Below are 570392 nucleotides of genomic sequence, written 5' to 3' on the forward strand. Positions count from 1 at the left end.
TAGTTAAGCTATTGTTTTTCCTTCTCTGTGTTATTGTATGAGTCATGACTTGGGTGAGCCAGACTTTTTACTGTTCTCATATCCACCACTAGGGAGGGCATGGGAGCATTTTTAGTAATATAGGTGTCAGGCAGCTGGTACCTTGTTACCTTCTCATTGTTCTGCTGATTGGCTGCTGGGGGGAAGGGCAGTGCAGTGCAGCAGAGAGACTGAAGTTTAGCTGAAGTTTATCAAGTTACAAAGCTAAGGGCACCTTGAAAACTAAGAATATGTTTGGCCTATGTCAAATGTCAACGTTAGATAAAAAAAATCTGTTTGTTTTGAAAAATGGATTTCAGTGCTGGAGCAGCGCTATTAATATGCATTTTGTAAAAATAACTTGTCCAGAATACTGAGAGCCTTTGCAGTGAGGATGAGATTGAGTTTGTCAGTGTAAGTATTTAAAATATTAGGTGGTAGCTTTTTCATACATCCCAGGGTCAATACAAGCTATTTGCATTATTGGTATATTCCTGGGGTGACACTTTGCATTAAATCAAACTGAAACATTCAGATTTTTTGCATATATGTTTTGCCAAAAGGAATACTGTAAGAAAATGCGCTTTCTTAGATTTGTATTTGAATACTTAGCACTGCGCTAGTTTTCATTATTGTGTTTTGCAAGTACAGGTATAGGACCCATTATCCAGAATGCTCGGGACCAAGGGTATTCCGGATAAGGGGTCTTTCCATAATCTGGATCTCCATACCTTAAGTCTACTAAAAAATTAATAAAACATTAATTAAACCCAATAGGATTGCTTTGCATCCAATAAGGATTATTTATATCTTAGTTGGGATCAATTACAAGGTTCTGTTTTATTTCTACATAAAAAAAGGAAATCAGTTTTAAAATTCTGAATTATTTGCTTATAATGGAGTCTATGGGAGACGGGCTTTCCGTAATTCGGAGCTTTCTGGATAACGGGTTTCCGGATAAGGGGTCCGATACCTGTACTTTATAAAGCTACAGGAGATGCATGAAAATATTATTGGATATATCTGCAAGATATACTTCATATGCTATCATCCTCCATAAGAATGAGCAGCTTAACTTTATTATGATGCCTGCATGTCATTGTGAGCCAGGTCTTCACCAGTAATACATATCTTTTATTTGCTATGTACATGTCTGTGCACACTAGTTAAGGTTTGAGGTCTCATCTCTTCACTTGAAGTCAATTGCTTTAGTTTTACTTTGTCGCCATTAAAATTTACTAGCTGTGTGAGTTACAGTTTAGCATTAAGGCTGGTAGAGCTTTGTTGCCCTGCATCCACTCAGTTCAACTGCTTGCCTGTGCTTAAACTAATTGTTTTGCACATTTTTGCTTTGCTTTAGAAAGAAACATTGTGAAAATCAAATGTAATGTCTCATGGCTTCATTTTATTCCATGTTTAGGAGGGTCCATTATGACCTGTCCTGGAATGCATTGATTTAATTAGTAGTGATGAAGACTCAAAGTGTTCTCTTGTTACTGTAAGTATTTGTGAAATGACTACTCGCAGTTTTTTTTTGTTCCTGTGGGTTTTTAACTGCTTAAGCCAGTGACAATTTGTTATACAGTGTTCTTTTGAGCCAGTATCACCATAAGGCAGGAATTCCCAACCTCTGGGTCTGGCTCCCCTAATGGGCATAAAGCAGGTTATAGTTGGCCAGATGGAGAGAGATTTCGGTGAATAATTATTTGAATAATTATTTGTTTGCTTAGAAGTTGAATCTGAAAGCCAATGCAAAAGAATTGGAAAGAACATTTTTATATGATGGCCTACATATTCTTGCAACTATATTGTAAGATAATACTGATGTGTCCTACTGATCATTGCCAATACACATCTAACTGAATCATACAGTTAAATGGACAGTTACATTGACAATTGTGTGCCCCATTCTTTGAGACAACTTTAACAAAGTTTTACCCAATCCATGTTAAATAGAAAAATAATTTGGAAAGACTTAAAGAGAAAGATAGGGGGCAGGTCTTATCCATTCTTGCAGGATTGCTTTTTTCGGACTGCTGATATAATAATTGGTAATCACTTACTACCCCTGGTTAACCTAGAAGAAAATCTTGTGGTAAGACCTAAAATAGCCAACTCTGGGGTGAGGGGGGTGTAGTTTAAATTATATGCATTAGAGAAATCACTTACCTCCTGCCATAATTTGTTTTTGGAATCCCCATAATGCATGATATGGATCTGCCTCATTCTGATAGCATTTTGGACATGGGTGGGCTCCATAATTTCAGCTCATACAGTTTCATGGGGGAATAATATGTATAGTGAAAAAGTTTTAGAAACATTTCTCAATATGATGGCATGGGAAGTGCTTTAATGTTATTGTGGAATGCTTCCAGTATGTCTTCCATGTCTTATTCAGGAAAGTGTTGTAGCCATTTCCAATGCCCCTATAATGTGTAGTAGAATCAATCAATTTTATGTATGGATTTCTAAAATTTAGAAATGGCTCCTTTGATTTCCCCTCCCATGTTAAGCAAAGTGTCTAGGGGTTGACTCCAATCACTTTCTGTCAGATGTTGTAGTGGTGGGAAATGATCGCTGGCAGTCGAAGCCATTAGCACGTCTGCGTGTTTGAATGTACGCGCAATAATGAGGCATGCGCAATGGAGCAGTCACATAGGTTAGGTGTGCTGGGTTTACTTGGATGGGTTGAACTTGATGGACACTGGTTTTTTTTCAACCCTATGTAACATGGTATTAGCAAATGACCGTGACATCACAAAGGTCTCTTCAGAGGATAGGAACTAGCCACTACCATAGTCCATAGTTGTGCTTGCAATGGTTGTGGATAGAGAGTCGCCACTGCGGAGATATATGTGCTTGTGTTGGCCGTGCAGCTTGAAGACTGTGGAAGGTGAAAATGTAGAGAATTATCTGTAATGACTAGTTATTAAATTGGGCGCACTTATGTGTGTTTATAGGCTGCATTGTGCATTGTGGGTGTGCAAAAAAGATGTCACTTGCAATGGATTGCCGTCAACTGCTGTTTGTTCCAGGCGATACTTAGTTGGTCTGGCTATGGCTGCCATCAGAAACGTTGGGCCCCCGTACAGGCTATTTATATTGGGTTCCCCTATAAACACAAGTGCGCTGCTGCAAGGTTTTGACCACGCTCCTTGTGTGTGATATATAAACAGCTGCTGTCGCTCTAATAAGCATTTCTGATTGTGAGCTTCCAGAAGGAGCTAGCGCTTTACAGTACAACTGCTTTTAGTTAAGCTATTGTTTCTCCTTCTCTGTGTTATTGTAGGAGTCATGACTTGGGTGAGCCAGACTTTTTACTGTTCTCATATCCACCACTAGGGAGGGCATGGGAGCATTTTTAGTAATATAGGTGTCAGGCAGCTGGTACCTTGTTACCTTCTCATTGTTCTGCTGATCGGCTGCTGGGGGGAAGGGCAGTGCAGTGCAGTGCAGCAGAGAGACTGAAGTTTAGCTGAAGTTTATCAAGTTACAAAGCTAAGGGCACCTTGAAAACTAAGAATATGTTTGGCCCATGCCAAATGTCAACGTTAGATAGAGAAAATCTGTTTGTTTTGAAAAATGGATTTCAGTACTGGAGCAGCGCTATTAATATGCATTTTGTAAAAAAAAACATGTTTTCTTGTGACAGAATCCCTTTAACTTACAGGTTATTAATGGCTCACCCACACTGTGTTTATGGTTCCAACCAGTTATAAAAGTTATATCTAACATATGTGAATCATTTGCTTACCCACTTTAGATAATGGATTTGTCTAACTCCATTGAAGAAAAATTTGTCCAGAATACTGAGAGCCTTTGCAGTGAGGATAAGATTGAGTTTGTCAATGTAAGTATTTAAAATATCAGGCGGTAGCTTTTTCAGACATCCCAGGGTTACAGTTTTTGGAAGGTCTATGTAAAGTTAATATATGTATACAGTAATATGTGTGTATATGTGTACAGTAAGCATATGATGTAATTTTTATACAATACATTTTTGCACTTTAACGATGTGTACTGTCCATTTTTGAAAAACTTTATATGTATATGTAATATATATAAAACAATATTGCTATTATATTTACAAAAAATTGTATGTAATATAATTAGCCATTTGTTTTTAAAAATGTAATAATAGCAATATAAAATTGTTTTCAGTTCAAGGTATAGAGAAAGTTAGATTAGGTAAGAGAGTGGATCATTAATCCAGCTTACTATTTTTTGGATATTTTTTTATATGCACACATGTATGCCACATGGTTTAAATCATGTCTTTGATATTACTTGTTATACTAATTGAATTTTACTGGTTTTTATTTTGGCAGCATTACATCTATTTATTAATGTTATTTATTTAGTATTATTTAATTGTTAGCATTTTACAATTGTACTTTAATGTGAAAGTTTGGAGGTATAGGTGTAACCCTGGATGCTGTATAAGCATTACTCTATTGGCCCTGCAATTATGTATTTAACAAAAGGTGCTGTACTATTTTGTCAATTGTGTAATTGTTTAAATTGTATGTTTTTAATTGGTCGGTAATTACTGCTTATGATTAAATGAGAAGGAAAGGTCTATGCAAAGCACTCACAGAAACGCTGCACTGAGATCTCTCTGCACTGAGATTTTGTTTTCCTGTGCCAAAATCTGTGCAGATCTCTCCTATCCCCTCCCCTGCTCCCTGTCAGGCCAAGTAGCATGTGGCTGGTATGTTAGATGATGGATCAATAAAGATTTTTTTCAATTTTATTGAATATTTGTAGTGTTTTAAATTTATAACATGTATGACTCACAAGTTCAACAGAGTTTGATACACCTTATTAAGACTTTTGTGCTTTCCATTTGTTTTGTAGCATGTAAAATCACATATTCCTTTATTATTTAGCACAAACTGCATGACCGTGGTCTTCAAGGGCTGGAGTTCTTCAAAGGGCTGCCTGGTACAGCAAGAATTTGTTGACCAGTGGCTAAAAATGCCAGGTAAGCAAAATAAGGAGCAATAGCCCACAATAATATCTATACAGTATCAATATATTAAAGAATCATTGTGGAATCTATCCATATCTGTATAATCGATTCCATACACACAACTTTTTTTAAATTTATACTAAGTGGAAATATTAGGATATGGTACTAGAGCAAAGTAAAAAGTAACGTTAAGGCAGCTTCAGGCTGTGGGAAAACCTTTGCAGAAGATTGCCAAGCCTCTTTGCCTCATTTTTAAGCTGTGGCGCAATACTGTTGAATGAGTTGCTGGATGTATACTCTTTTTACCATTCACTAGAGCTTGCAAAGATGGAGGAGATTTTAAATAATCTCATATCTCAAAGTCTTTGGAACCATGATAGCCACAGATTTTACAACTATGTGAATCTATGACCAGAATCAGGACAGAACTTTAAGCATGGCTATTTTGAAAAAACTCCAAGCAAATTCGTTCAGTTGGTATAGGAAAGCAGCTTGTTGGGTGGGTGTTGTGTTGTTTTGATGAGTTTGGTACCGGTGGATAAAAAGGATATTTAACATATATTGAGTTCTGGAGTGTTGCATTTATAATCGTTTACCTTTTCATAAACAGCCATATACCTATATATATATATATACATAATTTTTTTTTTTTTTTTTTAAACGATCAACCCCAGATTCATATTTATTTTGTTTAAAGTTATAATCCTCCTACAGTGTTCTAAGTGACTTAGGGCATTCAGTAGTTGTATATGCAGATCAGAATCCCACTGACATGTTCTAGCAAATGTAGACATGAATTCAGATGTCAGATTAAAATGCAAATGTAGCTTTATCTGCCCTACATAATTACACAAAATAATAATGCTTTTATTTCTATTAAAAATAAAAAATTATTATTATAACAGTATATTATTATTATAACAGTATATTGTTTATTATGCAATGAACAGAGCAACAGTTAAGAGATGGAGCAATAAATACACTTGTGGACTCAGAGTATGTTATGGCTAACTATGTATTTACTGTTATAGGGCTCAAGCCAGGAGTAGTCTGTTCAAGCCACAGAAATATGAGTCGTTATTGGTCGAATTTCTTTCTCAAGGAAATTGGCAATGAATGCAGCCGTGTGCTTTGGGGGTTAATTGCCTTTTACTTCAGAAAATTCCCCAATTGAAAGGTATTTGCGATGTTTGTCTTGAACCTTCATCCACCTTTTAGCAACACCAGTTTGTGTGATTGAAGCTCCTGCTCTGGTTTGGAACAGTGTAAATAAGGGAAAATTGAAGGTAAAACTGTCATATTTGGTTTAATCAATGTTTAAATGATTTTTTAGTAGACTTAGAGAATAAGAAAATAATTTTTTTTCTATACCTAATATTACTCTAAACAACCCCAGAAAAACATATCTTAGAAACCATATACGGCTGAATGCAGGGACTGTCTTATAAATTGAAATCTCCAACTCTTCCCCTACTTTCAGGTACAGGTATAGGTCCCCTAATCCAGAATGCTCAGGACCAAGGGTATTCTGGATAAAGGGGTCTTTCCGTAATTTGGATCTTCATCAGGTTGAATAGGCAACATAAGGAAGACTTACAGGGCTTGTTGAGTTTTTTGCAGAACTTTAACGGCATTGCTATGTGGCAGGAGAAAGGGCTGACCAACACGGATTTGCATCTTTGCACGGACGCTGCCAGGTCTAAGGGTTTCGGGGCGATTTTTGGGTCCAGTTGGTGTGCGGGGGAGTGGCCAGAGGAGTGGCACGCGGGGGGGTTTAACTCGCAACTTAAGTGTTTATTGAGTTATTCCCTGTGTTGGTGTCGGTAGTCCTTTGGGATGACAACTTCCGGGACAAGGCAATCACCTTTCATTTGGATAATATGGGCGTGGTACAGTGTGTCAATAGCCTTACAGCAAATTCGACTCCAGTTATTGGGCTACTTAGGTGGTTGGTGCTATTATGTCTTGAAAGGAATATCTGTTTTCGGGCTAGGCATGTCCCGGGAGTCCAAAACGAGATCACTGATGCCCTATCTTGTTTCCAGATGGAGCGCTTTCGAGCCTTGGCACCATATGCAGACGAGGTGGGACTGACCTGTCCGGAGCATCTTTGGCAGCTTGGAGCGAGCAGATCGTGAATCTGGTTTCCAGGTCCGTGGCTCCAGCCACGTGGGCCTTTTGCAAAAAGGTTTGGGGGGAGTGGTCCAACTTTGTAGGCGTAAGTGGGGGGGATTTTAGGGATGCGGATCTAGGGGATATGGTCATCAAGTTCATTTGTCCAGGTTTGGAAAAGGGGTGGCCTATTTCCGGGTTGAGCAAGAAATTGTCAGGCCTCGCATTCGGATTTAAACTGCAAGGCCTACGGGACACGTCTAAGGATTTTGTAGTCCACCAAGTTGTGAAGGGTCTGCGCAAGGGAAAAAGGGCAAGGGATCTAAGGAGGCCCGTGTTGTTCCAGCTGTTGCATGATTTGTTTGTTTGTTTGGAGTCTAGTTGTACATCGGATTATGAGGCGGGGCTGTTCCGGACGGCGTTTTCTTTGGCATTTTACGGAGCGCTGAGGATTAGCGAATTGGTGAGCAAAAACCGGGCGGGTAGGGATGGAATGCAGCGCAATGAGGTGCGGGTGTGCCAAGAAAGGGTTTTCCTTTATGTAAGCCATTCAAAAATGGATCAGGAGGGCCGGGGTTTTCAATTTTCACTCAACGCTATACCTGGGGACCCGACGTGCCCCGTGCGCTGTGTAAGGGAATTTGTCAGAGTGAGACCAAACATGGGGGGCCCGTTGTTAGTCCATGAGAACGGTACAGCACTGTCTCGGTTTCAGTTTTTAGCGGTCTTCAGAAAGTGCCTGGGTTTGAACGAGAAGGAGTTTGGAACCCGCTCGTTCAGGATTGGGGCTGCAACGGAGGCAGCACGTTGCAGGCTTCCAGAGGAGGCGATTAAGAATATTGGTCATTGGGAGTCTAAGAGAGATCAGTCTTATGTTAGGTTGCACAGGATAGATTAAAAAAAATGTTTGCGTCCGTTACGGTTCGTTATAGCGGGGGGGGGGGGCCTATGCTGGGTTGCCATCCACTTTTGTGCAATGTTTTGTTTTTTCTCACTTTAGGTGTTGCTCCTTGCCTAACATGGATTATCGGTCATTCATACGTGCATTGGGCGGCTAAAAAGGCTGGACGGCGTGAGAACGGAAGGCAGCTCGGTTTTTCGAGGGAGGTTATGGAGGATCGTTGGTTAGGAGAGAGGGGCATGACTTGGGACAGGTAAGTACGCAAGGTTAGCGATCAATTGGAGTTCGGCTTCATAACTAGAATAGTGGTCCTGCATCTTGGGGGGAATGATCTTGGGGTCCGCCCGATGCGCGACCTTATTAAGGACATGAAGCAAGACGTGTTGGAGATTTTGAGGTTAATTGAAGGGGTGATTCTGGTGTGGAAAAGTGCGCGTTCGCAGGAAGCTATAGGCAGGGTCAGGGTGAAGGTGAACAAGGAGATGAGCAAGTTTGTGCGGCTGTAAAAGGGCGTGGTGGTTAAGCACTGGTTTTTGGAAGCAGAGCCGGGCGTTTTTGCTGCGGACGGGGTGCATCTGAACGATGTTGGGTGTGATATTTGGAACAACGCTATTGGGGAAGGGGTGGAGCAGGCCTATTCGTTATGGTCAAGGATGCATCACTAAGGGAGTTAGGGATGCATCCCTGTGGCGGTGGGGTCCTTGGCAATGTGGGCAAGTGGTGGAATATGCAGCCAGCCATACTGGGTGAAGGCTTGCTTGGTTTGGTAGCTGGAGCCCCTGCGTACCCATAGGGGCCAGGATGATTGCGGCATATGGCAGGTACGGGCTCACAGTGGTGATGGTGGTGTTGGGGGTTTGATATTCCAGGGTTTGGAAGGGAGCGTCCTATTGCCAAGGACGGACCTAGTTGAGCTCAGGGATGTTCTCATATTTATATGTTTACTTTGGGGTTAATGTATGCATATTGTAATGTTATTTATGCAAACATTCTTTCAGGTTTTATTGGTGAATTTTAAGTGAACGTTTTAATAAAGCTGTGGCCTGCTCCACATCCAATGAATCGATTTGGTGTGTTGTGTGTTTATTGGGGTGGGGATGAAGGGGTGCCGGAAGGTAAGTATATTGGCGAGATGGGAAGTTGACCGTGGGGTGATCAAAGAAGATACTGGAGATATCGTTGGAGGAACAGATCATTCCTGCTAAAGGGTTGTGGTTGCCTTGAGCTGGTATAGAAGCTCAAAACATAATGCACAACATTTCTACCCTACTTCTGTAGTTAGGCTTTAGTTCTCCTTTAAAGATACGGGCAAAAACTGAATTAAAATGTGTGGTGGCAATCTGTGGTGAATGTTTTTGCCCCATTGTGGGCAGTTATTGCTGCCTTTAAGCTCTCGTATTGCCTTTATTATTTTTGCAAACTTTTGTAATTTAAGGTTTGATCATTCTCCGTGCGACCCTTCAATTTATCTTCATGGAGTTCCTGCAAAATTTTATTCCCGCATTACTTGTCTTGAGTGTTTTGAAACCCTTGATGAATATGACGATCATCTGAAGGCAAAGGTATTCATTTTTAAAAGCTTGTTACTTGTAAATAAAGTAAAAAAGTATTATGCCTCAGGCAGCACCACTCGGCAAGTTACAAGGGGAATGATTTCAGAATGGCTGTTATCTATTTCAAAATGTTTAGTTCCCAGCCCTATTGGGTAGATTTTTTTTCATTCTACCTTTTATTTTTCCCTGCAAATGCTTCCTAAATTATTAAAATACTTTATCTTTTCTGATTAGTAATGCTTAGATCATTATATTCATTTAAAAACTGTTGCTTCATGTGTAATTTAGTTTTGTTTTATCTTTCAGGCACAGCTTGCTTGATGAGAAAAATATTCCTCCTCAGGTTATCAATAGTTTTGTGTGTCCGTCGTGCTTTTTACTTTTAACTTTTTAAATGTCTACAGCACATGTTTGAAAGCAATCACTTCTTGTGAGCCATCAAATTAGGTAATTTATCAAGTTTGCAGTTTTTTTTTGACAACTATTTTTGTATTAGCCAGTTATGTTTAAATATCTAAAGTAATTGGAAAGACACATATAAGACTGGCACACCTATAACCAATAAAACCTAACCTTTATTAAGAAGTAATAAAACATATTGGGTTAAAAAGATAGAAAAGCAAGAAAAAGAAATTCTAAAATCACTACCCTATGCCTTGTTTGTGGGTTTAACTGACAAATCTGTGACAGTTGTCACAGTGTTACTCTATCGAGGTTTGAAGAATTCCTCAGGTAAATTTAGCAAATGTAACCATTGCATTAAGTGTGAGTAGTTCTACTGATGGTATCAACTGGAACCTCTACTTTGTTGCAATTAACCGACACTTGTATCAAATTCGTAGGTGCGCATTGGAGCAAGAATACACAGTAAATTTCTATATGGAGTCGTAGGCACAAGGATTTGAACTCATAGATTAAGATTGCCTGATACTTCGGCGGATAGAGAATATATCTGGTCTTTGATTCTGTACTTTGATAACAGAGTATAACAATTAGCTGCAGGCGGAGAAGCGGAGCCTGTGAACGTGCTAAATGAGGGGACTGTAAACTTGGGCAACCCTAGAGTGATAACAGGGGGATTTATGAGATTTAACCGTAACCCCCGTCCACCTCTGTGAGACCAGTGAAGCCAGTTGAACAGTGATTGATAGCCGTAATCAGCATCGTTCCGCTTTGTACTAAAAAAAGGTCTGTTATTAAGCAGTCACGCACTCTCCGACATTCTATCATGTTAAGTAGCAGTATGTAAGGCACGGACATAGAAACAATTTGAAACTATCCGTGAATTTGGCCCTAACTAGGAGGGAGTAAGCTTCGACTGATTTATATGCACACAATGATGATTTAATGCTGCTTACTTTCTTAGCTGCTTGAACCAGAATGAAAGTAGAATTCTCCCCTATTCAACTAATGCGGGGGAGTTATAGTTCAGGCCAATGACGGTTGATCGCTAATGACTATCGGACTGATTGTGCCGGCTTTAGTATAGCGATCTAGATATCTGTCTATGTTGTAAATCTACTGCCTATATAATTTATATACTTACCAGCATATATGATACTCAACAAGAAATTTCCAATGACCGCTTAGGATTTTGGTGTGACCCAGTACCACACCTGTGTATGCCTCAATTTATATGTATCATTTCACAAGCTGATCTGGATACACACATTTCCACTTGTAATAAAGCAAAAATAATACACAACAAAATAATAAAAACTAATAAAGAAATGCAAACATGCTAAGAGTTATTAATTCTCTATTAGCAATATTCTGAACGGCATAATCTGGGAGGTCGGGGATTCGAACCATAGAACCCTGTTTAACAAATAGGTCAGAAACTTACCGTGTTCTCCTGCTCCTGTGTGTGCCATATGAATTTGATATAATTACCGGTTAATTGTAATAATTAACAAAAAATACTACACAATAAAATCAATAAACTAATAGAGAAATGCAAACTTGATAAGAGTTATATATTCTTTATTGGTTATATTGTGAAAGAAGCACCTTGGAAGGTCTGGGACTTGAACCATAGAACACTGTGAAACAAATAGGTTAGAAATTTACTGTGTATTCTTGCTCCGATGCGCACCTACGAATTTGATACAAGTGTCGGTTAATTGCAACAAAGTAGAGGTTCCAGTTGATACCATCAGTAGAACTACTCACACTTAATGCAATGGTTACATTTGCTACATTTACCTGAGGAATTCTTCAAACCTCGATAGAGTAACACTGTGACAACTGTCACAGATTTGTCAGTTAAACCCACAAACAAGGCATAGGGTAGTGATTTTAGAATTTCTTTTTCTTGCTTTTCTATCTTTTTAACCCAATATGTTTTATTACTTCTTAATAAAGGTTAGGTTTTATTGGTTATAGGTGTGCCAGTCTTATATGTGTCTTTCCAATTACTTTAAATATTTACCACACATCTGAGCACCCTATAGTAGAGCTGTAGTGCGAGGTTCTCTTTAATATATGTTTAAATATCTATGACATTTGTAAATAATATAATAAATCATACAGTGTTATCTATTTGAAATGATCTTACACAAAGTATAAATTGAATAGGGATGCACCAAATCCTGTATTCGGTTCAGCATTGCCAGAATTCTAGCCTTTTTCAGCAGGTTCTGCATTCAGCTGAATCCAACTGCCTATTCAAGCCCTTAAAATCACTTGACTGTTGGTCAAGTAAACAAATAAAACTGCAAAATAGTTTCCACGTATGGCTCTTTTTAACCCTTCCTTGCACTAAATTCTATATGCAAATTTGGCTTCCTCATGAAGATTTGGGATTCAGAAAAATCTCAAAATAGTGGATTTGGTGCATCCTTAAACTGAGAATTCAAAAGCTATCATGGGAGATGGGAGTTTTTATACATCAGTTGCTCCTACTGAAATTGAAAAAGGTACCATGGGACAACATGGAACCACAAAAACTAAATTCAAATATCCATAAAACTCTCCAAAAACACATTTATTAAGTGTACCTGAAGCGGTCTACATTTATGCACTATACAGCACAGCACAAGTTCATATCTATGTGTGTGTGATGGTTGATTTGCAACTTTCTTTGCAGATGATAAAGGGATACCATGTCCAATACCATTCTCTATATGCAAAAAATGTTTTGATTGCTCTGTGTAAGGACATTCCATTACAAGTGAAATGCACATCCTGCAAACAAGAACTACGTTCTCACGTGGAACTTACTGCTCATTTTAGGTAAATATTTACACTTTTGTTATGTATAGGATTTGATACATGAGGGAGCTGTGTGTAGCAGGGGGTGTATTAGGCTTAAAATAGCATAAGGGTAGGAAGAGTGAACCTTGAACTTGTTGTCAGTTGACTATTCCATCTCAATGGGATGTGAAACTATCATTGCAGGGATACCTCAATGTTAAAATTAGGAAGTAGTTTTGACAGTTGAGTGCTAGAGATGTCTGTGAGTGCTAGAGATGTCTGTGAGTGCTAGAGATGTCTGTGAGTGCTAGAGATGTCTGTGAGTGCTAGAGATGTCTGTGAGTGCTAGAGGTGGAAGGAAGGAATCTCAAAGTGAATGGTTGAAAATATGGAAGGAGCAGAAGTAAGTCCATCATGTGAATGGATTCTTTGACTGGGAGTGAATAAAAGGAGTTTATATTAAGAAAAGGGAGAAACCAGAACCAAATAAATAACATCATGAACCCAGACAAAATAGAATGAAATGCAGTAGCAGAGATCTATGATAGGCAACTGACCCACTGTGTGAGACATTAGCCTAAAAGTGAAGACAAAGCAGATTTAATTAAAGTGTGTGGTTTAGGTTGCTCGGTGGGACATCAGCCTTACCCTTTCTCTGCCAAGAATCTAGGTACTATGTTCTTCCAGGAAAGGTCTTTATTAGCCAAGATTGTTGTAGGAGATGTTGAAAAAGGGAAGCTTTGAGGTGATTTTTGGAAATGTCATCAAAATCGCCAATTTTAGAAAAGCTTTATGGCTTGGTACTTTGTAGTAGAAAGACATGGGTACCCATTTTAGACTCTGGGAAATTCTGTACTTTTCAAAAATATATGGTTTTCTGGGGTGAGCATACATTTGTATAGCTTTATCCCATATAAAATAATGTAAATGTGTTTACAACAACTGTAATGATAGGGTATCTTCTCCTACATACTTATGTAATCCTATGCACATTGGGTATCGAACTGTTCAGCCCTGGCTTTCATATTTAAGGTGTTTTATCTGTTTACTTTATGACCTGTAGGAGATAAGATGCTATAGAATGGAGGATTTGAAGCGATTGTTATAAAAAAAAAAAAAAGATAACTGTAAGAAAGCATTGCAACTTGGTAGACTGTTAGTGAGTAGACAGACAGTTTTACCAATTCTGGATTTGTCAGAATCGGTTTATTCCAGAAATGTATAGGTTTAAATCTATGTATATTGTACTACTGAGAGTTTTTGACCTATACAAGTGAGATCTCCATAAAACTATATATATTTGGTATTGGCACATTCAGGAGACATGGGGCTTTAAAAATCCAGTTACATGCATAAAATCCTTTATGTTTCTGATATATGTGTTTATATTATGGAGAATATTTCTTTTCAATTTTTAGACATTTAGAAGCCTATATCTTGTTACAGAATTAGAATTACAAACAAATTCTAGCATATTTTGAAAGCTTAGATTGGCCTGAAAAAAACAATATATTGTTTTCCTGGAGAAAGTTTTCCCCTCCTCCAAGAAAAGGCACCTAAAGTGAAAGAGCGCATACTGTTTGGCAAGAGAAGTTCCAGAAGCTCCAAAGGGGATGACAGTGAAAGGGATAAACTTAATAAGGTTAAAATTAAAGTAGAACGTACTGAGAATATATGAGTGAGAGGAGATTAGGAGTTCAGATCATAGTTATTTACAGTACTGCAGTGCAAGTATTTAATAGGTTTCTCCTGCAGTGTAAAAATATTTTTTTTGTTAATAGTTAAAGGAGAAGGAAATAGACATTTTATTGCTAATAGATTAGCCACAATAATGTAAGCTAAAACACTATATATATTCTTTTTTACCATACCTGAGTAAGCATAGAGTACTTTTTATTTCTAATTTACACTATTTTCATAGTGAATAATTCACTCTACCAATTAAAATTTCATTCTTGAACCAACAAATTTTTTTTCTAGTTGTAATATTGGTGTGTAGGCACCATCTCATCTCACAGCTTTATTTGTACATAAAGGAAAAAACACCATCAGAGGTTCTCCTGCAAAGAGGTTTTGTGTTTGCTTTTGTCTGTATGAGGCAGTCTCCTCAACCTTATTTATTTGTTTGTAGAACCACATGATGACTCTACCTAAGCTGATCAGAAAACCCTGGCACTACACTGATGAGCCTCATGAAAGGCGAAACCGCTCTGTAGTTGGGAATCTGATCAGCTATTATCCTGGCTTCAGCTTCAAACCCGGTGAGCTGTAGCCTATAGGATAAACCCATGTAAATGGGATTTTTTTGAGAGTTTGGAATTCATTCCCAGAATTCCTTTTGTTTGCTTTTGTCTGTATGAGGCAGTCTCCTCAACCTTATTTATTTATTTGAATGCCTGCAGAAATTTTCAACCGAGGAAGATGCTGAGAAACGCATCATGTTGTCTAATGGCATTTGTCACAAATGTTTGGTTTGTAATAAGGTGCTAATGATTTGAGTGTTATTCGGTTGCACATGAGCCGGTTCCAGGGAGGAGCTAATTGTATCTATTAGTGCCATGACTGTCATATTGAGCTGCTGAGAATTGAGAATATGATGACGCATGTATGTGAATGTCACAAAGGTCACTCATACTATTTTGAGCAGGAAACGTGGGAGGATGAACCTTCCGCATCAACACAAAGACCTAGTCCATCCAATCTGGTTGCTTTGGAACCTTCTCCTACAAACACAGCAACTACTGCTGGACACTGGCAATGCCACATTTGCGAAGAGATGTTTGATTCTGAAGATAGTGTTAGGCAACACTGTAATAATATAAGTAAATTCATCAGTTTCACAAATTCTCATGTGACATTTGTTAGAGCCGATTTGACAAAATAGAAACACTTTTCCAACATAGTCAGGATCAGCATGACGTGGAGATAAATATGAAATACATTTGTGGGCTTTGTGATCTTTAGTTTGAAGATGAAAAGGACTTCCGTGGGCACTATAATGGTTTGCATAGTAAAGAATATGGATTTATGCCAGAACAAATGCAGTCTCTTATAAAGAATGAGGAACAGCCGCTTTCCATTGCTAAGCCAAATGAGAACTGCCTAACCCGTGGTTGTTTAGAAAATTTTTCAAGCAAAGCAAAGAGGGAGGAAGAACGTCATCTCTGCTTGGCACGACTGCTACAAAAAGGAAGTCTTTGGTACAGCTACAAAAACTGTTCAGCTACTGGCCAAACATACGAAACCTTAAAGATCCATGGTTGCGCTAAAAGCCAGCAGTCACTTGTTCATTTTATTGTTGTAAAGTGCAGCTGCTGTTCAAAATCATTTCAAGATACAGAAACTGCTCTGCAGCACTATCAGGATAAACACTGCTTCCTTCAAAAACCCAACATTAAACATTTTGCATCCCCAGATTTACAAAAGGAGGTTTTTGAATTTAAGGCCAGTGGAGCAGGTGCTCAACATACTTAATCTGTAACCACCCTTGTACGCAGACGGCATGGCAAGACTCAGTATAGGTGTTCTACAAACATTATTAAAATGGAAGATTCGCAGTCTGTAGTCCATGCTGCTGAAATCAAAAAGCCAGAAGAAGACGCCAAATCAGAGAAAATGGGTAGGTATTGTGTGAATCTGCCTGTTTTCCTTTTTTTTTTTAATTGAGAAAATGTAAAGTAATTTAAAAGTTTAGACAGTTCTAGTGTCAGGCCTCCATTAAAGGAGGCATATTGCTATTCATTTTTTTCCCATTCACACTCATTATTTAGCAATAATGAATAATATATATTTCCTAATTTTAATCTGGGCTAAAAAGTACTGTATTAAATACAGATGAGAATGTTTTAACAGTCCTTTCCCAGACAGACTGAAGGAGCTAGCCAATAACTTTGTCACAGTTCTACCTTTATGCTATTCTCTGAGTTGCATGCTTTTTTACACCCAGCAAGAAGTATATGAATGAGTGTTTTTTTTGGGAAATTGCTAGTAACACAGACAAACTTTTAAAATGATATTCTTCTTGTTTTTGCAGTGACACAAACTTGTTATTGACACCATATGTATCCTTTGAAGAACAGTAAAGGCTTTATTTATAAGTCGAAGAACGTTGTAGGTTTATGCTGGCCCCTGTCTGCAGTTCACATAGGGGATATGCACTATTCTGCAAATTTATATAGGGCCAGAAAGACCAATTTTGTCTAACCGCTTCGTAATGTCTATCCACCGGCAACAATAGCCTATAGGGAGTGTATAGAGTAAAATCTATTTATACCTTATTAGTAATCTAGGATGCATGGAATATATAGCAAATGTTGCTTAAATGATAAGACTATACAACGGTACAAACAGTTGTGTAACTGTATTGCAAACAGGTTAGCTGCATATACATATTTATATGGGGGTTGTATCTTAATTGTTATGGGGAAACAATATGGATACAGAGCAGCTAGGGTTATCAAACACCAAAGCAAGTAACGCCTCTGTTCTGATCCTAGAAGGAGCTTGTTTCTCTGTAAAAATAAAACAGTGCCTTGTATTTGATCCCAACTAAGATATAATTAATCCCTATTGGGGGCAGAACTATGTTTTAATGTTCTATTGATTTTTTAGTAGACTAAAGGTATGAAGATCCAAATTATGGAAAGACCCCTTATCCGGAATACCCTTGGTCCTGAGCATTCTGGATAACGGGTCCTACACCTGTATTAATTGTAAGCGCAATGCAGTTTGTATCTGTTGGTATTTGGTGCCACTTGGTTTTTTCACAGCTTCTTTTCAGTCATTGTTTAATAGATAATACATTATAGATTATGTAAGCATAATGACTTTAGATGACAGCATTGTTCTAACTCTGACATGTTTTTATTTCCCCCTAGGAGAAGAATCAGATGGGTTGCCTGACTTGGATTTTCTCCATACCATGACACACATTATATTTGTTGATTTAGATAACTGGGCGGGGTTGTTCTCACATTTGACAGGATTCCTTAATGAGGGAACATTTGTCTGGGGCTTTCAAGGTAATGGGGAGCTTACCACTTCATATTACTTGTGTATTGGAGGCAAAATTTTATGGCTTAAGTGACATGCAAATTAGGCACATAAGGCAATATTAGACTTAAATTACACTAATTACTAAAGATCTAAATTCTTTGTAACCTGTATGATTTTAACAAAACATGAATAATGTGATTGTGATGATGTGTCTTTTTTATTTTTATACAGTTTGCCAGTTTTTTTATTACTCAGACCCTGGCAAATTTCAGGGTAGGGTGATTAAGACAGGGAGACATGTGTACACTTCTAAATAGCATACAGTGGCTTGCAAAAGTATTCGGCCCCCTTGAACTTTTCCACGTTTTGTCACATTACAGCCACAAACATGAATCAATTTTATTGGAATTCCACGTGAAAGACCAATACAAAGTGGTGTACACGTGAGAAGTGGAACGAAAATCATACATGATTCCAAACATTTTTTACAAATAAATAACTGCAAAGTGGGGTGTGCGTAATTATTCGGCCCCCTTTGGTCTGAGTGCAGTCAGTTGCCCATAGACATTGCCTGATGAGTGCTAATGACTAAATAGAGTGCACCTGTGTGTAATCTAATGTCAGTACAAATACAGCTGCTCTGTGACGGCCTCAGAGGTTGTCTAAGAGAATATTGGGAGCAAGGAAGGCCTGTAAAATACCCATGAAGTCCAAAGAACACACCAGACAGGTCAGGGATAAAGTTATTGAGAAATTTAAAGCAGGCTTAGGCTACAAAAAGATTTCCAAAGCCTTGAACATCCCACGGAGCACTGTTCAAGCGATCATTCAGAAATGGAAGGAGTATGGCACAACTGTAAACCTACCAAGACAAGGCCATCCCCCTAAACTCACAGGCCGAACAAGGAGAGCGCTGATCAGAAATGCAGCCAAGAGGCCCATGGTGACTCTAGACGAGCTGCAGAGATCTACAGCTCAGGTGGGGGAATCTGTCCATAGGACAACTATTAGTCGTGCACTGCACAAAGTTGGCCTTTATGGAAGAGTGGCAAGAAGAAAGCCATTGTTAACAGAAAACCATAAGAAGTCCCGTTTGCAGTTTGCCACAAGCCACGTGGGGGACACAGCAAACATGTGGAAGAAGGTGCTCTGGTTAGATGAGACCAAAATGGAACTTTTTGGCCAAAATGCAAAACGCTATGTGTGGCGGAAAACGAACACTGCACATCACTCTGAACACACCATCCCCACTGTCAAATATGGTGGTGGCAGCATCATGCTCTGGGGGTGCTTCTCTTCAGCAGGGACAGGGAAGCTGGTCAGAGTTGATGGGAAGATGGATGGAGCCAAATACAGGGCAATCTTGGAAGAAAACCTCTTGGAGTCTACAAAAGACTTGAGACTGGGGCGGAGGTTCACCTTCCAGTAGGACAACGACCCTAAACATAAAGCCAGGGCAACAATGGAATGGTTTAAAACAAAACATATCCATGTGTTAGAATGGCCCAGTCAAAGTCCAGATCTAAATCCAATAAAGAATCTGTGGCAAGATCTGAAAACTGCTGTTCCCAAACGCTGTCCATCTAATCTGACTGAGCTGGAGCTGTTTTGCAAAGAAGAATGGGCAAGGATTTCAGTCTGTAGATGTGCAAAGCTGGTAGAGACATACCCTAAAAGACTGGCAGCTGTAATTGCAGCAAAAGGTGGTTCTACAAAGTATTGACTCAGGGGGCTGAATAATTATGCAGACCCCACTTTACAGTTATTTATTTGTAAAAAATTTTGGAATCATGTATGATTTTCGTTCCACTTCTCACGTGTACACCATTTTGTATTGGTCTTTCACGTGGAATTGCAATAAAATTGATTCATGTTTGTGGCTGTAATGTGACAAAATGTGGAAAAGTTCAAGGGGGCCGAATACTTTTGCAAGCCACTGTATGTGATTCAAGACAAGGTACGCTGCCAGTGAGAGTGTGTAGAAAGATGAAATACTGTGTATATCTAGTCTGTGCTTTGTTTAGTGTGGGGTTAGGTGGCGGGGGTGGGTAGTGTGGGCTGTGCTTGTGTACTCAGCTAACTTTTTATTTGCTTCACATGTAGCATACAAAATTTCACTAAAAAAAATAAAGAAAAAAATTATTTTACCAAGGACATGACCTTTTTGATTACAGGCACAAACGAAAGGAATCTTTACCATCTGAACACACACTTTAGTAGTTTACTTTTATCTTTTGGCATGATATAGGCAATGATTTTCTAAGTCACTTTGCAATTGTTAATATTTCATTTGGGAGGTTTCTGAACTAGTTAGCTCTTTGTTCATTAGATGTCCGGTTTGGTACTTCAAGGGCTAACTGATCGCTAATCTTTTAGTTACTCTAGAAACGCAGCAAAGAATTGTATGATGAATATATTTGGTCCATTACAGAATAATAAGCAAATAATTCAAAAACTATAAAATGAAAAATGAAGACCAGTTGAAAGAGTAAAGGTGGCCATACACTGAAAGATCCGCTTGTTTAGCAAGGTAACCAGATGAGTGGATCTTTCCCAAATATGCCCACCTTAGGGCATTCTATTCTTTTCTATGACCTATAACAGGGATCCCTAACCTTTTTTTAAATGATCTTTTTAATTGTGCTATATTAGAAGCATAAGACACTTCTGGCTGATCAAATTACAACAGTTAGGACTGACACTATCCTGAGATTTTTTTCTTTTAGTATCGATTCTGCTCCTTCAGAGCTAGGCATTACATCAACATGCTTTCAAAAAATCTGAATACAATGTTCTGTTAAATGTTCATCTGATTCAAGGTTGTAATTTATTCCTTCTTCGGCACAGCACAATATATTTGAGAATCTGTTTATATGGATAGGAGTAATTGTATATAGGTGTATAGTTTATAAATGGTAGATGAATCAGGCAGGGGCAAAGCTGGAGCAGGAGTTGGCTTATTGCCTATACATGAAACTACCGGAATAGTTTTATACTGATAAGCATAAAACTAGAATTACAGAATTGTAGCATAGACTGTATAAGGCCTTAAAGGAGTGTGCTTAGCTGGTTTGTCATATTTTCCTTAATAGCAGACAAAGTGCTAGAGAGTATTAATAATAGCAAAAACAATAAAAGTGTAGTGTTAAAAGAGTATTAAACATCTTTTTAGAGTCAAAAACTTCTAGTAATAAAATGAGGAACGATCTTTCATACCATATATTCATATTATATTTTACATTTTGCTTTCCACCATTTCTACAGATGCAAATGATAACACAGAAGCCAAACTTACAGGATTGGATTAAGGTTTGTTGGATTTGTATATACTCATTTCCCGACCAATCTGGCAGACCTAAATCCAGTGGGGGAAATTATGTCTGTTAAAGAACCAAAAAACAAAACAAAAATTTATTTTACCTGTAATACTATTTTACCTGTGTCCATGTAAACAAGTAATGTTTAAAATGTTAGAATTATAAAAAATCTATCTATTTTTGTGCTAAGGCACACGGTAAAAAAAATGCCAGCCAGGAATCGGGCCCTACATTGACATCAGCCTTCTTTCTTGTCTGCACATAGAACCATTGTGTCAGCCTGGGTGCAAGCATGCGCATCAGATTTCATGCGTTTCCTGCCAAAATCTACCACATGTGCCTGCACCTTGGCCAATGCAGTGGTTCCAGGTGCAGGAGTAGGAAGTAAGCCTATGCTAGCGTAGGGGTAAAAAAAGCAGCAAAGAGAATCAGCCCCGTATGGCATTAATTTAGCTAAATAGCATATTTACAATGCATTTTGCCAAAAACAAAAGTGCTGTTTTGAAGATTGCCTTGGGTATTATGAGGAGTAGTAATGTCTGCAACTGTTGCCAAAAGAGGTATTTAAAGCTTCATTTATTTTACAGATGACAATTTGAAAGAAGCTATCAGAAGTAGTATGATGGAGATGTAAAAAAGCAGGAACAAATACATTACTTTGTTTGATTCTTTCTTCAAATCTGTGATTGTCCTTTTTCTTTTTTTGTTCTTTTGTCTTTTCCCTGAAATTTGACTGCAGGGACACTTAAAAAGTTTTTGTCTTAGATTTTACCTATCTGTGTATTAGTATATGTTGATATATATGTAAAAAAAAAAAAAAAAACTTGCTTTGAAGACTATTAATTTAGATTCTCTGAAGATTATCAATGAAAAAATACTGAAAATAATAGTCGTCACACTCAGCGAGTAGTTTAGCCCTTATAGTGCATTTTACCCAACTCCAGTCTGCATTTGCCATTCTATCCAAATGAATACAGTGAGTATATGAAAAAAATGAGTTGTGCAAGATGTGAATTGTAATGGCTTTGTTTTCCAGTTTAGAGCCTTTCTAACCCAGATTGTTTTAGGTGAACTTCAAAGATGATACAACTTTTAATCACACATTCACTGAATGTACTAAAGCCTGTGCCTTGTTTTGCAGAGGACTATAGGTAAGAAATTAGAAAAATATATATTAAAAAGTATCCGGCTTCCTACCCCCAGTCTTTCCATTTTGCTGTTGTAATTTGCTAATTATAATCAATTTCAAGTATTGTGTAGGAAATGGGAAGGGCAATCATTTCATGAAGCCAATTATCTGCTCAGCTGCCATTTACTACATTTATCAATTAGGAGGGACTTTCTTTTGCTAAAGAATAAAACATATCCCTTTAATCATCCAACACCTGGAAAAGTTTTCATTATAAAAGGGTTGAAGGAATGAATAACCTAAAAGTGGCCATACAAATTTAAGCCGCCAATTTGGGTCCTTTAGACTGATTTGGCAGCTTATCTGCCCATGTATGGGCACCCCCCACTGGGCCTACCCAGCCTAAAATTGCCCAGATCTTGATCGGGCAGGTTTGATATTCTGTCCAACCAACAATCCAATTCAGTCCTCGACTGTGCCTCTGCCTGCTGGTTTAACTTCAATTAGTCCGATATTGTCCACCTTAGGGATCTTACTGTGTATGGCCACCTTAAGGACAGATTGTGTATTTTATCCTGCACTATGCCAAACTGGTGTTATTTTGTTTATCTTTTTTATTTTTTTGTAAGCTTTATGCTATAAAAGCTATAAACGGTTCAGTAGGGAAAAGAAAGTCAGGTGATGCAGGAATTTAAGAAGAATTTAAATTTTAAGATTCCTGGTAGGACCATATTTACGTTCACAGCCTATTGGGCTTCTCTTCTTTAATGGAAAGGATTGTTCCCAACCATTTTACAGCAGAGGGAATGGAATCCCTTTTCAGCTGGAATGTATCTGATGTCCTGCATTAAAATGGAAGTTCCCCCAATATACTTCTATTCAAAAACTGCATTGAGGTATCTGCTCTGGAAATTGCAAAAGTGGAAATGTTTGTGAGGGGGGCAGGGAAGAGATATGGAATATATTGTAGTACATCAGTGCAAGTTAATCAATTATCAGTTTCACGTGTTTTTAGTATTAAAAAAGTGGTAAACTTTAGGGTAATGCCATTTTAGGTGTTTTGTAGATCCGTGCTCAGAGAATACTCAATATTACCCCCTCCAACGACAACTGCCATTACTGCTCTAAAACAGGCGTGCAAACAGTCGAGAAGTAAGTTTGTTACCACTATTCTCCATGAGCACTCCAGAAGACACAAGGCGGGCCCTGTATAATTTATGGAGCAAACTCAAATCTGCCACATAATTCACAATGGAGGCACAGGCGGCTAATGTGACTTTTCTGAAGAGGGCCTGTTTTTAATGGAAATGGTGAAGCTATTAAGGCTGTTATGACCAAGATGGCTCTCTCTTCATACCAAGGGTAGCTCAGTTTATTTTGGAAGGAATGACAGAACTGCTGTCGACTTTTTTTTTTTTTTACTAATTGGTGCATATAGTTCTAACACTGACTAATAATCATCAATTTAAACTTGCACTATAATGTTATGTTTCCCCACCAAGGTTTGTCATCCAATATCTCATTTATTTCACTGCAGCAATAAGGCTGCAAAATTGCTTTCTCCTTCCAGATCAGGTCATGCACTTTTCCACACATGCCTATAAAAATATCACTTTAAGAGCACCCACATTATTGCAAACCACAACGTTCATAAACAAAAAATAAAAGACCTGACAGCAGTCCCTAAAATAAGGCAATGTGACACTGTACAAAGTCTGGGAAACTGCAAAGAAGGAAGTGTTTTACATGCTACAGAGTAACCCTACATATGGGGAAAACAGTATATACAATGACAAACGCTGTCCTGATAAGGAACACTCTGGCACCAAAACACCAATAGCTGTAGATTTTAACTCCCTAATGCCTGAATGAGTATGAGCAATAATGGTATGAGCTGGAATGTAAGTAGCAGCAGGTGACTGCATAAAAGGGCTTGCTATCACTGTTGTGCAATATGCCTCATCCAGCTAACAGTAAAAATCTTGTAAAATTGTAGGTTAAAGTTTACTGTTTTCTGTAACACGTAAGCTGTTCTATAAAATATGATCTTAACATTGTTACTTAACAGAAATAGAAGTTCAGAACTTACAGTAGGGGTGCATTTATTAACACTGGAGACAAACATCACCGATGATCAGATCTTTGCTTTTGTTTTTTTAACTTGTAGAGGACCATTCAAATCTAATTGCTGATTGGTTGCTATGGGCAACATCACCGGTGATGTTTGTCTCCAGTATTAATAAATACGCCCCTATTGTGTGTATTGTACTCATTCTGACCCTTGCATTGCTTTCCATTGGGAAAAAAAGGCAACAGAAACAAGTTAGGAAAGTGTAGGGCTAATCTATTTCACCATATTTTACACCGTTTTGTTGCTAATTTTCTGTGAATAGTTAAAAACAGCACATAAGGTAGTTACCTATACTCTATCTCCTTGTTTATATATCAGCCAATACTAATTCCCATAGTTTTGCATTTCCCTGAAGCAGGCAGAAATTTCCTTAGGACCCTGACAGCTGATTGTGCCCAAAACTGGATGCTTGCCAACTGGGGCTTCCTGGTGGTGTGTATGTTGTTACCTAAGAGTATAAGTAAGTACAAAGTCCCCTGTAGGAGCATTGCAGGAAGGGTTTAGTGTTACAAATCACCCTCCCCTGTGAATGGGAAATGCCACAATCTTGCCTTGTTCTGCTTATTGCTAACCACATATGAATGAAACATGTGGCTCTGCATTTTCCATTGATACAAACCTGTCACTAGACAGAACAAGGCATCATCGCAGTATTTCCCATTTACTTTGGGGAAGAGATTTATAGATTTTTTCCCAATCTCTAAGTGCAATACATTTCTGGAGCTACAAACAATGATAATCTTCCCATGTACCATTACCCTTAATAAGAAAAAAATACCAGTGAAGCTTGCAATGGCCGGAGTTGCAGCTGATTTTCAGTGCGGTGGGGTGGCCCTAAATTCCCCATTAGGGATGTAGCGAACCTCAAAAAAAAAGTTTGCGAACCTGTTCGCGAACTTTGCGAACCCCATAGACTTCAATGGGAAGGCGAACTTTAAAACCTAGAAAAGCCATTTCTGGCCAGAAAACTGATTTTAAAGTTGTTTAAAGGGTGCCACGACCTGGACAGTGGCATGCAGGAGGGGGATCAAGGGCAAAAACTTCTCTGAAAAATTGACACACGCCGTTTTTCGAAATGATCGGTAATTTTGCGACTTTTTCGTAATTTCCGGCGCTTTCGTAAAGTTATCGTAAGTTTTGCGACTTTTTCGGAGCATTCGTAACGTTATCGTAAGTTTTGCGACTTTTTCGGAGCATTCGTAACGTTATCGTAAGTTTTGCGACTTTTTCGGAGCATTCGTAACGTTATCGTAAGTTTTGCGACTTTTTCGGAGCAGTCGTAACGTTATCGTAAGTTTTGCGACTTTTTCGGAGCATTCGTAACGTTATTGTAAGTTTTGCGATTTTTTCGGTGCCAGCGAACCCAAATTGTGAACATCACGAAAAGTTCGCGAATTTGCGGACTTGCGAACACCCGATGTTCGCGCGAATTAGTTCGCCGGCGAACAGTTCGCTACATCTCTATTCCCCATGCACATGCGTGTTTGCGACTCACATAACCCCCCTCCCATATGAGGTTTCGTACAATATCATCATTCTGGCTACTAAAAGACAATGCTGACCATTTACTGATAACCGTCTCTACGTGTGTTTTAGCAGAGGCAATTTTCAGTATTGTCTATGGCAGGGTATTTTCTGGAGATTAGTAGCTGAGAAAAAATATCTGCTACTAGTAGCCCAGTGTGTCTTCACCCTTAATATAAGCAGGCTCTGTCCCTTGGTTGGGGAGGACCCATACAGTAGGCTATAAATGAAATGAATGGTTTGAGTGTACAGTGTAAATATGAGCAGAACAGGCAGTGTATCTGCAGTAGAGTGAGTGAATGAACAGTTGAATGAGAGTAGGTACATTATATTATATATATGATCAGCAGCAGAGAATGAGTGATTGAACATCTGGAGGGGTGTAAGCACAGTTTATAAACAACAGGGAAAGCAGGTTAGGGAAGTTCGAGACCCCCAAAGCCCCATAAAATCAGTCCCTTAGGCAGCTGAGCTGCAGCTGGGGGCAGGGAAGTGAAGCAGCTGACAGTTAGTGCAGGGCCGGGAGCCGCCCAAGCCCATGTTAGGCAATGTTACACTATCCTGCTGTTCTATCCCGGTGAGAGTGCAGGAGGAGGAGGGAGAGATGTCTAGAAAGATCTAAGCATTTCACTGTCCTCTGTTGCTCAGTTGTGCTTTTTCTGTGGAAGGGAGAGTCCGCAAGCTATTATGGCTCAGGCTAAAATCCAGGCAAAGGCAGCCACCGAAGGGCACAATGCAGGCAAGTTCTGCCGCTCTGTCTCTATGGCAGCTCGATCCAACCACCTGTTAGAGATTTTGGACGATCTGGAAGTCAGGTAAGGAAGCGAGCAGAATGATGTCTATAATATGTACCCTGTGTATGCCCTTACTGTGCGCTCTGCCTGCTGCCCTGCCCTGTGGTGCCTGACTACACGTGTTCCCTATGGATACATACAGTATAACATCTCCCAGTCCTGCCCAATATATATGCACTACTGAGGGAAAGCCTGACTGAAAAGCATAAGCAAAAGTCAACTTGTTACAAAGTCATATGGCAGCAAAACTATATTCTGCGCTCCAGGGTCGATATATCTTTACAGTACTTTTGGCCTAGCCTTTGTTTTGTTCCTATTTTGTAGGAAAATAGTTTTCTACAGTCTGTGGAATGCCATATATTTGTGTAATATATATATATATATATATATATATATATATATATATATATATATATATATATATATATATATATATATATATATATAACCCAACTGAACAGTGGCTTTGGTGGCTCTGGATACTGTAGGAAACTTACCAGAAAGTAGGCATATTTTTTTGTTTCCCAGCACAAGTTGGAGCTCTGAGCTGAGAAAAAAAGATTATGCATTCTTTTGGTCAAATATTGGCCAGGGACAAATCACCAGGAATAAAGTGTGTATTGTTTCCTGGCGCAAGTAGGAGCTCTTAGAATAGAAAAAAAAGATTGATTGCACTTTTGGTGAAATATTGTGGACAGAAGGCAGGAGGCTGTGGTGGCAGTAGGTATAGCTGGCAACTCATCAGGAATAAAAGTGAATTATCCCTTACCTGACACAATAAATAGCTATGGTGAGTTAAGAAAATTACTTTTAATATTGGAAGCAGAGGCTTTGTGGAGGCAGGTATTGTTGGCAAATCAGCAGGATATACATTTTTTCCCATTTCAAGTTGCTGTGAGCAGAGGACAATAAACTACTGATGGACACTCACAGTCTGCAGTGCCCTGCACAGACAGTCATGTGTTGCCAGCAGCCCTGGTTATACACTACATTTTTGCTAGGTACCCAACTGGGCCAGGTGGTTAAATGTTGAGTGGCTGCAGTTATATAGTTTGTAAAAGTAATGTCACAGGTTAATCTCACTGATTCTACAGATTGAAAGGGAAGCTATGTTATTTGTAAGAACCATTTACCAAGGCAACCCCTCCATTACCTCATTCAGTGATGGATTCTGGGACTGAATTTCCAGATGCAAACATGTTGGTAGGTACACCCCTAGTCACTGCACTACATAGAGGGGTCCAGTTGGCACTGCGTCCCCCGTTCCCCGCTGCTCGCTAATAAGTAGGTCACAATCATGGGGTTTGCTTCTTCTATAGTTACACCACTGCTTTTTGGAAAACATCCCTCTAATAACAAATACCAAAGTTATAGATAGTTTGGGTCTTTAGTTGATCTATAGTTATAGGGAGCAAGGTGCATTTTAGTATAATTTAAGTGGGTAGTGTACCTCAAAAAAAATACCCTTATATTTGAATGTAAGTTTCAGTGTTTAAGCCAGTAGACTGGCTAGACAGTAGACTATCAGTTGGAACTAAAGGGAGGCACTACTTGCCTCAGCTCTGGGTTGTAGTTAACCCCAATACACTGGGCTTATGAGACTGTTTGAGAAGAAGTAAATAGTAGAACAAATTACTAGCATATTGAACTGCTACTTATAATTAGGCTGCAGCTTATGAAGGATTTAAAAAAAAAAACCTCTATCTCCATTTAAAATAATTACCCTATTTACAAGAGGAAGAAAACATAATTTTCCATTAGTACTTTATAGTAGGAAAGAATTAGGAAAATATGGATTTTTTAAATTAAAACAATACACAATGTATTTTCAACCCAAGTGATATTTATTATTGAGCAAACATGCATGCAGTTTTTTTACATGATGAGGTTGCACTTCTGTATTTCTGTGCCACTTCTGATGCAACTTTAAACAGATGACCACAGGCTATGGCACACAGTGTAATGACACATGCAGGCTATTTCCACATCTGAAACACCCATAGCTGTTCTCATTAATTAAAAAGTCCCCACAAGTCACAGAAGGCACCTGTATATTATTACCCTGAGCTCTAATCCTCAGCACTATCTTGCAGAATGTAGCACCAACCTAAGGCTAATTTGGTACACGTTTTTGCACAGTAATTGGCAGTAAATGTGTAATGTGGAACTTAATTTTCATGTCAGTGGGAATCAATCCACATCACATAGCTGCCATGGCTGAATAGGATGTGTACTGTTTGTGTACAAACTCTGTATGATTAGACCTTCCCCACGTTTGTGCTGATTGTTCTCACACAAATAAGGGAGAGGGTCTTTCAGAGGAGTGATCCATGAACATTTTTTCCATTTTGTAATTGAAACAATAAGCAGGAGCAAAACTTTAAACTGTAAAGACCAACTAAAACTTAGATTGTAATGAAAATAGAGCTAAAACATAACTATTTCCCTCATGTTTGCCTTTAATTGTTTGGCAGCAACCTTCCTTATCTCCATTCCTAGCATAATTCTATGCAATAATCCTCTAACATGAAACCAGTAAAGGGTGAGATGTAGCAGGCCAGAGGGAAGCACTAACGACTGGCGATGTTGAAGGCCAGGCATAGAATAGTCACACTGTTTCTTTTACTCTATCCAGTGCCATAAACTGAGAGCAGCATGGTTATTTCCCTAAGTGCAATTCATTAAGAAACATTTATGTAGCGGTCAAACTTACTGCTTACTCTGCAGTATGACGAATGGTTTGGGAGAATATATTCCTTCTGCATCATCCCTCAGCTTTTTGGAATAATAGATGTTCAGTTTAAGATAATTACCAAAAAGAAAAAAGCTTTAAAGTGTTCCCTATGCCACAAGCCACAAAGTGGAATGCGTGAGTAATGGTTAATTTTTCTGAAATCCACATTAATGCCCAAAGATCCTTTTAGTCACATGTTCAAAGGAAACAAAAATTCAAACAAGCATCTGGAAAATACTCAATTTTTAATAGACTGAGATTTTTTTAAGACATTATCTGTCTTTGTTTTTCTACTCCTGGTTATTTTTGGCCACATAAAGGGTCGATAGGTATTTGGGGCCTCCTCCTTGGCACGCTGGATGTCTGTTCTTTTCATTCCCCTTACTGCAGCATAAGCAAAAACAAAAATAACTAACCCATTATTATTATGGGAACGCTACTTCTCTTGGCTCCCCAGAGCAGCTCCATACACGCTCACCAAAACTGCCCAGTTGCACATATAGGCACATCACCGTCTGATATATCAGCCAAATTAATAAAGCTGTAGGCTTTCCAGCCACAGACCTACTGTGGTCCTCATTTATCAACTCTGGGTAAATTTACACCTGGGCAGGAATTTATAGCAGCCAATCAGTGAGTAGCTTTTTTCAGACAGCTGCAAGTAGAATAATAAAAGTTGCCACGGGTAACTGCCAGGGATAAGTTTGACCAGTGTTGATAAACGGGTCCCACTAACTGTTACATGCTGGAGCCCATGGGAGGTTGTCCCAATTTATCTGTTGCTTGAGTGTAAATATCATTGCCAGTTCTTTGTTGCTTTTGACATGTTTCCAATGGAACTTTAGCAGAATGCTGGGTTGTGTACAGAAAGCAGTAACGTGCTGACAAGGGAAAGTAGGCTATTTTCAGATAGCTAAAGGTCCATGGAGATCATTTTCTGCAGAGATTACACAGGTATGGGATACACCAGTATCACCAAATTAAAGGAAGGCCATCTCCCATAGACCCCATTTTAATCAAATAATTCAAAATTATTTTAATAAAATAATTTCCTTTTACTCTGTAATAATAAAATAGTACCTTGTACTTGATCCCAACTAAAATATAATGAATCCTTATTGGTGGCAAAACACTTTTATTGAGTTTATTTAATGTTTACATTTATTTTTTTAACAGACTTATGGTATGAAGATCCAAATTACGATAAGATCACTTATCCAGAAAACTCGAGGCCCCAAACATTCTAAATAACAGGTCCCATACCTGAACATCATATTAAATAAAAATTTTATGGCAAAGCTTTTGTAGGTTTCAAATATGATGGCGAGAAACAGATTCTGCTGAATGAATAGTGCAAAGGAATAGTGACATTATGTAGTTTTCCCACTCTTGCAGGGTCCAAGCCTTTCGTGATGCAGCCTCTGCCCTAGAGCTGGAGAGGGAGTCTCTGATAGAAAAGATTCACAGCGTGCAGAACAGTCATGACATAAGGACGATCAGTGATGGTAAGGCCTACTCATCTCTATAGATAACGAATCCATGATTCTTACCATTTTTTTAATAAATGACTCAACATTGCAGGTTTTAGTGGATATCATTTTATTTGTGGTTTCAAAAAAACACTAAAATCTGAATGTTGATAAATGTGCCTCTAAGGATTAACTATAGCAGATGCTTGTGCCTTAGAGCTGTTAACCCTGAATCTGGAGGGGGAGAGATTGACAGGAACAGTGGGCCTCACTCAAATGGAAGATACGCCTTAAGTTCTTCCATCTCTCCTGTCACATACCTCGGTTACAGATAAGAGTGACTGGCCATCTGTTCCCTTTCCCACCCCAAGGTTAACACACCCAGAAAGACCTACTGAGACAAAAACACAAATGTTGGTAAATGCAAAATGGTGTATCTGTTGGAGGAAAGATTATATAATTTCAGTATTTTAAAGGACATTTACCATGTATATAAGTTGGGCATGTCTCCCCCACCCAAACCACACCATTTGTATTGCAAAAAAAAAATAAAAAAAAATTTATATATAGTCTACAAAAAATCGGCACTCACCACTCCATAGATATCGGCCGGGTGCTAACCAAAAAATACAGAGTGCATATGTAGAAAGCACTCACGGCAATAGATATATAAACAGTCCGTTTATTCAATCATCGCATCTACGCGTCTCGACCCCCACAGGATCGTCATCAGGATAGGGAAAGGAAGTGAAGTGCACACATAACATGAACTAATCAGTGCTCCCAATCAATTAGCATGTTCAATCCAAGAGTCTGTAAGTATTATATCAATTAAGTGATTAAAAATCACTGTTAAAACCCCCCTCTCTCATAACACCATCTATGGAGCACCTACTCACGCATCATAAATATAGTTAACATTTATACATTACATCAGTAACAAAAATTGACACATGATTTTTTTAAAAGCACGATCATCAATAATATCAACATAAATATGGGGGCCAATAGAGAGCGGGGATAACCCGATAGTGAAAAACAAAATACTCAAACCATCTCCCATTGTGGGAAAGTTAGAGAAGTGAATAATATACTATATATCAGAGTCAGAGTCCACGAGGAGCAATAGTATCCAACCTTCGAATCCATTGAGCCTCCCTTTGTAGTAGTAGTTTAGAAATCACCACCACGCAATAAAGGGGGAATATGATCAATCAAACTAGCCCTTAACATGGGCAACGAATGTTTCTGTTGTGTAAAGTGCCTTGCAAGTGGAATATCAGACTTACCAGTAGCCAAAGCCGCACGGATCACTGATCTGTGATTGTTCATTTGTGTGGGGAAAGATGTAACACATTTTCCTATATAGTAAAAGCCACACGGGCACATAATGCAATAGATGACATGATCCAAGGTACAAGTCAATCTATGCCGTATCAAGAATTTTTTCCCAGTGTGGGGCAGAGCAAATGTAGTGCCTGTGATTAAACAGCCACACGTTTTGCAACCACCGCATTTGAAACATACAGGTTTACCAGGTTTCAGCCACGTTCCAGATGATTCATGTTTCAAATCAGTCACCATCAGCAAGTCTCTAAGCGAGCAACCCCGGCGATACGCATACACTGGAGGAGACATATGGGTAAATGGTAGACCAGAGTCTAACTGCAAAATGGGCCAATGCTTTTTAAGTATCATATTAACACCGTAACTCCCTGGTGTATAGTCAGTAATAAACACCATCCGATCTAGTTGTGTCTTGTTTAGTGAAGCTTTTGGTAAGTCATCCTGTGTCATCTTGATCGCCTTCTCCATTTCACTGTGGAGGAAATCCAAAGAGTATCCCCTCTCGACATAACGGTCACACATCTCATAGGCTTGCTGTGATGCAGTTGCAAAGTCAGTATTAATCCTAAACACTCTCAGGAATTGCGTGTAAGGAATGGACTTAATCACAGATGGAGGATGGAAACTATGGGCATGGAGTACTGTATTTCAATGTCTCTTTACGATACAAAGTAGTACCCACTCCCATAGGTGTACGAAAAATCCTAACATCCAAAAAATCAATCATATCTTTAGCATAATTCGAAGTAAATTTTACAGGAGTAGGAAGAGTATTAAGACTGGCAACGACCGTTTTGACTCCAATGTGGCCCCCACGCCATAGAATCAAGATATCGTCAATATTTCTACAGTATAACAATACATTGTCCATATAGTGAGGATAGATAAATTCAGACTCAAATGAGTCCATATATAAATTGGCGTATGAGGGGGCCACATTAGAGCTCATCGCCATGCCAGTCTATTGTAAATAAAAAAGACCCAGCATTTCTCTCACAATATCTATATATCTATACCCCCTCCATTCACCAGCACATTTTCCTGTAACAAATAGCAGCTTTCACCCAGCAGCTACTTTCGCTCTCACAAATCTTCAGTGACATTTACATCTGCAAACAGCACATGGGTGCTATAAAAATGCAGACTTACAAAGGTAGAACTTCCTGTGGTAAAAAGTCCTGTTTGGATTGGGCACTGTAATGGGTAAACTGAGCTCAGGAAAGGAGGTTAGAAGAAAAATGTGTCTCCAGCAGAGTGCAGAGCTAGAGCCGAGTTTCTCTGGAAATCCAGCTGTGCCATCTCCTCATTGGCTGCTAGACTGGAGGGTGTGTTTGGTAACCTGAGTTGAGAAAAACTGAGCATGCTCAGTAAGCCAAGAGCCAAAGTCAGTTCCTAAGTGAGGGGGCCAAGTGGGTTACAGGAGTGAATAAATTCCAAGTAAAGGGATGCATCAGCCTTACAATTAACCTTTGAACAATCGTAATAGCGGGTATTTAATGATTTCAAAGAGACTGTTCACTGATTACATTTTTTGTCGGGGTTGTACATTTCCTTTAAGCTCTAAAAAATCCTATGAAATTCTTAAATCTTTGTATATTTTGCCTTTTGTTTAAAGGGGAGAGAGAAGAACTACTTGTAACAGCTGAACGTCTAATGGGCCGCACCCTTACTGTTGCAGTAGCTGTAGAAACCATTAGAAACCCCCAACAGGAATCCTCTCTACAACAGGCCAGCATGATTATTGATGAAATTTTGAAAAAAGTCATGGACAACCTGGAAAATGGCAGGAAACAGTTAATGGGACTGTATGGAGCTTGTAGCTCGGAAGTTCCAGCAGGACCAGTAGACCAGAAGTTTCAGTCCATAATTATTGGATGTGCAATAGAGGACCAAAAAAGAATAAAAAGAAGGCTGGAGACCCTTATCCGGAATATAGACAACTCGGAGAAGTCAATCACGTTGCTTGAGCAGCAGAGGCAGAAATCTGCTTTTAGTTTGATTCACACCAAGAACCTGTAAATCTCCGGACTGACCCTCTACTTTTTCTTTTGCAAGGATATTGCAAGAACTGCAAACAGGAAGATAGACATTTAAATGGTATAAATCTACTGATACCATATTTAAATTCACCTTTAATTAAATGTTCACATATCATTCGTCCTGGGTTTGTGTTGAATTGCAACAGATATAGTTTTAAATACCTATAGTTCTATACGGCAGTTTACTAACAAATTGATCGATTATCTCATTTTACTAAATAACAAATACTGCTGTGCACAAAATGTTATTCAGTATAACTTAACCTGGGTCAAATCTGCTTTGAAGACTGGGCCAAAATCACTCCTTAACAAGTGCAAGTGCTTTGAAATACAAATAACAGAGATAAGAGAAAGATCCAAGGGTCTGGATAATTTTTGGAATGCACTGTATGTTTCTGTTGTCTTAAGATTTTAAGAACAAGCTAGTGCCAGTGAAAAGTTCCAGTAACGGTTTGGCACAGGTAATGCATTTAAAAAAAGAAGCAGGGGCATATAATTGATAAATCAAAATTCCTGGAGCTACAGAGGCCATTTTCAAAGGTTTAATTTAGGAACTAGAACAAAATATATCCCCTTCAGAATTTTGCAACTTAAGGCGGCTATACACTGTCTGACCTCCGGTGCTATCTGACTGATTGGCTTTTGGCCAGAATAGACAGATACATTAGTGAAGTTACACAGTGCAAACTATCAGAACTGCAGTGGCTATGGCTTCTCTTTACTTCTCATCCTCTGCTGCACCTACAGAAGGTCAGGAAAAGCGGGTAACCTGCAGGTTGTGGGTCTTACCTATATTTCTTATTTTATATTATTATGTTGGGTTGAAAACCGAACATACTGTTCTTCGAATTCAGCGTATTCTTCCGCTTTTTCTTCTTCTTCTTTGTGCCCCTTATTTTCTAAACGCTACTCCTCCTACAGTTTTAGGGGTACAACACTAAATCTCTCCACACTTCTTCGCCCTATAGCGGAGCAGGTTGCTTGTGGTTTTCTAAGCAATCCCGCCCCCCGTCTTTTTGTGGCGCCGCTCTGAACACCCCAATTTTCCCATTGACTTTGACAGGGAAGATTTTCAAACTGCTGCCACTCTTACAGCTTTGAAGCTACACCCCCCAAAAACTTGAATAACAATCATGAGGTCACCCCAAATGAAACAGCGGCATTTGTTGGATGAGTCAAAGTGGGATGGGCCAACAACAGCCAATCAAATTTCACCTATTGACTTTTACGGGAAAATTGAAACTGCTGCCAATGTTACAGCTTTGAGGCTACACTCCACAATCTTGAATCACATAGTCATGAGGAAAGCCTGAATGGAAATATGATGATTGTTGGATGCCCCAAAGTGGGTGGATCTGTGAACAGCCAATGAGATTTAACCTATTGACTTGGCGGAAAATCAACCTGCTTCCATTCTCACAGTATTAACACCAGGGTCCCCAAACTTTTCAGTTGGTCGCAGTTTTAGTTTTTAAAAAGCAGGTGGAGCCGCCAACAGCCAATCAAATTTCACCTATTGAATTCTATTGGTTTGATGCCAGGGTTCCCAAACTTTGCACAGTCAGTCACTGGGTGATTACATATTCAAGTTTTTTTTTAAGTGGGCAAAGCCACCAACAACCAATCAGATTTAACCTATTGACTTTCAATGGGGAAATTCAACCAGCTCCTATTCTCACAGTATTAACAACAGGGTCCCTAAACTTTTCACAGTTGGTCACTAGGGGACTGCAGTTTTAATTTTGAAAAAGTGGACGGAGCCACCAACAGCCAATCAGATTTCACCTATTGAATTTTATTGGTTTGACGCCAGGGTTCCCAAACTTTGCACTTTGTCAGTCACTGGGTGACCTCGTACTGAAAGTTAGAAAAAATAAGTGGGGCCGCCAAAAACCAATTACATTTCTTTCATTGTTTTCAATGGGAAAATATTATCTGCTGCCATTCTCACGTTTAATGTCAGGGTCCACAAACTTTGCACAGTTTCTAACTGGGTGACTATGTTCCAAGTTTAGAAAAGTGGGTGGGACCAGCAGCAGCCAATCAGATTTCACCTATAGACTTCATATGTTTAAATTTAAACTGCTGCCATTCTTTAAATATTAATACTAAGGTCCCCAGAGAGTTAGGCACCAGGTAACTGCAGTTCAGAGTTAGAAAAAATGGGCAGAGTCACCAACAGCCAATCAAATTTTAACTATTGATTTTCAATGGGGAAATTCAACCTGCTGCCATTCTCACAGTATTAACACCAGGGTCACTAGGGGACTGCATTTTTAGGTTCTAAACCCTATATGTCAAACACAAGGCCCAGGGGCAAAATCCGGCCCACCTGGCTGTTTTATGTGGCCCTTTCATGTGGCATTACCAATAATGTTGCCCAAGGCAATCCATCAGACTTCACCTATTGAATTTCTTTGGTTTAAATTTAAAATCCTGCCTTTCTTACACTATTTATGTCAGGGTTCCCAAACTTTTCAGTCAGTCACTGGCTGACCACGTATTAAGGGTTAGAACAAGTGGGCGGAGCCACCAACAGCCAATCACATTTACTTTCAATGGTGAACTGTAAAATGCTGTCAGTCACACTGGTTGAGTCCCCAAACTTTGCAAAGTTGGTCACGGGGGGGTTCAAAATTCAAAAATAGGAAAAGTGGCTTGGGCCACTAACAGCCAATCAGATTTCATCCATTGAATTTCATTGGTTTCAATATAAAATGCTGTCATTCTCACACTATTTATGCCAGGGTGCCCACTGTTTGTCACTGGGTGACTTCGACTCAAGGTAAGAAAAAGTGGGCACAACTCCAACCACCATTTATCTATAGACATTTATTGGTTTAATTTACATTTATAGCCATTCTTTAACTATTAATCCTAGGGCCCTAAACTTTGCAGAGTTAGTCACTGGGTAACTGCAGTTCCAGGTTAGAAAAAGTGGGCGGAGCCACCAACCCGATGTCTTTCGTTGACTTTCAGTGAGGAAATTTAAGACACTATTAAAATCAGGGTCCCCAAACTTTGCAGTGGTTTTCACTACATAACTGTGACCCAAGGTTAGAAAAAGTGGGCAGAGCCAACAACAGATCAGGTTTCATTCAGTGACATTTTTAAACCCAACATGAAGTTTGTTCTCAAACTTCCCTTTCTAGTCCATAATATACTCCTTTAAATATTTTTTAAACATTTTTTTCTACCCCACCCACTTTAGATAATGGCACTTCCGGTTTGCAGCAACAGCACTTCCTGTTTAATGGTGGTCAGCAGGTCTCAGATCGGGTTGTGGATAAGGTAGTTATGGGTTTAATAGTGGATCCCAGTAGGTAGAAATGCGTGTTGTGGGTCTGGGTCGGGTCCTGATTTCAGAAATTGGTTCCGTGCAGGATTTTAAAGCACCCACTGACATCAGCAGATGACATTTTTAAGCATGTCAAATCTTTAGTGCAGGATAGTTTGTCAAAACCCTTTTCCAACCTGGCATACATGGTGGGCAGTATGCATGAATTCAGCAAAACTGTCCAAGATTGGATGGCACGTTCACTCAAAAGGCCTTGATCTCCTGTATCTCCAAGGTTTTTAGACCTGCACTTCATAAACTCTATGGCTTGACTTTGCCTAGGACAATTCCCATTGACTTCTATATAAACTCGCAAGATTTTAAGATGCCAAAGTTTTACATTTGCACTTAATAAATACCAGATATTCAAGTTTTTGAACCATTATTTGAATTGTGCGAATTTTAGCTAAAAAACTTGATACATCTCCCCCTAAAGCTGGCCAGACATAGACCAATGGGCTACGGACTATCATGCGGATAATTTTCGTACCATGGCGATTGGTCATTTAGTAGATCGGACAGGTTAGAAAATTCCAGTTGGATAACGATAAAATCTGCACATGTAATGGGAGTCACTTTGTACAATTGGTGTCTGGCAACTATTTCATGTTCAGAACATCCTCCAATTTGTTATTGTTAGGGCTTTATCCTACAGTTTCAGTCTGAATGTTAATTTCAGAGAATTGTTACCAGCGGGCAGCACCATTTTAACCACCGGCAACATTGCTCCCCTCTCTCTAAATGAATGGGAACTAACAGCACGACCTGCTACTAAATGCAGTGGACTGGATACAGTTAGTTTAAAATGAAATTCACAAAGAAAAAACATTATTTGTTATTGTTTTAGAACTGACCAGAGAATCATCAAATGACATATCTTCAGATGCTCCTTTCCTCACAAAATGAATTTTAACTGACTAGCTAGCTGGCAGGTGGAGCTGTTTAAAACTCACTGTATTTAAAAACTGCTTATTAATTGAAAACTAGAAATAAATAAATATACACACAAAATAATTTAAGACTCAGGATGAATTCCTTGGTAATTCTAAACTGGTACCAATCACCCATAAAAAACCAATCAGTGATTAGCTTTTCTCAGCCAGTAGAACAAAACTTTGATTGGTTACTGTCAGGTGTAATTTTTACCCCTGCTAATAAATGAGCCCCTATCTTTTCTGTTGGGTACTTCCTGATTATATAACAATAAAATAATCAATAGAGGAAAGCACCTTCCATCTTACAGTGCAATATTTTATATGGGCTCAAGGTAAAAATGACTTTAGACCAAAAGGTATTTTACACTTATCTCTCTCAACATGTTTGTTATATAGCAATAGAACAGATAGTCCATAATTCAAATTAAACACAGTCAAGTAAACCAAATTTGTTTATTTACAGTAAGACAATAACTTTCAGTCTATACATGTAACTGGATTTTGATCCTATTAAGCCTCCATACTGAACAGTAAAGAAAGACTCTCTTGTTGTCACAAGTCATCCATCAGCACTGACTGCACATGTGCATTGCAGTTCACCCCAGTTGTGTATATTATTTTATGAAAACAACAGTGTTGGCGTTGCTCCGTACAAAGGTTTGTTTGGCAGTCTAATTCGCCGTCTGGGTTTCGGCTGTACGTTGAGCACACACTGATGGTCCGGTAAGTGCTCCCGTGATCTCTACAAAATTTGTGAGTGTATATTAAATAGGTTTTCTACATATATACATGCAAGATGAACTAAACATTCTTTATGGGATTTTGTCATTAAAGTGCACCTGAGTTGAGGTTTGTCTTGCCTTAGGCATTTAATATCTGCACATATAGCTCATAATTCTCAGTTTCCATCATTTAAATGCAAAATCATTTATTACAAGTTCTTTTGTTTAAATTATGTTTAGGAAACCTGATGTTTGTATGTTTTGTACTAAAATATTGATGGCAGGTTGAAGCCTAATGAGCTGTAAGAGCAACTGTAAATGTCTACAATGATCTGCTATTGTGATCCATGTAGTACTCGGAGGGGAATCCCCAGTTGCATGCCATACCACTCCTGCATTACCATACAAGCTCAGAAGGCATCTTTGTTGTCAATTTTTTTTTTTTTGTAGGAAAGGATCCAGATGAAAAAGCAGGGGAAAAACTTTCCATTACATGACAATGCACTGCCGCATTAGTGATAGCAGACTGGGAGGTTTGGGCAATGGGATGAGTAATTATGAATACAGGTATAGGACCCATTATCCAGAATGCTCGGGACCAAGGGTATTCCGGATAAGGGGTCTTTCCATAATTTGGATCTCAATACCTTAAGTCTACTAAAAAATCAATAAAACATTAATTAAACCCAATAGGATTGTTTTGCATCCAATAAGGATTATTTATATCTTTGTTGGGATCAATTACAAGGTTCTGTTTTATTTCTACATAGAAAAAGGAAATCAGTTTTAAAATTCTGAATTATTTGATTAAAATGGAGTCTATGGGAGACAGGCATTCTGTAATTCGGATTGCAACATAATTATATCAACACGGGAGCACTTACCGCTATTTATCCACGTGTGCTACTCGCGGACCAACTCCCAGTGGCCCCCAAAAAAATTCCGTAATTCGGAGCTTTCTGGATAAAGGGTTTCCGGATAAGGGGTCCGATACCTGTATTTCATTTAGTTTGTGTACTGAAGACAGTTTCCAGTAACAGGGACACATAATAAATGCAAAATGCTCTTCAGAAAGCATATTGTAGCTTTCAGACATAACGTGTATAGATTTACTGGACTTGACTGAAGAGTAATAATTGCTGGAGAAGCTGCAGTTAATTCCTTCTGTGTCTTAGATCACAGTGGATACTTGTCCTTTTCAAAACAGATAATGCGTTTGGATGTGTTCAAGGAAAACTAAACCCTAAAAAGAAATATGGGTAAAATGCTGTATTTTATATACTGAAATTATTGCACCAACCGAAAGTTTCAACATTCAATGACCCAGGTGTGCACAGGAGCTCCCCATCTTTTTGTTAGGAATGTCAGTGACACTCACAGTCAGTCCCTAAGCTCAGTAAGTGACAGCAGCACAGAGCATGTGCAGTGAATCAGCAGAAAAGAAGATGGGGGGGGCCTACTGGGGCATCTTCAAAGGCACAGATCCTCCCTGCTAAAGGCTGTGGTTGCCTTGGGCTGGTACAGAAGCCCACAACAAACAGTATAGCATTTCTACCCTACTGATTTATTAAGCTTCAGCTCTCGCCCGCCATTAGCCCAGGCCTGAAAGTAGTGAAAAAGTTGTGCAAATGTACAAAAACATTGCAGAAAATACGCAAAAGTTGTAAACGTTAGAAAAAAATAAAAAATTTTTTGTATTCGGACCTCTCATACTTTATAAATGTGCTTAAGGCAAAGATGTTGTTCATTCCTTTATTATAAAATCATTTTTAAGTGACACCTGTTGAGGGCTTTGCAAGTTGTTGTTTACTAAAAAAGCCACAACCACAGCCTACCCCCAGCCTGAAATTGGCACAGGCACAGATGGTCCTGTTATACTGCTCACACTGATCAGGGAGGCTCTATGTATCCCTTCAACTCTGCCAACAGATTTAACTGCAAGTATCTGTGAGATTTTGTTATGTTTCAATCATTTTTTATTTATCGAATAGGTGCATCTATGGTAAATATGCCCCTGTCTATGGTGTCAGCTGCTGATAAAATACAAATTCCCGACCGCCATCAGCTCATCTCGCCATCAGCCCAGCCCGCCATCACCATAAGCCCGCCATCAGCCCACACCTCATCCCGCCATCAACCCATCCCGCCATCAGCCCACACCTCATCCCGCCATCAACCCATCCCGCCATTGCCATAAGCCCGCCATCAGCCCACACCTCATCCCGCCATCAGCCCACACCTCATACCGCCATCAACCCATCCCGCCATCAGCCCACACCTCATCCCGCCATCAACCCATCCCGCCATCAGCCCACACCTCATCCCGCCATCAACCCATCCCGCCATCGCCATAAGCCCGCCATCAGCCCACACCTCATTCCGCCATCAGCCCACACCTCATTCCGCTATCAACCCATCCCGCCATCAGCCCACACCTCATCCCGCCATCAACCCATCCCGCCATCAGCTCATCCCGCCATCAACCCATCCCGCCATCGCCATAAGCCCGCCATCAGCCCACACCTCATTTCGCCATCAACCCATCCCGCCATCAGCCCACACCTCATACCGCCATCAACCCATCCCGCCATCAGCTCATCCCGCCATCAACCCATCCCGCCATCGCCATAAGCCCGCCATCAGCCCACACCTCATCCCGCCATCAGCCCACACCTCATCCCGCCATCAACCCATCCCGCCATCAGCCCACACCTCATCCCGCCATCAACCCATCCCGCCATCGCCATAAGCCCCCATCAGCCCACACCTCATCCCGCCATCAGCCCACACCTCATTCCGCCATCAACCCATCCCGCCATCAGCTCATCCCGCCATCAACCCATCCCGCCATCAGCCCACACTTCATCCTGCCATCAACCCATCCCGCCATCAGCTCATCCCGCCATCAACCCATCCTGCCATCGCCATAAGCCCGCCATCAGCCCACACCTCATCCCGCCATCAGCCCACACCTCATTCCGCCATCAACCCATCCCGCCATCAGCCCACACCTCATACCGCCATCAACCCATCCCACCATCAGCTCATCCCGCCATCAACCCATCCCGCCATCGCCATAAGCCCGCCATCAGCCCACACCTCATCCCGCCATCAGCCCACACCTCATCCCGCCATCAACCCATCCCGCCATCAGCCCACACCTCATCCCGCCATCAACCCATCCCGCCATCGCCATAAGCCCGCCATCAGCCCACACCTCATCCCGCCATCAGCCCACACCTCATTCCGCCATCAACCCATCCCGCCATCAGCTCATCCCGCCATCAACCCATCCCGCCATCAGCCCACACCTCATACCGCCATCAACCCATCCCGCCATCAGCCCACACCTCATCCCGCCATCAACCCACACCTCATTCCGCCATCAGCCTAGCCCACAGCCCAGCCCACCATAAATCAGCCCAGCCCACGCCGCCTGCCATCAGCCCAGCCAGCCCACAGGTCTACCGGCGCCGCTACAGCTCCGCTTTTATAAAGGTTGCGCCCGTGCGTCTGACGTCAATACGCACGGGGCGCATGCGGGCGATAAGCGAGTGGGGGTGAGTGAGTGATTTTCTGTGGGGTATCACTGTGCCTCTGATTCTGCTTCTATGAAATCTATTGTAAATTAATTTGGTGGTTTACTACTATTTTGCCTTATTACTGAGTTGAAACCTTTGATTTTCTGGGGGGTATCACTGTGCCTCTGATTTTCTAGGGGGGGGTATCACTGTGCCTCTGATTTTCTAGGGGGGGGTATCACTGTGCCTTTGATTTTCTAGGGGGGGGTATCACTGTGCCTTTGATTTTCTGGGGAGGGGGGGTATATCACTGTGCCTCTGATTTTCTGGGGGGGGTATACCACTGTGCCTCTGATTTTCTAGGGGGGGGGGTATATCACTGTGCCTCTGATTTTCTAGGGGGGGTATCACTGTGCCTTTGATTTTCTAGGGGGGGTATCACTGTGCCTTTGATTTTCTGGGGGGGGGTATATCACTGTGCCTCTGATTTTCTAGGGGGGGGTATATCACTGTGCCTCTGATTTTCTGGGGTATATCACTGTGCCTCTGATTTTCTAGGGGGGGGTATCACTGTGCCTTTGATTTTCTAGGGGGGGTATATCACTGTGCCTCTGATTTTCTAGGGGGGGGGTATATCACTGTGCCTTTGATTTTCTAGGGGGGGGTATCACTGTGCCTTTGATTTTCTGGGGTATATCACTGTGCCTCTGATTTTCTAGGGGGGGTATATCACTGTGCCTCTGATTTTCTAGGGGGGGGGGTATCACTGTGCCTTTGATTTTCTGGGGTATATCACTGTGCCTCTGATTTTCTAGGGGGGGTATATCACTGTGCCTCTGATTTTCTAGGGAGGGGGTATCACGGTGCCTTTGATTTTCTAGGGGGGGTATCACTATGCCTTTGATTTTCTGGGGGGGGGTATATCACTGTGCCTCTGATTTTCTAGGGGGGGTATATCACTGTGCCTCTGATTTTCTAGGGGGGGGGGTATCACTGTGCCTTTGATTTTCTGGGGTATATCACTGTGCCTCTGATTTTCTAGGGGGGGGGTATCACTGTGCCTTTGATTTTCTGGGGTATATCACTGTGCCTCTGATTTTCTAGGGGGGGGGTATCACTGTGCCTTTGATTTTCTGGGGGGGGTATATCACTGTGCCTCTGATTTTCTAGGGGGGGGTATATCACTGTGCCTCTGATTTTCTAGGGGGGGTATCACTGTGCCTTTGATTTTCTAGGGGGGGTATCACTGTGCCTTTGATTTTCTGGGGGGGGGTATATCACTGTGCCTCTGATTTTCTAGGGGGGGGTATATCACTGTGCCTCTGATTTTCTGGGGTATATCACTGTGCCTCTGATTTTCTAGGGGGGGGGTATCACTGTGCCTTTGATTTTCTGGGGGGGGTATATCACTGTGCCTCTGATTTTCTAGGGGGGGGTATATCACTGTGCCTCTGATTTTCTAGGGGGGGTATCACTGTGCCTTTGATTTTCTAGGGGGGGGTATCACTGTGCCTTTGATTTTCTGGGGGGGGTATATCAATGTGCCTCTGATTTTCTAGGGGGGGGTATATCACTGTGCCTCTGATTTTCTGGGGTATATCACTGTGCCTCTGATTTTCTAGGGGGGGGTATCACTGTGCCTTTGATTTTCTAGGGGGGTATATCACTGTGCCTCTGATTTTCTAGGGGGGTGGTATATCACTGTGCCTTTGATTTTCTAGGGGGGGGGTATCACTGTGCCTTTGATTTTCTGGGGTATATCACTGTGCCTCTGATTTTCTAGGGGGGGTATATCACTGTGCCTCTGATTTTCTAGGGGGGGGGTATCACTGTGCCTTTGATTTTCTAGGGGGGGGGGTATCACTGTGCCTTTGATTTTCTGGGGTATATCACTGTGCCTCTGATTTTCTAGGGGGGGGGTATATCACTGTGCCTCTGATTTTCTAGGGAGGGGGTATCACGGTGCCTTTGATTTTCTAGGGGGGGTATCACTGTGCCTTTGATTTTCTGGGGGGGGGTATATCACTGTGCCTCTGATTTTCTAGGGGGGGGTATATCACTGTGCCTCTGATTTTCTAGGGGGGGGTATCACTGTGCCTTTGATTCTCTGGGGTATATCACTGTGCCTCTGATTTTCTACGGGGGGGGTATCACTGTGCCTTTGATTTTCTGGGGTATATCACTGTGCCTCTGATTTTCTAGGGGGGGGTATCACTGTGCCTTTGGTTTTCTGGGGGGGTATATCACTGTGCCTCTGATTTTCTAGGGGGGGGTATATCACTGTGCCTCTGATTTTCTAGGGGGGGTATCACTGTGCCTTTGATTTTCTAGGGGGGGGTATCACTGTGCCTTTGATTTTCTGGGGGGGGGGGTATATCACTGTGCCTCTGATTTTCTAGGGGGGGTATATCACTGTGCCTCTGATTTTCTGGGGTATATCACTGTGCCTCTGATTTTCTAGGGGGGGGTATCACTGTGCCTTTGATTTTCTAGGGGGGGGTATATCACTGTGCCTCTGATTTTCTAGGGGGGGGTATATCACTGTGCCTTTGATTTTCTAGGGGGGGGTATCATTGTGCCTTTGATTTTCTGGGGTATATCACTGTGCCTCTGATTTTCTAGGGGGGGGTATATCACTGTGCCTCTGATTTTCTAGGGGGGGGCATATCACTGTGCCTCTGATTTTCTAGGGGGGGGTATCACTGTGCCTTTGATTTTCTAGGGGGGGGGTATCACTGTGCCTCTGATTTTCTAGGGGGGGGTATCACTGTGCCTTTGATTTTCTAGGGGGGGTATCACTGTGCCTTTGATTTTCTAGGGGGGGGTATCACTGTGCCTTTGATTTTCTGGGGGGGGGTATATCACTGTGCCTCTGATTTTCTAGGGGGGGGTATATCACTGTGCCTCTGATTTTCTGGGGTATATCACTGTGCCTCTGATTTTCTAGGGGGGGTATATCACTGTGCCTCTGATTTTCTGGGGTATATCACTGTGCCTCTGATTTTCTAGGGGGGGGTATATCACTGTGCCTCTGATTTTCTAGGGGGGGGTATATCACTGTGCCTCTGATTTTCTGGGGTATATCACTGTGCCTCTGATTTTCTGGGGGGGGTATATCACTGTGCCTCTGATTTTCTAGGGGGGGGTATATCACTGTGCCTCTGATTTTCTGGGGTATATCACTGTGCTTCTGATTTTCTGGGGGGGGGGGTATATCACTGTGCCTCTGATTTTCTAGGGGGGGGTATCACTGTGCCTTTGATTTTCTGGGGTATATCACTGTGCCTCTGATTTTCTGGGGTGTATCACTGTGCCTCTGATTTTCTGGGGTGTATCACTGTGCCTCTGATTTTCTGGCGGGGGTATCACTGTGCCTCTGATTTTCTGGGGTATATCACTGTGCCTCTGATTTTCTGGGGTGTATCACTGTGCCTCTGATTTTCTGGGGTGTATCACTGTGCCTCTGATTTTCTGGCGGGGGTATCACTGTGCCTGACTGATTTTCTTTGGGCCTTGGGCGGGTATCACTGTGCATCTGTGGGTGTGTATTACTGTGCCTCTGTTTTTCTATGGGCTATGGGGGGATATCAGTGTGCCTCTGATTTTCTGTGGAGTTGGGGGGGTTACTGTGCCTCTTTATTGGGGTAAGGTGGGGGGTCACTGTGCTTCTGAATCGGTGGGATGAGTTGGGGGGGGCACTGTGCCTCTTAATTTCTGTGGGGTAAGGGGGCATCACTGTGACTTAATCTCAGTGGGGTAAGGTGGGGGGGTCATTGTGCCTCTGAATGTCGGTGGGTCATTCTGCCCCTTAGTGGGGGGAGGGGGAGTCACTGTATCTTTGAAAGTCGATGGGGTGGTAGGTCACTGTGCCAGTCTTTAGAAATCCCTCGTCCTCCTTTTATTATAACTTAAAGGAGAATTATAAAAGCAGAGTGAGTGCAGCGGAGCTCCCAGCCGCCATGTTTTTGTCATCTTTCTCCTCTTCGGCACGTCCTGTCTCTTTCGGCGAATGCGTATTTTTCAAACCCAGAAATTTGCTACAACTGAACTCCATTCATGAAGAATGAAGATGGCGGCTGGGAGCTCCACTGCACTCACTCTGCTTTTCCGGTCGCTATTTCTGGAGGGAGGAGGATTCAGGCGTAAGACTGTGCAGGGGGGCAGATGGGAACTTAACATCAAGGGTGGTTGAAATCTCCTTTAATTCACAGAACTATTTAATTTTAGTAATTGTTCAGTGGCATCAGTTTTTTCATTTTTTTTAGATAATAATGTGTTAATTGATTCTTTTTTTCTCCTATTTTACAGCTGCTGTTGGAATGCTCACATCCCGACTCCTTTTGTCTCTATCGTTTGGTGCATTTTCCTGTTGTTTTGCCAGGAATGGAAGTGGTAGTCGTTAAAGAAAAGCTTTGGTTTTATTTATTGTGTCCTAGATTTGTTGTCTGATCCTGCTTGTTTTAGGTTTTAATAAAATTCTAAATAAAATTACTTTTCTGTTTGAAGTACATTTTTTTGTCCACTTTTTAGGATTGAATACATAACTTTATTTACTTGGCTAGAAATAAACTATGCACAACCTTAGTTGATTGTATTGTAAGTCCTGGCTAAAGACTTTCAGAGTATAGAGAGCTGTAGTTCCGTAATATGTGTGCAATTCATTTTTCACAAACAGAGAAAAAGTACTTTCACCACACTTTTTTTAATCTGTTAAAATAAAGTAGAACTCTTGTTAAAGCTTTAGTTTGTGAGAACACAAATAAATGTATTATATTCATGTATCTAATCTATACGTCGGTATTGGTTGCTTTCATTTATTCTTTTAGAAATATCATTGAAACCTCCAGTGCCACTGGTTATTTCTTTGATTTGCAACTATCTACCCCTGTTCCAACAGGTGCTATTCACTATTTTTTGGCCATAGGAGGATGCCATTAGACTCAATGTCCGATTGCCACGTTTGACATTCTAGGTCAGCGATCCCAACCAGTGGCTCATGAGCAAAATGTTGCACAGCAAACCCCTTAATGTTGCTCCCAGTGGCCTCAAATTCAGGTGTTTTTTTTTTTTAATTCCATTGTTGGAGGCAAGTTTTGGTTCCAGATAAAAAAGGTGTACTTGTAGGGGGGTACACCCTGGTGATAAAGGCTTTTCCACACGTGTCAGTATGAATGCACAGGACTTCACAATCTGGAACACTTTTATTTATACAGGCATGCAGTCAGGGAACCAACAAAGCAGTATTCAGGGCACCTAGGAGCAAGCATGGTTGACAATAAAAGGCAATGAGTAAGTGCAGAGCAGGAGGTCATATAGCCAGACTAATACTTTACACTGATGACCTATGGCCAGAAAAAGGTATGCCTACTATACTCCCTATACTGGACCTGTCAAGTATTTCCCTATTACAGATTGTCCCTGTACTAAGTTAGAGAAGGTCCTTAGACAGGATAGGAATTAGCTTGTTCATATAAGAAGGGACTAGTTCCTATCCCTTTACTGGACCTGTCAGGTATTTGCCTAATACAGATTGTCCCTGTAATGTTAGAGAAGGTCCTTAGACAGGATAGAAATTAGCTTGTTCATATATGAAGGGACTAGTTCCTATCCCTTTACTGGACCTGTCAGGTATTTGCCTAAAACAGATTGTCCCTGTAATGTTAGAGAAGGTCCTTAGACAGGATAGAAATTAGCTTGTTCATATAAGAAGGGACTAGTTCCTATCCCTTTACCGGACCTGTCAGGTATTTGCCTAATACAGATGAGCCCTTTACTGTTTTCTCAAAAGCAGCTTTTGAGAAAGTGGCGCGACGCCACAAAACGCGTCAAGCGTATAACCCCTATTTTGGACACTTGCACAATGTGTTTTTAAGTGAATACAATAAACAGTGATTTTATGCAGCGATGTTGAAGTTGCTTCGTATATTTTGTTTAGCTTTGTCAGTATAGAATGGACTAATTCCTATCCTGTTCTGGTACCTCACCACTAGAGGCATTTAGGTCCTTTCTAGGGATAGGAACTAGCTCACTGTTATATGAATCGTCTATTTCCTATCGGTCGCACTATACTTACAGCCCAGACTTCTGCGCCAGCAACTAACTGCGCTCTCTCTAGACGTCACCTGATTACTAACCAATCAGTGAAGGAGTTGACGTAAATGTTACCCTGAGCGACAGGTCACTGGCGCATATTTCTATCGTCATGACATGAAGGGTTTGTGATTTTGATTAGTGAAGGCAAGCCGATGACAGCATAGAGTTAACATCTCGGAAGTAAAGGAAAACACTACAAAGGAAGCAGCCCCCCTCCCTCTATCTTTCCCTAAAGATAATAATCTTTGTTCTTATGAAGAACAGCAAACAGCAGGCAGAGTTTTACAGGTTTAAGTTGTCGCTGCCCCTGACTGTGCCCCAGGCACGGTGAGATTAGGTTACATGTGAGCGCTGCATAGGGTTTGAGTTAGAAATAAAACCTGTGGCTCCCTGGAGCAGAGACCAGTTTATACAGTATATATCTGTAGTAGCCTGCCATATTTAAAGAAATCTGAGCTGTTGATTACTTGTTGTTAAACTACAACTCCCATATCAGCAAAATACATTTCTGTGCAACAGCTCGGTTGCTGCAGATAGAACGCCACTTGTTTAATTCTTGTTTACCATTTTCTATACAGTTTGCTGTTATTTCTTGTTCTGTGTCCTATAGTTTTTTATTGGCCACAGTGCTGTGTTTCAAATAGGAGATATACAAAGCAGTCCCATGATGCTGCAATGCTTTCCCAGGGAATTTATCTCAGAAGAGACTTGTGATTTATTACCCTACTCACATACCGTCTCTATGATCACACCCCCTTGCATACTTCTTTCATTTTAGAAATTGCTAAACTGCAGGATAACAAGGTAAAATATCTGTGGCGTTCTCTTTTGGGTGCTGAGTGATGCCATGTAAATATTTCTTTCCTACAACACACTCACACTATGCATCTACACACTGTACAACCCCTGGAAGGTGTAATATACCATCAAAAAGTCCAAATGCACAGAGCACCAATGGTACTTCTAAAATTACTGTTTTATTCACATAACTTTAAAAACATGAAGCCAGTTGCTACATAAGCATCCAACAGGACTACGCGCATCACATGTTTCATGGCTACTTGCCACTTCCTCAGAAGCAAGTAATCTACTTTAATTACATGATTTTAAAACCTTAAAGGTCCCCATACACCTTCAGATCCGCTCACTTGGCAATGTCGCCAAGCGAGCGGATATTCTCCCAATATCCCCCACCTACGGGTGGGCGATATCGGGAGAATCCAGGCTAATTCAATCGCTTGGCCCTGGGGCCAAATGATCAAATTATAACTAAGGGTATAGGCAAAGTCGGTTTGGGGACCGCATCAACAAGCTGATCCGGTCCCCGATCCGACTAGATTTTTTACCTGCCCGATCGATATCTGCCAGATTTCAGGCCAGATATCAGTCAAGCAGGCTCACCGGTACTGCCCATACACGGGCCTATTAGCTGCCGAATCGGTCTAAGGGACCGGTATCGGCAGCTAGAATCGGCCTGTGTATGGGGACCTTGAATCTTAACCCCACCTCTAAAATATTAACCATTGCCTTCCTGTGTGCACATCAATCCATACAGACCCTATTCATTTTTATTAAGCATGTAGGGACCCATAGGGTTTAGCACTCCTATGCCTTTAATCCCCTACTATCCTTTGAAATTATTGTTACTGGGTAGAATCCCATGTATTTAGTTGGCACTATGCCTTATACTTTATTGGCTAATAAGGTTGTACACGCCCTCTTCAGACTGATAAAGTGTCTAGCAGGAGGGTGTGACTTCCTCTTTGGCTGCTGGTCTGCTACCTAGTGCACCACTCCATTGAGCCTGGGTGCAGGAACAGGCCCCAGTAAAGAAATATCATCTAAAGAAAGTCGGGGACAGGGCACCGTGAATGAAGTAAAGTAAGAATAGGCTAAATAACATCATAGCACTTTCTAGGAAATCGAGTCAGAACTTATATAAAAAAAGCAGCTCATTTGCTCAATCCAGGAGAGAGAGTAAAGGAGTAGTCTCCTAACAGGCTTACTTGCCTTAGGTTAGGGACACAGAAGTGCCAGGGACATAGGCCAGCAATTAACCCTGCCCAACCTCTTTATGAGAAGGGATAAAACGGTGAGCTTGCCTCCTGTCACTCTGTTGGCTGTCTTACCCTGCCCAACCTCTTGATGAGAAGGGATAAACTGGAAGGCACCATACTTCTAGTGCTTAATCTGCTTTAACATCAATTTCATTGCTGCATGCATGTTTACCTCATCTGAGTGAGTATTGATATCCCTGCATTGATTCCTTTGTCTTGGGCAAATAAACAGTTCCTTTGTTTGCAAGAGCTGCTGGCGTTCATCTATCCTTTAATCTGAATTATTATCAATCACACTACACAGTGGCAGTGGGAGGTATAGTTTCACAACAACCCTCCAGTAGTTATCCCACCTAGCGGATGCCCATCCTGATGTATGAGAGTCACATGTAAACTGTGCTCTACAACTAGCCTGGTTTTGGTCCCTATATAGCCAAAATAGTGTTACAAGTATACTTTATAAAATCACATAATGAGAGTTAGAGCAAGTAGTGCTGTGGGATGTTTATGTAGTAACCGGCTCCATGTTTTTATATGTGAATAAAACCATATTTATAGAAGTCCCGCTGGTGCTCTGTGCATTTGGACTTTCCACACATCCTAGTATCCTTCGAATTGAGGAGGTAGGGGATGTGCTTTCTTGTACTGATACAAGTTTTATTACAGTAACCCCTCTATATAATCTAGATTTGGTGAAGGGCATGATGGCTAATATATATGTCAGTTTTTACAGATTGTAGCTGTGTTTTTATGTATTTGTGTGGTTTAAGTCCCTCTTAAGGTCCAGTATTTTTATATTTATACAAGCTTACAGCTCTGTGCAAACACTGCTTCAGCCATTTGGCAATGGTACCCCAAATATCCAAATAGTTTTCCCCTTAATTTTCTCCCTGATGGATTTTTAAGTCGAGCTTGGAGTATCTAGCACTGATAGGAATCATTTCTACCTCACCTTACCATATCTTACCTCAAATGAGCTTTAGACTCAACACATTTGCACCTGGGGGCTCACAAGTATAAATTAGTTAGATATAGGTGGCCTTGCACATAGCAGAACTGCTGAGGCCAGTATAAGGGGAAAAAACATGTAAGTGTTACACATAATTAAAGAATATATTCTCATATTCTCATAGTCATAGTCTACTACTATGTCATACATAGTAGTATAGTAAGTTAGTTTGAAAAAAGACACATGTCCATCAAGTTCAACCTTTTATGTCTATATGAAACCTGCCTAACTGCTAGTTCATCCTTCTGGAATTGGAAGCCTTTACAATTTGCCTCAAAAGGGAGACCAGTCCCCGGATCAGCTTGTACTATGAGCTCATTTCAATGTCCCTGTATTTCCTCAGTTGCTTAAAAGCCATCCAAACCCTTTTCTAACTTTTTTAAACTATCTAATCATGTATCTGCCAGTACGACTGATTCAGAGAGAGAATTCCACAACATCACAGCTTTCACTGTAAAAATCTGTTTCTGAATATTTAGATGGAACCTCCTTTCATCCAATTGGAATGGGTGCCCTTGTGTCTGCTGGAAGCACCTACTGGTAAATAAAGCATTAAAGAGAGTATTACATGATGCCCTTATATATTTATACATAGTTATCATATTCTCCTTTATGCGCCTCTTCTGTGTAAACAGACCCAACTTGCCCAGTCTTTCTTCATAACTAAGACATCCCATACCCTTTACCAGTTTAGTGGCCCTTCTTTGGGCCCTTTCAAATTTTAATACAGTGGTGTGAAAAACTATTTGCCCCTTCCTGATTTCTTATTCTTTTGCATGTTTGTCACACTTAAATGTTTCTGCTCATCAAACACATTTAACTATTAGTCAAAGATAACACAAGTAAACACAAAATGCAGTTTTTAAATGAGGGTTTTTATTATTTAGGGAGAAAAAAAATCCAAACCTACATGGCCCTGTGTGAAAAAGTAATTGCCCCCTGAACCTAATAACTGGTTGGGCCACCCTTAGCAGCAATAACTGCAATCAAGCGTTTGCGATAACTTGCAACGAGTCTTTTACAGCGCTCTGGAGGAATTTTGGCCCACTCATCTTTGCAGAATTGTTGTAATTCGGCTTTATTTGAGGGTTTTCTACCATGAACTGCCTTTTTAAGGTCATGCCACAACATCTCAATAGGATTCAGGTCAGGACTTTGACTAGGCCACTCCAAAGTCTTCATTTTGTTTTTCTTCAGCCATTCAGAGGTGGATTTGCTGGTGTGTTTTGGGTCATTGTCCTGCTGCAGCACCCAAGATCGCTTCAGCTTGAGTTGACGAACAGATGGCCGGACATTCTCCTTCAGGATTTTTTGGTAGACAGTAGAATTCATGGTTCCATCTATCACAGCAAGCCTTCCAGGTCCTGAAGCAGCAAAACAACCCCAGACCATCACACTACCACCACCATATTTTACTGTTGGTATGATGTTCTTTTTCTGAAATGCTGTGTTACTTTTACGCCAGATGTAACGGGACACGCACCTTCCAAAAAGTTCAACTTTTGTCTCGTCTGTCCACAAGATATTGATCTTGGCAATCATTGAGATGTTTTTTAGCAAAATTGAGACGAGCCATAATGTTCTTTTTGCTTAAAAGTGGTTTGCGCCTTGGAAATCTGCCATGCAGGCTGTTTTTGCCCAGTCTCTTTCTTATGGTGGAGTCGTGAACACTGACCTTAATTGAGGCAAGTGAGGCCTGCAGTTCTTTAGATGTTGTCCTGGGGTCTTTTGTGGCCTCTCGGATGAGTTGTCTCTGCGCTCTTGGGGTAATTTTGGTCGGCCAGCCACTCCTGGGAAGGTTCACCACTGTTCCATGTTTTTGCCATTTGTGGATAATGGCTCTCACTGAGGTTCGCTGGAGTCCCAAAGCTTTAGAAATGGCTTTATAACCTTTACCAGACTGATAGATCTCAATTACTTTTGTTCTCATTTGTTCCTGAATTTCTTTGGATCTTGGCATGATGTCTAGCTTTTGAGGTGCTTTTGGTCTACTTCTCTGTGTCAGGTAGCTCCTATTTAAGTGATTTCTTGATTGAAACAGGTGTGGCAGTAATCAGGCCTGGGGGTGACTACAGAAATTGATATTGAAATTGAAAATTGAAATTGATAAACCACAGTTAAGTTATTTTTTAACAAGGGGGGCAATCACTTTTTCACACAGGGCCATGTAGATTTGGAGTTTTTTTTCTCCCTTAATATCCCTTTAATTTAAAAACTGCATTTTCTGTTCAATTATGTTATCTTTGACTAATAGTTAACGGTTTTTGATGAGCAGAAACATTTAAGTGTGACAAACATGCAAAAGAATAAGAAATCAGGAAGGGGGCAAATAGTTTTTCACACCACTGTAATATCCATTCTGAGCACTGGATACCAAAAATGCTCAGCATATTCTGGGAAGGGCTCATATCCAATTGGCTGATATGGAAGGGAAGACACTGGGGAAAGACACTGACATAATTTTTCCAGAGCAAAAACCTGCAATGCTTTCAATAGCAAAACAAATACATGGCACCTCATTTAGCTGTAAAACTCCAGGCGAAAAAGTTCACTCATCCCTAACTTCTTATATACTATATTGTTTAACCCAAGCCATAAATTATCTCTGCTGAAATCATTGGGGGAAATAACAGTGCTGCAAGTACTTGAGACAACAATAAAATCAGCATTCTATGCTTTCTTGTTACCCCCTTTACAGTTAGTCATACATGGTTGATTAATTGAAAGAAAGCAACAGCCACAGTTCACAGGTTGGCCTGTTTATGGCTATATTATAATAAAATACCCTTAAGCAGATTGTATCCAGAAAATTATTTGGCTGAAGGCACACAGGTACCTCTGCTGCCTTGCATTGCCTTCAATGCAAACCACCTGACCGTGCCAGAACTGATGGTTCTTGGCCTGCTGAAATATGCCACCACACCATGTGTGCCTTTGCCTTAAGATTTCAGAATGATGAAGAATGCAAAAAATAGGATACAGCTTATTTGCAGGCAGCTAGGGTACAGACTAGGCAAGCTGAAGCAAGTAAAGGGTAGTATTTTCATTAAAATGAAAAAAATTAAATACATTTTTTTTAAAAAACTTACTTAATTACTAAATACTAAATTTATGTACTTTTTGGATATACAAGTATGGGACCTGTTATCCAGAAAGCTCGGAACCTGGGGTTTTCTGGATAAGGGATCTTTCTGTAATGTGGATCTCCATGACTTAAGTCTGCTATGGGAGATGGCCTTTCCGTAATTTGGAACTTTCTGGATAACGGATTTCCCAAAATGTTAGGCACCCCCAAGTGACTTAAATCGCCTACCTTTTACCCCGGGCTGGTGCCCCTGTTCGGAGAGAACAGCACCAGCCCGGGGTAGCTGCATCGCTTCCTCCTTCTTGCTTTGCTCGGGCGTGCATGCGCAGTAGAGTGAGAAGCCGAACGTTAACAGAGAAGTCAGCTTTTCACTCTACTGCGCATGCGCCGGTCCCGAGAATTCGCCGGCAAAACGAAGCCGGAAGGAGGAAGCGCTGCGCTACAGGTACCCTGGGCTGGTTCTGTTTTCTCCTAACAGGGGCACCAGCCCGGGGTACAAGGTAAGCGATTAAAGTCACTTGGGGGTGCCTAACATTTTGTCACCCCCAAATGACTTAGCCTTTCCTTGATTTAGCCTTGATTTTTAGCACTAAAAGTCAACTAAAAAAAAGTTATTATTTACTATGCGTCCAAATGGCTAAAAATCTGTATCCAGTAGTCAGCTAAATTTGCCAAGATCATGTAGAAGTCAATGGCAGATGTCCCTTCTCTTTCCTAAAAGATTCTTATTTTGCATTGAAACTTTAGACATGTCAGATTTTTGACACTGGTTTTTGTGTGACAATTCGAAAAATTTGAGTTTTAAGTGCAACAATTTGAAAAACTAGCAGTTTCTGCAACTTTTTTCCTACACAGACTTAATCAGCTCCTATTTTTTAGTAAATGTCAGACATTAATTGAAATGAGTTTAGTGGAATTTTTAAAAATAAAAATATGAGAAATGTTAGTGTTTTAGTAAATCTGCCCCTTAGTGTTACTAGTAATAATACATTTGGTGCAATATTGGACTCAACCACCAGATGGCAAAGCTGTTCCATTAGCTTTAATCTTTTGGACTGATTTGTATGTGGTTTCATTGTAGGTTATAATATTTTACTCATTCATTATATTCAGAGAAAATGTAATTTAATTTACCATGTGTAACACACATGTAGTGTAAAAGATATATTTGTCTATATAATTTTTAATGTCACTCTATGTGCACATATCATATAATATTATTATGAACATGGAGCTGTGACAGCATATGCAAAAAAAAAACTCAGCAATCCTGCATCTAATCTCTATTTAAAAACTGATTTTTAAGAAAATAATATATTTTTGGACATTGTAAATTACTAAGTAGTCTCAGTATATTAAACAATACTCTGTATTCAAAAATCATTTTATTGTCTCTATTTATATAGTCATTACACTATAATTGTCATTGCATACTATGGGGAGGGTTACTAAAGTTATAAAGGGGCAGATCTTCGCTCCTTTAGCTGCACTGAGTGGGAAGCAATGCCTATCAGTGCAGCTACACAGAGCTGGGGATTAGAGCAGACTAAGGGGCTGATTTACTAACCCACGAATCCGACCCGAATTGGAAAAGTTCCGACTTGAAAACGAACATTTTGCGACTTTTTCGTATGTTTTGCGATTTTTTCGGATTCTTTACGAATTTTTCGTTACCAATACGATTTTTGCGTAAAAACGCGAGTTTTTCGTATCCATTACGAAAGTTGCGTAAAAAGTTGCGCATTTTTCGTAGCGTTAAAACTTACGCGAAAAGTTGCGCATTTTTCGCGTAAGTTTTAACGCTACGAAAAATGCGCAACTTTTCGCGTAAGTTTTAACGCTACGAAAAATGCGCAACTTTTTACGCAACTTTCGTAATGGATACGAAAAACTCGCGTTTTTACGCAAAAATCGTATTGGTAACAAAAAATTCGTAAAGAATCCGAAAAAATCGCAAAACATAAGAAAAAATCGCAAAATACCGATCATTACGAAAAAAACGCAATCGGACTCATTTCGACCCGTTCGTGGGTAAGTAAATCAGCCCCTAAATGTAGGCAGAGAGAAGTGGACCATATGCCAGGTGTGACTTTAGGGTTAAGGTGAAGACTACTATTTGTATTTTCAAACACGAAGACCTGTCACAAAAAATGCATTAACCCTTTAACTGACAACGACGTACGGCATACGTGCGTTATTCTCTGCAGAAGCGGCTTCTGCAGAGAGTTTTTAGTGATGACAGCCCCCTGGGCAACGAGCCAAGGGGTCTGTCATGTCAGCCCTGCGGCGCGATCGTCGCAGTGCCGACCCCCAAGCAGCAGACGTGATCGCAACGTTTCCCCCCCAGCGCCGGCCCACTGCCTAGGGGGACGTCCTGCTCCAGGACTGCAGCACCGAGGACCAGGCAAGCTTCAGGACAGGTAAGGCTGATTTTTTCATTTATACACACTTACATACATTTGCACACACATACAGCACACAATTTTGCAGGTGTATACAGTACACTTATATACACTCATATACACACTGTCACCCAACTTTTACACGTGTATACACATACTGTATATACACAAACACTGTTTTTTACCACTTTGTTTTTAGTTTCTTTTCCCTAAAAACTGTTTATTTTGACAGTGTGACTATTGGCTTAGATATTCTGACCACTAATTTTGTTGTTTCACTAATTTGCACAATTTTTGTGGTTTTATTGCATTTTTATCCCTGTATTAGTATTCCTGATTTGTTTGGTGTAGAAAAAAACTTTACCTATTTTAAATTCATAAGAATGTGTACTTTCCAAAAATATATGGTTTTCTGGGGGTCTCTGTATAGTTAGGGGGGGTTACGGCACATAATACGCTGTCAGGGCAAAAAGCTGAGTTGGCAGCAAAAGCTGAGTTGGCAGGCGAGAAATCCATATGCGCTATTTTCATTTTGGGTTTAGTACATACGGCAGACTTTTGTATATCTATGCATTTTGTGCATCAAACTGTTCAGTAGACCTTAAGTGTTTCTGTTTGGGGTGATTTGCTGTATGCAAGAAATTGTGTGAGATAAATGCGGCAAATTGCAACATTTTTAAGCGATTTTCTGAAATGTCATAAAAATCGGCAAACAGGAAAGCTTTGCGGCTTGGTACTTTGGAGTAAAAAGAAATGTGTAGCCATTATAAATTAAGGGGAATGTGTACTTTCCAAAAATATATGGCATTCTGGGGTGAGTGTACTTTATACTAGCTTTATGCCACATATAATGATGTAAATGTGTTGATTTTGCAGGAGCTGGAATGACAGAAATGATAGATCATATGGGGGTATGTTCACATTGGGGCCCCTACATGCCACATACTTAGGTAAACCTATACATATTGGGCATCAAACCGTTCAGTGGGCCCCTGGCGTTCATATTTAGGGTGTTTTATCTGGTTACTTTATGACCTATAGGAGATAAGATTCTATAGACTGGAAGCTTTGAAGCGATTTTTTTAAAAATTTAGGAAAGCATTGCGACTTGATAGTTTGGAGTAGACAGACAATTGTGCCTACTCTGAATTCCCCAGAATCTGTTCTTTCCAGAAATGTGTAATTTTCTGGGATAAACTTTCTGTTAGTGGAATTTTTGGCCTTGAAATCTAAAGTATGCAGCTTTCTGAAGCAGTGCTTTGGAAATTTGGTAGTGTACTGCTGGGAGTTTTTGACCTATGCAAGTCCATAAAACTACTCTATATATACAGTATTTGGTATTGGCACGTTCAGGAGACATGGGACTTTCCAAATCAGATGTATTTTTGTGCATCAAATAATTTTTCTTTCTGGTATGTGTGTTTATATTATAGAAAATTTTTTTTTAGACATTTAGAAGCCTATATCTTGTTACAGAATTGGAATTACACCAAAATTCTACCACATTTTGAAAGCTTAGGTTGTCCTGAAAAAAACGATATATTGTTTTCCTGGGTAAACTAAAAGTCCCCCTGAGGAAAGGCCCCTAGAGTGAAACAGTGCAAAATGTTCAATAACCGTCTGGCAATACAAGTTCCGCTTTGACCAAAACGGCTGGCAGTGAAAGGGTTAATAACCAGTAACTTAGAAAAGTGAAACTATTTCTTTGTACATTACAAGTTTGTATTTGTTAATCGAACACTTAAAACTAAACTATTTTGGACAACAATATCTTCCTATGTAAGAAATCAGAACACAATTTTTACTAGTGCAGGGTAACAGTATACTGTTTTGCGGCATAGTTTCCCCTTTCTAGTCTCATTTGGGGTTGCTGTAATACAACCTCTCTAACAGAACTTCCCTCATCAGATTACTTTTTCTGTCAATTTGCCTTGCAAAGAGGGCAGTCCTGTTCCTTTCAAAAGGAACTCTGGGAGTGCCATAGAGACATTTGAGACATTGGCAGATTCGGGTATTAGAGGTGTTCTACAGAATCAGTTACTCTTAAAACAGAGCAAGATGCTAAATAGTTTGGAAAGCATGGGCAGTACATATATGGCTCTAAAAAAGGGGTCCCCAAACATTTTTTTACTCATGGGCCACATGTTGATGTATAAAGAGAGCCACACAAGCATGAAACAAGTTATTTGGGGATGCTCAATAAGGGCTTTGATTGATTGGCTATTTAGTAGCCCCATGTGGACTGCTAGCCTGCAGGAGGCTCTACTTGGTATAACACTGTGTCTCTGTGCTTCCAAATCTTGCATCCACTGGGAGCAATGTCAAAGTGGATGGTGAGCAGCTGTGGATGTTGGCCACTGGTTGGGGATCATTGCTCTAGAACTACATAGTATCTCCCTTGGAGTCCTACTTAAAGTTTGACTGAGCAGAACTAGTGTTACTCCTAAGTGTAGTAGAAGGAGACCCCTGCCAACACCAATCTTCACCACCACCCTACAGGGGCCCTTAAACTCAAGAACTTGTTTATTGTGTTCCACTGTTAGTTCTGGAACTACAGTACATTACATCTATAGGAGTTACTTAGCATCTGATATGTGACAGAAGGTTTTTTTACTGACTGACATAGTGTACATGGTGCATAGTAGTAAGATCAGGATTCAAAAAGTAATTCTACATTCAGTTGATTCCTTATATAGGGAACTTTGGTGGAAATAAACATTGCAAAAAAATTGCTAATATTTAATTTTTTGCATTCTGTTCCCAATAAGAAAGTGGATAGAAACTCCTAATACCTATTAATATTTTAGTAGTGCATTACTTGTTCAAATGGAAGTGCATGAACAAAGGTCAGAATATATGACTTCAAAAATGGTTTATGATGTACAGTTTACTGTACGGCAGCTAGTTCTAGTTTAGGTAGTACCCAGTAAGAGCCAAATATGATAAAAGACTAGACATTATTGTGACTGATGAGAGTGATTACAGCACTGCATCTGCTGCTAATGTAATAAGGAGAGTCTGGAAGGGACCAGATGGTGATTTCGAGGTTTCATTCATAAAGCAAAATCAAGCAAGCTTGCAAATTTTTAGGATCAGAATTTTGGGTCTGTATATAGAAATACAAATTGCAAATATAATAATTTTCCAATAAAAAAAGGTACTGTATACTGTATGAATATGGAAGATATACATTAGCTATTTAATCAATAGTCAGTTTCCCTCTACATTATATGCAGTACAAGAAATACTGCACCGGAACTATTAAACATCAGACAGAGACCAATGCCAGAAATTCTAATGCACAATTAGGAAGAATTTTTAAAGCAGTGAAAAGATATTTACATTTGGCAAAAAGACTTCACTTTGTGCTTGACATTAGGATCATTTGATATTATTTGACTCCATGAAATAATTTGGACGAAGACACACGAGGCAACTAATCTGCGCAACGAAATTGCATGTTCGATGAGTTAGTTAAAAGTGACGGCGACTAATCTCCGTGTGTCTTTGCCCTTAAGGCATTATTGCTATTGAAGTTCTAGAGTAAATGAAAGCAAATTGGTTGAGCCAAAATCCAGAAAAGACAGGCAAGCTTTTCAAGAACATTATTATTTATTTTGTGCTTTTTATTGTCATAAATGGAAATTTCACCACTGATCCAGTTTTACCACTACTTAACTTTCTTTATATCTGCTATGTATTATTTAAAGTGATAGTGACACTTAAAAAATACTCTTCAAAATATTAATGTACATTAAAAGTTCCCTAAATAGTCATGCTGACTGTTTTTCGTTGATAGGGCTGCTTTTGTAAGTAATTCTTACCTGAAGTTCCTAAACCTGACTGTTTTCCCAACCTGACTGTCCCTTCTTAGCCTGTCAGTTATAGCTTCTAATGCTAACGGCCTACTGCAGCACAAATATGGCAGCTCCCTCATATAGGTACATGGGGGATCAGATGACTAATGAAAAAGCATTGGGGAAATACTTTTAAAGTAAAATTATAAATAGCATCCACACAATGTTATAATAAAATAAAAGGTTTAATTTTTGGGGACAGTATCTCTTTAAATCACATTTTTTCTTTAAATGAGACATAAGGCATAATTAAAAATCCCCCTAATGTTGTACGCAGTAATGAATAATATACGTGTCAGCTTTCACTCTGGGTTAAAAATGATCATAATGACCCTTTTATTGGAGCTCCCCTATACATCCGCTATGGGTCCTGTCAGTGTTTCAGATGTGTCCTAATAGTTCAAACGGTTCCTGCCAAAAGCGCAGTAAGAGGGGGATAGCCAATCACAGACCTGCATTCACACAAGCAAATATAGGTTTCAGTTCCCTATAAGGTCCATCTAATTGCTAATTGGTTCCTATCCTGCAGTGCAGGAGCCAGCAGAAACTGGAACAAATGGGCAGGACTAATAGGGTTTTGGGGCAAATTTTAAATAAACATAAAATGTCACTTTTCAAAACACATTCCTTCTATATTTAGAGGAGTATAATGTAGTGGCACATTCATGTTTTTTACAGAATATGTCTCCTTTAAAAATGGTTCACTTTGCTGTCCACTTGTACAGTATCTGCCAATGCAAATACATAAAGCAACCTAATTATCTGGCTTTTCATTTAAATTCAACTTCCTAGCTGTTGGACTAAAAACAGAAAATATTTACTGCTCAGGGCACTTGGTACTGATTATGTGTAATCATGATAATTTATAATTAAATTATAAACATCTAATATTTTCCCACTGCAAACTGTTAAAATTTCCAAAACAATTTGAAAGATCTTTATCTAGGAAGGTATTGTGTGATAAGTTATTTAAATGTTTAGTTTTCTCCAATGACATTTTGTCATTGTAACAACATCATATATTGTATTATTGTAATGTATTACATTTGTAACAGGGCCGGAACTAGGGGTAGGCAGAAGAGGCAGCTGCCTAGGGTGCAACGATTGACGGGCGCCAGGCAGGAGCCTCCCCTGCCTACCCCTAGTGCTACTTTGTCATTGCCACCGCCGCTTGTCATTAGCGACGGAGGCAATGACCGATCTAGTTGCCCCGCCCCCCTGCACCACCTCCTATGCTTTAGCACGCATGCGTCGTTTGGGGGGGCGGGGAGGTAGGCGGAGTTGGCCGACCGGGTTGCCTAGGGCGCCCGGTCGGCTTGGCCCGCCCCTGATTTGTAATATTGAATATTGAGGTGAACAAACCAATTCATCAGTTAATCTCCTCTTCATAAATATTTTGTGAATGTTTTTTCTGATACACGGAAAGCAAAGCACACATCTAGTTTTATTTTAATACAGGGCTATCAGCTATCCACCTAGAAGGGGCTCAGAGCAGTGAAATGGGTAGGGCTAAGCATGAAGGCCAGTAAGGGTGAGAACCGAGGTGAATGGGAATTTGCTTTTTTAGATACATCCTAAAGCTCAGTGCCTTTGGCAGCCGACAGAATATACACATTGCTAATCTGGACCTGAGCCCACATGCCTATATGCCAAATCAGTGCAATTTGGACATTAATATGTGTCTGATCATCATGTAGAAAATGTGTCTGATATCAATTAATTATTGCAGATAAAATACAGTATACAGACAAATATAGTGACCTATAATGGCCATATATTTCCCACCTACTATTATAAACAAACAAAATGTAATACATTTTTTCTGCTGTCCAGCAGTGAGCTATAACTGTGATTGCATAGTATAATTTTGCAGGAGAACTTGTACTTAACAGAAGTAAGCTAGAAATGTTTACATTTGGTATGTTGTGTTTTTGACAAGTGCAACCCTTTAGCAGGGAAGACCTGTGCCTCGAAAAATGCCCCCATCTTCTTTTCTTCTGATCCACTGCACATGCTCTGTGCTGCTGTCAGTTACTGAGCTTAGGGACTGACTTACTGTATATATAGAAAATAAATGTCACAGGATAAAGCTGTGATCGGGGGCGCCATTGAAGACGTCTTAGCAAAATCTACCTTCAGGGCTGAATCGGCAGAAGGAGGTAGAAATCCTATTGTTTCTACCTCCATATCTGACAATTCAGCCCTGAACGTCTGTGGAGGGTGGGAACGATCTTTAGTGCAACCAATGGTCGCACAAATGATCGAAAATCGCCATGTGTGTAGGCCACCTTAAGGCTGATTAGTAATTAATTTAGATTCTTAGTTTAAGGCAGTTCTATAACCAGAGCAATTTACATCACAGTGTAATAATCAACCCAATAGTATCATCTGCTTTGACATGTAAACCTCCTTTTCTTTGATCATTTGCAATGACCCCTAAGCATAGCTCCTCAACAGCTGCTAAGAGCACATTGAGCATGTGCAGTGTCACTGACACTCCCAACAATGTCCAAGATGGGAAGCTCTTGTGATAACTTTGAAGGCCTGGATCATTACTGTTATAGAGATGTTGAATCTTTAGGCTGGTGCAGTAAGTTCAGCATATAAAATATAGCATTTCTAGGAATATTCATTGTTAAGGGTTAGTTCTCTTTTAAGTGTGAGTGAATAAGGTCTCCAACAATACCCAACATATATGATATCCTTCATCCCACCTTCAGTTCAGAAAGCTTTACCTGTTTAATTCTCAGTAGAAAAGACAGCAATGATACTGTCAGGCAGTCAGAAAATAACAATAATACTGTCATGAAATGCTTTAAGTTTTTGAAATTGTGAGACCTGGTACAGTTTATACACTAAACTTATATCAGAGTTCTGAATTACAAACCGGATTCCAAAAAAGTTGGGACACTAAACAAATTGTGAATAAAAACTGAACACAATGATATGGAGGTGCCAACTTCTAATATTTTATTCAGAATAGAACATAAATCACGGAACAAAAGTTCAAACTGAGAAAATGTACCATTTTAAGGGAAAAATATGTTGATTCAGAATTTCATGGTGTCAACAAATCCCAAAAAAGTTGGGACAAGTAGCAATAAGTAAATTTGAGCATAACGAAGAGCTGGAAGACCAAATAACACTAATTAGGTCAATTGGCAACATGATTGGGTATAAAAAGAGCTTCTCAGAGTTGCAGTGTCTCTCAGAAGCCAAGATGGGTAGAGGATCACCAATTCCCACAATGTTGCACAGAAAGATAGTGGAGCAATATCATAAAGGTGTTACCCAGCGAAAAATTGCAAAGATTTTGCATCTATCATCATCAACTGTGCATAACATCATCCGAAGATTCAGAGAATCTGGAACAATCTCTGTGCGTAAGGGTCAAGGCCGTAAAACCATACTGGAGGCCCGTGATCTCCGGGCCCTTAAACGACACTGCACCACAAACAGGAATGCTACTGTAAAGGAAATCACAGAATGGGCTCAGGAATACTTCCATAAACCATTGTCAGTGAACACAATCCACCGTGCCATCCGCCGTTGCCAGCTGAAACTCTACAGTGCAAAGAAGAAGCCATTTCTAAGCAAGATCCACAAGCTCAGGCGTTTCGATTCACAGTTCTTTTTGGAAATCTGGGATGCCATGTCATTCGGACCAAAGAGGACAAGGACAACCCAAGTTGTTATCAACGCTCAGTTCAGAAGCCTGCATCTCTGATGGTATGGGGTTGCATGAGTGCGTGTGGCATGGGCAGCTTGCATGTCTGGAAAGGCAGCATCAATGCAGAAAAATATATTCAGGTTCTAGAACAACATATGCTCCCATCCAGACGTCATCTCTTTCAGGGAAGACCCTGCATTTTTCAACAAGATAATGCCAGACCACATTCTGCATCAATCACAACATCATGGCTGCGTAGGAGAAGGATCCGGGTACTGAAATGGCCAGTCTGCAGTCCAGATCTTTCACCTATAGAGAACATTTGGCGCATCATAAAGAGGAAGGTGCGACAAAGAAGGCCCAAGACGATTGAACAGTTAGAGGCCTGTATTAGACAAGAATGGGAGAGCATTCCTATTCCTAAACTTGAGAAACTGGTCTCCTCGGTCCCCAGACGTCTGTTGAGTGTTGTAAGAAGAAGGGAAGATGCCACACAGTGGTGAAAATGGCCTTGTCCCAACTTTTTTGGGATTTGTTGACACCATGAAATTCTGAATCAACATATTTTTCCCTTAAAATGGTACATTTTCTCAGTTTAAACTTTTGTTGTCTGTGATTTATGTTCTATTCTGAATAAAATATTAGAAGTTGGCACCTCCACATCATTGCATTCAGTTTTTATTCACAATTTGTTTAGTGTCCCAACTTTTGTGGAATCCGGTTTGTATATTTGCTTATGCTTGAAATAATACTGCATCTTTTATAACATGATATTGAGTCTGTTAAACAAGTACAAATGCCAAGTTCATGTCCAACTGCCATCCTTCACCTTTTTTTTTGAGTTACAGTTCCAAGTGTTTGAGTCCTGGTAAATACAATGCAACAACTGCAGGAGAACTGCAGGTTGGGCATCCGTGGCATATACTGTATGTAGTTATATAAGCTTTTCTGGGCACAGCCTTCTACACCTCTTGTGTCACTTATAGGTTGCTTTTTATGTAAATCTGTATGTTTAACATTTATACCCACTTATTTTACAGAGCCGTGGAATATGTTGGTGCTTTATAAATACATGGTAATAATAATAATGCTTGTGGAGAGATTGGATACAGCAACATTGCTGATCCTTGGCAAATCACAGTGGGACCTTGGTGTTACTGAATATTTGATTCAGTAATATGGAATGCATGGGGTTAGCTACAGGCCATGTAGATGCAGTATTCTTACACACAACCATGCCATGGAGATGCAGTATTCTTACACACAACCATGCCATGTAGATGCAGTATTCTTACACACAACCATGCCATGGAGATGCAGTATTCTTACACACAACCATGCCATGTAGATGCAGTATTCTTACACACAACCATGCCATGGAGATGCAGTATTCTTACACACAACCATGCCATTGAGATGCAGTATTCCTACACACAACCATGCCGTGTAATTGCAGCATTCTTACACACAACCACTCTGTGTAGATGCAGTATTCTTACACACAACCATACCATGTGGATACAGTATTCTTACACACAACCATGCCATGTGGATACAGTATTCTTACACACAACCATGCCATGTAGATGATGTATTCCTACACACAACCATGCCATGTAAATGATGTATTCTTACACACAACCATGCCATGTAGATGCAGTATTCCTACACACAACCATGCCATGTAGATGATGTATTCCTACACAAATCCATGCCATGTACAGTAGATGATGTATGCCTTAACAAACCATGACATGTTGATGTTGTATTCCTATACAAACCATGACATGCTGATGTGGTACGCACTGCCTGCAGACTTCTATGCCTTGCAGTCCCCGCCGCAGCCATGCTCACTCCCCCAGTCTCCCTACATCAGCACTGAGGAAGCTCTGATGTCATTGTAATGCTAATCCAAGGAGGAGCCGAGCATCCCCTCTCAGTCCCATACACTATAGCTGGGGAAGCTGCTGATGCTGATGCTGCTGGTGTTGCGGATCAGGGGAGAGAAACCTTATTTGGGGGCAATCCTAGCTCGTTTGGAAGCTATCAAGTCACTGGAATCAGATGCCCTTGGTGCTGCACTGATGCAGTAGATGAGGCCAGACAGCAGCTCCCGGTGACACAGAGCCCGCAGGCAGCCGGCATTCCCTGTGCTACAGGGTTTCTGTAGGGATGTGGAAGTACCTTGCGACTCGCTGCGGGCTCAAGCATCCCACTAATCCCACAGCCCTATGGTACTAGCTCTGCGCTTCTGGTCTGCACCGTCTGTTCATAACCAAGGGGCTTTAGCGATCTGACGCTGCCACAGCGCTAACCACTCAACATGATTGCTGCTGCTTTCCTAGTGTTGCTCAGACCCTACAGCATCCAGTGCGCCTTTCTGCTGCTGCTGCTCATGCTGGGCACCATTGCCACCATCTCCTTCCTGTGCTGCTGGCACCGCAAGCTCCAGAAGGGCAGGCACGCAATCAAGACAGTGTTAGGCGGTCGGGCTAGGAGCAGAGGTAGGACATGTAAGGAAACTCTTTAAGCTTTTTATGCTATGCATGCCCTGTGTCCTATTTACCACACACCCTGGTATGTGCACTAAACATGATCTACATCAGGGATGTATTACTTGCTGGCTTCCTTCACCTAATGTTGTACTACAACTCCCAGATTGTCGTGCCTGCACATGCACCACGAACCTAGACTGAGAATGTCCACCAATTAGCCCTGTAGTTACCTATAGCTCCAAGCTCTCCATGCCTGCACCATGCCTCTAATGGGGGACCTATACCTCTTATAAACCAAAGCTCTCAGTTTTCTCAACATCCCTTTACCAGCTAGAAGTAACAGGGTGGATAATGAACAACCCAGATCTAGAAAGTATTAATACATCCTACAGGATTAAACTGCAAGGATTCCCAAATGGCTTCTATATACTGTCCCTGCAATAAAAACTGGAGGGTACAGCTTAATGGGATTGTCTTTTTTTGCATATACAACTTTGTATATGTCTTCTTAGTAGGGATGCATCAGAACCATAATGTTTATCAAATAGCTCAAAACATAATTTTCATATTCAAATTAGAGTTAAATACCTATAAAATAGTATTATATGCAAGGAAAATGTTCTTTTCAGCTGTCCATGAGCTGTCACATGAGTCACATGACTTCAGTATCATTTTACATGGATTCAATTTCATTTTAGCTGAACAATAAGCAAAAAGTGCTGGGATTCTGACAAATTCAAAACCAAATCACGTATATCCCCATTTCTAAATATAAATATATATATATATATATATATATATATATGTATATATATATATATATAACACCCTCTGAAAAAAGGGACAGTGGGGCCCATTATCAATTTGAAAAGTAGTACAGGTATACAAAGTACAGAGGTCCCGTTATCTACTGTCTGCTTAAAATGTAAGTAGAATATCTTTTATTGCATACACTTGCAGTTTGATATTACAAAATATCAATTAACTGTATTGTGCATGTATAAAGTTTTTATATCGAAATTTGCCACCCCCTTCCTTATGGCACCAGTGCGACCGCAACACTCCAAAGGCCAGCCATCGATATGCGGAGGAGCCACCATATTGCATGCTTCAGCACAGGCATTCTTTATAGACACCAATGTAACAATACTTCTACCTCATCAGTTCATTGTGTTTTTGCTATGTTTGTGTGTGTACATTGCTACTACTTAAGAAATTGGTGTGGAAACACTATTTTATTCCATTTGAATAAAAAGACATTAAACATTGTTCAGTAGCTAACATGTTACAGATTATATAAGGAAAATAAAATGAGCACATTAGGATATGCTGGGAGCTATAGTTCAACAGTAGTCATAGGGTAAATCCCCCTGTCCCATGGCTATAGAAACTAAGTATTGCTCAGGTTTCTTCAGTTACTTACTGGCCTGGGAGGCGGGGGTGGCACAGTGTAGATGTGGCAGTCCTGTGAACTGATTCATTTGCTAAGCATCATTTTTAGGACATTTCCAGCAGGACTGCGGCAGACAAGTCTCCACCCTGCTTGGAAAGAAACTGGAATCAGTACAGACTGTGGGTCACTTAGTTTGCTTCATTCGCCAAACAACCAGTGCATGTTCAGCCCTGCCCCTGACAGTTTATATTTAGTTCATGCCTTTTTTAAAGAGGATTGATTGCTAGTTAATCCAATCCAAAAATGATGGTCTGAAGCTGATTGTGTTGTTGTTTCTTTTCTCCTTTTGCAGATGCCATCCTGAGATCTCACCATTTTCGTTCAGAGGTAATTACATTTACACAAAGCTATAAATACCGACTGTATGGTCCGTTCCACATAGCACAATAATCACCAATTGTATATTACACGCTTAGCTAATGCTTTCTACCCTGACATCTGTGCTGGCTATAATGCTTGGTCTGGAAATGCAGGATGTTAGTAAGCTTAGGTTTTTGTAAGGATTTATTCCTGAAAACCTTTAATTCCAGAAATGCAAGCAAAATCAGTAAGCACTGTGCTGCAGGGTTTTTTTGGATTTAAGTTAACAGACCAGAGAACCAGAAGGTTCTGTGCTATAAGGTATCTGAGGGGGGTTAATAATATTTGAGATGCAGGATGGTGCCAAGTTCTAGGATTGTTTACCAAGGCACCATCAGCCCTAGCCACTCATCAATATCAATAATGCTGACCTATTAAAAGCCTTTTAGAAGGGGAACTCCACCTTACGAACCAAAATTTGTTAAAAATCCCTACACAACTCAGAAACCACTGATATACTATCACTGTAATCTGTTCCTTTAAAAACTATAAATAAATACCATATTTTTATGCTGAAATCCAGCTCCAAAATTGTTCTTCTCTTTCTACATCATTTAAAGGAGGGACTAAAACATTGATGTTACAAATTGTAACAATTTCTCCACAGATTACAGACAGCATTCAGGAAAGTACATAACCCACATTGGATTGCACTGTGATGTTCTTTCCTTATTGACATGTGCAGGAAATTGTGGGATTAGGAGGATACAGGCTGAAGGCAAAATGAGAAAAGTCAGCTACTTTTACACTTTTTTGATTCTTAAAGCCAGATCAGCAGGAGAACAAGGGGCTAGGCTTCGGTAACTGTTCCAAACCATATTATTACATTAAAAATCATGAAAAGGCTGCATATTTTCTAACTGATGAATGAATGCTAAATTGTTGGAAATTGTTTTATTTTCAAAAAGTTTAAGCCATATTTGGGTGTAGTTCCCCTTTAAAATGACCAGTACAATTTGGCATCGTGGAAAATTGTTGTTCAAATCTTTTCTCCCCTCATAAAATTTGATTCTGGGATTAGGGTTTGGGGTGGGTGTTAGTGCTGCTGCTGAGTACTGACAGCAGTGTAACATAATAGCCAGGACACAACTTCCTCCTTTGCATCTCTCTTACTTTTGTTTCAGGGCCGGAATTAGAGGTCGGCAGAAGAGGCATGTGCCTAGGACACAGCAGAGGAGGGGCACTAGGCATGTACCTCTTCTGTTTGCCTACACAGAGTTCTGGCTCTAACCCACTTGCCACTGCCCCTTCCCTCCCATGATCTGCCCGGCTCCTTGTGTAGCGCAGGGAAGTGGGGTAGGTGGGAGGAGCAGAGTATGATAGGGCAGGTACCCCTAGTCTGGGCCTTTGTCCCCTCACCACCCACTCCTCACATCACCCCCACCCCTTCCCCCCTGTGGTCAGTGCATGTGTGTGTGTCAGGGGCAGGGCTGCCATCAGGGGGGGGAAAGGGGGTACTGTTGTGCAGGGCCCGTGAAAATCTTCTTTGGAAGGGGGGCCCCGGGCTAGTCACGAAAGATACATAAATTGCGTAAGTTATACATAAGGTTACATTAAAACTTACCCAATTTGCATAACTTTTGTAAAGGTTGCCTATAATCCTAAGAAACTGACTTGCCTAGAAACCTAGGTAACTTGCATACAAGGACAATATAGCAAAGGGGCAGACAGGGGCAAACTCCACTCACCACCAATGAATGAACTATTTATATGAACTGCTTATTATAGAGTAACATCAGCTGTTTATATTGGGATCTATTTACTGAATTATATCAGCTTCTCCTACATGAACTTTCCAGCAGGGGAATGACTGGTTATTGGGCCCAACAGTAACATCATTGGGCCCCTACACTTACGCAACTTACACTGCTTTCAAACAAACTTACAGTACATATAAACTCCACTGACCCCTTATTTAAAATACTGACTTATTAGCACATGACCTATTTTTACTCTTTTTATGAACTACTAATGACTACTAGTTATTGGGCCCCACAGCAATATTATTGGGGTCCCTAAACTTACGCATTTAAGGTAACTAATGTGAAAATTTGCGTAACTTCCATATCAAGCTATGACAGCGCAGAGCAGGGGCAGGTAGGTGGGAAGGGGTTAAACTTAGGGCAAACTCCACTGACCCCCAATAAACTGAATGACTTATTAGCACACTAATCAATGGAACTCTTTATATAAACTGCTTATTATAGAGTAACATCAGTTATTTATATTGTACACACAAGGGGCGTGGCCAATATTTGGGTACTGCGTACTTGTGTTCACGGGTGGGCCCCATATAAATAACCTGTGAGGGGCCCCAGAGTTTCTGATGGCGGCCCTAGTCAGGGGTGGCAAGGTGACTTGGCCTGGTAGTGCTAAATTCTCTCTACTGTTCTGGGCAACCAGCACTGTAGAAAAAATGGAGCTTTTAGCCAGTATTAAATCAGTAAATTGGTGGACTAAGCTTTTCCAGTCCAGCATAATAGATGGACAAATGAATCATCGGCTCAGCTACAAATATTTGCATGACACTGCAGTTCTCTACATCCCTATTAACTGACTGTCACACCCTCTGGCTGTATGTTACTGTGAGAAATTCCAAAGTAATGCAATGAAAACACAAGCACAAATCAACACTGGGCACCCATAGAATATGCCATTTCACAACAGTGCTGTAGCCAGCTAACATGCTCTTGCTGGGGCTATTCTCACATTTGATTTGTGGTGTTGTTTTCTTAAAAGTTACCAAACTAAATAATGTTATATACAGTATGTATTCTAGCAACTACTTTATTTTACTTTAGTTGGACATAAGACATTTAAAAGTATAAATGGGCGACAATCCTGGGCACTCCAGTGTTTGCTCAATCCAAATAGATGACTGGAGGGAGTATAAAATTATTTAACATTTATTACATAACATAAAACAACATAGGGCCTCTATTAATCCGATTATGATATGATATCCAGGCTTTGAGTACACTTGAAACCCTGAAATGATATTCTCAAGGAAGTAAAAGCAAAGGGGGGGGAAATATTACAGTTTCAGTGCAGAAGTAAGATTAGATATTTACTGTCCACAGGGTAATATGATGGGCAGCACAGAATTCATAGACTAAGAGAGGAACAACAGCAGGATGGAAGTTTGGAGGTGTTTTAACCCAGGGACATAAATCCATAACCCTGTGAAAACTAAAGTGGTCCTTGAAAATCAGCAGAGGTATCACCTTGCTCTGTGAGCTCCCTATCTATGTAAAAGGTCTTTCAGGAGAGAGCAAAACATATATCCCTAGACAACATAAGTAAGTAAAGGCAAATGTAAGCAGACATATTCAGCTACAGGAAGGCATACTGAACTGACCAAAATCCCCTTGACTGTAGAAACCAAAAACTGTCCTATGCAAACTGGGGCTGAGATAAATTCATTTGTATATTGGGTATTATTTTTTCTTTTATTCTAGTACAACATTTATGTTATTTAGGCTTATGCTACACAGGATTTATTCTCAGCCTTCAGAAAACCAAAGGCCTAGAATCAGCCCCTACGCTGGCATCAGCCTTCTTCTTTGCCTTCACTTGGAACCACTGAATTGGCCCCAGTATAGACACACTGGCAGATATCTGCTCTGAAATGCACTCTTGCATTTGCCGATATCCGCCACATTTTCCTATACCTGGACCAATTCAGTGGTTACAGGTGCAGGCAAAGAAGAATGCTGGTGCCAGCGTAGAGGCTGATTTTCGTCCTTCGTTTTATTCGCTTTTTGTGCGTTGGGCTGCTGGAAACAGGCTAATCTCAGGCTTAGGCATTTGTAAGGCACACACTTGGCGTGGTTATATTTTTACTAATTTGTTAATCTTTCAATACCTGCTTGATTTCCTGGGTGCTCACTACCACTCCCCACTAAAAACATTTATTCGTTTATTGTTATACTCATATATACTCATGTGTGACTGTGTTTGAGTACCTGTATACTGTATGTGGTGTATTCTGTCATTATAATTACTGCTAAGTATTTATGGTGATATTTTGTGCATCATATTCCTGAATTTTCAGTTTGCCCTTTTTTTTGTATCCAATAAAGATGTGCTGTTTTATTGGAAACCTACATTTTGAGACCAGTTTCTATTAGGGGGTTGCCTTTTCTTTTGGGGATATTTTTTTTTTGGTATTGTTGATTGTTTTTTCCCCCTGAATAATCTTACCCACTGGGGTGTGATTTTGGTCTTTGGCCCCACTGATATAAATGTTTTTTACTAAGAAGCAGTGACCCCTTTCTTGCTTTTTGTAATGATGGTATATTCAGTCAGTGTATGTTAAACATGTACAATTTAATGTTTAGTGTATTACTGCTGAAACTTTATCAAGATAACATAACTGCTTGTGGCTTATGTCGTATCTAGGTAAATATCATATACTGTAAGATATAATGTTCAAGTGACTTTTACTGCCTTTATTATATCAATTGGTGTATCTTATCTTCTTCCTCATTCCTCGGTTCTTCATCTAAGTATAAGAACTGCAACTGTAAAAAACAATAACTAAATGTGCGTACTCAGCCTAGAAGCAGGGTAGAGTGGGACAGAGTTTGACTTTGAAAAAAAAAAGGTTAGAGGGGGAATATAATAAAAAGTGCAAAGTTTCTCCAGGTATAGTAAACCATAGCAACAATCAGCTGTTTGCTATCAAACAGGTAAATGCTACCTTCTGATTAGTTACTGTAGGTGACTGACATATAACAAACTTTGCAACTTTAATGTCATTACCCCCATTATGTTTTCTGCTTATATGTGAGCAATGCATTTGTACAGAGCTGTCAACCAACCCCATGTCATGATAGATATAATGATTTACTCCAGTCCTTTTTGAGAACTTATTTCATGTTATCATTTAGTGTGAAGAGAAATTCAGGCCTAAAAAAAACCAGGACTGGATTCAAAATTGGTTGGCACACAGCTGTGTGTTTATAGAAAAATATGCTTTCTGTATATATTCTGGGTAATATAATATGGTGTGGTAATGAATAATACTAAACTAAGACCTGTGAGTATAGTTGATATTTGCTTTCTTTATTATTTTTCTACCTGTACCCAGGCAGTTGCTTTATCTTTTTGGAGTGCATCTGATATATACATTTACAGTGCCTTGCAGATGTTTTCAGAACCTACACAAATTCTCTAATTTTAATAAATAGCAAATCCTATCCTGAAATTCTCTTTTCTGTGGAATTTGTATTTTGAAAGAAAAGGTTAAGAGGTAATTTACAAACCCTGTGGGCAGAAGTGCAAAAGCGCAAGAATGTGCCCCTTATTGCTCCCATAGGATGATGGCACATGTACTAACGTTAAAATTACTTGCTATAGTCTAACATTAGGACTGCTGTAAGTAAAACCTATTACTCATGGCGATCTGGCTTAGTAGTGGGAAATTGCCTCCCTTCACAGTTTTCTGCGATTCAGCCAGAACATTGTGAGTAATAGGTTTTACTTGCAGTGATCTTAATGTTATACCATGGCAAGTCATTTTCAGAAGATCTGTCATCCACCCAGCAGCAAATATTACTGGGTTCCATTACCCATACAGAGCACTTGCTGCTGTCTGCACTGAGTGCCAGGAAAAAATGAAATACAGAGGCCTGTGGCTACTTACACTATATACCATGCAGTGTGCAAAGTGCAAGAAAATGGTTGATTGTAAATAAGGCCTGTAATGCTTTTGCTTCTTCATTCTTCTTTGTGACTCCACACCAGGTGCCCATGTGACATGAAATGCCAGCTTTTTGTTTGCTTCAAGTTCTTTTCACCCTACTGTACATACTTACCCAGACCAGAATGTAGAAAAGATCCAGAAAGAAAAAGAAGATGGTGGTGTGACACTTCTATTATAGGTTAGGTAATCAAAGAATATCCACAAACTGGTCAGGTTTCAGGCAAAAAAGCCCTGAGGACCTGACTGTGTGGGCAGTGTGCAGGTTCCCAGTGGAGGAAATTATGTAGGCTGTGGGCAGCTATAAGACTTAAAAAACCTGAGCTCCCTGGTGATCATTCCAATTTGTGACACCACTGCCAGTTCATGGGTTTGTCCTACTGGGTGGCAGAGCAGGTTTTTTTGCAGGGCTCTATCCTATCCCAAATTTTGGCAGGATAGTCCAAAGGAATTTTAGTAACACCCAGATATATGTGCTGTTGAATTAAATGGATATAATGGAATATGATGTCATACAGTCAAGTCTATGGAGTCTTTAAGCAGGCTGGGTGCCATAAGAATCCTTTGGAGAGCCACATCCAGCCCGCTGGTCTCCAGTTGTACAAGAACATGCTAGTCATACCAAACTGCACATATGCAGGTTAGCACAGAAAAAACTATACAGTTATACCTGCTATAACGTAAGATATATCTTCATTTATACTGTGGTAAGCTTTATACTCTCAGCTATGTATTCAATTTGAAAAAATCAGTAAAGCACCCTCTCACTGCATCCATTTACTGTAGTCAAGGCATAGCAATAGTGTGCACTCACTTGATACTGAAAACAATTTGTAATATTATATAAAGTATAACATATAGTTTTAAGAAAATATACAGTTGGCATCTGAAGTTTACAGTAGCTTTTTTTTTTTGCTTGTTTTGGGAATTGTCCTGGCATTCTTAATACTTTCTTTCCCACAAAAAAGTAGCAGTCCTTTATGTATAATAGGCATTCTGTATGTTTGGAAAATGTAATATTTGGTGCTACATTTGCTACAGGTCTAATAACCAATCAGTAGGTAGCCTTTACTGGTCACCTGTTTAACCCTTTCACTGCCAGCCATTTTGGTCAAAGCGGAACTTGCATTGCCAGACAGTTTTTGAATATTTTGCACTATTTCAGTTTAGGGGCCTTTCCTCAGGGAGACTTTTAGTTTACCCAGGAAAACAATATATAGTTTTTTTGAGGACAACCTAAGCTTTCAAAATATGGTAGAATTTTGGTGTAATTCCAATTCTGTAACAAGCAGCAGACACAATGCGATTGCATCTTGTGGGTCGTCCCTGCGCCGATCACGTCGCAGGGCCGACATGACAGCCCCCCTGGCTCGTTGCCCAGGGGGCTGTCATCGATAAAAAAGGGGGTTAAGAACAGTAGGTAGATATATATATCAGAATTAATTACCCTTTTTAGTCAACTGTTAACACACATATAAATATGTGTTATGTTATAATAAACTGTTAGAAGAAGAATATAATCTTCACTTCAGCTATCAGAATGTCTTACAGTTTGATCTAGTTTTTTTGTCCATTGTAGTTAGTTGCCTAAACAACTACCCATTTTACCCATTCCTTGAACCTTATTATTGAATTAGGTCACTTACTGTAGATGTAAATATGCGTTTCTGGTTTCTGCTAATGAATTGGCATAACAATGTTTCTGGGGAAAAATAGCTGGAGAATGAATCTCAGACAGCGCTGAACAGCAGTTAAAGTGACACTGACACCAAAAAAAATCTTTTAAAAATATGAACCTACTTCCAAACCTACCTATAGGTCATGTTGACTGGTTTTTCCTAAAAGTCCTGTTTCTCTACATAAATCCTACTGAAGATCCTGTACCCGACTGTAGCTTCTCAATCTGTCAAAAGCACTACGTCATAAACTGGGAGGATTTAGCTTGCTGTTTGCTTCAAAGAGTTCCCCCTCCCTCACTCACTCCTCGCATCTCATTGTGAACTAGATAGCAGGCAGGCTTGACCTTTCCATTGCCTGCCTACTTCAAAGGACTGTGCCCCCTCTCTGCTCTTCCCACGAACAATTAAATAGCCGGCCAGCTTAAGCTCTCCAGTGCCTGCTTATAAGGGCTCTCCCTCCCCCCTCCCCATTACACATAGACAACGGAGCTGAGCTTATCACATACTGGCTGAAAGCAGAAGGGGCGTTGCAGGTTTGTGATTGGGCATATTTATTCACGTGGGAGGCATTTAAATTAAAACCCGGAAGAGGGGAACAAACATGGCTGCTCCGTGGGTCTGTAATTCGTGCTACCATAATTATGAAGCGAAAAAACTTTGCAGATTTAGTTTAGAAGAAACTTAAAGCTGATACAAATTAAAACACAACAGCAGGTGTAAAAAAAATTTTTTAATTGGCTGTCAGTATCACTTTAAACAGGTGCCCACACAATGCACACTGTATATAAAAACTCTGTAAAATCAGTATAGGCATCACATATCTTTTCCTATTCTGTAGTATACTGTATCTTTATCATTCTCACACTAGATTCTACCAATATTTCTTTGACTCACTGATAATACCCACCCTTCAGTCAAATCATTGCAAACTAAAGCTGCCAGATTCCTTTACTGCACTCATAAGTCACCCTGTGTTGCTTCTCTTTTCAAATTCTTTTAGTTCAGTACCTTTGTTAGATTTAAAATCTATACAGCATCATCTATTTTCATAAGCCTTTATTTGTCCTGTCACCAAAGATTTTCTCATTCATATTTATAATATGTTGGAGTGCATTATCCCACTATTAGACAGTAAGACCCTCTCTTTTTCCATTGAAGTTATTAACCAACCTTTTAAAAGCACCAGTACCAAAAAACAATATATTACTATTTATTCTGACATGACTGGTGTCACTTATCAAATCCCCAAAAGGCAAATGCTAAAGCACAAAGGTGGATAAAATCGCACTGGCACACAGCAGCAAGTCATGCCGTCACTCCCGCTGATGTCATTGCGCATCTGCCTGTAGGCACGCAGAGGTCCAGCACCAGACCAAAACAGCCCTGTTTGCACCCTATGCTAAATCCAGTCTACGCTGTAGTATGCAAGGCTGTGGGTGCAATACAGCCCCATGGGAGAATTGTTAATCATTCACATCAGTTCCTGCCCAAGTGGAGTGAAAAGTCCAAGGTCCTACCACATTAATTTGGGGCAATATTATCAGATGTCAGACTATGTTCTCCTCCTTTACTCCAAAGACATACAGATAGGTTACTATCTGTATGTCTTTGGAGTATAGGGGGCGAACATAGTACTCAGAGGAAACCCACACAAACACAGGAAGATAATGCCCAAGTCAGTGACTGCAGTGCTGAAAGTCAGCAGTACTACTACTGAGCCACTGGCATTTTCAAACACAAGTATTCTTTCTAGCAATAAAGCCAAATGCTGTGGAGTGTTTCTTCACTTTTTAGATATTTATCATTTATCACTCACATTTTCTTCAGCATAAACTGCCCCAGAAAATGTTTTTCACATTACTACGCTTGAAATATCTGGCAAATATGGTGCCTGTACCCAGAAGCACTGAATCCACACAGCCAATATTCACCAAGTGGGACTTGGCGTTTGCCGGATGCATGTGCCTGCACCTGAGTGGATTCAATGCTTTTGGGTGCAGGCACAATGAGAAGATTTTTTTAAGCACACAGGTGGTTTGTCAGCCTGACAATATGCCAATATGACCTTTCAAGAATTCTCAAGAACGTGTAAGTAAGTGAAGTGATAGATCAATTTCCATTTAAACATATGATGATGAGCCCATTGGTTTAAATTGCCCCCTACGTTTTTAGTGAATAACCAGCAAGAATACACAAGAAAATCTCTCACATTTGTGTACAGATTGTCACAGATTGTGTACTATTGCACATGTTTTCACATGGGTTTGCAGAAACATCCCTAGCTGCTGCAGTTTTAGTGCTCATTTGGCTTTCATGTCCAAGATTCCTGGGCCAGGGACAGAATAAGGGGTAGGCAGCAGAGGCACCTCTTAAGGATGCAACCATTTTGGCAGAAAGGGGTGCTTTTGCAGAAAATATGTTTACTGAGGTATATGTGACAGCATACTATTTGAGTGACTTAGCTAAGTAGTTCTCTATGGAGCAAGATAAATGACTCATTTTACACTTGTCTACAAATCTTAGGACACTTGACTTCCACCAGGTAATCTGGAATTAAGATTACATTAAAGGCACGGGTGGGGTAGAGTGCCAAGAATAAGATTGGCTGATTTTCAAACAGTCTCTTGAAATAAGACCAAAAAGGATATTATACTTCACTCGATTTATGCGGAGGCTCCCAGTCGTTCCTATTCACTTATACACTTATGTAGTGATGAACTATAAGTGGTTTCTTGTAACAAGCTAAACACTCACCAGATTAGACTACAGGTCCGGGTGCTTATGCCCCGAACCTGGTCAAGTCTTGATCTTTGAATAAAGCTTTTTTAAGTTTTACAACCGCTGTCCTTTTTGAGACAAAAAGGATATTAGCAATGATGTCTCTGGAACTCTTCTATCAGCTGAGGCATTTTCTTCAGTGAAATGCTACTGAGCTGCCGGATCACATTGGAGAATCAGAGGTCCCTATGTAACCGTCTTTGTACTGCCAATCCACTCTGCTCAACTAATCTGTAAATGGAAGTCTGTCCTATAGAGAGACAAGTTTTGTTTTTTTTTTTTACAAAAAAATACATAAATAGTTTCCTAAGGTAACATGAAATACAGAAATGTACACAATTAAGCATTTGCATATTTAAATAAAATAAACACCATTTTCCATATTATTTCTACAGGTACAGTTATAGGATTCATTATCCGGAAACCCATTATCCAGAAAGCTCAGAATTAAGGCAAGGCCATCTCTCATAGACTCCATTTTTTTTTTCAAGTTTTTAAAAATCCTATTGACTTTATTTAAGTTTTTAATTATTTTTAGTAGACAAAGTATGGAGATCCAAATTACAGAATAATCTTTTATCTGCAAAACCTCTAGATAACAGGTCCCATACCTGTATTAACTTTTTTTGGAGCCTTTATTTTCTGCAAATAAGTGCTCACCCTAAAAGTGTTTAAACAACACTTTATTAAACTTTATAAATAGGTTCAGTTGATACACAGCTGGAATCTGCAAAGCCAAGATATAAATGAATGCTGCATAATACAGTCATTGCTCTGAAGTGTTTACACTGTCCAAGCTCCTGTTCAATGTAAGTGTCCGTTCATTTCAACTCATCACGTAGGTATGCACATCTAGTCTCTTGACTGTGCCCACACACAAGCGCTATGTGTTCCAAATCAATCATTCTCCAGAAACTTATATATCCAAACCTGAAAAAACATTCTGAAGGTATTTGATTAAAGAGCAGCATCACTGTTTAAGCAACAGGGCATTCTTCCCTTTCAGGTAATCAGTATGCACAGGGAAGCACGCTAAAAAGTATAGGTATTCTAAATGTAGTGGTTTAAGTATATTTTCTGATAGCAGTGAAAGTTAGCGGTCCCCAAGTGAAACCCAGAGAAGTGCCCCCTATGAGATTAAAAAACATCAGAGAAGTGAAACATTCATTTCACAGAGAAAGGAATAAATGAGGTATGGGTTTAGGGTTTAGGGTTTAGAGGCAGGAAAAAATATTGGAGTGCAAAGTGCATTGTGAGCAGAAAACATGAGACTTGCAAACTTTAGTAAAGAAGCCTTAAAGCAATATATTTTTTTGTACCTCCTTTTACCTCACGGAACAAAATTATAATGTTTTTGAGGCTAGAACTTATGCTGGCCCTGTTTTCTAGACATCAGCTATGCGGGGGGAAATAACCCCTAAAGGTATGCAGGTAGAACTGTGACTTGTGTCTTTAATGCCTTTGATGTATTTTTTTATTCAATATTTCCAGTATCAGTAAAAGTAATGTCTTTACATGATGTAGCGGCACTCCTTACACTTGCTTGTCAAGCTTGTACTTTTGACATTTGGTGTACATAGTGTGCCAATGGAATGGAATTCCTTTCTTTGGCAGGGAGGAGTGGATAACAGTGCCCTTGGAATGATGAATGAGATCAAAAGTCATGTACGCAAACAGCAATAAGATAGCAATGCAAAGCAAAGGAGGACTATCCCAAACCAATAGTGTAGAAAGGGCTGCATAGTGGCTCCGGGGTTAGCACTTCTGCCTTGTATTGCTCTTTCCCGAGTTTGATTCAAACTGCATATTATCTTTTGTATGCTTTCCCCATGCCTTCATGTTTTCTCCCAAACTCCAAACAGAATTATCTTTACCGCACGCCTGTAAATATAGTAAATTCCATTGGCGCAAGCCTTCCGTGGGACTTGCATGGTATGCATTTGGGTCTGTTTCCTGACAAAGGGAGGGTGCATCTCCCTGAAAAATTTTGTGCGTGCAGCTCCGTTACGATTTTGTTCTCCCACACTCCAACCACATTCAGGGCTACTGATAAAACTGATCTAGTGTAAGTGGGATTTACTGGGACCTTAGATTGTAAGTTCCACTGGGGCAGGGACTAATGTGACTGATGTATAATCTCTGTAAAGTGCTGCAAAACACATACTGGTGCTATATGATTAATGGATAATTGATAAATAAGCAAGTTATATGAGGGATCTGTGTGATGTGGTAAAAAAGAAAACAGGGCCTTCTCTTGTCTTGAATGAAAACATTTGTAGATAAGCTAACACTTGCATTTAGCTCTCAAAACATATCATAGCTCTCAAACAGTGTCATAGCTTACTATAAGCTAGTATTATAGGGAAAGATTCTTCTACAGGCATACCTAGTATCTAGTAATGTTTATATATATATATTTATGTATATATATATATATATATATATATATATATATATATATATATATATATAAAAAGAGAGAGAGGTGCTCTTACTGCCTGCTAGAAGTGACACCATCCAAAGGTTTCTTTATAAGTGCATCCAGTTTGCACCAAACCACATGCAAGTGAGTTATTTTAACAAACCAGCCATATTTTTTGGAAAAAATGCTGCATTGTTTAAATAAGAATATAAGTTTAAATAAGAATATAAATGAATATTTTAACCTCAGAGCTGCTCTAATAAACACATGGTTTTCAACTGTATAGCATAATATTCTTTTAATCAGTGTCATCTGACAACTAACACAGGCAAAAAATATAACAGTCTAGCAGCTAAAGTTTAGTGTATTTTAATGTTTTATTTATCACATTATTCTTTTATTTAATTGCAAATATTATATCTAAATGGGAGCTATAATTCATATAGAAAATCACATTTATTTACCTTATACACTATAATAATGCAGTTTACCATAATTATAATGCAGTTATTCCCTTCTCCTTCATTAGGGATAGTTATATATTTAGTAAAGATTATATAATCACAGGACTGAAAGTCTCTTTTCCGAATTACATGTGCTGATAAGAAAATTATACATCCATAAAAATGTCATAACCAAGGGCTTTTCTGCACATATGCTTTGCACACTAATTCAGTACCTTTAACCTGGGTGTGTTTAGCAGCTGATTTCCACAGTATACTGTCTGCATACTAGCAGTCCATACTTTCTTTTCACCTTGCATGCCAAATAAACCAGATATTTCTGGTACTCTTCTAGGGATTCAGGCCAAGTCCTCGTCATCTAAGGAGATACACACGGGCTCGGGTTGAGGAAGCAAAGCCTCCGTTGGAGATTCCACAGAGTGACCAGGAAACCCCATCACCACTACGAAAAAGGAAAATCAAGAAAAGCAGCCGGGTTCAGCCAGAATTCTATCAGTCAGTGCAAGTCACTCCGACTCGGAAGCCAGTAAGTAGAACAAGCAAACAGTGCAGGCTCATATTTACTAAGCTGCCTTTTGTCAAATGATTCCATCCATAACTAAAACTTGGCTTAGTTCACCCATGCAAAACAGTTTTTGCACAAGAAATCTTATATTCCAGTTACTTGTTCAACATGGCAGTAATGCACATGTCAGAACTGACAATAAATGGTTTAAAAGGGGAATATACCCCTCTTTTTCCCATCCAATTGGGCTAATGTTAAAGGTGCATAGACACTATCTGACCTTCTAGATATAAATATAAAGGCATTTGTTTTCACACAGTTATACCTGATTCCACAGACACAGAAAGAAAACCGTGTTACTATGGCAAACCATTTCCCAGCATCCCTTAGGCTGGGATGAAACTCCTTCCTCATCTTGTTCCATAGTGAAGTGATTCTGAGACTTGCCCTCTGCTTACCATAGTGGGTGGTGGGCAGATTCACTGGAGAGCAAAGGAACTTAAAGTCCTTATCTAAAAACCAAATGTAGAGCAGAACCATATCCTGATAACGGTATGGAAAAAAATTCATTTAGAGCCAGATCTACTAACTGTTTGATATATTTTGTTGCCATTGCATTATCTTGATAAATTATTTTATGGGGTACATTATAAAAATGCACTGTTGCATGTTTACAATATCAATGTATAGAAATTTTATTCCATCATATTAACTCTAGGGCTTATGAATACATAAAGCTTGGACTTTTTTGCCAGGAGGTGGAGCCAGTATATCCCATCGCCAGATGAGCATATACACATCAATATACGCAATAATATATATATATGCTGATACAATGAACAGTTAAAGGGATTAGTCAGCTTGTCTTTTATTTTGTTTTATTTTGAGCAGATTCTTGCGGGAAATCTTTTCATACTGCTTAATTCGGTTGAAGATTTGCCAGAATGGGTGACATTGTTTGCCTGCATGTGCCCAGCATAAGTTAGTCCATGTTCTACCCACTAAATCAAACTAGACTACAGCAACAGATCACATAATGTGTCACGCAAACTCTCCTCTATTTGCAATATACAAAAAGGGTTTCTTTTGTTTGTCTTTTTTCCTGTGGTTTCCTCATTTCTAATTTACCTTTTCTTCTAATTCCTTTACCTGAGAAGTCATGTGATCTGGGACATACTTCTATTTCTATGTTCCTTTATTTTTATGTTAGCTGATACACACTTATGCTTTCATTGACACATATGGGTTAGTCACTTCCCTATGCAAAGATCATTCAGGGCAAAGCTATCTGGTAACAGCACCTGCTATTGATCACTAGTCTATTAAAAATTGCACAGACTGATTTTAAATAAAGGAGTGAGCAGATCTGGGAATATTTTACACACAGTGATTTTGCCATAGAGTAATTAGAGTGATTATGTCTCTTGAATGGCTTATAAAGGTTGAGAGTGAAGAGCGCTTTTAAGAGTGACTAAGGCCCAATCAACAAGGTTGACTATGTTGCCTAATGTGGCTCTATCAGATATAGCTTACCAAGGTGTTTATTCTGCAGCACTGGCTTTTGGCCAGCAATGCAGTTGAAAAAAGAAGCTGTTCACCAGCAATACAAGTGGGCTGCTCAGGAAATGCAGCCTGCATGTCATCTACTGCTTGGGTTCTACAAAGAATTTTATTCTGCTTGCTTGCTGCATTATACTGTACACAGCAAGGTAGACACTAATTTTAATCTAGCTCTAAACAGTAATAATGAAGCAGATTGCAGACTGGATATACAACTTCTGCAGTGCATTGAAAGTTAATTGCTGAATGTGGCAATTCGGTAATTGCGGTATCTGAAGTTGTAAATTATCCCTACTGCCTAGAGTTGCACAGTCTGTTGTACATAAACATCCCCAAATTTTCCTAAATAGAACGCCCCCAGTACACTACCATTTATGTTATTTATACCAAAGTGTTTCACCTTGACTTTATCAGTATCAACCTCATTTGGCAGTTGCTGCCCAGTTTTTTTAATTTACTCAGATCTCTCTCTAAAGAACTAACTATGTCTCTACTACATTGTTTCAGGAATCAATATTAGAAGTCCAGAGAATATAAACACCCAGACAGATACTGCTTCTAATAGCAATAATATTATGAATTATTATTAATAGCAGCTTTCACCCAGCGGCCATTTTCCCTCTCACACATATTCAGTGACATTTACATCTGCAAACAGCACATATGTGCTATAAAGTCATGCAGTGAAGAATGCAGGCTTACACAGGCAGAAAATACTTTGATGAAAAGTCGTGCTTGGATTGTGGCCTCTAACAGTTAAACTGAGCCCAGGATGGGTGTTTAGGAGAAAAAACATGTTTCTTTGGCAGAGTGCCCAGCTAGAGCATAGTTTCTATAGAAACCAGCCGTGCCATCCCTTCACATGCTCAGAACTGAACATGCTCAGTTAGCCAAGAGCCAAAGTCAATTCCTAAGGGAGGGGGTTACAGAAGGAGGAGTCCTAAGTGATTAAGGGAATGCTGCAGCATTACTATTAATCTTTGAACAACAGGAGTGGCAGGTATTTAAACATTTCAAAGAGGCTGTTTTCTAATTACATTTTTGTGTGAGAATTTACATGTTCTTTAAAGGTTGCAAGGTACAAAGTGCTTTATATGGAGTCTGTAATGTTGTTGGCACAGTCTAATTGTAAAATAATGTGTAATGATTGAATTAAATATGTTGTCTGCATCTGAATAGCTGAACTGTATTTGATAACTGTAATCTGTTCCTAGTGCCAAAAAGGGGGGTACAACACTGTTACACCGTCTGTTAATTAATTAACTAAATTTACTTAAGTTAGGTAAGGGCCCAGCTCAAATGCATTATCATGTTAGTTTAAAATATTAGTTATACAATGGGAACATTTGTACTATGTACTCTCAGGTATTTCATTTAGACCATTTTCTAGTTGTACAAGTTACATAATTCCAAGTAGAAGTGTGTAAATATTACCTGCATTTTCCATACCTCTTACTGTTTAGCTGAATGATTTTTTAAAAAAGAAGTATTGTCTTTACTGTTGGCACAATATTCCAGTATATGGAAAATACACAGAATTACCTGGGTAAGAAAGACAAGCTAACACTGATCATTCAAGCATGGGACAATATTCATTAACATTCTGCACAGCCCCAATATGTAATTTGACTGTTGGCACAGGATTCAAACTATCAAACTAATTTGGTTCACCTATTGGGAGGTCAAACAGGGCAAAGATTTACTTTTATTAGGCACCCTTGCCAAGCAAACGAATCTCCCTGTGTATACTCAGATTTGATCGGCCAGTCTGCCCAATTTTAAGCAAATATGCATGTTTAGACCAAGATCATCCTATGATCCTATTGAATTGCAGGTAGCCTGTCCAAAATGAAAATTTCATCTGTCTATACCACGTCTTGACCTTTGGATGGAGCATTAGCAGATGAGGAACGGAGAGCAGCCTTAGCCCATTCTCACTTTTGTTCAAATAAGCTGTTGCCAGGAAAAAAGTAAAGGCTTTTTATTGAAATTAAGGTGTGTTATCATGAGCAGGGTCAGACTGGGCTGGTGGGGCATCGGAAAAAACCTGGTGGGCTCAGCCAGTCCATATCTGATCCCTGCTGGCACTACCCCAGGCTGCTGCCTTCCCCCAAACATTTAAACGCACATACACAACTTTGTTATTGTAAATTAATGACGCAGTTAAAAAGAATAATGGGTACTTTGTCACCCTTTGTCATGCTCTGTTTAGTATTTGCACCATCAGAAATGAACTTCCTATAATGGCTATATGGCATAATTATTTATGTATCATAAATTATAACATTAGTAATATAACTGCATTTATTTTTCTTTTATATTGCACATTTTTCATCCAATTACAAAAAAATATATATTGTTAGGATGCTGTTCTTTTAAATATATATAGAGCAATATATATATAAATGATATACTGCTCTATATATACTGCTCTATATATATTTAAAAGAACAGCATTCTAACAATATATATAGAGCAGTATATATAGAGCAGTATATATATATATATAAATATATATAGAGCAGTATATATAAATGATATATATTTATATAATGTACCTAATCTGTTCTAAAGCTGATGAACATTTTATAAAATAATGTGTAAATCCTTATATCCCTACACACTTAAAGTGTACATTGTTTTTATTATTACTATTCAAACAATCCACTATGGATGGAGGTTAATCCTTGCCATTGTGCTTTAGCCAGGACAAAGGCCAGACAAGGTCAATTATACTGATCTGGATTTACTTTAATTCAATATTACATTGTATAACTATTTTGACAGGTTTTTATGCAGAATAACAATGCATCTTATTCATAATTTAAAGAAATAATTTTGTATTATGTTGAATTAATTTGCATGGTAGACATTAACCCAAAATTGGATAGAGCGAATATAATGCAAACATAATCTAAAAATCATAAGAGTGTTGATAATTATCTAGAATATGTAGCCTAGTTTTTAAACAATTATGTGCAAATTAACTCTAGAAAGTAGGTTAATGAGAGGGATCCCTGTTAAAGAGAAATATATGTAGTTCATCACCTCTAGCTGTGTGAAAGAAGTAATTTCATGGAGATGCTTGTTGTATAATTTAAGCCTCCTTGTCAGCACCAGAAATATGAATGATGTTGTTACTGCCTTTCCTAATTTTGACTAATAATGAACAGATCCCTTGGTTTGGTAGGCAGGGCTGTCCAACTGAAGGCCTGCTGGCTGGATGTGGCTTACAAAGAGTTGTTATGGCCCCCAGTCATTATGACACTGTATGACATAAACATTTTAATTCAATCTGGCCCTCAAGCATGCTATATGAGAAATAATGGACCCACAACATGCAACAACAACTTTTAGAAGAAATGATAATACACACAACCCAGCCCCCCAACTTTAACAAGGTTAGCAAGTGTGACCCTTCCTGAATGTTGTGCACAATTACTATTAAAGAAAAGGGTCTCCTTTTTGTTCTCCATGTTTTTATAATAATTTAAATAACTATCTGGTGTTCCTGGAAAAAAGAATAATAACAGTATCCATTATTATTATTATTATAAGGTGGAAGTGAGTACAAAGGAGAACAGATAAGAAATGAATAAAATAAATATACTGAGGAAGAAGGTAATAGTGAATGAGAGGTGTGGGAGAGTAAAAATGTATTTATATACTTATATCTGGGGGTAGGAAGTAAACAGAGGGTTGGGGCAAACATGATAAGTACAGAAAGAAAAAGTTTGTTAAGGGTAAATAAACAGATTGATGGAGAGGGGTGATTGTGAAGATTAAAATGTAGCTACACATATACCCTTATGTCTGTAATATTCAAACACATATATACACACACAATTACATCCATATGCACACACATTTTCAAGCCCAAACTAGGACAAATGTATGCACAGTGGCATAACTACAGAGGAACGTGGGGGGCCCGGGTCTGCTTCCTCAGTAGTGGGGTCCTGGGCCCCCAAAGTTCCATGACTGTGCATGTATATTTATATTTTACATTTTCAAATTATCTCTCACACAGCATCATCATTATTATAATTTATTTGTATAGCACCAGCAAGACAAGAAGGGCTTTACATTAATTTGTACGAAACATTGGTCTTACAATGATTTAATAAACATGGGTAACTAAATAAAATGGGTGGGCTGATTTACAGAAGCTTACAATCTAAAGGATAAAAAAAATGCACATATGCATATACCCACTTGCTTATGTGATTTACAGACACATACAACTACACATATCCAGTCTTTCAGCTTGTCACAAACTTGTGCACAAGAATACAGAAATAAGGATGTCATACACAGAGAATATGCTGTTATGGCCTTCTAATTCCCCAGAGCGGAGCAGATTTCAGCCAGAAGATGCACAACTGAGCACCTCTGATGGTTCTGTCATTTCTGGGGTATGATTTAGATTTCCCATGTAATAGAGTGTCCAGGATTGATCTAAATACAGGAAAATGATTATGCTGGCATAGATTTATGATATATCTTTGTACAATTGATGAAAAACCTAGGGAATTGTTAGAACATAATAGGAAACCTACAGGAAGTAATAAGGGAATTAGCCAGAAAAGCTTAGGTAAGATTAAATCTGCAAGTTAAGCCTCTAACACCTTCACAGATATTGCAGAAAATAAATAAGCATTTTACTTTTTATATTTTCATTAAACAAATACAAATAAGTAAAAAAGAACGAAAAGTGTTCCTCTAATGTCCACTCCCTAATTATAATTATTTAAGATTGCATTGGTCCTATTGTGATATAGATATCCATCTTCATGATCATGAAAACAATTAATCTATTTCCTCAGGTGCAACAAAGAGTGGAAATCCACGGGGGATCGACTGGTGGACCACGATCAATGTCTTGGCCACTCCTGATCTAGCATATGCAAGCATTAACTTTTAACACTGAAATAGATAAAGTTCTGTAAGCATTGCTTCAGATGCAACAGTATAGTCTTAGCACATTAGCATTCAGTATAGGGGACAGGGTTGATCATAATGCTAATGCTCACTACTATTTGTTCAAAATGTGAATAATTGGCTTGACTATCATCAAATATAATCCTATGGCAACTAAGGTGGAAAGTTTCCATTCTGAATGCCACTAGTAAACTTTTTAAATGATAGAGACACCAAATGGGATCTGGAAAACACATACTGTATCTCTTATTATTAATTATAAATAATCGGTCAATGCAGAGAGTCACTAACACACTCCTGTGTCTGCTTGTAAAGCTAAAGGCTCACCATGCAGATTTGCATGGTGTCCATGTTACTACTCCATGCTTTCTACTCCTTCCTGTGCTTCATAGTGACCTCAGTATACAAATGTGTATCTTTGCAAGTTTGGATGCCAGTTGTGTGTAGGTGTCTAATTTTTAATTCTTACTTTTGCAGAATTTACTGATAAAAAGACAAAACCAGTTCTTACCTAAAGGCTACAGGGCTTTATAAAAGGATTTCAGCAGCATTTTAATGAACGCAAAGCACTCCAATAAAAAAAAGTTAAATATAATTTTAAAGCTGACCATACAGATACCGATAAAATTGTTTCGTACAATTTTGGAAAACAGTAATGTGTTTAAATAGCAATTGAAACTGGGTGAAATAGAATACAATGATTGGATTAATTTCTCCTTGAAAATGTGTAAAATAGAAAACAATGATGGGATTAACTTCCCATTAAAATTTGTGAAATAGAAAACAATGATAGGATTAACTTCCACATGAAGATGTGTCAAGGACAGGCTGTCACTGACTATTCTATTCTAAGCCTCCACAGGACTCAATGGTTCTTGACAGATCAAACCTGCTGAATTTGTTTTGCCAAAAAAAAGTTAAAAAAATCAACTTTTTCTCAAAATTGCTTAGGAAATGTGCCCCTTAGTTTTGTGTCCAACCATACTGCATGAAATAGAGGGTGTAGGGCATGTGCTCATCCTGTATTTACTTACATTAACACAATAGTAGGTGTATATAATATGGAACCCCATTTTTATTATCATGAAAAACTGCAACAAAGCCCACCATACCACACATATGCAGGGGCACTCTGGAGAAATGTAGCAGCTCTCAGAGATAGATGCCAAGAGAAAATGCAGAAATAATGCCAACACTCCACCACTTTCCTGCATGGCACAAAGGACCTGGGTAGGGGATATTCTAGTGCAGAGACCAAAACTGCACTGTCCTTCAATAAATATATGTTTTAAAAATTGTGCATGAAATATGGTAAATACTTCGACCTACAGTAAGCTGAAACATCCATAAATTATTTTATATACCGTGACTTAATTTTAACATAGCGAGAAAAAAAGCCATTAATGTGTATGTGGGAAGAAGCTTTGCTTTCAGAAAGGATGCCAGGAACATGCTCCCCTGAGTGCTTCAGATCCATTTGCATGGAAATATAGCTAGGTTACCACATCAATCTACAGATACAGTATGCACCCTAAGTTTTTGCAAAAGGGAACATCAAAGAGACAAAGGCTTGCCCACACTGATAAAGAATTGGGAACATATCTCTAACATGAGTAAACCAAAGAGTCATCAGGTAGCATTTAAATTTGTTAAATGAGAACACAGTGCAGAGTTACTGATGGAGGGCTGAACAGTTGGTTTATAAAAAAAACTCTAATGCCAAAATATAAATAAAGTGAAGGATTTATGGCAGAATGCAAAGTGGTTTTCCCCTTCCCACATGCGCACTGTGCTTAGTCTTCTGTTTACAGATTTGCCATTGGTTTTTACCTGCATTACTCTGCAAAAAAAAACAAGATAATTTGTATGCCAGTGTATTAATAATTATAATCAAAGTCATTTAGTATTTGTATTAAAATACTTTGGTACCTGAGGCAGGTGCAAAATGCTGGTAATATTTATTTAGTTTCAAATACCTTGCATTTATTAGGTGCTATTTTATATGAAGTGTTGGACATGATGTGCATCACATTTTATTGATTTTTCTGTTTTTTCACCTCATTGATCTGCATTACGTAATAGGATCTGCAGCGTTTAGACTCCAGCTATAAAATATACCCATTGCTGGTAACATCACATTGATTCAAAAATTCAAATTGGTTGCTGCCATACATTTTGGTCCTAATTTTTCCTGTAAATGGCGCAAAATTAATCAGTAGTTTAAACAACGGGTTTCAGATAGGACTTGTAGTTTAGAACATTTTATAAGGACTGCCTGCTTTGAAGTCTCAGCTTTTTAATGGCTCTAATTTGCAAGCACATATTGATTGTAAAACTCATTAACTGTGTTAACACTGTGTTAAAGGCACAGTGTTAGTGGCAAATATTAAAGCAGAACTGCACCATTTAAAATGCCATTCACTAAATTACTTATACATACTTGTGTTGTGAGCTCAAAATAAGTGCTGCCTTCCAATCATTTGAATGAGACATGTGTGACTTTTTTAGGCTAACTTCTTTTTACATTTATTGTTTTACTGACAAAAAAGGTGGTTACTACCAATGGATTGCGTGTTTAGAGAGCAGGTGTATGGGCACCTGTGTACTTTTTATAAGCTGACTACCAACAAACATCTGTAAGTAACCAACTGGCACTGTAACTGCTTTTAGTTAATAAAGCCAATATATACACGATATATACTTTTCTTGCTAACCATATGCATGTTGTGAGTTGTGAGTACCCAGACACACTGCATGAGTTTGTTGAGGCACAGTGTGTGGTGATCTAATATCCGATGAATCAACACAGTGCCTACTCATATATGGATTATGTTTCAAATGAAGTGTCTTATTGATTACATGTGATCTTGTGAGCACACACAGCATGAGACAGAAGCTGCACATCATATGGTGATCCGGAATTTGTCCACACTTGACACGATAGTGGGTGTATATTGTATGGTCCCTTGTGTTTTATTGTTGTGCTGAAAAATTTCCTTCACCATAGTGCATTTGTATGTGTATATATGTTAAAGAATATATGTAGCATACCTCCCAACATCTGCATTTTACACAGTTAAAACCCCACCCCCTTTCTTTAGAAACCCCAAATCCCCCTTCAGTAGATGCCAAATAGCAGACACTTTTTTGTACTGTTCTACCTAAATCAGAACCAAATGGTGATGGGTTTTGAAAGCAGGCTCACACTGCATTGCCTATGTTCTTTATTGTCCTATATCATAAATGCCCACTTGGCAAAATGTAAAAGCTAAAATGTAAACATCCTTGTGTAAGAGTCAATATGAAAAGTTAGAAATATCCACATAAAGGTTTGGAGCTTATTCACAATAAATATCTCTGAGATGAAGCTTTGACAATGGATATTCCAAAGTTCCTAACAAGACTGAGGGATTGAATATACCAACATAACTGCAGTTTGGCACTAAGAACAAGTAATTTTAACTACTCTAGAATATAAGGACCAATGAAGCTAACAAACCCAGGATTTCATCTGGGGGAGGAAAGAATAGCAAATCCATGTAAGCACCGGGGTAACACACATTCCATACATATAGAAGACTTGTTGGGTCCAAACACAAGACCCCATAGTAACAAGGTAGTAATGCCAAAAGTCAGTGTCAAATTGTCTCATAGAGCTCATCAAAGAAACTAACATCAAGGGCCTGCTCTCACAGCAAAGAGTTTGCATGACTGGAAATAACAGTAGGGAGCAGAGGAACCTGCCTAGGGTGCATCTGCATTGGAAAAAGAGACAGTGTGCCATCTTTTCGTTGGTTGTCAGAGTTCCTTTGCCCAGCTCTAACAGTGAGTGTTAATGTAACAGTGAGCGCTAAATGTTTGGGTGTCATACAGGCCTATTTTAACAATAAGAAAAAGCTGATGAAAACCTAGCCAGGGCCAATTGGAAATCCTAGGGGCCTGACTATACAGGAAGCAGACCCTGCACTGCGTGGGACCCGTGAAACATAGGGTTAGGGGTAGGGATGCACCAAATCCCGGATTTGGTTCAGAATTCAGGCTGAATCCAGGCTTTTTTTTGATGGATTTGATTTCGGCCAAATCCACGGTCCCGACCAAACTGAATCTGAATCCTAATTATCATAAATTAGCATATGCTAATTAGCTTTCAGAAAGGGTTAACATTTAGGGGGGTTTTAGCCCCACGCAGCAACTTTTAACTCTTCACGATTCTAATTAGCATATGCTAATTCAGATTCGGAATTCAGCAGAACCCATCAGGGTGGGTTTGGGGGTTCGGCAGAACCCAAAAAAATGGGTTCAGTGCATCCCTAGTTAGGGGGTTCCAACATAAACTAAATATTGTATTCTTAAAGTTTATGTGGGCCCTAAAATTATATTACTGTGGAAAGGACCCAGTCATTTAGTTAATTAAGGCACTGGGAGATTCTCAAATAAGGCAGGCCAGTTCCACCTTGCAGCTGATAGGAAGTGTGGCACCTCCTAATGTTGCACCTGTATGTGTCACTAATAAGAAACTGCAAATGTCAGCTCCTCCTGAGCCTCACACCCTGCTGCATGACACTGAGCCCACAACTGGCAGGGAGCCTACCTGGCACTACACTACAATTCACTTGACCAAAGGCAGATGTGTTCGTTGTTAACATGATCTGTCACGACAGGGGGCTATAAACTAGGATGAAACATGAGTTTACTGGAAGAGTCTTGGCTGAGAACTCCAGCAACTCCTGTGTATATAAAGTCCTAAGGGAGCTGCCTTAGTCTGTCAGTTCCTGCTATTCTCTAGCGCTGCGCTCATCCCTTGCCTACAGTATATGGACCGGATAGACGTGGCTCTGTAAGTAAGCATGTCAGCATAGAGTTAACGTCTCGGAAGTAAAGGAAAAACACTACAAAGGAAACGGCCCCCCTCCCTCTATCTTTCCCAAAGAAAAGCAGATATTAATTAGTCTGTCGCAGGACCATGCAGGTATCGAGCTAACCAGCAGATGGCGCCAGACACTGCACTTTTCCAGCAGTAGGCTTGGCTGCAGCGAGAGCTGTATTGCTGGGCCGGTCAGTGGTGAGATCCTTTGATTGTTGGGATCATTTCCTGTTGCCCATCCTCATAGAAAAAGAAAGGCAAATGATTTCTTAGCAATCAAGTGATCTTCTGGATGTCACACCATGGTAAGCGGCTGGATTTGCCGGCTCAGGGACTCTTGTTGCGCTGCTTGTCCATGGACTGTGCCTGGGAAATGCATGGTCACTGTATTTCTCTCTTCTCTCCCCAGAGCTCCGGCACAGCTTCCTATCGCTGCTCCATGTCTTCCTCGGCCGACTTCTCCGACGATGACGATTTCAGCCAAAAATCTGGCTCAGCCTCCCCTGCTCCTGGGGACACCCTGCCCTGGAACCTACCGAGACATGAGAGGTGCAAGAGGAAGAGCTCAGGGGCAGCAGTGCTGGATCCAGCAGAGAGGGCAGTACTCAGGATAGCTGGTAAGGGCTTTTGCCTGGCACTGCCTAGCATAATAATTGTATTTACCTAATAGGACCCACTCACTGGCAAATGCCCCAATGTGTTCTTATTCGATGCTTATGATAAGGTTTGTTGTAGCTGTGGTTGGTTGGTAGGGATAGATAGATAGATGATAGATAGATGATAGATAGATAGTGAACCTTAGCAGGATGGCCTCAGGTTAGAACCCTTTATTGAAAATGTCTTCTCTGTACTGCCAATGACAAGAGAAGAGTATTGTTCTTTGTCAGCAAACAAGGGGTTAAGGAGCAGGCTGCTCTGTATTGTGGTGACTAAGCTCTTTCAGTCCTATTCTTCTCCATGAGCAGTGTTTGTGTACACAGGAAGCCTCTCAATGAGAGAATCTCACTGGCCAATCAGTAGCCTGACATCAGGATGCGGGAAAGTGAGGCTATTATCCACGGTACCCCAGATGCTGAATAAAAGCAACTAACCTAGTGCTAGATATTATATTTACTAATAAGAAACATCAAGCAGTAAATTCAGTGAAATCTGTGACTGTGATTTACAGCCCTGTGTTTGTCAAACTAATATCTTTAGTGATGGAGTCGCTAGTGATGCCAGTTAATGGCACTGCATGCACAATGAGAAACTGTTTCCTGAAAATACATGTATCACACTAGGCTGGAGAAGATAACTCTTGCTATTTAGGAATAATTATCTTTGTTCTGAAGAACAGCAAACAGCTGGCAGAGTTATACAGGTTAAAGTTGTCGCTGCCCCTGACTGTGCCCCAGGCACGGTGAGATTAGGTTACATGTGAGCGCTGCATAGGGTTTGAGTTAGAAATAAAACCTGTGGCTCCCTGGAGCAGAGACCAGTTTATACAGTATATATCTGTAGTAGCCTGCCATATTTAAAGAAATCTGAGCTGTTGATTACTTGTTGTTAAACTACAACTCCCATATCAGCAAAATACATTTCTGTGCAACAGCTCGGTTGCTGCAGATAGAACGCCACTTGTTTAATTCTTGTTTACCATTTTCCATATAGTTTGCTGTTATTTCGTGTGCTGTGTCCTATAGTTTTTTATTGGCCACAGTGCTGTGTTTCAGATAGGAGATATACAAAGCAGCCCCTTGATGTTGCAATGCTTTCCCAGGGAATTTATCTCAGAGGAGACTTTGTGATTCATTACCCTACTCACATACCATCTCTAGGATCACACTCCCCCTTGCATACTTGTTACATTAAAGAAATTGCTAAACTGCAGTATAACAAGGTAAAATATCTGTTTTGGGTGCTGATTGATGCCATGTAAATATTTCCAAAAGAGAAAAAATATGGACATTTGTGAGCATTGCTTTCTTGCTTAGAGAATGCATTTCAACATTAGAATTAATCTAGCATGCAAAATAAGTAAATTATCAGGTAAACATGCTTCATTGGTAACCAAGCGAGTGATGTCCTGGGGTCTATTCCAACACTTTGTGAGCTCAGTGATACAGACCAATTAGTCTGAGGCTTGGGGCCTCTTCCTGCATCAGGAATGCACATTTATATGAACACTTATGAGTGAATTACATTGGGTTCTACACCTATTACAATTGGTTCTGCACCTATCATTTCATAACAGAATCTCACTAATTAAAAAAGGTAAAATCTGTTATATAGATTCGATCTGAGTACACTGTTTGCCTAAAATAGGAATCGAACCAATAAATGACACAATTTCCTGTATCTGAGCTGATTTTTTTTCATTACTGGAAATCACTGTCAGTAACAGTTTAGAAAGTGAGCAGAGATTGTGTCTAATCTACTGCTGAATCATTGGATGGGCATAGTCTCCGAACTACTCCATTGGAGGGCACTGCATCCCAATCTATCCTACATGACATTCAAGCAAGCACAACGTCTGATGCAAAGATGACTTATTACCTGCTTCTTGCCAAGGTCATCCTGTGACAGGGATGCTTTTAGCAGCTATGATGTTGCTCTTCTCGTTACTATGATATTCATTATAATGGGGATAATGGGTTCGATTTCTTGATTTGCGCTCTTAGCAATGGGAATATCTCTTCTCCCTAACTGACAGACATTATGATGTAGTCTATGAGTGGCGGAATAATGAATGTTATTCATAGCATAGAAATGTGTTATTTCTTTAGCTTTAATTGAACTACAGTACCCAGCATCCCATGCTGCTGATATTTGGAGAAATAAATTCAAGCTATAGGGCCACAGGATGATAGATTACTTTCTCATGGACTTGATGGGGTTTAAAATTGCCAGATAATGTAATATGTGATATAGATTTTAACACAGGAATTTTTTTACTGTGGTTCACTGCATATTCCTATAAGGATGAGAATGACTCACTGTTTTCTCATCCAGATAATGGATGCCGTGCAATGACTGCTCTGTGTGTGTGGTAACCAGATTACACATTCCTGTGCCATTCTGGCTATTATTCCCTATGAGGTAAATGCTCATTATTAACATACTCTGTTCTCTAAGGAATGGGTTAGCTCAGGGTGGGCATGTTGAGGTGCTTGATTGGTAATTTTTATTGTTAGGCTCTTAGGGATTGTGAAGCAAGCTGTAGATCACTTCTGTTAAATGTTCTACCCTTCTGCAAGAATCACCCACAAGTTCCAGTAACTCACAAATCTAAAGTCAGGCACACTCCACAGGCCGTGTTTAATCTCACACTGTGCTTCTACACACCGTACAACCCCTGGAAGGTGTAATATACCATCCAAAAGTCCAAATGCACAGAGCACCAATGGTACTTTTAAAATCACTGTTTTATTCACATAACTTCAAAAACATGGAGCCAGTTACTACATAAACATCCATCAGGACTACACGCGTCATATGTTTCATGGCTACTTGCCACTTCCTCAGAAGCAAGTAATCTACTTTAATTACATGATTTTGAAACCTTAAATCTTAACCCCACCTTTAAAATATTAACCCTTGCCTTTCTGTGTGCACATCAATCCATACAGACCCTATTAATTTTTAAAGTATACTTTTTAAAATCACTGTGGGGGTTCACTCGCTGGTAGGCTGCAAATGAGGCAACTGCACACACCAAGACCGGTGTAAGGGCTTCCTGCCCGCATTTATTTTTCAGCGGTTGCAGAAGTTTCCCCTCGCAGGGGGTATAAAACAAGAATTGGAACAGAAATATCAAGCCTCCTGGCTAACACAAAAATAAATGCTTCTCTTTCTCCTGAAGCTGAGCAAATCCAGCAGCGTGTCTCTCTCTCACACACACAGGCTCATCAGCTCCCCTGCACAGCTTCAGGTGTACTACAAATAGGCCTAGGGCCTCCTGAAAACCTGGCCTATGGATTTGGGAATCCACCCACCCTGCTCTTGCGGATTCCCCGTAAGACCAGCCCCGGATCAACAATTTAAAAAACTGCAGAGAAACAAAGTGTTTCTATGCCCCAAAACACTGCTGGTCTCACCTCAGTAAAAATGTCTGAGAATCCGTGGCCCAACATACCTGTTGTCAATCACTTTTCCCCAGGAAACCGGGGACCTTTTTGTCACCATACCACATATCCCCCCCCTCTGCTCAAGCCCGTGGGGCTGAGCACAGCATGCCATCAACGAATATACCCTGGAGAGAGCATCTGCATTACCTTGCAACTTTCCAGGTCTATGTTCCACTGAGAACTTAAAATTCTGAAGAGATAAGAACCACCTGGTGACCCTGGCATTCTTTTCCCTATTTTGGGCCATCCATTTAAGTGGGGCATGGTCGGTGATAAGTTTGAACTGCCTCCCTAAGAGATAATATCTCAGGCTCTCCAATGCCCACTTGATGGCCAGACACTCCCTCTCAACAATGGCATACCTGCATTCAGCGGGGGTTAGTTTCCTACTTAGGTATGCTACCGGGTGTTCTTCCCCATTCACCACTTGTGACAGAACAGCCCCTAACCCAACCTCAGAGGCATCAGTCTGTACAAGGAACTCTTTTTTGAAATTAGGAGCTATTAGCACTGGGTATCTGCACAAGGATGCCTTCAGGTTTAGAAAGGCTTCTTCTGCCTCTGGGGTCCATGTAACCAACGTTCCCTCTAATTTTTTATAGGCTGTGTGCGCAAAAAATATCATCCGTGCGCATTTTAAAGCAAGATTAAATTTTTGTGCGCTACAGAATGTTTGTTGGAGTTCAGTTATGGGCATTTTTGCGCAGGTCTTTCAGTTTGTCTAAATCAAGTTACAAAAATTTAATTTTTGTGCGCGCTATTTTAATTTGTGTGCGCGGGTTCGGAAAGTCGTGTGCGCGCGCACACGCGCACAGCTTAGAGGGAACAGTGCATGTAACTGCTCCAGTTTTACTCCCTTTTGTGAGGTCAGTAAGTGGGGATGCTAGGGAGGCAAAATTGGGGACAAATCTCCTGTAATACCCCACTATCCCAAGAAAAGCCCTCACTTGCTTCTTGGAATTGGGCCGGGGCCACTGCTGAATTCCCTCAATTTTGGACACCTGGGGCTTGACTACCCCTCTTCCAATAACATACCCCAAATAGCGGGCCTCTTCTAACCCCATGGCACACTTTTTGGGGTTTGCTGTCAGACCAGCCTTCCAGATAGAGTCAAGGACCGCTTGTACCCGAGGCAAATGACTTTCCCAGTCCGGGCTAAAGATAACCACATCGTCCAGGTAGGCTGAAGCATACCCTCTGTGTGGTTTGAGAATGCGATCCATCATTCTCTGAAACGTAGCTGGGGCCCCATGTAAGCCAAACGGTAGGCGTTTATATTGCCACTGCCCCTCAGGAGTGGAAAAGGCCGTCTTCTCTTTCGCCCCTTCGGTGAGGGGTACCTGCCAATACCCCTTGGTAAGATCTAGAGTGGTGATGTATCGGGCCTGTCCTAGCCTTTCAATCAATTCATCTACCCGGGGCATAGGATATGCATCAAACTTGCTGACCTCATTTAACTTTCTGAAGTCATTGCAAAATCGGATGCTACCATCCGGTTTTGGGACAAGGACAATGGGGCTGGACCATTCACTATGGGACTCCTCAATTACGTCCAGCTCCAACATCCTTTTAATCTCCCCTGCAACTGCCTGGCGTCGGGCCTCGGGTATCCTATAAGGTCTGACATTGACTTTAACCCCAGGTCCAGTTATAATGTCATGTTTTATCATCTCAGTAAGCCCAGGCTGGTCTGAGAATATTTGTCTATTCCTGATCAGGAATTCTCTCATTTCCTGCTTCTGACTGTTAGTGAGGGTCTCAGCCACTTTTACCTCAGGCACATGAGGGATTTCTACCTCTACAGCTGTAGAATAGGCTGACAGGGCTTCCCTATCTTTCCAGGACTTAATTAGGTTCACATGATAGAGCTGCTCCTTCTTACGCCTGTCTGGTTGGGACACCTTATAATTAACTTCCCCTATGCGCTCTATAATCTCGTAAGGGCCCTGCCATTTGGCCAGGAACTTACTTTCTACTGTAGGAACCAAGACTAACACCCTGTCCCCAGGCTGGAAAGTTCGGACACGGGCCGATCTATTATATATTCGGCTTTGAGCTTCCTGGGCCTGAAGCATATGCTCTCTCACAAGGGGCATGACCATTGCAAGACGGTCTTGCATGTCTGCAATATGCTCTACCACACTTTTGTATGGGGTGGATTCAGATTCCCATGTCTCCTTTGCCACGTCCAACAGCCCTCGTGGGTGGCGCCCATATAACAACTCGAAGGGGGAAAACCCCGTAGAGGCCTGTGGGACTTCTCTAATGGCAAACATAAGATAGGGAAGTAAACAATCCCAATTCCTCCCATCTTTATCAACCACTTTTTTTAACATCCCCTTGAGGGTCTTGTTGAACCTTTCTACCAACCCGTCAGTTTGGGGATGATAAACAGATGTGCGTAACTGTTTGATTTGGAGAAATTTGCACAACTCCTTCATTACTCTAGACATGAAGGGAGTCCCCTGATCTGTAAGTATCTCTTTTGGAATTCCCGTACGGGTGAACATGTGGAACAGCTCTCGGGCAATGGTTTTTGAGGAGGTGTTCCTTAAGGGAACAGCCTCTGGATACCGAGTGGCATAGTCCATGACTACCAAAATGTACTGATGCCCTCTAGCAGATTTTATTAGTGGCCCTACCAAGTCCATTGCAATACGCTCAAATGGAATTTCAATTACTGGCAATGGGACTAACGGGCTGCGAAAATGGGGCATTGGAGCAGATTTCTGACACTCTGGGCAGGATTCACAATGGCTCTTTATATCTGCATGTACCCCCGGCCAAAAGAACCGCTGTAACACTCGGTCTTTGGTTTTCTCATATGCTAGGTGGCCACCTAGTGGATGAGAATGGGCCAGATTGAGAACCGTTCTCCTATATGGCTGGGGAACCACTAGCTGTTCCACAATCTCCCCTCGAATCTTATCCACATAGTAAAGCAAGTCATTTTGTACAACAAGGTGAGGAAATACACAATCTACACCCGGATTTTCTGTGTTCTCATTATTAATGGTGACATTTTCCCAAGCTTTAGTAAGTGTTGGGTCCCTTAGCTGGGCGGTTCCAAAGTTATCCCGGGAGACCTCTAGCTCAGGCATGCTAGGTTCCTCAACAGTCTCCGCAGTTGCTTCAGATTCGCCAACTAATACAGCTAAGGGAAACAACTCATTTTCTTCTGACCCCTCATCAGTACCATTTACAATAACATCTGAGACGAGTGGTCCCACTTTCTCTCCCCCAGACATTGTACTGTCCTTAACAGTCCCTGTAGAAGGATCCAGTTCAATTGGGTGGAGTCTCCCCTCCCCATGCTCAGTCTCCGGAACCTGTTCCTGGCACAGTTCTCGAAATAAGGGGAAGTCTCTGCCCAAAATTACACTGTGCAGGAGTATGGGAGACACTGCCACTTCATGGCACACAGTCCCTGCGGGGGTCACAAAAGTCACTAGGGCCGTGGGGTATTTCTTACAGTCCCCATGTACACACACCACTCCCACTTGACGCTGGGTTAAAGGACAGTCTTTCAGGAGCTGTGTGTTTACCAGTGTGACTAAGCTACCTGTGTCTAACAGTGCATTCACAGTGCGCTTACCAATCTGGACGACACAAGTAGGTACCTCAGGATCTGCAACAAGACCTGGTCGAGCGAACAGAGACAACTTCCTCTCTGTTCCACACTCCATGGGTTCTGGATCAGCTGGGCAGTTGGGGGCAATATGTCCCCACTCTCGGCACCTCCAGCACTGGGGAGCTCTGCGGGTCTGGCGTGGGCTGTCTCCGCGAGATCTTCCTCTTGTTGACTCTGAACCTGGGTTCCCGGGGTCCTCTGCGCTGGGCTTCTCCACTGTAGCCAACTTCTTGGGTAGGACAACTGCAGACAGCCTCTTCGGGGTGGACACCGCCCGGGTAGTGAAGTCCTCAGCAGCGAGGTATCGCTCCACCAGTTCCACCAACTGGTCTGCTGTATTTGGGTCAGATTGGCTCACCCACCGCCGTAATTCTGTGGGAAGGGCTCTCAGGTATCGGTCCATTGTGACCCTTTCCACTACCTGAGGTCCGGAAAGCAAGTCTGGCTGCAGCCAACGTTTCACTAGGTTAATGAGATCATACATCTGGGAACGCGGTGACCCCTTAACCTTAAAGTCCCAACTGTGGACCCGCTGGGCCCTCACAGAGGTGGTTACCCCCAGTCTCCGCAGGATTTCAGACTTCAACTTGTCATAGTCCTTAGCGTCCTCGGAGGACAGATCATAAAAAGCTTTCTGGGCATCCCCCACTAGTAGTGGTGCAACAATCATCGCCCACTGCTCCCTTGACCAGGCTTGCTGCTCTGCCGTCCTCTCAAAGGTACAGAGGAAAGCCTCCACATCATCCTGCCCAGTCATTCTCTGCAGGAGGTTGCTGCCTGGGATGGAGCGATGTACTCCAGGGGCCACAGCAGCATCCCCAGAGACCTTGGCTCTCAGCTGTTTTACCAGCTCACTTTGCAACTGCCGATCTTTCTCTGCAGCCTGTGCCAGTGCTGTAATCTGGGCTTCCAACAAACGATTTGCCTCCTGCTGGTTGGCGTTAGACTGCTGCTGTAGCACCAGGCTCTCCTGGTGGGCCCTTTGTAAGGTAGCCGTGCTCTCCTGGTGGGCCCTTTGTAAGGCAACCGTGGATTGCAGCAAGGCCTTGAGGACATCCTCCATATTATAACTTTTATGTGCAGTGTCCCTTTAAATATCACTTATACGATATACAGTCCACACAATTCCCACAGGAGACTTACTGTGGTCAGGCGACTCCCGCGTGTGGCAGTCGATGCCCGCATCCGAAACACCAATTGTGGGGGTTCACTCGCTGGTAGGCTGCAAATGAGGCAACTGCACACACCAAGACCGGTGTAAGGGCTTCCTGCCCGCGTTTATTTTTCAGCGGTTGCAGAAGTTTCCCCTCGCAGGGGGTATAAAACAAGAATTGGAACAGAAATATCAAGCCTCCTGGCTAACACAAAAATAAATGCTTCTCTTTCTCCTGAAGCTGAGCAAATCCAGCAGCGTGTCTCTCTCTCACACACACAGGCTCATCAGCTCCCCTGCACAGCTTCAGGTGTACTACAAATAGGCCTAGGGCCTCCTGAAAACCTGGCCTATGGATTTGGGAATCCACCCACCCTGCTCTTGCGGATTCCCCGTAAGACCAGCCCCGGATCAACAATTTAAAAAACTGCAGAGAAACAAAGTGTTTCTATGCCCCAAAACACTGCTGGTCTCACCTCAGTAAAAATGTCTGAGAATCCGTGGCCCAACATACCTGTTGTCAATAATGAAAAATTATTGGTGAACTTTGTATAAAGTACTTACGAAAAATGCTTTAGCTCCTAGTTGTTGCTCTGTGCTGCAACCAAATACAACTGCAAAAATCCAAAAATAGGAAAAAAAAGCTCCAGCAGATTAACTGCAAAACATTTATTATGGGTAGTGGTAACACGACATGTTTCGGGTTAATACCCTTTATCAAGTGTACACTTGATAAAGGGTATTAACCCGAAACATGTCGTGTTACCACTACCCATAATAAATGTTTTGCAGTTAATCTGCTGGAGCTTTTTTTTTTTCCTATTTTTGGATTTTTATACCTGTTGTCAATCACTTTTCCCCAGGAAACCGGGGACCTTTTTGTCACCATACCACATCACGTAATGAGAGTTAGAGCAAGTAGTGCTGTGGGATGTTTATGTAGTAACCAGCTCCATGTTTTCATATGTGAATAAAACAGTAGTTATAGAAGTTCCGCTGGTGCTCTGTGCATTTGGACTTTCCACACATCCCTGTATCCTTCCTTTGGATGAAGGGCATGATGGCTATTATATATGCCAGTTTTTACAGATTGTAGCTGTGTTTTTATGTATTTGTGTGGTTTAAGTCCCACTTAAGGTCCAGCATTTTTTCATTTATACAAGCTTACAGCTCTGTGCAAACACTACTTCAGCCATTCGGCAATGGTACCCCAAATATCCAAATACTGTTACCCCTTAAATTTCTTCCTGATGGATTTTTAAGTCGAGCTTGGAGTATCTAGCACTAATAGGAATCATTCCTACATCCTACCTCAAATGAGCTTTAGACTGGAACCCCCAGTCATTGTTACAGTCCCCAAGTGGAACCCTCACCACAGTTTGGGGACCACTGCCATAAGGAAAAATTACTTTTCATATTAACATTCTATGCTGTACCAATAACGCTATTAGGACAGTAATGGGATAAAATCCCCCCTCCCACAACAGACTGCATTGCTAATTTAATTCTAATGGTGCCTGACCACATGTCCTTTGTGTGCTTCTTGCTTTTGTAAAGGATCCCCAGTGAGATCACCTGGAGGCTTGGTTCCTGAATGCCATATGCCCTTAAACGGCCAGTAACCTCAGGAAAGGAAAAATGTTTTTTACCTATTCAGTATCATTTACAGCTATCATATATTTCTCCAATGATCTCTTAATTTGTATCCTATGTTCTTAATTTATTTCCCTGTCACCACAGTTGTAACAGTTGTGACATTTGCAAGTCTGTGAACAAAAACTCTCCCAGTGAGCAAAGCAATTTTCAGGTCTTTCATAGTCATAAAACCTGATTTATGCCATGAAGGCATGTCCTTTTAGCAGTTTAAACACATGTGCACCTGGGGGCTCACAAGTATAAATGAGTTAGATATAGGTGGCCTTGCACATAGCAGAACTGCTGAGGCCAGTTTAAGGGGAAGAAACTTGTAACTCAGGGATATCCAGCATGGTATTGGTGGGAGGCTGGAATTTGTATTTTATCAGCAGCTGACACCACAGGCAGGGGCATATTTACCATAGATGCACCTATTCGATAACTAAAAATTGATTGAAACATAACAAAAATCTCACAGATACTTGCAGGTAAATCTGGTGGCAGAGTTGAAAGGATACATAGAGCCTCCCTGATCAGTGTGAGCAGTATAACAGGACCATCTGTGCCTGTGCCAATTTCAGGCTGGGGGTAGGCTGTGGTTGTGGCATTGTGCACATCTCTGACACCAGGGGCCCCTGTAATGCTTAGAGCCCTTAGTAAACAACAACTCTGCCATGTTATCATGCTATGAATTCCTACTGGAGTGAAATCAGTTATTTTCAGCAGCAGCAGTAGTCAAGGGTCTGAATCCATTACAGAAATGCAGAGATGCTTGAGACATCCCTAGGGCTTGAGGGAAAGGCAGTGAATGATTTACAGAAAGCAACAATGGTAGGGTGGGACTAAATGTCGCCAAAAGGCATTTATCTTGGCTATGCTTGCAAAGCCCTCAGCAGGTGTCACTTATAAATGATTTTGTAATGAAGGAACAACAAAATCTTTACCTTAAGAATGCTAAACCAGACCCAGTGCATAACAGCAATTTCCATTTCTTTGTAATGGGGGCAAATTTTAGTATTCCCCCACCTTGAAATTTCCTACTGTACCATTACTGTAAGTCTGGAAATAATTAGGATCCTTTTAATTACTTTTGTTTACAAATTAATTGTATTGTGTTGTCGGAGAACCAAAGAATTGTTCTGACCCACTGTTGCTGCTTTCCAGTCTCTCAATTTTGCCCCACCCCCACTTGTGTCCAAGGCACCTGCCTCTTCTACCTCCCCCTGGTTATCATTGAAGGTGTTTGGAAAATTGTAAATGATACAAACACTTTCGGTGCTTAAATAACAAACAACTGTATATAACATTGCTCTTAATGAGTCCTACACATTTAGCCAGAATGTTGGAATGGAAAGTGGTGAGAGACAGAGACAGGAGCAACACTGAACAACATTTTATGTGATGTTCTTTTGTTATTCCCCTAGAGGGCAGTACCCAGCACATAGGTTGATAGGCCTGCAGCTCGACAACCCTGAGCTGGAATATTAATTAAAACTGTGTCTCTTAGAGCCTTGCACACCCCATCCTTCCTAACTCAGTATAAAAACTAACTGGTTCTGCTTGCTCTTAAAGTACTTACGGATACAATAGTTTAACAGCCCACTGACACAAAATCTTTGTTTAAAAATACTTGAACTGATTCTGCTGAGGATATTACAACATTTGTAACAAATTTTACATTTTCCTGAGATACTGACCTTGTGTAGATGCAGAGAACCTTTGTTTTCCAGTTAAGTGCTTTATGCAACTTAAATATACTAACAAAGTTCAGAACTTTTGAAAGTATATCAGTAAATATCATAATCTGCACTTTCTTAAGCATTTTTACTCTTTACTTTTCTTTTAATAATGAAGATGAAATCAAATTCTGCCCCACCATACATACTTTAAGCAATGCACTGTCTGATCATACAATAAAACTAGACTTCAACTACAAATATTTGTATCTACAATAAAATGGGTGTGGAATGAGTGGTATATGTACTTACATTTACATAACCTTCAACTTCACAACATTTATATGGTTCAAAACTTGTGTGGGCATGGCTGTGGGAACCTTGGGTTCCTGAAATCTAGGCTTTGCACACTGCATTTTGTGTCTCATTTGCAACCACGGTGCAACCACCATATAGACTCCAACTTTAACAAAATCACAGGGAAAGCTGTTCTGACACTTGTTTAAAGGAATAGTAACACCAAAAAAAGAAAAGTGTTTTAAAGTAATTTAGATATAATATACTGTTGCCCTGCACTGGTAAAAGTTGTTTGCTTGCTTCAAAAACACTACTATGGTTTATAAGTGCACTGCTGTGTAGCCAAGGAAACAGCCATTGAAGCTGGAAAAAGGCACAGGTTACATAACAGATAAGCTCTGTAGAATACAATGGTGTTTTACAGAGCTTACCTGTTATCTACTACAGTATCTGTTCCATGTATCCCTATCTCATCTCGGTACCTAATGGCAGTCAGGCTACCTCTGGTGAGCACATGGAGGGCTGTGCAGCCCCCCCAAAGAAATGCCACCCCACACCATTACTGACCCACTGCCAAATCGGTCATGCTGGAGGATGTTGAAGGCAGTAGAACGTTCTCCATGGTGTCTCCAGACTCTGTGTCTCCAGACATGTGCTCAGTGTAAACCTGCTTTCATCTGTGAAGAGCACAGGGCGCCAGTGGCGAATTTGCCAATCTTGGTGTTCTCTGGCAAATGCCAAATGTTCTGCATGGTGTTGGGCTGTAAGCACAACCCCCACCTGTGGACATCGGGCCCCTCATACCACCCTCATGGAGTCTGTTTTTGACCGTTTGAGCAGACAGACGTACATTTGTGGCCCGCTGGAGGTCATTTTGTAGGGCTCTGGCAGTGCTCCTCCTGTTCCTTCTTGCACAAAGGCGGAGGTAGTGGTCTTGCTGCTGGGTTGTTGCCCTCCTACGGCCTCCTCCACGTCGCCTGATGTACTGGCCTGTCTCCTGGTAGTGCCTCCATGCTTGAACACTACGCTGACAGACACAGCAAACCTTCTTGCCACAGCTCGCATTGATGTGCCATCCTGGATGAGCTGCACTACCTGAGCCATTTATGTGGGTGCATGCCCAGGCGTTGTAGGGAGGTCATACAGGCACGAGGCCACACACTAATGAGCCTCACTCTGACTTATTTTAAGGACATTACATCAAAGTTGGATCAGCCTGTAGTGTTTTTTTCCACTTTAATTTTGAGTGTGACTCCAAATCCAGACCTCCATGGGTTGATAAATTTGATTTCCATTGATAATTTTTGTGTGATTTTGTTGTCAGCACATTCAACTATGTACAGAACAAAGTATTTAATAAGAATATTTCATTCATTGAGATCTAGGATATCTTATTTTTGTGTTCCCTTTATTTTTTTGAGCAGTGCATTATTATTACAACTAATATTCGTAACGTCTGTAGTTTTTGCATTATTTCTTTATATTGGCTCCATGTTTGTTATGTGTGATTTTCCTCTGGTTTATTGATTGATTGGCATTGTGTGACAGCATAGAGCACAATATTCACAATATCTGGCCTAAAGATTAAACATTTCTGTATAATACTGTGTGACTTTGCACAGATACTGGACCTTAAAAAAATAGTAAATATTTTGCTTTTTTACTCTATAGGTTTTAAGCAAATTTTAAAATATTTACACAAAAAGGGATTTGTTGCTTCTTGTCTTATTTTGTCCATATTTTTTTCAGCCCAGAAGGCTGAATATTATTAAATGACCAGTAACACCAAAACTATATAAAACAAATGATTTACAGTTTTGGAAATGTAAGCATTTTCCTTTGAAGCAGAAGTCCTGTTTTCATTACTGCCTTTTATTTAGTGTCTAAACCAATTCCACTCAAACTGTGCCTTATACCTGTGATAAATAAACAACATGTACAGGTATTTTTAAATGTAATATTTTTTTTATTTGTATTTTAGAAAAGGAGGTCTTTTGTTCTATGAAGAAAATGCTCTGTTTTTTTTAAGGTTTTACATTTTCTTCATACTCAAATCTTTGCTGCATTTAAACTAGTTACAGTATCTGTAGGATGCAGGTTGTATGCATTAGCAGAAGCATTAAAGTGAACGTTTATATGACTGTGGTGGGTGAAAGCGGTGGTGAAACCAAGTGTAAATGTAATATTTTTTTTATTTGTATTTTAGAAAAGGAGGTCTTTTGTTCTATGAAGAAAATGCTTTGTTTTTTTTTAAGGTTTTACATTTTCTTCATACTCAAATCTTTGCTGCATTTAAACTAGTTACAGTATCTGTAGGATGCAGGTTGTATGCATTAGCAGAAGCATTAAAGTGAACGTTTATATGACTGTGGTGGGTGAAAGCGGTGGTAAAACCAAGTGTAATGTATCCGATAAAACAAGCCAGCCTTGAGTTGTGCTAACAGTGGCCACTCTGCAGGTGCTGTGAGGAGGAGAATAGATGACAGCTGGGATGATCTGCTATAATTATCACTAAAAAGGGACAAAACCTATACAACTGTTTCTTCAAAATGATAAAAGGGAGAGAACTTCCTCTGAATGTTTGCAAGTTTGTTTGTGTACGGAGGGGAGAGGCCAGTTTTTAGTGCCATATTTATTATAGCGTGTAAGCCAACATCACAGGTGATATTGCCTATAGCAACCAATTAGCAGGTAGATTTGAATGGTCACCTACATGTTAGAAAGCAAAAGCAAAGATCTAATTGGTTGCTATGGGCAACATCACCGGTTATGTTGGCTTTCATACTATAATGTACCAGTGCCCTTGCAGAATCTACATAATGTACCAGTGCCCTTGTGGAATCTACATACCCAAAACACAAAAAAGTGGCAACTACTTTAAAAGAACATATGTCTTATTCATAAGAAGATATAGTAAATTAAGGCATTTGGCAGAAATATTTCTATTGATAGCTTAGGGAGCTGCCATACTCTCCCTGTCGATGACAAATTAAATATTCTGCATATATTCCAAGGAAATATTAGTTTAAGATCATAATTAAAATTGTACAAGACTGCTTGGCATCATAGTTGTAACTTTTCACCGTTTCTCATACAGAGGAGCACCCTTGAATAGCCACAATTTCCAGGTAAACCAAATTTTGCATCCAAAATACATGACTAGTCAGTATAATGTTCCTTTTACTATTTTAAGGTGTCTCAGAAACCATCTCTTAACTTTAGTACAGAACCTGAAAATCTCATGCTGCCCAAATACTTATGTTTATTGTGGTGGCAAATGAGTTACTTAGATGAGCACTTAAGGTGGCCATACACGTGGCGATCCGACGATGTTTCGTACGACCATCGGTCGCACGAAACATCGTAAGATCCGCCACACACCATTCAGGGCTGAATCGGCAGGTAAGGAGGTAGAAACAATAGGATTTCTACCTCCTTCTGCCGATTCAGCTCTGAAGGGAGAATTTTGGTCAGGCGCCTTCTATGGCACCCGATCAAAATTTTCAAACTTGTCCAATCGGCGAGTCGTCCGATATCGGCAGCTTCCTGCGATATCGGTCGACTCGCCGACATGCCATACACGCACCGATTATCGTACGAAACGAGGTTTCGTACGATAATATCGGTGCGTGTATGGCCACCTTTAGATGTTACTATCTATAGTTGGGAAAGTTCATATGTTATCTCTGCCAGTGATTTTGACTGTTAACATATAACAAAAAAATGTCCTTAACTTTCACAGATATGCTGTTGATATTTCCTGTCCTCTGTATTCACATATGGCCAAAAAAGACAGCTTTTAAAATCACTTTTTTAAAAATAATACGTCAAACATGGTGGTGCTTATAAAAATATACTATGTGTCAGACAAGCCATTTTTTGATGATTGTGTCAGATGTACACAATTTTTTGGCAGGTGTGCAGCCTCTCTGGTAGCAAATAAACACTTTGGACATAATACCAACCTTGTCCCTGTGCTGTTTACTTATTGTAAAAACCCAACAGCAATTATTTAATTATGTAGTGAATAATGTACCTCCTATTGTAAAACATATGGATATTATAAGTCACCAAGGCATTCCATGACCATATAAAGGTACAAGGCCAAATTCTTTATACTGCTCATGGATCACTTATATTTGTTAACAGGGGGTACATTATTTATTATAACAAGTATGGTGAATCATGTGACACATATTTCATCACTAAGGATTGAGTATAACTGATGAAATCACTAAGCATCATTTATAAGGATATCATTTACAGCAGGGGTCCCCAACCTTTCTTAATCATGATCCACAGTCAAATGTAAAAAGACTTGGAGAGCAACACAAGCACAATAAAAGTTCATGGAGGTGCCAAATAAGGGCTAAAATTGGCTATAAGGGCTCTGGCACACGGGGAGATTAGTCGCCCGCAACAAATCTCCCTTGTCATGGGCGACTCATCTCCCCGAACTACCATCCCACCGGCAAAAATGTAAGTCGCCGGTGGGATGGCACATGCTGCGCATGCGATTTTGGCAAATCGGCGAAGTTGCCTCGAGAGGCATTTTCGGCGATTTGCTGAAATCGCCTGCGCAGCGTGTGCCACCCCACCGACCACTTACATTTTCGCCGGTGGGATGGTAGTTTGGGGGGATTAGTCGCCCATGACAAAGGAGATTCGTCGCGGGCGACTAATCTCCCCATGTGCCAGAGCCCTTAAGCAGCCTCTATGCACACTATCAGCTAACAGGAGGCTTTATTTGGTAGTAAATTTTGTTTTTATTCAACCAAAACTAGCCCCCAAGTCAGGAATTCAAAAATACCTACCTGGTTTGGGGGCACTGAGAGCAACATCTGTGGGGTTGGTGAGCAACATGTTGCTCACAAGCCACTGGTTGGATCACTGATTTACAGCATATTCATGGGTCTTGCATATTATATATTTATAATACCAAGAGCCATAAATATCTTGTGCTTAGTGATGTCACCAGAAATAATTTGTGCTTAGTGATGTAATTTCTGTCACATGAATTAATGAAACTGTGTATTATAATAAATAATTCAACAACTTAAAGTATATAACAGTGTATTATAATAAATAATGTACCCCTGTTGTAAAATATGAGGATATATAACATCATCTGTATATGGTCATGAAAATTATTTGTGATTTATAATATCCTAATATTTTAAAGTAGGGGTACATTATTTACTATATTATGTTATGTTATATACTTTTAATATAAATAAGGCATATTCCTGCTGTGAAGATTCCAACCTTACGCAGCTCATGTTGTAGCCCCATTTCTCCCCAGTGTGTATTTTTCTGTTGTATCTACCTTTCCTTCTTTATCTGGAACAAAGTGATTGTGCAGGGCATCAGTATATCAGCAAATTATATGTAAACACTTGGCCAAAGTACATGAATATCAGTTGGGATAAGCAGACCACCATACATGTATGTGTACAAGCATTGTACAATATTATTGGTATATGTTTGGTTAGCTTATGTTTGGTTGGGAATTTCTTGTCCTTCTACAAACAGTATAGAAATCCCTTGTCAGGAAACCTTAGAATACTTAATGATTGTAATAAAACAAATGTAACATGCTACAATAAAATATTCCCTGTTCTCTGCAGAGTCCTTGCAAAATCAAGGACTTCATGAACCCACTGACACATACCAGAAACACTGAAACAAATTACCAGATTTTTACAAATCTGAACAATGTTGTGCTATTTCAGATTTTCAGAATTTTATATATATATATATATATATATATATATATATATATATATATATATATCTAAAAAAATCAGTGCTCATTGTTGATGCTGTGCTAGCAGTAAAAGTGTTTATTGAATATTGGTTTTGTCTGTTTCCAGACTCCTTGATACTGTGTTGACAGCTGGGGGGACAGAGCCACTTCCCTCTAGCACAGATTCCTAATCGCTTTACCCTGTCATCTTGTACCAGATAATGTTTAGGATCTGACACTGACCATATACTCCCTCTCACTTTGGAAAAGAGAGCAGACATAAAGGGAAAAGTGAGATGTGGAAAAGCCTAAACTTTGGTTCTTTATAGTTAACATATTAGGCTATTGTGCTAATGGCAAGTCGCAAGTTACTTCGATAGGCATAAAAATGGCATATTCAACCTCTTGTACTAGAGGTTGATGAAGTGGTACACCTCCGAAATGTTACTGATATTTTTGAATAAATAAACACGCAGGGGCTAAGACCCGCTTACATTGCATCAGTCTATTACTATTTTTTGCTGGACTGTGCTGGGAGTGCCGACTCTCTGGGCTGTGCACCGAGTAAGAGTTGTTGGAGGAGGTAAGGGTGTGCTGGGTGAACTTTCTTTGTAGTATATTCAACTTTTTCCCATGCCTCCTGTCATTGACATTATGCAAGATGCAAGACCTGAACTGGGATTCAAATTAGATCCTGGCATTTCAAGTACACAGAGGCTTAAACATCCCCCCACTAGCCTGCTAAATAGTGACTGTCTGTGGCATCTTACAGCAGCCCCTCTTGCATTCCCAGAATCCAGATTCCCAGTCCTGGTCTGGAACATGCCTTTGTTAAATGTGCTTTTTAAGCAGAAAACTCACTAGTTATGAGCAATGTTCTCTCTAACGGTGTGCTTGTACACAGAAACACAAATTTTGAGGCCAGCAGACACAACATTTTGTATTTATTCTGACCAGAGCACACAGTTTTTAAAATGCAGACACAAATTTAAAATGTATGCACACCAGAATTCATTTGTGTATATAGCCAAGAAGGAATTAGAGGGAACATTGATCATGAGAGTTTCCATTCGACAGTATACACGATTTGGGCGAAGGAACAATGCACGTGCCATTTGCCGTAATCAAACGAAATGTCAATAATCCTAACACACAAGTTTCATAGGAAGGCAGCAGAAAGTATAACCATTTAGTGTTACTTCTTGTCATAGAATGTTGAATAACACAGCAGAATATGTACAGAATTAAGGAGGTGAGAGGTCAGGCCACTGTGTACTTGGATATGCAACACAAATGTTGTGTCCATGATTTCTAATGATTCAGTATTTGTTTATGAAGAATAAAGTGTTTAATTTTATTTGCCTGCCATTGTTTTGAGATTGTAATCTGCATATGCATTTCCTACAAGTGAATGAAACCAGTAATTGCTGTGTTCACTGCAAACAGTGAACCAAAACTTTCCCTAAAAGCAAGACCTGGTGCACAAAGGATTGCCCCCACTAATAGAACAATGCTGGTTTCTATTCTCCTTAATCAGCCAATGCAGGGTGGGTCCTTGCAGGAAAGAATGCATAATGCAACTTTATTAGCTTGTGTTAGCTAGTCAGTAAAATGCACCTGTAATGCTTGGCATAGAGCAGTCCTTAAATTCCTTGTATGAATACATTACTGTGTATTCTATTCGATTTTCCAGGGCAGCAGTACATGGGCCTTCCTGTGTGGCTGTGGATCTCAAATTTTTTCCAAATAATAACAGCTTAGTGTGACTCTTGGCCAGCATGCCCGACAAAAGGCAGGAGACAAAGCAGAACCAAACGCCTTTAGCAATCTGCCTTTAGTGAAGAACCAAGTAAAGCAAAATTATAGAAATACAAATGATAGGCAGTATGATAAAAAAATAGTAGGCAGGATCACACATGAAAATGTTTATTTAGTTCACAAAACAATTATAAATTTATCCAAAATGTGTACCATGCTTATTAAGAGGTACCTCAGTGCTCCATGGCCTCTGAGCTCCTCCCTTCTAAAGCACTGACACAACTTTTGCATGTTAGCACCACTATACGTATATTTGCACTTTTATCGACTAAAGCAAGTACTGTGTATGGCTAAGCTGTGATATTAGCAAAAAGCTTAAAGAAAGGTGATAGTATTAGACCTTGGAAGATTTATTGGTTATATCTTTGTCCTGTGAGATTTTTTTCAATACTTGTTGGGAAAAAAGGGTAACTCCCTGAAATACCAAATCGCCACTGATGAAGATCTCACTGGCACAAAATGCATTAGGAGAGAGGAGCTCAATAGCTATTGGGCACTGAGGTACCTCTGCCTCTGACTGTTTTGTACACCCGACTGTTTTGTACACCAGATTCATGTGTGATACTGTTCATCTTTTGTATTGATATAATTTACTTTATTTGTAATATTGGTGTGTAGACAGCTATCTCAGTGCTTTGTGCTTTGAGTCTGAGCTTTCAGAAAGATCCAGCGCAATACATTAGAACTGCTTTCAGATAACCTATTGTTTCTTGTACTCCATGTAAGTGGAGGAGTCCCAAGCTGGACTTGGATTTCTTACTGTTAAATGCTATTCTGATATCTACTGGCAGCTGCTATTTTGCTACCTTCCCATTGTTCTGCTGATCAGCTGCTGGGGGGGGGGGGGGGGGAAGGGATGGGTGATATCACTCTAACTTGCAGCACAGCAGTAAAGTGTGACTGAAGTGTATCAGAGCACAGGTCACGTGGCTCTAGCAAATTGTTGCCTTGTGTATTGAAGGAATGGAGGCACAAACTTCTCTATTTGTGGCAGATCCCTGCCAGTGTTCCCCTGCAGATCTCTGTCCCCCAAAGTGCCACAGATAAGTAATAACGTATGTGTGTTCTGGGGGAGGGGTGTGGGGGTTGCGGCAGGGGTCCTGGACACCCCGGTCTGTCCCTATATTCTATATTTTGTAAATCAGGAGAAAAGTGTTTGGGGGCTGGTCATCACCAGTGTCATTTTGTAGGATTGTGTGTATTGTTCTTCTGACTGCTGTGGCATAAACTGGGGTGTCATTTAGTGTTTTGTCACATAGAATTATTACCAATCCCAGTTACAGAATTACTTATCTGTGTTAATTGAAAAAATATCCATCCACATTGATTTTGGGCAGGGCCCTGTCTACCACTTACGTATAGGATATTGGTTGTTTTTTTGTATGTAATCTGTATGTTTGAAGTATAGCATTTACAACACTGTGGCATATGCTGGTGCTTTACTAATACATGTTAATAATAAAAATTATAATTTTAGGCAGTGGCTTCATGTGGTGATATTCCTGTTGACAAAAGCTTGAAATGCATAGCAATTTGTCCATATGTTTTTCTGAGAAACAAATGAATGGCAGGGATAACGCCAGGGTTTGCCCTATGTGGCTTCACCCTTTGCCTTGTTAGAAAGCAATGATGCACAAATATATTTGTTTTGCACAATAACATTTCATGCCATCTGACATTTTTCTATATTTCCTTAGTTTAGTATTAGGCACAGACACATTCAGGTTAACTGTGCTGTGTAATACAGAGGATGACCTAGTGAGTAATGGGAAAACAATAAATGCCAGATGACCTGAGTGAGTAATGGGAAAATAAGGCTGACCAAAGCTCAACCTCCCCATAGTACAGCCCCTTCGTACAGTTAGGAAGAGTGTCCGCCCTGGTAAATGGGCTGTGGAGATTTTGTGGCCCCAGATACTCATTGCTGTGGGGGGCGGGGGGGCGCACGCAGTGGGTTAAGGGTGTGATATTGCCACTAAGCTCTTGGTCCCATTCTGTCTGGAGTGCAAAACCTCCATGCCAGGCGGGCATACTGGGAAGCGTGCCATTGTGGGCTTCATTCTAACGCTGGGCTGCACCGAGAGGGCTCAGGCACCGCCCTGTGACAGGAGAAGCCCAGTGACAGCTGCTCTGCCAGTGTGAGGAGAGAGTGTGTCCCGGATTAAGGAGGGGGGATCAGCACAGCCGGGGCGGCTCCTCCCACACTATCCCAGCCTTCGGAAGGCTGCTGGCCGGAGCCGGCTGCACAGTGGCAGCTACGGGACGTTCAGAAATGGCTCAATATAATGTGTCTCCATCCTATATCCGTAATGAGGAGCAGGAATACTTGCAGGCCTATGAAGATGTATTGGAGAGATACAAAGGTACCAGGGCCGGGCATGGGGTGGGGGATTCTGGCTAGTGGATCGGAGCTACTGGGGGGAGAAGGGCACTCGCCTTAAAATAGCTGCAAGTGTCAGTGCAGCAGATAAGGGAGCGCAGCGTATAAGGGCACGGGCGGTACCCACACATGGACACTACTCTGCCATTATTATCATCGGGGAGATTCCCCCAGGGAGGTGATGGATAGGAAATAGCATGTGAAGGGCTGACAGGGAACCGTTAGCATATTTTATTGCTGGAAGAATGAAGCAGTCTCCCATGCAATGTTTAGACAAGGGGGGATAATGTTTAGGCTGAGCTTGGTGCAAGGATTCATACAGTATGTGCTGACAGTGACTCTGCTATTTCTGCTATTTCTCTTCGTGTATGCCCCAGAAACAGGCTTGCTGCTGTAGCTCCTGCTATTCAAGCAGTTGGACTTCAATGGTAGCTGAGTGACTGTAGACTGTTTATTTGAGTGTTGTTTTGAGTGGTTATGTGACTGTGTGACAGGGATGCTGGTCCCCATTGATGTATGAATGGCTTTGGTTCTGCTTCCTGCTGATAAACAGAATGAGATGCAAGGGCGGAACTGCCATACTATGGAATTAGGACAGTCACAAGTTACTTTCCTTTCAGGTGATGTCCCTTGTGGCCTGTGATGTATATGGTGCATGGTGAAGCCCCAATCCAATCACTTGTATACAGGCCGTAGGAATTTTGTAGTGGCCAGGCACTAACTGCTTTCATGTCTATTGTACAGACCTAGGTTGGCACTTAATCGTGTTTATAATGATAATGGTGTTCTGAGCATAATAAATCTGCTAATGCCGTTGAAGCTTAGAACCTGCCCTTTTTATTGCTGGGCGTCTGGAGTGTGTCGTCATTTTGATCCACTTGGCTGTGAGGGTCGTTTTTTCCTTTTTACTATTTCAACAAAGGGATGTACAATACAGAAGAATCTGATACTGTGTCACTGACAGTTCAGCCCTGTACTTTTAAATCTAAAACCATGTTAAAAAGTTAACAAATATCAGGATATTGTCCTTCAGTGATCTGGTTTTGCTTTCCTATGATTTAGCTGCATTTTTAGTTAAATGTGTTCATTTACAGTAAAACATTTTTCTCTTTATAGAGACATGATTAGTATGTGGAATACATTAAAGGGTGTATTTTATAGAGGGTGTTGTTTCAAGGGGAGATTTCCTGTACTTTACCTATTGTGTTGTACACAGGTAGGGCTGAAACAACTGAAATCGCCTTCAACTAACTTTCACTGGAACGCACAAAGCATTCTCAATATTTAAAAATAATCAGCAAGCTTGACCTGGGGGCTGCTCAGGGTGACCTAAAGTGTCAGTAGATGACACCCCTGTGACACCCCTTATAACAGAAATCCTGGCTAAGCTCATACCAGTAGGCTAAACCTTAACGTTTGCCTGCAAGCATAGAGGGACAAAGAGGGGGAACTTTTGGAAACCTAATCATAATGGTAAAATTTAACCCAACTATGAACTGATACAGAAACGAGCCAGTACATCTTCCAGTTTGGTATTGACACAGGGTTACTTTCAGACCTATGGCATACAGGGTATTTTGACAACTGTTGTGGTCAGGCAGAAAACAGCAGTGGGCGAAGTTGCCTGACTCTGTCTGCATAGCAGAGCATGGTAGATTCTATGCTTCTGGCAAACACTGCCAGCCTGTGTTATAAGAACAGCATTTGAAGAGAATTTCATGCTCTTCTATCTCAAGTGTTGACAGGCAATTTTAGACTCTTTTGGGGCAGCATTAGCACCTTGTAATAGCAAATGCTTACTACGGTACTGTGAGAGGTAGAGAAACGCTGAAATATAGGTAGGCTGTAGAGGTTTTTCTCTAGTATTTTGGTTTGATGAAAAAATAAACTTGAAATGCCATGGCCTTCTTAAAGTTCTTTTTACATTTACTTTTACAGTTAAATTCAGCATCATTGGAAAAATATACAATGGCATTTTACTTGACAGAAAATATTGAGTTACCTCTGTGAATTTTAAATGCCTATAATTGATTTGCTTCATCCTGCATTAGCAGCTGTCATGGGAAAAAGAAAAAAGGGATGCAAATTAGATTCTAAATTCTGATGTGCCACTTTAAAGATGACACAAAGTGCTGAAAAAATTGCTTATTATCTTAAAAAAAGGCCTATCATCTGTAGTGTTAAAGCCAATGACAAAGCAGAATCTGGGTAGGGATGGGAATAGGAGTAAGGGGTCCATCTGGCATACTAACGTTGCACAGGTATAGTAGAGTACCCATCCATCAGCAAAAGAAAAAGGCCCAAGCAAAGAAATTTTAGGTAGAAAATCAATTAATGAAATAACCTATCCATGTAACTAATCATGCTTTAAAATACAGTTTAAGGGTATACTTGATTGGAGGATATTCAAGGCCCCATTAAGGGAACTTACATTTGATCATTGGAATTTCTTAACAGCACCTCCTTCTGTGCTTTTTATTAGCCCTCTTTGCCCGTAATATAACTCACATTTCTTAGTATATGGAAGAGATGGAAAAATCATGTAACTGTACCTCTTGTTAGTCTCTTGATGTTCATATATACTGGATGACAAGGTACCTTCCTCTCCTTGTTTATAGTGTATTAACTGAACCTGCCAAGAAATTTGAAGTTTTGGTTATCTGAAAAATACATCAAGTTATATATATTTGAAGTTGGAGGGGGGTCTTTGGTTTTCTTAAAAGGTCCCTGTAGTATGACATCACATGATTGCTTCTTTTTCACATGATCTGCTGACTTTATGGGAAACTGATGTCATCTGCTAAAAATCTAATTGTTTATCAAGTGAAGAAATATATCAGCTATTTTTTATTTTTCTTCAAATTTAAAAAATGGCATAATAGTCACGTTCTCACTGGACTGGTTGAACAACTAGGGGAACATTAACAAGTGGCCAAAAGTAGATATATACATGAATTTAAATAGGCCTTTTCAATGTTTTCTTATGTTTTTCTAAAATGGTTCCAGTATACATTTTTAGGCTTCATAATGCATTTTTATCTCTGTAATAGTAAAACAGTACCTTGCACTTGATCCCAACTAAGATAGAATTAATCCTTATTGGAGGCAAAACAACCTTAGTGAGTTTATAAAATGTTAACATTATTTTGTTAGTAGACTTGGTATGGAGATCCAAATTACTGAGAGACCCCTATTTGAAAAGTCCCTCCCAGTTCCAGAACATTTTGGATAACTACCTGTTCTTGTTTTCATCTGGATAAAGCTCATACAAGGGCTATGGCACATGTGGTGGATTTTGGAAATTTGTATCAGTGTGTTTTTCATCATAGTGCCAAAGTTTCCAAAATCACCTCCTAATGCCCAACACTTATGGCCAGAGAATGCTTTGATCACCTCTTTGCTTACTTGAATCACCAAATTACATGGTAGGGTATAGCCAATGTAAAAACTACATTAATTAAACAATATATGCACTGCTGAAAAATGAAAAATAAAAGATGCAATCTAGTGAAGTAAATCATAGATGGAGCTGTTTGCTTTGTTTGTTTGTTTGTTTATACCCTCAGTCAGGGTGAAAAATGCCAATTTAAATACTACAAAGGCAAAGCAGCACATCAATAATTATCAAAAAAGTGAAGTAAAATTCAAATAATTATTTATTAGGACAAAGAGACAGAGTAGCCTACTCTGTCTAGGCTACTCTGTGTCTTTGTCCTAATAAATGATTATTTGAATTTTACTTCACTTTTTTGATAATTGTTAATGGGCCACTTTGCCTTTATAGCCAATATTAGTCTGAATGAAAGGCAGTTGATTTTGGATGCACAGTGTGCCACAGGCCAAAAAAGGAAGGTAGCAAGAAAGCAGCTTCAAGTAAATATCAGAATAGCACTTAATAGTAAGAAATCCAAGTCCGGCTTGCGACTCCTCCGGTTACATGGGAGTAGAACTATAGGTTACCTGAAAGCAGTTCTAATGTGTAGCACTGGCTCCTTCTGAAAGCTCAGACTCGGCACAATGCACTGAGATGGCTGCCTACACACCAATATTAAAAGTAAAAACATTTGTTGGTTCAAGAATAAAATTTTAAATGGTACAACTAAAAAGTACACCATAAAAATCATGACAGAATCCCCTTTAAGTGGAAAATCTAGCTTTAGTAAACACACCACAAAAACTTTAAAAGTTTTATACTTACTCTTTTCTTTACAATTCACTTCTACTCTAGCACAGGTCTCAGCTGTTGAGAATGTTAACTGAAGGTGTCAGCTGTAATGGTGTTGGTGTCTACACAGAGTCTTGGAATTACATGATGCAGCATCATTTGGAAGGCATCTCCATTTGTCTGACCACAGGAAGAAAATGTCTGTGTACAGTATCTTATTTGTGCCATGAGATTAAAATAAAACACTCGCTTCAACACTCCCACGTTGTCCTGCCTTCTGTTAGTGACATTAATGGGACAGGTAGTTTCCATTACAGTCATTGGTACAAGATAGGTACCTTCTACCAAGGCCTTAAAAGTGGTAGATATCAGAATAGCACTCTATAGTAAAAAATCCAAGTCTGGCTCATGACTCCTTTAGCTAAGCTGAGCAGGAGAACCAATACCTTGTTTGAATAGCTGCTTGAAAGCAGTTCTAATATGATGTTCTGGCTTCCTCTGAAAGCTCAAAATCAGGCACAATGAAGTGAGATGGCTGTCTACACACCAATGTTACAACTAAAAAAATACAATTGTTGGTTTCACAAATTAAATTTTAAATGGTAGAGTCAGTTTATTTGCTATGTAAACAGTGTAATTTAGAAATAAAAAGTACACCATAAAATCATGACAGAATCCCTTTAAAGGGGGAAAAAACCTTCACAAGTATCAAATCTTTGCTGAGGCTCCATGGCGCTGAATGCTGAACAGAAGAACTGTAAGCTATAGCATGCTTTAGCAACTATCTTCTGAAAAGTGCTAGCATGACTTTTTGCAGGAGATTTAGGTGTTTGTAGGCTACTCAGAACCTCAGTGCCCAAGGTACCCGAGATCATATCCTGGGTGAGAAATATCACTGTGTTTTCAAGTATTTATTATTTGTTCCTTGAATTTTTGCTTAACTATTTATCATTTATTACATAAACAAACGTATTGTGAAACATATGACAACTGTTTGATTTCCTCTTTTGGATAAAATATAAATGACATTTGTTCTAGTAGGACAATTTTCTGTGTAGCCAATGCCAGTATCTTAATACCAATAACATTTGCAGGTCCCTAAAGGAGAAGGAAAGGTAAATGTTAGGCACCCCAATGTTTGTAATCGGTTACCTGCCCAGGGTTGCTGCAAGAGAGCGAGCCCCCTCCATCTTCTGTCTTTGCGCTGCTTGTGCATGCGTAGTAGAGTGAAAAGGAAAACTAAAAGGAAAACTCTAACAAGAAAGTCGGCATTTTCACCCTACTGCACATGCGCCAGCCCCGGGATTCAGAAGAATAAAGACAGACATAAAAGAGTTGCTGTCTCGCAGGTACCCTAGGCTGGTGCTTTTTTCTCCTAAAAGGAGCACCAGCCATGGGTATAAGGTAAGCATTTACAATCCCTCGTGGTGCCTAACATTTTGGCCCCTGTGATTGTACCTTCCCTTCTCCTTTAATTTCCATAGGGATGTTTTCAATAGGTTAGCCTTGATATATAGGCAACTCCCAGTGATTTTCACTTTCCTTGTCCTTTAAACACATCTGCAAATCGTCAAGTGTTACAGGATCTCAAATAATCTACTAGTGGCAGTAAATCTCAGCAGCAGGAGGCAAAGAATGACAAAGGTCCACAAAAACTGCTTATTTCCATATGTATATGTATCCAGAACTTGATCATCAGGTCAGATTGCAGCTGTGCCACTTAGTTTGATTCATGAAATGTAAAATGTATACCAAATATTAATAAATAGAACAGAAGCACATGATAAAGGATGCAAGACTATTACCTTGTTCTTATTGGTTTAGGCCTTAATGTGCAGAATCTATATAATGGCATTATATGGTAAGGCGTATTTTTTTTTGTTGGCAGTGAGTTCTTGCTTCATATGATATGCGTCTGTTGAATGAATTATTTTGTAAATGCCAAATGTGAATACTGGTCTTCTTTTTCAAGCCTCAGATTATTTGTGAAAAGGTCCTTTATGGGAAGTTTAACAAAGAAATAGCTTTCTCTAACATATCCTACATAATGAACCGAGTGGTGTAAGTTCAGCTCTTGCACTATTATGAAGTCATATATTTAGTTGGTCTTCTTTTGTCTAATACTTACTCTGCTATAAAAGCTCTCCTACAATGTTTAGGGGTAAGTTTTCTCCACCAAAAAAGCTGCAACATATGCAACATATGTCTGTTTTATTCACAGTAAAATATATTTTGTAGCTTCACAGTGTTATGTATGTTGTGTAAATCAATTTTAATTACTTCAGGAATTAAAATTTTAATTAGAATTTTTCAGTTAAAATATGAATTATGGAAAAAAAATGACAGATAATAAATCTGCCCCATGCCTCATGTCATATTTACTCATTAAAAGCAAATTTTCTCAATTTATTATGCATCAAAACAGGGAAATATGTAAATTTACAAATACCCCATCTAAAAGCTTGCGAAATGATGTAGAAGTCGGTGGGAGACACCTAGGAATTTCTTTTTTGGCAGTCCTTTCACTTTGAGGTATTTGTATTTTTTTGGGGAGTTATTCAAGTTAATAAAGTGATGTAAAGTTCATGATTCAAGGTATCCACATTTCTTTTACATGTTTTTGTGTCTGTGTTTCTGTAATTAGATTTTCTAATAAATAAGGAAACATTCATTCTTATTTAAAAATGTGAGTTTTATTGACATTAAAAAAACTCCAAAGTTACACAAATATAAATATTATAAGGAAAGTTACCCTTACTGATCCAGGGCTGAAGCAAATCATTTCATACAATGACAGTTGTATTGTGTTGCAACAATAACAGAAGCATTCTATCTTTTCAGTAGTATATAATTTATATATATAGTTATATGGAATATAGGAAAGGTTTGTGAAGTTTTAATTAAAATAGAAAGGAAGCACAGCAACAAATAAAAGCCCATATACAGCAGTGTATACAATGACATGGATTGGGCCTTCTCTTACTTAATCTGTGAATGGGAATATACAACAAAACAATCTGACCAGAAGTTTGTGTGAGTTATTAGTTTCGTAACACAAAATAAATAAATATTGTATTGCTTACATTGGATTACTTGGCAGGTTAAAGGGTAACATATTAGGAGCCTAGTAACATTAATCACTACTGTTTCAAATTCCATTCTACTTACCGTTGTTTGTCCTATTTCTTTACGCCTTTTATGTCTATTTGTCCCTGTTACAAAGCAAATACGGATTACATTGCACCTTCTTGTAATTTGTGGTGGCATTCTGTCAGTTTTAATTTATAACAGTGTCTCACAACCTTTTTCCCAGAGGATCCAAATTATGTCAAAAGATCAACTTTTTTGTCTGAAGAAATGTATCCTTATGTAAGGGCATCTTGGGCACCCACCATAAAGAGCTTGAGGACCCATAGGTTAGAAATCCCTGGTTTATAATATTATTAGCTGCTTAGGCTCCTACACAGAGCAGTAATGACTGAGAATGTTCTGGTGATTACAGTGACAAGGAGAGGTAAACATTGGCATTTTATGTTCTAATTGATAGAGGAAATAGTTATTCATTTTACAGCTACAAACCCTTTTGGATCCTGACCCAAGTGCATAAACTGTTTACTGTTGGGAAGTAAATTATGTTTTATGCACTTATGCTGTTTGGCAATTAGTTAACCTATATATTGAAATCAATTCTGGCTTAGTTAAAAAGACATAAAGCAAAGATGGCAAAAATTATGCATCTCCAGCTATTGCACACTAAAACTCTCAAAATATTTTGATTTTTAAAGTTATATTCAGCCTTGCATCATAATTGGTTTTGTAAATACAGACAAGCGGTTCATTTACTAACACTGACTACATTTGCCCCAATGGTAGTAAAACATAACAGCCAATCAGAGATTTTCTATGTTAAAGATCAAAGTTCATTTCAGGTTCCTTCAAGTTATTGCACATGGCAGACAGGGCTCTACAAGTTATGTGTCTGGGGCCCCGAATGAACACAAGCCTGTAGTCCTAAAATTGTTGCCCACACCCCTTGAATGAATAAAATATCAACTAGCAATTAGATGAGTTGTGCTAGGACAAATAGTTTAACTTGATGGGTGTGTTTTTTAACTGTTAATTTACTATCATATTTATTTATTGCACCCTGACACACCCCTTTAAGGCAAATGAGCCATTATGGATATGTTTTCAGTTGTTTTTCTTCAGTATAATAGCTCCCCAAATATGGACAAGTATAAATCCATCTCACTGTGCAGGAAAAAATGGCAATGGGTTTAATTACTGCCAGTGGACAAAGTTGCACTGGTGCAGTAATCTGCACCATCAAAAGATGTTTCTTTTATTATTTTTCTTGATCCACGCTAACTGCTGATTAATGCCAGCTATTATGGGCTACTACCCTTGTGCCTATTTCTAGTAAATTATATGAAATATTATTTTCTCAGCACTACTTTGGGTAAAATATAAGGATAAGAATTCCACAAGTCTTCAAACTCATAGACCATTAAAAGTTTGGAAACTTTGATAAAGAACGAGAATTGCACAGAAAATCAAGTTTCAAGACACAACCCATTTTACTGGTACCATGGATGGGACCATGGCTGTCCATGGTGATATCTTCACAAGATTTCACTACAGCTTTATGTACAAGAGCACTTCTTTATCCATGTCACACAAGTGGTATCACTAAGCACTATTTATGAAAGGGATTGCTATACTGCTTTTATTAGTTACAGGAGAAAGTCAAGAAACTTTCCCACTTACCTAATCATTTGAAAAACTTATGTGGCTTAGAAAAATTTAGATTTATATTCCTATGGGCAATTCCATATGCTTCTGAATGTGTACAACAAATCCTTTGTTACTCAGTCTTTCTTTTGTGTACATCAGCCTTTCTGTTTATTATATTTCAATTGACATGCCACATCTGTTTCTAGGTAACACAATCCAAACTCACATTATTTGGCTGCAAGGTTTATATTGATTAAACTGCTGTCCCTTATAAATATGCATGAATGCAAGAGGTGTCATTGCATTGCGGTTGTTGGGGTGTATAGCATATGGTGACCAGATCACTTGAAAATTCAGGGACACGTCTAATAAATACATGTTGTGGGGCAGCAATGATTGCATTTGGAATGCAGGACAAAGCCACTGCAGGGGATGCAGGCAGGGCGAAATGCCCCTGTGTATGAGCCCTTAGGCTGTTGTTAAATTTTAATCAGAAGGAAACTTCAGAAATTGCCCGAAGTTCCTATTAGCCTGCAAGTGCTATCCTTCCCAAAGGAAGTGCATATTTAAGCAGGTGTCTGTAGCTATGTGCTGAAATAAGCAGACTATGCACCTGTGTTTACAAACAAGGCAATAACTTATCCTTAGCATTCTACACCACTATTAGTGGTAGCTAAAGCAATAATGTTGCTGATGTATGATCCTGTTAAGCTTTTTGGAAAAAAGACAAAGAGAAAAGCATCTTTCATCCTGTATGAAGGTGTTTATATGAGCTCTAGGAGAGCAGACACGTTTGTTATGTGATTTGGTCACCCACTTGCATTGCCTGATACAGTTGATCTGCATGTTCTAACAAGTCCCTAAAACTGGCCATACACGCACTGATATTACTGTAAGAAACCTGGGTGGTGCTCTGGCCCACTCCAGCTCCTCCCCCTTTTGATGATGGTGGGTCTCTTAAGAATTAACTGAGTTCCCTGGGTGAATGCCCAGATAGGCCCCTGTGTAAATCTGCCACTGTGTTCACTATGTAAGATCATTATTCATGTGTATATACATAACACCACATGATTTGTCAACAAAAGGAATGGAGAACTATGAAACATTGTAACAAAGCATTAGATACCTGTGAATCTTGGACATTGTTGTTACACAAATTACAGTGAATAATTAGATATGAATTCTAAGCAACAGTCCAAGAAGAATTGTTGTAAACTTCAGTTTTATGTAATGGAGAATAACTTATGAAGTTACTGCAGATTTGGCTAAAACAATTAACAGCACCTTTTTAACAACTTTTATCATAAAACAATAAATAAACGCAATAATGATCAACTATGTTTCACTCTGTATTTTGAACCTATAATAGACCAAAGCAGTGATAAAAATTGTCCCATTATTATGAACAGTATGGCTATATGGATAATGGCGGTATTCACCATTACAGAACAGGCATAGTAATGGGTGTTGTGACCTCTGCATTGAAGGAATTCCATTGAAGAACTGGGAGTTCTCAATACTAGTTATCACTGATGTTTTTGTTGTTTCCAATAACATACTGATTCTAAAGAACTTACACTGTTGTCTAGACATGATGATTGTTTTTTTACTGTTTTCTAGAACTTCATTTTTATGTTCTATAGTTCTATGTTTGACATAACTATTTTAATTTAAACCCAGCATACATGTATCTAGGGTAACAAATTCTAGTTTAGTGTCACATACATTGTTTTGTTGGTGCAAGTTTCTTGTGCAAAGCGTTGGGGGCAAAACATAAAGAGTTCTTCCAGACCACTTCCCATTATAGCTTATGGAAACTTCCCCTGCCAGCGGGATGACATAGTGAGCAGGCAGTCCTTTGCCAATAGAACATGTAAAATACAAATAACTGTCAAAACCAGCAAATGGTGTTTATGTTTTTTGTCTTTGATAAATGGTTTACCAGTATTTAGCAAAGAAATGAATGCCATTGACCCAAAATTGCTTCTATATGAAAGAGTAATTTGTAAATTTCAGAAATATATGTTTTCACCCAATAACAAACTTAAGGTAAAGTTTTATTCTCCTTTGAACATTCCAAAGTAAACATAGTTCTAATATGCTTTAATTATTACTTTCTATAGAAAACAAAGTAAAGGTGCTCATGGGCAAAGCACCATGTTTTTGACTGTAATGCCTATACTATCAGTTTTATGGTACATGTATGCAGTGTAATTAAAACTGTTGCAGGCTGTTCCAGATCATTTGATCACAATGGTTTTTCCTTAAGCAAAAGAAAACAAATGCAGTTGGAATTAGCCTTATATCTGACCATTTTAGAACACCGATATGTTTCATATATATTGGTTTTGCATGCTGCAGTAGTCTTATCGTATAAGTTGCTGCATGCTGGAGTATTGTTACTGCAGGATTTGCTGCTTATTTATTAATGCCATTAATTGCAACCTCCATAATCTCTTTGGTGCTGCAAAAATGTATTTAAAATCATTTGTACAGTTGTGGTGCTATATAAATAAATAAATACAAATAAAATCGCCCAAACTCAATATGTAAGGCTTTTGCCCACACAAGGAATAACTGGGAGATGGATAATATGGAGGAATGGCATTTTTTCCTGCCAAATCCCCCGGTATAGTTTGATTTTTAGAGAAGCAGAGCAACAGCATGGGGAAAAAGATAAATGTTTGTTTGCTGGGTACCCTCAACAATTTTTCCCTGGGACAAGGCCTTTAATAGGATTTGCTTTTATAATTTTTTTTTTTCTTTCTGTCATACACGTGCCCATGACTTGCAAAGTTCTTGCTGCATATTTTTTGTTGGAAATATTACTTTTGTTTATATAAATACTTATCCCCTTTGCTAAAATATTATGTCTGGCTTCTGAAGGATGCTGGAAGTCTACTGAACTCATTGTAGTTTTGCCAAATTCTGCGCTGCGCTACATTCATAGGGGGTAATATAATAAAATTTACAGTGTTTGCTTCTGCTATGGTAACCCATCAGCAGATGCAAACATTTGATTGGTTTCTATGGGTTACTAGACCTGTTAAAAATTTTGCAAATTATTTTGTTAACCAAATTGTTTTCAAAGTTATGTTTGTTCTCGATGTAGCATTTAAAGCCTAATGAAGTGTGGTGGACATATTGAATTAAATACAACAATACCAAAACTTGCTTTAAGCCACCCAGCACATCAAGCCTAATTTGAAATTTGAAACAGTCAGTCTCAATTTGCACTTCACAGAGTTGGTCCAGGTGCCTTGCCTTTCACCCAGGGAATTTTTTTTCATTACTATTTCTTCATTAAATTATCACGTGAATCACAGTTTTTCATGGACACTCACCCCACTGATCCTGGTGCAGCGCCCCAGACCCGTAGTAAAGGGAGACTCAGCAGTCACAAGCACAATTTCTCGATGGGTAAGCAGTCCAGACACTGCTGAAGGTGGTTAAGAAATAGTGCTTGTGACTGCTGGGCATATTGAATTGTTTACATAATACTTTCCTTATGTTTACATAATACTTTACTTATGTACATATGAACAGAGAATACTCTACTAATGACTGCTGTCTGCTAGCCACTGATCAGTAGAATCAGTAGAACTGTACCTCAATAAGATGATACTTTTGCTTTCTATGGAGAATTAAGCAGTATGGCAGTACCCAGTCACATTTTTGCAGAAAAGAAATGTTTGTATTGCAGCATCTTCAGGGCAGATTAAAAATCCTGTGCAAAATTTTAAATGCAGCACCTGTGGATGCAGGGCAGGCCTCTTTTTACCATCTGTGATAGGGCAGAAAGTAAGTAAAGGGGCCTGTTGTGAACTGCATCCGCAGCCTCCCTAATATTTACATAGGATAGGTAGGAATTGGAAGGGGGCCACCTTGTGCTTCCCATCCCTCATAAATACCATGCTGCCATGGGGTTGGCTGCAGGTCTCTCTTCTTTATTTTGGAGAACAGAGACCTGCAGTAATTCATGTACTTTGCAGGGCAGGGTGCAAATTATACAACAATTACAGATTCCACCTATATTTTGCAATTTGCACCCTGTTTTGGATGTCGTAAATAATAGGGATGCAAGGATTCAGCCAAGATTTGGCCTTTTTTAGCAAGATTTAAAATCAGCCAAATCGACACTCCTGGCTGAACCGAATCTGAATCCTTAAAAAAAGGTGACTTTTTGTCACATAAACACAAAAGTTGAAAATCCTTGTCTCTCTTTAACTTTTCCTCATCCTAAAGTGCATACACAGTATTCGCCTGAATCTTTCACGAAGGACTTGGGGTTTGGCCGAATCCCTAGTAAATAACCCCTTAGAACTCCTTTGTGTTATAAGAATCTTTGCATACTTACATCTCCCTCCCTACACTCTTGATAATAGCCAATCATTTTTTTCTTCAGAATGTGCTAAATGTACCAATACACAAAAAGTATTAATTCAGCTGGCAATAAGTGGAATCAACAACACTAATTTGCTTTTATTTAAATATTATGACACAAGTAACTCATGTGCTGGCTCATTCCGTCTCCTGACTATTGCATTAAGCATTAATGATTAAAGAAAATAGAGCTGAAGGTTACTAGAGCTTTGATGCTTGCTCATCCAGACTACTTAAGCTTTTTACAGGAACTCAGATCAATATTTAAGAAACTGAGCTTTGTGTTCGACTTTCCATTTCTATGCTGACAGATAAGAAAAGCTTCATTTTTATTCTTTCATATTTTAATTAGGCAGAACAGAAAACCCTCATTGTACCAAAATGTAGATTTTGATGCATTCCAGAAGCTACTGGGGCATATATATCATGGGGTAAAAAGAGAGCTCACCAAAGTTCACGAGAAAGAAGTTGTACAGATTACTGTTAGGATTATTATGTATTTATTATACAGTAAACTCTCACTGTCACCCCTTGATAACTTGATAACTATTGCCCTGTAAATCCTAGACAAGTGAATAAACAGCTGTAACATTTCCCTCTGGAGAACTCTGGTAAGCTCTGTTCTCATCCTTTGATAAATATGCCCCCTTGGAATCTGAAACATGTAGGAAAAGTAAGTTCCTGACAGTCTGAATATTTACAAAATTTATTGATTGATATAGGTTTGAGAAACTGAGGTAACACTGCGGTTCTATTTGCTAATCGTTAAGATATGAAAATGAAATGTAGCCAAATTTGGTAAAATTTTTGTGATTTACATATATGGATAAGTAAGCCTGATTTCAGTTAAATAAACCAGCTTGTTAATTTAAAAAAAAATGTTAAAAAATGTTTTAGCCATTGAGTTTGTATAAAGTTGTGGCATTTCACTGACATTATACTATTCTGATGTGATTTCTGTTTGTATGTGTGTTTCATGTTTAGTCATCAATACCAATGCTTTATAAAAAAAAGCAGTTCTGATTTGCAGAACATGTACAAAATATATTCCAGTTCTTCATCTGGTCCTGCACCTTCACTGCTTTGTGTAGACAGTGAACATTATGAAACCATGTTGCTGGGAATGTAGTATTGTATGTCAGGCCTTCCTTAATGGAATTAACTATCTTTGCAACAGTTGCCCTTTGGTTTATGTCATATATGGTGGATGAATGTACGAAACTGCACTTAGCCAAGTAGATTTTCATGAAAACCACTGATATAGGCAGTTTTTTATTGCAAATTGTGCATTAGATTTTAAAGAGGCCAATGTTTCCAATATGATGGCCCATTGCACATGGGACTTGTACGCTGGATGTAATATTGTTTACTTAAAATAATAAAGAACCACTCGGAGACCAGAGCTGGGTGGAATATAATGGCCGCAGCTTATTTATTAAATCTCACCAAAATAAACACAAAATGAACCAAGCACGCCAGAATAATAACTCTTCCAGCTGCCTTATTTTAAATCTTTTGCCTCCGCCTTAATGCCAGGCCAGGAGCATATCAAATTTGTTTCAACTCTCCCATTAATTTTAGACCAACATAAACACCTCCAAGCTGCGACAATATATATATATATTTTTTTTTTTTTTTTTTTATTATTATTATACAACTACTGAATTACAATCATTACAAAGTACACAATAACATGGGGTGGGTGGGTGGGAACGTCTTAAGACCGCTCCTGATGGAAGGTGAGCCTGTGCCCAAGAGCTTGCCCTTTTATACCCCCCGTACCCTGTACATGTGACTCCTTGTAGCCAATATTCTGTCAGCCCCTAAACTTGCCATGACCCCTTGCCCAGCTGCTGCTTAATTTTCATCAGGAACCCCATTACCCACCAGGTGCGTTATCATTAACCCTGCCACTGCTGCTCCCCCCAGCTACAGTCCCATGCTACCTACAGCCCTAGATTAGGCCCTCCGTCTACATTTTGTTTTATTTGGACCAGTACTCAAATAAACAAATTTAAATGAAAGTTCGTTGATGTCACACTAACAAACTACACCTTCTGATGGCTTTAATTTGCATATGATTATTTAATTGAGGGATGTTTAAACTTAAAAAAAATGTTTTTATTAACTTGTTTCATCATAAATATAATTTCATGGCAGTGAGGTCAGTAGGTGCCCATTGCTACTCCAAGGGAAAGACGTCATTGCTGGGCTTACCCTGAAGCATATGATAAGGTAAAAAAGGCCTGATGTCTGTCCCTTTGACTTAGACATTTTCATTTACATATGCATATCAACTTAACACAGGTTAAAGCTTTATAGTGCGAGTAAACACATCTTATATGCTATTAGCTGTGTGGGATTGTGCTCTCTAGTCCTATGATGTAACATTCCAGAATGCCATGTAGCAATTGACTGACAGCACCAGAATCAACCTTCTCTCACCATACGTGATGTAGCAGCTGGGCAAAAATAATGAGACTTCCCCCAGGCACACCTGCCAACGTGCTGACCTGTCTATTAGAAGACTGCCTTTTCTGTATAGCTGACTTCTCTACTGTGATAGCAGTAAGCATAGATGGACAGGCATAGATGGTAGAAGGATGTTAGGTGCTAATAATAGGACATGGCTGTAAAAGCAAGGGAAAGCCTGGGATAACGTGCTTGAATGGCAGCATGAAAACAGTATTTTATTATAGAAATAGTTGTTACTGTGCATTTTAAATTAATAATTTACCCCCATATTGACCCCAAGCCTGTAGTCTATATCAAATCACAATGCTAATGATGGTGTCCATTTCTTTTATCAGCTCTTCATTGTGTTTGTGGGTAGTGCTTGGCCAAGGGTGTAGGCCTTGGTCAGTTGCTTGACACACACAGGGTTTTGTCTATGTACAAGTTATTTTTTGGTTTAAATCTTCCTTCCATTACCATTTTTTACTGGCTAAAGAGCAAGGACTATGAACATCCATTGTTAAACAGTGGTAAAGAGTACATTATAACAACTAATATTTAGCATATGCCTTAAAGCAACAGTGCAATGCAAATGCAAGATGCACTTGTTTAATCTTAATAAATGGTTCTTGTGCAGCTACCAGTATACTTGAATTTATTTGCTTGCTGTATATGCTGTACAGGTATGGGACCTGTTATCCAGAATGCTCGGGACCTGGGGTTTTCCAGATAAGGGATCCTTCCATAATTTGGATCTCCATAACTTAAGTCTGCTAAAAATAATTTAAATATTGAATAAACCCAATAGGATTGTTTTGCCTTCAATAAGTATTCATTATATCTTAGTTGGGATCATGTAAAGGTACTGTTTTATTATTACAGAGAAAAAGGAAATCATTTTAAAAAAACAGAATTATTTGCTTATAATCTATGTCTAGATGTCTATGGGAGATGGGCTTCCTGTAATTCGGAACTTTTTGGATAACAGGTTTCCGGATAAGGGATCCGATACCTGTACTATAGTTTGTTTTGTATTATCCCCAGTTAAAAGAGAAAGAAAGGTAAACGCTAAGTAAGCTTTATCAGAAAGGTCTATGTAAATACAGCCGTAAGCACTCACAGAAATGTTGCACTGACTTTTCTGTCAAAAGATTTCTTGTGTCTGTAATTCCTGTGCCAGAGACACAGAGCTCTCTGCTTTCTTCCCTCTCCTGCTCCCCCCTCCCTCAAGAATGCTAAGAACTCACTCCCCCACTTAGGAATGTGGATCTGAGGCAATCAGCAGGAAGCTGACTCATAGGGGCACATTTACTAATCCACGAACGGACCGAAAGCGTCCGAATGCGTTTTTTCGTAATGATCTGTATTTTTGCGACTTTTTCGTCGCCGTCACGATGGTTTCGTATTTTGCGCGACTTTTTCGTTGCCGTTATGACTTTATCGTATATTTTTTGTGCGCAAAATACTAAAAAATCGCGCAATTTTCGTTTCCAATCCGATTTTTTCCCATTCGGGATTCGGATTCGTGGATTAGTGAATGTGCCCCATAGTCTTACAAACTGAGCATGTACACTTGGTCTGGGTCTCGGTGCAGGAGTGAGGCATTATGGGAACTTTCCTTACACAGCTCAGCATTTTTTTTTCCTGTTTGGCTTCTGATCATCTGAACAGGTGAAATATGGGGAGACTTAAGGGCATTATTGAGACAACTGAAGGTATGCCTGCAGCTTGAGATTAACTCTTTATTAGCCTTTCCTTCTCCTTTTACATCATAACAGCACCTGTCAAAAGCCACTACCAGCTACGTGGGCATCTGTCTGCATTTCTGTGCCACAATGCCTATTTTGATTGCTTTATTTATATACAGTACAGTGCAGTGTAGACACATTTTTATTTATAGCTTGAGTGAAAGTATTTTAGCAGATGAAATTGTACAAAGTGCCTTGGCTAAAAAAATTAAACATTACAAAAACATTTGTTAGGCTCATTTAATGCTAACAATGCTGTTCATTTTATATTACACGTATGGGACCTATTATGTTTAGGACCTGGGGTTTTCCGGATAAGTAGTCTTTAGAGAAAAGGAAGACCCTGGAGGAAATATTATGAAGGGCATTATTTTTGAAGATGGATGGTGACAACACATTAGGGGGTATATATATCATGCTGTGTAAAAAGTGGAGTGAAGCATTACCAGTGATGTTGCCCATCAGCAATTAGATTTCAATAGTTAGAACACCAAAATAAAGCATCTTATCACTGGTGATGTTTTACTTCACTTTTTACACAGCATGATAAATATACTCCTTGGTGTTCATTCAAATATAACAACCTGTAGGCACTTCTGATTTTATTGAGTTCTTGAGAAATGTATTGCTTCCTTATGAGTTTTTGATTGCACCTCTTCCAGGCCCATCCTATTTTGTAAGGTATGCTTTGAAACATTTATCAGTCTAAATATGACCAAGTTTGAAATTGAGCCAACAAAGTTTCTTTCCCTTTCCTATCTGTTTAACCTCTGACACCAAGTAGGATAAGCCCCTGCTAATGTAGGATAATCCAATCAACACTCCAGTTTAATTTCACTTGAAGACTTTACCAATCACTACTTATCTCATGGAACTTGCCAAGGATCATTAGCTTCACTCTTCACAACTTTACTTGTGTTAAACAACTATTGGCAAAAATATAGATAATTAGGTATATATTAAAAAGCTTAACGTCATTTAGAACAAGTGAATGTTCCCATGTGCAATGTCACATCTCCTTCAGTCCTTGCATTCTAGCAATACATTACATACAATGTTCCCTGATGCTATTAAGTTCATTTAATAATAGAGGTTGCCTAAGGATCCCAAAAGACGGAATTTGGACCTAAAGCGAATCTTAAAGGAACAGTAACACCAAAAATTGAAAGTGTATAAAAATAATTACGATATTATGTACTGTTGCCCTGTGCTGGTACACCTGGTGTGTTTGCCTCAGAAAGACTACTATAGTTTATATAAACAAAGCTGCTGTTTAGCCTCGGGGGCAGCCATTCAAAGGAGAAAAGGCACAGGCACACAGCAGATAACAGATAAAGCCCCATTATATTCTACAGAGCTTATCTGTTATCTGCTATGTAACCTGTGCCTTTTCTCCTTTTTTCCAGGTTGAATGGCTGCCCCCATGGCTACACAGCAGCTTATTTATATAAGCTATAGTACCGTTACTTTAGCAAATACACAACTTTACCTGTGCAGGGTAACAGTACATAATAGTTTAAATACTTTAATACACTTTCATTTTTGGTGTTACTGTTCCTTTAAGATTACTTAAGACACGTGTATAGTCTTGTGAAAAAGGCATACTACAGAACTGAATGGCCACACAGAATGCTTTTTGTAGGTATCATGCAAATTTTTATTCAAAGGAAAAATATCCAATATTTCAGTCTCCAGTTGTAGCTAAAATATTATCTTTCTCCGCATACAGATGAATTGGAGGATTGAGTTCATGACAGCTGGACACAGGTTACAATTTTTTGGGACAAAAAAACCATAGTATCTCTGGAAACAATTTTATCCTTCAGCAGGAAAAAAGATTTGTGCTGCATGGTTGATGCCAAGTGCAAATTATTTTTCCTGGCTTTAAAGGTGTTGCTGGCTAGCACACCATGACTGTTTAGTCTCAGGCTTGAGCAATAAACCTGCAACAATCCTACTTTACAGTGGCTTTGCATAATGTGACTCCAAATAGCGTTTCTGTTGGTTTGTCTGCATGGGTACACTTACACATGATATATAGGAAAAAAATATATAAGAGCAAAATAGCACTGGTCTTAGAGGTTGGATAATGATGATGGGCTACACAGTAGTTTTAGTAACGCCATATTATTACATTCTAGATGGGGAACTAGTTTGTTTACATTTTAGGTCTCCAAACTTGTGGCTTTGTGGCATACTTTCCTTGCAGTGTTCTTTCATTTGTGTGTATATATATAAAAGTCGAACGTGAAAAATCTTCTCTGTCGTAGGCGACTAATGGCTTCCCACTGGCAATAATGTAAATTACCAGTGGGAAAACATGCATTGCTTTGGCTTTCTGAAGTCGGCCAAAGTTTCCTTGTGAGGCAACTTAGGCCAACTTCAGAAAGCTGAAATGACACATATGTTTTCCCACCGGTGACTTACATTGCTGACAGTGGGAAGGAATTTGGAAGAGATTAGACACCCACAATAAAAGAGATTTGTCACAAGCAACTTATCTTCTTGTAAGTAATTGCCAAACTGTATTTTTGTTTACAGGACTATATATGCAAATGTGCAAGGGAAAAATTGAAGCACTTACCCCCACCCAAAAAAAATCAAAAAGTTTTTACTGTATGAAAACTTATTGATGATTATACTTGTTATTCTAAAGTATGCTTTGTATTTAAATGCTCCTATTTTCTTTTTATTTCTTTTCTTCTATGCAAAGAACCCCTTCTCCTTTTAGCTTGTGTTTTGAACACAAAGGGTCTGTGAGATATTTGCCAGGAATCCATTGCTTATTGTCAATGGGCACAGTTTTTAGTAACAGATGTTTATATTAGTAATGGTCTCATATTAAGGAACAATGTCAGAAAACAATTTTTCACTTCTTTACAAAAACGTTGGTAAACATCTCTAAATCTAAAGAAAAAACTGCATTGGACATAAGGGATAAGGTGACTTAGGTAACCATGTTAAGGGCATGTAGAGATGAGAGGAACTTTTAATATGTTTGTGCTGTGCTGAGAAGGCTTAGTACTTTAAATTGCAGCTGCATCTTACCACATTGTAAATGTTTCACAGTATATACACAAAAATCCGACAAACTACACTTGCTAGTGTACAGGATACATCTAGCTGCATCTGCAGTGGGTTAAACAGCAATGTGGAACATAGCATCTTGTGCTTCTTTGGTTTTGTTTTCTAAAAAGAGGAAGAGCCCTAGTGCAACAGGTTGGCAGTAGGTACTTTGAACTCTCCTTTTTTAGATTACATTGAAGTTTTAAAAAGAGGAGCATCTGGGAGTGCAGCAGTTATTTTACCACCATGCCTGCCTTGAGTACATCTGTGATTTGATTTTTGGTTACATAATAAATTAAGTTTGAAATGAAATACCATTGCACGTATGTTCTAAACCAGGGGTGCCCAGACTTTCCCCCCCCGTAATCTACTTGTGACTCCACCCCATGTATGTACGCGACGCAGCGTACATATGCATACCCAATAAACACGCCACACTAACGCATTTCCCGGTTTTGACGCGTTCCACCAGAAATCCATGGGGGATTGTCTGGTGGACTGCGATCAACATTTTGGCCACCCCTGTTCTAAACTAACTAGCTTGCAGTACATCTCCATGCAAATTAAGAATTTAGTATATATGCTTATGTTTAGTCATACTCTGTGTTGCCTTTTATAAGTATGTGACAGTTATACTTTCATTTAGAACTTCTCTTTTTTGCTTTTAATTCTATTCTGAAAGCTTTTTAGGGACCTGTCTTGGTGCAGTCAATATAAGCCATGCTTCTGTTGGCATTGGGTTTTCAAACTGAGCTAGAGTAACTGCTACAAACTATTGCCAAGGTCATTCCTTACACTGAAATAGCCCTGGAGTCCTTTCATAGACTACTGTTATCCTGCCAGCTTTGAGATAATATGTATACTGTTTAATAATAAAATATGCCAAGGCAAAATTCATTTGTCCTCTGTGTACTTTAGGAATAATATATGTTCTGTTTGCGTGGAACATTGTCATTTTCTATAATGCAATAATATTTTAAGTACAGAAACAGTGTGCTCATCTGAAATAACTCATTTAAAACCTGAGAGGATCCACTAATCAGTATTCCTTGTGTTCTGGCTTTATTATATACATACACGAACACTTAGGCAGACCATACTGCATTTTCCTGTTCATCTATTAGTATTTTTGGGAAACAAAAATGAAGAAACGTTGGTCAAGCAAATCAGATGCTGTCACTGCAGAATACTGTAACATTGTTGTGATACTATATAGACTGTAGAGGCTATGCTGCATTATACAGAGGAAAGAATACAATGCTATAATTTCAAATGCAAAAGAATATAAAGTACTGTGCTGGGTGATATACAGAAGAAAATATAGGGATATTATATAGGGATGTACTGTGTGATACAATCTTAAATAAACAGTGTTGCTGTGGATGATACACAGAAAATGTACAGGGCTGTCTTATGATATGCATACTGGGCTGCACTGTGGGATACTGAGAATAACAAGCATAACTGTACAGGATAAACAGAAGAATTTACACAAGAACCTCTTATGATGAGCTGCATGTATAGAACATATATGGTTGTACACAGTTACTCACAGAAAAAAAATAAAGTTCTCCTAAATAATATTCAGGTATGGGAACGGTTATCCAGAAATCTGTTATCCAGAAAGCTCTGAATTACGGAAAGCCCTACTCCCATAGACTACATTTTAATCAAATGGTTCAGAATTTTAGAACATTGTAACTGATTCCAACTAAGAAATAATTAATCCTTTTTGGGTGCAAAACAATCCTATTGGGGTTAATTAATTTTTTATTGATTTTTTAGTAGACTTAAGGTATGGAGATCCAAATTACAGAAAAGACCCCTTATCCAGAATATCCTTGGTCCCAAGCATTCTGGATAATGGGTCCTATACCTGTACTGAAGAACCTATAGGTATTTATAGCATGCTAGGCACACAGACTATATGGTGTATAGAGGGATAGACAGAAAAACATGAGCTGTGCTGACATAAAGGACTCTTTAACAGCTTAGGCTACTAATTAAAAAAACAAAACATTTGGGAATTTCAAGGAGTTGTTATCATTCAAATGTACCTGTAGTTCAGTTATTCTGTGGTGTGCAGAAAGCAAGTGCAATTTACATGCTATTGAGAAAATAAGAAGCTTTTTTGCACTCATGGCTGGTACATTGTTTCCAGACATACTTGAGGTTCTGAAAATGCATTTTGCAAAGGAATGTAGTTAAATACATTTTCAGTAGCAGTGTCCTCTGTATGTCTGCGGAAAGCCCCGGTGGCAGTAGCTGCAGGGTTCCAACTCCATGCTGCATCAAAGTGTGCAATAAAAATACACCTGCAGAACAGGAATCAAATTGAACACAGTTCCACTATAGGTCTCAGTTCCCACCGCAGGCAGCACTGCCTTGGATTCTGCAGAAATCGAGTTAGTCTCTGTCTGTTCCATTTTCTCTGTGTGCCAAAAGCCAACTGGAAACACATGGCACCTAAGCACAACATTAGTCTTAGGTACAGGTATAGGACACGTTATCCAGAATGCTTGGGACCAAGGGTATTCTGGATAAGGGGTCTTTCTGTAATTTGGATACCCATACCTTAAGGCTCTTGGCACACGGGGAGATTAGTCGCCCGCCCGCAATTAGTTGCCATCAGTTGCCATCCCACCGGCGACAATGAAAGTCGCCGTTGGGATGGCACACGCGGCGGCGCGATTTCGGCAAAGTGCCGAAAATGCCTCGCAAGACAACTTCGGCAATTTTCCGAAATCACCTGCGCAGCGTGTGCCATCCCACCGGCGACTTACATTGTCTCCGGTGGGATGGCAATTCGGGGAGATTAGTCACCCGCGAACAGTGAGATTTATCGCGGGCGACTAGTCTCCCCATGTTCCAGGAGCCTAAGTCTACTAATGAATCAATAAAACAATAACAATAGGATTGTTTTACATGCAATAAGGATTATTTATATCTTAGTTGGGATCAATTACAAGGTACTGTTTTATTTCTACAGAGAAAAAGGAAATCAGTTTTAAAATTCTGAATTATTTGATTAAAATGGAGTCTATGGCAAAAGGCTCTCCGTATTTCGGAGCTTTCTGGATAACGGGTTTCCGGATAAGGGATCCTATACCTGTACCATATATACTCACTTCATTTAGCGGCAGTTCAGGAAGAGGGCTAGTTGTCTAGGATCCTCATAAGCACTATCAGACTTCCGTGGAACAGCAATTATATTAGAGCGGCTCTCTTTCGGCCTAGAGCAAAACAACTGCATTGCAGCAGGTTAGCCACTTGTGTACATCTATATTGAGAAACCAATTATCGGTGTGTTTTTCTCTTGTACTTATTGAAGGAATACATACATCTGGCAGACTCTGCTTACTTTGAGAATTCTTATAATAGATAGTGCTGAAGCCAGTACAAAAAATTCAGACAGAGCAACAAAGTAAACACTTATTTACAAAACTATACAGAGCTACTTTGTTTTGTGCTCATTTCCCTACTTGGGTGTTTTGTGCTCAGTATGGTAAAAATGATGTGATGGAGTGATAGGTGCTAAGCAGACCCATTATATAATATGGAAACCAATGAGCTTTGAAAGTGGACCAGCAACTGAATATCTGCCACTGGCGCAGATTTATTCTTCCCACTGAACAATCAGTTAAGGGTCTTTGCATATTTCCATTTCAGCTGCTTATGTTCCATGAAATCAGAAACGCAGATCTGTTTATTCTTGTGGACTTCTGTTCTTAGCGTGCAGGCCTGGATGGTATGTGTAATGTATATCTATCAATCTGAATACTGTACATCTTAAGATCTATTAGCATGGACTAACTTTCATCAAGAATTATGTTTTATTAAGAAGTTGAAAAACTATGTTGATTGTTGGATTGGCTAACATACATTGCTGTAAGCACCCGATGGCCAAAATGAAGATGATACATTTGCAGCAATCTCAAACTATGTCATTAGCAAGCTAAAAGAATATTCAAATTAATCAAGTTTACTTTTTGTATAGGAAAGCTAAAAATAACAACATTGCAGACCTTTACTTTATTCACAATAAATTAGCCATGATTTCATGACATTCTGTGTCTCAAGCTGTATCCCCTTCTATTTTTCCTGCTTTCATTAACTGTATGTAATTGCCAGTTGCTTGGTTGTTTTTTAAGGCCCCCCAGTACTATACCAAAACTGTATTCAGTAGGCAGGTTGCATGAAGAATAGAAGAATAGTGTGTAATATAATAAATGTGAGAGGTCTGTTAATATATTTTTTCCAATTTATTACCTGCAGACTGTGAAAATAGACACTCATACACTAGTGAAACTACCTAAAAACTATGCTTTTCAAGCTTTGCTTGTAGTTATTAAAGGACCACGGAAATTACTGTAACTTAACTAATGACCTCTTCTTTGCTAAAGCCAAAAAACACTTCTCACTACTAATACTTCTTTATCTCTCAGGTGTTTTTGACACTGTCAACCATCCTCTTCTTCTCCAGTTCCTCCATTCTCTTGGCTTTGTGACATGGCCTTGTCATGGTTTTCATCTTACCTCACAAATTGTTCTCTCAGTGTCTGTTACAATGGCTCATCATCTTCTTCCTTACCACTTTCTTCTGGAGTTCCTCAAGGCTCTGTCTTGAGCCCCTTATTATCTTCTCTCTATACTTCCTTCCATAGCAAACTAATCAACTCATGGTTTGCAATACCACCTCTATGCTGACGATATTCAGTTCTAACTGTCCTCTCCTAATCTCAACCCAGAGCTCTTAACTCACATTTCTTCTTGCCTGTCTGTTAACAATTCCACTATAACCCTATCACCTCAGTCTCGGTGCCTTGGGGTTATCCTTGATTCTGCCCTGTCTTTCACTCCTCATATCCAGAAACTTATAAAATCATATAACTTTTTATATGTAAATATTTCCAAGATAATTTATCACCCAAGAAGTTGTCAAAGTTCTTATTCACTCTCTCATTATATCCCACCTGAACTACTGCACTGGCCCTCACATTCAAAGCAGTTCATAACCCACTCCTCAGTCTCACCCTATATCTCTAGAAACCAATCAAACAGCTTGTTATGCTCCTCTACAAACCTGCTCAACTCTCTCATTACCGCCTCACATACTTGCATTTAAGACTTTGCAACAGCTTCACCCCTTCTCTGGAATTCTCTCTCTGTCCAACTTTCTCCCAATCATTCTTCCTTTAACAGATCTCTAAAAACACATTTATTTAGAGAAGCTTACCCTCATGTAGTTTAGCTGCTAAAAGCAATACCCTGTACTAATCTCTCAGCAAACTTTGTGTCTTAATCACTTCTCCTTTTAGATTGTAAGCTCTTTTGGGCAGGGCCCTCTTGACTCTTTGGTTGCTTTGTATGTACATTGTATAAAGCCAATTATTGTCCAGAGAAGGGGGGCAGCCCTTGCAAAGTCCTTAGTGCGAGTGTGTGAGGAGGTATTGAGAGAGTTGAGCAGGTTGGTAGAAGAGCATAACAAGCTGTTTGGTTTCTAGATTAGGGTGAGACAGAGAGTGCGTTATGAACTTCTTTGAATGGGTTTGAATAGTTTGAATTATATTCTGGATGGTAGTGGAAGCCAGTGCAGTGCAGAGGAGGAGCAGTTGGTGAGGTGTATGAGCCTAGCCGCAGTATTCATTAAGTTGTGGAATATGTTGGAGCTTTATATATATACATGTTAATAAATAATAATAAATAAAATAATAATAAAAGCCAGATAATTAAGAGGATCAATCACTATTATGCCCTCTCCCTTTTTCTAAGAGCAAATCTAATAGGTACATCTTGGTAGATAAGTAATTCTTTTCTTTAAAATGTGGTTGCTGGTTTCTGAACATGTAGCCATTAGTGATGTGCAGGTTGACCCTGCAGGACCTGCAGGTTTACCATTAGGTCAGGCAGATTGTGGGTTTGGTTTGGGTGCGGGCAGACTGGGGAAGTACAGTACAATCTTCTTCTGCTTCCAAAGTTTCCCTGTTTCGGAGCATAAGGCACTGGCAGAAGTAGCGTACAGAGTGGAAGGAGGCAGGCACTGGTTGGATGTGTGTCCTATAATTGCAACATTTTGCAGCTTAGGGTCATGGGTGGGTAAAAGTATTGGGGGTTGAGTTTTTCCTGACATGCTCATCACTAGTAATCATGCCTCTGTGTGATAGATGAGTGAGTATCTAGTGTTGTGTAACTTATTTAAGCATAATATTTAAAAATGCTTAGAATTATGTTTCTATCAATTGAATAATTTTCCCCTGTTTGCAGCAGCTGTCTCGTGCTTGCTATCTCTTTTTTATTTAGTGTAGTTACTGTAGTTACTTTTATCTGTGCAGGCTTCTGCTCCCTGGTTCCTTGACCCTTCATTTATCCATTCTAAACATCATTGGAAAAATTGCTCTCAGCCTTAGGCAGCCCTGGAGGTCATTTCCTAAATCAGATGTTTGGGGCCTGTCTAGGGTTGCATGATGATGGGAAGGGAACTACTAGGTTTGCTTCCATGTAAGCACATCATCGTTTAGGAGTAGTAAAAGTGCATTGCAAAAGCATTTGTTTTAGTTGATAGATAAAAAGACATTTTGTTAGGTTAGGGGTTTCCAGCTGCCTTAACAGGATAGCCGCTGTCCTCAAGGTCTGAGTAGGATCATTTATTATTACCTCAAAATTAAATACATAAATAAAATAAAGTAGTCAAATGTGTATTTGGTTAAATGAAGTGATTGCTACATAGAAGATGTTGGACAAGAGTGTGGTGCCTGGCTCTTCTTTAAATTAATGGAGATAATAAGCTCAATGTCAAAGGGATGCCATTTGTGTCTTTTTATATTTTTTTACATTTTATTTTAACACATCTTCTTATAATATGACATATCAATAATGTTGATGCATTATATCTGAATGTGGCTTCTGCTAAGAGCAATAGTTTGTGTAGTGATACTCTATGAAGCTGTAGGGATGTATACAAAACAAGCCACTTTAGGGAGAATAATGCAGATGAAATATTTTGTTGTTGCTCTGTTAGTGCAGATAGCCATAAAATACAAACTGTAATTTAAAGGTAGAGCAAGCGATGAAAAGAGTAACACTTTTATAACGAAGAAATTTTTTTTTTGGAAACAGCCAAGGTATTTTGACAATATTGGTTTAAACTAACACAGTACAAGAGTTAAGTTATTCCAAGATTGCCACCTAGTGGAAGCAAGTGGAAATAGCATAACTTTAACATTGTTAGCGTCTCTGAATAAGATTATTTTTTCTTTTCAATCAGTTTTCTTAATATATTTTACAAAGGATGGAAACAGATATTTCTTAACTTTAAGTTATCTTTAGCTAGATGTATTTCACAGCCAACCTTAAAGGACATGTAAAGCCTACATTTGCCTACAGTCACCACCGGATTTCTAATGTGGGCGCCCCGAGGCCCGCTCTTTTAGACAACATCCCCTGCGCGTATGCACACACGCATGCACATTTGCATGGGCGCCCATCCTACACTCATACGGAGCAGTGGGGCGAGGCATGCCGCCCCTAAAATTTTGCTACCCTAGGCCCGGGCCTGCCCACAGTGTATATCAGTTGGGCACGCCTCCCCCATCCATATGGCATCATTTGTACTGCATATATCCCATCCGTTTGCCAGCACCATCACATTTTCCGAAAGCAAATAGCAGCTTTTACCCGGTGTCCATTTTTCTTCTGATACATAATCAGATACATATAAAGCTTCAACCAGCATACACACACACAGACCCTTATTCAGCATACATTTCATCAAGAATACAAGCTCACACAGGCAGAACTATCTTTGATAAAAGTTCTGCTTTGTCTGAGCTGAGCTCAGGAGAAAAAGTTAGGAGAAAAATTATTCCCACAAGCCAGAAGTCAAAGCAAATTCCTGAGGGGGGCAAGTGGAGTAGAAGGAAATCTAAGTGATTAAGGAGATGTTGCAGCCTTACTATTAACCTCTGGACAACCAGTGTGGTAGGTTTCAAGAGGCTTCAGTGTGGTAGATTTCAAAGAGGCTTTTCACTGATTAAATATTTGTGTGTGGGGTTTCCATGTCTTTCAAAAGTCATATTTAATTTGTGGTTTTCACAGTCTATTTTATTTTCTTGTTCTTTAATCTTACTATCTAAAAGTGTTCAGCTATTTTACTTGTAATGTTCTTAAATGAGGTTAATTGCAATATTATGAGTGTAAACTGTGACATTCCTTTTTGAGTTTTACCTGCGGCACATACTTTTATTTTCATACAGGAAATGTTTTACTATTGGTTCAGACCTCAAAATGCTATATATATTTATAATGATATGGTATTACCAACCACAGCAATGTCAGAATTACTGTTATTGCAGAAATAAAATGTGTTCTGTGCCTGTGTGTAAAATTGTATGGCTTTACTTAACTTTACTTAAGTAATTCCTGAAAATGTAACAGCCACTTTTTTACTGAGGGTATTCCTGCGAGTGTCTATTCTTCATTTTTGCCAATAAAACAGCAGTCCTGTCAAGCTTTATGGAAATTTTTCTAAATTAGCATAGCCTTCATTATTGGGCATGTGGCCAACTGAAAACAACATTAAATAGTTTTATAGTTATACAATTAAATAGTTTTATAGTTATACAATTCTCTGTTTAGTGTTATTTTTTGATGCTTCCTTGTTATTTTACATTGAGTTATCTATTATGCTTATTACCAATTTAGTATGTGTTCACATTGTTTTTGCTCAGAATACCAGCCAAATCAATTGAAAAACAGGTGTCTGTGAGCCAAATGCATATGCTTAACTTTTTAATTTGTATAATTACAGCAAATATAGACTCCTCTATTGCTGCTATAACTATAATTATTAATTGTGAAAATTATGTACCCTACTCATTAGGCTGATGCCACACGTGGCGTTTTTACATTGCGTCTTTTCTAATTCTCTCAGCGGCTGAAAAATGCCCGATATCATCATCCATAGAAATAACTTGAAAAGACAAACAACACAATGCGGAAATACACTAGAAAACGCCTTAGCGCGGATTTTTCAAGCGTTGGCCGAAATACGCCAGTATTTGCACAGCAAGCTATTCCCATGTATACACAAGGCAGCTGCCAGACCTAGGGGAAATACGCAGCGTTTTTTACTATTTCGCACTATTATCACCATGGAAACGGGATTTGCTACGTCACCAGTACTAGGCTGAAAAATGCCATAGTCAGGGGCTGTGTGGCTTGTGCGGCGTTTTTAGGCTGAGAAAAAACGCCACGTGTGGCATCAGCCTTAGATTGTAAACTCAATGTCAGAGGAACTATCTTCGGATTGCCCCTTTAGCACTTAATGATTTATATTTATTTGTATTCATTTTGCATTGACCCCCTGATATCCTGGGGGTCATAAAATCTCTTGGAGGGCTCTGTGTATTTCATAGGCCTCTAGATAGACAGTTCTGATTTAAGTAGAACATTAATGAATGATTAGTGAAGTTTAATTTAGTTTAGTAAAAGGGAGATGCCCTGTAAGTTTATAAGGTAGAAGACACATGGGGTAATTCGCTGCTGCAACTTTTTAAAGTTTGCAGCGTGCTGATTTGTTGCTGTGACCTTTTAAAAAGATATTGCGACTAATTGCCCTGTGTGTCTTCACCCTAAAGTGCATTATATTTGCAGGTTAGAAGTAGGCAAACATAAACAACTGCATGTGATTTACTTTGGTCTGTTTATCTCTCACATTTAGGGACCTATTTATTATACTATGTAAAATTAAATTCGCATAAAAAACGGGTTAGAAAGCTGTGTAAAATAAAATGCATTAAAAATTATTTTACGCCGTTATCTTACGTAAGTTCTGGCAGAAGAAAAAACACGCAAAAAAATAATGCAGATTTTACGCCATTTTTTACATGGGTGAAGCCTGCCGATGTGTCGCAAATTTTGTTGTTGTATTTTTACATAGCATAATCTGCCCTTAAGTATCAGCAGTTTTCTAGCACAACCAATATACCCCTTTCCTCTGGAATCTGCTTTTCATATAAGAAGCTGTCACTGAAGCTTTGGAATATACTTTCATCTCATGTTGGATTCCATTGGCCCTAACACTGACCTTTCTGACTTCTATTATTTTACCTTTTGGTGTACAAATCACTATCACTTTTATATAGATGGGAGTTTCCCTCCTGTTAAGCCACAGTCTGCAAAGCATCATCATAGTTTAATCCAGCTGACTAAATGCCACAGCTATAAGGCGGTACTGCAATAAAACTGTGCCACCCTGGTATTCTTTTTATTGCAATACCTAGTGATTCATAAGCATTGTTTGGTTAATTGCCATGAAATTCCCCTTCTGGGCACATGTGTTGTGTCTGTGCTGTTTATACATTTGTTAAATGCTGTTCTTGCTTGATGGCTGGATACTGCAGATATGCAGAAATGGTTCAAGACAAAATGTGGCCCTAGACATGGTAGTGATTTAGGTACCAGTGGTACCAGGGAAAGGTATTAGTGTCTTGAGGACAACAGGTACAGTAGAGCAAGATAGCAAAAGTAAGTCAATATGTGACTTTTATGTTGTTGAAGTACAACTACCAGTGCTACCTCAGACTTGCATGATGCAGGGATAGCAGTTAGCAGGTAAAGTAGTTTAACTAGAAATGAAGGGTCATAGGTTGGAATGTATTTTTTTTAACCAGCCCTTATTTCTATTAAAAATACCATTGTCCTTTTGCTGGTGTAAATGGGTCTCCTAGCCCTAAAAAAAACTTAAAATTGATTGAGGATGAAGACCTAGTCGCAGCAGTTGTGGTAACTAATCGCTGCAACTTCCATACCCAAACATGCAAGTCGGTGTGTGCAAAGGTAACCACGCGGGTACAAGATTTGCAGCTACAGCAAGAAAGTACAATATTTGGTTTGAAAATGTGGCTTGTAAGGTGCAAAAGCACGTAACTGGTTCTTCTTCTCAGCCTGCAGCAGGCACATTCCTTCCGTCTTGGGCTTTTGTGTTTTCTTTGGCACTGAATATGTTTGCTTACGCCACACAGAGACCTTCAATATGCACACAAAACACTGTTTGTACCCTGTTGCAAAACTGACAATGTGCTTGAATTTTAAATTCCAGTGAAGCTTCTTTTATTCTGAATCTGTTCCAAGGTCTGTAGTTTATATAGTTGAATCTGTGTATTTAATTCTGTTTCTTTGTTACTGTTACTTTGTTAACTTTTATGCCACAGACATTCTCAAAAATATATAAAGCCTTTTAGCACCTAAGTATGAAAAGCATTTGCTAAGCCACAATGTCTAGTATTGTATATAATAGAATAGGCTTACTGATCATCTTATATTCAAATGTTTACAGTGCTCAAATGTGCATGTATATGAATTAAAACATGCAATTCGCAATGTAATATTCTTCATTAGACAGTTATTGAATTGGGAATTTTAACTGCATGTTGTGTACTTAAGGCATGCTTGAAGGTACTTTGTGTGGAGCAGAAATAACGTTTTAAGTAAGAAACTTTATTGCATACACTGACCACTGGTGCTAACTATAACATTCACAGTCTTCCACAGGCAGTGGAACTGCACTATACACTAAATTGAATTTGTACAAAGAAAAAATTGCTTGCACAAAGGATTGCATTTCCATTAAAGGGGTTGTTCACCTTTGAATTAACTTTTACTATGATGAAGAGAGTGCTATTCAAACAATTTACAATTGGTCTTCATTTTTTAACATTTGCGGTTTTTGTTCAGCAGCTTCAGTAATCAGCAGATTGCGGGGGCCTCTGAGGCAGAAGCCCCAGTGGGCCCTCCATCCCTAGTCTGCCCCTGCCAATAAAACTCTGCTACCTAATGCGACTAATCCCTCCAAAATGCCTGCAACAAAATGAATGGCCAGCGAAAAGGCATGTGCATCTATTTATTTTTCTGAAGTCGTGTGAAGTTTCCTTACTCAGGCAACTTTGTGCGACTTCAGAAAACAAAGTGGCGCATATGCCTTCCCACCAGCAATTCACTTTGTTGCCGGTGGAAAGGCATTTTGGAGGGATTTGTCGCCCATGGTACCAGAGATTTATGTTGTCCGACTAATCTCTCCATGGGGCATTAGCCTTATAGCCTGTAAGTGTTACAGTTGTTACACTACACACAGAATTTCATTTTTGCTCTGAATAAAAGATAGGGATTGCCATTGGCTCTCTTGCATGGGCCGATTAAAGCAGCCGATGAACCGAGTTAGTAGCTTTTCTGCCCATTTATGGGGCCCTCAGACAGGCCTACCCAGCTGATATCTGGCTGAAAGTCAGCCAGATTTCGATCCCTTACCCCAATGAGCTACATCCTGTCAAAACCAAACAATTGGATTATTCAGATGTTGACCACCTGTAGGTGGACATATCAGGGAAAAATCCCCTCATTATTAATCAAGGTTGCCAAATGGGAGGGTCTTGCTGTGTATGGCCACATTTAAGGTATCCATACATAGGCAGACACTTCTGTCAACTCCTGGTTGGCCCACTGCTGAAAGCATCACAGTACTGGGGGGATGAATTCCTAAATAAAACATACAAATCACACAGGAAATAATATTAATCCCTGCCAAAATCTTGCTCCTTTCTGAACTTAACCAGTGCAGTGTGCTAAGATGGCCACAAAATTGCACTTACATTAGAGCCATTTTTAAAAGCACTTGCGCCTATACACACACCTTGCACTTGGTAGTACTTGTGGGAACACTGCAGCACCTGACCCACCTGCTCTAGTGAATAATGTGTAAGTGTACTCAGTGATGCTTGGGAACCCATGAATAACTGCCAGCCTTTAAGAAGCTCCAGTGTTTCACCAGCAGTTTGTCTCAAGAGCTGTGGACTTGAGCCAAGCAAATAGTGTGTAAATACCCTTATTACCAATGCATGCCGGAAGTGATGCCATAGCAGTCTGCAAATAATAACCAAACCTGCACCCTTTTCCTAAAACAATGCAATGTAATTAGTTATTTAGGAAAAACTGTATGCACTTGTGCTGGATGGAACTTGGTATGCAGCCACAGTGATGCTGGGATTCTGGGAAAAGCGGCTCATTATGGACAAACCATTGCTTCCAAAAAGTGCCCTTTCTGGCATGCACTGTGTTCATAAGTGAACCCATTCTCACTGTATCTGACAGCCTTGCATAATTTTGTGAACTGAGTCACTTTACAGTGCCTATAATGGCCACTTTAAATCCCATCTATACACTACTGTATTGTAAACAAGGCACTTCTGAGCTCATGTTATTCCAGGTACGTTAAGTAAGATAATATACATATAAATAGCAAATCCTCTGTGCTCAGCTTAAGACTCAGCAGCACAGACATTGCCTGTGTTCGTTCTTTAAATGGGTGTCACTGTTCAGCCCTCAGGAGGAGTTACTGTAGGCACCGACTTTCCACCCCTCACTGCACAGCTAAATCCAGTTTGACACCAACAAGTATAGGGAACAATGATGTGGCACCTTCATAGTAGTGACAAGGAACTGAAGGCAGTGCTGGTTACCCTGATGTGCTGTTTGGGTCAGTATGTGGCTTTCTTTGCAGTTAATGTGCTGATTATGCTGTGCATGTGTTTTGTGTGGCTCAAGCTGTGCCCAGCCCTGTACTGTTTACACTTGTGCTGGATGTGTCAGTCTATGCCATGCACTGTTCTAGGCTTGCCACTAAACTGAGAAACCCTTTGGGAATGAAGCTTGAGCTTCAATTTATTGTGGGCTAGGAAGCTCTATTATTACATATATTTAATGCTTTTAAAAGAGGAAATGCTTTTTTGCCTTCTGTATAACTGTGACAGTGTTTTTAAAGATCATGTTTTATTTGTTTTGGGGTTTTAACATTTTTTTTTTATGTAGTAGCACTTGACTCTGTTGGTCTCCATGACCTCTAGCGTTCTGCCAGTGCCGGGCAACTTGTGAACCTGCAGATGTTGATTAACTACAACTCACATAACCCCAGACATTGTTAAGCTGTCAGTGGGATTCTGGGAGTTGTAGTTTAATTAAGGAAGGGCTGCAGGTTTCCTTTTGCTCTGGAGAGTGAGTTTGAATGATGCACTGAAAGATGGACAGGTGGAGTAGTTACCTTAAAGTGATAAAAAACAAACAAACCTAGACTCATAATCCATCTGCTTTTGTGTTGTCACTGACCCTAGTACTATTGTGTAAACTAGGGAAATCTCACTATCAGCCCACTTTGCCATGCTTCTGGTATGTGCCGTATTGGGGTACACCCACGGGTAGCTGTATTGCTCTGATCTGCCATACATGCATAGTACCTAATAAACAAGGTTAATCACTACATAGAATCACTGAACAATCACTACATAGAAGTATGGGCCTATGCAGTTCTGGGCCAGTCACTGAACCCATACACTCACCAAATCAGTCACTGGATGATGCTGTTTGTATATTTGCAGAGCATCTCTGTTTCACCAAACAGCTCAGCCACTTATTCATATCATGATGATTTTATGAAAATCCATAAACTGAAAATTCCATCTTAAATTTCATGTTAGAGAAGCAAATGACAAAGAACACACAAACTCTTGACCTCATTTAGTAGTTGCTTTACTCATTTGGACATTATTTACTAGTTGCTTTACTCATGCAGAATAAGAAGCTCTAGGTAGGGATGGGTTTGCGTCAGGTATTATTTTGATTAAAATTCACATATGTAAGTAGGAGCTAATCTTATAATTATTTAGGAGTATGGGAACAAAATCTGAGTAAAGCCCTCTTCATGGGCCTCATACCTCTTAACATTAATGAATGGAAAATTAAAAAGATTTAGGCCACGCCCCTGATCTGCTTGGTCAAATCCAGTTAAGCTCAAATTGACCATAAACACTTTCTGGGCCCAGTTCAGGCTTTAGATCCTGGTCTGTGCTGCTTAAACTGGAACACTTTGGAGGTTTGCCTTCCCAGCATCTGGAACCTGGATATTTGTTTGCAGTTGTCTTTAGAGAGTTTAGAGGGACTTTATATCATCAGATATTACCATTTACTCTATATTAACATTTATTACTATTTCTTTATGGTCATTGTTACATTTCAGAAAACATAGCTGAAATTCATCAGAAATATGTTATCATGTATTTTAGATTTTATTGTGCAGTTTTGGATTCAAAATAGTGACTGTTAATTTTTTTTTTATTTGCTTGGTGAAACATGCAGTAGTCAATCAGTTCTATCTTTCCTGTCGCCAACAGCCCCTCATGCTCTGTATTGAGACTATGATATTATGAATAGATTGTGAGTCACTAAAGGTTCTGTGTAAGATTAATGGACCTCTAGCTCTATAGTTTCATATGATCCAACATTTAGTGAGACCTTGTTTGGCGAGGTTGCCGATATGCCCACCCTGGGTGATGTTGGATCTCATTGACGGGATGCAGGCTGTCAGGACGAGGGCTGTATCCATAATCCAATGCATTTCTTGCCCCAACAGGATTTCTAAGCCTGCCCAATTAAAATCTGGGTGATATTTGTCCCAGTCTATCAGCAGCTTTTATTGGCCTGTGTATACCAACGTTAGTTCTTAACCAGCACACATATCTAGAAAGACTATGGGGGTTACTTGTTTAAAAACAAATATTTTTTTGGTTGCTATAGTTTAATGCACACTTAATGCCTTTTATTACACTGATTCTTCCCACTGATAACTGACTACCCCACGTTATTACTTGTGGTGCTTCCTATTTATGTGATAAGAAAGTGACCAACCACACTTGGGTGTATTCTTGGTCTGTGGATAAACGCAGTCTGAGAATCTGCCCCTATGCTTAAAGGAATCTGCAAGTGCACCTGGAAGCATTGCTTCGGCCCGGGTGCAGGCACACACAGCGTATTTCATCTGGAGACTGCTCAAGTATGCTTTAGGCTGAAATAAGCTGAGTCTGCCTGCACTCGGACTTAAACAGTGCTTCCAAGTGCAGGCACAAATTGAAGATTTTTAAAGCGGAGGGGCGGATTCTTGACTTGCGCTTATCCACAGACCAAAAATCAGCCCGTGTGGCACTACTAGCCTTAGTGAACCAAATAACTGCAAGTGAAACAAATAACATATCATTCATTACAGTCTTTCAGTTATCTTGCATTTTTACATTCATTTATTCATTCATTCGATTTTTCATACTTTATGTAACCTTTGGTAACTCTGTTGTCTTTTTCTCCTTATTTATTTGCAGATGAAAGAGATAAAGTACAGAAAAAGACATTTACAAAATGGATTAATCAGCACCTTATGAAGGTATGTAATATGGCAACTTTTTGTTCTTGTTTTACTACTTGTTTGGATGATTTTGGACTGCATTTCTGTTTTTTACATTACAAGATTAGCACAAGCAAAGCCTGTTGTATATTCAGAGGTAGAGGATGCTGGGATTTGTAGTTTGAGTAGCTTTAGCGCTAAAGGCACCTACTGTATATAGTACTGTATATAGTACTGTATGTTGAATCAAGTTACAAGTAATGATACAGATAAAAATACACAAATGTATACATATTCTAAGAGTTAGCATCCTTTTTTTCATTAGATTCTGTATACATGTACCTTTAAAGGAGAAGGAAAGACTTAGTCTCTTTGGGGTGCCAAAATGTTAGGCACCCCCAAGTAACTTTAATCTCTTACCTTGTATCCTGGGCTGGTGCCCCTTTTAGGAGAAAACCACACCAGCCTGTGGTATCTGCAGCGAGCGCCTCCTCTTCCTGGTTCGCACTTGTGAATGCCAATAGAGTGAAAAGCCAAACTTTAACAAAGAAGTCGGCTTTTCACTCTAGTGCGCATGCACCGGCCCAGGGATTTTGCCGGCAGAAGAAACGCGGAAGAAGGAAGTGCTCGCTACAGGTACCCCGGGCTGGTGCTGTTTTCTCCTAACAGGGGCACCAGCTCGGGGTACAAAGTAAGCGATTAAAGTCACTTGGGGGTGCCTAACATTTTGGCACCCCCAAGGGACTTTGCCTTTCCTTCTCCATAAGTTATGGAGATCCAAATTACGGAAAGATCCCTTATCCAGAAAACCCCAGGTCCCGAGCATTCTGGATAACAGGTCCTATACTGGTAATGCATTTTGGTTTGCATGTTACGTTATCTTAAGTTACATTCGCTGAGGGGTTGCTAACATTGTGCCCCTCTCAAGTAAATAGGGATTTCCTTTTTCTTTAGGGGCAATGGCACATGGTAAGATTTGTCTCCTGCGGTTACGTCTGCACTTCTGTGTGAAAATGCCTTGCCTAACATTGCAGTCGCTGCAGGTAAACCTTATTGCTTATGGCAATCTCGGTTAGCCCTGAGAAAATGCGAAGGGAGGCAATTTCCCACAATTAGGCCAGATTGTCGCAAGTAATATGTTTTACTTTCGACAATTGCAGTGTTAGGCAATGTTAGGCAATTTTCAAGAGATTTGGAGCCTGCGGTAGAGCAGATTTAACTGTGGGTGACAAATCTTACCATGTGCCATTGTCTTTAAAGGACAAAGGGATTTATGTGCATTTAAAATACTGCAGTGTACTGGTACCCTACATTGTAAATACTGTATGTTGATTTAGAAGCCTTTCCTTCTCATTTAATCTAGTAATGTAAGCTGTAAGCAGGACATGAACTAGACACAAAAACATTTCTTATATTATAGAACCTAAGTCCATTGAAAAGAGAAAATGACTTTAAATGGTTACTTTCACCACACAGTTAACCATAATTATTATGATGGATGATGAGTTCATCTATATCACACATGACCAGATCTGAATGCGTGTTAGCTTAAAGAATAATTAAAGCTTAACAAAGTAGGCTGGAAATGCTGCACAATATTTTATTAAACTTGGTATCAGTCTAAGGCAACCAGAGTCCTTTAGCAGGAAAGATCTGTTCCTCCAAAGATGCCCCAGTAGCTCCCCATCTTCTTTTCTGATTCACTGCACATGCTCTGTGCTTAGGAACTGACGCACAGTATACTGTATAAACAATATAAAGTCACAATATAAGGCTGATTAGTAATTAATTTAGATTCACTTTACAGCTTTGTTCGCACAGTGGTTCTGTTGTTTTTATGGTTTAGTTCTTCTTTTTCTTACATCTGAACAAACCTATGCCTCAACGATGCTCCAGGAAATGGCACCAGCAGGTTAGATATTCACTCTGGGCATACTTTGTGTATCCAGTGGGCTCGTTGTTGAAACAGATCCTTGTGGTTCTGGGCAAACTTCATAACCAAATCTACACATTGCTACCTTGGCTAATGGATTTTCCTTATGGCACAAACCTCTTTATGAGGAGTATCTTTAGAAAACTAAACTTAACACAGCTGCTGCCAAAAGTAGGGATGCTTGCAGTAACTAACCATGTGCAACAGTTTTATTGTTTGGTGTAGAACAACAAAAGTGAAACAAGATACAAGTATGCATCAACTTGTCAGTTGAACAGCAGGCACTGGAAGCATTTCATTTGTATAAACTTGTCAGAGCCACCTTTAGTGAATGAATAATTAACATTGCAAGAGTCTAATTAATGATTACTTGGTATTGTAGGAACAATCATGTTACACATTCAGTACTTGAGAACATGCTTATTTCCTCCCTAACAGTATAAACAAATATTGAAAATGGTTCTGCAATATTTATACAAAAAAAATCAGTATTAATTAATGTAGCATGTGGGTAATCTGTATGCAGACTGTGTATTTGGCACACAACATGGCATGTGAAGTGGGCCAGTAAGGTGTGTAGACATGCTTCAGTTCAAGTCTTGTTCTAGCAAGAATACTCAACACCTCCAAGCACAACTTATCAATGCACTGTAAGAATAAAACCGCTTTAAAAGTTCAGGTTAGTGCCTGTTGCTTATTGTTCTTTTATTAAGTGGATATTTAGGATGTCATTAAGGCTTTAATTTGAATTGCTTATTTCATTTTCCTTTACATAGGTTTAATTTTACTTCTGTTACTTTGCTGACAGTACTTGACTTATCAGTAGATAAGCCTATTATTGAATGTATTTACTTGTACAAAAGCACTTGCACTAGTGTTTCTTTTATTCACTGAATATGAATTGAAAAATTGAGTAGCTTGTTTATTGCTTGGTAAAGACAAGTGTTCTACCATTTGTTAATAATCATTTGGCCACTGGAGAGCAGTGTTTCAAGATATTTTATTGCTGTGTACCAATCAGCGTATCCATGACCGCTAAAAAAAACAACAGGATTGATTAGACACCCAGGGCCTGATTCACTAAAGGGCGATAAAACGTGCGCTATTTTTATTGTGCGCTAAAATTTTAACCGCGTCTTAATTTTGGCGATTTATCGCACGATTCACTAAAAGCATACTCGCGTTTTTTTACGCGCGGTATTTCAATGCGATAAATAGCGTGCGGGGTATTTTCCGCATGCAGGCTATTTATCGCATGCGCTAATTGTAACAATCGGCAGCATAAAAATGGCGACATTTTGCCCTGGGAGAGCACAGAGTGCTAGAGAGGTGCTGTATAAAAGTTTATTTGCAAAAACCCCCCCCAAAAATTATAAAAATCATAAGTAAGAAAAAAAAAGAAGTGCTAGAGATAATAAAATGGGGGGGGGGGGGGGCATTTAAGAATATTTAGCCAAATACTTAGGGGGTCTGTTTGCTAAAGTGGCTTAAATTAAGTTAGAGATTTTAGACACAGAATAAATGGCAAATATGTTATGGGCACTTAATTAAATGGGAACAAATATAATATTGCAATTATTCTGGCAACAAAACATTGGATTGGCAGTTATCACACTCGCCAGAAAATACGCTACTTATTAACGCAAGTTTTACTATTCAGCAAAATGGGCTAAAGACTAAATTGTTGGCAGAATATTTGCAAACATTTAAACCATATAGCATATTGATGCTGTTACTGATAAATGTAAGAGTGTAGGGGAAACTACATGAACGTATAGAATACCATATCAAGGAAGGAAAAATAATGACACATTACTCAGTTCAAAAGTAGAAAAATAAAAACTTTACTTAAAATAATAAAATAAAAAAGGGGGTGAAAAAAACTTAGGGCTTGCTGCCCTTGAGTTCTCGCATGTCCCTCTGGAGTTGAGCCACCTCCCCCCGGAGCTGGGCCAGCTCAGCTTTCACGTTGGCCAGGTCCTCCTGCACTGATGGTCCGGCAGGAGAACCTGGCGCCCAGCGCTTGGCCTGGGGGGAGAACCCAAGGGCCTGGGGGGAAACTGGGGGAGGAAAGAAGGGGGGGGGGTCTGGGGCCTCGGGGGACCCTGGGGCCTCGGGGGCATATTCGGCCTCGGAGGCCTCTTCTGGGTCTTCTGCCAATGGTCCTGGGGCCAGTTCTTGTGCCTCTGGGGCCAGTTCTTGGGCCTCTGGGGCCGCAGGTCGGGCCGCTGGGGCCGGTAGTTGGTCCGCGGGGGCCTGTGGATGGGCCGCGGGGGCCGGTGGATGGGCCACAGGAGGTTGGGCCGCTGGGGCCGGTAGAGCCTGGAGGGCCTGGGGTTGGGCCTGGGGAGGAGGCGCCAGCTGAAGTTCTGTGAAATAGTATTGCAAGATGTTATTTTGTGTAATATATTATATATATATATATATATATATATATACATTCATACACCATCAAAAATAACGGGGCCCCTCACAACAACATTTTTTGGGCCCCCCTCCTCCCACACCCCCAATGGCCCCTCCCCCTGTGAACCCTCACATCAATACAAAGGACACACATACATTGTTAGCCAGGGCCCCCTAAAACATTTGTGGCCCTTCCACAAATGACTCACACTATGGGCCGCTCCCTGCTGCTTCCCCCCTGCATTATTTATGCATATGTATTTGAAAATAGATGTGTATATAAATATATATATATATATATATAATAGGAAGTGCTGGGAAGCTGCACACCATAAGGAACAATAATACCTGGGTGCCTATGGCAAAACAAAATCTAGAGAGGCATGGGGTGATGGCACACACAGGATTTTGACAAGGAGTCACAAAGATGTGAAATAATATTCAGAGGTTTATTGTGAGCAACGTTTCAGTTCCTCACTGGCATTATGGTTGAACGTGATGGACATATGTCTTTTTTCAACCCAACTTACTATGTTACTATGTTACTTTCATCATCCCTGACATTTCTGACATTTGTACCTTTAGTTCAAATTACTTGCTAAATCTTTTACTGAACGTATACTGTAAAAGCATAATAAAGTACAATAATTACCTTCTCTAATTTCAGCGACCAGTTCTGGGCTCCTGCGCTTAAGGTCGGACCACAGACGCCGGAGCTGGTGGGGGCCCACATCAAGGGCAAACCTGGCGAGCAAACCTTGTCTTAGCTCGTCCAGGATTGCCCTCTTCCTCTCGTGGACCCCTAAGTCCCCCGGCGGTGGGTGGTCATATCCTGCACGCAGGAGCACGCTGATAATATAGCGCCTCTCCCCTGGTAGCAAGTCGGAAACCCCAGGCATCTCCTCTCAGTTTGGTGGCTCCAGCCTTAATGACACAAAATGGCCCCAAGTCGCACATGTCACGAGATTCCAAAATCGCCACAAAATGTCCGCAATTCGCGAGATTACAAAATCGCGAAAAAAAAAAAACCGCCAAAATATACATAGTAATGTATTTTGCGCGAAAAAAATATTCGCCACTACAGTACAGTATATTTTGGGGACAACATATTCACCGCTATAGTACTGTATATTAGTAGCGAAATTCCATACATGCCAAGACTTGAGTAAGTTAAGTAATTGAGTAAGAAGACACACACTTGAATAAATAACACTGTAAGTCCATATTTTATTGCAAAAACTCATTTACTGTACTTTTCTATAATTTTTCGCCTGCCTGTAGTAGGAGTTAATTTTCGCATAGCCGAATGCGATATTTATAGCGCAAAAGTTATAGTGAATCATGCGATCGTATTCTTTTCAGCACGGAAATTAACGCATGCGGTAAAACTAGCCGCATGCGAAAATGGCGATTTATCGCACGTGATAATACTATGGTGAAATTATTGCGTCTTTTTTACCGCAAAAAAGCGTGCGATAAACTTTAGTGAATCAGGCCCCCAGTGCTTTATAACAGGTTTCAACTAGTTTACATTTGTAGAAAAACAAATAGAATAAAGACACTGCTTATAAATAAGGTTTTTTCTCCATAACATCAGAAGAAGTAAATGTTAAGGAAACTCAGAGTTCCTTATGCCAGAGCTAAAATTAGTCAGCCTTACATTGTAAGGCAAATGGTTTAAGAAAAGAGTGACTTGACAGAAGTCTATGACTTTATTTTTATTAACACATTTTGTGGTTTGCAAGCCTCTTTTCCTAGTGGTCTGCTAGTGTTTCACATAGTGTCAATCAAATTGAGCCACAATGAAATAAAATAAGAATTATATTTAACCATTCATGGAAATGTAAATATGATAAATCTACAACATATCTGTTTAAACATTTGTTCCTTTTAAAAGCAAGAAAACTATGGGCTGCATTTGAGATTTCAGTGGCCTCATGTGGCCCATGATTTCTCAAAAGGCCAATGCACAACAGTATAAGTTAACATAATCAAGTACCCTATTTTCTTTTTAAATAGCACTGGGATTACATCTGATCTCAGAAAGACAGCATCCATGGGAAACCTGCTGGGCATCAGTGGTTTAGAATGTTGTGGGCTGATTTTCAAAAGAGACAGTGTGCCAAGATTCTCTACAGCTTTTCCCCTTCTGTCTCCTGTGGGGCAGTTACAAAATGTGGGCCCCATATACCTGTACTTAAGCATATAGGCCATTTATACACAAACATATAACACTAGACTAGCTGTGATAAAAATGTATGAAATAGTCATTGCTTGAAATATAGTGACTTAATAAAGAAAGATTCAAAAGAATAGCATGCAAACCCAAATGTAAGGTTAAAAGCAAAATAATAGTAGCTAACGTGTCAGCTGGGCAATTTATGACAAAAGATAAACCCAGTGTGATCTGTTGCCCCATCTGACATATTTACTGCTATTAGTTTATCTAGTACAGGTATGGGATCCCTTATCCGGAAATCCATTATCCAGAAAGTTCTGAATTACGGAAAGGCCATCTCCCATAGACTCCATTATAAGCAAATAATTCTAATTTTTAAAAATGATTTTCTTTTTCTCTGTAATAAAGACATTACCTTGAACTTGATCACAACTGAGATATAATTAATCATTACTGGAGGCAAAACAAGCCTGTTGTGTTTATTCAATATTTAAATGATTTTTAGTAGACTTAAAGGACAAGGAAAGGCTAAGTCACTTGGGGGTGCCAAAATGTTAGGCACGCCCAAGTGACTTTAATCGCTTACCTTGTACCCCGGGCTGGTGCCCCTGTTAGGAGAAAACAGCACCAGCCCGGGGTACCTGCGAGCGAGCGCTTCCTCCTTCCGGCTTAGTTTTGCCGGGACCCCACGACAGGCACATGCCTGTTAAAGTTTGTCTTTTTCACTCTACTGCGCATGCGCGCGCGAGCGAACAGGAAGAAGGAAGCGCTGCTGCTATCCCAGGCTGGTGCTGTTCTCTCCGAACAGGGGCACCAGCCCGGGGTAAAAGGTAGGCGATTTAAGTCGCTTGGGGGTGCCTAACATTTTGGCACCCCCAAGTGACTTTGCCTTTCCTTCTCCTTTAAGTTATGGAGATCCAAATTACGGAAAGATCCCTTATCCGGAAAACCTCAGGTCCCGAGCATTCTGGATAACAGGTCCCATACCTGTATTGCATTTTGGTTTGCATATTACGTTATCTTAAGTTACATTCACTGAGGGGTTGCTAACATTGTGTCCCCCTCAAGTAAATAGGGATTTCCGTTTTCTTTAAAGGAGAAAGGTAAAAACTAAGTAAGCTTTATCAGAAAGGTCTATGTAAATACAGCCATAAGCACTCACAGAAATGCTGCACTGACTTCTCTGAAAAAAGATTAGTTGTGTCTGTAATTCCTGTGCCACAGACACGCAGCTTTCTGTTCTCTGCTCTTTCCTGCTCCCCCTCCCTTAAGAATGCTAAGAACTCACTCCCCCCCCCTTAGGAATGTGGATCTGAGCCAATCAGCAGGAAGCTGACTCATAGGGGCACATTTACTAACCCACGAATGGGTCGAAATGAGTCCGATTGCGTTTTTTCCGTAATGATCGGTATTTTGCGATTTTTTCGTATTTTTGCGATTTTTTCGGCGTCTTTACGAATTTTTCGTTACCAATACGATTTTTGCATAAAAACGCGAGTTTTTCGTAGCCTTTACGAAAGTTGCGTAAAATCTGGCGATTTTTCGTAGCGTTAAAACTTGCGCAAAAAGTTGCGCTTTTTTCGTAGCGTTAAAACTTACGCGAAACTTTGCACCTTTTAAGTTTTAACGCTACGAAAAAGGCTTAACTTTTCGCGTAAGTTTTAACGCTACGAAAAAATCGGGCGATTTTACGCAACTTTCGTAATGGCTACAAAAAACTCGCGTTTTTACGCAAAAATCGTATTGGTAACGAAAAATTCGTAAAGACGCCGAAAAAATCGCAAAAAATACGAAAAAGTCGCAAAATGTTCGTTTTCAAGTCGGAACTTTTCCAATTCGGGTCGGATTCGTGGGTTAGTAAATTAGCCCCATAGTCTTACTAACTGAGCATGTTCACTTGGTCTCCGTGTCTGTGCAGGAGTGTGGCATTATGGGAACTTTCTTTACACAGCTCAGCATTTTTTCTTCCCGTTTGGCTTCAGATCTTCTGAACAGGTGAAATATGGGGAGACTTAAGGGCACTATTGAGAGAACTGGAGGTATGCCTGCAGCTTGAGATTAACTATTTATTAGCCTTTCCTTCTCCTTTAAGGGTAATGGCACATGGTAAGATTTGTCTCCTGTGGTTACGTCTGCACTTCTGTGTGAAAATGCCTTGCCTAACATTGCAGTCGCTGCAGGTAAACCTTATTGCTTATGGCAATCTCGGTTAGCCCTGAGAAAATGCGAAGGGAGGCAATTTCCCACAATTCGGCCAGATTGTCGCAAGTAATATGTTTTACTTTCGACAATTGCAGTGTTAGGCAATGTTAGGCAATTTTCAAGAGATTTGGAGCCTGCGGTAGAGCAGATTTAAATGTGGGTGACAAATCTTACCATGCTCCATTGTCTTTAAAGGACAAAGGGATTTATGTGCATTTAAAATACTGCAGTGTACTGGTACCCTACATTGTAAATACTGTATGTTGATTTAGAAGTATAGTTTAATCCATAATGTGCTAAGTTACCACAGCAACTGCTATTCAGGTTTTAGATGTTGAAATAATTATTGAATGTGTATAAAATATGTTTAATTTCTGGTGTAACCAGTTCTAGTGGACCATAGCAAGCCAGGTAACAAGCTAAATAATTGTTTATCCTAGATTCCACATCTCTTTGGAATTTCATACATTTAGTCATAACCTAGTAAAGATCACCCAGGTTTAGAAGCGGTTATGTAATGCGTTATGGAATTGCTGGCACTATCATACTCTTCTTTTGGGTATGAACATCTGGGATAACCAACAATTACTTTATTCATTTTTTTTTTTCTTCACTAAAAAAGGCATTGACACATCTTCCTACTATGGGGTAACTGTGTTATTGAATAAGCCCTAGAATGAGAGAGGTTGACAGAGGGAAGAGATCACTTGAAAATTCAGGGATACATCTGAAAAATCAAGCTAGCAGGGCCGAACTGATTGCAGTCTAATTTAAGCACAATCAGTGCTGCCCTGCAACATGTATTTATTAGACGTGGCATTGACCTGTCCAATGTAGGCCAGACAGCAAAATCTAAGATCTGATTGAATCTGGGTTACTGTGGAGCAATGCTGTATTATGTTATTAAAATTCATGTTTCTGTCTTTCTGTTGGATGATGTTAAAATGATTTTAATATTGTTATCCAGTATTGCTGGTATATAGCAAAAAATCATTTTTTGTAACTTAATTCTAAGACCCTTTTTGAAAATGATTGCTTAACTAGATGGCCTTATATAAATAAATGATGATCAATGATAGCAGTGTAAGAATAAAAGAGGTATCTTTTGCATTGGCAATACTACTAGCCTTGAACAATTTAGAGTACTGAGTACTAATACAGTCCAATGTTTTCCCAGAATATTCATTTTCAGACTGTAGATTCTAATGCCTATATGCAGATTATGTTACAATGTTATAAAGAAAACCTACATTACTCTGCACTTTAGAATTTCACTACAGTAGTTTCCACAATTTTGAAATAAAAATGTATTAAATCTGTAATATGTTTTATTGTGGGGCTTCAAATTTAAAAAAAAAATAAAGGCTGTTTGGTACCATGGATAAAACATCTTATTTCATACAGAACAGTATTTTTGGCAGTTGTTTTTGTTACTCTGAAATATAATTTCATGGGGTTTTATAACAGCACTTTTTGTATTGTTGTGGAGGCTGAAAAACCAGCATATTGCACTCCAGGGCATTTACTTGCTTTTAAAGATTGTCGGAGAACCGGAAATATTTTTGTTGTCAGACAGAGATTGATAGGCTTGTTTATAAACTAAAAATCATTTGTTGTTTGTAGGGATGGAACAAATCCAGGATTTGGTTCGGGATTCATCCAAGATTCGACCAAATCCATGCCTCTGGCCGAACCTAATCCAAAACCTAAAAATCAAATTACTTTTTGTCACGTAAACATGGAAGTTGAACATTTTCTCCAGATTTAACCCTTCCAAAATCGAATTATCATATGCTAATTAGGATTCGGTTCGGTATTCGGCCAAATCCAAAAAAGTGCATTCAGTGCATCCCTAGTTGTTTGATATTATGATACATACCATTGTTGATGATGCTTCTTCTCTTAAGATGATTTTTTAGCTGCTCTGAGGCCAGTATTTAGTGGCTGCTAAACCAGTTTTTTCCACGTCTTGTTTTTTTATATCAAGTAGACGTCTTAAACCAGCTGCCAATCTTAAAAAGGCCAAAAAATTAGTTGTTACAGTCTACTATACCTGCTAACTTGTAGTCATACAACCTTTCCAGATGTTACAAGGACTGCTGCTATATGTGTTGGCTTGCTACCATTTAAAAAAATACATTTCTGCTTTGTTACTGAGTTTACCTACACTGTTTTCACCTAGAGCTACTGCTCTGCTGGGCTCCAAGAAGTGTGAGGCTGCGGGTTGCTGACTGTATGGGAAGTTGCCTAAATACAGCTCTGTGCAATGGGCTTACATATCTTGTTTTCTCTTGTGTCCAGGTACGCAAACATGTCAGTGATCTGTATGAGGATCTGCGGGATGGACACAATTTAATCTCCCTTTTGGAAGTTCTGTCAGGAGACACCCTGGTAAGTCTTTAAAAGGCAGGGCTGTAACAAGAGATTCTTTGTTTCCCAGACTGAAGGAGGCTTTAACCTGTGAAAAGTTGAAAATATAGGGCTTGTAGTCCACCATGCTTGTTTTGTCTCTCTCCCTTTTAACGCTTTACAAATGTTTACACATATTAATATGCATTTCATAAATTACCATGGATAAATATAACCATAGCAATTTGGTGCTAGATGGTCTTGAAGAAACAAATAAATCATTAAAATTCTAACTAGCAATTAGTTCCAAAGTTTCTCCCTTAAAATTTGTAGAATTGTATCATATACGTCTCGGGTACTAATACATATTACTATTGACTACAAAGATCCTTTCCAATATTATTAGACCTAGTATCAAATCGGATACTGTCTGTTTACTATACTAACTGTACCAGAGCAATCAATTGTAATTGTGGGTAACAAGGTTATCTGCATTTTACCTCAAAATTGTGTTCTTGTTCAAAAGTGAATACTTTATGTTCAAAATACCTGAATACAGGTACAGCATTATTATTGCAGTATAGGAAAAGTAATTTTATTTCTTGCAATTAACATGTTTGAGCTGGTATATGGGGGGAAAGATAGGGAGGCTATCCAAAAAAAATAAAATAAACTTAATTTCATGTAAGTAAGAAACTTTGGGAATATAATTGATTTAAAATGGTGTACAATTTCCAAAATAATCAGGTTACTGCTCATTATCTACCTTTTCATCTCTCTTCATGCAGAAATCAGATTTGTACTGTGCTCCATTTGCCTAGACCAGTGCTGTCCAACTGGCAGCCACCGGGCTGCATCCAGCCCATGGCCCCCCACCTCTCTGGCTGCTGTGACTGCTTACCATTAAGCTTTAAATGGTATCCGTACTGAGAGTAACTGGCCCCCTGCATTGCTCACACCTCAGATTCAGGCTGTAAACCCCTATATTGTTTAAACTTGTTATCCCTTGTATTGTTCACACCCTTTAATTCCTGCATTATTCATCCATTGCATCCTCAGGCTCAGACTGTAAGGCCCCACATTGTTCAACTGTTCACACCTCGGAGTATGGCACACACAGACAGGGTAGAGCAGGCAGAATATGGCAGACAGGCAGAGTAGGGCAGGCAGAGTATGGCACACACAGGCAGCATAGGGCAGGCAGAGTATGGCACACACTGCCTGCCCTATGCTGCCTGTGTGATCCATACTCTGTCTGCCCTACCCTGCCTGTGTGCCATACTCTGCCTGCCGTACCCTGCCTGTGTGTACTTTGCCTGGCCTATGCTGCCTGTCTGTACCGTTCTCCTTCTGTCCTATGCTGCTTGTGCGAGGTGAGCCTGGCAGCGGTTTGTTCTGGAAGCTTGTTAGCATTTGGAAATAGTCATTATATAGTCCCTAAGGTGTGTAATTATGTGCCGGGGGTTGCTATGCTACACACAGTGTAGGAGGAGGCATATAGATTTAAGGGTGTGTCTTGACATAATATATAATTCTTTCACACTTGAACGAAGGGTGATATCCCTACAGTGAGCACCAACAATTTGGAATTTTGCTGGGCTACCACCATTCATTTGGGCATGGTCTTAAAAGCTCTTGTGATAACATGGGTGTGGTTTAAATGGGTGCAGTTTTAAAAAAGGGGAGTGGTCAAAACTGTCTTCCATTATTGGCCCTCCGCCATGTAGGATAGAAAAATTCCGGCCCTCTATACCACAGAAGTTGGACAGCACTGGCCTAGACAACGCTAACTGTCTTGCAAAATAACCAACTCCATTACAAAACAGCAGACTGCTGAGAGAGGGATATCGAATTGTATCTTCATTATTACAGAAGCGATAAAGAATTTTTAATTGATTATACTAAGAAAGTTTCTCATTTCCATGGCATTCCATGAAGCATATATAACATTTTCATGATAGTTCCCCTATATTACAGTCTATTAAATCCAAGTTTAGTAACAGGCAGCGGCAATCCTGGGGCTGCTGCCATCTGAGGCTGCACCCCCGATGCTGCCCCCTCTCTTTTTGCCACCACTAGTAACTGCCTGCTCCCTGCCGCCTGAGCCAAGGTTCTCATCAGGAGCAGCCCTGGTAACAGGTATTTAATATAACAGAAAAAGAAAGTACAATCCATTCATAAAAAACTGCATTTAAAGACGGGTGGGTGGATCCAAACAGGCATTGCATAATGTGTGCCCATAAAAATTCTGTGCTTGCATTATTGTGTGTGCACTGGCATCATCATTTGTGTTCTTGCATGTGTGCACACTTAGAGGGCACTTTATTATTATTATTATTATTATTAACAACAACAATAATAATAATAATAATCATTTATAAAATGCAAACATATTTTGAAACATTGTACAATAAATGGGTGTATACATGAAACAATCAATAACTAGTACAAGAGGCCCTGCCCAAAAGTGCCTACAATCGGAAAGATTGTTGTATAAATATCTGTAAAGAATAACTGCTCTTCTGTAGTCATAGTGTAATAATATCAGTCAAAGTATATATTAATTACACTTGCAACAGTTGCATCTTCTTTATCTCAAAACTGGCTGTGCATCCTGAAACAGTTGCTTTTTTGGACAGTGGCCTCCTTTTTCTGTTTGGTAAATGCTTGTTACTCTGCAATACAGAAAGAATTTGAATAATTTTCTATACATAAAATAGACATACGTTCAAAGCAATGCAAGCAGCTTTGCATATTGTGCAGTACTCAGCAAGATTAAATAAATTTTCTATATGCAGTATGTTTTTTATGTCAGAAGTAATATATAAAACAACAAATCCCATGAGTCCATGCTAGATAGTAATTTGCATAGGTATTGGATCTCAGTTATGTAAGCCTCCCTTTCCAGAGAGTTTCAAAAACTGTCAATACCATATTCCAAAGTGCATTGTATAAATAATCATTCTTGCCTTATTACCTGTTTAACTATAATAAAATACACATTCATTGTAATTAGCCTAGTATAAAGCCAAAATTATGGCCAAATAATCTTAATAATTAATAATTTAATACATTGTAGGCTTTGTAGTTTATACTGTAGTACTGGAAAGATCCACAATAGAGAAATTTCTAGTTGAAGAGATTATAAATCAAATCCAATTTATTAAACATTCTATATTAACCCTAGCAATTAACCCAAGGACAGCCAGCAGACTATAGTCTGCCCATGAGCGCTAAACTCTTGTAGTTTCAGATATCCTGTCAATAGAATTGTTAAATTGGCACATTTAATGTGAAGGTTCTTAAGAGTGAAGACACACAGAGCTACTAGTAGCAGCTACTTGTGACAGCTACTAAAATAGACATTGCTGATCATTGACTGATAATTGTCAATTGTCAAATAATTGTCTGTGTGTTTTAGCAGAGGAAATTCTTAGTATGGCAGGGTATTGTCTGGCATTTAGTAGCTGTGAAAAAGTAGCTGCTACTAGTAGCCCTGTGTGTATTCACCCTAAAGGTTCATGTTTTTTACATATTTGTTTGTGTCGGTGCTTTCAGAATCTGTTGCTTATCTATAAGGTTTACTGGCCAAGAATTATTTCATTAGTTTAAATTCAGAGTTTAAATTCTATATTGTACTTATTTTACATTAATATTAAGTTATAAGATCATGACTCTCTAATAATAGAGTATTCCTGTGTTTATATACATTTGGTCTGACCAACTCTGTAGACCTCTTAGTATGGCATCATAGCTTTATAATATCCAGCGCCTACTATGTGAGATAGAGTATAACAGTCCAGGACTGGAAAATCTAGAAAAACAATTATAACTTGCTGCCACTGATACATTCTACTTTTAAAAAACTAATATGGCAGTCCATATTCATTATCCAATGCACAGATTTACACATTTACCCTCTTTAGAAAATATTTTCCATCTCAGTATAGTTAGAAATCATTATGTCTGCACACCTCTAGCACCAAAAGTCTTCAAGCTGTCTTAATGAAACTCCAGACATCATTTTCTTTTTCTGTGGTGAGCATTTCTTTCTCTGTTCGGTACCCCCTCTTCATTATGTTTTTTTCATGCTTTTCTCTTCATTTGTGGTCTGTCTTGTGTTATCGTTGCCGTGCCTTCTCTTTCTGTCTGTTGTGTTCATTAGCCAAGGGAACGGGATTTTTTGAAGACCTTACGGTTGGTGAGTTCATCAGAAGCATGCGAGTATGATCAGCATGAGGATGTGGAGGATGAGGATAAGGGGGTAGGTGTGGCCCCCATAACACTACTAATACATGTTTAGCTGTGTCCTTGCTGGTGTTACTTGCCCAATAAATTATGTGTGTTACTTGGTATGCAGTGTTAACAATGTAATTTTTGGGTTATCTTTTAAATTCATCATAAAACACATCTACCTCTGATAACATATGCTAGAATTGATGTAAATGAACATTATTTACACTGATGAAAGCAAGGAATATCAGAAAAAGCACAACAATTTTAGGCCAGATATGGGTTGGGTAGGCCCATCAAGGGTGCCTATACACAGGCAGAGAAGCTGCCTGAACAGCCTCTTTGAAATCTTTCAATACCTGCCACACTGGTTGTCCAGAGGTTAATAGTAAGGCTGAAACATCTCCTTAATCACTTAGATTTTCTTCTCCTCCTGTAACCCACTCGCCCCCCCCTTGGGAATTTGCTTTGATTTCTGGCTTGCCAGACATGCTCAGTTGTTCTAAACTCAGATTACTAAACCCTCCAGTCTAGCAGCCAGTAAAGAGATGGCATTGCTGGTTCCCATAGGAACTCAGTTCTAACTGTCTGCTTTAATTTTTTTCTCCTTACCTTCTCTCCTGAGCTCAGCTCAAACAAACAGAACTTTTATCAGAGACAGTTCTGCTGTTTGCAGATTTAAATGTACCTCATTATGTATCAGAGGAAAAATGGCCACCGGGTGAAAGCTACTATTTGCTTTAGAAAAATGTGATGGTGCTAGCAAACGGAGGGGATATATGCAGTACAAATGATGCCATTTGGGTGAGGGAGACATGCCCAACTGATATACATTGTACGCAAATGTTGACTTTACACGTCCTTTAATAGATTAGAGCACTAAAAGATGGAAGTTGTATTCTGGCTATTATGGTAGACAGCCACTCACTCAAGCCTTTATAGATTGCATTTTTGCCTAACTAACTATATTAGAAAATGTTTTTGTTTTAAAAAGCCTGTCTGTTTACCAAGTTTTATTTTTACACTGAACCGTTCTTTTTAAAGTAAAAGACTTAGATTGTACAGATTGGGAATTCTTATGATGTCAAGCTTTACTAATGTGGCAGTAAGCTGAAAAAGGAGAATGATAGCATTAAGAGCACAGTTTGTTAAACTTCCATTCCTATCCCTCATCACTCTATCCCAAATGACAAACTGCAAACTAGCTTAACCTGCTCTGTTACTCTCCAACACAAGAGTTTAACGTTAATGCAGATTTTATAGAATAACTGCAGCACTTTCATTTTTGCATGATCAAAGAACATAATTCTGAACAGATTTACTATAAATGTTAATTAAACATTGTCCATGATGTTAAAATTATTTGTGAATGTCATTGCAACTGAAGTCAGTGTTTGTTTCTGTTCTTTGATTCTGAGTCTTAAAACACTGTAACAGAAGCCAGCCCTCCTCCAGTCAAGACAGTTGATTCTCACAATGCTCTGCATACTTATTCACAAGTCTGTTAGTTGGCTACCTTCTGGAATAGTAATTTCAAAAGTCAAAACCAGCAGTGCAGAGAATAGAAAACAGGCCTGGAAATGGATTCACACTAAACCAGCTCATCAAGTAGTGACTGTCCCTGGCACCTTACAGCGGCCCCTCTGGCATTTGCCAGAATACAGAGATTGTCAGCCCAGGCTTGTGCTTAATGGGATAGAAACCAATTAACTTATAAGAAAATGATACCCTGTTGCTATTTAGAGTACTCCATAATTGAAAGTAGATATATTATGTTTAATTGAATGTAATAAAAATTGGATTAATAAAATACATCTACATACAACTAGATTTTAAAGAAGAAAGAAAATCATTCTTGCGAGAATATTGTGTTTTCTTTGTTTCTTTTGTCTTTAAATCCCAGTTGTGATTCTCTGCAGTCTCACAGTATTTGTCATAGCAACGGAACACCTCTATGCTTTACAGAGCTCTGCTTACACCAACCTTTTTTTCTCTCCCTTGGGTGACAATATATTGCATTCTCTGGAGGCCAGTGTTAATAACATTAGTCTTCTAATTTCAGCTTGCTCCCAGCAAACACAATATTTTGCCATGGCCCAATTTCATTTTAAGTCTTCCAGGAAATAGGGGTTGGACAAAAGGTTGTGTCAGTTTTGCTGTGCGTGGGTGTGACCAGATTTCACTTTCACAATTACACAGTGCAATATTGGCTATTGAATCAAATGGTATTCACTTTGTTTTATACTAGCCTGCCCCCTTGTGGCAATAACCAGAGCATGACATATTATCCTTTTATTCACTGATTGAAATAACATGCCAACATTAAAATCTGTTTGTGTTTTCTATAAATGATTTGTACTAGTGTGTCTGTGTATTCTTATTGGCACTGTTATTTGGCTAAAGTGGCCACTGGCATAACATTTACTCCATTTAGTATAGCATTGCATTATAAAAGTTCTCACAGCAAAAGTCTGCTTTCATTTGTACAAACAATACTGTTGTTTAAAGGAACACTGATGCAAAAATGTATTTTTTTTTTTACAAAAGTAAAATGATCATGCTCTTCTGCACTCACAGATCTGTTTGTGTGCATGAACATTCTCTCTGTAAGTCCAGAAGAAAAATGCAAAGCTCAAAAGTAGAGGCCAAGTAGAGGTGCTTGTGATCATTTTATGATCATTATAGTGGCTGCTTAAAGTTATCATGCAGAATGCAACCTTCTAAGTAACAGTATTTGCAATATGCAAAAAACAAAGTTTATTCTTGTAGTTTAGAGCATCTATGATTATAGCATAAATGTTCCTTTAAATATATATTGTATTACATTTTAAACTGTCCATGCAATATGGCAATGAACATGTTAAAAACCCATAGCCCAATTACATGGGTTATTACTGTGTCTAGTCAAGAGTACAGATTCTTTATGACTGTTATAGTAAAATATTCTCTGTTATTTTCTGTCCCTTGGCTTATGGTTTGCTAACATGTTGCATTTCTACACTCATTTTTTTTTTTAATATGTTTGAGGGTTTTCTTTAACTGTGCATTTGGAAATGCAGCTCTAACTCACTGAGTGGTTTATCATGTATGTTTGTATGGGGGGGGTGGTGGTTTTATTTTATGACTGAAATTAGTGATTTCTTTTACTTATTTTATGGCTGATTTATTTTTTACATGTACAGTTTGACTGCAGTAGTCTCATAAAGAAATATAAACTAACAGGCAATCCTAAAAAAATGAAATGAAATAATGCAGTTTTTTTCCCCAGTATGCTATCTCTTTGGGTAGAAGGTGCCTATAGAGGGCCAAGGAAACACCAACTGAATACTTTGGTCAGCCTCCATATGTTTTGCCCTTAAAAAGACATTGCTTTGAAAAAAAAAAAAACAGGCAGGCCATAGGAATAGAGCCACACAGAAATACACCAGTATAGTCCTTATACTCTACTATCTTGAGAAATGGCCTCACTGGTATTGATGCAATATCACACTCTATGTCTTTGATTGGCCAGTACCACTTATATAACCTTGAGTATGGTGACAGTTTTGGTATTTCTCCCTTAAATATGGTATATTTTCCATTATCTGTACTAAATAGGAACTCATCATTCTGCTGTATTTCTGCTACATTTTGTTGCCACAGCATTTTATAGCCCCATGAGTGGGGGGAAAATGTACTCAGAATCATCCCCCATTGAATTACAGTGGTATTTGCCTGAAAGCTCTGGTCCAAACAAGTAGTTATTGCTCTAAAAAGTGTGCCTATTTCTGGGTGATAACTGACTTTCAAAATATGCATAAGCTCTTTTAGGCAACTGCCATTTACCCCCTGAGCTATAAAATATGTGAAAGAACTTTGCAACAATATGTTTGATTTTCAGTAGTTAAATCTACATTGAGTATTATACTGTTCAATGTAAGTTCTCCTTTGAAATCAGTATGATACACTTGCAGAGGTTAATAGTCTCCTGCGATGTAGTAAATTGATGCTAAAGTTCTGCCTTATGTTTATCTTTGTTACCTGTGAGTGAATTACATGTGAGTGAGCAATTCAGCTGCCTATTGTTTTATAAACATGATCCTTTGCTAAAGACTGAAAATTGCTGACATCGCAATGATGTCCATGCAAAGACAATTAACCGGTATACAGATATTTAAGGACAGTTATGGTATCAGTTATCTGGAAACCTGTTATTGAGAAAGCTCTGAATTACAAAAAGGCTCTCCCATAGACTCCATTATAAGCAAATAATTATAATTTTTAAAAATGAATTTCCTTTTTCTCTGTAATAATAAAACAGTACCTTGTACTTGATCCTAACTAGGATATAATTAATCTTTATTGGAGGCAAAACAATCCTATTAGGTTTATTTAACGTTTAAACGATTTTTTAGTAGACTTAAGAAGAGAACCAAATTACGGAATCATCTCTTATTAGGAAAACCCCAAGTCCCAAGAATTCTGGATAATAGGTCTAATACTTGTACATCATTTTACCTTAGAAGTGTCTGATATCAGTTCACATAGGTTGTATCTATTGCTACATCATTACACGAAGAATAAGCTGATTTTATAGTATATGTCACAAGCTGATTTTATAGTGTATGTATGGCAGGGATCTGCAAGCACTGATTTTCCAGCTGCTGTTAAACTACAGCTCTCAGAATCCTCAGAATGCTGTTAGTCTTCTTGGAGTTCTAAGAGCTAGAGAGCCAGTGGTTAAAGATTCTTTCTGGAATTTACAAGTAAGGGAATATTCTAGCATTATTATATCTGAATCTTTTTTCAGCTAGCAAAGGGTTCTTGCATTTTGTCAAATAAACACCAGTATATGGGAGTGTGATCATCTTATTTCTTGGAAAAATTCCTAAGTAAATAATAACCATTTGTATCTTCCATTTGTAGCCTCGGGAGAAAGGCAGGATGCGCTTTCATAGACTGCAGAATGTACAAATTGCACTCGACTATTTGAAAAAACGACAGGTAATATATTGTTTATTTGTTAGCAAAACTGTGTGTTTATTTCAAGCTTCTCATTCAGATGTCAGAGTTTTAGCAGAAACCAATCAATAAAACAAAATGACATCTATTATTTGATATCAGATGGGATTTCCAAACACACAATGCTTTGTTTATTCCCAAAAAGGTTGGTTACATCTCATGTTTAAATTCAGCCATTGTAGTTGTCAGTAGCTCGCAAAGAAAGGGAGGGCCTCCCTTGTGTTATTGATTGGGCCTACTTCTCTAACAGGATCAAGTCAATGTCTTTATCGACGACAAATGATACACCACTATATGTACATACTGATCCTGTTTTAAAATGTAGAAGCAACGTGTAATTCCATACAGTTTATACTGAGTCACGTGTTAAGGGCCACTAAGCTGATTGTGTGTAGCTGATTTGATTGCTGCAGTTCTGGCCTTGCATGCCATGATGTGATTGGCTAGTAATTTAAAGTTCTAGCTAAGTTCTGAAATGTGGGGGCCTTATTTTTACAGATATATGCTGGGGGGTCCACGTGATTGGCAAAGTGGAACAGCTGCACTATTCCTGTCGTTTATGAAATGACAGTGATGTCTGACCACCCATGTTTGTTACCTGATTCAATTGCATAAAAATGAGCTCTTTGTAGGCAGCTGTACATATATGTCCCACTGTCCAAATAAATCTTCAGACCCAAGTAAATTTAGCTCAAAAGAACAAATTTGTTTATGTGTTTCCCATATAAAGGGGAGGTCATTTCCTAGTAGCTTAATGCACATAATGTCTTAAAATCCTACATGTATATTTACCTTTTGTTGCTGTCTATATTCATTTTGTGGTCACAGCCTCAATGTACCCCACTTAAGTGAGCACAATTCGGTTTTTGCTATAGTATCCCATATAATGCTACTTCTTCTTTTACGAAGTTTACATTTCTATAGAGCCTGCTATGCATAGACATGCTTAAAAAACCCAACACAAATCATGGGGAATAAAGGGAAAAGACTAGTCTATAGTCAATAGGAAGCAAAAAGGTGTCAAGCACTATTTAACAAACTAGTAACCATATCATGGGCAGTTTATCAATGGTTTAACTCTCCACGAAAATACAGTATTAAGCATTTCATGTTTAACAAATTGTCTAAATCCCCAGTCAGTTACCTGTGTAGGGCACATATGCAGTGGGAAGCCTGGAAGTAATATACCTTTCTGAGCCCTGGTGTTCCCCTTCATTTCTATCTTTTCCTGCTCCATGTTTTTTTCAAATTATTTGCCTGCTTGGGCTTTCACTTTATTTTTCTCTTTTGCTCTCTCTCTACTTTTTATACATGCAGTCCCCTTTCTCCCCAACACCATTTTTTGTTTCTCTTCTAAGTATCTTTTATACTGTACTGAATATCTTTTATACTGTAATATATTTTATAACACAGATAGTTAAGCATTAGAACATGTCGAGTAACATTCAGGGAGGGGGTTCATTTATCACAGATATGTAGAATATGCCTCACTGGCAGCATTATTCCTTGTAACATATTTTTATGTTAGATAAAATTAACTTTGCTACTCTAATGCTGCAATAATACATCTTCATTGCAGCACACTGGTAACATATTATTGCTAATGCATATGTAGCCATGTAACCTATCCATAAGGCTGAGAATGAGGCAAGGGTTTATGGTGAGCAAGCCTTTACTGGTTTATTGGTCTCATTTACAAAGCTATAAATTCATAGCTGTGGGCAAGAGTGTAAGAAATATATTCTTTTTGAATCTATTATTATTTTACAAGGCACCAATAACTGCCTCCACATAAGATATATTGCAGAAAAGAAAGCAATGAAGTAGTAATTAATAGCCAAGCTATCATAAATCCATACTGGGTTTCTGAAATATTTAAATGGTCTTAGTTGTCTCAAGATATGGTGGTCTGTATCACTGAAAGCATTAGAGCATTTTCTAAGAAAAATATATTAAATAAGATCTTTATTAATATATGATATACATTCTAAGCTCTAAAATGTTAATTGGGCAGAGAAAATATTATGCTTGACCCTGTGTTATTGTATCACATTCTGCAATATGATAGCAGTCATATTGGTTTGTTCCTATATCTGTAATACACACTGTAGTTTATGATTTTATGAAACAGGCTTACAGACAACAACAAGAGATCCTCTGCATTCACCCATTGTAAGAATCTGGCTTACTCATAGATTAGTATACCCTTTGAATTGATTATCATGTTAGCTTCAGAAATTCTAACGTGTTTTATTGTGTTACAGGTGAAACTAGTGAATATAAGAAATGATGATATAACTGATGGGAATCCCAAGTTGACTTTGGGCTTAATATGGACCATCATTCTGCACTTTCAGGTAAGATGCCATTTTTATATTTACTTTTCATCTGTTATTATTATAATATGATACATTATAGTATAAGTTCCATTGCAACAGTTAAAATAGGGGTTTTCTCTTAAATGCAAATTTAGCAAGTTAGTTTTTTAGGACTTCTTTACCAGCCTGTTACTGAGATTGTGACTGAATACAGCACATGCTCAATATTGTAATATTTTTAATTTGAAATATATATTTTTATAATGTAGGTAAAAAAACTGTATGACATGTTCACAGGGTCAAAGAAACCAAAATATAATGGAATGAGAATTTCTAAAGTATTTCCCACTGTACCCCCTGTTTTTTTATGAGCTTTACAGTCATTTGTGCACCACAACAGTATTGTATAATTTAGCAAAGTGCTGACTAATGGCTGTATAGTGTTTACAGGAAATATTTATGCTATGAGTGCTTGTACTGTGCCACACAGATATACACAAAGACAAATGTCATGTGCATGGACTGAACTTTCTGAGCATAGTATACAGTGAATTGTATACAGCCCTTGTTGTGACATGTAAGGATAACAGAAGCTCAGTGGCATTTAGCACTATTTCTAAGAAATCATATCAGTATTACATGTAATTAAGTGATAACATCCCTAAAAAGGATATACATGACAGCTTATGTATTATTTTGTGTTATTTGTGTATTATGCAAAACTTAATGTTTATTTTCTATATCACATGAACATCATTTTGTTTATAAGTTTTCTTAAGTCTTTTCTTGAGTCAGGTTTTTTCTGCTGGTTCCCTATGAGTTCTATTTCATTTCAGGGCTTTTATTGTGGTACTGCGCTGTTTTCATTTCCTATTTGGAAAGAGTTGTGCATTTATGACAATTAGATCCTCTACCACTAGATGGCACTCTATATTGAATAATCATTGTGCAATGGCTTTACTCTTACCATCGTGTTCATATTGTTCAATAATAGGCTAATCTTTGGTAGAACATTAAATGACTTTGAATTACCAGAGTTCTATTGTAATGCCAACATGTAATTTGACAGGCCTCCCCGATCCTTATCTGGCCCAAAAATTGGGCAGGTGTTGATCGGGCAGTTTTCATTTTCCCATCGGATCAGGGATCACATCCGCCCAGTGATGCAGCTCTTGGTCCAACAGCTCCTATATCCGTCATAGCAATTTAAAGGAAAAGTAAAACTGAGAAATTTTTAACTAAAAATTCTATTCTACCCTGACCCCAATAATTGCCCTTTCCTACAAACCATTTATTATTTTGAATGCTGTAGTACAAAATAACTGTTAAAAGTTGGCTTCCGGTCATTTGAAGAAAGGCGGTACGGCGATGCAGGGGAAGTATCAGGGGAAGCGTCCACTATGCGGCGATCGATTGATTGAGCCTAGCCTTCCTTCTGTATAGGAAGGAGTCAGGCTAAGCTCGATCAATCGATCGCCGCATAGTGGACGTTTCCAATGATACTTCACCTGTATCACCGTACCGCCTTTCTTCAAATGACTGGAAGCCAACTTTTAACAGGTATTTTGTACTACGGCATTCAAAATAATAAATGGTTTGTAGGATAGGGCAATTATTGGGGCATGGTAGAATACATTTTTTAGTTAAAAATTTTTAGTGTTACTTTTCCTTTAATTGTTTGGTCCTCGGGCCAAATGATCAAATTAGCCCGATACCGGCGACCTTAGATCAGCACATAGAGAAAAGATTCACACATATGGCCACCTTAAGACTTTACAACTATAAAAAGTATCTGAATTCTTGATTCAGCACCTTGGGCAATACTGACTGTAAACAGATAAATCAGCATTGTGATTATTTTATATAAAACATTTTCCCAAATTTTATTGACACTTCAGTTTCCTACCATCACATCTTTAACCCTTTAACTGCCAACGGATTTGGTCAAAGCGGAACTTGTATGGCCAGACCGTTTTTTAACATTTTACATTCTTTCACTTTAAGGCCTTTCCTTGGGGTTACTTTTAGTTCCCCAAAGCACTGCTCCAGAAAACTGCATACTTTAGATTTCAAGGCCAGTATTCCACTTAGAGTAGGTTTACCCTAGAAAACTATACATTTTTGGACAGAACAGATTCTGATGAATCCAGAATAGGCACAACTGTCTTTCTAAAATAATTGCAAACCTTCCAATCTCCAGCTTCTTACCTCGCACATATCATTCAATACCGAGATAAAACACAAATAAGAATAACCTCTATTTCAGCTCAATAGCTGCCTTCCCGGACTAGTACCAGTAGAACATGGGTTACACTGTACTCTCTTACCCAGAATGGGCCTTCGCTAAGTGGAAGAGGAAGGTGAGGGTGTTGTGCAACTACACCTCTCTTGCTGCTATGCAGAAAAATGAAAACAGAGGGCGCCAGAGGTTCTTGCAAATAACAAAATAATAAGTGTTTATTGAACATCCACAGGGTTTACTCACAATACAGCTTCAGAGGCCATTGGTACATGCAACACATACCGAGTGTATATTCAGACTAACACTCTCCTGCGGGCAGACTGGCAGGAATCTCCCTTCACCTCTGCGATACACCCTGTAGTGGATCCCTCAGGGAATTCTCTATCCTTATTCCCTATTCACTTGGATCCCTACACTACAGGCAATGTGGCCTGGGAGAGATATCTTCAGAAAAACTGCAAATCCTATGCAGGAGCTCAGTGCTGCTCATTCTAGCTCAACCCTAACTGCCTTACACTCCTAGAGTATACTATAAAGGGAGCTACACCTGCCACTATCTAATGCCTCATTCACGGGGCCCTGTTCCCCGACTTCACTGGGCCTGGGCTCTCAGCACACATCCACCTTGTCCCTAAGGTGGAAGCAAACAAACAGGAAGGTGCCACTCCTCTCCCAACACTATACCAAAGTCAGGCAGGATGTGGTCACCATACCTTCTAACCAATAGCACCCATATGTTAATGAACCATTAAACACCCTGTTGTGCTTTTCAAAAACAACCCTGATTATTGCACAGTCATGTTCATGTAAATATATTATGTAATAAGTAATGGCGATTATGAAAGCCCATATGCCAGCTGTTGCTAAATTGAGAGTAAAGTGTTATGGTGTGAGTAGGATATTTTAACATGATGCAGCCAATGTGGCCTACCTATTTATGGTTGCTACCACATCTATATATATATATATATATATATAATTCTTGCACTGTTCACTTCACTATAAAACATAAAAGCTGCATCCATGTATTTGGGATCAACTTTTTCATAGGATAATTGCACGGATTGGAAGAAAGTAATGTTAGCCTATATCATAAGAACCATTTCCCAACCCCCTTAGGCTCAGAGAGTTATGCACCACACCGTTTCTATTTTAAAGAGATACAGTAGATTGTGGGAGATGAAGTCCCTGTGCTTTTCATAGTGTTGGGTGCAGAGATTCTCTGAAAGCAGAGGGACTTCAAGTCCCAGAATCCATCTCTTCATAATGGAACATTGTGAGAGAAGGGGGTGGGAAATAGTTCTTACAAGTCTGAAATGGATTATCCTGGTTTTCTTTCAGTCATATCATGGGTGTCTATGTAGACAAAACTATATATACATAGTTCAAATGCACTGCCAAAAACCTTGCACCTTTTCTACATAAACCCAACTGAGGTAATGCGAAAAGCTGGGGGTCTTTAAGAAACAGCTTATAAAGGGAATTTACCTAGCAAGTCTGTGTGCAAGCAGTAAAATGCTGGCACGATGCACAAAGCTTCCATTAACTGACAGTATAGTTCCTCAGTAGGCACTTTTCTTAGGTAGATTCAGTAGATCTGCTGTTGATATTCTGGTAGTCTTTGTTGTTGCTGACTGCACATTTATACTGTATAGCACTCAAACATATGCAGGTGTTTTAATGATACATTCCTTAGAAAATGTATATGTTTTATATAACTGTTTCAGGAATTACTGAAGGTCAACCATAATGCAGATGTTGTAACTTGTTCTCCTACCACATGTTCCCTGACACGGATGCATAGTTGCTCATTGTATAGAAAGCTGTGGATTTCATTGAAAAGATACAGCCTGTACAGTTTAGTACATGTTTAGGGAAACATCAGCTCTGAAAGTGAGATTAGCCCGTTAATGTGTATTTTTTTTATCTTCATATATTTCTCATTTCATATCCACTGACATTCTCTTTTATACTATAAGCTGTCAGGGTATTTTGGTAATTGTAGTTTATGAATAGCTACAGTGGCTTGCAAAAGTATTCGGCCCCCTTGAACTTTTCCACATTTTGTCACATTACAGCCACAAACATGATTCAATTTTATTGGAATTCCACGTGAAAGACCAATACAAAGTGGGGTACACGTGAGAAGTGGAACGAAAATCATACATGATTCCAAACATTTTTTACAAATAAATAACTGCAAAGTGGGGTGTGCGTAATTATTCGGCCCCCTTTGGTCTGAGTGCAGTCAGTTGCCCATAGACATTGCCTGATGAGTGCTAATGACTAAATAGAGTGCACCTGTGTGTAATCTAATGTCAGTACAAATACAGCTGCTCTGTGACGGCCTCAGAGGTTGTCTAAGAGAATATTGGGAGCAACACACCACAAAGTCCAAAGAACACACCAGACAGGTCAGGGATAAAGTTATTGAGAAATTTAAAGCAGGCTTAGGCTACAAAAAGGTTTTCAAAGCCTTGAACATCCCACGGAGCAATGTTCAAGCGATCATTAAGAAATGGAAGGAGTATGGCACAACTGTAAACCTACCAAGACAAAGCCGTCCACCTAAACTCACAGGCCGAACAAGGAGAGCACTGATCAGAAATGCAGCCAAGAAGCCCATGGTGACTCTGGAGGAGCTGCAGAGATCTACAGCTCAGGTGGGGGAATCTGTCCATAGGACAACTATTAGTCGTGCACTGCACAAAGTTGGCCTTTATGGAAGAGTGGCAAGAAGAAAGCCATTGTTAACAGAAAACCATAAGAAGTCCCATTTGCAGTTTGCCACAAGCCATGTGGGGGACACAGCACACATGTGGAAGAAGGAGCTCTGGTCAGATGAAACCCAAAATGGAACTTTTTGGCCAAAATGCAAAACGCTATGTGTGGCGGAAAACTAACACTGCACATCACTCTGAACACACCATCCCCACTGTCAAATATGGTGGTGGCAGCATCATGCTCTGGGGGTGCTTCTCTTCAGCAGGGACAGGGAAGCTGCTCAGAGTTGATGGGAAGATGGATGGAGCCAAATACAGGGCAATCTTGGAAGAAAACCTCTTGGAGTCTGCAAAAGACTTGAGACTGGGGCGGAGGTTCACCTTCCAGCAGGACAACGACCCTAAACATAAAGCAAGGGCAACAATGGAATGGTTTAAAACAAAACATATCCATGTGTTAGAATGGCCCAGTCGAAGTCCAGATCTAAATCCAATCGAGAATCTGTGGCAAGATCTGAAAACTGCTGTTCACAAACGCTGTCCATCTAATCTGACTGAGCTGGAGCTGTTTTGCAAAGAAGAATGGGCAAGGATTTCAGTCTCTAGATGTGCAAAGCTGGTAGAGACATACCCTAAAAGACTGGCAGCTGTAATTGCTGCAAAAGGTGGTTCTACAAAGTATTGACTCTGGGGGCTGAATAATTACGCACACCCCACTTTGCAGTTATTTATTTGTAAAAAATGTTTGGAATCATGTATGATTTTCGTTCCACTTCTCACGTGTACACCACTTTGTATTGGTCTTTCACGTGGAATTCCAATAAAATTGATTCATGTTTGTGGCTGTAATGTGACAAAATGTAGAAAAGTTCAAGGGGGCCGAATACTTTTGCAAGCCACTATATGTTGCTGCAGGTGACCATCTACAACTCACACTGACCTCATGAATTCATCATCCTGCCTTATACTATAAGCACTGTTAGCTGGCAGGGGGAGAAGGGGAGATAAATTAATTGAAATGAAAGGACTGGCATAAAGAAATAACAGAATGTATTACATTAGGTACATATAAATTCTCTATATTCAAAAGGATGGAACATTAAAGGAAAAACAAGAAAAGGGAAAAAAGGTAATAAAAAAGGTAATAAAGGTGTAGAATATCTGTGAGTAATGTTAACAATCTTAGCATGGCATAGCAGTTCAGCTAAGCATTGACAATAAGCAGGTACATTTTGGGCAGCTAGCATACATTTTAAAGAACATTGGGAAATTTTGTTGTTGTAACTAGTGGTTTCTGGAGAGACAAACCATTGTCTCCTTGTCAAATTACATGGGGGACATGTATGAATGGATGAATATATAGCGCCAGTGATTTATGTGTTGTGGCACTGGTTAATGTTAGGGCACAGCTTGGCAGTATTAACAACTAACAACTAATGCACAAGAGGCATTCATTCCATCATGTTCAGCTTGTTATATATGGGTTGTTTAATTATATTGGAAACAAAATTGACTTCTCATTGAAAATTACAAAGGTTCAAAATCTTACATTAGGGGCATATTTATCAAAATGTGAATTTAGAGCTTAAATACAATCTCATCCATGTTCTATTAAATAGTACTATAAACATGTTTGAAATGTCAAGCAGGGAAATTTGGGGAACTTTGGCATTTGAGTACTGGGTTCACCCTTTAGGTAGAAAATGAGTATAATGTAAATTCTAGACAATAACTGCCGCATTCATTTGTGATGAGATCAGATTGTGATGAGGGTTTGGTCAAGCTTGAAGCTACATGCTTCACTTGGCATCATTTGCTCTTTCATAATGTCCTACACTTAAAAAATTAAGACATTGTAATCTTGTTTTTTTCCATTTACTCAAGTGCCTAGTAGAAAGTGTTGTTATGAGTTTTTATACACAGATCTGTGGCAGATCAAAGGGGCATGTTAAGGCTGTGTTCAAAGTGCAAGCAATGTACAGCAAGAAGACATTAGGGTATCTGGAATCAGATTTATATATGCTTATGCAAAAATACCTCCAAAATAAAATAGAATATTTCTTAGGGCCAAAGGGTCTGTGGGTTCTGGTGCTTGCGGTGGAGAATGGAGAACAAGAATTTGTGTTTTCTGTATGAATACATTATTGCCTGGGTTTGGTAGTGCTGTATTGATGATGGATGGGCACATAGGCCCATTACCTGTTCCCTTACTTAAGTACAATCCAGAGTGAGGTATGCCCCAAACACAAGTAATATCTGAATGGGCACTGAGGGCAAAATTTTTCCAAATGGGTTGTGTAATGTGTCTTAAGATTTTATTGACAAGATTTTACAAATAAATTCACAAATAAATTAATGAAAGCAATATTGCATAAAAATAATTTTCATTTTGCCATGTTGTGCCTCACTGCTGATTTTCAGTATTTGTCTTTATAACCGAGATTTTCTAAATAACTTTGTCAAGTTCAGGAACTTTTTCAGCATGTTTTAATGTGCTGAGCACCCTGAAATTCACTCACAGCTTGCTCTAACATTTCACTAACACTGCACCTGTCTTCATGAAAATATTCACTTCTGCATGGGCTCCAAGGCACACTGCAGGGCTTTTACTTGTTAGCACTGGAGGAACACTAAGATGTTTATTGCGATTAGATTTGTGGTCAAGAATTTTAGGGCTGTCTTCTAGCCAAGTATTACATTCCTTTCAGAAATGCAGCATTTTTTGGCCATGTATTCAGACATTAAGAAATAAGCAAGGAATTAATTTTATGGCAGTAGTCTGTTATTTTATGTTTTATTATTCATTTATTTTTAGTAGAAATGTAGGCAGGTACAATGTTGTTAGAAAATATATAGACATCTTGAGTATCTTGGTTGCTAAAAAAATCTCTTGAATTGCCATGTCCCCTGTTGGCTTAATAATTGGTGGGCCCTTCAGATCAGGTTCTCTGGTGGGTCCAAGGTACCAATCCAACAATGCAGACAGATACTGCTTTCAGCTACAATTACATTTACCAATAACTTTTAAACCACTGAAAATCTTAAATGAACATATGTTGGGAAAGTTGCTTAGATTATTTTTTTCATTATATAAAACAACAGGCCCCATTTAATGGAGATTCTGGCTTAGGGATAGGTAGGGCTGCGGACCTTTCCCTCGTGTGGCAGCTTAAAAGGTCAGCCCAAAGGTGCCAATTTTTAAATAAAAAAAAAAACTTAAACAATATCCCTCATTCTCAACAGCCCTGGGGATTGGCAATGAGTGGAATACAAACCATTTCAAAATCTGCCCTCAAGCATAGCAATTATTGGGATGCTGTTAAGCATTGTAGCTGAAAAGTTGGAACAACGTTGGCATACTGGGGGAAAAGGTTTAAGCATTACTGATTAAAGAAAGCTGAATTATAAACTTATGCTATTATGTTCATTTCCATGGTGACCTTTTATTTGGCCTTGTAGGCAGGTCTCCCATTGTTTTAGTTGAAAAGGGAATTATCATCAGAACATAGTTCTCTGTATAACACCATGTGACTTACTGGCAGTATTGATATGAAATTTCAATATTTGACCTAATAACAGGCAGCTGGGTGATGGGAGTAGTGGGTTAACAAGAGCTGAAAGGCAATAATTTGGATAGCCCTTCCTTTTATAATTAATGGAATCATGAGAACACAACAAATAGACAACCCTATAGTTGATAATGAAGACATTTGTGATTAATAATGAGCTCAGTCTTGCATATCCTCTGGTTAAATACCCATTCGTTTTAGCCATTTAATTTCAAACACACTCCATTCTTTAATAGATTCTTAGATTACCATATACAAGCAGAAGCATTCATAAAGCGCCAACAGCAGCGAGTTTATGTTTTCTCCCCCCGGGATAGAGAAAATACTTTGAAACTGTCAAGCACTGTAATTTACTTTATGACAGATGCTATTGTACTTATTACATTAGCAAGAGCCTAGAAAATACCCTTCATTATCCTTTAATCCAACTTTTTTTTATTGTTAAAGTACTTTCTGTGTTGCTTGGAGAGTTATGTTAGAAAAAGTATGGCTTATTGTTGTAGGACTGTTTCACCAGGTATACGTCAATGCAGTTGTACTGGGGTGGCAGCAACACCACCTGGAGATAGAGCCAGGCCTAGGAGCTTTGCCCCCCCCCAAAAAAGGCTGACAATCTGCCTCCTTCCCCCACCCTCATCTTGAGGAAGGTGTGAGTGAAGGTGAATACATAAGTTGCTGCAAATAAGTCTGTATCTCTTTTATGATCTAAAGGTGGACCTTGACCAAATGTTGGTTAATAAATGCATGTTAAGCACTGCAGGGAAATGCAATTTTTTTTATTGGCTAATAAAACCAAAGATTAATTTAAAACTGTTTTCTGTAGGTGCCTTTGGTATTATGTATAAAAAAAATTGAAAAACTGAAATGTTAAATGTAAAGGTACAGTATGCATGCTGCATGCAGTTCATTTCATTAATTTACTGTCTGGCCTTTAAATGACAGAGCTTTAAATAGGATATTGCCATCTGTTGCTCTCTGTTGACGATAATGATAACAGACTAGAAGATAAACCATAAGTTTATTGTAACACTGATTTGGATTACATCTGTACCTTGGCCACTGTTGTGGGAACTTTCCTTAAAGTGATACTGACACGAAATGGTGGATTGAAATGCGTAGATATGAGTGTGGAGCAATAAACTCTTTTGACTTATTTTTTTTTTAACTCATTTTGGCTGAGCTTTTTCACACCTTTTTACATATGCTCGCCTGGATGTGTTTAAAAGTGTTTCAAAATGTCTAAAAGTAGGGTATTTTTCCCATTGAGAGGCACTGATTTTTGGGGGGAATTTTTGTTACACCTATAAATAGTATATGCTGTATATATTGGAGGAGTTAACGGTTTGACAGAATATGTAAATTGTGTTTGAATGAATGTATATATAATTAAGCATTTTCACATGGCTGGGGTTTTGTGGCAGACCAAGAATTATTAGCTGTTTTTAAACATAAACAGTATGCTTCTTTATAAGGGAAGACCTTGTTACAAAATCTGTTTCTCTTTACATTTTCTCTTTGTCTTTTCTGGTTGCATTTACTAAGCGATACAGGTTTATGGCTCCAAAGGTTAATCTGATTTCACTGTGCTTAGGGAGAGCTGAATGAAGTGAGGTAAAAATGAGCCTGACAGTTTTCAGTCACATGCCGGCTCCGTGTCCTGACTTTGTAAGCTAATCAGCCTTACTTCATACTTCAGCACAGAGGCAATTATGTGTTTGCCTAAGAGGATTGGTGTCCAGAAATAAGTCAACTACTAATCAGACACAGGCCTTTACTGGGCACAGTTCCACTGAATGTATTACGTGTGCATTTCTCACGTTCCAAAATGGCTGCTTACTGCAGAGCCTGGGAGTGATCTCTGGAGGAAAGCAAGATGCTTGCTTAATGCTGGAGCTTTGTTGGAGATTTCTCTGAAGCATTTTGTTTTTTTCTCACTTTAAAAAGAGATGTAAGCCCTTTTTTTTATACACAAATGGGAAATGTCTGTGGATGTGTTCGATCTCAGAAGGAGGAATATAAAGTTGATCCTGGCAAGGCTCCTTTGAGTCATGTAAAGAAGTCTCCAAGCAGAAGAATTTTCACAAGGAAAAAATCAAACAGGAAGAAGGAGAGCGAATGCAGTGAGGTAATATCTGCACAAAGTATTGCAGAAAGGAATTCAGCTGGAGATATATGCCTTTCTGGGGACACTGCTGTTTCTGATGATAAACCACAGTCTTCTAAAAATGGTTTAAGCATCCAAACTGCTGATTATGATTGTCCTGATCCCTTTCACCAGGATCCCTGCAGTGTGGGGGACGCGGAAGCTGAAGTGCAAAATGAAAACAGGCTTAGAACCGGCAACTTTCGCTGCTTAGCAAGTGATGGAAGACATTCTTTCCCAAACATTCCAAATAAAGTGACATTCCTTCATTATACTGATGTCTGCTATACTAGAAAAGCATCAAGCCTAGGTTCTATAGAACACACAATAGGGCAACGGAATGCCAAGGAACATAGTTCTGCTAAATATTTATTCAAAAGTGATGTAAAAAGTTTAGATAATGTTTTTAGTGAAGGAAATGTGCACTATGTCAGAGCATATACTGTTGGGGAAAAGGAGAGGCCTTGTTTTATTTCTACTTCACCTCATAGTGACGGAAATGGGATATTTTACAGCACTCTTCCCCAAAGGATTAAGGTAATGTGTAAAAGAGCTTCAGTCTCATTTTCAGGCATGCACCATCATGTTATATATGGCTTATGTTTTATTGCACTATTGAGGCTCTCAAGTGAAGTGAAGTGAAATGAAATGCTTTGTATTAAAGGGATACTGTCATGAATTTTATGGTATACTTTTTATTTTTAAATTACACTGTTTACATAGCAAATAATTCACTCTACTATTTAAAATAATATTCTTGAACCAACAAATGTATTTTTTAGCTGTAAACAGTAGAAACAAATTGTAAGTATGTTCTTGTAAAGCAAAATATTCTAAATGCCAAAAGCTATGTGGTAAAATTGATAAAAAGTTAGCTTTATAGTTGTTAATTACAAGCGGGACTTGATAGTTAAAACCTATTGTAGTTTCTCAGTTTGGTTTAATTGGGTTTAACTGTTGCCTTCATTGCTGTGACCTTTGTAAATGTTAAAACACACAGACTCTGTAATTATACTTTGCGCTGTTGTTTATGGCCCCTATTTATAGTGCACTGTGCAGAGGTACAGTGATCTGTGTTGCACATAACATAGCATTCTGGGGGTCAAGTGAGCAGGGGCACATTTGTCTGCACAGAGTTTGGCATCAGTATAAGTTTAGGCTAGAATATTTTCCTGTCCCAGAGGTCCCAAGGGACTTTGCGAAGCAACTTTATGTTTTATGGGTGTTTTTTTGACAAACTCTATCACATGGGTTATGTTTTCCTTTTTGGTACCCACTTTTTAGTGCTAATGAGATTAATAATGACAGGAACCTCATTCTCTATTTAGTGATCTATCATTTCCTACTGTCGTAAAGTGCGGCAACGTATGCTAGCATTTTTTAAATATCTAAGCCACAGTGTGATCCTAGCTCTTTGTCAAATATGTAACTTTCAGCTGCACATAAAAATATTTTGCGGCATCGCAGTGGGAGGGGCTCCCCTGTAGGGGGGCGGTGATAGTGGTATCAAGTGTAGGGCATAACAGGGGTTACTTCTGGGGCTAAAGTGATGGAAGGGGACCAGCATGAATTATGGAGGAAAGCCAGTGCCTAGGAAGGACAGCTGGCGGGCTCCCCGCTCTTGGGGACAATTGTGTGCAGCCTTCAGTGGCTATCAGATGTTACAAGAGTTAATAGCTAAATGATATATACATGTGATTGTTGTTATTTACATGTTTAATAATTTCACCCAAGATATCACATGTGGTTTGTTTTGTTTTAGGGGAGGGGTTGGTGTTGTTGGGAGGGGCCCGTCAGATTGACACTGCCATTGTCATGCATTACCCATTCATTACTGTTCTATCATGGGTAGTAGTGTTCCTTCTTTCCCATAGAATTATATGGTCACTTCTCATTCCAACTCAGCTGTTTAGAGTGATGGCAAAATATGCTATGACTGTTGCTCTGGCAACACGATTATCTTACTAGCTGCATACTGATTGCACATGCAGTCTGGGACCCTGACGGGAACCCTGACCCGCTAAAATTCTTTACCTGTTGGTGCTTATGTTGTAGACACACTGGGGGTCACTAAAGTTTTTGTGCATGTTTTTCCCTTAACACTTAAATTTTGCAGTGCTGTGCACATCTTTTTTTTTTTTTTTTTGCGAATCGCAGTGAAATGTAAATTGCGCACAGAAATTTGCAAATCAGATTACAATTAGGTTTGCACTAGTCTTGTTCAGCTTTATAAATATAAACACAGGAAGGGCAAATATGTTCACTGTACGAATAATTCTGCGCTGCTCAAAATTTATAAATTACCTCCATTGCAAGACCAGTGGCTCACTGCACAATGGATATTCTATCATAGAAGCAACAAAAGGAGATTATGTATCTGAACTTCTGACAGTGCATCCATATTTCTGCCTGTCACCATTGCTAATGTTACTGACCATAGAAAACATAGAATAATATACCCTTAAGAAGTTACCTCAGATTTATGGTGACTTTTATGGTTATAATGTTCCTCTGAATTCTAATAGTCTCATAAATTACAATATGGGATGTTTTAAATGTAATATAATTTATAAAATGATGAGCACAGTGGCTCAGTGAGAAGCACTCCTGCCTTGCAGTGCTGAGGCTCTGAGTTCAATAGCTGCCAGGGCACCGTGTTCAAGGAGTTTGTATATTCTCCCTGTGTCTGCGTGGGTTTCCTCTGGGTACTCCAGTTTCCTCCCACATGTCAAAAAGATACCTTAGATTGTAAGCTATTTTTGTGCAGGGACTGATGTGAATGATGAATAATCTCTGTAAAGCGCTTCGGAAATGTGTTGGTGCTTTATAAAAAACAGGAAATAAATCAAATAATCATTACACAATAAAATATACACAATAACGAACAAAATTACCATGTATGATAGCTAAATAATGGTTGTTATATTTGATGCATATTATCATGTAGGCAACCATAAAAGCATAAAAACTAGAAAAAGTGTGGTTAAAAACCAACTCCAGTATTTATAAGCCAAAGTTGTACAAATTATCATTCATTTCCTGAGAAATCAGGCCCTAAGTGTATACAGACGAACTTGTAATGTCAGAAGAACTTGTATGACATTCCTTAGGAGCCACACTGTGGTACCTCTGCCCATTGCTGGCCTGTGGCCATTCATTTATGTTAAATATATGTGCAAAAATGTAACATTGATTCTTTAACATAGCCTACCTCTGATACCATTGTTGGGGCTACTACCAGCATACTCATCCCAATTTACTGAATCTAATCTCCTGCTGAGACCAAGCCATACTATTTCAAAACCTATAAAACATCATACAGATTTTGGTAGTTTTGAAAACTTACAGACATGAGTCTTATAGTTATATTTGCTTCCTTTTCAATTTTCAGATATCTGACATCCATGTTACTGGAGAGTCAGAAGATATGTCTGCCAAAGAGAAACTGCTTCTTTGGTCGCAACAGACATCAGAAGGCTATGGTGGAATACGTTGTGAAAACTTTACCACCTGCTGGCGAGATGGAAGACTATTTAATGCCATCATTCATAAATACAGGTAAGCTGTGGAAAGAAATTCTTACATTTACTGGTCATATTTGAACTGGTGCAAAGTTTGTGGCATTCATTCTAATTACCTTAGAATAATTGGCAACCTGGCCCATTCAGAGAAATCCTACAGAGTCAATAAAAGGTGCAACATTTGTCCAAATCGAATAACTCAACAATAAATCAACTGACTAGTATATGCTTCCTGCTAATTGGTTGCTATGAGTTAGTAGACCTTTTTATCCTACAGAATTGTTCTATATAATGGAGAACAGTTGCACAGTAAAAATAAGAAGCAGTTCTATTTGCAGAGGTAATAAAAAATGAGTTATTCGGCTACTTGTCATCAGGAACTGTATGTACCGGTATGTATTCTAGCCTTACGACAGGTGGAAAAATTGTATTTTAAACAGCTGTGTGCTTTATGATATCTTCATACAGGGGCACACTGTCCGGTACTGCTAAAGCATTTTTTCCTAGAACTCCCATACTGACTGGAAGTCATGGAGAGGGAGTGCTTGTTTCTCCTACTAGCTGGCTGTGCTTCTGTTTCATCATTTTTATGTTGGAATGGAAGTTTGTGGAGCTTGCTGCTATTTAAAATAAGCCCCCCCCCCCCCCAGCAGACTAACCAACCTTAGTTTGGACCCTGCAGATAGGTTGGTTATCTATCCAACAATAGTTTGATGACTTCTGTTTTTTTAATATGTTGATGCATTGCTTATGCCATATAGCTACAGACTTTTGCAGAACTTTTATAAATGTTTTACAAATGCCACATAGAGTTTCATCATTGCTCAGTTACAGAGAGGGCACTATTTGATGTTCTCCCTCTGCTTGTGTTGGCTCCCACCACATTTTCTGGTTTCCTTCCACACTACAAAATATAAAGGCAGGTTAATTGGCTCCTGATTAATTAGATCACATTGTGTGTGGATGTAATAGGGACGTTGGAATGTTAACTTCAGTGGGGACTGAAGCAAATATAGCACTGCAGAACTATGTAAACAAGGTGTACAAATTATAATAGGAACAGTTTTATAACTGTTTTTTCTTAAGCTTCTTTAGTCTCCCTGTGGTTTGCTAAACCTTTTGATGAAATCCAGAAAGGATGGGGGGAGGCGAGGCTCAGTGGCCTTAGGAATATTAATTTAAAGCATTGTGAAACTGACCACAGTAAATTGCTGGTAGAGGAAATAAATAGTAATACAAAGAGATACCCCTCTCAGAAATACCCACCCATAGCCTGGAAAGAGATACAATACAATCATATTAGCTTAGCTATTCCCCTGTATTAAACATATGTAAGTGCAATACAAACATTCAGTGGCCCTTTAATACCAAGCCAAGCAAAATAACATAATTAGTAATGCACTTAATGACAGGGAAGTATCTGGATCATACAACTGTGTAGCAATTTTAAGTATTTACTAAAAGTTAGACCATGTGTCTCCAGCTTTATACATCACAACGCTTTTTATCTATGATAATTTGCATTACACATGTACTTAGTGCATGTACTGGCATTGTCAGCCAAGTGCTAGAATTTGAAATTGCTTTATAATATTTTAAATTGCTGTTTAATCGTTTGAAAGTAGGCTTACACTGAGTTATAAATATTTAGAAAACTAATAACCATATAAACCATTTGCTTGGAATTGTGTAATTTATTTTCTGTAATCTGCCCCATGGCAATGTGTTATCGTGACTTTTTTGTGTGCTATCAACCATATACAAAAAAAAAATCGAGTTTATTTGATTTTCAATGTCATTTTAATATAATGCATGAAATAAGTACTTCTGGAAGCTCCTGACACAGCACACGCTTAGCTGGCTACCTTCATATCTTGCAATGTTTCAACTTGTTCCAATGGCTCAGGTCTCTGCATGACTTACATTCCTTCTGGCTGAAAGAAGGGGAATTCAAATATGAAGAAAAAATTTACAGGACCTAAAGGGAGCTTAAGACTCTTTGCCTTACCCTCTTTCTGTAACAAGAAAGTGATTTATGTCTCTTTTATATGTGCCTGTTGTAAAATGTGTAAAATTCACTTTTATCTTTTAAAGAAATATGTTTTCATTATTCTAAAAGTGGCACATTGATTATTTTAAAGACACATGGACCCTTCCCTTTCCCTAACCCCTTCCCATTTTCTGTTCCCCAACAAATGACAACAGACCACAAGAAACAATTCATAATTAAGAATGAATACATGAAACAATTCATAATTAAGAATGAATACATTTGTGACAAACTATATACTATCATACTTGAGCTGAACTAAATAAAAGTTATTTAAAATTAGGTTCAAGTGCTGAGGAGCACAATTTTCTGCCCAAATTGATTGGCAGATGTGAACAACATTCTACCCTTTGTGCCACAGTGCAACTATGAAACGGTCCTTTGGCAGGCAGTAATAACAGAGCTCCTTTGTGCCTAGCATCTGCCTTGCACACATGCCACCTTTGGCTTTCCATTGTAAATGAACCCTAAACAGTATGGGACTTAAGTTGGTAAGCTTCAACCTGCGTCTGTCCATTTTATACATTTTATTCTGTGATGTAGGCCCATGATTCCCTGGATTAAAATGACTTGATTTCATACCAGTCACTCTATCTCTAAAGAAAGACTTCAACCTTACAGGTCTGCCATCACTGCCTTTGTGAGAGATTATTACCAACTTTTTTGTGTTTAAAAAAAAAGTGAATGATATTTTAAAAGACGGTTGTAATAATTATCTTGTTGTAATTCTGAGCCGAAATTATGCACAACTCACTGTTGCACACCAAATGATCTCCCTTATAAGCCTTAATTTGCACCCATTCCCATTTGCAAGTTTTGTACACTCCCCTTTGTTAGTACATTGCAAAATGTAGCTTAGAACTTAGCTACATTGAAAGGAGATGTTTCTTTACACCCCCCCCCCAGTACTTGTCTACAGGAGGCTTTAAGTGACTTGCTGAACTGTACAGTGTGGCTGTGTCAACTGCTGTGCATATGGGCCTATGGGCAGCCCAGGTCCATTAGTGCAGGAACCCATTGCAACCAATAACATATTCAAATTCATTTTTGTATCTGCCACTGGTTGTTGCAATTCATTGATAGGTTGCTATAGATTACTGTCCCTTGCCCAGTGTTGATAAATGAGCCCCACATTGTTTCTCCAGTAACAGTTTTTTATTCATTTATCAAAAGTTTTGATTACTGCGTCAGAGTTAGCACTTGATTTAAGCTACATTTATTATTAATGAAATGCATGACAAAGCAGCCTAATGGATTTGACCAAGTGTACTGTCAAAGAATACATTTAACATAGCCTTATATGCACCAATAGCTTTGGGTAATCTGGCAAGTTTTGACCCTATTGCTCATCAATTGATGCATCTGAGTTCATCTAATAAAGATTTACAGCCTTCTGGTCTTTGTATGGCTAACTACAGTTCAGTGATAGATTTTGAACAGGTGCAAAGCCAAAAAGGACCTTTGATCCTCCAATCAGTTATCGGTTAATAAAAGCAACAACCTAAATCCCAGCAATTTCCATTAGCTGATGAAGGCCTGGAAGGTTTGGAAGATAATTTTCTCTGTTATCAAGCTGTAACATGCCCTTTATGGACACTTTCTTTCCAACCTCTCCTTTACCATAATTTATTGTAATACATTGCTGGAAACTACTACCAACTCTAAAGAGAGTATTGTCAGTACAGGTATTGGACCTCTTATCCGGAAACCCATTATCCAAAAAGTTCCGAATTACAGAACGATCATCTCCCATAGACTCAATTTTAATTAAATAATTCACATTTTTAAAAATGGTTTCCTTTTTCTCTGTAATAATAAAACATACCTTGTACTTGATCCCAACTAAGATATTCTTAATCCTTATTGGAGCCAAAACAATCCTATTGGGTTTAATTACTGTTTCAAATTTTTTTTTAGCAGACTTAAAGAAGGAGATCTGAATTACAAAAAGACCCCTTATCCAGAAAACCCCAGGTCCTGCGCATTCTGGATAAGGGATCCCATACCTGTACATTAAATTGCTTTCAGCTAACATTATGTAAGGTCAATAAAAAAGCAAACCCATTCATATTGTTGCCTTTTTCCTGACTTGCAGGACTTAATCCCAATAAAATCTAAATGACTACAATCTCTGTTACAGAAGACCATCAAGTGATGACGGGATTCCTTTAAAATGAAAAAGTAGTACTGAAACATTGTAGCTGAGCTGCTGATAGCTAATGAGTTCCATCAATGAATTTATTACCTTTCACGAAAAATTGGTTGATAGAATTTTGTTGAAAGCATTTAACTAGATGTTTGTGGACACTTAAGATTGATGGTTTTCATCCTTCAGATACATTCTAAGCATATTTTCATCTTCTTACCAAATTTGGTACTTGTTTGTATTCTCTTGTTGCCGTGATTCGTTTACTTTGCTACAAGCTCATATTTGAATGAAAGCATTTACTTTCTACTTAGAAAATGAACAATCACAGGTCCTACAGGTATAAAAAACAATTGTCTGTCCCATGTACCAATACTGTATAAAGTCACATGGCTATGTTAGTAATATTTTCATATTTTGAAAGAGCTAACTAGGCAATTTTCTTGTAGTCATGTTTGGTGATTCACACTAGACAAAATATGGCTTTAGTTGACAATTTGGTATTAGAATAAATCAAAAAGCTTAAATTTCTAATACTAATACTAGATGTGGATGTACCTTATACAGTGGCAGCTGGGATTATGTTAGTTATTTAAAGTAAGATACTGTAGTAGATGAGGTTACATAAATCATTTATTACGGAAATCTCATGATTTCATGTTAAAGAGTTGCTATACTTATTGAGGGAAAACAAACATCTACAAGTTGTTCCTAGGACTAGGGCACATTGTTTAAAGGACAAGGAAAGCCAGTATAAGTATTTGGCAACCCTCCCATGATCCCAGTCTCTATTTTTTCTGCAGGGAGAGGCATGCCCCTGTCATAATCTTGGTGCTGATCTGCCATGTTAGCAATTAATATACTGGCAAGATTCCCAGTCTTTGGCTACTAATATGTTCCTTACCAGATAGGATTTTCAAACCTGCCATATTGATATCTGCATGATTTTCAGCCAGATATCAAACTGGCAGGCTGGTTGGTGGCCCTCATACATAGGCCTATAACCTTCTGACTGGTTATGGAGTGAAAGCTTTTATAGGGCCGTGTATTGCCAGGTCAAGAATAAAACCATTGTATTCTATGGAGTTTACCTGTTGTCTGTTGTGTAAACATGTGCATTTTTGCCTTATTTGGCTTGAATGACTGCCCCTCTGGCTACACAATATCCTAATTTTAAAGGAGAAGGAAAGGTAAAAACGTAAGGTGCCATATACAGTAATATCTGTGAGGTCACCAAACGAGCTGATCGTCTCCCAATATGACCACCTGAGGTAGGCAATATCGGGCTTATTAAATTGTTTTGGTCTGGGGCTAAATGTTTGAATTACAATGGCAGGTATAGGCGCAGTCGGATCAAGCACCGCATCACTGACAAAATTAAACCTGCACAATTGAGATCTGCCCAATTTTAGGCCAGATATCAATTGGGTAGGCCTGTGCTATCTTAAACATATATTCTTCAGAATAGATACAGTGTACTAGCTTGCACTATTGTGACTAATCTATTGGCAATAAAAGTTTTTTCTTGTCTTTTTTGAGAAATACACTGTAAGCATCCAGTAATACTATGTAAATGTATAGTTAATGTGACTGGTGGTGGTAAACAGTGGTGCAACTAATTGACAAATGTTTGGAATAGTGGGGTTATGTATTACTTTACTGTCCACCTCCAATACCAACAGCTTCATGAACAGTGAAAACAACTAGTTAAACAATAGCATTAGAAAAGAACAACAACAAGGAATGAGCCAGATGGAGATGGGGAGAAGCAACTCTTGCAGTCACAGAATGGAGCAGAAGGAGTTGCAATCCATTCTGTATGCTCTGTTGCCTGGGTTCAGCAATACTGTATAAAGGAGAAGCAGGAGGTAGACAGCACATGGGCATCCACTGAATCAATAATAGCACCCCCCCTCCCTCCCTCAGTTGAGCATTCAAGCTGTGGAGGGCAGGGAGACCCAAGCAATGAAGCCCTGTACTATCAACGAGGTACAGTGCTCCCTTGTGCCTCTGTATGGACCTTGTCCTGAATTTTTTTTATCTACCACATGGTGCAAAGTGCTCCTGTCATGGATACAGGTGCAAAAGGTTCAGTGTCAAGGCTAATTTTGCATCCCTTACACACATGGTTCTCTTTAACCCTTCCTTGTCCTAATTTGCATATTTGCAAATTGCATATTTAGATTTGGTTTGGTATTTGCTTGAATGTTTTTGCAAAGGATTTGGGGATCCGCCGGATCCTAAAATAGTGGATTTAGTGCATCCCTTCTACAAACCTTGTGATCTACTTTGTAAGAGAGAGCTGAGAGCTGCAGTCAGAATATCTTCAAATACTGCTTTTAACTATGTACTTACATTGTTCCAATAATAATATTAGTTTCCTTTGTTTTTTAGAATGCAATCCTCTTTGGTTCTGGTGCTGTATATCAAATTCATTAGAAAAAATATATTTGAGGCTATTTCTGAACAACTGTATATCATGTTTCACAGAGTATCATTTTCCCTAGTTGCCAAGCAGCAAATTCAACATATGTAAACCATTTCTAAATTGCCCCTGTCTTGGGCCTCATTCGCATGATTGATTTTCTCATGCTGATTTTCAGACTGCTGTTCATGAAATCATAAAAACCTTTGGAAGCACTTACAGTGTGCTCCCTCCATATCTGTAATGGTGGGGTACTGTTTGGCAGGGTGACTCCATAACATAGCAGAAGCATAAATGCAAAGGGTTGCTTTTGGTGGAATTTCTATGGTACAAATGTATATACTGTAAGAAGGTTGGAGAAGAAGATATGGTTACGCTGTTACGAAGTTAGGAGAATACAGCAAATGCATAATTAGATTGTGGTGGTTTGACAGCAACCCTGCTATTATATTTATTTTTTTATAGCTGCTTATAGCAGCTGGTAGAATGCATGTTGGCATTTCTGTTGGTGGTACAGGTATGGAATCTGTTATCAAGAATGCTCGGGACCTGGGGTTTTCCGGATAAGGGATCTTTCCGTAATTTGGATTGAATAAAACCCAATAGAATTGTTTTGTCTTCAATAAGGATTCTTTGGGATCAAGTACAAGGTTCTGTTTTATTATTACAGAGAAAAAGGAAATCATTTTTAAAAATTAGAATTATTTGCTTATAATGGAGTCTATGGGAGATGGCCTTTTCGTAATTCGGACCTTTCTGGATAACAGGTTTCCGGATAAGGGATCCCATACCTGTAGTAGAAGTGATTGCTAGCCTTCTATAAGTTATATTGGTTGTTGTTTAAATTTGTAAAATCATGTTCTTTGGTGGGTTTACTTTAACCCTGTCTTTTTCAGACCAGACCAGTAAATAAAAATGCACTTGGATCTTGACCAGGATATATGGAGTGAAATTCTCAGCCAAATAAAGGAAACCTCCATAGCTGCTAAAGACAGACTTACACAAATAAAATTCTTCAGCTGCATGTACTGCACACTATAAAGATTGTCCACAATTCATTCAAACACCGTAGACAACTGTTTTAGAGGATGCTCTCTTCCTATGCCTTCTTCCGTATCTTTTGGCAGTACACCTGCATCCAAGCATTTTGGACAAATATATGAAACTTCCTACACTCACATCTGGGACTTCCGCACATGACTATGCCAATACTAAGCTTACTGGGCATTGCAGAGGAACTACCCCTCCTCCAATTGTTATTCTTAGCCAAAAAAATGGCTCCATTGGAAAGCCATTCAGAATGAAAACAGCTTGTCAATGACAATTTGATACATATCAAAGCGGTCTACATAGCCAGAAACTGTCCAGAAATTTTTTTAAAAAGTCTGTGTGAAATGGCTTGTTACAGTTGTCCCCCTCTGTCCTTTTGTATAGCATTTGTGTATTATTTTGTGTAGCACTTAAAGGAGAAGGAAAAGTAAAAACTAAGTAAGCTTTATCAGAAAGGTCTATGTAAATACAGCCATAAGCACTCACAGAAAAGCTGCACTGAGTCCTCTATCAAAAGAAACACATGATTTCTTGTCTCCATTTTTGTAAACATGTTCTTTGGTATCCAACTTCCTCTGTTAAAAAGATCCTTCATTCCCAGGCCAGAGTCTGCACAGCTCTCTCCTCTCTCCCTTCTCCTGCTCCCCCCTCCCTTAAGAATTAATAAAACTCACATTAGGAATGTGTAATCTGAGCTGCCAGCCTGTAAAGTTGCAGCAGGAAGCTTCTAGGGCTCTTTACTCAGGTATAGTAAACAGCACAATACAAACAAATAAAGCTAAATAACAATTGGGGTCACATCTGACTGTGCTTAAGAAGGTAATTATTGTCACTTGTATGTGATATGACATGCTATATACTTTATAACCTATAACAACCAATAAGATGTTTGCTTTTAAAAAGGTAACCTTTAAAAAGGCAACGGCTTCCTATTGATTGGTTGCTATAGGATACAGGCCAAACTTAGTGCCTTTTATTAAATAACTCATTTTGTATCAAAATGCTAAAGTAGGCATTCTTAGGTCAGATACATGGTTTAGCATACACAGGTCAGGAGACCAAGATCAACTGAGAGAGTGACATATATTTCTTAGGAGAACAAAATGGCTTTTCTAAAATTACAATTTCAGTATGATTTTAAGTCTTTTAATTAAAGCCAGTGTTCTTAAAGATTGTAACCACCCACATATAGTCTGATTTGCCAATCTGACCTGATTCATTCAATAGGCATCAACAGACAAACTAGTAAACTTGTTTTTGCAGTGATGAGCAAGTGTCACTGGGAGAATGCTGCGTGCAGTCTTCACAAACAATTGTCCAATGAAATTTGATTTGAAGGTTTTAAAATGTTAAAAATTTAAAATATATAATGTCCACTTTGCTCCACATACTTTAGGGGGCATATTCATCAAAGTACGAGTTTGAATCCCGAAATGGGAAAAATACGAATTAGATACGATAATTTATAATGATCGCAAATATCACGAAAATGCTTACAAAAATATCGGAATAATCACGATAATATCGTATTGGCCATCTGAATGTCACAAAATTTTGGAAGCCTCCCATAGAACTCAATGGCACTCTGTAGCTCCAACCTGTGCCAAGGAAAGTCACGATACCGAAGCTTGAATGAATCCGAAACTTTGGTACTCTGCGCGACAATACGATTTTGTCGCATAAACTTTGTCGCAAAGTATGAAAAAGTCACGCAAATGTACGAAAAAGTTGCGCTAAGTACGAAAAAGTCGCAGAAAATACGCACAGTATGACCAAGGTTGATTTTTTTGGATTTCGTACCTGTCGTACTTTGATAAATGTGCTCTAGGTCTTGTTGAACACTTAGAGGCCACATTTTCTTGAGGACAAATGTGTTAATCTGCTGTTCTGTAATCAAGACTAAACCATCTGCTGAAGAAGGGGACACTAGGCTAAATAGGATCAGTGGTTTCAGAGTTGTTACAGGGTATGCTTCCTACTACCGAACTGTATGTAAATTGTAAAGAATCATTCCTTGTCAGATCACCTAACGGCGGGGTGATTGTTTACAAAGTAATGTCCCTGTCAGTAAGCTTTCTGTGATTTGCATTGGCACATGTGTTTGGTTACTAGAAAATTATATGCAAGCATTAACTTATTAATGTTGTAAACAGTATTATATATATAAGCACTGGAAATGAAAAGCACTCCAGCCCTTTTACAAATCTATCAGTATCGGTTTATGCCCCGGGGTCATTAAAAATGTCAGTTTGTTTCAGGATTGAAAGCATAGTTGTAGTTTTTTGTGTTCCTCCAGGGTTTGGCTGAGTAGAGTCTACCCTCCCAGATCTAACATCTATTCAGAATCAAACAGAGTTGTAGTCTCTTGTTTCCAAATTCATATTCATATTTCATGAACAAATATAGGCAATGTATTTCCTTATTTGTAAAGTAGATTTTGGCCCTTGCTTAATCATTACATAATAGCTGGAATTCTACTTATTCCTTTTAACCCATACATGAAGACTACATGCTATGACACTTATTCAAAGTAAATTCTCTTTTTCTCAGTTACATTATAAAAATAAATTCAGCTAAAAATCACATTGCCCGTGCTGGCTATTTTGCTGCTTTTTGGCAATATTTTGCTTTACAGGAAGATACATACAAAATTATTGGTGTTAAAGAGCATAGCTGCTAACTGTGAACCAGTAAATGCTACCTACTAATTGGTTGCTATAAGTTACTTTACAAGTAAAAAAAATACTTTTTGCTACTACAGTTTGTTATTCCCCCTTAAATACTGTATAGTAAAAATGTACATGATTTATCTAGTGCTTAATTGTTCAGAATTATATTTTACCTATTGACTAAGACTCTTCTAAAGCACTCAAAGCTCAGTCAAGTATGGTAAAGAACAAGTATCAAGAACCAAATATGCTAAGATACTGTATCTCATTCGATTGTTGCTTGGGATAGAACTCAGATTTGGTCCTGGAATTCAGATTTGCTCTTTCTTAACCCTCATTTTTGAAATAGCATGGAAGTTTGAAATCATGCCCAAATCTGTCATTGTAGAGAATATTAAAATACTAAATTAATCTAGCCTAAAGCAAGCCATGCTTTTTGTTATTATTTCCCATGTGTTATAAACCTTACATGGTTAGAGACTGTATTAGCTTGCTTTATAAGGTACAGAAAGTCTCATGACTCAAGATTATCTACTCAACAGGCTGAAACTGCTTAACTTATTTTATTTATTTGCAAATTCCATCTCTATTTACATTCAGTAAAGAAGATGAAGGCAAGTTATAACTTACAATGTATAATGCTTATTTATTATTTTTCAGCTATTTTCAAAGCAAAAAAAAAAAATTGGATCTGTTCCTTGTAAAAAAAAATACAATTTTTTTGTAATCAGACGTCGTACTTTAATGAATGTGCCCTTAAGTATTATCTAGTAAATCTAATATTTATTTGTTTAGTAGGGTAAGTGAACTTTGCAAATAAAGGATAGTTGTAGGGCCATGGCCCATGGGAAACTAGTAGCCCACGGTTAAATCTTGGCTACTGTGAGTGAATCTTTCAGAATCTCTCAGAAATGCCTTCCCACGGGCAATAAATTGAATTGCCAATGGGAAGGCATATGCATTTCATTTTCCGAAATCACAGAAATTTCCTCCGGCTTTAAACTTTGTGCAACTTTGAAAAACATTAATGTAATAATCAGTGTGCCTTAATGTTTAATTTAATTGTAGTTGGGGTCAATGTATCATCTCTTTGCTTGATTTTGGTCCATTAGTATGTCTGCAGGTGTCAGGGCCTGCTTGGTTCCTTCTGGGATTGGAGTTGGGACCAAGGAGAAAGCCTGAGTTCAGTCAGGAAGCAAATAGTCAGAAGGCTGTGGTATCAGAAGGGTTAACGAGAGTCTCTGGTCATTTCCCAGGCACAGGTTAGTACAGGCGGCAATCAGCGGAGTCAGGATCAGACAAAAGGGTCAAAACCAGAATGACAGTCCAATAAGGCAATTTGTAGTGCACCCAGGAGTATGTAGAAAAAAGTCCTATATTTGGGCATTGAATCAAGGATCTCGGCACCTATTTAATTTGGATTTTCATGGCAAGTGTGATAAAGTTATACTCTACACACTATAGTTACACTCTACACACTATGAGGAGCACCACTTAAGGGATGTTGCAGCCATGCCCACTGCCATCTTTAATTTTTTATTTTTTTAGCTACAGGGAAATTGTGGGACTGCACTTGTGGATGTCCATGAGCCTTTATATTTTTGGAAAATATATAGATAAAGTACAAAGATCTTCAAATATATTTATATTATATAAACATGCTTTGGTGTGTACTGTGAAATTCTGGGTGGAGAACCCTAACAAAGAAAGTGTGTATATAATGAGTAAATAGCTCAAACAATTGTTCTCTTGCTTTGCCTTAAGGTACATTTTACCCAGTGGCAGCGGGCCCAATATATTAATAATGCTGGAAGACAATTAATTTCTTTATTGAGCAGTTTGGGTGTAGTATGAGCATGTATGAATTACAATTTATTCTATCACAACCTCAGTAAATAAAACACATCTGCCTTGCAGCTAGGGCTGGAACCTCCCTTATGCTCCTTAAATTAAGTAATATGTAGGTGGTATAGATTATTTGTAACTGTCTTTTATTATTTTAGGAGTTACAAACCAAAGTTTTGCAAAACAAAAAATCAGGATTAGTAATTAAAACATGGGCCCAAATAACCCAATTATATACTGTTTTGTCATAGACAACAGATGCTTGCTGTTTTAACACTGCAAGTAAGGTGGCCATATTTCATCTTTAGTATAGGACATGCAAGAAATGAAATACATATAAAGATACTACTAGATTACTTGGCTTTTGATGAAATGGATCCTACAGTTTGTGTGATTGTCAGAGGGACACTAGCCTGAATGCTCACTAGGGCAGCGACGGATAAGGTTATTTAAAATGATGCCTATATAAGCTCTGTATAAGTAACAGTTAATTGTTTTAAGCCCCGTAATCCTGTTGCAGCGTCATAATTGCTGGGATGTCCTCATTGTCCCCTGCAAAACTGAAGAAGTCTAATTATCCACCCTAGTTATATTAGATTTTACAGTATAGACACAGAAAAGACACAGCTATCTAGTTTAAACTTTTGTTTATGTAAAACCTTCCTAGCTGCTAGTATAGTTTTGTAGAGTGTATTGGTTATTGTATTCACAGTGCTGATTAGTAAATATTTGGGAATCTGATCTGGTCACTGTTGTATGGGAATATTATCCGTGGTTAATCTTAAAGACATGGTGATAACCCTACCAGTGAGTTATATTTTAGGTATAAATGGGGTATACATATAAAATCCATGTGCTATGGGCAGCTTAGTAATAATATGTTTATCTATACTTTTCCAACACTCCCTTTAAAGAAACATTATTCTGACATCTTGGGAAGTCATCTTGGGAATCGATTGCAACCTTAAAGGCTAATATTCGTGCAGAATTCATAAAAATGTAAAATCTTCAATAGCTGGTTTGGTTTGTGTTTGCTAAGCATAAGAAAGCTTTTTTTTCTTGGTTAAGGGCTTGAGGCTTAGGTGCAGTTTTATAAACATGTGACATTAGAACTTAACAAATAAATTTCATCCACTTTCTAGAACCATATTTAATCAATGGGTGAAAGTCGGAGTTCACCATTTGATAAATACAATTCTAAAAATCCCATAGGAATGAATAGAAAGTGGGTGAGTCTTTATGTATTAAGCTCTAACATTTTCATAAATCAGCCCCTTACTTTTCTTAGGGGTAGATTTAGCAAAATGTGGGATTAGAGCTCACCACAAAAAACACACCCACTTTCTTATTGCTAGGAGATTTTTAGAAACGTATTTATGAAATGGTGAACTCTACCTTTCACCCGCTGATAAATACACTTTGAATATCACAATTGCCTCCTTACTTTGGCTTATAAGAATGGACAGCAAATACAAGAGTTCAATACACATATGTTGTGTTTTTTTTTCTAGGCCGGACCTGATTGACTTGGATACCGTTGCTGTTCAAAGCAACATTACAAATTTAGAAAATGCTTTTTACGTAGCTGAAAAACTGGGCGTTACTAGACTTCTTGATCCTGAAGGTAAAATAACAAGATATAAGTATTTAGAATAAAATTAACTATAATAATCATCATAGTATAACAACTAAATGTGTATTTGTTTTGCTTTAGATGTTGATGTCTCATCCCCTGATGAAAAGTCTGTAATAACATATGTGGCATCTATGTATGATGCATTCCCGAAAACACCAGATGGAGGGGAGGGAATCAGTGCAAATGTAAGTAATATAAAAGGCATTTTAGCTTTTGGATCGAACCTGTAGATGTTGTGAACAAATCCCAGCAACCCCTTTCAGCCACTGAGTGATTTTGTAACTTCTGCTGGAGGGTCACAAGCAACTGTGCATTTTCATTGTTTTTTTAAGGTTTAATTTTCTCAGTTAAATTGAAAAAAATAATATTCCTAGTTAAATTCCCCATTAACTGCAAAACACTTTTGTTGCAAATTTGCAATGTGTTTTATGAGGCTATTTATGAAAGAATTATTTTAATTTGAGTTTTTCACCAGAAATTGTCAGATCTAAGATGGTAAATGCTACTTTATTCTGTGGATACAATTGGGGCATATTGACCCTGAATACAACCATTTATCAATAAATAACTTGTTTCTTATAGGTTGGTTATAATCCTGATACTGTATGACAATGTACATTAATCCTTAAATAGTTTACATTAATTGCATCGAGGTGGGCATATACTAAGGGCCAAATGATCGGATCACATTAACAGGATGTTAATATATATATATATATATATATATATATATATATATATATATATAGGCTGTTCAGACGAGGACCACATCAATGTCCTGATGTGCTCCTCGTTCAGACAGGAATTTTAAACCTGCTGATTGACATCTGCCTGATTTTCAGCCAGATATCAGGTATGCCTGTCTGAGGGCCCCATACATGGTCGAGGAAGCTGCTGACTCTGACAATTAGCAACTTTTATCGGCCTGTGTGTGGCCACCTTAAGAGGGCGTTGAAACAGATTATTTTTCTTATTTCAGCTTTTCTAAATATGACTTGATATAGCCAACAAAGGAGGTTGGAATCAGGGGATTATTACTCTTTGATACACATAGATGTAGGGAATGTACAGATGAGGCGTATTTTAAGGTTAAAATATGAGTAAAACTGCATTCCCGTGAGTTTTATTAATTATGCTCACTGCTCTTTTTCTCCAATAACAAACCCTTTAAAGGAAAACTATAGCCCTAGAATGAATACTTAACCACCAGTTAGTTTATATCATATTAAGTGGCCTATTAAAGAATCTTACCAATCTGTAATATATATGAGTAAGTATTGCTCTTTTACATACTTTCCCTTGAGCCACCATTTTGTGATGGTCAGTGTGCGTCCTCAGACATCACCTGACATGAAATTATGCAGCTTTAACTGTAAAAGAAAGAAGTGTGGGAGCAAAAGGCAGAACTGTGTCCATTAACTGGCTGATGTGACCTAACATGTATGTGTGCCCTTGGTTTGTGTGTAAATTTAATTTTTAAAGTCCAGTTTTTTAATTTAGTATAACCCAATGGCACATGCTACTGAAGTCTAAAAGTCATTTTTTATGAAAATGGTTTATTTAGATGAAGCAGGGTTTTACAAATAAGCTGTTTTTTGCAATGTATTGTTATAGAGACCTACATTTCTGGGGATATAGTTTTCTTTAACAGCTTTATGAATGCAAAAAATAGTTAATAAGGAGTGTTCATGATCTGTCCTGTGTGTGAATGTGTAAACTAAGATGTTTGGCATTGCTGTGTATCAAAACAATGCCCGTCTGCACTTGCCCATAGAGAGTAAATACTGGCTTAATCATGAAGAGTTCTCCAGCTACTATTGCATTCAGTTGCTCACCTGCAGAAAAGCACCGGTTATTCCTGACCACAGGAGCCTTTACTTGGTAGCAAATGTGACTACAGACACCATAAAAGTGGGTGACTATAATATAACAAATATTTTCCTGCTACAGTGCATTCATTATCTCCACAGCAGGAATCTATCACTTGAAATGATCGGTTTCTGCATCAGATACAGTTGGATGAAAAAGTTTGGAAAGTCCTTAACATTTGCCAATATGTTGTTTTATCACATGTAGTTCTTAAGTATTACTTTTCAGAGTCTGTTTTAAGTTTGTCATAGTTATAAGATAGCGTTAATACCTGTCACTTCAAGTCACTTTTTCCGGAGAAGAAATATTTTTCTACACTGCAATAAAATAGCAATTGGGACTTGAATGGAATATCTGTAAACAAAGCACTTTCAAAAATGGAATAGTGTTTGTGGAGTTCACTTAGAAGCACTTTAGCAGCATTAAGACATAGAGGCATATTTAATATAATTCGAGATAAGAGTTCACCACAGAAAAATTCACTTACTTTCTATTTATTCTTATGGAACTTTAAGATGAACATTCATCAGTGGGTGAAAGTTAGCGTTCATCATTTGATAAATACACTTCTAAAAGTCTTATAGCAATGAATAGAAAGTGGGTGAATGTTTCTGTGGCAAGCTCTAATCTCACATATTGATAAATATGTTTTACAGACTGAGACAGTTTTAACCATCATTGACTAAAGGGAGTTTTTTTAACACTTATACTTAAGTTAAATATTTACATATATTCTGAATTTTGATTATGCATATCATGACTGTAAACATTACCAAACAAATGAAAAGTTATATGGTTCTATAGGATGTTGAAGTGAAGTGGATAGAATACCAGAATATGGTGAACTACCTCATCCAGTGGATCAGGCACCATGTTGTGTTAATGTCTGAAAGGACGTTCCCGAATACTGTTGTAGAACTCAAGGTATGTTTCCCTGGTTAAATATCAGCCAACACTCAAAACTATTGTTTATTTTCAATGTTAATGATAGGCAATGACATTTATGGTCCTGAACACCACAAAAAGTTCTAGGATAAATCCCAAACTGAATCCTAAATGCAGTAGACCTTTAATATTGTTGAAATTATTTAGCTCAGGTTTGTATTGATTTCAAATATTTATGTAATAGTGTAAGTCTATAGTAGAGGCAAAAATGTACGGAGAAAGAAGAATTGGTGAAGTGAACAAGACCATTTTATACCTTACATATGGTTTATTAAGACTTACATTGTCACGATCGGTAACCCAAAACCCAGAACAATTGCCAAGGTACCACTCTCAGTTTACACTTCTGCCTATAACACCCACCTTTGGCTGCGAGTGGAGTCCTCCGCTACTCGGTGCCGCCAGGTCTTAAAGTTAGAGAACCAAGGCAATGGTTTTGAGTAAGCAAGGGAACCAGATTGTAGGAAGGGGACTGAAGGAGCTTAGTAGAATCACAGTCAGTCAGGCCAGGTCAAAACCAGAACAGTAGCGCAGTACAGAATCAGGATCCAGAAGAGTAGTCAAACAGGCAAAGGGGTGAGTCCAGCCGGAGTTCACTCAAGTAAGGATACAAGCAAGGGTCAGAACCAAATACACAAAACAGCAGCACACCCAGGAGCTTTGCTAGAAAGACCTATAACAGGCAATAACATTAACAACAGGTGGAATCAACCATGTCTACATGAATATACAAGGGTAGCATAGCAGGGAACCAGGACTTTAGCTTTCTGCTCATATAGAACAGTGGTAAAAGACCTTGCACAGCAACCTGCAGGTCACTGGTTCAACTCCAGGCAAGATATTACATACATACTTCATATTCAAGGTTTTTTAAACTAATATATGTGATCTTTGATATAAAAAATTTATGTGTTTGTAGGCACTTTATCAACAATATTTACAGTTTAAAGAAAAAGAAATTCCACCCCGGGAGACTGAAAAGTCTAAAATAAAGCACCTTTACACTTTTCTTGAGGCAAGTATCTCATTGGTTCAATAAAGGAAGTATCCTTGCAGTACAAGAACACTTTGCATATAATTTTGTTATTTTATTCTAGCCATGGATTCAGTTTGGGCGCATCAAGCTGGTCCAGGGATATCATCCGAATGATATAGAAAAAGAATGGGGAAAGCTAATTATTGCCATGTTTGAAAGAGAAAAGGCAATAAGACCTGAAATCGAAAGGTATGAAAATTCTGTAGTACCCTGTAGCACCGTATAAAATCTTTAGATGTTTGGACATTGACATTGGCTTTACATTTCCTATGAAGAAGGAGGCTCCACTAGTTGCAGAAACTAGCTACTTACAGTAAATATCACAGTAAATATATGATTGTCAGAGTAAGTATCAAAAAGTTTGTTTAACTGTGAAGCAGGTGATTACTCAAGACTTGCTGCTACATGTGCTTATAAAGATTTACATGATCTTGTCAGATCTGTTGTTCATTGTCAGACTAGTATACCTGGGGCCCACCTGAGAACCGCACACAGGTTACCAAAAAAGGCAATGTGCCAAAATTTTTGACCCTTTGGAACACCATTTAGCCATGATTACACAGATATTCCATTAATAATATAGTATTCTGTCATAGGCAGTGTAACTGAACTTGACAATTTCAAGTTGATCTGTAAAGTCCTTCCTGTGATATAGAATTCTATTTGGTGTGGGAGACTAAAACTTAATCTGCTAATACTTCTTGATGGTGTCTGAGTAACACATTGTCAGATATAAAAAGTGTGAGGGGATGCAACTCATTTTTGTTTAGATTCATTCATTAGGGCCCTGAATGGCCAAACTAGACAGTATCAAACTGTTTGACCCAATGACGAGTTGGCTCGATAAAACCACTTAGCTAATTTATGACCACGTTATGTTATATCTATAAATTGCCCTATTGCTTGTTCATACAATGACTTATTTTAAATGGCTGATAATTTAGGGCTCATTTCTCATAACTGGGCAAATTTGCATTTGGGCAGTACCCCAAGGCAACCAATCACAATTTTGCTTTCATTGTTCTATCTGCAGCTGGAGGGGAAAATCTAGTCATTGATTGGTTAGCTGTCAGGTACAAATTTGCCTAGTGTTTATAAATGAGCCCAAGTGACTGATAATTATTTGTTTTATTGTCTGTACATAAATTACTGCAATCATATAAGCAATGAATGTCAAATAAGATCTCTGGCCAATGCTAACAAATTTTATAAAGATAGCTGGAATCTCAGCCATAAGGCACGACATAGCTGTTTATGAGAGTCACAAATTGGACCATTATTTTGTTTTTTTTTGTTTCTTTAAAATAATGTTTCCCCTCATTCAGGGAATGAATAATGTGCTCAATAAAACGTTTAAAATTAACTCTATAGGATTATACAGTTAGTTAGTTCTTTATATATAATGTAAACCTGGTAAATCCAATGAACTTTGAGATATTTATGTTTTCATAAAGCTGTCAGCTGCTGGTTTACTTGCAAATATTTACTGAGTAGTTTGTTTAAGAAAAAAAAACCTTTGGGTTACTAAATTCAGTGTGTAAACAAGTTGGATGTAAGAGCAGCCTGTTTTGGAACAGACTAATTGGGAATAATTGAAATATTTGGCATAATCATTTCCCACAGACGCCCAAATGAAGCTGATAAGTTTAAACATGTACTGTATTAAAGCAGGAGAGGGGAGGCAAACTTGAACTGGTATATAAGGCTCCAGGCAAAATCCTTTGAAGAGCAAACTGAATATATCATTTGCTAGGTTTTGAATATACATGTTGGAGCCTATTTAAGAAAGGACGCTAGCCGTACTCTTAGCCAGTAGGGATATTCTTTCGTTCCTGGAAGCTGTACATTCAATTTTTTTTTTTTTTTATCTTTTATCATACTGTCACTTGTATGGGTGAATAAAGGTCACTGCTATAAAAATGAACAGCACCTGTTATGGCTACTATAGTAGCGATTCCTTACTCACCAGCAGCAACCGCAACAGCTTTGACTCCAATGAGAACTTTGTGTCTCTTAAGAGTGGTCCAACAATGATTAATTCTTATATAAGTTTTGGCAGCGAACAGTCTGGGAGACCAAGGTAGGTCTCATGCTTTAGGACTACATTTCTTTTTTAGATTTTTCTGGCATCTTGGTAAAAATTTCCAGTTTTGTAGGTTTTTTTTTTCTGAAATGAGGACATTCTGTACTCTGTCAATAATGGGTCATTAGATTTTTTCTGTTGTCTATATGACTTTGTCACTTGGTAACATGCGATTTAAGTACATTATATGGTACTTTGGATATCTGAAATTTGCAGTATCAAAACTTTGAGTTTTTCCTTTTTTTTTTTTAGGCTTGAAATGCTGCAGCAGTTAGCAACCCGAGTTCAGAGGGATAGCTTGGGATGTGAAGACAAACTAATCCTGGCTCGCAGTGCTCTCCAGGCTGTACGTTTTCCACTTCTAGCAAAATGATTTACAATTTCTGCTTAGACAACCTAATTATCTCATATTTTTTACTCTGTAAATTCACATTTTTGTAACTGAAAAGAACTAGGTATAGATATGTTCATACTAATAATCTTCCCTAAACCTGTAATGTAATAGTCCTTGTTTTCTTAAAGCTCATACTTATCAGTGCAAAAAACTTTTTTTGTTAAAGCTCACTTCAAATTTAGTTATAGATGTAGAGGGCAGAGAAGTAACAAATACAAATGTATTTTAAGGATGCCAAACGGATGGAATCTGGGATCCAGTTACAGAATGAAGCTGAGATTACCGGGTACTTGATTGAATGCGAGAACCTTCTGCGACAGCAGCTTGTCGATGTCCAGAGTCTTGTGGATGGGAAATATTACCAAGCTGATCAGTTGGTGCAGAGGTAACACCTTCCTAGTAGATAGATGCAGTACAATGTTTTTGTACATACCACTTCACTACAAGGAATTTGAAATCTTGAATTAATTTCATGTTTACAGTACAGGTATGGGAACCATTATCTGTAAACCTGTTATCTAGAAAGCTCCAGAATTCTAGAATGTAATTTCCCATAGTGTCTTGTTTAAATAAACTGTTAAAAAAATTTTGAATGTTGATAAAATCATTTGTTATATTTAATGTATTTGACTAGTATTAAATGTATTGTGAGCAGTACTCTGATATTATACCGTTATGATTTATGTACAGGGTTGCCTCATTGCGAGATGAGTTACTGGCCTTAAGAAATGAATTCACTTCACTATACAGCAAAGGACGTATGTTTACAAATGATCAGACAAAACTTATGATATCAGGAATATCACAAAGCCTCAGCTCAGGATTTTCACAGAATTTAAACCCTGTTATGAACTCAACTCTTTCACACAGTATGACCCCTTCCATGACACCAACAAGTCTCACACCGGGTCTGTCCCAAGGCTTTAATTCTCACTTAACTGCTGCTATGACTCCACCATTTTCACCCAACTATAACTCGGGATTGATCCAGAACTATGCAACAGGAATGAACACAAATGCATTACAGTCGCTAAAACTCATGCAGATCAAGAAACCCTTACAGAAGTCATCTCTTGCTGATCAAAATTTACCTGAAGAAGAAGTAAACTCAAAATTTGTTCAAGATCTTTTGTCATGGATCGAAGAAATGCAGGTAAACTCATTGGCTATTGTTTTTTTCAGTGTTAGAAGGTAATTTTTATAATTATGTTCAGTAGCATGGACTTATGCAGATAGAGCCACAGTACTAATTTCAGTGGAAAAGTGATGGAAATGATATGTTAAAGTAAACCATTTTTGCCTAATATCTAGATAAAGTTTGCTGTATCTGTATGATCTAGCAGACAGAGATTAGGTACCTGTACAACAAAACATTATCTCTACCAAAATGTTTTTTTTCTTTTTTTGTTGAACCTTTAGAAACCTGTGTGTCATTTTCTTTTGTTGTACCAGTGAGTTATATGCACCTTTTCTTGTATGGTGGGACAATATATTCTGAGCATGTTGCTGTTCTCTGACAGGTGCAGCTTGATCGGGCTGAATGGGGTTCAGACCTGTCCAGCATTGAAGGACATTTAGAAAACCACAAAAATTTCGATCGCGCTGTTGAGGAATTTGAGTCCAGTCTTAAGGAAGCAAAAATGAGTGAGGTATAATATAAACAGTGATAACTATCATAAATAATTTTTCTTTATATATTGCTTTTTTCTCTATTGTGTATTTACCAAGTATTTTTATTGTTATAAACTGACCCCACTATTGTATCCTTATAATGATGAAAGATTTCACAACCAACCCCCTTTGAAAGTATGCTTTTGAAAAATGCTTTAGGATTCTTATCATCTTAGACTCTGATTAGACTATTGGTGGAGAAACTTATGAAGCAGTTTACCACCAACAATACTGGAGTGAATTGGCAAAATACTTTTTCACCTGGAGTCAAGCAAAAAATTTCCAGTGTCTGCACCAGTGAGCCAGGAAATTAGTATTGAGGGAACTGGTATATGTTTCATTTATATTCCAGCATTATCAGCATAAGGTCTGCCATTCCTGCCCGTTCACTTTTGTCTCACACTCAGATTATATCTGTGTTTGTCTATACAAGTATATATGTAAGGGTTGTTGGCATTGAATCATCTACCTTGCCACTAGTTACCTTTGCATGATGCTCTGGTCATATGGGGAAGGCAATTTTTTTGAACAATATACTGATGGCTGAGCACATTTCTGAGACTATGATGTTCTAATGTTTCCCAGCTAGATTTTAGCTTTAAGTAATGTGTTATGTCTCTACTTGCTTGGAATTTATGAACACTTAACATTAGTGCATTATAAAATATAATTATGCTTCAGGAATATATTGCCCTGGGCATATATTAGATTTGCGTACAGAACATTTTTATAAACAGGCATTTTCTGTCATCTAGAGCATCAATTACTTCTGTTAATATGACACTTTTTATTTTCTTTTACTGAAAGCTGTTATCCCTGTCACCCTAAGAAATAGGGTTAGTTAAGCAAAATAAATAATATAAATCTTGTTTCCTTCCGTCTTGGAATTACACAGTCACAGCAAACATGCTGGCGCCATTTTGTGGACACTGTTAATAAGGCAAGCTTTGTATTACCACAAAATCTTGTTTATGTGCCAGAATGGCATACACTGGCTACACAATTAGATGGTGAGGAGAGGGGGAATGTGAGATGTGCAGTGACATCTAGGTAGTGCTGAACGGAAAGCTAAAGTTATTGTCTGCCCCGCCTATAAGCCTAAGGCATAGAGGCGGGGCAAGCAATATATGATTGACAGCTGGGATTTTTAAATGCCTTTATAATGGGTTTGGATGTGTTAATATAAAAAATAATTTGGGTTTCATGTTTAATTTCAAAAGGACTTTTATTATACAGCTTTTTATGTCTGGGTGACAGGTCCTCTTTAAGATCTGTGCCTCCAAAGTTGCCCCAAGTAGCTCCCCATCTTCTCTGCTGGCGATACAGCGATGCAAGGCAGAATCCACTATGCACCAATCGATTGATCAATCCTAGCCTTTCTTCTGTATACGAAGGAGTCAGGCTAGGATCGATCAGTTGATTGGCCCATAATGGATTCCTGCATCGCCATATTGCCTTATTTCAAATGACCGGAAGCCAAGTTTTAGCAGATATTTTCTAATAAAGCATTCAAAATAATAAATGGTGTGCAGGATAGGGCGATTATTGGAGCAGGTTAGAATAGATTTTTTACTTAAAAATTTTTAGTGTTACTTTTCCTTTAATATTTAGCTCTGTACCAACATCTCAGCATCCATCTATACTTGAGAATTTGGATTTTTGCACTCCTGTTAGGAGATATTCCAATTCCACAATTCTGTAGTGCTATATTCATAAGGTTCAGGTAAGGGAAGGGGGGAGGTAGTTGTTCTGTCCCTTAATTTACTCTTTATTCAGAAGCACAAGTAGGGAGCATCAGTGGATGTAGGAGTCATTGGGGCTCTGTACTTACCGCCTGCCCTAGGGCAGTTGTTAAGGGCTCTGGCACATGGGGAGATTAGTCGCCCGCGACAAATCTCCCTGTTCGCGGGCGACTAATCTCCCTGGATTGCCATCCCACCGGCAAAAATGTAAGTCGCCAGTGGGATGGCAAATCGCCGAAGTTGCCTCGCGAGGCATTGCCGGTGGGATGGCAATCCGGGGAGATTAGTCGCCCGCGAACAGGGAGATTTGTCATGGGCGACTAATCTCCCCGTGTGCCAGAGCCCTAAGGATAGAGCTGATTTTTTATCTGGTGCAAGTTGCAAAACACAGATAGTGGTGCTCTCTGCTCTCTAAATGAACTCTTTCTGAAGTCTCGCTAAATTACCCCTTTTTTTTATCTATGTCAGTGTATTGCTATATATATATATATATATATATATATATATATATATATATAAACACTTGTTTTATGTAATAGTACAGCACCCTGCAATAGAACTGCATTACAGTATGAATTTGATCTTTTAATATATGTTTTGCACTTTATAGTGTGTACTGTCCATTCTTGAACTTATTTTATATATACAGGTTTAGGACCCCTTATCCAGAATGCTCGGGACCAAGGGTATTCCGGATAAGGGGTCTTTCCGTAATTTGGATCTCCATACCTTAAGTCTACTAAAAAATCAATAAAACATGAATTAAACCCAACAGGATTGTTTTGCATCCAATAATGATTATTTATATCTTTGTTGGGATCAATTACAAGGTACTGTTTTATTACTACAGAGAAAAAGGAAATCAGTTTTAAAATTCTGAATTATTTGAGTAAAATGGAGTCAATGGGAGAGCTTTCTGGATAACGAGTTTCTGGATAAGGGATCCCATACCTGTATGTATGTATGTATGTATATATATATATATATATATATATACAGGTATAGGACCCGTTATCCAGAATGCTTGGGACCAAGGGTATTCCGGATAAGGGGTCTTTATGTAATTTGGATCTTCATACCTTAAGTCTACTAAAAAATAAATAAAACATTAATTATACCAAGTAGCATTGTCTTGCATCCAATAAGGATTAATTACATCTTAGTTGGGATCAAGTACAAGGTACTGTTTTATTATTACAGAGAAAAAGGAAATCAGTTTTAAAATTCTGAATTATTTGATTAAAATGGAGTCTATGGGAGACAGGTGTTCCGTAATTTGGAGCTTTGTGGATAACGGGTTTCCGGATAAGGGATCCTATACCTGTATATATATATAAAATCCAGACATCGGCACGCACCAATAATTATGATCAAAGGCCGGGTGCACATCAAACCTCATATTCACATCATAAACGGCACTCACGGCATAAAGTCTATAGAAATGTGCTTTATTGAGATTCCAGATCTACGCGTTTCGATCCACAGGGAATCGTCCTGACGACAATCCCCTGTGGATCGAAACGCGTGGATCTGGAATCTCAATAAAGCATATTTCTATGGACTTTATGCCGTAAGTTCCGTTTATGATGTGTGTATATATATATATATATATATATATATAAACTGTGTCAAATTGCTATAAAAGCAGACTATTCTTTTTTTTTTTTTTTTTTAATTTTAACTTTTTTATTAGAGATAGTAAAATACATGACATGTACAATGACAATTCCAGTTGTAGACAATTATGACAATAAAAAGCATTATTGTTGATCAAGTTTGTTTTTTGCGTATTGTTCCTTGAGGGGGAGAGGAAAGGGTGGGGAGAGGGATTGGGTAGGGGGTGGGGGGTGTAAAAGCAGACTATTCTTAATACTGCCTCCTATTATTAAAGTAGTTTTAAATTCTATTCTCACATTAAACTGTGTAACTTAATAACATATAATATGAATATATTCCATATCATTACATTTGTTTTTTTTTATTTATACAGCCTCAAATAACAGGAATTTTTAAGGCAAATTATGATGAATCTTTATACAAGCTTGAGAGTCAGTACTCCAAACTTTTGGTAAGAACTCTGACTTAAATCTACTATTTAAACTAAACAACTGGCTTTATAAATGGCTTTAATTTTATTCTGTTTTCTTTATCTGCTTAAAGAATTCATCAAGAAACCGACAAAAGCATTTAGACACACTGCACAGTTTTGTATCCCGAGCCACAAGGGAGCTCATTTGGCTTAATGAGAAGGAAGAGGAGGAAGTAGCTTATGACTGGAGCGAAAGAAATCAGAATATACCTGCCAAAAGGGACTATCATGGGGTAGGGTCTTTGTCTTAGGGATTCTGAATAGTTAAAAAAAAATACATTACTGCACATAATAATTGTCATCTCTGTATGTGAAGGATTTAATGAGAGAACTCGACCACAAAGAGGAGATCATCAAATCTGTACAGGACATCGCAGAGCAGATGCTTCTTCAAAACCATCCTGCAAGATCAACAATTGAAGTAATTATTTGGGATCTTTTAACACTTGATTTTACCCCTGATGTGCATTGGTTATCAGTTAACATCCACCTGCAATCTTTTAGCTTGCAATTGACATATTGTGGGCATGGCCATTCTTGGGTACCATGAACTTGTTTTTGGGTATTATTTAACCTTGCAATTTATTCAATATAAATTCCTTTTGAATGTCAGAAACAACAGATAATTTATTTCATTTTACATCTGTGAAATATAGATTGTTATCATATTTATAGAGCTACTAATTAAGCAAATCCATGGCAAGTGGCCCTAACCATAAGGGCTTTATAACTGCACTATTTGTTTTTGTTTATGTGATAACCTGCGATTGGCCAGTGATACATTTGTTTGAATAGTGTGTACACTTTGAAATTAAAAAAAAATAAATTAATTAATTTAATTTAAATTAAAATTGTCATCTTATTCACAGGGAGATTTAAAGGCATGACTAATGGCATAATGATTTGGTAAAATAATTCAATTTGAAAGGCATGTATTATTATTATGATATGTATATAACTAATCAAGCCATATCTGTGGGCACCTACATTTTAGCTGTTTTTGCATTTCAAAAAGCTGCATAATAATAGATTCACCTGTTCACCTTTGGTCAGTTGAGCCATTTTTTGCTTGCTACATGTGAATCTATTGTTTAGGTGTCTGTATATTAGACTAGTGCCATTTGTTACATTGGGATACTGTTTATTCTTTACATGTCAATGGCACTACTTTGCACACAAAAGCATAATATTGCCCACAATGTTGAGCTCACAAAGAGTCAAGCAAATTTCAGTTTTTCTAAATTGACAAACTAAAGGTTTTAAGAAAATGTACATGTATCAACAGCTAGTAATACAACTTTAGCTTAAGGTGCTTGCACTTAAATATAACCCCTCTATGAATCTAATTGTTTATTTGTTCAATAAATAAATATCTTGGCACCATATCCTTTTGCACAGACTTAAGATTTGTGATACATTGATGTACTATGATAATCATGACCTACTGGTCTTATGTTGTATTCAGCATTACCTAATGCCTTCTCTTATGCTGCTCACTGTCCTTACTTAGACTGTTATCCTGTGTATGAGACTAGGGTAAGGATAGTAGACTTTACACTGCTCTACACTGGGAGATGCAATGCACTGCAGAACAGAGTAACATTAGGACACATCTACACTACTTGACCTAGATGCCTGCAGTCTCCTTGCATCTTTAAATGTAGTTGCACAGTGCATAAATATAATAGGATTTTTGTTTTTTCCCTTCATTTTATAACCATTTTCCCATTTTCCTAACCTAAGGCTTATAGAGCTGCTATGCAAACTCAATGGAATTGGATCCTGCAGCTTTGTCACTGTGTTGAACAGCACATACGGCAGAACTCTGCCTACTTTGAGGTATGTGTATATATTACACAAAAAATTAATTTCATTCAAGTCATAAAGATGCTAATTTTACTGATCATTATTACAGTATTTCTCTTCAATGATAATTGATCTACGCTAATTCTAATAATTATTTTATAGTATTTTAATGATGCCAAAGATGCAGCTGAATATCTGAAGAGTTTAAAGGATGCAATACTAAGAAAATACAGCTGTGATAAATCGACCAGTCTGCATAAACTTGAAGATCTGCTCCAGGAATCAATGGTAATATAAGTCTTGTTCATATGTGTCATATTTCAGCTAAAGTGTTTTTTATATCAGCTTCAGGTCATTATAATTTCTTACTATATATTTGTTTAGAAATTGTCTGCTAAATTTTGCAGGCATTGAGAATGCGGGATACTTTAAAGGACATGTCAATCCCAAAAATAAGTTTTTGCTTAATAAAGAAAAGATAATTGTAAGCAACTTTCCAGTATGAATTTTTTATTAATTTTCCGTGCATTAAAAGTTATTTGTAAATGTAATTGCTATTGAAAGCAGTATTTGCTGAACTCCTGGTTGTTCCTTTTTAAACAATGTTGCAAAGGTCAGTCTCCTCCAGCAAGTCAGGTCTATCATTTTGCTGCCTTGTGTTACATTGTTTCAACAGTCTGAGCCACCAGGGCAGAGAATATATATATATATATATATATATATATATACAAATAACTCAAAAACCATTACAAATGTGTAACAAATGTATATTGCAAAGTTACTTAAAATGTTGTTTTCTTTTATTAGGCAAAAAATTATGTTATGGGTTGACTTGTCCTTTAAGGGACAGGGGGAAGATTGTCAGCCTACAGATAAGCACAGGCTTACCCCTATGCTTAAAAATACTTTTAGTTATTCCTGCACCTGGAATCATTGAATCTGCTGAGGTGCAGGCACACGCAGCCAATATCCGCTAAGAAATGCAAGACTTGGCATGTGTTGGTGGATATCGGCTGCATGTGCCTGCACCCAGGCCCTTATCCTCAGGATGACAATCCACCCAGTGTACCCTTGCCCTAAATCCTTGAATTAACTCATTCTATTCTTGATTATTCAGGAGGAAAAGGAACAACTTTTACAGTACAAGAGCACAGTTGGCAGTCTTGTTGGAAAAGCAAAGGCAATTATTCAGCTGAAACCCCGGAATCCAGACAACCCACTCAAAGCATCCATTCCAATCCGAGCTATCTGTGATTACAAACAAATTGAGGTCAGAGCCTTCAACATGATTTTTGGCACCAATTCCTAAAGGAGGCCATACACGCACCGATAATATCGTACGAAACCTCGTTTCGTACGATATTCGGTGCGTGTATGGTATGTCGGCGAGTCGACCGATATCGCAGGAAGCTGCTGATATCGGCCGACTCGCCGATCGGACCAGTTTGAAAATTTTGATCATGCGCCATAGAAGGTGCCTGACCAAAATCTCCCTTCAGCGCTGAATCGGCAGAAGGAGGTAGAAATCCTATTGTTTCTACCTCCTTACCTGCCGATTCAACCCTGAATGGTGTGTGACGGATCTGACAATGTTTTCTGAGACCGATGGTCGCACGAAACATCGTCAGATCGCCACGTGTATGGCCAGCTTTACTCTATCTGTATATCCTTTTTTATCAGTGTTCATTTATTAGAGGGTGCAATGGTGGCAATATATGCAGTTTTAAATGCTTAGCTTTCAGTTTTGCCCCACTTTAATGGATCATTAAATGATAGGTTTCTTAAGCTAAATGTTTTGCAGGTTACAGTGATCAGATCTGTACATGTATAGATAGCATAATACAGTGAGTTTGTTACTGATTATTTTAATAATACAGAGGACATAGGTTATTGTAGTCACAGGAAAGTAGTTGGTGTGATTAAACAGCTCCTGGAATCAAGTTATAATGTTTTTTCAAAATGATTCATTCTTTCTTCTTCTTTTTTTCTCTCATCTTGCTTAGATCACTATTTACAAAGATGACGAATGTATATTAGCAAGCAACTCACACCGTGCTAAATGGAAAGTGATCAGCCCTACTGGTAATGAAGCCATGGTGCCTTCTGTGTGCTTCACAGTGCCACCCCCAAATAAAGAGGCGGTGGATTCTGCAAACAGGTATATGTTAGCTAGTAGTATTGTTAAATCTGTACCCTTACAGGCTTATAAAAGTGTGAAATATAGCTCTTTACAGAAAGTAGTGAGCTCTAAATTTCACACTTTGAAGAAAAAGCACTCACAGAGGCAGATTGATAATATTGAACTGGGTAATGCAGAGACATTCCCAGCAGTGTGATATTTTCCCCATTATTAACATTTTCCTGAGTTTTAATGAATTGGCAAGTTTCAGAAACAAGAATGTGTCAGTTTGCCCCAATGTGTCTAACTTTCAAACAAAATGTTTTAAATTATAACTTTTTATAAGTGTATCGTGATTTATTAAGTTCCAGTATGAGTGATTTCTTTGTGATCAGACTGGTCAGTTTAGAGACTCAGCAATCTTTTCAGTTTAAATTAGGGTTTATATGATGGTCTGTCAAAGATGTCACATAATGAACCTGAAGACAAGAAGATTAGATAGAGATAGTTGATAAAACAATTTGTTAGTCTGAGGAGTTCTTTTTTAACAAAATACATTGGTTTTTTTTTCAGGATTGAGCAAATGTATCAGAGCGTCCTGACTCTCTGGCACGAATCTCATATAAACATGAAAAGCACTGTGTCCTGGCACTACCTAATGAATGAGATTGAAGGCATCCGGGCCAGCAAAGTCTCCACAGTATGTGCAGTGAGATTCTCCATCTATTATAATGCCTCTAAATTACTGAAGATTGATGTACATATAATGAGATATGATATGTTTTTCCTCTATGCACAAACATGTGTACTAACATCTGCTTTTGAATGTAGTGGATAGTTTTTCTTCTACACACATCCTATTGTGTATTGTGATTCTCTCAGGGCATATAGCTTTTAATGCATGGCTGTACTGTACTTATTTTCTCTTTTTTTAATTACCCATAACATGAGCAGCTTTGCTTTACTGTGTAGTTGCTCTTGTTACCCATGATGTGCTTCTAGGCTGTTTTATTGTTACTGCAAGATATACTAATCAGCGTTTTTGCATAACATGCTGAAAGCCTTTAACGAACCACACTCCTCTTTGGTATCTGCTTTAGAAATATAGCATTATATTAACTGAAAATTTCTGGTGAACTGCTGATTGAAGCTGAATTTTAATTTTGGTTTCCTTGCTTTCAGATTAAAACCTTGTTGCCAGGCGAGCATCAGCAAGTGTTAAGCAATCTGAAGTCCCGCTTTGATGAATTCTTAGAAGACAGCCAGGAATCCAAGATTTTTTCTATGTCTGACATTGCACAACTTGAAAGAGAAGTCAATGTTTGCAAACTCTATTACGAAGAGCTTCTGAAGTCTGCAGAAAGAGGTTAGAAGCATTTAGTGCAAATGGCTGACTTTTTCATACAGTTGTATATACACAACAATCTTTTGAACAAATTGTCTTACAAATATAATTTACAAATACATTGAGACGTAGGGGCTGATTAATCACTGATTTGGGGAATCTAAATATTGGCAGCTTTTAGGTGCCAAACTTTTCTTATTTATGTAGGTCTGCTCATGGAAAAAACCTCAACTAACAAAGTATATTTGCCGAAAACCCTGTGTGATTTCCTAAACTCACTCAGGGTTTTGTGCCATTAGAACTATGCTTCTAGCATCAACCTCCACATGTATCTTAAATGAGACATATCATATAAAAATTAAGAATTTACCAGAGAATTATACTCCTCTAAATATAGGATTGTGCTTAAAAAAGCAGTGTTTCGGACTGTGACATTGAGAAATTCCACCAAAACCCCACTAGTCCCGCCCATCTTTTCCACTTCCTGCTGGCGGCTCTCAGTACAGGCACTGTAGGATAGGAACCAATCAGCAGCTAGGCTGACATGATAGGGAACTGAAGCCTGTCTTTACTTGTATGAATGCAGGGCTCTAATTGGCTATCTCCTCCTGCTGTGCTTTTGGCAGGGACTGTTAGGACACGCTCACCCTTAATTTGAAACTTAATTTGAGAACTGATAGGATCTATAGGGAGCTCCAATAAAGGATTAATGTTTAGTCCAAAGTAAAACCAGCACCATATATTATTCATAATTGCCTACAAAATTAGGTTTTTTTTTTCCATTTATCCAATATGTCTCCTTTAAAAGTTAATGTTTTACATTATTAACATACTTACTGTAAGGGGTTAACTCAATCAATTACTCTAACTAGGAAATATCTATGTAACCTGTGATGAAATTATACTGTAGAGTACAATATTTGGTTAGGGTGTAGTCAAAGCCATGTCTTTCACTCTATTGCACATGTGTCGGCCCTGAAGCCATTGAATAATGAAGAAGTGGAAGAAGATGATTGCTCTGTGGTGCTCACTTAGTACCTATAGAAACTGTTTAGATAAATGAAATGACATAGCAATTAAATGTAAATGGTTGTATTTAACAGAGGAACAGGAAGAATCTATTTATAATCTGTATGTATCTGAGATCCGAAATTTCCGCCTACGAATGGAAAATTGTGAAGAGCGGCTAATCAGACAGATCAGAACACCATTAGACAGGGATGATCTTCATGAAAGTATATTAAGGATTTCTGAGCAGGAGGTGAGTTTTAAAATGAATTTGATCTTTTACAAAAAAGAAAATGGAGAAATCAACTAATACCCAGTCAGCCTAGGTTTAATTAGTTAAAGCGCAGGTTGAAATGGTCTTTACAGCATGAACTATCAACTTATACAAACTTGGAAGAAACAATTTTAACTGATATATATGAGTATTGTTTTTTTTACCACAATAATGCTTAACAAAATGTCCGTCCTGTCCTATTTAACACATTATTTTTTACAGCTTTTCATCATTAATCTCCGCCATTTAAGTTATATGGGATTCATTTTATTACAAAGCCTAATATTATCGAGACTAACAATACAGTGTTGCTTCTAAGTTCTAATACCCCATAGAACAGAATGGTCTTCAACTACCAAAACACTGTAAAATTGATAAAATTGATACTTTGGTTTGCTTTCATATATGCGTTAATTCCTTTAATATTTCCTCACAGTAGGGAAACTGAAACTATAATCAAATTTAAACTGGACCCAGTTAGGATTTAAATAAATCTGCCCCATAGTTTGAAGGAGTTGGTCAAGCTGTAGTGTCAGTAGTTTCTCTTAGTATGAAAACCTTAAGGGGGCATATCTATTATGCTGTGTAAAAACGACGAGAAAATTTGCCACACATCGCCAGGCTTCACCGTGTAAAAATGGCGTAAAAACTGCATAATTTTTTACGCATTTTTTCTTCCACCAGAACTTATGGAAAATAACAGCGTAATATCCGGCGTTCAGACGGCGATCTTTTCCATTTATGTTACACAGCTTTTTACTCTGTTTTTCCGGCGAATTGGTTTTACATGGTTTTACAGCATAATAAATACGCCCCTAAGTGTTCAGTGTTATGGTAATGTGCTCAATATAACCTTAGGTAAATGTAGTTCTCTCTCTCATAGGGTTAGTAGAATACATGCTAATGACATTTTTTTGTTTTTTCTTCTGTCTAGAAATTAAAGAAGGATTTAGATCACCTTAAAGCTGATTTATCATCAATATCTGAGAAATGTGATGAATTCTTCAGTCAAGCTGCTACCTCACCCTCTATAGAGGCACTACGCACTGAGCTGAATGTTGTTATCCAGAATATGAACCAAGTGTACTCCATGTCTTCCATTTACTTGGAAAAGTAGGTCCAAATTTATGTTCTTTTCCAAATCTATACAAGAGTCCAAGGGCATCTAAAAAGGTGGCAAACACTGGTTGATTGCAATTATCTCAATTCCCACCAGCTTATTGGTGTTTACTGTTTATTGTTTATTCAGAGTTGAGTTACAAGGATGTAGCTTAACGTATGTAAAGTATGTTTACTAATTTTTTAACAGATTAAGGAAAGAAGATATCTTTTCATTGTAGTTTTGGTATAGAGGTTTTAGCCATGTAAGGTACAGCATGGCTGAAGGGACAACCTTTTAACTTTAACAGGGATTTCTAAAGGCCATATTGTAACATTTTGTTGGACAGAACTATGCTATTTACATAGATAAATAGTTTTTAAAGGTACTTTTTGCTTACTCAGGTTAAAGACAATAAATTTGGTGCTAAAGAACACACAAGGAGCAGAAACTCTTGTGAAACTCTATGAGACCAGATTGTGTGAAGAAGATGCAGTCACGGCTGACAGAAATGGGATTGACAAACTTGTGGCCACCTTAAAGGTAAGGATCTTATGTGAAAGTCATACTGCTCCATGTGGTAATAGGATTACATGAAAAGTGCAGCTGCGTGTTTCCGGACACGTATAATTCATCTACACAATGTTGATAAGGTACTTTTCATCAGAGAGCTCCTAGGGTTTCTTCTGCAAGCATTTAGCTCCTTATTGCTCAGTTGTCTCTGTTTTCTGCTTCTGGAGTCACAAAGTTAACATAACAGTAGCATCAATACTTTGTACTGATATATATTTATATATTTATAGCTCTGGCGGTCAGAGGTTGATGAGAAACGGGAAGTGTTTCACGCATTAGAAGACGAGCTGCAGAAAGCCAAAAATATCAGTGATCAAATGTTAAAAGTGCACAAGGAGCGAGACCTGGATTTTGACTGGCACAAGGAAAAGGCTGACCAGCTTGCAGAGAGATGGCAGAACATTCATTCTCAGATTGAAAACAGGTTGATTCTTTTTAATTGAATTTTTTTTTAAAAACATTGCATTGCATTTGTTAAAAGCAGTGCGTTGTTTAACTTGTTATGTTACTGGACTGAGGAGATACTTGTACTATATTAGCTGCTAATTTGGAATGCTTTGTGGGTTAATGATTAAACTCAAAGTACTATCGACAAACCTACATATTATGCAGATTTCCTACACTATATTTTACAGTTATGACACATTAATAGGGAACAATCAGAATATCCAAGGCTATTGTGATACTAATATCTACAGTTAGTACTAGTGGTTGTATTTATAGTTTATGTATGTGAGTGTATAGATTGGTAGGTGTGGGTTAGGTGTGCTGGGTTTACTTGGATGGGTTGAACTTGATGGACACTGGTCTTTTTTCAACCCTAAGTAAAATTTATGACTACAGTGACAAAATGCTGTTAAATTGCCATGGACATTACATTAATTAATATTACAGGTAAACAAAATCGTGTTTTTAATAAATCTATTCTTGTAACCAGATGTTTTAAAACATCCATTATAGCGAAATAGGGTAGGCACAGAACAGCTAATGCCAATGTACAAAATGAAAATGCAGTAGTAAAAGAAAAACCTATGCTAAAATCCCTAGACTTGAGAGTTTACCATTACAGACATAAGTGGTTTATGTTCAAGAAGAGTGGTATCTTTAGTTCATTCCTTTTACAGTTGGTTATATGTATTTTTGCATTGCAAAACTGTTATTGTATAACAATAAAATTATTTTTAACTACCATTACATTAGATTACGTGATCTGGATGGCATAAGTAAGTCTTTAAAATACTACAAAGAGTCATATGGGGCACTTGACTCATGGATCAGACAGATAGAAGAAACACAAAGTATGCTTCAGGAAAACATGCCGGAAAACAGCAAGGCTCTGGCAAAGCAATTGGATCAGCAGAAGGTAATATGTGTGTGGCATAGCACTTCCACAGTCAATGTATTATTGTATACTGGATAGTACATTCACCTCCATTTATTATGTTTTGTATTATTCTGTTAATGCTACTTACTCTTTAGGAATGTACAGTACAGAAATATTGAAAAGTGAAAGTTTCATTTATTCAGCCTGTTTGTTTATTCCAGATGCTGATTTCAGAGATTGAAATGAAACAAAGTAAAATGGATGAATGCCAGAAGTATTCTGAACAATTTTCTTCAGCAATTAAGGTAATCCATGATTAGTTTTCAGCATAATTTATTGGTATTGTATCTTTAGCTGCTAGATTATTTTCTTTGTTTTGCAACTTTGTTCAGTTACATCATACTTTACTCATGGTCTGTGGGGCTTATGTTGTTAAATCTGAAAGTGAGGTTTCCCAGGGTAGAGATCAGTACCAAGTTAATGCATTTATAGTGGATGTATAGCATGCATAATGTTATTGTAAAGCATTGCAAATTAATAAGCATTGTATTACTCTTTTATAGTACAGACTCTGGATTATATATCACAAAGAAAGAGAATATGAAATGAAGATATTTCCTTTAATAGGCTATGGGTTTAATAAAGTCAGGAAGAATTGTGGTGATTTTATATATTTATTTGTATGCACCTCTTGTGCTTTTTCTTTCAGCCTAATGTTCAACAAGAACTTGCTCTGATTTGTTAGTGGGGCCTGGTAGCCCTCCTGTTTACTAAACAGCACTGCTGTTCATTTTTGTTGCTGCGGAGCACTCTGTGCTTGCTGTTGCTCTTACACCTTCTTTTTGATGTTACTGCTGAAAATACAAGCTATTTTATTTTCAAAATGGTAAAGAAAAATATAATTATTGTATTGTTAATTGATTTGTTTTGCTCTGTAACACTAAAATAAGGCCATTTTTCTGCCTATAGTTCTGCTTTAAGCAGGATGACATTAGTTTCCTGATGTAGCATTATGCAGTCACAAGTAGATATTAATGGTTATCTGAGCAGCTTGAAGGTGAACATTGGCAAGCTTGTTCTTGTGGTTTGCCTCAAATAAGTGTTTATTTAGTCCAATGATGGGATTTTTGAGCTTACAGGCAACACACAAGTACACAGTAAACATATATTGTGAGTAAATATGCCTATATAATTTAACCTTGAGGAATACAGGTATATTAGTGTGTCAACATTCACTCAACAATATTGTTATTTATGTATGCTTGCTTTTTTAACAGGATTATGAGTTGCAGTTAATGACATACAGAGCACTGGTGGATTCCCATCAAAAGTCACCAATGAAGCGCAGAAGGATTCAGAGTTCTTCAGATTCAGTTGTGCAAGAGGTAAATTTAAAACTGGGTTTCAAAATATTTGAAGCTTAAATCCTTGATAACTATATTAACTTTGTGCAGTTCTGCCCTATAGAAATATAAAAATTGTAAATCATCCACAGAGGTTAGAAATCAATCAGTTTTAATCTGTGCTGCATTTTTTCATGTTAGGGAATGTTATTCCATGCCCAAGGCTGGTTTAAGGTACAAGTGGACCCTGGGCAAAATTTCATAGTTGGGCCCCCACTGCCCTAAGACATTTGTCATAGAATAACATTCAAGAAAATGAAGGTCAATATAGTTATGCAGGCAGTGAAGAAATGGTCAGCAGTTTATTAAAATGAGGGGTTGCTTTCTCTAAAGGATACATCTGCCAAAGGTTATCCCAGGCTCCCTATCTTGCTAGGCCCTGGGAAAATGCTAATTTATTAAAATGATCCTGTCCATGTTGTGACACGTTAGTTACGTTATATCATTATGGTTGTTCTGGCTATGTGACTTGTAGCATTTTGATTAAACAGAACAAAGGGTTTGCTTTTCCTGTTGGGAGCAATGGGTAGTGAAAGATAAGTGTTTGGGGCAAAAGTCGGGGGTTAAAGGGTTTTTTCCATTGCTTCCTGTGGCTCTCAGTATGTGGTTACCTTTGGAACATCTCAGGGTTTTAACTGTCTGTAAGCCCCAATGCCATTCATTAAAAAAAAAAAAAAAAAAAAATAGCACAGTAATATATAGGAATAGTGGAAAGAGCATAAGAAATACTTGGTGCAGAAACACGAGAGGGCACATATCACTAGGACAGTAGTACCTAGAGGGTCTTTCTTGAACAAACAATTAACCAAGTTGTACAGCAAAGAAGAGAACCCAACACTAAAAAAAGTCAGTACAAGTATGTGATCCATTATCTGTAAATCTGTTATCTAGAAAGATCTGAATTATGGGAACGACATTTCCCATTGACTCAATTATAAGCATATAATTCACATTTAAAAAAAAAAAAAAAATTTCTCTGTAATAATAAAACAGTACTATGTACTTGAACCAAACTAAAATATAATTCATCATAATTGGAGGCCAAACAATCCTACTGGGTTTAATTAATACTGTATATAACTTATTTTTAGTAGGCTATTGGCATGTTGATCCAAATTACAGAAAGATTAATTCCATACCTGTAATTAAAAAAAACCTAGAAAAAGTAAAGTGGGGGTTAAAGGAGAAGGAAATGTTACTGCCAATAGATTAGCCACATTAGTTCTGCCTAGAACACTTTATTTATTCTGCAGAAAGCTTTACCATACCTGAGTAAACAGCCCTAAAACCTCCCTCTGTTTGTTTAAGATTGCAGCTGCCATTTTAGCTTGGGCTCAGTATCTTCCGTGCTAGCTCAGATAACACATTCTTATAGGAGGGGGAATAATTTCTAATGAATTTTTATGGGAGGGGGGTGCAAAAAAAGGGAGAGGGAGACAGGAGAAAGCTGCTGCAGACTTATGCCCCAAACCTGAAGGAGACCTAAAGGAGAGGAAGTCTGATACTGAAGAACATGTGTACACAAAAAAGAAGACAAGAAATCCTGTGTTTCTTTTGATAGAGAACTCAGTGCAGCTTTTCTGTGAGTGCTTATGGCTGTATTTACATAGAACTTTTTTTGATAAAGCTTTCTTAGTTTTTACCTTTACTTCTCCTTGGAGCTCAAGGTCCACCCCAGTTGAAGTTTTAAATATTGAGTGGCAAACAATAAGATGGCAGCCTGCAGCTTTGTTATACAATTTCTGTGTGAGAAAGCTGGTTGAACTTGGAAGGGTTGAACTTGATGGACCCTATGTAATTATGTATGTAACTATGTTTTTCTTCATGGTGGCACTTGTTGACAGGGATAAAGTTAAGCCAAATAAACACTTTTGGTAAATATATATATGGTTTTGTAAGTGTTTAAATGTTTTATAAAATTGGTAGATTGAATTGTAGTATGGGAAAGTACATTTGCATCTGCATATTCTGAAAACATTAAATGGAGGAGCCTGTGAATGTAGGTGATCACACAATAAGAGACCTTTCAATTGACATTATTATCCAGTGCAGTCACAGTGGTGTAATATAACATTAGTGAACACTGGTGACATAACATTTCTTCAAGTTGATGGGAGCTAAAAACACAAAGGGCCTCAGGTAAGACTAAAAACTAAACTTAAAAAACTAAGACTAAAAATTAAATCACAGAGGGCCTCAGGTAAGACTTATGTCATGCACTAACTTTAATTTGTAAATCTGTTAGGTTTCACCACATTTATAAGCATTGCAATATTTTGTGTGGCAAGTGAAAATACCCCCTCATTTACATATCTTAAATAAGCTTCAAATACAGCAAAATATTCACGTTATAATTTGTCTTTTTCAGTGCACAATTAGATATATAATTATATATAAATTAATTAGTTCATAATTTTAAACTTTTTTTCTCTCTTTTTAGTTCATGGCTTTAAGGACCCGTTACACTGCTTTAATGACCTTAATCACACAACTGGTTAAATTTTCTGGTGAGACCCTGAAGAGGATGGAAGAAGAAGAGGTAAAGTCAAACATTTCAGGCAGAACACTAGAACAAATTCTGTTGTTATTGAACACATTCATTCCTCTTAATTGAGCGACCAGTTTAAGAGATTATTATTTCCTTTCTGACTTTTATTGAGTTAATAGTAGGAGAAGAAATAGGTATTTGGTCTGCAGCATTTATGAAAACATAAATTATTTTACAAACATATGTTTGATCCAGGAAAAAAATATATTGTTAAAAATGTATTATTTTATAACTAAAAGCTGCGTGGTAGTTATGCTTGCACCTATTCCACTGCTTAGGATGCTTTTTGACACCACACAGTTTACCTGGTACCAGCTGGTGCAGCAAAGTCATTGCTTGTATACCTTTGCCTGGACCAGATACTGATTTTAGTTACATTTCTTTACTGTTCCGGTGTGCCATCTGGGGGTAATAGCACCTTCAGAGTAGATAGAATGAAGGTTCCTGTTTTTGAAGGTGGTGGAATGCATCTATTATATGTTTTACATGCCATTTAAATGTTTTATTTTTGACATTAAAGGAGAAGAAAAGCCTTCTCCATGGTTTTTGTATATTATATTTATAAAAGGCTATTCTCTGGTTACCTGAATCACTATAGCTGCAAAACTAAATTATTTTATGTTACCAACTTCTACAACTTTCAGTTCCAACCCTGAAACACTGAACGAGCTTGTAAATTTTAAGTAATTGGTGTTATGTTTGTTTAATCTCCCCCTTTGTGTTTTCATACTACAGAGTCTCTTTTTCTCTCCTTCCACTTATTTAATTGACCAAGCCTTTGTTTTTTATGCTTGTGTTTCTTTCTTATACCTTTGGTGAAGGGTTACTGTGTTTGCGTACTTTTAAGCATTCCTGAAAAATATTAGAACAGCATAACATTTGCTGCAGACAAAATAGTTTTAAACTTTAAATAATTTTCTTTTTACCAAGATCTTTTATAGTATAATTTGATTTATTCGGAACCCCTAAAAGATATATTTGAACAGGTGGGAGTTCTTGGATAACTTTAGACAAAGTAAACAAAATTCTGTAATTGCAATTCAGGCATTTATATGGATGTTCGTACATTACTAGTCAAGACTAGGGCCATAACGTCATGGTCTCCGTTCCCGAAGCAATGTATGTACTTGCACTGCCAATGACTTCCCTGCCATTCCCTACTGGGGCTTTTTGCTCTGGTTTCTCAACAGTTTCATAATCTTTCCCTTAAAACGTATGCCACTTTTCAGTAAGTAAACAGTCATATTTTTTCTGCAGTGTGATGCATGGTAAACTAAATTTAAAAAGAGGAATTATTAAATTATGGGGAAAAATAAACAATGTACAGTACATGAGGATCAGGTAATTGAACCTCCCAAATAAAATGTTAAAATGTTACTTTATAACATTATGCCATTATGCTCTTGTGGTTATAATATTTCATTGACATGTAATCATCATTCTAAATTGTGGTGTCCTTTGACTCTTGTTCAAGTGATAGTCAAAGGAGGCCATTTTACAACAGTTGAGCTATAACTTCTGCCCACTAACTGGTTGCCACGGTTTACTAGACCAACAAAACTGCACCTTTTCTACCATAACACCATATATCCCTTAAGTGCTGTAGTTATAAGAAACAATCTGCCTTTGCATTAGCTATAAAATGATACTTTAAACCAAGTAAATGTTCTGGTAGTTCATCTTTTGAATAGCTAACATGTATTTACATGTCTTTTTGGATGTAATATTTCTTTCCTTATTTTACTCTTGTGTTGTCATTTCTTTGCAATTGTGCACATGCAAGCAATTTCATGTATCAAATAATTGCTTGAAAGTCCAGTAGATGTTGTGCTTCTTGTGCTTTTGTTGATGTTGGGTGCTTTATTTCTTACTGTTCTCCTGAACCATCCTTGGGAAACGAGCAAAATCTTCATTTAGAATTTCATGAATATGGTAAGTAATTATTATATCAAAGGCTTTTTCCACCCAAAGCAGGGATAGACAACTAGCAGCTATACAATTTAACTCTATGAAGATACTGAATGAAGATAGCTGAACTGCAAATCAAACCACCATGAGAGCTTTCAACTCCCTGTGAGCTGTATTACAATAACATCTAGAGTGCCTCAAAATATTCTGCAACATTTCTAGTTTATATTTGGCATGGTTATTCTTCTTTTTCACACAAATCTGTAATTTCATAAGAATAATATGAATCCAAGATGCTGCTGTGATATATATGCAGACCACATAACTCACTATTTTATTTTTAGTTAAATTCTTTATAGATTTCTAATACAGAAACTATACTTATATGTTTTAATTAAAACATAGAAAGCCAGCTCTCCATTTGCTCTTATGTTTTTTCATCATTAATTATATCTCCACTAATGAAATAGGTGAACAAATACCTCTGCTAATTTCTAGTTTTGTGCACAAACTTTATATATGAGCATTTCTCCTTTCACTTTGTTTTAGACTGTAATGTACACAGACCACTCTTCCTCTTCAGCATATCCAGATTTACTAGAACAGCAAAGAGCAACAATAGAAGAAAACAAAAGGCTTTTAAGAAAAATACAAGAGCTAGAGGCTACTCTTGATGATGTGAAGAAGCAAAAGTATTTACTAGAGCAAGAGATTCCAAAAGTTAAATCTGCTGCTGAAATGGAGGTTAAAAAACATCAAAAAGCAATTGAAGAGATAAATTTGCAGAAAACAAAGGCTGAGTATGAGGCTCAACAGTTCCGTTTGGAACTAGAAACTGCAGTTAAGCGGAAAACTGCAGTAGAGCAGCAACTGGAACATGTAAGCCAAATTACTCGTCAGTCAGAAACAAAATGTAGTGCTGTGGAAGACAAGCTCAGGGCCTTTAAAACCCAAATAGAAGAAAGTACAACAGCAAGAAGAAAACTAGAAGAGCATCTAAAAAGAAAAGATATTGATCTGCAAGAATTGGAAAAGACAAAAATCACTTTGATGGGAAAACTGAAAAGAAAAGCCGATATTGAGGAAGAACTTTTAAGACAAATGAAACAGCTTGAACATGATCTTGAATTTCAAAGGAGTATGGTTGAAAAGGGAAAAATGGAATATGAAACCAAAAGGCAAAAGACAGAATCAGTTTACAGTTTCTCTTCTGGAAAGGAAATGGTGATTCCAGCACGTGCATCAATCCAAGAAGCGCATTATGTGATGGAATCAGATATAAGAGGGCCTCAGATTGAGCAATATGCTAAAAAAGCAGAAAGCCTAAAGCAACAACTAGATGATCTTACATTGGCCAACAAAAAAACAGAAAATGAACTTAAACAATACAAATCAGAGCTGAGCACACTAAATAAACACAAAGCTGCTGCTGATGAAAAAAATCGTCAGCTTAAAAATCAGTTTGATGACACACATAATATGCTTCAGCAGCTTAAACATGATTTAGAACAGAAGAACCAACTGCAACAAACTTATGTGTTACAAATAAGGGAACTTGAAAGAAAAGTGCACCAGAGCCAAGATAAAGCTGAAGAAGCAAGACAAGAGTCTGCAGAGCGTAAGAAAGGTTGCATGAATTTGGAAGAGGAACTTAAGTCACTGCAACAGGATAGGCTTTCTCTAGAACATCAAATAAAAATGCTAAAGGGTGATTATGATGATAACAGAGAGAAACTGAAAGTTTGTCAGGAGGAACTGAGGCAAAAAGAGATGTCAGAAAGAAATTGCCAACAAAAGATCACATTCCTAGAAGAAGATTTAAGCAGGAAGAAACAAGAAGTAGATGACTTGAAAAAAAGACTAGATGAGCTTTCTCGGTCTCAGTCAAAATCAGAGAGCAATTTTAAATACTTGGAATCACAAATGAGTTCTTTGCAACACGAGAAGATTGCATTAGAGCAAAGATCTCAGTCTAGAAGCGAGGAAGCTGGCAGTTTGCGTGAGCAGCTTAAGAAAGTTCAAGAGGAACTGCTTCTAAATTCCAGGTCCCAGAAAGAGGATGAAATAAAACTTCTTAAACTTCGAGATGAATTGACAAAAAGTAATCAGTGGGCAGACACACTGAAATTGAAGTTGGATGACCTAACTAAATTAAATACTGAGACAGAGATTCAGTTAAAAAAACTTAAGTCAGACTCAGAAAAAATAGCCATGGAAAAATCTACCTTGCAGAAAAATGCTGACATGCTAAAATCTCAGCTGGATAGTGCCAGAGAACAAATACGACTTACAAATGAACAAGCTCAAAAACAATCTAAGAGTGGGCAAGAGGCTCAGAACATGATAAGTAGACTGGAAGAAGATTTGACAAGATCAAAAAATGCAGTGAATGAACTGAAGCAGAAATATGACAAGCAAAGTCTAGCTTTACTTAACTCTGAAAAGGAGATGCGGACTTTGAAGGCTGAACTGAACAATTTGACCTTGGAGAAAAAGATGACAGATCAGAAAATTCAGCTGCATCAGGGACATGTGCAGGAAGTTAACAACAAACTGAAAAAGGCACAGGATGACCTTCATAAGAAGATTGTGGATGAGCAATTGGCACAGAAAAAGATTGCGCTTTATCATGAGGAGTCTATAAAATATAAGCAATCAGCAGAAGAATTCCGGAAGAAACTTGAACAAACAATGGAATCAAACCTTAGTACTCAGAATGAGTCCTCAAATATGAGACTTGAAGTTGTTAAATTGAAGCAAGAAAAAAGCATGTATGAAGAGAAAATTAGATTGCTAAAAAATGAGATTTCAGAATCACAGGAAAGGTATCAGAGGTGCCAAGAACAATTAAGCATGGGAAAAAAATCAGAATTAGAACACGCCCAGAAATGCCGCAAACTAGAGGGTGAATTAGAAGCTCAGAGGAGGGTGGTTGAGAACCTGAAACAGAAAGTCGATCTTCAGAGACAAGATCATATAAATCAGCTAAGATGTTTGCAGAGTGAGATTCAGCAGAACAGCTCTGTTACAAGTCCACTTCAGAAGTCTGAAATGAAAGGGACCAGCTTTATGTATTCAAGTTCAGGATCACAGCAAGGTTTTGACCAGAACAGGTCAAAAGGGTCTCCAGGGCTGAGACGAAAACTCGATTCTCATGTAGATGTTAATGTCCCGATTTTTAAAACAGAGCACATAGAGGAAAAACGGTTACAAATAGATGGCTTTGATGAAAATATTCAGAAGGAACTCCAGCATCAGCTCTCCAGGATAAAGCAGTCACTGGACAGTTCTGAAAGCAAGCCTCCTTTTGCAGAACTTGTGACCCAGGCAAGCAATGAACTCAAACTTGCCATTGATAGCATGAGCCCATACAGACAGTTGTCAGAACTGGGAAGTGTGAAAGATAAAAATATCCAAAATAACATGCAAACATTGAGATTTGAAGAAGGAAAATTTGGAAAAGATCTTGGAAAATTTGAGCAACCTCTGGAGGTATTCTATATGTATCCCCACGGCTTTTTGTAAACATCACGTATCTGCTTCCTCTGCTTATGGTCACTTGGGTGATGATGGCTTTATTTAGCAGTATTCTAAAATGTGCCGTACTATTATATCTAACATATATTTCCCTTGGTGAATTCCATGTTTGGCTTTGCTGGTGGTCTGGGTACCTTTAGTAAAGAAGCTTTTCTATAGGTTATACTAACAGCTCTCCTACTTCCCTTTATTTCTGCAAGATTTCTGGCTGCTTGGGTTTTGAAGCAGTGTATTTAATTATGAAGAATTATTTCCAAAATCGTCATCTTATTTTGAATATTACTATTGCAGATAGTGAAGAGCAAGCAGTATGATGTGCATGTTGAAGTCACTACTGTAAAACAGGAAAAAGAATTCCTGGTAAACAATGAAGAACAGGCATTTCAAGAACGTAATATTGTTGATGGATTTAGGAAAGGAGACTTACAGAAGATGGGTTCTTTGTCCTCGAGTTATAAAAGCTATGCTGGCTCTGATGGGTATGTGAGTGACAGTTCCTCCACTGACGACAGATTTATCTTTCAAGGTCTTAGGAAACGTGCATCTGCCAGGCAAATGGTAGAGGCAAAAATCCTTGATGCGAAAACACTGGAACAGCTTGAATTGGGACATACCTCTGTTCAGGAAGTTCAGAAAAAGTTGGACCAGTATTTGAAAAGAAATTCTTCCATTGCAGGTTTATATCTTGAATCGAGCAGAGAAAAGATTTCTTTTATGCTAGCAGCAAAAAGGGGTATTATTGAAAGAAGTATAGCATTAGAGTATTTGGAAGCACAAGCAGTCACAGGGTTTATTATTGACCCTTATACTGGAAAACAATACTCTGTTGAAGAAGCTGTAATAAATGGAATAGTTGATCAGGAATTTAAGGAAAAACTTCTTGAATCAGAAAAAGCTGTCCTAGGTTATATTCATTCTGGGAAAAGGCTTTCTGTTTTCCAGGCTATTGAAGCCAGACTTCTAGAAAGACAAAAAGGAAAAAGAATTCTTGAGGCTCAGATAGCAACTGGAGGGGTAATAGACCCTGTTAGAAGTATAAGAATTCCAGCAGATGTAGCAGTTTTAAAAGGCTTTTTAAATCACACAACATTAAAGTTTTTGCACGAACCAGCCAGCAATGTGAAAGGTTTCCACCTTCCAATCAGCAAGCAAAGTATGTATTACTCTGAATTACTGCAACTGTGTGTTTTGGATTTAGATAGCAAAACATACCTTTTACCAATTGGTGATAGACAAATCTCTGCTTTTACTGCTGAGAAAGGTCATAAAATATGTGTAGCAGATATTAGGTCTGGCATGGAAATGACACGACATGAGGCCTATGAAAGAGGTCATATTGATCAAAACATGTATTTTGAATTATCCCAGCGTGAATGTGAGTGGGAAAGCACAACTATTTTTGATTCTAAAGGTAATTCCCAGACAGAATTAACTGACCTAAAAACAGGGCGAAAGTTCATAATTGAGGAAGCTGTTAGCCAAGGAATCATTGAAAGATCATTAATTAGTAAATTTAAAGAAGGACTAATTTCAGCTACTGAACTGGCTGATATTTTAGTCAGTCGAAATAAACCATTTAAAGATCCCAACAGTCCTATAGCAGGTTACTGGATATATGAAACCAATGAAAGGGTTTCAGTTTTTAAAGCTTTGCGTAGAAATATGGCTGACAGAATAACAATCTATCGGCTTCTAGAGGCACAAGCCAGCACTGGTGGGGTTATTGATCCTTCAAACGGCAAAAAGTATAGTGTATCAGAAGCACTGCAAAAGGGCCTGATTGATGAGGTGTGTGCTAAGCAAATTCAGCAATGTGAATTGGCTTTCACTGGGGTCATTCATCCTGTAACTAAAGCAATTTTGCCTGCAGCTGAAGCTATGAACTTGAACATGTTAAACAAAGAAATTGGTTATAGATGTCTAGAATATCAGCTTTTAACGGGAGGATTAATTGAACCAAGATCTTCTTCCCGACTTTCATTTGAAGAGGCAGTCAAAAAAGGAGTTATTGATGCTGCAACAGCAACCAAATTAATGGATGTAAACTCATATGTCAAAAATCTTACTTGTCCAATAACAAGAAAGAAGCTGTCATACAAAGATGCCTTGGACAAGACAGTATATGATTGTCATACAGGACTTCGATTTATGAAAGCACCACTGCCACACAATGTTGGAATTCCCAGTCTTTACTTCTCTTCACAATAAAGATAATACTTTTTTTGTCTGGCAGATTTTATATTAATATCAGGAAGTATTTGAACAGGTATCTTAGAATTGTACAACTCTTCTTTTAAAGAAAATAAAATCTATTGTAATTGTTTCATTCTGTTAAAAAAAAAAGAAATTCAATTTTATATGTATGTAAAACAAGCTTGAAATATATTTTTACAGTATATATATTAAGTATTATCTATCTAAGTTGGTGTAATAATATTATTCTGTATTTCTCTTTGTACTTAATAGCATTAATGTATTGTTTTTAATCTTCCTATATATATATATGTGGGGCACCATTGGCTCAGTGGCAGGACAATGCACCAAGAGCTGGGAAACATGCCCACTATGGACAGTGCTTTTCTTACGGAACTTATGGAACATTTATTTTAGCTTTAGTTATGTAAAACATCCATGACATTTTCATTCGGTTAAAATGTTTTTTTTTTACATTCTCAATTTACAATATTTTAGATATTTTGTGGATGACCATGTTTGAAAAAGTGTTTCATGTATAATATATATTTTATATATTTCCATGTTTAACATGTTAAAGACAAATGAGATGGTTTACTTAGAATGTGAATACTTAAGTATGATTTAAGGAAAAAGGAAGTCAGACATAACAAGGTGGTTGAACCTGTAGGTTAATAATGATAATAAGTTAATAAGGATATAACAGGTAAATGATTATGTAGAATTGCCCTTTAGGTATGGTGACTAGAGAGGTGAGGCAAAACATAAGGGCTGAGAAGTAAAGCAAGTAGGGAAATAAGGAATTAAAGAAATGTATTTTAGTGAGTGGACTAAAAAGCAAGTGAATAGAGAGGGTAAATATGAAGGTCAAAAAGAACAGCAAGTAGGGAATAAAGAAACAAGAAATAGTATAAGTTTTAAACATGTGTACCTTTTATTTAATGGCAATAGAGTATTTAAACAAACACCATAGTTTTAATAGAAAATGTGCCATTGCTGTCCGTGTTTCGCAATACAATGCCTAAAACAACTGTCTTTGATAGTAGCCTAGGCCACTTCTATGTTGTCAGGCATATCATATCTACTTATTTTTAAGTGTATATTGCTTCCTTCCTGTCACACTGTGTTGAAGTGATGCAAAGTTGTTATAGGCTGTAATCAGTTTTCACACTGGTACATTTATCTGCCACAGCAGACCAGTGCAACATTTCTTGTGAAAACGGTAGTTACTCTAATGTCAGGAAACTCTACTTCATAAAAAGTACACAGATTCAGATCATGCAACCAGTGTCTTTCAGGTTTCCAAAAGTAAGGAGCCAAAAAACAGTTATTTGTGAGGCAACAGCTCAGGGACTACAGGCCTGACATTTGTGCCTAGTTTAGGAGAATACACTGGCACAGTACTGACCCCAGAATGTTTGTGTATGCACTAATACTGTGTATATTACTGTTTTATTTTTCTGGTGAAAATACTTTGTTTCACATTCATTTTGTGACTTGGTGAAGCTAATGCAAAGGCAGTAGGTTCTAAAAGTGGTATCTTTGTACAGTACTTATGAAAATGTATTGCAGTATCTATTTGCTATTTGTATATTAACATTTTTCCACCTTTTCATATTACAAAGAAAGATTTATTCTGAGCAAAACCTCTTGATTGTAAAGTGTTATTATTAATGTACATTTTTATAGTATTTGTCTTTTTTATTTTATGTGTAATGATTATCTGTGTTTTTGCACCATGAATCACCAGAAGTCTTTGGAAGAGGAAAAGAAAGAGCATGTTAAGAAGGCAGGGGAAATACTGAATTGGGTGTCTAAGGTCACACAAACGTTGAGCAAAGAAGGAGGACAAGACATTTCAGAAAACACACCCATATCTAAGTCTCAGGTACTGCGAGCCTCAGTATTTATGGCCCATTATTTTAGTGACATTGCAAACCACATTTATCAGAAGTCAGTTCCCTTTATTGATCTTTTGTTCTATTCCTTTGTAAAAGTAAGTTTTACTCCCTTTACATAATCGACCAAAGGTGTATGTATTACATGAAAAGCCAGTCTGGGCTATAGTGGAAAACCATCTCATTCGCAGGCTTTTATTTTATGAGTAGTTAAATATAGAATATCCACAGTCAGCTTAATATTAAAGATCTTACTATACTAAGAATATGGACACAATAACCAAAATGTGCAGTGTGGTGGGCATTTTAGAATAAGGTCATTATATACTGTTGTATAGCAGATAGCATACAACACATTCCACACAGACTTTGCTTTGCTTATGAACTGGTCATTTAGCACATTTGTAAGCTAAATTATATACTATGAACCATCACAATAACCTTTGTTTTTTGTTTATTTTTATGCTCTTGTACTCATTATAAACATTACTCTGGTACAATGATAGTAATAAATTACATGTACAAAACATTAACTCCAAAACTGTCAAAGCAAAAAATGTATGTTATTAACATTTTAACCAAGATATACATAATCTTACACATAGTTCCATGCTTTACAATACCATCAATTAAAATAACAATTTACAATTTATTATTATTATTATTATTATTATTATCATCACCATCACTTAATTATATCCTTACCTGATAGAATAATATAATCAGCTACCAAATCATGCTAAAAATGGTTATTTTGCCACTTTTAACTTGCTTAAAGTCAACTTAAGCTCATCAGTCACTAGTCAGCCATAGGTATATCATAGTATGTTGTTTGACTTTCTAGTGTTCAATGCTCTAGATGCAATGCCACTGTGCCTATTGTGTGCCCATCCTAAGACAGAATAGGCAGTCCCACTGTACTTTATATGCATTGACTGTTTATAACGTTTATTACCAGCAATTGGGCATTGTTCATTAATAAAAATAGGATCTATTCGATAACTCAATTCAAGCCAGCCCCAGGAAGAGCAGTTTGTCTCATGTAGTTTCAGAATATCTCACAATATTTCACGTGTTCTCTATGCTATTTAGTGCTTGTTCATTTACTAGAGTTGTAGCAATTTAAACATTGAGCCATCTGGGGATAGAGGCATATAATAAGAGGGGTATAAAGTAAAAATATGTGTTTTGATTACAGATATACAGAAAGACAAAAGCACAAATATGCACTACAGTATATTTAAATTAAATGGTACTTCCAGGTGAGTCTTCAAATGAAATCCAGGGGTAAAGCTATCTAAGGACCCCTTTCTTGTTTTCTAAAATTGCCCCAGGGTACTTAATAAGAATCTGAATCTGACATATTTATAAAAAAAACTAATAGCTCTTAATGCCTTTTTAAGTGTAGTTCATTTGCTAGCTTAAAGGACATGTAAACCCTAAGTATTTCTACCATGTATATAAGTTGGGCACATCTTCCCCACCAAAATGGCATAATTTATATTGCATCTATCCCCTTTGTTTGCTTGCACTATCACATCTTCCTAAAACAAATAGCAGCTTTCACCTGGTGGACATTTTCCCTCTGACATATCATCAGTGATTATTATTATTATTATTATTATTTATTTATAAAGTGCCAACATATTCTGCAGCGCTGTACAATAAGTAGGTTTCATACATTGGATAACCAATACAAGGGGTGAAGAGAGCCCTGCCCAAAAGGGCTTACAATCTACAAGATGTCTCCATCTGCGAACAGCACGTTTAAAAAACAAAACCCTTACTCAGTGTAAAGTCCATGTAATCAAGAATGCAGGCCTACACAGACACAACTTGCTTGAATAAAAAGTCCTGCTTGGATTGAGCACTGTAATGGTTAATCTGAGCTCAGTAGAGGAAGTTAGGAGAAAAAATAGGTGCAGACAGCTGGAGCAGAGTTCCTATGGGAACCAGCAATGCGTGTGGAGGGGGCGTGTTTAGTAATCAGAGCTGAGAAGACTCATTGCCTTAGCTTGGAAGAGAGCATGCCTAGTAGCTAACAGCCAAAGTAGATTCCCAACGGAATCATAAGTGATTAAGGGTATGTTGCAACCGTACTATTAAACTTTGCACTTTGCGGGGTGTTTACATTTCCTATAATCCTTTCTACGAATAAAGGTAGTGTGAAAAATAATAGTACAAAAAATCTTAAGGGGTATTCAATTGTTTGCACTGCATAACTGGGGCCTGATTATAAACACTGGGCAATTTTGCACCTGGGAAGTAACCAACTAAATAAAAAAAAAAAAAAAAGCATACATAAGTCACTGCTCAGATGCTAATTTTTCTGTGTTGATATATGATCCCTAGTATCTTGCTAAATATAACAATATGGTTTCTCCATGTGAAACGGACAGAATTAATAATTAAATAAATAATTTTAAAATTCAGAGCAGGGTGCTCATTCTGCTTCTTTTACAAGCTACACAGAACAATGGTCCAACATGAAACACTAACTATTGCATAATAAAAAATTGTTCATTACAGTTATTTGTTGTTTGTTTGAAAATACGTGTTTGTTTGGAAAATCTCTACTAATCAAGATTTTCTACAGCACTTTGCAACGAAGGCCTTCCTGGCTTGGCATACCGCAATCTTTTGGAGCTTCACTTGAGAATTAAAGAGATCTCATTCGTTTAAGTTATAAATTGTCTCTTAATATATACTATTCATACAAGAATCATCTTATGATATATCTGAAGAAAAAAATCCAGTTTACCATTTCGCAAGAGAAAAAGTTAGAAATATTGGGAAATGAACTACATAAATAAGCCAAACGATTTTCGAAATATAGTGGCATGGATAATAGGATGAACAATAACTGTTAATGAGCAAGTGACACTAGTTTCTAGATAGCCTCATATTAAATGTTTATTCCGTTTTTATTTTAAAATATCACTGTGCACAACTGAGCTAACAGCAAGTATTCACAGTATTTCTGTTTTAAGAGAAAAAAAATTACATATACAGGACAAAATAGGGGGGTATATTTACCAAGGTGTATATTTTCTCCTAACTCTACCAAAGTTCAATTTGTCAGGCTTACTTTCAAAACACATCTCATATTTACAAAAATAAATCACAAGTAAGTTGTTGTGAGATAAATGTGAATTTGGCCAGTGTATTTTCTCCTTTACAACTGTAGTGGTATAGATTCTTTAGAACACATTTATATATATAGACAATGGGGAACAATGCAAGTATAAATTATTTGATAGCCCAATGCAGACTGTCAGACTACAGGAGGCTCTGTTTGGCAGTACACAAGTTTTTTTATACCTCCAGATCTTGTCTCCAAGTCTAATGCAGACCTGTTTTTAGGCCACTGGAAGCAAAATCAAAGGGGTTGGTGAGCAACATGTTGCTCATGAGCCACAAAGAAATTACATATGTGGGATAGTAGCATGAAGGATATGACATTGCTAATGAGACACAAAAGTGCCTGCTCTGTCTTTATAATGGTATATCAGTAGTCTAACCCTGGAGAAACGTCCCTAGGTAAAAAATCATTCTTCTGCTTTTAGTAAATTGGAAAGTAATCACTGGAGAAAAGATGTGAATAGTCATCAATTTCGAAGTTAATTCACTAAAACTTGACACATGAATGACATACACAATATGTTTTTTTCATTACAAATTGACATTCAGTATACTTCTAGTTTTGTAGTTGTTTCCTAGCTATATATAGTTTGGGTAACATTTAAAACACTAAGAAAAGCAGGTTAAGGCAACTTGGCTGAAAAGAACGTGCATCATGTAAATCTAATACAGGTATCATAAACTCAATAGCTTGAACCTGAAACAGCATCAGAGGTTAGTGCTGTGTAGTATTCAAAAAAGGGAAGAGCTTTATGAGGGGTATATAAATTAAAGTCACTAAAATAAGGCAATTACATAAAGCAGATTAAAATAACATTTAAATTTGGGTGGAGCACAAGATTGCAATACCAAATAAGTATAACTTACTGATGGCAACCTAAGTAATCAATACATTATTTATAAGTCAGTCCAAAGTCAAAGTGATGATTAGTAAATAAACATTTAGATAAAGTACAGCAAAAACACAAATCTAAAATTCATTGAGAAATTTGATATAGTAGATAAGCATATATTCATATACATATAGCAAAGTGTATTTTCCCCAAAGACTTGATATCACTATGAAGTGTATTTTTCAGCCTTCTCTTTCCATTTTACATACAACAAAATTACCTTTTGTCTGTGGTAAAAATTACATGAAAGGGGGGTATGCTACCTTGCATGCTTATCAAGCAATGATTAAAAGTCATGTGCCAAATACATTTTCTGTGTCAGCTCAGAGCATGTAGCCTGGTACCTGTGAGGTGGTGGTTCAGGACTGATCCCATGTATTCAGCATAGGCTCTGAAGGTGGCAGTGGTAGCTTGTTGAATTGCAGGTGAAATCAGGTAGATTTTTCAAGATTTAAATGAATTGTATGTAAATTATATATTGAAATAGGTGATAAACTGCACCAGTGGAGTTACACCTAGCAGTCAATCAAATTCTGTTCTCATCTTCTAGTTTGTAGTCTACTGATCAAAACTTATTGCTTATTGGTCCTTGTTGGAAATTACTTTGTTACAAAATATAGCACCAGTTTGCATTGGTAGTCTCGTACTGTTTTAGATTTACTCTTACCCTATGATAAGCTAATAATAATTGTCACTAAATAAGTGACATAAGATCAACTTCAGCTTCAACTAAACAGATTACATTTTTATCATCTAAAAATAAAAGGTTTGCCCCAGAATTATCATCTAATAGTAAAATGTTACTGAACGATGCACAGCCATTCTGGAAAGCCTATTTATTAATATTTAATACCCAGTATTATTTAGTCTTTAGACTAGGAACACCAAAAGCCCAGCAAAAATGTATGTTATTATTATTATTGCTGCATGTTTTGTCTAGGTCCATTCTTATAAAAGTATAGTTAATTGTATTAAACATGTTGTGTGGTTTTGTTTTCTTCTTACAGATATCCTGTGATGACATAGCAATGAAGCAAGAAGAAATTTCTGATGCTCTACAAACCTTGCAATTGCTTTTAGCCAAGCACAGTGAAAGGTGTTTACATTTGTTTTGTTTTTGTAATTTGGTTACGTAATTCTGCTGGCCTTTGCTCCTCTTAATTAAATAGCAAGTATAGCAATATTGCTCAGTAATTACAGATCTTTTAGCTTAGAGCACTAATAACCATGTGCTACTGTACATGTGTAACCTATTATATTATATCTGGTTTTACCAGCACTGCACTAATATGTTATATTTAATCTGGCTTTACATCTCTATTCTGCTAACACCCTCTTTTTTCAGCTGCTTAAAGGACAATATTTTATACAAGTAATTTCCAGAATGGCATCACTTTGAAAGTGGTACAACCTTTAAAAGGACTCCTAGAAAAAGTTACATAGACATAGGGGTTATTTGCAAGATTTACAGCCTAATATAAAAGAAATCTTGTACTTCTTTGTAAAGTGCTCCTTACTTTCAATACAGACAGGATGGCATGTTGCATGCCCCTAGTTAGGTATTGCTTTTGTTAATTTAGAACCTAAAATATTTAGATATTTTAGAGTAATTTTCTATTGCCCCTTAATAAAAATGTACTTTTGTTAGAAACAAGCATATACAGTTGTATTGCCTTTGTTTTATCTTCTGTATATTGTAATTATTTATAAATGTCAGACTCTAACCATTACATTACAGTATTTTGAGAGTACAAATATATTGTGTGTTTCAGAAATCTAGTTTTATTTCTATTTTTAATGAGTACCTTCTTGTTTTATTTTTTCTCAGATTGACAGAGGAGGAGAGAAAAGAAATTGAAAAGCAAGTTAAGGAATTACAAGAAAGTCAAAGTTTCTTATCGAAAGAGTATGAAAGACAGCAAAAGGAAGCAAAGGATTTGGTAGATAAACTTGTGGAACAGAAGGTGACATCATTAGGATTATTAAATATCAAATTTATATGCATCAGTTTTTGCAGTTTGAATGTTCTTTTGCATGGTGTTGAAGCAATATTGCCTATATTTTATATTAAATGGTAATTTGAATCTTTTCCTTTGCTTTGTTGTTTGATGAGTTTAGCTAATCTTTGTGGCTGGATATCTACATGCAAATGATAGATATCCTTTGTACCTAATACTGTTGTCTTTGTAGAAGCTTATGTTATATCACAGATGTGTTTTTTTAACTGCAATTTGGATTGTAATGTTTTTTAGTGGTATTTCACAGTTATCATTCTGACATCTCAGTTTGTTGTCATAAGATCTGGTAACTAAAGTATGCTGTAAACATGAAGCGCATGGTTTTCTTGATCACATGCTTTCTTCTCTAACCCTCACAGACAGCATCTAAGCATGATGGTTAGCTTTACAAATGATATGTTTTTTCTCTGCAGTCATCAACTTTCTCACTAACCCACTTGATATTTTCTGAAGTGAAGTTCTAGTTCACAGATGCATGTTGAATTTAAAGCTTGTATCACCTTTGCTGTCAAGATACTGACACAAATCATTTGCACATTTGAACTGCTAATCCTCTCAGCATTTTCTGTGTTTGGTAAGTATGTGCACAAATACTTTGTAAATCAAATGCTTGCATGTAACGGAAACAGGAACCAATCCATTTTTTAATTCTCTCTTTCTCTCATAGGTGGATAAGGTTGTATCAGGAACCATTGATGAGACAACTGGGACAGTTCATTCCGTATATCATTCTATAGTTCAAGGTCTTGTTGACTATGAAACTGGAATCCGGCTGCTTGAAATTCAGTTAATTGTTTCAGGGCTGGTATCACCAGAATTAAAAATGTGTTTTGATATTGAAGAAGCTAAGAATCATGCACTTATTGATGAACAAATTGCTTTACGACTGCAAGACTTATCAGATGCTAAAAATATTTATTCATCTCTCTCTTCAGTAGACTTTCCAATAATAGATGCTTTTGATCAGGGATTAATTTCGGAGTCTGTTACAATTAAAATGATAGACATTTTGCTGTCATGTGGTTGCCTGTATGTTTCTGGAATTGGTGAGCACCTTAACTTGAACAAACTTTTCCAGAGAAACCTGATTTCAGCAGTCTTATTTTCCAAACTTATCGACAGGCAAAAAGCAGGGAAAGACCTTATTGATCCAATTACAGCTGAAAAGGTAAATGTAACAGAAATCATCCAGAGATGTGTCACAAATAAACAAACGGGAATGAAATTTCTACCAGTTAATTCACAAGATAAAGGCAAAATTACAATAAAATCTGGACGGAAGATTAGTGTTTTAAGGGCAGCACACGAAGGCATTCTGGAGCGTGAAATTATGTTTAGAATGCTTGGAGCACAGATTTTTTCAGGGGGTATAATTGATCCAGACTCTGGGAAAAGATTTACACTTGAAGAAGCACTAGAGAAAGGATTTATTGATCAGTGCACAGTTTGTGGAATATTAACTCAGCAAGTTCAGAATGGGGGAATTGTTTGCCCATCTACAGGAAAATACTTATCTGTGGATGAAGCGGTTCAGTGCAACTTAATATCCTACAGCAGTGCTTTGTTGGTCCTGGAAGCACAAAGAGGATTTATTGGTCTGATTTGGCCTGACACCAGTGAAATTTTCCCAGTTTCAACATCTTTACAACAAGGAATGATTTCTAATGATTTAGCACAGAAAATTCTAAGAAATAGACAAAAAATTGCTGGCTTATATATTCCAGAAACTTCTGAAATTATTCACCTGGATGTAGCTGCTCAGTTAGGTATCATAGAGAATAACACAGCCACTGTCCTAAGTAATGTTCAATTACATGATACAATGCCAAACATAGATGTTCTAGAACCAACATGTAAACATGCTTTAAAATGGATGTCTCCTTATGAGTCACATGCTTCTCCACTTGATGAATTATCTGAAAAAAAAAGTTCTGATACAGAAGAGCCATTAACACATAATCCAGAACACACAAAGCAGTTATTCTACTCATACCTAATGATAAACAGTTACATTGATGCACATACAGGGGAACGCCTTCTGCTGTTTGATGGGGATCTTGATGAGGCTGCCAGCATGCTACTTGAGTCTGAGCATATAGTGCGCACTACCAGCATGGCCAATGAAGAACAAACATTTGACTCTATATGTAATGAATTTAGTTCCCATGTGACAGGCCTAGACATCCACAATACCGAATTAGACATTTTAGGACAGTTTAGTGAAAAAGAACCCAATAATTCTTCCTGTGAAGAAAACATTCCTATTACAAGTGTAGCAGACCTTGATGAAAGCTTATGCCAAAAGCAACTAAATACTTCAGTGAAAAGTGATCTAGATTGTAATGACATATGCCAAGAACAACTGAAATCTTATTTGGGGGATATAGAAAACACTGGTGTTTGTGATCAAGAAAAAAAAGGTAAAGCAGAGCATGATCAGTGCCAAGAATTACATTTTGTTGAAAATAAACAAAAACATGTGCTAAAGCCTCTGGAATCCAGTACTGAAAAAGGAAACCTAACGCATACTCATATTGAGGAAGATAGTCTGAACATACCTGAAATGCAGCACTATCTGGTAAATGACATTGTAGAGTCAGCAGAACCACACCATCTTATGCCAGGAAATATTTTACATGAAGAAAGTATTACAGCAGTAAATGTCCAGATTGAGGAACAACAGATAGTTACAAAAGACCCTGTCCCCTTATTCAACACCGAACCTGATGAGATAGAGACTCAGGTTAATTCTGTAAGTAATATGTCTTCTGATAATGAAAGTAGGAATACAGAACCTCATTTGAGTAACAGCAATTATCCAATAAATGGTAACGAAGGCTATGAAACAACACAGCATGAAGTTATTGACAGTGATGGCTATCTTACTCCAACCAATACTGAACATGATGATGTTACACTTAATACAGTGGTGGAGTTCCACTCTAATTCAGATATAGCAGAAATATGCACACTTAATATTAATGATAATTTAACCCATACGACAAGTAGTAATGAAAACTATGAGTTCTACAGTCCTGAACATGTTGTGAAGCGTGCTTGTGGAACTTCCCAGGGTCACAGTGATAATGATACATCAGATCTTGAAGAAGAGGGAAGTGATGATGAAGTTGACTTCAATTCTCAATATGACTTAATCAGTAATAAAATGCAGGCTATTGGAGGAAACACTGCAGAGGACAGAGATCTTACGGATTCCAGTTCAGATGATGATACATTCTATTATAATGAAAGTGATATTGAAAAGGCAGTTGTGGCACGTGATCGTCAGTTTCTAGAAACTATTATCGAAGAGGATTTGGAAAGCAACACTTGTTCAGAAGAACAGGCCTCACCTGTTACTGATGGTGCTTCTTCAGTTAACTTAGTGGAAGACAGGTGGAAAGATGGTGAACATGAAGCAGATGGTACTGAGGTGGACAACAAACCAAATAACTTTAAAAATGGTTCTAATTGCTTAACAAATGAGGAAAAGGAAGATGAATTTACTGAAAGCTGCTTTAGTGAAACAGATATTGAATGTTTTGTTACAGATGAAACCAACAGTGATGAAGATTTTGAGACTGAATTATCTACAAACGAGCAAAGTATTTTTAGTAACACAAATGTATTTGATCCATGCCTTGAAGGTGAACGTCCGATCAACTTCTCTAATTCAATTTGTACATCATTTCAAGCAAATAATAGTGAAAATACAGAGTTTGTGTCTCTTAAACCATCTAAAAATGTATATAGTACTGAACTGGATGATGAAGATAATAGGGAAGGGAAGTGCTCAACAGATAACACTCCTGATTCTGTGTTAAGGACTTATCCTTCCTTTGAAACAACTACAGTAGAGTGTGCCGAGAGTGGTGTTGTAAAACACAAGACATGTGAAATACTACAAACAGGTAAAGATTTAAACCTAAACTTAAGTGTTTCTGCTATCCCTGATGTGAATGCTGAAATGTCAGAACTATGTAAGCTGGTTACTTTGGAATCAACCCTTTTGGAAAATAATGATCTGGCTACAAATACAACATCTTCCTTATGTGAACCATCTGAACACCCTAATAATACAGAAAAAGAAAGCACAAGTATTTCTGCTCCTAATTTAGATGACTGTATACTTCAAGCAGATAAGAAAACAACAATTTTTAAGACTAATGACAATGTAGAGGAAATTATTCATTTGCCAGAAAAGCAGCAAAATACTGATTGTTTATCAACCCCAAGTCCCATTCACATTGAAAACTTAAGTGCGATTTTTGATGCTTCCTTCCCTAAAGCTGCTAATGATGTTTTGGAGTCAAATTCTATGAAAGACATGTCACAAACCTTGAACACTAGCAGCATCAAAGATACAGATCCTAAATATGAAGAGAAAAATAGGGATTTGACAAGTTACCTCAGGGGATGTGCAAGTATTCTTCAGGCAAATGAAGAAACTGCAGGCACTCCCTGTTCTGAAGCAGATATGAGTTTTGATGAGAATAACACAAATGATAGAATTAATACAAGACTTAATAACGATATGCCTGAATTTCCAGATATGGCAATAACTGACCTAAAAGAAAAGGTGGGTGGTGAACAAGTTCATATTTATGTGGAGACTGTTCCCGAAGATGGAAATATTGAGCAGGACAATTGTTATGAAGAAAAGGCAAACATGGGGAAAAGCAGAGTTTGTGATATAATGCAACCAAAAGAAGAATTTACAAATAATTCAGATTTGTCTGAGAAAGCAAATGAATCTTTAGTTGAGAGCCAGTTAATAGAAGAAACACAAATAGGACACAATTCTACAGCATGTGTTTATGCTGTACAAAATGAGAAAATATTACAGTCAGAGCCAGATTATCCTGACAGTAATTTAAATAATGCCAGTTCTACCACAGAAGTGAAAGAGGTGACAAATAACAGCCATGCTGTACTTGATTTGCACAGTGGCTCTTCTGGTACTAACTTGGATGAAAATCAACTCTGTCCTAATCAGGAAGTAGAAAAACTTTCAAGTGACTTTGCTTATGCCACAGAACCAGTAGCAGAACCAAACCGTCCTAAATTAATCTCTTCTCAACTGGAGCAAATATTTTATGAACCCCCAGATTCTGAAAATAAGAATAAGATTGAAGAGCTTCTTATTAATATTAACAAAGGTCTTTTTCCAAGTGAGATGGTGAGTTATTCTTTAAAATCGCATAGCTCAGAAAGGCAAGATGATAATTCAACTGTAAATGCTGCCAGACAAAGTGATAATTTTGCTGAGGCACAATGTGCACTAACATTTAAACATGCTTCGCAAAACCCAGAAACACTGCCTTCTAACTATGATCAAAAGACTGATGATTATAAAACACAACCTAATCCTCAAGATATGTCTAAAACAGATGAAGCTAAAGGATGCCTTTCATCAGATACGGTGAGTTGACTTGATTTGTATGTGTAAGCAGTCAGGTATATATTAAAATGTATAGTATGAAATTGTGTTTCATTACAATGTCAGAAAGGACCAGTAACAAGTGAAAATATGTTTTTTTTAATTAATGAAAGAAAACATAATTCTAAGCAAGTTTCCAATATGAATGTATTAAAAATGTTAGTACTTTAAAATGTATTTATAAATGTAACTGCTATTTTAAAGCAACATTTGCTGAACTTCTGGTTATGGCTTTTTAAACAATGTTGCAAAGGCCAGTCTCCTCCAGCAAGACAGGTCTGTCAGTCTGCTGCCTTGTGTTACATTGTTTCAAGAGTCAGAGCCACCAGGGCAGAGAATAGAAAAGGACAGTAACATATACAAATAACTTAAAACTTCACAAATTTGTAATGAATGTATATTGCAAAGTTGCTTAAAATTTCTTATGTTTTCTTTTATTAGGCAAAATAATATTTTTTGGGTTGACATGCCTTTAAAGGAACAGTAACATCAAAAGTGTTTTAAAGTAATTAAAATATAATGTGCTGTTGCTCTGCAAAAAAATGGTGTTTTTGCTACAGAAAAGCTACTATATAAAAAAGCTGCTGTGTAGCCATGGGGGCAGCCATTCAAGCTGGAAAAAAGGAGAAAAGGCACAGGTTACATAGCAGATAACTAGTAGATAAGCCCCATATAATGGGGGTTTATCTGTTATCTGCTAAGTAACCTGTGCCTTTTCTCCTTTGAATGGCTGCCCCCATGGCTACACAGCAGCTTATTTACATAAACTATAGTAGTCTTTCTGAGGCAAACACACCAGTTGTAGCAATGCAGGACAACAGTACATTATATTGTAATTACTTTTATACACTTTCATTTTTTGGTGTTACTGTTCCTTTAAGGTTTTACACAAAGCATTTGACACCTGTTGATCTATGTGTGTAAGAACTAAATCCATAGTATTCTACACAGTTTATCTGTTATCTCTTGTGTAAACATGTGCCTTTTTTTTCTATTCCACTTGAATGGCTGCTCCCATGGCTACGCAGCAGCTTATTTATGTAAACTATAGCAATGTTTCAGAAGCACACATGTAATTTTCAACAGTTCAAACATTGCTACTTTAATGTCATGGTACATTGTGTGAAATCACACAGTTGTTATTTCTGTGTACAGGTATGGGATCAGTTATCTGGAAACCCATTATCCAGAAAGATCCGAATTATGGAAAGCCTGTTTCCCATAGACTCCATTTTAATCAAATCATTTAGATTTTTAAAATTGATTTCCTTTTTCCCTGTAATAATAAAACAGAACCTTGTATTTGATCCCAAATAAAATAGAATTAATCCTTATTGGATGCAAAATAATCCTATTGGGTTTAATTAATGTTTTATGGATTTTTTTTAGTAGACTTATGGTACTGTATGGTTACCTGTAATACATTTTTGGTACAGGTGAAGGCAATTGTACTATTCTGGTGTGAAAAAAAGGTATAAACTTGATAAAAACTACATAGAAAACAGTTGTTGAGCTCCTCTGCTTTTTATACTGATTACTTTTTGAGCCAAGATTTCTTTGGTTTCTGAATTTGTGCCATTGACTTTAATGTTTACGCCAGGTCTTAGGTGGTGTAAAGCATGGACAGCAACACAAAGTAGTAAAAACTCCAATAAAACCAGAACTTTTAGTTTAAAGAAAATATTTTTACATTCACCAAAATAAACAAGAAGTTAAACAAATATATTTTAATTTCCGTGTTACTGATTATTTATTAAAAGTTTCAGTCAGTTACATATATCAAAACTTCACTAACTGAAGAAAAATGAAAGGGTATCTTTTTACACTGCAATGCTTAAAATGTGACTAGCTTCTATGCAAGTCCAGTTGCTTTAGATTTATTTATACTAGATATGCCTGCTGCTGTAAAAGACATGATCCATTTCCATTTATTCTTATGTAATAAAGAGTAGAGCAGCAATTACAACTGTGTCTAATAGCTACGCCATGGTTAAACACAGGCTTTTTATCCTTATAAAACATCCAGATTTTGAATCCATATTTTTAATCTGACGCAAGGTGCAGGGCACAGCAATGCCCCAGACAAGAGCACTGGGTCAGTGAGCACTAAGAGGTGTGATTTTTGCACTTGTGTGTTTTGCCTTCTCATAGGTTCCCTCGAGCAATTAAATAACACTTTATCACCCTGCTTTCTGTATATTCCTCTATTCATATTTCGTCTATTCTCAAAAGAGTGGGAAGTCTTAACTAGTGTTCAACTTTATGAAAGATAATGCTTCTTTCACCTAATTTTATTTCACTTTGTAACTTTATGCAAATACCCTTTACTTTTCATACCTATTTACATATTACATTTCATGAATATTAAAATAAATATATAAAAGTTGGTGGAGTTATTCCGCTGTGTTGTTTTTATAGCTTTATACTCTTAACATGTAGTGTGATGGGTATAGTGTTCCATAGCAATGCAGTGTGGTTTGTCTTTGTTACTGCAACACTATTATTATGTATACTACTTATTAATAAGTCAGTTTGCATTTGTATATTGTGTTATAGCACTTAACGGCAAAACCTTAAATTCATTGCACCATTATTCTGTTTTCTAGTTATCAATGACAGTAAGTCAGTGCTCTCAGAAACTATGTGAACACCTTACTGTTATTCAGGATTTAAAATATCACTTAGACAGCCTGCCAGCCATCAGCGACAATTTGGAAACTTTGAAAATACAACTTGAACAGATTGAGGTTAGTACTGATCGCTTACTGCTTCCTGTTGTGCTAGATTGTACTCTTGGGCCACGGATTTACTATTCCTTTCTATAACTGTGATTGTATTGTTGTTATTTACAATTAGACTTATTAGTTTAATGCCCATTATATCTGCAGTGTATTATTATGTATGATACATTCTTCATTTAAATAAAGCTGCAATAGGATGGTAAATTCTGCATAACCACATGTGCCCCAGGTAGTGATTGTTTCCTCCATGTGTAAAACTCCTGCTTGGAATCTGGTTCCTCCCAATGAAGAAGACAAATGATATTCAGTTTAGAAGAATGCCTGGACATAGTTTAAATTGTTATTTTAAAATGTTAATTATAAAAGTCACAGAACCCTTTGACTGACAACATTGTTGTGTTTTTTTCAAGATTCTGAATTCACTTTGGTTCCATTTTATATTTAAGTAACACATTCAAACTTCATTTTCTACATTTTTGTTCATTTGCTGCAGAATTTCTGTACTTACCTAAGTATTTTATAGCAAGAAAAAAAACACTTTCCCCTAATATACAAAAAATGGGATTTTTAATCTATCTATGCTTTCTCTTTTTTTCTAGTCATTTGCATCAAGGCTAAATGTGCTTTCTGTTGATATGAAAAAAGATTTGAAGGCTGCAGAACCTTTCTTAATGTCTATGCCTGGTAACATTGCAACAGAACATCTGAAGGAATTAAATGACTGCTTGAAGAAGGCCCATGCTGTAGTCTGTGAAATGTCTTCAGATCGTGCTAAACAGATTGCTTTCAATGTTGACACAGAGATGGTAAGGTGTACATCTCCATTTTATAAATAAAACAGCCATTATAATTTCATACATCCTATACACATTAGTTCACCACAAAACAAAACTTTAACACAGATAACCTAGTATTTATCAGTTTGAATTACACTGTGTTAGAACCAGTGGCTGAAGTATCCTGTAAATTATCACCAGGGGGCGCAGGGTGATCTTAATATGTGGTGTAGGTGCCAAGGGGGTGACTGGGAATCAGGCATCTGACAACCAAAATAGCTTTTATTCAACATAACAAACAGGGACTGGCACGGGGGTTGGGGGGTTAACTGAAGGTAGGCAGTGGCACATAAAACAAGGCAGCTAGAAAGTCCGAATCACAATACCACTAGGTGTAATTTATGCAAAGGGGACTATTTATTATGCTGTGTATAGCAAAAGTCACAGAAAAAAAAGTGTAAAAACTATGCTAAATAAATGGCCACAGGTGTGTTCTATTTTATGCTATCTGAACGCAAGATTTGATGTAGTTATTTTATGTCACTTCAGACCATGTGTAAGCAAGTTCCGGTGGAAGTCATTTTAAGACAAAACACATAAAAAAATTATGCCGTTTTTACGTAGCAAAGCCTGGCGATGTGTGCCACATTTTTTTACACTGCACAATAAATCTAACCCTAAGTCCAAGGAACAACAGCAGGGCAGAGCTGGCAGAGATCAAACAAGGATAGGCTTGCAAGGGTTAAAGCAGGAACAGGTTAGGAGCACCCACTATTGTCAGTTACTGTGAGGTTGAAATTTTATGCTAAATGCTGAGTTCAAAGAAATGATAAAACTCCTCTCGATCAACATCCGTGTTTTACAGTGCATCAACAAGTAAAAGTAGTTACTTGTTATCTGCTACTATCATTCAACAGCAATGATAAGAACTCACTCCCCCCTTAGGAATGTGGATCTGAGCCAATCAGCAAGAAGCTGACTCATAGGGGCTGATTTACTAATCCACGAATTCGAATCCGATTGAGAAAAATTCGGATTGGAAAACGAACATTTTGTGACTTTTTCGTATTTTTTGCGATTTTTTCGTCGCCGTTACGACTTTTCCGTAAATTGTCGCGACTTTTCCGTAACCGGGACGACTTGTGTGAATTGTTGCGACTTTTTCATAGCCATTACAAATTTTGTGAATTGTTGTGACTTTTTCATTGCCATTATGACTTTTGTGAATTGTTGCGAGTTTTTCATAGCCATTACGACTTTCGCGAATTGTCGCAACTTTCGTATTGAGAGCTTGAAAAAGTTGTGACAATTCGCGAAAAAGTTGCAAAGTACCGATCATTACGAAAAAAACGCATTCGGGCACTTTTCGGACGTTCGCGGATTAGTAAATGTGCCCCATAGTCTTATTAACTGAGCATGTTCAGTTTGGTCTGCATGTCTGTGCAGGAGTGAGGCATTATGGGAGCTTTCTTTACACAGCTCAGAGTTTTTTCTTCCTTTTTTGGCTTCTGATCTTCTGAACAGGTGAAATATGGGGAGACTTAAGGGCACTATTGAGACAACTAAAGGTATGCCTGCAGTTTGAGATTAACTCTTTACTAGCCTTTCCTTCTCCTTTAAATACATGTCTTTCACAAGCATTCTGGATAGCAGATGCCATACTTATATTTGTACTTTAATGGATTTTATGTATGTTACATTTCTATGTTGTTAGCCATGTTTTAATGCACAGCTTAAAGGAGAAGGAAAGGCCCAGGGAAAAAGATAAGTGATTAAAGTCACTGGGGGTGCCTAATATTTGGCACCCCCAGTGGTTTTTACCTTTCCTTCTCCTTTAATTTAAATTTAGGGCAATAAATTGAAAAAAGTATCAATTTATACAGTGTAATTTACTGTTATTTTTTTCAGTCTAAATTATCAGTATTCTATCAGGACCTCTTAAACAGACTGCAGTTATTGTCAGATTGGATCCAAGAGAAACAAAATTCTATGGATGTTTCTGTCAACAGTAATGGCGCGGAGATGGAAAAGCAAAGTCTTGAATTCCTTAAGGTAAATTCCTCAATAAGGCAAATATATATTAATTTCATTAAGATATATTATATTGTATTTTGAGGGATTATCTTTAAATGGTAGAAGACAGTGGTATTGTATTGCATTATAGAAAGGGAAACCTATTAGAATTCCAACTGGAAACTGGTAATGTGATTGATTGATTGATATTGCAAACCAATTCCACGGGGTACTTTTTCAGAATGCAACACAAAATAAAACAGATTTGTAACCATTTACCGTGGTTAGTATCAGGGTAAATGGTTTCCCATTTGCCCAAAAATAGTAATATGGCCATTTGTCAGGCCATTTAGTAGGTTCTGTGTTGTTTGACCATCCAGGTTTTAACATGGAGTCCAAGGTTTACAATCATAAACCTGTGTTACATTTAGCATTTCAACTCACTTTCCACTTTTTTTTGTACTTGTCGTTCACAGGAACTGGGCACACATATATCTGAAAAAAAGTTAGAGTTGGAAACAACAGCATTTGATATCCAATTTTTCATATCAGAACATGCCCAAGATCTTTCTGCAATCCAAAGTAAACAGCTGTTACGACTCCTAAACACAACACAGAGGAGTTTTCAGGAAGCTCACAAAACGATTGCATCGCAGACCAAGTATTTGCAAAGCGCCTTGTTGGCAGCACAAGACCTGAGTGACCAGAAGGTTTGCCTTACTATGTGGATGTTTTGCCTGTTGCTTTTTAATAACTGTACAGCTGTGTTTTCAACATGATATCTTGTCATGACCTATTAATAGAAATGCAACAACTTACATTTATACTGGCGACTCCTGGCTTGGAGTGGCTGAACACACTTTTAATCGTAAATCAGAGATGTCTCTGTCCCCTACCAGCCCTCTCCCCTGCCTCCAGCTTGGCACAGACATAGTAGTGCCAACTGAATTGCAATTATGTATGGGTGAAGTAAATATCTATACTTTATCAAAAGGGTGGTAGTGTTCTGCTCAATGCTAATATTTGCAACTTCAAGTATTATCATTTGGAAATAAGCTGGGAGTTACTAGTACTGGATTTTCTTTTAAATTTCCCTAACAACGATGAATTATAAGAAAATGGAATAATATGTAGGAACAGATAAGATGTATTTTTTGTGAGGATAAGCTAGTTACAGCAGTTTAACTGAAAGTTTAGTACCAAACATGTAGTTTGTGATATTCAGCATTGTTGCAAAAATCTGCTCTTGCACAAAAAATGCTTTGCCAAGAACTTGCTCTAACATCATACCACACACTAACCCATATTTGATATCTTGTTTTTTTCTGAATCATTATTAACACAGGTTCCAGGATGAAAAGAGACTGGGATTATCAACGCAGTCGAATCATCTTCTTTAACATGTGCATGGTCAGGCTTTGAGCAAATTCTTTGCCTTCTGGTCTTTTTACAATTCTGATGAGATGAATATATTTCTCTTTTCATGCTATGTTCACCTTGCACAAAACCATGTTCCACTGCTGCCATGTTTACAGCATACTGTCTTTTATTTGCCTTGGGAAATAGTACAGCAAATGGCTTGGTATTTATTATGTTTTCATTTGCCTTAGGATGCAGAAGTACAGTTGCAAGAACACAAAGAAAAACTACAGGAAATCTGTCATCTCCTCACACAGACAGAAAACCGACTGATAGGTCAACAAGATACCTTCTCTGCGCATGATAGCCCTGCTGACCTAAAGCTTCATCAAAACGAATACCAGGTAGGATCCTGCATTTCAGCTTCATAGACTATTCTCAATTCAAATTAATTATGGCAAAATTAGGGTGTGCCAATCAGTTGATTTCTTTTAAGTTGAAATTTAGATCAATGTACATGCTGAAAAACACGTGATTAAAAAAGATTTGCCTTTTTTGGTAGTTACTATATGTATAATTAATATTACAGAGCAAAGACAATATTAGAAAAGCAAGTCATTTTTCCTCACATGAGTAAAAATGGGGCAGAATATGGCCAGATCTTGCGTGTGTTAGATGTAGCTGTGCTTGGGGCCTGGCTATGCCTAAATAACAAAACCAAAAATGATAACAGATCATTTGGAATTCTTGCAGGAGCTGCAGAAGGATATGCTTGCCGGGGCCAGTGAATTGGCAGAGATTGTAAAAAATACAGAGAAATTTCTACAGGAATATGGAGATAAACTTTCACCAGAGGACAGAGCTATCATCGAGAAGAAATTAAAAGAGGCAAAAAACAAGTTTGATCTTCTCAGCAAAAGAGCAGAAGAATCCAAAAAACAACTGGATAAAGCACTTACTTCTGCAATTAAAAAAGAAAGTGAAAAGGTTTGTATATTTTTTCATTATTGTTATTATTTTTTTATGAAGATTGGTCAGTTGTTATTCATTTGTTGCAATACTTTTGCAATACAGTTGCAATAAATTTTATTTTTTTATACAGTACTATGGGGGCGATTCACTAAAGGTTGATAAAACGAGCGCTATTTATAGCATGCTTTGAAAATTTCACTAAATGGACAAGTGTCATCATTAAGAAGCAATGTTCTTTGTGTTATTTAACTCGCAATGAGCAATCTTCTTGCATTATTTCCTGTCGTGCGTGATATATTTCGCTGCATGTGATATTTAGCACACTATATTACGCACCTAACCATTACTTTCTGAAAACTACTGTTCTGAAAATTACCATTTTCCTTAAAACTGGAGGGCCAACACATACTAGGGCCAACACATACTTGAAAAAATGCGACTGCAAACTCCATGTTGTGTTTCCAAAAGCTCAGGAACCGAAATTTTCTTTAAGTATCGCCTGCCCCAAGTAGGTGTTATCAGATTAATGCAAGAACACAAAGAAAAACTACAGAAAAAAAAACCTACTGAAATTTTCTTTAAGTACTGCCTGCCCCTGTTTAACGCATCATATGCTTTTGTGAATCATGCGTTAGTACTATTTCTATTCTCTAATTAATGCAATGCGTTAGAAATATCGCTTAGCGCTAATGCGTTTTTTTTGCGCATGCGATATGCGTCTTAACCCATGAGAAATGACTTTGATGAATCGGTACTTATTTATCGCATGCTTTTTCATGCAAAAAAGCATGCTATAAGTGTTATCGACCTTTAGTGAATCGGCCCTTATATTTCTATATATACATATTACATGTTGTGAAGTGACTAAAATATGGTTGTACTGTTTAATTAATCAGTTCTTTAGCAGATGACTACTATAGCATTTTAGCCTACGATAAAAGCCACATTTTGTATGCTTGTATACTGTGCCACATAAAAAAGCATGTTAAAAATGTAATTTTATTTTTCAGTCTGCTGCTGTGGAACAGTTAGAAGAGAGCAAAAACAAAATTGAAAGCCTTTTGGATTGGTTGTCGTGTGTGGACAAAGAAGCAGTGAATGGCAACAATGTGCCAAAAACGAATGTAAAACAAAATGGAACACACCATCAAGACCAGGACCTAAGCTCTTTGCTTCATGGAACAGAAGAGGTTAATGGGAATCTAATACAAAGAGATGGCAAAGAGAGTACTGTGAATGTTCACAAACAAGATAAAGAAGATTTAAGCAGTCAATATCAAAGGGCAAAGGTATGGGCATATAAAAAGATTTACATGAAATGTAACCATTTTGTTTCTATTAGACTTGCATGAGTTTGATGCCCATGGGGAGCTAAATCTCCTGCAGTTAAATCTCTGTTACCGTGAACAACTAAAATGTCTTTCTATTGGAATAAATGCCAGTAGATATTGCCCTTTTACATCCTTTCCCTTGAGCCACCATTTAGTGATGGGCTGCACTCTCCCTCAGAGATCACATGACCAGAAATAATGCAGCTCTAACTGTAACAGGAAGTGTGGAAGCAAAAGACAAAACTCTGTCCATTCATTGGCTGATGTGGCTTAGCATGTATGTGTGCCTTGGCTGTTTGTGTGCACTGTGAATCCTATGATCCTAGGAGGTGACCCTTAATTCTTAAAATGGCAGTTTTCTATTTAGGATTACCCAATAGCACATACTACTAAAAAGTATATTTTTATGAAAATGGTTTATTTAGATGAAGCAGGATTTTATGTATGAGCTTGTTTATGCAATATATATTTATAGAGTCCTACATTGTTTAGGGGTATAGTTTTTTTTAATTGTGCTAATCAAGCATTACTACAATATTTGTTTTAAAAAAAGTGCAAACGGATTATTTTGAATAATTTGAACATCAGGCAAAACATTTTATTGCTTTCTCTAATACCCCATAGTCTTCTGAATTGTGCTTTGATAAGCTGCAGCCATTTTCTCTCTTTTGGGCGATAAAGCTTCTGACAATTCCTGCTCCTTCACTTTAGTTCAAATCACCAAGGGTAAAATACATTATATGCAGAAGGAGGCATTTTTGAGCAATTACCCAGGATTGCTGCATGAAATGTGTTTTATATGCATCAATTCCAACAAATGTGCAAGAGCAGGTATTGTCAGGTGCTTTATTGCCCACAGGAGAGGAGATTTCCCGCTGATGAAGCACCCTATGTGTAACCCCCCTAAACAGAGCAAAAACAGATAATAGTTGGTCCTGATACTTCTCCTGAAGTAATGTGGTGTTTGAATTGATTAAAGCTCATTGTCTCTCTGTTGTTAGCAGTGTATCTTTTTTAATTATTTAGCTTTTTGTTTAGCAGCTCTCCAGTTTTTAATTTCAGCAGCTGTCTTGTTGCTAGGGTAAAAAATAATAAAAATATAGCTTTAGCTGCCTGGGTCAGTGACACCTATTTGAAAGCTGGAAAGATGTAGAAGAGGAAGGTAAATTATTCAAAAATTATAACAAATAATGTAGACCAATAGTTGCTAGGAATGGGACATTCTATAACTAAAAGGTGAACTGTCCCTTTAAGTTTCAGTTTGTTCAATATTCTGCTTTCATGAAAAAAAAACTTCACAAAATAATAGAGAAAATAAAGACATTGCCCACTAAGTTTTAGTAATTAGTATATTACTCTAAATACATCTAAAACTAAATTAAAATATTCTGATATATGTTCTTATGCCACGTTCAATATTTCTTGTAGGCCCAACATGACAAAATTGTCTCCCAGCATCAGGCTGTTATTATAGCTACACAATCTGCCCAAGCATTACTTGAGAAACAGGGTGGGCATCTATCAAAAGAAGAGAAAGTAAAGTTGCAAAAAGATATTGCGGACTTAAAAGCCCAGTATGAGACAGCACTTTGTGACTCTGAACGAAAGATGAAGTTGATCCAGAATGTGCAAGAAGAGTTAGAAAAGTTTTCGACAGACTGCAATGAATTTGAAAACTGGCTTCAGGAATCTCAGGGTGAATTGGAAGAGCTGGAATCTGGGCCTGCCGATTTTGCAGCAATCGATATCAAGTATCAGAGGCAAAAAAGCTTCTCAGAGGATGTGATTTCTCACAGAGGGGACCTACGTTACATCACTATATCAGGACAGAGAGTTTTGGATGCAGCAAAATCTTGCAACAAAGATGAAGACAACAATAATGTTAGTACTCTGGAAACATGCAAAATGGTACAAGAAAAGCTGGATACAGCTTCCGAGAAGTTCAAGTCTTTGCAGTCTAAGGTGGGTTTTATTGATCATATTATTAAGTTAACATTAAAATGTTAATTGTATTGATATTATGAATGGGCGTTAGCTAACCATGTAAAGTGTTTTTTAGTGCAACGTTCTTGGAAATAACTTAAAGGATTTATCTGACAAATGCCAGCATTACAAGGATGCATCTTCTTCCCTACTAAAAAGATTGGAGATATCTGAATCCACTGTAAACAAAAAACTGTCTGAGCCTATTGCTGCTAATACCAAAAACGTGCAAAGACAGATTGACGAAACAAAGGTATCATTTTTACTCCTATTACATTTTTGGAATAATTCTGTGATTGTATGCAATATTCATGCTCTTGGAAGACTTTTCAGAAGCCACAGGTGTTAAAGTTCCAAGACATACCACAAAGGCAATTTACTCTTAAAAATACCACCAACAATCTCTTTTAATTGAACTACAAGAATATTGCTTGAAGGCCTGCTTAGTACCCCACCCCCATATATTGGTTTGCAGGGTTTGCTTTCAACCCGAGGCCATTCCTGAAACTTGCATGCTTCTTAATAATTCATTCCAAATAATAACATAGCCGATAACAGACAATATTGCAAGTTAACACTCTGCATGACCAGTCATATTCATAGCTAGGACATAAATAAAACACAGAAAGGGCAGTGATCGGTCAGTTGGGAAAACTTCACTTGGATTAATATGAATCAATATATAATATCACTATTGATTATTTTTTTTTAAATAATTGTTCTTGATTTTTTATGGAATTTGAGAGCACTCATTTTTGTAGGGTTCTGGAAAGTTTTAGGCAATGATAAAAGTTAATTTTGTTCGAATCAACCTGAATGGCTAGGAAACATAATTTTTCTATTTAAATAGCCAAGTTTTGCCCTTTAAACAATGAACATTCATCATTTTATAGTAGGTTTTGCAGGGGCATGCAAGTCTTTAGTACACAACCATTCATCCCTTTAAACAGTTATTGTATTTGGTCTTTTGTGTTTTAATCTCTTGAAAATTAAGATTAACCCCAACTGTCAGATGTCATGTATAAACTGTTGGTATGGTCTGGCTAAATCAATTCATGCTGTAAAAGCACTAGGTTACAAAATTTCTTTAGCTATTGGCTATTGTATTTAAAATACAGAGATTTGCAATGACTGTAATTTATGCAATTTTAGTATTATCATTACATTTAAAATATTGTTTCACCACAAATCCATCCTTTATTGTTATTATTTTAGGTTTTGTGTGAACAGGTGTCTGCTCACCAGGCTGATGTTGAAAAACTCAAGAAGGCAGCAGAAGTACTTATGGATTCCAAAGGAGGCCTTTCACTAAACAAAGATGAGATCCAAATGCCTCTTGGTACTGTGCCATTTTTACTCCATAGATAGATAGATATACTCAGTTATACTTTATGTAAATATACTGTACTTATATACAGTGCCTAATATTAAGATCTTCAATTCATTTACAAGCCATATGACTGTATTTTACAGATGATATTGTGGGAAGGTACAACACTCTATCTCAGTCAGTAAACGACTGGAATGAAAATCTCCAGGTTACCTTAACCCGCTCGCTTAGTGTTCAGGATGGTTTAAATGAAATGCTGGACTGGATGTGTGGGGTGGAAAGAGATTTGAAAGACCAACACCAAGTTCCACTGAATTCTTCCTCTATCCAGGAAATTATTACAAAAAATAATGTGAGTAATTTTACTTCTATATGTCCTACCTAAATTATGATAACAAATGTTGATTTAAGTATAAAATAAAGTCTTCCTTTGCTAAATGTATATTATTCTGTTCTCTAGATTCTAGAACAAGATATATCCAACCGCCAGAGCAGTATTAACACCATAAATGACAAAGTCCAAAAATTCATGGAGACAGCGGACCCATCAACAGCATCTTCTTTACAGGCAAAGATGAATGACCTGTTTTGTCGTTTTTCCAAAGCCGGTGAACTTGCCAAAGAGCGCACTGCACAGATGGAGGGCCTAAAGATGAAAGTCGAGCTGTTTGAAAATCTATCAGATAAAGTGGATTTATTTTTGGACCAAAAGTTTCAGTCTCTTACAGAGACAGATGTTCCTGGAAAAGATGTTACAGAGCTTTCTCAGTATATGCAGGTATATGTTACAATTATGTATTTAAATAATTTATTTTTAAATCATTTATTTTAATGAAGGAGTTTACTGGAGATGTATTCTGACAATTTTATTTTAAAATTTTAGTTACTACATTAGTTTATTTCGAGTAAAATTGCCATTATGGGAATAAAAATTATTCTAGACTGGGAACAGCTTGTCCCCTGAAAGTAGCTACCCTGCAATTCTTATCTGCAGCAGTTTACAGAAATGTATATGGTTTTCCATCGTACATAATAAATAGATCACACTTGCACGTCAAGATATCCTCTAGATGTGCCACAAACTTGAAAATGTGAATAATTTGTTGTTTACTTTTATTTTCTTTTATGGTTTGTTCACTGCCAGAAATAGCTTCGCCTTTGTTCTGTTTCAGGAAACAAGCTGCGAGCTAGCAGGCCACAAGAAAAACTTGGAAGACTTGCAGAAGCTTGTTGAAGAGATATGTGTTTATGGTATTCCTGGAGACAAGGCACTTGCTTTGGAAAAAGTGAAAACAATGCTGAAAAGGTTTCAAGATCTTGAAGAGACTGTTAAGGCAAAGTAAGTATAATTGCATTGCATTTTAATTGTGTTACAAACATGAAATACGTTCTTTAATACATGGGGCAAGGTTAACAAAATTCTTTAGGGGTACATGCTTGGAACATCATCAGGAATGATTTCATGAATTATGGCAGATACCTGTGTAGAACAGAAGTTATTTATTTATTATAGCAGAAATAGGGCCTCCTTAATTGTAGAATTACCAGTGGGTTGTAACATATTAATTGAGTACATAAGTACCAAATGTTACATACCAGTGCCTATGTGGCAGATTATTCTGCATTCTAGTTTTATGATTCAATCGTTCTGTTTCCTATTCCAGGGAAGAAGATGTGTCTTCTTGCCAAAATGAAATGGATGCTTTTAAGTCTTTAATTCAGTCTTTAAAGAAATGGTGTGTATCAGTAACTGAAGAGATACCTGCTGCTCCAAGAACATTATGTGTAGAAGAATTAGCTAAACATTTGCAAAAGAGCAAGGTGAGTTAAATTGACACATGAATAATACAAACTGATTATATAATGCTGGATGCTAAACCCATGGCATAATATGCGAGATAAATTTCCTGAAATCTCAGCCATCTTGTATATATGTGCTCACAAGGCTTTTATTTTGCATTTCAGAGTTTGCAAGAGGAGTGGTCCCAAAAAGGCCCAGAAGTACAAGAAGTTAATAGCAAAGGGGCGGTTCTTAGTAACTTAATCAGCACTGTGACTTCACCTGTAAAAATCAGAGCATCAGGGAAATCAGGTACAGTATTATATGTGATGAGCAGGGCCGCTATCAGGGGGGCACAGGGGGGGAACAGTTGTCCCGGGCCCGGACAATGGTCGGTTTAAAGGGGGCCAGGCCGTGATACAGGTTTTTTTAGCTCGGGCCCCCTTAAAAAAAACTACGGGCCCTGTCATTGGTGGCCAGCGGGAAATTTGATTGGTTGTGCCCCATGCGTCCGTTTCTGATGGCTGGAGGAAGCCGCAGGGGAGCTGGAGGAAGTCGCTGGGGGGGAGCTGGAGGATTCTAGTGAGAGCTGGGGGGAAGCCGGAGGATGCTTGGGTGGGGGGATGGGAGCTGGAGGATGCTGGGAAGGACTTTGGGGGGGAGCTGGAGGATTCTGGTGGGAGCCTTAGGACGCATGGTGGGTGGGAGCTGAAGGATGCTGGGAAGGACTCTGGGGGGGAGCTGGAGGATGCTGTGGGGAAGGGGAGCTGGAGGACCAGGGAGGGGGGTAACTGGAGGATGCAGGGGGGCCCTGGCTACCAATGTTTTTGGGGGGCCCTGACTACTAATGTTTTAGGGGGCCCTGGCTACCAATGTCTGTGTGTCCTTTGTACTGATGGGAGGGGCCATTGGGGGGCAGGTGGGAAAAAAAATATGATGCTATTGCACACATTTCTGACAACTATAAATGTACATTATTTTCAACATTAGAAGGGCGCAGTCATACAAAAAAGATATCCAAACTAATGAATTACTTAATTATGGCAAGCAATAATTATATAGTGCATGCAGCTCACTCTGTAACTCTGTGGCTTCTAGGTAGGACTGTTATAAATGGAACAGCCAAGGAACAACTAACTAATAAAGGTAAGCAAATGAAATGATCTATCTATCTATCTATCTGATTATCTATCTCTTCCTCTCTCTCTCCTGGTCTGGCTGTGTGTCTCTCTCTCTGTTGGGCTAGCGATCTCTCTGTCCAATATGTATATAAAAATGTGTGTATGTATATATATACGTGTCAGATGTTTTAGACTGCTCTTAGGAGGGAATTTAGTAAAACTCATCTATCAAGAGATCTGAACTGGAAAACCACGAATGGAAAAAAGTTGCAGAAACATTGCAAAAACCGCAACTTTTTCAACTTGTCTCACAATAACTGCATCAGGAAAATCTTGATGCTTTTCATACAGACACAATAGCTTGTACATGACTGAGAGAAAATAAACTCAACACATATTAATATACATATATTACTCAGGGAAATTGTTTATATGTGTGTGCTTTATTTAACAAATATATAACAAACTTTTTTCACGGTCTTCGGCAAAAAAACATCACTTTTCCTTTGAAAAAATACTTCACTGGAGATACATCTGCAGTGCTTACTTATAGAGATCTGACAACAGAGGGAGCTGTTCACTAGTATATGACTAAGCAGTTGCTTTAACTTGATTAGATTACAGAAACACTATTGTTACAAAGATTATAATGGAGTGTCACAGTAATGTCTGTGTAGAAATTAGAAAAAATATAAACAGATCTTTTGTGTTTATTTTTTGTATTTAGTTGTTGGGTCTGCTTTTAGACAGTTTACTTGAGGTACAAGACATGGAGCCTTTACTTGAATGGCATCTGAATGTCTGTATGTGTATGAGAAAAGCTGCTAAATTCCAGAGATAAATGGTGGTGGCATGCCAATCATCTCAGTTGTCAAAGTGTTTTCAGCTAGACATGCCTGGCATACATTTATTATATAGGGTAAATAACTGTGATTGTACTGATTAATCTTCTCAGACTTATGTCCATAAGTGACAGGATTTGTAGGTTGTCAAGCAAAACTAGAGGTCTCACACCCTGCACCAAGCTTAGTTTATTTAGTGATCATTTACTGAGACCCTTCCCCTTGGTCCCACAAAAATGTATACTGGCCTGGAGCAAAGATAGTTTGACTGCTATTGCTTGTATGGGTCAGTGTCACTTCTGAGATAAACTAACTAGTCCGCCAGAGCTGAGGCATTAAAATTTGGGGTGGAGAAAGAGAAACTAAGAGAAAACCTTAACCTTGGCTCTAGGTGAATATTTAGTTGACTAGGGAATGCCAGGGGATCCTAGACAAGTAACAAATTTAAGAACACTTATTACATTAAAGGAAAGGCTAATAAAGAGTTAATCTCAAGCTGCAGGCATACCTTCAGTTCTCTCAATAGTGCCCTTAAGTCTCCCAATATTTCTCCCGTTCAGATGATCAGAAGCCAAACAGGAAAAAACGCTGAGCTGTGTAAAGAAAGTTCCCATAATGCCACACTCCTGCACAGGCACGGAGACCAAGTGAACATGCTCAGTTAGTAAGACTATGGGGCTGATTTACTTACCCACGAACGGGTCGAATGGAGTCCGATTGCGTTTTTTTCGTAATGATCGGTATTTTGCGATTTTTTCGTATGTTTTGCGATTTTTTCGGATTCTTTACGAATTTTTCGTTACCAATACGATTTTTGCGTAAAAAAAATTCGTACAGAATCCGAAAAAATCGCAAAACATACGAAAAAGTCGCAAAATGTTCGTTTTCAAGTCGGAACTTTTCCAATTCGGGTCGGATTCGTGGGTTAGTAAATCAGCCCCTATGAGTCAGCTTCCTGCTGATTGGCTCAGATCCACATTCCTAAGAGGGGGAGTGAGTTCTTAGCATTCTTGAGGGAGAGGGGAGCAGGAAAGAGCTGCGTGTCTGTGTCACAGGAATTATAGACACAACTAATCTTTTGACAGGGAACTCAGTGCAGCGTTTCTGTGATAGCTTATGGCTGTATTTACATAGACCTTTCTGATAAAGCTGACATAGTTTTTGCCTTTCCTTCTCCTTTAAACTCAGCGAGCTAGGATGTAGTTTGTTGGGACATCATTGTTAATGTCATAGAAATTGATGTTATAAAGGTATTACCACATTTCATTAAAAACATAATTACCTACAAAATTGATCTTTTTTTTTTTTAATGTTTTACAGAGCTAGCTTATGTACAAAAGGAGATATCTGATGTAAATGAAGGTTATCAGCACTTGGGAGATTTGTTAAAAGAAAAAGTTTCTGAGTTGGAGAGGTGGCTTTTACAAATGCAGCAAGTACAAGAGGAAACAGATACATTGATGAAATGGCTTAGCAAAATGCAGGATGAGACTGCACAATGGGAACATCCGACAGACAGTGTTTCCTTGAAAGCCCAGATAGAACAGCATAAGGTAATAGGCTGCTGCACTTACTATAAATTGTTTTACTGAATAAGTGATATATTCTTGTATTTGACCCGTAATTTTCATTTTAATAAAAGTCTTATACACAACAGTTGTCCTGATAGTCCTTGGTCATATCCTGTCTGGATTATTATTCTGGTTTACAGTTAATGCTAGTTTAGAATTATCAGTGACAACATATTCAGATGCATTTTTCAGATGCAAATTCTGTAAATTATACCAGATAATCCAGGATTCCTTGTCTTTTGCAGTTCTGAAAGGCAGATTTTCTGCCCAAACTTGCAGTAATGCAAAAATATTCAGCTTGCAATTGTACATAACAATACTGACTCTGGTCTTATTCAATGAATTAACATTGATTGGTAAGCAAACAGATGGGTCAAATTTTTCATCCGTCAGTATTTTTTACCATAATCCTTTGGTAAGGAACCAAACGAATTGGTTCATATTAACTAGGCTCGTTTCCAGCACAGAGGACACTGCATTTTTTGATCCCTGGCTAAAAGGGTCTTACTAATAAAAAAAAACAAACATTTTCTTACCTTTGGTAATCTATTCCATGATAAGAATGCCTTTTAGTAGAGAACTGATTCTATTTTGCTATGGATTCTGTTTATCATTAATTGAATAGAAATGCCTTGGTGTCAGCCTTGTGACTACCCGCATCTTGGGCCCTGTGTTTAGAGCCAATGCATACCATATATCTCATATTTAATTAACCACTCTTACTTTGCCTGTGGAAAATGTTTTATATTATGCTTTTCATATTTTTATTCATTGTTTCAATCTTCAATATTTTAATGTAGCGGTTTGCGTCTGATATGAAACAAAAGGAAAAAAGTGTGGAAATGCTAAAGAATAAGTTGAAAGATCTGCTGCTTGCAAATCCAGATGCACCAGAGTCATCGAAGTGGAAAGAAATGCTGGATAAAATAGGTACTTATCCATATTAGGGAAGCATGTGGGTACATTCTGCTTTAGGAAGTTTATGTTGTGGAGAGTGGAAGATCCATAAAACAGATAAATGTTTAATGTCTTCTAGGTGATCTCTTTGTAAAGTGAGCACAGTCAGTCTCTTTGACTGCATAAACTGTTTAGGTAATGCAAAAAAAAAAAAAAAAATTATATATATATATATATATTTTACGGAGTTTCTATGGAACACATTGGTAAAAAAAAAAAATTACATGGACAATAAATCTAACGTGTTCATATTACCATTGAAGATTCTAAACAGTTCAATTATTGCATATAATACTCCATCCCTGTATAACTGTATTCATTGCAGAAAGTGTAGTCACTAATGAAGGGTTTATTTTTCAGTGTTGGACAAAAAAACTTCTCTTAGGTAATAATATGCTATTATGCATGCAGTTCAATTAAGATTTATGTTTTTTAGTGTTCTAATTTAGGTATGCCCCTTAATCCTAAATGTCTATACATTACCACCAAACGGCTTGAGAATCTCTGCTGCTAAACATTACAATCAAGAATCCTTAATGCATAGGCAGCAGTATAAGGTTTCTGTGTTCATAACTAGTGAATTTCTGTGGGAATGATACCACATTAAAGCATATTCTCAGCAGAAGTCACAACTTTACACATTTTTATTTAGGCAGGGAGGCACCAGTTTTACTCCTCTTTGGTGATGTCATTTATTGTAGAACCATCTGCTGTGTATTGTTTTCTAAAGATCTAAGGAGATGGTATGGTGTCTGTAGCAGCTGACATCGCTCAAGGGTTGCAAAATAGACACAAGATTCACATAGTCATAAAGGTCAAGAGATGTCTGTGATTATGAGAAGTTTCAAATGATGGGGATGGGAGTGGAGTCCTGTAACAGTTATTATTACAAATAATAACAGTTGTGTGCTAATGCTAAAGACATACAATCTACCTTCAACAAGGATTTAAGTAAAAAATAAAGAAATTTCAATCTCATGATATCTTTGTTAATGTTGTAAACCAAAGGCTTAATCTTAGCATCAATTAGTAAAAGTCCATGTAAAGTGCAATGACAATGCCACATTGTCAGTCCATTTAATTAATTCTTCACTGATCTAAAACTTACAGTGTTTGCTGGGTTGCTTATAGTGACCCTCATATGGTGGCCTTCCTCAAAGCATATTAAGCTACAGGGAGTTTATGCTAAACAATAATATTAGTTTGCTCTTTAGGACTCTATCTATAAGGATCAAAAACATCAGTTTTTTCAACAATAGTAAAACCATAGCTAATCAATTCCATGTTAAATACCCTTTTGTTACTTTGCTTTGGTTAACCGAGATGTAGCTGTAGACTGAATACCATAACAAAAGAAATGCTTATTCTTATGTTTGTCACATTCCTATAGTTAAGGAAGCATACATCTAAACAACTGGGTCACTGACCCCAGCAACCAGAGAGCAGATTTATCCTGTTATTTTTAAATATTGTATTATATATCTATTCAAGCTAACTGTTATTCATCAACCACTCTGCCCTTTCAACCACTGCCTGGTTATTTACATAAGTGGGACCAAATGAACCAGGATTTTTTTTAATTCTTAGATGGGCTAAAAATCTAAAATATGCACATTAAAAAACTCTGAACCTTAAATCATTGGTCTTTGAGTATTTGTAGTTCGGTTTATCATTATTTCCACAGTAAGCTGTTTCTCAGTGTATTAAGATGTAATGTGACATGCAATAAAATGCAATGATGTCATGTGTTCTTACATACCATAATTTCCAGTTAGCTTAGGGTAGAACAAAACTAAACCTAAAAAAAGAATATGGCTGGAAGGCTAAACTATCATGTCATTTTCAAAAGATTCAAATCTTGTCACCTAAAACCTGCTGTAATTTTATTATTTTGAAAAAACTCAAAATGGAAAAAAATCAGGGTTACAAACAAAAAAATTGCGTAACTCATCAATTCTTGTTGTTAATGTTGTGATGTTATCTCCAAAGGGCTAACAATTAATCAGTTTTGATCCAGAACTGGTGTCTTTGCTACCATGTAATTTGAATCTGAATTAATTGCTAATCAGGTTTGTGAATTACTTTTGTATTGTATTTATGGTGTATTTTGTGATCTGGCCCCTAACCTCAGGAAATAGAGCATGCACTCAGAAGAAAAGAAGTCGGGGAGCTACTGGGGTCAACTTTGATAGCAAAAATCTTGATTCCTAAAGGGATGTGGTTGCCTTGGGCTTATAGTAACTTTTTGTTTAGCTTTAGTCGTCCTTTAAGGGACACACTAACATCTATATATTTGCATGTAGGTCTTGATTCTATGCCATGAGATAAAACATTGTTGAACCTAAAAAATGTTGGCATCTAAAAGTGTGCTAGTTTATGTGGAATACAGTAAGAATTGTTCATTAATAAATAAGCAAACATTCAAGTTTTTTTAAATTTTGAGTTCCTTTTGAACTCTAAGGTTCGCAAATTCAAAAACTGATAGATGAGCCTCTTAAAGGAACTCTGTCATGGGAAACAATGCTTTTTTTCAAAACACATCAGTTAATAGAGCTTCTCCAGCAGAATCCTTTATTGAAATCCAGTTTTCAAAAACGCAAACAGATTTTTTTATATTTAATTTTGAAATTTCACATGGGCCATGTTCTTCATTTCCCAGGGTGCCACATCCATGTGACCTGTACTCTGATAAACTTCGAACACACTTTACTGCTGCGTTGCACGTTGGAGTTATATTACCCCCCTCCCAGCCCATCAGCAGAAAAATGGGAAGGTAGCAAGATAGCAGTTCCCAGTAAATATCAGAATAGCACTCAATAGTAAGAAAATCCAAGTCCGTTTTGGGACTCCTCCAGTTACATGGGAGTAGGAGAAACAATAGGTTACCTGAAAGCAGTTCTAATGTGTAGCTCTGGCTCCTTTTGAAAACTCAGACTCAGGCACAATGCACTGAAATGGCTGCATATACACCAATATTACAACAGCAAAAAATACATTTTACAGTATAAATACAGTATAATTTAGAAATAAAAAAGTACACCATAAAAATCATGACAGTATCCCTTTTATGTCATTGTAAACTACTGCTTTTTATTAAATTACACCTTAATTGCCCCTTGTCATTACTATGACAACAGGTTGTATCATTTTGAGTTTGTTTTTGTTTTATTTTTATAAAGGGAGACTCTGCAATACATAATAAAGTGTTTACCTGTGGTGTTCTGCTATAGAGTGATGTTACATAGGATTATTCCTACGGCTTTTATCTTTAGCCTTTGCCTTTGTTGCCTTTTCTGCACAAAAGATTTTCTCTTGCCCACACTTAATTTTCCACATATATGTACAGTGTATCTTTTTCTTAGGAGCAGATGTAGTTTGTTTCCATTACAAATAAAGCAAAGACACGTAATTCACATGTAATCCATAGTGAAAGAGATGGCAATGTTCACTATAAACAGTTTACATTGCAAATGACAGACTGTCCAGTGTTCTGGAAATGTGATACTTCATTTTATCCCTTTTAGATACAGAAACAGAATTTGTTTTCTAATATAATGCCAGTAATAGGAGGCATACTTAAGCTGAATTTTGTTGCTGAAATACCTTTTTAGAGGAAAAGGTGCCTTATCATATAGTTTTCCATATCTGGCAGTGTTTTAAAGCTAAGTATTTTTCTATGGTGTAGAGGAAGATGAACACTTTATTATTCTATTCAGCTGTTCAGTTAATGATTTATTACTTATAGGTTTAAATAAATCACACATACATACATACATGCATACACACACACTTAGGGGCTGATTTACTAACCCACGAATCCGACCCGAATTGGAAAAGTTCCGACTTGAAAACGAACATTTTGCGACTTTTTCGTATGTTTTGCGATTTTTTCGGATTCTGTACGAATTTTTCGTTACCAATACGATTTTTGCGTAAAAACGCGAGTTTTTCGTATCCATTACGAAAGTTGTGTAAAAAGTTGCGCATTTTTCGTAGCGTTAAAACTTACGCGAAAAGTTGCGCATTTTTCGTAGCGTTAAAACTTAACGCTACGAAAAATGCGCAACTTTTCGCGTAAGTTTTAACGCTACGCAAAATGCGCAACTTTTTACGCAACTTTCGTAATGGATAGGAAAACTCGCGTTTTTACGCAAAAATCGTATTGGATCCGAAAAATTCATAAAGAATCCGAAAAAATCGCAAAGTACCGATCATTACGAAAAAAACACAATCGGACTCCATTCGACCCGTTCATGGGTAAGTAAATCAGCCCCTTAGTATTTTTAACTAGTGTAAAGTAAACTAAACACTTTGCACCAAGATATGTTTTAACATTTAGTGGTGTGAATTTTTCTATGGTAGTTTACATTTGTTTGTTCTTTTTTTGTTAGAAATCAATGTAATTTTTTTTTGTCCATTAGATTCTTTATGGCAAGACATTAACAAGATGGCAGCAGAAAGACAGCAAACTTTAGAGGAGTCTTCAAATGATCTGAACCAGTTCCAGACAGCAGAGGCACAGCTAAAACAATGGCTTACAGAGAAAGAACTCATGGCCAGTGTACTTGGGCCGCTCTCAATTGACCCAAATATGCTGAAAACTCAAAAACAGCAAGTTCAGGTGAGTATACTGCACACGTTCACTTCCTTTACTGAAAAAAAAGGAATCACACATTTAATTTGACTGAGAGAATCTGCCACGGTGTTATCATTATAATAAAAGACAATATGTTTTTTTTAAGTTTATACATTGATGAAATCACATCATTGTATCAGTGTGTTTGACTTCATACAGCAGAGTTCATTTATAAGCACAATTCATTTTAGTTTAATTTTCATATCCCATACAACACTCCTCCTATTGTAGCCCTATTTCCTTTATGCAGATCTGCTGAAATTGTCAGGGCTTACTGTCAGAGAACATATGGCTTAATGTAATGTTTACTGGTATCTCACATATTGTTTTGGTGGTTTTTAGTGGTAACCAAAATCTTTAAAAACCATCATTATTTCACAGCAGCATTTTGGATTTCATAACCCTTTTTTCCAAGATATAAAGGTTATGCATTCACTACATTTAAATAAAATTGTGTGCACAGCCAAGAAGAAATTAGAGGGAACATTGCTTGTATGCTACTTTTCTAGAGAAACTGCTGATTGTTATGTTATGGTGAAATCTGCATCAAAAATGTATTATTAGGTAATAACAGAGGCATATGGTACATTTCTTGTCTTGCACTCACTTTGTCAAAGTTAACTCAGAAAAGCAAATGTAAACAATGACGTTTCTTTGGTTTAACTGTCTGGACCAGAATAAGCACATGATTTCCAGTGAGATGGAAATACCATATTTTTATAATACCTTTTTTTCACATATAATTTACAGACAAAAAATTGTTTTTTTTATCACAGATTAATGGGTACAGACTTAATGATCACTAATACTGTGCTGCCATAGCATGTCAAAATCTGCTCCTTTATTTTTTTTTAATCATATTTCAGCAGTTTAACTGCAGATATATCACATAAACAGTAGGTAAAGCACAAGGTACAATATCATCATGAAAATAGTTTAATATATATATATATATATTTTTACTATGAAAACATGTCATCCTTATTTCCCAAAACAGAATTCTGGAGGAAGTTTTACAGAAATCTGTAATAATTTGATTAAAAACATGCTGTCTGTATAATAACTCTTTTTATTGCATGACCATTAAACTTCAGTAAGATTTGGTAATAGTTTAAAGGTTTCTGGATCTTGTGGCTGAATAAATAAGTATGACAAACACACATTGGTGGTACACCAATATGGTATCAAGGTATTGGCTTATAGGAGCCAATGCTAAAGTGAGCCCAGTAGTGTTTTTGACTATGTTGGTGGGATGCCATGCCTAAGCACCTGTGTATTCAAATATGTGTTTTTGGGCAATATACTTCTAATATTATAGAATATGCTATGATGGAACATAAAGGTTTAAAAAATATTAAGCTTTCATGTTTTCAACTGTTTCAAATTGCATTCTAATATTGTTTTATAATGGAATATATTATTGAATATGTTTAAGTTATATACAGTAACTCCCTGCTTTTGTTTTAATTTCTGTAACAACAAAGCCAACACAGGCATGTTTCAGGGCTTCAACTGACAATCATTTTATGTTATCATCGCTGTAGTTATTAGAGGGTCATGGTACGGATATGTCTCCTAACAATTCCTCTTTTTCCCTTAGATCCTTCTTAAAGAATTTGATGCTAGAAAACAGCAATATGAACAGTTCAGGTCTGCAGGACAGAGAATCCTTAACAGGCCCTGTGAGCTCCCTTCCAGTGGTGAAGTTGTGAAAGAACAGTTGGCATCTGTAGCATGCAAATGGGAAAGTCTAACAGGACAGTTGAATGATAGATGTGATCGCATTGAACAGGCTATTGTCAAAAGCACTAATTATCAGAACAATTTAAAGGGCCTCTCTGAGAAACTAAGTGCCATGAGTAATACATTGAGCACCAATATGGTGGTGAGCTCCCATCCTGATGCTGTCAATCAAAAGCTCCAAACAGCAAAGCAGCTTCAGAAAGACTTGTCTAATGAAAAGAAGAACATAGAAGATACCAAAGTCCTTTGCCAGGAACTGTCAAATCTGGTGGCAGAGGACTACTTGAAAGCAGAATTAAATAGGCAAATGGATACTGTTGTAAAGCCATTTGTGGATCTGGAAGAAAAAGCAGGTTGGTAATATAAAAAAGGGATTATACTGAAAAAACTAAGTTCTGCTAGAATGCTGTAGATGTTTAACTGCTCCAAAATTGTGAAAAACAACATACTTATACAAAACTAGATTATGAATTCATAAATCTCTCAGTGAAATGAGTTCATTTTTGGAGACAGAATTGCTTGGAAGATTGCTGTTCACATCCCTGTTGTAAAATATTTTTTTATAAACAAAGGAAAGAGTTTCCAAAAAACAAACAAGCTATGACACTGTATTGGTTAAAAAAAAATAAAAAAAAAAATATATATATAGCATTATTCATTCTTATTGTCATCAGTTATTTAAACAAAGTCAAAAGGGAATGAGACAGCAAGATGTTACTCATTTAGATGAGGCAGTGTAAAATGTATATGGCCATTTAAGTATTCCTGCAGTGGTAAGAGATGTATATTAAGCTCATTTCACATTCTTCTGGCTGTCCTGGCATGACCCATCTCTTTTTTAAAATGAGCAGTTTCCTTCTAAACTGTTGATGCGAGTGAATGTAATATTCTATCCTGTGTTTAAACAAAAGCTAAAATCTCCACAAGCTTGTGTGGGTGAGTCTGGGAAGCATTGCTACATACATGAATAGTCCTAAAGCAAGTCTTTTGTATATTGAGAGAAATGTCAGGTCAAGAAAAAGCTGCAGATGTGGCTTATTTTAGGGATTCAGCTGCAGAAGTAGCAGATTCAAAATAGATCCATATTTGCCTATGTAATCCGATCAAAATATTGGAGACAACATCCATTAATTGTTACAAATGTATAGAATAAAGATTTTCGTCTCTTCTCACAATTGCATGTAGAAAACATTCCTTAAGCTTTTGTTCCTTTAGCAAAGCACTTGTGGGTGTAAGCACTTGTGGGTGTACATATTTCCCAAGCTTGACATTCGACCTTATCTTTTTACACCTATTGTTTCCTCTCTGTTTGTTGTCTTAAGTGCATTTTTGGCTCTGCATAACAAACATGGTGCTGTACCTAAATAATTTAGCATCAACCCCAAGTAGATTTAGTACCCCCTTAACAGATTATTACAGGATTACAAAGAAATGCAATGGAAACACCCGCACAACAGATATTCTCTTTTGGAAACACCCGCACTACAGATATTCTCTTCTTAGGTTAAGGCCCCACGAGGCAGATTGTCAGCCTACGTATAAGTGCAGCCTAGCGTATATGTACGCTTGAAAAATCTTCTAATTGTGCCTGTACCCGGAAGCGTTAAATCTGCCCAGGTTCAGGCACGCAGGTGATATCTGCCAGCAAACCCCAAGTCTTGCATTAGTTTGTGGATATTGGCTGCGTGTGCCTGCACAATTAAAGATTTTTCAAGGGTAAGGGTGAGTTGTCAGCCTGCGATTATATGCAGACTGACAATCTGCCATGTGGGGCCTTACCCTTACTTACCCTCATTACTTCTTGCAAATAATATTATAGCTATAAAGAAGATATTCATAGTTTGTGCTTTGCCCTCACTCTAAAGTCCCCAAATATCTCTGTCATGGAATTATTTTCTTTTTTTTTTTAATTATTTTTTTAATATAGTAATAATAATTATGCCACTACTTTTGTCTAATATTTACATATGTTTAACTTTATTCATATAGGTTATCATGTTGAGCAGCTACAAATGGCTTTTGCTAGCTCTCAGAAGTTTCATCACTTGTCTGAAGATCTTAAGTCTTGGATACAAACTAAAACAAAGGAGCAAAATGAAGCAGCCCCAATTTCAGCCAACCTTAATATCTTAGAGTCACTCATCACAGAGCAGGCAGAAGTGCAAAATGCTCTAAAGGACCAACTCAGCACCTATGAGAAAGTAACTGCAGAAGCTGAAAATCTTCTGCAGAAAACAAAAGGAGATGAAAAAGCAAACCTACAGTCCCAACTTTCCATGCTCAAAAGTAATTGGGAAGCCATTAACAAGCAGGTTTTGGAAAGGCAAAACAATTTGCTTGACTGTCAACAGAAGGCTACCAAACACAAGGAGTTTGTAGAAAATATTCAACCATGGATAGAGGAATGTCAGCATAAACTGTCTGAATTTACAGTTTCAGTAGATTTAAGTGCCATTGAGAGTTCAGTAGGGCAAGTAAAAGTTCTGCAAAAGAATGTTGATAAACAGAGGGGAATGATGGAGACCTTAAACAGTGCAACAGAGAGCCTACTAAACTGCTGTCAAACAGATAAAGAAGCAATCAGAGAGCAAAACAAAAATATGAACAGTCAGGTTGATGAACTTATTGATAATTTACATATTAAGAGGGACACACTGGAGAAATTTGGGACTCGTCTCAAGGAATTTCAGGAATCTGTTAAAGATACAGAAAAGCAGCTGGCTGTAGCCCAGGAGCATTTAGATGCTCACAACTCTCTTGGTCCTCAAGGTTGCAGTAACAAACACCTTACAATAATGCAAACTCAACAAAAGGTTCTTCAGAACCTTGAACCCCAAATAGACATTGTCAGAAGTCTGGCACAGCAGCTTGTTGTTGATGCCTTTGATGCAGAAGGTGTTACTGAACTAGTTCTTCAAGCAGAGTCACTTCATCAAAAACACCATATTATCCATCAAGAAGTAGAAGAAAAATGTTCCTTCTTAGAGACTAAACTACAAGGAATTGGACATTTCCAAAACAGCATCCGAGAGATGTTTTCTCAGTTTACTGAGTTAGATGATGAACTTGATAGTATGACTCCAGTGGGAAGGGATCTTAACATATTGCAGTGTCAAAAACAGGACATAAGCAAATTCCTAAAGAAACTGAGTGATTTAATAACAACTAATGAAAATGCAAATAAGACCTGTAAGAAAATGTTGGCTACTGAGTCATCGCCCGATCTTATTGGCATCAAAAGGGATCTGGAAGCGTTAAATAAACAATGTAACAAACTACTTGACAGAGCAAAATCCAGAGAAGAGCAAACTGAGAATATTATATCTCGAACTGAGGACTTTTATTGCACACTAAAACAATTTTTTGATCTACTTAAGGGAGTAGAGGAGCATGAAGAGTCCCAAGGTGCTGTTGGCATGGAAACAGATGTCATTAATCACCAATTAAACATCTTTATGGTAAGAAATCTATTTTCAATAATTATATTACATTCATTTTTGCAGTAAATGGCACACGTCTATTGTTGTCAAGATCATCAAGAGTTGAATGTATTGGTTTTTCAGGCTTATATTTGTATTACCAATAACATGTAAGAGAGAAAGTATCTAACAGTGTAAAGGAAATGCTGATTTTGCTTACAGGAATGGAACAGCTGGTTTAAATTGTCAATCCAGGAATTACAACTAAGATTTTTTTATTTAATGTGCTGCTCCTGCACTTTAAAATACTAACATGGGAGTTTTCAGTGTTTCGCTAAAAGCAAAGTCACTGATATTCTCCCGTTACGGCATTTTCAGATTTGCATGCTGGGTTTTGCAGCTCAGCAACAGCTGTTATACCATAGATATATAGGCATGTAATTTAGCATAGAGCAATTTATTCCCTATGTGTATGTAGTCACGTTCATGCAGATGCATAATTTTGTAATTCATGAAAGAACAAATATGTTAGCAATAACATTACTGAACAAACAAGTTTGTGAACTATCAAAGATATTGATAATTACATAGTTAAGTTGGGTTGAAAAAAGACAATCAAGTTCATACTGTGCATATACACATACTGTGCACAAACCATATATACCAACATCAATACTACCTGTAAATTTTAGTATCCCAGAATCCTGGCCACTCTTAAAGGCATTAACAGAATCTGTTACATTTGTTTGAAAAATGATAATAGTCCATCAAGTTTAATCCAGCATATATATGTTTTTCACCTGATATGCAACCATTTGCAGTGCTTCGTCTAACTGCAGTTAGTTCCTCAAGTCTAAAGGGGGTGCCTCTTGTTTTTTGTTCTTTTCTTTGTGAAATAGTATCCCCCACTATCTGTCTATAATTTCCTTGTAAAGAGTAATCATGTTACCTCACAAGTACCTTTTTCCAGAGAAAACAACCCTTACTTTGACTTTTCTCATAATTAAATTCTTCCATTCCTTCTACCAGTGTAGTTGCATGTCTTGCATGTACTTTTTTCAGTTGTTTTATATCCTTAAGGACCAGAGCCCAAAACTGCACTGCATACTCAAAGTGAGGCCTTCCAGGCTTCTGTAAAGAAGCAACATTAAATTTTTCATCCCACAAGTCAATGTATTTTTTTTTATTCAGGACATTACTTTATTTATTATAATGGACACTTAGGGGCTGATTTACTAAGACACGATTTAGAATCCGAATTGGAAAAATTAAGATTGGAAACGAACATTTTGCGACTTTTTCGTATTTTTTGCGATTTTTTCGGCATCTTTACGATTTTTGCATAAAAACGCGAGTTTTTCGGCGTCTTTACGATTTTTGCGTAAAAATGCGAGTTTTTCGTAGCCATTACGAAAGTTGCGCAAAGTCGCGTTTTTTTCGTAGCGTTAACACTTGCGCGCAAAGTCACGCCTTTTTCGTAGCGTTAAAACTTAAAAGGCGCGACGTTTCGCGCAAGTTTTAACGCTACGAAAAAATCGCGACTTTGCGCAACTTTCGTAATGGCTACGGAAAACTCGCGTTTTTACGCAAAAATCGTAAAGACGCCGAAAAACTCGCGTTTTTACGCAAAAATCGTAAAGACGCCGAAAAACTCGCGTTTTTACGCAAAAATCGCAAAGACGCCGAAAAAAACGCAAAATTAACGATCATTACGAAAAAAATGCAATCGGACGCATTCGGCCCGTTCGTGGGTTAGTAAATGTGCCCCTTAGTGACATTTCTGAACCTCTATTATGTGCTTTAGAGGTAAAAGTTTTTTTGGGTACTTTAGTTGCAGATTTTACAATGAAATTATTTGTGTACTTGTGTGTTAATAGAGACTGAACTCTGGGAAACAATAATATCCCTTCAAAATACCCTTTTCCATGGCTGGAACAAGGGCTAAGCAGAAGAGGCATAGGAGGCACAGTCAGCAATGCCTGTTCTTGCTTAACCCTCAAGCCCCTAGTTTTTATGCAACTCCGCTCAGCAGCATGCTCCAGGTGCTGCAGGAGCATGCTGTTATATACAGTACCAGCACAGAAATCAGGACCAGGCTCTGTTGCAACCTCAATGGTATTGACAGTGCATCCAGTATGAGAAGGAAGAGCTTCAGGCGGAAGGAAATGTGCAGAGCACCAAGCACAGGTGGAGGGGTGCATGCAGCAGGGTTGGGAGGCTTAGTTAGATGATAACAGCACGAGTGGGGGGGGTGCATGCAGCATGATTGGGAGGCTTAGTTTGAAGATAATAGCACGGGTGGAGGGGTGCATGCAGCAGGATTGGGAGGCTGAAGTGAGGGTTCTGGGGGAGGGGAGGTTGTAAATGGCAGCTTGCCTTATGTTATGAGTTGGCCCAGCTCTGCACCACCTGCTGATTAGTTTTCTGACTGCAGCCAGCCGAAATAGAAGAGAGAATAGTGCAAACTGTTCTAATGTTGCTTTGTTTAGGACAGATATCATAAACTTCAAATAACTATATTAGCAGTACAGTATATTTGTTAAGATACTGGAATAGAAAAAAGAGCATACTTTGCAAAAAAATATTAGAAGAGCATTCTGAGAAATTTTACATATACAACATAATTGTTGAACAGAGTAAGATTATGGTTAGGTCTGCAAATGCAGTATTGTAGTTGTTATATGTCATTAATCCTGGACACATGTACTCAGGCTTTTGTGTACAAACAACTCTTGCTTTTATATAAACATAATATCTAAACAAGGGAATAGGAACATTTGGAATTCTCTCTTACAAAGAGGTATTTAAAAAAAAAAATATTTTTAAATTTTGTTTGGAGTTATTTTGGATTATTTTACAGAAAATATTCCTTGGTCACGTGATACTTTTGCTCTGAAGCAAAGCTTAATACCACACATGGCGCATAGTGCAAAGCAGTAACTACTTCTTTACTATAATATTTGCCCAGTTAAGATATGAGAGAGTCATAAAGTCTGCTAATCCTAAAGGCGAGGTCTCATGAAGCGTATATCCGTTTCTTTCAGTCCTGCGTTTTTCTGGCAGGCTGAGAGAAATTCCTGGATCCACTTCCCTATGCTCCTCTGTGTGCCTGCATTAAAGACTATAGCAATTGCCCAAATGTGGGCACACAGAAAAGAGCGGATCGGAGGGTGGCCTGGAAAACATCTGCTTTTGTCAAAATTATACATATGTTAGAATAAAATTTATCATTCACTAAAAGTTCTTTGAACCTCTTATAGGGTGTTAAAGCTCATTAAGAATCACAATCTGACCTGCCTGTGTCTAAATGTGCTCAAGAGCAGGCTTTAATACCAGCAAATGTTCACTGAGGCTGTGGGCCAGACAGCCACAAACATGATTCATGGATTTAGAGCGTCCACACTAGCATCTTCTTTCTTTGTAGCCACATAACTGGCATTCAGTGTGACACAGCATTCTTAAGAGGTGTTTTTTTCTCTTGCGTTAACTCTTGTTTGTGGTTTCTGGATAAGGGTTTTTCTGCAATTTAAATCACCATAGTTAAAACATATGAAAACAATATGAATGCATGTGGCTTAATTACAAGTTGCTATTACAGAGAGAAAATAAACATTTTAAAATGTATTTATTTGCTTTAAATAAACTCTGTTATATGGTGTTTCAGTACTTTGGAACGTTTTGGATAATAGGTTTCTGGAGAAGTTATTGGATGCCTCATAAGCAAATATTTATTGCAGCAGCCTCAAAGGGTACAAAGCTATTGCAATACTAGTGATAGCACTTTACTTCCTGCTAATCCCTTTAGGACATGGATTATGTCCCAGAGCAGCACAGGCTATAGCTTCACAAAGTTAAAAAATTCAGAGGGAGCATACAAAATGTGTCAAAGCAGCGAATAAAATGGGACTAAATAAAGTGCAATCGTCCTGTCCCCTTCGCAGAAAAGCACCCCCAAAGCATGATGTTACCACCCCCATGCTTCACAGTAGGGATGGTGTTCATGGGATGCAACTCATCCTTATTTTTCCTCCAAATACGGCGAGTAAAGTTTAGACCAAAAAATTCTACTTTGGTCTCATCTGACCACATGACTTTCTCCCATGCCTATTCTGGATCATCCAGATGGTCATTGGCAAACTTCAGACATGTGATGACTTGAGCAGGGGAACCTTCCATGCAATGCGTGATTTGAAACCATGATGGTGTAGTGTTCTACCGACAGTGACCTTTGAAACTGTGGTCCCAGCTCTCTTCTTGTAATTGACCAGCTCCTCCCTTGTAGTTCTGGGCTGATTCCTCACCTTTCTTATCATCAGTGATACCCCACGAGGTGAGATCTTGCATGGAGCCCCAGTCCTAGGGAGACTAACAGTCATCTTTAGCCTCTTCCATTTTCTAACAATTGCTCCAGCAGATGATCTATATTCACCAAGCTGCTTGGCAATTGCCCCGTAGCCCTTTCCAGCCTTGTGGAGGTCCACAATTTTGTCTCTGGTGTCTTTTGACAGCTCTTTGGTCTTGCCCATGGTAGTAGTTGGAGTCTGACTGACTGTGAGGTGGACAGGTGTCTTTAAAGAGCTCAGACAGGTGCTACTCATTTAGATTAAAGATTGGAGTAGATGTGGACTTTTTAAAGGCTGAGTAAAAGGGATTTGAGAGCTAGAATTCTTGCTGATTGCCAGGTGTTCAAATACTTATGTGCAACAGTGCAATACAAATAAATTCTTTAAAAATCATACAATGTGATTTTCTGAATTTTTTTTTAAATGCTGTCTTTTACAGTGGACAACTTGCAAAATTGTAGGCTGTTCAAATACTTATGTTCCTCACTGTATGTACAGGAGGCCAGAGGGTGGAGGTAGAAAACTAAGTATAGGTGGCCATACACGGGTCACTAAAAGTCTCCAATTTGGTCATTCTGGACTGAGTCGGCAGCTTATTAAAGTGGCCATACACGCTAAGATCCACTCGTTTGTCAAGGTCGCCAAACGAGCAGACCTTTTCCCGATATGCCCACCTATGGGTGGGCAATATTAGACTAATTAGAATGACTGGTATAGGCGTCCGTTGGTTCGGGGACCGCATCAGTGAGCCGACTCCGATCCGACTAATTTTAATGATCGAGATCTGCCCAATTTCACAGGCCAATAAGCTGCCGAATCGGTCTAAATTGCCACCTTTAGCCTGGCCAAAAGTCAGGCAGATATTGATTGGGTAGGTTTAAAAACCCTGTTGAGGCTAGGGCCGCATTGGCTTGTCCTCACCCAGGACTGCACTTACTTTTTGGGGAAATATCTGTTTGTTTTTCGACCTTGGTGGATATACAGTATATCAGGGAAATACCTGTTCATTTGGCACCTTGTTAAACAAGTGGATCTATGTCTAAATTAATGGCCAGCTTTACTCTCTGGAAACCTTCATGAGTAGACATCTATAGCAGGGATGCTTGGCTGGCAGGGGTTAAGGCTAGTGAAACATGAGGACATTTTGACTTTCCCTGTGCTCAGGTGAAAAATAGAATATATTTAGATCAATGCACATTGTATAGAGTATAACATTCAAAAAACAGGTGAGAACCAGACAGTCGGACAGCCACTATCTACCCATCACCTCTTCCCTTAAAGCTATATGGAGAACATGCAGCCTATGACAGACCTAAAAGTAACAAGTACTTAAGTTTTGCTGCCTTAAACTAAGACAAATCATATTACTATATTGTAGTTTATTACATCTGGTACCTCAGCTGGGAAATGTTATTGTTTTTTCTACACAAATGAGATATTGGATTTTGTTAATTGTACTGTTTGCTAGCATTGATATCTGCAGCTTTTTTTCTTAATCCTGGCTGAAAATTAGTTGAGCTGTTTATTATCCTCTGGAGACACACAGTTCTGACAGGCTGCTTAGAGGGAAAGCAAGCAGCCACTCTAAGGCTGGATTCAGAATTTGAGACGTGTGGGTCAGAAAACAAAATGGGTAGAGCTTAGAGGTCAGTCACCTACCAATGGAATAATAGCTGGGATCAGGAATTGGATAGTAGCAGATGTTGCTTAAAGAACAAGGAGGGCGTTTCTCAAGCTGACTGTTGGGAGGTTGTCTGTCAGTTTAGAGGAAGCCTGGGAGTACAGAGAAGCTTATCACAGACACTGGAATTGTACAGAACAGGCAAGCCGGTGTTCCTTGGCTTTTTTCCTCACTTTCAGCTACTATAAGGTAGAGGCTTACACTGTGAATTTCTTTTATTTTAAGCAACTGGTGGAACTTTTCGCTTGAACTGATGGAAAAGATTTTGCACTGAGCCTCAGCAAAATAATATACTTAAGTTCTTATCCTTTTTTTTTTTTTTTTTTTTTTGCTGATACAAAAAAAAAATCCAAAGAAGACTTCAGCATGTACTGTCTCATTTATCTTTATAACAAAACTGTTCCATGTCATTTACTGAGAGTTTGCTGGGAACCATATATAAAATACAGAGCAGAGACGTCTGTGATATGAAAGAGCAAGCTGCCATTTGGATCAAGAGCATCTTTCAGTGCTGCCAAAAAGAACTAAGCAGTGCTATTTACAATCGACGATCCTGGATGAAAGTTGTGTTTTGTTCCCCAGGAGAAGTGCGTCATGGCTCTGGATTCGTACTTTGCCTGTGCTTTTTTATACCTTGCGCTAAGTTTATTGGTTGTGGAGATTGTATTATACAAGCTGTTTAAATGGATTCCATTTAATGAATTGCCTGGAAAGGAATGTCTTTTGCCCTATTTTTCCTTTGGATGGCTAAAAATTGTGGATTTATAACACACTTTTAAAACTGCAAACCCAAGCAAAAAATTCCATGGATGACTCTGGACCTAGGGGATAAAACCTATTTTTTGCTTAATAAGGTATTTTTTTCACACATTGCTGCACTTTATTGTTTGTTTATTATGTAAACCTGCAGAAATATTTGTTTCCTTTCATCTGATCCTGAAATCTGATTTAGTTCTATAAAAATTATAGGATTATGTATATGATGTGATGCTCTATTTCATGTATTGCTAATTATAGTCCTTAAAAAATATGGGAAAGCCATTGAGCAGGCCGGACTGTTTACGTCAGAATCCAACATGTGTTGGAAAGGCAGAAGAAGAAGACTTTAATATTGAGGACTGTTATGTCCCTCAAAGGTCAATATATGACACAGTCAGGTTAAATGAACAGATTGATTCAGGTTCTAAAGGTAGCCTGTCCTCGAGGCATTTTACTGATCGCACCTTACCCTATAGCCATAGAACACTGGATAGCAGCACATTGTGTAGCAATGGTGCCCTTACCTCTTGTAGTGAATTTAGAGGTCATGAAATTGAGCAAAACAAACTGGACGAAAAAATGATTTTTGACGCACTCAAATTAAATAGGGACATTATACGGCCAGGAGGACAACACCGAAACAGATCTAGAACAGAGAAGAAGGAGCACAGGAGGTCATGGAGAATGTTTGTGCCAACAAATCTGACAGATTATGTGACTAGAAGTGATACCTCGTGCATGGGAAGCCCACTGTCAGACACATCCAGATCTGGCAAGTATCGAAAAGAAAGAAATTCACTAACATCAGAAGAGGATTCTGGACTATGCAGTCCTCAGGTTGATGGAGAAGAAAAGCAGAATTCAACATTGGTACATCAGAATCATGAGAGCAGCAACTTGGTTGATCAGTTATTTTCAGGCATTTCAAATGGCAATGAACACATTCCATTCCAGTTGTATACTAAAGCACATGGGGACTTTGATTACAATGTGGCAGCAGGCAGTACAACAGATTCTAAAAGTCCTGGATTCCACAGTGCTCCTAATTCAGAAATAGATTTGGACAGTGAATTTTCAGTGGCCTGTGTAGAGAATTTACAGCAAAGTATTACATTCTCTGAAGATTTAGAGAATCCAGAAGTGTATGACAGAATCAAGTCCTTAAGAAATGGGACATCTAATAGAAGACCTTCAGATATGGATTTACAGAGGCTTGACCCAGACCACATTGTCCGTGCTGAATCTATGAGGTTACTGGGTTCAGCATCAGATCTAAAGTCTGGCTACTCGGTGCTGCTTCCAAAAACCATCCCAGTGAGGCAGATCAGAGGATGGATGCCAGAATATCAGTGGCCAGACTGTGTATCTTCAAAGGTAATTAGTGTCCTAAACATTTCAGTGCTTAGGGGATATTCTTTATTCATACAGGTATATTCCTTTTTAACATCTGTTGCAGTAAAAGCAGGTACATTTAGTGTTTTATAACATCCGCCTGCCATGAGAAATGTGATAGGAGTTCTGTGTTTCAAAGCTTTCCTAAACCTGTATAGTTGGATTTGTTAGGACAGTTCTGTTCAGCAGCTTTTATCTGTTACATGTTCAGATGACAGACAATCCAAACACTAACCTTTTCTCATAGCTGTGCCAGCCTAGTTCTGTTAAACAGATGTCCAGACTTTTTCCATATTCAAACTAGAATAGATTGGAGAAAGGTTGTATGGTCACTCTTTAAATGACTGTTCCTGATAACATTCATTGCTTCCATCTGGCATGAACAAAGGTTGTTGCCAGATGGCATCACTTATGCCTTATTGTTTAGATGTTTATTATTGGAGGTTTATTGACACCACTGTCAGTTAAGGCACATAAGGAAATGTGATATATTTTTAAAGGATAATTTATATATAATTTTATATATATATATATATATATATTTATCTTTCATAAAGAAAGATATGATTTTCATTGTAATAAAAACACCTAGAGTGTGTAGTGTTTGAGTAAATCTGGGGATTATGCCATACATTTTAATGAACAAACTGAAGGGTACCCAAAAGGATAGGCTGATAGAGGACCAGAGCTTTTCAGATAAATATCAATAAATCTAGTGAATGGAAGCCAATCGTAAAGAGAAGTGTCCATTTATTACAGCTGATTGGAAGGAATAGCTTACAGGCTCATGGTCTGGGCTTGTGTCATACCTCTCCCTGTATTCAATAGACACCTGGGCCAGCTGAGCCAGCAATAGCAATGGGACCCACAGATAAAACAGGAATACGCATTTTATGATATATTAACTAGAAATTAAAAAAAAAAGTTAAAAAAAAGGTATATGTATTATTTAAAGCACAAAATATAAGGGTATAGTCACTAGTTTTGTTTCACTTATTAACAGGAGTAAAAACTAAGGCTGACTGATTGAAACCGGTTACTTGACCAAGGCACCACTTTATTATCAAAGGTTAAATGCAATGTTCGTATTTCAAGTTACAGATAATGCACCACCAAGCAGGTGCATTTCAATTCAGTATGTGGGTACAAGCAAAGGGCCAAATAATATGCATATGGCAGGTATCTGCAGTCTAGCAATATATTTGCAATGCCAGTCGCTATCATTCACATTCATTGTTAGTTTACCCCTGATGGTTTTCTCAGCTCTAGTTATACCATGTTTACAGCAGCAAATAGGTACTGTGCATTGCCTATTTTTATTAGGATATGGGGTTATAATATAACAGGGATTTGGTGATATTTTTGTATATATATATATATATATTTTTTTTTTTTTTATAAAAGTACTGATTCTTAACAGAGGTGCAGAATCTTATTATAACTGTCAGGAACAATCGTATCCAACCTGAGACCCAGCTGTGTAATAATGGGATTTGTGCCAGGCTACATACTTGTGTTAGATAGCTGAAGTGTACCTTCTGTTAAAATCAGGTGATGTATGTTCATTTGGTTAATAACTGTTTCAATTGGCTGTCAGTTGCTTAGTTTAAACTAAGGGGATGGGTTTTAAATATTAATAAGAATTTCATTTTGAAACAAATGTGACCAAAAACACTTATTTAGTTTAAAGCCAATGCATCATGCCTCACATAGCACATTCTCTGCACTGCCACACATACAGCTGTGCATAATATAGTGCCTCTTGTAAAATATAAGGATATTTTATACAGGTTATGGATCTTCAAGGTGACTTCTAATATCCTTGTATTTTACAAAAGGGGGTACATATTTTATGTAATCATGTGACAGAAATTACATCACCGAACATCGATTATAGCTGATGACATCACCAAGCACAGTTTCTAAGGATATGTATTATAATGTAATACAGCTACCACTGAAAGAGCTGCAATATGGGAGTCTGTATGTGTGTGCTGTTCCCTACTACTTGCTGTTTCTGTCAAAGGAAATCACTTTTCACTGCAGGAATTTTATTGTCAGCACAAATGTGTGCCTTTAGAGCAGAATTCTACAACATCTGGCTGAGAAGGTATTGTTTGCTAACATCCTTGTAGCCCTGTGCCCTTTACTCTACAGCAGACTAGATGTACACGTTTTTTATAGTGTGTATTTTGCATGGCCCAGTGTACCTAACAAACAGTTATTTCTTTAGTTCACTTGAGATGTATACAAAATGATGTAATTTGTCACTAATTAGATGCTTTGGTAGCATTATTTTTCAGGTTTCATTCAATGAAGTACCTCAGAAACTCCTCTTTAGAATGTACCTTCTAAAATATTGAAACAGAAACCTTAGCCAATAATTTAATTTAAGTCCTTCTCATCTGGTTTTAGTTCTTTAGATTCCTTTATAAACTGTTCAGGTTAAGAAGTATCCTATTGTTTCTTTGATGTATGCAGGAGAAACACTAGGTTCTGAAATGTTTCATAATTCGATAGGTTATAGTCCCCTTCACAAATTCAAGTTACCTCATATTTGTGTTATCTGCGGTACCAGAAGAGCAAATTATGGGCCGTCAGTAGCAGAAATTAGGTTGGTGAACACATTAATGCAACTGTTCCTAATGGAAGTCTTAATGGCAAGTCTGTTCAACTATGCAAGCTCAAAACCACAATCAAAACCACAGGCTCAAAACCACATGATGTTTAGGATCATTGCTTGTTGTAAGATGCGGGTTTGCTACAGCTTCCACATTGATGGCACCCAGGTCCTATGGCAGGAAAATACCCCAGACAGTTTCACTGCTCCTGGGCAAACTTAATAAAAGGCACTAAGTTTGCCCAGGAGCAGTAATCTATAGCAATCATCAGGTTAAATTTACTGGTCACCTGTTTAATAGCATCTTATTGTTGTTCTGGGTTACTGCTCCTGGGCAAACATAGTGCCTTTTATTGGGATGAGTTAATTAATCTTTTAGGCAATGAAATGATGCAGCTATTACAAAACCTTATGTCTGAATTATGTCCTGTTTTTACTCTTGGCTTTGGAAAGTGCCAGAGAGCTACAGTATTAGGAAATGCAGAACCAATCCTGGAGAATCCTCGCACTGTTTGTTTGTTAGTTCAAGGCATGGCAATTATTTCACTAGTTGAGAAATAGCAGGCAGTTTCTTTTGTGGCTCTTTTCACTGGTTTTGGTTTTCTCCGCTTATTTTCAAAAAGTTCATTTTTGTCTTTCATAAATGTCTTTTCATAAAGGCCAGATTTCATAATTAATAGTTTGTACATTAGAATATAACAGATGGATTTAATAAGTATTGGTGTTATGCTGTGTACTACATGGGGCTACTGTATGAAGTATAGCTAACAATTATCCTAAAAGCTGGCAGCCTGGCACACATACAGTAGCCAAACTGTGCTCTGGCACATATGCACTGCCTTTCTGATCCATTAGCTACTGTATATGATTTTTTTGTGAGTGCAGCTCTGTCAATTCTATCAATTCTATACATGTACCATTTATGTCACTGGACAGCAGTCAGAAGCAAATCAGGTTCAAGGTTGGCCAGGCACTATTTAAATAACACCCACTTTTTATGTGTAGCCAAGTAATAATAATTTCATGTTAAACAGTGAGTAAAAACATGGAAAGGTTACTAATATATATTGTATGACTGCATACTTTGCCAACCTCTGTGCCCAGAATTACAGCCAGAGTTGATACAATGGTATGTCCAGGGTTTACTTTGCCAGGCATTAAATGTCTGCCAAGTTACTTAGCCAGAGATGGATCCCTATGCTTGCATGGCTTTCCACCCCAGATACTGTTTTTTTCCCACTGGAAGGCTCCTGACCCTAGACTGTAAGCTCCCTTGGGTCAGTGACTGATGTATAATAACTGTAAATTGATGCAACTATAAAAATAAGGGACAGCTGTTGCTAAAATTATATCTAACTGTACTTACTGTTACCAGTCCTGTGTGGTCTGCAGCCCAGATTCTGCTCTTCAGGACATTGAGACAGTGATATTGCCTTACTGCCTAACCAGACAGATGGTAGCAGTTTCCTTTGACTTACACTTTGCAGAAGTGCGTTCACAAACATCTCTGTGGAAAACAGGGATGGCTATTCACCTAGTCATATAGTAAGAGAGAAAATTGCGACATTCATTAAAAGAAAAAAAAATACTCTCAGTTGTAGCTACTCTTAAACTTATATCAAGCTCATAAGAATGTCCTGATCTGCATATGGCATACTGTCCAATAGTTCAATGGATGTCTCATACATGTACTGCACTGAATACAGTAAGCCCAAAGCCAAGCTGTATGTTTACACAGGCATATGGCTGTTCTACTTGCAGGATTGTACAACAGCCCAATAACAAATGTACTGCAGAAAAGCACCATTTATTGATAGCTTTATTTACCAGGTAAATATATATATATATATACAGGCATACCTTTGCACCACTGTAGCTGAATGTCTGGACAGATTTTTTGGTGTTTCTAGAAATTGCTTGTTTTTGTCTTATTTATCATGTTTCAAAATCCAGTACCAGCGAAGCAACATGTATTTTGACTTTAAAAACAGGCTTTGGAAAAATTTGCAAGTAGACCGTATAAATTTTTTAGATCTAAATAGGGATTTGTATTTTAAATGGAACACTTCTGGCTCTTGCTGATGCACAGGCACTTGCTAATTTGTCACATTCTTTATTTATAAATTCCTGGTAATCTTGATAGCACAACAAGTTGCAGCACGTTGTTCCCAAGTGTTGAAAAGTATGTGTTTATAGCAGCTCTTCTGTAAAGATATTGTTTATGGTGAGGTCTGGTGGCAAGAAAAGAATGAAACCCCTTTTGTTTTCAAGTTATACACACATAAAATGGTTAGACATATGCATTTAATTAGAATCTTTTCAGCTCAAAAACTGCTAGGAGTGTCACTTATGCCTGTGTTTAGGATTTGAATTACTGCAGGGTGTGAGCTTGGGGGTGAATTTACTTATTTAACGTGGCGTTTATCAAGACAACCTCCCTTCCTTTAGCCCTGTATGTGAGCTGGTAATTATATATGTGATAATATACTCCCCTATATAAAATGTGAATATAAAAGTCACTTAGGAGTTCCATAATAATATAAAGGCACGAGTTGGCATGGTCATTGAACTTCTCAGTGACAGTGCTTGAACTCTGGGAAGCAGCTTTATCAAAATTTGAATATTTGAGTGCTCAAAAAAGTGCTCATTTAAAAATCAATTGTGCCACCTTAAAAATATAGTGTGAGTTGCAAAGGCAGTGGGCAGCCCTAAGTACAGGGCTCCTTTGGACCCTGAGTCTGCAGCACTCCCTTACTTGCACATACTGTATGTTGCATGAGTAAAGGTGGCCTTAAACTATAGGTTCTGCTCATTTGGCAAGGTTGCCAAATATGCAGATATTTCCACTGATATGCCCACCTAAGGTTGTCAGTATTGGAGTAATTAGATTGTTTGGCCCGAAAATCCTGCCCGGGCCACATATCTGTCTGTTGGGTCTCCATACACGCACAGATAAGCTGCCGAATTGGTCCGAAGGACCTGAATCAGCAGCTGAAATCTGCCCATGTATAGCCACATTTAGAGGACAGGAAGGTTGCCCTATGGGCCCCCACCACGGCAATTTATTCTTTGATAGTTATTATTGTCACCTAAATTTTATTTCCTCCATTAACTGTTTTCTCAATGTTAAATATTCGGGCAATTACCACTTTTTCTTTGCTTGCTGTGTGGTTTTAAGTAATGTCACATTTTAAGTTTGCAATTATATGTAAACTGTCAGTAGATTTTTAGGTATTTAGCTTCAGTTCTGAGACAGCATGTGTTAAAATGTACCTGATGTAGATACATCTCTTTGCGTTTCACTTTTAAGCATTAAACCACTGAAAGCATCTCATGCAAACTCAGTTGCAATTAGTAACCTTTAAATTCTGTTTTTTAAACTGTCATTGTTTGTTACTAATGCAGGCTTTCCAGAAGGAAGAAATTGAGCCTCTTCAAGCCCGCATCCAGGAGGTGAATCAGTTGGGTCAGGGCCTTGTGCAAAGTGCTGCTAAAAATACTAGCACCGAGAGCTTGGAACATGATCTGGAGGAAGTGAACGTGAGATGGAATACTCTGAATAACAAGGTACTCCTAGTCTGAACTCATATGTTCTCCCTTTTCTCTCTCCTTTCTAAATCTCTCATTGGTCTGTGCTAATGCTGTCTCTTCTCTGTCTGAAGGTCGAACATTTGTCTTAAAGGAACAGTAACACCAAAAAATTAAAGAGTTTTAAAGTAAAAGAAATATAATGTACTGTTGCCCTGCACTGGTAAAAGTTGTGTGTTTGCTACAGTAACTCTACTATAGTTTATATAAATAAGCTGCTGTGTAGCCACGGGGGCAGCCATTCAAGCTGAAAAAAAGGAGAAAAGGCACAGGTTACATAGCAGATAATGGATAAGCTCTGTAGAATACAATAGTGTTTTATCTGTTATCTGCTATGCGCCTGTGCCTTTTCTCCTTTGAATGGCTGCCCCCATGGCTACACAGCAACTTATTTATATAAATTATAGTAGACTTTCTGAAGTAAACACACAACTTTTACCAGTGCAGGGCAGCAGCACATTATATTTTAGTTACTTTTATACACTTTCAATTTTTGGTGTTACTGTTCCTTTAAAGAGCTTTGTATTCTTGGATTTTTTTAGTCCCAATCATTTGGATCAGGCTCAGGCTAGTATCTTTTTTCACATGTTACTTATATATAACTTTTATTTTTGTGCTATGAAGGTAATTGAGAATCAGAGCAAGTTGTTGCTGTCTGGTTTTCATAAATCTAAAGTGCTTCCCTACCTGCTGATTTAGATCAGGTTCCTGGCCACACCATAGGGCTCATTTACTAAAAAAGAGTACATAACAAAATCCACCCATATAACTCTGGGTATCATATTAGTAAATGAGCCATTGTGTTATAAAAAGAGCTGATCCAAAAACCACATATGGGGAGATCTGCATTTGCTGTTATCTAGTTCAGCTTGTAGTGTTGCTCTAGTGCAAGGTTACTTGTTGTACAATCTTCTTCCTGATACACTTATTATATCAGAGTACATTATACACCTTACTTAAGTGTTTATGGGGGAAATAATTTCCCATGTATTACAGGGGATAGTGTATCACACCCTGAACAGCACACGGACCTATTTTTGTACCTATAGATTTTTGATGCCTGTTCAAATTTTTGCTTGTGGGACACATTTTGTATACTCTGGTACTTATGTACTGTTCACACATATTTTCTAGTTATACCAGATTATCCACCAAACTCTCACTCCATCATTAATTTAATCATTTTTAAAATCACGTTATGGCACATGCTGGCATAGTACATCAACTGAGATATTGTTTTAATACATAAACCTTAAAATGGTCATCCCATTACCTTCAACATGTTACCCTGTTTCAATTTTAGGTTGCTCAGAGGGCTGCCCAGTTACAAGAAGCCCTCCTTCACAGTGGAAGGTTTCAGGATGCTCTGGAATCTCTATTGAGCTGGCTCACAGATACAGAGGATCTGGTTGCAAGCCAAAAGCCACCATCAGCAGAGTTTAAAGTGGTGAAAGCACAACTGCAAGAACAAAAGGTACTGCTTTTCTCAGTAGTCACAGGTGGGCCCAGGAGCATAATGCATCTTAGTTTTCTCATGTTACATTTTTGTTGCTTCTAGTTACTTCAGAGACTTCTGAGTGACCGGAAACCTACTGTTGAGGCAATAAAACGAGAAGGGGAAAAGATTGCCAGTTCTGCTGACCAAACAGATAAAGAAAAGATCTTGAAGCAACTGAGTACCTTAGAGCGTAGGTGGGATGAGCTGCTGAAAAAAGCAGAGATAAGGTAAAATAAAATCATTAATTTTTGTAACTGTATGTGCTAAGCAACAGATTTAACATTTTTTTTCCAAAATAAGACCAGGGCAAACATAAGAATGAAGCCATTCTTTAAAGGTACACTGAATCTTATCAGTGACAAATTTAGTTGGATTGGATCAAAACTGCATAAACTATACTGCAGATGGAGCTCTGTTGATAGGCATCTCCCAGAGCAAGCACTGTTGATTTTTACCACAGGTATAGGACCCGTTATCCAGAATGCACGGGACCAAGGGTATTCTGGATAAGGGGTCTTTCCATAATTTGGATCTTCATACCTTAAGACTACTGAAAAACCAATAAAACATTAATTAAATCCAATAGGATTGTTTTGCATCCAATAAGGATTAATTATATCTTATTGGGGATCAAATACAAGGTACTGTTTTATTTTTACAGAGAAAAAGGAAATCAATTTAAAAAATTTAAATTACTTTATTAAAATTGAGTCTATGGGACAGGCTTTCCGTAATTCCGAGCTTTCTGGATAATGGTTCTCCAGATAAGGGGTCTGATACCTGTACTTAATTGTGACTATTACTATTATTTTTATGATTTCAAGGGGCGACAGTGAAAAATCTCTAGCAATTATTTTAAATACTTAAATACAGAGATAATTTAAGACTGGATTAACAAGGCATAAAATACAACCATGCTGGATTAACTAACAGATTACACTTTCCATTGCAATTACATTTACAAGTAATTTTAAAACCACTAAAAATGTTTACTTCTTGTATATAAGAAAGTTACTTAGAATTAGATTTTCATTCACTGTGCTAAAAACTTGTTAAGTGGAGGACCCTTCTTAAGGTACAATTGTACCATTGTCTGATAGGCAAAATCCTTGACAGGAAAATATCATCTGACAAGGGTTATTTGGCAATTAAAGTAATTATGTTACTGGCTTTATCGTTACAATCATTTTGTTTCATTTTGCTTCCTTCTTCCAAATTGGCAGCCAAAAAGGAACTGTTACAGATTACCGTAAAAAGAACTCTGAATGTATATTATAATTAAGCTTTCCCACATATTTTTGTTTCATTTTTTTGATTCGTAACAGCATGATTTCCTGAATTAATATGCATTGTTCAGCAGGGAATATATATCTCTGAGCTAAGGCTAAAAATATTTACCTAAGAGCAAGTGGTAGTCCTGAGCAAATAGGAGGAACCAGATGGGTTCATAAGGGCAAAAGAAGTGAAACTGCTGGTGTCTGGAGCCAATAAATGCTTTTGCTGCTGCAATAATAACACACTGAGTCCACCTAAACTCCTTATTTAAACAGTAATTGCATGTTGTTGGTCTGGCTTGTCTCTCCGCTCAGATGATGTCACCGGATTCCTTCAGTGTAATTACAGCCAAGGCTTTAAGCACCATTTTTTGTTTTAAATCAGAACTCACTTCCTTCAGTAAAGCTCTGTGGTTAATCAGAATTGAATATGATCAATAGGAAAACATCCTATAAGGGTTCTAAAATAAGAACACGCTAATTTGAATCTAACCCCCTCAGAAATACTTACATTTTTATAATTAGATAATTAAGACAGCCCAATTAAAATAAATTTTAGCTGTGCTGAGTTTATTTGTATCACAAATTTGCAATACTGACTATTTGTTTTAGATATCCTTTTTTTTGCTGTGTTCACCATTCAGAATACTAAGCCAAGTTCTGCCACCCACACAGTTAGCGAATGAAAAAAGAAACAAAGAAAGACAGAGCCAGCAGACCTTCGATAAATATGCTGTTTAGGCCAGAGCTATACGAAGCTGCTTTAAAAGGGAAAATGGATGCTTTTGCTAGAGTAGAAAGTATTTTTCACTTTCCCTAAAAAATGATTTTCTGGTACTGGCCATGAAACAGAAGCCCAGTCTTGTTTATGGTAGTGATTCTAGATAAATTCCCAGGGCAGAATTCCTTACCCCCCTACCTTTCAATAGTAGTACAATGAATAGGGCTGAAGATATCTTTTGTCTAATGTGTTAATGATGAAATATCTAAAGTTTTTGTGTTTCAGCTTCTCAGTAGACTGCTGGTTTGTTTTCATTGTTCATGCAAGAACCTTGTAGAATGTGCTTTGTCTTTAAGTTCTAGATATTTCACTCTCTTGTGCAAGTAATTACAAAAACCATAGGTATTTCCTAATTAACACAACAGGCAAAAAGTATGTTCAGCACAAGCCCTGTTTATTCAACTAATGTTGAACAAGGGGGAAGACTGCATAACTGCCCTGATCTGCTTTTTGGCTGGTGGACTGTATCGACAGACTGATGTAATCGTCTTTCAACTGTATTTTTCACCAGCCAATCCTTGTCTCCTTTTGTCAGAGGGGTACACTCCAAAAATGGTCTTGCTGTCACCATACTTTTCAAGACAAGGTGCTGGAAAAAAATGTAAATAAAAGCATAGAATGACAATAATTCTGCACTCCTTAGATTTAAAATTAAATAGGACATGTTTCTCATTTGAGGAAAGACATTAAATTGGACAGGTTTTCTCTTGAAGATGGACTTCAAATATGTCCATAACGCTGAGGCAATAAGCATCAAATGTTTTATCCACGGAGATTCATGCAGATGTATTTTAGATGTTTTGTCACTCGTGCTGGAGAAAATTTAGCATGGGAGAGAAAAGTCTTGTGTGTACTTAAACCTACAGTTTGGCCGTTTCCCTATGGGCCAAACTGTAAATTATAGCCTTATAAATGGCGTGTACCCATGTCAGAATGCATCATTTATAACTTTGATACTCTGACAGAGACAAATGTGGATACTTTTTAGTGTCCTCCCAGCCTGCTCTGCTTCCTTACTGGATAGCCCGTGATAGCACAATCTCCATCAGGAATCTGCACCACCACCGCCCACATGCCGCCCCCCCCATATTTCCCCTGTAGTTGCACAGGACAGTCTATAACAGCAGAGAAAAGGCCATCCACCAGGAAGTGCATGCTACAATTGAACCACCCCCTTCAGCACTGCATTCAGCATGTTGAAATATTTAAGAAACAACTCTGTGAGGGGAGGACTGCAAAGGGAAAGGGAACCAGCAAATAAGGAAGCTGAGGTGAGCTTTATGAGTGGCAGGTGGAATTGTTGGAAGGCAGGTCATGGATCTGCTTGAAGGAATACAGCTGGAATGGAACTGATAGGCAGAGGGGAACAGGAGGTGGGAGGCAGTCAGTCAGGAGAGAATAATGGATGGGCGGGAGTGGGAGAAGGAACTGATTAAAAATGAGAGAGGGAAACAGGAAAGGCATGGCTGCTGAGTGCCTGGGACAGGGGGTAGTGCTTTCTAAAGACATTTATCTATAGTTAACTGTAGATTATAATGAAAAATGTACCCCGTACTAAAATGTATAGCCCTACTTTGGCCATGTGCTATCTGTATAAATTACAGCAAGGGGTACATTATCCACTATATATATTCCAGTTTGGTAAGATTCTTTAATAGGACACTTAAAGTGGACCTGTCACCCAGACATAAAAAGCTGTATAATAAAAGTCCTTTTTAAATTAAACATGAAACCCAAACTCATTTTTTTCTTAACACATCCATACCCATTATAAAAGCATTTAAAAATCCCAGATGTCAACCATATATTGCCTGCCCTGAATTCACCATCTATTTTTTTAACCAGTGCATAGGCATGAGCATTAGGCCCCCCCAGACTGGCACAGAAACAAGATTTTGGAAAGATACAAAGCTTGCCTTAATAACAGTGTCCACAAAATGGTGACTGTCTTCTTGCTGCCATTGTGAATTCCAAGGCTAAAGAAAATAAGATTTAAATAATTTTTATAGTGTACGTGAAGTTTATTTTACTTGACAAACACAATAGAAAACAATTTGGAATTATTTCTTAGGGTGACAGGTCCCCTTTAATATGATATAAAATATCTGTTGGTTAAGTATTCATTCAAGTATAGTTTTCTTTAAGTAAGTGTGATTTTTTTCTCACATATCTCATATATAGCTTGTAACTATAAAGTATGTTTTTTTTTTTAACAGAAATCGCCAGTTGGATGACATTTTAGTTGTAGCAGAGCAGTTTCATGATTCCTTAGAACCTTTATCTGAATGGCTCACGTCCACTGAGAAAAAGCTTGCAATCTCAGAGCCCATCGGTACACAGACAGCCAAACTTCTGCAGCAGATTTCCCAACAAAAAGTAAGTTGTCCTGTCTAATTTTAATCTGCTACAACATGCCCTTGGGTTGTATTTTTTACATTGCTTGTTTTAAACTGTACAAGATGCCTTTGGGCAAATTGTTTTTTTTTTTTTTTTTGTTTAATTTGAATTTACTAATAAATAATGCATTTTCTGCAGCTTACAACCTGTCTTTACTTTTTCCATTAACAGAACACACTTTATGTTTTGATAAGAGTAAATGTAACAAAAGAAAGAGTGTGTCTATAACTTTCTTCTTGGCACCGTCTTCTTGCAGTACACACGCTTCCATTGATTCCATTTTGAGTTCTTTATTTTTTATTATTTTGATTTGCCCATCTTTTCTGTTCTTTTTCTTTCGTTTTACATTTTCACTCCTCCACTCAGGCCTTAGAAGATGACATCACAGCTCACAATAAAAGTTTACACCAATCCCTGAGCACTGGGCAGACTTTAAAAGCCTTGAGTTCAAGGGAAGATAAAGAGATGATACAGGAAAAATTAGACACTTGCCAGACGTGCTATTTGGAGGTCCAGGAGAAAAGTAGCAGGAGGTGTGAACTACTGCATCAGGCCTACTGCAATGCTCAGATATTTGGGGATGATGAGGTTGAGTTGATGAACTGGCTGACAGAAGCTCATGACAAGCTGAGCAAGCTCACAGTTCAAGATTATAGCACTGACGTGCTCACCAGACAACACACTGAGCTGCTGGTATTTTACATTTGTTTGCTTTATTTTGCTTGTTTGTCTTTACTTTCTGTTATTTTGTTATTAGTTTTATTATCATATAGGTTACATTAAAAAGTCTTTAAGGCAGCTAGAAAATTGCAAATATACACATTACAAATAAAGAAGAATTCATTAAAATATTTTGGACTCACACTCACATCCTGTTACCAGTTAAAATTAATGGCATTTACAGATTATTTTCTTTTTCTAAAACCCTTCTTACCATGATGTAAATTAAATATAGTTAGGAGTTTTTTACAACAAATTTTCCATTATGTTTGATCAGAATCAAAGTAATGCTCAGAACGAATATTATTTGAAATTGAACCTTACGTTAAAAGATTGAGTCCCTAAAAATTAAACTTAAATTCTAGCTTCTTCAGGAAGATATCATGCTTAGGAAGCAAAATGTTGACCAGGCCATCCAGAATGGAGTGGAGTTGCTAAAACAAACTACAGGTGAGTGTGAATTTGTATTTGCTGTTTTTCCTTTTGTACAGTAAACTATTGAAAATATTGAGGTTATGAAATCAAATTACAGACAAAAACATATTACAGATCTAAAAGGAACATTGCTTTGAGAGTAGATTAGTCCTTAGCAATTATTTTCCCATATTTGATGCAAAATACAGTGCTACTGAACCTTCATTTTCTCATTAAGATTAGAGTGAATATGTTCAAATTCTTAAATTCAAGCAATAGTTTAGCTCCAACATTTGGTGAAAAAAGCAAATGTTAATTAATGAATGCAGATTTTTTTTAAAATAAACAAAACTAAAAAATTTGTGCAGTGACCACAACCATTGTAATTATTTCTAAGGTACTATTTGAGGTTTCCACGTCTGTTAGACTGAAAATTAAGCTTAAAATACATTACACAAATGTAGAGGATTAATTGTGTTCTTTTTTCAATCTACAGGGGATGAAGTTGTGATCATTCAGGAAAAGTTAGATGGCATCAAATTAAGATATGCAGAAATCACAAAGTTAAGTTCAAAGGTATCCAAAATCTTAGATCAGGCACTTCATCTTGCAACCCAGTTTCACTCAACTCACGAGGAACTTAGCCGATGGTTGGACAAGGTGGAAGTAGAACTAAAAGGTTATGAAACACAGGCCAGCTCTACAGATGAGCTAAGTGTTGTACAGGAGAGGAAAAAGGTATTGATTTTTTGCATGTGAATTTTGCTTCCTTTATATTTATATTTCTTGCTTAATTGTGCAGAGTGCAAAGAAAGTCTGTCCTTTTGAGTCATGACTTTATTGCAGAGGCTATGAGCAAATACATACGCTGTATCCCTTGCTACTTAACTTAGTCTTTGACAGATCCCATTGATTTGGAGCCTTGGCCACAAGACCAGTTTTTATTTGTTTAAAGTACTTTGTAGATGGGAGTGACAAAAATGACTATGGGAGGAGCCATAAAAGGCAAATTATTTGGAATATTCAATAAATGTCTAGGTGATTAGAAAGCACCAGTCAAAATATAATTTCACATACATCTCTTAATATTTCAATTAGCTGAATACAAAGGGCCCTTGGTAAGATATAAGCTCTAAAAAGCAGAAACTTCCATTGGCTGACAGATTCTATGTACACTACTATGTATAATTATTAGTTCTATAAAACATTAGATGGGTAATGGTTGCTTTGAAACTTACTTTCCTAGTGCCATGGAGTTTCCTTTTGTGGGAAGTTTCAAGAACCCTTATTAAAGATAATGTTTTGCATGTCTGAGATAATCAACATATTTTCCTGTGAAATGAAAAGTATCAGGTTATATTTGACAGAAAGATGGTAACCAAGGTTACTTGTGATTTTGCTCAATTTTAATGAAAGTGTGAATGCTTTTGAAACCTAATTGTCTGTCATCTTTAGTTATAAGTTGAAGAATAAATAGTAATTACAAGTGTTCCATGGCTTCTTTTGAGGATTAGGAACCTGGGCAACTAGGTGGTACTCAGAACATAGTTCCCTCTTGCCTCCCCATGTTAGTAGATGAATGATACTTAAACAGACCATTCCCTGGTAACCTATCAGATCCCAATTACATAACATTAATATTATCTGGACACACCAATTCTGTGGATGTTTGTTTATACTGACCCAAAATATTAAGTAAATAACAGTTGTGTCCCCCTGCAGTCTGTCTCGCAGCTGTACTGGTAGATAATCTGCCAATGCTTGTAAAATATGATTGCTTTTTGCTTTCTCAACACATTCAGTACTGAATAATGAGTATTGCTACTAAACACAAACTGACCTTGTACAAAATATAAATGGAAATATGTATATGATTCATATTTTAACAAGTGAGATAATTTATGGTATGTAACAGGATGTTATGTAGCATCCGGTATCGTATCATTTTCCATTGCATGTGTTTGATAACAATATTTCTTTATATGTATACAAATGATGCATTAGGCTTTGGAAATATATACACATCCCTATACACATCTTCAATTGCATTAGCATTTACAATTGTAAAATTATAGTGTACATTTGTTGAGTAAATCAACATACATGCATTTATAAATATCACTACTTTTAACTTTGTATGGATTCTCCCAACAGTTTTTAGAAATAGTGATGGATGGCGTTAATAGAATATAGACAATAGAATACTATGCTGTTTACACATTTACATAGTTACATTGGGTTGAAAAAAGACCAGTCCATCAAGTTTTACCCTTTCAAGTGAACCAAGCAAATGCATAAACCTATACTGACCTATCTATATAGTAATTTACATAAACTATATATACCAACATCAATACTAACTGTAGATTTTAATAAATCTCTAAAAAGCTCTGTTGAAAGAAAAACAAACATTGCAACATGTAGGCTGGTTGCACTGAAGAAATGGCATGTTTAACATTTTCTGGTATGGTGGCTGGCCTGTACCAATGGCTGTTTTTATCATTTTTAGCCTCCCATCAGGCTTCCTTACTCCTTGTTTTTTGTGTTTATTTTTAGGATCTGAAACAAGAAACTAAGGTCAGTAAGGCTTTGTTAGACTCTCTGAATGATGTCAGCAGTGCTTTGCTGGAACTAGTGCCATGGAGAGCAAGAGAAGGGCTTGACAGAATGGTAACGGAGGATAATGAACGCTATAGATTAGTAAGCGACACTCTAACACAAATGGTGGAAGAGATAGATGCTGCCAGAGTGAGATCTCAGCAGGTATGGAACAGTCCATTGTTATTTTACTGAATAAAGATAAATTGCCTTTTTGTTTCCAGATCAGAATGAGAAGATTTGAGGGACAGAATATTGTTGCCATCAATTTGTTATGGAGAAAATGAAAAAGGACTTCTTGAAAAGAGCTTATCCTAACTAGTGAGATATTTATGGGCTAAGGAAAGCTAATCTTGACATTGTTAAAGCCATCTGCTTCATTGTCACACTGAATCAGAAACAGTGCTCCAAAAAGAAACAATATCTCTGAATAGGTTAAAAATAGTGTTTTAGTCCTACTATGTATTTATCTGTATTATTCCATATATTTATGTCATGTTTTAATTCTCTACATTGGCAAAAGTGTCATAATTGGTAAAAGACCATCAGTCGAAAACATCTTTATTATACTAATGCATACATTCTGTGTGGTAAAGTTTATTACATATGGTGTTGTATTGATTAATTCTGATTATAGTTAATGTCTAATTGTATAATTTTGGGCACATTTGAGCATTTATAGGCAAAAATATGGACCCTTGAAGCATAACTCAAGCATAACATCCCTCTATATACTCTTAGGCAGACAATTCCTTTTATGGACTGTATTTGCAAAACACTATATACTTTACTGTTTGAAAGCCTTTTCCCTGTCGCAAAAAAGTTTAGTGAAACTACATTATTTTAATATAGTTAGAATATAATAAGAATTGATAGCAATCTCATGCCCAGTGGCTCAGCTATGTATTTTAATTAGCCTTTTCAAATCTTGTTGTTGTGTTGTACAATTCCATTGCAATGTTATGTTATTTTTGATTAGTTTCAGCAAGCTGTTAATGCAGAGTATGCATGGACTGAAGAAGCAGAAAATAAATTAAGGTCGTTGGGCCACATTCGGCTTGAGCAAGACCAGACCACAGCTCAGCTTCAAGTCCAGAAGGTAATAACATTGTCTTAATGTTTCAGAGCTGCCTTATATTGTAAGTTGAATGGGACGTGCAACTAAACTGGTAAAGGGGATGGAAGATTTAAACTTTGAGGTTAGACTCTTGAGGTTGGGGTTGCGAGGGGACATGATTACTCTGTACAAATACATTAGAGGGGATTATAGGAAGATAGGGGGTGTTCTTTTTTCCCATAAAAACGATCAATGCACCAGAGGCCACCCATTTAGATTAGAGGAACAGAGTTTCCATTTGAAGCAGCGTAGGTGATTTTTCACAGTGAGGGCAGTGAGGTTGTGGAATGCCCTTTCTAGTGATGTTAATGGCTTAACAGATTCTGTTAATGGCTTTTAGAGGGGCCTGGATGAGTTCTTGAAGAAGCATAGTATCCAAGGCTATTGTGATACTAATATCTACAGTTAGTATTGATGGTTGTATATATATTTTATGTATGTGATAGTAAAGATTGGTAAGTATAGGTTGTGTGTGCTGGGTTTACTTAGAAGGGTTGAACTTGAACTTTTTTCAACCCTATGTAACTATGTAACTATTTACGTGAATAAGTTGAGTACTCATACATTTTTTTATTCAAGGGATTTACAATGGATATATTACGACATAAAGATTCAGTAGATGAACTAATTACATCAGCAGATGACATTATGAATGTATTTAATGAAGAAGAGAAGCAATCTATGAAGGTACAGATATTTCTGTGTTATTAGCTTTAATATATATAAATATATATATTATTTATGGTGGTGTTTGCAACTTTTGAACATATGAGGAGATGTACCAAACACAACTGTAAGGGGAAAAAACACAATGGCATACCTATACAGCATTTAAGAATAGTTATTCAAGGGAAAGAATTTTCTTTCATTGAAAACAACATACCACCAACAAAGCATACCAAATGTTACAGTACTAAAATTGAGACATTTTCTGCTCCACCAATAAATTGCTATGATCTGTCCAGCAATTTAACTTATCACGTGCCATTTTTGGCCATTGACAGTTGAAGGGTGTACTTAGAAGATAGGAAATGTATATCCATGTATATACCATCCAAAGCACATTTGGGATTTACAGAACCATAAATCAAATACTGGGATTTTTTTTCATCTTTGATGCTCTTTGTTTGTATATTGAATTAGAATCAAAACTGTGGGCTATACTTAATATATAACATACTATTCCTGCCCTAAACAAATAGATATAACTTCACTGTTGTGTGTACCTTTCTTTATAAATCTCATATTTGTATTTTTCACTTACTCGTACGCATATTTATCAGTAATCAGAAATATTTCTACATATTATATTATAACTTATTTATTTTTGCTCCAGGACAAACTTAAGAACTTGGGGATAAAGTATGATAAAATCTGCCATCTGAACGCTGAAAGGAATCTTCAGCTGGAAAGAGCTGTGTCACTGGTGAACCAGTTTTGGGAGACATATGAAGAATTATGGCCATGGCTTATAGAAACAGAGAATGCCATTTCACAGCTTCCAGTTCCAGCTCTTGATTATGACACCCTGAAACAGCAGCAGGAAGACATTCGCGTAAGTATACATTGCTCAGGCAGCAGTTAACAGATGTGTATAGGAGATATTGTTTAGCCTTATTTTAAAATGTGTGTATTATGCATTTTACATTTCTCAAACTAGGTAAGCTACCTAATGGGCTATCGTGCTACCTTGGTTATTGTAATAATTTGAATAAAAGTCTGGGCAACTTTGTGCCTATTGTAATACATGGGGGTTAATATTTTCCTTCCAAGCATATCTTTAATGATCTATATTATTAATCATTAATGTTTTTTGTTTTTATAGCAACTTCGTGAACTAATTGCTGAGCACAAACCTCATATTGATAAAATGAACAAAACAGGTCCTCAGTTACTGGACCTTAGCCCAGAGGAGGGATTTTTTATTCAGGAAAAATATGTGTCAGCTGATACACTTTATAGTGAAATTAAAGAAGTGGTGAAGAAGCGAGCTATTTACTTGGATGAAGCCATTTCTCAATCAGCACAGGTATTTACTTTTTATAACATTAATCTTTTCACTAAATAACAGTTGAGGTATTTTTATTCTAATGTGACAGGATATGCTTTTAAATTGCACTATTGTACTAGGGGTAAATAGGAGCAGTTTAGGAAATCAACTGTTGCTTATGAATCCCCATGTTTAAAGTGAAATATATTACTTCAAAAAGACTGCTTGAAAAGAGCTTACCCAAATTAGTGAAATATTAATAGAATAGAGCAAAGCTAATCTTTATATTGTTACAGCCATCAGCTTCATTGTCACTGGATCCAAAAATGTCTAATAAACAAAAAAAAAATCTCTCATTGTTATTCTGTAGCCCTTGTTTGTTAAATTATTGTTTGGCCCCTGTTTGTTATGAATTAATTTAAAGTGCTTTGTAACTTGCTAGTGCAATTATTATACAGCTTTTTGTGTCTTGGTGACAAGTCCCCATTGCCAGAGGAGAGAACTGCCTAGAGAATCCTGATATTCTTTCATGTTGACAGGACAATGGTTGACATCTGAGGAGCTGTTCTGCTTGACAGATGCATTTATTGGTTCAAGTGTGTCAGTATTAATTTAAGAACTTCACAGCTTACACTCTAGTAATTCTAGTGAACAATAATTAACAGCTGTCAGTTAAATATTACTATACCAGTTATTGTGCTATTGCAATAGCATTTAATATATGCAACTGAATTTCTGTATGTTTTGGACACATCTGTGAAATATAATATATGTGTGTGCTGAGTGCTGTTGCTTTTATCTCTGCCTTACTAGTTTCATGACAAAATTGACCCAACTCTTGAAAATCTGCAACGCATAGCTGAGCGCTTGAGACAGCCCCCTTCCATCTCTGCTGAGTGTGAAAAGATAAAAGAACAGCTCAGTGAAAATAAGAATGTGTCTGTAGAGCTTGAAAAGCTTCAACCTGTCTATGAAACTCTTAAAAAACGCGGAGAAGAAATGATTGCACGCTCAGAAGGTGCTGATAAGGATATTTCAGCCAAAGGTACTTCACCCAGAACCTCAAGACTTTAATAATTACAGCATTCTGTATTGACATCTGCAACTGTAACTAAATAGGAATAAGACAAAATATTCTTAAATCTATGTTATGAACTACATGGAAAATGATTAAGTTGATCAAACGTGAATAAAATTTGAGAATCATCAACGTTGTATGTGTTTTTTCTGTTTTAGTTGTTCAAGATAAGCTTGACCAAATGGTCTTTGTTTGGGAGGACATCCAGGCTTTGACAGAAGAGAGAGAGGCCCAGTTGCTTGATGTGTTGGAATTGGCAGAGAAGTTCTGGTGTGATCACTATGCATTGATAGCTACATTTAAGGATACCCAGGATTTAATACGGGAGCTTGACGGTCCTGGGGTTGACCCTTCTGTTGTAAAGGAACAACAAGAGACGGCAGAGGTGAGATAGATTTTATAGATATATAGCTTTATACCTTTTTTTAGACAGAGACAGATCATACAACTTAATCATATTGTGACACACTAGTTGATAATCTTTAACACATCTACCTGTTAATAGTATCACAATAATGTCAGTTAATTCATTCAATTTATGATGTGTCATGTATTTTTATATCATGTGAACAATTTTAGGGCACCCTTATTTTCCCCAACTATATAGGCCCTGAAACTTGGGTGCTTGAGTGCTTTGTTCTGTGCTCTCCCCATATCTAGTCAGTAGCTAAATTATGTGATTTCCTAAATATAACTATTTAAACCTGCCATGCCACTCTGTCTGTCCCTACTTTCTCACATTCTCACAGAAGATGAGAATGTAGGGCCACATAGGCATTCCTTTGTACTAAATAAAAAAGCAGCAGGAAAAATTTTGTATAGTGGCCCTCTAAATATGATTAGTTGCCATTGCCTATGTTAGCATATGCTGGCAAGTTATATGGGACTTAAGAGTAGCGAAGGGTCAGACAATGTGATTTTACAATATAATTGAATTTGCATTATTCACTTTCTTTGTATGCAGGTGATAAAGGAAGAAATTGATGGGTTTCAGGATGAGCTGGATGCAGTAATTAGCCTTGGATCCGAACTGATATCTGCTTGTGGGGAACCTGACAAACCTGTTGTTAATAAAAACATAGATGAGGTAAACATAACATTTGTACTAGAATATCGTTTACTACCACTATTGTTAGTTCTAGGTTTTCTTTAATGGAATGCCACTTTGTTTTCAGCTAACTTCTGCATGGGATACTCTTAATAAAACTTGGAAGGAACGGGTTGAAAAACTTGATGAAGCTATGCAAGCTGCAGTTCAGTATCAAGATGGCCTGCAGGTACAGTACTGCAAGATACAATGTGCGAAAATTAGCTATTTTTTTATTTGTTTTTACTCCCACTTGTTTTGACATTTTAGTCTTAAGAAGTATGTTCTAGAACTTTTTTAACTGATTCAAATGAGGGGCCTTTTATGTGGAAGTTAAAGCTCTGGCATAATTATACAGATAGCTTTGTCCCTTGCAGTACTACTTCTCAAAAGGGTAGATGAAAAGGTGCAATGGAACAGCAATGATTTGTGCCTCATATTAGGAAAAGGTGGGTGAACTCTGAATGCCAAATATCAATTAAGCAACTGAGAAACTTGAGTTGCCATAGACTATGGAGAGATTTCCTGTCTATGCTATTAAAAGAGGGGCAAGAGTTGTAACAGAAAATCCATTAACTTAAAAGGGAAGCAGATAATATTAGTTTCAGTAGAACTATAATTTCTAATATATATCATGTAATACTAATACAGACTGAAATGTGGCTGCAGAGTGTATATGAACCTCAGTCTTCTCCAACATAGATGTAGGGTGACAGCATTATATATATAAACTATATAAACAGATTTAAAAAAGTGTCAGTGCTCTTTTCACCCACAAGTATTTAGGATTGCAAAAACAACTAATATTCTGCAATGTTTTGTTTATAATTTGTTTTTATTCTAGGCTCTGTATGACTGGGTTGACATTGCTACTTTGAAAGTAGAGTCTATGCCACCAATTGGAACCGATTTGGTAACAGTAAAGCAACAAATTGTGGAACTTAAGGTAAAATTAAATTGCATCACCTTACTGTAAACAAATTTGCCTAAAACAAGCTATGGTTGTGAAATGGAAAGGCTTGCTGTTGTGTAGTGGTAGTATTTTGCTCAAGGTGAGAAAGTGTCATTGTTTTGAAATCTACTTAGACTTTAGACATATAAATAACATTTTTCAAATATGTGCATTACCTAGAAATTCTATTGCTTTATTACCAGATTGATTTATCATGAAGTCAACTGCCTTGCAAACAGATTCTTACAATATCTGAATATAGATAACTACTTGCAACTCTAACTGTAAAATATATTCAGCTTACAAAACAGAATGTGATTTTCTACTTCTATATCTAATTTACCACCCTATACCTGGCACATATGGTACCTTAACATGAAACAAATTTGATGCAGTTAAAACTTGAACATAAACTGATGGCACATTTACATGATTTGAAATGGTGGCTAATCGTATTGTAAATTAATTAGAAGTTACATAGGGCTAGAACAAGACATTATAAGAATTCATTTGTTCAATAGTACTTGATTCATTCATTTGATATAGTGATACAGTATATAAAAATAATTAAGCACTGTTTCCAGTTTCCGAATTGAAATATAATGTATTTATTCTAATAGCAATTCAAGACAGATACCTACCAGCAGCAAATAGAACTGGAAAGGCTAAATCATCAGAAAGAACTGTTGCTGAAGAAGGTGACGGATGAGAATGATAAGCAAGCTGTTGAGGATCCCTTGTCAGAATTGAAACTCTTATGGAATTCTCTTGAGGATAAAATTATCAACAGACAGGTAAAATAAAGTAAAGGGTAACTGTGTTGTATGGTACATTTTTGCCTGGTACATTTTTGCCCATCCCGATTAAAAGGATTTATGGAAAAGAGAAGGCTGAAAAAAATAATTTAACTGACGTACAGTTTATTTTTAAAACTAAGTGCTGGGGAGTGGAACATGTAGGATGCTTTTATGCGAGCAGCTGTGCACTATCATTTGTGTAACATGTGTACAGTTAGATCAAAGGGAACCCCATCCCTCCTTACTTCTTATGAAATCAAAGTTGAAAGCATAAGAAATGGTTACATTCTACATATTCCAGCTTTCCTCAAATGCATTTTATCTCTGCAGTCTAGACGTTTCCAACACTTAAGATTTATCACCAAAAATAAGATGTGCCTGAATATGGTTGTATTTTCATTCTGCATTTAACCCTTTAGGTCTAACAGTGCTTGTTATGTAGTTAAAAGAATGTTTGTTTACAAAGGTTTTTCTTTATCACCTGAGAAAATTGGTAACTTTTTACACTTGTGCACTATATTACATGGACCTTGAAATGTTGGATGTGTGCCAGGCCTGGACTGGCAATCTGTAGATTCATGTAGGCTAGCTCAGATCAAGTATAGGTTATATTTTATAACAGAGAAAAAGGAAATACTTAAAAATGTAATTATTTGCTTAGGGTGGCAGATGGCCTTCCTGTAAACCAGAGCTTTCTGGATTACGGGTTTCGGGGTCATGGATCCCATACCTGTTTTAAAATGTCCAGCCTTTAGACTGAATAACAGCAAAGGGTATTAATAAGAAGTATTTGTAAGAAAATTATTATAAGAATATTATTGTACAGTAAAAGAATATGTGTGTGCATGCCTGTGTATAGAATGACTTACCCCCAACTGTAAATAAGAATAAATATGTAACCATGAGTTCCATAACCATATAAAAGCACGAAGCTGAAGGCTAAAAGAACACACACACATATAATACAAGAGACATGAATATAATGTAAATTATATCCTTATAAATGGCACCTAGTGATGTCATTAGATATAATCAGTGTTTAGTGAATGATTTGTATTACCTAACTTGTAACAAATAATGTAACCTCTGTTGTAAAACAGGAGATATTTGAAGTCATTCCAGAGTTTCTTGACCATGACCTACATAAAAGCATATGGCCTGCAGCCTTGCGTCTTTATATGGTCATGGGATTCCTCAGTGACTAATAACATCCTTACATTTTAGAATAGGGTGTGCATTATTCCCTGTATTCTTAAATGATGTACCCATATCTCATGAGTTGGCCAAATTTAAATATGAATGGTTTTACACTAAAAATGATTTACATGATCGGCTTGGAACTTTTACACATATATTTATTTATAAATTTACATATTCCTGTCTATTACTGTGTAATTTAAAGTTCTTCTAGTGCAGAGAGCTCTATTGCACACTCTGCACTACCAATGCAGCCCCCTCTCGACCCTGTCTGGTGTGAAAAAACAAAGCTCAGGTTGAGTGAGGGGGAAAAACATCAACTTGGCCGCACCAAGGACCCCTGAGGCATGCTGGCATTACTTACACCAACTAAAATGTATAAATCATATTTACGATTACCGCTTCATCTGAATACTGAAGTGTAAATATTTGTTATGCACAACCTATAGTGAAAAGGGTTGCCACACTGAAGAATGTACTGAACCTTTATTTTTTCTGGAGAATGTCATCACTTCTGAAAACCTTCTTTTTTCTTTAGCACAAACTGGAAGGTGCTCTGTTAGCCCTGGGGCCATTCCAGCATGCCCTTGATGAGCTCACAACATGGATGACTCACACCGAGGGACTTTTAAATGAACAAAAATCAGTTGGAGGAGATCCTAAGGCTATTGAAATTGAACTTGCAAAGCATCACGTATGTAACTAGGATTTATTGCTAGAGTCATGTTATTCCAGAACCAAAAATATGTATGTCTTCAAATGTATTCAGTCTCAGACAGATATGCCTGATTTTATCTAAAGAAAAACGTAGCAATAAACTTTAAAGGAGACATATTCTGCCAGTGCATTATACTCCTCTAAATATAGAAGGAATGTGCTCAGAAAAATAGGGTTTTAGGTTGATTTATTAAAATTTCCCTTATAACCCTACTCACCCCTCCCATCTATCCCACTTCCTGCTGCCTGTTATTGGCTGTCCCCAAAGTAATCATTTTTAGCCCAGAGTAAAAGCTGGCACATATATTATTTATTATTGGCTACAAGACTGGGGTTGGGGGGCGGGTTAGTTATGATACGTGTCCCCTTTAAAAAGCTAGAAATCTTTTTTAAAAAGGAAGAAAAGTAAATAATTTAAAAACACTTTGGTAAAACCATCTCTGTGTTGATGCAGGTACTTCAAAATGATGTGCTAGCACACAAGTCTACAGTTGAAACTGTAAAGAAGGCAGGAAATGACCTTATTGAATCGAGCGCAGGAGAGGAAGCGAGCAGCCTCAATAGCAGGTTGGAATCTTTGAACCAGCGGTGGCAAATAATTCTAGATAAAACAGAGAAGAGGATGAAGTTGCTGGATAGTGCATTGTTTCAGGTAAAGAAACAATAGATCATACACATAACAATTTTTTTTACTTGCCATATATTGATTCCAGTGAAGTCAGCTGAAAACATGGAGGAAAACATTAACTATTACATATTATAACATTAATTACATGAAATATGCAATAATAAAGCCTTTTTATTACATTCTGGCTTCGATTCCTTATAATACATTATTAGCAGTGGACAAGTGATATGCAGGCACATACCAATTATATATTTTCATCTTTATCTACTACTAGGTTAGAAAAAAACAAAATATAGATTTTATTTACTGACATAAGACAACATTTGGTAAATAAAATCACATAAAGTTGCGGACAGTTCTTTAACACCTATCTGTGCTATGTAATTCAGGCTCAGGGTTTCCACAGTGAAATTGAAGATATGCATCAGTGGCTCACAGACATAGAACGCCAGTTACTGGCTTCTAAACCCGTTGGAGGTTTGCCTGAAACTGCTCGGGAACAACTCAGTGCCCATCTGGTAAGTATCTAGAATACATAAGTTTACTAATCCATTTATTTTTTTGTATCAGATTGTAGTGCAGTTGTATGACATATCTCTGGCAGTTTCATACAAATATATTATGGGCAAACAGATCTAGACTCTAGAAACCAAGGTTAAGTTCTGCAAATCATTGCAGCAATAGAACTATAAAAATGGTTTAGTGGGAGCCAGTTTTTTTAATTCCCAGATCTCGGTCCTTCCCATACTTTTCTCATGAATTTCTTGTTGCAGCTGCTGTATTAAAGAATATTCTGTTAGATTATATCAACACTAGTATACCCTAGGCAAGTAAACTAAGCCAAGTCTAATTTACACTGCTTCTTCACAAGACTAATCAAGTTAATTAACATTTATGAAGAGTCATAAATAGCCAAATATATTATATGACATTTTAATTGGTATGGACTGGGCTATGAATTGTAGCTAGCTTCCTTAACTGTATTTGCAAATAGAACAATAAGCAGACAGAATTTTCTAAGATGCACACAGACAAAAAAAACAATTCTGATCATAATTCTAGTTTGAAATTTCTATCCATTATTCCCAGTTACCAGCAACTACAATATTCCCCATCTCTGTGAATGCTGTGCTATTTAAAGGACTATCACTAACCCGCTGTGCTTAACCATCATACATTCATGCAATAGTAGTTGTGGTCAGCTTTAAAGGTGTTTGGAAAATAGAAACTGCATTGTCAGAAATTTCCCCACAAAAATCTCTCAGCAAACATATCACACACTGACCACAGGGTAATCATATAGCAGGAGCAAAATGTGTCTGGAAAAAAACAGCAGACTAGTAAGTGATATGTAAAAATATAAGTGATATATAAAAATACATTCCCCCTTTTATTTACGTTATGAAGGGAATGTAAACATACATTTATAATGGCCCTTAATTATTTACATAATACATTTTTTTTTTTAACCCTTTAAGTGCCAGCCGAATTCGTCATTTCGGTTCCCCCCAGTGCCAGACGTTTTTTAAGCATTTTGTACTCATTCACTTTAACAATGTTTTTTGGTAGGAAAACCTCCACGAAACTAGGGAAATTATATATCGTTTTTTTCGTCACTAATTGGGCTTCGACATACATACCAAATTTTATAACTTTTCTGGAGATATGATGTGTATTTTGGGTGAAATATGTAAAAAAAAAATAAAATTATGAAAAATTTCTGTATATTTTGAGGTTTTTTTCCATAGAAAAGTTAATTTTACTCACTTTTTTTTATTGTTTGTAAAAGCCCTGATACTCCCAATTCCAACGATACCAAATATGTGGTGGTACCCCACAGTTCCTGTCCAGAAGTAACCCCCAAACTAAGGCAATACTTAGTACAATATCACACCAGAACAAAGCAGAAAAGCGCTTGTAACAGTTAATGCAGCATAACTTATATGTAAATCTAAAATATCCCCTCATGTTTGGTATCTTTAGAAACTACAGACCTTCAGGTTTCTAGGTGCAATGTAGTTTTCACTCAAAAGCCAAATACCTTTTGTCAGTGCATTGTGAAATTTGGAACTTTTTATGACATTTTTTTTTTTTTCTAAAACGTAAACTTGGACGCATGATCAAATGTGGATTTGACAAAAAAAAAAATCTCATAAAAATGTTCTAACAAAGGCATATTTGAAAGACAAACTTCTCCTGAATAAAATGATGCCCCATATGTATGGGTGCACATAAAGACATGGGCACCAAACACTCCAAAGCAGGGGCAATGCACAAGGGCAATTACAGCTAAAAATGTGGGGGCTGCGCTCTATGTGCACTTCCTGCAGTTTTTCAGTGTTAACCCCCCCTACCTGTGAAATAACCCCCACAAACTATATATTTCTGAAAAGTGCACACCTTCAGCTATTCAGAGACACCACTCTTCTCTTTCTACATGGAAAATTGTGGCCGCAGTCCCTTGCAGAAGTCAGCGCTTTGGTCAGAAATCAAGGAAAAACCAGATAAAAAACCTAGATTTCTCCCCAAAATCTCCATGGCAACTACCAAAAACTTACTAACCATCAATCTGCAAGTTCCCCTGAATAAAACGATACCCCATATGTATGGGTGCACATAAAGACGTGGCCACCAAATGCCCCAAAACAGGGGCAATGCATAAGGGCAATTTCAGTTGAAATTTTGGGGGCTGCGCTCTATGTGCACTACCTGCAGTTTTTCAGTGTTAACCCCCCCTACCTGTGAAATAACCCCCGCAAACTATATATTTCTGAAAAGTGCACACCTTCAGCTATTCAGAGACGCCACTCTCCTCTTTCTACATGGAAAATTGTGGCCGCAGTCCCTTGCAGAAGTTAGCGCTTTGGTCAGAAATCAAGGAAAAACCAGATACAAACCTAGATTTCTCCCCAAAATCTCCATGGCAACTACCAAAAACTTACTAACCATCAATCTGCAAGTTCCCCTGAATAAAACGATACCCCATATGTATGGGTGCACATAAAGACGTGGCCACCAAATGCCCCAAAACAGGGGCAATGCATAAGGGGAATTTCAGTTGAAATTTTGGGGGCTGCGCTCTATGTGCACTACCTGCAGTTTTTCAGTGATAACCCCCCCTACCTGTGAGATACCCCCACAATCTATATATTTACGAAAAGTGCACACCTTCAGCTATTCAGAGACACCACTCTTCTCTTTCTACATGGAAAATTGTGGCCGCAGTCCCTTGCAGAAGTCAGCGCTTTGGTCAGAAATCAAGGAAAAACCAGATACAACACTAGATTTTGGTCAGAAATCAAGGAAAAACCAGATAAAAAACCTAGATTTCTCCCCAAAATCTCCATGGCAACTACCAAAAACTTACTAACCATCAATCTGCAAGTTCCCCTGAATAAAACGATACCCCATATGTATGGGTGCACATAAAGACGTGGCCACCAAATGCCCCAAAACAGGGGCAATGCATAAGGGCAATTTCAGTTGAAATTTTGGGGGCTGCGCTCTATGTGCACTACCTGCAGTTTTTCAGTGTTAACCCCCCCTACCTGTGAGATAACCCCCACAATCTATATATTTACGAAAAGTGCAAACCTTCAGCTATTCAGAGACACCACTCTTCTCTTTCTACATGGAAAATTGTGGCCGCAGTCCCTTGCAGAAGTCAGCGCTTTGGTCAGAAATCAAGGAAAAACTAGATACAAACCTAGATTTCTCCCCAAAATCTCCATGGCAACTACCAAAAACTTACTAACCATCAATCTGCAAGTTCCCCTGAATAAAACGATACCCCATATGTATGGGTGCACATAAAGACGTGGCCACCAAATGCCCCAAAACAGGGGCAATGCATAAGGGCAATTTCAGTTGAAATTTTGGGGGCTGTGCTCTATGTGCACTACCTGCAGTTTTTCAGTGATAACCCCCCCTACCTGTGAGATACCCCCACAATCTATATATTTACGAAAAGTGCACACCTTCAGCTATTCAGAGACACCACTCTTCTCTTTCTACATGGAAAATTGTGGCCGCAGTCCCTTGCAGAAGTCAGCGCTTTGGTCAGAAATCAAGGAAAAACCAGATACAACACTAGATTTTGGTCAGAAATCAAGGAAAAACCAGATAAAAACCTAGATTTCTCCCCAAAATCTCCATGGCAACTACCAAAAACTTACTAAACCTCAATTTGCAAGTTCCCCTGAATAAAACGATACCCCATATGTATGGGTGCACATAAAGACGTGGCCACCAAATGCCCCCAAACAGGGGCAATGCATAAGGGGGGGCTGTGCTCTATCTGCAGTTATTTAGTCTAAACACCCCCATACCTGTGAAATAACCCCCGCAAACTATATATTTCTGAAAAGTGCACACCTTCAGCTATTCAGAGACGCCACTCTCCTCTTTCTACATGGAAAATTGTGGCCGCAGTCCCTTGCAGAAGTTAGCGCTTTGGTCAGAAATCAAGGAAAAACCAGATACAAACCTAGATTTCTCCCCAAAATATCCATGGCAACTAACAAAAACTTACTAACCATCAATCTGCAAGTTCCCCTGAATAAAACGATACCCCATATGTATGGGTGCACATAAAGACGTGGCCACCAAATGCCCCCAAACAGGGGCAATGCATAAGGGGGGGCTGTGCTCTATCTGCAGTTATTTAGTCTAAACACCCCCATACCTGTGAAATAACCCCCGCAAACTATATATTTCTGAAAAGTGCACACCTTCAGCTATTCAGAGACGCCACTCTCCTCTTTCTACATGGAAAATTGTGGCCGCAGTCCCTTGCAGAAGTTAGCGCTTTGGTCAGAAATCAAGGAAAAACCAGATACAAACCTAGATTTCTCCCCAAAATATCCATGGCAACTAACAAAAACTTACTAACCATCAATTTGCAAGTTCCCCTGAATAAAACGATACCCCATATGTATGGGTGCACATAAAGACGTGGCCACCAAATGCCCCCAAACAGGGGCAATGCATAAGGGCAATTTCAGTTGAAATTTTGGGGGCTGCGCTCTATGTGCACTACCTGCAGTTTTTCACTGTTAACCCCCCCTACCTGTGAGATAACCCCCACAATCTATATATTTACGAAAAGTGCACACCTTCAGCTATTCAGAGACGCCACTCTTCTCTTTCTACATGGAAAATTGTGGCCGCAGTCCCTTGCAGAAGTCAGCGCTTTGGTCAGAAATCAAGGAAAAACCAGATACAAACCTAGATTTTGGTCAGAAATCAAGGAAAAACCAGATAAAAAACCTAGATTTCTCCCCAAAATCTCCATGGCAACTACCAAAAACTTACTAACCATCAATCTGCAAGTTCCCCTGAATAAAACGATACCTATGTCTGGTTGCACATAAGTACATGGCCGCCAAACCTGAAAATGCATAATATTGGGGCTGCACTCTATGCACCCCTTTTTTTTTGCCTGCACCCGAATGAATGGGATACGCTCGGGTGCAGGCACATGTAGCCGATATACGCATGAAAACGCGTGAGAATGCAAAGTCTCGCGTTTTCATGCGTATATCGGCTACACGTGCCTGCACCCGAGCGTATCCCATTCATTCGGGTGCAGGAACAAGTAGCAGGCGTAGGGCTGAATTTTCGGCAAGCGTTTTTCCACTTGCTGAAAAAATCAGCCCTACGCCTCGTGTGGCATCAGCCTAACCCTTGGCAATAGAAACTACCAGAACAATCTTAGCACCTCTGGACCTTTCTAGAACAACTGAAATCAAATGGAATAAAACCACTAAAAGCAATCAAAGAACAATAGTTGCAATGAAATCGGTAAGAGCCCTGGATCCACCAATGTCACTGCAAAAGCAACCTTTTTGGGGGCACTAAACACACAATAAAGAACAATGCAAAGATAAAACACCGTAAAATCCAATAAAACCACCTAAACCAACAGAAGAACAATAATTGCAATGAAATCGGTGGTCAGAGCCCTGGATCCACCAACGTCACTGCAAATTCAGCACCCAATAGCAATACAAAAAGTTACAGTGCAATAGAATAATTCAAAAACAGAAATCAATTATGAAAATGCCAAAAAAACACTAAAATGCAACCAAATAAATCAGATAATTATAGAGCAAGATCAGAAATAAAGTTTTAGGAAAAAAAAAGACTGCCAAAGAAAGCAAAGACAGAAAGAAAAGAAAAGAAAGAAAGAAAAAAAAAAAAAAAAAAAAAAAAAAGTGTAAGTGTAAGTGTGTGTGTAAGTGTCTGTGTGTGCTTGGGAAAGTTGTAAATCAGTGTGTATGTGTACAAAAGTGTAATAATGACAAAGATAGAAGAAAAAATGCAAAAAAAAAAAAAAAAAAATTTTTTAGACAGTTGAGATAGAAATAAGCAAAATAAACAGTGGTAGAGAGTTGTAGTTCAGCTTACCCAAGGCAGGCAGACGATCAGGGGCGATCAATCCAGCAGGAAGGCAGCAGGGGAGCTCCATCTCGTCCGAAGTGCGCAGCAGGAGTGAGGGAGCCGACAGTAGGCGGCGCTATTTAAAGGGACAGCAGTGGACACGTCATCAACGCGTGTCCACTGCTGTCATTGGCTGGAGCGACCGATCGGTGCGGCTCGGGGACCCGGATCGGTGAGTATGTGCTGCTTTGCTCGTTGCCTAGGGGGATCTGAGGGGTTTACAAGCGCTGCGCTGCTTTAAAAGCGAGCGCAGCGCTTGTAAACCCGACAGTGCCATTGGACGTAGATTCTACGTCCCATGGCACTTTGGTCCCTTGGTACCTGGGACGTAGAATCTACGTCCCTTGGCACTTAAAGGGTTAAACTACCCATGTCGACACTAGGGTTGAGCATCAGAGACATCTGCCTAGGACACATTTTGGGAATGGGGGGCCGTTTAAGATACGCAGTTGCCGAAAATGTTTCTGATGGTTTATTATATAAATCCAATGAATATCAAAAGCAGTGTCTTGTCACTACTCTCCCTGACAATGGCAGCATCAATGTTGTGCCCTCTCTAGACCACCTCCCAAATACCCATCAGAATACAAACTCCACACTGTTGTTATGTTGAAAAAGGCCACAGCCAGTTTATTCACAAACTATGAAAACCTTGACATCATTATCAATAACATAATTTAACCATAACATGCTAACATCATCGAATAACTTTACAACTTAATAACATAATAACACTGAAGGCTGCAATTTAGTGGGAGCTATTCCTGCCCCCAGCCACATACGGGTCCCTGAGGTTGCCATCCCCTTTAATCTGGCCACCACACACCCTGCTGGCCACCGGCCAATGGCCAAAATTCCCTAGCCTCAGGCCTAACTTTCCACCTCCATCCTAGATGCAAGTATCTCTCACCACTATCCTTCCTTAAACTTTCCTGATCGCTCCTTTAATTTTGCCTTCCCCTTTAGCTAATCCTACGTTAGAGGAGAACCCTGTGTGTTTAAACCTCTATTAAACCGATATTTTTCCAGCTTCAGTTTGTTACTGTATTTTGTTTATTATATGAATGTTATCATAATTAGTATTTCTGGACAAATCAGTTCTTAGAATTTGTTAATGGTTATGGAATTTATACATTAGTTAGACAAATCAAGTTGCCTGAAATAGCCTTTTCCTTTAATATCAAAGACATAAATCTGGGTTTGCCTTTAAAAAAGAGAGAGAAAATGACAAAGGAAATACAGTATTCTGGCAGCTATGGACTTCAGATGCTTACAGTACCTTTCATCACATTTGTTTCTCATTTAAATTTATATAAAAAAAAGTATTAAAAGCAACTGACTTTTTTTCCAGGAACTTTGCTCTCTCTTTGAAGTTAAAGAAGAAATTTACAAGAGGCTAATGCAGAAAAGTCAGCAAATGATGGAGCGATGCACAGATGACCCAGAAGCAAATATAGATCAAGATGTTATTAACCTGAAAGAGAAATGGGAATCTGTAGATACAAAACTCAGTGAGAGAAAAGTAAGTCTTCTTAGTAGGACATAATACTAAAAAATCTTGGATTAAGGGTACAATAGTTGGTTTGCAAGGAGCTTCTTGCTGCCTTCTCAGAGTAATCAAATCTACTTTTTCTTCTATAATGTAACATTAAAGAAAAAAATTAATTGAACAGTTTTTTTTTGGGGGGGGGCTACAGCAGAATGAGTTTAAAAGCCACAGTCAAGCTGCTGTTCCTAAGGGGCCCTAGAAGTGGGATTGCTGTTTAGGCAGTCAGGTTTATAATTAAATGCTGCTTTACCCTGAAAATAGTAAAAAAGTTTGAAAAAAGCTTATCCCCAGGATAATAGACCCTGGGGTTAACACTGCTGAAATATTGAAATGGGCTATAAGTTGTGTGTCTGAAGAAATCTGTAGAGTTATGTTGCAGCTGTGTTCTCTGCCCTTCTGGTTGTGACTTCAGATTGACAACTGCTGATTAAGTGACCTGGAAGAGAGAGTTCATCAGCAATTTTTAAATAACGCATATTGAAATTTGCTCAGAATTAAATTTTTTTATAATGCAAAAAAAAAGCTTTTGGGTTGAGTTCTCCTTTAAGGTTTGCTTTAAACGTATAAGACATCATTACATTACTTTAAAAGATTAATGATTTAAGCAAAGTCCCTTCAATTGACAAGCATGATGGGTTGCAGCATCCAAGCAGAGGTTATGTCGATAACTGATTTTCTGCAACATAAAACACAAAGGAAAGGTGAACTGCCTTGTCAGACTATTTTTGCTCTTATTGATATATTTATAAAAAGTAATGCCATTGCATTAATAACTAACTAGTTGATTTTGCTGTATAAGATCATACTGAACAATTCTGAAACATTACATCACTAAAGCTTTTACACAGATTCTATTGCTGAGTAAATTAAGGGTGGTCCCATGTTTAGGCAGTATTGCATTTAGAAGTAAGCCCTTGGTAAATAAAGCAAGCATTCTATCAGTATTTGTGATACTTTGCCCTATAAAGGCCTCTTTTTAACTGCAGTTGTTGATAATATTTAACATGTTACAATGGCCAGTAGAAGTATGGCAGCTACCTATTGAAATAAACAGAAGTATGCATGTGAATAGGGACTCCTGGACGCAATAAATGCATATACTGTATCTATTTCTGCAGTGTTAAAGAATAAAGTAACAGTAACTTCTGCTTACAAATAGGATATACAGTATTTCTTTCTAAAACAGGGATGTCCAGTTTGTGGCCCTTTTGTTCAAAACTCCCAGCAGTTCTTAGGGAACAGCCATGTAAAAGACAGTTTAATGCATTATTTGTTGTGGCTTAATGTGATACATTTCATGTTAGGTTAAACTTTTGTCAACATTTTATTTTGTAGGCAAAACTTGAAGAAGCACTTGAGGTGGCAACAGGTTTTCACAATTCTCTACAAGATTTCATCAACTGGCTCACACAAGCAGAACAGACTTTAACTATCGCTTCTCCACCAAGCCTTATTTTGGATACTGTATTGTTTCAGATTGACGAACATAAGGTAGATCAGTTTAATAGACTAATTATTTGTGAATATAGGAATAAAATAAAAAGTAATAAAAGTAAATATAGTAATAAAAAGTAAAGCAGGGCAATTTTTCTTTAGTTAGTAATGCAGATAAATGTCCCTAAATATAGGACTAAAAATGCAAAGAGGTGGCTATACAATGGCTGAGCTTGTAATGAGTAATCAACAAATTGAACAGTGGACCAACCTCTAATATCTGGGTACAAATACTGTAAGACTACTCACACACAGGGATGGCTATTGTTCTGTAGGTTTAGGTTAATGGCCCAAATGATCAGATTTGCAGGATGTCAATAGGAGCTTCTGCAAATGCACAATCCTCCTGCCAATGTGCAATGGCTTGACTTTTGATTTGTACAAATCAACTGATATTTGAAAGGAATACAGTATGTTCTGCCAAAATAAACCTCAACCTACATGCCCAGACCATCAGCCCTCATGATGCTACATTATGTAACAAAAGCGATCAATTTGACAGTAGCCTTACATGGGGTGTTTTAAAGCATTCTAAGTTACTAATTTTGCTCAGGTGCAGTAACCCATAGCAGCCAATAAGATATTTACATTTAAACAGGTGACCAGTAAATTCTACCTGCTGATTGGTTGCTATGGGTTACTGCACCTGGATAATTTAGTGTCTTTCATTACACAACCCCTCTAATGTTCTCATCAGGAATATGTATGGACCATGGGTTATTATAACTACATTTTCCAACCTTGTGATATGTTGGTGTAAAATAAGCTGTGCTTCATATCTTTGTCATTGTACAGAATAATTAATATTGTAATTAAACTGCAGGGTCTTAACATATAACAAATCTCAGGGTATTGCCAAATATAACCCTGTGTGATAGACCATGCATTTGGGTCCCTATCCATCTCGGTGTATTGCTTTACTATTTGATATTAATATAAGAAGTTAAAACAATTAACTTATAGAATATTATCAGCCTAATTTTCATAATTTCGGTCTATTCATCTTAAAAAGTCACACACTTGTGGAAATTAAAGAAAATACAGGCAACCTGATCTGCCTTGTAGGTATTGTCAGATAATGAATGGCAAGCAATCTCCATAATACCTTAAGCACTGACATAAATCATTCAGATACTTAATTACTTTAGTCTGTGATAATTATTTTAACATAAAACATATTTTTTAATTGATTTTAGGTGTTTGTCACTGAAGTAAACTCACACCGCGATCAGATTATGGAGCTTGACAAGACTGGTACCCATTTGAAATATTTTAGCCAAAAGCAGGATGTTGTTATTATTAAAAATCTACTTATCAGTGTGCAAAGCCGTTGGGAAAATGTTGTTCAACGCTCATTGGAAAGGGGGCGGATGTTGGATGATGCACGGAAGAGATCCAAGCAGGTTTGTTGGTTCAAATGATCTATTATACTGTATTTATATTAAACATGGCTGCATAATGCACTTTTAACTAGAAGAATTTCAGGAAAGGTACAACCTTTTAATCCCTTACAGAGTTATGGAAAGCCTCTGGTTGCTTTAATGAAAAACTAACAATGATATAACAATGAGTAATAAACGTTTAAAATGTTAAATGTTTTAGTTTCATGAAGCTTTTGACAAACTTATGGAGTGGCTTGAAGAATCTGAGAGGTCCTTGGATTCTGAACTTGAAATTGCTAATGATCCAGACAAGATCAAGACTCAGTTAACAAAGCATAAGGTATGTATATAGTCATAACAGACATCATTATTGTATAGCCTCAATGAAAGCCTGCTAGCTAGTGCAGAGCATTCAATAAACTACCCTTAACTATCAATACCACTATTGAGAATACATGACACACTTTAAACAGGACACAGTCTTTGTTATCGTAGCTTTAAATAGAGTATTCCAAAACAGAAGGGTGGCACATTAACGCTATGACCATATTATAGATCAGGGATCCCCAACCTTTTATACCTGTGAGCAACATTTAAATGGAAAAAATGTTGGGGAGCAACACAAGCATGAAAAAGGTTCCTGGGGGTAGAAATATGTGCTTTAATCGGCTACTTAATAGCCCCTATGTGGACTGGCAGCCTACAGAAGGCTCTGTTTGGCATTACACTTGGTTTTTATGCAGCCAAAACTTGTCTCCAAGCCAGGAATTCAAAAATGAGCCCTTGCTTTGAGGCCCCTGGGAGCAACATCCAAGGGATTGGGGAGCAACATGTTGCTCATGAGCCACTGGTTGGGGAACACTGTTATAGATGATCCACTTTTTTCTGCTGGCCAATTTATACAAAATCCTAGATAAAATAATTCTGATGCTATTTATAATTTTGCAATTTTAGTTAATATAGTTAGCTTGCAAAAAGGCATACAATATTCAATGTCGCTAACAGTCACTAATTATTTTATATCAGGCATGTTTTACGGCTACCCCTTCTATATATATATATATATGCTGGGTTTCATTTTTGCTCTGGCCTTTTACCAGTTCCATCATACTGGGATTTACAGTTCAGTTTGATTTAGTGATTAAGTAGAACTAGTAGTTGCCCAAACACATACTCCGAGAGAAAAAATTAATAACATCTTGTATATATTTTCTTCCTTTATGGACTGCATTATACCATGGACTGTGCACCATAAAATTAGATCCTTAAAATTGTCAGTTTCTGCTTTTCATATAACAGTTTATGAATTTTAGGTATTTATGTTCTGCTGAAGCAAGAAACCGATTTAATGTATTGGCCAGCATAACCATTAACAAATATGGATAACAGATCATTGTCTGAGGCACTGAAAGGAAGATATATTTTGTTGGCACTTCTCAGCAACTGTTAGTAATTTGAATGACGTCTCTCAGCATTGAACTGTTAGCGATATTGTTTGGAAGACAAACCTTTTTAGCAAATGTTTTCATGTGAATTATGCAAAGGCTTTGCACTACCAACATTTATCTCTGAACAGAATAATATATTTATTCTTTATTGTTCAAAATTTTGAACATCCCTTTGGCAAAGCAATTAAGCTGCGTCCTTCCAACACATAATTGCTAGAAACTGTTCCGTCTTAAAGTGCAAATCATTTTCGAATCCACAGGAATTCCAGAAAACCCTAGGAGGCAAGCATACAGTATATGATACAACCACACGGAGTGGGCGGTCACTAAAGGAGAAAGCGACACTGACAGATGATATTCAGAAACTGGATGATATGCTCAGCGAGATAAGAGACAAATGGGATACAGTCTGTGGGAAATCAATTGAAAGGTATTAACATTCTGTTTATTTCTGGCAGTGCACATTTTGTGTGTTCTCTTCAGTTTTAACTGATCACTTTGCCAGGTCACTGGCATTTTAAAAAGCATGTATTTCTTTGCTAACGTTTTGGAACTACATGTCCCTTTCTCAAAGCACATATAAGTCTATAAAGATTTTCCTTCATGCAGGTCATGATATACAGTATATAAATGAAGGTACATATAATAAAGCCACCACATAGTGAAATATTTAAAGGAGAAGGAAAGGCAAAGTCACTTGGGGGTGCCAAAATGTTAGGCACCCCCAAGTGACTTAAATCGCCTACCTTTTACCCCGGGCTGGTGCCCCTGTTAGGAGAAAACCGCACCAGCCCGGGGTAGCTGCAGCGCTTCCTCGTTCCGTCTTCGCGCGCATGCGCAGTAGAGTGAAAAGCCGAACTTTAACAGACAAGTCGGCTTCTCACTCTACTGCGCATGCGCCTGTCGTGTACTCCTTGCAAAACAAAGCCGGAAGGAGGAAGCGCTGCGCTACAGGTACCCCGGGCTGGTGCTGTTTTCTACTAACAGGGGCACCAGCCTGGGGTACAAGGTAAGCGATTAAAGTCACTTGGGGGTGCCTAACATTTTGGCACCCCCAAGTGACTTAGCCTTTCCTTGTCCTTTAACCCTCATGTAGCCCCCTACATTTTCTCCAAAAAACTAGACAATAAATAAAAAGTATATAACCCTCTAGGGGTCAAAGTTTGTAAGGTGCTAATCCAATATCCCTCACACTGTAATTTCATTTTGTCACCTGCATGTTTCATCACAGGAAACATTCAAAAATCATGGTTATAAGATTGCATATTTTATCATTTTTCTTAGCACAATTTAATGCCAGTGGGTTCTTATCTCCCTTCAGTTCCCATTTAATTCAGTCTTTTAATTGTACTTCAAATTTTGTAATTGTTGCTGCGAAAACTCAAATTGTTGCACAAAAACAGCTTAAAAAATCCGAAACCACTAAAGTTTTGAGACAAGGTCCCTTCCCTTCAAGGAAAGGGACCTCTGCCATTGACTTCTACGTGATCTCAGCAAGTGGTAGCTGGCAAATTGTCAGATTCAGATTTTTAGCCACAATTTTTTCCCCTGCAGCTTGTAGCACTAAAAACCCAAAAGAAAAGAAAAATGCGATGGTTAGTAAATAGGCCCCTTGGTTTGTTTTTCCCCACATAAGCTAAACATCATGTACATTTAATCATATACCCACAGTGTGTAGTACAATCCCCCTGAATATTATACCTATTATGGGGAAACTTTGGGGCACATTCATTAAAGTACGACAGGTCCAAATTCAAAAAAAACTTTTTCATACTTTGCGACAATTTGTACGACAAAGTGGTATTTGCAATGAGTACGAAAGTTTTGGATTCATTCAAGCTTTGGTATTGTGACTTTCCTTGGGCCAGGTTAGAGCTGCAGAGTGTCATTGAGTCCTGTGGGAGGCTTCCAAAATCATGCACTGAAGGTTCAAAGTCAGAAAGGTTTTCCTGCCGTTTACGATCGTTCGGATACGAACAACCTGGGCAGTAACCCATGGCAATCAATCAAATGTTTGCTTTCATTGGTGAACTTGCAGTTGCCTGGAAAAAGCCAGTCATTGACTGGTTGCTATGGGCTACTGCCCATGTGCAAAGTTGCCCAGTCGTATGGACCCCAGTATGTTATGGGATTAAGTCCATGATGTCTGGCCCATATGTAGGAATTTATGGTAGATTTGCAAAAATATGCAGTGGAGCCCTGGCAACTGAAGACATTATTGTGTGGGATAAAACCTGTTTATGTGATGTGTATTACTTTGTATTGTATAAGGATGTTGCTGCTGCTTATCAGCAAGGATGTACACATGCCAGTTATGTTGTCCCAACCATAAGTGTCAAAGTCTGACATGTCCAGGAACCATTTTCTGAATGGTTTGTCATTTTAGTCAGGAGCAAATCTAAATGTTACTTTCTTACTCCATGGCCCCCTAAACATTACCTTGGGATCTTGTGATTCCAGTTAGTGTTAGTGTAAATTGGGAGTTTGCTGCATGTCAGATATCTATAAAATATGGAATAAGATCCTTGGAATCCACTGACCAAGGAGTCAAACTTTTTCTGATTTTTTTTTTATTGCATTTTCATATGCTAAATTGAGTTGATGAATGAGAATAAATTGTATTTACTCTTTGAAAACCTTCTATTCGTCTGCTGATATTCATCTATTTTCCAATAGGGTTGAATATCTGTTTTTAAACTGACTTAAATTCCTCATGATTTTCCCTTTTTTATTTCAACAGACAAAACAAACTTGAAGAAGCATTGCTGATTTCTGGCCAGTTTACAGATGCATTACAGGCCTTGATTGACTGGCTTTATAGGATTGAACCTCAGCTGGCTGAAGACCAGCCTGTTCATGGTGATATCGACATTGTGATGAATCTCATAGACAACCACAAAGTAATTACGCTTAATTTCTTTTTATTTCAAACACAATAATCTACACAGTTCACTTTCAGGCTTATGAGATTCATTAAATCAATTACTTCACATTCATTTCTGGATTTGCCCTTAGTACCTTGTATGCCATGAACCAAGGAGAAAACCTTGCCTCACATGGCACTTTACCAGGGGCAGAAAAAGACACCTCTGCTATATCCAGATTTCAATTTTTTTAACCCCACCCCCCCATCTTGCCCTGGTTCAAGCATAGGATGTAAGTGCAGAAGTATGAGGTGTGGGTTGGCATTTTGTATACTGCTTTATTGGGATACAATTGTGTTCACATGAGATGAACTCTGAGATATGTTTTGTACCTAAATATGTTAAATGAATTTATGAACTGGAAAACAGGACAGTTCACAAATCAATATACAGGTTGGTGGCTTAATAGTAATCTTTGCATATTAAATGTGGCTTTAGAAGATTAAGAAGATTTAGAAGAGTAACTGCAGCAATGCAGCCATTACAGCAAATAACATCTGTTTTATTACATTAAACCTATGATCTGATAAACAAGCAGCATGAAACTAAGCTTGCCCTATTCAGGTTAACATACGTTAAAACTTTATTTTCTAGGTCTTTCAAAAAGAGCTGGGAAAGAGGAGCAGCAGTATTCAGGCACTAAAACGTTCTGCAAGAGAACTAATTGAAGGGAGCCGTGATGACTCTTCTTGGGTGAAAGCCCAAATGCAGGAGTTAGGCACTCGCTGGGAAACAGTGTGCAATTTGTCCGTGTCTAAACAGACTCGCCTGGAAGAAGCATTGCATCAGGTAGCCTAAAAGACTAGCTACAACTGCCAAGCAGTGTGATTATATGCTTCATTTAAGAGCTCATTTATACTGATGATACATTTTATAAGTAGAAACATCTGTACTGGCATAGCAGACAAGGTGGAAAAAACAGAAAAGAAAGATCTTAAAAATTGGTTTCAATGATCCATAGCAGGTAGTGGGTGGATTGCTGGCAGTTTAATTGCTATGTATTGGTAAAACACATAATAACTAAGCAAAAAAACCAAATTATTTGTAACATTTGTTGACATTAAGCAGATTTATACCATTATTGCTGTTTCTTACATATAACACTGTTTGTTTTAAATAAACAACCTGTATAAACAATCTTCTTAAAATCAGTTATACATTGTTGTTATACAATATGTGGGTTATAATACTCAACACAATCTAGATAGCCAGACCTTCTCTAAGAGAATTTTTTTTAATCTACAGTTAGATTTTTAAAATAAAAAAATTGTACTTGATTTGATACAAGCACTCCTGCTTTAGAATAAGTATACTTATTGTTATGTAATGACATTTATTTTCCAGTAGATAGTATATATGAATGTGTTTATAGTTCTTTAGATTTTCTTTGATTTTACCTGTTACATATTAATAATGGTAGGGTAATACATATGTGTATTGCTCACCTATCATAGGTGGTGTTGTCATGTGGTGTTGGAGCCCCTTCATGTAATGGTGGTCAGTGCAGCTAATTTGATGCTTCTGTAGCCTTTTTTCCTTTTAATGTAAGGCATCAGTATATTTTATTCAGAGTTTTGGCAACTGGCAAGTGCAGCCCTCTAAAATAGGATGACATGCCTAGTATCTTATACCTATTCCTCTTTTATTCCATCTCAGTTATTGCTCTGTTCCATGTTTGATATTGATGACAACTATTTATCAGAAATTTCAATGTTTTGTTTTAATCTTGCATTCAGCTTTATTTTCAGTTGTTGTAATAAAAGTTAATTTTGAGGTTTTTGACTCAGTAGCCTAAAGTTGGAAAATTATCTTTATGCACATATCTACTTTCATTCCTATTTGCCTGTAATGTGTTTCTAGAAATGGTTGCATTTTATTACAGGCTGAAAGTTTTCATGCAGCAGTACATGCCCTGCTAGAGTGGCTGGCAGATGCAGAACAAGCTCTTCGCTTCCATGGGATTCTCCCAGATGATGAAGACTCATTGCGCTTACTTATAGAACAACATAAGGTATTGGATGCTATATAGAAATGCAGAGAAAAAAAGCTTTTATTATACCAATGCAATATCAATGGGTATAAATTTGTGCTGTTACATGTTTATATTCATGCCATGTTTTAGTTATGCCCAAAATTAAAACTTATGTGTCATATTGCATTTGTAGTTTGGTGAAACAACCATGCTTTGCCATACAACATTTAAAGAATATGTCCAAAGTGATCTAATATTGAATGTTTTAAGACTCAGTACCATGAAAACAGCTTGCTGCTGCCATCAGTTCATTGCAGATTAGTTGGTCACAATGTTTTCATATCTGCAGGATTGCTGCAGGTTCAGAATTGGGGAAGAACAGCTGTTCCTATGTGTAGACTAGGGGGCACATATTTTAAAAAATTTGAATAAACTAATTTCCACGGATGTCTGACATTTACTTAAAAGTCTGAACTGAAAAAAGGAAGGGCATTGATTTCTGCATGATCTCGGCAGGTTTAAGCTGGCAAATTGTCGAATTTGGATTTTTAGCCATTTTGACGTATAGTAAATTTTAGTAAATTGTGAAAAATTGTAGGCATTTTTTTCTGACCGATTTATTTGGCCCCCTAGGTCTCATCGCAGAATAAATAGTATTTAAAAAATATTTGTTTTGATAAAGCAGCATATCTTCGCAAAATAACTAAACATAAATACCATAAGAACCCCTTTAAAAATGTCAAAACATGTCAAAAGATGTCAAAAGAACAAATGTTCTTTGTACATATTACTTTTATATTTCACAATGCACCAGATACAAGTTGTGCATGCATCTTTCATCTTTCACCGTGTACTCAGCAGTTGCATTTCATTTTGTTTTAGGAGTTTATGAGGAGAGTTGAAGAGAAAAGGTCTGAACTGAATAAAGGAGCAAGTATGGGAGAGGCAATCCTGGCAATTTGTCACCCTGACTCTATTACAACTATCAAGCACTGGATAACCATCATCCGAGCCAGATTTGAGGAGGTAGGTTGACTTTTGAAACATTACTTTTAGAATTGTTTGTTTTAGCAATTATCCCTATTTAACTCAAATTACTGCTCATTAACATTACAATAGTCAAAGCGATGTTTCTTTTTAATTCCACTGCAAAACTTTCTTATCTTTACTCTAAGTACTGGACTTATGCAAGAAAGTCGTTCTAATAGTACCCAGAATTTTAGGGATTCTTTTGAATATAACTGTTGTCAGGTAGCATCTTAAGTCCATACATAGGTTATATTCTACATTACATTACATGACTATATCATGTTCTGTTGCAAGGTTCTAACCTGGACAAAGCAGCACCAGCAGAGGCTTGCAGTAGCTTTGGATGATCTAATTGCTAAGAAAGAGCTTCTGGAATCTTTGCTCGCTTGGTTACAGTGGTCTGAAATGACACTCAATGAAAAAGACAAAGAAGATATCCCACAGGACTTAGATGAAGTTAAAGCACTGATTGAGGAGCATCAGGTAACTTTTATTCTGTAATCCATTTTCATCCTAAATAAGGTTCAGTCTCATTTTGTAGATCTTTGTTTAATTGACCATAATGTCCTTGCAATAATTTGCTTCACTTATTTTCCTTCCCAGATATTTATGGAAGAAATGACACAAAAGCAGCCAGATGTTGATAAAGTCACTAAAACATACAAGAGAAAAGTGGAATCCACTACAGGACAGTCTCAAATCCCTGTGTTGGATAAAGGGAGAGGAGGTTGTAAGTATCTTAACATTACTATACCCATACATTTATATTAATATTAAATGCATTTTAATGTTATACTTATGCACAGAAATACAGGCAATACAAATAGGAGGAAGTTTCCATTTTGGTCTTTGGGGAAATAAGATCATAAACTGTGAACTGTTACACAAGGTTTACTTACTACTAACCAGTGCCCATTTTTAGGCCTCAGGGCAAGTAATCACTGTCAAAAATGTGCTCATAGTCCAGCAACATGGTACCATACAATTGTGGTGGACCTGTGCATGATTTCAAATTAATTGGTTGCAAATAATTGAATGTTTGGCGATTAAACATTACTTTACCCTGCTTATGACTCAAATGCAGTGTTTCTTGGCTTCTGGACCCTGGCCAGATTGCTCTTTTTATGCCAGGTAAAATATATACCAATGTAGTAGATGGGTCCAAAACACTGATAGATTATTAGGTATATTAAGTAATGTATATGCTCATCTAGCCACAGACCCCTAATTTTTATAAACTTTCATGTTGTTGTGTGAAGAGAAAAGGTATGCATTTATGGAACCTAAGTCAGTTCTAAAACACATTTTTCTTAATGGAATATTCATTTTTAAGTAGTCATTGGTGTTAAAGGCGCTATATATTTCTTTTTTCATCATATGTGGCTTGTGCTGAACTGTATTTTTCCTTTTATTTCAATTAGGAAATGTGTTTGGTTTTTGTTATGTCTTGCACTAAGCAGGGCAAAATCTAAAAATGAAGTTGCATTTTAATTAAAGTTCAAAAAGCAGGTATACTGTGTTTAAAAAATGTGATTAATAAAATAAAATCAAAATGAGTAAACTGGGGATTAAACCATTTCATGTTGTAATGAAAACTTCTTACAATTTAATAGGGAAAAGATCTCCGACGCCAAGTTTGTATCCATCTGGTACGCAGACATCCCTTGAAACTAAAAACCCAAGGGTGAATTTACTTGTAAGCAAATGGCAACAAGTGTGGTTATTGGCATTGGAGAGACGAAGAAAACTTAATGATGCCTTGGATAGGTTAGAAGAGGTACAGTCACAAATCTGCTATACTAGAGTGTATTGAAGATATATCAATATGTGCTTTAACAAGAATGTGTTTAATGCTGTTATGCAACTTATCTTTTAGTTAAGGGAGTTTGCCAACTTTGATTTTGATGTTTGGAGAAAGAAATATATGCGATGGATGAATCATAAAAAGTCACGAGTAATGGATTTCTTCAGAAGGATAGATAAAGATCAGGATGGAAAAATCACAAGACAAGAATTTATAGAAGGGATCCTTTCCTCCAGTAAGTTGTTTAGAGATGATACATATATATCCTATGCTAGATGATCTTGGAGATCTGCATTCTCTACCACTCTTGCTATGTGTTTTTCTGTAAGGTATATGGCTGTTATATGTTCTCATATATGCATGCAAACAAAATATGTATGCAAACAATACCAGACCTTATTACAGCAAGAATAGCCAATTATGCACTGGTTTTCTTGTACATAACAGCTACATATTAGATACTGTTTGTATAAAAGTATTAGAAGCAAACTCAATTTCATGTATCAAAGGCTTGTGTAGTAGGCTTGTGTCATTTTGCCTTTTTATGCTCATCGGTCTCCTTTGTGTCTTTTAATAGCCAAAGTTTTAACACCCAGTTTCCTAGGATTAATTATTAGAGAAGTAGTTACTTCTCTAAGCACTTGTTGCATTCTGTCTGATTTTCTGGGTCTTCGTTTTTATTAGAGTTTCCAACCAGTCGCCTTGAGATGAGTGCTGTAGCGGATATATTTGATCGTGATGGTGATGGATACATTGACTATTATGAGTTTGTGGCAGCCCTTCATCCAAACAAAGATGCATACAAACCAATAACTGATGCTGACAAAATTGAAGATGAGGTATTATTTTACTTGGTAGACAAACAAAATACATTTGTTTTTGTGTGAAGTGTATTTTGAATAGATTAAAGTAGATTTTGTATATATTAATATTTATTAATATTTAAAGCAAACACATCTTTGCAGGTCACACGCCAAGTAGCAAAATGTAAGTGTGCCAAGAGATTCCAAGTTGAACAGATAGGAGAAAACAAATACAGAGTAAGTACTTTATTTAGTAATTTAGATTTTTGTTTGGAAATATAAAATGTTATTACTGTATATATGAAAGCAAAAATTAAATTGGATGCTATGGGTTTGAGCCCCAAAATGCTTGGGGCTCATACCCAGGGGGAATTTCCATATAAAGGGTATTTCTGTAAATTGGATCACCATACCTTAAATCTAATAAAACACATTTTAAAACACAAGGGGGCTGATTTACTAACCCACGAATCCGACCCGAATTGGAAAAGTTCCGACTTGAAAACGAACATTTTGCGACTTTTTCGTATGTTTTGCGATTTTTTCGTATTCTTTACGAATTTTTCGTTACCAATACGATTTTTGCGTAAAAACGCGAGTTTTTCGTATCCATTACGAAAGTTGCGTAAAAAGTTGCGCATTTTTCGTAGCGTTAAAACTTACGCGAAAAATGCGCAACTTTTCGCGTAAGTTTTAACGCTACGAAAAATGCGCAACTTTTTACGCAACTTTCGTAATGGATACGAAAACTCGCGTTTTTACGCAAAAATCGTATTGGTAACGAAAAATTCGTAAAGAATACGAAAAAATCGCAAAATACCGATCATTACGAAAAAAACGCAATCGGACTCCATTCGACCCGTTCGTGGGTAAGTAAATCAGCCCCAAGGGGTTGTTTTGCAATAAATACGGATATCTGAATAATGGGCTTTCAGATAATTGATTCCATGCTTGTATAACTTGTTCATGTTCTGATTCTTCTTCTTATTCCTGTCTTGGTATCTCACAGATATAAGTTATAATAGTTATAATACGTTTCATTCAAATATTCTGATATTTAGTTATTGTTGGACTCAAATAGCATGTACTGTACTTTGTGCCTGAATTAACAATGCAGGTGCAAATAGTATCTGCATTAAAAAAAAACAAGTTGTGTTAACACCTTTCTGGCATCAATGTGTGAATTTTCTGTGTACCATGCACTAAAACAGCGTTACTTTGCGGTTGAATTGATGCATGTACTTTAGATCTGGTACTTTTTGCAAAAAAATGCAACTGACTGGCATTTTGGCACAAGGCACAAGTATAGAGCCAATATAATAATAAATTAGAGCATGATGTTGAATTAGAAAGCTTGTAGTTACTGAGTTAATTACTACAATTACTGCCTTTATTAGCCATCATTTGGTGGGTTGTTGATAATTGGAGTTGTACTTCCTTGAAAGAGAACGCGCAAGTGTTATAGTTGAGCATATGAAGACTAGACAATGTAAGATCTCATCATCATCAACTTTTAGGGTAAATAACATATTTACAGATATGCACAAATGCATTTGTAGCATATCTGATTAATATCATTCCTGAAATTTTTACAGAGCGGTAACAATGGTTACCGCTTAGTAAGATGTACCTAAATTAAAATTGACAATTTAAAAATTGTAAAATGGACAATATTCATGGTTGGACAGTGGGGTGCAGGGTCTACTGGGGCTGTCGACCCAGGGGCCCTTCAGGTACCCCCGCCGGCCACGTCCCTTGCACCCCCTAACCTACCTGACTCCTCGCAGGGGCCCCCACTGCGCCTCCCTAACCCCCTGCACGGTCCCCCACCCAACGTCCTCCCCCGAGCGTGCATAAGTTTTACCCATCAGGGGAGGAACAGTCGGCCGGGGGACCGCCAGCAAGGGTGGGGTCTGGGCCCAGTCCGACCCTGACAATATTGACAAGAAAATGGGATGTGAGATGTGGGTTAATGAGAAGCAAAAAACATGCTGATTGGAAACAGTAGCCAGAATAATTATGATGATAATGATACAAAGACACAAAGAGTTGCTAAAAAAAAAATACAATTTTAAATGATAACTAGACTAATTTGTTGTTTTTCCATTTTCATTCCTTATCAGTTCTTCCTGGGAAATCAGGTATTAATCAGTAAAGTGTTTAAATATGTGTTATTAATAATGAGGCTTTACTGCCATCTTATCATGACTCACATATTTTTGTTCTGCTTGAAAAATCTTTAACCGTGCTGGTGGAAAGGCATTAATGTTCTTTGCGCTGTAGCTTTGTACAATATCATTTTACTGGAGATGCTTTTTGGAAAAAAGTTCACAGATTGATAAGAGAATCATATTTGAACACCATACCACCCTTTCAAAATGTACTTAGTTTACAGTAACTGCATCTATACATGCATGTAATGGAACACTGTGACTAATTTGGGGATGAGGCACCTTTAATATTACCTCAATGAAAGTAACATTTTGTAAATACTAGCTTTATTAATTTAACTAAATTATATATATATTTGTTTGATTTGTCTTATTCTCTAAGAGTTACAATATTTGTTTCTTTTTTATTGTAACTCTAATGCTAAGGGGTATCTCCTATATGGTCCCATAAAGCAGCATACTTTCATTTCTGTCCATTAGTGTGTGCCTCTTGTCAAACATGGTCTGTTTACTTTTCCAAGGAATAGAGCCCAAACTGTTTAAGCAGCCCACTAAACATGAAAAGGATGTTCAAGAACGCTACCCTTGAGTATTAGTATGCCCCAATTAATTGGTTTTAAGATGACTTGCTGAGACTGAGTCAGTTTCTTTGGTATTTTAGTTTGAGTAATCTGATTTATCCAACTAAGACCAATTAACATCTGCCAGATGCCAAAAGGTCTTTTCATAGTGGCAACAGTGACTGTCAGAATTTAACTGTTTTACCATACCAAGACTTGGCCAGTTAAACAGAAATGACACCAAAATCAACCCAAAAAAGGAATACTGTTTTTTTACATATAAGAAATTTAGTCAGCAGGTTTCAACTGTATTGTAGACAGGGCTTTCAGGTTTCTTTAAAGTACAGCTAGCAAATTAGGTGGCCTTATATCTACAATAAATTAGTTCAGCATATGATAACTAGGTAGTTACTGTAACAAGACATCCTCGTGGTTCCAGCTGTAAGGATTAACTTGTATTTATTGCAATTGCTATGCTTGCATTTGGACTTGCACAAAATTCCTCACTGAATTAATGAAGGCTTTTCTTGGAAGCAGTTTGTTCTTGCAGCAAGAATTCCTTCTCTTCTGATCTCTTATTCACTCTAGGTCATAGAACTTTTGACAGAAAGCTTTTTCTAAACCCAGTAAATAAAATCTGAGCATTGTAATTTAAAAATGCTGTTCTAAAGTTTAAAGCATGTTCAATCATAATTTCACCCCTGGGTAATGGGATAATGTTCTCAATTTTCCATCTCCTTTCAGTTGTCTTGTTTTTCATACCAGCTATCATCATCACGCAAATCAGTTTTTTGTAATCATTGTTGCATGAGTTTTCTGCAGTCTATTCACACAAAAGTAAATTGCTATATAAGCAACCTAATAGCACAGATATAACCTGCATGTATATAGTTATACCTACATTGGGTAGATATTTCTTGCCTTTAACTAAAAGTATCTTTATTATTTAAGTTTGGTGACTCCCAACAACTTCGCCTTGTTCGTATTTTGAGAAGCACTGTGATGGTTCGAGTTGGTGGTGGGTGGATGGCGCTTGATGAGTTTTTAGTGAAAAATGATCCTTGTAGAGGTAAGTAAAATAAAATATATATTTTTTTTAATGTTAAGTCACATAATGTAAAGTGTTTAACATTTCTGTGTTTCTAAGAAGTAAAACTTTGGGAAATTTGCACAATTTGAACCCTAAATATAAGATATACATTCATTTTATTTCTCTATAAATGTTCAGAAAATCACATTAATTTACTTTGTTATTTGTTGTTGTTTTGTATCAATGAGAGAAGCCACACTGCTCTCCTCCATAGACTTAAGTGGAATTGTGGCCTTAAATTATCAATTATCAAGCCATTTTGAACTGTAATAGAATATTTAGGCGCAGATTTATGATTGCTTTCGGCTTAAGCAATTTATAAAGGAAACTCCCCATTAGTTAAGGAACTCACATGGGATTTCATGGAAAAAAACCTTGTTGGTTGCCGTATTTTTCCCCAAAAAGGCTTTCTTAAATAAGAAAAAGTTCGGTAACTTTTAGGTGCTGACTGCCAAGGCTCAAGCTTTTAGGTTTGAGCAATCACAAATCTGCCCCTAACTGTACTTTAAGGGGCACATTTACTAATCCACGAATCCGAATCACGAATGGGAAAAAATCGTATTGGAAACGAAAATTTCGGAAGATCGCAAATATCACGAAAAATGCTTACGAAAAAATCGTATTAGTCACGATAATATCGTATTGGCGATCTGAAAGTCACGAAATTTTCGTACCGAACAATTGTAAACAGCGGTAAAACCTTTCCGATTTTTTCGTGCAAACGTCCGAAAAAGTCGTGCGGCGTACGAAAAAGTCGTGCGGACGCCCGAAAAAATCGGCGAAAATATGCTTGGAGCGTTCGCATGAACGCTTGAGGGTTCGTGCTTTTGTAAATGTGCCCCTAAGTATAAGTTTGTATTGTATGTATGGTATTGTATTGTATGGTGTAATGTTCCTTTAAAGGGTACAAGGTGGCAAATTAATCAGCTGTAATTACATTTCAAGCAATATGATTTAGCTTGCATTCTCTTTTGCCCATATTGACTTGCACTTTTCATACCTAGATTAAACTCTGTCAAGCAGTCTGCTTTTCATCATTGTTTGCCAAATATGTCTCGATTTGCCTTGGCTTTCATTTCTTGATTTAATTCCTTTACGTTTTTTTCTGTTCATGTAGTATGCACTCTTACTCAGAGTATGGCCTCTCTGTTCCTTGTCCACTGTAAATGTAAAGAATAACATACAGACGTTGGCTGATGTGATCTGCACATAAAACCTTATTTGTTAGTACATGACCACCTTCTGTATAAATAAATAGGAAACTTCTATGTTGGGATAATGTCTGTTATATTTTCACTATGGTTTCTGTTTTTGTGGACATTGCGTACACAGACAGTGGGTTGAAAGTCATACAGTTTCATTCCTATTCCTTGTGACCATCCATACTTCAAAGACATAATTCACCTTTAATTAGTTTACCTTTAAATTATGATGTAGACAGAGGGCCATTTGCCATTGGTCTTTATTTATTTATTTTTTTTATTTTTTAAATTATTTATATTTTGGTTCAGCAGCTCTTCAATTTAGAATTTCAGCATCTAGTTGCTAGGGCCCAATTTACCCTAGCAACCTGGTTTGAATAAGAGACTGGAAGATGAATAGAAGAGGATATGAATACAAAGATGAGTAATAAAAAGCAACAATAAAATTGTTGCCTCATGGAGCAGTAGGTTTGACTGCTGGGGTAATTGACCCACATATAAACCTTTTTAGGAAATAAAAAATGAAGGCCATTTGAGAAGTGGCTAAGAACAGGTCATTCTATAACAAAATATACTTAACTTAAAGGTGAGTTTTAAGGGGTGACTTACCATTTGTAATCCCCTTTAGTATTATGTATTAGACTGTTATCCCATTTACTAGTGCTGTCTAGCAGGAGGAAACAGAGACACGAATGGGATAATATTTGTATTAGTTATAATACTTTTAAATTTAGTAGTTTTATATGAAATAATCTAAGACTTAGTAATTTATAAATTCATATGTATACTTTTATTGGAAATGAAAGTGTTTGTTATGATTATTAATTGCATTTTAAGATAAAGCCCTGGTTACCCATTACTATTCAGCATTCCTCACTTATATTCATATCTGTGTTTATTGTTATTTGTATGGGAATTTTGAACCTTTGTCCTTACAGAGTTGGTCAGATTTCAGATACAAATTTTGATGTCAATATGCCAATTTTCATGACCCTTAAAAATTGCCAATTTGGATATCTTATTGAAAATCTTTTGGGAGCACTGATGACAATTACAAATAAGCTGATATTTGTATGGACCCTGATGTAGTTGGATAAGTTGCTAATTTGCTTAGCAGGAGTTAATGTGGAGCATAAAAATGGGGGTTTGCATGTGTGGTGTGTGTGAAGAAGGAGTGCATTTTATGGATGTACCATGCAATTTAAAGAGAACCATAACTTACTGATGCAGGGGACATAAGTGTGGCTTGGGATTTATGTTGTAGCTAATCAATACTAGAAATCATACAATTAAAGGCAAATGCACATTTTAACATTTAATTAGCCTTCATTTGAGAGAGTGTGCTTGTGTTTCTCTGTATATACAGAGTGTAGAATGAATTGTGTCTTGTTAGTTAAACCCAATCATTTTTGGTCACTTCATATGTTTTTTTATGCCCCATAAACTTTCTGATGCTCTCTTTTACAACATAATACACAGCAAGAATACTAAAGATTTACACATAGCTAAGCATTTTCAACATGACAAATATATTGTTCTTTTTATGTTTATATTCTGTTTGGTCTGATTATATCTAATTTCTTTGTTTCCCTGTGATAGAATTTTTTACTGCGGTGCTGTATTTTTCCTTTCCTACTTATATCTTGCCTTCTTTTTCTTGACTGGTATTCTATGATTTCTTTCTAGTTCATCATCATGGAAGTAAAATGTTACGCTCGGAGTCAAACTCTTCAATTACTACTCAGCCTCTTATAGGTTGGCAATATCTCCCTTTCTTTCATTTTTTTAGCTTTTCACTCCTTCCCCTGATTCGCTTTGGCACATTCCTGTGTTTGACATATTTTAATTTGTGTGTAGTGCATGCTTGTGTTTCTCCATTTTGTATTCTTGCGACCGGACTGTAAGGCTTTATAATATGTGGTTAGCATGCATTGTGAGGTGACGTTTTGAAAAACATATTCATATTTATAAACTAGAGAGCCATTTTGCATGCTGACAATTCTCTACAAAATACTCCTCATACTTTTGAAACAAGGGCCATGGGCCCCACATTCAGGGAAGGCCTTGCATTCTGTGTCCAGTTTTTGAGATTTGTGTATTATGCTGGGCAGTTAATGCTATTGTTGGCTGGTCTTGCATATGGCAGCACTTTTGGGAAGAACTGCATTCATTTAAGGAGAAAATGCATCAGCATTCTGATGTAAAGCCTTAATAACCAGCACACTTTACTGAATCTTAGTTTTTGCACAGTGCCTTAACCACGGTAGCGCTATCATAGCATTGGTGGGTAACTATGCAGAAAGTCATAATTTAACGTAATGGTAAATTGAATATACTGCTTGCTCAGATCTGTCCTATTGTCACTTTCTGTAATGTTACAGCAGGTAGGCTTTTTTAATATTCTTGATTGATTCTTTGCAGATTTGGGTAAATATTTTATAATCAGGCTGCTCAGTGTATGTCTTCATTTGCTTTGTACCATATTGTACCATAGTTGTTTAAAGTGGCATCATCATCTCAAACATTCTGTCACTTGCTATTTACAAACTGTGTTTTTAGAAGTAGCAGTCTAATCTTTGTGGGATGCATAGCTAGAGAATTTAATAAAGTGACAACGGATGAAATGATAATTTTTTTATATTCTGTCAGGGAAATTGGTTATTTTTGACCAAAGTGGCTCCACTCTACTCCGATCCTATTCTCACAATTTAACTGTATGTGCTATAGTACTGTAATTACAATGTTCATGTTGGTGGGCTCAGGTCACTTTTACCTCCAGTGTCTACCTATAACTAATATACAAGGGTAAGTGGGCCAATAAGGGTAGATAAAGGCAAAGGTATAGTCAAATTGTCATGCTGTGACAGGAGGAGAAGTATCAGGTAAAACAAAAGGGAAAAAAATCTTATAGGTTTTCCTATAAGATATGTATGCATGTGAGTGTGCACAATTCACTGTTACTTATATGACATTTTACTATTTAGTAAGGTATTATAATCTGACAGAAATCAGTCACTGTACCATGGACAGTATTTGTACCTGCAAATTAACCTTCTTGAACTTTAAAGCTGTAAAGTCAAAAAAAGAAAATCCAATTATCAGGTCCACAACTGTAAAAGAAACATATCTTCAATATAATTTAATTACAAAATCTTTAATTTTTTACAGTTTTTTTTTTTTTTTAAATACAATCTTCTGCACTTCAGTTTCCCCCTTCTCTCCACTCACATGGACACTGAGCCTGCACAAATCTTAGGCAGCTAGTGGCTTCTCTACTTCAAAATGATCTCACCTCCTCCAAGTTCTAAAGGGCAGGGAAGCAGCAAGGTTAGCCTTAGTGAGAAACAACCCCATAAATTAACCCCAAAGTTGCTTTCCTGACTTTTAGAACTTAAAGGAGGGGAGATTGTTTTTGTGCAGGCTGAACTTCTGTGCGAATGGAGAGAAGAGGCAACATAAAATTCAGAAAATGGTGTTTTTTAAAAACTGTACAGATTGTAATGTAAGTATATTGGAGATATGTTTTTTTTCCAGCAGTGAACTTGATAATGCAATTTTAGTTGTTGACTTTACATCCCTTTACTATGTAAATAGAGTCTTGGTTATGTGCATGCTGGAAAGATTGTATTCATAACTTGCAGAGTTCTTAACTCTTTAGTTAAAGTCTTTCAGAGGGCTAAAACCTTACTAAACCTTACTATAAGCTTGGCTCATGCTTGCTGTGAATATTAATTTAAATAATTGTGCAGGGCTGTAGAACAAGCGGCTTTGCATAACTTTGTGTTGGAATGATGACATTAAAGTCTGTTTCCCTGTGATTTTATAAGGCTAATTAATAATCAAGACAGTATCTATTAACCAATATTACTTTACACAAATTCAGTTAATGTGTAATGATAATTTCAAACAATTTTATCCTAGACATAAATACATGTTTGCAGGTTTTGCAGCATAATTTTCTTTGTGTACTGTATAGCAAATCTACTTATGCAGTACTTTTCATGTTACTGAGATACAATCTGCCTTGATGCTAAGATGCTCTACTTATTTCCTTTTCTTACAACAAAGCTCAGATAATGAAGTGTATTAAAACAGTTGAGTTTGTTTGAGTTCTGCTAAGACACATGGTTCTTGTTGTAGCTAAAGGAAGGACAAATGTAGAGCTGCGTGAGAAGTTCATGTTACCAGAAGGTGCTAGCCAGAGCATGACTCCATTCCGACCAAAGGGTCGAAGATCTAGACCATCATCAAGAGGTGCATCCCCTAACAGATCCAATTCCAGTCCAAATATACAAGCTAGTCCATCATTGGCTGCAAGCTCCATCACACCCAAGGTATGTAACAACAATCTATCAAATCTATTTTACTTAAAACAGATCATAAAGCACATAGATAAGTAAACATCTGACATAAATGTTTATCATACATATTGCACAGAAGTGGCGCTCCATACAGAGTAACTGGAACACACATGTACCCATGATAACCATGTTTGAGTAAAAGTTGCCCAATTTGGCACTTTTTGTATTATTTACATATGTTTATTATTAAATAGTGATCTTTTATTTCCAGCAGCGGATAATCTATTGCCATGACGGTATCATTAAGCATAATTAAAGTCGAAACTAATTAGAAAATGGAACTCCAAAATTTGGCCAATCAGTACCTTCCAGTTCCTGGTAGTTCAGGAACAACTGTTGGTCCTCAAGTTGGACAGAACTGATTTAGAGACTGCTTGTCCTAGCCGGTCTTAATTACCTATATAAGTTGTTCTATAATATTTTGACTTACCATTGTTCCATACAGACACCCCTCCATTTAACACGCAATTATGGTAAGCCTTGGCTGGCAAACAGCAAAACCTCAACACCCTGTAAGAGTCCCGAGTCCCCAGATTATCAACTCTCATCGCTTGAGGTACAGTAAAGATAGAGCATCGAAATACATATGCTCTTTAAATCGCAACTTTACTAACTACAATCGGAAATTCCCGCCAACCTCTGTCTCGCACATTAACTCATTTCTTTATTGATGCTCATTTTCAATATAAAGGACTTTATCTCCTTCTATTCTGTTCCCTTATAGAGAACTGTTTCCCTTTCTTAAACTATACATTAATACAATGCATTGCTTGTAACATAATTCATGCCCACAGTGTCTAATCATAATTCTTGCTTATTATCTATTATTAAACATGGAACTTTTAATATGCAATATTCAGCTGATTATAATTGATTCACTAAACATATACAGGTATGGTACCTCTTATAAGGAATTTTTAGGACCTGAGGCTTGCTAGTGTTTTTCCGAAATTGGTAATGCTATATCCAAATCTGTAAGGAAATCAGTAACCGCTTTGGGGGGAGAGCATTTAGATTTTTACAATTAAAACCCATCTACTCTCTTTCAGGCTAGAAGGGAGGAAGAAGGGGGTAAAGATTCCCCAGCTGTCTCCCCAATCCTTCAGAATCCCAGCTTTCAAACAAATTTTCCTGTATTTTAGAGTGGTCGCAGGCTTGCTGGGTTTTGTTTTTGGAGTGTGATAGAATTCTGATAAGGGATCCATTACCTGTACTATGTTTATATTCTTCAAATAAAAAAATCGGTGTATAAACTTAAGATATTTAGACCCTTAAATGTAGTATTGTTTTTACTTTTAAAATTAAGGCTGTCATACTTAGGTTGATTGGGCAGTCATTTACCTTCACACACCAAGGTCAAAGGCTTCCTTGTAAAAAGAAAAGACATTTATAAATGCTATTTGGAGTCTGCAGAGATTGAGTCCAATCCGGTAGAAATGCAGAATGGGTGTCAAAATGCCCCCATACATTCACATTTTGTTTAAATCTATATTAGTGTATATATGGTCACGTTTAGTTTGAGAGGGACGTCACTCTAAACTGTGATTTAGTGCTCTCAGTAGAGTAAAGAACATAAGAGAGACCCAATGCTGAGTGTGGACTCTCTTTCTCAACATAACATTCCTGGTGTATGTCACCTTCCCTGTCCAATGGGCTTCTCATGCACCTGAAGTTTGTTTGCAAGAACAAGCAAGTTCTGTACAAAAGATCCTTTCAATAGGGTACTGGCTAAAATAGGTATTTCAGCCATAAGAAAATAAAACTTATTTTCAACTTTAAGTGTTTTTGCCTTTGTAAATGTAGCTCTAAAACAGATACCAACAGCAATAATATATATTATAGTACAATATATTCTTATGGATACAGTTTTTAAATTTGTTTTCTTAAATGTATTCTTCTTTGCCATTGGTTTGTATTGTATATGTGGTCTTTATAGCAACATAGAAACCCTAGTTTGTCTGAAATTAAGGTTGTCATTAGCTTTTTTGACCCAATATACTGTTGGTCAATGAGTGTTGGTCAGGTTTAGAGTTATGTCTCTAACCTGCCCAGGGAACTATTACATACATGGTGTCTCACAGTCCGGCTAATCCATTTTGCATGGAAATCCTGCATTTATATCTTACATTTTAATCTTCAGCATTGTGCTTATTTCACACAGACAACACCGATACAGGGAAGCAAACTAAGGCTACCGGGATACCTCTCCGGCAAAGAATTTCACTCAGCAGGAGACAGTAACATTTTGACCACTGCAGCCAGCAAAGTCAGGACACAGTTTGCAGGTAGGAAATCTCTACATTTTTATAGTGTCTTACAAAATTCTTTATACCATGACATCTTGTAGAGGATTTTTGTATAAAGGCTTGTTATACATATGCTTTATTGTATAAACTTTTATTATAAACTGGGCATGTGTATTTGTTGCCTGAGACACATAAGTTATTAACCATATAAGCATATGTTTTTAAATTGCAGCATGTATATTTCCAATAAATTTGGCTTGTGCTATATCTGAGGATACTTTGCCCCAGTTTTCCTAATGCAGGCCAGGTATTACCTCCTTTGAATGTTATTGTGTTGGCAACTGGTTCTCTTAAATGCAAAAATTCATATTGTTGGGATTGTTGAAGCAAATAGAATACTATCATACGCATGACAACTTTTCATAGACTTTGCCTGGGGACAAAGATTTAATTGTGTTCAAGAACGTCTACTTTTATCTAATATGTCCAGCCTGCAGCCTGAATAACAGCTATCAGTACCTTTTGTCAGAAAATGTTGGGGGATATAGCCAACTAATACACAAATATAAAAATTCATGTTATAGTAAATGAGTTGAGTTCTACAAATACTAGCTATTTAGCTATAACTGATGATATTTATGGAGGTGCTGGCACTTAAGCAATATGATTTAACCAACTTCATGTTGAAGTCATGATTATTTAAGTTACTCGGTTTAAAATGTACTTTGCTCTATCAAAACAGAATTATTTATTTACATGCCATTATTAGTCCTAAATTATAATATATATCATGGTTGTGGTAGAAACATGAGATGTATCCAGTGAAGTATGTGGTTATATGCTTATGGAGTTTCCTCCCTACAAAACTGGAATATCATCTGCATCTAAACACCTGCAACTAAAACCCAACAAAGGATGTAACTATGCATTGGATTTGTATTGGCAGCCCTGAGATACTTCAACCATATGGCATAGAAAAATCATTGCAATAATGTAATTACATATTGTTCTTGAATTGGGCTGTTTAGCTGTTACTGGTACTGTACATGATACTAGGAGATTACTGGAAGTGCTGTATTACACTTTAAAGCTCTATTACTAATCCCACAAATGCAAGTGCCCTACAAATGCAAAAAGTGCTCTTTAGAACCCTTCCACTGAGCACTTGCACAAGTTGTACAGAATTTGCTGTGCTCTGTGCCTCACCTTGCTTGCCATAAGATATGGAGGTATGGAGGCTGGGTAGACAAAAGTTACTGGCAAACAGTTTCTACTCCTGAGTACGAACTGGGCAGACACAGCAGGCAACAGGCAAAACCAGCTGAGCAGTCAAGTCAGATGTCCGCAGTGGTACAATAATGTCATTGTCAGAGAGGCCTGTAGAGGTCCGGCCTCAGAAAATTCAAAGGAGAAGGAAAGGCTAATAAAGAGTTAATCTCAAGCTGCAGGCATACCTTCAGTTGTCTCAATAGTGCCCTTAAGACTCTCCATATTTCTCCCGTTCAGATGATCAGAAGCCAAATAGGAAGAAAAAAACGCTGAGCTGTGTAAGGAAAGTTCCCATAATGCCTCACTCCTGCACAGACCAGACACCCAAGCCAAGTGAACATGCTCAGTTAGTTAGACTATGAGTCAGCTTCCTGCTGATTGACTCAGATCCACATTCCTAAGGGGGGAGTGAGTTCTTAGCATTATTGAGGGAGGGGGGAGCAGCAGAGAGGAGAAAGCTGAAAGCTGCGTGTCTCTGGCAGAGGAAAACAGACACAACTAATCTTGTTACAGAGAAGTCAGTGCAGCATTTCTGTGAGTGCTTATGACTGTATTTACATAGACCTTTCTGATAAAGCTTACTTAGTTTTTACCTTTCTTTCTCCTTTAATTAGATGTATTGCACATTGCTGTGCCTATTGCCCTGACATTTAATATAGGGCTTCCTTGTGCCTGTCAACATTGCACTCTGTGTCCTGCACTGGATTTTTTTTTATTCTTATAATTTTACAATGTTGATCCCCAAATAAATGCTAAATAAGTCTGTAAATAAAATAGAAATTACATTTTATTAAAATAAGAAATGACTGTACTAAATACAGTGCCTTGCTGAGCGTGTGTTCCTGTGCAGTATTTTATCATCTGTTTAGATTTACCATAATTGGTGATTAAATTAACTTTAAAGTAATGTCATTTTCTGTAATCCTTTTAGACTACAGGAGAACTCCAAGTCGTGCCGGAAGCAAAGCTGGAAGCAGATCAAGCAGTCGGCGTGGCAGCGATGCCTCGGACTTTGATATTTCTGAAATCCAATCAGTATGTTCAGATATGCCCGAGACTGTTTTAAACAGCAACAGGCCTTCTCCACGAGCAAGCCCACGCTCAGGAACAGGCAAACCTTCCAAAATTCCAACACCACAACGACGGTCACCAATGAACAAACCCAGCAAACTGACAAAGAGATAGGGCGCCTTGCTCTGGAGAGCTTTTTCATTGTGCTTTGCCTATTTAAGTTTCTAAGATGTAAAAACTATTGTGTAAAATGCGATGTTTGATTTTAACCCTGCAGATGGCCTTAAATGTATGTTTGTCTTGTTTTTTTACACATATTTTTATCAACATTTCATTGTCTTATAGTTTGGAAAAGTGGAAGGGAGATTCAATTAAACTAACCTGTCCCTCTTTATGTGCCGGACATCCACTAAAGCAGTTGTTGAATGTATTAATAACTCTCTGCATTCTGGAAGACAGTACAGTATGCCAACCACAGATTCATTAGTTTCCAATATGAATACCTCAGAATTACAGTATTTATACTAGTGCAAAAAAAGGCGAGCCGAGCGGTAAACACAAACACTAAGGGGCCTATTTACTATGCTGTGTTAAATTAAATTTGCCAAAAAAACAGTGTAAAATGAATTGAAAATTTTGGCTTCCAAACACCAGATTTAACTGAATTTTCTTGCCGTTTTTTAAACAGCATAATAAATAAGCCCATAAATCTTATTCATTAGAATATATTTATGCACACTGCATTTATTTGAGCAGTTTTACCTTGGGGATCTCACAGATCGGTATTTAATCAGTTTTTTTTTTTTAAACGTCTGTGAGATTCTGTCCAATAGAATTTGAATTGTGTCAAAATAATCGCATTATGTGCATAAGTGAGGTTTTCTTTCGCTTGAGTGGATGATAGCAATGTATCATCAGACTACTTTTGTATGAAATCCGTTTTGCTTGCAAGATCTCAATAATAAACCATGTCCAAATCCGAATTTGCATGCTTGGAACTGGTTAAATGATCTATAAGAGACCTGGTAAAACACAGGTTATTTGCATTGATGCCTACTACACATATCAATACAAATGCAGCATTCTTTGCAAAATATAAACAGCCTATAAATAATATTTAACAATCCACAAAAAAATGGCCTGAAAAAAAATTGGGTAATGTAATAAAAGGCCTTACATTTGCCTTCATTTAGTAACTCATAGCAACCAATCACTTGGGTTTTCAGCCAGTGTAAACTGCCGATTGCTAGGTTGCTAGACAAGTAACTTTTAGACCATTTATTACCTTCCCCCCAAAGACACCAAACTGGTTAACATACACACTTCAATAAAAAGTAGTGCTTTCACTTCAAGGAAATGTTTTTATGTATAATATATGCATATACTAATAGGTTACATTAAATACACGATTTGTATTTGCTGATATTGCTAGTGTTTGCAGAAAACATGCAAAGGTGATAAGGTAGGTTAAAGCCAGAAGTATGTCTGGGATTTATTGAAAAGCTAGATAAGTACCCATGTCCCTCTGAATCCTTTGCTATGAAAAGAACCATGTAAGAGGGTTAGTTGCTGGTCAGCATCCTGGCTTTGCTCCCAACTTTGGCATTCTAACTTTACAGTTATGCATAAAGATGAGTATTAAAGGTGGCCATACACGAGCAGATCCGCTCGCTTGGCGATGCCGCTCTCCCCATACACGGGCCGATTAGCTGCCGAATCGGTTCAAGGGACCGATATCGGCAGCTATAGTCGGCCCGTGTATGGGGACCTTAAGGCATGGACGCCTGGTTTAATTGATGCTCTTTACTACAAGGAAAGTGGTAATCCACAATAAATGTACGGGATCCATTATTCTGAACCCCCTTATCCAGAGAAATCCAAATTAAAGGAAGGCCATCTACCATTTTAAGCAAGTAATTCTAATTTTTTAAAAATTATTTATTTATTTAATTATTTTCTGTTATTTATATATTGCTGACACATTTACACAGCACTTTACAGAGATTATACATCATTCATATCAGTACCTGCCCTGAGGAGCTTACAATCTAAGATCCCTATCACATCCATGCACACTATGGTCAATTTAGTCAGAAGCCAATTAACCTGCTTGTATGTTTTGTTGGAGTGTGGGAGTAAACTGGAGTACCTGGAGGAAACCCACACAAGCACGGGGAGAATATACAAACTGCTTACATATAGTGCCCTGGCTGGAATTAAACTCCTCTTTCTCTGTAATAATAAAACAATTGTACTTGATTCTAACTAAGCTGCATGAATTCATGTTGGTGGCAAACAGTCCTATTGGATTTATTACATATTCAAATGATTTTTAGCAACTTAAGGTATGGTGATCCATATTATGGAAAGATCTGTTGGAAAACCTCATGTCCAGCTGCAACAGAAAGTAACATTTTCCTGGCCCTTTCTATTCTTTGCACTGCTGGTAATCTGAAGTCAGCAGATTAACATACCTGTGAAGAATCATGTAAGACATTGTGGAAACTGGACTCCTGGCTGGAAGAAAACTGACTTCTACACAACTTCCCAGCTCTCACTGTAAAAAAACTTTCTACACATTTTAGTATAGAATTTCCTTGTGTCTGCTGAAAGGATCTACTGGTAACCAAAGCAGGGTTTATTGTATGGTCACGTTAGATATTTATTTGGCCACCCACATGCTGTATCAAATTGGACTGATCCATTTGTTAGCCGAGAGGCAATGAATGGATCAAACAGTGCACCTATGGACGCCAGTTGAGACCTGATGAGGACCACATCAGTTCCCCAAGTTGTCCTCCTCTAGTTGGATTTTTAAACCTTTTAAATAGATATCTGATTTTCAGCAAGGAATTGGTGGGAAGGCCTGCTAAGGGGCCCCATGCATTGAGTTGCCAACTCAGTCTACAGGGTTTTATCCATGTATGTATGGCTATTTTTACTTAGTTCCAATAAGTGGCAAAAACTAGCCAGAGCAAGTTAATTTCAATGTGGACAGTGACACAATAGATACCTTTGTAATTGCCCTGCCTTTCTTAGATAAATTATTCTCAGTGTTAATAATGGAGTCTGCTAAATAAAAAATATTTTGTTTCAAGTAGTATGAGTCAGGTTTATCCTGTAATATCCTTGTATTTGTTATACTTAACTTATAAAGTATTGTACTTGTTAATCTGACCCTTTCTTAACTTTTTCACAGCTTCAAAAAGATTAAAACAAATCTTGGCAACTACACATGCCACTTTAAATCCTACCAAAGAATTTCATCACTCTATAAAAGTGATTTTGGGATCCATCTCATTAATCTATGCTTCATTTTATGTAAAATGTGTTGGGTTCCTGAGAACTATGCCAGAATTTGGGGTGCATACCTAGATACACATTGCTGCTTTCCCCACCAACCAATTATACAGAGCTTTACAAATCATCTAATCATTAATCCAGTGAGTGGTGCAAAGCAAAATCAGAAGTAGCACAAGGCTCACATCACATAGGGGCACATTTACTAATCCACGAACGGACCGAAAACGTCCGAATGCGTTTTTTTGTAACGATCGTTATTTTTGCGACTTTTTAGTCGCCGTTATGACTTTATCGTATATTTTCCACTACTTTTTCGCCGCCGCCGCGAAATAATCGGATTGGTGTTTCCGCCGTTTACAATTGCTCAATATGAAAAAATCGCGACAGCAACGAAAAAGTCACGCAAAATACGATAAAGTCGTGACGGCAACGAAAAAAACGCGCAAAAAATACGAAAAAAACGCGACGGCAACGAAAAAGTCGCAAAATTTTCTTTTCCAATCCGATTTTTTCCCATTCGGGATTCAGATTCGTGGATTAGTAAATGTGCCCCTTAGTGTTTGGACTTCTTAGAATCAGCTCATATATGTGAAGTGAACCTAGTAATCTGCTTTGGATACATTAGTTATACATTTTTATTTTAACCCTTGTGTGGTGCCTTTAAGGGCTTGCTAGGATTTACAGCCTATAAGAATTTACACTTGAGTTCAAGGAATGTGTTCGGCAGAGAAATTCACACATGGTATGCCAACTGATCAGATTATCATTGCAAAGAATGACTCTGAACTGGTACTGGTACTCTGAACTATTTGTTTAATCAAGAAGGGCCAAATCTGTTGCCAATATCTGCCCACATATAGGCACAGGCACAGTTTATTATAATTATAGCTTATTTGAATGGGAAAACTATTTACATTTAAAGAAGCTTTAACTGGTGAAAGGTTTGCTTTCATATACTGAACAACCACTGACTGAAGCCAAATGTGTAGTCATCAATAAATGACTCAGCTCTTGAATTTTCTACCTAGAAATAAACAAGTGCTCTTAATTTACTTTTTATGGTTGAGTAACCCAGTGGTAATTATGGTGTTTCTCTAAAAATATGCTTACGCACATGAATAATGGGAATGGTATCTATTTTAACAGACTGTCTAGACAATCAAACACAATTTCGATGATTTATCACACAAAATTCACCATTGTTCCCAAGGGGGTATATCCATTTCATACTAAACTGGAAAATGATTGTAGCTTTTCCTTTGTCTTAGCATGGTTGGGTTATACAGCCTTTGTTATAGTCCTAGGTGTAACCATGCAACATAAGCTGTAAGTGATCATTGTGAATCACTTATTTCTATTCTGTTATGCATCATGATTTACCCTCTGCCCTGTGCTACTGAAGTTCTTTTATTTTGTGAGGTGACTAAAGAAGGGTTTATTTTTTAAAAAATATAAGAAATAAAGCAGCACATACTGAACCTTATTGGGGAAATGCCTGGGTGCACGTAACTATCATATATTTCGGCCCACTTGCAGGAAATCATAAAAGTGACAATACTAAATGAGTCTTGTGGCGTGCATAAAGATTTGTTTGTAAGGCTATATTGAAAAACTAGGCTAAAAAAAACTTGTATGCATTATTGGCATACAAGCGTTTTCTTATCTCATAAGTAGGGATGCACCAAATCCGATATTTTAGCATCTGGCCAAACCCTGAATTCTTTGTGTGAAAATTTAGCAAATACGAATCCAGTTAGAAATGCACGCCAAGCACGCAGTGAAAAATTTCAAACTTCCATGTCTGACAAAAAGTCACAGGATTTTAAGGATTTGGTTCTGGTTCAGCCAAAGGCACGGATTTGGCTGAATCCAAATCCTGCTGAAACAAGAAAAATCCTGGATTCATTGCATCTCTACTCATAAGCTCACTATTAATTGCACCCTGTCTCACCCCTTCACTTCATTTCTAAGGCTGGCACAGCATCTGGAAAAGTAATTTCTCATGTGAAACCGACATGTGGCTTTTGTGCTTTTATGCTATGTATTTATAATCTTCTAAACATACCATGCCATTACTGGACTTCAAAAAAGAGAATTATGAAATGGGCATGTATAAGTTTTAATAAATCCCAGTGCAATATTAGCTTGTATGTGTTTGGGCACCTCCCTGGAACATTCCAGTAGCTCTTAGTTATCAATAATATGGGCAGCAGAATTACTTCATGACAATATATGTACACATATTATATTATACATTATGATGACATACTAAGTAGTTATTGTGGTTCCAGCTACAGGGTATATTGTCCATCAAAGTCAATACAACTGGAAAATACACAAATGGTATTAACCACCTATAATTAGTCTTTAACTGATCTGTTAAATCACTTTGCTTCTCTTTCTCTTCTAGAGTAACTAAAGAATGGATCTAGGCTAGCAGTAGCGTGTCTGCATTCACAGATGTCTTCTCTTACAACAAGGCTCTCTATCAAATCCTTCCCTAGACTTTCAGTACAATCTTTCATAAGAAGTGTTGAAGAAAACTAGCATGGCTACCCCCTACCTATTATATAAGTACACCTCCTGACATCCCTGTAACATTGGGAATTCAAAAGCCGCCCACAAGGCTTGACAACACAATCATGCTCTGTCCTTTATCTATAGATCTTACTGATTGTTTCCTCCTAACCTTTAGCCCTGTTCCATGGCACTTCCTCTGGCTGTAGCTCTGCCCAAAGTAACCCTTTCTTATTGCCCCTAACTCTACAACTCTTTCTGTATGTTAATCCTTCACCTAGAATAGCCTCTTCTAGAGTTGCTGGGAGTGGTACCTTATTGGAGGGGTGCAGGTTATATATATCTTTACTGCACAGATGGCAGTTCACAAATAAGCAGTCATAGTCTGTAGCTTCAGGTTGCTTTAAGTTTTGCTTTTAAGTTCCCTTTTAGCATAAAAACTAATAAAGGGGCTTTGCTCACTGCTTGGTTCAGTTCTGCCCAACTGTAAAAGACCATTAACACTACAAAGTAAAATATTTTTTTATACATTAAAAGTGTTCATTCAGGTCTGTTCTTGGCAACAAATGTCCCATGGTATACTACAAAGCATATCTGTTGTCTGCTATGTAACCTGTGCCTTTTTTGCAGTTTGAATACAATAGGAAAGGGAAATTAGGAAAGGGAATCTACATTTTATATCCCACTGATAGGCCCTGAATCAATATATAAACAGACAACAAGTGTTTCAGTGACATAAAATGACATTTAATGGCTCAAAATTTAAACATACAATTCAATTAGAAAAAATCATACTATACCAAACAGTGGAAAGATGTATCCCAATGCTTCATGATACCCACTCTCCTAACGCGTTTCGCACCAATGGGTGCTACTTTAGAGGAGGTTCCCCCCTCTGTGTGGCCCCCCACCTGTCTGGCTGCTTTGATGGCTTACATAGTAACATAGTAAGTTGGGTTGAAAAAAGACATACGTCCATCAAGTTCAACCATAATGCCTATATATAACCTGCCTAACTACTAGTTGATCCAGAGGAAGGCAAAAAACCCCTCTGAAGCCTCTCTAATTTGCCGCAGAGGGGAAAAAATTCCTTCCTGACTCCAAGATGGCAATCGGACCAGTCCCTGGATCAACTAGTACTAAGAGCTATCTCCCATAACCCTGTATTCCCTCACTTGCTAATAATCCATCCAGCCCCTTCTTAAAGTTATATAATGTATCAGCCAGCACGACTGATTCGGGGAGGGAATTCCACAACTTCACAGCTCTCACTGTAAAAAATCCTTTCCGAATGTTTAAATGGAACCTCCCTTCTTCTAAACGAAGTGGGTGCCCTCGTGTCCGTTGGAAGGACCTACTGGTAAATAAAACATTAGAAAGGTTATTATATGATCCCTTTATATATTTATACATAGTTATCATGTCACCTTTTAAGCGCCTCTTCTCCAGTGTAAACAGACCCAACTTGGCCAGTCTTTCTTCATAACTGAGACTTTCCATACCCTTTACCAGCTTAGTTGCCCTTCTATGGACCCTCTCTAACTCAATAATGTCCCGTTTGAGCACTGGAGACCAAAACTGAACAGCATATTCTAGATGGGGCCTTACCAGCGCTCTGTAAAGGGGAAGAATAACCCCCTCCTCCCGTGAATCTATACCCCTTTTAATACAGCTCAAAACCTTGTTTGCCCTTGCAGCTGCTGCCTGGCATTGCTTGCTACAGCCAAGTTTATTATCTACAAGGACTCCAAGGTCCTTCTCCATTAGGGATTTGCCTAGTGCAGTCCCATTAAGGGTATACAGGGCTTGCATATTTTTACATCCCAGGTGCATGACCTTACATTTATCCACATTAAATCTCATCTGCCACTTAGCTGCCCAGATTGCCAGTTGGTCAAGATCCTGCTGCAGGGATGTCACATCCTGGATAGAATTGACTGGTCTGCAGAGTTTTGTGTCATCTGCAAACACTGATACATTACTCATAATACCCCCCCTTAATTCATTTATGAACAAATTAACCAAAAGTGGATCCAGTACAGAACCCTGAGGGACCCCACTGAGGACCTTATTCCAAGTAGAGAATGTACCATTAACAACCACCCTCTGTACCCGATCCTGTAGCCAGTTTTCTATCCATGTGCAAACGACTTCACTAAGACCAATAGACCTTAGCTTAGAAAGCAGTCGTTTGTGGGGAACGGTATCAAATGCTTTGGCAAAATCCAAATAGATTATATCTACTGCATCCCCACTGTCCAGCTTCTTACTTACCACATCATAAAAAGCAATTAAATTGGTCTGACATGACCTGTCCTTCATAAAGCCATGCTGATTACTGCTCATAATGGCATTCTCCACTACCTTTGTGGAAGCTTTAAATGGTATCAGTACTGAGATTAACTGCCCCCCTGCATGTTTCTCACCTCGGATTCAGGCTGTAATCCCCCTGTATTGTTAGAGTATGGCACACACAGAGTATGGCACACACAGGTAGGCAGAGTATGGCACACACAGACAGCATAGTGCTGGTAGAGTATGGCACACACAGGCAGGGTAGGGCAGGCAGAGTATAGCACACACAGGCAGCTAAGGGCAGGCAGAGTATGGCACAAACAGGCAGCATAGGGCAGGCAGAGCATGGCACACACAGGCAGCATAGGGCAGACAGAGTATGGCACACACAGGGAGCATAGGGTAGGCAGAGTATGGCACACACAGGCAGCAAAGGTCACTTAAGGCAGGCAGCAAGGTTCAAGGTGAGGAACAGGCAAATAAACAGCAACAGGAAGGAAGATGAGACAAATAGAGACCCAGGAACACAATAGGTAAATTGAGCTATACTCGGGCATTGAACCTGGGTCTCTGGCGTCCTTTTAAGTTTGAATTTGGCGCCATATCGCGTGACGTCATCGCGCCGGCGTCCTTGCGCCCACGTGGAGCCCTGGGCGCCGCCATCTTGGATTCGCCGCGCCGGGAGGAAGGACGCCGCCGCACAGGAGCCGGTAGGGAGCGTCGCCGATCCATGACAGTACCCCCCCCCCCCACGGGGGGCCACTGGACCACTAGGCCGAGGCTTCTGAGGAAATTGATCATGGAAAGCCTTCACAAGACGAGGAGCATGTACATCAGAGTCTTTCTCCCAGGAGCATTCCTCAGGGCCGAATCCCTTCCATTGGACGAGGTATTGGAGTGATCCCCTGGAGAGCCTAGAATCTAGAATCTTCTCAACTTAGTACTCTTGCTGACCATCCACGAGGACGGCAGAAGGAGGGGACTGAGCAGAGGAGAAGTGATTGAGCACCACTGGTTTCAACAGGGAGACGTGGAACACGTTAGGAATCCGCATCTCTGGGGGAAGTTGTAGTCGGACTGCTACGGGATTGATCACCTCAGAGATGGAGAAGGGACCCAGGAACTTGGGACCCAGGAACTTGGGACCCAGTTTCGGAGATGGTACCTTCAAGCGGATGTTCCTGGAAGAAAGCCAGACTTTTTCACCAACCTTGTATGGAGGGGAAGGCTTCAGCGAAGGTCTTGTGTACCAAGGAACTTTTTTCCAAATTAGACTTGGTGGCAGCCCAGATAACAGACATGTGAGCCGCCAGGTCATCTGCAGCGGGAACTTCGGAGAGAAGCAAATCTTGAGGGAAGGCCAAAGGATGTTGACCATACACCGACAAGAAAGGAGATCTTCCTGTGGAGGAGTGACTGGCATTGTTGTGAGCGAACTCTGCCCACGGGAGTAAATCCGACCAGTCGTCTTGGCAAAGGGAAACATGGTTTCGCAGAAACTGTTCAAGAGCTTGGTTTACACGCTCTGCTGCCCCATTGGTCTGAGGATGATAGGCCGAGGAGAACTGAAGAGATACTCCCAGAGACTTGCACAAGGAGCGCCAAAATCTGGAAACAAACTGGGACCCTCTATCGGAGACAATTTCCACAGGGAAACCATGTAAACGAAAGATATGCTGTATGAAGAGATGAGCCAGTTCTACAGCCGAGGGGAGTTTCCTCAAGGGTATGAAGTGTGCCATCTTGCTGAAGCGGTCTATCACTACCCAAATGACAGTGTTACCACAGGAGGGCGGCAGCTCTACAATAAAGTCCATACCCAAATGCGTCCATGGGCGAGAGGGTATTGGCAATGGATGCAGAAGACCGCAGGGTCGAGAGTGGCTGGCTTTAGTGGTGGCACATACTGTACAAGCTGCGACAAAGTCTCGGACATCCTTGCGGATGGTCGGCCACCAAACTAGGCGTCGAAGAAGCTCAAGAGTTTTTTCAGAACCCGGGTGGCCAGCTTGTTTGGAGCTATGAGTCTGCTGGAGAATAGGAAGGCGTAACTCGGGAGGTACAAATGCCATCCCTATGGGAGTATCGGAAGGAGCGGCAGACTGGCCTAGCAAAATTTGTTCAGCAAATTGGGGCAATACAGAGGCAATGATCCTGAAAGGAGGAATGATAGGCTCTTGCTCTATAGGTAGACGATCTTCGGGGGAGAAACTTCGAGACAGAGCGTCTGCCTTCCGATTCTTGGTCCCAGGATGATACATCAGGACAAAATTGAAACGGGAGAAGAACAGCGACCACCTCGCCTGACGGGGATTCTGTCTCTTGAGAGACTGAAGAAATTCTAGGTTCTTATGATCAGTATAGATCGTGACCGGATGAGATGCTCCCTCTAAGAGGTGTCGCCATTCCTCGAGGGCGAGTTTGACAGCCAGGAGTTCACGATTCCCAATGTCGTAATTCTGCTCGGCGAAGGAAAACTTCTTGGAGAAGTATGCACATGGATGGAGCTTACCATCAGCAGAATGTCTCTGGGAAAGGATAGCACCTGCTCCTACATCAGAGGCGTCGACTTCAATAAAGAAGGGTAAATGAGGCTCAGGGTGTCGAAGAACAGAGGCCGAAATGAAGGCATCCTTCAGGGACTGGAAGGCTTCAAGGGCCACAGGAGGCCAACAATTGGGTCTCCCTTCTTTGCGGATGAGGGAAAGGATAGGAGCAATGCGGGAAGAAAAGCCTTTAATGAATTGGCGATAATAGTTTGCAAATCCTATAAACCTTTGGATTGCTTTAGTACTCTGGGGAAGTGGCCACTTCTGGATAGCAGATACTTTGGCAGGATCCATTTCGAAGCCCCTAGACGAGATAATGTAGCCCAGGAAGGAGATCTTTGGTACTTCGAAAGTGCATTTCTCCAACTTGGCGAAAAGGAAATTTTCTCTAAGGCGAGAAAGGGCTTCTTTGACTTGGGAGCGATGGGTCTCCAAATCTTGAGAGAAGATGAGGATGTCATCCAGGTACACGACAACAGACTTCCCCAGGAGGTCCCGAAAAATATCGTTAACGAACTCTTGGAAGACGGCTGGAGTGTTGCAGAGGCCGAAGGGCATCACGAGGTACTCGTAATGCCCATCACGGGTATTGAAAGCCGTCTTCCACTCATCGCCCTCTCGGATCCTGATGAGATTATAGGCCCCGCGGAGATCCAACTTAGAGAAAATCTTGGCCCCTTTAAGTTGGTCAAAAAGTTCAGAAATAAGGGGTAATGGATATCTGTTCTTAACAGTTATTTTATTGAGACCCCGGTAGTCAATACAGGGGCGGAGTCCACCGTCCTTCTTTTCGACAAAAAAGAAGCCAGCTCCTGCTGGGGAGGTAGAAGGACGGATAAATCCACGCTGGAGATTCTCAGAGATATGCTCCTTCATGGCAGCCGTCTCTGCAGGGGATAAAGGATAGGTCCGCCCACGGGGTGGCATGGTTCCAGGAAGGAGATCAATAGGGCAGTCATACCGCCGATGCGGGGGAAGAAACTCTGCTGACTTTTTACAAAAAACATCAGAGAAGTCCCTGTAGACGGAGGGTAGAGCTGAAAAACTCGTAGAGGAGACTGTAACCCGCTGGAGTGGCTGAGGAATTAAACAATGTCTTTGGCAGTACTGACTCCAACGGGAGATTTGACCCGATGACCAGTCAATGGAGGGGTTATGGAGTCGTAGCCATGGCAACCCCAGCACAACAGGAGACGAAGGACATGGGATGATCAGGAATGACATCTTTTCCAGATGTAGTGCTCCAATCTGGACAGATAGTTCACCGGTGGTTAAAGTGATGGTGTCCGTGGAGAGAGGTCTGTCATCGATGGCGAAGACCCGAATAGGAGGAGCCACTGGAAAGAGGGAAATGCCAACCTTTTTTGCGAATGCCAAGTCCATAAAGTTTCCTGCAGCTCCGGAATCAAGGAAGGCTGAGACTGGAATTGCCTGGGAGGACAACCGGATCTGCACAGGAACATGAAATTGGTGAGATTGTTCCACTGACTTAGGAACAATACTACCAGCAAAAGAAACAACAGTCTTACTTGAAGCAGGAGTATTCCCCAGCTTGACAGGGCAGGAAACCGCTAAGTGGGATTGTCCGCCGCAGTACAGACATAGGCCGGAAAGGCGTCTCCGAAGCTTCTCTTGTGCGGATAGTCGAGCCTTCCCAAGTTGCATGGGTTCCTCCGAAGGGGAAGTGGTAAACTGCGGAGAAGACGGGGGTATCATAGGGTTCTGGAAGCCTGGAGCCAGGACTGGATGAGACTTTTTACTCCGCTCTTTATCAGCCTGATGTTCTTTAAGGCGAGTGTCCACCTTAATAGCGAGAGCAATCAAATCTTCAAGGGAGTCAGGTAGATCTCTGGATACCAGGTCATCCTTCAGACGGGACGATAGGCCTTGGTAGAAGACTGCCTTATACGCCTCCTCATTCCAGGAAGTTTCCGCCATGAGGGTTCTAAAGTCTATGGCATACTCACTGGCACCGAGACTGCCCTGGCGGATTTGCAGCAGGCGTGAAGAGGCAGTAGCGACCCGACCAAGGGCATCAAAGATGGTTCTGAACATCTGTAGAAATTCCTTCACATCAAATGTCAGGGGTGACTGGCTCTCCCAGAGAGAAGTTGCCCAAGGTTGGAGAGGTTGGAACTCACACTGAATCTGGCATTGAGTCACGAATCCCCTGCAGGCCTGCGGATTGCCACTGTAGCGTGGAGGAGGAGGTATTCGTGGCTCACGAGCTGGCAACATTGCTGGCAGAGGAACCACCACAGCAGGAGGAATTTCCGCGACAGCGGGAGTAGCGGGCAAACGGGACAAAATGGAATCAAGTACTTGCCCAATTCTGACTTGCTGGGATTCATATGCCTCCATACGGGACGCCAGCCCGCGAAGGGCTCTTCCGACGTCCGGTACCGCTTCCTTGGGATCCATGGCCCGAGTATAATGTCAGCGGGGGCCTTCGGCACCCACGGGGAGGGTGAAGTCAGGATCAAGGAGGAAGGCCGTTTCCAGCGAGTCCGAGCGAAGTACAGGGTAATCCAAAAGCAAGGTCAGGTCCAGGCAAAGGTCACTTAAGGCAGGCAGCAAGGTTCAAGGTGAGGAACAGGCAAATAAACAGCAACAGGAAGGCGCATGCGCCTGGAAATCCTTTAGACAGGCGTCAAGCTAGCACACGCAAAGTCGCGCGCATGTTGAAAAGGTGCACGCGTAAAGTCGCACGCACGGTAAAAAGGCGCGCGCGTAAAGTCGCGCTCGGCGAAAAGTCGCTCGCGCACGTCCGTACGTTGCAGCGTGCCTCTTGACGTCACATGCGCTTGTCGCCACCTTTAAATAGTCGCCATTTTCCAGCCATCATTGCTTGGTTATCAAGTTTACTTGTGCCTGGCGTTTCTTTGTATCCTGATTCTCCGTTTGACCTCTGCCTGGATTTGCGCTTCTGAAACTCCTCTGCCTGCCCCGACTCGGACCTGTATGACCACTCCTCTGCTTGACCCTTGGTACCTCGCTATTGGCTCCCCGGCCTCTCTCCACTGCCGTGCTTCCTGTCCTCATCCTCAGGCAAGCCTCCGGTTAGTGTGGGATGTTTGTGGGCTTACTTGCTACATACCATCTGCCGGTTTTAATTATCTCCCACAGACGATTTACTCCACGGCCTGACAGAATAACCAAGCCATGGATAGAGAGGAAGAACCTTCTCCTCTCACTACCCTCACCCAGCAGATCGCCTCTCTCACTCAGGCTGTAAGGGAGCTCCAAGGAGGGTATAGTCAAGTTCAAGAACAGCTCCGTACTCTGCAACCTCCCGCACCTGCTCCGGCTGTCGCACCTTCTCCTCCTACAGTTGGAGCTTCCACGTTACCTACTCTGGAGCCTAATGTGGCTATGCCTGAGAAGTTTTCTGGCGATCGTAAGACTTTTAGAACTTTCACTAATGCCTGCAAGCTCTTGTTTACCCTTAAACCAAGGATGTACTCCACTGGAATACTACGACTTCTTGGACATCTTTGATAAAAAGGGGGCTGATTCTCTTCCTCCTCATCGTATTTACGATTGTCCCATTGATTTGTTACCTGGTTCGCAAGTGCCTTTTGGAAGAATCTATCCTTTGGCTGAACCTGAGCTTAAGGTTCTGCGAGAGTACATTGAGGAGAACCTTGCAAAGAAATTTATTCGTCCTTCTACTTCTCCTGCTGGAGCTGGAATATTCTTTGTGGAGAAAAAAGATCATTCGTTAAGGCCCTGCATTGACTATCGAGAACTCAATAAAATTACTATCAAAAATCGTTATCCACTGCCCCTGATACCTGAACTGTTTCAGCGTTTTAGAACTGCTACTGTTTTCTCCAAACTAGACTTAAGAGGAGCCTATAATCTGGTGAGAATCCGTAAAGGGGACGAATGGAAAACAGCATTTCGTACCAGATATGGACATTTCGAATACTTGGTGATGCCTTTCGGCCTATGTAACGCTCCAGCAACTTTTCAACACTTCCTTAATGATGTGTTTCGAGATTTTTTGGACATTTTTGTTATTATTTATCTCGATGACATTCTTATTTTTTCTAGCTCCCTTTTGGAACATCGAGTTCATATGAAAAAGGTTTTTTCCTGTCTCCGGTCCCACCAATTATATGTCAAGTTTGAAAAATGTGAGTTCCACAAATCTTCGATAGAATTTTTGGGATTCGTGATTTCTCCGGGAGGAATACAAATGGATCAGAAAAAGATTGCGGCTCTCTTAAATTGGCCTGCTCCTACGTCCAGAAAGGAGGTTCAACGTTTCATCGGGTTCGCTAATTTCTACAGGAAGTTTATTAAAAACTTTTCACATATCATTTTGCCTATTACTAAACTTACTGCCTTGACATCCAAGTTCCAGTGGACATTTCAAGCGCAAGAAGCTTTCGATACGCTTAAATCTCATTTTACCTCTGCACCCGTTCTTTGTCACCCGAATCCTTCTCTACCTTTTGTTCTGGAAGTAGACGCCTCAGAAAATGCGGTAGGGGCAATCCTGTCTCAAAGATTAAATCCCTCTGGTTCTCTTCATCCCGTGGCATTCTTCTCCCGAAAATTAAGTAAGTCTGAACGGAATTATGACGTCTCTGATCGGGAACTTTTGTCAATTAAGTTAGCCTTGGAGGAGTGGAGATATCTGCTGGAGGGTAGTCCTCATCCCATTTTAATCTTCACGGATCATAGAAATCTGGAATATCTTCGTACTGCCAGAAGACTGAGACCTAGACAAGCTCGTTGGGCTCTTTTTTTTATGAGGTTTAATTTTCACCTCACATACCGTCCCGGTTCCAAGAACACTAAGGCTGACGCCCTTTCTAGAATGTTTCCGTCTGAAACAGACTCTGGCAGCCCCTCTGAGACGATACTCCAACCTCATCATTTTTTATGTGTTCAGTTCTCTCTTATCGACCAGATTAAACAAGAATGTATCTTAAATGTTCCTTCTGAAGCTGATCTTGTGGCCAGGAATGGGCTATTTTTCTTCAAAGATAAGATATTTGTGCCCAAGAAATTTCGCCTGGAGGTTCTTCGTACGGTCCATGACTCCAAATTGGCAGGACATCCTGGCATTAAAAAGACTATTGTTCTGACAAAGAGATTCTTTTGGTGGTCGAGTTTATATTCTGATTGTGTAGCCTATGTAAAGTCTTGTGACATCTGTTCAAGAACTAAGAGTACACATTCCAAACCAATGGGACTGCTTGTGCCGTTACCAGTGCCCGCTAGGCCTTGGGGGTCAATTTCCATGGACTTTATTACGGACTTACCTTCGTCCAATGGCTACACTGCTATTTTTGTCATCATTGACAGACTAACCAAGATGGCTCATTTTGTTCCTCTGCATAAACTCCCGTCAGCTGCGCTCACTGCTGAGACCTTTATTAAGGAGATCGTCAGACTTCACGGTTTACCTGACGAAGTAGTATCTGATAGAGGAACACAATTTACTTCTCGTTTTTGGAAGGTGCTATGTGGAGCTCTACAAATCAAGATCTCATTTTCGTCCGCTTTTCATCCACAGTCTAATGGACAAACGGAAAGGACGAATCAAACTTTAGAACAATATCTAAGGTGCTTTACGTCATATCTCCAAGATGATTGGCTGACTTTACTTCCGTTAGCGGAATTTGCCTACAACAATGCACATCACTCTTCTATCCAGCAGTCTCTGTTTTTCGCTAATTATGGTCTTCACCCTGCGGTTTTTCCGTTATCCACTCCAGAGGTTCTCCTTCCTGCTGTCCAGGATCGATTAACTTTTCTGAAGGATAACTACAAGACTCTGCAAGCTACTATGACCAAAGCTCAGAAAAACTTCAAGACATTCGCTGATAGAAAGAGGAGTAAGGACCCAGAATTTAAAGTTGGGGATAATCTTAAGGTCTCCTGTCCCAGTAAGAAACTTGGTCATCGTTTTCACGTTGCAGCGTGAGTCTTGACGTCACATGCGCTTGTCGCCACCTTTAAATAGTCGCCATTTTCCAGCCATCATTGCTTGGTTATCAAGTTTACTTGTGCCTGGCGTTTCTTTGTATCCTGATTCTCCGTTTGACCTCTGCCTGGATTTGCGCTTCTGAAACTCCTCTGCCTGCCCCGACTCGGACCTGTATGACCACTCCTCTGCTTGACCCTTGGTACCTCGCTATTGGCTCCCGGCCTCTCTCCACTGCCGTGCTTCCTGTCCTCATCCTCAGGCAAGCCTCCGGTTAGTGTGGGATGTTTGTGGGCTTACTTGCTACATACCATCTGCCGGTTTGAATTATCTCCCACAGACGATTTACTCCACGGCCTGACATAATATGACATAATATAATTCTTTCACATATGAATGACTGTTGATATCCCCACAGTAAGGACCAAGCATTTGGGATTTTGCTGTGCTACCACCATTGTGATAAAATAGGTGTGGTTTGAAGTGGGTGTGGTTTCAAAAAGGGGAGTGGTCAAAACTGGCTTCCATTAGCGCCCCTCCATCATGTATGCTAGAGAAATTCTGGCCCTCGGCACCGCAGAAGTTGGACAGCACTGTCCTAGGGCATTCAGCCAATCATCCTCTATTGCTGACTGTTTTCTACATGACTAACAATATAAATGGAATTAATTTATTATATGCTCCCATTCCCTCTGATCTCTTCCAACCCTCCATTGGATCTGGCTTGTCTGGTGCCTCCCATCCTCACCTACCCCTGCTGTTAAATCATAAACATACAGGGATGGGCACTTACTCATGGGCACCAGCTACCTGCAAATGTGTATGCTGCAGTGCCCAGGGAGCATTGGGGAAATATTGGCATGAGGAGAGAGAAATATTGGCATGCAAGGTGGTGATATAACCATTTCCTATGTAAGAATAATAACATAGAATACCATAGAAACACATACTAGCCATTTTAGTTATGGAAGCTTGTCACTGACTCTGAGCTGGTGCTTTATCCGGAGGAGAAAAAACATGGAAATATTTTTATATATAGCAGCAGCTAAAATAAGCCAGCTAAAAATACCTTAGATCATTTGGATAAGATATGAAAAAAAATGAATATTTGCTTTCAGCCAATGCTTGATATTATTGTTGCATGTTTAAAATGCCTTTAGCCCCTTTAGAGAAAAGAAGGGATCTGAAGATTATGTGCATATAAGGCAAAGTTGATCCACTATGATAAAATTACAGTGCTGTAAAACAGAAAATCTAGGTAAGGGTCCCTGCCAAAACATGAATCAGTCGCAGGCTGTTCTACTTTCCATTGCCTAATAGTTCTGTTTGAGCGATAGCCCATAATAACTACACTGATTGGAATAGCAGACACACTGGCAGGGAAAAACAGCACTGGCAGCCATCTCTGGGACATTATTTGATACTGTTCTAAATTTAGAGCAAGAAAATAACTTCAGATCCTTTATCCATTAACATAATTTGTCATTAGAAAACTGTTTGTTTGTGTCTATCGTCCTCCCATAGCACCAAGTAAATAAAAATTGCGTCAAAAAATAACTCTGTTATCCCTGTTCTGTTCTTCATCTTACTTGATTTATCTTGAGGGAATGTGACTTTTATTTACTTCCTTCTTAAATAAAAACACCAGCACCCTGTATGTGATCTATTGCAGAGCTGTACCGTTATGGAACCTCAGGCCCAGTGAATGGAATCAGTTAGGTCAAGTTCCAGTTGTGCTTATGGGCTGAGTTACCTATTTATAAACAGAATGCTTCATCCATATTGCCAGCATGCCATGATGTTTAACCTGCTTACTGAGCAGTTACAGAGAATGTGGGCATGTACTACTCTTTATGCATCAGCCATTACAAAGCTGGGTGCCACTAGAGAGTGCTAAATAGAGTGCTCTCTAGTGAGATTCCCTTGCACATCTGGCTGACACCTTACTTAGATTTACAGCCCCTGTAATCTGCACAGGAAATGCTAGCATTGCCCTCCAACAAAGAGCATGTTGTAAACTATAATTATGGAGCTTAGGAACCTAGGCTAGTGTCAATCTATGGAACATGATATGTTCCTTTATAGAAGGATCTACAAGGTAGCAAAATAGGCAGAGTAGGGAGAGCAATTGCTGCCGTTGGCCTAGAAAATTTCTTATACCCACTTATACTTTGGCACAAAAAACATTTTAATTCCTGTGCCAACTTTACACCCACTGCAAGGATCCATATTGGATAGAAATCAAATGATTCCCTAATAAATAAGAATCTTGTATGTCTGCCTGGCCATTATGGAAATTCCCATCTACTAATGAAACATGTTGGCACTTATAAATGATCATTTGCCAAAGAGGTTTACTGGCTCCCCTTTCTGATCTAGATACAGATATGGGATTCATTATCTGGAAACCTGTTATACAGAAAGGTCCAAATTACACAAATGCCATCTCCCATAGACTCGTTTTTTCCTTTTTTCTGTGATAACTTTAATACTTTTAATGAATCCATACTGTAGAAAAAACAATCCTATTGGGTTCATTTAATGTTCACATGATTTTCTACATAGGCGGAGGGTGACTTTTTTGTTTGGGGAGGCTAAATATGGGCCGTACACAGACTGACCTACAGCTAATGTGAGACTTAGTGGATTCGCTGCTGGTGTAAAAAGTTAACCTCCCAACTACCTCTTGCCGTTCCCACTGACTCCCAGGGATACTGCGCAAAAGTGCGGGTGGGGGTGCTTTTTTTTAACCCTAAAATGCTTAGGATGTAAAAGCATTCATACGTGCACTTCTGTTAGGGGTTCTCTATACATTTGTGTTTGTGATCAGTTAGCTTCAAGGGGTAGTTAACCTTTAAATTAACTTTTAATATGATGTAGACATTGATATTCTGAGACAAGTTGCAATAGGTCCTCTTTTATTTTTATTTAGCTTATTGTTCAGCAGCTCTCCATTTGGTATTTCAGCAGCTATCTGGTTGCTAGGGTCTTATTTACCAGGTAGTGGTTTAAACAAGAGATGGGAATATGAATAGTTAAGGGGCCTGCATGGAAAAATAAAACTGTAGCTTCACAGAGCAATACTTTTTGGTCAGTGACCCTCATTTGAAAGCTGGAAAGAGGCAGAACCGAAAGGCAAATTATTCAAAAACTATAAAAAATTAACTAGGAAGACCAATTGCAAAGTTGCTAGGAATAGGCCATTCCATAACATACTACAAGTTAACTTAAAAGTGAACCTCACCATTAGATGTGTTTAAGTTAGCTTTATAGAGAGAGAGGCAGCAGGTACTGACATCCCACGCACGTTATATACAGTGAGACGCAGTCTTTATATACAAACCCAGCACATTATATACAGTGAGACGCAGTCTTTATATACAAAACCAGCACGTTATATGCAGCGAGACGCAGGGCCGGATTTCTATCCGGTGCGCCCCGAGGCCGCCCCTGTGGGAGTCCCCCGTGCGCATGCGCGAACGCCCCCCCCCCAGTGCGCATGCGCAAATGCAGCCCCCCCAGTGCGCATGCGCAACACGCCAGCTCCACATTGTGCATGCGCGAACGCTCCTTTTAACTCCCATACGGAGCAGTGGGGAGAGGTCCCGACTGCTCCGTATGGGAGCAAAATTTAAAAATGTTCTTGCGGCGGGGTGGCATGCCACCCCTAAACTTCTGCCGCCCTAGGCCCGGGCCTTTGTGGCCTCTCCACAAATATATGCAGCGAGACGCAGTCTTTATATACAAAACCAGCACATTATATACAGCGAGACGCAGTCTTTATATACAAAACCAGCACATTATATACAGTGAGACGCAGTCTTTATATACAAAACCAGCACATTATATGCCATGAGGAGCAGTGGGTACAGATGGCAGATATTCAGGCCCTGGCACTATAACATTGGCACTGATACACAGCATTGGCTCCACTGTAACTAACTAGAAATGAAAAAAACTATGACAAAAGTAAAAGAAAAATAGAAAGTGCAAAAAACCATAACAAATATATAAAAGCACAATGAGCTTTGTCAGGGGGAAAAGTTAACTTACCCTCCATCTGTTAGGGTAGGGGATAGGGATATTATAGATATCAGGTGACAAAAAACTATTTTATTTCAGCTAGTGGGTCAGTCTTTAGAACATATAAAGTATAGTACTTGTGTATAGTACCTGGGTATAGTGCCTGTGTATAGTGCCTGTGTATAGTATCTGGGTATAGTACCTGGGTATAGTGCCTGGGTATAGTGCCTGTGTATAGTACCTGTGTATAGTGCCTGGGTATAGTGCCTGGGTATAGTGCCTGGGTATAGTGCCTGGGTATAGTGCCTGGGTATAGTACCTGGGTATAGTGCCTGGGTATAGTACCTGGGTATAGTACCTGGGTATAGTGCCTGGGTATAGTGCCTGGGTATAGTGCCTGGGTATAGTGCCTGTAGCAAAAGTTCAAAGTTGGTTCTTGGGTAAAGTTTACAGCCTGCAGATTCTTCTTTTTTTGTCTTCAATTCTGCACTGCCTCCAGTTTGCAAAATCTCCTGATCCCTGTCAGCATCTGCGCCTTGATTGGTCAATTTTACTGCCTGTCAAGAAAGCTGTGCTCTGATTGGAGAATCCACAAGAAGAAAGATCCAATCAGAGCACAGCTGATTTCTGCAGAACCCGGAGAAGATTTACAGGACAGTGCAGAAATGGAGCCAGGTTTTAAGGTGCCAAAGCAGGCTTAGCCTCCCCAAGCCTTATTGAAAATCCACCTATGGACCTGTTATCCAGAAATGCTCGGGACCTTGGGTTTTCTGGATAAGGGATCTTTCTGTAATTAGGATCTTCATAACTTAAGTCTGCTAAAAATGACATCTATAAAGGCCGGAGTGAGCAGATGTCAAACATAATAGCCAGAACTCTACTTCCTCCTTTCAGCTCTTTAACCTCTTAGTTAGTCAGTGACTGTTCAGTTAGTTTGTTATTTATCCTGACCTGTGTGCTCACAAACTAACAGTTATATCCCATATGCCCCCCCAAGTCACTGATTGGTTACTGACTGGTAACATATTAGACAGCTGCAAAGGAGGTAGTTGCATCCTGGACAGTGAGTCGGGCATCAGTTTGCTCCATCCTATGTATATACACCACTTTTATTTTTACACTGAACTGTTACTCATTCTGTACATGTGTTCATGCTGCAGCACACTGCCTGATGCTACCTCCTTTCAAAAAGGGGCTACACCAGGGGTGCCCAGTCTTTGCCACCTGGCCTCCGTCATGAGATCTACCACAGTTAAAATAGTGTGACAAATATTTGGTGCAATAAGCAAGAAAAAGTATCAATCAATCTTTAACAAATACACACAGTAATATATAAATGTAGTGCCAAATTCACATTTAATGCCCACATAACATTATTCAAGTGCCAACTTTAAGTTTAATGTGAAAGGAATGTAGTAGCTTTTACTCCCCTTCTTCATGGCCCACTTTGTAGTCTGCACACAGAAACATATATAAGTAGGAATAAATATATACAGAGGCCCGGTGGGGACAATCTTCTTAACTGGGATGAAACTACAGAGACGGATGGCTTGAGCAGCCACACTCAAAAGTATGCTGGGGGGGAAAAGAAGTAGCGGGATGTCATCCCACCACGATCTACCTCGGGCACCCCTGGGCTAGGCACTGACTGACTTCTGCTGTATACCATTTACACTAGGCACTCTAACACAAACTGCCTCCTATTTCATCCCAATCATTGCAGGGACCCCCCAATGCAAGCACTTTGGCAGCTTAAATAAGAGCTTCAGCCATATTGCCTGCTGCTACCTCTTTATACTGGTTTAGCCTAAATGCTACTGAATGTAACCAGGAGGACCTCTAGACTTCTAACAGGAACTCCCAGCAGGTACACTGTCTACTGCTGCACTATTTTATATAGGGGCCCCTAGTATTTGTTTTGTAAGCACATTATATCATGTAACCCAAAGGGCTCAAAGCTGTGCAGCACAGATGTATTTAATATGATATTTAAACATTAAATATAATAGCTACATACCAGACAACAAGCAGCTTAAGAATCAGCACCTGCTGTGTCTGTGAGCCCAGATCACCAGCAGTACAACAATTTCTTTGGATGAGTTGCACTTGTACTTGTGCTGTGTAGTAGTGCCAGACTAGTAGATCGCCTCTGGTTATGCATTCCTATTCTGAAATCTCACGAGATTTGCAGTCTGAAATCCCGTGATGATGTCATCAAACACTGGAGTCACTAGCAAACTAACAGGTTGTTGTTCTAACTTTAGAGACACTAAACTGCAGCGTCCCCCACCCCCCCACCCCCCCAAGCACAACATAAAGTAGGCACAACATCGCTCAGAGGATTTGAATTTTTTTTTTTTTTATTAATTTTTTTTTTTTTTTTTTGTGAAGGAGCTTTTATTTTGGGGAAACAGGTTTGGGGAGGCTTAGCCTCCCCAAGCCTTAATGAAAATCCGCCTATGATTTTCTAGTAACCTAAAGTATTGGTGATCCAAATTACAGAGATCAATTATCTAGAAAACCCCAGGTCCCAAGCATTCTGGATAACAGGTCCAATACCTGTAATTATTCACCTGGCTTACAAAAAATATTTAAACCCTATTTGTGTCAATATTTGTGTGAAATCTAAGGCACAAAAAATTCAGAGCAGACCAGCTGGTCTACTAACACGAAAACCGTATATTCTCTAATGTAATACACTTACATAGAACTCAAGATATAGCATTTGTAGGGATGATGTAGATGTACATTCCTAAATGCTGATTAATTTAAGAGCAGATTCTTCACTAACTACTGGAGTGTGTGTAATTGTGCCATAATGATAAGAACACCAGACTCTCATTGGCCCCACAAATTACAGTATTTTACATATTTCAGAATTAAATGTTGCCGTTTTAATTAATTTAAAAAAAAGCAAAATGATTTCCTCTCATAAATCATGCAGCCATGTATTGAAGATAGCAAATTACATTTTACTTCCAGAGGCCTGGTGTTCTCCACAGTAAAGAAAGTATAGAAAGTAACAAACAGAGCAACAGTCAGCAAAAAGACTATAGACTAATGGCCAATTAACTGCAGCACTATAGTTACCTACAGAGGAGAGCTGCTTTCATTTTCATTTTTAGAAATCAAACACTGCTGATTTGTCACTCCAATGCCAGGTTAAATTAACAGCCAGCATGTCTATTAAATTAAATGATGGTAAATTTAGAAACCTAGGAGGGAGTAGCCAGATTTTTAGACTTGGTAGCTGCGAAGGTAGTGGGATGGTTGAAAGTGATTCACGTGTGGGGATAGGGAGTAATTACTGGGAGCGTATTTCTGAACACTGTCCCATACTTCTCCAAAAAAAAAAAAAGTACTTTATATCAGGCCTGGACTGGAGCTCAAAATAGGCCCAGGCATTTCAAGTGCAAAGAGGTCCAAACAGACCCTAGCAGCCCACTAAATAATGTCTATCTATGGCATCTTACAGCAGCCCCTCTAGAAATTGCCAGAATCCACAGATTGCCAGTCCAGGCCTGCTTTATTTAGCCTGTTTTACATTTCAACACAGTTTAATAAATCTGAAATGGAATATGGATTTGAGACAGGGCCTCCAGAACTACTTAAAAATACATTACTGCCCTCTAGTGGATAGTATTAAATCAAGCACATCAAGGCTGCACACCTGAGAGGTTTTAAAATCACAAGTTAGTAAACTAGTGGGAGAGGAGACAAAAGGCCTTGCTACAGTTAAAGCAATGCCAAAGTGATTCCTTCCTTTCTTTCTACCACCCAAGGAAATACAGCAACTTTGACACTTGCTCTTCTGTGAGGGTTGGTATGTGCTCCTGACTGAGATCTGGTAGCGCCCTAAACACCACTGCTTATACACCTGGATTTGTTTTTCTTATACTGTACATATCTCCATTCTGCCAGAAATGCCAGGCTCTGTTGATTCCATCTCACTCCTTCAGCTCATATTTTCTGTTACATGCCTCTCAGTTGGTCTATTTAAATATAGCTTCAAACATTCCTGGATTCTTCAATCTTTAAATAAATCTCATTACTAATCCATACCTGATAACTACTGAAGGGTCTCCCTTTTGCCTTTCCCTTTCTGTGCTTCCCACAAGCTATGAGATCACTGGACACAGCAGATACATCCCAGAGACCCTGCACTCACCTCATGTGCTTGGCATTCATGGCATCCCTCTTCTCTAATTCCAGTTCCATCTTCTTTTTCAAATATTTCATCTTCACCTAAACTTGGCCCCATGTATTTGCAGGTCTCCCAGGTTCTTGCGTCTATGCACTTGTACATGCTTCTTTGGAACCATTCTCCTCTCCTGAGATGTCTCTTTCAAAAGCCGATTCTCATTTCCTGTGCTCAACTTATTTATACTTATTGTATGTATTTGAATGTCAGTATTTTGGTAATGTAGATTGATGGGTTTGGGTTAAACGTTGGTATATATTGGTAACCTTTTAAATGCAAATGATAAAGTTACGTTTAGCTTTGTAAACCTTTAAAGCCCTCTGACCGAGGTTTATTCATCCCTGTAGCACAATACGATAATATAACGCTGATTTTGGCCCAGAATGCACCGCTGCTCTGCCAAGAATAATATAGCAAGCAACACTTTAGCCATGGGCCAGAATAAACACATGCTGCAATGAGATTATTCTTTTCTTACAACACTAATTATGTATCTGGTATGTTCATAAAATGTATCACATACAACTGTTTATCAGATCTGTCTGAAATAATAAGCAATGCACATTTTGGAAACTAAAGTAACATTACAAAATATATGGAATGGGATTGAATAACAAATAACAACTGTATCAAGAGAAACACAGCTCCAAAGTCGGAGCGGCCACACAGCACCAGATTTCATAACTCAGTCTATGTGAATAAGACACCAGACAGCCTAAATGGCAAACCTTTGTGACAGATCAAGATGAACACAGAGGAGAAGGGTTCCATAATGTCTCCCTAGTGTCTACTCAATCATTCAGTTATGTCTTTTATTTTACTTTTATCTATCTTTTTCATTCTTTTCAAAAAGACTTTGTTAGAGTATAAAGCATGAGAGTAGTCAGGGGAAATTGGGACTTTTATATCAGCTTGAGGTGTTCATTATGTGTTATGTCTTTAGTGAGTACAAGGTGCAAAGAAATGCTGTCTTGCAACCTGTCCAATGGACTGCTTTGTGCTCCCCAGCGCTCATACTAATGTTGCCTGAGTGCACCAAGTCCCCAGACACAAGTGAATGAGCACTGAGATTGCACACCTTAGTTCTCTAGATCTGGGGCCTTTATGAGTAAGGCCCTATAGTAGTGGCATAGCTTTGGGGGCGCTGCAGGTCACCCGCAACATGCTTCATATGCCCCCTGTTCCTCTGGGCCCTAATGTGGCCATTGGATCTGCCCTCTCTATAGTTATGCCACTGCCCTGTAGCTTTATATAGAATGCATCAAGCTATTTCTGGCTATTCCTGGATTTTACTTACCAACAGGACTATAACCTGTTACTGTCTCTGTAGCTATCCTGCACTTTGATGATTTATTTTCTAAAGACATAAGGCAGTTCTAGAATCTGTTATCTTTCAGTTCAGAACCTATACAGATGAGAATAATCCTTGGCAATTATACTAACCCTAAAGGAGATATTTTGGCAAAGACCATGCATATGGTGTTTAGCCTGACATGAATTACAGAGCAGCAGGTCGGGCAAGTATCCAAACTGGATCTGTGCTAGTGAAAGGGCTTCCTGCCCCCTATGGAAATACTGGGACATTTCTAGGAAATGTATCATTCAGTATCACATCTGCTTGGGGTTTCATAAATGATGAGTTGCACTAGGTTTGCATTAAGTGATGAGTTAAGGCAAATTCCTTTTTAATTACTTTTTAATTAGCTAAAATTTCCATAGTTATTATAAAATACTTTTGTGCAATTCATGGGAAATAAAAATCAGTGAATCAGCAATGCCAACTATTTTAACAATATTAAGAGGAACCATTGGGCTCAACCAGGGGACTTGTTCGCACCATCAGAGTCAAACAGAAGTCAGAAAGATTTATGATTGAGCAATAAAGTTTAAGGAAAGATCTATAAAAAACAAAGGCACTTTTGGTGTCAGAACCTTTTGTCCTTACAGTGCAGAAAAAGTATATAATATATATACACATAAATAGCTTTCTTTTCAGAAATAGTTTGTGATATAAAGAAATATATTTCACAATGAAATGAATAGCCTCCCGAGTCTGCAATGGATTTATAGGTCAAAATATAAAAAGGAAGATTTGTGTCTTATCTGTGATGAAAAGCAGATGGCCCCCAAATCTATCTGGCCCAAGAGATAGAAATGCTGGCTTACTTGGCCTTGAATAATGATATGTTTCATTTTGATGATTATGAAGCATTAAAACAGATGTTTTATCACAGACTAGGCAATGACTAATTTATGCAGAGTTATTATAAGGATTTAAATGTTACTAATACAGCCAGCTGTATTATAACTAAAGGCCCCAGGATCTTTATACCATATAACTCACTTTTTGAATCTAGGAATACATATTACCAGCTACCCTGTGTGATACTGGGGAATAGATATCAATTCAAGGCAATATTTTATCCCTATATAAAGAGGGCAATTTACTTGCCATTTCTGCAACGTGTACAATTAAATCTTATAAGGAATGCCACACTGGTGCACAAAAAGCTTGATTTAATAGAAGTGGGATACATACCATAAATGTGCAAGACCAGAAACAGAAACAACTGTAGTATGAACTTTTTTTGCGCTGACATAACAAACACATTCCTATTACAATAATAGGTTGAAGTCAATATAATGAGCTTTCTAACAATTCTCTCACTTATGGCAATAAGCAAAAGTGGGAAGGGTCCCAAGAGATGATCAAAGATGAAGGCTGCATCTAGCCTGGAGGACCTAGGACCTTAAGCCTGCTAAAAAAATGTAAACATTAAATAACCTCAGTATGATTGTTTTGCCACCAACAGTGGGCCAAGAGGGCCTGCTCTGCGGGGTCTGCTTTCTCTACAGCTGTACGAAATCCCTGCCACTTTCTTACCTACCCGGCACAAACAGCCAGGGAGCAGGGGACACAAGCAGGTGGGTGGAGGGAGGTCCAGATAGATGCACCCTCCAAAGATTTTTTTGTGTGTGTGTGTGTGGGGGGGGGGGGGGGGGCAGCAAGGCATTGCTACACCACTGTCCATCATGGATTCATGCAGTTTAGTTAGGATCAAGTACAAGGGACTGTTTTATTATTATAAATGAAAAATGAAAATAATTTTCAAATTTTAGAATTATTTGCTTAAAATAGAGTCTATAGGTGATGGCTTTTTGGTAACTTAGAGCTTTCTGGATACCATGTTTCCAGATAAGGTTTGTACTATGAGTGTAATTAATTATTATTGGCTTCAGTATTAAATGAAATGCAACAGTGTGCATTGTAGGAAGTTGTATTTATACCATATATCTTTAACCTTTTTATGAGGTTGTGGGTTTGAATATTATTCATCCTCATAATGGGCCTTGAGTGCAAGATCTTCCTAGCTATCCCTATATCTGCTGCAACGTTTGTCTATGCAACTTTGAATGTGAGTGTGCCACCAATATCAAATATCATATACTCATGTTTAAATATATGCAAGTAGGGCGGTTTTTGGAGGTGCATTCTTTTATCTGTCTGCATAAAGCGTTCTTCTCCCTAAACACACTTAAAGCACAATGAATAAAATATTATGTATGCCATTTATACACATTATACACATTTCTACACATACACTAACATTCTATTTAAAATATCGAGAAGAATGCTGTAACTGTACAGATTATTTGACCAGAGACCTGTAACACAATGCACTAGTGAGATAAAAGTATTATTTTGTTAAGTATATTACCTCTGAGGGTTTCCGTTAATTGGATAATTTATTAAACTTGAGGTTTGCCTCAGCTTGTGGGGCTAGATTCTAGACATATTCTTGTGGTCAGAAACAATGACTGTGATAGTTTTACATAGATGAGATAATAGACAGAAAGTGGTGATATAAAGCCTAAACAATGTGCATAATGGGAGCCCAGTTGTGGTGTGATGTTACCGGAGGGGATTGTGAGTGTTAAGGTTCAGTATTACATTGTGTATTTTCTGCTCCATAGTAACCAACAAATAACATTACTCCCCTGCAACACTAATGTTATTTAAGTAAAAAATATTTGGACTTTTATTTCTATGGCAGCATTTTAACAGTGTAGCTTTCCTCACTTTTTATATTTAAGTTCAATGACCAATGTAAAGAATTGTTTTATGACAATTGATATGATGGTGCAAACACAGCCAGGGAAATTGACATCAGGACTTACAGGTCGAGGTTTGCGAAAAGAGAAAATTGCGTCATACTTTATACTGTGATTTTCCTTTCCTAGGTACTCACCAGGACTGCCCCTTCCCTCATGCCCTGTCAGAAGAACCCTCCCACAAAACTAATTAAGCTAATACCTGGTGTCTAGTAAGAGCTGTACTGACATGAAGAAACCTAAGAAAGGAAAATGATGGCACGTATGATGCAATTTTCCCTTGTCCTCTCCATGTTAGTAGTCACTGGAACCTAGCAAACTCATTGCAGGAAAACAAAAAAAACCCACCCAAACACCAGAGTGCAATTGAAAGATTTATATGCTGGTAGCATGCCTGTGGCACCAGATTAGGAGTTCTCTGCAGAGGGAACGTCAAGCTTATAGTGGGACAGGTAGGTGTTTGGAGAAGGCCACAAAGCCTGTATTGAACAAAACATCCAACAAGTGGATGCTGGGACCAAGTACTTGAGAAGGCCAATAAAGCAGAAAACTGAGTCCTTATTGTACTGACGCTTAGATCCTTTTCTAGGCCAGACTGAAGGAATTCCAAAACTTCTTCAACTTCAAGAAGAGCAGGGGCTCTATTTTCCCTCCACAGTCAAAATGCTTGCCAAGTTCTCTCATACCTGCTGGTAATAGTACATTTCAGCAATGTGCTAACCACACTTTCAGACAGGCCCTGCACCTTTAGGTTTTGCAGCTCAGTCTCCATGTCTTAAGGGCCAACAGACCCAGGTCTGGGTGAAAGAATGCCCCCTGGACCAGAAAAGGCCTTGAACAAGGAAGCTCCCATAAAGCATCCTCTGTCATCTGTAGCAGGCAAGGAAACTAGGGCTGCCTCGGCCATGCTGGAGTTTTACTTATCACTTCTGTCCTGTCCTCCTTGATCTTCTGAATCAAATCAGAGGAAGGGGAGGAAAGATATAGAACAAATCATGGGCATACATTTCTAGAGCCCCTTGATGTGGACCCCTGGAGTAAAATCATATGCATTTCGCATTAGCTGATGTAGACATCAAGTCCACCACCAGACATCCCACTGGCTTCTGCTTCTCTGTGCATTCTCTGTCAGGCATGTCCAGAAGGCTCTCCTCTTCGACTATCCTGTAGTCGAAGACATAAGAAGCGCTTAGCTGGAAGACGGGGTGGGGCCTCACACAGTACCAGGAAGTAGAGGAAAGAAGTTGGAGATTTCAACTTATAAGCCAGAAGCCACATCAACCCAAATGTAGGGACTAAGGTATGTTATTATGGGGGTTGTTTTGAGTCATTTTAAAGATAGAAAAAAAAGGTTTACTCCTTCTTCTTTAAGGTCTCCTCTGTAAATTGGACTCCACCAGTAACAAAATGCTCCATGTGCTGCCCTGTCTTTTGATATAGGTTATGGTAGTCATAGTGTCCAAGCAAACCATCAACCTGCAACCCTGAAGTTGATTGTTAAAAACTTTGGCAGGCCTCCACCACTGCCCTGATCTGTAGCAACTTTTGCTGGCATGTCTGAATATGGACAGGGCCTTGACCCTTGTAATGCCTGGCCTTCAAATTCCGTTCCCCAGCTAACGGCAGACAGGTCTGTGGTTATGATTGACCATGCCTCTGGAAAGAGATTGACACCCCTGGCCAGGTGCTGAGGATTCATCCACCACTGGAGTGCCTTGAACAAGACATCCTAATTTCCTGATCTCTGGAGATGCTGTCCCACTGCTGAAGGAATGAGAGTTGGACCCCCCTTGTTCTCAAGTGAGCCCAAGGAACCAACCCTATGGAAGAGGCCATCATGCCTAGAAGCTTCTTCAACTTGACCGCCAGGACCATGGGAAAATACTTCACTCCCCTTGCTGCTTGATGGATAGTCTTTGCTCTGACAAAATGAGTATTCCCTCGTGTGAGTCTGTGGTGGCTCCCAAGTAGATCCTGCAGGAAGGATATTGCCTGTTCCTGGTGCTTGAGCAGCTGTTCCTTAGAGGCCGCCAATAGAATGAGGTTGTTCCAAAAGTGAAATATCAAGATCTTCTGCAAACGCAATGGAGCTACCAGCACCACCAGGACCTTGGAAAAGACCCTCAGAGCTGAGGAAAGGCAGAATGGCAGACACTAAAACTCTCCCCCATGGCAAACCTGGAAGAACTCCTGGTTCTGCACAGCAATGGGAATGTGATGGTAAGCATTTTAAATATTGAGGGAGCATATCTAGTCATCTGGACAAATAGACATTTTAACTGAATCCAAAGATTCCATATGTTGCATGTAAAAGGCATTGTTCATTGCCTTCGGGTTGAGGATAGAACACCAAGTTCCTGATGCTTTTCTGACCAGGAAGAACACTGAGTAAAGCCCATTTCCCACTTCCTCTTGTGGGACTGTAACAATGACTTCATGGCATTGAGACTGAAAGAGCGCCTCTCTCTTCAAGGGATTCTCTGGAATTGATGACTAAAGAAACTTTGCTTGGGGGAGGAGGGGCCCTAATCTTGTACTTACACTAGGTACAATCCTTTGCTATATGGGCAGTTTTATAGCAGTCCTTTCCTCAATACAGTTACAGTAGGCCTCAATTTAGCAGGCTTGTAATTCTCAGGATAACTTAAATTAGACTATTTTACCTCTTTGGTTTCTGTCTTGGGGGTAAAAGAAGAGACCTTACATTCCCCATTATTCTCACTGGCAGCAACTCTAATCTTTGCCTTCTTGCCCATCACCCATTTCCATTTCTTATGTAATTCAGTTAAATGAACCCCATTTGTTTCTTCTTTAGGAACTCCTGCTTTCAACAATACTATTATGGTGCTTCCCATTCCTTAGTGTAGAAATCACTACAGTTCTACACTGGCCTTCCTCTGGCTCCTCTAGTTGCCCTAAGAGAGCAATGGCCTGATGAATTTTCTAATCCATGCCTGGTGAAAAATGTTGCTTATCACTAAACTCAGGTTATTAGAGGCTCACCAGACTGTACTGTTTAGCTAAATGAGTGAGCTCAATCTGTGCTTATTCTCTTAACTCCTCCATCTCAACAACTTTAGAGTTATTAAAATACAAAACACCATCAGCCATCTTCTCTCTATTACACTGCCATTTTCTATGCTTGGTAATACAGTGTCTATTTTATCCTTACTTCTTTATTGTCAGTAACTTTTACAACCGCATTCTATTCCTCAATATATGTCTTCAAAACTTTTTTACTGTTACTATTTGGGGATTTAATGACAGCCCTTCCCCAGGACTATGACCTGTTTCCTTTCTCCAAAATCTTTCCAAGTCCAGTATTCCAGTTCAGCTACCTCATTCAAGCAGGCTATCACTCCTGTGCTCCTATTGTAGCACTAATTGCATGTAGACATCATATGAGGTAATGAAGGACACCTGACACTGCAGGGCTTTGCTGCAATTAGTGTTTTAATAGTGTGTTCCACTACATGTTTCGGGCAAAGCCCTTTTTCAAGTGAACAACCTATGCAGAAAAATGTGTCAGAGGGCCTCATTTGACATCACTGGATGCTAATTGTGTATGCACAGAATGGTATAAAAGCACGAGGCCTACTTAAATTATTAGAGCCATGAAGTTAGTGATATACTATACAAGGGCTACATTATTCCCTCCATGTAATATATATTAAGACATACTAACCACTCTATTGCCTAGAGAAATATGGGAAACTGCAAGATGCCATTTGATTTTGACATATAAGAAACTATTTAGGTGTTTTTGATTGTCAATAATAAATATACTTTATACATATCTTATATACATGGCATATTGCCATCTGTATTTAATGCAGCAACAGTTATTATAACTAATATTTTTACAAAGTCAAGGGTTTCAAGCAAGGCATTCATATTAAGATGCAGCTACAACAAGGCAGAAGATAAACGCACCTTAAGTTAGTTCTGATTTTTAACTCTAACGCCTCTTTTAAATTTTAATCACCTTCACCAATAATTATATTCATAGAATTTAATCATTTTCATGCAAAAAGCAACACAGCCACACCACTACTGTGCACCAATAAAACTGACAGTTCTCAGAGAGATGTCAGAAAACTTGGAAATAGAGACCAATCAAATGACAGAGAAAGCACATTCCACCAATGAAAGAAAGTAGAGCCCCCAGGCACCAGAGGTGCATCTGCTGAACACAGACAAGTAGAACTTTCAAGTATGAAGCAAACACTCTGCCCATCTGACTGACTCCTCTCTTCTTGGTCTTTTACTCAAGTGTCCAAAACTGACTCTTAACAGTTGCAAGCTTTGCATCTCCCCTCTCAGATTATGAACGGTAAGCAATTGCTTCATTTGCTTTTTTATTTTAAGCATAAATACTATTCTACAATAACTGTTGCATTTTATGTAGTGTAACAGAAATTCTACAATCATTCTATACAGATACTGATTTTATAAATTCAGCATTCTGTGTGGCAAAAGCATTGCATTGCTGCTATAAAACTGCTGTGCAGTGTTTAACACAACAAATGGAAATTGTGTTAGGGGTCATTTTGTGCCCTGTGAAGATGAAAATCAAATGTTTTAATTGTTTCTGTAGTTCCAGGACTGAAGTTTCTCAAAACAAATTTAAGGCATTTTTTTTGATTTTTTGATCAAAAGATTTTATATACTTAATTGGTTTTTATACCTGCAGAACCATAAATGTCCCATTGCTTAAAACCACAGGTTATCTAGCTGTTATTTAATCAACCCAAGGCAGTATTTATTATACAACTCTGTAATAGGTACAATACTTATAATTACACTGAGAATTTGGCACCATGGAAATAACCATGGTTATTAAGCATAGGTAGAAAACTCTTGTATGGAACCTGCTATCTAGAATACCCGGGACTTGGGGTTTTCCAGATAAGGGCTCTTTCTGTAATTTTAATTGAACATCTAATAGAAAATCATTTCAATGTTTAATAAATCCAATAGGATTGTTTTGCCTCCAATAAGGATTAATTATATATTATATCAAATACAAGGTGCTGTTCTATTATTACAGAGAAAAAAGAAATAATTTTTTAAAAATGTGTATTATTTTCTTATAATGGAGTCTATGGCAGATGGCCTTCCCATAATTTGGAGATGTCTAGATAACAGATCCCAGATAACCTGTATAGCTAATTCTGTTTTCCCTACTAATACTTTTTACATGCATTTCTTTCTCTTTCAAGTTGGTATCAGTAATAAGCAATGTTCTTGTTTATTTGCGGAATGTTTAATATAATTAACTGTGCATATATAGATTAGAATAATGTTCTTAATCCTGCTTTTGTTTAAATTTTAGGTTATTGAGATTTGTCAGTATTCCATCAAACATGACTTGATTATTTGTTACTGCAATATTTTCCTTACCTTTAAATATTCTTTTAAATCAGCAAAAAAGAATAAGATACAAATCATGTTGTTGGCCCCTGAAGTGAATAGTGTGTTAACCTTTCTAAAAAGCAAACTGAGCAGATCCTGAGAAAATAACAACTAAATCTAACATTTGCCTGTCAAATATTCCAGAAGTGCTTCACAGCAAACTGTGGGAGGGAAATCCAGTGCAGGTATTTGCTTCAGTGAGAATAGGAAAAGCAAAGCAAATTCTAACAGCTCATTGTTCGTTGATGGATACTGAACAAATTTTGTTTGAATAGAAAACCTTATTGATCAAAATGACCAACTAAATTCTGCTATTGAGTCAGTGGAATTCACTGCAGAGCATATTATGTAATACTTTACAAAGATAATATTTATTGTGTCAAATATACACCCTGTGGCTCTCCCTCAGTCCTCAGGCTAACTTTGTAATACATAAATCAGGGCCATGATTTGGTAATCAGCTGAATCATTTGTGGAGGTGCAGTTTGGTCTAGTAATTATTACTAGATTAAAAAATTACTTAATTATTAAAAATTACTTAATTACTTTTAATGCACATTCTGTGTTCAAAGTGAGTATTTAGCACATTGCAAAGAAAAGACATAAATAATAATTTTGGTCAATCACATTAGCCTTTGTATTTAAACAAATTACCATGTTAATCTAATCAGTGTGATTACAATTCCATCACAGATTGAGTAGTGAATTGTATAGATTCCCTGCTCCTAAATCTTTGTTGTAAAGCTGATTAATGGCAATGTTCCCACTGTACTGATGTCAGATAACAAAAGTCCAATGTGCTTCTTTTCTGATTCAGCAGCCATGTTCAACCTGCAGAGCCCTGAGCGCAGGGACCAATAAATGATACACGCCAGGCAGACTACATAAGGGTTCTTGCTTGTTTAAACATAGACTACCATTATCTATATGGAGCAGAAAGAGTAGAATACAAAGGCTATAGTAACAAATTGTTTTAAAAATTACTTCCAGAAACCTGTTATACAGAAAGCTCCGAATTATGGGAAGGCTATCTCCCATAGACTCCATTTTAGTCAAATATTTCAAATGTTTTAAAAGTATTTCCCTTCTCTCTGTAATAATAAAACAGAACCTTGTACTTGATGCCAACTAACATGTAATTAATCCTTATTTGAGGCAAAACAATCCTATTGGGTTTCATTCATGTTTAAATAACTTTTTAGTAGACAAAGTATGCAGATCCAAATTCCAGAAAGACCCCTTATCCAGGAAACCCCAGGTCCTGGGCACTCTGGATAACAGGTCCCATACCTGTATATTATTATGACTAAAGGGTTTACATGTTTGACACATTTTGACAACAACATGAAGTAGTGTTTATCTATGATAATGTTTATACAGTGTTTCATTTTCAATTTCTTGGTAACATTGTGGCCTTGTGAATGTTGCAAATACTTAAATACTAACCCTAAATAAATTATTATGATATAAAAAATTACTATACTAAAAAATGTTAAATCATAGGTCTTTAGTTGCTCTTTAATAGCACCTTTATCTTTTTGTTGGACTTGTATTATTACAGACAACTCAAATAACTCTCAAAATGAATCTTTCTAGGTTTATTTTGCTTCAAATTGCTAAAATGAAACTCCAACTTCTTATCACATTCTTGACTATATTCTGTTACTCACAATGCCAAGAACCCGCATATCCTGGTGAGTCTGACAACTTGATACTAAAGTTACAGAAATGCTTCTAGCTTAGTTTTCATAGAAAATATCTAAAATATTTCTTTTTATTCTCAGTCTTTGACATACTTCAAGAACTTCGATTATCAACAGCCACCAATGAGAATATAGTTATTGGTTCAAATCCCGATCTCACTGCATTCCGTGTGAACCCTGCAATTCAGTTAAAGAAGGGGAGGTATGTGCCTATTCAAAATATAAAGATACAACTGAAACAATATTTCTGCAGTTATTACACACAGAGGCATCTTTGACATAGGGACTGATTTACTATTGTAAGTGCTAAGTTCCACATGTGCAGTTGCCACTGGCAAGCAATCAGTTTTGATCAATTTATACAGAATTACAAAATAAAAGCAAAGATCTGATTTGGTCACTATGTGTGAAGACGCTGGTACTATTTAACACCTTATTAAATTATATTCCCAGGAGGAAGACAGCAGGATAGATAGCACAGCACTGGCATTATAAAGTAAAGTCTTGTCCCAACATGGCACTGCTGCGCAAACACATATAGGATGCAAAAGTGATCAGAGTACCACTCTGAGTAAGTTTAGATGAATGCATATTTTGGCTTTAAATCCCCCTAAACATCATTCTTGTTGTACAGGCTAGGTGCACAAACTGGGCCACTTTACATTAGATGCAGTGCTGTGACCAGCCCCTTTGTTCCTCTTGCGCCTCTCCAGGCAGTGCAAATGAGTAAATGTGCGTACATGATAGTTTGTGTTGAGGAGGAGTGGAGGTAGAGGATTTTATAATGGTACAAGATGTACCTGTGGTAGGGGGACAAGCGCTTGAACTAGTGGTAGGCAAAAGAAGAGTGTTTGACCTTGTAACTAAAGATTTCTACATCTATGGTAGGAAAAAAAGTCACAATTATCTTAACATACAATATCATTCTGCTACCCATATATAAACAAATATAACCTATATTTATGATCCCAGATAAGAAGAAATACTATGTGCACACCCCAACCTCTGAACTATATGCTTGGTGCTCAGTGTTCTTGGAGACAGCACTCCCTCCAAAGTATCAGTCAGAAGAAGGGCTACTGGCACACAAAGCCAATCCAATGGGGATTACTCCCTAACCTTTTATCATGCTAAAGCCACATAACATTTCAAGAGGGGGTGCTTATTCATCAGGTGCCAATGTTTTAGATATATTTCTGGCTTATTCATAGTACCCATTATAGAAGCAGTGATATATAACCCTAAAACAGAAAGCAGACAAGATCTTACATACATTATGGGATGTCAAAATTGGCAGGTCATGTAAATAATTGGCAGTACTGTACAAATACAAAAAAATATATATAAAAAATAATTTTTGCAAGTTTTTTCCCAAAGTTTCAACCAATTTCTTCTTTTGTAGCTCTTTCCCTTCAGATGGATTGCCGTCAGATTATTCCATTCTTACAACCTTTAAGATACTGGCAGATGCACCTACAGCTGTTATGAATTTATGGCAAATTATAGATTCCAATGAAAAACAAAAAGTCGGGCTTCAGTTCCATAATGATACCAAGTCTTTGATTTTTTTCTACACAACACCAGAAAAAACTCTATTCTTCAAGTCATTCATCAATGTAAACAATCTTCTTGATGGCAACTGGCATAAATTGTCATTGAGCGTGAAAGGCAATGAAGCCAAAGTAATTTTAGACTGCCAAGATGTCAGCACAGTGGCCATGATAGAACCCAAAAACAATAAAAGCAACAAGTGGAAGTCACTGATTAAAAGAGACACAGATGCCTCATTGGTAAGTACCAACAGGTAGTGATGCTTTTGGATGTGTTATATTTAACATGTGTCTCCAGAAAACATTTTCATTTATAAATGCTACTGCATCCCCTTGCTTTATTGGAATTTCAATCCAATGATTGCTTGTGCAGGGGGATATCAGCTTGGGAGCTAGCAGTATAATTGTTGGCTATCTGGCCTTCTCACAATCCACACAGAGATCATTTTATAAAGCATGATTGAACTTTTATTGTCATTATGTATCCTAAAACTATATGCTAAAGGCTACAGGTAACATGGCTGTCTATAGACTCCTTCAGACTATGGAGGCAATATGCTCCAAGAGTGGTATATCTAGGGAGTAATACAAATAATGAGAAGGCTTGTTGCAGTGATGTCAGGAACCTTTGCAGCAATTATATTTTGCACTGATTTTTTTTAGTTATGTGGCATAATGCAGAACCTATTTAGAAATACTGATATTTATAATATACTATAAGAGCTGGGTTAAATATTTAAAATAACACGTGCAACTAGTTTATAAGAATATAGTGAAAAAATTGATACTTGATTCTGTTTAGTCTGCCCCAGCTTGGCATTATTATTATCGCTACTACTTGCATGATTAAATTAACCACAGGCATGTCCAACCTTTACAGATTGACCTCCAAAAGCTTGAAATACACTGTGATCCAGAAAAAGCTACATCTGAAGAATGTTGTGAGTTGTCTAATCAGGTAAGCAATGTTGCACCCTGCCCCGCCAATAGCACCCACAAATGCAGATTCTTACACATCCACCATAAATACAGCACTACCCGTGTTCCACTGTACTGTGCTCTGTAAGTTGTGCTGGATTTTTCAATTAGCATGATGTGCAGAGCACAGCAAAACCATGGGCTCAAGGACTTTTTGAATATGCACTACCCAGTAGAGCTGATAACAAAAACATTGCAACAAATATCAGGGCTTCTGCTTTAGAGTAAAGTTTGTTACAAACACTGTATGTGATAATGGTATGTTCGACCAATGTACTACTTCCCAGTTTTGAGTTACTGGCCCATTAACAATTGTTTCATATGGGAAGGAAGGAGAATTCAGGCAAAGTACAGCAGTTCATATGTATGTACAAAAGTCTTTTTGCAAAAATCAATATGGCTAGAAAAGCTATGTTATATACTGAACTTACTGGACCAGTCATGGGTACAGCAACTTAATATCAGAAATGATCCATGGCATCAGGAGCTTCCTATCTTGGGTCTTGCTAGCTCATCTTTTAAATACCATTGGCACTGCACTTGCTCAGTGTGCTCTGGGCTGAGCAGGGTCACAACTAGGGATAGAAGGATGAGACTTCTGCCTAGGGTGCTTGATTACTGAGGACACAATTTTGTGAATTAGTAATGTCTAGTCCAACGTTTTCCCAATGTGCCCTCTTCTCCAGACATGGACTTGGGCAAAAGTTCACCTTGTTGATTTCTACAGTAACACAACTAAGTGGCCTTTGTGGGGACAGGGCAGAAGTAGAAAGTAGAAATAGAAAAGCATTAGATAGAAATGGGAAAGCAGAAGTATATGTCATGTCAGGGATTAAAGAGAATAGTTCATAGTGTGAGGGTGGGATAGGGGAAATTAAAATCACAAGAAATGTGAGTAGAGGTGGAGAAAGTTGTACATTTTGGGAAAAGGGGCAAAACATGTAGTGTGAGGGATAGAAAGGTACATGGTAACACAAAAATAGAGGAGCAAATTGCAAAGGACAGAAAAGGAAGGTGAAGAGGCAATGTTAAAATTAGTAAAGGAGATAAATTAATAATTAAGAGAAGCAGTAAAAATGAAATGGAGGGATAACAAATAAAGGAGATTACATTTTTTGCAACCAACTTGGACTTTTGCAGCTTAGTTACCATCAAGTACAAGGTACTGTTTTATTATTAAAGTGAAAAAGAAAATCATATTTAAATTATAATTATTTAAATATAAGTCAGATGTGGGTAGAAATTGTATAGTAACCATTAAAGGGAAATTCCCCTTAAAATAATATTTCTAGTATAATGTAGGTAGTGGTATTCTAAAGCAATTGGTCCATATTTTTCTTTTTTGGGGTTTCTGAATGTTTACAGTACATTTGAAGATTTACAGACTGCTGGTGTTTTGGATGGATTTTTTTTAAATCATATATACAGTATATATTCCCCTGGCCTGGGTGCTTCACAGTAAGCACCAAAAAGCGTTTGTCTTCCGGCTTCTTCCATCTTTATGTGGGTGCACATGTGCAGTAGGGTAAAAAGCCTAACTTTAACAAAAAAGACGTCTTTTTTACACTACTGTGTACATGTCATCCAAACGCCACTGAAGAAAGAGAAGAACTAGAAGAAGAGGATCACTCTCTGGTGCCTGCTAAAAAGTATGCTGGGCTGATATACTTTGCTGCTATTAGGAGCACAGACCCAGAGTATCAGGTAAGTGATAATATTTGGCAACCCCCAGTGACTGAACCTTTCCTTCTCCTTTAACAGCAGATCAGCAAATGAAAAGAAAAAAAGAAATACAACATTGTAGTAGTTAACTAAAAATCCTACACTATGATAACAATGTACTGCTCTGTCACTTTTCCTTGGGTCACATGATATACAGTATAACATCAACTGAGAATGTTTGTCCCTCAGAATATACAACATATTTGAAAATATAGAGTCAGATTTCTTTATACAGCATTATTCTGCCTATACACCTAGTGCTTTTATCTTTCAGTGTGGAGGCGCAGCAGAGATGGGTATTGGTGGAAGTCCTCCGAGATGTAAATGCTCCCATGGATTTATAGGTCGCCTAGGGGCAACAGGTCCAAAGGTAATTTACGGAAAATCAACCATGTCAATAAAATAAAGACTTAAAAAGTTAAATGTCAGACTTCTTTTATTTAAACTGATTTTCAATTGTTTTTTAGGGTCAGAAAGGACCTGAGGGAAATCAAGGAGAACCTGGTAGAATAGGAAATTTGGTAATGTTCTTTGAAATAATTCTTTATCATATTTTGTTAATTAGTTGAATCGGAAGAAATTACTCATTAACGACATTAACATGTTAACTCAGTAACAATTACTCATTAACAATCATTAACATATGGAGATATGTCTGTATAGTCAGATTTCCCAATGTGTTGGGGATTTCCATGTCTAGGCAATAGAATAGGGATGGGTGAGTATTAAAGACAAATCTGCACCAAATCCTTATATTAAACTGTTTTTTGTGTATTGTTAAATGTGGGGCAAATGTTTAAATAGTCTTTTATATGTTTTTATCATAAAAAGCCCTTAAACTGTGTGAAAAAAACTATTGGTAGCTTTGTATGGATCAGATCAATATAGCACAGAGAGAAACTAACTGATAACATTTTCAAACCCTTTTGCTGTCTCAGCCTTCTCCACCTCAGTATTCAGACACCTATAGAATCACTGATGGACTCAAACATTATGCCCATTACTCTAACTTAGAGAATATATATTTTAATTGGTTTCATCACACAAAGTCCAAACAGTATCTTAGTTCCTCACCTAGTAAACATCTTACAGTTCTCACACACCGGGGGTTATTATAAAGTTTGTGCAGCGCATATTTTTTCGCATATGGTTGTTTTGTGCATATTTTTGCCGAAATGGTTAAATGTGTTTTTGCGTAAAATGTGCATTGCGCACAAAAATGTACATATGGCTTGCAAATAAGATTTACTGTAGGTTTGCGTGAGCATTGGCTCTGTGTGTGTTTGTTGTGCGTGAATTTAGTGCTGATTTTCACTTTACGATTATAAATTCGCAGTTTGCAAAATCTGTTATATTTTTGATGTCAACAAAGATGTGGCGTAATTTTGATGCAGAGTGTACTCATAAATATGATTATGCCATATTTGAAAAACTTAAAAGGAAAATCGCACTGCGAATTAAGAATTTCAACATTAAATGCACCAATCTTGTTCAGCTTTAGAAATATAAACATGGGAAGGGCAAATATTGTTCACTGTGCAAATGATTCTGCGCTGTGTGAATTATAAATGAGCCCCACTGTAATTCACAACGTTTGATCAAAGTGAAAGGCTTTTATTTGCAACATTATGGCATCACACCGAAGCAATGTTTCTAGCCACTAGGGCGCTTTATCAAGCTGAAAAATCATAAAGTAGCACATCCCATTAGATATCTTTCCTCACACTGACATCTGCCTGTGAACAAGCAAAATCACATCTTACTTATCTAACGCTGTCTCAAGTTTTTTTTACTGTTGAATCATACCTGGAATAAAGGAATAATTAACTTAATAAAAACCTCTGACACCAGATCTCCAATTTTATCTATTAATGGAACTTAATTCATAATCAATTAATTGAGCCCAGTGGTTTATATTTTGCCCCATCAATCCATTGTGCTTTTAAAAAAAAAAAAAAAGATTTTTAATTCTGTCACCTCCCCATCTATCAACTATTTGGAAATGGAGTTGATGAACTCCATGTCTCAGTTCTGTAAAATGTTATTTCACTGGATGATCCAACCTCTTGTTCTTGAAGGATAAATGAAAGCTACTGAGGCAGTTAATTGCCAATTGACTAGTTACAATAATACAAGCTAGAATGCTATATTTATTCTGTAGAATGCTTTACCATACCTGAGTAAACAGCCCTAGAATCTCACGCTCTTTGTTTAAGACAGCAGCTCCCATGTTAGCTTCGTCTGACATCACTTCCCTACTTGTGTCTCAGGATGCTTAACATCTAGGGGCACATTTACTAATCCACGAATCCGAATGGGAAAAAATCGGATTGGAAACGAACATTTTGCGACTTTTTCGTATTTTTTGTGATTTTTTCGTTGCCGTTACGACTTTTTCGTAAATTGTCGCGACTTTTTTGTAGCCGTTACGATTTGCTCGTACATTGTCGCAACTTTTTCGTATTGAGCGCTCGTAAACGGCGGGCAAACCTTTCAGACTTTGCATGATTTTGGAAGCCTCCCATAGGACTCAATGGCACTCTGCAGCTCCAACCTGGCCCAAGGAAAGTCACGATACTGAAGCTTGAATGAATCCGAAACTTTCGTACTCTGCGCGACGGCTACAAAAAAGTCATAACGGCTACGAAAAGGTCACAACAATTTACGAAAAAATCACAAAATACCGATCATTACGAAAAAAACGCATTCGGGCGCTTTTCGGACATTCGTGGATTAGTAAATGTGCCCCGTAGTGTGAAGCCAGCAATTTACATCAGCTTTCACTTATATAACATTGTCAATCTATTAGAATTCAGTCTAGCCTGCCCTTCAGCTGCAATGTGTGATCAAGTGACATGGCTGTGGAAGCCCTGTCTTTGCCCTTAATGGGGTTTTCTTAAGGACATTCAAGTGCTAAACATGCCTTGTTTTCTGAATAGGGACCTAGAGGTAACTCAGGAGCTTATGGCCGGATCGGGGACCCTGGACTAAAAGTAAGCATTTTGTCAAAAAAGTTATGCTTTTGTGTGTAATACATTGATCCGAATAACACTATGTTGTGTTCTAGGGGGAAAAAGGAATTAAAGGGGAGAAAGGAGCACGGGGCCTTTATGGTGAAAGGGTATGTATTATATAAAATATTATAAAATGACTCAGAACCCCATATTTCTGATCCGTTCCTGATATTCTTTTAGTTTTATTTTCATACAAAAGACTCAAGGTTTTATTGGATGACCGATGTTTAGTATTAACAAATGACTCATTCAATTTAAATTTAATCAAATGGTATGTGAATTCAGCTAAGAAAATAACATCTTGTTTCAAAGGGTGATCGTGGGGATCCAGGCTTCAAGGGATTACCAGGGGCAGATGGTTTTAAAGTAAGTAAAATATAACTATACATTTTCTGTATTGGACCAATTCTGTGCAGTTTAAACTGTGGAAATATGTCCCTTAAAGTGTGTCCCTCAATTTAATTAATGAAGCATTTGTCTGGACAAATAAAAGCACTTCTGATGCTGGGAGTACATGTGTAACCCAAGCTTCTCTTGAGCTTGCTTTGCAGTGTAATTTGCAGATATCAGCCATACTAGTACAATGCTTTGGGATTTTGGGACCAGAACTCACTTGGGTTTTAGTGTTACTGGTGGCTCTTACACTCAATTAATAAAGCATGGGTCCATAGGTTTTTCTAAATATGGTTTACTTGATTTATTAGCACATTCTGTTCTGTGTTTACAGTTTGGTGTTTATTTTTTTGTTTTGTATTTGGTTTGTCTACTGCTGGCAGACAATACTGGGTGGAAATAACTTAATGGATCCAGAACAAATTATTTATGGAGACACATTATCACAAATATTTGTTTTTGCTGAAGTTGACTTTTTTTTGGGGGGGGGGGGTAAGTATTTTCAAGGAGATTATTGGTTGGTTAGAAGGTTTTTCATGGGGAATTCAGATAGGATACTTTTTGGGAAGGTTGTATATGGAAAAGTAGGTTGTTGAGGAAGATTTTTCTTGTTTTTGGTAAATATCAATATACAATATATTTGTTACATGTATATTTGTTATTATAGGGGGTGGCAGGCCCACCAGGAATCAGGGGGCCAACTGGGCAAAAAGCAGATAAGGTAAGCAAAAATAAATAAATATAAACGTAAATAAATAAATGTAAATATGAGTCATGTTCTAAGGGGCATACAATTACTATTTATCTGTGTTGTGTTAGAATTTGTATGTAAAATGCCAATTAGTTTGTGTAAAATTGGGGTTTCAGTGCTTAATTCTGAATCCCAGAGCACTAATCAGAGTACAGTATATCTTGTGCACGATATTTATTGCATTGGAAGAAACATGTGTCCCCCTAAACAGATAGCGATCTTCCTAATCCATAATTTCCATAGAAACAACTAATGTAGAAAACTAGAAAGAAAATGAAATGATTATTTTTTGTTAAATAGCCACTGAGAGGCTGGTTTATACAGAACAAAGAAAGAAATGATTCTAATACTCTGACAATGATTAATCTTCTAGCATAAGCTGGAATATATGTGCTTAATGATACATTTTTCATACAAATATGCACAACATAGTTGTCCCTGGTTTCCATTTTAGGGACAAGAAGGAGAGACTGGACCTGAAGGAATCGCAGGATTCAGAGGAGTGAAGGTGAGCTGTGGATATCCTTTCACTAAATGCAAATTTGTCAATAAAGTTAAATTACAACCCTAACCATTTAAATGAAGAAAAATGGCAATTCTCAAACAATTACTACGTGGAGATGCTTTCTAGTACAGCAAGAACTCATCTACTTAAACACTTATAAGCTTATCTGTTCTGCCATCCACAGCTACAAAGGGAAAATGAGGCTAATCTAAAAGGGTGATTTCTGTTATAAAGTTTACAGTATCATTTGTATGACAGAGCTGCCTGCATGGCTTTTTGTGCCAACCACTAAAGGCCAGTTCTAAGGCACAGATTACTGGGCAACTATAAATGTTTAAACATGCCAAGACCTTGTTTTAATTGTTATATTAAATGTGGAAAGCTTCATAGCTCTTGCCCAGGCTCTGTCTAGGAAAGCTACTACTCTGTAACAAGTAATTTATGACAATTATGTCTAATTTAAATTCAGAGAGAGTGCAAGGTATTTCTTGCACAGCTAGTCTTACTGAAGATAGTATTCATCTTTCAAAAAGTACATTCCATATTTTTTAGGTTTCTGAGGTTTAGATACATCTTAATCCTTTGTATTTGCTTAAAGAGCAAATCTGAAGTAGCTGTAATCACTTGCTGTATAGTGTGTACTGCTGTGTGGTCCCTCTGTAATTTCATGATTTGTTATTATTGAGTCAATGAGAAAATCTTACCAGTGGAAGACAAATATGCATTAAAACTAATGCACCATTGTGTTGTATACAGAAATAACTTTGCATATACTTCTGGAATGAAATATCTTTATCATATACCTATACATTTTCCTTTATGTTAAATGCTTAAATGGTTAATTACAGGGTGATGAGGGCTTCAGAGGAAAGGATGGACCCCGCGGCAGACAAGGGAAAAAGGTATCAGATATCACTAATTGTATTCTAGCTGTTATGTACAGCAACAAATATAAGTATAAAAATATAAGTAAAAAAAACTAAAAATACGAAAAATCCATAAAATACAAGTAAAGAATCGCCCCAGGATATTTTATGTGGATAATTTCAACTAGGTTGTCTTCTAAATGTTGGTTTACTGAGGCCAGCTAATGCATTTTGCAAAATTCATCCATTAAAAATGTTGGTACTGTAATTTACTTCAGTATTTTAATTTTGCATCTATAGAATCCAGAATAAACCTCTTTCATTCATTTTTTTTTATAATGTATAGTTCCCAGTCTAGTAGGCTATAAAATATATTCTTAGCAACCTTTTAATTGGTCTTCATTTTTTGTAGTTTTTGAATTATTTGTTTTCTTTGAAACTTACAGTTTTAAATGTTGAGAAGTAAAAAAGCTATTGCTCACCGAGCATATGATTTTGTTTTTATTGTTACTTTTTATTATTTTATTATCCATCTTTCAGTCTGTTAGTTCGACCAATGCCTGGTTGCTAGGGTAAATTGTACCCTTAGCAACCAGATAGCTAGAAATTCCCAACCTGAGAGCTACTAAACAGTAAGCTAAATGATTCCAAAACAACAATAATAAAAAATGAGGAGAAATTGCAAATTATCTCACAATATAACTGTCTACAGTAATATTGATTCTGTTACTAATACTTTTGGTCCAGTTGGATTTGCTAACACTGGACATCACATATTTGAGGGAGAAATTGTCATGTGTGGCAAACCAAAATGCCAGGGAAGTATCTGGATTCCTGCCTAGGCATTCTTCTATGCCTATAACGGTCACCTTTGTCATTGATCCTGACCCTCAGCTACTTGGGTGCCACATGAGAATCCATTAACTCCCACAGGGGCAGGCAAAGGAATCCAACTGTATACTGAAGGGAAGGGGTCGGTAAAGAACATGCTATGTTTTTACAGCACTGTACAGCAGAACAATTTAACAATAGAACAAATAGGGATCATTACAATAATAAATACAAAAAAATACAAAACAGTTGCATTAAAGATGAAGTGTCAAAGAAACAAGAGGAAGGAGGTCCCTGTCCCATAGACATTACAGTCTAAGTGAGTGGGTAATTTACAGTCACAAATAAGTGGACGCTGCAGGTTACATTGGGTGGCACTGCCATATACTGTAAGTGCCATTTCTTAGTTTAGATGTTATGCAAGTGCTTTAAGAGGGTGTATTCTCTCCAAAGGAATTCTGGGAAGGCATTCCAAATGGAAGGGGCAGCAAGGTAGAAAGGTTTAAAGCAGGAATAGCAGTAGTAACATTATGCAACCAAAATGAAGCTCTTGGGAGGAGCGGAAGAATTGGTCAGGAATGCATGAAGACACAAGAGAAAAGATATAGTGAGGTGCAGAGATATTAAGGGTTTTGAAGGTTATAAAATGTTATACTTTGTTTAATGACATGCCATAATAATTCTGCAGGGGAGGGGTTTATACTATCTTGGATGAGAGGAGGGGAATTCTGGCAGCAGAGTTTAATTCAGACTGCAGGGGGGAGAGACGGGCGATAGGAAGTCCAGTTAGTAACAGGTTACAGTAGTCTAGGCAGTATAGGATGAGAGCATGTGTGAGCAGCTGTTACTTGTGAAAGAAAGGCAGGGATTTTGGCAATATTTTGTAAGAAAAACTCACTGTTTTATTTATTTTCAGGGACTTGTTGGTGACCCAGGTGAACCTGGAATTGTTGGCTTAAAAGGCATGCCAGTAAGTAATATGGCTGACAATATAGCCTTATTCTTATTGTTTTTAGTATAACTGTGAACATTTATTGATTTAAGATGCATGAAAGCATCCAACTGAAATATTCTTTGCTTTTTAGGGTGTGCCTGGTCAACAGGGGAGAAGGGGATCACAAGGTCCACAGGTATGAAAAAATTCACAGTTTACTGCAAAAATTCAGCAGAATGTAACCTGGATTAACGTTCCACTCTCACCCCTGAGATTACATTCATAATCTAGCCTATGATATAATATAGTGTTAAATATTTTGGCTTCAAGTTCCCATTTGTAGTCAAAGATTTAGCTGTGGCTTCCTTACCTTTTATAAATGTTATAGATAGATGGCAAATTAAAACCATGTAGGCAAGTCATCTTTCTACAGCTCAAAGACAAGAAAAAAGGACTCGCCTTTCCTCCAACTCAAAAAATGTATTCATAACTGGTTTAAACAACAAAAATAGGAGCTGCATACACCTTTGCAATGGGTGATTATTCAGCAGTTACCAATCAGTTACCATTTACTGTTTTGGAACAACATACAGCAGAAATCTCCACATTTTTGGAAGCCTGAAATAAGGCTTAGCTTAAAGCTTAAGGGCAGAATAATAATTCTGAAATTATTGATTTCCGTCATAAACCTTTATCTGTTACAGGGAATAGTTGGAGACCCTGGTTTACCTGGAAGAGATGCTGATGATGGAATTGAAGTAAGAACTCTTCTAACACAAGACTGACATTGATATTTTACAGCTTCCGAAATTTGGTCATTGTGGAGGGTGAAATTTGACTTCTTTTTACTATAGATATTAGGTATAATGGTATAGGATATTAGAGATAAAAAGGCAGTTTAGTAAACTAAACACATTTACATTTTTGAGCTTATTGTGCACTGACAAATCTATTTTTAAGTTTGGCCATGTGAAACCTAAATTAGAGATACCAATGAAACAAGCTAATAATGAGATTGCTTCTACTGCAGCTGAGACAATATCCAAATCTATTACAGCTAAATATAACCAATGTTTCACTTAAGGCACATAACTCATAGGGCGTATATTCAACTGCGGCTTTCTCAGCCAGTGGAGAAGTACCTAAATGTGGCTGTGCTGACTGTCTTTACTTAAATGGAAGATGCCGACTGATTTCTGGCCAAAATACTCTAGACACTAAATTAGCTTGAAAGATTCAACAACCACCTGCAATGCTTAGCAAAATGTAACGCTTAACATTACATTTTTAATTAAACTATGCTTCTACCTTTGCATTTTTAAGCAACTGTTTTGATTTGAAAATTATCGAAGAACAATAACATATCTTCAAATTCTAGGCATATCAAGGGCGTCAAGGACGTGGAGGCAAAACTGGAGTTTTGGGAGAAAAGGTATAAAAAGGAAAACTTTGTATAATTAATGAATGTTACGCACAGATTAAACAATTGTATGTACAGTTGCTATCAATATCAGGTAAAGTTAAAATATAAATTAATTAGACATTATATACATAAAGCCACAACAAGTAGGTGTGAAATTTACTATTATTTCTGGGCTGGAGGTACAGGGGAATGCATCTTTCCCCAAATTGTTGCCCTTTCTGTTGTGTTACTCTCTCCTAGCATTCTGTCATTAATGTTTCTTATTAATGCCTCCTCAGGGAGCCTTATTAAACTCCCTAATAATACAGTTACCATTTTACTATTTTATAGATCATGATACCATGAATCTCAACCCTGTGTTTGTTTGTTAGAACCCTTGCACCACTTTACAGTCCTTATGTAGTTTATAATACCGCAGCATCTTGTCTCACACTCCCAATACTATTGATAAGCAGTCAGCATTACAGTACTGGCATTGCAGGCTCAAGCAGCTGCTCTGAACACCTTCTTAGCTTTATAATCTTTCACGTTTTATTTTTCTCTTGAAATAATTAAAGATTTCATTTTGTATTAACTAGACTTGGGTTATGAGCCCTAGCATAAGGGTCTCTTGCTCAATATATTTCAACTTAATCTCCCGAATGTACATTTTGTGAAAGCTATGTCATTTTATAATTATACTAATGATAAATGCACTCAAGTTCTAACACATAATGAGACATAAAAAGTATATTTAGATGTCTTAATATTTGCACAGATTTCATGAAGAACTTGACATATTTAGTATCTAATTATGATATGCTATTTTGATTTTAGTATAACATTTTTTTATTTTTAGGGGGAGAAAGGAATGATTGGAGAGCGAGGGCCTGAGGGTCAGCGAGGAAGACCTGTGAGTATGGACAATGTGTTCAACATTAAGTTAAAAGTATTTAATAATTCTAAAGATGCACATATTATGTTTCTTTAATAGTATAGTACGTGCTATAGCAGTGCTGTCCAACTGGCGGCCCGCGACCCCCCTCTGTGTGGCCCCCCACCTGTCTGGCTGCTTTGATGGCTTACCTTTGAGTAAGCATTAAATGGTATCAGTACTGACATTAACTGGCCCCCTGCATGGTTCTCACCTCAGATTCAGGCTGTAATCCCTCTGTATTGTTTAAAAATGTAATCCCCTGTGTTTTTACCTGTGTTCACACCTCAGACTCAGACTGTAATCACTCCCATTGTTCACTTCTTCACACCTCAGACATAGGTACTGTAGGCAGAGTATGGCACATACAGCCAGCATAGGGCAGGTAGAGTATGGCACACACAGTCAGGGTAGGGCAGGCAGAGTAAGGCACACGCAGGCAGGGTAGGGCAGGCAGAGTATGGCACACAGAGGCAGCATAGGGAAGGCAGAGTATGGCACATACAGCCAGCATAGGGCAGGTAGAGTATGGCACACACAGTCAGGGTAGGGCAGGCAGAGTAAGGCACACACAGTCAGGGTAGGGCAGGCAGAGTAAGGCACACACAGTCAGGGTAGGGCAGGCAGAGTATGGCACACACAGGCAGGGTAGGACAAGCAGAGTATGGCACACACAGACAGCATAGGACAGGCAGAATGCTGCCTGTGTGTGCCATACTCTGCTTGCCCTATGCTGCTTGTGGGAGGTGAACCTGGCAGGGGTTTGCTGTGGGAGTTTGTTAGCAGTTGGAAATAGCCATTAAATGGTCCCTAAGGTGTATAATTATGTACTGGGGGTTGCTCTGCTATCCACAGGGGAGGAGGAGGCATATGGAATTTAAGGGTATATCTTAATATGACATAATTCTTTCACATATGAATAATGGTTGATATCCCCACAGTAAGGACCAAGCATTTGGGATTTTGCTGTGCTACCACCATTGTGATAAAATAGGTGTGGTTTGAAGTGGGTGTGGTTTCAAAAAGGGGAGTGGTCAAAACTGGCTTCCATTAGCGGCCCTCCACCATGTATGCTAGAGAAATTCCGGCCCTCGGCACCGTAGAAGTTGGACAGCACTGTGCTATAGGATAACTTGTTAAAGCACCTAGACACAGGGTACACCTTATATTATACTATTATACTATTATATTATACTATTATACAGTTTCTTGGACAGAAATCTGCTTCTGAGAGTCAGACATACTGTATAAGTCTATACACACATTTTCAAGGGACTTATGTGGTAGATAAATAAACTGTTTTCATAAGATTGCATAGATGATCAAAAGTGACAAGGGAATGTGATCCTTTAGATATTACATGTGAACTTGAAACATTTTTAAATAATGGAAAAATCAAATTAAACTAAACAGTTCTTTCCCCGCTTAGTTTAGCAATGGAAAGTTATAATGGAAAGTTGCTTAGACTTACATTTTCTTTCAATCAATATTTATTTTTTATTCTTTAGGTTCTCCTTCTGCTTATATTGCTTAGAATAACTAGTTTTTAGGGCTATATTTGGAAATGGTTCCATGAATTATAAAGGGAATTACCCTGGTCCGGTATCCTTTGACTTATTTTAAAAAGTAATCATACAGAATATTTCTGGATATATGGAAAACAAAATGGGCATATTAGATTTAAAAATGTGTTTTTTCAGATATCCATTATTTAGGCTGTTCGGACTTAATATTCAGGGTTTATGTTTTGTCTTCCACAGGGACCTCCAGGTCCTAAAGGTGAAGCTGGACAACCTGGCAGGCCTGGATTTATTGGGCCACCTGGTGAGGCTGTAAGTTTATTTCTGTTTTGACTGTATTCAATTCTTGGCCTTTAAAACCATTGTTGGAACTTTTGGACAAAATCCTTATTATCCTTTTAAATGATGATTAGTAGACTTAAGGTATTATGATTCAAATTACAGAACAACCCCTTATCTGGAAAAACCCCAGATTCCAAGCATTCTGTATAACAGATCTCTCCCAGGTATAGGACTTATTATCCAGAATGATTGGAACCTGGGGTTTTCCAGGCAAGGGGCTCTTTCCATAATTTAGATCAACATACCTACTAAAAAATCTTTTAATCATTAAATAAACCCAATAGGATTGTTTTGCCTTCAATAATGCAGTAAACTAACTGTAGATCTTGAGATCACTGTAGCTGTGTATATTATACCGCAAGTGAGAAGCAAGATGAAATGTTAGATCTGGTAATACTGTCATACATACAAGTCATACTGTACATATGGTACATTCTATAAAAATAAATATTTCTATAAAATGTATGTATAAAATATTAATTTATCTATGTGTTTTAACAGGGTCATGTTGGTCTCCCTGGTGCCCCAGGACCAAAGGTATTTTCAGTTAAATCTGTTGTTTAATTCAGGGGTTACAAACCCATTTGTACAGCAGTTTGTGTGCATTTATAAAGCAGATAAAGGTCTTGCCCTGATTTAAATTGTTCCAAAAATATAATTTTCCAGACAGAGACCCATTGTATGGTTTATAAATGTCCTTCAAGACATCCTAGAGTGCACCACATACTATTTAGTGCATTACATTCACCCTTTTGTCATCACAAGGTGCACATATACTTCAAAATGCTTTTCAAACAATTGCATTACAAATTGGACAAATCCCTAGTAAATCATAACATCCCAAAATGACATATCAGCCATAGTGCATAACTTGACAAAGTTGTCCCCCAAATTAGGTCATATTATGCACAGTTCCACTAAGAAAGTATCATGTGATTCAAGGTATTCCAACAATCTGACAAGAAGATATTATTTCAGCAACGTGCATCAAATCCCCCACTATATATACTGTTTTCCACAGTGCATCAAAGTGTTATAAAGATATCTCCATATTTTTTATTTCATCTGCTATGCCTGCAGTACTATACACCTCTTCTAAATGCTTCCAAAGAAAGGTTCCACAGCATAACACCTTGCCCTATGACTACTAAAATCTGAAATAATAAAGTATATGCTACAAATAAAAAAAAAGAAAATTAAAAAGTATCTATATATAAAATGTATCGATATAAGAAAATAAAAAATGAAAATCACAATATATGCAAGCGAGGGAGCTACCCTAAAGAAGAATTTCACTTTTTCTTTTAATAGCATTTAAAGGAGACATATAACATCACTGAAAATCTCCCTAATTTTAAGGCAATGATGAATAATATATGTGTCATCTTTCACTCGGGCCCCTTTGTGGAGGCTACATATAGATCTGCTATGTCCATGTTTCAAATAAGGTGTGTCTTAACAGTCCCTGCCAGAAACACAGTAGGAGGGGGATAGCCAATCACAGCTCTGTAGTAACACAAGCAAAGAGAGGCTTTATTTCCCTAGAAGGTCCACATAGCTTGCTATTCTACAGGCATTGTGCTGAGTGACACCAGTTCCCCTGCACAGCCTGGAAAAAAGAGAAAGCAGGAAGTGAAACAGATGGGTGGGACTACAGCCCAGCCTGAAGCATATCTTTATTAAAGTGATACTGACACGAAAAAACTACTTTTTAAAATATGAATCTACATAAAAAGTTGCCTATAAGTCGTGTTGATCATTTGTTGCTGATAGGCTTGCTTTTGTAAGTAATTGTTACTTGAAATCCCAAAACCTGACTGTTTTGCCAGCCTGACTGTCCCTTCTCAGCCTATCAGTTATAGCTTCTAATGCTAATGGCCCCCTGCTGGACAAATATGGCCGCCCCCTCATAGAGGAACATGGGGCATCAGATAGGGAATGTAAAAGCTTTGACAAATACTTTTATGGCAAAATTATAAATAGCACGCAAAGACAGTGTTATGACAGATGTAAAAAAAGGTTTCATTTCTGGTGTCAGTATCTCTTTAAGCACATCCCTTCTATGTTTAGAAGAGTAGTTTAATGCACTGGTGCATTCACGCAGTATATCTTCTATAATGCACAATCAATTAAGTTCAAAATGAAGTTGTTATGTGTTTGGTGTTTTTTAACAACTGTAAAATGTAGGCTCACTTTATCAAGAGATGAAAATATGTAAGTGCTGATACAATGACATGCGAGCTTAGCACTATATTTACTTTTTAACCATCAATATTAGAAATGTCCATTAATTTGGACATTTTCATGGTTAGATCATTTAACTACAAAGGACCAAGAGTTCATGAACACCATTAATCTAATTACATATCATCAAAACCCATCCTTCCCCTGTGGGTTAAGAGATAATACACAACAATATGCTTGGGCTTCTAAAGACCACCTATCTGTACCTTGTGCATGGGGAAAAAGCACTAAACCAGAGTCCTCAAGAAGATCTGACCTTTCTCTAAACTCCTGCACTGTGGGTTTGGGGGAATTTTCCATCATAGGTGCAATGGTGGGGGGGGACTCTAGGCCTTCTGTCTTCTACCCCTAATTTAGGCCCTTTGCAACAAACAATCGCACAAAATATTTGAATACAAAAATATCCATACACAATTTTCTAATCCAAAAATACAGATGGATTTGTTATCATGTGTTGCTTTAGTTTTGCTATGTTTTTCAATTTTTCTCTTTAGGGCAGTACTGGAGTCCAAGGAATTAAGGGCAAGGAAGGAGAGAAGGTAAAATTATTAGTCAAGCTTTTGTATCATTTTAAAATGCAATTCAAATTTTGCTTTATTAAATTTGTCTTAAAAGAGTAGTAGTTTCTACAAAATGTAGGCCTACCCATTTATTCTAAGCTACTAGTATGACTTTTTGTACAGAATGTTTTTATAGAAAAATGGGAAATGTAATATTTTTTTTAGCACATTCATTAATTAAAGAGGTCCTCTACCCAAAAACTGTTTTTTGTACAGTGAAAAAAAGGGTCAATAAAGTTTTAATTTGCAGTTGGTCTTCAATTGTTTTTAATTATTTAGCTTTTTATTCAGCAGCACTCCAATTTGCAATTTCAACATGTTACTGGTTGCTAGGCTCCAATTTATCATAGCAACAAGGCAGTAGTTTAACTGAAAGACTGAAATAGTAATAAAATTATAAGTGAAGTAGCAAGGATAAAAAATTGCAGCTTCATAGAGGAAAGCAATAGAGTTTTGACTCCAATATGAAAGCTGATGTTAGGAGTTATGACTATAAATTTAGAAAACATTTGACATCAATTAATATTGAAAAGCTGCTCTATGCAAAAATCATGTTTGGGTGAGGACATTTTTCTTATCCGCAATCACTGCACCATCCCTGATATTATTTTTACAAATTATAATTAACCAGTTTTTTAAAGTATCCCACAATACTGTACTAATAATTTGAAGATGCTCAGAGGTGCAGATTTGGAATTTAAAAAGACTTCTGTCTCTGCTACAAAATTTTTTCTTTATTTACTTTTAGGGCGAGAAAGGATCAAAGGGGCCAAAAGGAAATGTAAGTTTAAGTGAACTAGTTATATAATGATGTCCCAAGTAGATTATATTAACAAATAAATGCATTTTTAGGCTGGTGACATAGGCCCACGAGGCCCTGAAGGACTTCAGGGTAAAAGAGGGCCACCAGGAGAAGTTGGAGCTCGTGGGAGACAAGGTGAACAAGGAGAGTCTGGTGATCCTGGCATTCCTGGAGAGATTGGACCTTTGGGTTCCAAAGTAAGTCTTCATTTATGTACAGTATTCCTTATAACTGCAAGACTCAGAAAAAAGAGCGATATGACATTTTTCAAAGCATTAGGGTATTTCACCAAAACTTTTAAATGGAATAGTTTCCGAAACCACTAAAAAACACAAGAAAAACACAAATATATACTTTGTGCATAATTGAAAAACTACTTAATTCAGCCAAAGCTAGTATAATTGGCTGCATTAAAAAGCATCTTTGGCTATGCACAAGCGTATTAGAAAGGGACTGTTATTAAAGCAAAACAGCATTTTCAAAGAAAATATAGCAATAATTAATATCATTGTTCTTTATTAGTGATGAGCGAATGTGTTCAGTTCCGGTTCTCTAAAAAATTTGCAAAACTGCAGAAAAATTTGTGAAATTCATGAAATGCGCCTACCGCACAACTTTTTGTTATGGCTGCAATTTTCTGAAGCAACCATGACTTTTTGATGCGACCATGGTGTAGTTGACGCAATCACAACTTTTTTTTGCCACGACCGTGACTTTTTCCTCACTATTCACATTTTTTGTAGCAGCAAATTTGCTTAGCAGTTTTGTGAAAAAAAATTACCAATGGCAAATTGCAGAATTTCTCAGCGAATCGATGCCTGGTGAGAAAATTCCCTCATCCCTATTCTGTATGAGACTGCAGCTCTAGCAGAAAATGCATCAGTTGGTAACATTGCATTAACAATCTTGAAAATAACCCTAAATTGACTTGCTTTCTCTGCTTAAAGGGGCCGTCTTTTCCAGCTTCTCGTGTAATAGAAGTTTGCAGAAAGATTGTTCTTGAACAAATGTCTTCATATGCACAAGCTGTAAGGCGACAATGTTCCAGTGCTTGCCCGTTGTATGGTGAAGTACCCATGGGAGCACCAGGGCCAGTAGGATTGCCTGGACCTCCAGGGAAACAAGTAAGTGTAACTAAAAAACTGGATGCACATAATTTGACAGGTAAAATAGAAAAGAAAGTGAATGAATGGTAGCAGTAGTAGTAGTACAGTATTGAGATAACATGCAAGCAAATATAGGGGGGGGGTGGGAAGACACTAGCTGATAATACAGGTATGGGATCTATTCTATTCCAGAATGTTCGGGATCTCGGGTTTTCGGGATAAAGCGTCTTTCTGTAATTTGGATCACTTTACCTTAACTATTATTATTATATTATTACTATAAAATAATATAAACATAAAATAAACCCAATAGGATTGTTTTTCCTCCAATAAGGATTAATTATATCTTAGTTGGAATCAAGTACAAGGCACTGTTTTATTATTACAGAGAAAAAATTTAAAAGCAATGTTAGCTGCCATGACCAGTAACCTTGTCACTAAACTCTGTTTAATGTAACATGCTATTGGTTGGCTTAATACAGCAGATTCTTGTGAATAGTACTGCAGCATAAAATGTTTTAAATTGCAAAAATAGGGTAAACCTGGACTGAATGGGCTGGAAGGTGAAACTGGACCAGAGGGATTTTATGGTGAAGCAGGAGATCCAGGAAAACAAGGAGAAAAAGGTAACTTGTACAGTATAAAACTAAAATCACAGAAAGACTCATATACACACAAGCAATGTGTCTGGTGCTACCAAGAGAGTAACTTGGAATGAACAAAAACCCAAAAGGAAGCAGGTGATGATGGATAGCTGATAGGCTAAAATATAGAAAAAGCATTAGCTATATATGCTCAGTGGCAATTAAATTAATATGAAGATCAAGTACAATGATACAACTGTATGATATTATAATTAGGATTTTTGTTTACATTATACAGGTGAACCTGGAAATAAAGGAGACAAAGGACCAAGGGGATATGGCCTAGTTGGATTTGAGGGGGATCAAGGACCTAGAGGTAATGCAGGTCATGCAGGATGTGTATTTAATATGTGGCCGGTATGAAATGGGTGAGGTGGCAACTCTAGCTACAGGATATGGATTCAGAGAATATGCTTTTGCTTATTTCATTGGAGCCTTCCCTAATTTTCTTAACTTTTACTTTAGGTGACAGAGGCAAGCCTGGACTAGCATTTGACGGACAGCCTGGTTTAATGGGCCCTAGAGGCCACAGGGGCCAACTTGGGCTAAGAGGTAATGCAGGTCTCCGTGGGCCACCAGGTCTGTGTAGCACAGCAGGATGTCAATCAAGCGAGGGACAACAGAGACCATAAAGCACTGAACTGATATTGTTCTTCAATTAAATACAGTGTTTTTATATGAACAAGTAATCAGTTCACTCCATTATCTCACCTGGTACATGGATAACATCCAGTGTTGTCCTTCTGCTTAGAGTATACCCTTAAACAGGACCAGAAGTAGCTCAGTCTAGTTTTCTCTGTGTCATGTGTGTTGTCTGTGTGTGTGTATAGGAGAACTATGTGTGGTTACGTGTGTATGGCTTAGTGTGACTTCTTACTTTAGAGACCATGCTGATGTTAGGTGATTAGTTATTGCTTATTTTCCTCTGGACATCACTGCTGGAAACTGTTTGATGTTTACTTCTTAGAAATTGATTTCAATATAAACAATGCCATTACAACTCAACCATTTCACTATTTCAGTTAATACATGTTTTTTTGTCATTATGTTAGTCACTGTATTTATATTCACCCTCTATAAAATACCTCAGATAGTTTCTGATCCGAGATAGAGCTATTACAAGAATTCAAGATACTACAATAAACAAACAAATCAGAACTTTTGTAGAGATCATTTGACTTTTTACACATATATTGACACTGCAAAAGACACCACCAGCTCCCCATTTACTTTTTAGAAGTCTCCAAAACAATCACTGTGATGTTTTCCTAAAAATGTGTTTCCCTTAAATCTGCTAAAGTGAGCAAATTAATATGTCATGTCTGATCATTTGTAGTTTTTGATTCTGGCGATGCTAAATAAAAGATCCCATATTATTTATTGAAAGAGAAACCAAATGAGCATGCTTTCAGAATCATGGTTAGCTGTTTCCAGTAACCAATACCAGCCTCCCTAATACAATGTCATGGGATTATGTTGTTTTTAAAGAAATACAATTTAAATGTATTTTTTGATGTCAAATAAAGCAATAAAAACAATTTAGTAGCTGGTAAATAAAAATGTATGGGATATTTTTCACTCCAGGTGTCATCATAATAATTCTGGCCTGCGTGATTTATCAGTATTAAAAGCTATGAACAGTATTATTGATTGGTACACTTGGTAATGACAGGTCATACTAATACAAATTAACAGGGTGGTGTGTTAAACTGCAGCCCAAGTGCACTGACTGCAGCCTGACATTCCTACATATTGCAAATGACCTGCTGAGCGCTCTGAGCCACTACATTGCTCAACCCCACTCCTGCTAGTACCAAGCACCCTGGGTATACACAGGGGCTCCCAACCTTTTTTACTCATGAGTCACACTCAGATTGAAATAGGGCTGGTGAGCCACACAAACGTGAAAAAAAGTATCTTGAAGATGCAAAAATAAGGGTTGTGTATAGAGTGTGTCATGTTTTTATAGTGGGGGTATAAAAAAGCATTTCACTACTAAAAGGAGCCTGAACCAAAAAGATTTCTGCATTAATGGTTTGAATATGATGGGATTACTAATAAATAGTGTAAGCTGCTAAACACTCCTTGCTCTTTTCAGTAGGCAATTAACATTCCTTCTTTGCTTTGTGCAAGCAGGCTGAAGAAAGTGGTGCAAACGAAGATTTCATTCTGTTCTATTATAAAGTAACAGCTAAATATAAGAATAACATAGCTCCGTTACTGCCCCATGTGCATTTAATGCAAAAGTTTGGGCACCCCTTGTCAAATTACATATTTGGTAAATTTTTAATGTGAAAAGTAGAGCATGGGGCAGAAGAGAGCACCAACAAAAACCCAAACTAAAAAAATAAAAAACAGTCCAGGAACATAACTTAATCAATCCCTACCGCTAATGTGAAAGGGGGGTGAATTGATTAACATAACCATATATATGCGAAGGCAAATAGTTGGCACTAGGTGTGTACAGTAAATATCAGTGTCTGTAGGCCTTCCCATTCCCTAGCTAGCCAGACCATCGCAGCCCATCCCCATTAATTAACTCTAATTATTAGTGGCTCTTGCACCTGGGCTATTAATCCATTCAATACTCCTGGCCTCCCTCTATCCCATTCAGGCCCTCAGGTAGTATGCCCAGCCATGCCTGTGCCAGGAATCACATATTTGAAGTCTTAATGACCTTTAAAACAAGAACCAATAAAACAAGAACCAAGAAAATAGTAACTGTAGCAAGTGCAAAAGATTGTAGAACAAAGAAGTCAGCGCAACACACTGAATATCTTCACCACAGTGCACGTTCCCCTCTTGTCACTTGCCCCGGAACTCGATAGGGAATAGATTTTGAAAGGCATTGCACTTCTTGTAGTTTTTAAAAAGCCTTTATTGCACACTGTATACAAATGTATTTCGTATTCAGGCTTTCAATTCTTGTAAGAAATTTGCCTACTCTTCCCTGCAGATCACATATAATTCCCTGTTCTTCTTGCATGTATAAGATCTACCCAAATATTTTATTCTACTGATGAAACCCAATAAACTGACTGAAAGGGTGGATTTGTGGCAAGGCCATAATGGCCCGGACCTAGGGCGGCACAAACATAGGGGTGGCATGTCACCCCAGCGCAGGCAAATTTTGCTCCCATATGGAGCAATGGGGACCTCTCCCCACTGCTCCGTATGGGAGTTTTAACTTTGGCGCATGCGTGTCCGCATGTCGGCGGGGCGGGGGGGGGGGCAAACGGTAGAGATCCGTAGAGATCCGATGCTGCTGACTGACTTTTATTATTTATATGAACTACCTATGATAGCGTAGTGTCAGCTCTTATTGGGAACTCTGAATTATATGAGTGTCTTCTACATGAACTAGCAGTGGAATGACTAGTTACTGGGCACCACAGAAACATAATAGAGTACTGCATGCTTGTGTTCACGGGGAGCCCCATAAAAATAACCTGTATGGGGAACAAATTTTCGGATGGCGGCCCTGCAAACCAAAAGCCCTGGGCGCAAACAGATCTTAGCCCAGAACTGTGTTATTTTAGATTTTATTAAGCTCTGCAATTGCAAATAGGTGACAATTCCTAATGTTTATTAAGGCCTAATAAACATTGCTTATCACTGGACAAATTGCAGAGTGTCCAAACTTTTGCACATGCTCTATTTTATTTGTTCCTACGTTTTAAAGTTTTGTGAAAAACAATGTAACTGTGCATTAACATTTTTGTAAATATGTTGTTTTTTTAACACACTGATTCTTGCAGTAGTTGAACTGTAAGTGGGTACACATGACCATAAAAACCCTACACATTTTGTGCTACATCATAAGCTATAATTTAGTGCCATGTAGAAACACATAGGGATTTTATGGACATATGAACTTAAGAAAAATATATTTTTTACTTTTCACATTGGGATTTCTGGAATCCCTGCTCATTTTGTGGTGATATGGGTCAATCTACTCCCTCTGGCTACATGTTTCAGGTTTGGCACCCAACTGGTGAGTTTCAACTGGTGAGTTTATAGACACTCTGCATCTATGGGGGTTACATTTTTCCTTTCTGTAGGTGGGTACCTCAAAAGTTACATTATACTGAACTGAAAGCTACTGGAGCAGACGAAAGGTTTCACATGGAAGCAGGCTGATCAATGCTGTTATCATATTTTGTATATTTAGTATAAAGTGAAAATATACAAAACAACCACTTGATGGCAGAACCAGACTAATGTTGACTGAGCAGATTCATTTGAGCGAGCATCTAAATAACACTGCAGCATTTGTCCACTAGATGGCAGAACTAGGTGAATACTAAATGAGCAGATGCTGCTGAGTTTATGTTGCAATAATATTCTACCAGTTCTCCACAAGGTGGTAGAACTGCTTAATTTAATAATACATATTGGGGGAAATGGATATTGTACGGAACCAAGACTTTTCAGTAAAATTCTAAGGTATCAAGCAAGCTTTAAACAGATGTTCAAAAGTGACATATAGAAGAAATCAGGGCAGAATGAAAAGATAGAGGGGGCAAACACACTGCTCTGAGACTTGGATAAGTAACCTAATTTGGGTAACAAATTAGGTTACAAAGATTCTTTGTCCTTTGCTTAAATGTTTTTATTTTCTCAATATTCTTTTAATAAACATGGACCTCTATTACCTTCTGTTTTCCATAAAGCTATCCTCAAATTAAACAGGCAAATCTGTTCTGAGAATTCCATGTTCCTTTGTGCTGGCACAATATGGAGCTCTGCACTCAACACTTTTCAGGATCATTTAACCCCTGTCAGAACTTCCTAATCAATATATGGTGCCTTAAGCAACAGCAAATACTATAACGTCACTAAAGCTAGTTATTTTAACAAGATTTCCCAGAACAAACAGTTAAAAGGAAATCATGTTGATAGCACAACTTGCTCTAGTATGGAACAGTATTTCATAACATTAACAAATGAAACAAATGTGCTTTTTATGATTTTTTTCAGACATATAAATAACTACTGTTTGCCAGTTCATAAAGGGGATTATCACTCATTTTATGAGAATAAGTTGGATAGCACTTTTAGATGAGTAAAAACCAAGGCTGAAAATTTACTCCATTACAAACATTATTATCTTATCTGTAGCGCGGGATTCTGGCACTGCTCTGCTTCAGCTCTGCGGAAAAACTGGTCTGGCACAAAGTGCTACTGGAACTAATAAGGATCAATTACTTTTATCTTCTGTAAATCTAAAATGATGCAGAAATATACAGAACCCTTGTTATACTCAGTTTAACAAGCTCTGCAACATATGGGCTTCAAGGAAAAGGCTTATCGTATCACTCCCTGGCAACGATTTACTGGCCACTCCCAGAATCCTATTAAAAATCTATAGGAAAATGCATCAAGAAATTACACAGGGAGCTACTAAATTTTCCAACATGAAGGCAGTCTGTTTCTTCTCACAGATTTAAAAGCAATATTTATTCAGTATCTATATATTTAAACCTTTTGAGTGAATGTTTTTGTTAGAAATGTTACATCTGTGAGGCTTATTTATTTACAAAACCATCATATATAATTTAGAATGGTACAGACACAAGTGCTGGAACACTAAGGCATATACGGGGGCACTTGAGCTTGACTAGAGGCTCTACCTACACTAGGCCCCACTAAAAGTTGTCTTAGAAATTTTGACTATTTATGTCCCTGTACCATCTTCAGATTTTATTGCTTTATCAGCATCTGCAGATTTGTTTTAGAGAAAGTTTTATTGAAAGCTCCACACTCCATGTCTAGGTTTTCATAGCATCTATATGTAGGTTAAATGCCCAGTAATGTGGTGACCTATAACTTCTTGGGTGATTAGTACTTACCCCACCGTCACACACCAGGGAACATAATTATTTAATAGACTGTAGGTTCACATGGTGTTGCAGATGAACTTAGGAACAATTGAAACACTTTATTTGCAATTAACAGTACATAGGGGTGTATTTACATATAGGCACTCCAGAACCTGTGCCTAGGGTGGCAGCTTTGGGGATACAGCCTTTGGGTGCCTAAATATTGGAAAAATAAAAAATGCCATCAAATAAAACCTAAGGAAACCCAGCGGTGGAGCTGGGGGGGGTGGTAGTGGTGAGGGTGTATGGGGTCACACATCACGCATAGAGGAAGTGAGTCACACACAGCATGCACATGACATCACTTCTGCAACCTGAGGAGGTGCATTAAGGTCCAGTATCTAAGGTGGCACCAGAAATAGATACATTCCTACCAGTATAGCTTCTTAAGTAAATGCAAATTCCTCAACTTACAATATGATCAGCATATGGTATCCCATGTCACTGGGCCCCAACTAGATGCGTACTTCTCTACTTCTCTGCCCCTTCTTTCCTTTCAGGGATGCAGTTGATTACAGTCTTTAAGCCCATGCATTCTAGGCATTAAGCCCAACATAACCTAGTCCCTCCCTCACTGGGTCCCTATCTGGGGGAGATACCGTGAGGGCACTGGTCTCTTCCTTTCTTCTCACTGGAGCCTCAGCTGTTCATCTCACTAACCTACCACTAACGCTCACCACCTACAGCAATCTCCCCATATCTAACCTACCACTATCTATCCTAACTGTTCACCTTGGTTCCTTTCTGAGGTGTCAGGCCTCGGGCTCCCTGGGGTCATTCACTTGTTAATTTATCAGCCAAAAAGGAAGTAATAGCCTGTTCTGACAGCATAAATAAAATAACTATTTTACCCCAGTGCTAACATAGAAAATTCTGGTAACTGCATCCTATGACCTTGGGGAGAGATGTGTTCAGATCAGGAGTAGTTTAAGTTTGTTCCATCCTTAGGTTATATAAGGAGAGGGAGCACATGGCTCTTCCTCTCTGGGCCTCACTTCAGGAGGAAGTTAGGGTTGTCACCTTTTCTGGAAAATATACCAGCCTTCATATATTTTTATCTATATTCCCTATTAATAATGTATGCACCATGAAGAATTTTTATTGACCAGACTGGTAAAATACCAGTCAGGTGGCTCCCATAGAGGGTGTTGATGTTCTAGAGAACTTAAAGCATAAGGCCCAAGTAAGAAGCTTATTGCCCTAAGGGAAGTGAAACCCCTTGTGAAGTGGGTAAAAGGGACCCTGTGAATGAGGTATAGACAGTAAATAGCAGATGCTGTAATAGGACCCTATAGGGAGTGGTGAGACAAGGTAGATAACACTGATTACATACATATATTATACTTTCTAAACACTGTACGCTAGATTTCCAAGATTGCTTGTCACTTGCTGCATAATATACATGGCTAGAGTGATCTCAAGGTCTACATTTAATTTAGTACAGGTACTGTATGTTTACAGTATACTGGTATAAGATCTATTATCCAGAATGCTGGCATCTGGGGTTTTTTTTGTAATTTGAATTACCATGCCTTAAGTCTACTAAAAAATCATTTGTATTTGTAAAGGTATTGTGATCCAAATTACAGGAATATCCCTTATCTAGAAAATCCCTAGATCCTGAGCACCCTGATTAACCTATATTTGCATAAGTAAATCTATCCAGAAATATTGTTATTATTATGTGTCAGCCGATAAGTGTGCAAAAGGGAAGTATTATTATTAACAAGTACCTGTAGTTATAATGCACCAGCATGTTTCACAGAGCTGTATAATAGAGGGGCACAGAAACACTGATTATATACATATACTATACTTTCTAAACACTGTATGCTGGATTTCCAAGAGCACCCACTACATTATTTGGCATAGGGCACAGTTGCCATAAGTCCTGGGTGCTCACTAAGCCCAAAAATGTCTACTTTAAAAAGCTCTTTTATTAATGAAATCAACCCCTAGACCATTGGCACATCAGAACTCAGAGAGCTTGGCAAAAGCAAAGACAGTAGGAATCCATTTGTATGAATCTTCTGTGCAAAGTTTGTGGAAAATGCGTAAAATTTATTATTTTGCATCTATTCAGTGGTCACAGGGTGGCCTGATGGAAAACGCAGCAAGAGATTTTTCTCTGGCTGTATCCTTTTTCCTCATCAATGTCTGGAATAAATAAGCAGATTTTTGGATTTCAAGTATGCATTTACTGTGTCTGTGAAATATATTTAATAATAAGCAGCTTAGATATGTTTGCTGCTGTATTTATTGTTGTATTCTGGTTGTCTATAACCATTTCCAGCCAGACTGTAATTTGCTAACAGCGACTCCACATACTGTTAATACTCTGTTTGGGTGCCAGAACTACTTACACAACTAGTATAAACAAATATCCTTTGAATGTAGCTGGCAATAGAATATAGTGGTGACCAGATAAAGGGAAAGATGAGTGGGAGAAGTCAGAAATTTAAAGAGACCCAAAGATGCAATAAAAAGTTGACAATGAGAAACTGCTAACTGGGAATACCGGGAAAAGGGGTTTGTAGCAGAAAATGATGGCTCTAGTTTCCAAATTGCACAGAAATGATAAAATAACAAAGCAGTTGATTTTGGCATCAGAGAAGGATTAAATAGAATATAGACCTCCCTCCACTTTTGATCTGCAAACAAAGAAAAGTAAAGTTTGGGAATGGTAAATGTCGTGAGAGCTTTCTGTGGACACAGTATAAAACCCATGTCCCACTCATTCTGAATAATATATTTCATACCTTTACTGCCACAGCATTGGCACAGTAATGGGGTCTTGGTCATGAGTGCCAAGTGTAGAATGTAAAGTGTAGGCCATAAAGGGCGATTAGCTTATTTCAGATAGAATAAGAGTTCCAGAGTAACATGACTAACAGAGAGAATAAAGATGAAAACATTTTAAAAAAATAACTGAGCATTTCAGATTTGTTTTGCAAGGACACCGGTGTTCATGTAAATATAAATAATATAAAGAAGAATATGATAAAGTATCTGTAAAAGGATGGAAGTAATCAAGATATATAAAGAGGTAATTAGAGCTAGAATTGTAGTGCCTTATTATATACAGCTTTTAAGAGCAGTGAGAATGGATCTGCACAGAGAAAGGGTTGCAAAAAAAAATCAACCTTTAATAATAGGCACATATGAAACATACAGTATAGAGGGTTGTAGCTAATTATGCACTAGCTTTTTAATATTTTTATTGGCATCATCTCAGTGGACGGCCTCAAATATTCCACTTAAAATCACAATACCAACATAGGTCTTAGCCATCCACAGTCCATTGCTCATGAGTACCTATTTAAAGGGCAATACTGGAAATAATCTAATGCAAAGGGAGAGGATGTATAGGGGAAGATTGTAGTAGAGGTGTGTTTAGTTTGCAAGATAAATAGTTTGGTGACAGTGGTATTAGATGAAAGGGGTAGAGATGCTATAATTAGAAAGGTGGAATGGGTTGGATTATTATAGATGTATGGCTGAAAAAATTCTTCAAGACAGGCAGATGAAAACCAGGATGAGTTAAGAATGTAAATTGTATTTGCAGGGGTTCCAGACACCAGGCAGCATATTACAAAATTGATATCTAAGCCTTTTTACAGTTTGCTACTTTCACTTTTAAAATCTTTTTTAACCCATTTATAACTTATACTAACATTACTAGCATTTTTTTAAACAAGCGCAACTATATTTGCACTTTATTATAGGTTGAATTGAGCATAACGAAAAATAAAACATACTCATGAGTGAGTAATGGAATTTAATACAGAAAAATCTAGACAAGGTGGAAACAATTCCACATTATACATGAGTTGGACCTGCAGTCAGAGTTTAATAGCATTTTTTTAAACAAATGCAACTATATTTGCCCTTTACTACAGGTTGAATTGAGCATAACAGCTTTTTTCTCGAGTTTTTTGGCAACTTTTTATTTTTTTTATTTTTTTCCGTGAATGACTCTAGTCTTGGATAATTCATAGTTCACACAGAGAAGGCCATTCACTGTGGAGAACTGAATCTTGAAGGTAAGGTCAAGAGTTTGCTGTCGTTTGGGTGGCAAGTTTTGTTCCTCAGTTGGGAATCCAACAGTGGAATCCATTGTGGCAATATGCAACATATAAAAATTATTCTGTACATGTAATGAGCTGTGTCATCTAAAAGACAACTTGGAGACCTTCCTCACACACCCTGGGACTCCAAGGTTAGGAGTTCGGTGCACAATGATGGAGGGATCGGCACCCTCCCAGACAATTCCAAAAAATAAAAAGCAATGGCACTCAGAGCAATTAAAGCAGGACGAGCCCTTGCAAATTTTATTGCGGAGGTGCAACGTTTCGGGGCAAAACAACCCCTTTATCAAGCATCTGTGTCATCTAAAAGCCATTCTGTACATGAGTAGGCCTACCAGTAAGTAAGCTCAACACAGAAATGATCCAATAATAAACATAAATAGTTCATCAATAAGAGCATAAAAGAAATTAAACATACCCATTAGTGAGTAATTGAATTTAATACAGAAAAAACTAGATCAGATAGAAACAATTCCACATTATACATGCAGTTAGAGTAAGGCAATGGACTAAATGTGTTGCTTCAGTCTCAGCAGCATCCCCTTTTAGAGTGCAGCAAATGAAACACAGATTGGTTTAAAAATGCAAGAGTGTGCATTTATGGGCCAATCTCGGCTCTATAAAGCTGCACTTAGGCCGATTCTGAGCCTCTCAGAGGAGCTACACACAGGTACGAATATGAGTGGATCCACTTCATTCCTTCCATGATATACAAAGCACAGGCAGAGAGAAATGGACTGTATGCCCTGTATTCCTCTTAGCTCTGTTCAAATAGTTCAACATTTATATTAGCATTTTAACAGCTGCAAAATACTGTATGTAACAGGCAGATTAAAATAAATAGATAGTGATACTAAAATCATTTGGCTTTGAAATATCTCAGTTCTTTGCTCAGTTCACTTAGCTTGGCAGTCCTTTACGGTTTCCAAAGGGGGCTTTGTCAATTAAAACAGTAATTCTGCACTTGCAAAATCACCATAGATGCAATTTTGGCACTAACTGCCTGAAATGATGGCAACGGCCATAAACCCATCAGCCACAATTACACTGGAATCATGGGTGAATATGCTGCATTGTGGGTAAAAACATGGCAACTTGGACCAAAATTGCACTGTGCACACTGCACCTTTGTGAGTATACTCAGGTGTTATTTTAAATACTTCCCAGGACACCATCTGAATAGGTTCAAACCATATGATGTTATATAGCCACAGTCGTGTAATTAATCTTTTACAATTATTAAAAAACTTTTACACATGTCTAAAACATGTTTTAAACAAATCGCAAGCATACCCTAAAACTAAACTCTTGAAAAATAAATTACAAATGTGTTCTCCTTGTTGATGCCATAACATTTTTAAGTTATTATGCAACTTTTCTCAGCATACAGTAGGGCTTGATCAAAATCTACTTTATGCTTATAACTTGATATGTTGGATTCCCACTTCTCCAAGAGATTATAGATGTAAGAGTGGCAATTTGTTTAATGGCCAGAAATAGTCCATCTGGGATCTTCATTATCAGGGTCAAGGGGTTTTAACTAAATTGTTAGCAACACGCTAAGAGATTTTTTACTGCTGTCAAGACTTCCATCAGAAATTTAGCTATTTCCTGGCACCAAAAAATGGGGGTTGGCCTCCACAGTGAAGTACCAGCAAAGTATTTTGGCTTTCATGCATTTATACATGTTTCTACCAAGCTTAACCTTCTTCCACACCTGTTGTTACAAGTCACTATGCACCTTTCATTATTAAAAATGATGACTGAATTTCCAATAAATTACAGTTAAGAGTACAAGTGTGATTCTGGCATATTAATAATATTTAATATCAATAATACCTTGAAAATCAAAACCTGTATTACAGATGTTAGAATAGAGCATCCACACAAAAAGAACAGTGTCAGAAACAAAATATAGTTTTGCAATTTCCTTTTCTACTAATTCAACATTTGGACAACAAAGTCAGAATCCGATGAGTGCAAAAAAAACCTGATAAGTCAAAAACACAGTGTTCTCTGTATTTTATTTAAGCCATGAAAGGCTTTCATAGTGTTACACAGACTTTTTATTAAAATAATTCCAGATGTACAGATGGAAAAAATACTACTAGAGATCAACTCTCTGTTTGGTTTAGATAAATGAGGAAGAAAGATGAAATGCAACAAAGCTTTTAGGTAACATAGGGCTGAATACAGGTGCTGGTACAAAACCATATGTATATCACAAATAGAAAACACCACAAAGACTACATATTGATCCAAATGTACACACCTCCTACACAATGACAAGTCATTTTAATCATTGTGATTAAGCTGGGCCCAGGAGCTAGCTTATCTCAGCATATGAGTTCAAAACAAATTAATTAAATACAACTGATCAGTCTGTTTTGGGACTCAAGTTGTAAACTGCACTATATTTACATACAATTATATCCCATCTCCCTTCTCTTCAAACAATAAATATTTGTTTGCAGAGTAAATTATTCACCCAAGGGACCCAAGGGTATGCAATGGCACATGGTGCGGACCTTGGATTGGTGATTAAATCGGCTATAGTCACCTCTGAGCCCTGAGCTGTCCTGCCTTCAGATATCATTGTAATAACCCAATTTCCAAAAACTTTGGGATGCTGTTTTAAATGTAAAGAGAGAATGAGATGATTTGCAAATCATTTAAACCCTATATTTGATTGGAGATAATACGAAGATAACAAATCAAATTTTAAAACTGAGAAATGTTATTGGTTCTGAAAAATATCTGTCCATTTTGAATTAGATGCATGCAACAAGTTTCAAAAATTGGGACAGGGGCAACCAAAGACTGGAAAAGTTGTACAATGCTAAAACGATAATCTGACAGAGACTGGGTATCTCAGAAGTACAGATTAGGAGAGGTACCACACTGAGCAAAACACTGCACAGGAAAATATAAAAACAATTTAACAATAATGTCCTCATTGTAAAAATGCATAGAATTTGGGGATTTTATCATCTACAGTACATAGTAAAGACTCTGAAAGTACAACAGTGGCGTAGCGTGGGCTTTCGTCGCCTGGGGCCGACCGGAAATTTGCCGCCCCTCTATTTAGTTATTCTTAAAAAAAATAGACAAAATAAAAAAAGCAGCATTAAATTTTTTATTTTTTTTTTATTGAATTTGAAATGCGGTGCGCATGTCATAATTGTCAAAAGTGGATTCAGCTGTGCGTCCGTGGCTGCCCATGGTGGCAGGGCCGCCATCAGAAATCACGGGGCCCCTCCCATCAGTACAGGACACACAGACATAAAAAGTATTAGGGTCACCCTACCACAGTGCCCCCTAACACTATGCTGGCCAGGCCCCCCTAACGCTATTCTGGCCACGGTCCCCCCATACAACTGCCCCATAGACAGTACCCCCATACACAGTGCCCCCAATTGCCCCATACACAGTGCCCCCACACACATTGCCTCCAATTGCCCATAGAAAGTGCCCCAATTTCCCCATAGACAGTGCCTCCAATTGCCCCATACACAGTGTCCCCATAGACAGCCCCCTCCACACAGTGCCCCCAATTGCCCTTAGACAGTGCCCCCAATAGGAAGTGCCCCCATACACAGTGCCCCAATTTCCCCATACACAGTTCCCCCATAGACAGTACCCCCCAAAGACCTTGCCCCCCCCACAGAAAGTGCCCCCATACACAGTGCCCCAATTGCCCCATACACAGTTCCCCCAATAGAAAGTGCCCCCATACACAGTGCCCCCAATTGCCCCATACAAAGTGCCCCCAATAGGAAGTGCCCCCATACACAGTGCCCCAATTTCCCCATACACAGTGTCCCCATAGACAATACCCCCCAAAGACCTTGCCCCCCAATAGAAAGTGCCCTCATACACAGAGCCCCAATTGCCCCATACACAGTGCCCCCAATAGGAAGTGCCCCCATACACAATACCCCACAAAGACCTGCCCCCCCCCATGGAAAGTGCCCCAATTTCCCCATAGACAGTAGCCCCCACACAGTGCCCCCAATTTCCCCCATAGTACATACCCCCAACAGACCATCGGCGGCGGCTCCTTCTCTCTTACAGGCAACAGGCGCTTCTATAAGGTTGCGCCTCGTCGCTGACGTGTGACGTCATACGCACGGGCGCAACCTTATAAAAGCGCCTGTTGCCTGTAAGAGAGAAGGAGCCGCCGCCGCCCCTTCTGATACGCCGCCCGGGGCCATGGCCCCCTCGGCACCCCCCTCGCTACGCCACTGAAGTACAATAAATCTCTGTACACAAGGAACAAGGCCGAAAGCCAATACTGAATGTCTATGATCTTCAAATTATTTGTCTTCCTTTTTTCACTGTCCAGCTTTCAAATGGGAGTCACCACTGTAGTAAACGAGTCTGAGTGCTAAAATGGCCTGGCACCCAGACCTGTCACCCATTGAAAACATTTGGCACATTATGAAAAGAAAATAATATAAAAAAGGAGACCCCAAACTATTGATCAGCTGGAACCCTATATCAGGCAAGAATGGGGCAACAATTGGTCTCCTTAGTTTCCCAAACAGTTACAGAGTGCTGTTAAAAGAGGTGATATAACACAGTGGGGAGACATGCCCCTGTCCCAATTTTTTTTTAGAATATGTTGCTGGCATCAATTTCAAAGTAAGCATATATTTTTCAGAAAAAAAATCTCACTTTCACAATCAATTTCAAGTCTCATTTGTGATGCCCAACACAGTGTGCAAAGTGCACAAAAAAGGTGCAATCTGCCATTTTTTTGCACTTGACTCACTGCATGAAGTAGCCACAGAGACCTGCAGGCTGCATCATGAATTGATCAATGCCTGCGTTAGGCAGAGCTCCATTAAAGAGGGGCAAACAGGAAAGGCACATAGGGGTTTTCCCCTCCTGCCCCCAACACACATCTACCTTTTGTGTCTTTCTGTGCAAGGTAGGAACTGCAGGGTTTTTCATCAGCTAATGGGATGCATTGGGAATATTCAGCAGCCAGAATCTGCATAGACTCTGTGGACAGATGTGCCTGTAAAATCAATCAATCCATCTCTGTTTCTGGCGGCAGAAAAAGAATAATTTGTAACATTCCATTCCGGTGCCCCTTATCTGGATGTATGCTAGGTTTATAAGCTATTAAAGTTGTTTTGCATGGTCAATTAGTAACTCAGTAAATTGCCTCAAGAATCTATCCACAAATCCTTCCCATTTAATGCAAAATTGAGTATCTGCATAAGAAAAACCCAAACAAATGTAATGCTCGAATACTCTCCCAAGCTCAAGGTGGGTTTGTTTTGCTTTAAAAGTTTCTTTGGAAGAAGCACAAGAGAGAGTTTGTTAACATGGGAATATTTATTTAAGTTTCTGCAAATAATTTAAGGATTATATATGGAAAGGAACTAATTAAACATGATGGATATCAAATTCTTTTATAGACAGTGTAATAACTAATTTTGCCTGGGGGGAATATTAACAAACCAAAAGAAACAGGAACATACAGACCTAAAACCTGTAAAAGACTAAAATATATAAATAAGGAAATAACAATGGTTAATTTACTGTTGCTCCATGTGAAAGTGCAATGGCACTAAGGGGTGTCCACAAGCCACCCCCACCTACTGTGCAAATTGATTGATTTTAATTGGCAGTAATTGGCAGAGGCAGTAAGCATGCCCAGTAATTATTGCAATAGACATTATAAGCAAAGGATGCTTTTCATTTACTTCATCTGGCATTCTATTATTTTGGACCCTATTAATATAATTGTGGAAAAAAACAGTGATCAAATACACCACACGTCACATCCTTGTCTCAGTGCTATGGGGCAAACGTATTAAAAAAAAAAAAAAAGTTTTTCAGACTCAAATTTGGCAAATAAAATCCATCAAACTTCAAAAATCATTGAAAGGCGTGTTTTCATTATGCATGGTCTTTCTGGGTTCTTTTAACAGTTAAAATTTACAGACTTATTCAAAATGAATAAAAAAATTGATTTTCATTGCAACTAAAATTCAATTTAATAAATTTCTATTCATGTTTTTTTTTGCAAGCAAGCCAGAAAACAAAATCATGATTTTGAAGGGGATTTCTGATGCTGATTTTATAATCTATCTTTTTTTATCTGACAAGAAAATATAAAGCTCGGAAAGGTTTTAGGTGTCAAACTCTTAGTTTGAGTGTTCTTAAATCGTCTCTTTAATCTATGGTGATCCAAATTATGAAAAGATGCTTCAACCGGAAAACCCCAGGTCCCAAGCATTCCAGCTAATAGATTCCATTATATCCTATTATATATTATTATAGATCCTGTACTCTACCCTTGTATCTCATGCCTTTGCAGATGGTTTGCTTTTCCCATACGAGTCCCAAGCATTCTCTTCTATATGCATTTATTGTGACTAACTATCCCTATAAGGATTGTCTATTAGAAATAATAAATGTTAAACATTAAATTAGATGATGTTAGGTGTATTTTTTTTTACAAATCTATAATAGCAGAAATGTACAAGCTGAAGCACATATTCTACAGTCTATCAAAGATGGTAATGAAAAAAAAGTCACCGGGTTTTGTAATACATATCAACCAATCAGTGGCATTTACTGGTCACCGATTTGAAAACAAACGTCTCATTGGTTGCTATGTGTTACTGGCTGGTGAACACTTTGCTTACTATTACATTATCCCTTGTGCTCGCTTAAATCAACATGTCACGGTAATGTCACTGTACAATATAACATTCTTTGTTTATTGTTTTTGGTTTAGCATCACTGTTCCTTAATGTAAAGCTACATGAACAGTGTTAGTAAAAGAATGATATTCTAAATAAAACTAGGTTTTATGCAGAACAGTATTGAAATAGACTAGTGGAATTACAGCAGAGGGCGTACATGAGTTGTATGCTTTATACTGCAACAGAAATGAATTTGGTGAGCATTAAAAGAAGCAGAACTGTGCAGATCAGGCTGAGAGTAAAAACCTGCAGAACTGGGTGACAGAAAAGAAGATTTGCACAAAAGCCTAAATAAGTTGTTGCAAGACACGACCATACGACTTTAAGAAAAGCTCCTGGAAGAACTGATACAATAAAGTGGCTTTTTTCCCCTGATGAATCAAGTAAGTACAGATACTTTTAACAATGCCTTATGTGAAATCTAGTTAAACAAAACCCTTTCAGTAACTGATATGAATTTCTGGAATTTCATTGAGTCTCTATTGCATATGTACTTTATATGACTTGAATGTGCACAAAGATGACCTTGACAAATAAAACATTTAAATGTTACTTCAATGATCAATAAGCTAGTTTAACTTGAAATATGCAAAGTGTATATGAAGAAATGTCATTTGTAGCTTAGTGCTCACTGTGAGTGTATTGAGGATCATTAAATTTTGCATTAATTTTGACCTTGGGACAAGTATTAAAGGAACTTGGCTTGTGAGCTGTGAAATGCAGAGTGATGTGCCTATTATATAAGACATACAAAAAAGAAACCAGTATCTATATTTTGTTTGTGTCATTCATATGGAAAAACATACAGTATATATTCTTGCAGGGCATCTTTGACTATTTTTTGAGTTAAATGTTGAAAAAAGGCAAAACCTCACAGTTCTGTAGTCATGCTGCAGAAATGTTACAGCATATATCTAATGGCAGCCAAAGTTGTTGGAGTAAATTTAGTTAGTAATTCCTTAAGGGAAAGGTTTATATCCAAAAAAAAATGTGAAGCAAATGTTTTAGAATCTTGCACTGGTTTGTGGACTATTCATGCAAAATGAATCTAAATAGGAATGCAGCACAGAATAAACTCTGCAAGTGTGACCTGACCAAAGTGTGTGGACCTTTGCTCTATGGAAGGATAGATTGTGCAGCTGTAGATAGAAATATGGAGAAATACAATTCTGTTCCAGGAACTCTTTTGTAAAATGTTCAATTGATGGGTCAGTTACAAAAATAACTATAAATGAGAGATACCAAGTGGCAGGACATAGTCATCCAGAATGTTCTCAATGGTAAAGGTCTACTCTATGTGGTACTGCCACTGCAGTCTTGCTGGGCAGCAAATGCAGAACTATAGATACCTTGAGAAATCCATAATTCACTCCACTGGGGGCTGTGAACAGGGTCAGGCTGGGGGGTGAAGGGCCCACCAGGGCTCCTGCCCCAGGGGCTCTACGGGTGCCCCCGCCGGCCACGTCCCCTAAACCCCCCCAGGGGCCCCCCTAACCCCCCTCGCAGGGCCCCCCACCCGACATCCTCCCCGAGTGCGTGTAAATTTAACGCATCAGGGAAGGAGCGGTCGGGCAGGGGGAGCGCCAGCAAGGGTCGGGTCTGGCCCAGTCCCAGTCTGGCGGCCCAGTCCAACCCTGGCTGTGAAGGTTATCACCTATGCTGCTTATGCTAACTGAGGGGTAGGAAGACACTCCATCTCCAGAGAGTAGAGAAGGATAATAAAATTTAACTAAGTCCACCAAACGGATTCTGTTATGATTCATTTAGTGTAGTTTTACACTGTGTACATTGCAAATAATTCATTCATTGTTGTGTGGGCAGTCATCTCAGGTTATTGGGCCTGATCCTGAGCTTTCAGAAGGAGCCAGGAGGAGGTTTCAGGGAGCTGTTATCTTCTTACCTCCCCATTGTTCTCTGCTGGGGGTGAAAAGGAGGGGTGATATCACTCCAACTTGCAGTGCAGCAGTAAAGTGTGACTAAAGTTTATCAGAGTGCAAGTCACATGGCTGAGGGCACCTGGGAAACTAAGATTATGTCTAGCCCCAAATTTTGAAATTAAATTAAAAAAATAATATTTGCTCTTTTGAAAAATGGATTTTAATGCAGGATTCTGCTGGAGGAGCAGCATTTTGTAAAAAAACATGTTTTCCTGTGACAGTATTGCTTTAAGAAAATGACTTACATCAAAGTCTCAGCACTATCAGTCACATTTTTCCATTAAGGGTGAAGACACACAGAGCTACTAGTAGCAGCTACTTGTCACGGCTAATAATGCCAGAAAATACCCTGCCATATACAATACTGAGCAGAGACTAATTGCCTCTGCTAAAACACACATAGAGACAATTATCAATAAATGATCAGCATTGTCTATTTTAGTAGCTGTGACAAGTAGCTGCAACTAGTAGCTCTGTGTGGTGTCTTCACCCTTAGCAATCCTCCAGCTCCCTGTGGCTTATGGAGAAAATCAAAGGTAGATGCGGTTATGGTGTTGATAAGTAGACAGAGCTGTAACAAGACATGCCCTTTAAATTATTTTGCATTGCTTTGATACACCATTCAATGTAGAATGGTATCATGACATAAAGAAAGTTTTAAAAAAGTGATTTTAAAAAAATTGTATTTGAAAAGCACTCAGACTCATAAACTCATTAACTTAGCTACATATCATTTAATTTGGTCCATTATGTTACTTAGTCACATGTAAAAAAGAATCTGATTCTTACAAACATAAATAAAACAGATTAAGGGATATATTGGCTCTTAATTTGCACTTTACTCTGATGTATAACCTGTACTCATTTGTTTATTAGCATTCATGGGGTCATTATCATCTTAAAATATGGGAATATATAGCTAGAAATAGACCAAATGACTCCCACAAGATGGCTGCCCATACAAATATGGATCAACCACCATATTTGAAACAAATGTTGTTTGGGGGAGCCCTTTAGCTTTCTCCAAACATAAACATGTAGATGTGCCATGTCTGAGAGCTTGTAAATGGGTCGGACCACACAGACTTCATGCAGAATTTCACCATTGGTTATATTAATATAGATATAATTAGCATCTGCACAGGTAAATTGTATGCAAGTTGTGGCATCATTTTGTGGTCATTTTCAGAGCTACAACACTTGTAAAAGGGTCCCTGACAGTAACACCTCCTCAAGGCAGTCCATGCTCTGTTTGCTAAACCTACATACACAGCTGACTTTTCCTGTGCCAATTGCCAATTCCTGTGCAAAATGCTCTAGCACTCAAACAGGCCAGCAGATAAACTCTACCACATTGCAGTGTTCATGCATCCCTACCAGTGCCATCAATGACTTCTGTTTTGATGCTGGGGGCTATATATTGGTTGTCATTCATGCCAATTACTTTTTTCTCCCTTAATGAAACCAAATTTCTATTAAAGGCACAGTAACACAAAAAAATGAAAGTGTTTTAAAGTAATTGAAATATAGTGTACTGTTACCCTGCACTGGTGCAACTGGTGTGTTTGGTACAGAAATGCTACTATAGTTTATATAAATAAGCTGCAGTGTAGCCATAGGGGCAGCCATATATATATATATATCTGCTAAGTAACCTGTACCTTTTCTCTTTTAAATGGCTACACAACAGCTTTAGTGATATAAACTATAGTAGGGATAAGGAGGCAAACACACCAGTTGCACCAGTGCAGGGTAACAGTACATTATACTGTTGTAACTTTTATACCCTTGCATTTTTATGTGCTACTGTTCTTTTAAATAGGGTTTTCTCTGATAATGCTTTGCCAAAGCTGACTTTTGTTTACTCAGATCATGTTCAAGCCTGTTAATTTAAGTTAATTTCCTGGTTTATGGCTATGATTTTGCCTCTCCCTTGTCTGTACTGTGCATTTTTTGTCTGAACTCTTAAGTAAGTAAGTAGGTAGCACCGCAGAAAGTTCACGGACATCCTGAGTTGTCAGTGAGCCAGTAGTAGAAGGGTTTTTCCTGCTTCATGGAAGAGTAAGACAGTCGCCAGCTGTTCACTCCAGGTTCTAGTCCTACAGAAAGGCTACAATGAAGATAGCAGCAATGGAAAATCACACATAAGCTGTGTTGCATGCTTCTTTGCCAGCCCCATCAATTATACTGGAAATCTAGGATATTGTAAGTACAAAACACGAAGGGTCATTTTTAAATTTTGTTTCTTACACAAACTACATTTAATGGAGAAATAGGAACAGTTTAAATGTTTTTTTGTTCTACTATCTTATTGGGGGATTAGAAATTTAACACCGATTGGCCTTTGCAGTTTGCTAGGCCACAATGGGCCCATATCACTGATAATAATTTCATTAACAAACGTCTGGTTCTCAAGGCCTAATGAGGTGTTCCATAGTTTTGTACTTTATTAGGAAATATATTGCAGTGACATAAAAGTTGAATGTTAAATGACAGAAAGGAAAATAGTTGTGGGTTTTCTATAAAGTAATAAAGTAAACCAATTTTCATTAAATAAAGTTACAAGCAGTAATAGATAGGGACTTCCAAATAAGCTAAATATAATAAAATAATATTATCATTAATGAAACCCTTAAAACTGCAGATTTGCATGGAAATTAAAAAAATCATCTGGAAATAAAATGTTAAAAGATGAGGGTGTGTTTTCCTAAAGTAGCAGTACAAGAAACAAGCAACACCCAGTGGAACCTTCATAATTCCATATACACTTGCCAATAAAAAATTGAAATATAGAAATGGTCTACAGTAGATATTCTGGTTAAGCAGAATGTTGTCAGTCAATAAATGGAAAATGAATAAAATAGTAGAATTCTTAAAAAAGTAAAATAAGTACAACGTTATTTGTCTGTTAATTATTACATATTACTTTTATCAGGATCCTTATTACTGTAGTTCTTCATATTAGCTCACTACGATGACTATACTAATTCCACTGCAATGCATCCTTCTTGTTCTTCTATCCCAGGCTTCTATCGTCATCATCTCCTTTACATAATTGACCTGATTTGTTAGATTATTCCTAAAGCCATAGTTGTTCAAGAACTTGGGGTGATACATTACCCCTCAGTTCATATGACTATGAATAGTGTAGCTATTAAAGTAGAACTAAAGCCTAACTAAAGAAGTAGAGTAGAAATGTTGCACATTATGTTTTGGGCTTCTGTACCAGCCCAAAGCAACTACAGCTCTTTAGCAGTGAAGATCCTATTTCCTTCTGATTCACTGCACACAACTGTGCTTCTGTCAATTACTGAACCTAGGTTCAGTAGACTATAAATAAGACTGATTAGTTATTCAGATTATTAGTACATACCAGTTCCAAACCAGTGCAATTAGCATCAGAGTTTAATAATCATCTTTGTAACATCAGGTTTCTATGACCAGGGCCGGAACTAAGGGTAGGCAGAAGAGGCACCTGCCTAGGGCGCAATAGTGGGTGGGCAGGTACCTCTTCTTTCACTTATCCCTATTTCCATGCCATGAATCTTTAGGCTGGTGCAATAAGTACAGTATAAAAAATATGGCATTTCTAGGCACCATCACATTTTCCTAAAGCAAATATTAGCTTTCACCCGGTGCCCATTTTTCCTCTGATACATAATCAGATACATTTAAATCTGCAAACAGCATACACACACACAGACCCTTATTCAGCATACATTTCATCAAGAATACAGGCTCACGCAGGCAGAACTGTCTTTGATAAAAGTTCTGCTTTGTTTGAGTTGAGCTCAGGAGAGAAAATTAGGAGAAAAAAATTGAAGCAGACAGCTAGAGCTGATGCAATGCCATCTCTTTACTGACTGCTAGACTGGGGGGGCGTGTTTAGTAACCAGAGCTTAGAATAACTGAGCATGCCCACAAGCCAGAAGATGCAAATTCCTGAGGGAGGGGGCTGAGTAGGTTACAGGAGGAGAAGGAAATCTAAAGGTGGCCATACACGGACCGATTTTTTACTTACAAACGACCGATTCCCGAACGATCCGATGCTATCGTTAAGTTATCGTATAGTTGGTGGTGTACGAACGATCGTCGTCCCACTAAACGAGCCGACATTATCGTCCCCAAAATCGATCGGCCAGGTTTAAAAATTTTGGTCGTTTAACGATAAAATCTGCCAGTTGGTGTGAGTGTCAGACATTTGTCTTTCAACGATTGTTCTCTGCGCATGTCACGATTGCCAGCAGCGGAAGTCAACGACATTCGATCGTACGTAGATGTACGATCGTACGTATTTTACGATAATGATGCGACGAAATCTTTCCCGAATTATCGTTGCTCGTGGATGGCATATCGTATGGGAACTCGATCGCCATACGATCGTTTGTCGATATAATCGTTCATCGCACAACGAGCGAAATCGCCTCGTGTATGGCCACCTTTAGTGATAAAGGGGATGGCAGGTACTGAAAGATTTCAAATCTTTTTGATTACCTTTTTGTGTGTGGGGTTTACATGTCCTTTACATGCAACTGATAGCATTACACTCTGCTCCTTGCTAGAAAAGGTCTATCTGGCATAGTGTCCTACATCACTGCATTCAGGGTAGACACAAGCACTCTGGCTGCAATATTGTGCTCAACATTTTAACAGATCTAAAATTCTGATATATGATGCAGCCCATAAAATATTTTGGTTAAAGACCAAAAAAAATTGAAAGCTTGCAGATGCCTTCCCCGAGTCTTTTGAGAACTCTGAACAATGTTTGAGCTTATTATTAGGTTCTCTTCTACTCTAGATAGTATAGTGCATTTTTATGATGTTAATTTTGTTTATTTAAAATATTGTTTTAAATAACATACATGGCCTCTGAAACATATTGTCTGCATTCAGAAAGTTTTCTTATAATAGTAGGCATTTCCTTTTTGACTTTAATTAATGCAGCATTATACTAGAGATGTGAAAAGGAAGCAATTGTCTCTTTTCTTTCAGTACTGTGACAAGTAATAAGCAATATCTTGGAGACAATGTCCAGAGGCCTGTAGGAAACACATGGTTATGTGAAATAGACTATTCTGCCTTTGAATTACAATGGCATGATATACAGCAGATAACACATAGAGAGACATAAGTCTAGCAACCAAAATGTGTCTCAGATCATTTTATAACAACATATGAGCTCTAAAAATAAAAACAGAAAGCAAAAACATGCGCATATGAACATGATCTCTTCATGACTAGATAATCTACATCTTTGCTGGAGTGAAATGGCAAATAAACTTCAAGAATTCCTGAATGCATTCCATGGTATGTATGTATGTATATCTTTATTTATAAAGCGCTACTTATGTACGCAGCTCTGTACAGTAGAATACATTAATACAAAGAGGGGGTTATTAAGATAACAGATAAATACAAAGTATTACAATAAAGATAAATATAAAAGATACAGTTGCAATAAGAGTCAAAACACAAGAGGATGGAGGTTCTTTCCCCGTAGAGCTTACAGTCCATATGGGAGGGTAACTTATAGACACAAATAGGCAAATATAAGTGCTGTAGGTCACAGTGGGTGTCATTACAATATAAGTGCTAGTTCCCAGATCAGGTGCTGGGTGAGTGCTCCAAAAGGTAGTCTTTAAGTTTGGTTTTAAAAAGACTGAGGGAGGATTCTATCCGGAGGGCATTCCAAATGTAAGGGGCAGCAAGGCAGAAAGGTTTAAGGCGGGAAACAGCAGTAGTAGTCCGCTTGCGTACGGGTGGTTAGTATTACAGACTGAAGTAGCTATGTCCTCCCAGTAAGCAATAGTTCTCTGTCAAAAGTCCACAAGAAAGTTTCAACTAACAGTTGCATGGACGCTCATACCAGTAAAAAATGACTAATCATACAACTGCTAGGCACCATCCTGGTTGGTGGGATACTTCTAAAAAGATAATAACACTGATGGGTCTCAAAATGAAATGAGGGTTTAGAAGAATTGGGTCAAGTGAAGACTGTATAGAAAAAAAGACTGGAGCTGGAGTAGGCAGTAGCTTAAAAACAACTGTTTTCATTTTTACCAGGTCTACAAAAATAAAACAACCAATCAGCTGGTTGGATTTTGTTTTGAAAGCAAATGTGATGAGTTTGCTTCAGGTCAAGTCACCCATAGCAGACAATCAGGGGGTAGCATTTACTGGTTACCTGTTTAAAATCAAATGCCTGGTTGGTTGCTATGGGTTGATAAAGATCCAGTTTCAGGTTTGAAACTTTGCTTGCGCCCCTGATTAACAATTAAAGAATTTTACTATGTAGTGCTGCATTGTTTCCGTACAAGTTTTTCCAGGGATGATAGGACCCTGGTGGGTGTGCACCTATTGTTGAATTCTGTTCTAAAACTTGTTGCCATGGGTTACTAGTCCTGGGCAAAACTTTTGCCTTTAATTATAGTTCACATCTCTAATTTTGTGACTATGCTCTGTACAATACGTTAAATATGTTACCTGTCATTTCTTTTGCCACACGGGCAGTTTGCCTATTTAATTCTTTAAGCCCAACTAAGCATCCACTGTAGTGGGGTTGGTTTAAAAGAGGTGGCAGATTTATGGAAGCATGAGGCATTCCACAACCTCACTGCCCTCACCTTGAAAAACCACCTACGCTGCTTCATTTGAAAGTTCCACTCCTCTAATCTAAAGGGGTGACCTCTGGTGCACTGATCCTTTTAATGGGAGAAAAGAACATCCCCCATCTGCCTATAATCCCTTCTAATGTACTTGTACATAGTAACCATGTCCCCTCGCAAGTGCCTTTTTTTTCCAAAGAAGACAACCCCAACCTTAAATGTCTAACCTCATAGCTTAAATCTTCCATCCCCTTTACCAGTTTAGTTGCACGTCTCTGCACTCTCTCCAGCTCATTAATATCCTTCTTAAGGACTGGAGCCCAAAACTGCACTGCATACTCAAGGTGAGGCCTTACCAGGGACCTATAAAGGGGCAAAATTATGTTTTCATCCCTTGAGTCAATGCCCTTTTTTATACAAGACAGCACTTTATTTGCTTTAGTAGCCACAGAATGACACTGCCTAGAATTAGACAACTTGTTAGCTACAAAAATCCCCAAATCCTTTTCAAGTAAGGATCTCCCCAGCACACTACCATTTAGTGTATAACTCAAGTTTATATTATTTCTACCAAAGTGCATAAATCTGCCATTTATTTTACACGGCTTTTTAAAAAAAAATTTTGCTGCAAATTTAGTTTTATACAGAATAATAAATAGGCTTCTTAATTTGACCCTCAAATAACTGATTTCAGCAAAACAAAATCTAGCAAAATATCTGACTTTGGCACAAACCCTGCATGTAGAGAGACAGGATTACAAAGGTTACAAAGAAAATGATCATTGGTGTATGCTATAAACCGCCCCATATAAGTGAGGGGGCTAAGTTCCAGCTACTATTGCAAATGGAGGATGTTCGCAACAAGGTCAAGTTGTTATTATGGGGGACTTTAATTATCCGGACATTGACTGGAGTAATGGGGTGGCTAAGTCAGAAAAAACTAGTAAGTTTGTAAATATGCTAAATGACAACTTTTTATTTCAGGCAGTTCAAGAACCTACTAGGAATTACTCCATTTTGAATCTGGTAATATCTAATAACACTGATCCCATCTCTAACATTTGTGTGGGTGAGCATTTGGGGAACAGTGATCATAACATGGTCTCCTTTGAGACCTTTATTTTTCATCTGTCTATACATCTGAGGAGCCAACTAATGAAGGCTTCCCTTTTAATATGCCCAGTTCTAGTAATTTAGCTACTGACGCATGGGTCACTCAGGAGGAAATTCAAAAGAGACTTGAACATGTAAAGGTAAACAAAGGTCCAGGACCGGATGGGATTCATCCCAGGGTATTAAATGAGCTGAGCGCTGTGATTGCCAAGCCTCTTCACTTAATTTTTCAGGATTCGTTGATGTCTGGCATGGTGCCGAGAGACTGGCGAATTGCTAATGTGGTGCAATTAGCCTGAAAACTATAGGCCTGTTAGTCTGACATCAGTAGTAGGAAAACTTTTGGAAGGGGTAATAAGGGATAGGATACTTGAACACATTGCAGTTCACAATACTATTAGTTTGTGCCAGCATGGTTTTATGCGTAACAGATCTTGCCAGACTAATTTAGTCGCCTTTTATGAGGAGGTGAGCAGGAACCTCGATGCTGGAATGGCAGTTGATGTCAGGGGAATATAGGCAGATTCTTTATTCCCATAAAAACGATCAGCGCACCAGAGGCCACCCCTTTAGATTAGAGGAACGGAGCTTCCATTTGAAGCAGCGTAGGTGGTTTTTCACGGTGAGGGCAGTGAGATTGGGTAATGGCAGATTCTGTTAATGCCTTTAAGAGGGGCCTGGATGAGTTCTTGAACAAGCATAGTATCCAAGGCTATTGTGATACTAATATCTACAGTAAGTATTAATGGTTGTATGGATTTCTGGTGGAATTAAAGTGGTTGGTCATCTTTAAATTAATTTAATAGTACAATGTAGAGGCAACTTTCAATTGGTCTTTATTTTTTAACAAATTACTGTTTTTAAATGATTTAGCTTTTTGTTCAACAGCTATCCTGGAATTTCAGCAGCTATCTGGTTACTAGGGACCAATGTAACCTAGCAAGCAGGTAGTGAATGAAAGATAGACAGGAATATGAATAGAGGAGGGCCTATATAGAAAGATAAGTAATAAGAAGTAACAATAACAATATAATTGTAACCTCGCAGAGCAATAGGTTTTTGCTTACCAGGGTCAGTGACCCCCATTTGAAAGTTGTACAAAGGCAAATAATTCAAAAATCATAAAAAAAAACAAAGACCAATTGAAAACATGCAAAAATAGGCCATTCTATAACATACTAAAAGTAAACCTGAAGGTTGAACCATCCCTTTAAAACAGTGAGCTCTAATATTTTTTCTAGGTGAATGGAAAACCCCAAAAGGCTGGCATAGGCCTAATTTTCAAAATGAGACTGAGGAAAAAAGACCGAATTACCGCAATTTTTTTTTAAAGAATATTTCACTGTATTATACAAACTCAAACTCACTATTGCTTAAACAGGTATTTTAGCTTAACTTCAATATTACCTTTGGTATAACGAGTAGTATCCTAAGGTCAAGGGCACACATCATTGCAAACCTTTTCATTTGAAAGCTTTACCCGCTAAATTGAATGAAGGCTCTAAGACCACCTACAAAGAAGGGACAACTGAAGTGGAAACAATGTTTTAGAATAATTAATGTATTCATATTGGAAACACATTTGCAAACATCAACTGAAATTTGCCATTTTCTGGCAAACAATTTTATGTGTATCCATAATGAATTCAAGAATTGTTCTTATGATTCCAAAATGTTAATTCTGTCTCACTCACCCAATAAGTCTGATTATACTCATAGAGATACCCTTTCAGCAAATTATATAGCAAATAAATAATAAGCAGATGTTTTAAATATTATGGTTATTGCTGAGAAGTTGTTTTTAGCATACTCTTCAATAAAATAAAGCATTAGGATGGGGCATCATTTATTGTTTCCCCGATTGAGCCTGCTCTGAGAGTTTATTATGAAATCAGTAAGTCGCAGACTTTTTAAGCACTCTTTCTGCACTTACTAAAAACACCACCGCCTTTATTCAATTCCTAGGCAAACAAACAAACATTGTCTATGGGTACATGTAGCAGAAGACTAATTTAACTAAGTGCCTCAAGATGCTGACATTAATGTCTGTCTGACTGTCTCTATGTGTAATAAAAACCTGAAGTTGAAAAGAAGGAAAGAAAATGAACATAAATGCTGTGCACTGTTTACAAGGAGAAAAGCAGAAAATGGCAGATTAGAGTGTCACCCTGCTGTCAAAACTGAATATAAACTAAACTAAATTATAACTAGCAAGCATGAATGAAAGCAAGATACAGCACTGGGATATATTTAGAGAATAAGATATAATTCTAAAACACACACAAAGATTTTACTCATATGGGGTATATTTATCATGCTGTGTAAAAGGTGGAGTGAAGCATTACCGGTGATGTTGCCCAGGGCTACCAATCAGCAATTAGATTTCAAGAGTTAGCAAACCAAAGCAAAAATCTGATTGGCTGCTATGAGCAACATCACCGGTTTTACTCCACATGTTACACAGCATGATAAATGTAGCAATACTGGTTCTGCTAAAATCAAAAGATGAAATCACTTTTAAAACCAGCAGTAAATGTGAAGATGGTGTATAGATGTTGAGAATTACAACCATACCCTATATACAAGATGTTTTCCTCCAAAGCAACTGGAGTTATAAAAGTTTGAGCCCAAAGTATAAAACTAACAAAACAAACCATGGCATTTATGTAACCCTTTATGTGGGTTATGTGGATCTTCTTGATGAAGCAATCAGTAGCCAGGATAATAAATGTTCAGCTTTAACTTACTAATAATATTTTTGTTGGAATATTACTTTTAAGGACTCCTTACCTTATTATAGTCTGTCAGGGGTCAAATGTCCCGCCCTCTTCTTCTAAGATGGGGAGGCCAGCTGGGTAGCGAATTATTTTGCAAATTTTCCACCGTCAGAAAAGTGCAACAAAATTGTCTTGTCACAACAAGTACGAAAGTTTCAAGTGAAAGCGCTTCATGTTTCTGTACCAGTATAGATTTGTATACTGCAGAGAGAGTTTGAAGTTGCAAAGTTGGGTTCATAGTTCTTATGAAGTGGATTAACTGATTGTAACAGGAATATTTCTAGAGGATTTCAAATGTTGGTAGGGCATAGCGGGGCTAGAATAAAGAAGAAAAGGATTTGGTTAAAGTGAATCATAATAATGAAACTGAATATTGAATATTGAAAGAACATGTGATTTGGGATATTGAGTGGTAGAGCTATTGACTTGAAAACTTACCTTCTAGGCTTAAGACCAAATGGAACTTGATGAAGAGACCAAATAAATGAGAAAGACACGCTTGGGGTTTGGAAAGCCTTAAGCATACATTTTGTCATCTGTATAAAACCAGCTTTGAAATATTTAAAGGAGCAGTTTAGTGTAGAAATGAAATTTGGTAAATAGATAAATTGTGCAGAATATAAAATGTTTTCAATATAGTTACTTAGGCAAAAATGTAATCGAATCTATAAAGGCTGGAGTGAGCAGATGTCATAATGGCCAGAACACTACTTCCTGCTTTACAGCTCTGTAAGCTGTTAGCAGTCAGTAACCAATCAGTGACTTGAGGGGGGGGGGGCATATGGGACATAACTGTTCAGTTAGTTTGCAATTGAATCTGACCTGTGTGCTCACAAACTATTTCAACAGTAGTGGTGAGCAAATCTGTCCCATTTTGCTTCACCGAAAAATTTGTGTAACTTTGAAAAGATTTGCAAAATGAGAAAATGACATTTGGCAAAAAAAAATGATGTGCGTAATTTTTTTTGACGTGTGCCACTATTTTTTTTTTTGGATGCAAGCAAATTTTTGTTGTAGTATGGCAAATTTTTGAAAAAAATTGTTTTGCAAAACAATTTGCCAATGGAAAAAAACGAAAATGCTCCGCAAATCCATGCCTGCCAAAAATTTTGCTCATCACTTCTGAACAGTTATGTCCCATGTGCCCTTCCCCCCTAAAGTCACTGACTAACTAAGAGGTTAGAGAGCATAAAGCAGGAAATAGAGTTCTGGCTATTATGTTAGACATCTGCTGGCCACTCCAGCCTTTATAGATTACATTTTTGCCTAACTAACTTTATTGCAAATATTTTTTTATTTATCTGGTTGGTTTCTTATTAATGGGGCTAAGAGGCTCACCATCAGGACCAAAGAGCAGATGAACTAACTGCTGTCTTTAAAGAAATGCTGACACCGACAAATGATAGTTGTAGAAACTCTCCAGCAGTCTTTGTAAATCTATATATACAGTAGATAAATCATTATGTCTATAATGCTTTTGGGAAGAAACAGACTTAATAAGATGGTACATTGGACTCCTTACACTCAGTTCAAAACCCTGCCTTATATTGCAAGTGTCACATGGCTTCACCTACAAAATAATGGTAACTATTAAACATGTCATTACAGGTATCACAGTAAAATCATCGTTAATGTTAAATACAATTTGAGTGTACTTCTTGTTACATGAAGCTAATGCAATTTGTCCAGTCTTCATTTGTTTCATTTCATGAAGTTGAAGGTGTCAATTGCCTAATGTATAGTAAATACCTGTGTAAGATCATTAAAGGAGAAGGAAAGGTAAAAACTAAGTAAGCTTTATCAGAAAGGCCTATGCAATGTCTATGTCTGACTTCCTGCTCTCAGAAAAATCCTTCAGGACATGGCACAAGTCTGCTTAGTTTGCTCCTCTCTCCTCCTCCCTTCTCTTCCACCCCCTCCCATCTCAACTCTCCCCCCCCAACTGTGCTGTGTAATCTGATCTACCAGCAGCCAGAGCTACAGTACAGAAGCTACTGAGACCAAGCTTAAATGGCAGTTGCAATCTTAAACAAACAGAGGAAGCTTCTAGGGCTGTTTATTCAGGTATGGTAAAGCTTTGTATAGAATAAATATAGTGTTCTAGCATGCACTATTGTGTCTAATCTATTGACAATAAAATGCCAAAATTCCTCTCCTTCTCCTTTACGCTTGCTCTTTTAAAGAAAGCCATCTTATTATCAACAATTCTTAATTTTTAATCATTCCTTTTAATTTTCTTTTTAATATAGTTCAGATTTTTTTTACAATTTATGTGGTTTTACATTTTCCATATCAATAATTTATACAGTATTTTTTCTGCTCTACTTAATATACCAAGTCTATTGTCAAACATTAAGATTTATGTATTAGTATATATTTGCTTTCTATACAATTAAAATTTAAACTAAATCTTTATTATGGGTTAGAGAATAGGATTTAATTAAATATGAATTTCTAAGCAGTTTGTTCTTGAAGTTTTTTTCTACTTTACCTATAATACAAGACCAATTTTTTAAATATTTACAAATGGTGCCAGTTTGGGGTTTGCCAATGAACAACAAAACTGATTATAGAAATTAAATGTAAAGAGGTGATTCAGTTTCAGGTTACCTTTTAGTATATCGATAGAGAATGGCCTATTCTAAGCTTTCTTTTTTAAAATAATTTTCCTTCATCTCCTTACTCTTTCCAGCTTTTAAATAGGGGTACTGACCCCGACAGCCAAAGAACTATTGCTTTGTAAGGCTACAGTTTTGTTATTGTTACTTTTTATTACATATATTTTTCAATCTAGGCCCTCCTCTATTCATATCCATGACGCTCTTTTAAACCACTGCCTGGTTGCTAGGTTTAATTGGCCTTTAACAATCAGAAAGCCCCTGAAAGTCCAAACTAGAGAGCTGCTGAACAAAAAGCTAAATAATTCAAAAAACGCAAATGATACAATATGTATGAAGATAAATTGCGATGCAAGAACTCCTTTAAAGTACACATAAATCCCAAGGACTAGAAGTATACATTAAACATATACTGAAATTATGCATCAATGAGGGTACCCTCACAAGGCCCATTATACTCCTTGGGTCTATCAGGAGGCTGATAAAGTAGACCACTGAAGAGAAAGGTCCAAATACAAGGGAGCAAACAAGCTTAAGGGATTACACGTAAAATGGAAGAGCTTTATGCTTTCTCAAAATAATCAAATGCCTGATTCTGTTTAATTTATTGTTTTTTAATCTCGTTTTAGGTTTTCAAATTTTAAACCATAAATGCCAGGACTAATCTACATACTGTGTTCTATTCTGCTGATTGAGAGCCAGTATTATGTGGCATCTGAGAATGCTGAAATAAGATCAAGTAAGTGCTTTATAGAGATTGTTTGCATTGTTTTCTAACAAGGAATACATTTGTGTACTAATTTGACTTTAGATGCAGATCTTTTGTGGATACTTTGGGGCTGATTTACTAAGACACGAATTCCGACCGAATTGGAAAAATTCAGATTGGAAAACGAACATTTTGCGACTTTTTCGTATTTTTTGCGATTTTTTCGGCGCCTTTACGTTTTTTCGGAAATTATCACGACTTTTTCGTTACCAATACGATTTGCGCGAAAAAACGCGAGTTTTTCGTAGCCATTCCGAAAGTTGTGATTTTTTCGTAGCGTTAAAAGTTGCGTGAAAAGTTGCGCTTTTTTCGTAGCGTTAAAACTTAAAAGGCGCGACGTTTTGCGCAAGTTTTAACACTACGAAAAAATCGCAACTTTTTGCGCAAGTTTTAACGCTACGAAAAAATCGCAACTTTCGGAATGGCTACGAAAAACTCGCGTTTTTCCGCAAAAATCGTATTGGTAACGAAAAAGTCGCGATAATTTTCCGAAAAAATTGCAAAATACCGATCATTACGAAAAAAACGCAATCGGACGCATTCGGCCCATTCGTGAGTAAGTAAATGGGCCCCTTAGATTTAGAGGGCTGAGATTAGAACACTTTTTAAGCACCTTCTTAATTTCATTTATTTATTTAGGGCATATGTGTTATATTCTTGTAAAGCGTTCATAAAATTATGACCAAAGGCCAATTGGATCTTGTTGTTAATACAAGCCTTTGTACACATTAGCCCAGGCCCATCAGCAATACAGTGCTCAAACTGCTAAATTGACTTAGAATTTGAATCTGCTCTCCTGCGTAATTTTTTTGCCCTAGATTTTAAGAGTAGCTTTGCCTATGGCAAAAGAGCAGTGAATAAATCTAGTGAGGGGCAATGACACTTATCAACATCGAGGTGAATCTTATTGAGTCCTGATGGCTAGATAAAAGAGAAGAGCACCCACCAGCTTCTGCCTTTTCATGAAGTAGTAATATTTCCTGTGGTTTGTGCTCCAAAAATTAAAAAACGTTAATGATATGTTATTGACATTAACCAGTTTTGCAAGTTTACTGGCAATTATTGAACCTCTTTTCAAATAAAGATTGTGTTCATTTTATCGACAGTGAGCACATTTGCACCTGGGCAGTAACCCATAATCAGTTTGTGATTAGCTTTTTTCAACCAGTTAGAGGTAGAAAAATGAAAACAAATATTTGATTGCTATGTGTTACTGACAAGGTGCAAATTTGCCCAATGTTGATAAATTATGCCTAGTGACTTTGATATTACAATGCGATTTTGTGGCAATTTCACCATTCAAATGACATTGGAGTTTTCAAAAAAGATTTTTATTTAGCACTGATATTGCCTAAATTGCTTTGATGAAGTTAAATTAAAATATTTGATAATACAGAAATAGCTTAAACCATTAAGCTAGTTTTTCCAAACCTTAAAAAATATACGAATGTCACTAGTCCACATTGCAGGACTTTAAAAAGCATTAGTAAATGACATTGTTGGCCATTTCATGTAAAACTATAACTGTAGGCAAAATATTGAGTATATGTACATATTGTGCATGCTGATACCACATAAATATGCAGTTTAAAATGGTGTCAAGCTAACATTCCCAAACGCTTGTAAAATAGTACAAGAGGTGATATTATTCAGCTTCTCTTGTGATTTGAACACTTCCCAATTCCTGAGGGTGTGTTAGAGTTTTATTATAGGGAATTACTTTTCTCTGGCCTGAATATTTTGGAATCATATACTAATGTTTCACATCATGGTATTTTCCATCTAAACTTTGGATTTCTAGGAATTTATATTGTTGAAGATGTTGGAAACCTAAAAAGCTTCATTTCGAAAAGTCTGAGATATTACTAAAATTGCAGTGAAAGTGAGACATTGTACTTACAGTAGATATATAAAGATATATACTATTGATAACGTGTATTGACCTGCCAAAATAATTTGTCCAGGTATTATATAAGCTCCAACATTTAATTCATTCTCAAAAATAGAAGATTTATCATAAAATTAATAGTAGCTCTAGTGGTTAGGCATGTAAGAGAAAAGCTCATTCTGACCAGAATTTATATTTTACAGCAAAGCCCATTTATATTCAAAACAGATACACACCGGAAATTAAAGAAACAAAAGAGCATTAGGCTTTAAAAAATAACATTCATATTTCAATTGAGAATAACAAATAATGGGAAATGAAAAATCTGAAAAAGATGCACAAGCTATAACATATGAGAACTAGGATACATATTGTAAGCAGCTGTAGCTTTAGCAAGTACTTTCTAGATTTTTGGTACAAGTCTCTCTTTATGGTTCACATTTGGTCAGAGCTCACCTTCTCCTCATTAAAAAAGGGATAGATATATCCAAACATTATTGTTTTGGTTGCCGTGTTAGAGTTGCAAGATTATTCAGTGTGCTTAATAAGCATTTACTGTACCTTTAATTTAAACCTTATTCGCCTTCTTGTTAAGGGTTTTCTAGACAACATTTGGTGATCTCACCTATAATTCTAAATAGCCTTCAGACTGATCAAGCCTGCTGCTGTAGTAAAAACACTACGAACTCTAGAATCACTAGAATCTCAGATAGCAAGATAGTTTTTGAGAAAGCCTATGTGGAAGATTACTTTAGTGGGATGCTTATTTAATACAATATTATAAAATAGCAAAATAATTTTGGGCCACTATTAACCACTAAAAAAAATGTCTTTATTGTTCTTACAAGCTTTAGTTTTCCTTTAAAAAAGTAGTGTTGTTGAATGGTATCATGAGGGACACTACAAAAAATTAAAAGTTAAAATGATATAAAATAGATAGGATAATTTAAAAATCCATCAATTCTATTACTTGGGAATGTTTAAAGGAGAACTACACCCCCTCAGCTATAAAAGCCCCCTTAACTAGCACTGCCTCAACCTCCCTCACCTCTCCCTTAGCACATAGTCTCTAACTTAAAAACTGTCCCTATCGCCAACCCCAACCTAAAAGAGCTGCGTAATTGGCTGACATCTTTTCTGCAAAAGAACATTCTTCGGGTCTCTCTGCCGACACGGACCCTGCGCATGCAGTGCTCCAAATGCTAGAAAAACTGCTGATATAGATAAAGGGGTTTTTATTCTAATTTACAAGAGTAGTAGAAGGTTAAGTGCCAAATGGAGTGAAATGCATAAGGAGGGTGAAACTTGGGGAACCATGTTGCACTAGGATGCACATTTTTTGTTGTTTGGTATAGTAAGCACTTTTGATGATCTTTTCAATTTGAATTCTCTGTAACCAATAAATGTTTATTGTGACACTGCTAAATTGTTTGTTTAGTTGAGTAGAAGTCAACAGGGAAGGACTTCTGGGAGCTGAGTTTTATTTATTTTGAATACAAAATGTTTCTGCTCTGCTCTGAAATCTTTTTGAGCTGACATTTGCTTAAGCTTCCAGCAGTCCCAAAGTGCTTTTGCAGGAGTCATGACTTTTATGTATTAAAAGATTTGAATTTACATGAAGTCGTAGTTTGCAGCAAAGGTATAATATTATATGGATCTTATTTTTCTTTGTTTGTATTTTAACAGGTTGCAGAACTGCTCCAAATGATTTGGTCTTCATACTAGATGGCTCATGGAGTGTTGGCCCTGAAAATTTTGAAATACTTAAAAAATGGGTTGTCAACATAACTAGCAATTTTAATATAGGGCCAAAATTCACCCAAGTTGGAGTTGTTCAATACAGTGACTATCCCATCCTTGAAATCCCACTCGGGAGCTACGAATCCAGTGATGATCTTTCTAGAAGAATGCAATCCATCCAGTATTTAGGTGGAAATACACAAACTGGAAATGCTATTCGATTTGCTATTGACAATCTCTTTGCAAGGTCATTAAGACCTTTAACAAAAATTGCAGTCGTTCTTACTGATGGTAAATCTCAAGATGAAGTGAAACATGTAGCAGAAGAAGCAAGAAAGAATAAAATTACTTTGTTTGCAATCGGCGTGGGCTCAGAAATAGAAGAAAGTGAACTTAGAGCAATAGCCAACAAACCTTCTTCCACATATGTGTTTTATGTTGAAGACTACATAGCAATATCAAAGATTCGTGAAATCATGAAACAAAAACTTTGTGAAGGTAATGTATTATACTTGTTTTTGAAAAATCCTGAATAAACTCATGGGGCTACAGTTCAATAGATGTGAATAGAAAAGGAAAAACTGGTAAAATCACTGACATTTTTTCACAATTTTAATTCAAAACTTCTATTCTATTATTTTTATATATTTATCCATTGTCACCTTTAATTGCTTATATTAAATTATTTTAGGTAAAATAATACTGGCAAAAACAATAAATGTGAAAGTATAGTCTTGCATTGAAAAAATAATTTATAGATTTAATCCTTTGTATGGCATCATCAGACCTGGACTGGCAATCTGTGGGTTCTGGCAAATGCCAGAGGGGCTGCTGTAAGATGCCATAGACAGTCACTGTTTAGTGGGCTGATGGGGGCTGTTTCCCAGTCCAGGCCTGCACAACATAGAATTTCTCTAAAGCTATGTTTGCTTGCCTAATATTCTTGAAAATTCCCCTGCTTTTGATATTAAGGTGTAAGTGCGATGACACTAAAATATGTTACCTATTCTTAAACACACAGATTGATTCTATTTACAGATTTTACTTATAAATCATTTAAAGTTCACACAATTTACTGTAAGTTAGAAAGACCAATAGGATATTATTAAAAAAATGTTCTGCCCTGGCTTTCATGGGTCCCCGACAACCCAACCTGCTTCCCTTTCATGAGTAAGGAAAAAGCAAAAGTTATTGATGCGGCATGCACATTTGCACACTGGGGGTGCATAAGTTGGAAGGGGACCCTGGAGACTGCGAGGGGGCCCTTCAAGTTACAGCCCTGGTGGGCCACTGTTGCCCAGTCCAGTGCTGGGGTCATTCTTGACCTCTGGTGTGCAAGTGCAAGAGCACTAAGAGACATAAGAGCGTGCCCCTTACTCTTCATTTCCTAAGCATTTGTGTGCCCCTTTGACACTCTCTCTCAATCTCTGCAATTTCAAAGAGAGCAGAAATACCTAGAAGTTTTGTATGAAGATGGTATACTTCTACCATATCTATATTCTCTGGGGTGATAGGGTGTAAAGCAGCATCGCCAAAGGATTTGGCACAACTGGGGATTGTATGCCTCTTGCTATGCAAAAAGCCATTGTCTTTATATATATTCTTTTACCATGAGTGCACTGTTTGCAGGTGTGCTTTTTTCTCTTTCTGCGTTGATCAGAAATCTCGGGTCAAGTGAACATATTTTGTTGGTATAAGGCCTATTCAGTTTGAATATTCATATGTTAGTTACTGTACTCCTCTTTGTGGAAGATTGTTTAAGAAATGAATGAGCACTAAGTCTTTGTAGTACAGGGTAGATTGTAATCAACTGAGGAAGAACAGTGTTCTACCATTTTCCGCCACTTCTTTAATCCATCTTGGTGCAAAGGAGGCTAATTATTTATTTACCTTTTACCGTACAAAAACTGGTCATTGAATGTTCATACCTCCCAACACTTGGGATGCTTGAATATGCACTACATTCTTTGCCTTCTTTAACCTCTATGTTTAATAGATAAATATGTTTTACTGGTTATAGATGATATGTAAGAGGGAGGTACAGAACCACGAAAATAAAACTATTTTTTTTTCTTTTATTCCAGCCCCCTTTTCCCTTGTCATGCTGTTAACTATTATCAGTGACAATTTATTCTCATCGGAAAACTGTACTTGATGTTTCACCTGGGCTAAATTTGTACCTGGCAAAAATGATGGTAAAAAACAGTGGTAAATTTTTTTAAAAAAAGATACTTTAGTATCAAAGCAACATTTTTGACTTGTAAAAAAGCCTCAGAGGCTTTTTCCAAATTTTAATAAAAAATATTTCATCTTTGGAAAACAAACCCACCATTTTAAGTTAAAATTGACCAGAGGGGAAAAAATTCTCTTAAATGTGCCCCATCTGTGTTGGAAGGACATAAAGTTTTAAAGGAATTTTTACATGTTTGGTTATCTAACCATATTAGAAACACTTTTGACTTTGCACAGCCTATCTATTTACCCAGTTTTATTTTTACTTTGAACTGTTCCTTTAAAGCTTGATCTGACTAGCATGAAAAGGGGTGGAACAAAATGTATAGGCTTCTCATGAAGTCTAATTTGGCCAAGGCAAATTATTATTATTTATAAAGGATTTTTTCAAAACCTTAAGAAAATAAAAAATGGACAGAGACACAGATTATAGGTTTTGGACATACTCCACAGCACTTGGCTTTGCTGAATGTGAAATCAAGCCTCGGCAATGGCAGATGTCCAAAACTCTGCTTTCTGGCCTTAATACTTGGCCTTCAAATGGGATGCTAGTATCAAAATATAATTGTTGTATACTGTATGTGTCTGAAAAATTTGAATAGAAAGTAGGAATTTACTAAAACTCCATAATTTCTCATTTTTTTTAATTTTCAAGGAAAAGTCGCTCTGAGAAAAGCTGTAAAAAAAATTCCACTTTGTGGAAGATTGTTTAAATCTCGGAAAAGTTGCAGCGGTTTTTTTCTCTGCGACTTTAAAAACAATTAATTGAGTTTCAAATTAAATGAGCCCCATAATGTTTAACTGCAGTTGTTACAATATGCAGCTGAGATTCTAACTATGTTTTAACTAATTTTCCATCTCAGTGGACATACAGTAGATCCTATCTTAAGTTCATACTGTAGACATTATGGCCCTCTGCAGAGTTAAAGTAATATTTATAGGAAAGCAAGAAAGAGAAAACACAGCTGACTTAAAATATCTCTGATGGCATAGAAAGTACAGGTGGCAACTGTACTCTGGGGTATGCCCACACTAGAAAAAAGGAAACTTATTGAAATTCATACAAACTGATAAAATGTGTGTGCCAAAATCCTATATGTCACACAGGGCTGCCACAGGCAGGCAGTAATCTGAGTCATGACAAAGTGAAATTATGCATTTTGGGGACAATAAATCAGTTCTTTTGAATTGGAAATACTTTGGTGGAGAACTCCATATATGAAACAATCTCTATGTATATTTTGACAAAACCTGCTAGAATTTTTCGAAATACTAGATAAACAGTAGCCAAAATGCCCACTCTGTACATACTCTGCTATATTTTTATCTATATTTTTATTTTTTTTATCCCAAAAATGTGGATTTAATACAAATTATCTCTTATAGAGAATAACAGAATGTTTGCAATAATTATAAAAAGACAATGCATACATTGATATAGCATAAACTGTTGTGCACTATGTCCTCCAATGTGCATGCCTACTCCATCAGAGCTGGCAGGCCAGATGCTAGCAGTCAACATAATTTAGCATTTTACAATGTAATATTCTTTGATAGACAGTTATAGCAGTTAGCATATCACACATATAAGGCATGCATAAGGCATTGAAGCAAAAATAACTTTTTCAGTAATAATTTTTATTACATACACTGTGCACTGGTGTAAACTGTACAATTCCAAATTTTAATGCCACTGGTGGATGTTGTTGCTAAATAGTTTTGAGGTTGCAAAAGATATTTGAAATTTGTACAAAGGACATTTTGTTCCTGTAAATGCCTACATTTTCACATTGCAAATATTTTCTGTTAAAAACTTACATTTTGCCCTTTGTTAAACAGCAACTGCAATGTCAAACATTGCCATTACCTGATAAATATGTTTTTGGGTAATTTATTAAAAGGGTGCAACATATGAAGACCAACTGAAAGGTTGCTTAGAATAGGTCCATCTATATAATAAAAGTTTATTCAAATAAGCAAGTCCCCTTTAACTTACAAAGAATCTTATTTGAAATCTTAGTACAGTGTTTAATTTTGGACATATCAGACACTCCAAAAAATGGCAAAGCTTGCTATGTTCCAACATGTGTGCCAACTATTTCTTTACAAGATTTTTTCTGAAATTTCTAAAGACAGTTGGCAAGGACATTTATATAAAAGAAACTCTTAAACAGAGCAGAGATAACATTAAATCTGAAACAACTGCTTCCTGGGATTAAAGTGACAATGTTCTAATAAGCAAGTTCCCTGTCTTCTTTTATAGGGAAACTAGCATAGTATTTGTGTGTGTGTGCAGTTCAATCATTTCCTGAATATTAGGAAAATTTTTCTGTGAGTTATGAAAGTGTTTAATGAACTGACATATTTATCAAACCTAAAAGAAACTGCTTTGGGCTTCCCTTAATTCGCTAGGCCTTCTGGTCCTTTGCTTATTGCTTAGTGCTTGTCTGCTGCTGACAATTTCATGGTTTTGTCATGGTAGCATCTTTATGATCAGTGGGCAGGAGACCCACCACTGGACACCAGAGGACCACGTTATAGGGGGTGGATTTACAGGACATCCTTTACCACCTCCTATACTTAAAATAACAACTTATTTTATACATGCCAACATTATACTGGGTTTTGCAGCTATCTCTAAAGGATATGTCTGCATAGCCATTTTTATAGTTACAAGCTTGTTGTATGAAGTTAAGTATTCCGTTTTACTATAATGTCTTTGGTAAAGAATGTCACTTTTGATTATGCTTACTCTTCACCCTTCTTATAAGTGTGAATGGCTGCTCATTCAGATAACACATTCTAAAGCACTGAAATTCTAAAAGATGTTAAAACTTAAACTAAGTTTTATCTCTTAGATTGTAAGCTTGTTTGTGAAGGGCCTACTTTATCTCTTGTATCGGTTATTGGTTGTTTTTTGTATGTTGTTCTGTATATTCAATGCAAACACTTTATTTACAGCACTATGGAATATGTTGGCACTTTATAAATGCAGTAAGTGCTAATAATAATAATAAAATTAATACAGTGTGACATGCCGTCTGCCTGTACATGTAATTTCTGGGTGAAATTAGCTATGGTAGGCAGGAAAGCAGAGGATCAGCAGCATAGAGACAGGGACAGCACTTCTTCAGGCAAAAACACAAGTTTATTTGGGGCAAACTTCTCCCAACATAAATATCGCAGTTTATCAGCAAATAGGAAAACTGGACACATAAGATATTACCAGGATAGTTAGGCAAACTTACCATACCCAAAAATGCTAAAGCTGACAATATATGACTTGGTTAGTAGCATATAAGTGATGGTGTTTGTTACCTTGACCAGCTATGAGTTCTTATCTGATTTTTAAAAATGATTTCCTTTTTCTCTTTAATAATAAAACAATACCTTGTACTTGATCCCAACTAAGATATAATTAATCCTTATTGGAGGTAGAACAATCCTATTTGGTTTAATTAATGTTCAAATTATATTTTAGTGCACTTAGGGGCTTATTTCTTATGCTGTGTAAAACAAAAGTCGCTAAAAAAGGCAACATTTTTTACACAGCATAATAAATAAGCCCGTAAGGTACAGGGATCCAGATTAATAAAAGACAACTTATCTGGAAAACTCCAGGTCCAGAGCATTCTGGAGAAAAGGTCCCATACCTGTATATGAAAAGTTTAACAAATACAGTGTTTTCAGCTGTTATAAGTTTGTCTCCATCTGTTATAGCAGGAAATACTGTACATGTATGAGAAGCCTCATAGGGACCATGCTCATGAGCATATAAGTATTTCCTTCATTTAATTTATACAGTGTTGAAGGTGAAAATAGATGGGAATGGGCCTTAAGTGGATACCTTACGGAAGTTTAGCAAAGGAATGTAAAAATAGGATGCTCTGAAGAAACAAAAAAGGAAACTAAAGAAAAGATCAATAATGACATTATATGTTGTAAGAGACAAGATTGAATCTAAGTGCATCCATAATCCTTGGGATACAATATTGTGACAAAGTGCAGATAAATACTTGCTGTTATATTCTGTATCAGTTTATGCTTCTGATGCACACAAGTGATTCTTGTCCAAAAAACACAGATGTCCATCACAGTCCTTCCTTTGTCTTTAGCATTCTTTGTAATATGATTGCAAAGCAAATACTCCCAGTAGGCCCAAGCTCCTGACAATCAGAGGTTTACTTTAGCCCAAATGCACTAAATAACCCTTGAAGGAACAATGCTTTTATGAGAGCCAATATGACTTAAGCATTTGTCTGTTTGTGAGAGAAGCTTACCAGCATTTCAGAGAATAGAAAGGGGCAATTACATTTACAAATAACTCTAAAACCAATTCAATGTTTTATTTAAGACAAAAGGTTAGTTGCAGGGGGGATGCAAATATGTGAATATAATCAGTAACCTCACACCTCTGGCTGGAGCACCTCTTTGCTGAAAAATGTACCAGCCCAAGTACTGTGCTATCCAATGGCGAAACTCCTTAAGGCAGGAAGTGAGATTGCACCATGGGGGGGGCAAGTTTAAGTTCTGTATTGGCCTCTGCAACACTAGTTACTTTACTGGCACCTACTGCAGCAGAAGTATAATCTACCCATCTCCTAGAGTCAGGTGTCCCATGCTGGGGTTATATATTTCCTTATAAATGAAAATGTAAGAAACTGAAAAAAACTACGTACTGTTAACATCTTTTAAATGTATGTACAATATAAGTGTCACATAATATTTTTTCCTCGCCCTGTCTTTTGCCCAGTTTTATTGCGAAAACATAAGGAAACAATTACTTTCCAGTAGAGTTCTATTAAATTTAAAAAATTAACAGTTAAAACATTTCTATTAGTAAATTTTCCACAGAGCGTAATTTTTAATCAATCTTCCTTTATGATATAATGGTTTATTCAAGCTTCAAACATGCAAAAGGGACCCGTCATGACTGAGTTTTGAAACTATGTACTATAGGTAGAAAATGTGTGTTTCTATGAATCTCACATCATTCGGCCAAGCAACTGTAGATAAATACTCTTAACATATGTCAACGTAAGCTATGTAGCTAATAAATTATTTTTGATGTCAACATATGCTTTCCATGTGTGCTAGCCTCCCAAAGGAACCACCTTCTATTATATTCGTAATGTTTGCCCCGTTGTTACATGATTTATGTTGTTTAACGTAAAAATGCCTGTAAGCACACTTTTGCTTTTCTATGTAGCAATGTCTTACAAAATGCAAGGAATCATAATGGCACTATGCTGCATGCATTAAACCTATTTTAAGTCATGGCTTTTATTATAGCATTTTTGGATGGAGAGGCAGAGTTAGGCAGTATTTAGACAATACAGGAAACTAGGGGCCCCAACATGCATATAAATAGCAACATCCAGAAAGTAGAAAACAACCTGAGCAAGGGAAATTCTTCGTCCTGTCTAATCTAGCATGAGATAGTTATTTATTACATACGAAGCTAAAACACAATCCAGGTATAACTTAAGTAATGTCTTTAGAAACCCCAAGTTAATAATATACTCGTCAAAGTAAAAGTGTCTGCTTTAAAACTATGAACCACAAAAAATGTAGTGGGGTGCAAATGGAAAGACTAGAAGACCAGGACATGCTAGATGTTTGTGGATGATTAAATCTGATCCCAGTTTATCCTCATATTAAAAAAATATATATAAACTGTACTGCATAGTGAATCATATATAAGATGTTGTTAATACGGATAGTGGTTATATAAGATTATATAATAATGGCAAATACTTTGGGACAACCCTGTGTAATCTGATAGCTAATAAATGTTTTGTGGATAGTTCATATCCCCAGTGGTGCAATTGCATCAACCAGTGAATAAATGTAATCATTATACATTACTGTAGTAGTAAAAACAGGATTTTGACCACAAATTCTTTCAGTAAAGAAAAAAATATTTATGTATGGAGACACTCTAGCAATCTGCACTGGTTTCATTTATCTGAACTGTAACACAGAACTGCCAATTATGTTAAATACAGTATGTTTTAACTCAGCATTTTCTTTTAACTGTGTTCAGCATTGGTTTTCCAGACCCCAAAGCAGTAAAGAACTAAAACATGTTTTAATTAAGATGTTTTGTTCACTAAACTGTTCATGTTTACACTGTAAACCATGTGATTAATAAAATAAAACATCATTTATCAACACTTGGCAAATTTGCACCTGGGCAGAAATAAAAAGCAACCAATAAAAGGCTTATTTCTTAGTTGCTGGCCAAGAAAAAGTGGATTTGCTTATTGGTTGCTATGGGATGCTGTTCAGGTGCATTAAGAAAATAAGGAGCAATCTCAAAACACAATTGCACATTTTTGTTTTCTACTTTTGATGAGAACAATCTTTAGCAATGGTGGGACAGGTTGCAGAGTGTAAAAAACAGGCTTAAGAAACTTTGTTTTTCACAATTTGCACCCCACAAGAGCAGCAGGTTACTCAATACCTGTTCTTTATAGATGAATACACGGCTGTCTGTGTTTGACAGCACTGTATTCATAAAGGGCGGGTTGTGGGAGGCCCGTAGGAGTCCCGTATAATTCTCATTACATGACCCCTTATTTGGGCGTCATTAAAACTTGCAAGTTAAGGATTGCCAGTAGGCACAGGGTGCAAAACACCAATGTCTTTTTGCATCCCTTAGGACCCTGATACTTGCATCTGGGGCATTAATCCAATAACACCACTTATCTCATGGTTTATCTCTGTGGTTTAACATTAAACTCCCCAGTGAATAGTACTTGTCTTGTCCTTTTATGTAAATTACAAGTTACTTTACTACAGTAAAATTGTAAATACAGAGCTGGACCTAGGAGTAGTGGCGCCTGAAACTGCCCACTCACCTCCACCGTCCTTAGCTGAACTACCTCCCACTCAACACAACTACCAACCTCAGCCCAGCATCTCCCCTACCTTGCTTACCAACACTTCCAAGCTTGCTCCCACTTGCCAGCAGTTCATAAGATTAGGATACAGTGGTATTTTGTTGCAAATAGACTAGTAAACCTCAGTTCGTTTTTTTCAGCACTGGTCACATACATACATACTTGAATACCAATAATATATTTTATTAGTTCTGGGAATACGAGAAGAGCTATGAATCACTGTCTGACTGTAGAGTCATTTACTAACTCAAGTGCAGTATGCAATATACAATTTTGGAAGCAAATCACCATGTTTTTACCCATAGTGCAGTACTCCTCCCCCACTGTAATTTCAGTGTAAATGTGGGCCTGCTCCAAGCTGTGTCAGCCTTAATTGCAACTGATACTTCAAAATGTGTGCAAGTGCACTTGCATTGATATACAAATCAGGTACAGTGGAGGTTGCATCAGTTCTGAAGCGCAAGTCCAATTCACTGGGTGCAAGTCTGATTTACCTATTGACACAACCCATTGTTAGTAACCCAGAAGGTACCACCATGGTGGCAATATCCCCAGGGTTCCCTAGTATCAATAGTTACACATGATTCATTAAGTGAATTTCCTGAAGATGCCTTCCCTATTGTGTCCATTTTAAAAAACATGCACTTATGGGTGTGTTCCTAAATGAACCCTTGTGACCCTTGTTTTATCGGAGACTGAACATTATATTCACTTGACACATGCACCCTCTTTAGAGCAGAAATATAGGGAAAAATAAGACATTAGTATGCACCTTTAGTCTTAAGTCATACTTTGTGTTCTCTATGCCAGTGTTTTTGTTACCTATTCAGAAAACATACCACAGGGTATAAGCCTTAGTAATTTACCACAAATGGCTACCTTATGTTTGTACTCTAAGTGCAAACTGTGGTTGACCTGATATTGTCAAGGAGAACAGTTATTGTTCCAAGAAAGGAATACAGTATGTCCTTATTTAGATTGTGCTCAGTAAAGCTTTCTTATAATGTACAATGTCTTTGTGTTTTTGTTATTACAGAATCTGTGTGCCCAACAAGGATTCCAGTGGCCGCTCGAGATGAGAAAGGATTTGATATACTTTTAGGATTGAGCATAAATAAGAAAAAAGCAAAGAGAATTGAAGGTTCTAGGCCTAAAAACAAAGCTTATGAAATAACTGCACAGATCGACCTCACAGAATTTACAGGGTGATTACATGCTCTTGTTATAAGGTTTATATGACATGTTTTCTTTATAGTAGGTTTTCAGGAGTTTAAAATAAAGTAAATTAAGATCACCAGAGAAGCTTTGCCTTTTTTTTTTACTACTGCTTGTTGAGTTTTACAGTTATTTTGGTGTCTATATATGTCTTTATTAATAATGCACATATTTAAATGGATACAGTATATACAGGTTTAAAAGCATTGCTGGTCTTATTCAATAGATAAAATCTGTCTGTGGGGTTTTGATTATTGTAAAATGTGTTTTAGTTGAACTAGGAATTTATTGGGGTGCAGTGCAAATTTTATTCTGGGGTCTGGGGGCCTTTAGTTATGCCATTACTTGCATTTGAACAACTTTATGGGCTAAAAGGAAAAATAATTCCTGCTCAAGTTATCCAACACGTGGCCCTTTAGTATAATAATACTATATGGTGGCAAAGGAGTTAAATGAAATTATGGAAGCAATGCTGATGACCTTAAAAATGGAAGCAGGTCATGGGAAGTGGGTGCCAGTTATTCCAGGTTTTTGTTGTTAGGGGATTTCAAAAAGTCTTCCCTTTTCAAAGATTAGTATTTTAATATGATTAGTTAGTCCAGATATGATTAGTTAGTCGAGAGAGATGAACCAGAGATTGGCACCAAAAGTAAGAGTATTTATTTTTATTTACTGAATACAACTATTTTTTTTTGTTTTACACACAAATCCTGCGAGTGCTGGCACTTTGCTTCTCTCTATCCCTTTACTGGCTTGGGCCAGACCAGGCCATATACACTTTAGTGTATATGTTGTGCACTATTTTGGACATGAACTGAAGCCTGATTTTTCTTGTGTAAATGCAGGATTGTAACTGGCTAACCCCCTCCTACTATTGGCCAGGGACCGATAGGACATGCATAACCCTCATTTGAAATGGGGGGGCAGATTTACTAATCCACAAACGGTCCGAAGGTGTCCGAATGCGGTTTTTTGTAATGATCGGTATTTTTGCAACTTTTTCGTCGCCGTCGCGACTTTTTCGTATGTCCTGCGTTTTTTTTCGTTGCTGTCACAACTTTTTCGTATATTTTCTTCCGCTGTTTACTATCGCGCAATACAAAAAAAATTGCGACAGTGACGAAATAATCGTACAAAATATGATAAAGTCACGACAGCGATGAAAAAGTCGCGACAAATACGAAAAATTGCGACGGCGACGAAAAAGTCACCAAATTTTCGTTTCCAATACGATTTTTTCCCTTTCGGGATTTGGATTCGTGGATTAGTAAATCTGCCCCGGGGACCATAGTGGATCTATGGGGAGCTCCAATAAAGGGGCCATGTATAAAGTTAGAGTGAAAGCAGCACCATATAGTGTTCATTACTGGCTACAACATTAGGGCAATTTTCACAAATACAATGGGCCTGATTCACTAAAGTGCGATAAAACGTGCGCTATTTTTATTGTGCGCTAAAATTTTTACCGCGTCTTAATTTTGGCGATTTTTCGCACGATTCACTATAAGCATACTTGCGCTTTTTTACGCGCGATATTGCATGCGTTATTTAACTCGCGAAGACTATTTCAATGCGGTATTTGCCGGTACATGCGCTAAATTACGCGAATAGTTGCCGCATATGAATGGTAGCATAGAAATAGTGTATAAAAATTGTCGCCGCATATAAATGGTGTATTTAAATATTAGCCACATATAAATGGTAGCATATAAATGGTATCATATAAATAGTAGATGCTTATAAATAGTAGCCACTAGTGATGAGCAAATGTGTTCTGGTTATCTTTAGTGAAAAATTAGCAAATCTTTCGAAAGATCCACGAAACGGCAAAAATGTTGTGCAGGCAAAAAAATTGTTGCCCGTGACTATTATTTTTTGACGCTTGTATAAATTTTTGGATGTGCGGTGAATTTTTGTGTGGCGATTTTTTTCATGCGTTTTGCCATTGGCGGATTGTTTTGCGAAACGCATGAAAAAATCCGCCACGTCCAAAAATTCGCTGCAAATCCATGCCTGGCGAAACATTTCATCACTTGTAGCCAAATATAAATAGTCGCGCAAATGAACACACGCCATGTTAGCCATACACGCCAATACTTGCGGAAAATTACTGTATTAAAAATGAACATTTCGCTGCAAACTGGCGGCTGCGTCACTCTAGGGGAAACACATACTTGAATAAATAACACTGTAAGTCCATATTTTATTGCAAAAAACTAATTTACTGCACTTTTCTATAATTTTTCGCCTGCCTGTAGTAGGTGTTAATTTTCGCATAGCCGAATGCGATATTTAGCGCGCAAAAATTATAGTGAATCATGCGATCGTATTCTTTTCAGCGCGGAAATTAACGCATGCGGTAAAACTAGCGCGAGAAATAACCCATGCGAAAATGGCGATTTATCGCACGTGATAATACTATGGTGAATCGCGCGCAAATTATCGCGTCTTTTTTACCGCAAAAAAGCGTGCGATCATTTTTATCGCACTTTAGTGAATCAGGCCCAATATGTCTCATTTAACTGGAATTTGGCACTATGCCTGTGTATGTAAACCTATACAGAGCTAATCTCTGCTTGCAAAGGTTCCCCCTCTGTGCAGCCCTTTAGCCACTAGTAACTAACCTCTTTTAGTCACCAACACAGATTCAAGCAGGGTGGCATTGAGAGTTATGTCTGACTTAGGGGGTGGGCAAAGTTTGTATCGACTGATGTACTATTTTTTATTTGTCCGGCCTTGAACTAAAACTTTTCCACCTCCCAATTTTGACCAAGTCACTGGTTACCGTAGTTTAATTGCCAGTTTGTTAGTAAATTACTATATTTCAAAATGTTTACAGTGATAAAAGTATTATTGTTTCTGCTAAATGGCTAATTTTGTCTGATGAAGGGGCCTTAAAGCTCTGAAAGCTTGCAATGTATTTTTATTGTCAGCCAATATAGGTGTAATTTTTTCAATATTTTTGTATTTGTGTTTTTTTATTTATTATTTTTTCTAAATGACTTAAATACCCTAGTTCATTGCTCTATTAAACATTTATTAAATATGCCATCTTTTTAATTTCAGAAATGTCTTTCCAGAAGGACTTCCTCCTTCTTATGTATTTGTTTCCACCCTGAGATTTAAAATAAAAAAGAAATGGGATCTATGGAGAATATTAGCTCTTGATGGTACCACCCAAACTGCTGTTTCACTAAATGGAGAGGAAAAAACTTTGTCATTTACTACAACCCACCAAGATAATGGTACTCAGGTTATTACATTTACTGCACCAGGCGTGAAGGTAATTTTTTTTCATACTCAGGTACCATAGGGGCAGCAAAATTTAATGAATTCAAGTTATAAACACGATAACTGTATCTAAATTGTTTGGTTTTATAAAGATAATGTATATTACAGAACTGCTGTTTTCTGGGGCTGCAGTCAGCTATAGATCATTTTTACCCTGTGCTACTATCTTACTGCTGCAAGGATGTTATATTGTAATACTCTCCCCTAAGTCATTAATGAACAAGTTAAATAAATGTGGACCCAATACAGAACCCTGTGGGACCCTACTAAGAACCCTACTCCATGTGTACACGATCCTGTAGCCAGTTTCCTATCCATGTACAAACGACTTCACCAAGACCAACAGACCTTCATTTAGAAAGAAGTTGTTTATGGGGCAATGTATTGAACACTTTGACAAAATCCAAATACCGGTAGATCTCCTGCAACCCTGCTGTCCAACTTCTTACTTACCTCATCATAAAATGCATTCACATTTTCTGCTGTCCTGTCCTTCATAAAGTCATGCTGATTACTGCTCATAATGCTATTATTCAGAACATACTTTTGTATGTGATCCCTTAGCAAACCTTCAAATAACTTGTCCACCACAGACAAACTTACAGGCCTACAAGGCTGAGATCATAACCACTTTTCAAATATAGGGTTATATAAGCTTTCTTCCAATCCATAGGTACCATACCAGATTAAAGTGAGTCTGAGAAAATCAGAAAGAAAGGGTTAGCTACTGAACTAAGTACCTGAGGGTGTCTATTATATGGTCCTGGTGCCTTGTTCACATTCATTTTGAGTAAAACTTTCTGTACCATACTGTACTATGACTCCTCTACTGTATACACTGAGAAAAGAACTTATTTATAACATTTGCCTTTTTGCCTTGATGTCTGATCAATACATTGTATATGCTTCCCTATCAGTCTGTAACTTGGGAAAGGAATAAAGAAGAGAAGTCAGGAATAGACAGGTAGATTTGGATGTCATTAGCATAAAGATGGTACTGAAGTGCAAATGACTGTAAGTTTTCCTAGAGATGTAGTGTAGAGTGAGAATAGCAGAAGGCCCAAGACAGGGCCTTTAGGAACTCCAATAGAGAGAGGGAATGAGGTGAAGTTAGCGAAGTCAGACACTGTATGGAAGAGAAGTGTCACAAATGCCAGAAAAATGTCTAGAAGGAGTGGGTGGTTAACAGTGTCAGATGTTGTGGAGAGAGTGAGATGTTGGACCAGGCGGTTGTAAACAAGCCTTTCCAACAATTTAGATGCAAATTAAAGTAAGGAAACTGGATGAAAGTTTGTGAGAGAGCTGGGATCAAGGGAAGGGAACAAGGGAATACCAGCAGAAAGTGAAAGGCCAAATAAGTGGGTAAGTGCTGTGCTGAGATAGAAATTGGATGAACAAGATTATAAGGTCAAAGAGGCATTTTACAGCTCTGTAGAAATAGCAGGTAGATGACGGACTAGGAATCCCAGACCTTGTGTACATACACTACCTTTGTAATATTCATTATGCTACCGATACAAAAGTGAAAAGTTCTACAATCTGTAAAAATTTCATTTGTAAACAGAAATTGTTTGATGAAGAATGGCACCAAATTCGGCTCTTGGTAACAGAAGAGGATACTACACTGTATGTGGATGACCATGAAATTGAGACAAGAAAATTACTTCCAGTTATTGGCATTTATATCAGTGGAAAAACACAAATTGGAAAATACCCTGCTAGAGAAGAGTCAGTTCAGGTAAGTGTGAAATTGTGGTAGGTGTGTTATAATATGTGTCTTTTAAATCTGTACAAATCTTGCAGAATATGTATGTCTGAACAAAAAATCATGCACTGCATAGGAGTCATGCTATGGCAGTTTTTACAACATGATGTGTTTTATGAAGTAGTGCTGTGTAACAATGGGGTTTGGTTAAAGTCCAAATGACTGGATAAGTGATCCTGGAGGGAAGCGGCTGATGTGGAGCAAAGAGCAACATTTTCATTAAAGTTTTTTCCCAGAAATCCGTACAGTTTCCATATTTGATTTGTGACAATCATAATGAAAGTTTTAATTGCTGTACTGCTGTATGGTCATGTTATCAGTTATTATTGAACTTTCTGATGCTATTGGGTCACATGTCACATTGAAATGTTATATTAATAATATACCTTCTACTTTACTGTAGGTAGAACTGCTTGGGGACTTCTAATAACTTTATATTTTACAATAGGGGCATAGTAATATGCCTATATCCTTGATGATATACCTATAATATAATTATATATTAATCTAATACTTAAAAAGAATAATTAATATAATATTCCTATTATATGCCTATATCCCTATAGCAGGGATTCCCAACCTTTTATATGCGTGAGCCACATTCAAATGTAATAAAGTGTTGGGGGGCAATACAGGCATGAAAAAGGTTCTGGGGGTGTCAAATAAGAGCTATGATTGGCTATTTGGTAGCCCCTTTGTGGACTGGCAGCCTACAGGATAATCTATTTGGCAGTACATGTGATTTTTATGCAACCTAAACTTGCCTCCAAGCCAGGAATTCAAAAGTAAGGACCTGCTTTGAGGCCACTGAAAGCAACATCCAGCACCCCTTGTATGTTTTTTTTTTTGGATCACTGCCCTATAGTATGAAAGTGCCCAATAGAAAATTGAATTACATTCTGTTACACAGATTTGTTTATCAAATATTTATTTTTGACATAGTTGAGCTAAATTTATAAACTGACCCCATGACTATTAATGAACTGTGATCCATCATCCCATTAGCAAAAATGGGGCCAATTATAAATAGTCAATGAACAATAATTGTTTGCAGAGATTTAACTAAATATTTATTAATTTAGGGACACCAGTGTTCTTTGCTTAGGAATGTGGGTAAAGATCTCATTAGGACCTCTACCCTGAAGTATAGTGTAGCTATTTGGGGAGATAGGCAGAGCCGCAACATGTTTTTTTTTTGTATGCTTCCCCCCAGGTTTTAGTGGGTCATGGGGATTCATTCATAGCCATAGGCTTCTGAACCAAAAGGGTTAGGAATTAGAATCTGGCCTCAGTATATGTTTACAATTACTTTTCCACTGGACACTAGATAATAATACTAACGCAGTTTACTCAGGAAAATAAGCAATCACTTTATATAATTAATTTGACTGGTAAACTTCAAAGAAAGTTGTTGTTTAAAACAGTTTTAAGAGGTTATAGGAAGTTCTATAACTCTAGACTGTTCTTTTTCATTAGAATTCACATGTTGTACAATTGATTAAAAAATATCAACAATAGAATTATACAGAATTCTAGATTTCCCTACATGCAAATTCCTTAGTCTCTTACTGCAAGCATAATGCAATGCTACATTAATTTAATACTGTAAGGTGAATAGGGCACTCGGATCCTTGTATATTGATATATTCAGATTAATTGGACATAATAAGCGGTGTCCTAAAGACTGTTTTGTGCTGAAATATCCACATACAGCATACAATACTTTGCAATAAATTAAAATAAAACCAGTATTTGCATGCTGAAAGTTCCAATACACTAAGGTAAATGGTTTAAACCTTTTAGCCACTGCTAGCCTAGTGTGTAACCACACAAAAGAGTAGACTGGATAAATAACTAAGTGAAGTGGCTTTGTGGATGTTTTTATATTACAGGCCAGATGTCAACAAATTAAAGCAGGCTCTGTTGCTCCTGTACAATTTCCAGAAAAAAATGAAATCTTACATAAAAAGGCTTAAAAACACTTTTGCCAAATGTAACCATATTATTTTAAACACATGCAAATAATCTAACATGCCCTAAAATACCACAATCCTGAGAATGAAATCCTGTGGGTTGCATTAAAGGGATTAACAGGGTTTCAAAAATAGACTGAGAACAATTGGTTTTCTTCTTTGGAGAATATAGTGTTAGGGTAAAGATGTGTGAACGTCAAGCAGTTTGGACTGTAAATGTTTTCATAGGTTTTTCCAAGACATTTGGCTACATTTACTAATGCATATTCTGTCCAGTAAAGTGGAGGAAGCAATAGGAACTGTTACAGATGTGTAACTATAACTAGCAAAGCAGAAACCCATTTTACTGTTTACTTATTTGTATTATGTATATACAGATTATATTAATATTCTATTGAAACAGATGTTGCCCTAGGCTTGCCAGAGTAATACGGCCCCAAACTACCTACAGCCTGCCATCTGCTTTTTTGTATGTTTTTAAGACTCTGAGTCTGAATGCCTAATCCTAACCCTAAATTTCTTGGCAAAACCTAACTGCTAATTCTAAAAGAATGGGTAAAACCCTAACCTTTAAAGCTTTAAAGAAATGGTTTCATGGGAATCGGCAGATGACTGGAAGTTTCCAATCCTGAATTACTCTACTTTGCTTTGGATAAAAGACATATACTTACTGTTGGCATGAATATAATGCATAGAAAATGTAGGAAATTTCCAAAGCCTAAGTCTTGATGGGTATGTAGGACATAAGTGGACTGTCACTTTCCTTCCCCTATAGCCACTATTTATTATCATCAGTAAATTATCACTAACATGTTTTTCAGTTAAGATTTCTCCATTTCTTTATTTCTTTATATTTTTTTTATTAAAAATATACGGCCCATATTGCTCCTTATGGAAAAAATGGGTAAGATAAATCTGTATCAGTATCTGTAATGATATATCAGTTTTTTCTACTTTCAGCCCTTATTATTACAGTGAAGGTTGCTTATATTTAGAAAGACAGAAACATGCTGAGACCACAGGTCTAACATGGCCGTCCTAGAACATAGAAATGGCCCTTGTATTTCCAATAGCTGGCCAGTTAATCCCTTCAATGAGGGCCAAAGATAAGGCGAGATCACAGCTTTCTGCTTCTTCAAAAAACACATTGATAACTGGAAATAAACAAATGAAAAATGAAATTACTTAGGCAGTTTATCTGTGTTCAAATATCCTTCTGTTTTACCCCTCGTACACCTCTTGGCCAGTCATATTGAGGAAGTTCTTTGGAATCCTTCAAGTGGTGTTTGGGAGAAGGCCTCATCTGGATGTCTGGTGTAATTTTTCTCTATGCGCTGTCATCTTCTTCTAAATATACATTACTTCTTCAGGTCACTCAGCTCAGCTGCTTCATGCAGGTGTACTTGTCCCTGTGATTTGGGTGACTGCATTAACCAATTGTAATATTTTACCTTTTTGGGCATAGCAGAGCTCAGCACCATTGAATTGATCCCATAGCTTTAGTATTGAACAAACAATTTTGAGCTTTTCTCATATCTGAAGTTTCTCAGCCACTGGTGCTAGAACCTTCATCTACATCTTCCGTAGTAGATGCTGAATATGTGACCTCTGGGCCTCCAGTTTCCCTCTTACATTTTCCCTCCTTTTGTCCTATACACCTCCAGCCTGTACCTATTTCCCTATCTCTCTGGTCTATACAGTATGCCCACCCCTATTCCCATCCTTTTCCTATTTCTTGTTTGTGTCACTATCTCAATCTCTGTACCTCCTTCCCTTGTTAATATCACTGCATATCTCTCTATTGCCCAAAATATTCCTAAACCAATAAAACAATAGTAGTTTACTATGCTTAAAGTTAATATTTGGGATTTTTTATTTTTTTATTTTTTGCTGGTTTGTTCAAATATAAATGTGGATCTTGATGTGGGTTTAGGCTGTTTTGTTATAGGTAAAGTATTTGCGATATAGGAGATAGTGGGTATTATGGGAGGCATTTGACATCAGGCTACATGTTAATTAGCTGCTAATCACCACAGGAAGGGTGTACAGTAACTTGTACCATCAATCAGGTACTTATGTAACACTGGGGTGTTTCAGCAAGAGCTTTCAGTAGGAGCTGTGGAGTTTCCTACATCATTACAAAGATGGAAAATAAGTCAGATGAGCTTGCTTTCTATTAATGGAAATCTATTATGTAATTTCCAGAGTAATAAGTGCAAGACCTTTACTGGAAAAGTATGGGAGAATATATCCCACCTGCCCCTTCCAGTCTCCATCATAATATACGACATAGAGTGTGTTATTTATTTTCTTTCATTCTACTACTTTTTACCGATTTTTTTTATAAATTGTAAACAGTACAAAAAAGGAAAATTTAAAGGCTCTTTCATAAAACAGAAAAAGGATTTTGGCAAATAGCAGCATGATCTGCAATCAGCCTAATGCTTGGCTCAGCTAAAGGAAATTTAAGAGAAAATTCCAGTGATTACTTAACCATATTCCGCAATTGTTAATGTATATTTTGGCATTTATTCTCCCTGACCTTTATATATATTTATTTACGTGAGATGATATATTCATGCAAGCATCCAAATATATCAATCTCTATACTATTAAGCAACCACTACTAAAAATGTTCATGATGACCTATCATAGTAACTTTAAAGCTGTTACATCATAACATTCTACCTCTAGGAAAACAAAGGTGCCACTAGTGGTTGGGAGACATGTAGGCATGCAGGCATGAGAGATTTGTAGCACCTCACTAGTCTTGATTTATATCTTACTGCAGCATGCAGGAGAAGGAAAGAGCCATGAAATAGATACAAGTGGCATTAGAAATAGAGACCAGTGGAGAATGCAAAAGACAGTGATAAAGAAGGCAGCAAGCCACAAAGCAGGCATTTGCTGCTATATGCATGAGAAATAAGGAGGTGCAGCTGAGAGTAGAGGACAAAAGACTAACTAGAGGCCATGGATCATGGTGTTGCATACATACAAAGTAGAATCTTTTTCTTAACAATAAATTATATTTCTATAGCTCTTCATGTGAAAATGAGCATGTATGTTTTATCTAAATGTTACCAATACAATAGTTTAAAGGCAATTCTGCCCATAAACTTTTTTGTTACATAATTAAAGATTCATATTTTTTAGCAACTATCCAATATACGTTGTACATTAATTACAGTCTTTATCTGTTTTAAAGGTGTCTTTTAAACTTCTCTCCCGAATGACAGTAAAATATTTCTGTAAATTTTTACAAAAGTATTTTTAAATAATTGACGCATTTATCAAACCATGTTCTGCTTTGATTAATGTGTCAGTTTATTAGAATATGCTTGACTGCTTTGAGCAGTCATTAATTGTAATGCAATTCAATGGGGGCATAACAATTTAAAAAAACTCTTTGCTTGTAATGAATTGCTCCAGTGTAAAGAAAACAGCTTTGTAAATTTAAAGATATCTGTCTTTTTGTTACACATTGTTAGCAAAAAATTACCCACAGATAATAAATCAGGGCTGATTTATTAGTTAGTGTAATGTTAGTGTGAAGTTTTTTAACATCCGCAAAACACCTTAGTTTACTTTTCAATATCCAATACAACTATGAAATATGAGCACAACCCAAATAATGTAATCATATAATTTTTTCAAATTAACTCAAACAATTTTGGTGGTCTTTTCCAAAACAAGCACAAAAGTCCAGCCAAAAGGGATTTATTTTTACAAAGTAAAAAGCAACAAACTATGGCATTGGGGTTACTGCATAATAAACAATAAATGCCTTCACAATATTTCCAAATGAGGTCTCTCTTACTATTTACTGGCGTTTAATGCTACATCTGCATTTCTTCAAACAGATTTTGTGGTCAAATGCTTGAACAAAGTCTTTAAATATCTCCAGATTAAACCATATCCAATTCGTCTGCATCCACCCAAGGCTGATTTAAGGTACCAATGGGCCCAGGCAAAGATCTCATTGGTGGGCCCCCTACAGTCATCCCAATAAGTTTGTGACAGTGTTACCCTCAAGCAGGTAATATAGGATATAATTAGGCAGACAATAAAGACATGGTCTGTGTCCAACTGCTTCTCTCCAAGCTAAGGGCCATGCGGACAGATAAACCACAATTTAAAAATGGAAAAACAAAATAAAACATTAAAAATTCTGTTTTTAATAGAGAATGCATAACTGATGTGCTCTCCCAGTGGAGTCAAATGAGGGTCTACCATTTTAAGGGGATGTTTCAGTCAAAAGGTATAACAGATGAAATGTCTGAAAGTGGGCTCACTGTCCTGGTGAGCACTGGGCAAATGCCCCTTTTGCCAGTTTAGTACAGCTCTGTATCCACCTTTTGGTTTTAGACCTTCATCGCTTTATTATCACTCTAAACCCAATTCCATCAATAAGCTTCTCAGCTGAAATGCAGTTTCTCAACCCAAATATTTCCTCTAAACCTGCATGCCCTTTATTTCTGAAACCTAAAGCAAACCAGTGAAAATAATGCTACTGTTGGGACATCTAAGTGTATTAATAAATAAAGAGACCACATTAGTGCATTAGACGATATCTAGACTATTATCTCTAGAACATGAGTGGCTTATTAATACGCACAACTGCACAATGTTGATATTTTGATATACTGCATACTACTTCAATATTTGGAAATATCCTTATTTGCATTGCTTAATGTTTAAAATGTTAGATGATTTAACAGACGTTGTTTGTTTTTCAGTTTAGTCTACAAAAGTTGAGAATATATTGTGATCCAGACCAGAATAAGCGTGAAACAGCTTGTGAAATTCCTGGGACGGTAATTATTAACTTTTTTTTTTACTTCATATATTTTTGTATAAACTATTAACCTAATACAGACAGACAAGAGGTCCTCTGTACTCAATATATATAGGACATCTAGGGGCCCATTTATCAAAGTACAATTGCCTCCGCATACAAAAAAAAAAGTTTTCGTACCTTGCGTATTTTTGCCGATTTTTTCACTAATTTGCGCAACTTTTTTTGTACTGTGCGGCAAAAATTATGCAACAAAATCATATTATCGCAACGAGTACGAAAGTTTCGGATTCATTCAAGCTTCGGTATCGTGACTTTCCCTTGGCCAGGTTGGAGGATTGAGTCCTGTGGGAGGCCAATACGCCAATACGATATTATTGTGACTAATACGATTTTTTCGTAAGCATTTTCGTGATATTTGCGATCATCAGAAATTATAGTATCTAATCCGAATTTTACCCATTTCGGGATTCAAACTCGTACTTTGATGAATCAGCCTCAATATATATATTTTATAAAATGTCTAATTTGTAAATGTAAAATATCATCATGATATTAGGGATTTTAACAACAGCAAACATAAAAGAGGTTATTTTAATACGAACCATCTCCTTGAACCCTTTTAGTCAGGTTTCACACAGGTTACTCTACCAAAAGGGCTTTAACTAAGGTTGTCAACTATATCCATGGTACTAAGGACCAAGACAACATTCAATATTTCAATATCTCTTTGCAGCATCTCTCTCCATCTGAAATACCTACAGATATTTACTGTCAACATTTCTGCTTTATCATGGCTGCCATCCTATTTCTCTATGTGCACCTTCAGTGTAACAGTTTCTAACAGGACCTCTCAACCAGTTAATCTTTCTGTTGGTGTGCCCCAAGAGTCTGTCTTAGGGTGTTAGGAATTGCTGGTTTATATGCGGCCAATTGATAATTGACCACTTGCAATAAAGTTAGGTTTATCAAACATCAACATATTAAGGGCCTCTTTTCTCTCCTGGTGACCTCATTACATCCTCAGGTTTTTCCTATTACCTTTAGGTAGATGACACACAGATCTTCTTCTCCTGCCCTGATCACAGCCATGCTATTCAGGCTACAGTCACACAATGTCTCACTGTGGAACAAAACATGCCCAAAATTGAACTTCTTATATTCCCCCCAAAACCTGTCCCTCTCCCTTAATTTAACATTACAGTACATGACATCACAAACATCCTGTCTCCCAAGGCAGGTATCTTGGATTCACTTTAGCCCCTTCTCTTACAGCCCACATTGCATCCCGCACCAGAACATGTAGCTCCTTTCTAAGAAGCATTACACACTGGTCCAGGCCCTTTTGCTCTTCAGGATAGACTACTATATAATACTTCCTGTTCTCCCTGAATCCCATCTCCATCCACTGCAATCTATTCTTACTTCTGCTGCCCACTTCATCGTACCTGCATTTAAATGTCTCTCCACCACCTTACCACTTAAGTCTCTCTCCTGGTTCCCAGTAAAATTGTGCATTAAGTACAAGATTATTTTCTAGAGGAAGCGCTTAGCTAGTATTGCTTTGTAGTAGCAATCCCTTGCAGTTGCCCCCCCCCCTTCTTTTTGTTTCTGCTTGTCTCCTTTTCCTAAAAGATTGTAAACTGAGGGCAAGGACATCATCCTCACTGTGTTTGAAACACCTAAGAACTGTCTAATTTTATAATAACTGTAATCCTGTTTGTAAAGCCTTGTAAAGCATGTTGGATTTTTGTTTTTCATGATATAACTTTCTAGCCCTATTCTCTTCAACTTAGAAAGCACAGTCAAAATACTCCACTTACTTGTTAGCTTCTGTTAATAATAATAGGCTTTTTTATTATAAAAGGAAAGGTGAATTACTTCTTCAGACTCACTTATAACTACTGCTGTGTTATCTTATTTGATCACTAGTGAAGGGAATAGCACACTAATTCAAAAGATACCTCAATATTAAATAAAAAGATGGAAATATATTTGTGTGTGTTCAAGCATGTAGACAAATTTCATAACTTATTGGGTTTTTTTTCTTTCAGAATGGAGAGGTATGAGTTTGAATTTTCTACTGTGTATAAGGTAAAACCTCAGAGGTTAAAAGCCTGCATTTAATGGAACCATCTTTCTTCTAATCTGGATGGATGACCTCCCATTTGCTAAAGGACCTATTGGTGAACAAAGTACCACAGAGTTAATTGTATGGTCTCCTTGTATATTTCCAAATAGTCATTATATCCCCCACCCCCTCTTAATGTCCCTTCTAAACACCCGCAACATATCCAACCTTTCCATTTCCTTCTTTAGATGCTCTTAATTTTATTTATATCTTTTTTGAGGACTGGAGACCAAAGCTGAATTCTGCATATTCTAGATCTAGTCTTACCAGGGATTTGTGAAAAGGGAGTCTCCTCCCAGGAACCTATACCTTGCTGTTCCTTCTTGCCTGCCACTAATGCTCTATATTACTGCAAATCCCCTCTTTAAAAAAAACAATATGCTGCTTTAATTTTACCATTCAAATAATAAGCCAAAACATTTGCAAATGATACTGTATATAATTATAAGAATGGTAACAGATTTTCATTACTGAGGGGCCACAAACTTTTGTTCTTGCTTTTTTGCCATGTTCCAATATATTGTCTACCCTGCTTTCTTCTCTGCATGCAAAACTGATGAACAAAGGCCCTACCCAGGGCACAAATCCTTTGGACTCCTCTATGTGCTAAAGTTTTATTCATGTTCAGCCATCACTAATCCACTAGTTATCCTGATCCTTACATAGTTTGCCTCATTACTATCTGTATCCTTACTGACATACATTTGGAATATGTGCGCTTTGGCTTTGGTTGCTTTAGGTTCACAGGCACAAAAATATATAATATGCTTAACGAATGGGAAAACATGACATTACCTTTCAACTTAAAAATTAATGCTTGCTCCCCTTAAAAAGTGTCTGTGCAACTTTAGTAATGCTTTCCAGTAACTGTAATGAAAGGAATAACATGAGCTTGATAATCAGCAAGTGTTCCGCTCTCGGCGTTCTTCTAACTGCTGTTATAACTACTTTTATTGCCAAAAAGCCTCTAGAGATTTGCTGGGCTTGTGTTAAAGTATTCAAAATATGTCATGCTGAATATTTTTCAGTTTTTGATAATTTAGTTCATATGATGCCCATTTGAATTTGTAAGAATATCATTGGCCTAACGACTTTTTGTGTAATCTTTAAATACTTGAAAACAGTTATTAAAGCATATCTGGAAAATACACTTTCTCTTTTCACTTCTTAAAGTGCTTAAATGGTCCCAGTGATGTTGGTGTCACACCTGCTCCCTGTATATGTCCTCCTGGAGAAAAAGGAGATCCTGGCCTAAAAGTAAGTTGGTTTTATTTAACCCTAATTATTTGAAAAGCTGTCTAAATTGAAACCTACTAAGCTTAGGTGGGATCCAGAAAGGCAACTTTCATGCAGCAATTAAAACACATGGTCTTTCCTAGAACACATAAGTGACTGCATAGCAGGCCTATGGGCAACACTCAACATCATATATACTAGAGATGCCTGTATGATGACACTAAGGGGGAGATTTACTAAAACTACAATTTTTCTGGCCTTGAAACTTATATAAACTTGACTTTGTATATTTTTCAAATAAAACATAATCATTGTTGCATTTATTAAATGTTACCATTGTTAGGGTCGCGTTTATTGTCCGAAAATCACGTTTTATTTTTCTCAAATAGGAATTGCTCCAGCAGCCATTTTAGGAGCACTGGCGCTCATTTTTGGAAAACAAAAATGTGTTTACCTTTCACTTAATACTGGATGAAATAGAAAAGAATGATGGGAATAACTTCCCCTTGAAAATGTGTAAAATAGAAAAGAATGATGGGAATAACTTCCCCTTAAAATTGGGTGAAATAGAAAACAATGATGGGATTAATTTTCCCTTGAAACTGGGTGAAATAGAAAACAATGAGGGGATTAAATTTCCCTTGAGAATGTGTCAAGGACAGGACAGACTATTCTATTCCTCTACTATTCTAAGCCTCCTTACGACTCAATGGTTCTTGGCAGCTTGAACTTGGCGTAGTTTTTGTCAGTCTAAAAAAAGTCACAAAAATTTTTAGAAATCTCAAATGTTTGTTCATTTCTCAAATTTTTCGAGAAATTAAATGAAACAATATATACAATCATATACTTGTATACCAAAAAACACATACATAAATCTTGAAAGAAACAAAACATGAAAAAAACCTAATTTTCTCAGAAAACCTTAGTAAATGGGCCCCTAAGTGTGGGGTTTTCCCACAATACTTTTTTTTATGTAAAGAAAACCACACATTTTTAGTGATTTAATAAATGAGAAGGAAAGGGTAATAAAGCTGCAGGCATACCTTCAGTTGTCTCAATGCTGCCCTTAAGTCTCCCCATATTTCACCTGTTCAGATGATCAGAAGCCAAACAGGAAGAAAAAGCACTGAGCTGTATAAAGAAATTTCCCATAATGCCTCACTGCTGCACCGAGACCTAGACCAAGTGCATGCTCAGTTTGTAAGACTATGAGTCAGCTTCCTGCTGATTGGCTCAGATCCACATTCATAAGGGGGGGAGTGAGCATTCTTGAGGGAGGGGAGAGCAGGAGAGAGGAGAGAGCAGAGAGCTGTGTGTCTCTGGCACATGAATTACAGGCACAAGAAATCTTTTGACAGAGAAGTCAGTGCAGCCTTTCTGTGAGTGCTTATGGCTGTATTTACATAGACCTTTCTGATAAAGCTTACTTAGTTTTTACCTTTCTTTCTCCTTTAAGCTTCAAATCCATGAAAACCACTAATACTAAACTTTGCAATCTAAAAGCTGTCGAGGTCATGTAGAAGTCTGTGGGAGCTCTACTAGATAAAATTTCAACTATTTAGTCAACTTGCTCTTTTAAAATGTACATTTTTTTTAAAGCATTGCAACCCATAAAAATATTGCAAAAATTACAAATTCGAGGTATTTGCTTTTTTATATGCTTTTATTTGATTGTGCTTTTAATAATCAGATTTTAAAACAAATTTAGTAACATTTGTTTTTTTTAAATGGTGACTACAGTGCTGCCCTTACTACAACAATGCTAAAACTGTGGCAATAATACTGCATTGTGTGAAAAGAACATAGTGAATGTTGATTTGAATCACACACTAGTGGGGGTCATTTATCAACACTGGGCACATTTGTTTGTTACAATCATTGTTCTACAGTACCTGCTACTGGCTGAGAAAAGCCAATCGCACATAGGTTGCTATGGGTTATTGTCCATGGGCAAATTCGCCCAGTGTTGATAAATGAGCCCCATTGAGTCCTATAATGTATCCGCTACAGTAAAATATTAGGATCAGGAAAGCCACCACAGTCTGCAGTCAGATACCTCTTTATGATTAATTATATCAATTTTTCTCACAGGAATAGCAATTTGTTGTACATATGTAGAATCTTACCCCCTGGAAAGGTGGGTCCAGGTGCTCATGCCCCAGACCTTCAGCTTAGGGAGCCATACAGGAAGCAGCCTATGATTAAGTACCCTAGGTACGAAACGCGTAAGGCTATTTGTATGTTTTTTATGGATTAAATAAAATATGACCTTTTATGGATACTATTAACTGCTTCCTCTGACTTTTTCTTTTGTGTACACCTCTATATGATTATAGAACACTTAAGTAAATATCTTTACATTTTACAACAGAATATTAAAGGACATGTACAGTCTATTTTACTGATAAGTGCCAAAATGTTAGACACCTGCAAGTAAAATGGATGCTCATTTTTCCCTTAGTAGGTTCCCCTGTCAGAAGGACACTGCATCAACCCATGGAAAAAGTATCTAAGCCCCGCGCTGGCATCTCCTTACCTTTAGATCTCTTTCCTTTGGGTGTATGTGATCACTCACACGCAGTTGAGTATAATTTGCCAGGTTTACTCTACTGCACATGCATGAATAGGAATCTACTCAAGGGATGGCTGGATGCCAGTAGAAAGGTAAGTTGAATGACGGTGCAGTGCTTAGAAAGTTTTTTCCGTGGGTTGGTGCAGTTTTCTCCTAACAAGATCACCGGCCTGTGGAAATACTAATTGCCACATCACAACTAGTTGATAATAACTTTTTATGGAATCATTCCATGCCACAGCGAGTTCACAGTAAGATATCTTCAAATCTATTGTTATATTAAAAAAAGCAAAATTTGTAAAGTATATATATTTATTATTTGTACGTCTTTATCTTATATAATTGTAAATATACTTTGAAATGCCTTTCTTATACAGTAAATATATTGTACAAAATAAATATCATGTAGAAGTAAACCTAGAGCAATTATCATTGTAAATTAATTTTGATGAGAACTTGGACTTTCAGTGAACTTCATTAATATAGTGTGTGAGACTGTGGTACATTATTATTATTATATTGCTTTATATTAGTGCACAGGGAAAAAGGCTGTAGTAGTGGGGCAGTTAGGTAGATCTAGAGAAGAGACTCGGTCAAGTGATAGAACTGTCAACTATAAACTGGATAGAGAATACCTAACAGTGATGCACTTGGCCATTGTTTTTTTCATTGAAAAGAGAAGTATGAAGTATTTCTAGATTTACCAATAAACTCTGTATAACAATAGCTTTGGAATCAGAAGGCAGGGCCGTATTTCAAAACCGGCCGCCCCGAGGCTGCCCCCGGTCGCACGCCCCACCCCCCCAGTGCACATGCGCGCGTGAACAGCGGTAGTGCACATACGCGAACAGCGGCAGTGGGGGGTGTTTAGGGGGTGCGCGTGCATGCGCGAACAGCGGGGGCGGGGGGTAGGGGTTAGGGATGCAAGCGTGCATGCGCCGTAGGCCAAACCTGCATACGGAGCAGTGGGGAGAAGTCCCCATTGCTCCGTATGGGAACACAAATTTTAAAATTTTGGTGCGGCGGGGTGGCATGCCGCCCCCAGGTTTCTGCCGCCCTAGGCCCGGGCCTTTGTGGCCTCTCCACAAATCCAGTCCTGCAGAAAGGTTTTATTTTATAGTTTTTGCCCTATCACCATTATAGCAGAGACAATTTTAGACTTTCTTAAGTTTCAGCCTAAATACATGACACTTAAAAATTCACAACTAGGTACTGATTAATCTGACTTTGCTTGGATGTCTTCTGATCTGAACTTTTCATCTGCAGTTTATAATTCTACCACATACAACAGAAAATGTCTAAAAACATGCACAGTGTGTATTTGAAATTTATAGAAGATGTTTCTTGGCATTTTTCCATTGTACAATGTGCATAATCCATTACATGAGGACTATAATATAAATCTATTAGTTGACAGCTAGGATCCCTCATATACCGTTCCTCATCTTTGAGGAATCTAAGGCAATTTTGCTGTTAGGAATAAGAAAACATTCTCAGTTTAGTATATGTTATAAAACATATACTACTTTTATTACATACACTTCTGTATTACCATTAACCTTCCTGCTGGGGTGCTTACGTATAACGCAGCAGGGGTGTTTTGACCTTCTAAATACAGTGAAACTATATAGTGAGTAACAGTAATAGGCAATCTGTAAAATGTAGATTGTTACAGAACGAGAACTTCCAGTATTCCTGTGCCTTCTGTTGTGTTAGGAAGGATGCTGGCAGTTGTGAGTCTTCAGCAACTTAGTGGTGCTCCTTTCTGTTACTGGGAAAGACAATATCAATGTTGTCCACCTCAGCCAATATAAATAAATCAGAAATCAAGGCAAACCGGTTATGTTACAAAACAATATTGTAGTACAGAAGAACAGGAACAGCACCTCTTGTCTTTGTAGATTAAAATGCCTTTATTGCTTGATAAAAGGTCTTGTGACCTGAAACGTTGCTGCTATTGTTGTTTGCCCCAAAAAAATGTTGCAATAAAGGCATTTTAATCTACAAAGACAAGAGGTGCTGTTCCTGTTCTTCTGTACCAGGATATGCCGATGGAAAGTGGCCATTGGGGAACCTGCACTACTTCTAACTAATCACAAGGCTTGGTGCTGACTACTACTCTCCAAAACAATATTGTATACAAACAAACAAAAAATAAATAAATCATAATTTTTGATATTATTAAATCAAATTAACTTAATATTCTTAGCCTTTAGGTAATTAATGGAATTAAGTAGCTAACAAAATGCTTTATTGGGGAAAATAGGAAAATTCTATTACTTTCTATTCTATTCTACTTTTTTCAATTCCATAAAGAGTTTTGACTTGACACTTTCTAAATTCATTTAGATCCACAAAAAGAAGATATTGTTTGGAAAAGTCAGTTCTTAAGGGTAACAAAATAAGTTTCTTGGAAAAGTCAAAAGCTATAGTAGTTTTCCAAGCATTCCTCAGTGGAAACATTACGAAGCAGACAAAGTTCCTTTGCCAACAGCAATGCTAAAATATGTTATTCTAACAGAATGTCATATGTAGCCTTCAAATTAAATGGTAACTCACAATGTCTGAATCGGTTCAGTATCTGACATTCCATGCGCGCATGCATTATGCTATTAAAGTATACTGACAGATTTTGCCGTAAGGAGAAATGTTGTCATTTCAGTTTAGTACAAGTTCTCATGCTCCTCTAGCAACTCCTCCTGTTTTGTATGAATAGATGTAAATTACATTAAAAAGTATGGAAGCACTAGGCTGAGTACTAGTGTAGTACAGAGACACACATCAGTACATTAACCCATTGCAATGAAACAAAATAATGGAAAAGACTCACACAACCCCTTTAATGCATCTCTATAAATGTTAAAAAGAAATAGGTTCATTACAACATTTAAACTACAAAGTTTGAACCCAAAAGTAAAGTATCTAGTAATGTTAAGTCTAAAGCAACTGAACTTGAAGTAATCTTGAACCCTTAATTTGAACCCTTAAAGGACATGTAAACCTCCCACAAAACATTTAATCAATGAAGTCCTGAAATCAATTTTAGCCTCTTTGAAATAATTAAATACCTGCCACTCCCATTGTTCAAAGGTTAATAGTAAGGCTGTAGCATCCCCTAAATTATTTAGGATTCCTACTCCTCCTGTAACCTACTCGGCCCCCTCCCTTAGGAATTAACATTGGCTCTTGGCTATCTGAGCATGCTCAGTTCTTCTAGCAGCCAATGAAAAGATGGCGCTGCCAGTTTCCATACAAACTCTGAGCTTTGTTAACTGTAGAAACTTCTGCTTGTGCAAGCCTGCATTCTTCATTGCATGAACTTTACAGTGCACGTGTTATTTGCAGATGTAAATGCCACTGAAGATTTATGTGAGAAAAAATGGCTGCCGGGTGAAAGCTGCTATTTGTTTTAGGAAGTGTGATGATGCTGCCGCCAAATGGAGGGGATATATGCAGTACAGTGTAGTTTGGGTGGGGGAGATATGCCAAACTTATATACATGGTAGGAAAATGTAGGGGGTTACATGTCCTTTTAGAGTAATAAGACACCAACATCTAATCACAGTGGTTCCATTAAACATATGGTGTGGGACCCAGTCACAATGATGCCATGAATATTATTAATCCATCCATTGTTACATTTAAATGAATTATGATTTAAATGAGTTAAATGATCGGAAATCAGACCATGGCTGATGGGTGGCTAGGGGTCCCTCAACATATTACAGCTTTCTGTATATTTCTGTTTATTTGTATAATCCATTTCCATAATCCCATGATACAGTGTGTTAGGGTATCAACCACATTTATTACCACATCTGTATTTTAAATGGAAATGGAGCATCCCATTTACAATTATGGCCCTGGGATTAGAGTGAAGGGACCAAATACAACTTACTGTGCTACCAAAACAGCTGCTTTTGTCAACCACACTTGAAAGGGCAAATTAACTTTTATATTGAACCAGAATTATCCAGATGCACTGTATGGTCAGCTTCAAAGAAATGATGCAGAACAGCATTACAAACCTATAATGACTACATAGTAGAACCATATAAACAAAGAATACATGATATTTATTTATTTGTTTCTATATTTGTTAATACGGTTTAAGATACAGACATGGCATTAATAGCTGTATATAGACAAAAGGTTTTTGGAACACATTTTCCATAACTTGTACCTGGGCTTAAAGCCAGAGATTTTGATCCTTTGGGGGGCTTTTTCTTCATTAGGGCAGAAGGTCGTGTACTGATTACAAACAGTTTTTCTCATATTCAATGTAAGACCAGCTGACAAATAATGGAACATTTAACTTTTTCTCTGTAGGGGGACTCTGGACTGCCTGGAAATCATGGTTCCCCTGGACAACCTGGTCCAGATGGTAAGCCTGTGAGTACTATAACATTTATTCTCTGTGCAATGAGGGGTATTTTACATGCTGCAAAATGATGGACTGGTGATACTATAATTGTATAAATACATTAATATTGCAACAGATTCTTTAAATGTTATGTTTCACTTTTAAGGCAAACGTGCAGGCTTGAAAGCATTAAAAGGTCAAAATAAATCCATCTCACCTGTGGGCAAAATCCTTAAACAATAATGCTAATTGTATCACAAAGTGATAAATAATAAAATGATGTGTAGCAACATTAGGCCTTGTTTACAAAACCACAAGGTGCAAAGTGCAACCCTGTTTATGCACAATCCCAGGGTCAGACTGGGCCAGCGGAATATATGGGAAAAACCCAGTGGAACCTGCCGACCCAGTCCTGATCCCCTCCGCTGCCATTCCCTGCTGCCATTGCTCCCCTACTGCCCTCCCTCCCTTGATCATGGCAAAGTATGAAGTAAGCATGGGGGGAGGAAGGGGATAGTTGTGGGTGAGCGGCTGGTCGGGGGCTCTTGAATGGGTGCGGGGCTCCTGGGGTAGCAGTCACGCTGGGCCTTTCACACCCCAGTCCAATCCTACATGATTCAGATTTTCAGGCTAGGGAGCACCGTGACTTGCAAGGTGTGGAAAAGCCCTGTACGCAAGTCTACTTAATGCCTGTATATGAGCTCTGTTGATTTTATTCTTTAGATATTAAAATACCAGAAAATAAGTAAGGTAGAAGAGTAGGGTGCCTGGGTGCAGCACTACACAGTGGAGCACTAGTGCAAAGCTTATGAGCACAAGAAATGCTGACAATAGAAAATGTTAAAATTACTGTTTTTTATTATTCAAACTGGGAATGCACAGATATCAGCACCAGGTAAAGTAAAAACATATGGAGCCTTAAAGCCTCTAAGCCATTATTATGAATGAACAAATAAGCAACACATGCTTTAATTTCCATCAGGCAGTGAGTTCATCTTCATTCTCTTTGCATATAAAGAAGCTTCCACCCTTGCTGCAGAGGTAGCCTCTTAGGGCAATTTCATGTATTTTACCACCAGAGGAATTTTTAGCTCAGTGTGCTATGAGGTTCAAATCAATTTCCAGCTTGGACATTGTGTCTCTGTGCAACTAACCCAAGTGCACCAAATATTGCCTGAATAACCATACATCTGAAATTGCCCTGAGTGCCATTGCCATTGCCCCTAGCATGTTTACCTCCCGCCCTTCACAAACTGCCAAATATTGTTAATCACAAGTTTGTATGCATGTTGAATTGAATTTGTGTTATCAAACTAAGAAAAAAGTACATGCTGCACTGGTTACACTAAAATAGGTACAGTACATTATAGCACATAAATGCAATTTTCAGCAAAATAAAATAAACAAATCTTGCAAATCATTTCATGAATGGTAAATGCATGTAATCTTTATAAACTAGAACATAGCAGGTGATAAAATATAGCAGGAGTATTTTTTTTGTGGAGCCTTTCCCTAGCCTTAGATGGCTAATGTTTCTAGGACTTGTATAGTAATTGTTCTTTACTAACTAACTATACCAACTATAATTAACTAAGTTACTTTGCTAACTATAAAAAAGACTGTCTTTGCAAATAGATGACTTGTGCAGTGTTAGTAACTGACTTGTGATGTGCACCACATTAAATCTACAGATGGAGCAGATTTTATTGATACATTTGGATCAAATGGCTTAATACATCTAAGTCTCCCACTTTACTTAAACATATTTATAGCCACCTTTTTGGATTAAAATAAATGCTCCAAGGTGTTGTGCCATGGTCCAAAATAAAAGCCTTGTGATGTCCAAACAATATTTGCTCCAGTAAGTGCCTAAGAGCCCTAATGGTCCCAAGTTCTCCATTAAAAAAGAAAACTATCCCATAATATATCCCCAGACAACTGCAGGCTCAGGCTACAGTGAGACGTTCAAAGATGCTCCAAGTTCTGCATGGCAGGGCAGCACCACACAGGATCGTTGTTTCATGCCTTCACTTTTCATTAAAGCTAACCTCGGTCGGGAATAGGGTTTCCACCTGGCCAGTAATTCACCAGCTAGGGATGGCACCTGTATTACAATGTTCTGGCACCCTTTGCTCTGCCTATAACCCCACCAATTTCCTGGCCCCATCCACCGCCCAGCCTGCCCATTTCCCCACCCCTTACATCATAACCCTGCCCCAATATGATGTCACGATCCACCCCCTAACCCAAAGGACAGTATTATTGACAGAATAAGGTGGCAACCCTAGTAAGGAACAACTCTGCATGCTGCTTTCCTGCTGCCCTGCTGTCCAGAACTTAGATAGCAATTATGGTTTTGAAGTAATGCATCACATGCCAGAGACCACATGCTTTTTTAATAAATCTATATAAAAAATAGGTAATTTTGTTGTACAGGCCTTCAGATTTTCTGAAGCTTCTCCACTTGTATTTTGTACATTTGTTCTGTTCATGTAGGTAGGTTCGTGTAGGTAGGTTCGTGTAGGTAAAACCCTGACACTATACCCCCAGAATGAATACTTAACCAACAGATAGTATATAGTATGGTAAGTGACCTATTAAAGAATCATGCCAAACTGAAATATATATATCAGTAAATATTGCCCTTTTACATCCTTTCCCTTGAGCCACCATTTAGTGATGAGCTGTGTGCCCCCTCAGAGGAGATCACATGAGCAAAAATAATGCAGCTCTAACTAACAGGAAGTAGTGTGGGAGCAAAAGACAAAACTCTCTCCATTAATTGGCTGATGTGACCTAGCATGTATGTGTGCCTTGGCTTGTTTGTTTGCACTGTGAATCCTATAATCCCAGGAGGTGGCCCTCACATGTTAAAATGGCAATTTTCTATTTAGGATTACCCAATATTAGTAGCGGTAACGCTGAACACACCGGACGAGCAGGATATACTTCTAAAACTCAATCTTTATTCATCCATTTAAAATAAGGAAAACGCCTGACGCGTTTCGTACACAGATGTACTTAATCATAGGCAGGAAGTGAAGTAAGAACATGGGAGGTTTTTATAACAAAATAACGAAAATTCAAAATAAACTTAACTGTGATTGACATCTCAAAACCCAACCCACTTAACATAAGATTAAAGTAAAACTAAAGATCAAAAGTATATCCTGGATACAAAATAGCTAAAATCATTGATAAAGTCAAAACGAGTTAATATAAAGTTAGTCTAATAAAAATTAGAGTTAATCAAAGAAATCAAGTATGCAAATAAATAAATGCATAAGTATGAATTATGAAAGATTATGATATTTAATCAATGTAAAGTCAATATAAACAGGCTCTTAATTAAACACTCATATATACAAAATGTTATGGTTTAAACATAGCAGCTAACATCGAAAATAGAGTTCAAACCATTTGGATATCGTGTACCTAAACGAAAGATCCAATTGACTTCCAGCCGTAAAAGTTTCTCATATCTATCTGAGCCTCGTTCATCTAACAAAACTCTATCTATAACTTGTATCTGTAAATAGGATACTTTAGATTCGCAACATTGAACAAAGTGTCGAGATATGGGACTATGACTGTCTTTCGCTATTATGTGGCTAATATGTTCACGCATTCTGCATTTTAGTGCTCTAATTGTACAGCCCACATATTGGATGTTACAGTTTGAACAAGTCAAAAGATATACAACGTACTGCGTATTACAATTGGCATATGCCCACATATTAAAGGATCTGCCTGATACTGAACTCTGAAATGTAACGGACGGTATTATATATGCATATGCTGTGTGCCCCCTCAGAGGAGATCACATGAGCAAAAATAATGCAGCTCTAACTAACAGGAAGTAGTGTGGGAGCAAAAGACAAAACTCTCTCCATTAATTGGCTGATGTGACCTAGCATGTATGTGTGCCTTGGCTTGTTTGTTTGCACTGTGAATCCTATAATCCCAGGAGGTGGCCCTCACATGTTAAAATGGCAATTTTCTATTTAGGATTACCCAATAGCAGAAAGAGTTTTACATATGAGCTTGTTTAGGCAAAAACATTTTATAGAGACCTACATTGTTTGGGGGTATAGTTTTCCTTTAAGGCGTATTGCACACAAGGCATTTTATTAACTGAATTTCTTTTATATAAAAGCTTTATTTATGAGATATAATTAGTTTTGAGGTAGGGAACAGGAAAAAAAACAAGCACATTATGGGACAATGAAACCAAAAATCCATTGTGCCCTGTGCAGACACATGATCAGTGATGATTCTTTGCACATGCCCACAATCATTTGGTGCTGGGGATCATTGCAAAGAATAAATAAAGCCTACCTGGGGCAGGTGCATGTTACTAAACACTGGCCCAGAAGCCACAGGTTTGATTAGGATCACCGGGGGGCATTACCAGTGATTTAATTTCATTGGTTTCATCAGACATACTGATAGATTGGATGATAAATTCACCCCCTTCCCTTTCTAGAACAAAATATTTCTCCTTTGTTTTAAGTTTTGGAACTCAATCATGGGACTATCCCAACTCTTTTGTGTGCATTTCTCTCCTCTTTTAACCTTTTCTGCCATTTGTTCTTTTTACAACTTCCTTGGTTTCTTTTACATGTATTTTATTATTTTAATAATATTTTAATGGTAACTGTTCCAGCTGTGGTATGCCACCACTAAATGTGAAAAGTACTGTTTAATAATTGGAAAAAATACATTCTGGCCCTTCAGCTTGGCTTATTTTAAGAAGGAAACCCCTATCTTTCACTTTTGGAAATGTTCTGTGTCACTGTTGTTGCTTAGTTACAGCATGTTGGCAATATGAAAGGACATGTGGAATACATAAACATGCATTATGTTTGGGAGTAATACTAATCACCAGGAAGACAGTGTCCATTTTCAAATGCTAGCATGAAGAATATAAGAATGAATACAGGTATGGGATCTACTATCAAGAAACCTAGTATTCTTAATGTTTCAAAGATTAGCAATTATATACACCACAGGGTATCTTTTTAAATTATACTGTTAAAATGTACTCCTGTTATGAACATACACCACATGGGGCGTTATTATTTTCTAGATAGATTGATAGGTCGAAAGATCGATAGATAGATATGCACAGCAGGACTAATAGGACTTTGTCTATCTATTAATCTATCTATCTATCATCTAATACATCAAGAGATGTATTTTCATAAACATTTTCCATACAATTACCTATTTTGCAATGCCTTGCACTCTTGCAGTGTTGTGCTACTTTTTAAAGTGCCAAATATAGCTTCTGATCTGTATATAACTCAGTGTTCTGTTTTGCTCTTGGCAACCTAAAATGTAAATATAGAAATATGTTTCTACTTTGTTGTACTCCACCTCTGTAACATTGTTCCTCATTTAGGCCAATTACTGAAATTAGTCCCATTTTATAAAATCCTGCATTATTATATAGTATCTAAAATAATGTTATAACCTATAATTAGTGGTAATAAACATTAGACAATTTGCAGAGAGCACTTTGGTAGCTAGAAAAAAGTGAGGGTTTTCTGGGTAAGGGGTCTTTCTGTTATTTGGATCACCATACATCAAGTCTGCTAAAAAAATCATTTAAACATTAAATAAACTCAATAGGATTGTTTTGCCTCCAATAAGGGTTGATTATATCTTATTTGGGGTCAGGTACCTTTTTTTTTTTTTTTTTTTTTTAAAAAAGGTAATTATTTTAATAAAATTAAGTCTTTCTTTCTAAGCTTTCTGGATAACAGGTTTTTGGATAACAGATCCCATACCTGTACTAAATATTTACTGATAGATCCAGTCACTAAAAAACACTTAAATAATGGGTCATTAGGTTCATGGGGTACATATGTTTAACAAGTATGTGAACATTCCCCTATATCCCTTAACATGTGCCATTTAGGGGTTCATTTCTTTGTTGGGATTGTGCTCTGCTGTAATTTGTGTAAATCACAGCAAAGAATTGTAAATGCAGTTTATTTTTGTGATTTTGCTTTTTTGCTATGCTCTCTGTATTTTTTCCCATAACTGCACATTTTGTTTTATAGATCTGTATCTTGATTTTTTTTTCTTATCCAGAAAGATCAGATTTATGTTCAAACCATCTTCTATAGAATTTATTTTGAGCAAATAATTAAATGTTTCAAAAAATAATTTCTCTGTAATAATACTTTGAACTTGTAGTACGTGAATCCATATAGTGTCAACACTAACTGATGCATAATTAATGTTTAAATGTTTTTTTAAGTATAAAGGTATGAGGTTTTGAAAAAAATAAATGCTTACCTGAAAAACCCCAGATCACACAAATATTGGATAACAGATCCTATACCTGTAAATAAGTGACAACTATTATAAAGTTGAAGGACACATAAATAAAAACTACATTAGAAAATGTGATTTGATTTTTTACTTTTCAGGGATTTCAAGGAGCATCAGGGAGTCCAGGGATTCCTGGTTCACCAGGTGTGCAGGTAATGCTTTAGAGTCTTTAATATTTAATCATGATGGGTATTAAATAATTCCTACTGCATTGATAGCCTCAATATTCATAAGGGTGCTAGAGCCACATAGATACAATTCTCTTCTTTCAAACTGCTCCCCCAGAGAGTTGTGCCACACAATCCATGTAACAAAATATGAAAAGACACACTGTAAAATTAAAACACCAAGTCACTGTTCCCCCTTCTCCAGTAACTGCATTTTCCAGATATATCTTTTATTTCTAAAAGTGGCCATACACTGTGGCAAATTCGCCAAATGAGTAAAATTTCTCCTGATATGCTTAATGATTGGTTGGCCCTAGGACCAAATTATCTCATTCAAATGTCAGGTATATGGTCCACTGGGCCAGGGAGATCAATGAGCCGGTAAAAATCAAACTTGCCGTTCGAGATCTGGCCAATTTTAGACCAAATATTGGCCACGTTGGCCCATTGGCAGTGCTCTTATCCTGCTGAATTGGTCTGAAGGACCCGAATCAGCAGCTGAAATCTGTCCGTGTATGGTCAGGAGTCCAGTGTGTTTCACACCGCAGGAGTGCAGCATCTCTGTTGCCTGCCTGTGATAATGGGGGCTGAAAGTCTATGGCCATACACTTGAATTTGGGCAAAGAATGGCCCATTTTCCAAAAAATGCCTGGTAACCGGTTGTTCTGCCTCCCTTTTTTTTCGTGCTTTACTAATGGCAGACCGATGGTTGCCTATTATTTCCTTAAATGTAGCATTGGTTTTACTCACGTAATACAATCCACAAGGACCAATCACAATATAAACCACAATAGTAGATGTACAGGAGTGTCTCTGCAAAATTTTATACCATTTCCCAGTGTGAGGGTGGGGAAAGTCTGGCCAAACATTTACAGGCATTTACAGGTTACATAATCCAGGCTCCTATAACACCCAAGTTTCCATTGAGAGCATAACAAATATGCCATCAACTAATAATTAATATTACTTGTTACATTTTTACTGTCTAATTTTAACAGAAATGTAATTTGTTTATTTTTAGGGACCCCGTGGCTTCCCAGGTTTAAAAGGAAACACAGGTCAGGATGGCGAGAAGGTAATATTACATTTTACCCCATTTGTTCAGGAATGCATGTGGCATTGTAAGTTGATGTGGTGTTAATGTGACCATTAGATAAAGATACTTAGATATGGATGTCAATATTTAGATGAGGCTGGGTTAAGGTGTTATAACTAGAGTTATTGACTATTAGAGTTCTTGCATTTTAATTGACTAAAATCACCAGAGAGGTTGGATTAAAGGACAGATCATCAGGTTCACTGAATTATCCAATGTTATGGAAAAGATTTGTAAATAGTTGTTTGTGCATTACTTAATGTATTTAAAGAATACATTTTATACTATCTAAAGTATAAATATATATTGTTACATTTTTTTTAACAGGGAGATCGTGGAATGCCAGGATTCCCAGGGCTACATGGACAACCAGGTTTCAAGGTTGCTACACTTTTTTTGGTGTTCAAAAAGTTTACATATTCTAGCAAAAAAACTCTATTTACAGACATTAACTATTTAATATATAAGGGCTTAACATATGCACAGAAAATCTAAAATACATTTCTTTAGGGTGCACTTTAAAGGGGGTTAGTATTGGCCTCTTTGGTAACATAATTCACATAATAGAAGAGACAATCTTGCAATTGTAGGGACCTATAGGGTTAACAAACCCTATAGCTTTAAACCTTATCTTCTTTATTTCCATTGCTACTGGGCAGAAGCCCAGGTGTCTATTTTTCCTATCTGCATATTGAACTTTATTGGCCCATAGGTATGATCACTCCCTTGCCACATTTTAATATAGTCTTTGGTTAGGGGTGGCTCTTCCTTCTTGGCCTTCATTAGTTCACCTGTGTGGATGTTCTCCAGGAAGCCTGGGATCCACAAGAAGTGTTCCCAGAAAAAAGCCATCATCTCTAGTGAAGATGGGGAAGTTTAGCAAGTGCAGGATATATTTCGTTATAGCACTTTCTAAGAAAGTGGGTCAGATCAGAAATAATTAGAAAGAGAAGCTTTTTTGCTCCTGCCAGGAGAGATAGCTGGGGGTATTCTCCTTTACAGGCTCTGCTGCCTTAGTAAAGGGACTGCAGTAGAGATAAGGATATCAGGCTTAGACCACTAGAGGTAGAAACCCTAAGGACATTCTTTTACTACCCATGCTACTCTCCACAGTGGTGCATCTTTATTCTGCTTGCTATGCATTTAACAGCCAATCCATTGCTCTACATCTGCATTGTGAATATGTTGTGCTTATCCCTGTGGATCAATTGTCTTGGACAATAAAACCAGTTCTGTTTGAGTTTTCTGTAATAACTTTCCAGCATCCTTTATTTCATTTTTTTTGCAGAAGTAAGTTGTAGTTGCACTACCTCCCTATTGATCCTTCCACATAGCAAAGGCCAGTGTGTTAGAGTCAAGTGTACCCCATGCTCTATAACCATTTTTGTCATTGTCTGACACTACCAGGTGTCATTACTTGTCAAAGTGCATAAGAAAAGGAAACATTTGCAAGTTTATATATATATATATATATATATATATATATATAATATATATAGTCAACTAATTGCTATTGCTGTCTTTCTTTAGAGAAAGCAGCCTTGAACGTCCAACTACTGGAAGCACTAACACTAATCAAGCTTGGACTATATTTGCCAGCATAGATTCTTCCAGTTCTTGTGCCAAACCAAAATCTAAAAGCAACTATCCATGGGAATTATTGCCATTGCCAGAGAATATAATCACTTCCAGAGTATTCTGGGAAATTAATACTAGGAATATTAATACTGTTCACTGTTTAGATGCCCCATTTAGTGGTGTTTTGTTTTTTTTTACAGCTTTTTAGAACATCCCAACCTTAATTTGCATATTTCAGTGTGAGAAAAATCAAACTTTCCATCATTAAGAAACAAAAAATGGTCACGTTCAGTTGTTTAGTCACACAGTCATATGGGTTTGGATTTGGTTTGTTTGAAAATGAAGTATTCTGCTGAATGAAGGTTTGGCAGAAATCTGACACAATTTTTTGCATTTAAAAAAAAAATCTATGATCTTATAGATTTGATTTATTATAGATACACGTGTGTGTGTGATAAACGTGCAGATACATACATGGGGCAGGGATACTCCATATGAATGTAGTACAAACAAATGAAAAGGGGGTTTTAATTCATTTTTAAGTGCTTAGTTAAAAGAATAACCTACTATGTCACAGCTCTAATATTATAACAGCAAAAATGTTTCAATGAACTCAGAATTTGGCTGTGAAAAATTTTGTGGCAAAAAAATCGTTTTGTGGATTTTTTGCCGAAGCAAAATAGGACAGATTCGCTCATCACTATTAACCTGCCATGGTAATGGTTTCCTGTAATTGTCAGTCAATTTTGTTAAGGACCAGTAAAGGCCCAATGTGATTTTGTTTCTAAGGATGTGTCTACAGACTATAATAGAGTAAAAATCTAAGCCTTTTTGCAATTAATTCTGCATGCCACAGTTTGCAAAGAGTGCAACAGTAAGGGGCACATTTACTAACCCACGAACGGGCCGAATGCGTCCGATTGCGTTTTTTTCGTAATGATCGGTATTTTGCGATTTTTTCGGAAAATTGTCGTGACTTTTTCGTTACCAATACGATTTGCGCGAAAAAACGCAAGTTTTTTGTAGCCATTCCGAAACTTGCGCGAAACGTCGCCCCTTTTAAGTTAACGCTACGAAAAAAGGCGCGACTTTTCGCGCAAGTTTTAACGCTACGAAAAAGGCGCGACTTTTCGCGCAAGTTTTAACGCTACGAAAAAATCGGCAGATTTTGCGCAACTTTCGGAGTGGCTACGAAAAACTCGCGTTTTTTCGCGCAAATCGTATTGGTAACGAAAAAGTTGCGATAATTTCCGAAAAGTCGTAAAGTCGCCGAAAAAAATCGCAAAAAATACGAAAAAGTCGCAAAATGTTCGTTTTCCAATCTGAATTTTTCCAATTCGGATTCGAATTCGTGTCTTAGTAAATCAGCCCCTAAGTTCTATACTGGTGGTGATAGTTATTGCTTTTGCATAGAAATATTTATAATTAATATGTTTCTCTTGATAGGGTGAAATGGGACCTAGAGGAGACAAAGGAGATATAGGAATTGATGGGAAAAAGGTAATTATGAAAAATAATGTTTTTTCCTCATGTAGCCTTGCTATAATAACTATTCAGGGGGCACACCCCAATAATAGTCTGTAATTTTTTTATTTTAAGGACTAAAAACTCCTCTAGTTTTAGACTTGAGAATTACTATTCTAACTTGTCTGGTGGATTACCAAGTGTTTGTCCCATACAAGTTTGTTTAAAAATATACAATTAAAGTTAATATGAGATGCTATTCACATCTTCAGCTTCACAAATGAGTGTCTGTATTATGTACATCTATGAGAAATGTAGTTTTCACCTACCCTGTTACCATGGAAAATACATATATAGGATGTAGAAGGCATGTCTAGAAGGCATATGATTTTTTTGATGTTTTTAAAGGGGACTTTCCATGATACAGAGAATTGTATAAACAAATAATTACTTGTTTAAATGGGACTATGGAAATGGTATTGCTATATTTTGGAGCTTTCTAGGTAATGAGTTTCTGGATAACAAATGTATTACCTATACAGACTTGAAATACAATCTTTGCAGCAAAGATAAGGCATTTTAATGTTATTGAAGCAAGTAAAAAATGTATTACAAACTTCGTTTTACAAAGACAGTTTTTTAAATTTCATAGGGAAATAAAGGTGATAAAGGAAGTAATGGTGCAACTGGAAAACCTGGGAGACCAGTAAGTACACTTGCTTTTCATTCCTAACATCTGCTAACAGTCACTATTATCTTTTAACCCACCATTTTATTTTAATATGTATATTTATATAGGGAGAACCAGGATCATATGGGAAGGATGGAATGCCAGGATATCATGGAATAAAGGTAATATATATAATAACATGTGTATATATAACTTTTTTTAAAAAGCACTCCATGAATATGCAGCAATGTAGAAATGTACACAGAGGAAAGACAAAAATAACAAATAATAAATAATAAACAAGTAATAAATAAGTACAGGTACACAGAGTTTAAGTGTCATGTGCACAGTAGGAAGGAGGTCCCTGTCCCATAAAGCTTACAATCTAATCTGGTAAGTGGTTGAGGTTAAAAAAAGTCACATGTCCATCGAGTTCAACTTTTTTTTTTCCCAAGTGAAGCCTAAGAAAAAGCAAAAACAATCCTAATTTGAAAAATACACACACACACATTATATATATATATTATATATATATATTCAATTATAAATAGTAACTATCAAGATCCAGATTTTAAATACCAAAACACTGTGTTAATGTACAGTTTAAAGGAGAAGGAATGGCTACACCACTGGGTGGGTGCCAAAATGATATGCTTACCTTACTTTAGTTGCTTACCTGAAACCCCTGATCAGTGCTCCCAGCGTGTATGCGGGTGAGAGTTCCTTCTATGTACATGTGCAGGAGTATCAGGTAAGCGATTACAATCACCTGGGGGTGGGGCTAACATTTGTTCTATTGTTGCATTAGTGTGACCCTGATAAATATAAACATGTATTTAGTATTTAGTATTAATACCATTTTCACTTTATTCATGGAAAGTTAACATTTATTTAAAAAGTTGAAAAAAAAATGCAGCAGGACAACTAAATAAAAATAAACACTTTGTTCCTTAAATTTATATTATGGGGCACATTTATCAAAGTTCGAATGGGTACGATTACAAACATTTTGTATTTTTCTAATTTCTAGAACTTTGCGTATTTTCTACTATATATTCGTTAACTTACCTGACTTTTTTGTGCTTTGTGTCAATATGTGCGACAAAATCGTATTTCATACTACGAAAGTTTCATTATTCATTCAAAGTTCGGTATCGTGACTTTCCTTTGGCCAGGTTGCAGAGTGCCACTGAGTCCTATGGGAGGCTTCCAAAATCAAGCACTGAAGGTTCAAAGTCAGAAAGGTTTTCGCGCCATTTAGGATTATTCGGATACAAAAATTTCATAACTTTCAGATCGTACCATGATATTTTTGTATGACCACAATACTAATTAACGCACATCAGAAATTATCGTATTAAATCAGAATTTTTGCCAATTGTACTTCTAAACATCCGAAATTCGGACTTTGATAAATCTGCCCCTATGTGTTCATGCAGCCATTGATATGAAAGGTGGGTGTGGATATATTTTGAAATCCATAGGGGCACATTTACTTACTCACGAACGGGCCGAATGCGTCCGATTGCGTTTTTTTCGTAATGATCGGTATTTGGCGATTTTTCGGAAAATTGTCGCGACTTTTTCGTTGCCATTCCGAATGTTGCGCAAAATCTGGCGATTTTTTCGTAGCGTTACTACTTGCGCGAAAAGTCGCGACTTTTTCGTAGCCTTCGCACCGTGTACGAAAGATTCGGATTCATTCAAGCTTCAGTATGGTGACTTTTCTTGGGCCAGGTTGGAGCTGCAGGGTGCCATTGAGTCCTATGGGAGGCTTCCAAAATCATGCTAAGTCTGAAAGTTTCGCCCGCCGCTTACGAGCGCTCAATACGAAAAAGTCGCGACAAGATACGAGCGCATCGTAATGGCTATGAAAAACTCGCGTTTTTTTGCGCAAATCGTATTGGTAACGAAAAAGTCGCGACAATTTCCGAAAAGTCGTAAAGGCGCCGAAAAAAATCGCAAAAAATACGAAAAAGTTGCAAAATGTTCGTTTTCCAATCGGAATTTTTCCAATTCGGATTCGTGGGTTAGTAAATGTGCCCCATAGAGTTGGATTCCATAAAATGGATATTTTATGCTCACCTGCAAGTCGGATACATTTTCTTTTCACATCTGCTTTAGCTCCATATTCCTGGTGCTGCTGAAATGTTCTGCTTCATTTAAATTAATGGAATTCAAATATTTGAAAGTGCAGAGAGACACATTAATAGAGCGTTAAGTGAATGTGTATAAAGAATGTATTGAGAATGCATTGACACAAAATTATTTAAAGAAATGCCCGGCGCTCATGGTGGGACATTGCATGCTTTCAAAATGTAATTATCTCTGTATGAAATAATTAATTTGAAGTTCTAGTTGCCAAAACTGGCACTGGTTTAAACAGCACTTAACAATGTCTGATTGTAATTTTTTGTTGTATGCATATTCCAGCAAAATAGCTGTGCCAAATGTCTGTATGCAATTCACTGAAAACATGTGTTTCTTGTTTCACATCTTTATAAATTGTAGGTGCTAATAAATACTCAGCAGTTGTATATTATAACATATAGACTTGCATTTCAACTCAAAAGCTATCTTACATAACTTACATTTTGTTGGCTTACTTTTGAACAGGGAATAATATACTACGAGATTTCTAAATAAACTACAGGACAACCCCCCAGTGGGAGAGCTTGTGGTACATGTTTGTGCCTTCAAACCCATAATTCATTCCTGGCAGTACCTAAATTTGTCAGCTTGGGAGAAAATGTGCAAACATTAATATTCTGAAGCAGCAATTGTTTGCAAATGTGTTTTGATACCTTTTTATTTCCCTTACCTTTGCTATCAGTTCAGAAATGTTATTTGCTCATTTATCAGGGGATCTTATTTTTAAATGCAGTAAAAGCATTTTATTTTTAAATCCTAGCATTTGCATGCTTAACCATTTTTTCGTTTAGCCATTTTTGAGTATAGTAAACTGTTTTTGCCTGGTAGTCTGGTATTTATCACACATTCATTCTTGAAATTCATTCCTATGAAACTTCGAGTGTGATGATCTCCTTATTATCATTTTACAGAACTGTAAAAATGCAGATCACGGTGTTTATCTGTTTGAAATAAACAGTTCTACTGTGCCTGACAGCTGTAAATGTCCCCACATGTAGGCACACCCCTTCTGTTTCACCCAGCACTTACTTCCTGGGCCCTGTTAATGGCATGTGCACTGTTTGGCACTCACACTCAAGCACCTGGGACCTATGTTCCTTCTAATCATGGGCATCCACATATAGGGGCAAGGAGGGGAATTTTGCTTGATGACTTTGCCCCCCCCCCCCCATCTCTAATTTCTTTTTGGCTGTGTGTGAAAATTCTTTGTTCATCCCACAAAAATATTTGTGTTCTGGTTTAAAAGTGTATGTGCATGCACATGGGTGCACAACTTAGAAGGAACAGTGTCTAGAACCTGAATTTCTGACTGCGATTTTCACACCTACAATGTGATATACTGTACTCTGCTTAGCCCATATTTTAATAGAGAATTATCTTTATGATTCAGAAAACGGACCGAATTCAGTTTGATGGGAACAACTTTTGGTTAGAACAATCTGAATTTAGGAGATTTTCTGTATCTTATTGAAAATGTAGGAATCTGTGTGAATTTTCCAAAGTTTGAACCCCATGCGATATGTGAATTCTGTGGCAAATGAAGAGCCATTTATGTATATATGTACACTGAAATGTAATACACTGATGTATAATTTCTTAGGGTGAAGAAGGAAAACCAGGTCCTCCAGGAATGGAAGGTCTCCGTGGATTACCTGTAAATAATGATATTTTTTAGAGAAAATGTTTTCCACTTACCCAATGTCTTAATTTTAGAAGGTTACATGTGTGTTTTTGTGGTTTATTTAATACCCAATACATACTGGAGGTAGAGTTTTCTAACCACAATTACCACTACGCATGTCATGATTTGCGAATTATACAATGAAGAGGAAACTATTTCAATTATTTTATATCAGATTGCGATTGTAAGGATCCATTTTACTGAAGATTACTTACTAACAGTAATGGCTAAAGCATGCAGGGCAATTTGACCACTTCTGTAATCAGGTGGAAAACAAGTTGCATGAAAATGTTCCTTTCCACTTGCTTTAGACAGAAGGTTTTAAAAGAAACGAAAGTGGCCACCCAAGGTATTAAACATTTTTAGGGAACAATTAGCTAGGTTTTTATACATTTGAGACGGAAAATTTGGATTATATAGTTTAGATAGATTACTATGGGATGCACTGATAAGCAGATGGGGCAACTTTATGGTTTGTTTCCACCCGATTTGTGCTTAGCTTATGAGTTTCTATACACCAACAAGGACTATTATGGTGTACACATCTTTTCTCTGAGCACCCTTTTCCGATATCTGTGTTTTGTCTGTCAAAAAAAACGTTTGCACTTGTGTGTTTTGTCTTCTGTTTCTGTACACTCCCCTGCATAAGAATTTTTCAATACTTTTTTCTTATGTTGGGTGGTGCCCTCTTTCACAAATACCCCTGTCTAGGTATGGCTGGTTCTCTTTTTTATTACAGAATAGCAGAAAGACCATCTCCCATAGATTCCATTTTTATCAAATAAATACAATTTTTAAAAACAATTTCTTTTTTCTCTGTAATAATAAAACAGTACCTTGTACTTGATCCCAACTAAGATATAATTAATCCTTACTGGAAAGGAAAAAAAACCTACAGGTATTGGATTTAATCAATATTATAATAAAAATAATAATTTTTTAAAGTAGATCCAGGAGATCCAAACTACAGAAACATCCCTTATCCAGAAAACTTTAGGCCCAAGCATTCTGGATAAGAAATCCCATGCCTGTATTATTTTTCCCAACACCATTAAGAAATGTAATTATGCCGCAATGAAACACAAAACACCTATAATGTTGTAATGTGTACAACATGTATAATATGTGTTGTAAGAATAAATATTTTTTTATCATTTAAGGGAATACCAGGAATTCCTGGAAATGATGGTGCAAATGGAATTAAGGTATGTGACTCTGGTATTTCGGGACTTACATTTAAAGAAGACTATGGGGGAGATTTATCAAGACATGAACGCTCGGAGCGTTCATCCGGTTCACCAATATGATATTATCGTGACTAATGCGATTTTTTCGTAAGCATTTTTGTGATATTTGAGATCTTCAGAAATTTTCGTTTCCAATCCGAATTTTTCCCATTCGGGATTCAAACTAGTGTTTTGATAAATCTGCCCCACTGAGTATAAATTAATCTTGTAATCTACTTGATAAGCAAATCTTCTAGATGCAAAAAATACTTCTAGCTGTCTTTTAGAGGCTTTGCTTCCAGATTTTGTTTATGGAAGGGTGCAGATTTTATGATTTTTTTTTATGATTGCAACAGCCTTCTGCTACATGGTTACACTGACATCTTCCAATGCCAGTTACACAGTAGGAGCCCCATACTCCTGTATCATCACATTGCTGAAAATATTGTTTACATACGAAGGTCGAAAATGGAAAAAAAAATTGTCACTACTGTTGATAGTTGCATATTTTATGTTGGTACACATTCCTTTAAGGTTAGGAACACATGTAACAGGCCTTTTAAACCATATATGTGTTTTTCATATCTGGAATATGTATATTTGTGTGTGCAGGATTATAGTGGTTTTTAATTAAAGGCAAAGGAAAGGTAAAAACTAAGTAAGTTTCATCAGAAATGTCCATGTAAATACAGTCATAACACTTACAGCACTGCTGCATTTGTGAAAAGAAATGCCACATTTTTCTGTACACACGATCTTATGTGTCAGGCTACCTTCTGTTAAAAAAATCCTTCAGGGCATGGCACAAGTCTGCTCAGTTTGCTCTTCTCTCCTCCTCCCTTCTCCTCCTCTCCCCTCCCCTCCTTGCTGTAATCTGAGCAGGGAGCTGTTCCAGGGAGCAGGGTACAGGCAGGGAAGTGACATCAGACCAAGTTAAAATGGCAACTGATATCTTAAACAAAATGCCTCAGTAGTAATTTAAAATGAATTCTTTATTTTTTTAACCATAGTAAAGTTGTTGGACATACAGTAATCTTTTTTTTTTTTGCATACTTTTTTACTCATGAGTGTTTTTGGAGAAAAACGGAGCAAAGACAAATACTATATCAGAGATACATACAACATATATATTTTTAGTTTTATGTCCTTCCCCTCTTCTTTGCAATTCATCTTGAGCTGAACCTTCCTATTTATTATTAGCTGACAAATAATATCTGTCACAATATATGGCATGGCATTACTGATCCGCCCATATAAACACACTACAGCTGTTTGCCATCTATGTCACATAGTTGACTTGCCTGACCTGGTCCAGGTGGGTAACTTACAGAAAGGGTTCATGTAAAAGTGAGGTATACATGGGCATGCTTTGCCTTTTCTTTTTGTACAAAAAATGTAATCATTATCTTTTGTAAGCACCAACATTAGAATTTTTTGTATACATCTTCTAGAGTATGAGGGATGACAGTTCCTGCTCAGTTGCTGCTTGTAGTCATTCCCCATATGCATTTATATATTGTTGCATATTGCTGGTTGTTTTAGTAGTTCTGTGTTTTAGCACTGCAAACTGTAATGAGGTCTTGTTTACCAATTTTTGTATTGATTTTATCACTGTACAATTAACTTGTTCATTTGTTACAAACAGCTTTGTACAGAATATAACAGTAGCAAAAAATGTTAAGTAAAATGACACAATGAGGAAATTACAATCAGTTAATGAGTATAATTAAATGCTTGAAAGCCTAAAGGCTGAAGGAGTGTGTGAAACTATTTGGTAATACGAGGGGGGAATCTTATTAATATTAAGGAAGTTATAAAAGAAAAGGGCATTACTTGATAGTAAATGTTCGTTTGAAGCTAAGGGTGAAGATATATGGGAACTTCAGTTGCAGAAAGATTAATGTTGTAGTTTGGAGTCAGATTCTGGAAACATCTAGACGACAATATAAGGGATAGCAGATGAGTGTCTGTGATTGAGCTGATGAATCTTGTTGGAATGTTTGTTTATTGAGGTTGGCAGGAAAATATAGTAACAAGGAGGCGTATGAAGTTAAGTTTGCTGCATGAAATAAAGAAGCTACAAGAAAAGGTGGACAGTATGGACTTATTTATAGCTTTAGAGTGTTAGCCATAGAACAAAACCAGAAAATTTAGAGTTGGTGATACCATTTATTGGCTAACTAAGTAGATTACAAAATTGGACTACTTACTGCACATCCCTGCTGCAGGCATGGTATACACAGAAACTAAAAAATTCATACAAACTAGCACAGAGTAAAAAAACTGTAACCCTATTTTGGCTGGAAAATGTCCAGCTAGATGGTACAGAGCACGGATACACATGACTCATAAGACGGGCCTTCAGTATAGGGAAGAGTGTGCTTGAAAGGTGTTGCGTAGCCAAAGGTAGTAATAATAAGAATAGGATGCCAGAGGTTCTTTGCAACCAACTAGAACTTGATTTATTTGTCCAAGACAAAGTAAATATGCAGGATGAATACGCACAGCAATGAGGTAGTACAGTGGAATATCAGGTGCAGTCAATATTAATGCAGAGTGTTGTCGCACCACCTTGGAGATGAATGTGGGAAAGTCCCAATGGTTTCCACCTTAAATGGCCCAGATCCCTATAGCTGACTTGAATCAGGGAGCTAAGCTATGCCTGAATTCCCTGTCGCTACTGCGGTCCTTTCACTAAGGCAGGAGAGCATTGTTTTCCTAGTTCTCCTAGTTGAGGCACACAACTGCTCTTTCTAAATAATGCTGAACTTTCTCATGCTCTCAAAAATAGATAACGTGCACACTGATTTATCCTCATGGGTCCTTGCTCCCCTACTCATCTTAAGATTCACGTCTAGAGCTATGGCTTTCTCCTAGGCTCAATGCTTCTAGGTTAAGTTGGTCAAGGCTCCCTGGAACACAAGCTTTTGATGGAAACCCAAAGAGGAAGTGCCCACCTCCTGCCTGACACTATATTGCAGTGTGCAGGATGTGGTCATCCTATCTATGGGCCAATAAATGCACATATGTAAATAGGAGAATTGGTAAAATGTACTTCTGCATAGTAACAGCAAAAGTAGGAAGTGATAGGGAATAAGGCCAGAGTGATTGTTAAGCCTATGGGTCCCTACAAAACTGTTATCAATCTGACAAGTATTCTGAGTGTAAAATGCCCAACTACAGGGTTATATATGTGGGACAAACATTAAATCAGTGGATGCCCTCCCACAGATCCAACATGAATTGTTGGAGAACAGATCTCCCTGTAGCAGCACACTTCTGCAGCAATGACCACAGTACTGATGATCTTTGAGTCACTGTACAAATGGGCAACTTTTAAACTCAACAGGAGCGGAAGGAATGGGGATATAAATTTATGCAGAAATTCAATACCCTATAGTGCAGCCTTAAGAAGGACAAACGTTTTTACTAGATATGAATATAGCTAATAATATAGTTAATAATAACAAATGGCTCTAGAATGCAACCTGTTAATCCAACTAAGCCTTTCCCAATGGTACATAGATAATACTGATTACAGAAGCTGCTACTATCAGCCAGTATAGAATTATAGTATTTTAATTACAATGGATTATGCTATTATATTCATTCTATATTATATTTCAGTGATCTGTCACTATCTGCAAGTCTGCAGTTCTCCCAGTGTCTTCATTTCCTCTGGGTACTTTTTATATTTTCTGTGAAATTCCCTCCTCATGGTTGATTGGTTTATTTGTTCTTTTGCTTATATGGTTCCCCTGAAAACATCCTACATTTTGTTCAGATGTTTACAGTGTAATCTAAAATAGGATTCTAGTAGATTTGGTATGGACTTACTCAGTAAGAGAAATTAAACATGGCTGATGATGAGCAATTCTAGAAATTAAATGAGAGGTAATATGTACCAAAGTATGTGATACTCATAGTTTGTCAGGGATTTAATCTTTTGTTTAGCAATTTGACTGCTATTGAATCCATTTGACTGCTATTGACTGTATAGTTTTGAAAATAAGTGTTGTGTCTTTTGTCAAGCATTACTTTTTGGGTTACTATTTCAATTATTTGATGTTATCAGAATAATAAAAATGTTATATATATATATATATATATATTTGTGACTTTGTGTATACTTGAGCCAAAGTTTTATTCCATGGTGATAAGATTTAATTTGTTTCTTTTTTTTAGAATGCCTAAATATAGGCACTATATATGTATATATACTGTATATATTGAACCAGGGGTGGCCCTCTGCTTCAGTTTTCATCTTGGGTGCAGGGTAAATGGTTTAAAGTATTGAAAAAAAGATCCCCAGGGGACTGAAACATAACTTTGGCTGTTCATGTGTTTTTATTACATAATTGTTTTATACATAATTTTTTTGGCATAAACTCGTGTTGCTGGTTTATATATATATATATATATATATATATATGAGAAAGATTGTTTACACATTTTACTATTACTATTATGTGGTGGATTGAAAAGGTGGTAACAGATGGATTGCAATGCAAATATCATTATTCTGTAAAATAAAAAAAATGACATCTAATGTTCCTATATGTATAAGGTACTAAGATGATGTAGGACATAATTATTGATTAAAGCCCATTAATCTTACAGGGTGAAACTGGATCTCCAGGAGAACCAGGTGCCAGAGGACCCCCTGGAGCTCTCGTAAGTTGGAACTATATCTAGCTGGTATTTCTTAAAATGTAGCATAAATTTAATGGAGATCAAAGAAGCCATGAAAGTATAAAAAAGCAACATTTTGCAGGCCTACTTTCTCTTCTTTAAACTATTATGTCAGTTTGCACAATTCTGAATGCTTGCATTTACTGGCATTAGACAAGAGACACATTGGGCACTGTTTTAAGTTACTTTAATAATATGTTTCATTTCCATTAAAAAAACTGTTTTGTGAAAACCGTGGAACATGTGGCAGAGAATGCAACACATATTTAAGCAATAAGAAATACCCATGGGGCTTCTTTTATAATTATAATAAAACATTAAGATTACTATAAATTTCCTCTTCCTGCCTACTGCCTGTCTCTGTTAAGTGTCCAGATCTCAAATAAGAAACATCTAGGTTTAAAACAACATTATTGTGAACATTAGAATTGATTCTTTTCTCTGTTGCAGATATATTCTTCAATATATTTTCTGCTCTTCATTAAAAAACAGATGGAAGGAAGGTACATAAAAGGTGATAGGTGGAGAGCAAAAAGATAGTAGCGGAAATTATAAGAATCCTGGTGTGGGTAAAAGTGCAAAGGAGATGGGCCAAAAACATAGTTTTCATTTAAAATAGTAAAATACACTTCAAATATCCCAAGCCAGGCCAATAGTGCCAGCAAAACAGTCCAGCTACCCAAAAAATATTTAAGGTTAGGCTTCTCCTGAGAGTTTTAGGATTAGGATCTTTCTGAATGGTTTCATCATAAGGAATTTCCCGAAGGCAACTGAATGACTAATCCAACACACTCTGTTCTGAAACTTTAACTCTTCTTTCTACAACCTTTAATATTGCTTTATTCTGAAGACCATTTAAAGGTTTACAAGAAGAGGACAACTGAACTAAAAGAAAGCTAAATGACATTGTCTACCTGGCATACATTTATACAAGGATTTAATATACACAATTTCCAGTATAAATTCACATCACCCTAGCTATACTGATAAGTATATCATTATTTATCACTTTATCACCAAGGATTTATAGACTATAATGTAAATATAAGGTAAAACCCACAATAACAATTCTTTATTTGAGCAATTCCTGGCTGTGGTACTGCTTCAGTGCACAACTAAAATGTACCTGAATGTACTTGTGTGGTGCCAGAGATTCATCAATTGTTCAGTTCATCTTTGGGAAGGAGATCTGCCAGGAAGCACTTTGTTAGGAAGGTACAGAGTGAAAGCAAGGAGGACTACAATAGAACTACAAGGAGGAATACAATACTTTTCCATAAAATATGTCCATGGTCAGTTATTTAGAGTTTAAACACAGGCTTTATTTGCTATCATACAATAAATCTGCTAAAGAGTTCAGCAGATACAATAGCCCGTTTTTTTTTTTTTTGTGAAGATCCTTAACAACAATAATTTATCTTTTAAACATTTTGGAACATTTGTTTAGCTGTTTCAGCTATTTTTGGAAGGGAAAAGTGGATGGAAATAGCAATAAGGAAAAACTACATTGAATCCAGATGCAATATGAGGTTGGGAATTCCCTTTTGGAAAATATGACTTTGGAATAAATTTAGTGTATTCCAAATTATTCTTGGAAGTAACAGTTTCCGAGGGAAAAAAACATTACTGATTTATGGATGCTTTTTAGAACAATTTAAAAACTATTTAAGAAAAATATTTTTTGCAAGTAATGGTGATATATACAGTATTAACACGGGCAAAAAATAGATTTTATTTTTATATATTTTGCATGCAAAATATTTGCCAATGTAATGGTGTTGAAACAAAAGCTGTAGGTGCAGGGCCAGATACTAGAATGTTAAGTGCATTATTATTTATTGAGCTAAACAGGGAAAACAGGGAAATTGAAGCTTTTGAAGTTTTTGGTCCTTGCAAGGTACATAATTTGATCACCAGTGCACAGATTAAACCCCAACACAATGGACTGTTGTTTATATAAAAGTTCCAACAGAGTTTTAAATGAAAGGGTGCATTGTATACTGGTAATCTAATTTTAAGGGTGCACCCTAGCTTGAACAAAGATAAAAAAAACTACTGAAGGTTGTGTTTACTAGTGATGAGCAAAAAACTTTGTCAGGCATGGATTTGGGGCCAAACTCCACATTTTGCCATTGGCGGATTTTTCGGTGCAGAAAACACGCAGAGTGACAAAAAAATTGTTGCACATTACATTTTTTTTGACATGCAACAATTTTTTTTGACTTGCAACATTTTCGCATTTTGCTAATTTTTCCAAAGTGTTGCCAATTTTTCCATTTTACGGTGAAGTGACAGATTCACTCATCGCTAGTGTTTACTAACATTGGAGATAAATATACAGTCAACAACAAGTTATATAACAAAAGCAAAGGTCTGATCGGTTGCTATGGGCAGCATCACTGGTGAAATTTATCTCCAATGTTAGTAAACACGGTGCTAGTTGTTAAAGTACTAAGCATGCACCAAATACAAGATCCAATTCTAAATTCAAAGCCCTAGCAATTTTTGCAGTATTTGGTGAAATCTTTGGTGCTCAGCCAAACAGATGCCAACCCTTGGCTTGGACAATAGAAAACAAAAATCAAAACTTTTCTTCAGGCAAGGAAATTTGATTTTCCTCAGATTTAAATATGTAAATTAGGGTTTGGATTCAGTTCTCTGTTTTGTGGAATCTTTTCAAGAGGATTCGGTATTCTGAGCATTTACTGCTAATCAAATCAGGTACAATCTCAGATTGCTGTAACTTCTAAGTGAACCTGTTGCCAAAAATTGATTTACTTTTGCCCAAGTATGTGAAGTAATGTAGTTTTAGTTAAAAAAAAAAAAATCTTTAGTTCAGAAAAAGCTATTGTGACTTTTTACACTTCTAATACTTTTCAGGCCATCGTCTTACACTAAAAAAAGTGGGATAATGTTATGCCAAACTCTATCAGTCTAACCATTTTTTAAATATATTGTTATATATTTAATTGCGGTTGGCAAGGGTCTATATCTGCTGAACTCTTGAACAGATATCTTGATAGCAAGTTATGCTTGACCTTAAAATCTAAAAAACAGACCTTGTTCATATATTGAACGTATCATGGAAAAGTGTTATAACCCTTCAGACATTCACTCTGTACTCTTCTTATAATGTTCTTCCTGACTTTTTTCAACAGATGTTGTGAACTAAGACAACTGAATCCCTAGCACCACACACCTAGCACCACACAAGTACATTCAGGGGCTGGTGACACAGGCATGAGTAATGTTCATATAGCACAGCACCTTAAGGGTCATATCATTTTAGTTCCAAATGTCTGATGCACTGAAGCAGTATCAGAGAATCAGAGCCAGCAAATCAGGGTCTTTAAACTGATCACAATTCTTGAACTCATTTTCCTCAAGATAGCCCCTGGACACAAATGCAAGAGCACTAAGGGGTGCAAGAGTGGATCAAAAATCCAGCGCTCAGTGCAAAAAGCAGATTGAGATTCCCCTCTGAATGACCAAAAGTCAGGTGATCTGCTAAAAGAGAAGCACCAGGGTGCCGCTTTAAAAAGGTGCAAGGTATGAGGTGGGAGTGAGGGCTCCTTTTGAATCTAGCACGGCCTAATGCTGGTTGCACTAGATTAAAAGAGCAATCCGCAGAGGCCTGTGCACTTTGTAGTAGTCAAAGTACAAAAACATGTTGGAATGTGGCATGGGGCAGTATAAATGTGCTCCCAAATGGTTATTTTCCTTCCATACCCCATTTTTATACTACCTTTTTTTGTGTTAGTCATTGCATACTCATACTGTGTTTCTAAGATTTTTTACATTTCCTATGCATAAATAATAAAGACAAGTATATAATATTTATATATAAGGTATTATATTATTCACTTATTGTTATATAAATATCTTATCATTTTATCAGTACAGTTGAAAGTGGAGTTAAAAAACATGTAAACCCCCCACAAAAAACTTTAATTAGTGAACAGCCTCTTTGAAATATTTAAATACCTGCTACTCCAGTTATTAAAAGGTTAATATTAAGGCTGCAGCATCCCCCTTTTTTTTTCAACTGTGTTTTTATTTATTTTTCACATTTAAAACACATGTACAATATTTAGAGAAAATCAGGCATCTTTTTTTTTTTAAACTTATATTTTATTGAAGTTTAATACAAAACAGAAGCAAAAGGTATTCACAGTTTTATACCATGCAATAATATATATAAATGTCTAAGAGATTCTGCAGGTACACTACAGTCTGTATAACTATGTTATGAACATTCTTATGTTTATTCGGAATCATTTGTATTCTTTTAACGTAATTTGATAATGAAATGGTTACATCTTTTAAGTTGCCGTGATTCCTAGAGGTAAGCAATAAATGGTATGATAATATGTGCCAATTATGCATATGAGAGAGAATCGTTTTTTATAGAAATTGAAAATAATATATCAACTAATGTGACTTAAAACATAGTTCAATATGTTGTAACCATATGCCATGTCAAATGTACAGAATTGGTTGGGTATGCTTATTTATTAGATAATCATTGGGCTGATGGGAGTAGTTCCCAGGGGGTCCAAACTTTGAGGAATTCAGGTACCCTGTTTTGTAAGTAAGCAATTCTATATTCAAAGTCCATATTACTGTTTATTTTATGGTAAATTTCTGCCCAACTGGGGATAGTGGATGTTTTCTACTTAGATGCTATAGCTATCTTTGTTATAGTCAAGATATGATTTGCTAGTTTCCGCTGTGACTTCGTAAGACCATCTGAGGTGGAGGTGTATTACAAGAATTGGCTACCCTAAATAAGCTGATCCTAGGCAGCGGGTCACTAAGTACTATACTACAATTATTCAGGAAGGGCATCAGACCCTGCCTCTATTTTTAGTCTTTTCAGTATCTAAAACCCTTTTAGAATGGGACATATAGAGATGCAAGATTTACTTCATTGTCTGAAAGCTCTTTTTTCTTTTTTTTTTATGTGGGCCAGAGTTTCCAATTGAAAATAAAAAAAAAATTGGACAAATACAACAATAACTGCAAGGGTCAGAATCTCCCTAAGCGACATGAGTAATGATTTGTAGCACCTGTCGGAATCTTTAGCCTAGTGTGTTCTACTTGCCAATAAAATGACTTTCAAACAAATCATATTTGTAACTCTGTTTAGCTTAGAATGCATTGGAAATAAAATGAAATATCCCTACTGCTAAAATATGACTAGCAGACTGTAGATATATGACTACCCTTACATTAAATCGATAAAACAAAAACTCAGGAATAACCAAGGTGATGGAGGATTCTGGAGATTATTCTTCATCCAAATAATATTTTCCATTTGGCACAGTAAAGGGTAAAGGTTCATTAATTACTTCTTCATATTTTGTTAATTTATATAGATAGTAAGGTTGAAAAAATACCATAGTCCATCACGTTCAACCCCTCCATACAAACCCCAGGGCACATACTGTATATACAGATAGACCTATCTGTACACTCACATATATAGACTATATATACAAGTACCTATTCTAATTGTAGATTTTAGTATGACAATAGCCTTGAATATAATAATTGCCCAAGGTATCATCCAGCAACTATTAAAGGCATTAATAAAATTTACCATCACAACTCGGAACCTCACTGCCCTCACCAAGAAGAACAACCTAGACTGCTTGATATGAGAGTTCTGGTACTCTAGTCAAAAGGGGTGGTCTCTGGTGCACTGATTTATATTATATTATATTATCATATCAACTGGCAGAGAAAATAGAAATACATGTCATTCACCTTTCTATAAGGAGTTAGCACTTCCAAAATTCCCCTTTAACATGGAAAATGTATTTTAAATTATGGTCTGACAACTGCATTGTAATGAATTATGCATATCTGCTTAGCTTTTACATTGAATATTACTGTAAATAGAAGCAATATCGGGTAAACTCTGCATGCACTAAATTGTAAATAAACAGCAGTGATAATCATAGTTACTAGTCCTTAGCCAAGTAGATAGTTAATTGTTCACATTGCCCCCAGTTAAATATTGCACAGCTATTGCTGATATGCCAATTCATGTGAGGATTGCAGGGTTACTCTGCCAATCAGAAGTCTGTCAGTAACAGTAGACACCAAAATGTATTGATCATTTTTTAAGAGATATTGTTTTTCATATTTTAGGGAATGTCAGGACCCGAAGGCTTAGCTGGCCCACAAGGACCCCTGGGCCCTAAGGTAAGACTTAATATTATAAAACATTTAATGTGCTGCATGGGAAAAGAGTAGGAGCCAGTTAGGAGATGATAAAAAAAGAAAGGGTAAAAGTTGTGCAAATATATCATCAAAACACCATGTACTGAGGGGTCATTTATAAACTCCTAGGCAGATTACTCACAGTTTTACACTTTTCACACTGCCTACCCTCCTTGCACAATTGCAGTAGATATCTGCACTTTATTACTGAACACAGAGACCTGCAGCTGCCCTAAAGAATATAGCACTGACTGCAACAGATTTTTCATATGACCTGGTAACCTTGCCATATTCCTCTCTAATTGGTCACTTTAAAAGATATTTAGTAGATTAAAACCATTTATAGTGTGTGTGACCATATATTTTCACCATTTGTAACTAAACATATTATTCCCTAACGATAAATGTCTGTTTAGATATCTACTAGCACTACATTTGGGTCTTAATTACCACTCTTTGGTTTCTGTGGAATAAATAGCAACTGGGGATCTCAGGTTATTACAAAGGAAACTAGAAAGGAAGTTGGTGAAAGCACTGCCTTTGCAATGTTGTAATTGCATTAAATATCACAAATTGTTGTAAACTTTGCAGGGAAATAAAGGAGAAGCTGGACTACCTGGCAAAGCAAGCCCCGCAGGAATGAAGGTACAGTTTATTATGTTATATACCTTATTTAATACAAATCATAGATAAGTAAAAATAAATTAGTTACCAATGTTTAGTAGACTGGAATGAATGGCTAAATGAGGTTCAATATTTAGTATCACATTGCTACTCATGTATCTAATGATAAAGTATACAGAGTCAGAACTGATTCAGTGAGAAAAAAACATATATTCTAGCATTTTCCTAAAGAGCTTTCATGGGATAAGCCTTGAGCTTTCTATCATCAAATGAAATCTTACTCATACTTACATAAACATAAAAAGGAATCCAGAAGGGGGAGATTTATTAAGACACGAACGCTTGGAGCATTCATTCAAATGCTCCGAGCGTATTTTCGTCGATTTTTTCGTGCTTGTGCGACTTTTTCATATGCCCGCGCGACTTTTTCGTACGCTTGCACGAAAAATTCGGAAAGGTTCTGCCACTGTTTACAATCGTTCAGTGCGAAAATTTTGTGACTTTCGGATCGCCAATACGATATTATCGTAACTAATATGATTTTTTCATAAGCATTTTCGTGATATTTGCGATCTTCAGAAATTATCGTATCCAATCCGAATTTTTGCCATTCTGGATTCGAACTCGTGTTTTAATGAATCGGCCCCTAAATGATAGCACAGGTTTAATAAATAGTGTCCTATACACATTATCCTGTTATATCCTGCTATATGGCATGGATCTATGGCTGCATAGTGCTTGAAGCAAATCTGGCCCAGGCCCATATAAGAAAAAGTGAGCTTGTGATTTATGTGGCTTATTTATCTGATTCAACATAAGAAAAATGTTTCATTAAAAGTTTTACCAAAACAGGAATTTAGCAAAACACCTATTTTTGTAATTATAAACTATCCTTTCAAGATGTTTGTGTTGCTAATTTTTTTATGGAAGGAATGTTTAAATAAAACCCTCAAGGTGCAACATGAAAATCCTGTTTTTTAATTAATGCTGGTGTGCCTGCCTAGTATATAATTGTATATTACTATTGAAACCCTCAGAATGACATGGACTGGATATGCTTTTACAATTTGTTCTTCAATTATTATTCAACTGAAATTATAAATACCATTTTCAGTGAATATTTGGTTAATACAAAAAAAGCCTTGTCTACGTTAGCTATTCAATCCTGGGTAGTACCTTTCCCAGTCACTTACTATCATCTGTATCTACTGTATGCATGTAAAATATTCCCGAAAAATAATTAATCTATTTATTAAGATCTACTGAAGATAGCACCCCCAGAGGTAAACTAATATTTATAAATCATCAACAAAACTGGCCCATATGGGAACTATGTGGCCATGCCTACCTAGACACTGCAACTTGACCCACCATTCCTACAAAACTTTTTTCCCTCTCCCATTTTCTATACTTGGCTCCAGTCTTTTGCAATTGGTTGAAAATAATATATGGGATGTCCACCACCTATTTGCAACAGAAAATGTGAATGAAGTCATTTGTGAGTCATTTGAACCCTCTATTCAATTCTACATCATATAAAGACAACATATCAAATGTTGAAACTGATAAATGTATGTTAATTATGAATCTGATGCTGAACACACATTCCAAAAAGATGGGATGGGAACATGTTTCCCATTGTGTTGCATCACCTCTTCTTTTAACAACACTCTGTTCTTATATGGATAACATTCCTCAATGTAAAATTGCAAAGAATTATCTTTGTACAGTTTTGAATTTTTAAATTCTTGCTATATGTGCCTGCGGAATGTTTCACAAAGTGGTGCACTTTACTTTATCTTTACTTCTTAGTGATCCAGCCTCTCTATTACTGACCTGTTGCCAGTTGGTTAGATGTTTCACCAGGTGTTTTTTTTAGCATTACATAACTTTTCCAGTCTTTTGTTGCCCACTTTCCCATTTTTTTAAAATGTGACGCTGGCATTAAAATAAACATATATTTTTTAGATAATAAAATTATTCAGTTTTAACTTTTGACATGTTATCTTATTTATATTTTACACTGTGTTCCAACTGGGTTGTATCTAAACAACGCTTATTTTGCTTTTGTTCTATTTAATGGTTTGTAAACCCAATTTTTTCTCAGTAAAATATGTTACAAAAATTTACAAAAATAAGGAAATTTTGTTTATATAGCAAAGATTAACAGCTATTCTAAAGTTGAATTAGCCATCATGGATATTATTACTAGTATTGGTGAGTAGTACACTGTCATGTTCTTATACCATCTTCTCTTTCATGTATTTACTAGGGAGAAAGGGGTGAAATGGGCCTTCCAGGTCCACAAGGATATCCAGGGATTCCAGGACTTATGGGTCCAAAGGTAACGCTTAATGAGCATGATAGTTCATTTCTCTTGTTATAAAAATTATATATAAAAATTGTTGCTTGTGTTATTTTTTTTACACGCACATTTTTTTTTGCCGCGGGCAAAAATATTTTGTCACGTGCCGAATTTTGTTGCCCATTTCTTAAAAAAACAAACTGCCAATGGTGAAATTTGCAGTGAATCCATGCCTTGTGAAAAATTTCACTCATCACTAGTGAGGAGCACTTATTCAAATGTGTTAGCAGAGTATCTGGGTAATCTGGAGTAGCAGTGACAGTCAGGACTCTTACCAATCAGAATGATGCTGCAAGCATGGCTGATACTTTAGTCACCTTACAACAAGAAGGAAACAGGAACATAACATCACATCCTGGAGACTCTTCCCAGAATGCACAGGTTCATAAAAACTTTATAAACACAAAACAGTATGTATACTGACACCTACTGGCAGAACCTAACAGTATAACACAGTATATTATAGAGAAGGATTTTGTTGCTAACTGACAAACACTAGTCTAACAAAATGTTAAATGAATCATGTGTCTATGCATATGACAAATTTACACTGTAAAAATTACATCCTATATTTCTGTTATAATTACAGTATAAAAATAATAAAATGTTGTTTTTCAGGGCGATAAAGGAAATCAGGGCGAAAAAGGGACTCAGGTATATTTATGAATTGGCTGACTGATACATGCGGCAAATGACTAGCATGAAACACTGTATAATGCAAAAATGAGAACTGGTTCTTTTATATTAAGCTAGAAGAAAGCAATGGCAGAGTTAAGGCTGTGCGTATAAGGTCTTCGTTTCGTTTTCTTTTATATTAAGCAACATTTATTTAGTGTGAGAAAATGTTCAATTGTTGCACTTGTACAAGTGCTACTTTTATTTTAATCTGCGAGTTATGTTATGGGTCTGTATCTTAGGTTAGGGAAAAACAGGGAAATCCTTTTTAAAGTGGTAAAAATAAATGGTTTATTTGTAAGCATCCATAGCAGTCCTTACATAGCAACAGTCCCATAAAAAATCATAGGTTTTTAAAGCTATTCAGATGTAATGTACTGTTGCCCCGCACTGATAAAGCTGGTATGTGCTTCCGAAACACTACTATAGTTTATATAAATAAGCTGCTGTGTAACCAAGGGAGCAGCCATTAAAGTTGAAATAGAAATAAAACTAAATGGCACAGGTTACATAGCAGATAACAGATACACTCCGTAGAATACAATGGCTTTATTTCTTACACAGGAATCTAAACCCATTGAATTCTACAGAGCATATCTGTTATGTAACCTGTGCCCTTTCTCCTATTTTAGACTGACTGCCCCCAGGTTGCCCCCTATGGCTACACCAGTGTTACCAGTGCAGGGCAACAGTATATTATATTTTAACTACTTTAAAACACTTTCATTTTGTTGTATTATTTTTCATTTAAACTTGGTGTAAACCATTGAAATGAATCAAACAGAGGACTATGGTACAAAAATGTGTGTCCAAAATGTGTTACACAGCTTTGAAGCAATTTTACACCATAGCATCAAAGTGGCAATGTGAGGTGCATTTGAATGCCTTCCTTCAAACACCAATGTAATTATAACCAAGAAATTCAAATGTATGAATATAATGCAAGATACCCTGTTATAAATGCCACAACACTCATGCCATGCAATCTAGAGAGCAAACATCAGCTTTTTCCTGTATAATCTTTGTGGCCTAGCATGCTCTGAAAATCTCCAACTACCAAAAGGATTTAACTATTAAAAGCTATTTTCTCTTATTGGCTCAATGTGAAATTGATAATATCTCCTTTTAGAGCGTAAGCTTCTTTCATATTGTAAGCTCTTCTGGGCTTTCTCTTTACCTCTTGTATCAGTTATTGGTTGTTTTGTATGTAAATCAGTATGTTCAATGTATAAACCTTTTTATCATACAGCGCTGCATAATATGTTGGCGCTTTATAAATACATGTTAATAATAATAATAATTATTATAAAATCAAAAGCTTTTTGTTTACTAAAATTAAAACATATTGCAAAAGATATTTTGTTAACTACCACAAAGTACTTAATGCCAACAGCAAAACACATTTATCTTGCTCTAAATTTGTATTTAAGATCCCCATTTGGGAAAAAGGCCAAGCATTCCACCCTACTGGTAAATTTCCTGAAGGGATAGAGTATTTACTCTAACCCTTATTACATTTTTACACACAATAGTTTCCATCCCCCTGAGCCTGTGCTGTTAGCAAGGAGGTTGTGCGGAATCGAGCTTAGTCTTTATACAACCCTTCCCGTAGAATCTGTGGAATTTGAGAAGCAAATGCATTCAGATGATGATGCACACATGATTAGCTATTGAAGATATTTGCCAGATGCTTTAAATGAGTCCCTTTGTGTAACATGAGGCCAATAAATGGGGCTTATAATGAAAGTGCAATTTGCTTATTAAATAAATATGGAGAAATGTAATAAAAGTCATTAAGAGAAAAAATAAGCACCGTGTATTTTAGAGTTTACTCTTTTACATTTTTACGCTCAAGGTAGTGTTTATTTTGTGATAGAAAAGCCATGCCATCCTTAAGCAAGACTTTAAGACTTCAAGTGAAATGGTCAAATATTTTTCAGTGCAATAACTATGGAGCAATTGTATATTGCGAAATTCTTATTTTTTTTTTATGTTACGAATTGTGATTATGCCCTATGATTCTTTGTACACCTTCTTAAAAATGTAGGTACTGTCTCAGGGTTCAGTCCCCTTGTCAGTTCAAAATGGAATAGTAAGCATCTCACTAGGGTTCCTATGGCCTAAAAACATAATAGATACAAATACATTTGTTATGCAGGGGTTTATGCATTGCCCAAACTGTTGTACAGGTATGGAAACTTGTTATCTAGATAGCTCAGAAGGCCATCTCCCATAGAATTTTAATCAGATAATAAATATTTTGTAAATAGTATTTAACTAAGATATAATTAATCCTTATTGGAGGTAGAACATCCTATTGGGTTTAATTAATGTTTAAATTATTTTTTAGTAGACTTGGAGACACGGAGATCCGAATTACAGAAAGACCCTTTATTCAGAAAACCTCAGGACCTGAGCATTCTGGATAACAGGTTCCATGCCTGTAGCATATGTATTAAAATAGATTAATCTGTATAAGTTTTGTTTATTGCAGTAGATTTTAATAAACCTCACTTTTACTATTAAAACATTGACCCTATTAATAATGTATATCTTTATCAAGTTATATGTATCATAACTTTTTTTTTTGCGGAAACACAATGTTTCAACTTTTTCTTATATTGTTGTTCTGTGACAATTTTAAAGGGTCACAAAGGAGAACATGGTTCCTTTGGCATGCCAGGATTAAAGGTAGGAAATACATTAAAGTATAGAATCATGTAATACATGGCATTATTACTAGCAAAATAATTGAAGGAAGAAATATTCCTCCCAGAATGCTCTATGAGGCAGATATGGTCTGGCAGTAATCTCTTTCTGACCTGGTAGCGTGCTAATTATGGTTGTGGTTTCTGCTTGCTCAATTAGGAGCCAGACCATGAAACTTTCATTTGTTTGAACTTTGTGTGTGAATGAAACACAAGCAGAGACCTGTGCCAGTTTTGCATACTTGTCTTTTATTTGTAAAAATTGCCACATCTACTACCACCTGAGTGTAAAAAAACTGTACTGTTAAAGTTTTAAAGGCATGCAGTATTTAATAAAATTCTTTTTAAGTCTAATGGGGTTATTTTATAAAAGGTATAAAGTTTGCTACAGGTCTAGTCACCTTTGGCAACCAGACTATACACAGCATATGCCAGCCATCTATTTAAATGCAAACCTCCTATTGGCTGTTATTGGTTCCTGCACATGAACAATCTGTGTGCCTTTTATTACATATGGGGATAACAGTATTAGGATATAAAATACTCTCATAATCACATGACTTATATGAAAATGTAAATACTACTGTCTGTATCCTCCTAACTCCTTAAGCTCATGCCACACGTGGTGTAGGGCTGATTTTTTCGGCAAGCGGAAAAACGCTTGCCGAAAATTCAGCCCTACACCTGCTACTTGTGCCTGCACCCAAATGAATGGAATACATTCGGGTGCAGGCACATGTAGCCGATATACGCATGAAAACGCGAGAGAATGCAAAGTCTCGCGTTTTCATGCGTATATATCGGCTACATGTGCCTGCACCCGAGCGTATTCCATTTATTCGGGTGCAGGCACAAGTAGCAGGCGTAGGGCTGAATTTTCGGAAAGCGTTTTTCCACTGGCCGAAAAAATCAGCCCTACGCCACGTGTGGCATCAGCCTTAACGTCCTTTAAATGTGACAATAGAGTAGAGGCAAGCAAAAAAGTAAAAGCTAAATTTTCCTGCTTATAACTGAGTTCTCATGCACAAGCTGTTAGCAATCATTATGCTATCTAAAGAGAGGAGATTATTTAATACAATACATGCAACTGTGCAGAACTGCAGTACCATTAGGCAGTTTCATTCCATGCCCTAACTATAAGAAAAGCACATATCTCATTGTAAATACTCCAAATTCTCTCTCCATTCACTACAATGGCAATTCTCTGGACTTTCAAGGTGCACTTGTGTGTCGGTTATTTGTGTTTCCAACTGATACTTGCCTGACACATGAGTGCATTATTAGGTTCAGGTGATTGCCATGCAAATGAAGGGTTGAATAATTTCTACATGTTTTACCCACACCTACCATGTCCCGAGCATGGTAAATTGAAGGGTCAGCAATGCATTCCAATTCACCATAAGTATAAACATTTGTACCTACATTATTGATAATGTGATAATGTGAGGTTATATGTGGTCCTGTTAGTTATCTTCAGTAGACCTGGTGATGCATGTCAAATGCATGTCTACATTTTGTTTTGACCAGTTTTCGTTTTATAGTGATACATGTCAAATAATACCCCTTCTTTTTCCATTTTCTCAAGGGTGAACCTGGAGTAATTGGTTCCAAAGGAGTGGTAAGTTTTTTTCATAACTGAAAGAAGGCTCTGGTTTTTATGTGACTAACTATTACTATATATAAGCAGCCCTATGTAAATTTTGTTATATACCCCCTTTCCTTGAGGGTCCTGAATTGGCTGGTGTCCCCCCCCCCCACTGGTGACACCATGCACCCACTTATGAATGCAGGACAGAAGGCTGGCTAGACAGAGGATGATTTTGTGAGCAGGCATAGTGTGGCACTAACTGAGGAAAGATTGTTCCTGGTGTGCAGTTCCATTTTAATTTGAGAGCATTGTTCATTTCAGAAAGGAGAAACTGGTGAATTTGGACTTCGGGGATTAACTGGACCAAGGGGAGAACCTGGCAGTACAGGATTAATTGGTGCCCCTGGCCCCAGAGGTATGAGTGGTGAAAGGGGGACACAGGGGCTACCTGGACCAAAAGGACAGCAGGTAGTTTATATAGTACTATATTCAAGTACTTAGTAGATTCAAGTACTTTGCTACAGTTACCTAAATTATTTTTTTCAGGGTAGAGAGCAATCTGAAGAATTTATAAGGCAAATATGCCTGGATGTTTTGAAAGGTATGTAAATATAGCATTGCACTGTAGTATGCTTGCAGTACAATAAGAGCTATCCCTTAATTGCATAACTAAGCTAGCATGATTCCATATTGATTACAATACAGCCACAAAGTTTTTTTTCTTTTAACTTCTAAATGTTCTATAGTGTACATAAAGTATATTACCTTAAGATCCCTTATCTGGAAAACCACAGTTTCCTAGAATTACAGGTAACAGATCTAGTGATGAGAGAACTGAAACTGTTGAAAAACTCACAAAATGGCAAAATGTTGGAGTCACTGGACATTTTTTGGTAATGTAATGTGGTTAATTGGCAGTTATTCTCTTTTTACATTAAAGTCAGGCAGTTTTTCCTTACACCAAATGCTTTGGAGTCAAAGGGTAGTTTTTTTCCGTGCAAAAAAAAAGTTAGTGCAGATTCATGGAAAATGTACCCCACTTAAATCTGTATTGTGAGAAATATTTGCTCGACCCTAAATACATCCGGAATAGGTTTAAATAAGGGAATTCAGAGAAAAGGCAAAAATAATAGTGCAAGAGAGGATGCAAAAATATTTATATTGTTTTGTTATTTGCTGGCAGCTCAGTTACCATCTTTAATTCGGAATGATATACAGCAAAACTGTAACCAGTGTAAGACTCAGGAAGGGTCTCCTGGACTCCCTGGTTCCCCAGGGCCAGTAGGTCCAGATGGTCCAAGAGGTCACCCAGGATTACCAGGAAGAAATGGTTTTTCAGGTCTTGTTGGGCAACCAGGTGTTCCAGGTATCCCAGGACCTAAAGGTAGGTTTTACGCAAACACAATGATGCAGCGTTGTATGTTTGAGTCTGTGAACTTTTGGAGCATAATATTTGGAAGTATAGAACTAATATACACCCAATCATATACTGTAGACATTTCAGCCCTTTCAGAAACTACTGCTGTCTGCATTACAGCATGTGCATTTAAAGTGTGCACTAATAAACATTGTTAAAAAAAGAAGTATCTAAAACTATACATAACTGAAACATGCAATAAGTGAAGCAGTGAATAACTGAAGCAGTAGCAAAAAATGTAGAGAAGAAAGAAAGTCAGCTTCTTTCGTCTGGGCTGATAGACCTACCATACATCATCTCTATAAAAGTTTAAAAGTTTTATTTTTACAGTCTGCATAGATATAAGACTGTTTGCTTAATGGCACAGTACAGTTTGGCCGACTACTAACGCGTTTGTGCCCTATTAATGGCATTTCCTCTGAGATACAGTCTGCATAGATAAAAGACTGTTGGGTTAATGGCACAGTACAGTTTGTCCAACTACTGACGCGTTTGTGCCCTATTAATGGCATTTCCTCTGGGATATGTGGGTCTGTAAGTTTGGATGAAAGAAGCTGTTTAAAGGAACTTGTGGCTGAGAGGGCATGACAAATACCGCTGCAGGGACCCAAAAGTGAGGGGTAAGCTCACACTGCGGAAAAGTTTGTTTTAAGAAAAAGGGGAAAAGGATAGAAAAGGACATAGGCAGATGAAAGGCAATATTAAGATGTAACAAAAAAGAGACTCTGTAATATAATTTATTTTATTCATTTAGCATACTCATATTTGAGGACCATTGTTATGGTATGTAATGTATTTTTTTCCTGGATACATTTCATGATGCTTTGATCTAAAGAATTGATATCCAGAGTCACATACAATTATGGTAACCAAAAACTCATTGGAGCCAGGGCCATATTTACTATATTGGAACTTAAGGACCTGTGCCCTGGGCAGCAGCTTTAGGGGGGCAGAACTCGGATGCCTATATGGTAACATAGACAAAATAACATTTTTGGGAGGGGGGGGGGAATCTCCAATCAGCTATGTATTTTGGTTTCAGTGCTGAAGTGTCTACTGCACATTTGATGATGATGACTTTCCAGTACCCCCCAATCAGCAAATATCTGGCAGCAGGGTAGTGTGGGTAGGGGATACCGGAAAGCCCTTATCAGCAAATGTACAGTAGGACACCAAAATAAATCACTGATAGGGGCCAATTTACAATTACACTGAAAAGGCTAGCTAAACAAAAGCAGATTGACTTAAATTTTATGGTTATAATTATTTTTTATTACGCATTTTTCTTTCCAGGCCCTCTACTATTCATTTTCCATTTTGATTTCATCTGGTCCCTGGTTTCTAAGGCAATTGGAAAAGTATGGTGTAGACAACATTATAAGTTACTTACAAATTAACAAAACCCCCTGCTATTGAACAAATCATAAGCCCAAAATACTTGTCTAAATCATTTTTTCCCACATTTGCATCAGGAAGAAAGGATTTGCATGGGTGATTTATCCAGCAATGCAGTCAAGCAGTGCTGAGCACTCCCATTTTAATCATACTGATTTGATAAATGTGTCTATTCGTTTGAAATATGACAATAAGGAAAGTTTTGATGAGCAATTTTTTAAGCTTACTTCAGATTAGATTTCAGCTGACTTTCATATTCAGCAAAAAAAATTGCATCTTAGTGAACATAGTTACATAGTTATTTCTTCTAGAAACTAAGTTTGCTGCTCACAACTGAATCTCTAGCCAATGCCTGCTAAGCACTACTGACAAACAATATTTATATCAACAGTTGTTTTTCACTCTATAATCTGCTCATTTTATGAAAAGTCATTTAGAAGCTGGTAATCTGGTTTTCATAAAAAGCGCCTTGATCATATACCGGCTCTGACTTTACGGTAGAGTAATAACTATGGTACACTGATAAGAATTTTGGTATCTGGTGACCATATGAGTCTTTAAATAGATAAAAAAAAAAAAAGATAGAAACAAAAAAGGAAAATCTGGCAGCAAATGGTTTCTGACTTTAGAAACACTATCTCTATACCTAATTGAAATGTCTTCCATATATTTCCTCTACCCCAAGGGGAAAGATAAAAAAAATTAAGCTCTTGGCTGCAATGCTCTGCTAGGCCACTTTTCATGTAAACGTACAATGAGTTTATTTATTATCTGTAGCAAGCATTTATATATTGCAAGGTATTATCTACAGCAGTAGAAATAAAGGATCCAGGCTTTATGATGAGGCTAAATACAGTGTCAGACTGGCCCACCAGGATACCAGGAAAACTCCCGGTGGGTCCAGGTGTCAGTGGGCCCTCTGGCTTTTAACTATTTAGATTATTTCATGATCATTCCCTATTTCTGTATGGGAACAATGAATCTTGATAGATAGAAGAATAGAGAACAGTATGTAGAGAAAAGAGACTAGGAGAATAAAGAGTTTGAGGGAGGAATTAAAGTTTTAAGAGTGGGCCATGGTCCAGGGTTTTCTGGTGGGCTCCTGCCATCTCAGTCTGACACTGGCTAAACAAATTGAAGAAATGCAAAATTTACACACAACACATGTTCCCTAGAAACTTCAAGCTTGCATTCTGCATTGCAACATTATATAGACCCCAAGGCCAGATGAACAATATATACTGAAACATGTTAATCTGCAGTGTAGCCTTGTTGCTGCAATCTGAAATATTTGATCTGGACTGCTGCTAAAGGGGTGGGATCTGCAAAGAAATGGGCAAGGTTTAAGTGGATTAGTTGTGTGTTTGGGTTAAACAGGGATATCAAGAAGGCTGACCATGTGGGTGTAAGGGCTCCTTGAGTGAAGGCTAGCCTATGAGCAGTAACGTGTCCTTGAGTGAAGGCTAGCCTATGAACAGTATTTCTTGCCCCAAGATGCCTGACTAGAGCAACTAGGTTTTCAGTGAATCCAGGATTTGGCCCTTTTCCAGCAATTGCTGCAGAATTCAGAAGTATCCTATCCCTAATAGCAATCATTCTGCAAATAAGCAATTTAACCCTGTGTTGCTCACCTTCAAGAAGGGAATATAATACAAGTAGGTAATAAACATATGCCTATGCACAAACATATTTGCCTTTGCACAAATTTAATACAGCTTTTTCAAACACAGAAACTGTTTAGCAACCACTAACAACAGTGGAAGAAAGTTTGTGCATTTTTATAGTTTGTGCCCACTGGGGGGTGCCTAACATTCTGACACCCTCCAGTTATTGTTATTGTTTTCTTCTCCTTTAAGCAAGTGATATATTTTCTCTGTAATAATAAAATGCTACCTTGTACTTGAACTTGACTGATCAGCAGAGCCCAAGCATTCCAGATCCTGTAACGGTAATACAAAAAAAATATGACTTAAATATGACTTTAATTTCTTAGCAACACAAGAATTTTGATTGATAAAGCCAAGGAAGCATTGTGCCACTTTGCAAGAACACATGGCCACTGTGAATGCCTTGGGCCCCAACTGGACTCTCCCCCCCCCCCCACACCGTACACCTATGATAGCGGCTAAGAGGCTACAGTCATGCCTGGCTTATTCATAGCCTGTGCATAAATGTAAGCAGAGAAGCAGCCATTCTGCTCTCCTTTGTCTGTTTCCAAGGACAGACACTGCAGTCTGAAGATACAGAGTGTAAATACATACCGAACCTAAATCTTCTCCATGTATCAGCATGCAGGCTGAGACAGTACCTGTCAGTGGAGACCCAGAAACAACTATAGAAAAGTTCTGTGACCGTTGCCTAAGATATGGAACAAGTAATACGCTAAGGGCTTGTCTGGTCCCTACTTATCTACAGTCACCCCACCAGCACTTAGCTATAGTACACTCCGCAACACAATGGTAGCTGTTAAGGTCACATCTTGTAAGAAAAACTGGTCATGTGACTCTTATTTTTAGATTAAACAAGTTTCATTTGATTAAGCTATTAATATTGCAAATAACCGTTTTATATGTGTTATTAGCTTTTGTGTTTATATGGACTTTCCTGTTTACCCCTCTTTTAAAATATGAATTTATTTTTATGTCTTTATATTTCCAACTACTAAAAGGACTGTTTTTAAATGTAGGACCTCCAGGAAAATCAGGTGCAAAGGGTAATAAAGGTGACAGTGAGCCAGGACCACAGGGTGCCCCAGGTGTTCCAGGTAATATATAAGCTCAGGTGCTTTGAGATAGCTTAACATATTACAATTCAGCCCCACTATGCTACTAGTGTAGGGCAGGTGACTTTTAATCCTCAGAGATGTCAACCATGAAAACAACGGACTGGGAGATCTTCAGCTTGCTAATTATCATAAGGGGCATGGCCAATGAAGACATCACTAATAATGTTACTGTGCACACACATGTTAAATGGACCCTTTTTTGCATAATAAATTGCTTACTGCCCATGTGCATATTGGAATCAGAAGGAAATTTGTACACAAATGAGGGTACTGGCCTATAATGACAGGAGTGGGTGGGGGGGCTCCAAAAGTAGGTACCTGCAAGTGAGGTATTTATTTCTGGTGAAATTAGGGGAGGCAACTTAAGTACAGACATTAAAAACCTCTCACTTTTTTGTTTGTTCAGTTTTTAATACCTTTGTTTAATACCTGTCTCCTTATTTTATATTTTATTATACATATTAAGTTTCCCATATTTCCCCTATCCTTTATGAAGAGACTTTACACATACATAGTTTTTTTCCTTTGAACTGTATTGATGTTTCATTAATTTCCCAAATGTTTACATACTTTCATGTCTAGGCAACTTTTGTTTGCTCAAAAAATAAACTATTACATATTGCGGTTAAAAAAAAAAAAATTAGGAAAGACAAAGAAGTCTTGATTGTAATAGGCCATTGCAAGGCAAAATGTAGGCTTCCAGCAATACAGCGTTTTTCACTTACCTTAAAAAACACAACAGCGGTAAAAAGCCCATTGTTTTCTTTTGCCAGCCCTAGCACATACAGGCTGCTCGCCCTATTCCTTATACACAGACAAACTGAGGGATTACGCTGGTTGGTAAATTTGCCCTTGTAACTCTAGCTAAAGAAGAAACAGCACCTTTTCTTGATATGAACAGAGTGGTAGGTGCTGCCACCTGTAGGCAACACAAGACATGCACAGCAGTAAAGATGAAGTTATAGCTCATAAAAGTTCTGTTGAGTTGTAAAATAATATTGACATACTTTTGTATGCACTAAGTTTATATTAAAACATGATTGGCTTTTGACAAGTGGAGCAGTACAGCAGGATCTAATTAATTAGTATGAGTATAAGTTGATTTAACATAGTAGTATCATAGTAACATAGTAACATAGTAAGTTGGGTTGAAAAAAGACATACGTCCATCACGTTTAACCATAATGCCTATATATAACCTGCCTAACTTCTAGTTGATCCAGAGGAAGGCAAAAAACCCCATCTGAAGCCTCTCTAATTTGCCGCAGAGGGGAAAAAATTTCTTCCTGACTCCAAGATGCCAATCGGACCAGTCCCTGGATCAACTTGTACTAAGAGCTATCTCCCATAACCCTGTATTCCCTCACTTGCTAAGAATCCATCCAGCCCCTTCTTAAAGTTATATAATGTATCAGCCAGCACGACTGATTCGGGGAGGGAATTCCACAACTTCACAGCTCTCACTGTAAAAAATCCTTTCCGAATATTTAAATGGAACCTCCCTTCTTCTAAACGGAGTGGGTGCCCTCGTGTCCGTTGGAAGGTATGAAGTGACCTCTTAGCTTCACTTAGTCATCAATATCACTTAGGATTCCTACTCCACTGACTTCTGTAGGACGGTTTAGCATAAATACTATTGTACAAAAGTTGTTAACAGTAAAGTTAGAAGAATAAAATGCATACTGTAATACCATAAATTAATTAATGATGTCTTCTCACCTATTTAAGGACCTGTAGGTCTACCTGGCATAGGCAAAGATGGGCGAACTGGACCACAGGGGCCTCCTGGTAGGGAAGGAGATCGTGGACCTCCTGGCGCTCAAGGTTCCCCCGGTGATGCAGGAATTTGTGATCCATCTTTGTGTTATGGTGCAATCATGAGAAGAGATCCATTCAGAAAAGGACCAAATTATTAGTGAATATCAGAAGAAGCATGACTATGTTTTTTTCAGTCTTTCATGCCTCAGGAAATTTGCTAGCAGTCAATTTAAAAGGAACACAAGTACCTCTGTTTTTGTAAATGAAATGTTTGCTTTGTAAGGAAAAAATGTCTTTAAATCTGAAACAGTAATATTTCTCAATTAAAACTGTGTCTTTTTACATTGATGTCCTTAATATGTACCTGTATTTATCTATCTGTAAATTTTACAGATATAATTAACTGTGAAATTGTTTCACAATATGCTTCATTACATCATCTGTGTAATTAGACTTTATGGAATGTTAATGCCAACATGCTTGCTTTATATGAGACGGTTTTGTAAAGCTTGTTTTGAACATTTGTAATTTAAAGGGATAGTTCACCTTTAAATTCAAGCATGTTGTTGACAGTAGTATTCTAAGACAATAATTAGTCTTTGTTTTTTATTTTTTTGTGTTTTTTTAAATTATGTACAGGACTGGGATCTATTATCCAGAATGCTTGGGTTTTCCAGATAATGCTTTTTTTTTTTTTTTTTGCAATTTTGATCACCATATCTTAAAGGAACAGTAACACCAAAAATGAAAGTGTATAAAAGTAATAACAATATAATGTACTGTTGCCCTGCATTGCTACAACTGGCGTGTTTGCCTCAGAAAGACTACTATAGTTTATATAAATTAGCTGCTGTGTAGCCATGGGGGCAGCCATTCAAAGGAGAAAAGGCACAGGTTACTTAGCAGATAACAGATAAACCCCCATTATATGGGGCTTATCTACTAGTTATCTGCTATGTAACCTGTGCCTTTTCTCCTTTTTTCCAGCTTGAATGGCTGCCCCCATGGCTACACAGCAGCTTATTTATATAGTAGCTTTTCTGTAGCAAAAACACCAGTTTTTTTCAGAGCAACAGCACATTATATTTGAATTACTTTAAAACCCTTTAATTTTTTGATGTTACTGTTCCTTTAAGTCCACTACAAACACTGTTTTGCCACCAATATGTAGCTTGCAGATAAAAAATAATTTAGAAGAGAAGACATTCCTGTAATTTGCAGCTTTCTGGATATTGGCTTTCCGGATAAGAGATCCTATACCTGTACATTTTTTTCTACAAGCCTAGAGTTTAAACTGTTATCTAATTGCTAGGGATTAATTACCCTAACAGCCATGCAGTAGTTGGAAAGTTAGAAATGAATAGGAGAGGGCCTAAACAGAAAGAAAACAATACCAAAATAATATTACCAGAATAACAGTGAAATTGAAGCCTAATAGATCAGTGATCCTGTCAACCAGAAATAAGATCACAATTCAAAAAGCATACAAAAAAAAAAGGTGAACTTCCCCTTTAAAATCTCATTTCTCTGATGGCAACCTTTAAAATGTATGTACATGAAAGACAGCCCTCTTTTCATCTAGGATTAAAATATTTTAAAGATATTTCATGGTGTCCTTGCTTTATATGTTGAACTATAAATATTCAATTTGCCAGTCACAGAGCAGCATCAGAACTCCCTTCTAATGTGAATTAAAGGTTATCAGTTTATCTATTTATCTCTGAATTTTGAGCCATTAGTCTTTCATGGTATAGCTTGTTTGCCAATTAAAATGTTATAAACACAATCTACCTTTTATGTTTTTTAACATTTGAGAAGCAATGTGGAAAGTTGCTAGTGCTTTACTATCAACTTTCCTTGAACCCTTATGGGACCTTTCAGTCATACTTGAAATGTTGTATGTGAAAAAGTCAAGGCAATATTAAATCCCCAAGCTGTACAACCAATAAGCATGGCATTTGCTACTTTCAGTCTCATTACATCTGTATATTTGTAAACACTGCAAATGACATATCTCAAAAATGTCAGTCATTTTATGAAGTGGATAGTTACTCTCTGTACATTTTCCTTTCAGTTCGGATCAGTTCAGTATGGTTTATAGATACTTCTATTTTCAAATTATATTTAAAACAGTACCTGTCAAAGAAACAGGGAGTGGATGTAATTTAATGTCATCATGTCTTAAATGATATTGTCAATTCCATTAAAGTTCAAATAGGAATATCTTCTTGCATGTTTAATTAAAGCTACTTTGTCTTTCTATCAATGAGCTTAATGTTGTAACTGTTCCTCTTGGACAATACCTTCTTTCCTTGTTATATCTTGCCATGATGTTTGAGGCTGTACCTGGAATTAGCTCAGCAGTGTCTGTAGCCAAAGCACCTGTAAATTGGGAACTGAGTAACTGGACTCTTTCAAGCTTCATTAGTTGCCTCATGTTGCTTTTTATGTTCAACCCTCTTTTAGCGGACTCACAATGCTATTTGGCAAGTCTTCCACTTATCTCTAGTACATATAGTAAATTAAAAAAAATCTGTTTTAGAATTAACTCCTATCAAGTATGAAATTAAATGGATCATTTCTAGTGCCAGGAGCCCCATAATCCAAACACCTCCAGGTATAAATACGTATAACTCATAATAACTGCTAAATATTTAATAGTCAATATGATGCACTTTCATGGGTTTCCTTGACCTTTCTTGCAGTAGAATTTAACCAAAAAAAAAGAAAATAAAGAAAAAGAAGTCAACAATGGCCCAAAGGGAATGACACAGAAACTCTAATAGAAAAGGAAAATAAATGGTCTTTCCTGTTGCTTGTTTCATTATGTTTTTCTCTTATTGTTGACTTTTTAAATGTTGTAAAAAGAAAATAATGAAAAAATAGGAATGGGGCATGGGAATGGAATATAAGATCCCCAGGCCAATGAATGTTGGAGGAAGGAGAACAGCAATTCAAATTATTAATCCCTAACATACTTGTCAGCTTCCAGGAAAAGCTGTTTGGATCAGACAAATCATTTTACTTTTTAGATGCCCTACTCATGCTCTGCCACGCCATGCTGACTTATATATATTCTAAGGTTTAATTAAAATTTTATCTCATTGACAGGATGTGATATGAGGTGACCTGTGCTCTATAGTGGGGAGATATTCTCCCATTGGTTCTGTAATATTATGGGATGCCCTCTTTTCGTTTTGACAAAAGGGGAGTAATTGCCACGTGCTAGACTTGAGAGGCATGTGGGGGTGCTAAGGGCCCAGAGGCTGAAGTAGTTTTCATCTTCTGGGTTAAGCTTGGGTACCAGGACCCTGTAAACAAGGACTTCACAGTGCCCCTTGGGGGTGTATGGCAGACATGATGAATGAGCAAGGGCAGCTTAGTGCCCCAGTTTAGGAAAAGTAGTGAGGTTAGAAATCCCCAGGAAATTCTGGCCTACCGTCTGGCCTCATCTGGATGGTATGTCCATTGGGGGAATCTCTGCATCTAGCAAGGTTTAACCTGTGAGCAAGGTTTAACCTGTGAGTGAGAGTCTCCCCTTAATATGTTCTACCTTACTTTAACTCCTGGAGTGAGTATGTTATGTTTGCACTGATGTCACTTTTACTATTGAATTATTACATGATCAGAACCTGAAAGGATAACTAACCGTAACTGTTCCAATTTTAGATGTTCAATAAACAATCTATTTATATTTAAGAACCACTGGTGCCCAGTTCAGTTTATTGTACCTGAGACTTCTATTCTAGTGACGGTCTTGTAATGCCTGCTCTGCTGGAAGTTATCCTTCACCGGGCTGAAGCCAGACAAAAGTATCCTCTCTCCAGACTGTTGCAGACAGAGTACAGCAATGCATTTACAACCAGTGTTGCACTTGCATTTTACTAAAACCCAATATTTTACCCAAACCTATTTTAATATTTTAATGTAACCTATATTCTGTACAGTAGCTGTGTTCTCTTATAATGCAAACTACTATTTGATATATAACATTATCAAGTTGTAATGTTCTCTCTGTCTCATCATTTTTTTATGTAAGAGTTAATAAAGAGTTTCATTTTATTACATGTATTCAGTTTCCCCTATAGAGTAATACAAATTGAATCTCTACTTTATTTAACTGTGCTAATATTGTGCATTTGTAAGATTCTCAAAGTAAGAACTTTCTGGAATTGTTCTTTGACAACATAAGGATGTAATCACTGGAGAACTGTTGCTATTCATAACACTGAAAGTTCCCATATAAAAACATGAAAGGACAAAAAATAGCACCAAATAACTTTGTTACATGTCATCATGTATTAAGAAAATTGTTTCTAATTGATGCTTTCAGTTGACTTACTGTCAAAGCTATCTTAAATTAAAATCTGCAGGCAACACCCTTGAGAGTTCTGGAAAATAAAATCACCATGAAATTCATCTTATGTCAGAGGGGTCCAATGATCAGTCAGTTTCACAGGGGTTAAAATGTTTATTGCTACTGGTCCTTAGCCCTGATGTTATGCACCTTAAATATGGGCTGAGATAGACCAACTCCATATATTTAGTTGGTCTCTAGCCAGTACATATTGAAGGAACCTACTGACCTTCTTTGCCTCTAGGTTTTCCTCTCTTTCAGGCTGCTCATGTAGGGTTTACTCCAGCCTAGGGTTTCCACCTCATCCCTTTAAAGTAGGACACATATTGAATACACATGCAGCCAGTCTGATACATGGATCAAGGATTTGTGTGCAATCATGCATCCAACATGCAGCAAGTCTATTCAATAAGAGTCCTACTTTAAAGGGATGTGATGGTAACCCTGCTCCAGCCGAGCCTCCCCCTTTGCCCCTAGGAGATCTTTGATTTTCAACATTGACACTGGGAAGACTACTAGATAAAACCATAACTTTTAACTATGGCACATGCTCTATATGCCTCTTTCTTATAAATGGATACTTCAGCCAGAAGCAACATTTGACCAGTAAGGATGTTTTCCCTGACTTCACTGCAATGGTATGTATGTAGTATTTGGGAAGTAGACTTTGTGCACTTTTATCTGTTGCTTTCTCTTTTTATATATAATATTCAGAAGATATTAATCTATTTCCCTTGCTCAAACAGCATATGAGCACAACATATGGGGGCACATTTATTATAGTGTGTAAGCCAACATCTCCAGTGATGTTGTGCATAGCAACCAATCAGATCCTTGCTGTTGTTTTCTAACTTGTCGGTGCCTGTTCAAATCTAATTGCTAACTGGGTGCAACATAACTGTCCCATAGTGTATGTACAAAACTGAAGAGAGCATAACTTTGTTGCTCAGTGCTTACAGCAGACAGGCAGGGTGTACCACATACCAAATATCCTGTGTTATACTCATGACACATAAGTTGAAGTTGTTAAACTTAAAGGCTATACATTTCTTCAGTTTCAACAGTATGTTGCTTGAGCTCACAGATTATAATCAAAACGATGGAACATTTCTTGGTGTTACCGGGCATAGTTGCATATCCTGAGCAAACACTGTCAGTGGCAAATAATGAAATAATCTGTATTCTGGTGATTTTTTTTTAAAACAGACAAAAATGACAAATATTACAATAATTTAATGAAACTTAACCAGGGGGACCAAATTTGCCAGTAAATTGAGCTTTTGTTATGAATTATATGTGGTAGTTCCTCCATCTGTCTAATTTATTCAGTATTTACCATCCATTCTATAAACATAGGAGCATTTTCTTGGGATTAGTTTTGCAGATTGAAGGAGATGGAGGGTGAGGGGGGTCTGTATTCTGGTGGATTTTTAATACTGAGCAATTCTTTTCCCTGAGAAATATATTTTTATAAAATGGTTGTATACCTAGCAATCTATGAGACCTATAAAAACAGACAAACAAATTACCAGTGACAAATCTGATATGGCAACCAGACTCCTGCTTCTCCCAAAATGGGCACAAGTTGTTTCAATTAGCCCTGCTATATCTACACACATCACCACAAATGCATCTGTAGATTAGCCCATATACATTTCTGCCAACTGTGAAAACAATTATTTTGTTAAATCACAACACTTATTGCTGGGTTTATATAGGTGCACAGAATTTTACATGAAGTGCCTTGATTTTATTTTCCATCTCACAAAATAGAAATCCATTTTAATGCAGGAAATCTAAATTCTGGCTAACCTCTAGAAGCTTTTTATGCTTCAGTGTCAGTTCCCTTGGAAACATACTCTTTTTCCAGTGATTAGACACAATTTTGGGATTATGCTGATGCAAAGCTTAATTTATTGAATACATGTTAAAAATTTTCTTAAACCATTATTTCAAATCCTGTACTTCTCCTCCATGGTCCTGAGTGACTCATAATAACCTTACATACAGGGTCTGTTTACGTGATTATTTCAATCCATCATCAGCTGGCCCCATTTCATGTTTCTTATGGACAAAACTAATCATTTCTACATATGCTGAAAGTATTGGAAACATATGCACTTTATACGTCTTAACTGTTTGGAATAGGGTCAAATCATCTTTTTTAAAATTACTTACAATACGTTGTATTGCGGGACGTTTATCATGGTAGTTATAACAAGTAAGCTTATCGGCAAATTTTAGTAAACGTTTTGAGCAATGTTTATTTAAACTTCAGGTACGTAATTTTTTAGATTTTGGTACATTATCTTAATAGATTATCTTAATCTATTAAATATGCTAATGAATGAATGACATAATGACGGCAGTTTCTGTTAATGCCTTAAAGAGGGGCTTGGATGATTCTGTGAACAAATAATAATACCCAAGCCTATTGTGATACTAAAATCTACACTTAGTTGTATATGGATAGTTTATATGTATAAGTGTATAGAAAGGTCTGTATATCTGTGTGTGTAAATATGCACTGGGTTCATTTGGAAGGGATGAACTGGAAGGATTTGTCTTTTTTCAAACCAAATTAGCATCAACTGTCAGAACTAGATCAGTAATGATTGCAGAAAGACACTCAAGCACCTCACACTAACACTGGGCACACCTGGAACGGAGACAGGGAGCCAATGAAGTGCAGAGAAGCTTGTAGTCAGACGGATCCGAGTCAGGACAGGCAGCAGACAAGTCAGGCAGAAGGTTGGATCAGGCAGGAGACAAGCAAAAACAGAAAACAGGCCGGGTAACAATGGATAATCCAGTTTGAGAAAGGGCCAGGAAGCTAAGATAACCAAGCACTGAAGAAATGGCAGTATTCCCTATACTAGCAGAAGGGCGCCAGATACTGATGTTTTGCGTCAAACCACACGGGGACCACAGACGCCCTCACACAGGGATCACAAGTGCTCTCACATGGGGATCACAGACGCCCTCACACAGGTACCACAGGTGCCCTCACATGGGGATCACAGACGCCCTCACACAGGTACCACAGGCGCCCTCACGCGGGGATCACAGACGCCCTCACGCGGGGATCACAGACGCCCTCACACGGGGATCACAAACGCCCTCACACGGGGATCACAGACGCCCTCACACGCGGATCACAGACGCCCTCACACAGGGATCACAAGCGCCCTCACATGGGGATTACAGACGCCCTCACACAGGTACCACAGGCGCCCTCACATGGGGATCACAAGCGCCCTCACATGGGGATTACAGACGCCCTCACATGGGGATCACAGACGCCCTCACACAGGTACCACAGGTGCCCTCACATGGTGATCACAGATGCCCTCACACAGGTACCACAGACGCCCTCACATGAGGATCACAGACACCCTCACACAGGTACCACAGGCGCCCTCACATGGGGATCACAGACGCCCTCACACAGGACCACAGACGCCCTCACACGGGGATCACAGACGCCCTCACACAGGACCACAGACGCCCTCACATGGGGATCACAGACGCCCTCACATTGGATCACAGATGCCCTCACATGGGGATCATTACTCTGTGGGGCAACAATTTTATTTTTAGGTTTACTTTTAATCGCTTATCTTTGTATTTAGGTCTCTCTTGTCCATCTTCCAGCCCCTTATTCAAACCACTGCCTGCCTGCTAGGGTAATTTGAGCCTTAGAAACCTAATAATTACTGAAATTTTAATCCGGAGAACTGCTGAATAAAATGCTAAATAATGAAAGACTATTTACAAACTTAGAATATCACTGCCTACACCATACCAAATATTTCTAAAAAAAAAAAGAAAAGAAAACAACTCACAACAAATAACTTTCTAGAAATGAATGTACTATTTATATGTAAAAAAAACACAAAGTTTGCCCAGGTGCAATAACCGATAGCAACCATCACTGGTAATTGCATTCTGCTGATTGAAAGGGACACCACTAGCTACTGACGAGGCAGTGACATTTTCAGACCCTTATAAAAGCTATACAGGTTTGAGAGTTATGCAAATAATTATATTTTAAAATAATTTCCTTTTTTCTCTCTAATAATAATACAGAACTTTGTACTTGATGGTAACTAAGCTGCATAAATCCATACTGGTGGCACAACAAACTTGGGTTAATTTAATGTTTAACTGATTTGTAGCAGACTTAAAGTACGGAAATGCAAGTTACAGTAAAAACCCTTATACAGAAAACTCAGAACCCAAGCATTCAAGATAATACATCCTTTACCTGTAAATAACAGTCATTCTGGTGGTATTCTGTAAATTACTCTAACACTAAACAGCACCAAAATGAAAGTGCCAATGTACCTAAGCCACACTGTGAGCTGATGAGACCCTACATTCTAATATCAGAGGGAAACCTTTACTACCTACTACCATGAAAAGAGAGTTTCCTATAAAACCCAATCAGAACATCACATTTCTTTTTCACTTTGATTTATTGTTCCCTTTTACATTTCCTTTGTTCATCCCCCCCCCCTTTTTTTCTATTTTTTTTTTTACCATGATTTTGTTTTTCAATACTGCCTTATTGCTGTGTAATTTATTTCAAATGACTGCAATAGTGAATGGTCTATTGCTTCTTCCTGGAGGAAACCTATGGAAACATGGGGAATAAATGCAAACTGCAGACCCCAGCACTGAAAGACGGCAATGCTGAACAATTATGTCACATATTAGCAGAAAACTAACATGCTTCACTACACATTATTTACCATTCTCTGTAAAATAGAGATGGCACAGTGGTTACCTGTTTGAAACCAAACATCTGACTGTTTGATATGAGGTAATCCACATGTAGCAAACTTCTCAGCTTTTCTAACATTATCCAATGAAAGCCCTGATTGCAAGATAGAAGAGGCTCCATAATTGGTAAAAATATATCTAATTATTTAAGATAAAGCCATTACAATTTTAAACCTATTTCCATAAAGATAAAATTAATATAATATCATCATAACATAGCATCTGGGAATTTATACCTGAGCAAATAGTGACCTCTAGTGATAAATATTCAAAATGAAATCTTTGTTAATGTACAAATATACGGGTATAGGATCTATTGTCCAAAAGTTTGGGGGTCTTTATGTAATTTGCATTGTCATACATTAAAGTCTGCCAAAAATCTAACTGGATTGCTTTGCCACTAGTATGGATTCATGCATCTTAGATAGCATCAAGTACAAGCAACTGTTTTCCTGTTCTATCTGTAATTTGGATCTCCACAACGTAAGGATATTTAAAACATGGTTTGCAACCAATATGAATTTATGCAGCTTAGTTACCATCAAAACAAGGTACTGTTTTATTATTACAGAGCAAAAGGAAATTAATAAAAATAAGAATTGTTTGCTTGAATAGGACTGTATGGGAGATGGTATTTACTTGTTTCAGAGCTTTCTGGGTAACAAGTTTTAAGTTAATAGACTTTATAACACACTTTTAGAAAAACAATACATTGAGCAGATGGAGCCACTGGCTGTCATGATATCTACCTGAGTGTTGAGCGTCTTCTGTATCATTTACCTGATTTTGCAAAAGGACAAAGTGAACATTTTAGTGTGTCCTGCACATTAACACCATGACGTGCAAAGACTTAGCAGCAAGCTGAATACTGTTTTGAGTGTTAAAACTTACATTCCAGATGGCTTTTTGTACAGGTATAGGACCTGTTATCCAGAATGCTCGGGACATGGGGCTTTCCGGATAAGGGATCTTTCTGTAATTTGGATCTCCATACTTTAAGTCTACTAAAAAAATATTTAAACATCATATAAACCCAATAAGGATTAATTATATCTTAGTTGGGTACAAGGTTCTGTTTTATTATTACAGAGAAAAAGGAAATCATTTTTAAAAATGAGTCTATGGGAGATGGCCTTTCTGTAATTCAGAACTTTCTGAATAATGGGTTTCCAGATAAGGGATCCTTTACCTGTGAAAACAACCAAAATATGATTTACTATTGTTGAATATTCTACTTTATGTTTGTAATTTATTTTATACTATCAGTCATTGGCACCATGATACTGTCATGCTATCAGTGACAGCAATCCAGGAAGCTTTATAAGACAAAGTTCTTATAATCCTTAGAGGTGTTTTGCAAATAATATCTTGCAAACTATTGGCACGCAATCTAAATTTGTTCATTTATTTGAAGAAAGTAATTTAAATATCCATTAGATGGCAGCACAGGACATATACAGAGAAACTGGGACAAAGAGTGGATTGTACACTAATGTCTCATATTAACAAGCATTACAAATTACCACTTTAGTGCAACAGAGAGGATTATAAATATCAGTAGCACAGTTTTATTTGTATTTATACCACCTGTCCTATATCTACTAATGTGCATACTGTAAACATGATTACTCTTAGCAAGGTTTGGTTTGGAAACCCAAGAATAAATATACGTCTTTCTAAACAGTGTAAAAAAATGCAGTACCATTCATATACTGCTAAAAACACTAGGGCAAAAGATAGTGCCAATAAATTGGTAAAATTCCTATGCGGGGTCAACTGGTTATATATATATTTTTAGTCTATGTCCTGTAAGGTACACCTCTGGCAAGGGAAGCCTGTTTAAAAACCTATATCTTCAGAAACATCTAGAATAGAATAGAATATATATTTATTGTCATTGTCACATAGTAAACAACGAGATTTTAAAAGAAGCAAGCAACACTATACTATAAGTAGTATCAGCAAGGTTGTGTAAGATAGATCTTCCAATAGAATATTAACAAGTCACAGATTGTAAGGTTTATGGTGAAGACACACAGAGCTACTTAATAGCACCTACTTGTCACAGCTACTAAACGTCAGAAAATACTCTGCCAAAGACAATACTGAGAATTGCCTCTGCTAAAACACGTCTAGACAATTATCAGTAAATGACCAGCATTGTCTATTTTTGTAGTTGTGACAAGTAGCTACTACTTGTAGCTCTGCATGTCTTCGCCCTTATGGGGCAGCGACCCCTTGCCAACAGCTTCATTGTTCCCCATTAACAAGGATTTCCATATGTTTCCTCTTTCTGTCTTGCAATATCCCAGCACCATAATGCCCCATAAGTACTAACTTAACAAGATATGGAAAAGTGAATTTATGTGTTTAACTTAAACACTTAAAAGTTGTAATCTACCCTGTCTAGGGTAGCCTTGTGTTCCTGAAAGGGCTTTCATTTTCTGAATGAATATAGTGCCTTAGATGTACAAGCCAGGGACAGCTGGTGGGCTCATGATGCAAAGGAGTCATTTTTAATCCAGTTTAAGAGGCAGAATGCATTTATTGTTGATAACCCTGTTGATGGTATTTACTACTGATACTGGAGGAATGAATTCCTCTATTCTGTTAGCACAGTGTATTTAGATTTTTCTAATTCATACTAATCATTTATTTGCATGCATCCTGCATGGCTTCTCACAGTCTCCTTGTGTTTATTGTGAATATTTTTCCCAGTATGCTTAGCAGCTTGTTTTGTTGCATGCTCCGATGACTACATACTAATGCCAACAGCAACCAGGTAATCAGCTCCCTTACTAAGTTAACTTATTTCAGTTTATTGAGCAAACAAAGTGATTGGAGAGTGATTAGAGAGCACTCTTAGTAATAGCAATTTTAATTGAGTTTTAAACACCCCCCTTCAATGGGAAATGCTTTCATTCTCATGTGTGTCATCTTAGTTTGTACTTCATAAGGCAATGTACTGCTGAATAAAGCTCTATAATCTTGGCATGATTGGGCAGTAATCCACTTGTGCTTCCTTGGGACTGGTTTACTGCAAAAGGATTTCTGTTGTGCACACACATAAGTATTAACACCAAATCTAATAAAAGGCTCTAAATTTGCCCAGGTGAGTAACTTGTAGCAACCATTAGGATGTATGCTTTTAAACAGGTAACCAATAAATGCTATCTGCTGATTGGTAACTATAGGTTACCGCACCTATCCTGCAATATGCCAGCACCATAATGCCCCATAAATACTAACTAAAATGCAGGCTTTATTGATTCCTTTAAAAACTAATTCCTATGAGTCTGAATACTTTAGCACAAAAAAGTCATTTTTGAAATTATACTAATTACTCTTTGTTGAGTGTAAAACCACAAAAAATACAAATACAAAACGTTGCCATATAAAAACTGGCGAGGTCATGTAGAAGTCAATGGGATATGTCCTTTTTCAGTTGGAAAACCTTTCTTTGCTTTTTGGTTTTAGAGGTTTTCTGGGTTTTCCAAAACTTTAATTCATACGAAAATTCTTACGAAAACGAGAATTTAGAGGTTTTTGTATTTTTACTTTTTCGTGGGTTTCTTTTTTGTGCTTTTTTATATTGGGCTCTTTTAATAAATTAAATGGCAACTGTGTTTTAGTTAAAATTTGTTTTTCGTGGTTTCAAAAACTGCTAAAATTAGAATGTTGATAAATGGGCCTCCTTGTGTCTTTTACTATACAACCCAGAATATAAAGATATATTGCTTTTGTAAAATATGGTTTTAAATGCTCTAATTTCACTTTCTACTTTTATTTGGTATTCTGCTGTTATGGTGCATTACAAATGTTAGCCTTGTGAGATTTCCATCTGCTGCATTTCTATCCCTGTGCAAAATGTAAGACATTAATGTGCCCCTTCATTCCTGCAGGTAAAGCGAAGAGAGGGATAGACAGGTAGATCAGTATGTTCTTCTAAATCACTGTTTAGAGAGGGAGAGAAGAAAGAGTAAGGGCAGTTGCACATCCAGAACCCTCACACAAACATACAGAGAGTTTCTCAAGCAAGAGTAGGGAGTCAAATGCAATGTGTAAGAAAAATTACTGTTACTATTGAAATATGCCGCTACAAGGGGGATGAAAGCAGTGTCAGACTGAGATGCCAGGGGCCCACCAGAAAACCTTGGACCACAGGTCCATTTTCTAAGCTATTATTCCTCCTCTCCTCCCTCAACCTCTTTATTATCCAAGTCTCTTTTCTCTATCCTTCCATCTCTTTTTCCCATACAGAAATAGGGAATAACCATACAATTGGCTAAATAGTTAGAAGCAGGGTCATTGGACCCCGGCGGGCTATACCCGATCCTTGCCGGCGCTCCCCCTGCCTGACTGTTCCTCCCCTAACGCGTTAAAATGTACGTGCTCGGGGGAGGTGGGGGGCCCTGCGAGGTGGGTTGGGGGGCACTGCGGGGGGCGGCATGAGCACCTGCAGGGCCCCGGGGGCGGGAGCCCTGGTGGGCCCCCCCCCATGTCCGACCCTGGTTAGATGGTTAGAAGCAAGAGGGCCCACCTCTATGGGAGGTGGCCTTCCCATAATTTGAATCTTTATGGATAACGGGTTTCAAGATAACAGATGCCATACCTTTTTTTATTTATTGGCCATCTAAGTATATAATTTCAGAAACCTGGACCTGCAAGGTGATTCCTAACAAATTCTTTTTTAACTGTATACTCCTAACTTTAAAAAAAGGGCCCAAAGTTACATCAATTAATAACTTCCCTATTTAAAAAAAAAACAAAAAAAACAAAAAAAAACCTCCACAAATAAGCTATTTTATTTTGCCAGTATTGGGTCAGAGGTTTCGTTTTTAATTTGCATTAGCAGGCAATTAATCATGCTTTTAACATTTATGATGGTAACATATTATTAAAATTAAAATGCAAGTTGGGGTATTTTGCACCCCTTGATGGTCTTGCATTTGTGGCTTTATAGAATGAGCCCTAGTAGCTTATAGTTACATCACTGATGGTTTAGAAGCACAGTATGTGAAAGTGCTATCAAACACCCAGAATCTGCTCCTACAATAACATGATCTTAGGAATAAATTGTAACTCTGATTATAGGTCAGTCTTGCAGACCTAACTTGTGTTTATTTTCTTTGTAAGCAACACATTTTCAACAAGGCTTAATATGTTAGTCACCTCATAGCATGGTCATTGGACATAATAATCTGCAGGCTTTAAAACCAGGGGGCATGTACCCCCACCTACATTTTCACCCTCAATTATGGTTAGCTTATTGTTGCCATTTAAATAATTTACCTTGTTTACAGGAGAAGAAAGGAAGAGGGAATTTAGGGAAAATAAACTAGATTTAAACACAGGAGCTGATATCGGTCATATAGATCTGTAAATCACCACATGGTGTCACTACAAACTATGAAGAGCAATGCTCTCCAAATGCAGCGCATATAACAGTTTTACTTACAAGCCTGAGTATTCAGGAAAGTCAGATTAGTAAAGCTTATTTAATGCTAAAAACATCAGTCTTGTTTTCTATTAACACTTAAAATGTTTAGCTGACACAACATTGTGTTATACAGACTATAATACAGGCATAGGAGCTATTATCTAAAATGCTTGGATTTTCCGGATAAGGGATCTTTCCATAATTTGAATTAACAAACCTTCTCAAAAATAATTTCAACTTTAAATAAACCCAATAGGAATGTTTTTCCTCCAATAAGGATTCATTATATCTTAGTTTGGATCAAGTACAAGATACTGTTTTATCATTACAGAGAAAAAGGAAATCACTTCTAAAAATTGGAATTATTGCTTATATAAAAGTCTATGGAAGATGGCTTTCCCATAATTCAGAGCTTTTTGAATAATGGGTTTCTAAAGGGATAATGGGATCCTACTGTATATCATATACCTGTTTACAGTATAATACAATTGTCATGTATTTGCATGTATGATACTGTTGTTTTTTCATCCTTGTATCTGCACAGCGCTGCAGAATAAAGCTGTACTGCCTTCAATGTAAAGCAGATGGAACAAAAACAGAGAAAAATGAAACAAAACAAAGAGTGAGCAGTTGGCCAAAGGAATTGCAGAAAAGTATGTTTCACCTTTAATTTCTCCACAGTGGGAGATGGAAACTCCAGGGAATGTTTGTATGTTCAAAGAATGTTTGTATGTTCAAAGAATGTTGCTGTCATGTCATGGAAGCTGGAGTGTAACAGAAGAAATTGGCAGGCCAAATACTCCATTCTACTGCTCCAGCTCAGATAATAGGGCAGACATTCCTTTATTTGTGTCTTTATTTGTAGTAAAAAGTTAGTAATTTCTCTCTGAGGAGGACACAGGGCAAGAGGGAAGGCACTCCCAGATTAGCGATGTGCAGGTCAACAAAAAAGTTGACCCACACCCAACTCTAACCCAGCGGCACCCAAACCACACCCAATCCAACTAGGGAACCAAGTATACTGCTGCCACCCTGGACCTGGTGGTAGCTTCAGGGTACAACTGTGGGTTGCATAAATAGGCGCAAAAGACTTGCGCCCAGTGAATTGAATAAAATTTTGAATGCAAGCTCCAGAAGTGATGCAAATCCCACTCTAAAAATAATAGGTTTAACATCACCTGATTTGTGTGGAAGTGCAAATATGACAATGCATGCAATTCTGAGCACATTAAACTGGAATTGTAGGAAAAACACGGTAATAGGAATAAAACATGTTGATTGCACATTGCTATGCCTTGTAAAATGAATAAAATGCTCCATAGCTTTCCCTAGCCTCTGTGCTCCTAGTGTAATGCCAAAGAGGCATGGCAAGCTAAAAAAGGGTTGACAATGATTTTCCATTTGCATAGGTACAGCAGGCAAAGCCTTCTACGTTTGTTTATTGAAACATAGTAACATAGTAAGTTGGGTTGAAAAAAGACATATGTCCATCACGTTCAACCATAATGCCTATATATAACCTGCCTAACTTCTAGTTGATCCAGAGGAAGGCAAAAAACCCCATCTGAAGCCTCTCTAATTTGCCGCAGAGGGGGAAAAATTCCTTCCTGACTCCAAGAAGGCAATCGAACCAGTCCCTGGATCAACTTGTACTAAGAGCTCTCTCCCATAACCCTGTATTCCCTCACTTGTACTGAGAGCTATCTCCCATAACCCTGTATTCCCTCACTTGTACTGAGAGCTATCCCCCCTACCCCTGTATTCCCTCACTTGTACTGAGAGCTATCTCCCATAACCCTGTATTCCCTCACTTGTACTGAGAGCTATCTCCCATACCTCTGTATTCCCTCACTTGTACTGAGAGCTATCTCCCCTACCCCTGTATTCCCTCACTTGTACTGAGAGCTATCTCCCATACCCCTGTATTCCCTCACTTGTACTGAGAGCTATCTCCCATACCCCTGTATTCCCTCACTTGTACTGAGAGCTATCTCCCCTACCCCTGTATTCCCTCACTTGTACTGAGAGCTATCTCCCCTACCCCTGTATTCCCTCACTTGTACTGAGAGCTATCTCCCCTACCCCTGTATTCCCTCACTTGTACTGAGAGCTATCTCCCCTACCCCTGTATTCCCTCACTTGTACTGAGAGCTATCTCCCATAACCCTGTATTCCCTCACTTGTACTGAGAGCTATCTCCCATAACCCTGTATTCCCTCACTTGTACTGAGAGCTATCTCCCATACCCCTGTATTCCCTCACTTGTACTGAGAGCTATCTCCCCTACCCCTGTATTCCCTCACTTGTACTGAGAGCTATCTCCCAAAACCCTGTATCCCCTCACTTGTACTGAGAGCTATCTCCCAAAACCCTGTATTCCCTCACTTGTACTGAGAGCTATCTCCCATACCCCTGTATTCCCTCACTTGTACTGAGAGCTATCTCCCATACCCCTGTATTCCCTCACTTGTACTGAGAGCTATCTCCCATACCCCTGTATTCCCTCACTTGTACTGAGAGCTATCTCCCATACCCCTGTATTCCCTCACTTGTACTGAGAGCTATCTCCCAAAACCCTGTATCCCCTCACTTGTACTGAGAGCTATCTCCCAAAACCCTGTATTCCCTCACTTGTACTAAGAGCTATCTCCCATAACCCTGTATTCCCTCACTTGCTAAGAATCCATCCAGCCCCTTCTTAAAGTTATATAATGTATCAGCCAGCACGACTGATTCGGGGAGGGAATTCCAGAACTTCACAGACTTTCCATACCCTTTACCAGCTTAGTTGCCCTTCTCTGAACCAGCCTTCAAATAACTTGCCCACCATGGATGTCAAACTTACAGGCTTATAATTGCCAGGCTGAGATCTTACTCCCTTTTTAGATATAGGAATGACATTCGCCTTCTTCCAATCCCTAGGTACCATACCTGATGAAAACGAGTCTGAGAATATCAGAAACAAAGGCCACTGTAATTCTGCCCCTAGCTCTCTCAGTACCCGAGGGTGTATTCCATCTGGCCCAGGTGCCTTGTTTACATATATCTTGTGTAACCCTTTAAGCACCATATCCTGTGTCAGCCACTGCGTAGTTGGAGCTGAGGCAACAGTGCAGCTATTGGGTGGCCCACTGGCTCCTCTACTGTATACACAGAAGAAAAGAACTGGTTCTGTATCCGCTGTAACTATATTGTTACTATAACTCAATGGGGCCACACCCTCAACCTGCATCTTTTTACTATTAATATACTTAAAAAACTTTTTGGGGTTAGTCTTGGCCTCTGCCGCAATGCGCTCCTCATTTTCTGTCTTTGCCTTCTGGATTGCTGTTTTACAACACTTAGGGGCACATTTACTAATCCATGAACGTCCAAAAAGCGTCCAAATGCGTTTTTTTCGTAATGATCGGTATTTTGCGTCTTTTTCAAGCGCTCAATACAAAAAAGTCATGACAATTCGCGAAAGTCGTAATGGCTGTGAAAAAGTTGCGACAATTCACAAAAGTCATAATGGCTATGAAAAAGTCACGACATTTCACGAAATTTGTAATGGCTATGAAAAAGTTGCGACAATTCACGAAAGTCATAATGGCTATGAAAAAGTTGCGACAATTCACGAAATTTGTAATGGCTATGAAAAAGTCATGACAATTCGCTCAAGTCGTAACGGCTACGAAAAAGTCGCAAAAAATACGAAAAAGTCGCAAAATGTTAGTTTTCCAATCCGAATTTTTCCCATTCGGATTCGTGGATTAGTAAATCAGCCCCTTATTATAGTGTTTATATTCATTAAACGCAGCTACTGTCCCCTCTGACTTATTTTTCTTAAAAGCTTTCCTTTTCTCCATATTAACTTCTTTACCTCAGAGTTAAGCCACATAGGGTGATTCTTAACACTTCTACTTTTTCTTATTAATGGAGATTACTTGAGAACAGTAATGATTTAATATCATTTTAAATGACAACCATTTCTGCTCTGTGTTTTTATCAGAAAACGTAATGCCCCAATCTATGCCCTGAAGCGCTGCCCTTAAGGAGCTAAAATTTGCTTTTCTAAAATTCAGTGTCTTTGTTGCCCCAGTGTAAATTTGTTTCCTGCACCAAACATCAAATTAAATAACATTATGGTCACTATTACCCAGGGGTTCAACCACTTGCACATTTGCTATACATTCTGGGTCATTAGAGATCACTAGATCCAATATAGCATGGTTCCATTTACTGTCCTGGCAGTACTATGCCTCCAGTCAATATCAGGATAATTAAAATCCCCCAATAATATAACTTGCCCCAAACTAGCAGCCTTTTCTATTTGCAACAGGAGCTGTCTATACAAAGAGAAACAAAAATATAGTGAGTGTTATGTAACAGGAAATTAAAAGTAGCAGTAAAAATTGTATCACCTATTTGACCCTTAAATCAAGAGGGATTTCTTAGGTGCCCATCCAGCACTGAATATACAGTACATTTGGTAAATATCTCCAATGTTGCTTCACTAGCAACTAACCATCTATTATTGTGGTAATCTGTCTTTATAGTCTTATATTTCCAGTTGAAGTAAATACAATAAAAGCATATTGGTTAAATATTGTTTGTTTAATATTAGTGTACTCTTGAGTGCCCCAGGGCACTGAACTGTAAATTATCATCATACTTTGCTAAAATATTATAATTATACTAGATTTTATCTATATTTTTTAAAAACAGTTTTATTCTATTTCACCACTTCAATTACTTAATATTAACAATAAAAAATCAAAAATATATACTAATTCCCATACAATTATAGTAAGAAAACAGCTGAAAAGAAGTGTTCACGTCATGGTTCAAGCGCAAGACTCTAACAGCACTGCAGAATGTCTCCCCATTTTGTTGACTGAGGAAAACGACAAAGTTGAAGAAACAACATCTGGATTCAGATTTACTTACTTTCTTACAATTTGCTCTATATTTTCAGGCTTCTGACCAGTGGGAAAATTGTCAGTGAGGTCAGTGATTGATGGAACAATAATAAACTCCGTTCAGAAAGGCTTCCATATAATAATAATTACTATCAGCGCAATTTTGACAGCAATGCTTATTTTTTTATAGTTAATTAAACATTTTGTTCATATTTTAAAAATCATGATTGCCAATTGTTTAGCTTTCTTACTTGCCTAGTGAACAAAATGTCATTTAACCATCACTGTTGACATTTTGCCATCAACAAATTTTAGAAAATGAAGTTATAACTGATGTTTCAATTAATCACTGCACAGGGCATAGAGTATATCACACTGCAGACATTTGGAAGATATCTTGGTACCTGGGCATAATGTCAGCATACTTTATGTCAGGACTTAGCAACCTTTGGATACCAGCTGTTCAAACCTATACCTTATACATGCTATAGATGATGGGAAATTTAAGTTTTGCACCCGAAGCCTGAAAGTTGTCAATACTTATTATCTGCTGTAAAAAATATGTTTTAATTTTGCCTTGTCAAAATCAAGATACTGTACTAAAAATTCTGCATTATTAACAGTGAATTAAACAGATTTTAATTAAAAACCTACAGTTACATCTAAAAGGTTTAATTCACCAAGAGGATAGTGTTTGTTTTGAATAGGAAGTTTCTAAACTCAACATAAAGGTCAGATTCCCTCAATATGCACTTACAAAGCATAGGCAATTCAAGGAAATCTAAATAAACATATTAATCACACTAACAGTTTCCATGGAGGTCAGGGGCAGCTAAGCATTTTTGCAAGTCAGATAACAACATAAACAGGCCACACAAAAGCTGGTCAAATCCTGATCAACTGTCTTTGCACATATGGCTATGTCCTCTCTGTCCGAAAAATCTCTGATGCACCCACAAAAAACCTTGACAGTCAGTAAAATATGTTATATTTATGCCTGTGTGTGTCCAGCTTTAGGTGCCATTATGGAATAGTGAAGCACACATCTATTTCCAGTAAGCATGCTGGGAATTACTAGAAAATTAAAAGGGAATGTTTGTTTTTTACCATACTATTTGGCAATTGGCACTAGTTTTGATATCTATTTCCAGCTTTCTTCGTAGTGCTTCCCTATCACGTTTATTCTTGCCCACTTGGATCTTAGAAATACAGGAAGCCCTGAAGCTATAAACGCAGGGGCTGCATGACAAGGGATCCGAATGACCAGCAGCCAGATTACACTGGTTTATGTTTAAAGATTGAAAAATTCAGATGCAGCTGTGATTGGGTGAGAAGCAGTATGTTAAGGAGGGGGAAAGCTGGGCTGGGGGTGGAGAAGGATAGGGATATGATGTCACAAAAGAAGGAGTTCACTTCCTATCTTCTGAACAGGTAGAAACATGAGGCAGAGCTCTCTCTGTAATATAATGTTATTAGCTGCAGTATATACACACTAACCCCTCACTATACTGCTGGCTTTGGGGGTAGAACTATTTGGGCAGGCTGTTTGTTAGTCTCTTGCTGTTTGTTTGCAGCTTTACAGCAGTTAATCTCACTGTAGCCACTCAGGCAGCATGGAAGTCAGCCTGGGCCCAAAAATGTACCCTCTCTATTATATAGGAATCCAGGCTGGGACATTGAGCTGCAGCTACTGCAACTCATTACAGTATACAGAGAGCTGTAGTTGGAGTATACAGAGATAGCTATAGTTGGAGTATACAGAGAGCTATAGTTGGAGTATACAGAGATAGCTATAGTTGGAGTATACAGAGAGCTGTAGTTGGATTATACAGAGAGCTGTAGTTGGATTATACAGAGAGCTGTAGTTGGATTATACAGAGAGAGCTATAGTTGGATTATACAGAGAGAGCTATAGTTGGAGTATACAGAGAGCTGTAGTTGGAGTATATAGAGAGCTGTAGTTGGAGTATACAGAGAGCTATAGTTGGAGTATACAGAGAGCTATAGTTGGAGTATACAGAGAGCTGTAGTTGGAGTATACAGAGCTGTAGTTGGAGTATACAGAGAGCTGTAGTTGGAGTATACAGAGAGCTACAGTTGGAGTATACAGAGAGAGCTGTAGTTGGAGGTGGGGCTCAGTTGGTAATAAGGCAAAGCCTGAATTCAGTAACTTTCCTGGGCTTTGTTTTACTAACACTACGTATTATACAGTAGTTCTATAGATATAATCATTTGATTCAGCAGCCTGCTGTCAGAGTTTGACCTCTAAATTTACTGGGCCTTATCCAGTTGCGGATGTCATCTATCTATATATTATTAACCCATGCAGAACCTGCCAGATAGCCATCTAGTTATTTGGACAACATTCCTGTAGAGGCTACACTCAGGCTGTGTACCTAGGGCAGAAGTAGTTCTACTGTGTTTCGGCACACACACACATATATATATATAGAGAGAGAGAGAGGGAGGGAGGAGGGGATTACAGTACAATTGCCCCTGTGAGTGTATCATGGACCATGTACAGACCTCTCTCTTTTACATAATGTTATTAGTTGAAGTATATACAAATTTACTCCTCATTATACTACTAGCATTGGGGGTAGAACTATTTGGGCAGGCTGCTCAATAGTCGTTTCCTTGTTGTTGCTACAGCAGTTAATTGCACTGTAGTCACTTGGGCAGCAGGGGAGTCAGCCTGAGTCCAAAAAGGCATCCTCTCTATTAAATATAGAAATCCAGGCTGTGACACTGAGCTGCTGCTACTGCAACTCATCAAAGTACACAGAGAGCAGTAGTTTGAGTTTACAGAGAGGAGCTTAGTCAGGAATAGGGCAAAGCCTGAATATAGTAACTTTCCCAGGCTTTGGTTTAAGAAGTCTGTACATTGCATGGTATTTCTATAGATATAGTTCTCGATTTAGCAGCCTTTAGTAGGTTCCTTACCTCTAATTTATTGAGTCACAGATTTCAGGTCATGCTCAGAGGACAATCCGCTGCTACTGCAGACAGAACCTACATATAGTATAATCCTCTATTAGTACAACTAGTAGGAGTCCAGATACTGATGGGTAAGTATAAAAACAGAGCCTGCCTATTGTAGCTTAGCTGGGATGCAGCCGACTGTTAGCGAGGCAGGTGCTTGATGGGCTTGGGTCCCACAGGAGTGTTGACAATTGGCTGCCTGGTTACACTTGCCCACCCAACCCCTAGCGGTTGGGTGGCTGGCATGCCAGGTAGTCCATGAAGGCGGATGGTGGTTTATTACTGGCAAGCATTCCCTCTGAAAAAAGTTTTGTATAAGAAAGCCACAGCGCCTGTGAAAATACCATACGCTTAGCACAATGTCGCTTGCAGTTTCAGGGCACTCAGCTTGCAATTGGGGGGTAGATACAATTTCACCATATCTGTGCAATTATATAGAATTAGCAACCCCAAGATTATATGATAGAGGCCTGCTTACTGTAGCTTATATGTGTATATATGTATGTATATATATGTATATTTAAGCTGATCACATAGCTCCCTGGCACAATGCTAGCCTTTAATTCATAGAACTTATTTTTAAATTTTCTGGGCAGAAAGCAGTTCCCCACTGTCAGTATATGATTTGATCACCTGGGGGGGAGGGCGTACAAGCAGGCAAGAAACTAATAGCTCCCATTCTCGACAAGGTTATTATTTCTTTCTTTCTGTGGCTAGTTGTCACTACAGTGACTATAATATCAATGCCTAAGAAAAAGTGGTTGGTTGGCCTTTTTCCCTGAGCTGGGCCCTTATGAGCTAGGCTTGCAAGGTTGGATGGAGGTCTCTGCACAAAGGGATGGGCTGTGGCAAAAAGCACAGTAGTCTGTACGGGAGCAGCGACAGGAGCAGTTTGGCCTTACCCTCAAAGCTGGGCATTCACAACATGGAAGGGCTGCTACGGAAGCAGCATGGTGGAGTGGTTGGTTGGCCTTACCCTCAGAGCTGCGGTAGTGTGTACAGGAACAGCGAGTGTAGGGGAGCAGCAACAGGAGCAGTTTGACCTTTTCCTCGAAGCTGGGCATCCACAACGTGGAAGGGCTGCTACGGAAGCAGCTTGGTGGAGTGGTTGGTTGACCTTACCCTCAGAGCTGGGGTCTCTGAGCTGGGTCTCCACATGTGTGGAAGGGCTGCTATGGAAGCAGCATGGTGGAGTGGTGGTTGGCCTTAACCTCAGAGCTGGGGTCTCTGACCTGGGTCTCCACATGTGTGGAAGGGCTGCTATGGAAGCAGCATGGTGGAGTGGTGGTTGGCCTTACCCTCAGAGCTGGGGTCTCTGAGCTGGGTCTTCACAGTATGGATGGGCAGCTACCGGACCAGTATGGCAAAGTGGTTGGATGACCTTACCCTCTGAGCGAGGCAAGTACAGCCGGAGGGAGGTCTCCACAGAGAGGACAGGCAGCTATGGAGCAGCTTGGTAAGTGGTTGGTTGATCTTGCCCTCTGAGCTAGGCGTGTACAACTGGAGGGCATGGTAAGTGGTTGGTTGACTTGTGCTCCATTGTTATTAATAGAAGTGCAAGTTTGGTACCCAGGATGGAATCAGATTGCCTTTGAAAAGCCGTGTTTGCATCCTAGTCTACCACATGGGCAGAATACATGGTAATTTGCAGCAAAATAATGCTACAAATTTTTAGTCTCTTGGCCAATAGAATGCTCCAGTGGGAAGTTTTGCCTTGCTGTAACGTGTCCAAAAATATACATCCATAACTGGCCATGTTGGTAATTGCACATGGTCATGGATTTAAAGGTATTTCAATAAAGGAAAGTATTTATTTATGTTTTGCATACACATGATATTTAAAAAAAAAAAAAAAAAATGATTTATATTTATACCATAGAGCTAATGGCCAATTTTATTCTATCCTGTGGTACAGTATGTGTGATACAAAAAGAAATGTTTTATAACATAGTTATAAATTTATGGTGGGGACGAACCCAACCGAAGGTTTTCAGTTGGGCTCGTTGTGGCGGTAGGACCTTGCCAGAGTACTGCACAGGAAATTTTAGAAGAGGGAGAAAGGAGCTTCTCTCCTTTGACTGCACGGTGGGTTGATTGATACAGACGCTACTACTGCTTGTGCTAGGTGACAGCCTGCTTGGATTTCCTATCATCGAGGCACTGCAGATTCAGGACCGGCAGCAGGGCTGCTGAACTTCTCTCATGGTGGGAGATGCAGCTCCTGCTGGTAGCAGAGTTTGGGGCCATCCTCTCTGTAGGTAGAGGCAGCCTAATACTCAGTGGTGGATATAATGACATAGTGCTGATCTCAAGTCTTCAGTAAGGAACAGCAGAGCATAGTAGCGATCTCTTATGGAATTCTGGCTTTGAATATTGCCTTGGGGTGAGGCTGGCAAGGTCCTATTTATTTGATAAAATGTAAATAAATGCTGTGGCCTCTTTTTACCCATTTCCGTCTCCTGGTGTTTTATTAATGTATGTAACAATGGGGTTCAGAGGGATGGCTGAAGGCGAAGGGAAATTGAGGAGTCCCCTTGTCATGAGTGCATATTTGGAGAGCTACAATTAATATATATATTTCCCTGGTCACTATGGCAGCCTTCACACTAAGAGTATTCCCCTCCCCCTCCAATTGGTAGGACAGGTTTCCAAACCCCCCAATCAGACTCAATTACCCTGTATATACCTTCTCCCTACCCCTTTGCTCTTGTCTTTTTTTCCTGTCCTCGCATTGGTAGGATGGGGCAGTTCTTTTTGGGGTTTTTTGTAATCCCTAAAATTTTTTCTTTTATGGCTCACCAAAGTCCCAGATGGGACTTATAACTTAGGAAGTTAAGCCTCTCTTCCTAAAAGGGCTGGTTTAGGAGTCTCCTCGTAGAGGAGTCAAGCCAGTCAATTACCCCGTTTTTAGGCAGCCCGGGGTAGATACTTGGGCATTGAGCCACTCAATGCAAAAACAAAATTGTACCTGAGTGTTACACCAGGTCGGGGCGGCACATTCTAGGTCTTCCTCCTCTCCTTCTCTTCTCTGCCGAGTGGTAGCGTGTGTGTGTGTTCTATGCGCGCCGCCATTTTGTTGGTGGGCACAGCACTGACACGCTGCTATACAAAACCTGCATGCGCGCCGCCATTTTGTTGGTGGGCGCGAGCGGCGCTATTGGCTGTTTCAGGGCAGTCGCGATGACGCGCTTCCGGTGCGCTTATACACGGGCGCAGGGGGAGCAGGACGCGCCGTTTGCAGCAGGTGTTTGCAGTGGTGGCGTGCGTTTCACAGGTAGGGGGGGAATGTTTATGGAGGGCAATGCCTATGAGGGAGAATGCCTAGGGGGGAAATGCCTTTTCCAATGGGTGGTATCTATATGAGAAAGTTATGCTGTGTCTGTGTGTGTGCTGCTAAAGCATCTTTTGTTTTTGGAGCTCGTTTGAGTTTCAAATAGGAACACTTTTTCTCTTATTAGATTGCTCCAATGGAGTCACAAGTGCCAAGTAGCCCAGAAAATGCTGCCCATGAAGTTAGGAGGTGAGCCATTGTAAGGGTAAGTTGGTTTGTCAACAAAAAGAGTGCAGTGTTCTAAAAAGGTTATTTATTTTACAGTGTGTCTTCACCAAGGAAGAGGTCTAGCAAAGAGAAAAACAAGACATGTATAGCATGTGAGAATCCAGCTCAAAAGCATTCTAAACTATGTGACAGATGTGCAAGAAGACTGGCAGGGGATGCAGCGGCAGATACAGCAGACATTATGAAGTGGATAAGGGACGCAGTCACAGAAGGAGTAAAAGCGGCTACTAAGAGAGCCAGAACAGAGGTGGATACAGAGCCAGGTAACAGTAACTGGGATATACCAAGTCCATCGGTTCGAGCTGAAGGTTCTGACGTGTCAGAGGAAGAGGATCTGAGAGAAGAAGATGCAGCGACTTATTTTGATTTGTCTCTGGTAGAGCCTTTAGTAAAGGCAGTTAGAATGCAATTGAAATTGCCAGAGAAGACGGAGGCTCAAACTTCAGCATTTAACCCATTCAAGTCCCTAAAACGGAATAGAGTGACTTTTCCGGTGCATGAGGTGATAAAAGAAATCATTGCAAAAGAGTGGGAAAAGACAGATGGAAAATACCCGATACCTTCCAGGGTACTTAAACTATATCCTTTCCCTGCGGAGGAGGAGCAAGTGCTGGATAGACCCCCAAAGGTGGATGCAGCGGTGGCACGTTTGTCAAGAAAGACAGCTCTACCGGTAGAGGATGTGGTCTCATTTATCAATCCAATGGATAGGAAAGTGGAGGCCTCACTTAAGAAATCATATTCAGCACTTGGAGCCACGGTGAAACCAGCATTAGCATTAACATCAGTGTCTAGGGCACTTCAGTGTTGGGTCCAAAATATAGAGTTGGCGTTGAAAGAAGGTGTGGACAGAGAAAGCATAGTGGATGCTTTATCAGAAGTTAAGTTGGCATCTGATTTCATGGCAGAAGCTTCAGTGGACCTAGTCAGGTCTTCCTCCAGAGCCATGGCACTATCGGTGGCAGCACGCAGAGCCCTGTGGTTACGTTCATGGAATGCGGATAAGGCCTCTAAAATGAGTCTTTGCAACCTGCCATTTGAAGGGGCAATGTTATTTGGCCCAAAATTAGACGACATCATTAAGCGAGTCACAGGGGGGAAAAGTGTTTTTCTGCCACAGGAACGTTCTTCTGTGAGAAATACTGAGTCAAATACAGGAAAATCATCTTTTCAAGACAAAAGATTTCCTAGAGAAAGAAGACAGTTTCGAGATACCAGACAGACTGGAAGAAATAGTCAGTGGAAATCAGGGCAGAATTCACTCTTCAAAACTCAAAAAAGTGGAGTGGCGGCTAGACAATCCAAAAGACCTTTCTGAAGCCAAGGCAGTCCAGTCCTCCTTAATACCCAGAAGATTAGAAAGATTTGTGAGGGTCTGGGCAAGGTCAATAAAAGACCAATGGGTGTTGCAAACATTGGAAAGAGGTTATTATCTGGATTTCGAAGAAGTTCCAGAACACAATTTGTTTCAGGTATCAGAGATTCCATATCACAAACAGAAGAAGAAGATTCTGCTGGATTATATTCAACAGTTGGTCAAAGATGGAGCGATTGTACAAGTACCAGAACAATTCGAGAGAAGAGGTGTGTATTCAAAACTGTTTTTGCTAAGGAAAAAGACAGGGGATTTTCGGCCAGTGTTGGACTTAAGGCCAATAAACTCATATTTAAGAGTGGAAAGCTTCAAGATGGAGTCAATTCAGTCAATCATTGCACAGATAGACCAGGAGGATTGGATGTTGTCCCTGGACTTGAAAGACGCATACTTTCATATTCCAGTTGCGGAGACTCATCAAAAATTCCTACGGTTTGCGATGGGGGAGTCGGCACATTTCCAATTCACATGTCTACCGTTTGGTTTAGCCACTTCTCCAAGGGGATCTAATGGCAGTTTGGGGGAATCAGAAAGTAGAGAGGTTATACTCGCGTTTTCAGTGTCCCCAAGCGGAAGCATGGGATGCTTTGAGTCAGGATTGGAGTCGGCATCTGTTGTACATATTTCCTCCATTTCCTCTCATTCAGAAAGTTCTGAGAAAGATCAAGGAAGAGAAAGCCAATGTGATAGCAGTAATTCCAGATTGGCCCAGACAAATATGGTACCCATTGTTAAAACTGTTGGTTGTGGACAAACCAATAACACTTCCAGTGAGGTCAGATCTCTTGACTCAGGGGGTACTCAAACATCCTTGCCCTCAGAAATTACATCTAAAGGCCTGGAGATTGAAAGGAACAGGCTAACACAAGAAGGGTTTTCGGCTTCAGTGGTGAACACTATGTTGGCATCCAGGAAGCCCACTACTAATAAAACTTATGAAAGGGTCTGGAAAACCTTTATAGCTTGGTTACTTAAAAAAGGAGTTACTCCTGATCAAGTAACAATATGTCAAGTACTTGATTTCCTGCAAGATGGTTTGGACAGTAATTTGAGTGTGAGAACTTTGAAGTTGCAAACCTCAGCCATTTCTGCCATAACAGAAGTACAGTGGGCAAAAAACCCCAGAGTGGCAAAGTTTTTGGCAGGAGCATTGCACATAAGACCGCCAACTAGGTCTTTGTCAGCTACATGGAGTCTACCTCTAGTGTTGGAGAGGTTAACCTTGAGTCCATTTGAGCCATTGCAGACAATTCCGGACATGCTATTAACACTTAAGACAGTGTTTCTGGTGGCAGTCACATCTTCGCGCAGAGTGAGTGACTTGCAGGCTCTGTCATCAAAACAGCCCTTCACAATATTGCAGGCTGATAAAGTCCGGTTACACACGGTACCGGGGTTTTTACCCAAAGTAGTTACGGAGCAGCATATGAATTCAGAGATTGTTTTGCCTGCTTTCTTCCCTAATCCAGAAACGGATCAAGAGAGACAATGGCACAATTTAGACATGGTCAGATGTCTATCAGAGTATTTGAACAGAACAGAAGTCTGGAGAAAGTCAGACAAGCTGTTTGTAATTCCGGTCGGCAATAAAAAAGGCCTGGAAGCATCTACCTCTACGATAAGCAGATGGATTGTTGAGTGCATCAGACGAGCCTACCAAGAGAGTGGAACGTGTTTTCCAAAAGGTATTAAGGCACACTCCACTAGGGCAATTAGTGCTTCATGGGCATTTCAGGCAAAGGTCCCAATAGGAGAAGTTTGTAAAGCAGCATCTTGGAGTTCTGCAAATACATTCTTAAAGCACTACCATCTGGATGTTCAATCCACTAATGTATCAGATGTGGGCTTAAAAGTTTTGGGATCCGTATGTGGTCCAAAATAAATTTTTGTTAAGCATCAATATGTGTTGGTTGACAAATGTATATATATACCCACCCTGTCAGATTACTCTAGTATAACTCTTAGTGTGAAGGCTGCCATAGTGACCAGGGAAAAGAGAAAATTTAACTTCATACTTACCGAAATTTTCTTTTCCTGGTTACTATGGGCAGCATTCACACTAACCCAGCCCAGTTAAATGCTCGGACAAAAGACAAGAGCAAAGGGGTAGGGAGAAGGTATATACAGGGTAATTGAGTCTGATTGGGGGGTTTGGAAACCTGTCCTACCAATTGGAGGGGGAGGGGAATACTCTTAGTGTGAATGCTGCCCATAGTAACCAGGAAAAGAAAATTTCGGTAAGTATGAAGTTAAATTTTCTCTTATATAAGTCCAAATACAAATTAGTAATGCTCACCTATAGCGATCGCTTGTTGTAGCGTTGGGTGCTGACTGCTGAGCCCACTGCCAAGGACCAAATATAACTTTGCAATACAACACGCTGCAGCACTCTGAATCGGAGTGCTGCAGTGTGTTGTATTATATACATATGAAGTGGTACAGGTGATTTTTAATTTTCTGTTACTGGGTGGCTTTTAGGATGTTTAGGCACTGTTAAAGGTGCCCAGTACTGAGTAAGGAACAGGTTGAGCACTGTGCAAACTGGCCAAGTGTGAAGAGCAAAACTTCCTAGAAGGACATTGGTTATAGGCTTTACAGGGTAATTCAATAAAAAGAGTTATGTTTGCCCACATCTAATAAACAAAGCAAACAAAGTAAGTCCATACACTCACGGTTCCTTGTTAACTCAGTCCATTATCCACTGGTGCAGATCCTCCTGATGCACCTGGCCAGGTGCCTATAACAATGAGCACAAAAAAAAGAAAAAAAGCACACAAAACGATTTGCTGGTGTAAAAAGATACCTCCAACCTGTTTATTGAGGAGTGCACATACATACTAAACGTTTCAAGAGCTTCACGCCCTCCATGCCCTACACACAATTCAATAGCGATGCCAAACACTCTTACATACCCCCAAGCACCACCCCCCGCCTCCGTATAGGCGTCTGACGTAATACGCTAGGTCACGCAAAAAAAGTGTTATTTCAAAGCATGCAATATATTTATGCGTATTTATGTAGTATTCGATATTAATGCACCCTATTACGCACTTAACTATTACTTTCTGAAAACTATCGTTCTGAAAATTACTATTTCCCTGAAAACTTACTTACATACTTGAAAAAATCTGACTGCAAACTCCATCTTGTCACCACAGACAATCACCAGCTGCAATTTTGTTTAGTAACACCTACTCCTGGGAGGTGTTAAGTTTCACAGTAATTATCGCCACATTTTATGCTTTTAATGCTTCAAATATGTCTGTGAATTATGCGTTAGTGTTGTTTCTATTCGATAATTACCTCAATGCGATGGAAATAACGCATTGCGATAATCAGGATTTTTGTGCATGCGATAGGAGTAGTAACGCATGCTAAATTACTTTGATGAATCAGTACTTAATTATCAAACACTTTTTAATGCATAAAACTATGCGTTAAGCCTTTAGTGAATCGGCCCCTATATGTCCATCTGGCTTCATGTTGTCCCACATCTAACATTGCTAAGGACATGGTTTTCAAACAGCTGAACATTATTGAATGCTAATAGCTGATCCATTACTACAGGTAACTAGACAAGAAGAAAACTAAATGTATTACATTACCCCCATAATAATAAGAAAACACTCTTTAGAGAGTTCTGGCAAGGACTTTACCTCCACCAGACAAGGACCCTAAAATCAAATTAGTCATGTGTTACAAAGACAAGTTATAGACACATATCCACATACTCTGCAAACCAAGTATTTACATATCTATTTATTCCTACTTGCACCTGGTTAAGTAAATCAGAACATGTATAACACTGCTTGCTGTTTTATAAGTTAATAAACATACATTTAATATACTTAAAGGGTTACTAAAGATGTTCCTGCTGATTACTGCTCAGAAGAGACTAACCCCCATATGTAATAAAAGGCACTAAGTTTGGCCAGGAGCAGTAACCATAGCAACCAATGAAATGTTTGCTTTTAAACAGGTGACCAGTAAATTCTACTTTCTGATTGGTTGCTATGGGTTACTGCTTCTGGGCCTTAGTGCCTATTATTACATAACCCCAAAAGAGACTAAAGGGGTACTACATCCCTATGTGGAAATGCTACCCTATCTAAAGTAGATCTGCTATAACTCATTTCAACTTCTCTGATTTTTTTTTTTAGAGATCTGTCTGTAATAATGATTCCCGTCCCCACTACCACCAGAAATCCATCTAGTGGGCTGGATATATATGGTCCATGCTGGTTGTCCACAAGGCAGTAGGGTTTGCTTGCAAGATGATACCTGGAGATGTGAATGAAAGAAGCTATATAGATACATATCCTATATTCTGATGTATGCCATAGATTGTAGACTTAATTCAGAGAGCTTGTCTGGTATATAATCATCCTTCCCAAGAATTAAGTTCCAAAATTTTGAACAATATAGGTCACGTCCTGAAATGCTCTGATCCATAAAAGCTCCACCCAATATCTGGCCCCAATCCCCCCAAGACTGCCCTGCAGCAAACTGGACCATTGGAAGGTATGTAGAATTAGCAGACATGTGGCCTACTAGTGTTGTTACACTCCATGGGAATAAAGGAGCAGCAAACCTCAGTTGAACCTTGATTGTTGTTTTGTTGCTATGGTGCTAGGCCCCCATCTTTTTGCAAAGAGGAAATACACTATGGTATGGTCAAATATGCCAAATATACTCTATGGTATGGTCAAATATGTTATTTAATTGTATTTATTTTTTATGATTCTGTTGAACAAAGCTGTGGAATATGCTGACACTTTTAAAATGCTTGTTAAAGCTATACTCATTCTATGCTATTGCTATATATTCACATTGCAGGTGGTACACTCACAAATAAAAGAGAATCCCTTTGTCATACCCTCACTTCAACATGATTCAGTGCTACACCTTTGTGCAGTGCTCAAAGCTTTTCATTTTTGTTTTCTTTGATGGTCAGTGTCATCCATCAAAGAAGAATTTATCATGCTGCTGTAAAAGCACCATGGCTGCAATGAGTGACAGTTGGCATAGGGCAAAGGATCCAAATTTATTTGAGACTTGTTAATTATGCCCCTGTGTCTCACCAAATATGGTAGGGAGCTCAGGGTGCGGGCGGGATAGTGCTCGCTAGAAGCATTTTTTGGACCAAATAATATTGTTTCCCACACCTAGAGTGCAGACTCTATTTTTGAATGGCAAGTGCTGTTTAATAAAGATGCTGGGACATTCACAATAAAACACAGTTGGTTTGGAGTGCCATTAATAGCTGCATGCATGTAAATAGGAAGGTCTAATTTATATGCTTTTGATTTAAACATTCAAAATCGTTAATTAAAAAAAATTACAAACACAATTTCCTTTATTAACTTTTTTATTTCCATTAATATTCCTAAGTGCCTAAATAATTGTCTCCAATTGATAGGGCTAGAAAGAGGTATATTTATCAAGCTGGGTAAATACAGTTGTGGATACACACTTCATACAACTCCATCACATGTTAAACAATAAACACAAAGGAATTCAACCCCAATTATACACCTGATGCCTTTTGTTCAGTCTGTGGTATAAGCACCAGAAAGCTCAAGCTAGTAATTTTTTCTGCTACCCGCTTCGTATTTTTATATAATAAACTGTAATTGCCAAATTATTTCTATACTTAGGAAAATAAGAAATGCTATCCATGGGTACAAAATAATAGCATATATACATTTTTAAATGTTCAATTACATATTTATGGGATCTCTTTCCCCAAGAAATGGTTGCTATAAATATAATCAGTTCCAGAAACACAATGTAGCCATATTCCAAAAAAAATAATGATTATCTTAGTGCGCTGCAGTGTGTAAAACTAGAATGCATAATTTAAAAGTACTTTCAAATTTACATTTCATAGAATGTGGATGTTTAAATTATAAGCGGAGCGCTGGGTCTTCTCACAGTAGTACACTTGCTGAATACCATTTTAAGACCTATTACTGTTTCTTAGGTAATCATAAATCATTTCTTCATTGGTCTATTAATCTTTACTTTGAGCATAAGCTGAGACTGGAATATAGAAATACTGCCTGATAGCACAGGCTAGGGATAAGCATACATTGTAGTTCTTGTAGAATGGCAAATACTAGCATAACCACCACCAGCATGGGGAGCCCATTTAATGAGTTTGGTAAATGTTTGCCGTACTGCTAAAGACTGAGGGAGTCTTTGTCACTATAATGTGGCCCACTGGTATTTGAGGCATATAATTTAAGATATTCATTAAAGCACCATTCAAGGCATGATTTGCTTGTTTGGCATGATCATCAACATTTCTCAGTTAAATTTGAGCCAACTGGTAACCAAATGAAATACAAATAATTTAAATGGCTTTCACGTGTGTTTGTTTTTACACATGATTTGAGATGTGAATGAGAGGCATTTGAACCATGCGTACTGTACTAGTGCTGGCACCTGGTAGCTTTAAATGTGCACGTCTCTGACAAAAAGGGGTTTGTCTTACTTTTTTCCCATAAAATGCCTTGAGAGAGTACTCATTTCCATTCATCCATCTTTTTCTATGATCAACTAAATGATGTGGTCAAACTTGCACCATACTGCTTATCAGTACATTTATGCGTGGAAGTTTTAAAGGGTAACTTGGGTGGCTTACCTTTACTCCATGCTATTCAATATTTCAATCCTTAATAATACATTTTCTCAAACCGGCAACAGTGAATAAACGTAGCTTTAGAACAAACAATGATAATGCACAATCTCTTTATTGCAGTGCAACGCTTAAATTCTTCCAGCTAACTTTCACTCAAAGCTCTCTAGTAGGCAGTACAAAAACATTCAGTCATCACTATTAAAGACACTGGTGTCTCTCTCTTCCTCTATCTTACATTAGAAGCCCACCTTTCTGCTACTTCACTGTTTGGGTATTACTACTTTCCAAACAGAGCCTATCAACAGGTACATTGCCAGGCGCCAGTCCCAACCTAGCCAGATCCTTTGTTGGTACTTACACCCTCATATTCCTACCCTAAAGGGGACCCAATGGGTTTATTAACAAACCTCCTCTTCTTCATGGAGTGAAAGACTGCTCACTACCCCTCACTAGCTGTCACTATAGCAATGCTGTGTGTTATAAAGTCCCTCTGCTGTTTTAAAGAGGGATTCAAGTCCCAGAATGACATCACATCACAATAGAACAATGTGAGGGAGGGGCTGCATTACACTGTGAATCTAAAGAATGCTGGGAAATTTCTCTAAACATCATGGTTTCCTTTCAATCTGTTATGTCTGTGTTAAAAAAAACATATTTATTTCTGGAAGTTCAGACAGTGTTTATGCACCTTTTCTACATAAACCTAACTGAATGAGTTCAGGGAAATATATTTTCCCATTAGTCAGGCACTAAAAAGTAAAATTCACTACAATTACTACAAATATGCTGTCTGGCCACAGCATTATATAAAAGCACAACAAAGCTCAAAGGAAATGCTGACAAGGAGAAGAGAAGATAATCTTATTTTATATCTAATGGACATGTTGGGCATTGAGCAAAGTTTCAGCCCAAAAATAAATTAGCATCTTTAACATTTCTCAAAGGACATAAACATTAGAAAAAGTGCATGTTTTATAAGTTACCATAGTGAATACATCATCAAGGTTGTTTTTCAAACTTGTTACCATGACTTAAAAATGTTTTGCATCTGAAAAAAAACACATGGCAGCAGTTGCACAAGTAAAAAGGCCAATAAAATAAAAACTATTGGCCTTAAAGGAATAATGCTCACTCTCAGTAAATTAAATATACAAAAAAATGTATCCCTTTGTAAAAACTGTGACATGTTTATTAACACAGCCTTTTGTTTATTTAAGGATGTTGGTAATTGTACACACAGGCAGGGCAGGCAGAGTATAGCACACACAGGCAGGGTAGGGCAGGCAGAGTATAGCACACACAGGCAGCATAGGGCAGGCATAGTATGGCACACACAGGCAGCATAGGGCAGGCATAGTATGGCACACACAGGCAGCATAGGGCAGGTAGAGTATGGCACACACAGGCAGCATAGGGCAGGTAGAGTATGGCACACACAGGCAGCATAGGGCAGGCAGAGTATGGCACACACAGGCAGCATAGGGCAGGCAGATTATGGCACACATAGGCAGCATAGGGCAGGCAGCGTATGGCACACAAGCAGCATAGGGCAGGCAACGTATGGCACACACAGGCAGCATAGGGCAGGCAGAGTATGGCACACACAGGCAGCATAGGGCATGCAGTGTATGGTACACAAAGGCAGCATAGGGCAGGCAGAGTATGGCACACACAGGCAGCATAGGGCAGGTAGAGTATGGCACACACAGACAGGGTAGGGCAGGCAGAGTAAGCACACACAGGCAGGGTAGGCAGGCAGAGTATGGCACATGCAAACAGTACTCTGCCTGCCCTATGCTGCCTGTGTGTCCCATACTCTGCCTGCCCTACCCTGCCTGTGTGCCATGCTCTGCCTACCCTATGCTGCCTGTGGGAAGTGAACCTGGCAGGGGTTTGTTTTGGGAGTTTGTCAGCACTTGGAAATTGTCATTTTTTGGTCTCTAAGATGTGCAATTATGTGGTGGGGTTTGCTGTGCTACCCACAGAGGAGGGGAAGTCATATGAATTTAAGGGTATGTCTTAATATGACATAATATAATTCTTTCACAAGGTGAAGGTGATATCTCTGCAGTGAGCACCAAGCATTTGGGTTTTTGTTGTGCTGCCACCATAAATGTATCACAGAAGTCCCACTGCCTTAAAGCATAGTTACCTATGCTGCTAATGGTACATGATAAATATCCCCAAAACCAGCCAAAATGATTCTCCAAAATAATTTTATTTTTAATATGAAGGAAAATTAAAAGTACAAGGTTTATTATTTACAATATGTATAACTGATTAGCACATTATTTTCTTTGTCTGATGCAACACTAGAGCATCCAGTAGATATACAGCTAAAAATATAGAGCTGTCCAGCTCTCCTACAGTCACGCTGTCATGGCAGTACTTAACATAGGCGAAACAGTTCAGAACTTGACATATTAAATGATAATCCAATTTTTGATTATTATGTAACTGCATTCCTATGTATAGTAATATGAATACTGCCCATAACACAGTTAAGTCTACTGTTTCTTTTGACTTGTTTCTTAGCAAAAGTATCAGTTGCAAAACTGCAGGAACATTTTTCCATGAAGCTTATATTATTCTATTCTAGAAAGGCAATGTTTGACAAAACAAAATGCTAGCAGCTTTAACTTCTCTAACCACTAAAGGCTTGTAAGATGCAAGAATGTTAACAAATAAACACATATAAAGGATTCAGCTATCTTCATACGAATTACTCCAGACTATACTGTATCTGATCCAATTAGTTAAAATGTAATACAACACTGCAACACTACTCCAATGGAGGAGAACTCCAAAGTACTCTTTACACTGTCAGTTGACTGTTTTATAAACATACCCACTAGTGCTTAATATGTAGATTTACAGGAAGTAAAGTGAGTTCAAAGTATAGTTCTCCTAAAGATGTCCCCTCCCAAACTGCGCCATCCAGACTCCTGAAGATGTCCCTGTCCCCCCATACCTGATCTCAAACAGCAGAGGAACAGAGCATGATTGGTGGCTGCTGTGAGTAGTGGAATTGTTTCTTATCACTGGTTCCCTATGTGGATTGCTGACCAGGAGTAGGAGCACTGGAAGCCAAGACCTGATTGGCTTCCAGTAAGCATGCTTGTGTTCAGCAATTAGCGCACCACTGGGAGGGCCCTATTTAAAATTCACTTTTTGGCATTAAAACAAAAGGTAATCTATCTATCTATATACAAAACACACATATATACTAAAACATACATACCAGTATGTGTGATCTCATCCATTACATACACAATTCTTATATCTGTAGAACCAGATGTGGTATGTAAAAGCAGTTATTTTTAATCAAGGCTTCATATGCTTTGATAATAGCCAATGCTAAGGTCTCACGCATTTCAAACATTAGAATTACAGGTGTGCAAGAAGCACGGAATGGAGATTTTAACAAAGTTTAATCTAAGAATTAGAACTTTAGATTCTGAGATTATGTATTCTTTCTAGTTATCCTGATCCATCTTCCCTGAAATAAAGGGCTTTTGGTGGGTAATGTTACATATAGTTACATAGTTACATAGGGTAGAAAAAAGACCAGAGTCCATCAAGTCAATCTATACCAACACAAACATAAACTATATATACAAACATTAATACTAACTGTAGATATTAGTATCACAGTAGCCTTGGATATTATGCTTGTTTGGGTTGGATTGAGGGTATCTGGTACAAAATAAAACTGACCAGGTTTATTAGGAGCATGACTTCAAGCATTACAACTTTTGAATTAGAAAGGCTGAGAGGTATAATGTATTAGTAATTCCTACCATGGCTTTGTGGCCTAACGTAGTGTTTCTCAGACTGTGAGGTCAGTCTACTTTGAGAGGTACTCATGCAATTTTGCAGAGACTTCAGTGGATACTGAAGTCTCTGCAAAAATTGCATGAGTACCTCTCAAAGTAGACTGACCTCACAGTCTGAGAAACATTACGTTAGGCACATGTATATGTTTTCATAATGCATTCAAAGCATACACTTTCCTTCAAGACAGAAGATATCATTATTCACTATTGCAGCTCTATGATACTTTTAAACCATCTTTTGATTTGAATCTGTGCAGTTAGTTTCAGCATTTTTAAAAAATAAGGAACACACCCAATTTACCCTGGTTAAAGTTATGTGTTTATACAACTAAGGCATTGTTCTTGCACACCATAGTATTTATGTGAAGGTGGCCATACACTATAAGATCTGCTTGTTTGGCAAGAAATGTCAGAGCAAAGGCATCCTCAATGAGCTGACGTATCAAATGGAAAAATCAAACCTGTGCCAATTTTAGGTTAGATATTGGTCTGGTTGGCCTGTCAGGGGTCCCCGTGGCCAAATAAGCTTAAATCTGCCCCTGTATGGCCAACTTTAGTTTGAATAGCAGTAGTTATTAGAAGGCCTAAATTAGCTCAGGTCTATAGCAACACTAGTATTATTAGCTAAGAACACTAGTATTATCAGCTAAGAACTCTAATTCTAGTTATAAAGAATCATTCAATGGCTATGGATAGTATTTTGTCGCTGTGATTTTTCAAGAGAAAAAAAAAAGGAAAAAAATTCTTCAGTAATGGATCTTTCTTAATAATTATTTTGTTGTTGTCTTACAAATTAAACATGGCAGTGGGTACTTCAAAGCTATACAATACCTTAGCTTAGTGCTTATCCACACCATAACACTGTGCACTTGTATTACAATCACCTCTCAATAGTAATTTGCACATTTAAACTTTCTGTGGGACTCAAAGTTTAAATCAAGAATCAATGGAACCCACAAATCACATACTGTATATCTCATGTGTTATACAACTCTGAATCATACCTTATAGTAGTCCACAGTGAAGATATTTACGTTTTTAATGTATCAATCCTTGCAGGAAGGTGAATATATGGTTTTAGGAAATTAGCCTTTTATGTTTGGGGGTCTAGTAAGCAGCATATATGTCAAGGAAAATTGACCTGCATGGTAGAAAATAAGAGCTATAAGCCAGCAGACACTTTACATAAGAGAATTAAAGAAAATTTCATGGTATGAATCTGATTACTATACTATAAAAATCTGATTACTATACTATAAAATATCTCCCTTTCCTCTGTAATAATAAAACAGTACATTGCCTTTGTTCCCAAGTAAGATATAATATATCTTTACTGGAGACAAAACAAACCACTAGTCTTATTTCATGTTTAAATTATTTTTAGTAGACAAAGTATTAGATTCAAATTGCACCAAGACCCCTTATCTGGAAACCCCAGGTCCGCAGCATTCTGGATAACAGGTCCCATTTCTGTATTAGTTTTACTACATCACATTTAATTTGTTTGTGATTTGATGCCATATATACAAGACAGTCTCATGTACTAACCCTGATGTATATTAATAGTATGGAAATTACAGTCTATCATGAAACATACCCTTTAGCTCTAGTCCTGAAATATCATTTTTTTTCATGTGTTGGCAAATTAGCATGTAATAACAGACACACTGCATGGTTGTATGGAACAGAACCTCAAATCACTAGTTTATCTAAAACCATGCTTCTGTGACAAATGTATTTTTCATGACACTGAACAGGTAGTGATTTACAAATCAAACATCAGCTCACAAAGTACAAAGTTAACATCAATTCTCTTGGTACAAAGTTATTATATACATTATACATAAAAACCAGTGTAACCTTTCCCTGACCCTGTGGTGGCATTCCAATGTGTTCTGGTCTGCCATGCCTTTGATGTGCAGCTGAAGGACAAAGAAGCCCATTGAGTGCTCACTTGTCCAAAACATGGCCCCATATGTCAAATTAAGGTGACACTGACACTTATTCAGCTCTTGGTGTGTGCTTGCCACACATCCATATATCTGGAAAACCCCATTTCGCTATACACACCCATTCTGACAAAAAATATTATAAATGCTTTGTCAGAGTTAACTCTTACAGCAGTAGAGTGTGCAAAACACTGAACCCTTGGGAAAACTAGTTAAATTTAGGAAGCACATGTGGGAATATGCAGTCTTTTCCCATTTATGCTATTCAGACAGCAGAATCTATTTATGAAACTGATTTAATTTGCCAGCCAAGGCCTTTTGTGATCTAGATTAAAACATAATAGGAAGGTCTCCCCCAAAATACAGAAATGATCTGTAGTCAGGGCCAGATTTCTGTTTTGGGCGCCCCGAGGCCGCCCCTGTCGGTCGCCCCCTCCCCACCCATGCGCATGCGCAAAAGCGCCCCCAGTGCGCATGCGCGAAAGCGCGGGCCCCAGTGCGCATGCGCGAAAGCACGCCCCCCCGTGCGCATGCGCGAAATCGACCCCATCAGTGCGCATGCGTTCCTTAAAACGCCCATACGGAGCAGTGGGGAGAGGTCCCGACTGCTCCGTATGGGAGCCAAATTTATTTTTTTTTTTGCGGCGGGGCGGCATGCCGCCCCTAAACTTCTGCCGCCCTAGGCCCGGGCCTTTGTGGCCTCTCCACAAATCCGGGCCTGTCTGTAGTGAGATCACCAGTAGCACTGTAGTAGGGATGGGATAAAAAAGAGAAAGGTAGGCAGAATGAAGAACTAGAACAAGCAGGCCACTAAAAAAGATATTTATGGCTGATTTATCAAGTGATTCCTTGTGACTTCAATTTTGTTTGAAGGGAGAAAAATGATTAGAAAGTCCACAACTTACTTACAAATACAGCAAGATACTGTCTTTGAGTTGACCTTTTTCAGATTTGGCAGTGGTTACTAGAACCCTCAAATAAACCCTGCACACCAGAAAAAAACTTTTTCAGGGAGGTACTATAGTTAAAAAGACATTTTTATTTATCAAGTCATTATGCAGCAACAATATTGCATTTTTTGTGAAAAAACTGAAAAAAGATATGAAGGCAGATACTCTGGATGAGAGAATACCCCAACGTTTTGGCTCAAACGCCTTTGTCAAGGGAGCTCTAGTGTCCATAGTGTAGTACACAGTTTTTAAACCTTGTATGGTGGCAAAAAATTGCACGAACGCGCGCTCTCCTCTGCTTGGATACCGTGACATCACTTCCGCATACATCACTTCCACAAACATTAAGTTCACTTCTGCAATGTTGCGCCCTATACACTACGTATACGCATCATGTGCGTCTGGTGGGTACCAGAACCGCCAGATAACAGGTCCCATTTTCTCATTAAGAATGCAACCAAAAATTTTGAAGGGTAATAAAAAGCACAGTAATAAGATGTCTGTTTGCTACAGGACACACATTTTAGCCTTTTATTCATTAAGGCCATGGTCTGAATGTATGTATTTGTTGGTACAAATTATCTAAAAGGGCAGTTGCTTAGAAGTACATGTAAAAAAGCCATGTTCGTTTGATTTAAAAATGTTGCTTGTGATTTGCAGACAAACTACCATGGGATTAGCCGTAAGACTGCAGTTAGGGCCAACTGATTGATCAATGCTATAATTCAGGAAAACGTTAACCAGCTATTTCTTATTTCATGCTTTTGTTTATATTTCCGTCTTTTTCACTTTTTATCTCCCCAGTGGATCAAAATCAAGAATGTGTTAAATTACCAGCAGTGAAAAGTATATTACTTTTAATACATTTCAACAGACTCCAATTATGAAATACAGAAATAAGTTGTCAAATACCCTATTTCACATGTATATTCTTATAAATGAAGAGATTTTTTAAATAAACTCCAATTAAACTCCCATGAACTTCCATTATTCCCTTAATTATTTGTGCGCTGTATGGTGCTGGGAAGTATCAGCAACTCCCTATACAACAAATTAAAGCAATGTCAACACAGTTTGTAATTTGTTGCATAAGACAGAAAGATGGATATATATATAATAATGTAAATATTGCCCTTTTCCCTTGAGCCATTTTGTGATGGTCTGTGTGCTCACTGAGAGATCACTTGACAGGAAATAATACAGCTGTAACTGTAACAGGAAGAGTCAAAGCGCTCTATCCATTCATTGGCTGATGTGACCTAGCATGTATGTGTGCCCTTGGCTTGTATGTTAGCACAGTGAATTGTATGAGCCAGGGGGCTGCCCTTAGTATTATAATGGGAACTATTGCGAAAATGAAATTTAAGCTTCAACATACTAAAATAAGAAACTCTCTAAACTTAATCAATGAAAAATTCAGAACCATTTATTAAATACACCAATGATCATTTTCTTTGTGACCTTCAGCCATACTGAAATTTCTACCCAAAGAGATTAAACTTTTTTATTGGTAATGTCTTTATTACATGGCTTTAAATCTGACTTTACATAAAGACAAACCCCTCCACCCTTTTTAATCTCTCTGTCCCTCCTAAAAAGTGTATAACCATTTAAATTCACAGCCCAGTCGCATTTTTCATCCTACCAGGTCTCAGTGATACCTATTAAATCATAATTTTCAATACATGCAATAGCCTGCAGCTCCCCTAATTAACCCGACAAGCTTCACGCATTTGCCAGCATGCAGTGGAGATTATTACTTCTCCCTCTGATGTTTACATTAGACAAATTGCTCTTTGCTTTCAACCATCCCTCTGAACCCTATTGTTACATACCTTAATGAAACACCTGGAGCCAAAAATGGGTAAAAAAGAGGCCACAGCATTTATTCACATTTTATCAAATAAATATGGCCTTGCCAGCCTCACCCCAAGGCAATATTCAAAGCCAGACATCCATAAGAGATTGCTACTATGCTCTGTCATTCCTTACTGAAGACTTGAGATCAGCACTATGTCACTTGTAGATTGTAAGCTCTTTTGGGCAGGGCCCTCTTCACCCCTTGTATCGGTTATTGGTTGCTTTATATGTTACTCTGTAAGTCCAATGTATGTAACCCACTTATTGTACAGCGCTGCGGAATATGTTGGCGCTTTATAAATAAATGTTAATGTAATGTAATGTAAATTATATCCATCACTGAGTATTAGGCTGCCTCTACCTACAGAGAGGATGGCCCCAAACTCTGCTACCAGCAGGAGCTGCATCTCCCACCATGAGAGAAGTTCAGCAGCTCTGCTGCTTGTCCTAAATCTGCAGTGCCTCGATGATAGGAAATCCAAGCAGGCTGTCACCTAGCACAAGCAGTAGTAGCGTCTGTATCAATTAACCCACCGTGCAGTCAAAGGAGAGACCGCCTCATACGTATGCAAATAAGTCATAACAGGATTCTGGGAAGAAATTCCTTAAGGCTCCTAGACTTATTTGCATACGTATGAGGCGGTCTCCTCAACCCTTTTAGTTTGTTCGTGAATCCCCACTCCTGGCTCTACCTAAGCTGATCAGAAAACCCTGCACTACACTGATGAGCCCCAAAAAGGGCGAAACCGGTCTGTAGTTGGGAATCTGATCAGCTATTATCCTGGCTTCTGCTTTAAACCCAGTGGGTGAGCTTTAGGATAAACCCATGTAAATGGGACAAGCCCATGTAAATGGGACTTTTCTAGAAGCCTTAAGGAATTTCTTCCCAGAATCCTGTTATGACTTATTTGCATACGTATGAGGCGGTCTCCTCAATCCTTTTAGTTTGTTCTAATAAGTCTAAGCACTCTTCAGAATGATATGCTTAGGATCTGCATATTCCGAACAGCTGCAGCAACCCTTATATGCTAGAAGCATGTTCAGTATCATTAACATAATACAGTTAATACTGAATACTATTACTATACTATACTAAACACTGAATACTATTATCATACAGAAAACTATATGCTGCATAAAGCAAGGAATCTACTGTACAGATTATTTACTGGGGTATCGGCTAATCTGTCCTTGGGGAGATTACGTGCCAGTCAAAACATCCTTAAATGTCTGTTACTACATCACATAGAAATACCAGAGAAATGCTCTACTTATAGCATATAGTGTCATAGGAAACACATTTATAATGAAAACAATTCTAGTTTATTTCTCCCTGAGTGTACTGTAGCGGTTAAAACACCCCATGTGCCATAGCAAGAATTTATATATGCAAATTCCATGTGGATTATCGCAGCAGCTTGATACTATGACTCACAGTATAAATCTGACACAAAAAGTGGCCCCCCTCCAAGTGTCAGCAGATACATGTTCATCTAGCTGCACTATTACCCAACATGCCACTTTTGAAGATTTTCTCTTGAAGTTTAAATGTAGCCAGAATGTCTCCTATCTGGCTCTGCCCTGATCCCTTTTTTTGTTTCCTCTTAATTGCATGGTGTACTTCCCCCATGCATGTTACAATTCTGCTAATAAAAACAATTAAATAAATTAGATAGACAGAAGAATGGATGGATAGATAGATAAATAGATAGATAAATAAATACATTTTAACTTTTAAACAAATACCAGAAGTAAAGAATTTCCTCTGTAAGTAGAATAATAATAACAATGATACCTATTTCTGTGCACAAAATATACATAGAATTCATATTTTTTTTCTTATTTTCATTTGAAAGGGATCCTTCACACAAAATCTGTTGATGTTGTAAGTGCTATTGAAATGAGTGTTTGGTTATCCCTTTCTGCTCTATGGGTCTGACTTAAAACAATCTAAGGGCATTGGTACACAGGGAGCCGAAATGTGACCGCAGGTGATTAATCTCCCTGAAATGTCTTCCCAGCAGCAATAAAGTTAATTGCCATTGGGAAGGCATATTTGGTGCATTGTCGCCTGAAGTTTCCTGCACAGCGGGTGACTTCGAATAACCAAGGACCATGTGTGCCACTACCCTAACAGTTGTGGCACAGTTCTCCTCCAGTTTTTTAATCTGTTGTCTTGCAACATTATTTCAGGACTCAGAAGCAGGAGCACAGAGAATGTAAACAGTTAGACAAGACACTAACAGAAATGACATTTCCAAGTAACTTTAAAACCACTGACACTGTTTGATGACTGTTTATAGAAAAATTGAGTAGGTTTATATATTCTTTCACTGTGTAAAATATGTTTTTTTTGGCAAAGGACCCCTTTAAAGGGGATGTGAAGTCTAAAATCATAATACCAGTGGGTGTTATTTAGACCAAATAAAATACATTTGCAATATAAACCTATAAAATAAAATTCCTACCATTTTTTTTTAATTAGAAGCCTTTTTAGTTTGCTATTCCCCTGAAATGAGCTCTGATCACAGCTCCTGGAAACCTAAATAACCAGTGGCTGTCCTCATGTGAAAAAAAGCAGGGAACTGCTCTGTACCAGACTGGAAAAAACAAAACAAAAGTAGGGTCTGTCATATACATGACTTGAAAAAAGAGCACTGGAGTTTGTTTACTGGATTGTCATTGGCCAGTTGCTGATAAGAGCAAGTCAGGCACAGATAAGGAAGTGAAACATGAGCAGAGAGTGAAACACTCCCACACCTCATTTTGCTGCAGACACTGAGGAATACAGAGCTATTGGAACAATATCTGTTTTAGTGCTTTCCTATCTTAGGGCTATATATAAAAAGAGTTAAGATTTTGAATTGACATCCCCTTTAAGATTGCAAACCCTCATTTATTTTTAGGTCATTTTATATAAGGTCATTTATAGATATATGTGGATAACTGTAATTATACATATATAATCAAAATTATTATATTGAAAAATTCACAAATATATTCATATACAGTAAACTACTGTATATTCGCTATTTCAAAAGTAATTTGGAAACGCTTAAGACTGTTGGTACTCATTTGGAGCTTACAGTTATCAGAATGGCATTTTCATGAAGTGTAAATATTTAAAATATGTTTCAGATCCATCAGAAGAACATTGTTTGGAAAGATGCAGAACACTGTATATAAGATGTGAACGAAGAAAGGATAGTGAAGAAGAATTTCAGATTGATTTTTTTTATAGGCTGCACATCTGTTTGAAAAGTTTATGGCATAATAGGTTTCATAAAACAGCAATTTCTCTTTGAAGTTCATCTTAAATATTGCTTAATCACAACATTCAGACAGTTGTGATCCTTGTGTAAGTTTATCACATTACTGACTCATTTATAGTATTTTATTGACTGTGATGACATTTGTTTAAACAATTGTTACCCTCCCCAATTCTAAAAGGACTGAATTCTGTAATGCAAATTTTCCACTCTGACCTTTAGATATGTCTTAACAATGTTCTAATGAGACCACACATAGTGATGTGAGGCTAGAGAGTTCCTGTAGTCGTTTAATTTTTATCTTGTTTTCTCTATCTAGACTGTGATTAGGATACATGTTTATGGCAGAACTGTCAGCTCTCAGGTATCTGAAGTTTCCCATAAGCATCTTAATGTGATTTTTGTGTCTCGTGCTATAATTGTTTGCTCAAGCAGTCTGTCTCTTAACTGCACAAAAGGAAGTAGGATAACAAGCCCAATTATTTTTTATAACTGAATGTTGGCAAAGGTTAGTAAGTCAATAAATATATTGTACCAGTACCACAGTTACACATTATAAGCAACAAAGAATCAACTATGTACTTGATGATGCAGCTTGGAAGTATTTATATTATCATAGTGGAAATATTGGAGTTTCAACATTTTTTCTATCATTTGTTTTTTTTTGTAAGACAAGTACTGAAGATGTAATCTTCTTCAGAATGACTACATAGGTTCTCAGGCAGATATTCTGGCCTAGGCTGGTAGAGGCAGTGCAGGTTCAGTATCCAACACAGACCAAGATTATACACTAGTAGTAAACTGGTAGCAACTGGTAGGATCACTTTGTTGCATCACTATTCACAGCATTCTTAGATATATGCAAACACATGATTTGTAAAGCAGAATGCCACCTAAAGCAAGGAGAACTTGTGAGCAGTGTAAATGCAAGCATGTAAAGCATCCTACTGAACATACTTTTTCCATGTAAGGTAAACCTCCCAAAATTCATCTGTATGCCACAATGTTGCATTATGTCATGGAAATAACACAGATATTATATATAGATGATTAGCACCAAGTTTTCATTCATTATCCCCTTGTTTGGGATCACTCTTGTTGTCGTGTGGATTAGATGCTTGGTGGGAAAGATTTGTAGAGAATGTCTATTTGCTTTCCAAGATTCACATAAAAGGCTAGACAAGTTAGGGTGGCTGAGATATTCTTGGAACAATGGTGTAATATGTGTAATCATATTATAAAATAAAGGAGACCCAGAAAATATTTTGAACCTTAAAAATGGGCATTAACCACAAAACTCTGTTCTGTTTTCAGTTTTACTCATTGTTCTGACCTCCTGCTATTATTCCATCTTCCTCGTCTTCACCCTTTTCTGTAGTTATCTTTGTGAGGTCCGTAAAGGGGTTGTTCAACTTTTACTACGATGTGGAGAGTGATATTCTGAGGCAATTTGCAATTGCTCTTCATTTTTTATTATGTGTGGTCTTTTGTGTTTGTTCAGCAGCTCTCCACTTGGAATTTCACCAGCTATCTTGTTGCTAGGATCCAAATTAGCTCAGCAACAAGAAAGTGGTTTGAATGAGACACTGGAATATGAATAGTAGAGGGCCTGAATAGAAAGATAAGTAATAAAAAGTAACAATAACAAAGCAATTGTAGCCTGACATAGCAATTCAATAACTATAAAAAAAAATCTATAACAACGTTATATAAAGTTAAATATATATATATATATATATATATATATATATATATATATATATATAGTCTTGTAAAGAATCGGCACTCACCAGTATCGGGGCAAAGGCTGGGTGCTGACAAAAATAATGCATCAAACTCAACAGTAGAAAGCACTCACAGCTACAGCATCAATCAGGTCAGTGATTTATTTCAGCATACCATCTATGCGTTTCAATCACCACAGGATCGTCATCAGGATGATAGACAGAAAGTGAAGTGTCAGGTTAAAAACCCGCAGTATCCAATCAGTGTTTATACAATATTAACCCATTCAATAACATGTGCAAAGTGTAATCAAATACCAGGCACTTAAAAAATCCCCATATGATCAAAAATAAAATAATTATCAAACATCTAGACTCATGATAATACATAAACTAGGACATATCCCATATATATCAATGTAGTAAGCCACATGGCAAAGCTCATAGTGAAATATAATTTTAAAACACATATAAGTCAATCTATCAGGACACATGAGAAAGTCACATGTCATATCTAAAAATTGAATTTATAAATATCACCATTAACTTCAATACTCATCTAAACTCATGCTAATACATAGGGGCTGATTTACTAACCCACGAATCCGACCCGAATTGGAAAAGTTCCGACTTGAAAACGAATATTTTGCGACTTTTTCGTATGTTTTGCGATTTTTTCGGATTCTGTACGAATTTTTCGGATCCAATACGATTTTTGCGTAAAAACGCGAGTTTTTCGTATCCATTACGAAAGTTGCGTAAAAAGTTGCGCATTTTGCGTAGCGTTAAAACTTACGCGAAAAGTTGCGCATTTTTCGTAGCGTTAAAACTTAACGCTACGAAAAATGCGCAACTTTTCGCGTAAGTTTTAACGCTACGCAAAATGCGCAACTTTTTACGCAACTTTCGTAATGGATAGGAAAACTCGCGTTTTTACGCAAAAATCGTATTGGATCCGAAAAATTCGTAAAGAATCCGAAAAATCGCAAAACATACGAAAAAATCGCAAAGTACCGATCATTACGAAAAAAACGCAATCGGACTCCATTCGACCCGTTCGTGGGTAAGTAAATCAGCCCCATAGACTAAGACATATCCCATATATATCACTGTAGTAAGCCACATGGCAAAACTCATAGTGAAATATAATTTTAAAACACATATGAGTCAATCTATCACGACACATGACAAAGTCACGTCATGTCTAAAAATTGAGATGATAAATATCACCATTAACTTTAATACTCATACACATTAACTATTACATACTAATAGGGAAAATAAGTTACCCACCCAAAGTTATGCGCAACTTTTTACGCAACTTTCGTAATGGATAGGAAAACTCGCGTTTTTACGCAAAAATCGTATTGGATCCGAAAAATTCGTAAAGAATCCGAAAAATCGCAAAACATACGAAAAAATCGCAAAGTACCGATCATTACGAAAAAAACGCAATCGGACTCCATTCGACCCGTTCGTGGGTAAGTAAATCAGCCCCATAGACTAAGACATATCCCATATATATCACTGTAGTAAGCCACATGGCAAAACTCATAGTGAAATATAATTTTAAAACACATATGAGTCAATCTATCACGACACATGACAAAGTCACGTCATGTCTAAAAATTGAGATGATAAATATCACCATTAACTTTAATACTCATACACATTAACTATTACATACTAATAGGGAAAATAAGTTACCCACCCAAAGTTATAATGTGATAAAAACTAACGTGTTGTAAAAAATAATTTCATTTTCATAGTGAGATTTAGGAAATGTGAACAAATAAATGGACAAAAATTGTCCAATACTAATAAACAACATTTCTTACAATCTTTACATAAACCAATCCTATCTAAAAAGATTGGTCATAAGGCCATCATATAGGAAATACCCAGGGACACAACAGTCAGTTTATATAAAACAAGATAGTGATAGCATCTCATTTAATCCCCTAGGGGTAACTTATTTTCCCTATTAGTATGTAATAGTTAATGTGTATGAGTATTAAAGTTAATGGTAATATTTATCATCTCAATTTTTAGACATGACATGTGACTTTGTCATGTGTCTTGATAGATTGACTCATATGTGTTTTAAAATTATATTTCACTATGAGTTTTGCCATGTGGCTTACTACAGTGATATATATGGGATATGTCTTAGTCTATGTATTAGCATGAGTTTAGATGAGTATTGAAGTTAATGGTGATATTTATAAATTCAATTTTTAGATATGACATGTGACTTTCTCATGTGTCCTGATAGATTGACTTATATGTGTTTTAAAATTATATTTCACTATGAGCTTTGCCATGTGGCTTACTACATTGATATATATGGGATATGTCCTAGTTTATGTATTATCATGAGTCTAGATGTTTGATAATTATTTTATATTTGATCATATGGGGATTTTTTAAGTGCCTGGTATTTGATTACACTTTGCACATGTTATTGAATGGGTTAATATTGTATAAACACTGATTGGATACTGCGGGTTTTTAACCTGACACTTCACTTCCTGTCTATCATCCTGATGACGATCCTGTGGTGATCGAAACGCGTAGATGGTATGCTGAAATAATAAATCACTGACCTGATTGATGCTGTAGCTGTGAGTGCTTTCTACTGTTGAGTTTGAGATATATATATATATATATATAAGACAAATTGAAAAGTTGCTCAGAATTAGTTCTATAACATACTAAAGTTAATTTAAATGTCAACCACCCCTTCAAGGCAGAAACTGTTCTTTCTAAACTCTTTGATAATATTGCTCACAGGCACTTGACTGCTACCAGTGTTCAAACCAGTATAAGTTGTAAATCAGCAACAAGTGAAAGGTTTGCCCCACTGTAGTAACCTACATAAGACTGTTTTTATTATCATCTGTTATTTATATAGCATTGACACTGAGCCACCGTGCTGCACAGATGATTACTTTGATTACCCTTAACTCTCAAGATTAACACATACTAAATCCTGATTATTTTCTCAGTTTGTTTATTAAATACACGGTCGGACTGGGCCACCAGGACACCAGGAAAAATCCCAGTGGGCCCCTGGCGGCCCAGACACGACCCTTGCTGGTGCTCCTCCTGCCCGACCGTTCCTCCCCTGATGCGTTAAACTTACATGCGCTTAAGGAAGGACGTCAGGTGGGAGGGGGGTTAGGGGACACAGCCAGCGGGGGCACCTGCAGGGCCCCTGGGGTGGGAGTCTTGGTGGGCCCTGCACCCCCCAGACCGACCCTGATTAAAAAGAAATATTCAATTACCGATATACTTTCCACATTTGTGGCAATGAAAAAAACACTTCCAAACAATACACAGTTTTTATCTTACACCTAGTTCATAGTTCATAGAAGAAACAGGTTTGAAGAGCTGCTTCTGAGGGCATATACTTTACACACCCTGTACCGAATTGCTGGAGGGTACTCCTCTGAGGAGTATTATTGCAGACAGTGCCCCAAGGGATATACAAAAAAACTATTTGCCATGGAGGGTGACAGACTTATGTTGAAGTGTATAGGGTTGGGCAGACCAGTGAGCACAGGTGGCCAGTAGGATAATAACTAGGGGGCTCTGGTTGGGAGGGCCCTGTTAAAGTGATATTGACACAAAAAAACTACTTTTCAAGATATTAATGTACATTAAATATTACCTATAGGTCATGTTGATCATTTTTCACTGATAAGGCTACTTCTGTAAGTAATTGTTACTTGAAGTTCATCAACCTGACTGTCCCTTCTCTCATCTGTCAGTTATAGCTTCTAATGCTTATATGAAATATGGTGGAAGTGCATAAAAATATAAAGCAAAATAATACAAACAATATTGCAAATCGCATAATTGCATAATCAATATAGGAGTGCAAAGTGCAGGTGATACCCAACACCCATTATGGACTCCTATAAACAGGTATGGGACCTTTTATCTAGAATGTTGAAACCTGGGATGTATCTGTAGTTTGGATGTCTTCAGTTCTATATCAAATGCTTGTTGTAGCGTCAGGTGCTGACTGCTGAGCTCACTGCCAAGAACCAGTTATATCTGTAGAATCCAACATGCTGCAGCACACTCGTGTAAAAGTGTTTATTGTGTCAACAAAACAGGCAACGTTTCGGGCTCCAGCCCTTTCTCAAGTTAGCTTCTAATGCTAACGGACTCCTGCTGCACAAATATGACAGCCCCCTCAATAGAGGAACAATATATATACCTATATATATACCTATATATATATACCTATAGATAGGTAATGTAAAAGAATATTTTATGGCAAATTTATAAAGTTCATGAAAATACAATGTTATGATATATTTAAAAAACTGTTTAATTTCAGGTGACAGTATCTCTTTAACAAAGTAGTATGGGACCCCATGATTACTGATGGTGACCCAGCCTAAAGGTAAAGAATAGAGACACTCATACAAGGTTTTACAAGGTTTTAGTGACTGTTACAGCTTTTAACTTTAGCAAAAGATTTTGAAACAATGTTTAGATTTTAGTATAATTACAGGAACCATAATAATGATATCTTCACTTAATTGATTTGTGAATAAGAATTTGTGAGCTATTATTTTAACTCTGTATTTGAATGATGTTCTCAACCCATCCCCAACTCTAGCGCTTTTAAATCCAGTGGATTTCAGGCAGGCACAATCTTAGGCAAAGATTCTTTGAATTTGACAAAAAGAATTGTAGTGCATGTTCTTAGCACTGAAGTTTTCTGTTAATTGCTTAATATAGATGCAAAATTCTTCAGATAGTTCACAGTTCATTTATGTTTTTCTGATGGGATCCAGAATAATTAGTTCAGTCAATTTCATGTTCTTTGTTTACAATTAACAACATATCCGTTAATTATAAATATGACGGGGTTTGGTTTTTTTTTTTTTTTTAAGCAGGAAATGATTAGAGAATATCATGAAGACCCACTTTAATGACATGACAATACATCGGGAAGGGCCAAAAATGCAAAAATCCAAGACTCAAGTCACAATGATTTTGCACTTTCCACCCTGACCCATGAGTGAGCACTCCAAAATGGACCTACACTAAACCGAGACCCCTCCTATTGAGATGCACAAGTTAGGAAGGGCTGGCTTAAAGGAGCCCTATACTTACCACTTTTGCAGGTGGTAAAGTTGGGTCTGCCTTGTACCCACCGGTATTACATTGTGCTCAGAGCACGGACATCTCCAGACACGTGTTTTAGAATAAGCATTAAGGGGCAAATTTTACTTAATAACCCCTGTACTAACTAATAACCTGCTATGGATTGTTACGGTTTACAACCCCCCAATGGCAAGAGGCAAGAGTTTGTTTTTGTGAATTCAACATACTATTCTCTATTCTATTTAAAAATGAAATGCTCCTGTGCTAAAATACAAGTCTGAATGTTTGTGAGTATAACCAGGCAATAAAAATTCATTGAGTTAGCTCATATGTTTACGTGCATCTCAAACGCACAACAAAGACATGGAAAGAAACTGCTGTGCGAAAGTGCTCTTAAATGCATGTAAACTAATCCTTCAGATTTTCAGTGCTGTTTATTTGCCTTTCAGCCATTTTTTTTTTAATGAAACGATTTCTCTCTTAGTGCATAAGCAGTATTGGCAAGGCCAACCTCACATGTGGGTCTCATTTGTGACAGGTGGTAAAAACCAAGTCGACTCCTTAGATATCCCCACTCCCTTGTCTTTTTCTGTGAGTCCTCTTTTGATTCTTTGATGAAACATTTCATTCCAGTTGTTCAGGTTGCACATTTTGTAATGTTAAGTAATGTAACACTATACCTCCTGTTAATTGAGAAATTATGCTTCAGATGGGTGAGGCCTGGATGTTGACCATGATATATGATAATATATAAAGTCTTGTTAAAAAAAATACAAGTTGAATACTTTCATTAAATGAAACAAGCAGAAGGTATGTAGGTGTTGAGGTTCAGATGTTTGCATATCCCTTCTGGGGTGATCAGTTAATACTAAACAGAACAATTTATGTCTGACATTTATCAAAAATTCCGAGCTGAAAAAGTCCATGCGGAAAAAAGTCACAGAAATGTCATGAAACTGACTTTGCACAAAAATACAGCATCAAGAAAGTTTTGAAGCAAAAGAGGGATCCTCCAGGGAAGGGAAGGGACCTCTGCCATTGACTTCTACAGTACATGATCTCGGCAAGTTTTAGCTGCCAAATAATCAGATTCAGATTTATAGCAGTTTTGGGACCTGTTATCCAGAATGCTCGGGACCTGGGGTTTTCCGGCTAATAGATCTTTCTGTAATTTGGATCTCCATATCTTAAGTCTACTAAATTATTCAAATATTAAATAAACCCAATAGGATTGTTTTATCTCCAGTGAGGATTAATTATATCTTAGTTGAGATCAAGTACAAAGTATTGTTTTATTATTACAGAGAAAAAGGAAATCATTTTTAAAATTGAGAATTATTTGCTTATAATGGAGTCTATGGGAGAAGGCCTTCCCATGATTGGAAACTTTCTGCATAACGGGTTTCTGTAATCCTGTAAATCTTGAAAAAGTCACAACTTTTTTTCTGCTACTTTTTTGAGTTTTAATGCAAAAAAATGAGAATCTCATTTTAAAAAAAAAAACAAAAACATTAGTAATTGCCACCTTGGTAGCATTTATATGGCTCCCAGCCAACAACATGGGACCACCACAACCTATATATCTTGCAAAATGTTACTTGACCTCTAAAACTCAGATCATCAAGTTAAATGCCAATAAATAAAACCTGTATAAAGGGAAAGTCAACATATGTTTATATACAGAAGCATTTACAACTGTGTGTGATTAATTACTTAACAGAATAGGTGTTCAAATGGAAAAATATATGGTGGCTGTCAGGCATAACTGTCTGTAATCCCCCTGTATTTTAGATTAAAACAGAGTCTTGTGTAAACATTCCAGGTCCTGAAAGACTAATCACCCAACAATTAATGTGATGTCTAACAGAAACAGTAGCTGTCCTAGGACTGACCCACTGCTGGTCCGGAAAGTCTCTGATTACATCTCACAGGTTCTGTT

General features: G+C 37.9%; 5 protein-coding genes and 1 long non-coding RNA gene across 34 annotated transcripts; all 6 read left to right on the forward strand.

Annotated features, from left to right (window-relative positions):
• Window positions 1-9453: 9453 nt before the first annotated feature.
• On the forward strand, window positions 9454-13233 carry LOC101733374. Its single transcript, XR_004222826.1, has 3 exons — window positions 9454-9565; window positions 9863-10003; window positions 12645-13233. It is a non-coding gene; the product is annotated as an uncharacterized LOC101733374 (long non-coding RNA).
• A 1890-nt stretch (window positions 13234-15123) lies between these two features.
• On the forward strand, window positions 15124-16399 carry LOC101732701 (zinc finger protein 451; the record flags this gene model as incomplete). The annotated part of the gene is given in 3 exon segments (XM_031902725.1): window positions 15124-15235; window positions 15238-15578; window positions 15581-16399. Coding segments are annotated over 3 exon segments (1098 nt in total), but the record flags the coding sequence as incomplete, so codon positions are not given.
• A 10019-nt stretch (window positions 16400-26418) lies between these two features.
• bag2 (BAG cochaperone 2) lies at window positions 26419-34347 on the forward strand. The gene is made up of 3 exons (NM_001006728.1): window positions 26419-26662; window positions 30771-30880; window positions 33807-34347. Exons 1-3 carry the CDS (start codon window positions 26535-26537, stop codon window positions 34208-34210), a joined length of 642 nt encoding a protein of 213 aa, NP_001006729.1. The 5' UTR covers window positions 26419-26534; the 3' UTR covers window positions 34211-34347.
• A 32547-nt stretch (window positions 34348-66894) lies between these two features.
• dst (dystonin) lies at window positions 66895-348288 on the forward strand. 29 transcript variants are annotated; one of them, XM_031903042.1, is made up of 104 exons: window positions 66896-67431; window positions 69159-69193; window positions 82608-82799; window positions 94553-94760; window positions 153329-153390; window positions 164373-164462; window positions 168586-168684; window positions 173559-173636; window positions 175919-176011; window positions 190041-190207; window positions 203867-203979; window positions 204070-204176; window positions 206665-206784; window positions 207725-207820; window positions 207903-208030; window positions 210177-210270; window positions 210549-210703; window positions 211009-211471; window positions 211839-211967; window positions 215722-215799; window positions 215892-216053; window positions 216137-216241; window positions 217564-217659; window positions 217789-217914; window positions 218744-218896; window positions 219630-219784; window positions 220319-220445; window positions 220928-221111; window positions 222194-222351; window positions 223307-223485; window positions 223876-224014; window positions 224275-224468; window positions 225245-225407; window positions 225590-225673; window positions 226646-226753; window positions 229212-229310; window positions 238708-238845; window positions 243897-243985; window positions 244718-244853; window positions 245575-250329; window positions 252954-253094; window positions 253688-253894; window positions 255773-255916; window positions 256354-256587; window positions 257488-257640; window positions 257990-258223; window positions 259219-259497; window positions 260968-261501; window positions 261599-261775; window positions 262738-262861; window positions 262996-263204; window positions 263313-263630; window positions 264025-264191; window positions 264517-264673; window positions 264818-264944; window positions 265731-265778; window positions 267916-268148; window positions 268967-269096; window positions 273545-273744; window positions 275360-275855; window positions 277492-278960; window positions 293122-293283; window positions 294608-294778; window positions 294863-295029; window positions 299074-299233; window positions 299621-299947; window positions 300340-300424; window positions 300885-301126; window positions 302945-303151; window positions 303966-304085; window positions 304683-304790; window positions 305440-305658; window positions 305929-306132; window positions 306907-307138; window positions 307330-307556; window positions 308136-308258; window positions 308347-308448; window positions 309103-309204; window positions 309831-310004; window positions 311743-311898; window positions 312376-312573; window positions 312939-313067; window positions 320342-320512; window positions 321875-322030; window positions 323230-323436; window positions 323636-323755; window positions 325124-325293; window positions 327604-327763; window positions 328382-328576; window positions 329670-329798; window positions 330642-330785; window positions 331083-331271; window positions 331392-331518; window positions 332402-332565; window positions 332665-332827; window positions 333277-333431; window positions 333558-333632; window positions 335519-335536; window positions 337078-337195; window positions 340105-340173; window positions 342559-342752; window positions 343225-343335; window positions 344941-345064; window positions 347226-348288. In XM_031903042.1, exons 1-104 carry the CDS (start codon window positions 67242-67244, stop codon window positions 347477-347479), a joined length of 22656 nt encoding a protein of 7551 aa, XP_031758902.1. In that variant the 5' UTR covers window positions 66896-67241; the 3' UTR covers window positions 347480-348288. The 29 variants fall into 29 exon arrangements, with proteins under 29 accessions (XP_031758909.1, XP_031758903.1, XP_031758912.1 ...); XM_031903044.1 differs by having other exon boundaries at window positions 168586-168621; XM_018094342.2 differs by having other exon boundaries at window positions 67242-67422.
• A 32152-nt stretch (window positions 348289-380440) lies between these two features.
• On the forward strand, window positions 380441-406001 carry LOC100497103 (collagen alpha-1(IX) chain). Its single transcript, XM_002934860.4, has 27 exons — window positions 380441-380580; window positions 383259-383356; window positions 383447-383567; window positions 384768-385155; window positions 385796-385873; window positions 387890-387985; window positions 388083-388136; window positions 390555-390608; window positions 390683-390736; window positions 390942-390995; window positions 391690-391743; window positions 392228-392281; window positions 393127-393180; window positions 394892-394945; window positions 395061-395105; window positions 395614-395667; window positions 396288-396341; window positions 397171-397224; window positions 399006-399077; window positions 399609-399644; window positions 401846-401890; window positions 402660-402692; window positions 402764-402910; window positions 403661-403837; window positions 404355-404445; window positions 404702-404779; window positions 404929-406001. The coding sequence occupies exons 2-27, from the start codon at window positions 383284-383286 to the stop codon at window positions 405093-405095; spliced, it is 2241 nt and encodes a 746-aa protein (XP_002934906.3). The 5' UTR covers window positions 380441-380580; window positions 383259-383283; the 3' UTR covers window positions 405096-406001.
• A 15375-nt stretch (window positions 406002-421376) lies between these two features.
• Window positions 421377-516362, forward strand: col21a1 (collagen, type XXI, alpha 1). The gene is made up of 30 exons (XM_002934864.4): window positions 421377-421541; window positions 436838-436947; window positions 440552-441103; window positions 450779-450947; window positions 454024-454240; window positions 455813-455986; window positions 462726-462803; window positions 464839-464847; window positions 466089-466172; window positions 473053-473115; window positions 479527-479580; window positions 480617-480670; window positions 481019-481072; window positions 483716-483769; window positions 484386-484439; window positions 484532-484585; window positions 488155-488208; window positions 489396-489440; window positions 494082-494135; window positions 500310-500363; window positions 500973-501026; window positions 503278-503349; window positions 503989-504024; window positions 506692-506736; window positions 508339-508371; window positions 508663-508809; window positions 508888-508942; window positions 509525-509725; window positions 513840-513917; window positions 515667-516362. Exons 2-30 carry the CDS (start codon window positions 436860-436862, stop codon window positions 515852-515854), a joined length of 2874 nt encoding a protein of 957 aa, XP_002934910.1. The 5' UTR covers window positions 421377-421541; window positions 436838-436859; the 3' UTR covers window positions 515855-516362.
• The last annotated feature ends 54030 nt before the right edge of the window (window positions 516363-570392 follow it).

Source organism: Xenopus tropicalis, chromosome 5, assembly GCF_000004195.4.
Source record: "Xenopus tropicalis strain Nigerian chromosome 5, UCB_Xtro_10.0, whole genome shotgun sequence".
Lineage (NCBI taxonomy): Eukaryota > Metazoa > Chordata > Amphibia > Anura > Pipidae > Xenopus > Xenopus tropicalis.

Excerpts from the sequence above, each read along its gene's own strand:
- dst (XM_031903042.1), top strand. The coding sequence starts at position 67,242 with ATGATTGCTGCTGCTTTCCTAGTGTTGCTCAGACCCTACAGCATCCAG. Across the intron at positions 173,637-175,918 it reads ACTATTTGAAAAAACGACAG|GTGAAACTAGTGAATATAAG; the intron begins GTAATATATTGT and ends ATTGTGTTACAG. Across the intron at positions 224,015-224,274 it reads AACTTGTGGCCACCTTAAAG|CTCTGGCGGTCAGAGGTTGA; the intron begins GTAAGGATCTTA and ends ATATATTTATAG.
- bag2 (NM_001006728.1), top strand. The coding sequence starts at position 26,535 with ATGGCTCAGGCTAAAATCCAGGCAAAGGCAGCCACCGAAGGGCACAAT. Across the intron at positions 26,663-30,770 it reads TTGGACGATCTGGAAGTCAG|GGTCCAAGCCTTTCGTGATG; the intron begins GTAAGGAAGCGA and ends CCACTCTTGCAG. Across the intron at positions 30,881-33,806 it reads CATAAGGACGATCAGTGATG|GGGAGAGAGAAGAACTACTT; the intron begins GTAAGGCCTACT and ends TTTTGTTTAAAG.
- col21a1 (XM_002934864.4), top strand. The coding sequence starts at position 436,860 with ATGCCAGGACTAATCTACATACTGTGTTCTATTCTGCTGATTGAGAGC. Across the intron at positions 479,581-480,616 it reads CTGGTTCACCAGGTGTGCAG|GGACCCCGTGGCTTCCCAGG; the intron begins GTAATGCTTTAG and ends GTTTATTTTTAG. Across the intron at positions 508,810-508,887 it reads CTGGACCAAAAGGACAGCAG|GGTAGAGAGCAATCTGAAGA; the intron begins GTAGTTTATATA and ends TATTTTTTTCAG.
- LOC100497103 (XM_002934860.4), top strand. The coding sequence starts at position 383,284 with ATGAAACTCCAACTTCTTATCACATTCTTGACTATATTCTGTTACTCA. Across the intron at positions 383,568-384,767 it reads ATTCAGTTAAAGAAGGGGAG|CTCTTTCCCTTCAGATGGAT; the intron begins GTATGTGCCTAT and ends CTTCTTTTGTAG. Across the intron at positions 385,156-385,795 it reads GAGACACAGATGCCTCATTG|ATTGACCTCCAAAAGCTTGA; the intron begins GTAAGTACCAAC and ends CAACCTTTACAG.